The following is a 544,967-nucleotide window of genomic DNA, read 5'->3' on the forward strand; positions in this document are numbered from 1 at the left end:
GATGACTTGACAGACCTCGTCGATCTCGCCATCAAAGTCGATAATCGCTTTCACGAACGACAAATGGAAAAGCGTGGCAGTTACTCCTCTGGTCGCGATAGGAAAGCGAACCAACCCAGAAGGGGCAACTACTGGCCACAACCCATGGAGTTGGACGCCACTAGCCGTCGTACTAGCCCTTCCCAGAAAGAGAAGCAACGACGAAGAGAAAAAGGATTGTGTTACGAGTGTAGACTTCCAGGTCATCAGGCCGCTTCCCATCGAAAGGGAAAGCAGCCGGGAAACAAGAAACCCTGGAAAGGGAAGCTTCGACAAGTTAACGCAACCCGACAAGTGAATGCTACTCATCGAACCCCTCTTACCGAGGAGGACCTCGAAAGCATGTGCATTCATAGCCAGCTTGGGGCTATGGAAGCCCAGCAGACTAGCAACCCTTCCTTCCAACAGGAAACGGAAGTAGCCGTTGAACCTGAAAGAAACGAGGAAGGGACCGAATCCGAAGACGAGTCTTCTCTGGGCACGCTGCCTCAGGTATAGGAAGAGTGGGTTTTTATCGGGGCATCAGAGAACGGAAACTTTTGGAGAAGTGACGCGAATAACATTTTCTTTCCTCTAGGATTGACAAACGGGGTCAAACCCGTTCAGTTTGGAAAGTACATTGTCACTTACGTCGACTTCGAGAGAATTGCCTTTAAGAAAGAAAGAACATCGGATATCACTATCGAGAGTATTGACCCTAGGGAATCGCTCTAGTCCCTAGAGAACATTCTCGAGCCAGGAGACATTTGGGAAGTCATCACGACCGGAATCAACAAAAGAATCTGGAGGAAAGCTATATTCTTGTCTACTGGGCAGCACGAATACGCAGAACAGATGCTCTACTAGCCTACTACTAGTACGTTCAGACTCAATACACCATACCGATTGACGGCTTGGGAGAAACACCAACGGACCTAGGTCGACTTATTTAGGGACACCGAGGTTACGGAGATGTTGAGAGACCCACATGAGCTGAATGTTACGAGTGGCCGAGAATATATCAATGTGGACACCACATTCAGGGGGAAGAAGCTCAGAATCTTGATCGACTCTGGAGCTACCGGCAACTATATTTCTCCCGCGACTATCGCCAAGCTTAATATCCCAATCACTGGAATAAAGCTCTACTAGCTGACAGTAGTAGATAATACGCAAATAAATCACAATAACGGAGTAATTAGCCAGGGAACTGTCCCTTCAAAACTGACAATGAAGGACGGACACACAGCGAATGTACAGTTTGACATCGCACCAATCGGAAATCACCAAGCTATTTTGGGAATGCCTTGGATCCGCGAACACAACCCTGAGATCGACTAGTTCAGCGAGACTATCACGTTTAGTCGATGCCATTGTGAGAGTTCACAATGACTAGAGGGCCGGAAGGAGGTTAGCGCCACCTCTTCCAATGCGCCAGGACACTTTGCCAAGGGTCCTCCACAGGATGCCAGCCAGAGCAGTAAGAAAATCCCTGTGTAGTATAAAGAATTCGAGAGATTGTTCGAAAACCCGGAGGATATGCGTGCCCTACTCGAACATCAACTATAGGACCACGAAATCAATCTGAAAGAAGGACAGCAACCGCTTTCCGAGAGATTACGACGACATCGTTACGATACTACTAAGACGTTGGAGGAATACGTGCGAAAAGCTTTGAAAAAAGGATAAATTCGACCATCCAAATCACCAGCAGCCTCAAATATGTTGATAGTAGGAAAGAAAGGAGATCCTAACAGAAGACTTTGCGGTGATTTTCGTAGGCTAAACGATGCCACGATACGAGACCAATATCCATTGCCCAACGCCCAGTATCTACAGGACAGACTAGCTAAAGCAAAGATATTTACGAAAATTGATCAGCGGAACACTTTTAACCTGATCAGGATCAAAGAAGGACACGAATGGAAGACTGCTTTCCTCGTACTTTCAAGACTGTACGAGTATACAGTTATGCTATTTGGGTTAACCAATATACCGGCAACGTGTCAACGCCAAAATGACAACATTCTGCGAGAATACTTAGATAAGTTTGTCATCTGTTATTTAGACAACATCCTAATCTATTCCGAGAATATCCAGGAACATGAGAAACATGTCCGGTTAGTGCTAGAAGCTCTTGCGAGAGTTGACTCTAGACTAAAACTGGAAAAGTGCGAATTCGGAGTCACGGAAACCGCGTTTCTAAGTTATATAATCCGACCAGGAGAAATGAGTATTGACCCAGAGAAAATCCAACGAATCAGAGATTGGCCTGAACCGCAGAACGTCAAAGATATCTAATCGTTCTTGGGATTCGGGAACTTCTCAAGACAATTCATTAGGAACTATTCGAGTATCTCCGCGCTACTTACGCGCTTTACGAAAAAAGACACGCTATTTATTATAGGAGAAGAGGAAAGAACAACTATATAGGAGCTAAAAAACAAGTACACACAGGAACTTGTTATAGCGAGCTTTTACGAGGATCGGCTAAGTATAGTTGAAACTGATATTTCGGACACCGCTGTAAACGCTACACACTTCTAGCTAGACGAGAACGGAAAGCTACACCCCGTAGCCTACTATTCCGAGAAACACTCGCTAGCTGAGCAGAACTACGACATTTATGAGAAAGAACTTATAGCTATAGTCAAAGCTTTGAAGTACTAGAAGATATATCTCCAAAGTACAAAGTTTCTAATCACTATACGTACCGACCACGCGAATCTCTGTACTTTTATGACTACAAAAGTCCTAGACAATCGACGAATAGTACGATAAGCAGAAGAACTCTCTCAGTTTGATTTAATAATCAAACATGTCAAGAGAATTGACAACCCCAGAGCCGACGCTCTGAGTAAGCAGCCTAGGTACAAAGGAGACAAAGTCTATAAGGAAGTAGCTATATTCCGGAAAAACAAAGACGGAGACTTTATCCCTAACACAAGGGAAGTCGCTGCCTTCACGAGAACCAAAGGGCCGTAGGATGACGAAATCATCCAAGCTCAAAAGAAAGATTTGGAACACACAGACTACACTAACAGGAAACTGCAGGTCCCAGACGCATTCGCAAAGGAATTCATCCTCAAGTACTATGCAGCTCCGGCTCACGGACATCAAGGAATCAACAGGACTCTTTAGCGAATCAAGTAACACTATCACATTGACAAGATCAACACTTTAGTCAAAGAAGTGATAAGAGAATGCGACACCTGCATCTGCAACAAAAGTGCTAGACACGCACCGTACAGGAAGATGGGAACTACCCCTATCCTGGAACAACTATGGAAATCAATCTAATAGGATTTTATTATTAAACTCCCACTTTCCAAAGATCCAATGACGGGAGTAATATACGACTTAATCTTGGTTATTATCGAATAGTTTACGAAGTACATGATCGTTATTCTATATTTGGAATCTAGTACAACCGAAGAACTTACATTCGCCTTCTTGCGAGAAGTCGTAGCAAGATATAGGATGCCAGAAGAAATAATCTCTGACTAAAATAAACTCTTCACATCTAAGTTTTGAACTACTTTGACTGTCTATTTAGGAGTTAAAAGAAAACTATCGACTACTTTCCACGTATAGACAAATAGTAGAACAGAAAGAATGAATCAGACAATTGAAGTATACTTACGTTGTTATATTAATTACAAATAGGACAACTGAGTATCGTTACTCCTACTTGCTACATTTACATACAATAGTGCAATCACGGACACAACGAAAGTATCGCTATTCTTTGCTAATTACAGTTACAACGTTAGTGCCTATTACGAAGCTAAGACGACGAACGTCGACAACTAGTTAGCACGAGTCTAGATAGACGAAATCAAAAACTTATATAAAGAACTAAGCAGTGAACTTCAGTTTATTGCAGAAAAAAGCGCTCTGTATTACAATTCGAAACGTAGTCAGGAGTTAACGCTACAGGAAAGGGATAGAGTTTACTTGCTCAGAAAAAATATAAAAACTAAATAACTAAACGATAAACTAGACTACAAGAAGCTGGGACTATTCAAAATTAAGAAGTTCAAAAGACGTCTGAATTACGAGTTTACTCTACCAAAAACAATGAACATCTTTCCGGTTTTCTATATTTCTCTCCTCGAACTAGCACTACCAGGTACACTACTCGCGCTAGTGACCGAAATAGAACCAGTCAACTTAAACGCCGAGTACGAAGTCGAACAGATATTAGACTGTAGACAAGTCAGGGGCACAGTCAGATACTTGATCAAATAGTTGGACTACCTACATTCGGAAAATACCTAGGAACCCAGGACTCATCTCAACTGCTGCTAGTTACTTGAGGAGTTCTACCGGCAAAACCAAAGATCTCTTAGACAAAGTCGTCAGGACCCGGCAAGGGACCAAGGTCGAAAGAAGGGTCGCCGCCTAAGCCGCCGCTCGTAGTAGCCAGCTACCTCGACTCCGCCTCACGAGCTGCTTCCGCTTCCTTCTCGTCCTTTTCTTTCGTTTTGGCTACTTCTAACTCGTCAAGAGAACGTAGCTCCCTCTCTATCATTTTCTTACACTTTTCAACAAACGCCTTTTTTTTGTTTGCGAAGACGCAGGATCTTCGCCATCGCCGCCTCCTCGTCTTCATCGAGTTTCCGCTTAAGCCTCTCGATAGAAGCCTAGTCGGAAAGTGAGGGCATTCGGGCCACTACGTCACAACCGCTCCGTCCTTGACGAGCGCATTCGGAACAACGAGTAGAAGTCCCTGGGTCTGCGACAATACACCGTCGCCCAGACCTGGCGCAAGCAGAACAAGGGGACATTTCTTCAGCGTTAGGGGAACGCTCGATTTCAACGGCCAGGGCAATTTGCTCTGATCTTTTCTTCGAATATAAAAGGTTACGTAGAGGTGGCATAATGAAGGAAGAAGAAGGCCATACCCGACGTTCGATGTTTTCGATATGACCTTTAAGCTAAGGGACTACGCTAAGCTACATAGGGGATAGTGTTACGAACGCCAACTTTATAGCCTGAAGCTTGGGTGAATGCGCAGCATCACCACAGAGAACTATGAAGACATGTGACGAGGTTACGTGACGGTAGGATCACAGGTCGGGAAATCAGGTGATGGATAGAGGGGATAGTTGAGGCTATCCAACTATCCAGTTTATCCGATTTACGAACGGATAGCTAGTGCTATCCACGCTATCCAAGAGCAGGAAGGTCCTATATAAGCAATNTAATGAACTTGATCTCAACCTTGACTTACTAAGACTAATTCATCGTCGTGATCATTATAAGTGATCACTGCATTACTTTGCTACGCAACAGAAACCTTACGCCACAGCAGTTATAGACCCGTGGGGTTGTAATTGCCGAACCGTTACAGTAGGGCCTGTAGCAACACCCTGGCGACGTGCCTACAGGTCTCCTCCCAGGGGTCTCACAGGTGCCGCAGTGCTGTGGCTCCAGCCTGAGACCTACTGTCCAGGCTCCCTCCCAGGCCTCGCTCCAGGCTTGCACCCACTGTAGCGTACCACTGTAGGCATCGCTTCAGGGCATGGCTTCGGGGCCTCATAGCCTGGAGCCATAGCCTGGAATCCTGTGCCGCTGCCTGACGTGGTGGTGGGGCTGACTCAGCGGGATTCCAGCCATCCTACCATCTCCCCAGGCCGTGCCCCCAGGCCTTGATACCCTGTAACCACAGGCCCACCACCCACCGTAACACCCGCTATAGGCATCCCTACAGGGCATCGCTGCAGGGCCTCATGCCCTGTGGCCAGAGTGTGACGGTGCTGGAGCGATGCCCGGCACGTGCGCCCTTTCGGCTAACCCACCACGTGCCGTGTCATGTGGTCAGTCAGCAGGAAGGGCGCACGTGCCGGTCGTCGCTCCAGCACCGTCACATAAATAATATAAATAACAGGGTGTCCAAAGCATTGGTCTTGGTGTTGTGGTATTGAATTGACTACTTCCTCCTTTGGGAGAGGAACATTAGTAATTTCATAGTCCTCGATTCTAACTTTTACGATTCCTCACGTCTCACGACTTCTCTCCTCAATCATTGACAGCTATGCGTCACAATACTGAGTCTTCCTCGCCTCTCTCAAACACTCCATCACCGGTACAAAAATCGAACCGTTTCTTGTCGCTTCCTAAATCAAGGTGATCAGGGAGCCTACAGTTGGAATCGTTGAGTTTCCGCTCGCGCTGTCCACCTCCAATGTCCCGTTTGCCACTTCGCCATTTTCCTCACGGAATACTGCACGTTCTGGGTCTGGGCTTCTAATCTGCTCCGCCCTCAAAAATGGTACACCCAATGTGCCTCGAACGAACACATACATACACTTAGAGGCTACCCCGAGGACCGGTGTTGCGTCTGGTTGTTTAGTGTAGGTGTCACGGCAGGCATAGAACGTTTCACTGAGGAGGTCAGAGGTAGTGCTTGTCCATGACCGCACTAATGCAAGAACGTCGACTGCCACAACCGACGAGAGCGACATATTAGTCAATAATGTCGGCTGGAGGGCATTGGCAATAGAATCGAATCTTTCGGTGGAGTCCATAGTAGTGGTCTGGTCGAGAAGTTTGACAAGATGGGCCCACAGTGCGACGCAAGTGTTAGCCCCGGTTTCCTCCGCTCCATCTTTACCGGAGGGTGAGATGATGAATTCACCAAATAGTGATACTGTGTTTGTGCGGAATATTGGCTCTACCATTTCGAGGAATTTGATGTGCATGGCTCGTAAATCGAGAGCCTGGCAGAGAGCAAACAGATGTGCCGCTGCCAGCTTCGAGAGAACATCGAGGGCAGTATGAGTGTACCGTGCTGAAATTAAAGCTAGTGAATTGAGCGCCTGGTTACCCATTTCAGCTGTCTGGACATGACTACCGACTGGGTTGGCCAGAAAGCCAAGTTCGGAGAGAAGGGCAGCAACCATCAAGTCCACCGCCTTCATGACAAAAGACTGGCTGGGCTCATCAGCAACCAAATTTGGGGGAAGGCCTCGATTGGTAGTAGGGTTGATAAGCTCAGTACATTGAGTAAAGAGCATTCGTCCTATGCTTTGCGCCCCTTGGCGTGACTTCTCCATGGCGGAGGTGACAGCCTTTGCCTGAAAATTCCCGCCATGGAGCGATTTACCCTCCCTATTGATGAGAGGATTGTCCGTAACAGAATTGAACTCAATTGTCACCTGCTTGTGTGCTAAAAAGAGGTCTTCCAGTACAGGACCGAGCCATTGAGAAGCCGTCCGGATTGAGTATCGATCTTGACGCAAGGACCCAACCTCGGACCCATCATTCTGTTGAATTAATTTCGAGCCGCGAAGGAAATTGTAGATGTTGTGAGCCGACTCGATTTGGCCAGGGTGTGGACGAACGGCAGCAAAGAAGGGATCGAAACTCTCATTAGTTCCTCTTAGTGCCTCGACACTCATACACGTGAGCACCTGTGACAGAACTGCAAGGCAGTGCGAATCATGCATGGCTAGAGCACCAATAGCTGAAGAGATTGCGGTGCCATTGACGATCGCAAGTCCTTCCTTTGGAGCGAGTTTGATGGGATTGAGGCCCGCGTTTGCCAACGCAACATCTGCCGTCACGATATGACGCTTTTCGAGGCCTCTGACCCCAGCACGCACCCGAAGAGTTGACTTTCCTTGCAGCGTTCCTGCGATGTATGACAAGGGGCTGAGATCCCCTGACGCAGATATGCTACCATGAACTGGTATCATCGGCACGATATCCTTTGTCAAGAGATCTACCATCCTCTGAACTAATATCGGGCGCACACCGGAGTGGCCGCTTGCGAGTGAGTTTGTACGGACGAGAATGGCGGCCCTAACCCACGCTTCTTGCATGCAAGTTGTTGCAACTGGGTCCTCCATTGGCAATCCCCTTTTCAGGAGATCTCTGATATACGACTCATCATCAACACTCTTCGATTCCTGGATTGGGTTTCTATGAATTTCGGGCGTTGAACTAGAGAGTATACCATAGTGGAGCTCCCGAATTAGTATTCGTTGGAGTTCCTCAACCTTTTGTGTGCGAGTGTCCGCACTACCCCCAAACCCGGTATTGACGCCTACAATTTCACTACACTTCAGCACTGATGCAGAGAACTTGGAAGTCACTCACCATATATTATCCTCCCTTCTTTCAAACTGCTCGCAAGCGCATTTGTACTTTCAGCAAGGCGAGCCTGCGTGTCGCTGTCAATGTATGCAGTAGCTCCGTATCTTCATTTACGTGAGCATTTGAGAATCTAGTTGACCCGCTCAAAATATATTCTATCGGCAACATACCTAGCAGTTGCAACGATCGATGCTAGAGTGAGCCGGCGCCCATCAATTACACTTGCCTCAGCCCCCGGTCGGATTTTCTGAATCAGGTGATCCCATTCCTGCAGAGCTACAGAGCTGTGAAATTCTGTAATCGAATCCATCTTGGCCGGAGTGGGGGGAACGCCGCATTAACTTGAAATAACTATAGTATAAAAAGCTTATCAGGAAACTATGGTCAGAAACGGAGCCCTCCTGTGCTATAAGTCCCAACATCTTGTTCGTTGTCTCCATTTCTAGCGCTATATTGGGAGACTAGTTGCGGTCTAGTGTAGAGTTGCCTGTGAAACATTACGCAGCTCGCCAAGGATTTCTCACATGAAGTTTACATCGGAAGTGCGGAGGTATCCCGGCATTGTTGGCTACAAGTGCTTTGATCCCTGCAACAAATCTGCCGTCAAACGGATCTCAGTAATGATTGCAGCTCCTTCGGCAGTACTTCGTAGCTTGAAATAAAAACGGCTGCCTTATTCGCCAAGTCAGAGACTGCCAAGTTATTTTTAAACCCAGGCCATGATACTTATAATAGCTTATGTTTTATTCTATATTCAACTTATACTACATTAAGCTTATACGATTCGTAATCCAAGATTGTGTATAAGTCGCATCACCATCAAGGTCACACAACTTCTCGTTTTTGAAAAATTTACATGATCTCTTACCAATATTGGTAAAACTACTAGAACTTTGAGAAATTTCCATGTAATTATATTCTTTTTGGTCAAATTTTATACGGTTATAAAATTCGGTTGACCTTTTCCAACAGATCAATACTGTAAGCGCCATTGTGGCAGTGTCTCGATTATTTAGTAGTCGACCCTGTCAAAAGGAATTCTCTACATGAGAACTGCGCCTCATTCGTGGGTTGTTTTCCTTACGAACACCAACTTCTACAGTCTAATGAAGTTAAACTTGGGGCCAGATTCAGAAGTACATAGTTCTCATTTCTGTAAATTTCATTTGGCCACCTATAGAAGAACAACTTAGAAAAGTTGACTGATCTCGGGTCTCAGGTGAAATATTTTGAGAGCTGCTATAAATAATTACAACTATAATCTCAGACGATACTAACTGCATTTGAAGCGAATATGCAGAAATGTCGTCTGAGATTACCAAAGTAATATAATCCTTCAATATGATTAAAGGCTAAACCTCAAGCTAGTCCCATTTCCAATCACTGAGAAATCAATACTTCCATCAAGGTTCGGCCTCCTCCGTTTTCCTTATCAGCGCTTCTCGTTTGCCCTCCGCACTATTGCAGTCGTCCTAAAGCGCAAGAACATCATCATCGCAATCTTATCACACCATGGCCAAAGGAAGTCGACAAGTTTCGCAAGCTTGGGACCAGAATTGCATCCAGTACCACCGACCCGGAGATTGGATGAATATGATTGTGCCCCAGTCTGAAGGCGACACCAGCCTCAATCTCACAAATTCGAGTGCAATGTACAATCAGATCCGCAACATATTCTTATCATCCACAGCGTCGTCCCGCTTCTGGTAGCGAGCCACCAGTCCTCTATTCGCAAGACTTCTCCGTGAAGCCAACTATACCACCGAAGCACAATACTTGCACCTTCTCTTTTTTGCAATTCTGGTCATACCGGAACTCGGACCAGCACCCATCGCAGCGAGTGGCACTCCACAATGGCCAAGTTTCATGACTGATGACGGCACACCCATGGAGATCGGGTGGGATTGGGGATGGCGAGGATCTGGTAATAGTAAACCTACAGTCAGGTACTCAATTGAGCCCATTGGGCAAATGGCTGGAACGTTAGAAGATCCACTCAACAAGTTTGCTGGTATTCGATTGATGCGGAGGCTCCAAGCCGTCTTACCTAGCACGAACCTAGAGTGGTTTGACCACTTCTCAGCGGAGTTTGTGAATTTTGACGAAGGTCAAGATTCATCAAGTGTCTATAACGGGTATAAGTTGACGCAATTGGAATCCCATAACTCGCGAATGTTTACAGCATTTGATCTAGATGGGACAAACTTACTCGTGAAGTCGTACTTCCTACCAGCTTTCAAGGCGCATCATACAGGAAAATCGAATCTTGAAGTGGTTATTCAGGCCATTGAAACCTTACCGGGCTATCAAGAGCCAAACTTTCGTGCCTTCACTATGCTACGCGAGTTCATACAATCCACCAAAACGGCTTCCCTCGAGGTCGAGATCTTCGCCATCGACTGCATGAAACCTGCGGAGTCTCGTCTCAAGGGTTTACGTACGCTCGCCACTCACAAGCTTTGAGTCCGTCCGAGCTACCATGGGTTTAGGCGGACGTCTCAACGGTCCTAGGATAGATGAAGGGCTTAACGACTTATGGGAATTGTGGAATCTGGTATTTGATACCGGCGAATGCGCGTCGGAATCAGCACATCTTACATATCGGGGGCATCGCACGGCGGGAATCTTGTACTATTTTGAGATTCGCCAGGGGAGTGATTTTCCAGTGCCGAAAATTTATCTACCCGTGCGCCATTATGGGCGGAACGATTATGCTGTTGCGCAGGGCCTTGGAACTTATTTAAGTCGGAGGGGCCAGAAGGCCGCTGCGGATGGGTTTATTCGAGCTTTGAAAAATACATTGTGAGTGACCCCGTTCAGAAACATATTTCTGGGGAGATGAATTACTGACATATATGAATAGCTCGACGAGTCGCCTTGAGGGTACGTGTGGTGTCCAAACTTATATCGGGGGCACGATCAAGGATTCATCTCTTAAATTAATCTCTTACATTAGCCCTCAGGTATATGAGAACCTCAGTGAGGTTAGATTACAGAATAGTTCGTGAATAATGGTGGTGATGGTTCTCAGTTTGTAGGCTAGACTATCATGTAATTTTAGAATTTCATACTCTCAAACGACAATGACCAGTTACAAGTATCAGGATCTGGAAAAATTGTTTGAAATTCATCCGTCAAAAGTCAAATAATAGAAGTCGGAGAGCAAGTATTCATAGCTTGTAGTCTCTTGCCGGCCGCTTCTCATACGTCGGTTTCCTGACTAACTCTTTCCACTCCTTGCTTGCTACCAACATCTTCCCATCTTTACTCTTTCTCGATGAATATCTTTTAAGGATTTGTTCCTCCTCTCTCCATATCTTCATCCTCATAGCCAGCCATTCAGCCGTCGCATTCGCGCACTCTGTCACATGTTCACAGGCTACAAGATGCCCCGACTCTGCTATTACGGTCTTCTGAACGTTGCCTGCTACTGTACCCCCGCTTCCCCCAATACCTGAACCTGTAAGTGAGAGCTTCTCGGTCTGTAAGTCTGCTGTTGACATCGGTGAGTTACTGCCGAAGATATAGAGGACACTCGGGCGAACATGTGGCAAGTTTCGCAGTGTAATGATCGGCTCGCCGCGGTGAGAGAGGAGGAGCCCATCGGATGATGGGTCTAAATCTGGTGAGAGAAGATGGGAGAGCGAAGCAGGCGTTGAGAGTGAATGGAAGGATGGACGCACGTACGACCAGGCTTCCTGGTGTTTGGATGTAGTGAGGGTCACAGCCCCTTGAGAAGGGAGTCGAGTGGCGGTTTTAGTAGAAGATTGTTTAGGCATGTACCTGTTGATATTTGGATAGATAGCTGTTGGGAGCTCCCGTAGGCAATACGTGATATACTTCTCTAACACACGAGAGTCCCATGCCTGAAATACTTTGTTCTTGCGGAATGACTCTGTAGCAGCTTCGCGGGATGGCCATAAATCTGGACGGAAGGTTGACACCATGCCAGCGTTGGGGCCAGCCGGAGCTCCTGCCTGGATGACAGGTTCGATGAGGATGAGCGAAGTAAGTAGACGTGGATGGATGATAGATAGATTAACACTGATCTATAAAATTAGAATAACATTCCCGACTTCCCATCTTCCAGGGAACATGAAGAGCTACTTACAGCTGAGCACACCCCATACTATGTGCAATACCCACCAAAGGCCGCTGCATCTCTGCACGGAAATGGTTGATCAGTTGCAATAGATCACGCGAATGGTCAAACCATGAAGCTATCTTCCGATTAATCACAAGTAAAGAGTTGAGGATAAGCAAGCTAGTATACCATCATCTCCTTGTATCGCCTCATTCAGCACCCCGCTAGCACCTTGGTGCGACATATCGGCGATCCATATATTTCGGATCTTGACATCATATTTCTTGAGTTCAAGGTAGAGATCATCCCAAAGCGGCTCATATATTTCCTAATCGGGCAACTTTTAGTATCAATCTTCAGTTATACTAGTTGTATCAAGAAGCTAGCAGAGCAAACTAAACTTGAACGACATACCTTTCCGAACCCGTTTGCATGGCCGCCAATGATGGTTACAGCGTTTGGGTCGTCATCCGCAAGTCCGCCAGAGTCAAGTGGAGTGTATTGCTTGACCGCAAGCTTCAACACCTCCTCTTGCCTGTGGCGAGTGCCATTTGGGTATTCACGTATATGCTGACCTGGAACCACGTGCTCGGTGATCCTGAAGATGGATGTTGACATGGTCGTGCTCGTAACGTTTGTATATCGAGCTCAGTCAAATTATCAAGAAAAGGCCATAGGAGATAAGGCCGAAATATCTAAACAGACCCATGTCGGGTTTCGCCTCCTAAAGACGCAGGGCCTCCTGTTTCCGTGCCGTATTAGCACATTATCACATGCTGTGCGACGTACTTAAAGTATGTCTCTTTATTGGCACGTGTCGATACGTCTGCACCAGTGTCCCACAAGGTCCCTTGATACTGTACTGTACATGTACCTACGACGTGGGCACTGCATATTGTCATCACACGCTGCGCCAACCTCACCTGATCTGGGTATGAGGTGATGCTTGCGAGTGTTTTCGTAAGTACTGTGAAGGGGTTGCATTTTGAGACCTTCCTGTTTACTGTAATTGTCCGCGTTTCATCACTTGTGCAACTACCAGGGCCCATAAAACAATGTAGTTCGATTTTGGCCGTGATCTACTCTGGGATACCCCTGAGCTCGAATCGAGTTGGTGGCTCAGCACGATTTGGCGGGGCCGTGCTTGGCAGAACAAGAGTTATTATCCCTCCGCAGCGCCCGTTGGCGATCTCCACGCCATAGATGCTCCAGAGTACAGGGTAGTTGACCACACAGGGGAGCCGGGCGGCTGCGAGCCGGGCATGCGCGCCTATTTTCGTGGTGGCCATGCATGGACCCGAGTGAGGGTCGTAGCTCCATTTCATGACCCATCGCATTCCAGGCGCAGAAACCAGAACTACACGGTTTACTAATGTGCAATTGTCTTCTACTGCGCACCTCTGGGCCGATATGGCTTGCTATCAATTGGCTGAACGTTCTGGTAGCAGGGTTGAAAGTTTCCAATCCCTCCATTACTCGGCCATTCTCTTCGGCGGCGTTTGATATGGGCTGCTGCCACTCGTAATGCATGGCATGCAATCCTACGGATTTGAGGACAAATCTACTCATAACACGAGAATTGTGAGGTGCTGGAGGCTCTCCATCCACCTCAATGCCGGTACTCCAAACATAGCTGGGTACGAAATATCCCGGTAGTTGCGCCATTTTCTAGTACAGTAGTAGTAGTAATTATGTGGTACTCGTAAGTGGCACCGGAAAATCGAAGCTCAAGCTAAGGCCCGTTGCCAATGGGCTACAACGTTGTACAAGCTTTTACTTGCAGGACGGCACCTTCCGCCAACCCTTCATCCAAGGGCTCTGGAATCCCTTTGGCATGCCCAATCTGCATCTAAATCGATCCATCCTCCGTCTTGGCTGCAGGCGTTCACGGCCATGAGAAGGAACAGGGGGCTCACAGTCAAGTCACATTTCGAAGCCGCCCTGACGAACTGTCCTCGCACCGAAGTGATGTAGACATAGTGAACACCTCCCGAGATTAGTCGCAGGATTTGCTGTTCGACAAAAATAACCGCAAGCATTTACTATCGCCCGTCTACCGGTTCCTGGCGCCCCCTTACCTGTTGGGAGCCTTCGAATGACCTCCTTACGACTTGGGTTTGCCATATTGCAATCCAGCGATGTCCTTTCCTAACGACGGGTTGAAAATGCCTTCTCATTTGCCAACAGCGGGTTCCTTCTCAAGAGTTGCAACTCTACCTACCACTCCTCTAGGTCAATCTCGCCAACGGACCAATCCACGATGTCGGCACATGGCACGTCTTCGACAAGTTATTCGAAAGAATATCTGGAAGAAGACAGTGGGAATACACTTGTTGGGATTTCAGTGATGTTTATCGTCCTCAACATCCTTTTCGTGGCCCTCAGAGTCTATGCACGACAATATATCAGGGGTGAGCCACGAGACGCGACATCATCACGAGCCTGGGATGATTTCCTAGTTTTTCCAGGCCTCATTGCAAATATTGGAATGTGTATTTTAGCCATCGGTCAGTTTCTCATGAATTATTTCACCCTTTGTCAATCAAATACTAAAATTATCATAGTCATGGTGCACGTTGCACGTTGCTGGCGTTGGGCGCCACGCAGCGTACGTGCGCAAGGAGCATCCCCACCAACTTGTTCAATGGGCAAAGTGCATTTATGCGTTGGAGTGGATATACCTGGCAGCAGTTGCACTTCCAAAGCTCTCCATTCTGTTCCTCTACCTACGAATATTCGTTGCACGATTCACCCGACTGGTCACTTACATTCTAATGGCAACTGTCATTGCCAATTGGGCTGCCTTCCTCCTAGCATCGATATTCCAGTGCTCACCAGTTAGATTCCAATGGGATAAGAGTACTCCAGGAGGGAAATGCTTTAATGTCCCGCTGTTCTACAAACTCGTCAATGTTCCAAATATCGCAACGGATCTAGTCATTCTCGTCCTGCCCCTGCCAACGGTATGGCATTTGAAAGTCTCGCGAGCAAAGAAATTTGGGTTGACTTTGGTGTTCTTGACTGGTAGCATGTTCGTAATCCTCAATTTTCTAAACCCCCAACGAGACGAGATTCAAAAACTTACGATAAAACCCAAACTAGTGGCATAATTGCATCCTGTGTAAGGATGACAGTATTCTTCCAAACTGATGCTTTCACCGACAACACATGTAAGTCTGAAAAACGACCCTATTGATTATTCCTGCGCGTATACTAAGGAGCTTCTAGGGGCATCTTTCGGTTTAGTCGGCTGGTCCGTCGTCGAACCGGGCATGTATCTGATAGCATCCTGCTTACCAGCCCTCCGTCCAATATTCTCCCGATTTATGCCAGCGTATATCAAAGCGCTCTTCAATAAAGTTTTGATGGAACGGACGAAACAAAGTGGCAGTAATCATAATCAGGATAGTTTTCGTATGAGAGGTATTCCTCTATCTTCATCTCAGTCGCAAAAGGGGTTTGCCAAGCTGGAGTCGGATGGTCCACTTTCGCGTTCTAAAGGACAGGATAGGAACAATGGGAATGTCTTCTAGAGTAAAATTACTTCGTTTATGGCAGAGAGATGGTCTAGGTGCTTGAAATGTGAAACCCATTTAAGTGTCATGATGTGTATACGTCAGTTTATTTTTCTAACCTAAGTTCAATCTTCGAATTTGACCAGCGCAGCAAATACCGTGGGTTACCAAAAGAGAATATTTGTGCGCTTGGGCGCAGTATCTGTGACATATTGATGGCCTGAGAAGGAGGTGTTGCGGCCTCGCGCTGCTTTTAGATGAGAGGGCTACGACGAGAAAGTTCTGGGGATTTAAAAGCTTTAAGTTTACTCTGATGTCTTTAAAGTTGTTTCTCGGGCGCTTTTAATACGGAAATAAAATATAGACTTTATTTTTATTGACTGAGCAGTTTAAATCAACTTATTCTTGCTAGATATTACAACACTTGAGCCTTCCTAAAATCCCTCAATGTTACGAACGAACTTTTATAGAGCTGCCATCTTTCGCCACCCTCGCAATAGTAATGCACACCGTAGCAATCAACACCGAAGCACCACAAAATAACTGCAAGCCCACCCATCCACTGCTCAATACGGCCCCAGCGATTGGATTTCCAATAAGAAGTCCAACCGCCGTGGGCACAAACAGCATGCCCATTCGCACACCCACAAGACCCATATGCGGACACAGCGTTACAGTAACAGTGGGGGATAGCGAGACAAATGTTCCAGAGAATAATCCATAGAGGATACAGAAAATATAAAGACCGGCAGCCGAGTGCTCAATTGTGATCCAGGCAAATGTGAGGACCGCAGCGAGGAGGGAGCACGGGATGAGAGTATTGAAGGGGCCGATTTTATCGGCAACGTAATTCGGGATCTGGAGTTTGCGAGAAAATCAATTGCGATTCGATGACATACAGAGCAATAGGATTTGGAAGTGACAAAAGGCATCTGCAATCAACTTACAATCCTGCCGAAAAACGACCCAGCGTTCAGTAGCGGCAGAAGGTAAAACGCTAAGTCTTCGGTGACAATTCGCTTTTCAAGGGCATATATTTGAATGTAGAAGAAAGGCACATATAAACCCATGAAGCCGAGGAAAGTGCCTAATCCAAATAATGAAAATGGCGGCTCCTTCCACGCTTCCATTTCAAAGATTCGTCGTGCACTAGAGGGTTTCAAGCGCATCCGCATACCCGCTACAGGTATGATCAAAGTTACGAGCATGATAAGAGCAATCACTCTGGTTGCCCACCCAATACTGCTCCCTGCGGCTGCAATCCCCATGGCCAAGGCTCTTTTCGACGAGAAGTACGATGGTAAGATGGCAATACTGGGTACAAAGAGACAGCCATTGCCCAATCCAACCATGATGCCTTGAGTTAGAACGACTTGCCAGTAATTCGAACTTATGCTTGTCAAAACCATGCCAACAACAACCAGAAAACTCCCGGTCATAATAAGCGCACGAAGATATCCATGATCATAGAGTGGACCAGCTGCAACACCGCAAAATATGAGCAAGAATGCTTGGATTGATCCAATCCAGGAGATGTCCGATGAGGATTTTTTGTGAAGGAAGGAATGCTCGTAAAAATTTTGGTAAACTCCTAAATTGTTGATAATAAACGCATCAGCCCTGTTCTATTTCCCCACAGTGGAACCTTTTCAAAAGTACAAACCGAATGTATTCACCAGTCCCCAGGAGTTGAAAAATAAAACAAACGATCCAGCGCATTGGAGCCAGGCAATGAAGTCTCCGTCAGGTATTGAGGCAGCAGCGCTGATCACAATATTCATGTCTTCTTGCATAGTGGGAGCGTCATTGATTATAGCCGGATTCCCCTCACAACCGTCATCATTACTGTCATTCACTGGTGAAATTATTTTGCTTGCGTCGACTGAACCGGAGGTTGGACTGGATAACGGGACAATCCTGGTATCGTTAGTCGCACCTGGCTCAAAAGTCTTTTCTGAGCCCATGGTTAGTGTTCCCACGAGGATCGACCAAGGTCAACGATTGCTTCCAACGTCTCTTGGAAAGTGAGTTGGTGTGAGAGAAATAGAATTATAGACCAAAAATCTGATACAGGCTACCCGACTGTCGCGCCTCTCCATGTTAAAGCCACGAATCTCGCCGTTCGCCAACAGTTTGCATGTCAGGAGGTTATACGAGCCTCCGGCTTAGTTATGTCGGGAAGTAGTAATGACTAGGGCTGGATGAATTTTCCACTTGTGCAACCATCGTAATATTAATATATAACTACCGGAGTATTACTAGGGTGGAGGTACTAGCAGCATGTTCTTTGACTGCCATCCTGACCCTATCGATTCCACGTATAGTATATGCAGCACATGAATCGCATGATGCACTTCAACCTGGGAGGGGTTAAGCACCTGTAACCCAGGGTGGATGCAACGTACAGCTCAGCCTTATCTCACGCCTTCCAGATCTCGGAGTATTAACCCTTCCAAACGCAGGCACCAGATCCCGGTCATGTCCTCTGCAAGCCATAAAGATTGGCACACAATTATGAGGCGGATGTACATGTAATGTACAGGCCCCGAACTGGATCGGCCCTTTCGCCTGTACGACCAACCAACCCACCAACCAACCAACACCCCCGAAGATTCGTTCATATATCAGCTCGGAGATAAGTCCAGGAACGGGCCAGCTGAGCCTCCCCTCGACATGAACGAATGTCGCCCCTTGCAACATTAGTTGTATTGGTTCTCTCACAGCACCCCTGTTCCCTCGGTTGGCTTTGAGACAAACGTCAGGAGAAAATACCTAGGGTCGGAGCAAACTTGTTGTTTCCCCGCCTTTCACATCTTAGCTAGGCCGTCATGAACATTGATACTTCTCACAACATCTTGACTCGGAAGATCCTGTAAATCTTTTGCAGAGCGCAGCAAGATGGCTCTTTCCGACCTGTCTACTACGAGCTATGGCCGAAGACTTATTGTTTCGTTGATTGATACCTATGCAGAAGAAACTCCGCAAAGAATATGGGCTTCCGTGCCGCGAAATGAGTCCGATCTCACTGAGGGATTCGTCGACATCACCTTCAGAGAGTTCGCAAACGCTATCAACAATGCCGCTTGGTGGCTAGATAGCATTCTCGATTCTGGCCGCGGGGATTTTGAAACATTTGCTTATGCTGGGCCAAAGGACATACGATATCCTGTTCTTGCTGTAGCAGCTGTCAAAGTTGGTAGAAAGGTAAGCTGGGGAGATTCTTTCGGCCGGGGCTTTTCGTGCTCATCCGTGGTACTAACAATGAACAGATATTACTACCGTCGCCTTTTGCAACTCCAGAAGCTCAAGAACATGTACTTAAGGTCACGGATTGCAAGGCCTACCTACGTCCTACTTCAATGGCTACACTTGTCCAGAGTATTGTCAGAGAAGGATCAAACATGAAAATCGTAACTGTGCCGGAATTGCAAGAGTGGATGCAACCAAAATCGCAACTATACCCTTACAACAAAACCTGGGAAGAGGCTATGCTAGATCCATGGATCGTTTTCCACACTTCTGGGACAACTGGTAAGTAGTTAAAACTCTATAATTAGAGTAGTTAAGTATAGCTTACATACTTTCTGGTAGGCTTGCCTCGACCGATCACTTATACCAACTTAATGATGACGTCTCTCGATATTGCTCAAACGATGCCAGACGCAAATGAGGAGACTACAAACACCCATTTCAGTAATGATCGCTGGTATACGCCAATGCCTACCCTTCACGTAAGTCAAAATCGCCTTTCATAACATTTCAGTAAGAAGGCTTACGACTAACCTCACAGTTCATCGGAATGACTGTAACTCTACAAATGACAGTCTTCCTAGGAACTATCGTAGTATTCGGTCCATCGACCGGCCCGGCTACTACCCAGACAGTAGACCTGATTTTCCAACATGGTAATGTTGCAGGAGCTATGTTACCACCATCGCTCCTTGAAGATCTCTGCAAAGACCAAGATATGCTAGGTCGTGTGCGGAAGCTGAAATATGTGCATTTCGCAGGCGCGCCACTTAATAAAGTAGCCGGTGATAAGATCTCAAAGTATGTTAATCTAATGCCTGCAATTGGAAGTACAGAAGCCGGTCCATACTTTCCACGCGTTCGCAATGATACAGATTGGGAATACTACAGTTTCCGGCCTAGTATGGGAGTAGTATTTGAACAACAGACCAAGGAATTATACGAGCTTGTAATTCATCGCAACAAACTATACGAACGTTGGCAACAAGTCTTTTACGTTTACCCTGAGCTTGACCGTTTCCCTACCAAAGACCTGTGGAATAGGCATCCTGTTGAGCCTGACTTGTGGGCATATGCGGGGCGTACTGATGATCTCGTCATTCTTTCCCACGGGGAAGACCTTTACGCGTCAAAAATGGAGGCCGAAATCACAATGGATCCAATGATTCGCGCTACGCTGCTCGGCGGCGAAGGTCGTCCGAAGCCTTTCGTAATCATTGAACTCATCGAGGACGCTGAATTTCCAGCAACGGAAGTGGCCAAACAGGCTTTGATCGAAAGCCTGTGGAGTGCGGTGGAAAGGGCTAATCGCCTGTGTTCTGAGTATGTAAAGATCGAGAAATCTCTCGTTCTCATAGTTAATCCTCAGAAGCCGCTCGCGAGGACGGCAAAGTCGAATGTGGCTAGAAGGGAGAGCCTTGCGCTATACAAAGTGGAAATCGACGCCTTGTATGAGAGTTGGATTTCTAATAAGAACTAAATATTACCAATAGATCAAGCTTTCTAGGTGTTGTTAATGCTCAGGTGAAAAAGGCTCGAGATTATAAATTCAGCTTACAGGATAAATGAATTACTTCACCCTCAAAGTTACAAGCATATCTTGGTCAGGTGGTAAAACTCCAGCACCCGCGAATCCCTCATCTGGCTTTGCTTCCCGAATTGACTTCTTTCCATGATGAGTAAACCAACCTCTTGGCTCAATTTCAAACTTCAGGACAATAAGAACAACTGCTGCCAAAATTTCTTGCTTCGCGAAGAACCTTCCGCTGCAGATCGCGCTGCCCCCACCATAAGGAAATAAGCTTTCAGGTCTCATAGCTGATTCGAACTGAGATTTTTCTTCGGGATCGGATGGCCTTAGCTTAGGCATCTAGATGAATCTCTCAGGCCAGAACTCATGGGCAGGAGGGCCTGGAACGTCCCACACAGGGCTAAAATTAGGCAGCCAAGAGGGCTTATGATGTAATTTCCTTTCTTGAGGACATACCCATCGCAGTCAAGGTCGTCTATTAGCAGATGCCCTCGTCCTCAAGCATTCGAGATAGATCGACGTAAGTAGAGGGGCGTCTGCAACAAGTTTAGAGACGTCGAGGTTGAGCTGACCCAAGCTATTTTCTTTTGCGCCCGATGAGACTTCTTCTTGAAGGCGTTGGTACAAGCCTGGTCGCTTTAGGGCTTCCAAAACAACCCAAAAAGCACAAGGGATTTCATTTGAGTTGATCCTAAGCATTATTAACAATTTTAATCGAAGAGATGCTGTGAACATACGCCCAGATCAACGACAGCGACCCCGAGGCTTGGCCATCATGGCTGATGTCGACATCGTCCATAGCCTTCATCATTTCGCGCATGTAGCTGGAACCAAAATTCGCTTCTCAACCAGCATCTACATTCTTTCCATCGAAGTTCTGCGATGCAGATTTGATCCACTTCTTCGCCGCATTTAGCATGCGATCTCTCGCAGCATGACCTTTCCAGTAGAGTATCTCCGGCAAGCCGATGGCCATGAGGAGGAACGAGTCGTCGTAGTCCAAATACGTTTCGACCAAGTCTAGGTTCAGCCTGAATATTTCAGTCCCTACAAGGGATTTTTCAGAGGCAACGAACCTCGCTTTCTTAAAGAAATCATAAAGTGAAGAGGTTTTGGCTTGACCTATTGGGAGCTTTCCAAGCTCGCTGATGAACTCGCCGATGAATTTGCAAGTTAAAGCGTTTACTAAATGTCCATTCGCGAGATGGGTTCCTCTTAGATCATGGGTCCGTTTCCAAACACGCCTTTCCTCTGAAACTTCCACGAATTGATGACGGCCAGGTCCCGATTTGTCGATCTCAAATATTTGCATGTCTTCTTGTGTCATGCCTGAGCCTCGGAAAATCATCAAGGACGAGTCTTCTTTGCTCAGCACCTTGGAGTTCTTGAAAATCATCTTGATGCTCTTTGGGCCGAAGAGGATGTAGATGCCAACCGGGCCCACGCGCAGCTTCACCGGTCTTCCCTGCGAAGACATCTTCCTTTGAGTCCAGTTGTCAGGCAAACCGCTGAAACTCCGAGACCATGTTACTTACAGTGCATATTTGTACATGCCATGAGGGTCTAGCATCTTTGGAAAGCCTCCTAGCCACGACAACGAGTAAGGCAGTGTTAGGGGCTCTCGTCCGCGAAAACGGCTTCCATCACCTCCTGACTGGAGCCAATATCGAAACTCGATAAAGATGCGAGTGCCGAAGATAACAGCTATAGAACCTACCAAGACAAGGGTTACAACGTCGATGACTTTGTTGCCCGTGCTAGAATGTATTCTGAAATCCATCATTTTCTTTGTTGCGTTCTCGAAAGATAAATTCAAAAAGAAATTAGAGAACGTGAAAGGAGAGCTCTGTGGGATAGTTATGGGGTTGGATTTCAGCTTGTCAGCAGCCACATTTTTTTATTCCAGTGGATCCACACGGGCGGCGCACGCCAAAAGTCCTGGAACTCTGGTACAGTGGGCGCCGCAGCGACCCAGATTGCTACAGTATCAGTTGTCGAGATTCAGGGTTCTTAGGTCTCCTAATGCTTACCAGGAGATCATAGCCATTGGGCTCTAGGAGGAGCCTGTGCACAGACCCGTTGCAAGCGACGCCCTCTGTACAAAATCTCCGTAGAAACCCCTGGATGTGATTTGGCCCGTCTAGAATGACCGTCCTCAATTGCTTTGGGCTGTGTCAGCTCAAATTCCCCGAGGCATTTCCTTTCCTAGCAGCTTTGGCCACCATTCGATTTCCACAGTCAAGGGTTGTGCGGCACGAAACTTGCTGCAGCATTGTAAAATTAAAGTTATTAAGTACCCTCAAAGTGTCGCTCGCTATATTTGAAATATTTGGGGATTCTAAAAAATTTCAAGAGTATAGACTTCGAGAATAGAAAATCTCGGACGTCGCTTTAATAGTTCTAGTACTTATCGCGAGAGCGGGTACTAAGTAGTCATATCTTATTTGCCATAACTGAGCCAACCTTGCCCTCAAATCGAGTTTGTTACAATTCTGTAACGCAACTAATAATTTTTATAGTCGATTCTAAAGTTTTCAGAGTGTATATATAGAGCCACAAGTACTAATTAATACTTAATCAATTTTTGTATACTTAAAAATACATTACCCCTAAAATATTAACTTCTAGTAGGAACGCTAGATAAGGAATCTAGCGATCTTAGTCACCTGTATTGATTACATCAGGTAAGTATAGGTAATTCACCTAAGGCGAGTGAACAAAGAACCTCAATACTCGATTCTTCCTTTCATTTTATATGATGATTGCGTTCATGTATCTTTACGAACTACATATATACAACTGGTATGTTTCTCGTTTATTTCTTATTTGGGTCAATGGTCTCAAATGGGATGCACTAGAAACTATGAAAATGGGCTCCGTCTGTTCTCTCCTCCCTACTATAACTTGCATGGTCATTACACGCAAGGTCCAGGGTAAAAACATATGTTGCATTTATTTAGGATATCTTTTTAAGTCTTGAATTAACAATAAATATAAGACCGCGATTCCCAGGCAAAGGAAGTCTAGCTAACCTTAAAGACGGAAACTGATTTACAACACAAGAAGAAGTGGCCCACTAAGCAGGTTTATATATAAACTATGTAAAATTCAATGGCGGATTCCCTTACCTGTTTATATGTTAGGGCTATACAGGATACTTGTCGAAGCTAGCTGTGGGCATGGAAAAGTCCTCGGGAGTGTAAATAAAATTAAATGTGGAAACCTATAAGGTTATAAAGAATTCCATAAGTTTCTTTTTCAATCTACAATTAGGGCCGAGTAGAATTCACTGATGTCTCTATACCTCGGTCTCTATATCTGCGATCAACTGGAAGCAATAGCTACTAAAATCTTCTGGGCGTACTCCACGTAGCCAACCTACCAAACATATTGCCCTTTAATTAAACAATATCATCAGCTAACTCGCCGTACACGTCTTTAATCGCCGATACCCACCAAGGCAATGCTGTTGCCTGTGTATAAAATCCTTCAAGGATCTCCCACGTTTGCAGATCAACATTCCGACGGCAGACTGGACAAGTGGGAGAGTCCTTGAGCCATTTCTCTATACACAGGTGTCCGAAGACGTGTTGACAGGGAGTTTGCACCGCAAATTCCATCGTTTCTTCTGCAATCTTACCAAGCTGCTCATCTATCTATATCTATATCTATATATCTTGTTCTCTTCCAATACGAAGTATGCTACTGGAAAACGTCGCTTATATGATGCCGGAGTGGTCCCGACGAAATTTCAATCACATGACTTATCCGGCCCGTGCCCCCTTGATTCTTTCTGTCTCCTTACAGCTCCTGTTCGGATCGTACACGAAGATACGTAGATGTTATAGTAGCTATTTCTAGGAATACGGCAACGGGCCAGAGGGGGCGGGACAGTATACAATACACTACAAGAGAAATAATAATAAAAAATAACTGAAAGTGCAGAGCCGCGAGCTCTCGAGTCGGATACGCGACGGAGTAGCAGCAGCATGCCCGCTTCGACCAGGAGTTTGGAAGGGGTTGAACAAAGTCTCGCCATGCTTTCAGCATTTCGATCCCCACTTCTCAATACCCGGGGGGGGGGGGGGATGCAAGTAGACTCGGAGAGTGCCATTGTCAAATATCTGGTCGAGCATTTCCGGAACAACAAGGAGCTATACTTGCATGCTGATGCGGACGTCGCATCACAACTCCTTGGAAGCCATGTGGGTTCAGATCCTGTAAGACGCCATCCCTTGATGCGACGTATTTATGCCGAAATCCTAAAATGGAATGGTGTTGAGTATCTCCGAGGAGCTGTCATCCATTGCGCATCTTACAAATGGCTTGTGCTAACAATACTATCCTGACAGACATACGCCCGGCGTATCCTCACCACTTGCCATCATTGGCTACATCACAACATACCTAAGTAGATGCTTAACTACTTTAATAAAGTCAACTGTGGCGTACTGTAGGATTGCGCACAAGAACTGGTTGGATTCATCAATGGATAGTCGGAGCTGAACTTGGAGTTCTCTCTCACTCCCGTCACGATAGCGCGGAGTCTCGTCCCTCACGTCAAAGCGAAGATACGGCTCCTTTTCGTAGAACGCAGCAATGGCACCTTCAATGACGATGCATTAAGTTCTGTCTGGATCAAAGAATGGCTACGTGCAATTCTCTGTCGCCAAATCCGTAGCCTCCAATACGGCTACGTGAGCGAGTTGGATTGGCCGCTCTGGGACCTTGCACGACACTACCAAGATCCCGACCCAGCGCAAATACTTGATCTGGATGAAGACGTTTTAACCGAAGTCGAGGCTCAAGATCCGCTAGAGGCTGGAAATCTGGATAATTTGTTCATCACTTTAGCACAGCTGGAGGAGAAAGTTGCAACTGTCACCGTTGCTGCCACTATTATCAAGCGATCAAAGGGACTCACCGCGGCAACCACAGCCTCCGAAGTGGAACGGCAATTGCAAGAGAAATTCCACATGATCATCAGATACGGAGACTTGATTACCGATGAGCCTCTTTGGCGTAGGTCGACTGGGCGCAGGGGTCAAATTGTGGTTACGTTCGATGGACCATGTTCTTCTACGTCAAAGAGGGGGCGCGAAGGCAAGGATGGGCAAACTGAGGTTGTCTCTGCTAAAGAAGACAGTTCTCGTCAGCCAAAGAAGAGGAAGGTGCACGGCGCTCAAAATCCTTTCGAATGTGGCGATTGTGGACGACACTTTACTTCCCAGCGCCCCCTTAGACTCACACAGTAAAACTTGCGTTGGGCGATGCCAGAATTGTGAGCAGCATAGTTTAGAATGCCACATGAGTGCCAGACGTATATGTAAGAACTGCAGGGAGGAAAAGGTCAATTGTAAGTTTTTTCTTGAGGACTATACTGACAACACCGTACAAAGCTCTATCAGAGCGCGGCTATGCTCTAAATGCGGGTGTATGAAGCAATGCTTCTACACCCGGTCTGCCCATGAGGACAACTGTCCAGGGGGATGTAACGTTTGCCGAGATCACACCCCCCCTCTACCTTGTCGACATCCCCCTACTCCGTATCTCGCATGCACTGAATGTACAGAAAGCGATTCCCCTTACAATTTCGCTGAATGTCATGGCTGTGGCATAGTGAAAAGTAGCATGCACAAATGCATTGGCAAATGTCTGTTATGCTCGGAAACAGGCGACGTCTGTGACTCAGGCATGCGAAATGGTTGTGTGCGGTGCGAGGAAAAGGAGAGACGTGTATCTTTTCTCTGGAAGAGAATTCGGAAGAGCGAAAAGAACGCGAACGTTGGCTGTGCACCAAATGCGATACGCTGTTTCCAAACAACCACCAAAAAGAATACCACCAAAAAATTTGCAGAGGGAAATGTGATGAATACATCGCCAAGGCCATCCCATGCAGGCCTACCGCTGCCATTGACAGCTGTGCAACTTGTGCTTGTTGCCTCAAAGCTAAGATAGAGTGTTCTCGTGGTAGGGATACTCGGGTTCGGCGACAACGACGAAGTTCAGCATACTGTAATGGCTAAGTACCTAGTAATACCTAGGTAGTGTTCAGCATTTATGTCCTTTTATTTATTATCTGGTTTCGAGGAAGCCTGGGCTACATAGGCATAAACTCCACTATTATACACTTAGTACAACTCCAAAGTAGTCCCCCAAAACCAAGCACTCCCCCGGGCCGCTGCACTTACTAAATACATTCAACAAGGCTTTTCGAAATTGTTGCAGTAATAATCGGGGACGACATAGTCGTACTTATAACGTTATACAAAAGAGGGATAGATCCATTCCTCTAAATCTTTATCCAACGTAGCCTCATATATTCTCATAATCTTTTCATGCCTCTGGATCCTGTAAAAACTAATGGCTCCTTGCGTTTGATCGTATAGTATATTTCTTCTATCACCTCAAACCCGCGTATGATACGTTGTGGCCAGCTATACTCTTCGAAAAACGGGCGGACGGGTGGAATAAGATGCCAGCGAACTATTGAGGCATCAAAATAATGTCGACAGGCATCGAAAAGTCGATTTCAATAAAAGAGTATGTAGAAATCGATTCGAGGAGGAGGATTCGAGTCGAGTCGGTGTGCGGTAACGGCGGCGAAAGGGGAGGGGTTCGTTATCGTCGTATTTTGGCCAACTGGCCACTCGGGACCTACTCTTAGCTCTGTTAGGGTTATTTGACTCTGTAGTACAGAGTCTAGTACAGAGTCTACAGGTTCGTAAGGGACATCACGTACAGGTGGGAAGCTCGTTGTCCGCCCGTTAAGGTAGTGTTGTTCAATTGCCCCGCTCATCATGATTCTACGCAGATCCCATGCCTGCGTAATGTGGCGTCGACAACGTCTCGGTGTGGCGGTGCATGGAAGGGAAATTCCGTCCGACGTCCGCAGCCGTTGATGACTCTAAATCCTCTCCAATTTTCAAATCTTACGAGCATCGCCTCCAACAAGTAAAGTCATGGCAAACCAATTTACCTCGAATGATCAGAAAGTGCCGAAAAAGCGATGCGGTATGTATGGACTTTCTCCCTTTCCCTCTTACTCTTTAGATCTCTCTCCTCGGCCTCTTCCTACTGTGTGTGATAATTTCCAGTGGCATGTTTGGATACAAATATAACCCGCCGAGTAGTTCGGCTTATTTGATGCGTATAACTGATTCTCTCTCTAGGTATTCTCGGAGCCACAGGCGCTGTCGGCCAACGCTTTATTCTTCTTCTGTCTGAACATCCGTATCTGGAGATTTCCACCATTGGCGCCTCTGAGAGAAGTGCGGGGAAAACCTACGATAAAGCGGTCCATTGGCGTCAATCAGAGCCCATTCCTGCTACGGCTGCAGGGCTAGTTGTGCAATCTTGTCGACCGGAACTCTTCAAGGGCTGCGATGTTATCTTTTCAGGTCTCGACACGGCAAAAGCGCAGGAGGTCGAGCTGGCCTTTGCTAGGTTGTACGCCGTATTCTCGAATGCTTCTGCTTATCGAATGGATCCCTTGACGCCCCTAGTTGTCCCTACGGTAAATTTAGCCCACATGAGTCTGATTCCAGCTCAGCGGCAGCACTTGAAGTCTGAAGGGAAGGGGTTTTTGGTGACAAATTCGAACTGGTACAACTCCATCCCATCCCTCTCCATACATATACATACATGTACGTATGCATTAGAAGAATGATTAACCTCCCTACCTAGTGCCGTAATCGGGATCGTTATCCCCTTCGCCGCCCTCCAAGCAAAGTTCGGCCGAATCTCCGAAGTCAGCGTCGTCACGCTCCAAGCATTGTCGGGCGCTGGTTACCCAGGGGTTTCATCGATGGACATCATAGACAACATTGTACCCTATATTGAATCGGAAGAGTCGAAGATCGAGACGGAAGCCTGCAAGATTCTGGGCAGTCTAAATCCTGAACAGAACCAGCTCACGCCACAGCAGATGCGAGTATCAGCAGCCTGTAATCGGTAAGCACAATTACTACCTCCATCTTATTACAACCTCATTCGATTTCCACCTCACTGACTTTCCCTTCTATCTAGTGTCCCCGTCCTCGACGGTCACACCGCCTGCGTCTCCCTCCGCTTCGCCACCCGCCCCCCTCCTACTGCTTTAGATGTTAAAGCTGCCCTGCAGTCTTATGTCAGTGAAGCCCAGACCCTCGGATGCTACTCTGCGCCCGCGCACGCTATCATTGTACATGAAGATCCGACACGGCCGCAACCCCGGCTGGACCGCAATATGGAGCGTGGGTATGCTGTTAGTGTGGGGCGCGTGCGAGAAGACGAGTCTGGAATTTTTGATATTAAGTTTGTGGCGCTAAGTCATAATATTATTATTGGAGCGGCGGGAAGCAGTGTTTTGAATTGCGAAGCAGCAATTTTAAAGGGATATATTTAAATATGAATCGGAAAAATTATCCTTCTTATTCTACTTCCTTACTAACTTCCTTGCCCACACTAGAAGTTCGCACTGTCCAGCCTACGACGTCGTCGCAGATGGCGATTCTAGCGTTGGTCAAATCAAAATTACCATAGGGTTTGATTCCGCTGTCTTTGTTGTGACTGACGTCCTTCTTATCACTAATTTCCCTTGCGCTACTCTTATACTCCAGGAAACAGTGTAAACCTCTCACGGCTCCTTTCTGTTCGCGAACGCAATCTACCGTCGCGCCGTCTCTCGTGCCCGGCGCTCCAGCCAATGATCCCGTTAGCAGTCTAAAAGCCTTAAGAAAATATATAGAATCTCAACTAAGTGGTGGCCTGGTATAAGACTACCCGGAAACCCACTTTCCCGGAATATATTCGAAAGGGCGAAGGAATAGCGATATACGTTTCTTTTCTTGGTATTACGATTTGTTGCAAGAGTGTTAGAGAGGTGTCCTAGGAATAGGGACACTGGGATCGGAGCGGGATCAGTGTCAATAGTTCCAGGAGACGGAAGGTTGTATGCTGTGAGCAATACGTCTGCCTCCGGGGCAGGGGCTAGCTTTTTCACAGCTTGGATCAGTGTAGATTAAGGGAGGTTGACTAACAGCGGGTAAAAGGCTACTCCTTCCCAGAAGTCGTCTTCAATCATTACATCGTTCAGCCACTCGCAAGTTGGGACCAGATCCAGCTGGTTCGTCGCTGTTGGTGCGTATAGAAACAAACGTGTCCCAGGGTATTAGGCTAATTCCTACTGTAGTAGCGCTATCGATTTTGAAGTGTTTGAGCAGAGCCTGATACTACCATCACTAATCACTACACGGAGTACGCCTTAAGCTGCGATCGCTGCATAGCGGACCACCCTTATAATGCTCGACAATATAGCTTAGGTTACTAGTAACTACGTCTGTTCCCCTCGGACTCGTGTTATTATCCTTCTAAGCCCCGTCTATTTCTCCTCTCACGCCTAATTTGACTTGTTCATTTGTGACTACGCCCATTTCTTCTATGATTCCGTTTATTGATTGCAGCGTCTCCAAATCATGTGCTACTTTGGATGGCCGGAAGTTCCAGCTGCCTTCCAGGGTCAGCCCAGGATGAAAGACAGTCAAGCTGAGGCATGCCAACACTACCATGGCGCCATCAAAAACCATGAGCATGATCTCATTGTTCGCTATCTTGCTCGTGAATCCGTTTTGCAACTCGATAAGCCGATAGACTAATCTGATAACTATGAAAAGGGTAGCAGATGCAATGGCTATTTGAGATTAGGATCCATCGTCAATAAGGATGACAAAAGGACTTACCGCCTAGGAACATGCGGAAGTATATATTGCGCGTCAGATAGCTGTACTCTGTAGGTTTTGTCGTGCCTTGGCTCCTGCTGACCCGCCAGGCATATTCAATGCAGAGAACAGAAAACAGGAACAGACTTGCGACTTGAAATGCGAGACCAGCCACCATGGTATGTACACCCTTATCCTGCATTTGCTGGTTGCTCAAATTCGTATCCGCAATAGCGCCGCCGACTGCTTGGAGAGCAAGCGCAACAAAGTCGTAACTGATGAACATGATTGTGTGGTCTTTGGTTGGAATCGGGAGTACTCGACTCCGTATATCACAACGATGCGAGAGAGGCAAATGTAAATCACAGCAGACAAGAAGACCGCGAAATGGTCAGGCAGCTAAGATATCTAGACTATTCACCAGTGTGCATCCTCATATCTTCTTATTGATTTCTTACATTAAGAATGGATTCTCACGGAACGGGTTGAAATGCATCTGTATCCTTCCAACGTAACCGATTATCTCTCCACCAAGACCAACCAACATACCAGCTGTGTATGTCCATGTCTTGTAATAACAGCCTTGAACTGTCCGGATGACGAGGATGGTTCCGAAGATGGCCACATAGAGAGCGTTTGCAACCAACGATGGGTCGTATGTCTGATATGCTCGAGAAATGTCACACACCTGTAGAGCGCAGTTGTCTATGGGAATTGAATTCTTGAAGTCGCTTTACATGATGCGAAAGGCAGATCATTTGACGCAATGTGACTTGAGGGAGACTATTTAGAGGGATCATGAGAAGACTTCCAAAATATCTGCCCTCGAAATGCTACGACAGACTGCTTTATACGGGGGTTCTTTCTAACTGACTCCAAGTTATAACTTCTGACCCGTTGTATCAATTTCACATTTTCGGCTCCAAGTTCCGAACACACGAACCAACCAATGGAAAACCCACCAGCAGTGTCAGCCTTCTTCTGGCCAATTTATGAGCGAGGCGGCGCAATTCATAAGCGATATATTTATAAAGATGTATATGAGGGGCGACTGAGGACGACTACAGCTCGATCGAGCAAACTCCTGTGTATCCTGTTGGCCTGTCCGTATTTCACAACACCACCCCATCTACGATAAACAGGGAGTAAGGGGTCTTACTTCGTATCTCTTGATGAATCTCCCGAGTCTTTCCCCTGGGCACGGTTATATGGCAACAGCTCCAAAGAAATTCCGAAAGGGAACCCCGAAATCTCGGGGCGGCTGCACAACACGCAGGTGAGTGCGTTGCCCATGTTGACAACTCAATATATGTCGGTCAATAAGCTAACCAAGGAGATAGAATCCGAAGGATTAAGTGCGACGAGACTAAGCCGGCTTGCAAGAATGCACCCAGACAGGAAGAACGTGCGATGGCTACAGCGGCCATTCCCACGCGGCGCTGCTGTCTGTCTACTCAATCCACTTCAGGACTTTCCTGGCACGGAACTTGAGCACCGATTCTTGACATTCTTCCATCGCCACACCACTCCGATAATTTCCGGCAGTTTTGATTCGGACTTCTGGAGTGTATTGCTCCCTTGCGTGGGCCAGACCGAACCAACCATCCAGCATGCTATGATCGCCGTGGGCGCCGTCTACGCACGACTTGAGTCCACAGACAAGCTCCTCCATGTGTTTGGCAGCCGGGAGGAAAGTCAACGTTACGAGTTGCAGCAATACAACAAAGCCATTCGCAACTTGAGAAGACACTTATCGGCAAATAGTGTCACCTTGGAGGTGACCTTATCCGTTTGTGTTCTGCTCATCTGCTTGGAACTGCTGCAAGGGAGTATAGAGCACGCAATCCTTCATCTCCAAGGAGGGATGAGCATCTTAGACGGATATCAAACTGCGGGCTCCTTGAGGTCAGAATCCATCGCGCACAAACTGGAGAATATTTTCTACCGCTTGGGTATGCAGTGAACATTATGTGGTCGGCCTGCCACGAGTGACGGCAAGTTTGGCTCGGCGCTGCCTATGCAAAGCCAGACATTCCCCAGTCTCGAGGAGGCAAGATCATCATTAGACCAATTGAATAACCTCTGCCTCCAGTTCGTTCATCTGAGCATGAAGGTCCTTTATGCACCTTCTCAGCGAAGCACCGGCAAGTCTCTCTTGGTCACTCACAAGTGGCTGAGCGAACAGCTACAGAATTAGTCAAACGCCTTCGAATCCTTCGTCGCCACGGAAAGGTTCAAAATAGAAAAACGATTCCCCAGCGGCTCTGCCCTCCTTCGAATGTTCTACCTGACCGCTGCGATCTGGCTCTCGGTCTGTACATCGCCAAATGAGACAGCGTTCGATAATAAATCCGGCGAGTTTTCATCGATAGTTGGGCTCGCGTCATCAGTAGCATCTTCCTACCAAGACTCGATCAACGGAACCTTCTTATTTACATTCGAAATGGGGGTCATTGCGCCGCTTTATTTCACTGCTATCAAGTGTCGGCATCCGCTACTGCGCCGAAAAGCAATATCGCTTCCCTCCTCAACTATGCCACGCAGAGAAGGACTTTGGGATGCAGTAATTTTAGAATACGTCGCAAGACGCGTGGTAGACATAGAGGAGGCTGGCTGTGATGGCACCACGCCCACAGAAGATGACCGAGTAGACCATATGACAATACATTATAAAAAAGACTTGCAGCGCCAGGGTCGGAAATGCTGTTCCGTTTCGTATGTGATGAAAAGATCTGACAATTGGGTGTCTCGACAGCAGGACTTCGTGTTGGGGGATTCGGCGTGTGAGAGATGGCGAGGGACGGCTGCTACTCGTACTCAAACGGTAGAAAGAGCTATCGCTTTAGCGACAACAGCCTTTAACATATAAAGTAAAGTGGGTACGTAGTACAAACTGTATCGTTAATTCAGCATGTAACTTTCCGATTATTGTAGTCGATATTATTCTGTCCGCCGACAGATGTTGCGCCAATTGCCTCCGAGGTTTACCCGCGCCTGTTAGAAAGATAACGTTCTATAAACCGGCCGCGTTGACCATCGACCCTGACTTCCACCTTCGAAAGGCTAGGACAACGCCACGGCATCTCTTAGTATCTCTGTAATCCAGGAGATACGAGAGCAGCATCTCCCGTCCGACGACTTCTCTCCTAGGACTCGCCTGTTGCAATGGACGAATTTGCTCAATCGCGAGAGGACGACGACCTCTTTGCCGATGAATTCGAACCTATTCCTGAGCCCATCACCATCGTCCACGAACTTCCCACACCTGCCACTGATCGAACGCGGCCTGCAGACACCGGCATAGGAGAAAACACCAGAACGGCAGGTGGAGCAAGCGATCCAGCAGGAACCTTCAAGCACACAAGACGAGACCATGGCCAACAAGATAGAAGGCAGCGAGGACGTCGAGGTGGAACAGGTCCCAATGGCTTACAGCAATCCCGTTATGCTCATCAAGATGAGCCGACTCCAGCTGCAGCGCCGAATATAGCACCCGCAACATCGGAAGTCTCAGCTACAGACCAAGGGACACCGTCCTCCGAACCCCAGCCTTCGTCTTCCAAACCTCCTACCCACCCCGAATCTAGACCTGGGCCTCCGAGTATAGTATCGGCACGAATGCCAGCCGTACGGGGCGACCGCTCTGCCACTGGCGGCCCAGTACACAAGAAGCTAACAGATGAGGAGCTCACGATCAAGCTTGAAAAGATGGCTATCCTCAATGCGCAAAAGGCCGAACGTCATCGTCTCTCCGAAGCAGATCAGGCGGCCTTCCAGCACCGAGAGAAGGAACTTGCGAAGGAGCGAAGAGAGAAGCGCGTGGAGGAACAGAAAAATAGCAGACAGATGGAGATGGAGCGGGCCAAAAACAGGCAGAGGAAGATACAGGCACAAGGCGTACGAGAATGGGACAGTGAAAAGGTGGAAAGTGATATCGTTGATGGAAAGGGACGTGGCAGGACTTCAGAGTATGTTAGGGGTAACCATGGCGGGGTGATTCGAGGAAGGGGTGCGGGACTGGCGGGCAGCAAGTACGCGGCTGCCGAGGGCGACGAGGCGTCTGGAGGAGTACCTGAGGAAGAATACAAGTCGGCCAGAGGACGCGGTAGACACGAAATTCGTGGTCGGGGTACAGGTGGCAGAGGAGGAAGCCGTGGGGGCAAGTTGAGTGGTCAGCCAAAAATGGTACCAGCTCCTGAGGATTTTCCTTCACTACCTACACCACCAACATCAAACACGTTTGCGAAGACAGAGGAGAAAGGCACATCTTCCACCGCCGACCAAACACCTGGAGAGTGGGCAGATGAAATGGCAACACCTGTGGAGGAAAAGCATATGACTATTTAACTAGCATGCATTGCGACGGAATCCATGGTTTCAAGGTTTACACGCCCGTCTACACTTGGATATCGGAAATGCATAGCTTCGATTTGATTTGCGTTACGTGACAATTCTAAAGCTTCCTATGCACATTTTATAGACAAGTGCGCAAGGTGAGCGAATGAAGATGCCTGGTGAACCTATCCTTGAAGCTGCTCATGGTCTCATATTGGTATCATAGAATAAAGCTGAACAGAAGCCCCGCCGGCGCACACAGTTACTTGCAGTCGTCAACTCGCACTTGAAGTAGACGGCCCAATACCAAGAAATGAAGTGTTCCAACCCAATGTCAACGCCCTATATCGTCGAAATAACATGGGGTTACACTGCGAAGGCGCCGTCTAGTTTTCTCCTGAGCGCTGCTCGGGCGGGCGGTCATCCCACCCCTGCCTTGGATTTTCTGTCGCCATTCTGGTTTCTAAAACCTGACTTAGATGCTGCAAATTTTGTTGAGCAACAGGGTCCTTCTCCAAGATATCTCTGATGACTTCCCACTCGAGCGGCCGCATCTGAAATGCTTGAGGCATCAGGAAAGCTACAGTTGGAGCGTTTATATGCGGGCCCAAGATCCTCGCAGCAACAGCTTCACCTTCGCGCTGTCTCTGCTCTTCAGCCTGTTGTCGGTGCTGACCTTCTTCGGTGTTGAATAGGGGACTCTGCTGGATCGGCGGAGTAGGGAGAGTGCTACCTTGAGGTGCGATCGGCGACATAGATGGAGGCGCACCACTGATGGACATTTGACGATGCGGATGACCCGTGATGGACGGGCTTTGAGCGTCAGGGCTGCCATCAAAACTGCGGGGATGATCAGGATACCATTCTGAGCGGATGACGAGAGCCACAACAATCATTGGCTCCAACCGAGTCTCTGGTACTCTATGGCCCTCAAGATTTATGATAAAGTCTGGGAGATGGCCAGGGCTGGGTGGAACAGGAACTAGATATGTGTCGCGAATATTTCCAACGCCTTTATTTGTCAGTACGCCGTATCTGTTCTTGCTATGGAAATAGTCAAACAGTTGCTGGTATCCTTGCGCCGCTGCTTCGCCCGTTGGGGTGACAGCCACAATGACAACGTCCGTGGGGGGGCTGTATCGGAGACTGCACAGATACTCGTTGGCTTTCTCCTGATCAATACGCCCAGCAATCTTGAGCTCCTTTTGAAGGATGTCGGTCCACGGAATCTTATTACTCAAATCAGCACCACCAATATGTTTGGCCACCGCCGAAAACTTCGCAATCGAATCCATTGTGACGGCTCCACGCCAAACGATGTCCGGGTTAGAATCATACTCGGCTGGCGAATACGGAGGGGATTCGTTGCCCTCATCATCTTGCAGCAACTTGTCGATTTCCGGGTCTACGCCTGGGCCATTCAACGGCGGAGCGACATTGGTGGACAGTTTCCGACCATGCTGGGTGCTAACAGGGGACTGGACGCTTGAGAATACTTTGTTGATATCAAAATCGGCTGGCATGGATGTCTTTCTTGTCTGGGCTTGTCCTGGCTTTGTATCGATTGTAAGCGGTTGCTTGCTTTGCATATCATGGAAGGTCCGGTGACTATCGATATGTTCGGGGAGTTCAACCCCATTGTCCGGCGAGTTTTCTCGAGATTGGGCCACTATATGTGAACCGGGATCGGGTACGGTTCGTTGGTGGGCTGTGGAGACGGTAATATCGTTCGGAATAGCAAAATTATCACCCTCAACGACTTCCTCGCCCTTGTGTGTTCTTCTTACTCGTGGAGCATTGTCATCCGCGACCATAATAGATTGCTTCTCAGCTCGTGCTTTCATCTCGGCCGTTTCGCGCTTCAGTTCCCTACTGGCCATGTCATCCGAACTCATCACTGCCAGAGCACTTGGTGCAAGAGTTCTGTTGAGGAGACCGTTGCATAATTCTTGGTTCTGCTTGAGGTTGAATGCAATGGTGCGCGCCTGCTTCGAATATGCGGATTTGTCGGGATGGGTAGAATAGACAGCGTCCTCGATTTGAAGAGCGAGACGCTCGGCTTTCGTGTCAACAGTGTCGCCGACGTTTAAGGCATGGTCACCGTCCTGGACTGCCGACTGCACGGTAACCTGTAGGTTCTTGAAGATCAACTTCGCAGTCCCTTGTCTAGCATGCCCTAGGTCTCCGATCCTAACAGGCAGGTCGGAGGGAGGCGACTTCTGCTGTGGAGTGGTGTGTCCTGTGGAAACTTTCCGGACCTTTGCTTCGGGCTCCTGCTTCGCTATCAGCCCGCGCTCTGAGATTATCGGCTGTGAAATAACTTACCTTCACTGACTCCTTATCGTGAGATTCATCCCGTATTTTTCTCTTCGTACTTCCAGACCGAGCAACATTTTCCTTCTTCTCCGCAGCGACGGGCAGTGAGGGCGACTCGGCCTTGCGATTTGCGGCATTGCTGAGCTCTGACTGATCGCTTGGTCTCTTGCCCTTGGCCTTTTTTCCCTTCTTTTTTGTGCCCTGCTTCTCCTCCTCTGCTAGCTCCTGTTCATATTGTCGCCTTCTCTCCACCCAAAGCCTTTTCCCTTTCTTCAAACCGTCGAGGAGCTCCTTGTGGAGAGGAAATAGGGGGTCGCATTTCTCACAAAGGTATTTATCAGGGGCGTCTTCGGTGAAACGACTAATTCCAACACAAACGTTATGTTGCCAGACGCCGCAGTTGTCGCAGGCGATCCACGGCTCTCCTTCGTCGTCTCCTGTCTCTCGGGCGCCACAGGGACATCGAATGACCTCGACCTCCTCATCATCGGTCTTGTCTGCTTTCTTGGCCGACTTTTTGATGGCTTTCTTTTTCGGTTCGGCGGGCTGGTCAAGAAGATCCAAGCTCTTTGTATGCTGCCCCTTGGTCGCGCGGACGGACCTTCGAGGTTCATCTAGTTGAGAAAGGGTAGTTAGCCAGGCTGTACAGAGAGAAGTGCACCAAGCGCGGCGCCTGGCGTACGGGTGTGGGTTGTGGGGGCGGAGATATAGATGCTTACCAGCCATAATGGGCGACGTATGTAGTCAACGGGATAGACTTATAGATGATTCACGGGCTTGTGGGTGATGGCGTGGTTCTACAAGGGAAGGGGGGGAGATTGACTCGAGTTGGTTTTCAAATAGAATAGAACACGCGAAGCGTTTCTTCACGCGATCATCGACTGGCTGGCTCTACAGACAAGCAAGTAATTGTTTCCCAGGCGAAACACGAAAAGCGAAGATTATGAAGCTATCCAGATCGCAGCGCGACACCCACTTTGCTGCAAGGCGCTATGCGCGGCTCTTCTAGGCTCCTCTCCTCTTCTTCTTGTCGTTATTCTTGATCTGCTTATTCTCCTCTCCTCCTCCTCCTCCTTCGTCGGTCACCTTTGCCTAGCCTTTGTCGCGGTAGGGGCGCGGCGATGCAGGCGTCTCTGCGCGCACGACAACAGAAATGGATCTTTTGTTTCAAATGGCGAGTGGGCGGCGACCGGTGCGACTCTGTGAGAATGTGCGGTTTATAAAGAGGAGCGAATGTAGAAGACGGGTAGATGAGGTTGCGCTGTGTGGTGTGAGTGGTGTGGTGTTGTGTGATGTGATGTAGTGTAGAGATGAGGTTGGTGGCGATGAAAGTTACTTCACAGGTCAAGTCCTTGGCTAATAAATTGTTGCGAATAGATACATGGTCACGTGCCTCCTGGGTTCGTTGGTGGTTTGTTGCCTGATGGTTCAGGAGGTAAGGCACCTGCTGACCGTGCTGGTGCGCCAACCGCGATATCGTCCCTAGTGAAGCGCCTCCAACTCGAAGTCCCAATACTCGAAGTCCCAATCCCAACACAAATGACTTCTTGATCATCTACTCGGGCTAAACCTATATCGCGCAACGCCAGAGCCTACACCGCCGACCTTATTTCGTCTTGTCCTGCCAGGAAGCCGTCGACAATGGCAGATGTTCGATCTCTGCTCAAAAGTGAGCGCGCTGCTCGCCGCATCCAACATAAATATGCTTCCTATTCCACGACTGGCACACTCCTGTGTGTAGTTTGCCATTTACAACTAAAGAGCGAGTCACTGTGGGATGGCCATCTGAGGTCGGCGGGCCATATTATGCGCCTAGAAAAGCTGCAACTCCAAGCTAGTGAACAGGAACAGGAGCAAGAGGGAGAGCAGAGGCCGGAAGAGCAGGCTGAGCGGGTCCGGCCCAGTGATGACAACAAGAAAAAAAGAAAGGCGAGCAGCAACGAAGAAGACACAATTCGAAAACGAGGCAGACCAGCGAACGGGTTGCCTGGCAATTTCTTTGATCCAGCAACCGTGCCCTCTGAATCCCGCGTTGTGCGTCCTATGAATGAAATCCAGATCCCTTCCAGGCCTGCAACTCCCTTGAAAGCCTCCCCCGGTTCTGGGCAGCCAACTGTCGACGAGGATGAATGGGCTGCGTTTGAAGCAGATATCGCTGCGGCAGAGCTTCCAGCCGCTGTAGATGCCGTAATCTCGGCACCAGCGATGTCTACTGCTGATTTGGTGGCGCAATCCACGGAGGAATCGAGCAAGCAGCGAAAGGCAAGAGAAGAAGCTGAGGTAGAAGGCGATAAAGAAGATGCCGAGAGGAAACTAGAAGACGAGTTCGACCGGATGGAGGGCTTAGAAGCGAGGGTCCGGAGACTAAGAGAGAGGAGGGAAGCTTTGCGAAAAATGGATATGGCCGTTAAAAATCCTACAACCCAAACAAAGCCATTAGGCACGATAGGAGGCATAAACAATGAGGATAAGGATGATGAGGACGAGGGCGATGAGGATGAGTGGGATGGGTTCAGGATGAAGTGGTAGCAAAACCATACCCAATTACATTAGGAAGACATCCTGTTGTATTGCTTGCTTACACTGATGGAACCACACGACTCAGTCTTTAGTTGTGTTTAATAGATGTATACTCTGTAAAGGAACGTAGACTGTTGGTACTAGGTGAATAGGTACCTATTTATTGTGCGTGGTAGTTAATATCCCTTGAAAGATTCGGTAAGCGCCTTGCAAAAAGCTGGGGCCGTGTCTCACCCCTAGGGCGCGTTCCCGAATACAAGGCTAGACCCAAAGCTGCCCAGAACCTGTGCTCTCTCCGTCGAATAAAAGAGGGACTGGCTTACCTAGTTGGCTATATTATTCACAATTCTAGACACTAGCCAAGTATCACCGTCATAATATGTCGAAGAGGCGGCGGTTAGTGAGGCGTTCCGAGTCGTTGGTAAATGTCCAGGCCGGTACCGAAGATTACGGGATATTGATCGAGGACAACAAAGGGGATACAAAGCATCGCGAGACCTTAGGTAACGTAGTAGGCATAGGATCTCTAGAACGCTCTCTACTAATAACTTATTATAGAATGGCTACGCTCGTTATCACTTCCGACTGCTCAGGCTGTTTATAACCTGATGAAATCAAGTTTAAAACCGACTTCTATATCACAAGTACCAGATCCGGAACGAGAGAAGCTTGCTACTTTGGCGGCTTCCTCTTATACTAGTGGGCGCGATGGTGCTTGGTATACTTCATGGTCTACTTGTGAAGTTATAGCTACTACTACGAATACTATAAGCCATCCTAGATGGCAAGTAGACGTAACTGCTGGGCCTAACTCTATCGGCGGAAAACTTAAAGCTGTCTTACCTATCGGGGCTTGGGAAGCTTTAATAAGTCTCCTCGGGGGCAAAAGGCAATGGAAAGTTCAGGTACACCATATAGCGTATAATGCTTCTCCTTTACGAGAGCTTGTACCTCTTCCACTAGATTGCGGGCGCGGTGGGAGTATTTCTCATCCGTGCGACCAACGGGGTTGTATAACCCACGTTGAAGCTACTCCAAATCATAAGGATAATATGAATCGACAGCGATGTCTAGGGATCCTTCTCGTTACTTTTCGCGACGTTATTATCCGAGAAATACCTTGTCAGCATAGTACTAATAGGGGGGGTCTTATACAAGCGGATACTATTGAGCAAGAATCTGTAATCTTAGGCAAGCAGCTTCGCGGAAGTTGTATTAAGGTCCGATTACTTGAATTATCGGAAGCTGATGTTTTATATATGAGTTCGTTAAGTTTATAAGCGGGTACTCTGTATAGAATAGGATAAAGACTAGAGGGGATAAATATACAGATTTAGTGAAGTATAATATAGAGGAGCTAGGTGGACCTTTAGTAGTATCAGGAGGAATTATAGATAAATCAACCATATAACCGTAGCCAAGGTATAAGGATCAATTGAGCGATAGGCGCGGTGCAGGATTATCGTCAGGTGGCCATTTGGCTAACGAAGACTAAACCAGTGGTTTAGTGTTCTTGGAGGAGGTGAATATTCGAGGCGCACTCAGGTAGTGGCATTCAGGACGACTAATAGTCACAAGATCCAGTTATTAATATAAGTATGTCAAATTGGGATTGTATTCGTAATTAACTAACTGGCCAGCTTCTCCCTGGTCCAGCTGTCAAGCTGATGAATTCTGAGTTGCAAGCTGCAAGCTTGTGTCCAAAAGAGAGAGTGAGAGCCAGGAGCTTATATGCCCAGGTGGCATATTAGGTAGGCTAGCAGCGAGGTTTTCTATGCTCAATTTCTCAGGCTGCTAGCAAGGCCACATGCCACGTGACAGCCCGTCATGTAGATAACCAATCCTTTATCAACTAAGATTACGAGTCAACGAATAAGCAATAAAGTGGCAGTTATAAGTGGATAAAATCAAAGTAAGGGGAGCTCATGAGATGTATAAGGACGATTAATCTGGCATATAATTACAAGAGTAGAGGCCGTATGAGCGCTTACACGACTTGCTTACGGCAAGTAGTTTCTCATCTCTAAATAAATCATATTTTGGAGTAGGTAGTTAGTTATACAAATCCATTCGAAAACCTCTTATCCCCCAATCATCGGAGGCCGGATGTCACTTGCTGACTGCGACACTGCGGCTTGAGATCCCCCAGATTCACCAGGAGCATCTCCCACATCAAGGCCCGCGCTGGGAAGATCCTCGGAGGTGTGGCTGTTTGGTTCCTAACTATAGCTCTTTTCGAGTGTAATCTTATCAAAATAACGGTGAGTGGTGAAGGCCGGTAGGGCCCAGTTACAATCTTACAGAAGTACTGGGATGGCGATAAGTGGCGAGAGAACTCGCTTTAAGCATTTGGCAACGGGGAAGGATCGTGCAATTTTTCTAGGCGCGGGAGATCTGGTCCATGGAACTTTGCATATATATGGAGGCCACGCTATAAGTTAGTAGCATTCGCAATATATCGGATTCAATATGTGAGTGGATGGCACGTGGATATTCTTCAAGGCTTTTGGATAGAAACACAAAACGCAGCTCTAAGTTTGTAGTGGAATACTGTGATCAGTTTTCACGCCCTGTAGCCACAGCCTATGCACCAATTCTTTGAAATACAAATTAAACGTTCCCTCGAGGTCCCTCCAAGCAATATTTCATGTGGACGCTGATCGCCAAAACGCCATATTTTATATCTCGTGTCATATAATTCATCGGCGGTCCTGCACTATCCGGTTGGGTCGTTCGATATTGTACTTCAGTTTGATCCCCATAGCAGCCAACTCCACATCCAAATACTTCAATACCCCAGGCACCGCTACGACTGTTGTGTCGTCACCTCCAAGCCACTTCTGGCCCTGCCCATCGTCCCATATCCCAGGTCCACGTTGCAATCCTTGAACTTTATGGGCGCATCTTCGGCAACGCACCACTTTGGTGCCTTTAAAGCTCATCGCCAAATCGGACACGGTAGGTTGCGTTGACAAGAACGTCCCACATTGCTTGCAAAGCCAGGAGCGCTGAAGGTCTGAGCAGTTGAGTAAACGATCCTGCAAGAGGAAGGCTGCGCCATGTGCAAGGAGGGAATCACGCTCCATCTCACCAACACGAATACCACCTCCTCTTTTCCTTCCCTTGATTGGCTGCCCAGTAAGCTCCGCTATGGGACCCGTTGTTCTCACCTGGTACTTGTCGTTGACCATGTGCCGAAGGCGTTGGTAATAAACGACTCCGATGAAGATATCGGCGTGGAGCTCCTCGCCAGTGATTCCAGAGTACATTGGCTCGTTGCCATGGTAATTATAGCCTGCTTTCATGAGTTGATGACCGAAATGATCGGCGGCGGTATTCTCTTCATCGAATCGAAAAGGTGTGCTGTCTTGAGCTAGGCCGTGAAGAGCCCCAGCTTTGCCAGCAAGAGACTCGACAAACATCCCGATGGTCATACGAGATGGGAAAGCATGAGGATTAATAATGATATCTGGCTGTAGACCTGATTCTGAAAAAGGCATGTCAGGGCTAGGCCACATCTGCGAGCAGACTCCCTTTTGTCCATGTCGGGAGGAGAATTTATCACCCACAACAGGGGCTCGGGGGACGCGGAACTTAACCGACATGCTTCGAAATGGCTCCGTCCCATTCTCGCTTCCAATTAGTCGGACCTCTTCGATAAATGCTGTTTCGGCCTCCTTGTATTTCTCGAAGTGCGTTTGACGATCGTTATTCACAAAGTTGCCCGACCCATCCCAAGCTACAGTGTGCCATGCGCAGATAATGTCGTCCTTTTGAACCATGCGGCCAATATACGGCAAACCGTCCGCATCAAGGAAGTTCCTCCACCCTGCCTGAATCTCCGCGCCTGGTGCAAACCCAAAAATCTTTTTCGCTTGCTTGTACGAGCGAGACTTAGCTCGGCCTTCTTCCAAGTCATACTTCTTGACCTTATACACGGTGCCATGCCCAAAACCACGTTCGTGTCCAGATTTGTTGATAATCATAGCATCATCCATGTCATATCCCGTATATGATATCACAGCAACAACAGCGTTCATGCCGTTAGGGAAATTGTCGAATCCATACTCATTGTGAAGAGGCGCTCGAACAATTGGCGTTTGTCCAGTTTGGAGTCGGTAAGTCTTATTGTCGTCTCGATACCGGATAGCTGTTCCGGGTGTTCCCATGGACTGCTTCCCCATTTGACACTGGTACATGTTTCGAGGAGATTGGTTATGGTCCGAAAAAGGAGTCATGTTAGCAAGAATTGACAAAATATGGGTGGGATCGAATTCAACGTGTGTGGACTCGCCCGAGACGATTTCTGGTTCCGTAACAGCAATCGACATAAACGGCTGCTCCTGTGGTCCGATGAAATCTTCCTTGTTCAAGGGCAAGTACTTCACCGGACGGATGAAACGAGATGGTCCCGACGACATATAGATACCCGGATACTGCCCGCCACGCGAATTTGGAACGTGGCCAATCTCAAGCTCCTTGGGTACGCCGTGTGTGCCTTCCACTTTCCAGTACCGAAGACTATCTGCGATTGCAACGGCCTGCTTAGGGGTGCACCAACCTAGGATTTTGCCGTCTAGTTGAACAACAACACTCTCGTCCGTCGACGATGAGTTTGAGCTTACCGCCCCAAGACTTACGACCAACCTCGGTATCCCTGAGACATCCACCTGCCGTACGAGAATCCTACATTTGTGTGCGAGATGATTAAGGAGGCCGCAAGGACTCCCATCGGGAGTGTGGACAGGACACAAGAACCCCCAGCTTTCAGGGAGTAGCTTTCTGACCGTAGTGGTTTTCAATTGGGCAAAGAAACTTCCTCGATGGACCATGCGGAAGTGGCTGATGAATCGTAAGAAGTTAATCTTCTCCGCCACGACTGTAAAGCCAGAAACCTGTTGTAAATCCAGACCTGTTGGGCTAACAAGATTACCGGTGGAAAGAAAATATTCCAACGCCCCCCCAATATTCGTATTGGTCTTGGCTATTATTTTCTCGGAGAGTTCCTTCAGGAATACTGGAGACTGGAAGTTCTCTTCTGGGTTTCTTCTCTGCCAATCCCGCAACGCTAATCGCAACTGAAGCGATAGCCAATCATTCAGGCGCTCCTTGATAATCATTCCATAGAGAAAGCCACCGAGCAGAATCTCCTGGTTCTGGACGGCATCCGGGTTGTCCACAGCACACTCTCCTGAAACCAAAGCGTAGAGCTTTTTTGTCATGAAAAGTAGCATCTTAAACTTGTCGTTATCCTCCACATCCGTGACATTAACGTTGCCGAGATGAACGAGCACAATCTTCCGTAGGAATTCAGTCCCGCAGTCGTAGTTGGACATAGTATCGGGAACATCTAGGACTACACGGAACTTCTCCCCTAATAAGGCTCGGGTTTGCCTCTTCGTGTAGAGCCCGTATTGCTTGTACGTCCGTAACAGTAATTCGGTCCGCCCAAAAAGGAATTCGCTTTGGGAGTTCTCCGACCTGTTCTGTCCAGCGATTCCGTCGAATATTTCACGGTCATTTGTTTCCACCAGAGCCTTCATGATCATCATCACCGGCACCAGGAACTCAGCCTTCCGCCAGGAAAAGCGAAAGATCACGTTTCCATCGTCGAGATAATGCAGAACATTGGTTTGGGAGGTCTGGTCAGGTCGCACGGATCGGATTATTACGCCCCATTTTGTGTAAGATGCGCCTCGGCCAGCAAAAGAGGGCCGTTCAATGGCCATGGGGAAGTTTCTCCGATTGACTATCAGCAGTCGAATAATCTTCTCGATGCCGTTGACCACAAAATATCCGCCCAGCTCCTCGGCCTCTTCTTTTCGTGCGACGAGGAGGGCAGGGGGGTTATCTTTAAGGTGGCAGAGGTCTGACTTGGAGGTTTGTTAGCAGCAGCAGCCCGAATCAAAGAGAGAATATGACCTACCATTACCATCATAGGCAGCTGACCCATGTCCCGGGTGATTTCTCGGGGGGGGCCGCCATTAACGGAGGCCTCAAATCGCACCCTGATCTTCCCCCGATACGTGGAATGACGCTCTCTGCACTCTGCGGGGAGAACCTTCCGTACCTTGGAGAACTTGTTCGAGTCGGGTAGCTCGGATGTCAGGACTCGAACCTCTCTAATCCTGACAGTCAACTGGTTCTTGCCCGCAGGCGGGCTGCGAGCATCGCCATCAAGAAATGTCTTGGGGCCAATGTCGCGCAAGGCCTGGGTGATGAGGCCGTTGTCCTCGAAGACGGCATTGAACGATTCTATATGCGGGGCAATAGCAGCTTTCAACGCTGGGTAGGGCGTGTGGTCGCGAGGCGGGTTCCGAAAGAGATTCTCACGGCGGAGGGTATCGAACTCGTGGGACCACTTCGTGTTGGTCTCGGTCTTGCCGCTGCTCTTGGTTTTGGGTTTGGGTTTGGTCTTGGTCTTGTTTGTGCTCGTGCCCTTGGACTGGTCAGAGCTAGATTGAGGCATATTTGAAGGGCTTAGCCAGCCACTGCTGTTCAGTTGTGGTTGTTGTTGTCGACTATCGAGATAGCGGCAAAAAGAAGTTTTCCGCGACGGAACGGAAATATAAATTTGGGCTTAGTCACGCTCCTTATCCTTATCAGAGATCTAATCTGCTACCTACTGTCCAGTGTCCATACGTACTTCGTAGGTAATCAATAATGGGAGCGAGCGAACGCCGCGCTGCTACTTCGTATGTTCTGCACTGAGGCTACATGGTACTCTGCACTCTGCACTCATCACTCTGCGATCTGCACTCTGCATTCCGAGCCTTGTATTCTTGCTTTGCTATTCTTCTTCTTCTTCCGCTGCATGCTTTCTGCGTGCTGCACGCGCCCTGTCCTGCCCTCGGTCCATTACGCTGCGTACAATCATCCCACCCCGGGTCCCAGGCCCCAAGCAAAAACATCGTCCATTTATTACTCTATCCCCAACCAGCTGAGGTGAAGACGGGAGGTACCCAGCATTCCTAGGCAGCATAACATAGTACGAGTATAATATATCTCAGGTACGGAGTGCTCCGTACCTAACTAAGCACGAGTACCCTGGGTACCTGATACAAGCAGAGTTGGCGTGAACCGACCCAACCGACCCAACCTAACCCAACCACCCGGAAGCAAGTATCAAAAGATACCGAAGGTATATTATATCCGTTACGAAGTCCAAACCAAAGCAAGACCGGCGGACTCAGATCAAGAACTCCCCGGGGCTGCCCAGCGGATAAGACAGAGAGGCCGTGGCGGCTTGCTCTTGTGCCTTGGGTTTGCACTCCATCTTGCTCGAAGTTTAAGGCTCGTGCCTGTTTCTGGGAATCTCCCCCGTCACAGGCGCTACTCGTACATCGGTCGCTACACCGTCACTCACCCCCGCCGCAGAGGAAAAGGCCGCTGTGCGCGCTGTACGGAGCGGACCATTGTCCACAACACCAACATCATATACGGGTTCGGCCGCGGCCATCCATCGCCATCGTCGCCATCATAATACTCCCACTTGCCAGATACCGGACTTTGACGCACGCAAAACCCTCACCACCACCGACCAACCTGCATCCGAGAGCTGCCCCGCCGCCTCATCCCCCCGCAGCCTTGCGCGACTCTGTCGCAACCAACCTACCCTTCAGAGGAGACAGCAGAGAGCGCCTTTATCTGTTGGCATCTTCGTGGTAGGCGCCCGAATCAAATCAACATGGCGGGAATTTTCAAACGGGTGTACGATTGGCTTTTGAGGCTGTTCTGGTACGTTGCGTCCATGCGCTCAATCCGGTCCAGCTGCTGGACGCGCGAATGGTCCTGCTGCACAAATAAAAGCAAACCAACCTCGTCAGGAAGACAGGCATACTTACCCACATGTCAAAATCACCATGCTGACCAGTTCCGTCGGGCGACAGGGCGACAGAGATGGATATCACCATGATCGGCCTACAGAATGCTGGGAAAACGTCGCTGCTGAGAGTATTAGCGGTAAGCGCCCACCAGATCTCTCGATAGCATCATCATATCCAGACTGACTTTTCCGCGATATGGCAGGGCGGAGAGTTCACCCTCGAGTATGTTCTCTCTCCAACCAGAAGCGCTGTGCTGGCGTCCCCGCTCGCTCACTATGTCCTATCAGCCGACAGAGAGATCCACCGCTAACCATGATCTTCCTTCATAGTTCGATTCCGACCGTTGGATTCAATATGAAGCGCGTACAGAAGGGCCATGTGACGCTGAAATGCTGGGATCTCGGCGGGCAACCACGGTTTCGGTCCATGTGGGAGCGGTACTGCCGGGGCGTAAATGCCATCGTATTCATCGTCGACTCGGCAGACAGGGAAGCTCTACCGGTCGCAAAGGATGAGCTCCACCTCCTCTTCGAGAAACCTGTTCTCGAAGGCATCCCGCTGCTGGTTCTCGGGAATAAATCCGATCTCGATGAGAAGCTCTCGGTGGACGAGTTGATCGACGCGCTAGACCTGAAGAGCATCTCGCATCGTGAGGTGAGCTGCTACGGCATAAGCGCAAAAGAGGAGACGAACCTGGACGCCGTTTTGCAATGGCTTGTTGCTCGCGCCAGCAAGTAGAACAAATACTCATCGAACGGCACCCCTGCCGAACTCGGATCCTCCGCCCCGGCCCGGCCCTCCCCCCGTGTGGTCAGAGTCTCCCATAACGATGATAACGAAGTGACGGAAAGATAAAATGAAATGTTTCCTTACCGGCCTACGAAGGCAAATATATCTCCCTAGCTCACAGCCTACAGCATGTTCTCACTTTCCAACTCCTCTGACGGCTCCCAGGGTGCGACTGACGTGTAGCTCTGTCGCATGAAGCGAGTTTCCTTGCCTACCTAGGTGCCATTGCGTGGCTTTTCTTTCTTCGCGCCTCTCCTTGGAATGACGGGACCACTTCCACGAGCGGCCATCATCAGCATCGGCAGCTGGCAATTCAACAGCCGCTAAGATTTCGTATGTTCCTTGTTTCTGGGGAGTGTGTGGTCCGATGTGTGGTTTGCAAAGACGCAGGGGGCAGGCATTGCCAGGTGTTCTTGGGCTTAGGATCTGTACTTAGCATACTCATATTTGTCGGGACTCAGTCCCGTAACTAATAACCAGCGTTTTCCCAGCAGGTGGCGAGATGCCTTACGGCGAGATTGCGGGAGGGGTTTTTGAATCCGGGGGGGCTGATATTCGGAGAGGAGGGTTGCTGGGACGAGGCAGCAACCATGTCGGCGCAGTTGATGCCACAACTTCCATGGTATATGACCGTCGCCAGACGTACTTGTACCATACCTTTTATCTTCTATCCATATACTACAGTAGGAGAGAGAGCGGAGGGGCGGGCATCAGGATGGCATGCTGTAGGGGGTTCCGAGGGCAGTGCTCCGTATATTCGAACCCATTCACACTCGTCCATACCCGTACGCATTCAATCCAATAATATTGTGGGTGACAAGAAGGAAAGGGACAAGCAGGAGGACAATCTTGCAGCAGCCACACTTAGTCAGAGGAGGCGGAGGCGTAGAGGAGGAGGAGGAGGAAGAGAAAGAAGAGGTGGAAGAGGAAGAGGGAGAGGGAGAGGAAGAGGACAAGGAGTAGAGGAGTAGCAATAGCATTTTGGTTAATAGTAGTGATGGTGCTAAGGCTAGGTACAAGAGTATAAAAGTAGGTAGGGAGGTAGGTATAGGTAGTCAATAATAAGGGACCCTCCGCACAAACCACATTGATGCGTTGGCAATAGGAGCATGGAGCATGGATGATGGATGGGACGCCCTGGCTGCAGAGTGCAGGCGCGGCTGCAATCATAATGGATGATGTAATCCAGGTGCGTACACTGCTTGCAGTACAACGGGTACAACGGGTACAAATATAGAGTGGTTCCTCAGGCACAATGGGACCCCGCCTTAGGTAATCACTCATTATCACGTGGCTCGCACTGCCTCTCACATGACACGCGATGCGAGTCCCTGAGGTACCAAGGTACTCACTCGTACCAAGGTAGGTAGCCTGACCTGAACTCGCCACTCCGCGCCCCACTCTCAAAAGGACACAGCCACAACCCAAAGCAACGAACGTCGTACGTCGTACGGAGTATACGTAAGGTAGCAGTAGTACTACGTACAATATCATATAACGTAGTGCGTAACCCACGAAGTTCCTGTACGCAGGTGTCAATAATAAGGCTTCCGACTCGTCTTCATACTACATGCGCCTCGATACTCCTGTATCTGTCTACTCGAGTAGGTAATCTCCTCAACCGTCAACGCCCTCATCGCCAGTTGGCAATCGCACGACCACACATCTACACGACTGCTCGCTATGGCGCCAACCTCGGCTACGGATCTCCTCACAAAGAGGCTCTATTATGAGTATGTACTCCCTTCCCTTCGCTGGTCGTCGTCTGGCAAGAGAATGAGTGTTGGCGTTAAGCACTAACTCTGTAAACAGCTGTGATGCCGACGGCTATTGCCGCTCGACCTGGAATACCTGGGGCAGATGGGTGGCTTTAGCGGTGATCATCGTGGTGTTTTTCCTCCTGGCACTCACGCTCTCGTACGTTACCATTCGTTCTCTACTCCACATGGCTCTTCTAACATGACTAACAGGTGCTACAATAGCCGCCGTCGCCGCCGTCGTGGCATGGCCCCGATGTATGGTACCGGCTGGATGGGAGGGAAACCTCCCACGGATCAACAATATGGCAATACGAACAACTACTATCCGAACCAACCGTACTATGGCGGCGCGCCGGCCCCTCCTTACAGCCCTCCGATCCCCAACCAAACGACCGGGACGACATTTGATAGCAACCATGGATATTATGGAAATCAGGGGATCGAGCTACAGCCCCCTCAAAGCTCGTATCAGCCTCAACGTGGTGGTGATCCTGTCTACGAGGCACCCCAAGGGCCGCCCCCCCGGAAAGAAGGTGACATCATTCGGTGATAGATGATGGTGGAAGACGGGCCGCGGAAGAGGGTCGGCCGTGTAATGATACTTATGACTTCTTAACCCTGGCATTGGCGTTTGTAATCGTTCTTGTATTTAATTCGGGGTATGGTCAATCTTGGGTGGCGGGCCTTGGACCAGGGCTTCGAGAAGAAAGCAGATGGACAGTGGTGACGAGCGGAGCGCATGTCGACGATTGCACTGGATATCTTTTCTAAAGCGTACTAATTAATACCACCAAAGCAACCTACATTTTATTGTTAAGCAGCCATTCCTCTAAGAGCGGTCTAAGCATATGTGTTACATATCATTCTTCCCACCTTAGCAGGCCCGACATGCGGTCCAAAGGAAGATTTAACAGCAATATCCCTCGGGCCTCGTGCCTTTAGCTTCCTTTCCTTGGATCTACCGTTACCTCGCGTTCTGCTTTAAATACTCGTTCAGCATGTGCAAAGTGCTCTATGCTGTAATTGCTACCTCTACCTAAGCACCTTCAAATATGATACGCCTCCTCCATGCTAAGCCTAGAATACACTTTATATATCTCAAAGCTAATCGCAATTAAAAGGCACGGGGCACGTAGTCCCCTACTCACTTTTTTAAGATGGGTACTGCCTTACCTACCTAGGTACCTTTGTACCCGAGGTGCCAAATCACGTGACGGCCTTCCACAAACCCCTGGCCATTGCTTCGTCCATACAGCAATAATGCATCGCATCTCTTCTTCTACTACTTGCACGGGCAAGCAGTAGTTGCATTCTGGTTTTATTATGTTTGTTCGCTGTACTTGTGTCTTTTGTTCAGTCCTGTTATTACTGTTGCTATACAAAGCGTCGCGCGCTCACACAATTGGTGCACTACTTGGCATCTCGCGATCTGCAGCGGTGCAATTTGCCCACCGGTTCGCGCCCATACTCTGTACTCTCGGTTTGGACCCTATTACAAAAGTTACACAGCCACGTTTCACAACTCAATTTGCTGCGGTGGGCAGAAACATAACACACCAGGCGCCGCCATTCCCTCATCCCGATCTTTCTATCGTGGCTCTCATTGCGTCCTAGTGCAGCTGCTGACGACGACGACGACGTTGTTATCACGGCGACTCTTACTATCGGGCGACTTCCTTGGTACATTACGGCCACGGGGTGATCTGCGAGACCGAACTGGTATTTGGCACAGGAAGGGGGATGGAGTAACGAACAAGGTGAACCTGCGAATCTCGTCCATTTCCACGCCCTGTACGGACAGACGCCGTTGCCAGCTTTTACCAGGAAAGGTTCTTGCGCCCAAATACCTCCCTCCAGCACCTGTGCAGTCGCCGACACGTCCAGCGGGCCACGCGCTATTCGCCTGGCGGATTCGAGATGCCGCATATCACAGCAGCTATGCAGAGGAGTGTGAGGAGGGGTGTGAGCGACATTGTGTTCGACAGTTTGCTCGGCCGGCGGTCGATAGCGGGCGAAGTGTCCAGCGTTAAGGATTCATTCTCGAGTTGGGATAATTGTATGAAGGCAACCTACTGCAAGTCTGTGTCCCTTTGATACCCTCGCTCCCGGTGGGCTCCAGCTAATTCCCTCTCCAGATGGCCCGTAATAGTTGTGATCATCGTCGTCTCCCTTACGGTGCTCTCGATCCTCTGGTGTATCATCAGGTGCGCATGCTGCGGGATGTCTTGCTGTTGCAGCTGCTTTTCTTTCCTCAAATGTTGTGACTGCTGTGGTGGATCGTGCGATGGGAAAAAGAACAAGCCGATGAAGCACTTGGATGAACCGTTCGCCTCGCGAGCCCCAAACCAAGGATACCAGGCGCCTGCACCGATGATGGGAGGGGCACTGTCTGCCACCCCTGAACGGCCTCAATTCGCGCAATTCGAAGTTGGGAAAAACGGGTTGTTTGTCGAGCCCAAACCAGCGCTGAGCGAAGACGCCTTGCCTCCCATGCCGAGCTGGGATGCCGCAGCGAACAAGCATGTGTTGGAGGAGGAGAAGAATGGCGTTGAGCTAGGGCATTTGGATCCCGCCACGGGACAGAGTGTGCCTCTTATGGCTGGTGCTGGTCGACCTCCAATGACTGGAACTCCAAGCCCGGGCCGCGAGATGACAAGTCCTTACGGTCCACAATCAGGCCAAGGCGTTGGTGGAAATGGATATATGGGAGTCGCAGGTGATTCTTACTCCCCTCATGCATCCCAGAATGGTTTTCATGGCAATGGGGGATATAGAGGCTCGCCGTCTCCAGGGCCCGGAATGAGTAGGCGGAGGCCGGGATATGGGCCACCAGACACGCAGAATATGAACGGTCAAGGTGGGTCAGGATATGGTCCATCTCCCCCTCTAGATCCGTATGGCAATGATGAATACGTGGGTACAGCCATGGATGGAGATGGTTATGGGCAACCGCAACGGCAACCGCAACGCCAGTACTCGAACGACGAGCGCCAATTTCCACCTGGACCGACAAGACAATACTCCGAGTCCGGGCGTTCTGTAAATCCAGGAAGACAATACATGGACCAGTCTTATGACAATTTCGAACCCAACGGCCCTTCGCGAGGGCCTTCGCCAGGTGGACCGCAGCAAATGGCAAGTTCCAGAGGTATCAATAATAGTGGATTTGATTTCGGCTCCGGGGGACAGCAAACATACAAACGGCCATCGCCCCCACCTCAACAAGCATCGTACAACACGTCTCGATCTAGAGATGATTACTATGGACCCTCCTCGCCATCGCCTTTATATGCAAGCAGAAGCCCGCCACCCCAAGAACCAAATTATCCTGGATACCAATCATATACACCTTCAAATCAAGGTTCAAGGCCAGGCGGCGCCCCGGCTGCCCTGACTCAACCCCAAGGCTGGGATCCCGTCCGCCAGTGAGCATAAAGGATAATGATGTGATGTTCCTGAGAAACAATGCTTTCGCATCATGTGTCTATTAAGACAGAATGTCCAACGTCCCATTTGTATGAATAGTTGTCTTGCTAGGTTGAACACTTTTGATGTTGACTGTTAATTCCTTGCCTCTTAAATACTCCAGTCCTTGCTAAGTTGCGAGCTGCTGACATGATATCCGGGTTTTAATTGCAGTTTTCGGCGTCGATACTTTCGGTATTTTATTGTATATACAGGGTGAAGTGCATTTTCTGGCGTTTTTCTAGGTCTGGAACAAATGAAGGATCTTTACCAGTATCCAATATACGGGGGTTCCGGTCCTCGGGTTATGGGATGATGTTGGATTCTTGCGAGATAGTTAAGGGGCAGGGGTAGATCAATGTGCGTTATGCTATATGGATTATTCTTGTTTGTCGTGGATCGGTCCCTTGACCAAAATTTGCGATTCTTGCCGGGTCTCTCCCACGCCACCGTTATTAGATCCTTGCTATATCGTTCTTAGCAATTCAAGCATCACATTTACAAATAAGCATATTTCAGGGCTCTAATGGTATTGATCGAATCTACATCGTATTTCCCAAGTGGGATCGTCACTTGTTAACTAGTAATGGCAGGTATCGTATCCTCCTACTTGACATTCCGAATCCATACCCCACACCCCCGGTTGCCCAAGTACAAGCTATGACTTCTGACAGGGTGTGTCTAGAAATCGATTGCCTATTCCTCGTGGATGGTACTTGAGACTCCTACGGGGTAATCCCTTGGTAATTTGGAGACCTTGGCGACTGGTACTATCGGACCCTGATGTCCTGGAGTGACTCTGCTGGGAACCCCCCTTGGACTTTCCACTGTTCTGTTACTGATATGTACGGCCTGGCAACTTGAGAAAGGTATACTTTCATGAGCTTGCGACCTAAGTGACGGAATCTGAGAAAGACCTAGAGCACTACTGCCATCCGAAGAACGAAAAGCCCGCGGATATCCATCTCGCAGCACCACACCCGTCAATTTCCCGTCGAGGCCATGGGAATGCATATCAGCCGGAGGAGCTGCAGTTATCGACTCGGAATGGGATATTTCAGGGTGAGATAAACGCAGAGTGGATACCGTACGGAGACGACTGATGGCTTCTTCGCCATTCACCTTGCCATAAATGTCCTTAGGAGTGGCATCTTTCGTGACAACTTGGTTTAACAGGTCTGGTTCTACCATTCGCTGCCTATAGGATGTGGGCTTGATGGATGCAGAGTGCATTTCGGAGCTTTCAGGCCTTGCGGAGCTTGGTGATGACATCTGTGGACGGCCCCAAGCAGATGTGGTATACGGAGGAGCCGCAGCTAGATGGCTAGATGCAGCACGTATTCCGCTGCCTCCAGAAGTATGCCTTGTCGGGGGTTTGTATATACCTGGCATGGCTCGATTCAATCCAGGCATTGAGGTTGGTGTAATGTCTGGACAGGTTGAACCAATCGCGTCAATGGGAATGCGAGTCAACCCTTCATAATCCAGTGGCATCGTTGAGCTTGTCTTGGGAGGACGGTCCGTTCCTGCGAATCGCATATCATAGCCCATTCCGTTGCAGTCGGGACAAATATTATATTTTTCTGGTGTAACTAGGACGAACTCGGGGTCTGTATCGTACCGCTCGAGGCCTACAACATTGGCATGGCCCCATTCGTGACCGCAGATCTCGGACTGCCAGCAGTGCTTATAAATATTAGAAGAGAGACCGTTGATGTTTTCCGCTGCCAGAAACGCTTACCTTGAACAATCCCACGATAACGGGACGAGCCTCTATGGCATGGTCTCCGAGGCAGGAAGGGCATCTGCCATCATGAACCTCAACCCTTTTAGGCGGGCTCTCACAGTCCTTGTGTAGGCATTCATGCCGATCGATAAAGGCTAGGAGAGGGTCGGAAGTAGCGTTGTGCTTGCATGTTTTGTAGTGAGGAAGGATATCGATACACATCCTTGATAGCAGAACTTGCCTAATGGTCGTTTAGTTCTCCAGTGGAGTAGTAAAGGTTTATCAAGTATTCTGCTGATCGGGCCTAAGGAGTAATAATGTGCACTTGGGAAATTTATTTTCACAGGTTTGTGGCAGATCCTGCTAATTTATATAATGTACAAGGACACTATTGACCTAAAACACTTTGGCAGTGGATATGTGAATCATGGCGACCTCTCCATTCATGTATGCAATGCTGTTAAAGTTATTAATAGCCGCCTACCTTCCGAAATAAAGCCTTTATATCAAGCTCCCGAATGCCAACCTATCAAATTCCAAACCCTCTAGTTTTACAGAGTAAGATTTAACTTTCTTATTAACAAACAAGTGAATTAGAACAATACAGTTTCTTGTAACTAGATAGTTACCGTTTTGGTTTAAAAATACAGGGCTCGCCAAAGTACCACCCAGTGTACAGTGAGTGATTCATGAAGCTACATAGCAAGGCTAGTTTTCGAAACATGCCAAGCACAAGAATTAACTGGGATTATTGCACCATTGAATCGCCATGATTGGAGACATCCGTTATACTTTAGACTCCAGCATCATGGTTTGGCTCTTTGAAGGGGATCCGTCAGCCAACGACAGGGCCTTCAGAGACATCCTCATGGTTTGCAAAACTTCCCTCGCCCGCGACAGATTCTGGCTCCTGTTGGTTTTGTCTCGCCGAACCCGGCATCAAGTTGTTATCGAGGGTTGCATGCGAGGGCTCATCCCCCAATTCGGGCTGCCAGTCCTTGAGGTCATCTTCTGCGTCGTTAAGGATCTGGCGGGCTTGGTCAGCATGTTCATACGCTGGACGAACATCGCCTGGCACAGCGGGAGTATCGTCAAGGAGGTGGAGGAGCCGCCGGCCATGGCGGGCGAGGATAATTTGCTTCTCTGCGCGCTCGATTGAGGCCGCAAATTCGGTAGCGTATGCTGCCTTCAACTTCTGCCGGGTCTGATACATCCGGATTAGTATAGGACCATCACTGCTTTCGCGTTCGAAAGGAATGTACCCACAATGTTGGTCAATTGAGCCTCCGCAACCAAGTTTTCCGCCTCAGCCCTGACTAGTTCCTGTTCCAAGGTCACCAACTTCGCGCTTTGGGGTTCCTTAGACTTCAGCCTCGCAATCTCGTCCGTGATCTTGGCTTTGGTGTCTCTGCTTGGCTGGACACTCTTCTCGGTATTTCTGATCGCCTTCAGGATGGCCCTGCTATCGTCCAGGTTATGCGCATACAAATCCTCCTGTTCACCTAGCTCCGAGAGCAAGACACCAATCTTATCCGAGATGTCGCTGACGGCGTCATCGTTGGTCGCTTCGCCCCACTCCGACAGCTGGGTGGCGATCGAAATCCTCTCCTTGCCGGCGTTCTCGTAGGACTGGATCAGATGGTTCTCGGACTTGATGAGTTTGTATAGCTTTTTGCTGAGCTCGGGCTGGATATTGCCGCGGAGGGAGCTGAGGCTGAAGCCATGGCGGTTCCCCGTCCCTGTACCCGAGGAGCTGGCGCCGTTCTTGGAGCGGATGGAGAGGGAGCGATTCCTGTCGAGCGCGGGGTGTTGTTAGAATTTCAATAGCTACGTCACCATCGAAAGATGACGACGGGGAGGAAGAGGAGCAGGACGAGGAAGAGTCGAGGCTGGACTCACATTCTGGGTCTAAGTTTTGAAGACGGAGGGAGGCAAGGGCCTTGAAATGCCACAGGTTGATTTGTTTTCTGGGAATGCAGTCAGGCGCTCTCCCATCGACCTCTCCAGAACAGGATAGCTAGGAACCAGCCTTACAAGCAGTAATGCGTATCTCAGTACCTACCTTGGGAAGGAGGTGCTTAGGTCTGTTTTGAAAGGCTTCTTGCGCGACTCGATCCAGTCAGACTGTACGTGTTTGCTTTGCAATTGCGTGGAGAGTAGTACCAGTACTGGTGTAAACCTGTGTAGAAGATGCGATGAAGGATGGATGAAGGATGGATGAAGGATAAAGAAGTATAGAAACCTTACCTCACCTTACCTCACCTTCCTCACCTTCCTACTGTACGAGTGGAATGGAATGGGCGGGAGGGGAGTTCGGATGATGACGTAGGGACGCGAGGGCGCTCTCGCACCATATTCTATTACCACTTACTCGTACCTGCTACTTACCTGCCTCACTCGAACGTAGTACAGTACATCGTAGGTAAGTAAGGTAGGTAGGTACATATACAGTACCTTAAGCAGCTATTGCGCCCATCGAAAGCAACTGTAGATAGGTAAGGTATGTACTGTAGGTAGCACCATCGTACTGGCTACCTTATTACCTATTACTTTCGTACGTACGATGTAGAAATAAGCACGGGGAGTATCCAGCAGCAGCCCGTGTATGTACCTTGTACCTTGTACCTTGTACCCAAAGTGCGCTAAGGCCGCAACCGGCAAGGTGTATGTTTGACTAATCTGCAGGCCTCCCTCCACCCAAGCCTTTGCTTGGCCAAACGCCACGCCGATCGACAAGGAGACGACAAGGAGACGTCCTGTGTTGACTTCGTACTACGTATGTCCATGTTTATTTATATATGTACATGATTATTATTCGCAGGACACAACAAATACCAACGGGGCAATGCTCAGGCTACGGCGACGACGACCCTCCTGCTGTCTGTGCAAGTGATCACCACAGATCCGATGAAGACAAAGAAGCCTCTGTTTAGTAGTGCCGCCGGTGCCTCCTTTGAAGCTGTTTGAGATTCACGGATCCACAGGTCCACAGGTCCACAAGAATTCACAAAGATTCGCAAGATTCACAACAACAGGGCCCTTTGCTTTTCCCCTGCCATCCCTATCCCCATCCGCCATCCGCCATCCCAGCATCCCAGCATCCCAACGCATAAAACATACATGTACTCTGTATTCTGTACTGAACCCTCGCCCGCCGAGCCGCCGTCGCTGTCAACATGCTGGCTGAGATCACCGTCATCATCCACGCCACCACCGCGGGTGCTGGCGCTACATGCTGCATAATGCATACGGGTACTGCCCACTCCCGGTGTCAAGGTGGGAATCACAAGCAAACCATAGATACAGTACGCCTCTCCTGGATTTTCCTCCTCTAAACACTACACCACACCACACTGCACCGCCATTATTGAAACCAACCCCCGAAGACAGCAGAACAGAACCCCGAAGAAGCCCAGGAACGCCGGATACGATACGATACGGTACATGGTACGCGTCACACTGGGGCACCGCATACGATACTGTACGCGTCGTGTTGGGTGGGACACACGCTCGACAGGTTACCTAAGGTACCTAGGTTACCCAGGATATATAGGAAAGGAGAAGTTTCCCGCTGCATCATCTTGCCTCTCACCCTCCATGTTCCCTACCGCACCCGTTGCTCGATAAGATGGACGCCGGTGAGTTGCTCTCTCCCTAGTCCCCATACCCTTCTCTCCAGATCCAAGTTCCAAGACCAAGTTTGGGTCTTAAAGCCGCGGCCCTCCCCACAGTTTTGATACCGGTATTGGATTACCAACATCGTAAGCTCCACCGGAGGTATTCTAGCTATGGGGGGAGCGCCGGCGAGCAAAGTGCTCCAGAAATCCCAGCGTCCATCACGGCGGCGCCGATTCTCATTATTCAGTCCCCAACTCCTCCCTATAGCAGATTCTGAGACGCTACAAGATAATCACGAGAGACCTTCGCTGCCAGACCGAATACCCCCGCGGGTGCCAGACTGCTCTCCTCCGCCTGCTCCTCGCAGCGGCCCCTCTTCGAGACCGTCAAGTTCCTCTAGAAAGCTTCAAAAAGCCGAATCTCCAGGTCGATGGAACACTATCCCACCAGCTGTGTCGCCCATGGCTCAGCATCATGCAGAAGCGGCCCACGGCCGATCTGTCTCGTCTCCCGTCACTACTCGCCCAATATCGCTCACGTTGGAAGGAGCGGCAGATTCCCCTGGAGGCAAGATATCGAAAAGAAGAAGCTGGCTGGCTGGAGGAAGGCGGTCCCGAGCTACATCCCAAGAAGATCCCCTCCAGCATCGGTCCAATGCCTGGATAAATGCAGAGAACCACCAACCCGAGTACAGTCTTTCCCCGTTAGTTAGTGGCGAAAAGGTAACACCCCTCCAAAAGCCCCCCCCTCATAGAGCACGCTGAAATCTGCTACAGGTGCCGGAACTGTGGAATGAATCTTCGGACACATTCATATATTTGTACCCTCAAGCTACCGGCCGAGGCTCATCATTCAGGGTCCCTTCCATGGCACTAGCCTCCTCCGCGGTTCTCTTAAATTATCTGCACGGCGACCCCAAGGTGGACCGAGGAAGAAGCTTCGATGGCGGAGCGAGTCTCTCAGCTGAGCATGCTATTCGAAATATGCCAATACGTGGCCTGGGCACGCCGCCATACACCCCGAAGAGCAGCGTATCCGAGACGCAGTCGAATATAGATTGTTACGATGACTTCATACAATCCTTCGACGAGACTCCGCACGAGATGCACCTATATTTTCCCACCGGCCTCACGACAGATGGCACAAACCTTGCTCCTCAGGACGTTCAGACACTCGTGGATGTCCGAAACCTCTTCGCGTTTTTAATGGGCCAGCCTCTAGTTGCAACCCGTGGTTGCAACTCCACTTTCCAAATATTCCTCTCGGTGGGCTTAATGCTATGGAGGTACGGCTTCGCGAACATTGATGGGTCAACCTTTGGAGAGTCGGCTACTGCCAGTTTTGAGTTCTATTTAGACAGCTTGCAATTGGCCGATGTCAGAACTAATCCGGAGAAAACCATCGAAGCGCTTGTCCTGGGCGAGAGCATGCGATCGGCTGACCTATATACGGAGGCTTTTACCCATGCTGTTGGAAACTATAATGCCCTGAAGGAGTCAAAGTATCAAGTCTTTGAGCAAATCTCCCCTGCCACCCGAGCAAACTTGGAACGCAGTTCTCTCGAGCTCGTTGGGCGACAAGACGCTGCGGACTCTCGCCTGGCTGATTTTAATTTCCCATCGCTTTTTGCAGGTATCGCTGCTTCAACATCAAGAGAAGAGTCGAGACATGTCCGCTTCAAGGCTTGGAAATCAAATTTCATGTCTATGCGCAAGCACGTTCTCTCGTATTACAAAAGCTTGCATGGGCAATGGCCACCCAAAGCGAGCAGTAAGAAGAACTCATTTGCCGTGGGCGGCCTCAATCGGTTGGTGTTGAAGGGGCTCTATGCGGATATGTGTAGTCTCTATAACCTCAGAGCCGATCGATCACTGCTTACCACCAGATCTTACGATTCATCCAAGGATGGAGAACAGGCAGACGTCGATCCTACCACCGCGGCATTACGAACCCTTCTCAGCGAATTTGATCGATCATCCCCGCCCGTTCAGCCACCAATCCCGTTCGACGTACCGCTTATTCCTTCGGTCTCAAGTATTGACGCAAAGTACCCATCCATGTCCCCGAAAGCGCAACTCAAATTAGCGACACGCAGGCTCAAGCACCATGAATCCCAGCTTGTCCTCCTCAAAACGCGCAACGTGGATGCGGACCACCCCAACCCATTCCTTGATATGTACAAAATATTCGAAGACAAGGAGTCACGGGGCAAGAATGTTCAAGAACTTAGCGATCAGGTTTATGGTCATTGGATCTTCCTCTACGCTGTCATACAATCCCTCCCTCTGCTTGCGGTGGATGTTCCGGGCCTGCGGTATACTGAAGGAGTTGAATATTTTCTGTGCTCAGCACCGTCGGGTAGTCTACCTTGGGTTGAAGATGCCCCAAAGACCGCATGGTATGGGGTTCAGGGAGGCCAACACGTTGTATCCCTTCCTAGTCACCTTGTGGATAATGGTGTGGAAGCTGTCTATCGTCGTTCTCATTGCTGGGCCGTTGCTGAAAAGTGGATTGGTAACGTCGGTGCAGATGGGTTTCAATCTGCAAACTTAATTCCTGATCAGGAGCAGCAATTGTCGCCGCTTGCTCCACCACCCGGCTTCGCTGGTGGCGAGCTGGGAATGAGACCACAGTCACGGGGCCGATCTGCTGGTGTGCCTCTTGACCCGGAGTCGCTTTCTGCGCTGGAGAAGAGAAGTCGTAGCAGACAGTCACAACGACTAAGCATTGCGCTGGGTCTTGAACGTTTGCCTATCCCATCTGGGCTCGAGGATTGGAACCTGGGAAGCAGAGGCACAAGCCCGGTGGTTCCACATAGTGCGCGTCGCGATTCGAGCATGAACAGTGTCGGAACTCCACGGAGTGCGACTTCTATAAGTGGGACTACGTTCGACCAAATCTTAGGGAACATTAGTGCGGAGGACACAAAAGGTAACGGAGTGAAGAAGTGAGAACACCTTCATCGATTGTGAATATTTGGCGGAGTATTGAAATATGGAGGATCGCCTCAACACGCCGACTACACATGGAGTATTCATGGGGATGATCAGCCGCATGTAATGATAATAGAGAGATCTTCGGGGTATACCCGAGAAAGGAGTTGTTCGTCCGTTGCCTCCTGTACTGGGCGACTACTGGATACATAAATATGCATATCCTCACGTCACTTAGCTACTGACTATTGACTCTTGTCCACACAAGTACGGGCTCAAAGTAGTATGAGAGTTTAGAGAACAATCGTCGCATTCGATACCCTTCTCCATCCCCTATAATCAAACGATCGCGGCTTAAAATCGAGGGGTTCCATGTGCAACCGTTGAATGTAAACCTTTTCATGTATTAATTGCTATCTTCTCCGTCCGATAGATCGAGGAACGATCTCTCGGCGGTAGAATTTGGTGATATACACCCCCCTGGGACATCGGATCGCGAGTCCATACCCTCACGAGTAGTCCTCCCAAGGCTCCTCCCAACTCCATATCTATCAGGAGTTCTCCCATTCCCACTCCCGAATTTATCTGGTGCCCTTACGAAGCTATTGCTAACCCCTGATCTATCTGGCGTGGTACTCCCATCTCTAATCCAAGTTCTATCCGGCGTCGTCCTTCCAAAGCTATTACAACCCCCACATCTGTCTTGGGAAACTATTACATTATTAGGTCGAATTCCAGGTGTATCTATTGCGGTCCCGATTTCGTCATACCCTACCTCAACCATGTGCTCTGGCCTGGCCTGCCGGACATCCCTTTCTCTCTCGTCCGTGATTGGTATACCCTTCACCATCGATCCATCTACATCACCAGCATCCATCTCGTACTTTTCCTGCACTTCCATCTCAAAAGGCCCCGGATCAATCTGCGACCTCGTCGGGGGGTGCACACGAGTCTCGAACGTCCCGAGCATATCAGGGGAGAGGGCCATTTGAAACCCCGCCATTTCCTGCTGCCTCTGGCGTTGCATCTCCGGTTGTTGCTTTGATAGCTCATGCTCCTGTCCCTGTGGTGGCGGCGGCTGCTGCTGCTCCTCGCGGGATATTAGTTGGCGCTCTATAACAGCGACTTCCCCCTGCCCTTCTTTGCGCCCCCGCTGTTTGTTTCGCCGCCGTTTGATATGCAGGCCAGCTAAAAGGGCGACGGCCGTAATGATTACAAATACGACACTGATGGTGATGCCGACCTTGGCCCCAACATTAAGCCCATTCGAGGATGCCAGAGGGGTAGCAGAGGAGGCCGTATGTGAAGAGGTGGGCGTGCTAGATGTGTTTGGCAGAGTTGCGATGGATGGTGAAGTGAACCTCGGCGCGGCTACCCCTGGTGGATTGGAACTCGCCACACTCGGTGCAGCTATGGTCGTTATAGGCGATGGAGCTATATCGTCAGCAAATACGTATCCTGTGACCATGAATCCAGTGACGATGGTTGAGGCCGCAGAGCCTGTTGGATCTGCCCTTGGAGCGAGCCCACCGGAGGGGCTATCGACTACAAGTACCTGCCGAGATCCCACTGTCGATATGCACTTGCTATCCGCACGGTAAATATATTGCCTTCTTGCTGTTAGCAAATGCTCGCTGGCACCGGGGTGGAATCTTACGAAGGGCAGCAAGCCAATATTGTACTAATCGCATTCAGACTTGCGGTAGCCGCAGGAGTATATAGTGACGGACAGTTGAAGGGTCCCAGACTAAATTTCGTCGGCCCTGTGCTGCCTTGCTCCCATTCCCATATCTTCATCACCTCCGAAGGTAGACATTGGGCCGCCTTGGGGACGTTTTTTGCAAAGTACGGATCGAAGGCCACTAACTCGCTGCTGCCCGGCACTCGATAGATCTGAGACGAGCAACCACTTGCAAGGGGCGGACTGGGAGTTGTGAAGGGGATCCAAGTTGTGGTAATTCCACTATTGACTTCAGGCAGACGACGCGACGTTGGCTTTGTTGTCATAGTCGCGACTGGCGACGCAAGAGGCTGCGTAGGAGGGAATTCAAGAAGCCTCTGCTCTTCCAGAGGTGGCAAGATTACCGCCCACGACCAGATCGTTCGCCCCCTTCCACTTCCACTCTCGTACCAGCTGCTCCTCGCTCCGAATCTCTTCTTCGCTAGCCGCAACGCACTTCATATCATATATGCTACGCCGTGCAAACGCAGGCGTTAAGATGACCTTGGTATTAGCCGCGAGCTTACCCCCACGCGGAGCAGGTGCCGGGCCTAGACAAGCCGTGTCCTTCGTACTTGGACACAAGTAGTGCTATATAACGCTAATGAGTAATTCTAAAAGGAAACAGGATGCAGCGTCGAGACGAGATGAGCAGAGTGCAGAGTAGGGCAAACACCGCGAAAACGAGAAATATTATGGCGGGTAGCACATCTCCAGTCCCGACATGGAGATACTCCGTACAGTACGCTAGCTATTTCGTATGTACTATGTAGAGAGGCCGTTCGCCATGTTGTCAGACTGAGACTCCGCGATTAAAACACAAAAATGTGAGAGCTTATGATCTCTGGAACTTTCAGAGATGCAAAGTACATAAGTGCATACGATATCATCATGCTAGGTAGGTATTGGTACCCAGTGCCTGATATCTGTTTAATTCCTCCGTATGTCGTGTCCAAGCATCACCGGAGGAGCGTAAGATACGAGTACTGTGCTCATAAGTTGCACAGTCACTGTTCTGTTTCTTTGGAGAGACTTGTAGGCACTGCAAACCTGATGTAGAGCGCTTAAACATGTGTAGGGTGGAGGACCGGGTACAATAAGCGGTGGACTGTCCACCCACTAACTTAGGTACCTTGGGTAGGTATAATAGGTAGGATACCGTTCTGAGATAGGTTTCCATAATTGGTTTTGATCTTCGAAGTACATCGTAAGTAATAATGCATGAACAGCAATCAATCAGCAATAACTAGGTACCTATAATACATGTTGCGTGGTGTGTCGATAGTATGATACCTAAGTACTGATTCACTTTATTAGGAATTCCGAGTAAGTATAAGAGAAAAGAGTTGTGTTAGTTTAGGAGAGAAGCTAGTTTTCGAAAATCGAAAATTTGACTAGTATCTACCCGAGTATTTTGGGCATACCCGGGAAGTACAGTTTGACAGATAGGTCTTCCCCTCTTTATATAGCTTTCCCTTTTTTATAGTATTCCCGTCTCAGTCGTGGGTCCTCCTGGACGTCCAGGGGCGGTTGTAGAGCGGGTATATAACTCTATAGATAGATTAGCTGAATTACCCCTGTATCGTATATATTACTGCCTCAGGTACTACTCGGGTAGATACTAGTCAAATTTTCGATTTTCGAAAACTAGCTTCTCTCCTAAACTAACACAACTCTTTTCTTTTATACTTACTCGGACTTTCCAATAAAGTGAATCAATAGCGACAATGTCCGGTAGTAACAGCGGTCCTTCAGCAAGCGGCCCTTCAGCAAGCGTTTATATAGGTGGCCGAAAGCGAAAACATTCTTCGGTCGAGGTAGTCGCTCAAAAAAAGATTTCAAAAACTGCGTCCGAAGCAAAAGATATAACTAGAGAAATGGCAATAACCTCCTTGCAGAAGCTTGTTAGTGGATATACACCGCCTCTGCAAGGTGTATTAGGCTATCAGCCTACAGCTAGGGGGTGGGGTCCGGCTCTAGGGAACTCTTGCGGGTGTCAACTTGCACAGAAAAGTCCAAATCATCCTCATGGGTATATCCAAATTACAGTCGATCGCCCGAAGCGTGCTCGTAGCGCTAACGGTACAACGGTAGAAGATTGGGCTCAACAAAGTGCACATCGGTTAGTCGTTCTCGCATATAAAAGCCAAAATGAAATCGATCTCTTGCTAGATAATAGTTACCATGCGAGCCACCTATGCGGAAATCCGAACTGTATCAGTCCTAGCCATATTTGCGTTGAATCCAGATCTACGAATGAGCCCGGAAAACCTGTCAACAAGACCTATTTTTCGCCGAAATTATAATCAATTGCTCTCGCTATCGCATTACTTCTCTAGATATATGTAGGCACGAACCTAAGTGTATACCTAGGCGTGTCGAAAATATCGTGGTTGTACCTCTTGCTTCTTGCTTGCTTGTGGATGATTTTGAAGATGATGGCATTGCCGATGATGATTTGCTGGCGGTTTGTCCTTAACACTACACTAATGGGGTGGTTGTTCTGTGATTCCCCTGTTAAGGTTTCCGTGATTTGGGACTCGGTGATCCGTAACTCGGACAAAGATTCGGTAGCTTGCTCGACTGAGAAGGCCTGCGTGTTTGAGGGTGGTGTTCTGGGCAACGTTCGACTAGGCGTGAATGCCGATTTAGATGATCCTTCGGTCTCTTCCGTAGGTAATTGTTGCATGGGGTGCTTCACTCAAGTAATTCCGGTCCGGGACTCAATGATATGACGAAGACGTATGATGATTCCTATTCGAGACACGGAATGACTACGAGTCCTGGACTCCTAATACGACAGTTCCGGTCCGGGACCTACATCACAGGATGCTTGGTGCGCTCAGGGAAGTCCTACAGTTGTCACTTTATTGGGAAGTCCGAGTAAGCATGAGAGAAAAGAGTTGTATTGAGTCATGTGCCTGCTCCACAGTACCTACCTTAAGTAAGTAGACATCAGTACGCCCATGACCCAACAACTATCTATCTATTGGGCTGAAACACGAAGCACCGGCTAATAATAATCCAGATGTACTCAACACCCCCGCTCCGACTCCGCTATGTGTTGAACGAGCCCAAATACAGAACAACCAAACAAAACATATCTTCCTTACTTCGCACACTACCTGACCTTCCTCACGTCTCTATAACTATTATATACCTACCAGTTGCCTAGGCAAATTCAACGTCGAAACCAACCGTGAGTGATCAGAATCCACCAGCTTCACGCCGCAGCCCCAAAACCCCCCAATTCTATCGCCGTCAAGCATGCTAACTACATATACTCACCAAGAGCAAAATGCGAACCTCCAACAGCAGCCTCGTCAACCGCAACGGCCCAGGCTCTGCCGCTGCCTCCACCATTAGCTCCATCGTCAAGCCTGAGACTGGCGCCGCTGGCAAGACCAAGTGTTTGGAGTGCGATGGATACGAATGCTGCTGCATTCCCATCCCTTGCACTGTGATGTAGGCACACTGATTGATATGCCCTATGCTTTGGGGGCAAGGAGTTTGCATGGATCAGGGGTTTGTGGGGGCTAAAGAACATCGTGATGTGAAGCAGCACTAAGGGAATTGATACAATGAGGGTGAATACGTTGAAGGGTTCAATCCAGTGGTCTCTCTCCACGCTTTTCGCGTGTACGTGATTTTGGGCTTTGGTTGCAGAATATGCTGCGGCGGACTTCCCAACAGCCTTCGGCGACGTGGCATGTCCTCGATTCATCTCACATTCAGTAGGACTCCACCTTCTGAAAACCAAGTAATAGGTGTTCCAACGACTGTATGCAGCTTTAGTTTTGATCCCAGATATCATATCATGCCCTCTCCAGCTATTTAACCAAATTCCTTGTCAAGCTCATCCCATATATCGTTCCCCTCATCCATGTTGGACTCCTTGACGACGCGTTGTCCGGCTGTCTCCATCTCTGTCAATCCAGCCTGGCCCAAACCCTCCAGTACCGCCTCCACTTTCTCCTTCATCTTCATTATGCCCTGAGTCTCTGCCCTCGACCGCTCCAATTGATCGTGCATCGTCAGTATCAGGCTCTCTCTGGCCTGATGGGGTCGGTATTCATTCAAAAGGTGGTGGAAATTAATGAACAACGTTCGCAGATCTTGGATCTTCTCCACATACTGTGTCTCAAGTCAGCATATGCGCAGGAATCGGAAATATATAGGACATACCTGCGCAGGATTGACACTCATAATACCAACCAACTCCAGGAAATTCAGCAGCAGCGATTTCGCCAGTCGCTTCAAGATAAAGGCGCGGTCAGAATGCTTCCCGTCACCGGTCGGTGTTATTGGGGGCGTATACAGGTGCTGTATCCCCTGCTCTTCTAGAGTGGGGAGTGGCTCACTCAACTTTGGTGTCGCTACAATCAGCACAATTCCTACCACTCCCCTCTGGCCAAGTTACACACTCTGCAATGGGGAAACGTACGTTATACACGTCCCCGAAACACCGGTAAACTCCATCTGCTGGGGGCTCGGGCGGCTGTAAGAAGCGCAACTCGGGCGGGAGATCCAGCAGACGTACGGGCGAAGACGTAGCAGGATTGGGGTGTTTGGATGCCTCTGCCGCTTGCGCAACACGTAGCTTCGATGTGCGCTCCAGATTCACTTCCGTGAAATGTTGCCAGAACGGCGGGGGGGTTGGAAATGCAGCCGCCAGAGGATTGGGCTGTGGCTCTGACTCTTCCATTGCGTCCCGTTGCTCTTGTCCAGCGAAGCGGCAAGGGCAGACAAGGTCGATGTAAGATCTTAGGACTTGTTTGGACGATAGCTGGACATGTGCCGTGGGTTAGCTACCTCAGAGAGAGGTATATGTAGAGCAAAGGTATGTACTGCCCGAAGTACCAAGTCTATATATAGATATATTCACTGTATGAAGTAGGCTGGCTTGGCCTGTGTGGGTGAGCTTGACGCTGACAAAGCAAGGCTGAACTGTACCAGGACAATATCACCGACTCCAGCCCCCTAAGCACATAGGTATACCCTTCGCTGTAACGCAACAAACTCAACCACCACCGCCGGCTGGAAACAGACTATACCTTTCTACTCTCCGTCTTGTTACGCATTAATAGAAGTGTTGTCCTACCGCATCGCTGCCTATTTGTTTGGTTCCGTGGTTCGAGTTTAAGCATGACCACGTTTTGAAAGGACTCACGACGAACAAATGCCTCGCAATACCCGTTCTCCCAGTCCCAATCCAGGTCTGGTGGCGCAGAGGGGCTGGATTGGATCTCTAGCTAGGTTCTGGGAAGTATGGTTCTGCTTCTTGCCGCATGTACTTTGCTATTTACTGATAAGACTCCTAGAAAACATATGCGCCGGACTACGTAGGGCTGATCTTGCTGCTCACAGCCTATCTCCTGGTAGGAGCCCGACTGGCGCTTCCCCCTGGTTCACATCAACGGTGTAAATTAATGACCGGTGACGGTAGATACAATTCCTTATGGAGCCTTTTCATCGCCTATTTTTCCTCAGCAACATCAATATCCAATATCCTCATGCTAAGGTGGAGAGGGTTTCATCGGCTTGGAATATCTTCTATGCTGGAGGGATACCGCTGGCCACTTTAGTTTTGGCTCTTCTTATTACCCGTGCAAGCCTCCACAAGTGTCATGTTACAATTCTTGGATTTTTCATAAGGTGCAGCCCTTGAGGATCTATGATGATGCAGCAGCTAAGTCGTCACAGCTTGATCCTCACATCGTTTATTACCAACGTCGTCAAGAATGCCGTTGGGAGACCTCGACCAGATCTCATATCTCGGTGCAAGCCAGCAGCTACTGCCGCGAGCGATGTTCTCGTGGATATAAGCGTATGTACGCAAACTAACCATCATGTTCTACACGATGGATGGAGAAGCTTTCCATCAGGCCATTCGTCGTTTGCTTTCGCTGGGCTAGGATTTCTCACCTTGTTCTTTTGCGGACAAATGCATGTCCTTCGCCCGAGGACTGACCTCGGAAGGGCTTTACTCGCTATCGCACCCTTGCTCGGCGCTGCATTGATTGCTATTAGTCGCTGCGAAGACTACCGGTGCGCCTCTCCAACCCTTGAAGAACGATGTTTGAATGGGATATCAAGCGCTAACACTCTTATAAGCCACGACGTATACGATGTTACCTGCGGTTCTATCCTCGGAATTAGTATCGCGTACTTCTCTTACAGACGGTATTTTCCTCGACTCCGCTCACGAAAATGCGACGAGCCATTTGCCTCTCGCGAAGCCATCTTCAATGAAGGCTTTGCGAAGATCAAGAATGACGAAGAAACCGGGCGAGCTACCAGGATATTTGATTTGAGTGATGTAGATGACGAGGATGCAAACTAATGTTGTATCAAAGTATCTTCTCAGTCGCCGCATTTCACATATTTGTCGAGAATTTGAATTTCTTTGATTGGACTCTAATTCAAGCCATGTCTGATGACAAGAGTTTGATTATTCTTTGTCTTGGTCCGATGCTTGAGCCTTTGCCCCATTCTTTGTATTCATCCAAAAATGCCCCCTTTGTTCTTTTACTTCATATCTCTGCGTCCGATTCGCCAATTATACGCTGCGCCTTCTACTTCCCTTTGGAATTCCCGTAGTATTTCTTTGACACGCAATTATTAATCGTCTTTGCAGTGTATCTGAACTTCTTACCCCACGCCAAACCTGGCCTTAAGATACTTTGTGCGATAATGCCCGTCTCTGAATCTTACTTCTGCTGCTTTCCTATTCCTAGCCGAAAGTTGATAATCAAACAGTGCGCATATTCATTACCGCTAGCCAGAGTCTCTATTATTCATAACAATATTTCCCGCCATGAACCCGCCAGGGCCAGCACCAGATGAGACCGAGCAATCAAGGGATGGAATCTGGAGCTGGAGAAAGCAAAAACTTTTCGCCGTTCTCGTTCTTGCGGCAGGAATTGCTATAGGAACCACCCAGATGCCGACGATCTGGCGGTGGGTCGCGGGTACATACTTCTACAATGTCGAATACGTCCTTACGGCTTCAGGGAATGATTTGATTGAAGGCTTATGTACTGGCGTTAAATTTGCTAGTGATCCATGGAACACTCTGGTGGATAGTGACTGGTTCAAATTGCAAAGGTGCTTGGGAAATGAGGATGGGTTTAGAAGGCAGGGAGAGCTAATGCTAGTGGTAAGTGTCACGGGTGTATTGATAAGTCATATCTACGCGGAATATTGACAACAAGTAGTTCTTTGAGGCGTTGTGGATGTGTATGCGAGGCTTTGGCAAGATTTTGGGGCCACTCCCAGTGGGTATTTGTTGAACTCTTGTTGAGTGCTTCGAGACTAATGCGATATTATAGTCGGTGGTATTTATTATATTCTTTGTGTTCTACTTTCTTCCTTGGTTATATAGTAGAGTAAGTGTCGCTCGGTTGTGGTTCTTGAAGCTATTCTGATCTAAATTCCAACAGATTGAAAGGATCGGCGCGTCTTTGGTCTATACCAGAGGGCCTTCCCACTGCTGTTTTCTATTAATATTTTTCTTGGCTGTTATGGTGATCGTTTGGTCACTGTTCCCCGCGAAGTGGTTTATCATGGTGATGCTTTTGATTATATTGTTCCTAGCCTTCTGCCCTTGCATCTGCATCGGGCACCGTGGGCGACCGTGTGGAGCAATTATTGAATTAACAACCCCCACCGCGGAAACAGCCAGATCTGCTGTACATGGAGCCTCCAGGCCTATGGGAAGTGCCGCCAACCTTACAAACCCGACTGCAAAGCCCATGCAAGAAGAAGCACAACGGTCCACTACGGGGCAACTTGGTGCTGCCAGAGCCAACGTTAATGTTTTAGAAGAAGGCAATGGAAGGACCTCCCAAGCTAGCGCAACACAACGGGTTCTTCCCCAACCGGCGACAAACACAAGTCCCCAAGAAACTCAGAGCAACGGTGCACCAATAGAAGGGTGGGATAGTTCTCGAATTGTAATATTTGCTCTGGCTAATAGTGAAACTAGTAAGCCTAAGCTTCCCCAAGCGACGGCAAATTCAAACTCCGGAAAGGTTCAGGGCAACACCACACCCGTGAATTGGTGGGATAGTCCGCGAACAGGGACATTCCCCCTGGCCAGCAACGAAAGCGATGGAGCTGGGCTTGGGGGAGTAACCTGGGGAAATGCCCGGTTACTCAGGGAGTTGACGGAGCTCAGCAGCGAGATGCAGACTAGGGTTAGGGCCCATGAGCTCCAAGTCAAGGGCCTCGAAGCGCAACTGAAATATGCCCGAGAACAAGGCAATTGCACGCAGGTACGGAATGAGCTAGATGCTGCTCGCACGCAGTTAAGGTTGCACGAGAGAGATATAAACAGTTTACAACTCCTAGCGGAGCATTTGCGACAGCAGTTGGACAATGCGAGAAACCCCAACTCTCAAGCTTTCCAAAGCGACGGTGCTTGCGTTGCCAAATGTCGGAGGCTAGAGGAAGAGAAACAGCATCTTCTCCAAGCGAATCAAGAAGACAACTTAATGGCTCAGGCCGTCGCACTGCGGTTCGGCAGCCCGCCCGAGGAAGCGAAGCACTATACATTGAAAGAGTACTTCCTGAAAATTATACATATTGTGGTCGGGCATATTGAGGCCGGCGGCAATGTTAACCCTAGTGGCCATCCGATACTGAAGGCGATTCACAATGACGTATACGAGCAACGGCTTTGGGAGCTCACAGAGTACAAGAACCAGTTGGAGGGTGAAGTTAGCCGATTAGGGGGAGACGTACAAAGTACGCAGCTGGGCTTAAACCCAGCGCTGCCACCGCCTTATCGCGATCTAGCTTACGAAGACAATATGCGCCTTGTGTTTCCCATCTATCGATCATTATGCCAAAAAGTGAAATACCTCGAGGATTTACTTGATTCTGAGAACAGCGGGACAATGCCTCCGTCGGCCATTGGCAATCCCCGGTCCGATTTTCATGACAAGCTAGAACATGGGGTTATTAGGTTGGTTGAAAACAGACCCGCCGTCAGTACAAACCCGAAGTTTGAGGATAGCGAGATGCTACTACAGAGCCTATTATGGGACGAGATATCTCGCTTGGTAAATCGGGGAAGTCAATTGTGTACTTTCATCGAAACCCTTCCACGGGGTAATAGCCCTCTTTGGGGAAGCAAAGTTGATACGCCACTAAGAGAAGCTCGACAGGTGTGCAGAGACGCTACGATGCATATCCTAAACGATCCCAGGCCTCTTGAAAAGCGAACCACATCTATCGAGAACTGCCGATTGGCCGCGAGAGTTAGACGTAGGTTCAAGATCTGGTGCGCCATGGAGGAGGCTATTCGAGCACTGGCCAATGCCATTACATCCTTCAATGGCACGCCTCCGGCATGGACAACGAATCCAGCGCAACCCCAGCCAAGCCTTGTGCCAAAGAAGTCATTCGAGTCACTGACGACGGCACTCATGAAGCGTGAAATTAATACCCTAGACCATCGTATAGCACAGCTTTTGGAGTTCATGGAGAATGAGAGATTGCCTGGTACGAACCATGGGAAAACCCGTATCCACGGCCCTCCGCGTTATCAAGAAGACTGGGACGCTCTGAAAGCCGCGAAAACTTTCGCAGTACTGGCCAGGGTGCACTGGTATGACGAATGCTCCCCAAAAGCTGCCACGCAACCGAAACTTCCATTAGACCACCCACCACTTTTGCACGCTGTGAGACGAAGAAAAGGGAAGATTCTCGTCCCGCAGGTCCCCTCATTCCCATGGAAGCTACAGAAGGATGGACAGCTAAGAGGAGTTGCGGTGGCAGAAGCCCCGGATGGTGCCGATGATGGTGGCCCACAAAGTCTCGTCGTCGTGGATGAAGGTGCCCAAGTAGAATGGAAGCTCCCGCGTGCTGGCGAGGATCAGAGGGCCGTAACTGGTGGCTCCGAAAAAGAGAGGAAGAGCCGGTACTGGCGAAACTACAATCGGGTCCAACAGCTAATCCAATGCCTCCAAGATCCGGACCCAACGATCCCAACCCCAACACTATGGAAGTTGCGATCAGGACAGGATGTGAACATGGCGCTGGTTCAAGCAAAGGAGTCGCTCTTGATAGAGCATGTCAAGAACCTAGAAGGGCAGATGCTGGATAGTGGACTTCCCCTACCGGGTCGGCCAGATGAAGAATGCGACCTGTATCCATCGAAACAAACTAGTTAGTAGCACGTCGCGGGTAATATAATATGTAATCGGGCGGCATTTAGTCAGTCAAGCAAGGGAAGCTCCCGCTAAAGTTCAAAGCTAGCTTTCATCGTCATTCCTAGCAAGGGAGTTATGGTCTAACACTCGGGCTCGATACACCCAGGTTATCGTTGATCGGTTGTCGGTACAAGTGGAGCCGGAATAGGACTAGAAAATATAAAGTATGGAGGATATATAGGTAGATAAAGATGGGTTGGTTACGTGGTGGCTGGTTAAGTGGTGCAGAGGTAAGATATTGAGGCATTTACGACCTCGCCTGCAAGGAAAGGGATTACTATTGTTACATAGGTAGGTAGGTAGCCACCTACGGGCTTTCAGGAAACACAATAAAAATCTAGCTGATTATACGATCTCCATCTACTCCGCCTTCGTCTCTGGCCAGATTGTGCTCTTTCAATAAGGTCGTAATCTCGTCGGCGCCCCACAGGTGGTGGTAGATCCGGCCATCCTTCGTCTTTCCGACTGTAGCAAACTCAACTACGAAGGGTATCAGTAACATAGGTATAGTATACTGGCAGAATGGAACTTACTCTTCTCACTGCTTAGCTTCGTCGAATCCATGGTTTTGCTCAAAACTTTCACCGCCATCCCGCATGCCTCCTTCAAATCGCAATCTTCTTTATAATCCTGCTTCAGCAAACTCTGTGCACTAGCATTGTTTGCGCCAACACTGGTGGCCTTCCACCCCCCGTAGTTGCCGCTCGGATTACTCTGGTAGAGCTGGAACTCCCGCTGTGGATCGTAGCCGGCATAGATGAACGATACCCCAAAGGGGCGTAGACCGCCATGCTGCGTATAGCCTTGCTTTAAGTCACATAATCGACGTACCAGTTGCTCGCAGGGAATGTCTTCGTTGTAGGTGAGAAGGTACCGTTGGGCGGCTTGGCGGGCGTAGTTGATGAGGATATTAGCATCAGCTGTCATGCCGGCTACGGCGCAGATCATGTTGCTAGGGGGATCCATTAGTCCGAGACCCAAAAGATGAAGACGGAGAGCCTACTCATTCAAGATGTAGAGCTTTTCTGCGGAAGTGTCCTGCTCCAGGAGCTTGCTGGTCACCTTTCGCTCTGCAGCCAATACGATACCATCCTTTGCTAATATACCCAATGCGGTACCTGCATGCGAGATGGCCTCGAGGGCATATTCTACTTGGTAAAGACGACCTTCCGGGGAAAAGATAGTTGTCTAAGGATGTGGTCAGCGCAGCTCCACATCGACGACAAGCTGTTGGAGCTTACCCTCGAATCGTATCTTCTCGACATTATGAAGAGAGCTTTCTTTGGAGGCTAAGATACTGTGGGACTGGGTCTCTTCGTATGAAGGAGCGGCGCTTCTGGATATCTTGTTGTGATTGTGTGGAGGTGAAGAGAATGTCGCGCTTCGTTGGAGTGATATATGCATATAGGTAGAGAAGCTCGGAGGCTCCAGCAACGACGACGCACCGCGTCGGTAGCGCGGCGGCCTTACATCCGAGGCTTCATACCGATGAATACCTGGTGAGGTTTGGAAATAATAATCATTTCTATACTACGTACTACATGCTCGCCTTCACCCTTCACCTTCACCTCCCACTGCATCAAAGAAAGCTCCTCTCCCCGCCACCACCCCCAAAATATCATGCACCAAATATGCTGAAATCTACGCATAGGCCAACAGCGCCCGCTCCCTTGCCGGGAGGATGGACAGAGCATAAAGCTCCCACCGGTCACACCTACTACTACAATACTGCCACGAAACAATCCACATATACACGACCCATTGCGCCTCCTGCTGGTCCCATTGCACCATCGCCGCCGGCTGTGTCAGATCCGTCCCAGAGTTTCTTACAATATCAAGCTATCAGAGGGCCGATACCAAGTGCTGGAACGGCTTCTACCAACCTCGCTCTGCCAGATCAATTTCAAGGCGAGCAAAGAAAGTTCCAGGGGCAAGGCCAAAGAGATGGTAGAGGGGGGCATGACCGGCCAAGGGGGTCTAGACCGCAACCCGTGGATAAACCAACATCTAGGTACCCCATCCTTGGGCACGAACCTTGGGTTTTGGTGCACACTAAATATGGGCGCCGTTTTGTCTATAATACGGAAAAGAACCAAAGTTATTGGCGGATACCTGAAAAGTTGAAGGATGGGATATTAGCGCTGGACCAGTCTAGGATAAAGGAGAAGGCTGAGGCTCTGCTCAAAGGTAGCGAAACCAATGGAACAACAAATGACCCTGGAGCAGCTGCAAGACCTACCTTATTCACCAACCAACCCGGCCAGGGCGGTAGCGATGAGAGAGATGATGACAGTTCGGAATACGAGGAAGTCGAGGTTACAGATGATGAAGATGAAGATATGGATGGGGAAAATACGACGAAACGGCAGCGGACAGATGATGCTACTGAGGAGCCAGTTGAGTTTAACGAGGACGATATTGCCTTTCAATTAGCTGCTATGGGCCAGGAATATGGCCTGGATCCCGGGGAATATGACGATGGGGGTATGGAGGAATGGAATGACAATGCCGAGGTCATGGAAATGAAGTATGAGGATTCAGCTGCCTTGTTCAAAGATCTGTTAAATGATTGCGGGATAAACCCCTACAGTCCTTGGGAGAAGCTGGTTGAGGAGGGCAAGTTGGTGGATGATATTCGGTACACCGCTCTCCCCAACATGAAGGCTAGAAGAGAGGTGTGGGAAGAATGGTCACGATTACAAATCAAACAGCTTCGGGAACTTCGCGCCAGAGAGGAGAAGAAGGATCCCAGAATCTCATATCTAGCATTTCTTCAAAATCATGCCAACCCGAAACTGTATTGGCCGGAATTCAAACGGAAATACAAGAGGGAACCCGAAATGCGTGATCCGTCGTTGTCAGATAGGGACCGTGAAAAGTTCTATAGAGATCATATCTGTCGTCTCAAGCTTCCTCAGTCGACTTTGAAATCCGACTTGTTAGACCTACTGAAATCTCAACCCTCGTCAACTCTGAACAACACGACACTAGCCTCGAACCTACCGCCCTCGGTGATTGCCGATATCAACTACATCTCAATCGATCCATCCACCAGAGATCCCCTCATCGAAACATACCTCACGACTCTTCCTCCGCCACCTGAGTTTGCCTTTGAACAAGAAGATGTGGAGGCAGCAAAAGAGAGAAAGGATAAAGAAGGACGGCAAAAGGCATTGGAAGACAGAGAAAGACGTGTTGCAGAACAGAAACGACGCCAGAAAAGAGATTTGGAGCTCGGAAAAGGCAGGTTGCGAGATGAGGAAGCAGAGCTTGCAAGAGCGATGAATGTCACGAAAAAAGGGTTGAAAGACCACCTGATGGCCGAAGATGGTGCTGGGAACCCTGCTTAAGATCATGCAAGTCCCACCTCCATGTTGTTGTGTGCCGATGACACTGGCGCGCAAGGAAGCAGAGTTGTTATGGCATACTTATTAGTGAATTTTTGGCGACCTCATGTTCCTATACCGGAATTTTATGTTCTTACGATCTCCGTCGTGACCTAGAAACATCGTGTCCGGCCAGAATGGAACGGAGATCCATCGGCGACGTGGAAGTACTCCTCAGAATACCACATTATGTACGGCTATGTGTCACCACAAATTGGTACCTAGGTTTCCCTTGTCCAGGGGTTCAGGGGCGATTTTTATCTTTTCAACCACACTAACGGCTGGAGATAATTGCCCAATCTTATCCCGGCTACACATCACTCACAATGGCCAATGCGAACTCCCTTCATCCTTACCGGCTTCCTCACCATATATGAGCCATTTGTCGAGCCATTGCCTTGGTTGACCACAGATCCGACCCAACTTGCTGCCGTATACTGTAAGTTGACTTCGAAGGTCAATCTACGACCACGCAAATAAGGAACTAGTGTGCGTTGTTTGGGAATAAGACATTTGGGGCGTCACGCAGCGCAAAGCTTAGTGCTTAACTAAAGTTCTGGGTGGTATCATTCTGTGTGAAATATATATCAACCTCTCTCACAAATATCGTCTAGAAACAGCATACAGCAGCCAAGATCCGTACAACACCCCTCCCCAAATAACAATATTTTCACCCCGACTACTTCTCGCAGTGACAGCTGGATCTGACTACGTCTCCCTAATATCAGCCGACCCCTTCACCCTCACTGCCCTCCTATCTAGCAGTCCTCTAAATGGCAAGTCGGTCACTGCAGCCCGCCGGCCCTTTTACATTGGTCTCCCTAAATCCTGCCTATTGTCCCTCACAACCTATCCCAACTTATCCCAGTGTTACGGAAACGAGTTTTGCTGGCATGGCCTCATTAGGGCTATCCCCCCGCGCCCCCACCCCCCCAATTATCTTTCTATCTAGCCAATTACGTATAGGAGATGTCGAAAATTATATACTACTTGGTTAAAGTGCCAGGCGGCCAGCAAGTCTATTTCCAGCAGGACGGTCCGTTAGGGTTCACTGCCCGTCACTCTGCATCTACCCGGACTAGGTCATAACGGGGGACTCACAACCCTCTCTCTTCAATCCAGCCCACACCAATCTACCTATTTCAGATTCCGGCGCCGGTCAATATCCCCTTTCCCTTTTCCATTCTCCTTTTGGAGGCGTCCCCCATGGAGGCCATACTAATAGGCCCATATACCAGGCGGTATTCTGGCATCTCCATCCTGCGCTTCCCCGGATGTGTATCAAACAAACGCCAAGACTCCGAATTTCAACAAAACAGATTGCATCACATTAACTAGACTTGGGCCAAATTATCACACTGATGGCTCATTTGATCATGGGAATATACGTGGGGCGTGCTAAGGTCTTATTCAAGGTGTAGCAAAACTGTAAAAGTCCTCCAATAGCCCTAGGTATACACTTTGGGCTCTGTGTCTTGCAGCTATGCGAGAGCGATATCTATTGTCGAAGTACGTGGTACCTGGCTTCCGTGCTTCCGCATTTAGCTTGATTCTTGACAAATCTTTATCAAGCAAAATATAAATTAAAAGGGTCTATAGGATGATAGCTAGCGACAGTTAAGGCTCAAATTAATGTGAAAGCATTCAAGCTCAAAGTGTTTATTCGCAGGTAGCCACACTCGTGACAGGAAACTACTAACCATTGCTGCCATTTAGTTGTATACGAGTAGATGATTGTCAAGGCTCCACCAGATAATGGTGATCGCGCACAAACACCTAAATGGGTGATACGAGCAATTCGACCAGTCCAAGCACCGGTCTGGCATTATAATTAGTACTAATATTAGATGTTTGGTACGGTCAACCACGGCATCAAAGACACGGACACCGGCACATTCCATTCACTCTATAGTTGCCTATATATAATACAGGCTTTCCCTTCCTTATATTAAATCAATCAATAAACTCTTACTCGCTCCCTTGACCTATTGTGAAGCCTCATTTACCTCAACAATGATTTTTACTAGTTCATACCAAAATTAATTTCGCATAATGGATCTCAACATCCTCAAGCTCTCTATTCCGCTTCAAGTTTGAGCATTGATCTGTGATTAGGTATCAGGGAACAACCTTCTTTACCAACTCTGTTTCGGGTAATATCTCAATGGTAATTATGCCAGAGTAGGGCCAAATTCAGGAGTCTTCATTCTACATCTTACAGAATCATGCTTTGTGAGGTCCGGTGCACGAGATATCTACTTTCGCCCTATGCATAAATCCGTCTGCACACACAGTGACACACTCAATAGATCTACAGCACAAAGAGGCTTCACTTTCGGTATCTCGGTCTGTAGTCTTCTCCTAGTCCTCATCATTATCCGTTTTCCTGGCCTTCAATCACAGTCAGAGAAGCACAATATTTCCAAACTCTTTGCCAAAATTTGGAGTTATTATCTAGTCGTAGCTTTAGGAAACCCTCTTCTTTTCAGGATCACAGAATTCAAAGCATTCGAGCACCTGTGGTTGGGATACGGCGAAAGGCTATTGACAATTAATTAGAGCATTGGAACATTAGAGCTGGATATACTGTACATTGCTGCGTTTTTTATATGTACAGCGAGGGGGTGCGACTGGGGAGGTCAAGTGCCCGTTTGGAAAAGGACCCTGGCAAACAACAAGGCGGCCTTTCATATAATTTAGCGCCATCAGAGCCCGTCAGTACCTCATTTCCAAAGTATAAAAGGAAGAAAATAAAGAATCTGGTATCTGCTAACTTGCTTCAGAAGCTCAAAACATTCCGGTGGCTAATTATCCGTATTATTCCTCGTTAGGTCCATTTCACCCTTTTGCAACTGCTCACGAAGAGTAAAGTGCAAAATATTAAAACGGACCCTTGCTCGAGGGAACAATACATTTGTGTCTAAGCAGGCTCTGGCCCCACTTTCGGTCAAAATCGATGAATGAAGTCTCCCAATAATAGGTCGGTTGAAGAAGCGTTTAATTTTGACAAATGGGTACCAGGACATTTGCCATTCAGGGAGACGAATCATACACCGGAAGGCTGAGGTATGGCCCCTCGTCGTCCGGGAGTGGAGTTGGGAAATGACATTTTTGAAGATGAGTGTCGTTGCTGGAGGAGAAAGGATAGGACATCGCCCCGTCTCGAAGTTACTGTCTCGAGCACATTGCCTGTTTACACATATCTCTCTAGAGTATCACGGAAAAGTAGAACTTCATAATGTGATGATGAAAAGGCTGGCGCCATGACATCATGTATCTTCTAGGAGACTCCATCCGGGCAGGCGACCACATATCGGCCTGCCATGGCATGTATAGCAACGAGATTGTATTCAATCACACAGTTCCGAACGTCTAGGTCGGATTAGGACGACCTAGGAGTTAGCGATGAGTCCTAGGTCAAGAAAGAAGGCACTTTTCAGGTTCTACTTTTGCGCGATAGCCGTTAGATATTCTTGCTGGTGCATATTTGAGGATAAGATGGTTGCAACTTCGCCTATAGCCTTGAGAATCGCTCAAGGGAAAGGGACGGAGTCGTTGCGTCTGAGAACAATTAGAACTAGATTTTGAGGGGTGAGTAAAATTATAGGGATATACTCAGCCACTAAACCATCGATATGCTTGGACAGCAGGTCCAAAATTTAAACCGCGCCGATAGTATGGGTCGATTGTCCTTTGTGTGACATGCGAAAAATTGAGCCTACTTCAAATGTGTCTAGACAATTTCAATTGGACCCTCGCTGAGACTTATAAGGGCGATGGCCTTAAGCCAGCTTAGGTATGAAGGAAGTGCGAGATAATAGTGAGGCGATGAACATTAGCCTTAGGCTAAGTGCTAGCTAACAACTGGTAATCATATTGGTTGAGCGGGCCCAAGGACTAGATACTGCGTGTGCTCTATGCACCGTAGCTGTATAATCGACTTAGAATTATCAACTAATAAACACAATTCGAACTATCAATGAGAGGAATTCGAGGTCAGTAATTAAAGGCATGCCACTTGCTTAACTGCTTCTTGTTCAGATCCTCGCTCAGAGACGACGGTGGAACCTCAAGAACAACTATTTGCATAAGACGCTCCAAAGGGTATGAACACATAAATACAATAGGATCAAGGGAAAAGTGCCCGGTATCGTTCGCTCGCTCGGTTAATCATTTCAGGTCATAAATCCCTCCACTCCCGCCATACCAATGCCTCAAATGTATAGTACAAGCATCTGCGGCACATCCGATTCCCCTCAACTTCTTCTATATCCTGGGCTATTAAATCCCATTGGCGACGGGCCAGGACTACCACCGTTATTATATGGTGCAGGGCTCGCAAGCCGGGCGATCTGGTTTCCGACATTGCCCCGGCCGCTTTGAGCCGTACCGGGCCGCTGCGGTCCGGAGTTTCCGTAGTACCCATCTCCAGAATGTCCCCGTGAACTTGGATCCGTCGCATTTCTCTGCGGAGGGCCAGGGCCAAGCATTGAGTTTGATGCTGGAGCAGTCGACGCACTCCGCATGCCGGGATTGAATGACTGATATCCGCCGTTCGTGGGGCCGATATTATCACGATTTGGTGCAGGAGAGTTGCGGCCGTAGTTGGATCCAGGTGCCGGGGATGATCGGCCAGGTGCAACATTGGGATCAAATGGGGTCCGTCGACCCATTGACGGCGCAGGGCCAAGCGGCGTATTTGACCGCAACTCACCTACGGCCCGAGGCATGGGACGCCCATAACCATCAACGCTTCCTTGGCTATTCGATAATGATGCGGCCGGCGTATTTCTTCCTTCTGTGTATGAAACCGGGCTCTGGGTGTAGCCTCTATCACTAAATGCACTCGGCATCATCGATGGCCCACTAGGTGGGCCACGGTTGCCTTGGCCATTGTTATTGTTCGAGCTCGAGGTCATCGTTCGCTGCGGCTGAGCTGGATACCCATTCGTACCTAGCTGAGGTACAGTGCGCAAGCTTGGAGCGGGGGAAGCAGATCGGCCGTACCCCATCTCGGACGCATTTCCCACCAATGGGGCGTTGGATGCATAGCTTGCGTTGGACGAGCCGGTCATAATTCGTGTGGGTGAGGGGCGTTTCTGATCCAGCTGGTCGAGCTCGAACGCTGGAAGCGTAGGTTGACCACTCGGCGTGCCTGGACGAGAGCTGTACACAGGTAACGTTGCCATCGTATCATTGCGATTCAGCATTGGCATCTGTGGGAGCTTGTCGTCTGATTTGGGATCGAAGAGAGTCGGCAAGGTCGCTTGGCGGCCGAACTGTGGCTTCTCACCCTTTTTGGCTGCCTTGACATCCGCCTTCAGCCGCTTGCGCTCCTCTTCCTCGATTGCCTTGTTGACCTTGGCGGAGACGATTCTGGACAGACGCTTCTCAACCTTCCGCTCACAGTAGCCTGATAAGCCGCCATCCCGGTTGGGGATGTAGTGCCAGAGGAAGAAGACGTAGAAGAGAAGGGCGAGCAGGAGGGAGAGGGCGCCAAAAACCCAGACAACAAGGGTAAAGACCATTCCGGAAAGGACAACCGCCTGCTGATGGCTCTGCTCCGCGAGATGCCCAATGTTTTTGAAGAAAGTGAGCAGGGTGGAGCCGACGTCGTTCTTGGTTTCAAATTTTGCTTCAAACACAGCGTACAGGGTCACGGCATTGACGACTTGCCGCGGCCCTTGACAGAAGATGATCCGGATCCAAGCTGGGAGGCGGGATTAGTCGTTGTTCTAAATCGAGGCTGGGCATACTCACATTGGAAAGAGAAATAGGTGAATAGAGCGACATACTCGGCGCCCTTCTTACTCTTGGTCAACTCGGCGAAGACCAAGAAGCGCTTGTATCCCCTATCCTTTCCCAGGCGGACGGCTTGTATCCGCACGGCCAAGGTATCCAAGAAACTCTCAGCGACGGCGCCCCTCTTAACCACGCGCAAGGCTCGAACATACTCGAAGCCGAGATTGACCCATGAGGCTATGATACAGGCGGAGAAGATCCATTTGGAGATGTCGAAATCGATCTTTGGCTGGATCTCACCGGACCACTTGTTGAAGGCGAGCAGATTCACGGCGGTGAAGGTATCAATGGCGTAGACGGCCAGGGAGATGAGCAGCGATACCCAGAGGTATCCGTACGCAAAGGGCGTGAAGCAGCCGGTGGTCTTGAAATCATTGAGACTCTGCCAATCAGTCGTTAGCACAAGGTTGCCTATCCCTCCATCTGTTCCGTTTTCAACTGCGAGGGAACTGGGGCCAACTTGCAATGAAATCCCATTTCTGTTCGGGTCTGATATCGTCGGCCTTGACTCGGCCTGAGCAACCCATTGTGTGGGGGGAAATGGAGGGAAAAGAGCGTGCGGAAAGCGGGTTAGGAAGCGGGGGCGGGGGGGAAAGGGGGGAGAATTAAAAGGTGATGTATTTCGGTACTGCCAGAGCAACCAGAACAGGAGTCAAATGAAGGTGGATGTTTGAGGGGGGAGGGCGAGGATGGACGCCTCGAATCGTTTTTGTGCTGCGTGGGAGGGTTGAAAGGAGTGGATGTGCAGCGAGTTGTCGCGTCGAATCAATCGCCCAGGCAAGTCATCTTCCGCCTGCGGGTATATGTGACTATGGGCTGCGGGTTTGTGAGCGAGGGTGGAGGGCGGAGGGCGATGGCGACGACGAAGGTGAAGTGAGAGTGAGGGTGAGGGCGAGGGTGAGGGCGAGGGTGAGGGCGAGGGTGAGGGCGACGGCGAGGGATGGTTGTTGAGAATGAGGATGGAGATGAGGATGGAGATTGGGAGTTTGAGGTTGGAGCCGGACCCGGAGTAGTCGAAGGATTCCAGGAGTCGCCGAGTTGGAACAGGGGGAGAACGGAGTAGTCAGCAGCCGTATGCGCGCCGAGGCTGGGACTGGGGGCAGCACTCGGCGGTGATTGGACCATTGGCGGGCGCCGGTCGGTGTTTGATCGCTGGCGTCGCCGTGTCGCAGCGCGGCGGCTAGCCCAGTTGGGCCATTAACGGCCGTGCGGCTAACTGATAGGCTACGAATTGGCTGATAGAGGATGCAGCCAATCAGCGGGTAACTTTGGAGGATATATACTTTACCCGCCGAGGACGCACGAAATATGAAACAACCGTGTGCAAAGCCACCTCCACAACCCTCCACAACCCTCCACAAATCCACAAACTGCGCTATTTACCTTGGTAGGTATTTATTTACCTACAGTACCAAGCACCAAGTACCAAGCACCAACTACCAAGGGATACGAGTACTGTACAGTACATGTACGTATCACTCTTAATTTATTACTGTACGTGCAGTTGGTACAGTACGCACCTACCCAGGTATAAATAAGGTTTAGATAAGCTGTATGCCAACAATACGCCTGATGCTCAAGGCTCAAGGCTCAAGCAATCCACCGAGTACCACTGTACTTTACCTACCTCAGGTGCTTTACTTGACGCAGTACCCAACCCCCTTTGCCAGCCATTCGTAGTACTACAGAGTATAGCACGGAGTATGTCTGTCTGCTCTTCGAACAACGCCCTCGAGATACTTTGCTCTAAGAGCTAGGCTACTGTGCTTGCTAACTGCTAATTGCAAGTTGAAGGCGCGATAGGACAGCGAACAGAAATATCAAGCTTCAGTATTATTGTCAGAACAGCTAGGAACCTTTGCATTCACCCATACCCGGCAGGGCACCCAAGCCTCCAACCTTCCAGTCAGGACGTCTGCAAACCAAGTTCAAGAGCCAACGCCCTCCTGGTCAACCCTCTCCCAGAATCTCCTCAACCCAGACACTTTCGCCCGCGTAGGAGCCTCCTTACGCTCTGCAAGCACGGCCGCACGCCCCCAGCGCATATTCCTCGCGGGAGCAACTCCATCCCTCTCCCTCGTAAACCTCCTCACTAGCCTCCTCACATCTGGCCTGCCTTCCGCCTCCATCTCACGTCCTTCCAACTCCCTCCGCCGTCTCTCCCATCCCCTCCTCCTCCACTCGTCAACCCACCCCCTTAAGCAATCTTTCACCCGCTCCCTCTCAACCCGTCTCTTAACCTCGACCAGGCCCGGCGCAAGCCACACCCCCGTGCCACCTTGTCTCCCTTTGGAATAGCACTCCCGCGGTAGGACCCCAAGCTGCACGAGCTCATCCACGCTCGGCCGCTTGAGCAGCTGCCGGTTGAGTCTTATCTTGATGAAGTTCCGCCCGAGATGACGTGCCGCGAGCGTGGTGCGTGTAATGTAGATGCGGTGGGCCATCAGTTCCGCGAGGCATGGCCGCAGAGCGATGGCGTGGGCGAGGGAGAGGGAGGCATGGTGGAGGCGCGTGATGTGAAGGAGCGGGTCGAGAGAGAGCGTGCGGAACGTGTGCGAAGTTCGGGAGAGGGAGAGGAGGTCCGGAATATCGAGATATGAGAGGATGTGAAGGAGGAGTTCGGAGGGGAGGCTGGGGAACCTGAGCGGCGAAGTCATTGTGTGCTGCACGGTGTGGTGCGATGCGCCGGCCTGCGGTCGCGGTGGTGTTAGCAATGTAGGAGATAACGATAGTATTGTACTTAGGCAGGTAGGTATGTTCCGATAATGTAATAAAGAGGCATGTATTAATGTTGGTGGTTCTGCTACGATATAATACTCCAACTGCCTCTGTATCAAGTTGGACGAAGTACGAAGTACGTGGTGGTGGTCGTCGTCACACACCCAGGGGGCTGAGACGGTTGTTTGCCCCGCGAGCAAACAAACATGTTTTGGCCACCCCTATCGCTGGTCCTCCTGGCTGCAAGCACCGCGACTTGTCATCAGGTTCAGCCAGTTTACTACTGTGGTACTTCGTAGCTGGGCTTAAAACAGAGCAAGGAGAAGAGAGGGAAGTGCCACAACTCGAACTTCGGTCCCGGGAAAGCTCCTCGAATCTCGAAGATTTTAGGTTCCCCATCCCGCCCACTTTCCATGTTATGATCACGTGATACGCCATAGAGATTATACTGCAAGTTACCTAGGTACCTACCTTACCTATGTTGTCAAGACAGTACAGTGTTATACCTTAGGTACCTAAGGTAGGTGCTCGTGTATGTGTAATACTGTGGTTATCAGGGAATTTGACGGCGTGACTCTTTCTTTCTCCCTTCTACAAATCCTCCCGATGTTCCGGCCGTGACACGACCACGTAGGGCCTCACGAAGGCCGCCTCTCAACGCGTCCAAATCCAGAGCCTCAAATGCAGATCAGATTCCTCTTCATTGGCCCCCTAAGTCAAGGCTGACCGAAGGCGACCGCAGGCGACCTGACGTGCCCGCGCGAGGCCGAGCCAAGCAGATATTCTCGCCAGCTCACTCCCTCAACCCCCCTCGGTCATAGGCTTCCTGGGGCCACCAGCGGGCCAACACAACCCCTCATAAGGTAGACGTATCTCATTGAGTCTTTGCACATGGTGTTACTCACCCGCCTTGGCCTGTCCTGATCCGCCAGACGGCCATGGTGGACTATCGCGGCGCATTGCGTGGTAATCGCCTTGCAGCGCAACATCAACACGCCTGCGATCACATCGCATCAGGCCGCTCACAGTGACGCCCGCAGGCGGCCTCGCATCCATCGGTCCTATCTGCCACTGCTGTGATCTTTCCCCTGGGCGGGTCGTCTCGGCAGCAGCCCGCCAGCCAGCTCTCCTCGTTCGAAAGCGCCCGGCATGATGCTAAATGGGAGTACAGGCTCGCGCACCCTCGCCCCCTTTACGGAGCATGTCGTTTCTCACGAAGCCCCACCACCGCTGGTAGCACCAACGCTGTCTGCTACAGCCTCTCCCGCAGCCGATCTGCCAATGGGGACATGGCGACGGCCCTTTGGGGGAAACCGTGAGGCTGCACCACACCTCACAGCTCTCACTCTGCAATTTGTCGCCCTGATTGGAGGATCGGCCACAAGTAACTCCCCGCACTCTCGCAGAGATAACTCAGCACATGATTTAAGGTGACCCGAAGGACAGGACACCACACCCGTCGGTGTTTCGACGTCTCCTAAATATCCTTTTTTCTATGAGTTTTCGAGTGAGGCTTTGTGATACCGATCATGAAAGCAAAGACTTGACGCTTTTGTTTTTCCCTCGGACACGATGCCTTCGCTTGGTCGAAAAGGGGGCCTTGTTTACCACCTGTTCACCTATCGATTCCTGAGCAGCGGTACGATTGTTTGTAAACATCGGCTAGGGGCCAAATGCTCCGTCTCCAACATATCAGGTCTCCTGCATCAGGCAATCGTCGTCGACACTTTCACCGAATCCCCAACCCCCTACATCCGTGTCCTAAAACGCCCTTGTTACAGGGGCAAATCCGTGGTCGTTAACCCTTGATCCAAGTCAGCTTCCACTCTGGGCCAGAAGAGCTCCGCGTCGAAATGTAACTGTTAGCTTCGCTATCTTGAAATAGCAGAGAGCTGATGTGACGAGACTGCAGCTTTTGCATAGCTTTTGCCACCGTTAAATGTTGCCTTCATGGATGCCACGACGCTCAGGCCATGGAGATTGAGCAATAGGAAAACAGAAAGGAGATCACCAGGCCGTTCTAATCTTGTAAAAATAACACGTAACGAGAGTCTCAGCTACGGTTGATCCTAGCAAGAGTTGTATATCTGCTTAATTTCTAACACAGGCTTGAGAACACCTTAGCTGATGTGATAGAAATACAATTTATGATCAAAAAAATGCCGGCAATTGTTCAAGGTCTGGGTGCATTGCAGCTGGATCTTAGCATCCTTCAACTAAGACTGCCTAACAAAAGAACCAAAGTGAGTTCGCCACGTCAGTAGGACCTCTATTGGAAAGTTTGCCTCCAACATCTTAGCGAAGAGCATGGCTGTCCGTAATTGTCATCAGAACTACTGCGAGTGGCAAGTCGACGTAGAGATCTACGGAAACCGTATCCAGCGTGTCATCTCCATGCAGAGTGATAGAGGAGGGCTGGTCTTGCCCTAGAGCACCACTGACAACGCATCATATCTATCCTTGCGCGGTGCTCAATAAGGCAGAGAGGTATATCACGGATGCAGCTTGAGGCATTCCTCACGAAATGCATGCGGGCCACTTGGGCTGCATAAGATAGATCCATTTTTCCACGGTGGCTAGCAGTCAGCAGACTTCCGGGCCACAAACCAGGACATTTGCCCAGGCAAGGCAGATTCAAGGTCCAATATCTCGAGTACGAGACGGGGCTAATGTTGATGTTTGACAGCCACCAACACGACGTATCCCGCGGCCCGAAATGGCAAAATCCTTGGGTGATAGTATTGCTGATATAGAACTTGTTTCGAAAGAAACGGACAAGCCTAACCGCAGGTCCCGAGAACAGGCCTCCATGGCGAGGTAAAATCGGACAAGCGGCTGATTTTCCATTCATTCCGGTTGGGTAAGGCAGAGGGAATTGAGGGGTTTGTTTGGTAATGCTGGAAGGCGAACCCTTCCGCCCAGTGAAGCGTGTGGTCTCGCCCAAGGCTACCGATTATCCCGTGCCCATCGACAAACAGGATGGCCCCGCGGAATCTTCATTTTGTCCTCCTGTAGCGATAGGGGTCAACGGTGGCGGCCATGAGAACCAAGAAAGCGGTGGATCGACAAACAATAACGTGATCGAAAGGCATCGCTTTTGGTATGTGCCGAGAGTATGCAGGAGCTCGATCAATATGCACAGAGGCCGGTATGTGTTGGCAGCAGCCAACCTGAAGCTTTCACCCTATCGAAATGATGGCCCCATTGCCTCAACAGGGCCAGATCGCCAAAAAAGGCTTCCATGAGTGGGTGATCGGCCCAAGGTGTGGAATTTGCAGGGTGGTCAACGAAATGGCTGTCACGGCGGGGAATGGCACGCCCTGGCGAGATGGGAAGCCCTAGGTGGCAACGGCAGAACTTGAAAGATGCGTTGTCTGTTGGCCTGAATACAAAGGCGGGAGAGGGAAGGCCGGGGAACGAGGTGAATACCGTAACCGTGAACGCGTATAGGCGCCAAAAGGGTGTTGCCGTTCGTGGTGATTGACTCTGCCCGGGTGTATAAATACCCCCTTCATGGCCCTAGATTCAGCTATGCAACAGAATCAGCAATCACTCTTCACATCCACACATCCATGATACTCTCCTCTCTTCTCGAACATAAACCAGTCCAACATATAATCAGCGCTCAGACACCCAAGTACTCTGTCTTGCCCGCCCCTCACATCACTTCTTAGCAGAAACCCCAAAGTCTCGACTCCATCCAGTGAGTTCCTATGCCCCAGCTTGGAATTGGTTTCAAACGTGGTCAAAAATGAGCCCAACTGACAAAAACAGAGACCCACAGATTCGACCACCATGTGCTTCTACGACCAATACCAAATGGCCTGCAAAGACTTTAAGTGGGGAAACTTTCGCCAGCACTGCTCCAAAGAATATCGCACTGGCGAAACTTGTGGCATGAAACTAGTCATGAGCACGATCCCAGTGGCCGACAAATGCAAGCTTTGCCTGAAGATTGAGACTAAGCAGGGGCGTGTTTTCAAGGAGCAGGAGCGCATCAGGCGGTGGATCAAGGAAGAGCAGCGTGGGCACCAACGGGGTGCTTCAATCGAAGCATCGCAACACACCGTTGCCCAGCTGGAATATGAGATTAGAGATCTCCACTACCAGCGCGGCCAGGCCCAGACCACAACGAGATGATGCGGCATTTGGAACGATGAGTAGGGAGGACAGGAAAGATGGCCGTTCATCTCGTTTCATATGCTTTCGTTGGCTCTCAATTTTCTTTGGCGTGGTTTTGGGGGAAAATTGGATCTGTAATGTGATCGCGGCGCTGGGAATGACTGGTTTGGGGACAGCGGAATGTAATCGTCTCTGATGAGGTAGCATTAAGTGTAACGATGAAACGACTCCAACGTTCCCAAGAACCCCGAGGGCGAATGTGACACCGTAGCTTGTCTAACCCCCCAATGAAGACCGCGCCCAGAAGTTCAGGATCTGAACCAGACGATTGCCGGGCGCTTAGGGATTGTTACAGCGGCGGCTCGAGCTACGCTGCTGCTGTCGAGACGAGCTCGGGTCGAGGCGGTTTGGCGACGAGGAGGACGAGGAGGACATATAGATCAGACATCTATTATCGTGGTGACAGCAGCCCATGGCCCGGATTGCGAGAGAGCCACGGGGGTACGCGGTGAAATGGATTGTTTGTTCTGCTGACGATACGAGGAATTGTTAACAATAATAAGCGCCGGAGATGCAACTCAGATTAGCCTGAGGCATGACGAAGTCTGCGCTTTGCGGCTGTAGATCCCAGCACTCGGCAGCCAGCCTCGTTCACGTTCGCCCAGGAAGCAAAGCGGACGAGAGAGCGGAAGAGGGAAGACAAGAAACAGAAGGAAGGGCATGCGGCGGTCTTTATGAGACGAGTGTGAAGAGACTGAGATGAGGTGGAATTTGCGGACGTGGCTAACCCTCAATGGACATCCGCCGCAGCCTGACTGCAAAGCACGAGGGCAATTTGATAGGCTCCGTCGAACGACCCAGCAGCCAGTAAACAAGCGCTTTTGACAAAGGAAATGCTTGAATGATACAACGCATAGTCAAATTACGCTTAGCTGGTCCAGTCAAATCCCAATATCCATCTATCCATCCCCAACTTCGCGGCCAAAGCAGGTCAATTATGAGGGTATTGCAACCACCACAGAGCGCCTTCAACGCCGTGCAACACACAAGTCTCCCAGTATTGTTACTCGCAGCCATGCCTATCCCATGGCCGGTTCTGCATCTGCAAACCCTCCAAGAAGGGGCCCGATGCCCTCTGATTTGACGGGTTTATACCGCTTCATCTCCTCCCCATCATCGTCCTCCGATATCCAGCCGTCGGACACATTGGGCGTGTTCTCAGCCGACACCTGTCTGGCCTTGCTCGGTTGGTCGTGAGCTGACATCTCCGCGAGGACGTCTTGATACCGGAGTATCTTCGCGTCTTGAGCAGGAAAAACCGTCGACGCAGGAGAAGGGCCGGTCTGCGGAACCATGGCAAAGATGTCAACGAGACGGCTGCCGGCATCAAATTAGCTTTCAAGTACTTCACATACACGTAGAGGGGCGGTGGTGAGCTAGCGCGGGCACAAGGTATTCTTTCGGGCAGTGGGTAGCAATTTGCAAAGCGTACTTGGATGTTTGTGCTACGACCTTCTGCAGGGCCTCAGTCTCTCTCTGGACTTCCTGTGGGTCTGCGGGAACCGCGCCGGTATGGTGTTCGCCGAAACTGCCATATTGATTGGCGTGCGCGTCATCGAAGAGGAGTCTGGCGCTCTCGTCCTATTTGCGGTGCCGTTAGCAGAGGGACCGTCCCATGGATACTGATATTGGCCAGACAACGCACCTCGTCTGAGAGATCTCGATCACGGCCGGTGTCGCGACCAAGGCAGGAGGAGCAGGCGCCCATATCAGCGGAGGGATAAGGACGAAAGATCGCTGCGCCGTGTACACGAATGGATCTGGGGCAATGGACGACTCCGGCGCTCCCAAAGTTACGGCTCTTGCAGCGCCGTCATGTCATGGGGACAGATGGCGATGGCACACAGCGGATGGAGCGGACAGTGCCCAAGAGGCGGCGACAAGAGAACGGGAATGTAAGGCGATATGGGGGGCCGCTGAAAAGAAGAAGGGCAGCTGAGGAAGACGAGGAGGTACGCAATAAATAGTCGGTATTTGTACAAGTATGAAGTAGGTATTCTAATGATGGGAAGGGAATAATAATACACGGGCGAGACGGGAAAATGGAAGTCAGTGCACATCAATATCGTTTCTGCCTCAGGTCTCGGCAAAAGCTTACTACGAGGCACGTGCAACGGACCTAGGTACCACCTCAGGTTGGGTACAAAATATAAAAAGTACACCAAGATAACTTGAAATACCCTTCCCTCCCCCTCCTCCATCTTCATTTTGCGCATCGCCTATACGTTTTCTTAGCCTTCCAGGCCGTCTTGTTTAAGTGAAAAGGCATGCCATTCTACCGGCGAAACAAAGTACGCTGCAGCTCCCATTCCCGGTTCCTTTGCGAGCTAACTTGACGTTCAACGTACCTTGATGAAGCTCCTGCCCTCGACCAGCCACCAAAATGGTACACTACGGATTACCGAGGCTTAGGGCTACTCCCAGCCTCCCAAATGTCTTTCTAGCAGGTATTGTTTTCCTTGGTCCCATGTTTTAACCTCTTCCTTTGATGTTTACCTACGGTACGAAGTACACTAGGCATGCAAGGCGCCAATATATCGAGCTGGATTTATCAAGCCTCGTACAAAACTGTCTCCATTCCTCAAGTCACATGGTAGTGCATATCCTAAATCATGCCAATTCATTGCTTCAAGGGCACTCCTGCGATTATAATTTCAATTCCGCTCAGTGCTCGGCGACAGCTTCTGCCTGTCTCTTTTTGTCTATTTTCCTACAGCTAACCACTGCTCCTACTCTATAGTCTCTTTACATGCGTTCTTTTAATCCAACATATGTCTTGGAACATAATATCCTTCCCATAGCAGTTGCTATTGCTGCCTTGTATGCACCAGCGTCTGGCAACACCTCCTGCTGGTAGTCAGCCAGCCCCTTTGCGCCCTCTTACCTGCATAGCCACACTTTATACACTTCATCTCCATGTACACAGATGACAGATATCGCCAATTGCTCGCAAGCCTTGACTATGACCGCGACTAGGAGCATCTCCGCCATGACGACTTCTATTGCTACGCTGCCAATTTGTCCCATCAATTCAACCAACAGCGCGGTGATCTCTCCAGCCTTGTCAGCTAGGACGGCTTCAGCACTCGGCTGCCAACCCGATAGCTGTCTCCGCCAATTCATCCGAGATCCGCGACTGATGGGGTCCTGTTAAGGCTACACACAGCCAACCTGCCTAAGTACGTCCCACAATGCCGCGTGCTAATCGATCCCAAATCTCCTCAGCTTTGCTCTTGCATCGACACTACTCCAGTGGTACTCACTTTGACTCCTGTTATGATACCAACTTTGACCCCAACCATGATGTTCACGTAACCAGAGGATCCAAATGGTTGCCTCACCATGATGCAGTTATCCCAATTCTCAGCCGCTGCGGTTTTGCGCAACGTCCACCACAACCCTATCCCCCGCTCCTGCGAATTTTCCCGACTTGTCTCGCACTGCTGCATATAAGTAGTTTCTAACGAGACTAAATGTAGCGCAGCCATATTGGCGCTGCCCACTGGACATTAGAAGAGCTATCATCAACACACCACTCGTTCTGTGGTTAACATTCCAGACGGTCCCCGTAAAGCCATCTTCTCAACTCACAACAATCGCAACTTTTCTAACGACCGTCGCAGTCCTCGATGGGCCCAACACATTTCAACCCTCTGCCTTCTCCAATATGACTAGCATCTCAGTGCCCTCCATTTCCGCTGGTAATGGGGATTCATGTAATGGATAACGAGGTTCATGGACGTGGGTAAAGATGTTAATATGTCAAGGGGGTAATTAAGCTAAGTTTTGCTATTGCACATGATATAGGGCATAACATCTATATAATTAATCAATCCTTAACTTTGAGCCACTGAGCCCGCTGGATTTCTTTCCTTCTATTTCCTTAAATTTGTTTAATTTTGTTCTACGCCGATACATGGCGCAGAATAAGAGACGCATAGCCAAGGAAGCGCCCAGCACTTCCTAGTAGCGCTTAGCATCCATACCCATCGTACATGCTCATATTTGCCCCCGCTTCTCCAGGAAGTTAGGTCCTACATAGGTCTCAAGCTAGCTTCCCATTTACCATGCTCCGATGCCTTATTTGATATCAATCACTTTTCTCGCCCAAATTTGAGCCATCCATTCAGTCCAGTACCTGGAAGCCTCCAGTACACCGCCAGCGCCTTAGGGCGTTCCGAACTGAGGCGCTTGTTTGCCCAAACCTCTCCCTCATACTTGCGCGGACAGCAATATTGTTGACCTGAAGTATATTAGTGGACAACTGGAGAGAAATGGGTCAGGCTGTCTACCTTCGCTATTGCCATCTTCACATCGCAGGCATGTTTTCGAAGTTTACCCGGCTGTGATATGTTAGTCTTATGGACAACTAAAACTCCATGGTTCTTACCTTTTGGGCTTTATAGGCTTCCTGGCTCCGAAATCCAAGTACCCCTGATCGCCCATAATACCAAAGCAAACATTTTGTGAATTTCTCACTCTCTGAATCACCCTTTAACAGCTCCCCCTCCATCTTCTCAATTTCACCGAAGAGTAGGCCTCTTGACTCCGCGACATCACGCTTGGGCCCCAGTATGTTTCCCAGCTCACTTTTCAGCAGGCCCCGCTTATCCCATACCCCTTGCAAGATTCTCATTGCAACACCGGATTTTCCTTCCTGAGCTGTTTGAATCATAAAATCATTGATAAACCGGCCACACTTGGACCAGAATATCCTTGTGACATACCGCTCCACTGCCCATTCAAAATACTCAATATGCTCTGCTTCATCAGCATATTTTTCACGATCATCGTCTCGCAGCATAAGCCGAGTATCATCCAGATGGAGACCGTATATGCTACTATTACGAAACATGATTAGGCGCATGCGAAGATCCCAGCCCATTGTCTCAAGGAAGCTAAGATACATCGGTCCAGGAACCCCAAGTCGCATTTTCGCTCTTAGCTGGAGTTCAGCATCTGTCACACGGACCCGTTTTGGGGCCGAGGAAACAATGTTTGGGCTTGAAATGTCTTGTCTGGATGTGGGTAGCTGGATATCCTCGAAGATTGCACACTGCCTTGGCAAGACCATCGAGTGCATTGGAATGAGCCAGGATTGGCCGTCTTCTCCAGGAACAAAAGTCGAATCTAAGATAGAAGCCACAAATGAATGGTATTTGGTGATATGTGTATTGCATATTATGGCTGCATTGGTCGAGAAAAAGGTTTTAAGGCCACGGCAGGTTTGAACCAGAGGGAGGAAAGCATTCGAGGTGGGGAGGTGCGAGATGATGGTAAGAAGGATTTCGGGTGGGATAGCGAGGAGTGATGGAGATGCTGGTGATAGCATGTCGAATGTTAATACTAGGCGATATTAGCAAGGTATTAGATTGGATGTTCGAGAAAATGATGAAGGAATTGAGTATGGAGTGTGTTGGTTATGGGAAGTTACATGGGGGTCAGTACACTGAGTGCCATATAAAATCTAGGTAAGGAAGTTGAATCTCCTCTTTCTCCGGAAGAATAAAGCAGGTGTCAACGTGAAAGTGAAGCGTTGACGGTCGCGAGAGCTGATAAGCATAATAGAATGATGAATAATCACATACAATATTTGAAAATATATCAAAATTAATGCAAACACCCAAGAATATCAGCTTAGAGGATTATGCTGATTTGGTATTGCCTGTAACAAACAACGAAATCGGAAAAGGGGGGTTTAGCGTGACACGTGATACAAAATGACTGCGACATTCAAGGAGAGTTTCAAAGGGAACCGAACAACTTTTCGTCTTGCAAGTCAGTGAGTGACTGCTCTCCATCAACTCTTAAAGGGACTGTTCTTGACCACGAAATTATGACTCTTTAGTTCTGTTTTCGTGCGCCTCACACACGTGATGAGCGACTGGCTCACAGAGATTGTTTTGTGTTTCATCGCGAAAGAGTCGCGTGCTGTGACGAGTATTCGCGACCACACGTCCAAACACTTTGTAAGAACGCGATGGGACGCGTCTAATGATATTCCGATTGCGCCTGCCCAAACCCTCGTCTATGTTTGCTAATAGCGTTCAGAGCTTGTGGCTTTCCGACGATTGATATGCAGAGCGACAGCAATAGGGTAGCTCGGCGACGGCGACAATGGAGTCCCTCAAACTAACTTACTGATTATTTTATTATACGGAGTAGGTCTTATTCCATTGATGCCCATATCTTCTATTACCGGTTGCAGAAGCATCTAAACAGCCGTGTGGCCGAAATGATGAGTATCGCCATTCCGAATACACCCGCTGAACACCATTCGAGGCATCAAAGGTGAGCGATGGTTAATGAAACACTGAAACTAATTGTGACTAAAATTGGAGGGAAGTTCGGGGATTCTCTTTCCAAGTGGACCCTATAATGCATATCAACCTTCTAGGGGGGGTTGGGCATACGTGATGCCACTATATCAGGAATCCCATCAGCTGTTGCCGCGTCTAGTTGGTAAGGTGCTATTCTGGCAAGTTTTCATGTTCCAACTTCTTGACGGCTTCTCCTAGGAGGTTGAAAGCTGTTGATTAATGGGACCCATATTGGTACACTTAATACAGGTAATTGATTGGTCAGAATGGGTCATGGAATGGGATAATTGAATTGATTAAGAAGCCTAATACTATGGGGTGAAAGCCTCACATATATAGGCAAATGAATGTATGGGGTCAGGTGATCAATCAGGTGACTCAAGGAAATAATACCGATGGTATCCGAATAGCTTCCCAGGGCCTCCATCATCATGTGCCATACTAATTAGTATGGGATGCGATGATATCCGTGTATTCGGCTCATCGCGAGTACACATATCTCATTTCTCCTTTGTGGTGGAGAAGTGCCAAGTGGGGTGCCTAAGTGGCTTGACCAGCCGGCCAGGGGAACTCCCATAACTCCCATATTCTAACAAAAGCAGCTCTGGTCTCCTAGTAGACATGGTCCACAGGCATTTGATTAGCGAAACTTATCTGTGCCTCGCTTTAGTCAGCCAAATCAGTCTTTGACATATTTATTCCCCGCACCTGAAAAAAGAAAAATCCTGACCCCTTATATATATATATATATTGGTGCTATCACGGTCGACACTATCTTATCGTTTGATTGATGCCGCCCAGCTTTCATCGTTCAGGTCTAGATACTAAGTATGTAAGCGGACTATGGGGTCTGGACTTTGCTGCCAACGAGCTTCGCTGGCCGGTTTGAGAAGCGTGAGGAGCGTATTGCAAACAAACGAAATCCTCAGGCAGGGATTGAGTTCTTACATCAAGCAGATAACTGCGCTGCTTTGAAAATCCTTGTCAGTCGAGGATGGAACAACTTATCCTAGCAAGACACACTCTCAGAAGAACAACCACGGTTATTCTATATTAAAGGTACAACTGCTAGGGAACCAATATATTTTTGGATAAAGCATCATTCATTATACTCCAAGGCCATAGGAAATCAATAAGGTCCGATGTCTCTTGTAACAGGGGGTGGCCATCAAACCGATTCACGCCTCCGCTGGGACCGGAGAGCTGCACGACAATCACTGTTTCCGTTTTAATTCAGCCAATGAATGTACTAGGCAGCAGTTAGTAAGTCGCTAATGAGCGAGTAGGTTATCTTTACAAATATTTCTGCATCCTCCGTTTGCCGTATCCCTCAAACCCATATATTAGGACATAATATATGGCTTCCCTCTCTACTCAATCGACAACTCGTGGAACTTCTAGACTGGCCAAAACCACTTACCTATATCTAACCAGCGTTTAGATCGAGCATTAGGTGATTTGTGGTGTTGTTCGAGGCTGTGGGTTTAAAATAGCGAGATTGAGTGTTTTCCAGCCTCTGCATTCTGCGGTTAACGTGTTCCTGGTTAGGACATTATCGCTAGCTGAGCATAACACTGTCGGGATGTCCCTTGGGGTTTTCCAGATCTCTGGCGGGGCATTGTTCCTTACGTTTGCTAAGACTAGATTCTCCTCAGGTCATCTCGCAGCTATCTGGACGCACGCCCCAGATACCAGCCCTCAGGAGGTGGCCGCTGCTAGTGCTTCCGGCTTCCTACCCGATTATCCCCCCAAGGCTCTGTTAAGGGAGTTGCTAAAGCAGATAGACGACCCGTCTCTTATGCTTTCTATATAGGTGCCGCTATAGCAAGTTTTATCTTCAATCTAGACATGAATTGAAGAAGCACTAAGAAGCTGAAAGTCACCGAGCCCAACGCTTGACCACCTCCTTTTATGTGAGGAATGACATGACTCTACTCTTTGAGCTATGCACTCTTGCCTCGTTGCATCTTCTGCAACTTCTAGCCATGGGCTACTAGGTGCTGTTTTTCTATACAACTTTTAATAATTAGTTCGCAACTGTGACAGTGAAACCTAACGTCCAGTTAGAAATTATTTTGCCCTCTTCTCATTGTACTATACCTGAATATAGTACATTAACGCCTTTCCCCCAGATTCCATCTATCTTTTATGTCCATCCATCGGACCTTTTTTATTCTACCCTATTTTCTCCTTTCATTATTGGGCCATTCTGGGTAGGTTTTAAAATAGGTCTTAGGATCCTAGCGGTATATTATCATGTGTCCCCCTAATATCTACGCCTTAAGCTAGACCCCTAACTGGCAGCATTAATGAATGCTCTATCAAGCAATAAGCATAAATCTATGTATAGAAAATCTCGACAATAATGACTGGTCGCGACTCGCGCTTCATTGGGCATTGCGCGATGAAAGTGACCCAACAGACTCAAGTCGGCCGACTGGGCCATACGTATGTAGACTAAAGGTAGGTTGTCTGCAGGGAGTAATTTCGAGTCTAGAAACATAGTCTTCAATTTCTATTTTTCGTTTACCGAACTCATAATAATTAGCACGTCTAGACTTTTAAAGAATAGGGCGGATGGAGTTATCAAGTACGGCAACAAGTAGAAAATGGATAATTACGTATCTGGTAGGTTACTACATGATGACGGTCTTTCTATATGCTGATACTGGATCGGTAAGAAAACTATTACACCGGGCAACGATCGAGTGTAGTCTTTTTCTTGAGTTCTAATATTTCGCCCTTTTCATATCGACCGACATACTGAACCTAGTATTTAAATCCCTCGATCCATCGGACTTCAGGTTCGTTGCTTAAGGTTGAATGCTTACGCGGCTTTGTGTAGGTTGAATATAGTATCAGCCTCAACACCTTTCACTCATTCTTGCGCTTGTATCGGCCATCTTCATTTCTCGTTATACTTTCCTACCCTCTGTTAAAGTACAGCCAGCTTGCCTGCATACATCAGCAGAGCCATTATCGAAAGTTTACGTTTTAATTTTCTAATCTGCACCCCAATTTACAAAATGGGAGCATGTAAGATTTCTCTTGGGTAAAAAGGGGGGGTTAGTCATGTGATCAGTTATTGTTTACCCCTCTAGCGATTTCTCGATGTTGTTAAACTGCGGAGTAGAGGGACTAAGAAAAGCTAACGGATAACATTAAATAACCCCACATTCTAAGTGCAAGGGATAAAACAATGTGGGGCCAGTCTAACACAGGAAGCTTCCAGCTTCCGACAAGCTAAAGACTTACTATATCTCCCCGCTCATACCCCCGTATTTCATATATAGAAGAGGAGAAGTTAAATTGGATTCACCACGTGAACTTCGGAACCAAGAAAATGACGACTTTTCCTAGCTTCGGAGCAGAAACATCGGGGTCAGAGGTTGCGGCCGCATTTTCGGAACAGGTCCGAGGAAAACATGGTTCGAAACCTCCATAGCTACTTTGTTCTCTTATCGAACTAATTCATCTTTGGGGCAGTGTTGGTTGTGGGAGTCAGTCCCGGAAGCCTTGGTGAACATATGGCAGAAGCAATAGCATCACACAAGCCGGAACTCTTGCTGTTAGCGTCACGGTCTCTCGAGAAGATTAACACGGTAATTTCACAAATTCGGACAAAAGAAGCGTCGAAAAACGTCGAGATCAGAGCAATTAATCTGGATCTCAGCTCATTGGAATCTGTAAGGACAGCCGCACAAGAGATCAACAGCCTGACCCCAAAACTCGACGTGGTGATCAACAATGCAGCAATTAATGTCCCTGATCGACAACTGACGAAAGACGGGTTGGAGATGCACTTTGCAACTAACCACATCGGCCTTTTCCTCCTGACCAATCTTCTCTTGCCGAAAATTGAAGAAGCTGCCAAAGCAACGGAGAAAAAAGGAGCTACTCGCATTGTCAACGTCACAAGTGCTGGGCATAGACTTTCTCCTATCCGCTTTAGCGATTATAATTTTGAACGCACGGAATTGCCTGTCGACGAAAGACCACCCCCCGGCCTTCCGCTTTCTATAGTTCATCCGGACAAGCCGTATTCTTCGTTCCTAGGATATGCGCAGAGTAAGACAGCTAATATATTGTTTTCTGTGTCCTTGACGGAGAAGCTAAAGGGCAAGGGTATTGTGTCTTATAGTGTTCATCCGGGTTGTGAGTAACGATGATATATGGCATATGAGATATACTCTAACGCCTTGAAGCAATCTGGACAGGTCTCTCTCGGAATCTTGATGAAGAAGGGCAGAGCATGATTAAACAAACGAGCAAGGTGTGGAAGAATGGAGATCAAGGAGCGGCCACCGCTTTGGTCGCGGCTCTTGATCCTTCTCTCGATGGTATGTACCCTATTTTTTATTTTATTTTGCTGCGGAGTCTGACAGCACCTTTTAGAGCCTCAGGGGGCATATATGTCGGATTGTCAGTTGGCCCAGGCAGCGGAATTTGCTATCGATGGTAAGGTGGCAGAACGACTTTGGCACCTGAGCGAGAAGCTTGTAGGACAGGATTTTATTCTCTAGACTGAGAAATGAGAGATTGCGGCTGTATGGAGGGCGCGGGGGCGACTTGTTGATACCGCCATCTTGGCCACCTACGGGTATTTTGCTTCACTGAACTCTTAGCCATATTCTAGATTCCGTAAGAGAAAGGAATGCAATACCGAGAGCCAGAGTGTTGTTCAGTCCATAATTCCATCTATGCCCTGTTTATAACAGCGTTTCGTTTCGCCAAGGTATCCGGGGCTTATCTGCAGCCTGGGCAGCTATCATCCGTATCCCAAAATCCAACGGCTTAGCAGCCAAAGGAGCCATGCTTTGCACGATACGATAGGCACTGGTCGCACGCTTGCGCCACTCTAGAAGGGTCTTTGGGCTTTCAATAAGTTTACCAATTTCAAGTAGTAGGTCGGGGTCGTTTCGTGCTGCGCGTAACTTTGCCTGGCATAGGGTGTGCAAAATCTGGGTTATATTGAGGAGAGCCATGTTGGCGACGCAGTCGGAAACCCCAGCCACGGTTTCCGGATATAAAATGTGGTCTTGAACATCTTGCATGTCATTGGTAGAAGATGAGATGGGCGGCGGCCATACTTCAGCTTCGCGCCACTTCTTCAGCCGATCAGTTATTTCGTGGGCTTTATGCAGTAACGAATCTGGGTGTTCTTCTGGCCCCTTTTGGTACATCTGCTTCTTATCTATAGCCCGGAAATGTTTCACTAGGCTTGGGAAGTCGAGTAGATGCACGGTGAGGCGAGAGCGAGCTGCCATAGACCTTGCCAGGGCTGTCTGCGAAGGCCATACTGGTGTCCTCGACAAAAGTGGTCGCCATTCTGGCGAAGCAAGAAAGCAATGCTCATTGAAACTCACAGCCTGGGCAATCTATTATCGTAATGCCAGAGATTAGTGGGGTCCGTGTAGGCATATTGAAGGGTCCTAGGTATACATAGGATTGTGTTACATACGACATGGCTTAGCTGGGCGTGTAGCATTGCATGCTCGAAGTCAGTTGTGTATCGCTGGCTGCCACGAGCTGAGAGTAAACGAGCCGTTCCACGGGCTAGGTGACTCCACTCTGCGCGGTCGTCATTGACGATGATCTAGATAGTTGGGTTTAGTCGCATGTCCGCTCAATCAGCGCGTGCACGGCGAATGGACTTACTTCGCATACTTGGAGCAATATCGATGCGCAAAGAGTCTCTGGTTCCAGCCGATACGCCTCATCACTCAAACACAGGCGCAGCGATGCTAGCGCTCTAACGTAGCTTTGATAGACGGGCTTGTGGGACAGATAGGGGGCTGAAAGCGTGCCACGGTATATGGCACAGAGGCAGGAGACGGCGTTATCCAGCGCCTGGTTTAGGCCGAGGCGGGCGGGAATGGCATCGATGAAGGAGCCACTCAGCCTGAGGGGCACAAGCGTGCCCCTCGCATTGCTCTCTAAACAATATGCGAACTCAACGCCGAGATGGTTGGTCTCGAGGTATCGAGGCACCCAGGACCTGGCGTGCGTCTGATCGGTCCTGTTCCGGGAGAGGTGGAGGAAATGGAGGTTCTCCCGCACTATCACGAGTCGCCCGTCCGGCCTCACACCCTCATCGACATACTTATACTTGGCATACGCCTCTTCCAAGCTGAGATCGGTAGCGTCGTAGACAAACTGCCTCCCGGAATAGTACCGGGTCCAGTGGGGAGCCTCATCTACGAATTTCCACTGGGTCTGGTAAACACAGCTTCGCCCTCCGCGGATGCACTGGACGCACGATGGTTGCTCCTCACCACACTGTAGCGCCCGGTTTCAGCATCTCGAATCTCGAGCGTCATAGTAAGGAAACAGAAGAGATGGCAACGCCTCACATAACATACCTTCTTTTTCCGCCGGCGGCAGCTATCGCATCGATTGCTCGTCGGGACACCCACCATGTTGCATCGCAGTACTGCAAGCACAGCAGTTGCTACCAGTAATCAATGCTGTATGTATCATAGGTACAGTTGGAGAGAATAGCGAGGCGGAGCGAGGCAGAGCGAGGCAGAGCGATACTCCAGTACTTCAACGTCAGTCGGAACGGCAACGTGCTCTCTGAGAGCAAGATGCCCCCAGTCGGGGGTTCTGGTTCCTACGCGTAGGAAGAGCGCGTGAAGTCAGGAACTGGATCTGGCGGCGATACTAGCTCCTGCGGACGACGACGAGGTCGAGTATTGGGGATTAGAGTACCTAGGTAAGTAGGGTGGGTACCTTAGGTAGGTAGGTATGTCGGGTTTTCTCCGTCTTAGGCCACCAACGAGCCCCTCTAGGTATTTATCGCAATGGCCGACCGGCATTTGATCCTGTACAGGGGAGGGCCTTTGGGACGGGGTTTAGATGATTGTTCGTCGTTAATCGTGAATTTAGTCAAGTAACAAGGAATATTTCTATGTCTCACAGGGAGATTCCCAAGGTAGTAATTAGGATATAACGTGTATTGTGTAGCAAAGGCTATAGGATTTGAATGTTTGCAATGTCTATCAACCACCAAGGCAAAAAACCATAGCTCTATTTAATTGTCTCCGTCCCCAATATCCGATCTATACTCCTGATTGCCGGTGAATACTACGATAGTAATATATGTTGTGACTATTAGAATACTATTCCGAGTATACGTACTTACATGTGATTGGGAACTCGGTCTGACTTGTATGTGAATACTTGGTGCTGCTTGGTTCGTATCGATGATGAGAGTATGTATTTTCGTATCTAGGTATGTTCGTTGACACCGCGGTAGGTGCTTTTCCCTAGCCTAACTAATAGTGTTAGAGGAATAGAGCATTATAAAGCACCACGAAGCTGATGACGTATTATAGTTGAGAATATACTATATATGTAGATGAGGAGAAGGAGTAAAATAAACCCTATAATAGCGAGTAGAATATTGAGTATATATCTGTAGGCAAGTTCTACAGGTGTATTTGCGCTTACTGCCAAGGCAGTTCCAAGCTATGAATTGCCATATAGGTGATCATGATTGTTCGAGTAGTTGGGGATGTTCGGGTCATCTTGCTGCGGCGCCCGTGAAGCGGACATTGATCGCAGTGACGGAGGTATTGCGAAGTCGATGAGGGGACGTTGATCATCGAGGGTTGAGAAAGCCATGTTGGTGGTTCCTAGGGAAGATAAATATGCTGAGTGTTTCCGAGGAAGGTACGATGTCGCTATCGTGCGCTATCACACGTGACTTAGAGAGCGTAGATATCTTAATTTCAGTCAGATATTTATACAACTTAAATACCTCAATTCTAGTGAGATATTCGCGTAACTTGAATACCTCAATTTTAGTAAGATATTTACACGATAACAGATTTATATCTAGGTAATAGCCTTTGGGCCTTATAATACTGGCGGCGAAAAGAGTTTTGCACCAAAGTCGCCCAAGAATGCGCCATAAATGATACAAATTCGCCTCCACTCGAGACCCTAGCAACTACTCTTCCCCCCTAGCTACGTGCCTATGGATAAGTCGCTTTTTGATGTGAGGGGCTGATAATTGGCAAAGTAGGTATGAAAGGCTCCATTTGTCGCTTCAGAGGGGGTCGACAGCTTGGAAACATTGTCCACTGGCTCATTGGCCCGGGTTAAATAGATGAGGATATTTCGGATGAATTGACGAGAAGCCACAGCAATGGAGACTCTCTGGGTTGAGTAAGAAGGATATCTTATCTAAAGGATATCTAGACCACGCTTGCACAACCGTCAAGGCAAGCTAAGCCGCACAACGCTACTTCAGAGCGTTATGCAGCGCAACCAACCCCATTCCGCCCGCAAACATTCCTAATACGCTCACCATACTTGCTACAGACAGCATCGACATTCCACTAATGCCGTGGCCACTTGTACAGCCGCCCGCAATCCGCGCTCCGACGACCAGCAATATGCCACCAAGCACCGCCTGCGAGGCATTGACATCGATGGTCTCTTGCGGAAGCGGAAGATCCACAAGCTGGCTAAGAACCCAACTGCCTGCCAGGGTGCCGAATGCGAAGGCCGTTCCTCGGACTGTTGGCCTAAGAGCCGTGGCATTATTACTGATATCTCCGATGGCAAGGGATTTGGCCGACCACCAGAAGAGATCTCCGATCTGTTCGTAGGCAGATGATATTCCAAGAGTAGTTCCGGTCAGGAAGAGGGTGACGAATTGGGTTCCCCCTATCACGAGACCGCCGAGGACGGGGCTAAGGAGCGACGGACTGTTTTGCGGGAACAAACCCACCGCCGCTATGATAGTAGCTACGCATAAGCCCTCATAGAGAACGAGACCGGTGTTGCGGGAGATCCCAGCCTGTTCATAGGCTGTTGGTTTAGAGAATGCATCCTCCTTTTGTTTGGCTTCGTCCGGTTTCCCTTGAAGGATAGGCTTGAATAATGAGTAGAGAATTCCGCCTACAAGGGTACCGAAGAGAACGGGCACGCCAGTTGTGACGCCTGTTGCCACTTGAGGTAATACGGTGCCTGGACATGCGCCTGCGAGAGCCATACCAAAGCCAATTAGGAGACCGCCTAGAAGGTTCCCGTCGTAGGGAGAGCGAAGAAGAGGGAGAGAAAAGGAGAGAGCGGCGGGTGTGCGAGGTTTGCACGAGGTGAGGTTGAGGGACTGGCCGAGGAGGATGGCAAGACTGTTTGGGTGTTAATCATGATATATTTGGATTCGGTTGTGACACGAGGACGATATATATCGAAGACAAGGACAAGGAACTGGGGTACATACGCGCTACTTGCACTCGCTGCGAGAAACCCTTTCATCATATGGAAGTTGGTGAGATGCATCTGACCAATGATGGTTGAAGGAGAGTACATGCCAGCGGCCGTGAGAGCAGCACCGAAGCACACTCCCGAGAGGACGTTACGCCAGGGAGATGCCGATTGGGATGCCATATTGTCGTTGTCTCGTCGGCGGTTGGAAAGGATACCGATACTTCGTACAACAGACTCTCGGTCTTATCTTATTTCCAGAGTATCCTACTCGAGCAGGTTCTTCTGAGCGATGCAGGCATCAGGCGGTATGGCGCAAACGACTTGATCGCGAAACCGTGCTGAGAGCCGATATCCAGTGAAGGAGAATGATGACCAGCGAAAAGAACTTCTTAGCGGCGACGTGTATCCCCGATCCGTGCCGTATGCTTTAAAGACCTATTTTATTGCCCAAATGGTATCTTCTCTTGCGCCCCTTGGACGTATAAATACTGCACTGAGGGGTATGTATCCGTACGGTGTAAATGTTCATGTACAGATTCAGATCCGTTTCCATAGCCATGGAGAAATTCATATCCATTTTTCGGCGTCGCCGACTCGCGGTCTATAGCGTTTGTTGGGTGCTTTGGTCGGCGATGACGCCCGCCACATTGTGTTGTCTCGACCTGTCTGCTCCATCATTACCGGGAGGTCGGCGAGGTCTGCTCGTCACTGACTCCTGCGTAGTTGGTACCGGCCAGCCGGGCTTGGCTAGGGCCGGGGCCGGCTGGTGGTGTTGGTGGTGGTGCGGTGTTGGCATGCTAACACTTTTAAATGGGATTCCTGGGATATATACTCCGTAGAATAGGACGAAACGTGCCTGGTAGTGTCGTGGACGAAGTATGGGGTGAGCACGAAGTAGGTAGTAATAATAAAATGAACTGAAGGACAGGACGAAAAGGTCGCCGAGCAGAGGCACCCAGGAACCTGGTACCGGAACCGGAACCGGAACCAGCAGCATCCGACGTTACATCAGCATTTTAGGGGTCTAGAGGGGTGCGCGAAGTACAAACGTAGCACAGATACAGGTGCGTGCGTAGGAGGTAGGTCCTAACGGTACCTACCACGATAGAAGAGTGTAGAGGAGCTGAGTCCCTTGAGGTTTTATCAGTTCGTATATTGCTTAAAATATGCTTTTTCTTCTTGATCGTATTGCTAACTTGCCTTACCTATTAGGGGTCCCTAGGTACTTAGAGTTGCACGGTAAGTTGGACGAGTAGAAGTACCACCAAAAGAAGAAGCGGCCTGTTGCGATTTTAATTTGAGTTGTCGGGTGCGTTATTCAACCGTATGGTTCGTATCGTGGGCGATAGCCAACTTTGTCTTCGGACTGACAATGCGGATAACTCGGCTGGAAACACAACTAAAGCGGTTGGGTACTCGTGTGCATCAGTCGATTTCACAAGGGCTCTACTAGCCCAAAGAATACTGAATGCCACAAGATGTTTGGCAAGGGAAGTGGAACCCTTAGGGTTTGCCTAGGAATGGCCCCCTATATGACGCTGTGTAATTGTTAAGGTTATAGGCGCAAAATTAGCGATGGATTACAGCCGGTGCCACAGGGCTGTGATAAGTACCTAAGTTAAAAAAGCTATTGGTAAAGTGTGGGACTTGGAGTTACGGCCTAATTTGATAAACGTAGCTAGGTTCAAATAGTACAATCTAAAGAGATGAAAGCCCAAGGTAATTTCAAATCAGCGTAAACAATATCTGGCACCCGTACCCTATGGTAGCTAACAAACTCGACATACGGATATATGCGTCTAGCACACTCAACACGCTAGGAGCATCAAGCCCTCCAAAGCAACAATGGCCGAGGGGCCCTGTTGAGGCAAAGAAGCTTGAATAATCGTCTCAACGGATTGCCCCAATTACCCTAATAGTACTCTCCCCGACAAGAAAGGTGCACGTCTTCTCGACTAAATACATCGGTCGGGTAGAATGTGACTAGTATGCTAGATGAGCTTTATACCTATGATATATAGTAAATACGGTGTGCTTCGGTCCGTTGTTCCTCATACTTATAAGTAATGACACCGCCATTTTGGCAGTATGGCTGATATGTAGTAGTTTGAATGGATGTTTGGGGGTTTAAGAAGAGAAACAAAAACGTCTATGGAATTCGAACAGATTCAGAAAGCGTGATTAAGCTTCAAATCTGCCCTGGACGCTAACTGTTTCCATGGAATCCTGCAATGTCGTACTTCAAAACCGCTGGCTTGTTACAGTCTTATGAGACAGATGAACTCGAGGCAGTAACTATCTGTTGAGGAACGAAGTAGCAGGTCGTCGATCCATTTATTGTGGCGAGGGCTCGGGATTGACAATGGGCATATATTCAAGAACGCAGATACATTATAGCCTTACACTGCCGTACAAGTCTCAGACAGTGATAAATCCTTCAACGGCGGTGCCACCGTTGGGGGTGCCGATTGACTCCTTGTATGAAGCCATTAACATAGGCAGGAGCATTAAGTCGAAAATCACCCGCTACTTGGCGAGCAACAGAATTAATCCGCAGCGCATCGCATCAAAACTACTGATTGAAGGCGATTCTCCGCAAACCTATCCTCAGCGGTGAAAAGAAAAGGGAAAATCATGCGAGATAGAGTTGGATTGGTATCCCCCCCCCACCAAAGGAATAAGAAAGGTGCAGGCGGTTAAGGAGTAGCTCGATCTCGCTCTATTTCTTGACTTGACTGAGCACATGAGGCCAGCCCCTTGGTAATCGTGACTATTGAACGAAGCAGACCGCGTTAGAACAGGACGAGATATCAGCAGAGGAGTAAACTGGCGCGAACACGACGACCGCCTGTGACTTGGGACTGGTCAGTTGACAGTAGGTAGTTGATGGTTGAGCGTTGACAGTGGTGGAGAATCCGAAAATTGATATGATTATTGTCCGTCATGGTCATACATTTGCATGCAGAGTTAAATGAATGGCTAGTGCAGCCTCCTGGGGTGAGCGCCGGAAAACGTGCCGAAGTTCCTATATTACGGAGCGCATTGTGGACGATAACTCGAGTACTCGTATCTCCTCGAGTATACATGTACATGTATGTATAGTATAACGTAGGGACTCGGAGGCACAGTATTCAATGTGCCGCCGCGGCGGGATGGAAGATGCAAAGCTGAACGATGAATGGCATCGCATCTGCCGGATCCCCTCTGGAGTAGTGTGCGCAATGGAAAAGCCGTACGAAGCACCACTGTACTCCTGTTCAAGTTGCATCCCCACTCCGTGCGAAGCAGATTCAGGAACAATAATGAACCATGAGTCGGGTTCGGAGGGAGAGGGCGGCAGATGCGACATTCACAACTGCCGACTCGGAGGTACTCGTATTGTCGTACTTACCTACCTACTTTTGTGCTTCTTACCCCGTAGGGCCATTGTTATTAGTAGTAGTGGTAGTGGTAGTGGTAGTACTAGGTTATTAACACAGTAAGAAGTACCTACCTTATCTACCTACCTTTACAGTACTGGACAACTAGAGTACCGTGCAGTACCAAAGCCGAGTCCTAGAGTACCTAAGTAGGGTACGTAAAGTCGAGTACTACCTCATAAGTAAGAAGCTTCTTAAGCAGGAGAAGAAGGAGATAATATACCAGAAGTCAGCTAGGGCACGAAGTACTTGTTACTTGCCTCCGTACGAAGTACCTAGGAAAGTACAGCAAGGTGCCTGGTAGGTAGGTGCCAGGCATACTCGTACACTACAAACCTCAGCCCCCTATATTATTGTCACGATTACTGTCATCTGTCATTGTCCCACAATCAACATCAACAGTACGGTACCTAACCTGGAATATGCACCTGGCTACGAAAGGGTTGTGGCATACTACCTACGTACATACTGTACATCCAACCCAAATGATAACACCTCTCTCGACCTTCCGGCACACGCACACAATCCCCCCCCCAGCCGTCGACCAAGCCCCCTCCACGGTGCATCTGCTATTTGCCATCTGCCCTTATTTGCCATATTCCATCTGCCATCTGCCATCTGCCATCCACATCGGCCCCGGGAAAGGGCTCGAACCCGCGCAGAATGCAGAATAATGTTCCTCGCCCTCCGATCGATCTGCCGTGGCGCCGCGGGGTAGCAGACTAGCTATACTAGCTATGCTAGCATACTAGTCGTTGCAATAATCATCATCATCGAGCCGTCGCCGCCACAAGCGTGAGAGCGATCAGATATTTATTGGGGGTTGGCATCTGGGACGTCGCAATAGCCTCCGCCTGGCCCACCAGCGCCGTCGGCAGCTGTCTTATACGCTGCCTCCGCCAAGGGCCGCTGTCCAAGCACCGAGTCGCCTACGGAGGTGCTGTCCAGAGCACTAATCGTCGACTGACGGTACTACTCTACAGCGTACAGTGCGCAGTTATATCGTTATATTACCATTCTTTTGCCGTGCCGTGGCCCCCAGCGCCCCCCAGGCCCCAGGGCAAGCGCTCGAGTAGCGTCCCGCATCGGTTTCCCGGGTGCGAGGCTCTGGAATTAAAAGAACGGATGGAGAGGACGAGGAGGGCTGTAGGACCCCACTACGGACCTACTTCGTCCTTACGTACCTACAGACAGTGCCTCCATCTCCATACTCCATCCTCCATACGGGTCTTTAACTACGAGTACTGCTCTCCTCTGCGTCGTTTTTATTAAAATTCCGCCCAGTCTCCCAACCCTGCCCTGCCTTGCCCTGCCCTTCCCCTTTGCCCCCCTCCCCAGCGGCTTGCGCCTTTCACGCGTGGCTTCTCAGATCCCATCCACCAACTTGAATCCAACCGCCCTCTCATAAAAGCCACGGATAGTTTTGTTGCTGAACAACTTTTTTCCGCTTCGCTCCCCTTTTCATGTTCATATATTCATATATATACTCGCATATTCGCCACCCATCATGGTCGCGGAATCATTTATTGAAGCCCTCGTACAAAACTGGCCTGTAGTGCTCGCCCTTGCCTTGGCCTCATACTTGATCAAGAACCGCTTTAATCGAGGGCTGAACAAATATCCGGGCCCGTTTCTCGCCTCCATTACCGACTGGTGGAGGTTCTGGGTCGTGTATAAACGACGCCCCGAGGTTGAGCATATTAAGCTCCATGCCAAACATGGCGATGTCGTTCGCCTGGGCCCCAACAGCCTGTCTTTTTCAAACCCACAGACGCTGAAAGCGATATATGGCCTCAATAAAGGCTTCACCAAGGTAAGCACCACCTTAAATACACCTTGGAAACTTGGTACGGTCGAAGCTGATTGGGATTACAGTCTGAATTCTATCCCGTTCAGCAATCAGTAGCTAATGGGCACCGGCTCCCATCTCTCTTCAGCACCACTTCGGAAGCGTTCCATGCACAGTAAGGATAATTAGGTTTCTTACATGGCTTATTCGTTTCTCGCGAACCGCCTTCGCGCTACCCCCTTTTCATGTGCTCCAGATACCCCCTTTCAGTTTTCAACAAGCAGGAGAATTGGCACGCTTACTCTCCCCCTGCTTAGGCTTCGTCGATGCGTCAACAGCGCTTTCTCCATGTCAACGCTGGTTCAGTATGAGCCGTTTGTCGATTCGACCACTGACCTCTTTCTTTCTCAAACCGAGAAGTTATATGTCGAAACGGGAAAATCTTGCGACTTCTCCCGATGGCTGCAGTTTTACGCTTTCGACGTTATCGGCGAGATGACTTACAGCAAGCGTCATGGTTTTGTCGAGGAAAATGAAGACATTGAGGGCATCGTGAAATATCTTGGGAAGATATTCGATTACGCCGCTCCAATTGGCCAAATCCCCTTCCTGGATCGCCTGCTCCTGAAAAACCCCCTTTACCTGCTAGCTGCGCAATATGGCCTCATTGATGCTACATTCCCAGTTGCCCGTTTCGCCAAGCAGCGTATGGCAGAGCGCTACCCAGCGGATGCCGATAAATCTGCCTCCGTCCTCCCTTCAACTGAGCCCAAAGGAAAGCCTACCCAACCGGATCTTCTTTCAAAATTCATGCAAGCGAAAGAAGCCCGCCCCGACTTCATGAATGATACACTTGTGACGACCATGGCGGTTTCCATGGCCTTCGCTGGCTCCGAAACCACTGCAATCTCCCTCTCAGCAGTCTTCTACTTCCTACTAAAGAATCCGGTCTGTCTCTCAGCACTTCTCGATGAACTTGATGCCAAAGCCAAACAAGCTTTTTTTAGCAACAAGGAAACAGGAGTCGTCACGTGGGCCGAAAGTCAGGAATTGCCCTACCTAGACGCATGCATCAAGGAGAGTTTTCGGTTGCACCCTGCCCCCGGATTACATCTCGAAAGAATCGTTCCTGAGAAAGGAGCAGAGATTGGGGGTGAATGGGTCAAAGGAGGAACTATTGTAGGGTGCAGTGCTTGGGTTATTCATCGGAGACCGGAGGTATTTGGGGACGATGTAGAAGATTTTAGACCAGAGAGATGGCTTGTGGGCGGCGGTAAGGCCGGAGATGGCGCGATGGATAGTTCAAAGGTTGTAGATAAGGAGGCAGAGGAGAAGCGCATCAAAGAAATGGGCGCGTGCCTGCTGCATTTTGGCATGGGCTCCCGAACCTGCATCGGAAAGAACATCAGTCTATTGGAGGTGTATAAGTTGGTTCCTACTTTCCTAAGGAGATTCGAGGTATGTTAGCCTTCAACTTTGGGCTTGGTTTCTCGCCGCCTTCTGACTTCTCGTCTGGAGACGTATACCTGTAACCGTGACTGGAAGCAAGACAACACACTAAATATCGAATAGGTTCAACTCGAAGATCCCTCGAAAGAATGGACGGTGCATAATGCCTGGTTCGTTCGCCAGCTGAACTTCCGTACGATATTCCGTCGGCGAGAAATTGTGCAACCCAATGCGAATAAAGCATGACGGTCCTCTCATCTGTATTAGAATCTGCGTCGACGAGTGCGTTGGGCGTTCGTTTTCAGATGGACATTTCAGTGTTATTCATTCTTTCGAGCGTTTTGCATTGGCATCCTATATATATAGCATATGCGGCGATATACCAATTCATATACTCAAGTCTGAGCAGCAATCTCGCCTAACCTCGGTGCCAAAAAGAAGTTGAATCATCCAAAGTCACCATGTCATTGTGATATGGGTACTAGAGACCAGGATACTGATACCTACTTTAGGCCAAAGGCGCCCACCGAAGCTCGTCTTCCTCACAAAGAGCAAGGCACAACCTCGATTTGATAGCTGTACCACGTGATTTTAGACACAGCCCTAGCAGTAATATCAACGTCGTCGAGCTTTCCGGGGCCTCTCCTCAAGCGGCGTGATACCAGTCGTATCGTGCTCGAGCTGTAACAAGCTAGAGGGAGCCCTCTGCATTTGACATAGCTCGGGTTCTCAGTCTTGACACTGAGCGCGATCTTACTCCAGCTCTCTGTTCATCGCTGTGGGCGTTGACTTCTGATATTGGAAATGTGAACGCCATGACGATTATATCTATATTTAGTTTAGTTGACGAGGTAGTGAGTCGCTAACTGTGGGATATGGAGTGCTAAAAGGTATTCGCTATTCAATCTGTGTGCTAGAGTCGAGCACCCAGCGCCCTATTCCCTAGGTTCGCCCCAGACAGTGATGGAGGAGCAGGTTTTTGGAGTTTGCACTCCTGTGGATGTGGCTATGATGAAATGACTTTCGCCCTGGTTCTATTGCGCTCTCGCAACTCACCGTGAATCGGCATCGTCAACCCTCCAGCAGGCAAATCCATCTCTGACTTTGCTGCCGAAGCTGCGAAGGTCGCCAAACCATCTGCTCCCGCGTCAGTCCACGGAGGAGTTGGCAGTCCCACACAGGAAAGACGATGTTTGGACTTTGAAGTAATTAACAATTAACATATAAATACGTCGTATATACTTACGCCTGTAAAGTCGTGGTGTTGTGATGTGTTTTTTTGGCGGTGCGAGGCGAGAAGCGAAGTGGTGACTCAGGACCATTACATTATTATACCGTAGTTGTCCCTCGTCTACCCCACCAAGAAATAAATATCTCCAAAACACTTTACTTTCCCCTCCCCCGCCAACCGTCAACCTCCATACTCATCCACCACCAACAACCCATACGCCCAACCCCATCATGGCGGACGACGCCGGCGCATCTGCTCCCACGGAGCCCATGGCCAATCTACACCTTGACGAAGTCACGGGCGAAAGAGTTTCCAAGTCTGAATTGAAGAAGCGCCAGAAACAGAGGCAGAAGGAGGAGCAAAAGCGCGAGAAGGAAGCCGCTGCACCTCCCAAGCCTGCCTCGGCCAAGAAGACAAATGCAGAGGCTGATGAGAAGGAACTGAGCCCAAATGTAGCTCTTCGCCCCCAGTGTTGCCCCTGTGCTAGAGAACTGAGACTGATGCTCGCCACAGCAATATTTTGAGATTCGGTCGCGCAGCATCAACAAGCTGCGGCAATCCAAGAACCCAAACCCGTATCCCCACAAGTTCCATACCAACTATGATCTGCGCAATTTTGTGAAGGACCATGACTCGTTGAAGTCGGGCGAGGCCAAGAAGGACGTGGAGATAAGGGTTGGGGGTCGAATCTACAACAAGCGTGCATCGGGGAACAAGCTTGTGTTCTACGATATCAGGGCTGAGGGAGTCAAGGTCCAGGTTATGTGCCAGCTTCAGGAAGCCAAGGCCGGTGGTTTGCCATTCGACCAGCAGCATGAGCATCTGCGACGGGGTGATATTATCGGTATCGTTGGTCACCCGGGGCGAACTGCGCCAAAGAACAAGATCGAGAAGGGTGAAGAGGGAGAGCTTTCCATCTTTGCCACCGAGGTCGTTCTCCTTACTCCATGCCTGCACCAACTTCCGGATGAGTACTATGGGCTGAAGGATCAGGAGCAGAGACATCGCAAGAGGTATCTGGATTTGATCATGAATGAGCCGACCCGAAACGTCTTCTTGACGAGGTCCAAGATGGTCACCTACATCCGCAAATACTTTGACGATCAGGACTTTGTTGAAGTCGAAACTCCCGTCCTCAGCTCTATAGCTGGAGGCGCAACTGCAAAGCCATTTGTGACTCACCACAACGACCTCAACATGGATATGTTTATGCGCGTGGCCCCTGAGCTGTATCTCAAGATGCTCGTCGTGGGTGGCCTGAACCGGGTATATGAAATGGGACGTCAATTCCGCAATGAGGGAATTGATTTGACTCACAATCCAGAGTTCACAACGTGCGAGTTCTACATGGCCTACGCAGACGTCTACGATATCATGGATATGACCGAAGAGCTTGTCTCTGGCCTGGTTAAACATATAACTGGCGGCACCGTCACCAAGTTTCACACCCAGCACGGCGAGGAGTACGAAGTGAACTGGGCAGCCCCTTGGAAAAGAGTTGAGATGATCCCAGCCCTAGAAGAAGCGACGGGCGAGAAGTTCCCCCCTGGGGACGAGCTGCACACGGAAAAGACCAACGAGTTCTTCAAGCGAGTTCTTAAGAAGATGAACCTCGAATGCTCGCCGCCTCTTACCAACGCGCGCATGCTAGACAAGCTTGTAGGTGAATACCTCGAAGAGACCTGCGTCAACCCGACCTTCATCACCGGCCACCCTCAAATGATGTCCCCGCTCGCCAAGTACCACCGCAGCAGCCCGGGCCTCTGCGAGCGGTTCGAAGCCTTTGTGTGCAAGAAGGAGATCATAAACGCCTATACCGAGTTGAACGACCCGTTTGATCAACGCTTGCGTTTCGAAGAGCAGGCACGCCAAAAGGACCAAGGTGACGATGAGGCGCAGATGATCGACGAGAACTTCTGCGAAAGTTTAGAATTCGGTCTACCGCCCACCGCTGGCTGGGGTATGGGCATCGACCGCTTGGTTATGTTCTTGACGGATAATTATAGCATTAAAGAGGTGTTAGCATTCCCATTCATGAAGGAAGATACAAGCCGTAAGAAGGAGAAGCTAGCAGCGGAGGAGGTCGGCATCCAGCCTATGAGCGAGGAGGGTATTCGTAAGTCATTTTCATGCGGCATCTGAAGGGGTTTGTATCTTTGCTAACGAGACGTCTTGTAGCTCATAAGTAGGTGACTCGACTGTTTCCGCAAGTTTTTGGGATGATAGATAGGCCTATGTTAAGCTTGTCCTTGAAGAAAAAGTTTGTATTGGTATAATCTTGCCAGAGATCCCATTGCTCATTAAGGAGCTGAAGGTATATCAATTGTGTCTTATAGATACAGAGTAGAGAATCGTTTCATGCCACTGTTACTGTACATGCCTTGTAAGTCAAATCGACTTTAGGCGTTCCCGACAAACCCCAAATGAAAAGGGACACAGGACTGCGCCCCTGCGAGCTCTGGTCATGAAGTAGGCGGCCCATGCCTCTTCATTTCCGCCCTTAAGCTTATCACGTCAGCTTTCAATCCTTTGCCACGCCCTCCCATTACATGCCTAGAACCTCCCAACCCGGCATCAGCAACTACCTTAATCCGCTTCTGCACCAGTTTCCATGTACGCTTCGGGATCCATGCCCTGTTCCCCAGAACCAAAACACCAGTCAAGAGCGCCAAGCTACCCGCCTGATGCATAGCTGCTAAGGGTAAAGGAACAAGATAAATCAAAGTACTAATGCCCAAGGCGACCTGCATGAAGACCAAATGGACAACGCCCAACATGCCCTTGCGACACGTGTTAGGCAAAGCGGCACGAACACGCGGGTTAAAGCGCGAGTACGCCCATAAGCTTAAGATAGCCGTGAACGTAGTGGTAGCTAGAATACGATGATCCAGTTGCACGAGAGACGGATTCTCTAGCATATTTCGCCACCACAAGTCACTTCCGTCTTCTCGGCGAGAGTAGAAGCTGGACCAAATTTCTGACTTCGGCGGCGCAAGGCCAGTGCCCATGCGTGGAAATTCGTTGTAGATCATCCCGGCGTCCAAGCCTGCTACTAGGCCGCCGGACATGGCGGTTGCGAAGACGAGGATGGCGAGTCCTGCAACTGATTTTCGGAATATGGAGAGGGTTGAGGATGAGAGGTGTTGGAGTTGGGCGTGGCCGCGTGCTGGATGCGAAAGGAGGCTGTTGGTGCGGAGGATACTCAATCCGTTCCAGAGCATCGCCACGTAGCAGACGAAAGCTGCGCCCAGATGGGCCGTCAATCTGTACTGGCTGACTCGAGGGTGGGAGCCAGGCGCAAAAAGGTCGTCTTTCAGTCCTGATTTCACCATGTACCACCCTAGGAAGCCTTGGAATCCTATGAGACCCGATATTCCTAGAAGTCGAAGCGACATGTTGGCTGAAACTCTGCGCCGGGAGACGAAGTATATGGCAGGGAGGACGAAGGATAGACCGACGAATCGTCCCCAGAGTCGATGGCCCCATTCCATCCAGTATATCTTTTTAAATTCTTCGAGGGTCATGTGAGCATTGAGAAGCTTGGATTCGGGGGAGGCTCTGTATTTCTCGAATTCCGAGTCCCAATCTGATGTGGATAGAGGAGGTAGAGAGCCTGTTACTGGCCTCCACTCTGTGATGCTTAGACTGTCCAAGGCCATTAGTCTAGCTTCTGTAGATATTATGGAAAAGTGTGAGACATACCCCGACTCAGTCAATCGTGTGAGGCCCCCAAAGACCACAATCCCAAAGACGCTCCCCGCGCTTGCTAAGAGCCAATATGCCACGGACGAGGACGATGTGTCCGGGAAGAATTTATTTCCCGAGGCCTCTCGCGCGCGCCCTTCTAGTTCTGTACTTTTCTCGGAGATGGTCTTGCTGAGAGATCCCAACGGCGAAGCTGCCTTAAGTGTGGCACCGGCATTTGGGGAAATTCCTGCTGCACTGCTACTGAAGCGTATTGGGCTGGCCTGTGATACACTCGGCTTTATGGGGAGCTTGACATGTCTCACGGCTGGGCGTGCCTGGCTTATGCACTGCTGGCATACGAAGAAGTCCTGGGGCAGGGACAGACGGGGAGCAGCCCTCCGTATCCCTCGAAGTATCGAGGCCATGGTCAATGGGGAGAATTGGCGCGTTTGGAACGATGTTCATGTCCATCGAGAAAAGCTCAGGATCAAGTGGGACGATATAGATATTTAAAGATTAGCCGAGGTTTTGCCTGACGTAGATCCATCCCCTGTGTACGAAATAAGCTCGCGAATCTCCGGCCACGATGAGAAAAGCATGAACAGTAATCTCAACGCCAACGAACCTGACCCGCTGATAAAATCTTACGCAATGGCGTCACGCTGAAGCATAGCAACTTCTCGATGTCCACAACTACGAGGACAACCCCATAAGGCCCCATGTTCTCCCTACGCAATAACTCATCCTCCAACTCCAATCCGTTCCGTCCAGCTCTCCAATATCTGGTCGCAGCTACCAAAGAAACTCCAACAAGCCACCACCAGACCAATTCCTCCGGGAGTATCGACTCTGATATTGACGGGCCTCGCTCGAGAATGACTTCATGCAACCCCAAATCCTCCTCTGAATTCCGCTCCACCTCAATCCCCTTGATCAATATTTCTCGGTCGCCCTCCCCTTATCACCAACGCCAGCACTCGGACTCGAATCCTACCTCGGAAACGGACGATGATGACTGGGGCGACTACCCAGCATCACAGCGACCGTTCCTTCCAGAAGATGGGTATAAGCTCACTGGATGGCGAGCGCTTCTCTACCGCGGAGGCTTTGGGCAATGGCTCTTCACAACCCAGCTAGGATGGACGGTGTATATCGGTGTTCTGGTCCTATGGCTGGGAGGTTGTCAGATTGGCTTGACTATCATGAATAGGATAATCCTGTGGAGTGGGTACCTGGCAAACAACTACACGTCCCACACGAAGCTGATGGTTCTAATAGCGGGGGTGTACAAGTTTCCGTATCCTCTCACAACGACCCTGTTCGAGATGCTCATTACCCACTTCTTCATCCTGCTTTCGGCTTATATCACACGTTGGGTGAGCCCGTGGCTTACGAGTGCTGGGGTATCCTCGATGATTGCCCCCTCGAAACCGCTGCAATCGGGAGTTGCTCCTGGTTTCAAGGGGCAACAAAAGAATGTCGGATTGTTAGGCTCTCTAATTAGATGGGCTTCGGGGTTTTCAGGCGGTATTGCTGGGGGGGGTCTGTTTGAATTCGACCTAGCAGTGGTGAAACAAGTCTTGCCATTGGCGGTCATTTTCGTCGCAAAGGTCTCACTGAGCAACCTATCCTTTGCCTATGCCCAACTCCCAATTTATATGCTAGCACGCATTGGCATAGTACCGCTCTCTCTCCTCTTTACTGCCTTTCTCACAGGTGCGTCACATAGCGTCGCGACGCTCTCTTCCGCCCTTACGGCAACCCTCACCCTTCTCGTGGCGACGTCCCGCGCCAATGTCCGGGTAACGTGGGAGAGTATTGTTGCCGGCGTCTTCTCCTCCATCTTCGTTGCGCTATATCCGGTTCAGATCCATCGAACCTATAAATCCCTTGTCGCTTCTTTAGTTCCGCAGGGAGAGCTTATCGGGACGTTTCCGTCCTCAAATTCGCCGGCGGATTACTCTGGCTCGCGCGAGGAAGCGCGGGCATACTGGCGCTTACTTCACTACACGTCCCTCTTATCAATTATGATATTCCTACCTATAGTCTTCCTCTCGGGCGAAGTTTCTAACATTTCCCGAAACTGTTATTTTCTGGATGTGTTCTTTCACTGGCTCATGGTTCTCTGTGGCGGATTAGGTAGCTGGGCTGTATTCTTCAGCACCATTGCACTGACTAGGGCGACAAGCCCTCTTACAGCCACCTTTCTATTTGTACCAAGGGCAGCCTTCTTGTTACCTATCATGTCGGGTTTCAAGATGCCCAGCTATGCGTGGATTGGAATCGGGATGTGCTGGGCAAGCTGTGCCTGGTTTTTGATGGGCCGGAGGAGAGAGGGTCGGCCTATCGAGCGGTTTTGATGATGGGTTATAGATGAGCATTTGTGGGGGGTTTAAGCACGGCGCTGGCGCATTTTGGGGACTTGGGACTACATATCTAGCATGGGATCATTGCAAATATTGGATGCCTAAAGTCATAGATTAATTCATATACTCATTTCACACGGCCATTTCGCCCAAGCGGAGTGAGGTGGCACCGGTTGTCTCATGGCAAACTAAACTCGGCCACATGGACTTTGTTGAGTAGTTGCCCAAGCGAGTATTTCGTCATCTTTGACTTAATCCCCATCCAACAAATCAGAGTGCTTCAATATGATCTACTTTTCTGCCTCGAATTTTGTACTCAACGTCCCAATATAAGGTGAGATCTCAACTGCGAACTCGTCTCCTCCCCTCAGATATTCTTTTGGCGAGAAGGAAAAGCCAATGCCCGCAGGTGTGCCTGTTAAGATGATAGTGCCAGGTGGAAGTGTGGTTCCTTGCGAGAGAAAAGACACAATCCTTGGGACTGAGAATATTAGATCACTGAAACACAGTTAAAACCTGCCCCCCTTCCTTCGTTCTAGTCAATTATACGTACTCAATCCCACAATCCTGCATCACTTTGCCATTTTTCAATCCCCTCAATTTGAGCCAAGCGGGATCAGGAACCAATTGCTTCGACACGATCACCGGACCAATGGGACAGGCACCATCAAAGCCCTTGCTGTAACTCCACTGAGTTTGAGCGAGCTGAGCAGTCCTGCTGCTGACATCGTTGGCCGCTGTGTATCCTAGAACATAATCTAGTGCTTCAGCTTCCGATACATCTTTGCATTTCTTGCCAATGACGATGACTAGTTCAGACTCGTAGTCGCAGCAGTCGTCTTGCAGAGTGGATTTGGGGATGATAGTCGGCGATGGGTAAGGATCGGCGAGCGAAGTCGCAGGTTTCATGAAGACTGTCGGCACTTCTGGTAGGCCCATTTTTGCTTCTAAAATCGAGGGTCAGGTGCGAGATGATACTATAAGTTGCCTGTCTCGGAGGGGTGTGTTTCTAAGCCGTGGAATTCACAAACCGAAAGTACGAACCTCTCGCGTGTTGAGCGTACTGTGGATCAGAATGTCAGTTATAGCTTGGCTGTGAGCCTTTTGGTTTTTGAAGGGATGGAGGAATTGTGAGACGCACGTTCAATCCAATGCAACGGATTGTTCCTACTTCGGCCTGAGATAGAGGTGACAGAAGCCTGTCTATCACTTCTATCTTATCAGTTAGAACCCCGAGGTCCAGCACTGAGGAACCGCTGTACACGACGACCTCGACATCGTTACCGGCTCGCATAGCTGCGCCAACATCGAGGTCCTTATCGACTGGTTCTCCGATATAGATGTTGGCTTTGGAGGACTTTGGGATGAAGCGGACAAGACCTAACAAAGCGATGGCTATTAGTTGAGCGGATTGCCTTGCCTCTTAAGAAGCCACTTATGGTTAAACGATGGGACAGACATGTCAAACAGTCGAAGATGGCAGGCTTTCTAATACGGAGGATAGAAGCCCAACGGCCGGGACGAGACAAAGATGAAAGAGAACAAGCAGATCACTTGGCTAAAAGTACCCAGCTGTCTTTCTTTATATTCTACCCCCAACTCCGGACTTCCGACCTCCAGTTGTACTACCTAGTATACCTGAGTACCTTACATGCAGCAGAACCAGAAGTAGAAGCACCAAGTACCTTGGAACACAATTGTGCACAATGGTACGGGACTCCGTCCGAAGTGTAACTATACCATGGCGTTGCAAGGCTAGTAAAGACCCTTACTTACAATCTTCTTGGGTCATTTCTTATAATTATAACTTCAACACGATTGAAAGCGGCCAGCTGCATCACGTGTCTGCCATCCTGCATCACGTGCACAGTGTTGACGACCCCTCCATCGCGGGGTTCAAATCAATATCCGAGCTGTTGAAACAAATATCAAATATCAAATATATCCATACTATCCTAGTGATCCGTAAGGTGCATCTTTGTACTCGTCAATCTCATAGGGAAGTCAGTATGTACTCCGAAACATACGAGGTACCATCTTATTCAATCCAATTAACCATCTCAAGGAACCGGAGGCTCAACGCAACTTGAACACTCCCCAGGTGCAATTGAATCATGGCCGCTCCCCACAACTCGGGATACCTTCAGGCGACCGATCCCACTAAACCACGCTCCGACGCAGCCGTTCCCTTCCGCGATATTATACCTCCGCCCTCACACCCTCGAATTGCTGGTATAGCTGACCATAATGCCCTCAGTTGGTGCGAGTCGAGGAGAATGATTGAGGCCCCGGCTTGGTTAATTAACCGTCTTGATGCGAAGAATTTGGAGACGCCATATATAGGATTTACCTCGGATGGAAAGGTTAGAACCGGGTTGTATCACTATGCCGAGGACGAAGGTGCGCCGACTGAGCAGGTTATTGCCAAAGCGGTGCACTTGCTGAGCCTTTTGCCATCGGACCAAAAGGGAGCCGTGCAATTTGGACAGGTGACGGATGATGCTTTCAGGTTGTGGTCTAACCCAGAGCTTTACATGAACCCTGGCGGCCTTCGGCTTGATGAATGCTCAGAAGGTATCCAAACCGCCGTCCACACCATTTTCAAAGCCTCGTTCTCGCCACAAGGCTACGAGAAAGTCCTTGGCTGTTGTCTTACAAACGGCTTCCTCGGTCATCTTGTCAACGGCAAGAAAGTCCTAAATGAGCATTCTTACAACTTCCGTCTCTTCGGTACTCCGTCCCTCTCTTCGCCATGGGGTTATACATTCTTTGGGCATCATCTTTGCCTAGCAGTCGTATTTCTAGGGAAGAGAATGGTCATTGGGCCTACCTTTATGGGAGCAGAACCAGATAGGATTGATGAGGGACCCCATGCCGGGTTGCGATTATTTCGGACTGAAGAATTAGTGAGCTTGAAGCTGATGCAGGGATTGCCAAAAGAATTACAGGACAAGGCTACCTTGAGTAAGGGAATGGATGGTAACAGCTTGGCTGCTGATCGGTGGAATCCGTTTGATGAAAGACATCTTGGTGGTGCGAGGCAGGATAATCGAGTTTTGCCTTATGGTATATATTTCTGGTATATTTTGAGGCCTCCACTGACGAGGTACACAGAGGGCTGTCTCGTCTCAGAGTTCCCGCCAGCAAGCCAAGACAGCATCATCAATCTTTTTCTTGCTTTCAACGAATATTACCCAGAGTCAGTTCTCCAACATCGACTGGCACTGTTCAAGAAGCACTTGAATGAGACATATTTTGCCTGGATTGGAGAATTCGGAGATGAGGATCCGTACTATTACCGTATTCATAGCCCTGTTGCGTTTATGGAATTGGATTTCCACTGCGGAAGTAAGTCCTACAACTCCTTATTTGCCTATCTGTGAGATCGACTGACTGTCAGTGCAGTCTTCTTAACCAATACGACCCCAGCGAGATGTCACATCCACACAATAAATAGACTTCCTAATAGGGGTGATTATGGAAAGGTATTGATAGAGCAATGAAGGAGGCGGCGAAAACCCACCTTGCTTTGCCTCTTTATGTCACTGGAAAATACAATAGCTTTACTCATGTGTTCGTTTGTAAGACATCCTGTAATTTGACAAACCATTGAATGCGTATATTGTATAAACAACACAACTGACCTTAGATGGAGATATATTGTATTATTCGGTTGGGAAGTATTGTGTGCCTGCAACAAACCCCCGTCCCCCATACTTAGCCTCTACAAATAGAAAACAAGTATAATCGCAATACTTAAGACGTTGCATATATGTCCTTCCCTATACGATATTTTCGATTTTCCATTATTAGAAAAACCCCGGGGTATCTTCGTCTATCCAGCCATAAAAGAACCTAACACCGCAGGTAAAGCAACTACAACATACCAGGAACTTCTTCCCTGAAGCCCAATACTTGAATTTCCCTCTGGTTTCCAGCAATTCTAAACAAACAGTGTCATCAAACGCCATGCTATTTCTTATTCTTCCCCTTCCCCTTTCCATTCTCCTTCCCCTTCACCGCTTCCGCAACCATCGAATGCCCAAGAATCCTCTTAGCCTCATCGTCACCCTCAACGACGTGGCCCTGAGCCCTCAAAACGTTTTTCGCCTTCTCAATGACATTTTTATTCTCAGTCAGAATATCCCGTCCAGCCCTCATGGCTTCAACCTTTCTTGCCAACTCCGCTGCGGCCGCCTCGGCTGCATCCTGAATACCCCTTACAGAAGTCTCGCCATTTTGAGAGCTACTCCCCAATCCTGCACTGGTACTCTGTTTCTGTTTCACCTCCGCCTGGGCTTTTACCTGTGCTTGGGCCTGTGCTTGCTTAACAGGAACCAGGTCGCGCACGAATTTCTGTGCCTCTTCGCAGCCTTCCATGACGAACTTAATCGCAAGTGTGGCTCTCTCCTTTAGATATTCGTTATGTCCATCGTAGACGCAGCAGTTGAGAAGTGGCATGATTCCCGCTCGATCCAAGAGCTGTCGTTGCACGATAGGATTCCCTGGGCCATTGCGGCGTGGATTTGTGGGCGCGAGGAGTGAGGTTAGGATGATGAGGATTTGAATCTTGACGCCTGACCATGGGAATTTGTGGGGCGTGTCGTGCATGGGTGGGAGATGAGGCGGTGGGTGAGGTGATTGATTTTGGACTTGTTCATCATAGGGTCGTTCAACAATGGGCGTCGTTGAGCCTGACGGCTGACCTCCAGGAGTTCGTCGACTTGGTCCAGGCAAGGATCGCTCATCCAATGACTTGCGTGCAACACCAGCCTCGAGCGCTTTCAGTAGAGAGATAAGCTCGTAAGCACACTCCCATTCAATAAGGAGGTGTCTCATTTCCTGAATCTCCGCTATCACTGAGATGAAATCGAGATACTGCGATAGGCCGTCCTTCGCCCGTTCCATATCCCATAGATCTACGGGGAAGTCACTGGGGTGGCATTTGTTCTGTCGAATCTGAGCTTGTGCGTAGAGAAGGGCGAGGCAATCTGGCACAACTCGACACCGAAAATAGTTGTAGAGGAAGTGTATGAGCTTAGCATCGCGGTTGTAATCTTTAAGGTCATCATAAATGGGGCTATCCTTCCGGGCGCGGAACATGTAGTTGATGAGGCGGAGGAGTACGGTCTGCGCGGGTGAGACGATATCTTTCAGGATTCGTAGAGAGTTCCAAGCGTAAGGTAGTAGCGCATTATGGTGGAAGGACTCAACTATTTGAGCCGTGATTTGGAAGATGAATTGTTGGTCGGTCTGTTCCCAAACTGCAATAAAGACGAGCATTTCTCGAAGGAGATTTTTTCCACAGTCAAGAGCCAAGAACATCTTGCATCTAGTCTTCTGGAGGTTTTCGCCAGCAGGGGTGAGACCAGATCCCATAGAATCCACAATACAGGCCTTGACTGTCATGTGCAAAGCTTCAATCTGCTTCGTGTCCAGGATATTCGGAATTTCTGTCAAGAGCCCCCGCAATGGTCCTTCAACATACGAGTCGTCATCATCTTCCTCCTCTTCTTCTTCACCGTCATCTTCCTCCCCATCATCCCCCTGGATCGATCGAGCATCAACCTCATCGTGGTCATCAATACCACCACCATGGCGTTCGTGGTGTTCATATTGTTCATCATGGGCATAGTGATGGTCGTGGTCTTCCTCTCGAGGCATAAATCGATGCATTGCATTCTCCTTGCATGTCTCCGCTCGTTCTATGGCCCCCTCAACGGTCTCCATCGGCACGACCCAACCATCGTAATTTGCATCTCGGACTCTCTTCCACCAGACATCAATCTCATGGGAAACCCTGGCATAGAGACGATCTTGCTCGCATTTGTCATCCAAATCCGCATTCCAGACTGGCGTGGTAGGCTCTCCGGTAAAACATGCGTCCCCTTCATCCGGTAGCATTGGTAATAAGCCAGCAGTTTGGCCCGACGGAACATCGGCCGTATATTTATCAAGCAGCTCAGTTGCCAACGCATCTTTCTTGTTGTGCCGTCTTAACCAGTTCTTGACCTCCTCATACACCTTTTCGACATTTAAGTCGTCTGGCGGCATTTCGTGGATAGCATCATTCCGCAAATCATTGTCGAACAGCATTTCAAACCAGAACGACATCTTGAAGCGATCATTTCCCATAGTCCAGTTATGCGTATGTTGAAGACAGGTAACTAGGAGCTTTTTGTCTGCGTCCTAATGTCAGTATATAGTACTGTATCGCCAAGTAACGAAGGGGAAACCCACAAAGCTCTGTAATCTCCAACAGCCTCGCCCTGTCCATATCCGTAACATTCTCGCCGTCGTAACCCTTACTCGTAACGTTCACGCACAGAATAATAAGCTTCTGAACAGCCTTATCAAACTGTACTGCCGCGCAAATTTCCTGGGCTGTCTCCTTGATCGCCAGCATATTCCTACTAATAACCAGCAAATTATTCAGAAAATGTAAATCCTCCCTTAGAGATTCGTAATTCTTGAGTATCAGCGTGGCGGACTCGGGAACGTCAAGGCCGTTAGGAATGCCGGCTTCGGTATAAGATTCTCTCAAGGAGCGCTGAACGAGGGAGGGCACAGCCAAGTTGAAGATTTTCTGGAGGCGCATCCAAATATCTACGTTCTTTGCGAGTCGTTCCCTAAGAAATTTAATCTCGGCATTAGCATCGACCTTCTAATGACCACCTACCTCGGAAGAGCAAAATGAAACCTCAATATACCTAACGTTCGCCTTATTCAAACTCCTATCCAGTGTTTGGGCAACCATCTTCTTCACTTCTAGCATAACCTTGAACCCCGGACCCCTCATCTTCTCAAAATGCGCCTCGATCATAATGAGCGCTGTAGAGAATGCCCTCTCCTCGATCGTTTGCGTATTCCCCCTCTGCGTTATATTGTCTCCTCTACTAGAATCTAGCGACGAGGTAGGACTATACGGCAGGAGAATCTCCCGGTTCGTCCGGAAGGTCTGGGACGTCTCATCCCACCACGTTGCTACGGGCGTCTTGCATTTGCTGCAGATGGTACTTGTGTCGCGGACAGAGGGCAAGGGGTGCCCACATTCGTTGCAATGCATGGTGGTGGTGGTGTTGATGTAACTTGACGTGAACAGCGGGGAGCTGGAAGCTGGAGCTTGGGGGATTTTTTGAAGAGCAGATCGGAGGGGTCGCTTATGTATATACGACTAAGGTTATGTAAGGCCTGTAATAGGAGCCTAAGGTACCTAGGTACATTCGTACCACGGTGGATCTTGACAATCTGGGGAGATAAACGATGATTATTTCGTGAGTAACTTTTATAAGGGTCTATCATGGATTTAGATGTTCGTTGACTCGGGTCACATGGCTCCAAAATACCGTATTAACCGGGCTATGATTCCGCCATTTTACTAATACTCTCTGATGTTCAACACAAGGCTCCTAGGTAATTAGTGCAGAGGTGTTTTCAGACTGCTCCGTACAGTAACCAGGTGGGAATGGAATGGCCATTAAATCGGTAGGCCGCATGATAAATAATTTTTACGACCTTGAAACAGCTTGAAGAATCGGCTTCAAGCTGTTTCCCGCCTTTTTCGAAGGCTTCTGCGTACTGCCGATGCACATACCCGCCGGAAACACACTCCTGATTGGTATCTTCATGAATAATTGACATAGAGGTACTATTCCGTGGTTTTGTCGCATTGGAATTGGAGGAGTTGGCCTCGCCTGTTTTGAGCCTACGTAAGAGCGGAAATTGGTGTACTCGTATAAGCACCTATCCAGCATACTCTATAATCCAAGGGAAATCGGAAACAACATGTTTAGTATAGCAGGAATTAAAGGCTAAATAAGATGGCACGGTATTAGCTGTATAGGTGACCGCGGACTGGAATAGTGAGATCCTGTTTATTTGTACAGCTGGCTAGGTAGGTTTAAAGGCCTTTCTATGCTATTGTATCGCCGTTATCCATCGAATGAGTCTGTTTTCGGCACTATAGCAAACGCAAAACCCTACGCCCCAAGCGTAATATAATACACACGGCAACCGAGCGCTACAGTACTCGGCTATTGGCACTTAGTGAATATTGGACAGGCTCTGGTTTTCTCTCGTCTGCTCACTGCGCAGATCCTGACCCTCCAGGCGCCGAACTTCCTTCGCCGTTTTTAGTACTCTTTTTCCTATGCCGAGTTCGTCTTCGCTTTTTTTTGCCCTCGCCTATATTTTCCGAAGCAACTCTTTCCGAGTCGTTCGGGGGCTCATCTGTATTGCCATCGACTCCACCCGGCGGCATACGTGGTGGACCTCCTTGGGCTTCCATCTCATTTTCTCGGTCGTCCCTATTTTCTTCAGAGCTACTGGTAGTCTCTAGCACTACCTTACGAACCCCACCGGCCTCGATAATATTCTCTGTAATGCTACCGCTTCGGGCAGCGTGTCTCTTGCGGCCTGGGGGAGCATGACTTGATTGCAAAGTTGTAAGGGTATCATTGCTTTCCCCACTATGGATGGCCAAGCCCCGCTCAGGAGAACGGTATTTTCCAGGCGAGGGTGGTGATGGTTTTGGCTCTAGGGGATAACCAACGGGATCACCTTGCTCTACGTTGGTACCTTTACCAGAATCAGGAGATCGTGGGGGGTCGAAAGATCCGTAGCCCTGTTGTAACGCTTGCACTCCGTCCTTGGCATCTTTCCCAGCTGAGAGCAAGCCCTCGCCCTCCCCGCCTTGCGGTGCCGGATCGTCATGGTACGGTTCCCCTACGATCGAGTCACGATGGGTTATCGAGTTGGCTCTAGAATTGGACCTGCCCGTTGGACCACCTGTCTTGATTTTAACAGTGTTGTACCGGGTCGACTTTGGACGACTGGCAAGATTTGAGGGACCAAGATGCTTAAGATGTTCCCGCATATCATTAATATTGCCCCGAACGGTGACACTTTTGTAATCACCGCCAGAACTCCTCCGGAGAAAGGTAGCCTTGGGGCTTGTTCCGAACACGGCTGGGCTATTACTTCGGTTATCTCCGCTCGTGGCTCGGTTGGCAAGATCAGGGCCTTGCCCCTCGACGAGATCGATAAGGTCTTCTTCTGCGGCACGAGAAGCAGGGTCTGAGTGTGCCACGGAGTGGGCCCTTTGGAGACGTGCCTTCGGGGCTGGCGTAATGCGTCTGATGGCTTTGTGGACGTCGATGTAGACATCGGATTCATCGATAATTTCCCTAGCTAGAGTTAGTTACTAACTTAGATGTGGGGTACGAATAGCACATACTCGCCGATCAATTCTTCAATAACATCTTCTAGTGTCACGACCCCAATGGCACCATAATTCTCGCCTGGATCCTCTGATACCAGGACCATATGTGATTTTCCCTCTTGGAAGAAATTGACGATGTCAAGGCAGCTTGTCTCGGGACGTGTCTCTGGCAGCGTCGCGAGCGCAAACTCGCTAACCTTCTTACAGTCTTCCGGATCGTAGGTAATCAAAATCTTGACCAAGAGCATACCGACAAAGTTCTGCTCATTTCCTGGTTCATAGATAGGGATTCGTGAATAACCCGCGCTGAGAATGGCATCCATTGTTACCTCGTCCAAGACTGTATCCGCTGACATTGTAAACACATCTTCCATCGGGGTCATGATGTCGCCCACGGCCTTGTCCTTCAAATCCAACACTGCGCTTATGATCGTAACTTCGTCTTGGTTGAGTCGTTCGGTGGGAACAGTCCCTAGAGTCTTATGAAGCGTAACCAAGGTCTTTAAGCCCGATTTCTTGTATATGGAGCCATGATCCTCACCCAGAGCCCAATCAAGCATTCGTGCGGCTGGCCAGCCGATTGGTGCGAGAATCCACATAAGGCCAACGACAAAAGGTTGCATAAAGGCGCCGATAGCTAGGCCATGTCGGGCACAGACAGCCTGGGGAATAACTTCGCCGAAAATAACTGCATATCGTCAGTAGGGTACATATATCAGGAGGGCAATAACCTACCAATCAGAACTGTACTGCCAACGATCGCAGGCCATCCTCCGCCTAGGGACCGATCGAGTACAATTGGCAGCGTTTCGTTCACAACAACGTTGGACAGAAGTAATGTAACGAGCACCCAGTGCTTCCCTTTCCTCATCAGGGCGTAAACCTTCTGCGCGTTCTTCTGCTCTCTTCCTTCGCTCGAGGTCGCCAGGACTTGAAGGTGGATGTTATCTTGTCCCATAAATCTAGCAATGGGGTTAAAATAGGTAACCTAGAATAAAAGCTATTTTGCACTCACGCGATGGTCAGTCCTGCAAACGCGCCTCCCAGTAACACCAGAACGGCAGCAACACCAAGGTAAGCCCACAAGCTTGGATCATCCGGAGCCTTTGGCAGATCTTCATCTCTCTTCCCCAGTCCCAGGAGCTCTCTCACTGGCGCAGCTGACGCGTAGGAAAGCTGACAGAGGCCGAGGAAGAGGACCTTTGCCAGACCGAGGATGGCGGGTCGAGCGGCGACATAACCGTTGTAGCTGTGGCGTCCATTTGCGACTGAAGCTTTTGAGGCCATTGCACCGACTTGAAGGTTGGAAGCTCTCAGATTCCCGTGGGATGGCCGCAACCAATCGAAAGCGCAAAGTTGCCTTTCCAGCTTATGCTAGGCTCACAGTGCGGGGGCTGCTCCCAAGCTTTCGAGCAAATGCAGACAGCGTGGCGGCGGAAGCTGGAGCTGGAGCTGAAGCGATGAGCAAAGAACTGGCCAGCAATGGAATACAGGAATATGTTGGCGCGAGTTGAGTCGAGAGTCGCGAGTCGCGAGTCCAGAATCCAGAGTGCGGACGTTGGTTTCGACGCGGAGCTCCAAAAACATCTTGGCATGAAAGCGGAAAATGACGAGGAGGGGCGGATATGGCACCACGTGACTTACACAGTCCTATCTAAGGTACTTCGTACTTAGGTCCTGTATCTACTTTATTTTATTCCAAGTTACTCCGTACTACTAGGTACGTAACATACAAAGAACCTAAATAATATATGTGCCTACCGAGGGTCGGGTCACTAAGGTAAGCATAGCTGTCAGAGGAAGGCGCATACCTAGGTAGGTCAGCGACCTCGATGCCACGATGAGCAGGTAGAACAGAAAGAGGAAGTGGGCCTATAGAGAAATATATGAAGAAGAAGTATATGAAGAGGGAGGATCGCATATAAAAGTGGAATCTGCATACCTACCCATACTCTACAGGTACTTTCCAGAGCAAATAAACAACAAGACGCGGCGGTGGTTAAGAGGATGCAGAGAGAGGGATCATGATATTACCTCCCACTCCTCTCATTCATTTAAAGCTGCCATTCCACTCCATCGGCGGGCTCATCCCACTCCGCAAGCTCCCCAGCCGGGCCCTCTCCGCCCTGGCCGTCCTCAACTCTCCCCAGAACCCCAACGCCATCTCCAGAATCCCCAGCACGGCATAAATCCCCGCGATCACCGCCACGTCAACCACTTGGTCGCTGAGCGGATACTTGCTCCCCTTCCGCGTGTCGATGCCCTCCTTGCTCAGCCCAGCCGCTTTCACCGCATTCACGGCCAGCCCGCCGAGCCACAGGACGCCGGTGTTGACAGCCTGCCAGCCTCGAACTCGCCCGTGTAGCCCGCCGGTGAGGTGTAGGGAGCCGCCCAGGAGGAGTCCCACGTAAGTGAACGGCAACAGCGCGATGCCGAAGTGGATGAGGGCGAGACGCACGATTTCGAGGGTCTCCATCAGAATGTTACAGACTATGAGCACGTAGTATATGGCGGTGAGGGTGGTGAAGAGCCAGTTGCGCGGCGGGACTATGCGTAGGTGTGAGGTTGAAGGATCGAAGTTCTGGGAGCGGTGGTGGATGCTAAGGACGTAGAGTACCGGGAAAAGGATGAGCGCGAGCCAAACCGGGAGCGGTATAATGATTGTATCGGCGAAACATGCTGTAGGCAGCGGGGAGGAGAGGGTGGAATGAGGGCCCTATTTGAGGAGAATCAGGATCAGGATCGGGCCCGAGGTTGGAGGGGGAGGACGAACGAAACCCTCCGGGCGGTTTCTGCAGAGGGACATCCCTCAGCCAGTTTACATATGTTGGCAACGGTCCTTTGCCACTGTCGCCACTATCTCCACAGCGCTGACTCTGATGTCCTCTTCTTCTGCTTTGCGGTCTGTATAGGTACTGTACCTAGGTAGTGTATGTACAGTAGATGTGCTGTAGTTGCGCTTGGTCGACCCCTCGATTTCTCCCTTACACGGCGCCGACCTCGAGAATCAAGCGCGGGTCGATCAGCATGGCCGTCTCTCTTTGTACGAAGTAGTTCTGCTATAGTGGCCGCGTCCTAAGTTGGGAATCTTGAGATGTCGCGCTTCACGTCTCAGAGCGTTTCACCACCCGCCGTATGATCGCGTGGCACGTAGAGTAACACCAGGCAAAACCATTTAATCCGTGACTGGAGATTTACCAACATCTTACGCCCCGAGTTGCCTTGGGCCGACGATCAAACCTGTAGATGGTATTAATAACAATCCTACTGCAACGAGAACCCTTTGGCACGACCAGCGGTCGCCCGGATACTGTAAGGTACGAGTACACAGACGGGGGGCATACGTAAAATAAGGTTCTGAGAGGATCATGATCTGCGCTGTCAAGGGGTACTTTGTACGTACATGTAGCACTACGAGTAGTTTGCACATGTACAGGACGAAAAGGTTGGGGCCCTGCCTCCGTAGTGAATGCCCGGGCTTCTAGTGAAACACTTGGGTGACTGGACAATTAACATCGAACTCTGGGAACTGCTACATACCAGCAGCACCGCCTACCAGAGCTCATCCTGATCCTAGACCTCGGCCAACAAGAGCTTATGAAATTATCACGGCGGCGCGTGGGACGGCCAAGGACAATAATAAGAGCTGTTCATACGAAACTGCAAAGGGAAGAAAAATCATCGGTGGTCGACTTCTGACCGGGGAACAGCTTCGCGACAGAGGCGTCTATGTAAAGGGCGCTCCGCTTCGAAGAAGACTTATTATAGTATCATTTGACACCACGTTTTCGCCGAGTTGTCGACAACGATCTGGAGGGGTTTGGCTTAGAGTTTAATCTTTGCACTCCTATGGATTTGTTCAAAGGGTAGGTAGTTAAAATTCGAATGTTCCACAAATTCCGACACTCTTAGGTGTAGGCGCTCACGGTGCAGTTGGACGATACCTACCTGACCTATGGTACCTTACCAGGTAGAGTAAGCTATACATAAGGCATCCGTTGGTCTTATTAGTAGAGCAGTGAGCAAAAAACCCACGAATTCCAGCCAAATCATCGAGCTATGTGGATGGCAGTTGAGGTCAAATAGCGTGCTAATTGTCTTTATTTAGTGTGATTCCTTGGCCTTGCGCTCCTCCCTAATTCTCGCGCCATGTACCATAACTTCTCATTGGCAAATAGATTCCGTATTCAGAATTCCAAAACAGTCCCCGAAATCATTCCAATAACCCGGCTGCAACCGTCTCGCCGTTGCCCCTGAGCACCACTCTCCCAGGAGCCTCCAGCGGGACCGGGGCCTCAAGCTCAACCACGATTCTTGCTATCAGGCCTGGCTTCACAACCCTCGGCTTCTTCTTCCCTACTACAGCGCCCGTGTGTTTATCGAGAACCGCAACAATCTCTACGATCCTGCCAGGAGTATGAAGCCGCCCTCTATGGATATCAATTTGGCTTGGAGTCAGAAATTCAAAGGCTAGGACTTTGGCTGTGAATTGTTTAACGTTTTGGATCGGGTTCGAAGGGGTGCATAAGACATCGCCAATCTTCAGATATTGCTCTTCGATGCCGGATAGGTGCAGTGTAACATTTTGGCCAGCAACAGCCCAATCCACCGGCTCGTTGTCAATCTCGAGAGCTTTAACAAAGCATTTTTGGGAAGAAGGCTGGACCAGCAATGCATCCCCGACTTGTAATGAGCCGGATTCGATTCGACTAGATATGGAGAGGGGGTTTTGAACTCCGCCTCGAAATATATCGCCGATGGTTAAGCGCAGCGGCTTGGATAACGCTCTCCCAGCAGGCTCAGAATTATCTAGCTCTTCGACCAAAGTAGGACCCTGATACCAGGATGCTGCAGGCTCAGTAGATCGGCGTGTGATATTGTCGCCATGCAACCCTGAGCAAGGGATGAAAGTGATGTTCTTCGAGAGAAATCCCGCCGCGATAAGGAATGCCGAAACTTGGGTGGAGATTTCCGTGAAGCGGTCTTCAGCCCAGCCTACCGTGTCAAGCTTGTTGACAACAATAATGATGCGCTGTACTCCCATACTTCTGACTAGGAGGGCATGCTCCTTTGTTTGGCCCTTCAAACCCGATTCGAAGGACCCAGTGTTTGCATCAATTACAAGCACAGCGAAGTCCGCTTGGCTTGCTCCAGCAATCATATTGGGTATAAAATCTCGATGCCCTGGTGCATCAAGAATCGTGAAAGATGTTTTGTCGGTTTCGAATGTGTTGGTAGCAATGTCAATTGTGACCCCTCGAGCTCGCTCTTCAGATCCTTGGTCCAAAACCCATGCCAACGCGAACGATGACTTTCCCATCTTCTCAGCTTCTTTGCGATATCGGTCTATCGTGCGTTTATCTACAACGTTAAGGTCATATAGTAACCGGCCCATCAACGTGCTCTTTCCAGCATCGACATGCCCTATTGAGATTAGAAACTCAACTCCGATAAATAGCGATACTTACCAATAACCACGAAATTCGCAGCATTTTTGGCCTCCGCCTTTCCAAATTCCGCAAGTACATCCAAGTGCTTGCTCTTCGCCCTGGGAGTGTCATCAATTCTCATTGCTTCAACCCCAGCAGCAATCTGAGCAGCCTTCTTCTCGCCATTACTTTTTGGAGCTCCTTTGCCTCCCTTTCCAGCTACTAGGTGGTTAGTTTTAGGTTCTAGGTCGAGTAGAAATTGTCGAACCTTTCGACTGCGCCGCTATGACTATATCATCTGGGCTAGGGCCTGCGAAAGGGTTAGCGGCTATAGAAGCAATATCTGCAGCGAAAGGCATAGTAAATAAATTGTCCGGAGATTGCCGAGGCGTTTGAGAGTGGCTGCCAAACATTGTGTTGGCAAAGTCAGATGGCTCTGCTTGACCGGCGGATGGGATATCTTCTGGGCTTGCTGGGGGGTTTAACCCCGCATCGTCTATGGCTACCGGCGCTTTTGGAAGGCTTTCATGTTCATCTAAGCCTTTACGTTTTCGCAGAGGAAAACCCCGTGCGGAGGGTTTCTGAAGTAAAGCTGATCCGCTAGGTGCCATTCCCCCAACCCCAGCATCTCCCAGGTCGCTATGGTCGATTTTATCAAGGCCAGCCCGCGACATCTCCCCTGTAGGATTGCTATTTGCTCGCTGCTCTTGGGCCTTCTTCTTCCTTGCAGCGGCCAAAGCCTGCAACTTAGACATTTTTGGTACACCATCGGAAGAGCCACCGAGAAGCCCAAGTCGAGGATAGATAGGGTCGATGAACACCGTTTGCCGGTCGGTAGGAACTTGGAGCCATGGAGTGTCTTTGAAAAATTCTGCAAAGGAGAAGGGTTTCAAGCATGTGTCTGGGTACAAGGCTAAATCTCCCGTCAGCTACAATTGCACCTCGTGGAGCTGGCAGTAAGAACGAAGGATCAAACCCACCTCCTGCCAACGTAGATGCCTTGTTGCACGCCGACTGGCCAAAGCTCCAACACACCCCGAAAGAAATGAACCCACCTTCTGGTTTCTTCCCAGCTGCTCCCTTCTTCAATACCTTCGGCGTCGTAGGCACAGATGCGGCCACCAGGTATTTCACCGACTTCTCCACATCGTAATAGTAGTGCCATAGTGCCTCCTGGACCTGTTTGTCGGTGACATGGGCTGCAGTTGGTGGCAGCGCTTCGCGAACCTTAATTGTGCCTTGTCGCATTTTTTCTGTGAAATTGTAAGTGCCCCGCGGTCATCAGAATGCGTGGGGTGAGTTTATGACCTTGATCCTCTTCGCCGAGGCCTACAACGGAATCACCGTGTCAGTGAGGCCTTGAGTAGTACCGGCGCGACGGGGGATTACGAGTCGAACCTTCGCCTTCTTCCTCATCGTAGCCGTAGTCCTCCCCGCCATCGAAATCATCAAGTTCGTCGTCCAGGTCTAAGTTTTTGACGATCTTGTGGCGCGACATTCTGAAATGGAGGTAATGTGCGGCACTCTTCCAGGTCCCCTTGAATAGTGGTGCTCTGTGGAATCGGGATATCCAAGGTGATATGGAAAGACGAGAGTTTGGGGGGGGGTTAATGAAACCGAGGTTGCAAGTTGTCTGAACTGAACCGTACTTCGTACTCCAGTGCTTGTTATTATTCGAATACCCGAGTACTTACGGACGACGAGGGACGTATGGAGCACTTGGTGGGGTTCTAGATAGGGATGCGGGTCGGGATGTGGCGCAGCAGGGCGGCACGCCACAGTAAGGACACACGGGGCAGAGCACGTAGCAAATTCACGTACCGAAGGTACCTACAAGAACAAAGCACTTGTATTATTGAATAATGGCGTCGGAAGGAAAAGAGGTAAGTTAATAAGTTATAGAATGGAACGATAGCTTATACGACGTGTTAATCCCGTACAAAAGTACGACTTTAACTTAAGGGCCCGTGGCCTAGAGGTTGGGGTAGCCGTGTTCTACAAGACTAGAGAGGAAATGCCCATGCCGAGGCTGGTATAAAACGATATTGGGAACGTGAGCTAAGTTTAGACCGTCGTGAGACAGGTTAGTTTTACCCTAGGTACTGATGACCGTCACCGCAATGATAATTCAGCTCAGTACGAGAGGAACCGCTGATTCAGACAATTGGTTTTTGCGGCGATCTGACAAGGCAGTGCCGAGAAGCTACCATCTGCTGGATAATGGCTGAACGCCTCTAAGACCACTATAAACAAAGGGGCAAGGGTTCCAAAGGCCCACGTCTACGTGTTTTACTAGGTGTCGAGAACAATAACAGATAAATAGGCAGGGAGGCTGATCCCGTATAATGTCCTATTTTGATTAGATCAACCCGCTGTATGATCTTCCGTTTTCTCCCAGCAACTGAAGGATCCAATAGAAGCTGCTTAATACATGAGCGATCTACTACCACTAATTGCGACTCAGGGTTCTTTGGTATTGCGTTAGAATCTATTGGCCTATTCAGAGGGAGGCTTTCTCACCTTAGATCGAGCCGCCTGGGCTTGCAGATCGAGGACGTTGGTGTACGGAGGAGTTGATAAAAACGCTTTTATACAACTAGAACTCTACAGTATCCTCGATGGTGGCTCACAACTATTAGGCTGTGCCTTCGCTACTACAAAGGACAAGTTGCGATTGCGAAAAAGGCTCACGCAACCCCGAATACAGATATCATCAAAATACAATATCTGGCCTAGCTATATATACGATATTCAAACTATTTAGGTTAGGGAGTTTATATCTAGTTTGGATCCCTTCCACTTAGTCCCCTGTAGTGGCTACCTAGACACTGTTGAAAGCATCTAGCTATTCGTAGTAAGGCAGGGGTGAGGGGGTATCACGATGCTCTGTAGGGTAACGAAAGACTACTAAGGCAGGAAGTGGATTCTAATAGACTTTGCCACTCTCAAACACATACGGGTATTTCATTGCTTTTGTACCAGCAAGGTATGACGATCAAAATACAGATACATACTTCAAATAACCCACAGATCCGACCAACATGCTAAGATATCTATGGCTCCTTTAAAAATTGCAAACCACCTGACCAACGCCAATCACCGCCTACCTCGCCCTTTCAGAGCTCAATGAGTGGAGCATCTTCCACCTTCGGCTGGGGGGCGTGGTGAGGCGCGGAAGGGAACGAATCTTGCGTGTATCCATTGTAGGTTGGCGCTGGAGGCTGCCAGGCCTGTTGAGATGTCGCAACTTGTTGTTGTTGCTGCCAGTATGGCGGCTGCTGCTGTTGCGGTTGCGGTTGCGGTTGCGGTTGCGGTTGCGGTTGCGGGGCAGGCGTGGCGTGGTATTCCTGTGGTTGTTGAGGTTGTCGTTTATATTGTTCTGGTGATTGGGATTGTGAGGCAATCGCGTGGTATTGCTGAGGTGAGGCTGTAGGTGGATATTGGGCCGGATTCTGTTCTGGAGCTGGCTGTGGAGGGGCGGGGTGTTGAACAGTATTATAGTAGAACGCTGTGCTGGAATCGGTAGATTGTGTTATAGCAGGGTCCGTATGCGTGTAATTGGATGGTGGCTGAGAAGGTGCGTGGGAAGGCGGAGGAGCCTGTTGGACAGTGTTCTCAGTAGCATACCCCGGTTGTTGAGATACATATGGGGTTGATGGTGGCTCGGATGTCTGCCGGCTCTTAGTCCTTTGATGCTCTGGCGACTGTTGTTGGGCCGAGTATTGGCCATAACTATCCCTTCGCTGCTCTGGCGGGTACCCCGAGTGTGCGACAGGGAGTCTCTTGATATACTGCTGAGGAGAAGCATGCGAGTAAATCGATTGAGGTTTGTGATATGGCTCTGGCTGGGCATTGCCAGTGTAGAAGCTTTCGGCGCCATCTAGACCATTTGGAGGATTGGATGATATCGACGGATACATCGTTGACGCTGGCCTTTGAGGAGGCAGATTGTACCCACTAATGGTGTGCTGGTTATACGTGTTGGACAACCGTTCCTCGAGCATACGGTCGTAGTATCGTACAACAGTCGAAAGCTTGGCATGGAGGTCAAGTAAGGCGTCTGGATGTAACTGTCAGTTATAGATCTCTGAATGAGGTATATATATTTTTCTTTTTCTTAGCTTACCATGCTTGCTCATAGTTTCACCATACGTTCGTGCGAGTTTAGGTCGAAGAGTCCCAATACTATCATACAATTCTTGAATTTGTGGTTCGCGTAGAATCGTTCCTGGCGGCTGCGTCTGTAGCCTATCAACTAACGTCGAAAATAGATTGATATTGTCTGCTTCGGCGGGAGTGAGTTCATAGTCATTCTTCGGCAATACAAATGGCGCGGATTTTGCGCCGGCATTCTCTGCTTGCTCCTTTATCGTCGCCGCATGGTTTTTCTTTTGTTCTTCCATATCAGCTAATGATGCCGCAATAGCCGCCTTCAGATCTTCGTCTTCTTCCTCGGGGGGCTTGATTATTGCTGATTGCGACACCCCATTTGTGGCTGCAGGCGCGGAGGTAGACTGAAGCTTCGCCTGAGGAACATATCCGGCCCCAGAATGATGATTGACCTCCTCTAGGCTCATTGCCAGGGCCCGTTTGAGGTCCTCGTCAAATCCATCATCCACTCTTGCGCTTCGAGGTTGCATCGAAGCTTGTCTATGCTTGTGCGAAGACCCATCGTTACCCGACGGTCCGGCTTTAGGTGACTTATCAGTTAATTTGGCATAGCACCCATCGTCAACCCGGACAGGCTGCAGGATTCCCAGGTGAGGGAGAGGGAGCACTTTGCTCGAGCACTGCTGGTCGAAGACATTGCCACAATTCCTGCAGTGATGTTTTCGATTTGTGAAGCTAAAGGGTGTTCGGCATCGCATGCAAACATCGGAGTCGGTCCATTCAGGGGGCTACATCGCCATCAGTCTCATATCGTCGCGGGGAAAGCAGAGGACCTACCGCGCTGCTATCCACCATGCTCTTAGCAACATCAACCTTGGGTGGGAAATGGAACCCGTCCTTCTGCAAGCCCTTGTATGTTTCGCCAATGTAGGCGAGATCGTGTCGGCCCTCTGTCGCTGTGGCCCACGTCTGGATCAACTCAAGTATTTTATTCTTGACGTCGTCATTAACCGCGGCCCCTCCATATGCCTTCAGCAGCGACACTAAGTTATCCATGAACTCCCGAGACGCTATCTCGACGAGAAAATGGGAGCCGCCATTCTTAACGCAGGTATCTGTGAGCTACGCCCATATGGTTAGCAAGTATGCCTAAATTCCTACCCATGGCGATACCAACATTAAGTGCACTCAGTTGCGTGTTCGGGTTCTTGTTTCCAATGCGCCGCTTCAAGGAGCGCATTGCCTCCTTGGAGCCGACCGTCCGCGATCGTATGATATCGGAGATTTCGAGATTGAGAGCAATATCTTCTCTGCATTCGGTTAGCACATATATCTACGTTGGGACTCAGTGGGCAGGAGAAGGGGGGGGGGGGCGATATACAGAGAGCTTGATGTGGCCCGGTCGATTTGCTCGTCGAGCTGCGAGGAAGACGCAAACCACCCGGACATCATCGTGAGCAGGAGCGTAGGATGGGCCTGGACCCAGGAGAAAGGTCGGGCTAGATACTCTGTGTTTGGGTGGAAGAGAGAGTAATGGGAGGTTGGATTCTGGATGCTGTCTGTTGGATGCTGGATGCTGATGGAAGAGAGGCGGACGGACAGTAGAGCAGCAACTGTATCTCAACAGGTACGTACGTCGCACAGGTACAGTACGTAGTAGTAGTACGTCGGACCTTAGGTAAGTAAGTACCTTTCCAGGTAAACTAGGCGGAGGAGTACTTCCAACCTCGGAGCCTTGCGTGCCTTGCATGCCTTGCCCCCCAGGCCCGATGTGACCGCGGTGGCGGCGGGTCCAGGGCCTTCGCTGACACTTGATAGAGGATGAGCGTAATAATAAGTTCTTCAATTCAGAAATGGACCCACTGATTTGATCATCTGCTGTGAAATTGAATTGGATACTCGTATGTATTCTAACTTTATACGTCTGCAAAGTGAAAATGACAAGTCCGAATTAAAGGCACTCTGATCGATAATCGGCGGGATGTGGCCAAGGTTCTCAAAGACTTGCTCTGTCTAAAGAGGATGCACGGCTTAGACGTTTTTTGCCGCGGCGCAAACGTCTCAAGGGCAAAAACACCGATAGTACACTTCGTCTCTCTAGTGAACTTCGTCATTGCCCTCTCGAAGCTCTGTGACTTAGCAAACCACTATGGCAGTGGTTGATCGTCAATGATAAAAGTACGGGTTAGAACCAAACTGAGGATCGGATCTGATAGCGGCAGCGGCAGCGGCAGCAGCACAGGCACAGGCATGAACTTGTAGACAAACGACACACACTGCGGAAGCATCTGGCACGGTTACTAGGTAGGCAGCGACAGAAAGTCGAAATTCCACGACCTAGCAGGAAATGCTGCCAAAGCTAACCATTCTAAACCCCCAATGTGGCAAAATGGCGCTCTGATTATTGGTGGAGGAGCTTCTGCTAAGGAACGCATGGCTATACGACTGCCTTAGTCGGTATTATTTAAATTATATTAATATGACGAAATAAGGACTTTTTCCGAAAATCTGTATGGCATAATGGCCGAGTGGTCTAAGGCGGCGGTTTTAAGTTGCGACGTTAGTCGAAATATACACCGCTCTCGCAAGAGGCGTGAGTTCAAACCTCACTTATGTCAAATTTTTTGTTTTTTTTATTATATCTGTGTTTCGATGGTACTGTATACTTGTTTAAATTTTGTTATTTTGACTCGTTATTAGCCTATTGCCAAAAGCGAACTTGCGTAAGCTGTACGAAGGTAAACGAGGATCCTGTGTTTACGTAAGCGAGAAAAACGCTCAGAACTCTAAAGTTAGAATAATAGAAGTCACACTGTAGAACAATAATATTAGTACTAGTGCTCGAGTGCGACGTAATACGTAACCTAATAGCCTCTCTATTAATCACCATAGTTCGTACCTAGGTACAGTACTACAGTACCTAGGTAGGTGCCGGTGTACTTCTCTTCGTGGCTACCCTTAGTACCCTACCTACCTTTATGTACCTTACTGTTATTAGGTAGCTGGATGGGACGTTTGAAGGGAAAGCAGCGACCTGATGGATTTATATTTGAGGCCAGCCTACATAAATACGCCCGAAGCCGCGCTGTAACGAGCGCTTAGAGCGGCGGTGCAGGGCCCAGCACAAATCACTCGGCCTCGCGAAACACCATCCTACTACTACTACTACCACAACTACTACTACGAAGTAACCGTGCTGTACTCGTACCTACCTACCTACCCACCTGGTATTATTGCACACTCCAAAGCGCAATACAATACCTGTACGCCCGTACGAAGTACACGGAGCCGAATCTTCTCTCCCTCTCCCCTCTCCCCGCTGTTTCGCTCCTATCTCTCAAGCCTTGGCTATTCCTACTGTCGGCTCGAAACTGCTCCGGAAGCCCTATCATCGCCGACGACCTCACCCTTTCGACTCGCGCCTTCGACTCGCCCCTACCGCGATAATAATACAACTCTGACATCCGCTCGTCATACTGTCTTCGACATGCTTCTGCGACCCCTCCAGCGAACGCCGGTATGAGTCCCGCAGCACTTGGCGATCCTCACATACGAACAGCTTCCGTCAATGCAGCGGGCCCTGTCAGTACTGAGAATGGGAATGGAAGTGGGAATGGGAAGGGGTTGAAAACTAATGGGCTGGACGGGGCGAGGGGCTCGAACCGAGTCTTCCCACATCTTGATGACCTGGTCTCGGTCAAACCAGACATCCATATAAACCAGCCGATGCGAACGATCCTTCAGACTGGGGAGCTTTTGGCGAAAGCTGCTGACACCCATTTGGACTTTCGGCGCCCCGACATTGCTCTCCAAGAATATATAAAGGCATATATAGTTACGGTCGAGATTATCCCACGCCACAAGGACTACCCGTCTCTCCAGTCAGACCGGGGCGAGTTGCATCGCATGTACCTGGGTCTAACCAAGAGAATAAATACCCAACATGACAAGTTTGGAGAGGTGAAGGAGCTCATCAAAGAGAACAACTCAAGAAGCCGCGTCACGCCGACCACACGCAAGGCCGTTTCGGAATTTGGAGTTGGGGAAACCCACAATGCGGTAGGGAAGGGCCATACTCGAGCCCAGTCGACCAAGGCTTCAGTCATAAGTGGCCCGTCGAACTGGCCACAACACCCAAAACAGGATGATATCCAGAAAGGACCGGATAGCACAAACATGTCGTCGAATGGTGCGCAGCCTCGAAAGAAACCTGTCGTACAGCCGAAGCCCGAAGCCCTTCACGGCAAGGTTATTCACCCGCCTGTTAGCAATACGGAGACAGACTTAGCAGCACGTTTTGCACGGCTGCGCAGTTTTGACACCAATACCTCGACCCAGGACCCCAGGATCCGAACTCAACCAATTGCTATTACAGACTCCCCAGGCGCTAATAAAGAATCGCCAACCCCATCGCCGACCAGGAATCCTACCACGATAGCCCGTCTTTCCGGCCCGCGAGGTATGCCATCAGTGCCCAAGACGGCTCCGCGTCCAACTAAAATCCCCTTGGATACCCAAATACCGGGAATGCCAAGAGCGCCTGATGCCATATATAGCCCTTCTCGCAATACGGATACTTCGGCGACTACAAACCTCCCCTCCAGCATACCAAGGGGCGCCTCATACCTTGGTAATGGACGGATGAGCTCGGCCCCTCCCATATCTACAGTAGGACCAACGCCTGCTGCAGTTGAGCCTCAACAGGATTATTTCGCACCCGTTCATTCCGTTGATGGGCGTGATGCTGCTCAGCCTAAAAAGCGTCAGGATATTTTTATTCCAGATTCGGTGTATATTAGTGCAGAAGACCTCTATAGGTTTCAAGGGCTCGGCTCTGGTCACCTTGGGATCTTGCTTGTGGATCTTAGAAGTCGGGAACAGTTCAACAGTGGTCACATCATGTCCCAGTCTGTCATCTGCGTGGAGCCAATCACGCTAAAGCGCGGTATGTCAGGCGATGACCTCGCTGATAGTATGATTGTAGCCCCTGATTCCGAGCAGGTTCTGTTTGAGAAGAGGAATGAATTCGATATTATTGTGTTTTATAACCAGTCATCTTCGGTTGTTCACCCCTTCAACTCGACCGGGGATGATACTGATAACAGCCTACACAATTTTACGGCTGCTGTCTATGATTTCGGTTATGAGAAACGGTTGAAACGTCGTCCGATGCTACTCGTGGGCGGCTTAGATTCTTGGGTTGACCTTATGGGCCAAAATTCGTTGGAAGTCACTTCTAGTGAGATACAAAAGTCCGCTAGGCCTTTTGGTCGGGTTCGCGGCTCGGGCAGGGCCGTTGTTGCACGGCGGCGAACTGAATCGAGACCCCTAACCAAGGAAGAGGAGCGCAAGTGGGATGAGGCCCTGAGGGAAGACCAAGTGATTGGGCGGCCTGCAAATGCTGACCGGTCCACCTCCGACGAGCTATTTATTGCTAGGACGACAGATGATTTCTTTCGTCGATACCCTGATGTTTCGACAATTCAGGAGTCAATGATGTCGATGGCCCCATTGCCTCCACCCCTTTCCACACATATCAACAACCTAGTCGATACCGTTCCCACGCCCCCTACTCGACCCGCTCCAGCCCTACCAAGACAGAGATCGAGCGGCATATCGGAGCGAGGGCCAGCGGCCGTATACGCACCTATAAACTCGGCGAGCACATCCGCGATCACGGATGCTCGGGTGATTCCTGGCCTCACAGGGCTCCATAATCCAGGACTACTTTGCTACATGAATGTTTGCATTCAGGCAATAAGTGCGAGTACATTTCTTCGGGAGCTTCTCAGAAACTATCAGTACCCCCCTGTGAGTATGGTTCCTAAGAAAGAGAATGAAAAGTCTGAGCCGCCGCAACTGATGGTGCGGAATCTTGGGAACGTTCTGAGACATCTGTGGACTGGCCAATATGACTGGATAACCCCAAAGACTTTCGCCGTAAGTTCATGTCCTGTATAGTCGTTCCCAACCTAACTGATAAATTTTAGGAATACGTCAATGCCGTCCATGCGGGAAGAGCCATAACCCAAGCTGAGAGGGTCACTGCGTTTGGGGGCAACAATAAACAGCATGACGCGCCAGAGTTCCTGACTTTCCTAACAGAAGTTCTAGAAGACGAACTAAATATTAGGCGGAACGTTAAGCCTCGGAATCTCACCGCATCTGAAGAAGGGTCTTCTAATGCCCTTCCAGTCATGATGGCAGCCCAGGAAGCTTGGGGTCGACTTATGGAATCAGAGAACTCTCCAATCACATCGCATATGAGAGGCCAGGCCGTGCAGCTCATCAAGTGCAACTTATGTGGGGCCGAAAGTCGAGTTTTTACTCCCTTCAACCAACTGGATATTCCCGTATCTTGGGCTGGGGGGAAGGAAACCCTTCGCGAGGCAGTTTCAAAGATGTATGGGCCAAAGTCGTCTGAGAAGGTTGAGTCCAGTTGCGATAAATGCAGGGTGAAAGTGGCTCGGAAAACACAGGAAACGTACTTCAGCTATCTGCCTGACTACCTCGTCGTCCACCTCAAACGATACGACAATCTTGGTGCGAAGGTGAATACTCTGATAACTTTCCCCGAAACCAAAGTTGATATGACATCATCCTTCGTTTCAGAGAGTGAACACCGTGGCTCCTTAGAGCGAGGACAGGCCGGACCTTTCCTCTATGATTGCTATGGGGTTATCCAACATCAAGGCGCCACCGTTCAAGGGGGCCATTTCTGGGCTATTACGAGGAGCTTGGATAAGCCTATTGATGGCGGGAAGGGGGCTGGGGCGTGGCATAAGTTCAACGACTCTAGAGTTTCTCCTGCGACGTTCCAGGATACACAAAACAGTCTGACGTATACTATATTATTAAGGCGGCAGGGCAGCACAACTTGAGAAGACATCATTTACGGATGTGGAGTTTTTACTGCCGTTTGGGATTGTGATAGGGATTGATATTCACAGCATTGTCATGTTCATTGTAGAGCGGAAGTGCATTTCTGAGCCAGGGCGTTTGGGGGCTAGCTAGAGGGAACGTTGATTGCTTTGAAACCGGCATATAAGTTGTAATTAAGTATATAGATATACCACGGAGCTTGTTCAACCTACTAGCCATTAAGTCATAAGTGGAAGCCTATTTGTTGGTTACATCATAGGATGAAGTAAGAGTACTAGTAAGTTGTCAACAGGTAACTAGCATACTAGTACCATACCTTAGGTACCTTACGTAGCCAGTATGCGAGCGCACGGCAGAACTAGAACGGCAGAATAGAGTAGAGCAAAGTGCTACGTATCCTAAAGCTTCCCAACTTATTATTACCGTCTATTCATAGGTACTGTATTATCAACTTCGCCGCCGCCGCCCGCAGATCGAAAGCGAAAAGTTGTGAACACCGTAACCTCTGTGGTCGGCGCATAAGCGAACCAACCAGCTTCTGGACAGATTGCCAGATCTCGCCTACGGGAGCTTCTGATAAAGACGCGCTCTCTCTCTCTTGTTGCCGCCAGAACTTCTACTCTACAATTATTCCTCCTCCTCCTCCTCCTCTTCCACCCCCAAAACACACCCTCCTCATAGTCGACCACTTTGATCCAATCTACGATCATCATGGCGCGAGGAAGCCAGACTTCCTTCTTCCTGGGCCTGTCCTTTATGGCGTACTTCGTTCTTTTGTTCTCGCCCCTCGCATTCCTCCAAACAGCACAAGCATCAAGCGACCAAGAGCCATTGCAAGAAAACTATGGAACTGGTAAGCTCGCCGTCGCGCCGCAGGCCTAAATATCACCCCAAGATACAGCTGCTAACCGTCTCGCGACTTAGTTATCGGTATCGATCTGGGAACCACCTACTCCTGTGTCGGTGTGATGCAGAAGGGCAAGGTCGAGATTCTAGTGAATGACCAGGGACACCGGATAACACCTTCATATGTGGCCTTCACCGACGAGGAGAGATTGGTAGGAGACGCCGCCAAGAACCAGGCAGCCTCAAATCCCAGACGGACAATCTTTGATATCAAGTAGGTTTTCCACGTGCGCCCATGTGTCCTCTTCGGAAACTGACAGGTGTCCTATTCAGGCGGTTGATCGGTCGCAAGTACTCGGATAAGGATCTTCAAGGTGACATTAAGCACTTCCCATTCGATGTCGTCGAGAAGGAGGGCAAGCCCTCGGTTAAGGTCGACGTCAACAACTCCCCTAAAGTCTTCACCCCTGAGGAGATTTCGGCCATGATTCTTGGAAAGATGAAGGAGGTCGCAGAGTCATACCTTTCTCACAAGGTCACCCACGCCGTCGTCACTGTTCCAGCTTACTTCAACGATAACCAGAGACAAGCAACCAAGGATGCTGGCACCATCGCCGGCTTGAATGTCCTTCGTATCGTCAACGAACCTACCGCCGCCGCTATCGCCTATGGCCTCGATAAGGGTGACAAGGAGCGACAAATCATTGTCTACGATCTTGGCGGAGGAACCTTCGATGTTTCTCTTCTTTCTATTGAAAAGGGTGTTTTCGAGGTTCTCTCCACCGCTGGTGATACCCATTTGGGTGGCGAGGATTTCGATCAGCGTATCATCAACTACTTCGCCAAGAAGTACAACAAGGCCAACAACGTCGATGTCACCAAGGACCTCAAGACTATGAGCAAGCTGAAGCGTGAGACCGAGAAGGCCAAGCGAACCCTGTCCTCCCAGAAGACCACCCGCATCGAGATCGAGGCTTTCCACAACGGCAATGATTTCTCCGAGACCCTTACCCGGGCCAAGTTCGAGGAGTTGAACATTGATCTCTTTAAGAAGACCCTGAAGCCCGTTGAGCGAGTTCTCAAGGACGCCAAGGTCAAGAAGGACGAGGTCGATGATATCGTCCTGGTCGGAGGTTCTACTCGTATTCCCAAGGTTGTTGAGCTCATTGAGGAGTACTTTGGAGGCAAGAAGGCAAGTAAGGGTATCAATCCTGATGAGGCTGTTGCTTTCGGTGCCGCTGTTCAAGGTGGTGTCCTGTCCGGAGAGGAGGGCACCGCGGATATCGTTCTTATGGACGTCAACCCGTTGACACTTGGTATTGAGACCACTGGTGGGGTTATGACCAAACTCATCCCAAGAAACACTGTCATCCCTACCCGCAAATCCCAGATCTTCTCTACCGCTGCCGATAACCAGCCTGTCGTTCTGATTCAGGTCTATGAAGGCGAAAGAACTATGACTAAGGACAACAACATGCTCGGAAAATTCGAGCTTACTGGCATTCCACCAGCGCCCCGTGGCGTACCCCAGATTGAGGTCTCATTCGAGCTTGATGCCAACGGAATTCTGAAGGTTACAGCCGGTGACAAAGGAACCGGAAAGTCGGAGACTATCACTATCACCAACGATAAGGGCCGTCTTACCCAGGAGGAAATCGACCGTATGGTTCAGGAGGCTGAGCAGTATGCTGACGAGGACAAGGCTACTAAGGAGCGCATTGAGGGCCGAAACGGTCTTGAAAACTATGCCTTCAGCTTGAAGAACCAAGTCAATGATGAGGAGGGTCTTGGTGGCAAGATCGACGAAGATGACAAGGAAACTGTAAGTTCTACTTTATACTGTGGAAGCGGTATCAAGTGCTAATAATTGAATTAGATCCTCGAGGCTGTTAAGGAGACAACCGAGTGGTTAGAAGAGAACGCCGCCACGGCCACGGCCGAGGATTTCGAGGAGCAGAAGGAGAAGCTCTCGAATGTTGCATATCCCATTACAAGCAAGTTATACCAGGGAGCTGGTGGACCAGGTGGCGAAGATGATGCGGAACCAGATGCCCATGATGAGCTATAGAGGCGCTTTCTAGACTTGGCATGGTGTAATTTGAGCGCAAGCAAGAATTTCGTTTGGGACCGGATCTTTTTTATTAAAACCTTTGGTTTGGGGGTGTTTGCATGGTTGCATCATTGAAGCCCACACAGAATAGTGCTGTGGCTTACAATAAGTGTAAAATAAAATGGCATAAAGAAAGAACAGATCGCAATCCGACCCTGGTTTCATAGATCTAGTTTGCTATTTACCTGGAAAGTGAAAGATTCATTATTTCGAAAGAAGAATATATTCAATCTAAGACCTGCAGGGCAGAGCCTCCCTTGCGCTTTAATCAAACCCCTAGCCGTCGCCATATACCCACTTTATGTAAAGAAAGTGTTTAAAAGTATTTGTTTCTTCATGGCTCCATATTCCAAGAGTATTGTAAATTACGGATGAGAGTATTAAGCAAAGCTTTAATTATATATGTAAGCAACAGGCTAGTATTAGAGCATATCTAGCGGCTCAGGTATGTACACTTGATCACATCCTCCCACCTTTTTCATGGCACCCAACAATGCATACTTCCACCTACGATTCTTCTACGTCTCGGGGAGTAAACCCCACCCAAGGAAGCCTACTCCTCAACGCAAGACTACTAAGAACAACACTAATACTGCTCGCCGCCATTGCCAGACTAGCCCATACGGGATCCAACCTAACATGGTTTCCGCCAGTGGTCAACGGATATAGCGCCCCCGCAGCAACGGGCAAAGCAATCATGTTATACACCAGGGCCCAGCCGAAGTTGAATTTGATGCGTCGGAAGACGATTTTACTGAGGTCGACTAGCGTAATCAAACTATTGAGGTGGCTTGATATGAGCACGAATTCAGCCGAAGAGATCGCGATATCAGAGCCAGAACCGATCGCAATCCCCACGTCTGCGGTCGTGAGCGCCGGCGAGTCGTTGATTCCGTCCCCCACCATTGCGATCATGGCTCGCTTTTGGGTGTGTTCGGATCCGGAAGCTGTGCGCGCCTTAAGTGATCTCTGTAAGTATTGGATCTTCTCTGCTTTCTGGCTTGGGAGGACGCCGGCGATAATGTTCTCGGATGGAATACCGACTTGGACACCAATTGCGTTGGCAGTGATCTGATTGTCGCCGGATAACATCCAGACATCCAAGCCGCGCTTTCTGAGGGCCTTTATGATGCTAGGTGCTTCTGGCCGGATCGGATCTGAGATGGCAAATATTGCCGCGAGGTGCCAGGGGTTTCTTTCAGCGTCGTCAATCTTGTTGTCGTTGGTGGTAACTTGTACAGCTGCTAGAGCTACTGATCGTCCCTGAGATTTCCACGACTCCAGTGTCGCCTGAATCGATTCGGAGACAGATACAGCATTATCCGAAATAAGCTGCTCGTTGCCGATGATGATATTTGCTGTGTTGTTGCTGTCAATGAGTGATGTTCCTCGCATCCCTCTACCCGCGATCTCCTCCACATGATCTAACTCCGCATGCTTGGTTTCAACACTCCCGCACAATAATTTCAATGCTTTGGCAACCGTATGGCTGCTCTGATCTTCAATCGCACTGACCATTCCGAGAATCGACTTTTCCTGCTCTTTATCGTCGATCCCTAGTTTAACATCAGTTGGAAAGAGTTGGAAGTCAGTGACTACCGGCTCGCCGCCCATTGTCAAAGTTCCAGTCTTATCAAAGACGACACAGTTTAGTCTGCTCGCCTTTTCGAAGGCTTCACCTCCACCTTTCACCAGTATTCCGTGTTGCGCTGCTAGACCACCACCTACGAAGATTGCGGTGGGCGCTGCAAGAGCAAGCCCACATGGGCACGCAACAACGAAGACCGCGATGGCAAATTGTAGGGACCACGAGACCCAACCTCCAGATCCATGACCTAAAAAGTGATCTGGGAGCGCCCCGGAAAACCCTAGAGATAGCCAAATAACCCAAGTGAGGATGGCGGTGAAGGTAACGGCTGGAACGAAGTAGCTGGTCATGCTGTCTGCAACACGTTCGATTGGAGCACGGCGAGTTTGACCTTCCCGAACGGCTTTGACAATCTGATCGAGCATCGATGACCCAGCGACGCCGGAAATTCTAATCGATATGGGTGTATCTTGGTTAACTGTTCCTGAAAATACTTCGTCGCCTATAGTCTTTTTGACAGGTCTCGATTCCCCGGTGAGACTTGACTCGTCGAATTTTGTCTCCCCTTGAATGACAGTTCCGTCACAGGGCGGAGATCCGCCATGTAGGATTTTGACAATATCTCCAAATTCCAGAAGGTCGACACTTACCCTTTGCATAGCCTCTGGTCTCGATCTTTCGATGATTTCCTGCCCAGTAATTTTCTCATCTGCTGTGTCAGCATTAGCTGCAGCGGGAACTACCAAGAGAGCCTCAGTAGGTCTCAATTTGCCGAGCAGTGTGATCGCATCTCCGGTCTTTGATTTGCTATAAGATTCGATCAGACGGCCAATAAGAAGGAACAAGGTCAAGAAAACCACTGAATCGAAATAGAGAGTGGTGTTATCCGACTTCATCTCAGGGTGAACACCTGCTGCGACTAGCTGCGCAGTCGAAGATATGTATGCAATCGACGTCCCAAGTGACATGAGCATATTCATGCTTCCAAAGCGATAGAACCGTTGTAGAAACGGGGTCTTGCTACCACGCCTCCACATGGATCTAATCTCCTTCAACGCCCGAACGTGGAAGACATCAGCGCACAGAAAGTAAACGGGCGTTGCCATGATGAAGAGCGCCCATTGGGTTCGACTGATGCCGGCCCGGAGCGGGCGCTCCAGGAACTCTCGCCCTGCATTATCGGCGGGCACGAGACTCATGAATACGATGCCGATAATGAATGTCGGAATGGCAACGAGTAGAGCGATAATGACTCGTATAAGGATTCGAAGCTGCTCGCGTCTATGGATCTGCCGTGATCGTTCTTCGAGAGTGGGTGGGTGATAGATGGAAGGCCTGATAGAGTCATCAATTCCTGAAATTGCTTCGACGATGCTCCGGATGGTGAAGTTTGGGGCGTCAGGAGTGTAGCTGATCTTCAGAATCGGATTTTGAAGGTCCATCTCCCTTTCGATCTTCACACGATCGCCCCATGTGTCGAGAGTGGCCATGACTTTGTCTGGGCAGTGCTCACAATACATTCCATCCACCAGGAGCTCAACTGTACGAACCACAGTCTCTGGCGCATTCTCCTGAAGGGATGCGAGACTAACTACACTATCGATAGCCGCATCGTATCCAATATCTTCGATGGCCTGGACAATCTCGTTCTTGTGTTCCTCGCCAGCGAAATCGACGGTGGCGCTGTTCGAAATGAGGTTGACCACGACGTTATTAATCCAGTCTTTCTTCGCAAGCTCTGTGGTAATGGCACCGACACACGAAGCGCAGGTCATCCCACCAACGGCCAACGAAATTCTAAATGTGCCGGTATCTGTATTGCTGGGCGTCGAGTCAACGACGACCAAGGACGGGATGGTCTTCCCCTTCGCCATCGTGTTGGAGATACTTTGGCCTCCATCGTCGACGGCGGTGGTCCCAATATCAGCATCTTTGGAGTTGCGGCCATGTTGTCCTTGTCCCGCGTCCTTCACCCGACAAGCGTCGCAGTTCTGAATGTGCCGAAAGGGATATTTCGATTTTGCCGGGGCTTGGGGCGCTAATCTGTGTATGAAGCGATCGAGATAGCCAATGTCTCCATTGCTTGTGACGTATGATTTCCCCGCGGGTAGTCTTGAATCGGTCGTGGTGTCGCAAACATCGAATCCCGCCTGTTCAAGAGCCTCTCGGATGTCGTGGACCGATAGTGGTTCTTCGTGTTTAATTGTCACCCACGAGGACAGCAGGGAGGGTGACACCGAGGCGGGGGTTGGATAAAGGGCGAGGAGGGTATCGATTATATGAGATACACACGAGGGACAGTGAAGATTGGCCAGCAGGAATGAGGTTGTGATCAGGGCGGGCGACATGATGTGCGATGTATCTGGGGTTATATTGTATTTCGGTGCCGTTACAGCCGCAGCTTTGCGTGCGCTCCACGCGTGATGGAGATCAAGTTGAATACTTTAGGGAGAGAGACACAGGCGCAAGGGAAAAATGGATGATCGAGAGCAGAGAATAAAGAACAGAGGACAGAGACAAGAGGGAGTATAAGTAGAAGAACCTACCGTAGTCATAGCCCACTAGTATGGCTCTGCCATGACTCCAAACTGCTGCTATGAGGTAAAACCGCACAAAAAGCGCAGAGTGGCGATCAACAAGAATCCACGATCAACAATATCAACGCACAAGTTGCGCATCGCATCGCATCGGTGGCGCATCGCATCGGTGGCGCATCGCATCGCTGCTTGGTCAGCACCACACAACACACCAGCCACACCCTTGGCGGGGGGTTTAACACGTGATCAGCCACACCTGATACCCAGCTACCAGCCACGCACCAGCCACATCCCAGTCTCATCTGCGGTCCCCGCCAACGCGCCGTCCCGACCACCCAATAAACCACCCCTGTCTCCCTCCCAACCACCACCGCAAAAAAGGCGATGGCAGGACAACCTGCAGCGAAGTACAAAACATTGCACTGCTGCTCATCCGATGGCCTTTCTCCTTCCCCCTCCACACGTTTCTCTCATACTACTTCGTATCCCATACCTCATTGAGAATCATACGGTATCTCTGGGTGCCTGTTGAGAAGATACATATTCGACTCCGCACCTGCATCCATACACATTCCGATTTGCCTATCACCAGGACCCGCTGCCAGCCTCGTCTCGTTGCCTCGTCAGCCGCCCTGCCCAAAACTCCCGAAAGGTATGTTGGAAATCTCCCCCCAACCACGCAACCCATTCAGAGGCCCTTTACTGATGCCATCATACAGATACCATACCATATCATACCTACACGGCTCTCGCGGTTGATATTTTGAATTGCTGTTCTGTTACTTTACCAGCCACTCCAATTCTGCACCAACTGTTTCCCCCAGCCTCCTCCAATCAACTGCTCCCAACCCCAACCACCGAGAACCATCCACTGCACCAGAGAGGGCAAGCATACAGCACATACTTCCTGTGGGCCTCGTCCGAATTGGCGCACTTTTCTTCAAAATCTATATAAAATTTTGACATTTTGGCCGTCTCACTGAGAGCTCTCACACCTCATCCCTGTGCGAAGGACGAAGGAATAATCACAATTTTGCCAGCCCGAAACACTTATAATTCGTCTTCTATAGAAGAAGGAAACCGCGACGATGGTTCAACAAAACGACGTCATAGCAATAATCATCATCGTCCTCTTCGTCGTCCTGGCGCTGATAGCCTTCGGCATCTATCATCTGGTATCAGTGGCTCGCAGAGGCGGAACAACGAGTAGCAGCAGTGGATCCCGGAGCTTGGTTGATGACTGATTGCTAGTACCGCCCTGGGAGAAGGGGCATGGAGAAGGAATTAATTAGGGTTGGATGAAAGATTATGTCATGAGGATTGCAAATAACGATAGAGATATAGACTGACGACGCTGACGATGCTGCGCTTTGGGATCGGGATCGGGATTTGGGTTTTCTGTTAGTGGGGTATACTACGTACCACATCATGTATTTAGTTGAGCATAGCGAGGGCGTTGGTTTGGATTAGCATGGTGCAGCCTTCAGCGGAACTGTAGTTACATAGCCATTAGAATATCACCACATACATTTCGCGTTCATCACGAACATACACCAAGGCATTGTTGAATTGATTACGTCTGGCTCGCTAGCTCACCCATCTCTCTCTGCCACATACGGAAAAAGCTCAAAGAGAGAGATGAATTACGTCCATTCCGTACCCCGTACACTACATCAAGAAGAGAAAAGCTAATAGCGGGTAGAGGCACCCAAACCAGCGCGCAATCCAGCCAGTATGACGCCAGCCTGCCCATTTTCCCCTCCCCCTGCCCCATCCGTTGGCAACGTGCGAATGGGCTCTTTGCCGTTGCTGAGAACATAAGAAAAGCAGAATAATACATGCGTGCCGCACATAATGAAACCCCGCAGCAAGGAGATAAAACAAGACTTAATCAAGACAATCTAGACATGTGCTGCTGCCATATATTATCTTGGTCGACCGTTTCCTTCTTGGGGGGTTTCGATGTCCGTATGATGATCGTATGCCGCTTATTATCCAAGCTTAAGCCATGTTTGAAATCCTAAGCTATCATTATTATCGTCTCTCATCTCTCCGTCATCGTTAATCAAATCACTGCCCCAAATTCAGTGGTGGCCATTCCGATAGGTAGGACCGAGGCTCCGGCCGGAGTACGCGGAACTGCCTTCCTCGAAATATGGATGCTGGCAAGCTGCCTTGGCAGAGATGCGACCAGCGGGATCGTATACCAACATCATCTCGAGGAGTTCCAGTCCCAGCTCGTCGAGGTTTGTGCACAGTGTCTGTGACATATCGCGCTGCCATTTGGGGAATGAAGGCTTGAAGTCGGGGAAACAATTCTTGTCAGAGACGCCTGGCCATTCGGCTTCAGTTGGTGTGCCTAGATGGCTGATTATGGGTTAGATGAGAATAGAATAGCACCGGAAAGCACACTCACCGGAAGATCTTGAAGATCTCGTCAATCTCGGAGTCGCCTGGGAACAGAGGTTTCCGCGTACACATCTCAGCAAAGATACATCCAACCGACCACATATCAACCCCAGTGGAATATTGGCGACCACCAAGCAGAATTTCCGGTGATCGGTACCATAGTGTAACCACCTCGTGGGTATAGGTTCGGAGGGGGACACCGAAAGCTCGTGCGAGACCGAAATCGGCTAACTTGAGATTGCCGTCTCTGTCAATGAGCAAGTTCTGCGGCTTCAGATCACGGTGAAGTACTCTGTGGCTATGGCAGTATCTAACACCTTCGCACAGCTGGCTCATGAACTTCTTGACCATAGCATCGCCCAAACCAAGTCTTCCCAGATCCGGACCAGATCCCTCGGGTAAAGCCTTGCCCCGCCCTCCATCACTGATCGGCAGCGCCTCCATATACTTCTTCAAGTCGAGATCAAGAAACTCCATGACGAGATAGAGCTTATGGCCGTCGGCATGGACAATATTGAGTAGCCGCACGATATTCGGGTCGTTCATCTCTTTCAGCAGCGAGATTTCGCGGATCGCCGTACTTGGAACACCTTCATCTTCGGCTTCAAGACGGATCTTCTTGAGGGCGACGATTCGAGTGGGATGGGTGAGGTCCCGAGCTTTGTAGACGACACCGTATGTTCCTATCCACGCAGAGTTGAGTTAGCATAAGGAGTGAGCCCGGGCGTGTGTGTACTCGATAAAATAACCATGCCGCCCGGAAGAGGACGCTGTCCACGTATCTCGCTATCTCACGCACCTTCGCCAATCTTCTCCAGCTTCTGATAGTTCTCCATGGTGAATTATGTTTGTTTTGGTAGTGGGACGTAAAGGAGAGTGGAGGAGCAGTTTGACACAGTAATTTCGCAGCGGTAGTGAGAGGTGGGGCGGTGAAGGAGGGGCAATCCAGGACTATGGGCGCATAGGAGACTACGGATCAGAAGTTGTCGAGGGCTGCGTGCAGAAGGCCAGCAGAGAGCCTCGAGATGGATGTCGAATTATGTAGGTCGAGGAAGCTCCGGATCCTGGCGTTGGGTTGGGTTGGATTGTGTTTGTTGTCTTGTCGTCAGCGTATGTAAACAAAGTTCGGCGCGACGAAGTCAACACGGCACACGCGAAACGAAGCGGGACGGATCGCTGGCTTCGCTTGGAGAAAATCCAAGGCTGAACTGAATATTTTTGCAGCGCTGGACACTGTCTAATATTGTTTTACTCAAACCACCAACTCGACGTCTTTCTTTAGAAGGTGGGCGAGTCGATTCTTTAGGAGATATAGGGCGGCCGCTCTTGCGAATACTTACATCTTAGAAAGATTCTAGAGATTTATTTATTAATACCTTTCTACTTGCATTCCAGGGCCTCTGGGACGAAGGGAAAAATGGACCAGTCGTCCAACGCCTCCCTCGACGCCCCCTTGGATCCTTATGAAACTGCCCCTCAGGAGCTGAAAGACCTCTACAAGTCATGGACCGGTGTATTTTCGTCCGCTCGTCTTCGAGATACCGCCAACACGGCTTCACTTATTACGCCTACTTCTGCCAGCATGCCAAACACTGGTATGGGCGATGTATTTGCGGAATTCGTAGTAAAGAATCTGTACAATCGATGCCCTGCCCTCGATAACGTCCCAGAGGGTCCTGGGATGGGGTTATCAGGTGAAGGCTCGAAGGAAATTCCGGGCTTGGACTCCTTAGGGCACCACAGATCTTCGAGCAATTCGCCTGCACAAACTGATACCTTTTTCCGCGAGACCGGACGAGACACAAAGCTTAAGGACCAACAGGAGTCAATTCTGAAGTTTCTAGAAGATAGACCTGTGGGAGCTTACAGCTTCAAAAATATACCTGGTGGGTGCTTTCTTTTCTGTGGTTGCACAGTCTGTATCTGCGGCCCTTTGTCTGACAGACCCCCAGGCCTGATTATTTTGCCTCAACTTTTTCCTCCTATTGTTCAACAAGTTCTGCTAGAATGCTTGCTACATCGCGAGCTCGCAATCCCAGAAAACAAAACCAATATCCACCTTCATTACAATGTATCCTATCCCGAGAGGAAGGCGTCCTTCTTCTCCACTGAACCCGAGTTTTATTCGTTTAACCCAAAGGACCCAGGCGAACACAAGAGATTCACCAACAGAGTTGCTCTTGAGAAGAGTCTCCGCTGGATTACTCTTGGGGGCCAATACGATTGGACGAAGAAAGCCTACCCGTCTGAGATTCCCCCTCAATTTCCTGAAGACATCGCGCGTCTCATCGGAGCGCTCTTCTCGGACGTGGAGCCCGAAGCTGCGATTGTCAATATATATTCCGCAAAAGACAAATTGAGCCTCCATCGCGATGTCAGCGAGGAAACCAATCGGGGACTGGTTAGCATTAGCCTAGGATGCTCCTGCATTTTTATCATCGGCCTTAAAGACAAAAAAACAGAGGAGATTCATTATCAGGTTCTACGCTTAAACTCTGGGGATGTGCTCTACATGTCTGGGCAATCTCGATATGCTTGGCATGGCGTTCCCAAGATCCTTCCGGGAACTTGTCCGGAATACCTCGAATGCTGGCCTGGCAAAGCGTATCCTGGATGGGATGGGTGGATGAGTAGAAAGAGGATCAATCTCAACATACGCCAAATGTATGAATCTGTTGGATCTGGTTGTCATTGAACGCTCGCATTGCGGAGAAGGGCATACCAACGCTAGAACCGAGTCTTCCAGGCTTAATCGGATTTACTCCCTAGTAAGCCAAGATTCGAGCCAGGGCTTAGGTAAGGATTTGCTGGAGGCTGGCTAGAATAGCTGGGATAATGGTGTTTGGCTGTTTGACCTCCCACTCTCGACCCGTTTAACTTCGGTAACAATCTGCTCCGCCAAGATATGTCCAACTGAGGGGCTTATCAGACCCCACATGCAGCCAATTTCATTGCTTTCTACGAAGTACATAACATTGACCTCTTCGACTAGTTTGTGTTGTTAATTATACATTCCTCTCGATATCGAAATCATGGACTGGAAAACATTGGCTGAAGAGAAGAGGGCTTCGGTTCTTGTGTTGATTCCTCAGGCATGGATGTTGCCATCCCCTATTCCTCCTCCCAACGAGCAAAGAGATGTCACGGGCAATTATATTCAGCAGTTTTTGTCCCCTAGAGAAATCGAGATCACTGAAACCGATGCCGTGGGAATAGTCAACAACACCACCACAGGAAAATGGAAAGCTCGAGAAGTTGCCGAGGCTTTCTGCCACCGAGCAGCTCTCGCTCATCAAATGGCATACCTCACTCAAGCAATGAGAGACCGCCTATACTAACGATAGATAGGTCAATTGCCTTCATGAGATATTTTTCGACGCTGCCATCGCTGATGCTCAGAAACTGGACGATTATTATGCGAAGCATGGGAAGCCTGTTGGACCTCTTCATGGCTTGCCAATCAGCTTAAAGGATCAATTTCATGTAAAGGGTGTCGAAACAACAATGGGTTACGTTGGCGTAAGTAATTTCCATCTTGCAGTCCTTGTACATGACCATATATCGGTCCTCTTATTCTATGTCTGCCCGTGTTCTTGTTACAATATTGGATGCGGCACCACAGATGCGCTTTTCTAGCTTTCTAAAATTTCCTTAGTGGATTGGTACTTTCGAAGGCAAGAAGGGCACTGGAAAAGAAAAGGTCTTCGAAAGTGAAATGGTGAGAGAATTGCGAGCTGTTGGAGCAATTCTGTACTGCAAGACGAGTGTGCCTCATACACTGATGACTGGAGAGACTGTGAACAACATCATCGGCTATACCTGGAATCCTAAGAACCGCAACCTTTCCTCCGGTGGAAGCTCGGGTGGCGAGGGTGCTTTAATCAGTTTGAAAGGAAGCCCAGTTGGCCTAGGCACCGACATAGGCGGCAGTATCCGAATCCCAGCTGCTTTCAACGGACTTTACGGCATTCGCCCTTCTAGTGGCAGACTTCCATATGGGGGCATGTCCAACAGCATGGATGGGCAAAATACCATACTTTCAGTTACGGGTCCGCTTGCCACTTCAATCGGAGCCTTGAGACTGACCATCAAAGCGGTCCTTAGCCAGAGTCCATGGCTGCATGATCCATTAGTTGCTGAAATCCCATGGCGCGACGAGCATGAGCAGGCTGTCCTTGATATTGTGAAAGGCGGCGGAGGTGGCCGGCTTGCGTTTGCTGTCATGGAAAGTGATGGGGTCGTCCAGCCTCATCCTCCAGTGCGGAGGGCGATCCACATTGTGGCCAGCATGATTGAGAGACTTGGTCATAAAATCATCGAAGTAAGTATGGTATCCAGCTTTATCCCGCCCGCTTTAGCCACTTGAAGCAGGGCAGACAAAATACCCAGCAGCGTCCTATCGTACTCTCCTTGGGCTGCACGTCAATCACTTATGAAAAATCGCCGAGCTCTACTATCCGGTAAATATACTGATAATATGATAGTGGAAGCCACCATCGCACGAGTGGGCTGATGAATTAGCTGTATGTAGCATTCCACGGTATCGAATATGTGCCTTTGCTTAATAACATTCCAGAATAAAACGTGGATGTTAGATGGAGGGACTCATGGTCAGCCTTGCAAACTTACTCAAAAGACCCAGGACTAATGGCTAGTAGTGTACCAATCCTTAGGGCTCTCCGGTGAGCCCATGGTCAACCAAATATCTGACGCATATGGTACCCGCAAACCCGAGTTCACGGCTTCTCAGATCGCCCAACTCAATGTTACGAAACGTCAATTCCAGAAAGAGTACATGGACTACTGGAATAGTACCTCCTCCATCACCGGTACTGGCCGTCCAGTAGACGCGGTTATCTCTCCACTGGCACCATTCGCAGCTACTCGACCAGATATGTATTTCTACAATGGTACGTTGTCCATCGCGCGCAACTTGAAGTATTGTTTCACAACAAACTCTGGCACTGGCCAATATAAAGCTAAACGGTTCATACTAGGATTGGCAACTTGGGTCAACCTTCTCGATTATAGTGCCGCCATCCTGCCTGTTACAAATGTGGATAAGACTGTTGACACTATCGATGAGGGATATGTTCCTATGAGCGAACTGGATGAGAAAGTGTACAAGAGCTGTAAGTTCGGTTCCTTTTACCGATTCCACCATAGACATAAATAGTACTGCCCTGACGATTACGTTAATGGTAGATGATCCCGAGATTTACGATGGCGCGCACGTTGCTCTTCAGGTGGTTGGTCGGCGATTCCAAGAGGAGAAGGTGCTTGCTTTGACCGAGGTCCTCAGCGACGCCCTAGGAAAGCAGGCTATCTGAGATATGTCTCAATAGTGAAATCTACCAGCTCATGATTGGTGGAAGATCGGTCGAGGGACGTAGATAATGCCGCAGAGACTTGTGGTTTTCGATTTTCCATGGCCTGCTGATCCCCTTTCTCTCAAGAAATTACAATTACGATGTTGTAGACGTAAGTTTGTCGACGGCAAGTACTTTTACCACGTTGAATGACAGCCGGCAACCCTCGAATATACACCTTTCGCCCTATTGCATTGTGGTCTCGTCATATATAACTACCTCTGATAGCGTTTGGTCATGCGACATAAGGGATACGAGCGAGATTCCTAGCCTGCGCAAATGGTGTTCTGAGCTTGTGGAGTTCACGCTACCCCTCCGAATCCGTCGTGTTTTCGGCTTATCAATTCAAGTAGCCAGAAAGTTGCTCAGAAACCCTTTGTTTTTATACCGTGAATTAACACGGACTTTGAAGTTGTCACGATCTAGTATATTATCCCGTCGGTCGCTGCCTAACGCCCTATCAAAGGACCGAAGGGAAGTCTCCCCACTATGATGTTCTTTATACAATTTGAACCCCAGATCTAGTCCCATACGCGCATTCCACAAAGCCTTATCCCACCATCAGTTCATGTAGAACTACACCCTCGCTCTAGGTGAGCCTTACAGGGCCAGAAATGGCGTCCCGACCAGAATTCCGACTATTCCAATTGCCGACCAACTCACGCCTCTTCGATGCACGCTCGCTGCGGCGCTCTTCTTGTCGTCCTTATAATTACAAAAGACATGCCCAACCTCTCCTCCCAGCGCTTTACCGAGACAATTTGAGAGCGTCACCGAGTTGTCCTGCAACCGATCCGATGTGTAATTTAAAATATTGCAGACTTTGAAACAGTTCGGGGGCGCCATCGATGGAGTGTAGTCAATAGGGTCATTGTTCAATCCACAGCACCGGGCAGTTGCTCCAAGAGCATCGGCCGTCGCATTAACTCTGTACGCGCAGGTATTTACTGGGCCACCCGATGTGCCATAGGGTTGCACGCTTGCGCATATGTCAGTCGTATTGGCAGCCATGTCTGAAAACTTGAAGCGTGTAAATATATTTGTTTGTCTCCTTTGTTATTGAGCGATGTTGATCTAGTATTTGCGTTAATGACACTGCACTGCACTGCATGTAGTACTTCGCTCTTGGACAAACGGAGGACAGAGGACACAGAAACTTACCTTCCTTGGCCCTAATTGACGGGAAAGCTATGGTTATTGGGTATGGGTCGGAGAAGCATAACTTGTTTCGTTTCCTTGGAGAATGTCGATTCAATTGAGCGGAAGGAAAGGAAATTAGAAAGGAGCTCTGGGTTGCGGTTATATCGCGACACAAATAGAACCGAAGGATTATGATATATGGAGGCAAGTAATCCAATCCTACCCCAACCGTGCGTGCGCTATTTCTGCGAGGTACTCACCCGGAGAGAAGCTTGAGGCTGATGCGGCGCAGTCAGTCGCAGGCTACGAATACTACGAAGTACTAAACTCGAGACTCGAGACTCGATTATGGGCTATTCCTCCGGACAAGCCTAGGCTTAAGCCTCAACGACAAATTGGAAAGCTTAAAGCACCCTTCGATCAGCTCCCGGTACAGTACTCGACATGCTACGAGTACGAGTATATGTACCATAGGGCAGCATAATCTGGGGCCCGGAAAAGGATCAGGATCAATTACGAGTAGCGCCCAGGAGAAGCCCCAGCTGCTATGATTGCTATGATTGAACAATGATTCCACCTTACCCTGTCAACCTACACAAAGAGCAACGGTTGCGTAAATACCGAGGCACAAGTCGCGTCATAGTGGAATACAATCCGAGTAACGTAACCACTGCGATTGCCCCCGTTCTTTGGTCGTCGAGCGTGCTAATAATAATGCCAGAACCAACAGGGCAACACCTGCGCAACTACTCTGTACGTGTCGTTCGGCTCAGCCGCTCAGGCCTTCCTGAGTAAACAGCACCGTGATCTACAGAGGTAGACTATAGTACGAAGTACAAACAATGTCTACTCCGTATGATGCACAGTATGCCTGTAGCTGATCGGTCAAGTTCCAGCCTCGCATACGTAGTGCGAGGTGCTCCTAATGGGGACACCCAACCAACTGCGTTGTCCGGCAGGACAAGGGGCTGCGCTTGATCTGAAGGTTATTTCCCAATATTTCACGTACAGTCTTGCTAGAATCGTAGTAGCGATAAATTGCCGCGAGGATATTCTCTGGTTTGGGGATTGGTCATTTGGAAGGGAAGATATAGGGCTACTTGGCGCGACAAGGCACTCGTCATTAACTTGATGGCGAATTCTGGAAGGTTGAAAGCATCGTGTTGTGGCAGCTGCCAACAACTCCTACGTAATACCGACAACATCTGCTGCCTCAAGTACCCCTTTGGTATACGTGCTAAAAACTCGATCGTTTTACAAAAATTGGTTGATCTCATTCGGAGCGCTTTCGACTGGAACCAGGATTCCCTTCATATCCAGGACGATAGCCGAGTTTTGAACCCAGAGAAATCCGTCGGGCTTTACAGTATTCAGGATCGATAACCTTGATAACACTAAGCTGGAAGGTAGTGACCATCGCGTTGGCTCAATGTTTCATCTCAACTCCTGCGACAAGGGTCCACATGCTCAACTATTCACTATTCGAGGGGCCTTCGAGTTAGCATCATTAGATTCGTGCGCTACGTTGGAGTAGGATCTAAAGACTTTCGTCATTGGTAGCAGCTTGCAGGTTGTTTTGTTTCGATACTTCTATCAATACATTGTCTACCGGGTTGTGCACACCGGCAAGTATCTGTTTTACTGCTGTATTGTTCGCTGTAGCTTCGTTTTCCGTTGTTCGCATGCACTCCTATACTTTCTATAGCGGCATATAGATAAGTTTGCCACAAGCCATTGCCTATTCATCCTCTTTGCATACACTACCTTACTTCTGTGGGGTACCTTAGCGGTCCTCTTTGGTTTATAGAATAAGCTTTCCGTATACGAAGTCATCCTCCTTGTACCGGTCTACGAGGGGACAGGGCCACCAAATCAGGGGATGGTTATCCAAACCCTTGCCTAGTAAGCATGGAAAGTTTTCATTCAGTCCTTTAGGATTCGAACATCACAAACGCTCTACCACACCCAACCGCAGAGGCTCTGCAAATCCTGGTATTCAATGATAAACGCTCAATACGACTTCTGTTGCGTAGATAGCTATTTTCAACGCTCACTCTCCCCTTTTGCTAGAATCGCCCGTCATGAAGACACCCAGCCTCGTTCCCACATGGCAGGCACCTTTATACGCTCCTATATTCATCCCACAGAGGATTACATCCCTTCATAGGATTGCAAAGTCGCCGCGGAGGATCAAATCCTGTCATATGATCGTGAGCTTTCGTTTTCAAGTGTACCTTACACTAATCTCCCTGTGAACTACGAGGTGCGAAGATCTATAAAGACGGCCTTAGCTCTCAATGGTGTTGCTCATCCAACCCATCTAACACAAAGCAACTACAACTAGCACTCGGCTTATCATTCCCACCTCACACCCAACTTAATCTTTTCATTCAATATACCAATCACATATCCCGCAAAATGACGATCAAAAGCGCACTCGCCATCTTCGGCATTCTTGCAACAACGTTGGCAAGCCCATTGGTAACTCGGGAAACTCCCGTGGAAATGTCATTGGAAACCCGAGAGGACAAATGCTACCCAAATTCCATGGTTGACAACAAGGTAATGCTCCAAGATCCGTGAGAGAGCTGCGCAGGCTAACAATTGGTTAGAAAATGGGGAATTGCCCGCATAAAACCAATGTTGATAAGGATGGCCATTGCCCGAACATCAACCGTATACCGGGAAGGGAAGGCTGTTCCGCCTATTGCGAGTTGACACTCTCGAAAGGCTACGGCCAAGAGATCCCTTTCCACCAAGGCTATTGCCAGGCGAAAACCACTTGCAGCGTGGCCAATTCCGAGAGTGTTGCAACCACACAAACCTGGTCGGTCAACGCAAATATTGGTATGGGCACTGGGGAAGAAGTTAGCAAGGCCCTAAGTGCCGTTTTTAACATAGGGGCCAGCTATTCCCAGAGCAAGACCCTGACCTACACGGTCACTACAACACAGTCGAAGGAGCTGGGTAAAAACCAATGCGGTTATTGGACCTTCATTCCATTTGTCATGGAGTATGTTTTATCGTTCACTTTTCCATTTTTGATGCCCTCGCACACTAAACTAACATTTTCATAATAGATCTTGCGGAACCCTTACCTCAGTTACAAAAAAGACCATGACGGCCGGGTACTACAATACCAATACCGTGTCCTACTGTGATACCAAGGGCTCTAAGGCTGACCATAAGAATTGGTGCAACAAGTCTATATACAAGGATGACAAGGGACGCCCTGATGGGCAAGTCGTCTTCATCTTTGTTGACTGCGCCCATGGGGGCATCTTGAAAGACAACAAGATTCCGGGGGGTGAGACGCAGCCTGCTGCCATCTGGTATCCTGGTGTTTCTACCGGTCCTAAGTAGTGGGCGCGAATAGAGGAGCGGGAATTGGGGTTAAAGAGAGAGAGTTTTCTTCTGTGGGAACATTTAGGGAAGCCGCGCTAGATAGGGCATTTATTGGGGAGTTTGGTTCATAGTTGCATTTTTCGGGCATTGTATTTTAGCTTTGTTGTGCGCCATTGTTTGTATCATGTAATCATGGTCATTGGTTATTAAAATTTATTGTCTATGGTCGCCTAAGTTTTCTCCAACCGTTCGTAAATGACGAAAATTTTAATGGCGAAGCGACGAGAGTAAAAAGGGGGGTGGATCACATGACATTAAGGAAAATTTCCAACTCGTCGTTTTGAATATCACCTGGTTAGCTACTCTGGCTTAGAGTTGAGAGATACCCTAGAAACGTATTGCTAGGAGTATGACTCGATTGACTTATACTCTAGTGGAGGACAAGGTCGACGCTCCGTCCCCACAAGGTTTGATCGAGAGCTACTAATAGACTATAAAGCCAATCAAACTCAAAATTATATAATTACTTTGTAGAGGTCATATGTGTGTATATATATGGTCCTTTATAGCTTTAGCCTCTATATTATAAGCACATCATTATTTTCAGACGCCACCCTACTCATGCAAAACCAAATCCCTTCGAGTTCTCCAGCGCCATCGCCAACTTCTCTCGCAAAATTTCCTTGCTCGAATATTCCGGTAGCAAAAGGATTCCGTAGCAAGTATAACTACTCGGTAAATGGCCATCGTCAACACCGTTCCTCTGCAACGTGAACTGCAAATTTCGCATTCCTCCCACAGGCACACGATCGCTGGCTGTCACGAACTCCAGGAGTTTCCGCTTCTCCTCCATATCGTATCGCTTGACGATACTCCAGAAGTCTCGGACTGTTGGGTGAGAAGCTTCCCAGCCAATGTGACGAGTTGCTCGGCGCATTTCCGATATGTCAATTTCTTGGATTCCCTCTACGACTGATTGGAAGGTGTCTGGATCGAATAGCGTGATAGATCGTCGGTCAATGCAAGTGAAGAAACCGGACTGGAAGGCCTCAAATTGTGGCTGGATAGAGATGTCTGTGAGCCATTGGATGTAGTCGCTAACGTAGCCATTGCGATTCTCATTGGTGACCATTGGTGCATCGGTGGGGTTGGATGAAGGCCGATCGGCAAACTGAGGCCACTGAGTAGACTTGCCCATTTCGCGGCTGACATGTTGTCCGAAATGTTCGACGCTGAATTCATATGTTCTCGCAAATACATCTTCTACTAAACCATCCTTTTCGTCCCATTCCAGAAGTGATGTTAGCCCGTTGGCCAGGTCGGGCCAACCATCGGCGATATGATGGAGTTCGGTGACATCATGGTCAAGGAGTTTCCGATATAGAGCTTTGGGAAAGGTTACTGGCAAGGTGAGTCCGTTATACACAGCTAGGGACACTATGATCCCAATCAGTTCGAATTTCCAGAGGGGCTCTGGTGATCCTGGCTGGAACCAAGTCATTTTGGTTCGGTTGTCAATTGCAAAAATGCCTGGGAAGGTTAGAAGGAGTATGCAGGATAAGGCGAAATATCTTACCATAATCAGGATCAAGAGCCTCCGCGATGGCTAAGCGGAAGAACTCTTGTTGAACACCGCCAGAATCCATACCTTCCTCGCCAGCATCTTCCCCCAATCGAATCTTCAAGGGGCGCATGAGTTCGCGTTCTTCTTTCCTCCATACAGCGTTGAACGTGTCAACTAGAACGTCTTGTCGACCGATCTCTAGGACAAGGAATTTCGAAGTAGCAATACGGAGGCGCTCAAAGAGTTTGAAACGAGCATTCTGGTCGGTCATCAAGCTGCTTTCTGACATGGTCGAGTGCATGAGGCCCGTCATAGCTTTGGCTGATTCATAAGCCTGGTTCATCCGGGAATAGTTTATTGCACGGAAGTATGTGACCAATGTTGAAGGGTTAAAAAGGTATGGGTGATCGAGGAGATGAACAGTTCTCTTATTTGTTTGAAATGCAAGCCACTCGAGAGGCATCCCAACTGGATCGAGACGCTCGGCGAAGTATTCGGTCCGGAAGTGTATATCTCCCAAAACCAGTGGTTTTCTGTGTTTATCTGTAATAATGTCAGTGCAATTCCAAAAAAAGGGAAAGGGAAGCTCAAACATACACATCGCAGACATCATAGCTAAGGCCCCACTGAAAGCTCCATCGGCGGGGACTTCAGCAGAGCCATCCCAATCCTGAAGCATAACTGTCCTCGCCCAATCAAGAATTAGAGTCGGCACTCGTTTCTCATGGAGATCACGCTCAGTGTCGGGAAAGTTTATGGTAGGGCCGGTTCCCGACTCAAGAAATCTCAATGTGGCCAAAACACTCTCTAACACATCTGGGTCACCTTTCTCATCTCCTGGAACATCGCTCTGCAGCTCCATCAATTCTGCAAATCGACGTCTCGTAGGTATCGATGCGAAAAGTCTGCGTGCGAGCCTTAGGGCCAGTTCATTAGAGAATGCATCTTCATACTGAAGACACAACTCAATAGGCTCCAGTGAAGAAGTCTCCCGCCCCAGCATTGTCAACCCATATGAGCGAATTCTAGACATATTTGCGAGCTGCCGCGCATCAGAAACAAGGGGTGTAGTTGCTACAAGCGCATGAAGGCAAATGTTTATAATGCGCGAGGCCTCGTGGTTCGATAAGGGTTCGGGTGGAGGCTTCTGTTTCGACTGTTCTTTTGCCCAGTCATAAATTGATTCCAAGGCCTTGGGTGGCCTGAAAAGAGTGCCCGCAACATTCCATAAACTATCCAAAACCACTGAAGGCGAAACTCGAGTCAGCCGCAGCATGATATACCACAGTGTCTGGCTATCATATAATCGCTGATCGCAGTAGCTGAATGATTGTATGAGCGAGCTTGGTTCTGAAAGCACGTCGAAGAAACCCTGCTCAATAAATAGTTTCCACTTCTCTTTTGCTGAAGCTGGATACGCTGCCCCAATCCCTAGCCGAGAGATTGCCTCTGTCTTGGAATGGTCTCCCAACCGCTGTTTCAATTCCAGGCTGACAGATGGGGGCTGCAGAGTATGCCTCTCCGATGTCCCGTCAAATTGCAGTACGTCACATAGGAAACCTATGAGATCAATAGGGAGGAATGACAAGGACTGTGGAGGAGATATATCCTTAGTGAGCAGCAGGTCAGGATGTTCGTGCTTCTTCGGCTTTTGTTCGGTGGTGTCTTTGACCTCTGACCCGGCATCTCTGCCCGTCTTGCCTGTGTCATCAATCTTGTGAGGCTCCGGTTTCGATACGGCCACCGGCTTCATGGGCGCAGATTTCACTGCCGATAAATGATTCATCTCTGGCATATGAATTGAGGGGCTCTTAATTAAGGTCTGGCGAGATAATTTGCGTCGAGGTTGGAGAGAAGGGAGTTGTGGCAAAGTCATGACCCCAGGAGCCGTTTCCGTAGTTCTAGGTGGTAGATTTAGAATCCCCTTCGGTGATTGCGATTCATTAGACTCCGACAGCTTCCGCCGAGGTAACTTTGAAGTGCGCTTCGTGACTGAGTTGGCAATGGGTTTTGGGTCCGCACTGAGAGGTGGCTTTGGCTCGTCGATAAACGAGGGCTTGGATATCTTTGGCTTTATCGATCCGGTCTCCAAGTTAGGCGATGTGGCTTTGAGTGCTGGAGTGTTGGGTGCATCGCTCTTCTCCACCGACGATGCTTCAACCTGCCTTCCCTGGTGGTCAAAGGGGACCGGGTGGGGTTGCACATCCTTGGGTAAATGAAATGTAGACGAGGCTGCCTCATCCACTCTAAAGGAGTTTGAGTCTCCATTTTCGGGCCTCGACATCGCCTCTAGACTCCTAGGGGTGAGCCATTCAACCATCTTGAAAGCAACCGTCCCCAATACACTCTGCACAAATGATCGATGATCGACCTTTGTAGGCTCTTCAAAAGCCTGAGTGGAAAACGACGTATTTGGTCCGGGTTCTTTCTGCAGCTCCCTAACACCATGATTGGGAAGCTGGTTCTCCTTATCGCTTCCAGTTCCCAGCTCGCTCTTGGAATCAATTCTAGATGCATCGCTTTGCCCACGTCTTCGGCCGGAAATAATGGTTGTGTCGGTGGAAAGATCTGTATTGGTATCCTTGGTCTTTCGCCCTGTTCCCTTGGACGGGCTGCTTCCCTGTCGCCCAGGTCGATCGAAGTTCGGATGATGACATAGGCCTTGCTCTGGATTGTCCTGGCTGGCCATATAAATCGCCAAAGTGCGAGCGCTGGTCGCATTGTATCTCCGCACCGGGGCGCCGGCGGCTAGACGCTTGCGACAAGAGAAACATGTAGCCGTGTTACAGCTCTTAGAACTGCAGCCATATCTGATCTGGTGTATGTACCTATGGAGTAGACCCGTGTCAGAACGAGGCAGAACGAGGCAGAGGTCGGGCCCAAGGGCCGAAGGGTAAGGGCAGTTGCAATGGCCATGGGACAGCTCAATTCCAGACTTACCTTTCAACCAGAATCTGAAACAGATGTCTCCGGGCAGCGCGATAAATGGTGTATATGCGCCTCGGATCGTCAACGTTCACGTCAACGGCGAAATCCTTCAGCCGGTCTGGCGCATCTTCTGGGAGTCGGGGCAAAGGGGCGGACGCCCACAAGGCTGCGTAGACGTCGTCCTCGTCGGTGAGATCAAGACCATGGCCATGACTATGACTCTGGCTATGACCATGGCCCTGGCCATGGTCATCGCGCGGGCCGTGAACATGAATATCTCGCGTCATGTCATGAGAGCAAAGGAGGTAATCCCATGTATATTATCAGCGAACAGTCCGGCGGATCGAGGATCCAGTATCAGACTGTGAGACTCGCCGGGAGCACATCGGGGGACGCGGCTGAAGAGCGGTCCCTTGCGCCGTGTTATATAAGCTGATCACGTGCCATTCGTGTTTACAAGTACCAGGTACCAGATGTCTTACGTAAGGCACTATTGGCAGGACGAGTAAACACTGGTAAAGTCGTTACTACTTTTACTGTTACTGTTACTTTTACTAGAACGAGGGTAACTGTTATGTTTGCTTTCCCATGTTACGGAGTACAGTGTGCTGATCTGTATGCCTGAGGCAGTCAATTATATTATTACTATTATTATTATTATTATTTTATTATTATTAAGCATTAAGCATTACTAATTGCCATTACTATTTACTGGCCGTAGTTAATAAGTTACCTCGTACCAAGCTCTACTTACGTTCACTTACGTATCCAATCCCCGAAGAATGACGCGCTCCAAGACTCCAAGAACTCTTGGCAACCACGGATTACTAAGGTATCCTCCCCCGCCAATCGGCCGCCTGCAAAAACTCCCGCCCGCTTCCCACCTCCGGACGTCCAAGTATTTCTTGAAATAATAATTTGCGCTGCCTTCAGTTGACACAGACTCATACTTTACAACTTCATACCTCATACCTCACACCTCACACCCTTTACCCAAACTACGCGGACGAGTTGCTCCATATTTGCCTCTTCTAGTATAAGAGCAGGACTGCAGCCAGCCCAGGAAAACAAGGTGTCCGTGCCTTATCGATCTCCAACCCCTCGCTCGCTGTTATCAGTGCGAAAGTACCCCTCGCCACCCAAATCCACATCACATCAAAACATCACCGCACCACACCGGAACGCACAACATGGCTTCGATATCAGCCAGCAGGATTCCTGCTTCTGCGCCCTCCGATGCGATATCCACCCACCCCTACACTTGCAATACTTGTCAGGTGGCATTCAGAAATAGCGAGCTGCAACGGGGCCATATGCGCAGCGACTGGCAGTAAGTTCACCTCGTCCCATCTTTTGGATACCAACCCCCCACCCCCCCCCCACTAACCAGAGTGTGCTATGCAACAGCCGGTACAACTTGAAGCGCCGTGTTACCTCTCTTCCGCCCATCAGCTCCGACGTCTTCACCGAAAAAGTCCTCCAAGCGCAAGCATCAACGAACGCGGCTGCCTCGAAAGCCGCATACGAGAAGACATGCACGGCATGCGCCCGTACATATTTCAGCAGCAATGCATATCAAAACCATATAGGCAGTCAAAAGCACAAGGCAAAGCTGGCGGCTGCCGCCACAAATAGGCAGGTGGATGATGAAGCCAGCTCAGTCGTCAGCTCGACATTTTCGCTTGGCGAGCCCGTGGCCACAAACGAAGAAGTTGACTCGGAGGCCGAGGAGGAGTTCAGCGAGGTTGTCGAGGGACTCAAGAAGGCAAATTTGAAGGATGGTCCACCGGCTCCGGGCCGGCCGTCGAAACCAAATAACTCGGCCGCCGATGAGCAGGAAGGATCTATAGCAACAGCTGCGTCTGTTAGCGCGGCTGATGACGAGATACCGCTAGAGACTGCTCTAAAGCGCTGTCTCTTCTGCAATTTTGACTCGCCCTCAGTTCCGCTGAATGCCGCACATATGGAACGGATTCACGGCATGTTTATTCCGGAGAAGGCTTACTTAGTAGACCTCGATGGCTTGATAGGTTCTCTATACGAAAAGATCCACGAGTATCATGAGTGCTTGTACTGCAGCAAACTCAAGCCTTCTGTATTTGGTCTTCAAACACACATGCGAGACAAGGGCCACTGTAAAATCCCGTTCGGGACGGAGCAGGAGCAGCTTGAGATTGGCGAGTTCTACGACTTCACAAGTACCTACTCTGACGATGAAGAAGAGTCGGAATCGGGAGACGAAGATGGGCTCCCAGGCAAGAAGGCGAGCGGCGGTGTTAAACTAGGTGCTAAACGAGTGGCCAAGGTGGCCGCTGAAGACGGCGATGGATGGGAAACCGACAGCTCGGCATCTTCTCTAGACTCGGAAGACCTCACGGCGGTTCCTCTCGACCAGCGGACGCACCAGTATGAGAAGCTTGATCAGCACCCTCACCACTCCCACTCAGATCCTCGGCCACATCGAAACGTAGATGGTTTCCACTCTCACGCACACAAGCATGCCCATGCAGTCTTCTATTCGGACTATGAACTTCACCTTCCTTCCGGCCGTACTGCTGGTCATCGATCAATGAACAAGTACTACCGCCAAAATCTGCACAACCATCCTTCGGCTGCAGAGAGACAAGAGCAACTTGCCATTGAGGCGGCAGCCGAATCTGATGCAGAGGGCGAGGATGGCCAAGTCTCCCGTCGGAATGGAGAACGTGGTAGAGCGCTTACGACTCGCGCAAACGGCGGCCTTGGAATGATGGGTGTAAGTGCGGAAAAGAAGAAAGAAGTCGTGGTGGCCGAGAAAAAATCGAAAAAGATCGAAGAGCGCGCAGGACGGAAGTTCCAGTGGGGAGTCAACAAACAGAACAATTTCCAGAAGCATTTCAGAGTAAGCTTCCCCTGCGGTGTGTGTTTATATTGGACCGCTGAAACTAACATGTCATAGGATCCTTTGCTGCAGTAATGGAAACGTCGGCGGTGGCTCGACCGTGGCGCAGTTACGGTCTGTTCGGGCGGCTGGCTGTCTTATGTGCATAGATTTGGGGGAATTCACGCGGGGATAGATGCATTGCATGGGACGGGCCTCATGTAGATAGGCGTCAAACTTGGTTCCATTGTGCATGTCAATCAATGTCTTGCCCCAAAACAAGCTGAGCATACCGCCTTAGGGGTGTTGGGCATAGGGTACGATGCGTACTTCGTAGGTAGACGGCAGTTGTTAGGCCACTTTACAGTGAGCGCCGCTAGAGTTTCGATAGCAGCAGCAGCAGTCACAACATACCTGGTACCTTAGGTACCTTACCTTACCTTACCTACCCTACCTATCTGTGTCCCTCAAGTTCTGCTAGTGCTGGTACCAGTATTAGTTTCGTGAAGTAATGCCTAGGTAGGTAGTTATTGCTGTACATGTACATCTGTAGATATAGGGTACCTTACCCTGGTTGGAGGAGCATACGTGCTGGACGCTGTAAGAAGGAAGATATACAGTATTCCAGGGCCGTATTAGGTGTAGGTGCCAGCCCCCCGGGGGATCCCACTGTTGTTTTTACCGTCCTTGCACGGAGTATAATAATACCTAATAATAACCGATGCGGGAGCCATCCTTACTGGAGAAGTTTGGATCCCTGAACCGAAATAAATCACACCTCCCTAACCCCCTAACTCCCTACTCCCTATTATTGCATCTCCTATTCCCTATTCCCTATCCCCTACTTCGTACTCGAGTTGCTTCACCCCCCCCCCCCACGATAACTCCCTACGAGTGCCTACGTACTTCGTAACGGGAACCAGATCCAGCAGGCTCTTCACAGCTATAGCTCTGCAGAATCCCTTTGGATTCCCCCTCCCGCCGGGTGAGCTTGTATCCAGTCCCTTTCCTCCTCGGCTCGTGCCTCGCCCCGTTCTGCTGCCATCGCCCATATACGAAGCTCTTCCACCCAGCTTCAATCACAATCACAATCACAATCACAGGCACAGCACGCAAATATTCCAATGCGATAACCACGCCCACTTGCAGAGCGCATACCTTCCCATACCTAGGTGCCCACGCACACGCATAAATGGCCGAACAAATAGGCACCCCCGGGTCTAACGCCGACACCTCTATAAACGGAGGGAAGACGAGCGCCCCAAAAGACAAAGCCTGCCCATTCTGCCACCAGCAATTTACCTCTTCTTCGTTGGGCCGGCATCTCGACCTTTATATCAAGGGGAAGAACCCCAAACCCCCCGATGGCGTCCATGATGTGGCCGAGATTCGAAAGATGAGAGGGGGGATCACAAGGAGGCAGCCAAGGGTTTCTTCATGGAGGCGGGAAGGCTCGACGCCCGCGGGCACCCCTAGGGCGCACGATAGACGGAGTCCGGGTCCAGAGTCTGCGCGAGGGAACAGGTCGCCGAGGGATGATGATGGGTCGGTTGGTAGACCAGGTCATCTTGGGAAGCCGGACAGTGGTTTTCATATAAACAAGCCCACCTGGGAGTCGACAGGAGTGATGAACATCATCCCACCAACAAGAAGAAATGGGGATTCGGCGCGTAGCTGGGATGGAGATGGAGATGGCGGCCGCAGAATAGATAGCAGGAGCAGGTCTGTCAGCAAGCAAACGCTGGCGAAGTCGACATTCGAGCAGAAGCAGAAACTGATAGATGCTCTCGACAATGCGAAAGCGGCAGAACTCGCACTGCGAGAATTATTAGGGTCAATCAGAGCGGCAAAGTAAGTTTCGCCGGCATCCAAGTTCAGAGCTATATAATATCCCGGGTCAGTATTCTAACGGACGCAGGCAACGCATTGAAGGTCCCTCAATCTTCGACTACGACCCCTTAACCCTCGATTTCCCGGCTCTCTGTCTCCACTGCCTGCCCCCTCCGCCAACATTATATCAGACAGTGCCCATTCCAAACCCCTCTTCATGGTCTATTCAGCCTCCAGATGACCAACAATATCAAGCGCTCCGATCTCACTTCTCTGCGGAATTCCGTCGATGGCGCGTCTCATGTGCGGTAGCCACGACTGCTCCAACCGACGACCTCTCTTATCCCCCACCACAACTCTTCGACGGTCTCGACCGTACAGAAATTGCACGGCAGGCGGAAGCTTCAGCTTCTGAACTGGAAGCTCGAATATCAGACCATATCCATGGCGCCTTCGCACATTGGAATTCCATACCGCCTTCTAGCCGGCAGGAAATATGGATATTGGAAATGGCGCGCAGTGTGGGCCGGAAATCGCAGGAGATTCAAAAGCTGAGGAAGGATAAAGAGTCTAATCAGCAGGAGACAGCGCATCTACAGCTACAAATTGATGAGCTGAGTCGGTTACAACATCCCAGGGAATTCAAACTTGTGTCTCCCACCACGGTGCCATTTAATGGGGAGTTGATGAACCACCTAGGCGAATTGGGACTAAAGACCAAATCAGTTGGGTTCGACCTTATGGATAGACAGGTGCATCTAGATACAGCGATCGAGCGCGCAATTGAGAGGTGGAAAGGCGTGGTGAAGGAGGCAAGGGGAACTGGCACCGGGCTACCAGCCCAGCGGTCGATGAGCGGGGAGTTTGGCCCTCCTACATCTGCCTCCGCTCCTCCAGCTTCCACCTCCCAAACTCCTCCGTCTCCATTGATCCAACCACCATCTCCCCAGATCAAGAACCACAACCACACTCCGATCCCAAATTCTAACCCTAATGCGCTTCCGGATCATAGTCAGAACAACACGCCTGCTCCTCCCCAGATAGGCGGCCTTGATGATATGGGTAGCGATGCAGATGCCGATGCCGATGCGGATATGGAAGATGATGATTCATACATGGAGATGAATGATGCATCGCACGCGCGCGCTCCCGAAGCTTCCATGGCGGCCGCGACGAATTATAGACTTACGAATGGGAATGGGGGGCAGCAAACTAATAATGGGCTGGAGAGTCAGGCTCAGCAAGGATACGTCAGAATTGGTGCTTAATTGTAATATACCCATGAGGAATCAAACTGGTGGAGGGAGAAGGGGAGTTGTATAGTCTATCTGCACTTGGTGACGAGAAAGAAAGTGCTGGGAATAATATGTTGTAATTGCAAGAATTGACACTTATTTCTGCTATTGTTGCATTTGCATAGCCTTTTACGAAGTGAGGGCCTTTATGTACAGCGAGAATACTTGAACTTGTCTAATAATACCACAGCTGTCAAATATCACCTCTTAGCCTCAGCGCTCAGATATGAACGCCCTATTGCACACATGAGAAAAACGTGGCAATTGCCAGCAAGGACAAGGAGCCTCACGTAGAGGAAATTACTGTGCGGAACATATGGCTGCAAATCAGCTGGCACACTGCAATGTTTGTCCGTATACAGCGCATAGTGGACTGGAGGGATGGATACTCAGCCATGTACAGTACTATACTGTTTCATGCGCCCATGTATGTACGTATATACAGATAGAGTGCTCCCAAGTGAAGTATACTCCGTACCGCGGGAAGGGGGGGTTATTCGTCTAAATTGTGAATTTCACGTCGCAGTTCTACTCGGCTTTTTCTATGAGGTTGGATGGTGTAGGGAGTGGTATATGCATGTGGATGGGTAGGTAAGGGCCCAGGTAGGATGCGTTTCATCATATTCCTTCCCAAAATCCCAAATCCCGGATTCAGGCCTCCGCATCTATCAGCTGAGGCCGATAGTCACCGTCAGCTACATACCTAGGTAGGTAGGTACTGTGGGTATAGAGGATTCCGTTTCAGGGCTGGGGAGAGGACACGGCGGAGCTGGGGTGCTTGTTTTGGGATTGGGGGAGTGCAAGGAGATGATTTGGTTTATGCTGGGAGGATGTAGGTATGAAACGTATTTTACAGCCCTACTTGTGGGTTACAGATATATGTAAAAGGGGGGCTTGCAACACAAAGTGTGCTGGGAAAATAGGTTGGGTTGGGGATCGGAATCTATTTTTGGAATTGAGGCGGGATAGTTATGAAACGTATTTATGTACGGTACATGCTCGCAGCCGGACAACGGGCGGCGACATACGAGGAGGGTTGTCTCGTAAACAGGCATCGTTGTGGACAAGTATCGAGAGAGTAGACAATTTCGAACGTTGTCTCGCCACGCAAAGGAGACCATTATGCTCGATATTTAGGGAGTATATTTTCTTTTGCTCTTCATAAACTGAGCATATAATTGAGGTAGCGAAGCTCATAGCTAATATAAACACCTCATAAAGGATTTCATGCCTATGTGATTTCATGACTCCCTACCTCCATTTGTTATATCTTCGACCTCATGTGTGACGCTGCGGGTATAATCCCCTGAAATAGAGAGAATATTATCATGACCGGGCACCGAGGATGGGTAGTAGGGATCATATCAATAGCAATAGCTTCAGTCATATTAAATGTCAAGAAAAATTTAGCCACATATCCGTCTTCAAGCATCTTGAATATTGATAACCTCGCCGTAAGCATCGAAACCGAGTCGCTTCTTGGCTATCGACTCCTTGACGGGATTTTTCGCGTTGAATATTTCATCGAGTTCCTCGAGCTGCATTAGGGTTTCAAGTTAACTTTGATCTATTCTACTTGGATAGCGGCTGTAGAAGGGCTTTGGGTGGGGGCGACGGGCGAATAACTTACTGTGCGGTTCTTTGTTTCAGGAATAAAAAAGTAAATGACGGTGGCTTGGATTCCACACCACACGGTAAAGATGATATATGTCTTCCATCCGATCTTCTCCAGGGCCACGGGCCATGCAAATTGATTGAGGAGTCCAGCTGCGGGAGAGCATTAGCAAACGTTCACGGTAGAACTAGCTTAAATTGACGTACCAGCGGCGACGGTGAAGCCGGAGAAACCCATTCCCTTAGCACGCATTTCGAATGAGAGAACTTCGACAGGGTACAGAGCTTGAAGAGGTGTGAAGCCAACGGAGTAGACGGCGCCAAAAATGAAGATGAATGCCAGGGAGGCGGTTCCCGCCGCCTTGTTGGTCCCGTATAATTCTGTATCTGGATCAGCTCCAGGGGGCAAGGGGGGAATAGATTTTTGGTAGAGCCCCGCAGAGACAGTCATTGCCAACCAGACAACACAACAGCCGATGTTCGAAAAGAGGAGTAGAGGTCGACGGCCAACTCGATCCACGAGGTTAGCCCCTAACAAGGCGAAAAGGAATTGTTGGCAGTTGTTTATTAAGGTGATGTTGGCCTGTCCAAACGTGCTGTGGATACCTACAGTACCCAGGACCTTGCCTAGGAAATAAGAGAGCACGGCTACAGTTGTCAGCACCTGTTTCTCATCTTTCTGGATGAAACATACCGTTGCCTGCCCATTGGCCGAAAATGGTAATGCTGACGTTGCAGAAAAGTCGATAACAAGTAGACCTATTCTTGAATAGCGCACTGTAATCCCACCACCGCTTATCGGCACCATCCATTTCCAGCAGTTCTTCGTACTCATTTAGTTGCAGCTTAACCCATTCACTATCCGGGTTCCCTTCGCCATGGTATTTGGTAAGCATATTCCTGGCTGCCTCCGGCTTACTGTTGACGTATAACCATCTCGGTGATTCCGGGAGGAAGTACGCAGCGATTAAGATGATGCCTGAGAACATGAGCTGGATCCAGATGACGAGTCTCCATGAAAGGTTCCCCCCCGCATTAAGGCCTCCGCGAGCAACGCCAGAAGCTATAATGGATCCAGTGAACCTAATTGGGTGAGTATATCGATAGGGTTTGACGGAATGGAGCCTTACCAAAAACAATTAAAGATGGCCGTGACGATACCGCGATAAGCTGGGTGAGATACCTCAACAACGTACATAGGTCCCGCAGCAGAGGCAATGTTAACTCCAAAACCCAACAAGAATCGACCGCCCATGAATTGCTTCGTCCCGTTCTCTCGTGTGGCCACACCTTGGATGATGGTCCCGACAATAATAATGAGACATCCAATCCACATTCCGAATCTCCGTCCATATGTATCTGCTGCGGGCCCGACGAAAGGCAAGGAAACAACCCCTCCGATCTGGTACATCGATGTGACAATACCAGCCCAAATACCGGCATTTTCGCCATGATAGTATTCCAGGAACCATGGGTTCTGAAGAAGGTTATTGATCAGAGACCCATCATATCCGTTCATCGTCGCACAGAAAAACCCGATAAAGCAGGCAGCATATAATTGAGTTGTAGACCACGTGAATGGCCTCGGAGGCTCCTTGAGCATCGCCTCGTTGAAGGCCTCATTGCCCTTGATGACTTTGACCTCTACCTCAGCGTGTTTCTAGAAGCAGAGATTAGGGTATTGTTTCGTTACTTCGGACTGGCTTAAACATACATCATCCTGGCTCTGGGCAGACGGACGGGGGCCCATCTCGTACTCATTCTTTCTATCTTGATCCGCCATGATGAATCAGAACTCAAGAATAAGAAACGATAAGAAGCTCAAACGGCCAAGTCTCGACGTTGGTAATTGGCGGGAGCCCAGCAATAACGGCGAGATGTGGCTGGCCTGCGAACAGACAATGAGGCAACCGGTACCTTTATGTATGCCATGCATTCGACTCTTGTCCCTTGTAAGCCATACTGTATTTGCAGGCCAGTTGACAGCGTTGACCCCAAGCCCTTGTAGGGCAGCATATATTTAACTTGAAGAGGACCACTTCTCCATATCCCCGGATTTCCGGCCAGCTTACCCACCTTTTTACTTCCAACGAAAGCCCATAAAGCTCTAAAACCACGTGGGCCGGGGTCTGGATTGTTTGCAGGAAGACGGGCCCTCTGCAAATCGCAGGTCGTCGGTTAAGAGGCCTCGTTGAACCGTTAATGCATCCGCATAAATGGATATTAATACGTAGTAGGGTTTTGACGCTTCTGTAACGGAGGGCCTCCGGCCGTCGCCTAGAACGGACCATGCTCCTCGCCCCTGAAATTGATTCCCATTTCGAGACTTGGGGATGGGATCAGGTTTTGAAGCTGCCCGTTCGATATGACACTCATCTAGATGACTCGCCTTGCAGCGGATGCCAGCTCCTCATTAAAGATTTGCCATTTTTGCGAGCTAGAATCCGATTGCCGCGCAAGTCGGAGTGAAGACAGCCCCTCCACTAGCATATGAATGCCGCGGCCATCTATAAAAAAATAATAATAATTGAGATAGCCCCGCGGCCGAATCGATCCAGTACTACTGTACAGCAGGCGGTGTATCTGAGGACCAGCAGTGACTTAGTTCCTCGTGTATCCTTTCTTGGCCTCCTAAGCTCCTAAGAAGCTCAACACTACCTAGGGTACGGTGCTTAGGAGTGCTCACCAGAGTAGAATAGTGCTGCATATACCTACCTACCTTTACCTACCTAGGTAGGTCTTTGGTATCTGGGTAACGACTCCATGCCTCGAAAGCATACCCACGGTACGTTTGGGATATGGCATTGTTATTTTCATGGGCATCGCCGTTTCACTGGGAGCTCGTACACACGTGAATTGGCAGCCTTAGCCCTGCACGTCGTGGTTTGGGCGAATCAAGGCGACGGCGACGCTGCTGGGCTTGTAGCCCATCGCGTTGAATTGGGCGTGTGATGTGGATAACGGGGGCAGGGTGGCAAGGCTATAATTGTACCTCCGTAGCTACAGGTACAGGCACTGTCCGTGGTACTGTGCTCGAGTACTCCGTACAACGGGATCGACGAGAAATGTAGGGACCAGGGCTGAATAATGGCCGCGGCTTGAGAGGTTGAGAGGCTGAGAGGTCTTGGACGGGGGGATCTATTGGATTCGACGTTGGAGATTCAGCTGGAGATGGATGGATGTGGATTATGGAGGCGGTCGCACCGAGGGCGCCGTGGGTGTGGCGTTACAGTATGACCGGCCAGATTGTGATAATATTGTATTGTTTATATTACTCGTACGAAGTACGTCCGGAACTAAGCATATAATAAGAAGTGAGGAGATGCCAAGTTGCTCTAGAGTGGTGTACTGTACCTAGGTACCTAAAGTAGGTAGGTATGATACTTACTCGATACTCAATACGACTCTACCTTGCATACTTCGCTCGTGCTCCTGTACCACTACGGTACAGTACGGTACCAACCCGTTGGAGACGCGAGCACGGCCAGTGCTAATAATAATATTACAAAGTCTTCATGCCAGAGCCAGATCTCGCCGCCAACAAGGATGCCTCGGGTCAACGCTCCGAGCTGATCTTTCGATTATTCTTCATGATCTCCTCCGTTTCACATACAGTACAGTACTAGGTGCGGACGTACTACGAAGTATGTACGAGTAGTCCTGCCACTGGTTCGAGCTTGCAACCTTTATAACACGCGAACATCAACACCTACACCAACACCAAACACCAACACTAACCCAGAGACACACCTCACGTCAGATATTGCCGCTCGGCGGCCTCGAAATGGCAGGTTGACCCTGCTCGCCACTAGTACTCTCGTTTCCACACCTTGCACACTTCGTGTTCCTGGTATGTACAGCCTTTCAAGCTGATGTTTCTTTTGTCCCCTGGCAGCATGGGAATGGCTCCGAGCTCACGAGTTGTTGCAGCGCATCTGCTGCTGGGGGACGGCAATCTGCTAGTTCTTGCCATTGGCATTCTCCGAGGATTTATCGTGTTGTCACAAGGTGTCGGGCACGGCTTCGGTATACTGTACGAACGCAGTGGCTGATAATGATATGAGCGGATGGTCCGACTCACTCTGAGTGGCCTGTCTCGTCGTTCCGCATTGCATTGCATGTCTATTGCTCGAGTTGTTGCTACATGTATTGTCGTCCTAGTCTTAGCTAGCCCTTTACTTCTTTAGTTTCGTTACCAGTAGTCCTACAACTCATTGGCAGTTTCGTTGATAGTTTCATTCCTTTACTTTCCTGCTAGATTTGTCATTTTATTGGATGCGTTGTGGCACAAACCAATTACTTCACTGTGCCCAAACCTGAGTGGCCTGCTATCTCTTAACTCCAGAAGTGTGCGGGGTTGGGGGAGAGGGAAGCAAATGGGAAAGTATGCAAATTTCCATTGTTACATTCGCCCGCTCTGAACTGTGTCTTTCCGACTCTTTCTGGCACTCCTATTCACTTCCCGCGTAGCGGTTCAATAAGCCTACATCTGAACGCCTCATCGTCGCCACCGACGGATATACCATATTAGAGCAGGAGGTACAACGCAAAATGGCGACCAGACGTTAACACTTACAGGCATCAGTCTATACAATATGTAGAATTGCGTGGAATATTGATCCTCATTTATTGTCCCAATAAAATTTCTGTACAATCGTGTCCCATCCATCCCCCTTTACGCCACGCTAAACATATCCCACGAAAGTTTTACATATTTTGGATTCCAATTTCATTTCTCAGGTCATAAAAACTTAACCTTAGTCCACTCACTAACTTGTACCCCAAGATTCAATCCATTCTGGGCCCACCACTTCTTAACCGCGAAAGTCTCCCCTTCACTCCCTACGCTATCCTCCAGCGCCTCCTCAATATCGCAAGTCTTATATTCGACTCTAGCACCCGTCCGACTGAAAATTTTCCACCACTCTAAGACGTCTACATGACCATTCTTCGTCGGCTCCTCAAGCACCCGACTATCGAAGACCATTTTCTCGCCCTTCAAATCTTTCCATTCATCGAGAACGGCGACGTGACCATGTATCGACGCAATCTTGGCAACTGATTCGGAATGTGCTATTGGGATACCAGATTCATCCCACCAGCGGAGGACTTCAGGTTGGTTATTCTGTGCAGCAGCGAGCAGCGATCTTCCGGGCTTGAGCCGCAGGGCTGGTTGCGGATCTGAGTATGCAGTGGGGGATCCTTCGCCATCTGAGGCAGTAGAAACTTGGAAATTTCCTTGCGCCATGCTGGCTTGTTTCCACCATTCCAGAACTAAAATGTGGCCTTTGGATGATGCTTGCTCAAGCGCGGCTTCGGTGTATTTCAGGGGGAGTCCTGACCGTCGCCACCAGTCGAGGACGTGTATGAAGCCCGATTTGGACGCTCCGTCGATGGCCTCTGCCGTGTAATCCTTGGAGAGGAAGGTTGGTGACGTTCTCCACCATTCTAGGATTTCGATGCGGCCATAGACTGCGGAGGCTTTATTAGGGAGGAGCTTCTGACCGAAAGATGACCAGAAGACATCTTTGAGATTGGTTTCAAGGTAGGTGAGGACATCGGAGAGACAGAATTTGATGATAAGTTTGACACAGAGACTTGATAGATATCGCATCTCTTTAGGTGCGCCCTTCAACTTCTCAATGATTCGTGTTGAGGGTGAGGTGAGGATCGCCCACTCCAGAGAGCGCAGGTAAACGCCCAACTCGTTCTTCGCTTCGTTTGAATTTTGCTGCCATTCAAGAGGTGTAGGTATAGCTGCATAGACATTCAGTGCTCTTGCAACTTCCCAATCCCCAACGTATTCGAAAATAGCACCCCAAATTTCGCGAGGGAGAAGCGTGTCTGTCTTCGTGTTGTACCGTGGAAGTGTAGCGGCCCCTGATGCGGCAATATCGACATCATAGCCAATGGTCAAAAGCTCTGCCTGGTTCTTGATCACATCTACAAGCTCGTTGAATCCATCCCATACCGCAAGGCATTTAGATGGACCCCGAGGGAAATCTTCGTAGTGCCATAATATAGGTTGCATGACCCTTACCCACTGCCATTTCCGCCGAATCTTACTCAATTGCTTCTTCGTCATCGGATTCTCCCACATCGCAGTAGACATCCCAGGAACTAGCAGAATCTTTTTCGAGACGTCCCATCCACGGAGGATTTCCAGCAGAACGCAATCGGCAATGCCGTGCAGCATCTTCGCAAAGGTGTCGGCGTCGATCGGTGCCAGAACCATCATATCCGCCCAGTCACATAACTCGTATGCTTGTTGTCTATAGAACTCGACCTGGCCCCGCTCAATACTCCTCTGCGGCTCCTCCGTCTCCTTGCACGCCTTAAAATATCGGTTCGGCATGGTAAAAGTCTCCTGCGATAATCTATGTGCGGGATAGGCCTCGGCGTCCACAATAGCTCGCGTTTCGATCTTGGGGTTCTTGGAGAGTCGGACGACGAGGGCGACAGCTTGTGCGACATCCTTGGGGCCATTGGAGGCGACCAAGACTTTGAGCTTGGGGGACTCGGCGGTTCGCATATCGGAGATGGAGGATGTCGCCGGAGAGGGCGCCTTGGGGAGGCTCTGGAGGAAGTGTGCTCGTAAGGAAGGCGGATGCTCTGCCATTTTGTGTAGGTTTTACATGCAACAAGACGCGTGAATGTGGAATCGTGACGACTGACACATGTACTGCCGTCAAAGGCGAGAAAAGCGGCCGAGACAGACGTGGTTGACGTCAAGGACGTGGCCAACAAAGAATGGCCGGTGTCGATGGAAGCAACAGTTGGGCATACATTGCATCAAGACCCAAGTCTACAGTATTGATTGAGGATTCAGAGCCACTGGATGTGGGTATATGATATGTAGGTTCCATGCGACAGCTGCTCCTCTCTTCTTTTGGAGATGAGGCTTGGGGATGCAGAATGTGGCGGTACGAAGTGGGTAGTGTCTGTATCAGGATCAGGATCAAGATGGATTATTGAACAAAGTTCTACCAACGCCACTAGTGCCAACCTTAACATTAGTTCGCCACATGGGTACCTAGGTAAGGTATAGGGTACTCGTAAAGGCAGTACTCGTACCTTACCTACAAGCCACTGCTTAATATCGACATCGACATCGACATCGACATTTACGAAGTATCTACTACGGACTACGTACAATACTTCATTACCTACTCGTAAGTGGCTAAACAATCGAGGCAAATTGTTCCGGCTGGCACACGAACATGCGATTTCGGCTGACGGACGGGATATGTAACAATCCAAAGGCGTGCTCTGGGCCCACAAGACCTGTCTCCACGTATCCTTACTAATTTGGCGGGTTTGACGAGAAGAGTGAATGCTAAATGGATGAAATTGCGACGAAGAGATGGTCATATCCGGGAGTTCCACAAAAATGCTCTAGAATGGTGCACGACATCATAGAAAGAGTAACATTAATCGGCGCCGAGTTATATACTCTAAACACCTTAAGCAACCTGTATCCACAAACACACTACGGCGCAACGCCAGAGCGTTATGGTATCAATACTATTAAAGCCAAAATGTAACCCACCCTGTAACACTTACCCAACACTCTCCTCCCTCATCGTCTGCAAAAATTCTCTCCTAGAAATTATCCTCTCCCATGTATGCTTTGCCAGCAGCTTTCGAAACTCCTCGCTCCCTTCGTCGGCATCCAATTCCTTATCATCCCGCGCTGTCCACACACCCTCAATATTTTCCGGGATCCCATTCCCCTTGGTCAATTCCTCCATTACAACCGCCGCATTGCCCGTCTCTATCGTCGTAGCTATCATGGCTTCATTGACAATGGACTTCTGGTAGCCCAGGGCAACATGATGGTCCATGAACTCTTGGAGTTCCGCTAACTTTTGCGCATCGGTTTCGGTGTCGGTGGAGTCAGTAGGAGAGTTTCTGCCTGAGTTCGTATCGTCGGCATAGCTAAGCTTGTCGGATTCTGGATTTTCAGTATGGGAACAAACAGGACTGGGTGTGTTCTTGTCCTTGTTTTCTTCTGGCACCGGATATACAAAATCTTGCGTCTCCGGTTCGAGATGGACTCGTTGGCGCTGAGCCTCCGCATAGGTAATTTTTGGCTGTTGAATCGGGCTAATGAAGACCTCCGGATTATCATCGCCTCTGTGGACTTCGAACTGGGCTCCGAAGCCAACCGAACGTTTAGAGGGCGAGGGGCGGTGGGAGCTCACGCTACGCGTGCTGTTGAGTATATCCGAAGGGGTGACTGGGATGTCTCGCTCCCTGCCTTTTCCTTTATCGACTCGTTGCCTTTTGTTATCTCCGGAGCTAGCCTCGGAGGAATAAGTACTGAAGAAACGTTTGCCTGAAGTCGAAGCCGCTGCTTGAACTGGGGTTGAGGCAGGGTGGTTAATATCACCACTGTAGTGGTGCTCTTCTTCAGGATGTTGTGGTTCGCATGTTGTATCTCCCAGAAGTTGGGCCTCGAGCAGCGCTTGGTCTTGGGATTCGGTTGAATCTTGATTTGCGTTTGCGTATTCCTCCCTTGCTTGTTCAAATTCCGTAAGGATCTCCTCGTAGCACATGCTGAGCTCCCCTGCGGCAGCCGGATGCTGAAACTCGTTGAAGTTGAGTTCTTTTGCTACCCGTGGCCACAAATTCTGTTGAGTTACTTCGTCGTGTCCTCCAAACCCAGGAGAGTTGACCACTTGCCACAGCCTGAAGAGGGGAATTGTTCGGCCAGAGATCGTGGGACGGAAATCCACGACGAGATCCAGCGACTCAGCTAGTAAAGCCAGGTCCTCCTTGAAGAGCTCCTCATTCAATGTGGTAGAATTGAGTGGCCTGCCTGCGACGGTGCCCATGCTCGCGCAGTTAGCGCTTGCTTGGGAGTCCTGAGAGTTTCCGGACGACTCTTGGGGATCTTCGATTTCGGGTATGTTCACCGGTTTTGGATTCTCCGGCATGGCTTCGGATCCTGTATCAGACAATGCGGCTGCTTGTGGACGACATATGGATACCTTTGACTCCTCCGCTGTCTCCTCCTCTGTCTCCTCCACTGCCTCCTTCTGCTCAACCGCTTTCATTTCCCGAGCCTTCTTCATGGGTATAATCTTGTTTCTGAAGTAATTGCGCCACTCTTGTGCAGAGTGAGGAGGATACTATGGGTTAAGATGTGAGTAAAACTATCTTAGACTACCTATCCATCTAGAATTACTTACCGTATCTGCCCATGCACTCCAGGCAGCTATGACTTTTTCATCATCGATATTCATAATATCGTCATACGCATCAAGGAGCTGTTGTTCATCTCGCATAGAGAAAGGCTTCGGTGTTTGAACGCCTGGCTGATCTGCGGTCTGCTTCGGCGGAGTTGTTTGGGGAGGTCGGCTTTGAGCCGCATTTGACGATGATGCATGTGTAGGAGGTCGTGAAACATGTCGACGAGAAATGCGGCTTGTTGGGGGAGGGAGCGGGCCCTCGTCACCCTCTTCGTCAGAAAGCTCCGGCCGAGCGCGATGGGAGACGTATTTCACCCAACGATCTCGCCAAGATTGGAAAGTATGCCGGGAATTCTTGCACAATATATCAACCCAGTGTCTTCCAAAATGAGATGTTGACTTACCACTTTCTCTAGCTGCTTGTAGATTTCATTGCCCTTAGTCGATAAGCCCCGGCGTTCTGCCTCCGCAACCCATTTCATGAGCACACGGTCATCTTCTGATGTGAACGGGGTTCTGCCATATCTTGGAGGCAGTGCCGACCCAACATCTCTGACTTGCGGCTCGGATGGCCCTGCCGGGTATTTCTCCGTGTCCTCCAGCGCGCCATTTTTCAGGGATTGCTCGATCCATTTCCAGGAAACAGAACCTGGCGGAGCGTCTTTTCTTGCGTGATCGGCTATCACGTAGTCGGCCTGCTTCTCTAGCAACACCAACTCGCCTCCATTCGCCTAGTGGATGCAATGTCAGCATGGTAAACGCCGTCGTCCAAGATAGACGCCACATAAACATACCTCAACAGACTGTTTCCAGTACACTCGAAGCGGAACCCGCCGTAGAATAAAGAGCTTAATTCCAGCAAAGAGGTTCCCTGCGCCAGCAACGCCAGCAACGCTATCATAAACAACTCCCGACATGGTAGCGGAGGAGAGGTGGGGGAAGATGTGCGGTTGTTGCCAGGTGTGGACGATTAGGGAGGAGAACGACCTGGTTTTTAAACTCGGGGATGGGTACGAGGAACATTCAGCGTCAAGTTACGGTTGTGTGCTGCAAACGTCAAGGCTGAGTGGGCGAGAAAAGAACCTAAACATTGTCACATTGTCGAATATCATTTTCATCTGTTTGCCTGCTTGCCTCCCGTTCCGGGGACGAGTATCGACGGTGCTTGGTGGAACATGTCTGAGGCCGTTGACCATCGAATCGATGAAATATCAAGACGCGTCCTAGGCGGAGGAACGTTCCGCGGTATCACATGACTTGAAACTGGTACCTAGATACCTTCTTCCGCCTTCAGCCCGTACCCGCGACCGGGACCGTGACATTAATCACTTACCTATCATCTACCTTAGGAACCGCTGGAGTACGAAGTATCATATCTATCAATCTATCATAAAGGTATATTATCTCGACTCTACTCGGTACGAAGGATTTCGGCTACATTCACATCCACATCCACGGTCACACCCGCAGTCGCGTCCGCATCCGCATCCGCATCCACAGTCACGCCCACGCCCACGCCCACGCCCACACTTATATCGATCAGTTGGCAAGCATCATGTGCTATCAAGAATGATATTGGTAATAATCTTGCCTATCTCTGTCCAAGCCCACGCCTGACCAACATGGGCGTTGTCCGGAGGGTCGCAGTTGGTGTTTTGGTCGTCTCGTTTTTGACTTTCGTAGCTTTCTTCGGAAGGCTGCCAGCATTACGGTAAATAGCAAACCTTCAAGCCGCTATTAGTTTCATAGGCTCATACTCACAAGGAACACACCCGTCGGCTTCCTACACAGAGCTATTGTACGGAAACTTTTCAAGTCGTCCCCTTTTGGGTCTGCCGCGTGGAAACGTGCTCAAACAAACACGTTCCCGACGGTGGAAGCCCTTTCTTCTTGGTTTCCTAGCCATTATCCAACTCTCAACCCTGGAGCTTACTGATTTGACCAAATTTAGTGGATTCATTTCCCCAAAGGAATTCGAAATGCTGACCAAAGATTGACCGGAGGGCGACTCAGTGGCTCGGTTTCAAGACTTGCTCATACCTTATGGAATGACCGACACCCCCTTGTTATGGTAGGCTGCATCCCCATTTAGAACCTTATCACATATCTCTTGTTTTTCTTTGCCGTCGTCGAAATCTTATCGGGCGAGTTGCATGAGCGGACGAAAGTTTTTGGGCAATGTGATTTGTTTCGTATCGAAGCACATGGTAGCAAACGAGTATTGAGAGATCCCATCGTATTATTTGACGGCATCTAATAATAGTCTTTGATGCATCATGGCGTTCGGCTGCTGCTAAGATACCTACCCAGGGACGAAGTTTAACCATGTTAACTTGTGGTAGATCTTTTTCATACTATTGCTTGCCATATCGGAATTCTTGTTCCTCCCACCAGCATGGGGGCTCCTCACCAGTTCCCGCAAAGTCACCTCCATCACACTCCTACTTCTCCCATACATCCTTCTCTACGCTTCAGCCGCCACTGATCCCGGCTACACCATGTTGGAAAACCACAGCCACCAAATGTTGTTATACCCTTACGATTTCACAATCTACTACCCCGGCCACAAATGCCGCACGTGTCAGTTTCTCAAGCCAGCTCGGTCAAAACATTGTAGTATTTGCAAACGCTGCATATCAAAAATGGACCATCACTGTATTTTCATCAACAACTGCGTCGGCTATGGAAACCAGCACTGGTTTCTACTTCTACTCCTCAGCACTGCAACTCTAATCACGTATGCATCTTATATTGGATATTCCCTCCTATCCGCCGAAATACTCCATCACCTACCCTCGTGGAGCTTCTCCGGCAAGGGATATAATTGGGCTGAATACTTCAACATCTGGGGCTGGGCCCTCCAAGAATATGTCCGCATCGGCGGCGTAACTCTCCTCTGTTTCCTCACAGCTCCATTAGTTTGGGGCCTTCTGGGCTATCACATTTACCTCATTTGGGCCGGCACCACCACAAACGAATCCATGAAATGGTCCGATTGGGCTGCTGAAATGGCTGACGGTTACGCATTCAAACGGTGCCTTCCCGTCGACCGGCATCGAGATGTAACTATTGAACCACTGGGAACATGCTGGCCCGCTGAAAGTGAACAAGTCATTGTTTGCACAAGTGATGGGCTGCCGCCGAAGGGTACGGGACATGCCGGGACTGGAGAATGGAATCGAGTTTGGAGATTGGCCGACGTGGAAAATCTGTATGATTTGGGATTTTGGGATAACTTGAAGGATGTTTTTTGGCCGAGATACGGGCTTTCGCATGGAGCGGGGAGGCATACCTCTGGGAAGACATCAAACAGTAATTCTTTTGGTGCTTTCGAGTCCATGGCTCCGCCGCGATAGCGTCAGCTTTGCTAGACATGGGGTAGCTTTGACCCACCGAAGCCATCATGGCGTCTTGCTACACAAGGTATATAGAAGCGTACTGCTTCCAGAGCGTTAGCCAACGACTTGTCATTGCCCAAATATTGACGAGTCATCTCAATTGGTACCCACTGACGCCTTTTGACTGGATTGGTTGATATATACCAAATCGTGGAGGCATAAATATATTAGTATGTCCCAGCCAATGTTGCCAACCCATAGCAATTTTGAAATCAGTGGCTACCTATTCATTAGCAGCGTAGATTTCCGACCACATTTCACATCAATATATTTGCCAACCCTTCATCCATTAACGTCAAACATCATGGCATCCAAACGTTCCCTCCAAGACCCAGAAGAGCGGAATCTCAAGCGCATTAAAGCTTCTACAGCGCTGACCTCACTTGTTTCTCCATGGTCATTTGGCTGGCAGAATTCGCTTGACAACCCGGGATCTCTCAAAAGGTCTCTCAGGAACAAGCATCGCAGTGGTCCCTCTGCTCCAACCTTACTCGCCCGAGATCCAATCACTTTCCTCAGCTTGTCAAAAGAAATTCAGGACACTATCTATGGATATGTTCTCATCTCACCTTCACCCCTGATCGCCTGGGCTGGGATGCATGTAGATGAAATGGAGCAGTGGCAGCATGATGAATTTGGTTACACCAAGGGTCCAGCCAGCCTATCTATTCCCCGTTACATTGAGGACTCAATAATTGTCGAAAAAACTGCGTCTAGTTTACTCCGCTGCAATTCTTCCATCTCCCGGCAAGCCGCCAAGATTTTCTACCGCAAGAACACCTTCCGCTTTTTCGGAGAATATACCTGGGGAACGGTGGTTGAGTGGCTCAATGGTATCGGCCCTGTAAATCGGGAGCATCTCACCAAGGTGGAGTTTGGCGTGAGAACACCCCAGCATGTATGGCAGCTTCCCAGTGGTGTTCGAACGCAGCTTGATGAGGACTTTGCTGAACCCGCCCGCGACGAGAATGAGAGGGAGCAGGTCTATCCCCGCAGCCATTTTTTGCATCGCCCTCCGGGTGATGACACGGATGGCGTCGTTGAGAACATCAACCCCGCTATCGAAGACATGATGAGGCTCCTTGGGCGCTGTGACAGCGGGCCAAAGCTGACGATCAGTATGCTTTTGAGATATCGGGTAGTCCCGGGGGTATCCATTACGAACGATCACTATCCTTTTCGGCACTGGTTCGGCATGGACCTGCCGAATGTGCTAGAGTGCTGCCGTCACCTCCACACCGCTGGTGGGGAGAAGAAGGTTGCTGTTCTGTGGAAGATTCAGGAGAACGTCAGGGCGTTTGGTGAGAAAAGACATGCTGTGGAAGGGAGGGGGTGGGAGGTTGTTGGTGAGGTGGAGGATGAGCTGGCTGCGACGATTCCCGTACCTGAGCGGTTGAACTTTTGGGATTTCATGGGTATCGATACTTGGGTCACATTGAGACGCAAGAGGATATATGGTACTGTTTTGGCGGATGACCCTTCTCCGCATTCTTGGGCCGGCTGTTGAGCGGCATATGGAGAGTTCAAACATTTGACAAACTTTGGTGTTCTGGCGCAGAATGCACCTCTAGGAAGCAAATGTTAACCAATACCATTCCTAGCTTCATATTTTAGCACCACGTTTTGGCATCATAGCCACCTCTCCTCTCTACTGTGAAGGCTGTCATGAGCCCTCTAGATAAGTTCAGAGGGAACACCCTCTAACATATAATACCAGTAACCAGAACAATATCAAACTGGCGGAGCGAAGCGCGGCTAGGAACGGCGACCATTTTAGGGAGGTTTGTCGTTTGTTGGACCGGAGTGACCCCAATTTGAGGCAATAAACTCTCATGGTCTCTCCCGAACTGGTTCTTCATATCGCTCAAATATGGGCCAAACAAAATTCCAAGTTGGGCGGCCAAAAGGAGGCTGTCTGTGACGTTTCATATCCTGATTTCTAAGTTTTAGCCACCAAAGAATATATTTTGATTTTCTACGCTTACCCTGGCTATACATTTCTGGGCTGGCCAATGCCACCCTAAATGAATCCTTTCGAGTTTACATCTTCTCGCAATTACTCATTCTCCTATCGTGACTTTTGACACCTCAACGGACGATGGTTTACCTGGAAGACATAGTCCTAGATAGTATTTTCCTACTGTTACAAAGGGCTCTAGGTATACAGCACTTATGGGGATTCATTTGAGCCTCGCCTCGTATGTATCGCGCCTTTTGACATTATCGAGAAGTCGTATTATCAATTGTCATTACCCGCGAGTTTGGATGACATTATTAGTGATGCTCGACCTGGCCTAGAACCAGCACTCTTACGGCCTCGTGGTCTCTCAAAAGATCAATATTTAGCATAGATATAAGCATATCAAAGTAGCAAGACAATCGAGATTTCCCTTTTAAAAAATCTTCCACTCTCATACCTTTTACCGTTATGGCAGATCCATCAAGGCGCCAAATACACAGCCGAATGCTTGTTAACACGAGCCTCTATATTCTGAAGAGCATAGGATTGAGTACGCAGAGAGCTTTGGGCGTAGACGATATTCCTTACACGTTTGCAATAATGTTTCGCTACACTCAAGACATTGGAGCTACGAAACGTCTTTACTATAAAAGCAGCTACTTTCTCGTAAATTGCGAAAAAGCACTCCTACCGTTTACCCACCATTTCTTGACCGAGACTCTAGATGAGGAGCCGTATCATCCAACTTTCATAACCCCTGAGTTTGAAGCGCACGAGGAGGCCTTACATGGCGGGGTATAGGTGGAATTTCAGGGAGATTCTACTAATCAGTCGAACGGGATTTCGCCTTGGTGCCACGAGTTTCAGCCACGTAAGCCTTGCACTGAGGCTACCGGTGGCTGTCCGATTAGAGAGGGCTTAAGGCGTTTGGATATATATTCGGGGTAGCGAGCGACTTTGTGATTCAGGTACCTTACCAAAAGACTGAGGTCAACTCCAGACCCTGAACTCTCTATCGCACAGAACATGCTGTCCAGTAACTGGTGTGACGGAGTATTACAAAGCACAGTGAAGAGTTTCCCAAGGCCAGTATTCTCGAAACAAAGTGTGGAGGATAGGATAAGAAAGGTTGTAGGCTCACACAAGCCACCTATAGCATAATAATGACCTCCTAAGCTATTCCAACTTCAACAGCCACTCTCGCCTGGGAGACTTAATCCTCCAAGAAATGAATTCAGAGGTTTGTTCTGAAGGCGCTTGGAATGATTTTATGGCGACTAGAGAGCGGAATGGCTGTAGCCCTGCTGGCTGTACCCTTCCTCAGTCAAGGGGTCTATATTAGGACTTTTATGTCTTCTAGATCCTTTCTGTCCATCTAGTATCGCCTTAATGGATATGAAAAGCGATAGCTGCTACGCAATATACCCGTCTACCTCCACTGCTTTGCATGGGATATGCTAGCTATCTAGCTTCCTCTCTCCGTGCTGCTCTCGATGACTCTATCGTAATAGGATTTGCTTGCTAAAGCTCTTCACTCAGCTCGCAGACTTCCATCCACTGCCACCCAACCACTCTGTCTCTTTTCCAGCTCGCCAATTCTCTCTATCCAAACTCGCCCTCGCAACCTCAATATCAGTCTTAATATCCTTAATCAAGCTCTCCACATCCACATAATCGAATTCCTTCCGAATAAATCCCATAAGGCACACCCTCATCCATGCACCGTAAAAGTCCTGCGCAAATTCATGCATGATATGTACCTCTGCGCTGCGCACGGTATTTTTGTAGAACGGATTGTAGCCAATCGACATAACCATAGGGTACATGCGCCAATTTGGGTGTGAGGTGGAAATGGGAGAACGAGAAGAGAGGTCTGGATGAGAGTCGGGCAATCTGATACCCGCCCAGCCAAAGTAGACGCCGCTTTCTGCAGCTTCAAGCCATGACACGCCTTCCACTGGTATGTTCGCGGTCGGGATACCGAGCTATATCATTGACGTTCACATCAGCGTTCGGGTGCTTCGTGGCAGAGAGGTACAATAACGTGGCGAGATTGGCGACGATATAAAAATGGCAGATTTAATACTAATAGCAAAGAACTTTCAATACCTCCTTAGAACCTCTCCCAAACCCAGAGACGACTTCTCCTTCCATACGCAACGGAAACGGCGATTCGGGACCGGAATCATTGCCCACTATCGACGCCCGAGGCGCTGGAGGCGGGCGAATTGGAGCCTGATGCGACATTTTGGCGGAGGACGTACGAAAGAGGACGTACGAAAGAGGACTCTGCGAATTGTCTTGTACTAGTGGGCTCTCGGACGAGTATAACGGAAATGGTGAGCACTCCAATGTGGCCGAGTTAAGATAAAGATCCATTGCTTGTGTAAGCAAGGCTGCGAGTTTTGGCCAGCCACCTACCCTCCTTAGGTACCTAGGTACTGTAGGCACGGTTTATTGAGGAGTTGTGGCTAGCGGTGCTGTGGCTGGAGCACCCGAGCAGCCAATAAATATCCCTTAGCCGAAGATCTGCCGAGAGCAACATAGCCATTGGTGATTGCCATGCAAATCATGACGTACGTTGCACAGCATCTGTTATATTCCTTCCTAAGGTACCTAGGTATGGACAGTAAATTACGAGATATTGCGGTATGGTGCGAAGGAAGATGATGAGGAATCATCCCTTAACACCTTTCGTATTCTTGGTCTTGAACGGGTTAACTTCATAGTACTGTGCTCCCTCTATATTTACAAATTATTTATAATCTATTCATAAGTGACTAATTGCCAGTTCAAGAGTGGGACACCGGAAACAAATTGCCGTACCTTAAAGCCGAAGCCAAAGAGCTACACCACGAACTAGGAAGACGCCAACACTACGAATCATAACATCCACAAGCAGCAAAACCCATGGCCCGTCAAGGCCTAATACTGGGGCACCGGCAGCTAGCGGCAGCTTCCCTTCCCCCTAACCTGAGCCCCCTGGCGGCGACGTTAGCATACGACGTTCCAGCACTAAACTCCAGTAACAGCTAAAATCCAAATTCTTGTCATCAGTCTTGACTCCCATCTCAATCCTCATAGCTGTCGACGCACCAGACTGTTTGGCCGTCCTGTTATGTCATGCTGGGGGGAAATGTATAGCCGCTGGGGATAGGTTTGAATTCAGGTTGGCATTGGAAGGACGCTGCTTCTACCACCTGCTTGGCGCCTACTGTTAACCATATACTACGTACTCGTACAATGGCAGAAGCTAGCGGGAGACACGAGGAGAAAGCCTCGACAGGCCGTTCGGAGTCGAGTGTCGAGACGGAGCCACCACCCTCCATGGAATTCCAACCGATCAGCTCCCAGCAGGATATTAGTCGACCCGGCTCCCGAGGTAACAAAGCTATATCCCTTCGATCACTGAGTCGCACACGCTCGAATAATGGATATGGCTGTGATGAAAGGGGTAGCACAGAAGAGGATAGGGTTGCTGTTGAAAATGGGCCAACGCCGGAGAAGGATCCATTCGAAGTTCGTTGGGAGGGAGGCGAGGGTGATCCGTTGAACCCAAGAGGTTTTGCGTTAGCAAGAAAGTGGGTGATTGTGCTGATTATTAGTGCGTCCTCAATCTGCGTGTAAGTGAATTTTCGATCTCTTATTTTCCGTTGGGATTGCAGGAGGATGCGGTCTATGGGACGAATCGACTCTAGACCTCGATGGGAGGTGCGATGTTAGCAGAGCTATATGAAAAACATGGCTAGGACGACTCTATGTTACATCACTTGGATGCTTGCAGTGATCAATGCTTATAAACGTTCCTGTTATAGAACCTGTACCTCCTCGATGTACACATCCGTTTACTCCCAGATGGAAAAGGAATTCAATTGCTCGCGGATTGTTGCAACCCTTGGTTTGTCGACCTTCATAATGGGCCTTGGGATGGGTCCTATGTTATTGGGACCGCTTTCGTTAGTCTATCCTGTGCAATTGAGGGCTCCTTCTAACCTTCATAGCGAGTTCTATGGACGCCGACCGATATACCTCGTTTCCTTCACTTTCTTCATTATCTGGATTATACCTTCCGCCGTTGCGCGAAATATCCAAACGATGCTCGTGGCCAGATTCATAGATGGCCTGTCAGGAAGCGCGTTCTTGTCAGTCGCAGGAGGAACAGTTGGTGACTTGTTTAACCGTGAACAACTGCAGTTTCCGATGATGATTTACACCGCATCCCCTTTTATGGGGCCGGCTCTTGGACCGCTCATTGGAGGGTTCATCAACCAGTATACAAGCTGGCGGTGGACTTTCTACGTCTTGCTCATCTGGTCAGGTGCCAATCTAGGCATGATCGCTTTTCTGGTCCCGGAGACTTATCACCCTGTTCTTTTGAGGAACAAGGCCAGGAAAGTCAGGAAAGAGACTGGCGATGAACGGTGGAAAGCGCCTATAGAGAAAAGCGACAAGTCAATTCCGAGAACCATCGCGTATTCATTGCTTCGACCTTTCCAGCTACTTCTCCTCGAGCCGATGTGTACAAACCTCTGCTTGTTCTCAGCAATCCTGCTTGGCATCTTGTATCTTTTCTTCGGCGCATTCGGCGTCGTGTTCGGCACTCATCATGGGTTCTCTTTATCACAAACTGGTCTAAGCTTCCTAGGCATCTTTATCGGAATGGTAGCTGGTGCGATGACGGATCCGCTCTGGCACAAAAACTATAGGAGGCTGATCAAGAAGCGGGAAGAAGCTACCGGGGAAATTGGAGGGAGTGAACCCGAATTCAGACTTCCTCCTGCTATCGCGGGATCGTTCCTCGTGCCAATTGGCCTCTTCCTCTTTGCGGTAAGAATGCCTGTTTGGGATTTATCCTCGAATCGCCAGACGCCGTTGGCTCCTCTCATGAACCCGCCATTCACTTCGATCACGATGTGCCTCTTCACCTAAAGGATTGTTGAACAGAGTATGCTGACTGGGGACCAATTAGTGGACTACGTACCCCTCCATACACTGGATGGTTCCAATCATTGGATCGGCCATTTTTGGGATGGGGTGAGTGGCAGCCCTTTCGTTTTGTCTTGGTTTTGGGTGGGCGCCATTGATTTACTCGTAGAGTTAATGTACAGTACGAGGCGCTGGCGGGCACGTATCCGCTTGAGGTGCCCAGTGGCGCTGAATACGAATTGTACCTGCGTTGAATGCGCCTCTCGACCACGAAGCTATTAAGCCATTTTCAATACTCGGTGTTGTGCAGTTGCATTGTCAAGCCAGCGGCTACTCGGTGTCGTCTCGGCTCGTTCTCAGAGCACCTAATTTTTAACCGCCGAGTTGCAAGATTTTTCTCAGTGGAAACGAATTGCCGGCGTGAACTCGTGAGAGAGGACTATCAATCTCTATAGGAGCCTTAGACAAGTGTTTCTAAGCAATGCATCGCGCAATCACACTCACCTGACGCCTCGTTTTCATGCACGTGTTATCACACCAAAATGTACGCGGCCGCTAACCACTGGAGTACCTCTATGCAGAACGCTCCTCGTCTTCAGCGGGATATTTACGTTTCTGGTCGACGCATATCCTCTTTATGCAGCCTCTGCGTTGGCTGCGAATAGCTTTGCACGAAGTAGTTTTGGAGGTAAGTAGTTGCGTGTCTCAGCCCCTTCTGCGAGGACCACTTCCACTGGTATGATGGGACTAACCAGTGTTATGTTATAGCTGCGTTTCCGCTTTTTGGCATTCAAATGTACCACCGGTTGGGCGATCAATGGGCCACGACCTTGCTGGCCTTCCTCACAGTTGCTATGATGCCATTTCCGTATGTATTCTTTAAGTACGGCAAGAGGATAAGGGGCAGGAGCCGTTTTGCATCTGGGCACCCGTGATGTCGATCAAGTATGGCGCCGTCAAGAGGGGCTGGGGCGTGTTATTGGATCTGTGCAATTGTTGGGTGTATCAATAGATAATGGACGCGGCTGGTTTAAACACGGGGAACGCCATTTGCCTTGGAATACCCAGGAGGAGAATAGCATCGTCAAGACTCCTTTGACATGGTGTACGATTTGTCATGTTTACATACGCCAGCCGTGACTCGCGGATGGATTGGGATCTGGAGGTTGTGCTTCAACGAATCGGCCAGCTGAGCCGTGGCATGGCCAGCGCCCATTCTTTCTTATACGAATATAATCTTGCGTAGACCCGTACCGGGCATGGTAACGGGGTGGCGGTTGCACGGCGTCTTGCTGGTAGAATAGCTGGTGGGGGGTCATATGATGGTCAACATATGTGCATCCAGTGTTGGCCGCCTTGAAGCTTGTCACAGAGATCACCACACCACACTCTTTCAATGGCGGGCCCGCGATGCCGGTGCAGCAGCTTCCAATCATCAAGCATCAAGCATCACAATACGAGAAGTAGGACAAACCACCACCCTTGTGCACGCGCCTGCAAAGGATCGGGCTCACCAGTTACTAGAAGCATCCCAGGGCTTTCTTCAATTGCATACCTCCAGGTTTCCGGGGACTGGCAGCGCCAGTACCTTGCAGCACCACCAGTGCCTACGTGCCAGGGACCACATAGTATAGGATCGTAGGACTGGCTATGCTGCGACCATGCTGTACTCCGGCTGCGGGGACCCTTATCTTATTTTTATTCTATAGTGCTTACTGCGTACCTACGTACTATCATTGCAAAGCTGTTTATACCATTGCCTTTCTTAGCTTGGCTTGCGAACTCCAATCCGCGCCTTGCCAATAATCGAGTCTCATAATTCCTGACCCTAGAATCCAAGATGCCGTGGGAAGGCCACCCGCAATATGCAACCGCAAGGTGCTGCCCCTCTCCTTTTCCTTCTTGGCCCTCGTAGTAATGGGTTGGCATTGGTGTTGGCGTTGGTACTCGTAAGGAGGTAAATAAGGTAAATGGGGAAAATAAGAAAAGGGCGGAACATGCGCAATCGGAGTGCCGCCATCTGACCGAGTATGACGATAGATCCTAGTAGTATGAACGAAGCACATGTACAGCACTCGTCCAGTCCCTTTGAGTTTTGCTTTTCGATACTGTAGTATTCAGGACCCTCGACCTGGACCTCGGCCCCTTCGGTACTCGCCACTCGCCTTTTACCCGCTCCCCCGCCCCCTATTTCCCCCTATTCCCCCCGACTCACCCTATCCCCCATCGGGAGTTCTTAGCGAGGCATTGTGGCTGACAAAGCACATCCATCGAAACATCCCGGTCGACCTCCGCAGCCGATTGAACCAAAGCCTCTTCATCTTCTTCACCACATCTTCACCACTTCACCACCTCACCACCACCATCACCGCCCCCAACCTCTGCCTTATACCCTTCCTATGGACATTGCCCACCACAATCCGCAAACTAAAACCTTGCTGCCACTCCTACCGCTGTCCAGGAGCCATACAGTTGTAACACCCGCTCTCCATCTGCCACTTCCCCCACGACCAATAGCAGCTCTCTCAGAACCCCAATTGGCTCGCCGCCGCCGTTGCGATTCTTTATTTTACCTCATCTCACCTCGTCACATCAATCACATCAATCACATCACAGAGCTACAACAGACCCAGAGACCCAGATCCCAGAGTAGATCGCTGCGCTGCGCTAAACGCCTCTGCTACCCCCCCACGTCGGCACTCTACGCCTGAGAAGATCCAGTAGCCCGGATCACAATCTTTTCATATAGCCTTCCAGGGGATCTTGCGTGTTCACCTGCAAGCCCTATTCGAAGAACAGAGATCATCCCGCTCACCATTACCCTGGCACGCAATAATCGGTATACCCCCCATTGGAGTTCGTACTGCGCCGCTGTGGGCAAAGCAACGGGTAGCGGGCGCGATATATTTGGGCATCAATGCTATTGTGCGGTGTCTTGGTGCCATTGGCTTTAGCGGTCGGATACTTGCATCGCCACCGCGTGTCACAGCATTGATACACCTGGCGCGAACCGTGAAGTGGGCACTGGGAAGTCCAACGATCGAATCCCCCCATCATAATTGCGCGAGGTAGGACGTCGAGCACGGCCTAGGCAAAGACGAGAGGCGTACTAGTGAGATCCGCCGCGTGATCCGGGCGCTGTGTTGGGTGATATCTACTTTTGTACGTCCTGAGGTGGTATTGGTCGGCGACCTAACCTGGCGGCTGTTGCTCAACAGCCTACCTAGCAGGGGAACAGAGACAAAGTGCTGGGAACCCACGGTGCGGTACGTACACTACGTCACGACAGGCCGCCCTGGAGAAAGGGGTCTTTTATGCTGTTTGCGGGTGACGAGCTGGGATGTTGGAGGGCGCCGGACCTGACGATCAAAATACAAAACAGCAGCGAAACGGAGCGATCGCCGAGCAGAGCTGAGGGCTAAGGTATATGCGAACGCGTGCCTGTGGCCAGACCGACACGAGGCGAAACGTGGTGAGCATAACCAGTGGCCGGATAGGTGCTTGCCGTTGCTGAAGATTTCGGAGGCTGCTGTGGCGAGGCCCCTATTCACAAAAGGTACTGTGTGCCAGGGTGTTGCGCTCGGAATAGAACCAGACGGAGAGTTGTTGTCCCTGCGCGGCGCTTTGGGAAGCTAAGGGCTTGTTCGACCTCCAAGGAGCGGCGACAGAAGGGCAGCGCAGCAGAACTGTATAGGCGGAGGCAAGGTGATTGTGCATTGCTAGCGGCTTTGGAGGTGCTGTTCCACAGCATATCGGTATCGTGCTTCCCTTGGCTTGTGCCACAGAGCCTCTGTGCCAGAGCCTATTCCAGGGATTGTCAAGCGAACTCCTGACGGAGGCTCTGCATTGGCTGAGTGTGGTGTTGCAAGAGGCAAGCTGTCGGTGCAGATTGGCCATCCCAAGTGGGTATTTAATACAGGATGTCGGGAGATACTGAGATTGAGGATCCTGATATTTCGGATGGCGCTTCGGAGAATGAGTATACTGATCAAGAGCAAGAGCCTAATGCTGTAAGAGAAGAATACGATAATACGGACATGGCGGAACAAAAAGTCAGGCCAGATGGCGATGGGAATGGCAAGACCGTAGGATCGACAGTAGCAACAAAGCCCAAGTTAGATCCCAAAGATCCGTTACGGCCGCGGAGAAAAAAGGCGAGAAGGGCGTGCTTTGCATGCCAAAGGGCCCATTTGACTTGTGGTATGTATTGCTTCACTTGAGGAAGACTTGTTGTTTGTTGGCCTGCTTTCACGTCAATACTCCTCTCAATGCATCATGGTTAACACAGGCATTAGGTGATGAGCGTCCATGTCAACGTTGTATCAAACGAGGCCTTGCAGATGCTTGTCAAGATGGCGTTAGAAAGAAAGCTAAATACCTTCACGATGCCCCTCCTGAAGCGCTTCGACCAGTTCTGGGACCAAATTACAATCCAGTCAGCAATCCTCGAGCAAATAACGGCCCCCCAGCAACGAGCACCTCGGCATCGGACGCCTCTCCGGGTGTTGGTGGTTTCTTCTCCCAAGCTGACATATCGCCGTCATATCCGATGTACACAGCCCAACAAAATCCAATGCCACCTCCTCTACAATCACGGCTATCTTACAGCAGTCAACAATCTCCTTTATCCCCGGGGTTTCAAAACCAGGTGCATCGGCAACCCGCAATGCAGGGGATGGTTCCCCAAGTGTCGAGTGATGTCCAGAATTCGTTTAATGGGGCCCTCTTCGACCCCAGTAACCCTGCCCTATTCAATTTTGACCTGGAAGGTCTGAACTTTGGGAACCATTATGGTGCATTGGAATTCGGCATGTTGGGGCACATGTCCTCTGGGGCAGCAGAAGCTGAGTCGAAAGACTCGATATCATCTCAGGGGATGAATACTGTCAACTTTAACAATAGCGCCGTCTTTGGAAGCAACATGGATCAATTTGCCCCCGTGTATTCGCAAGACATGGTGCCAGATTTTATCCCTATCGATCGACAGAACAGTGCCGGCCAGCTATTCGCGAACAATATACATGGCGTACCGCATGCATTTGCTATTGCCACCGGTCCTACTAGCCATCACAGTCCAAGCACCGATGCAAGTCCTGGTGCTAGTGGAATGGGTTTTGAGAGCTCTCCTTCTAATTATACCCCCGCTGCTACACCCCATCAACAACACCAATCACATCGACCACAAAAACGACAAGATGGGCAATCAGGTCAAAACCAGAAGTTCGGTCCCTCAATGCTTGCAAAGCGGACGCGGGATGCCTCCTCAATCTATGAAACCGTCCATGAACCCTATTCCTACACCACAGGTTTCCATAGCCTCACAGCTTGGATTCAACGGCGTTTCTCCCCTAGCAAAACTCTCCGCATAGCCAAATCCCTCGCATCTATCCGTCCCTCTTTCATCTCCTGCACTAAAACGCTAAACCGACAAGACTTGATCTTCATGGAGAAGTGCTTCCAAAGGACCCTTTTCGAGTACGAGGAGTTCATGCTCAACTGCGCTACACCAACTCTTGTGTGTCGGAGAACAGGCGAGATTGCTGCCGTGAACAAGGAATTTACGCTCCTCACCGGATGGAAAAAGGACGTCTTACTGGGGAAAGAACCTAACCTCAATGACAACACCGGGCAAAGTAATATCTCCGGCGCGAACACCGCTGGCAGCTCGGAGCGAGCTGGGCTCGCGACGCCAAGGATGCGCCTTGTTAATATGGCCGAAGGGCAATCCAAGGAGGGGCGGCCACAACCTGTGTTCCTTGCTGAGTTAATGGACGACGACAGCGTGGTCGAATTCTACGAAGATTTCGCGCGTCTAGCGTTTGGGGATAGTAGAGGAAGTGTGACAACACGATGTAAACTCCTCAAATACCAACCAAAAGAACCACCCGAGGGATCTGAAGCAGCTATCAAGGATGAAGCTAACAAGAGGAGAGAGTTGTCCACCAACATTAGTGGGGTGGGCAATAGAGTCCGGGAGATTGAAGGCGAGAATGGTATTGGCCGGCTAGAGAGGGATGGTAAGATGGATTGCACTTATTGCTGGACGGTTAAGAGGGATGTGTTCGATATACCTATGCTAATTGTCATGAACGTAAGTTGCTCGATCTTATTTCCCCATCCACCGGAGCACCCATTCTTAGATGTAATATGAACTGGGGCTAACACCTTAGGCGTGCTTTCAGTTCCTTCCTTGCATTTAGCACATTATATCATATCCAATCATCCCCGCACCTCAGCCTCCTTAATCAAGCTCAGCAATACTTCTTCCAAGCAAGGGTATGGCGCCAACAGAACAGACTCTCGATCTTCATTGCACATCACTTGGATAAAAACGGCGCATGGTGGGAAGTTATCTCCCCCAAGTGGGATGGTACAAAAATTTGGGATATAGGCTAGGGGCATGGCTAGGATACATGCATCAATAGATTGGATAGGATAGTCCTTGAGTAGGTACTGATCGTACTACCACGAGCTCCTTCCTTTCTCTGGGCGGCGTACTCGGCTTTTTCGGTGCATTGGGATTTTTGAAAAGTGTTCCTGGACGATCTTGAAGGGACATGATGTGGATGTGGAATACATGAGTGCGGATGGGGCGACCCAATGGTGGTACGGCGAGGAAGGGTAATAAGCTGTGCGGTAGATACCTATGTCACGAATGATGATGTCGAATAGGGTAAGCAAATTTTGCTCCCTAGGTACTCTCCGTTTTTATTTATGGAAGCTCCGTATTCCGCAAGCTTTCCGGTGAATGCGAAAAGAACTATGCAATTGCTAAACGTGATTCGCTCGAGGTGAGCCAGAATATTTCATACCCCTTACATACTCCAAGACTTGTTTTACTCTCCTCTCATCCCAATTTCAATATTCTCCTTTTGCAAATTTTGGTTACCTACAAATGCCTACTATCGTTGGTTATTGAAGATGACTCTGCATTGTAATTCCGACGGTTGTGATATTATCGCAGTTCGAATTGCAATGTTTACGTTTGCATAGCAACTGGAGCTTTATTCAATGGCTTTCCTGTTGCACGTCGTTTATTCCATGCCGAGACTTGACTGACTGTCTTCAGTTACGCCTAGCACTGGCGGCTGTGGTCTTTCATCCTACATGTGATGTACATTAGCTCTCACTTTGGCCAGAGAGCGTCAACATGAAAGGTTCTCCAACACTTCGCTTTGCAGCAACTAATTCACCTCTAGTTTCACTTTATTACGCATTGTTCTTTCTCTGAAAATGTCTTGACATAGTTTTAGAATTTTGGCGTAGAATCTGCTTTACCTACAATAACTACAAAGGTATGATCTTACACAAACACCTGCATATCTCTTTGAATTACGAAGGAACGAACAATTAGCTTGCTATAATGCAACGGACGTCGTACTAATTCATGGTAAATGTGGCTGCCAGTTGTAAAATGCAAAACTTTTGATTTCATCAGAGAAATCCTCACTTTCGACAAGTCTAGCAGAAATCAATCTCTGCCAGCCACTGTCAACCACTTCAACTACTGTCACAGAATGTCGTGGAATATACTTTCAATGAATCCAGAGTTACTTAAGCAGTGGGAAGGCATTAGCGACCCCCAGAAAGATATCCTACGAGCTGAACACCACAAACCATGCCTCGCCAGGACGCCCATCAACCCCACGACTGAGGTGGTCGTGGGTTCCAGCATCGATTCCAGCGGCGAGGTCGTGGAAATATATAGAAGTGATGTCTTGCAGATTCTCAGTCAAGGGCCAATCACTGTTGCCCCAATCGAGAAGATGCTCTATATTATTGGTAGATATGCCAACCAAACATACAGCAAGTATCCGCCTTATTGTATAGTTCTACAATCCACGCACTCCAGAGACATATAGGCCGGAAGATATGAAGAAGATTCACGGAAACTCGGCGGTCTAAAAGTAACTCGGGATATTTTCTTTGCAACAAGCTTCATCTTCATCCCCTTCATGTTGGATCAGCCCTCGCAGCTCATTCCTCTTCTTGTCGTCTCCCCTTTCCACAGGACGGTAGAGTTACTTGACAGCAACTGTAGTGGATATGGCATAGGTGCTCTAGAGGTCGAACTTCTAGGGAGAATCTTTGGGTTTCTCGCCATTCATCTAGGGAATCGGTTCAACCCGCTCGATTGGCGACTTCGCCGAGATGCAGCTTTGCAGCAAATCTTTCACAAGGGTGAATCCGCCCTTACCGTAATGTCAAATGCTATGGCTATTGCATTCGGATACGAAATTCCCGGATGGATGACTATCTATTTTGACGGACATATCCTCACGGATGGATCTCTGGATTGGGAAAATTTGACGTTTCAGATACAGCTCCAAGATTATAAAGCTAAGAGACTTCGGGCAGCGAGCGAACTGCTTCATGGTTGTTTCGAACCGTATATTTTCTCAGGCGACGATGAAATGAATGCCTTTGCGTATCGTTTTGGCGCTCACGATTACGCTAAGCCCCTGACGACGTATCGAATTACGAGAAATGGAATTATAGCAGCCCTGACAGTCACAGAGCTGAATTTAGGCCCCTAACAGGGAGCCCCTATGTCTATAATTACACACTCGGTCGTCCTTGGGAGGCCAACATACAGCAGCCAAGCATTATATTGGGATGATGAGAATACGGGGGTAGAGGTTAAGCGAAGGTTTGAGCTTGTTAGAATGGTTTTGACAGTGGGGTTTGGAGATACAACCGTCAGAAATAGAGCGCCTAAGCAAAATTAAAGTGTGCTGTGGAATAAAAGGGTGTTCGGCGTTCGTGGGGATATGTATATAGTATTATTGTACGATAATTGCGCATATGGTAGTTTCCCTTGATCGTGGCTCGAAGAGTTATTTCAGAAACCTACGCACTTCAGAGAGCAAGGTCCTAGAATCCAATCCAGTTACCGCCGCAGTTTTAACAATCCAAAGTACCGAGTGTGGACTTATAATGATGTTAAATTAAATATCCAGCTTCCAAACATAACCTTGTAGGTATTATTAATAGCACACGCTAAGTATATATCGATTTTATAGTTACATACTACCTACCATTCATGATTAGAGGCTAGAATAAAACATACTTTCCCATTGATGAATCCCAAACATAAGATGAGGTATAGAAAAGGTATCAAATGACACTTAGCTTATCATCCAACTTACTCACACCTATCAAAAGCTAAGGGGGTGTAAGTAAAGAACCACCTCTATAAGAGTAGACATCCTCTTCTGATATCTACCATATCAATTTGAGTTCTTCTTTTCTATTAGTGCATTCCTCCGGGCTAACCGTCTAGATCGTGACTCCGTAGAAGACGCCCTCAATGCCTTAAATACGGATCTTTTCTCCATGCCCCAATCACAATTCTTCGCTTGACCCTCTCCCAAGAATTCGGTACGAATATCCAATGAAGCTGGTGGTGGCATTTTGATGCCATGGGACGAAGCAACGGCTAAGGCAGCTTGATGACGGTGCTTAGCTTGACGGTGCCAAGCCGAGGGCTGAGAAGTTTCACCGGCGAGGCACGTATCCTCCACCTCCGCTGCCCTGACCCCATCTTCAATCGCCCCGTCTAGCTCAGACTGGTTGGGATTCTCTTCTTGCGGATCGGGCTGACCATAGGCAGTGTATATGGTGTCATTGTCGCTGAAGATCCGGCACATTACAGGCGGCCGTCTATCGAGGGTTAGCGAGCCGGGGATATAAGCGTGGTCTTTGTCAAGGACGCTGGCCACCTCAACAATTTCAGGGACTTTAGTCATAGTGCTCGCTGAGATGGTGGCGATGGCGCGGAGGGTGGCATCACCCCCAGGCATAGTAGCCTTGACCAGCGAGGAATAAGCCTTTTCCCGAGTGCTGTCGTCCAGGTAGATGTCACAATTCTCGCATTCCCAACCCACATTCACCGTTATCTGCCGTATAACGGGATACTCCATCACGTACGCGCTAGATTGCCAGCTCTTGGGGATAAACTTAGTCTTGCAGCACTCTATGTGCACCGCGCGGTGGCCGCAGGATTCAGGGTGGTGTATGATGATCCTTACGCACATTTCGATAGTGAGAATGTAGCGCTGAAGGCAATTTGGGGTGATGTTGAAGATATAGGTCAGAGATTTGGATTTGGAACCGTGGATTATAAAGCAAGATGGAATTGCTCGGTGAGGGTAGTTTGCTCTTTGAGCGGATGGTTGTTTAGAAAATAGCAAGACAATGAAATTGTTTGATAATATGATTGTTTATAATGGTTTAGCGAGAAAGAAATATTGGGGTTCTTAAGGTCTTTGTGGAATTGTACTGCGAATATGATTTCTTTGTCTGTAAAATAGCTCTTTGTGCTCAGTTTTTAATCAGGATATTATACACAGAAATGCAAGAAACAGAAATATAATAATTGTAAACTGTCTGTGCCGCATCGATTATAGCGTGAAAGATGGGTTCAATCAACGTAACTGGAGAAATAAGTAACAGCGGGCGTGATTAAAAGCACAAGTAGCACTATCCTGCTGTGCCGGAGTAGTGCGTGAATAAAGTGAACATAAGCAGTAAAGCAATCGTCAAAAGAACGGAGAACGGGAAGATAAAAGAGTAGCTCAATTGAAGTAACGCCTCATGTGAAAAAGAAATTAGGCTACTGGTATTATCCAAGGGCCATATGTCACAGTTTCTCCATTGGGTAGAATATAGTTTGAAAATAATGCATTGGTGGGTCGCAAATCATGATATAGTTCTTTAATATCATACCAGACCACCCTGAAAAGCTTCGCTCTAATCATACGCGGCCGTTTTGATTTAAGTCTCTAGTTATTAGATAACTTTCCTACAAAAGGAGGATTAGAGTGAGCTCAATAGTGTGGATGTGCAGGCGTAAATTTACCAAACTGGTTCATCCTTCTCGATATGCGGAGTCTGGACCGCATTACGATCAGCGAATGGATCGTCATCATCGTCTTCCTCAACATCATCGATGTCTTCATGGGCTGGTTGGATTTGCACTGGTGGTCGAGGGGGAGGTGAAGGACGCTGTTCCATGGCGGAACCTTTGGCATTGATATGAAGGCCAGCCAGCTCCTGTGCTGCTTCGTTCTCCTTGCTCTTTTCGGCGGCGACTAGAATCGAGAAATCAGCAACGGAATACATGATGAGCTGAGGAATGGAGCGGGTTCGCTTACTCTTGTTGTATAAGTGAGCCTGCTCAGCCATCTCGTCATCTGAATCGCTATCAGCATCTATGGATCTATCGAGCTGCTCAAATGTCATTAGGGCCGTGACGAGTTCATCGTTAGCATGGAGTAGAGCTCCCAGCCATTGCTCAGCCTCCACGTGTTGAATCTAGCGAAGTAGTTAGTAAGATATATGATTCTAAGTTGCACGTTCCTTGGCTGGAATGAAACTTACATAGCGTAATATCTTTCGTCGAAGGAGCTTGCAGATCTCGAAATGTTGGACAGCAGCCGGGTTCTCAGATATTTGTTCACGCTCACGATTGATTAATCTGAGAGCATTCAAAAGATTCGTGGAGGCCACAGAGGATTCCGCGATACAATTCTTCATAGTCTCTTTCTCCGCCTCCAGGTTAAAAACTCGTTGTTTCTTCTTGCTCTTCTTCTCCTTCTCCTTCTCCTTTTTAGCTTTCTTGGAGGCGGCAACCGTTGACGTTGGGCCGAAAAATGAAGTTGATGGCGGTGAGCTTCTACTAGATTGCCCCTGAGAGAGTGACGTCTGTCGAGAGTGGGTTGGTGGTGGCGTTTCCTCTTCGTCGTCGGCTTCAAATGGATTTTGTTCTGTCTCACGAAGGACCTTGGACTTATCCTGCGTGACAACTTGTTTGCGACGAGGAAGTTCCTGGGTCGGTTTTAGCAGTTGAAAATAGGTTTGGGACACGTGAAGAATACTTTATACAGAGCAGCGATTCGCTCAAGGCCGCGCGTGTTCTTATACTCAACCGCCCAGGCTCTAAAAAGCTCTTTACACTTGTCCTTTACCAAGGGGTCGGAGAGGTCCGACGTCCCACAGACCCGCAAACGTTCCAGTAGCATTTCATCAGCAAACGCACGTTGGAACCGAGCACCGGCATTCTGAATCAGGCCGTCCAAAATGGTGAGAGCGCGTAGCTGGCGGTGAACATTTCCATACTTGAGCTTCTTCCGGATAGCTCTGGCAGCCTCTCCCGGACCAGTTGCTTGAAGTTTGATGGCCTCTACAAGATCCGGGATGCCGCTGAAGTCGTCCTCTTCATATTGCTCGCTCGTGAGGTTCTCGACAGCAACAGTAACCGCGGAATAAGGCTTCTTCTGCAGTATGAAATTTGTGATTAGCATACTGGGCATGAGGGCACTGCCGCATTCTACGTTGAGCGAAGGAATTGAGATTCGGGTATGGAGCGGGCCTTCTGAAATTTGCATGCTAGCTGTGAAGCCTCTTCATGGTCTATCCTCGGGAAGTTTAGACTTTAAAGTTCCAATGAGCAACCTGAGTAGCCCAGGTAGCTTGGATAGCTAATCAATTGACCACCGTACCTGGTCACTTTTGATTCAAACCGAATAGCAATTGAGACTAGCCGGGTTGGAGAAGGGGTATGAGAAGATGGAATTAACATGTACAAAAAAATTACAAAACGAGGCTCAATTGATAGAAGGAAACTTCGACGCAGCAATGCAAATAAAATGTTAGACACGATGGGCAAAGGGAACGGACTGACCGAGGAGAACATGGTGTTGTAGTTCGCAACAAAGGGTATTTCGGCTAAGGCTATTCCTACCCCCGCACAAGATAGGGCAATGGGTGCGGATGTTGCTTTGGCTCCTATGTAAATAATATGGTGGCTGGATGCTGTGGGTATCAGCTGAGGGTTTGGAGGTTTGCCTCTACGCTCAGCGTTTGCGTTGACTTGGGCTGCGAATGTCAGGCACGTGCTTGTCCGAAGCCTCAGCTATAAGGTGGGTAAGGTACCAGCTCAACAAGGGACTGATAGAACGGGGGGACGCAATACTCGCTATAGATTACTCGTGATATGGCGAGCTCAACGAAGGGGCGACGGAAGACGAGAGCGACGGAAAGATGACGAAGCCCATGAAGAAGCACATGAAGATATACCTTAGATAAAGAGTCACGGGGCGACTTAGCTATGGCGCACTCATTGCCGAGTTTCGGCCGCCATGCTAGATTCCGCTGCGAAACGTGTAGCTCCACAATAACTATAACTTCATCACCACCGCCATCCTATCCACACCACGATAGCGTTATTACCGTCATCATTATTTTGCTGGGTGTAATTAGGAGTCTATAATCTCGGGACCACAATGTCGCCGGAGGCGTCAGTCATATCAGATCATCGCATTTGGCTGGCGGCAACTGATTGTTTAATAGAGTACATCGCAGTTTCGATTACCCAATAACCTTTCCTCCTGTCGATCACAAACCTGCACTTTCTCGGCCTAGCAGCCCATGCGAAGCCCTTCAAAGTGGAGTGGTTAATGGCGGAAATATTCTCGACTTATTAGAAGCTGAGAAGTCGACGAACAGGAGGAGCAAGCGGACATATCCTCTGGCGAATAATGAAGAACCGGTCTCTCTCGGGAATGTCTGGCTATATATGAACGAAGACAACGTGGGATACCAGGCCCAAGGAAGTCTGTCAGAGACAGACCCCCCAAGAGGGGAAAGTCGGCAGCGAGCCCACAATCACAATCAAGACTCAAACTCGATTCGAACCCCGCAAGCTGGGAACTTAACGAGAATGATGACATTGGACTGCAGGACCATGGCCAAGGCCGCAAGATACATGATTCTCAATTGATCACCCCTCCGGAAACTACGAGAAAGTCTAAAAGCAAAGTGTTATTTGCTGGTACAGGTAGTAGCGTGGCTCAGCTGCCAGCGTTCAAGAATCTTACAATCACTAAGCTATTGCTACCTCAAGGAAAAGTTGACGAAGGTGCAATTCTCCACCTACAGGCCGTAAGCAATCATCAGAGATGGATGACAACGCAGGATGCGGTTAGGTCGGGTGGAAATGGGATTGCGAAGACGACTTTAAACAAACTTGCAGCCTTCCGGCACAAGGGCATTTCTCAGAATCCTTCTGCTGACACTGCGGATACTCAGCTAGTCCAGTATCCCGGGCAATTAGAAGATGTAGCGTCGGAAGTGGCCCATCGTTTATCAGACCACCGCCTTGCTTCAAGTAGCGATGGCCCTCTTAGACAAAGTCTCGAGAACACCGAGATAAGTGATCTCTCCTTTAGTGAACCCAATCGCGAGCATAGCCAAGCAATACAGCCATCCACGGATGGAACCATCGACGCCCATCAGCGGACAAGTGAAGCTGACACGCGACTGGTGGGTGCCAACCATGTGTTGACCATTCCAACACTTCTAAGCAAACTTGAGACTCATCAAGAGCATCAGTTTGATTTCTATACACGCCAAACTCGTTATGACAGTCCCACTTCTAGCGGCAACCAAGGGCTGTACAGCCTTCTAGGTAGCAGCGATATACTCGGAGTAGAGCCAGAGCTAGCACGAAATGAGTCACAGATGCTTCCAGTAGCTGTCGGGACCTTTCCTGAAGGCATACCCTCAAAAAGTGCAGACAACACTTTTCGCCAACATGCCAGTGAATTTGGAGCTACAGGCATTAACCACAGCCAATTTTCGACAGACTTCGAGGCGGACGAGTTTACTGAAGGCTTGGACGATGCCGATCTTCTTGCCCACATTTCTGGCGGTACGACTCCAGGTATAGGCCTAACAGGTAGCTCAAAATACGGGGAGGAGAACCCCTCTCAGCCCGATCTCAGCAGTTCCAGTCATGGTCAAAGGTGGCCTAAATCCAGCTCCGTTCTCCAAATCGATAAAACGTCAGGAGAGCGGCTCGAATCACTGGTGAACACAATGGCCCCATCTACATCATTTCCGCCGACTCGCAGCTTTAGCCTAACTGAATACTCTATAGACGCCGAGGAAGAGGAAGAAATGCTGAAGTTACTCGACCCACCTGCTGGGGTTGTTCAGAATTTCCAAGCGCCTGTAAGCTTTCAGCAACTTATCGAAGATGACTCTGATTATAAAGACGTATATGGTAGTTCTCTTCGCTTTCCTTCGCCACTAAATTCACGGGAGCTCGATATTTCATCAACAAGAGCAACGAACAATCATACTACTAATGACAGTAGTGACCCCTCTCCACCGGCAGTAGAAAATTGGACGATCCTGTGCGGTAGTGGGAGCGCTAGGGGAGGGGGTAACAGTACTTGTGCGTTTCTAGGTATCGAGCGTGGGAGATCTTCGATGCTGATGCCCCCGCCTCAACACAAGATGCCCGGTTATACGGTAGCAGCAGCAGCAACAGCGACCTGGGACACATCCAGTGCGATCCCGGATGACGCACATGAATACGAACCTCTCAGGCCCTTTGTGCGACTAGACCTCCCACTTCTAGTTCAGGATCGTTGTCCTATAGTCGGGGTATCTGCTCAATGCTTTCTCCGCGTCTGTTTCCGAATTGGTGAGATGTTTAGGGAGAGTGCTAGGTGCTATGCGAGAAGCCAAGATGCCGTGATTGAGCTGTTTGCCCGGGTCACATTTTCATCCCACGACGCTCACACTACGGAGCAGCACTTTCAGTTTGCAGATTTTTGGAGTAACAACACTCCTTTTCCAACTGGTATCCTCATGAACTACAAGTCTACTGGTCTCGTGGAGAGCGAAAGCAGGGTGTTCGTTGGCGCTGAGAAGGAGAAGATGGCCAGGTGTTTGGGGAGGCTGAGAAGGGACCAAAAAAGCGCTACGGGCTGGGTGCTAAACATTGCCAACATCCGGGAGACTGAGTGGGAGGAAATCAGATGGACAAAAAGGATTGTAGGTGCAGGCCATGTGAAATCGGAGGCGAGGCCATCATCAAATCTATGGCGCGAAGGATGGGTATGATGCCGTTGAGAGGTGTTGCTATTATTGCTATCCCACATACCTATCTTGCTCAGCCCGCAGAGAACTAACATTTAGGCGTACTGATCAAAGCTCAAGCAAGTGGCTGGATTTGCTATACTAATTGTAACAAACCTAGACTTTACTCAGAGAGCCAGCGAAACTAGGCATCCAGAATACTTCATTAAAATCCGGTTTCCTGCCTACCCTGGTGATTCCGCCGCTGATAACTATAAGGTATTAATCGGAGGATAAAGCAATTACTCCGTACTGTGTATTAGTACGCTAATCCATGTATAAGTACGTCCGTACCCCGCGGTGTTGAAGCCTGAAGGAACCCTGGGCAGGGACTGAGCAGTGAGGTCGCTCTTCTCCAGTGCTTTGGTCTCAGCACAGGCCCTCGCAGATGATTTCCCATTGTGGTCTTATTCGACGAGAAACGATATGCGCCCGCGCCGCAGCCCTACAAGTTACAACGCCATCCGAGACTTTGATTGGCACCAATACTTCAATGCCGAGCGAGAATGGTTACAGAAGCAGGCTGAGAGGGAAAGCTGACGCGGCGTGGCGGTGCAGTTGACAGGTCCCGTGACGGCCCTCATAGTCGGCCTAATAACTCTCCATCTCCATCTCCACGCTCCTAGATTAATGATGGATTCCCTTGCTGATGCGTAAAGCTTCAATCCTGGGGTCTTGGTGGAACCACCTGTTACTTCTCATCGTGCCTTGATATCATACTGCCTTTACGGTTTTAATTCCAGGTCAAGGGAACGAGAAGCTACGAAATACAGGAACGACGGTACACCCCACCGGAACGATGAGTAGACATCGCTATGAAACTGTTCGTTCCCTTCTGGCTTTGGAGAACCTCCTTTACCTACCTATCCCACCACTCCTAACTTCAAAGCTAACACTCCCTTCTCCAGGTCCCCCAACGGGACACAAGCTTCTCGTCACAGTGCCCCCAAAGCACCCAAAGCCCAATAATCCTTTCCCCGATACCCAACTTTAACTCTGGTCTCCCGACCTCCATTGCCTCCTCCATCTCCTCCGCGCCGTCCTCGCCACCTCCCTCCTTCCACACCTACTCCTCGCCCCCTACACCCCGGCCTGCACCCAGCACTATGACCCAAACCACCGCCAGCACAGGCAGCGGAATGCCAGGTCCGTACGGGGACCTCTGGGGCGTAGCACCCAGCACCATCGGCGGCGAAGGCCAAACAAGCAATGACGCGCTGGCCACAATCGCCGGCCTAAAGCAACGCGTGGAGTGGTTGGAGGAATCAATCGGGCGCCTCCTCCTCGAGAAAGAAACCCCGTCGTCATCCTCTAGCAAATGCGAAGAATGCTCCCACCAGTCAGGTAAGCAAGATAGAAATAACTGCTGTGTGGTATTTACGGACGCTTCGCCCGATCTGGAAAAAGTTATTGCGAGTAGTCGGTCGAATTGCTGTGTTACGTTTTCGGCGAGCGAGAGGTATAAAAAACAGCAGAGACGGAGTGGGTTTATTCTTGCCATGTTGGTGATTTCTGTTACTATTATTATGGTCATGGTGCTTATGAACGGGAAGAGGGCGATAAAGGGGAATGGCGATTTTAGGGCTGAGAAAAATTTCGAGGGGGGTGCTTGAGAGTGTGGAAGGGGCGTTTTGGGGTTGGAATAGGTATTGGAAGAATGGGGCAGGTGCGTCCATTGGGCCAAGGGATATAATTGTTTGATCTGCGTCTAGAGTTTCGATCGGATATGGTCTTTTGATTTTGGAGGTTGGAGCTACGTCTATCTTTTGATTTGCTCACCCATGATACATTATCTCTACATATCTATCTTAGATTTTAGGGGGAGGGTGATTTCCTTCGTCACTAACCTTCTTGCAAATACCACCTCACTTATTATACTGGGTCCCGTCATCTGCTTCCGGTTCTTTCTACATCCCATTCCAACCAATTGCCCAGTTCAAAGTTCCTAGAGCGCCGTCCGGGCGGCCCGTCGGTTCTCGGCCTCGTGAGGTTTGCCTGTTTAGTTCTCTTGTCTTTCTCCCCTTTTCATGTTGGCCAATAATTTTGCAACCTTAGCTGCGGATGGCTAGCATACATACAGCTTTGGTGCATACACAAAGCTTCACTCTCCGTGCCTGTAGCGAAGTTTTCTCGATGGGTGATGATTTGGAACCTTTACTGGGCAGTTAGAACTTAGAATGGGCTTTGCATACCTAGGTAGGTACAACCCACAAGAATACCCCAAACCGGCCCAATGGAATGTATTATAGACTCAGATAAGGGGTTGAAGAGGCCACGTGGATGTCTATCATGATTCTATGAGAGTAGGTGGATTCTAGACGCTGCATTGGAGGCCATAAATTATTAGGGGAGAGTTTGTTCTCTATTTGTTTCGGTTTCCCCCTTTCCGCTCTACCTCCTTTTATTTTCTTCGCCTTGCTTTTATTCCTTTACGCTAACCCAGTAACAACTTTCTAGCCAGTTGCCTCTTCACATACTAATCCTGTCAACTCGCTTCAAACTGCGGCATAAAAAAATACCTCTACGAGTAGGAATTTCCCTGAGCGGCTTCATTGTCGTCCCCGCTGGTATTGGCTTCAAGTACCCCGCGGCGAGCACCAGCACAATCAGGCTCCGTGGGTCAATATTGGCGAGCTTACCGTCAAAACAAGCCGAGATCAATAGTATGGGAGAATTCTGCCGAGCTCTTGGCAGGTATGCTGATCATAAATTAATGAATTCATCCGTTCAACCCAGTAGTTGAGTAATCGGACGTCTATCTGTACACCGTCCCAACCATGCAACCAAAAGCCAAAGGAAGCCCGATAAAATACAACAGTCCAATGCCTCTCTTGGCAATTGATAGAAAGAGTGAAGTTTGTGTAGGGTGCCATGTGGGACGAACAGCACATGTGATATTAGGATCGCACCGAGAATTTATGCGACTGCTGGGAAACCGGTACTGCCGGTCTCAGATGGCGGAGCGGAGGGAGGTTGTGGTATCTACATAACTGATTAGCTGGCTTCGAGGTGGCAAGCTATGGAATTCACTTACTTCGAGCTTAGTATTTTCTGCCATCATTCTCTGGAATCCAATTCCTACACCTTCAATCACGGCAAGGAGACATGCGCACCCAATCGCAGAATTTCTCGCTGCCTTTGCACCTCCTCGAATAGCCAGTGCTCCTCCAGTGAAAAAACCTGCAATAACTGGAAGCCTATTAGTCTGAAATTCCTCGAGTCTCCGTGCACAGCCTTCATCTGAGTCGTTTAAATTGTAAACGTACTAGCATTGTATGGATCCTCCTTCTTCCTTATTCCTTTAACGGCACTTAAACGCATGTCAGAAGCAAGTTTTTGTAGGATTATGGCTTGGGGTTGAATACCAGTCAAAGGAGCTAAACAGTCCACCCCAAACCCCAAAATTTCCTCCTAATACAGGTGCTCGAGCCTTGATAGCTGAGAGGGCTCCGATCCGCCGCTCGCCGTATGGGGAATTTCGAAAGCCTTTCACGCCGTGCCATACCGCGCCTCCTATTGCCTATGTGTAGAAAAGCGTTTAGTCCTTGCATCTTGTCTGAAGTTCTGGAGAGGGAAAGGCTTAGGCGCGTCTCCATTGCTTTGCATGACGTCGGCCGTGGGGAAGAGCATTGCCCGGGCCGTACAGTATCAGTGTTCAGCTCCTCCCGGCGGTGCAACTCCTCTCTAAATAATGGAACTCATGGAAGAAAGGGCATTGCTTACCCCCATGGAAAAGGCCCCTCCTATATTTACCATTAGCAAACGCGTTTATATAGAAAGAAAGGAAGTCCACGGACCAAAGTCATTGAACACGACGAAGGGGCAGGGGTCTCGTGTATGATCCATCCTTCCTGATGCTCAAATGAATAGAATATCGATTTCGCTCCTCGAGCCCCGTCTGACCATCCAACCACGAGAATTATCGCCAGTAGCTAGAGATGCTGGAGATCAAGGTGCCGAGAATGGGCGGATATGGCAGACAGGAATCGGATGAGAGGTAGTGTGTTGGTGGTCGAGGAGGGAGTTGGCGCTGTTCTTGACGTTGGATAATTGATAATTTTTGTTCGCAGCCGCAAGACCGACGACCACCTCTCTGGAGTTTGGAGGGCGACTAACCAGGCTGGGATTGGTTGCCGTATTAGTATTAGCGCCTTGAAGGGGCGCATAGGTCACGGGGCCATAACCCCGTGATCTGCCACCCTTGTTAGTCACGTGAACTACCGGCCGTCATGTACTCGAGTACCTAGGTACCTTCCGGGGTTTATTAGTCAGCGGCTCGAACCTCGAACTCCACAGTATTTTGGACACAACTTGAACTATCAACTTCACACTTCTATACTTCTACACTTCTACATGTCTATACATCTACGCATCCATACATCGACTTCGTGCTACTTTCCACACCATCGAGACGCCCGCTCCCCCCCACCCATTGGAAGGCTTCATCTGGTCGAACTCGTAACGCGCTTCCCCTTGCTGAAAATCACCATTCTCCCTGTGTCGCGCTGCTCGACCCCGCGGAAAAGATGTGTCGAAACCCAACTCTTAAGCTCCAGGAGTTAAGCTCAGGAGCCACTCGGCCAATTATTCACCTGCGATATAGCCAAGCTCACCATCCACGTGGGCTTCGTATCGCCAGCGCGCAGCAACCGCCCGAGCCCAGTTCGTCTGATCACGGCGTCTCGGATTCGGGCGATGAAACGCCCACCAGGTAGGTAACAGTAAGGTCGACCCTCGGCACCACCTGCTTAACCGCCAAGCTCCACGCTCTTCGCTCTGCAGAGTAGTGGTACAGGTACTACCGTACTTCATACCCTCATTATCACTGTGTGAGGACTGAGGACAATATTAATGTAGCTTTTCAAATTACTGTCTGACTGTCCTCGAAGTTGGATATCGCCTTCTACCCTATTTGTTTTGGTAGCTTTTGCATCTGCACCGCCATCTCCTGAGCGAGGGATTGCAGTCGCACCCGATTACCTGGGACGACCGGGAAGCGCGGGCTGCAAGGGGACGAGGGGGTAACATCGTTTGTTTGTTTGTTTGGTGCTGTATCAGACTTTTCGCTTGTGCTCGCTCTCCTGTGTCATGTTTTTTGATTGCATGATCAGCGACGTTTGTTGTTACAAATATTCTGCCCTGCCTGTGCTTTCAAATCTCCTCGTCTGCATACAATGTCGTACATGACGCATTGATTCGAGCAATCGAAGCGTGCCGGACCGCCGGTCGACTCGCGATTGCTAAAGTGCGCAAGGGTTGTGTTTTTCGCTCCGCGTTTCCCAGTGAGTCGCCTACGAAGTACACCACCTCCGGTTCCCTCCTCGAAACTGAAACTGAAATGAGCTGGTAGAACACATGAAGCAATTTCAAGCAATGAGGCTGAGGCCGGCCATGAGGCCTAGGATGGCAATACTAGGCTAGTGCCCGGCGCACTGCAATCATATGTAGTGTGCGATGTTTGATCATATGGCTAATCTCCTTGAGCTGTTTCGGCCGTGCGGGCTAAGGAGCTATAAAGATACTTTGGTCCCATAACCCTCACTTGCCTCCCTATCGAAATTTTTCGAACTACGTTCTTTGGTATCTTCGTTCTTTGACATTCCTTTTTTGTGAATCTATACATTCTTTTTACCGACTGCGTCGACGTTGTTCTTGTACACAATCCTTCAACCCGGCCGGACCATTATATGCTTTTTACCTTATATTGACCAAAATCCTCATACAAGATATAAAATGTTGGCAAAGACCCTCTCTCTCGCCTTGCTGGCTTCAGCTGGTGTGATCGAAGCTCGATCACTTTTTGATCCGAGCCAGCTTCATCGAGACATCCATAGGCGCCAGAACAACAACAACAATAACAACAACAACAACGATGATGTAACGGCGACTGTTCTTGCTGCCAATGCCATTCAATCGGCTTCTTTTCTAGAAGGGGAACCTAAAGATGGACAGGCCAAATCAAAGACCTCCCAAAACAACTTCATCAACAACTGTGCCGGGAAAACACTCACCAATGGTCTTCAGGTCCAAGGTGGCTCGTGCAATGGAATTCGTAGGCTCCCTTGCTCCACACAAACACACACTCTCTGACTTTTGTAGCCATGGGTGATATCCCTGCTAAGGCAAACATGGTGTCTTCTATCATCACCTTCCCACTTTATGGGAGCGCTACTATCGAATCCGACACCACATTTGATATTAGCGTTCAGATGGCCAACCTCGTTGCCGGTTCTTTCACTAACGCAGCATCCACCTACTACGCTGCCCCGCAACAACTTTCTGGCGGCAAAGTCGTCGGGCACACCCACGTGACCGTTCAAGACTTGGGGAAAAGTTTGAACCCTCAGCAGCCTCTGGATGCAACTCAATTCGCGTTTTTCAAAGGTATCAACGATGCCGGGGACGGCAATGGGCTTCTCAAAGCCAGTGTTACTGGTGGCCTTCCAGCAGGAAACTACCGTGTCTGTACCATGGCCAGCTCATCCAACCATCAGCCCGTCCTTATGCCGGTAGCCCAGCGTGGAACTCCAGATGACTGCAGCAAGTTTACTGTTGTTGAAAAGGGTAACACTGGGAACGGAGCGTCAACCGGGGGAAATGGGAACGGAGCGTCAACCGGGGGCAATGGCAACGGAGCGTCAACCGGGGGCAATGGCAACGGAGCGTCAACCGGGGGCAATGGTAATGGCACGTCAAATGCTGGGGGAAATGGCGCCTCCAGTTCCGCCGCTGCTTCTACAACAACCAAGGCTGGTGGAAAGGGTGGAAAGGGTGCTAAGGGTGCGGCTGACAACAAAGCAACCAAAGCTGCTACCACGACTAAGGCAGCAAATGGCGGCCAAGGAAAGGCTGTGTCATCTCTCAAACTCGGCCCGTTCTTGAACACCACATTCGCCGTTGCTTCACCAACTGCTCGAGGCGGGAATGGAGGTAAAGCGGTCATTGGCGCCACAACGACAACTGCCCAAGCTGTCTCTAGCACGGCAGCCGCTGCCGCTTCGCCTGCAACTCCGCAAAAAGGAGGCAAGAAAGTATCTACAGGAAGGGTCGTCCATAAAGTCACTGTCGTACAAACCTTCTTCCAATTCGTCCGATCTCTTGGTGGCCTCCCACCATCCGTTGGCAAACAAGGGAACCGCTTCGCATGTCTCAACGAGCTTTTCGATGACCTGAATTCTGCGGCTGCGGCTGCCTGCGGCCACCAATATACCCGCTGCGTCAGCTTCTCCGGCCCAGGCTTCTCGTTCGAAGAATGCAGGAGCCAGAGACAGTTTTGCGGAGCTGCCGCATCTTCTGCTAAACCTTCCGCCGCACCTGTTACCGTCACTGCCACAGTAACCGTCCCCGTAAGCGTTACCATCACTGGCTCCGTCATTGCTGAGTCGACAGTGAGTGTTACTGTTACCGCCGATGCTAGCGCCAACACCGATGCAGCTGCAGTCGCTACCTCGGCCGCTGCCAAAACCACCGCTGCTGCAGTTGTTGTTGGAGATGTTGCTGGCTCAGAGGATAGTGCCGATTGCTCCGTTGTCACCGGGACCGTTACCGTCGACGCCCCTGAGGAGACCGGTGCAGCAGCTTCCCCATCATCAGCCAATGCCGCCCCAATAGTTTCCGCATCTTCAGTCAAGGCACCATTCTCCAACTCCACCGCCACCGCAACGATCGCCGCTCCAGCAACGGCTTCAAAGCAAGCTCAAGTATCAAACTCTGCAGCACTAGGAGGCATCGCCGCCCTGGCAGTGACCGACTCGGGCGATGCCAAGAGGCCTTTTGCTGTCAATGGCAACACCTTTGCGAGTAAATCCGCCGCGGCTCAGAGAGCGTGCGATATCCAGTTCAACGCTTGTGCAAATGCGGTTAATGGAGGAAAGTTACCCGACGTTAAGATGGGTGACTGCCAGAGTCAGAAGGATAGTTGCGGTGCGGCTGCTGCTACTGCATAGCTTGAGATGATGGAATTGTACATTATGTTTTGGCGGGGTGACGAGTGATGAATATTAGTATTTTTATATTCTTGGTCAAATGAGATACCTTTGGGGGTGAGAAGCTGATGCGGTTGTTTGTTTATCTCGTATAGCATACTCGCCCCCTTGCAGGTGTAGAGGTCATTCAACTTCAAATCTATTCAATAAATCAACTTTATCAACTTAGAAGGTGAACGTGACTGATCTAGATAGGCTTATGGAATTAATTCACTCTATTTATTTCGAAAGCCTTGCGAGTAGCAAATCTGCCATCTTTTATCAAGTCCAACACGACGAGGCTGTTTAAATGGACGGGTAACTGTATCGGGTTTAGTGCTCAGGCAGGCAGGCTGTCGCCCAGTGGTGACGCCGTCCGAACGTCAGGCTTACACTTGATCATCATTGCCAAAGTACCTATAAGCTGTGAAACATTGCAATTTATGTTTATATTTATATCTAACTACCAATCCTTTAGACCATCTATATTGCTCTTTAAATCCGGTATTCATTACGACCAATACCAACTCCTAGGCCATCTTCTGGGTCACTGCGCTTCCCGATGTCGTCCAAGTACGACGACATTGTGCTCACAATCAATGGCCAAATAGGCACTATCAAAGTCATTGTCATTCCCTATAACACGGGAATTGCACTAACGAATAACCCTAGCTCAACCGGCCCAAAACCCTCAATTCCTTTAGCAGCAAACTCATAGCAGAAACTATCGCCGCCATCCGAGTGCTTGACCAACACCCCGATACGATATTTACGGTCCTCACTGGCGAGGGGAGATTCTTCTCATCTGGTGCTGACGTCAGAAGTACACCTTCTGCCCCTTATGAAGAAACTACATTTGCTAAATATTATTAGATTTGATCCCCCTAGGCGAAGCTGGGCTAGGCTCTCTCAATGACGCTGAGAAGAAACTGCAATACCTAGGAGAATTCATGTCAGGTTTGTGATATTCTTCGATTTTGGCGTATCTGAATGTTTTACGAGGGTCCATTAACACCCAACCAGCCCTCGAGTTGCTCCGTAGCTTAATCGATCATCGCAAAGTCTTTGTCCTAGCACTCAACGGCCCCGGCGTCGGGGGCGGTGCCGCATGGTTTACCGGCATAGCAGATATCGTTCTCGCCTCCTCCGCCGTGTATCTGCAAGTCCCCTTCTCCGCCCTCGGTCTAGTCCCCGAGAACGGGTCGGCCATCAATTTCGCGCAAAGCATAGGTGTGCACCGGGCGAACGAATTCCTGATGTTTGGCCGGAAACTCAGTGTTGAAGAATTGCAGCAATGTGGTATGGTGAACCATGTATTTCCCGTAGAGGGTTTTCAAGGTCGTGTGAAAACCTTTCTGGAAGACCAATTAAAGATTAATGATGGGAAGAGTATGATGGAGACGAAGAGGCTGCAGAATGAGTCGTTGAGAAGTGGGAGAATGCTTGCTGTTTTGAATGCCGTTAATGCATTGGCTGAAAGGGTATATCGTACTTCAAGTAGCTCTGGCTTATACGTCGCTGATACTGGATAGTTTGTCGAGGGGACGCCGGTGCAGAGACTTATGGAGAAAAAGAAGCTATTGGAGTGTAGGTTTTGTCCTCGTTTTTGCTCTTCTTAGTCTTCGAGTTTAGCAACTGATTAATTACTAACACTTGGGTGATGTAGCCAAGTCTATGGATCGCATTTCTAAAATTTAGATGTCATGGACTACCTTCACAACCATCTTCCTTCGAGGCTGCACAGGTCTCTGTTCCCAGCTTCCGACTTTCCCAAGGCCTCCTTGGCCACCGTATCCGACGTATCTACTAATGGTTAATCGCTCTATGTACATAAAAGCCACTAAATTCTAGGGACGGAAGACGGCATACTATATAAACCCACTTCATTTGAGGCATTTTATAATAGAAGCGTTCTGGTGCTGCTAATGTTCGTGGCATTATCCCAAATACCCATAGCTAGCCCCATATACTAGGTATTAATAGAGCATGAGCTGCACGGGATATACTAAACGAAACGAGGCGGGTTCTTGACTGCAATCTCACAATGACCCCACCTGCACCTTGTCAAATGTCACACACAGCACAACAGCCGTGAAGGATATGTTACAGGTCCAGCGGACCTCCGCTACTACACCATACTAAAGAATGCAATACAAACCCTCCCTAAATCCGCTCAATGGTTAAGTCTTATTTTTATCCTTTTATTTCGGCCCTTTATGTTCTCCTCCTACTGTTCTTATTTTAGGTACTTTATAACGTGCAACAACAGCGAGAACGGCAGTTAGTTCAACGTTTAAAATGGAGTCAACAACATCGTCACTCCAAGCTACAAATTTATTCAACGTCAATGGCCTCATAGCTGTTATTACTGGAGGGGGCTCAGGTTCATACCCCATCAGACTAGTTCCAACATTATTTTGTTTAAAACCAGCTCTCATCCCATTAAATCAATCCCCAGCACCCATCTGTGCACTTATATCTCCGATTCTCTAACTCCATCCTCGCCCAGGAATTGGCCTAATGATGGCGAAGGCCCTGGCGCTCAACGGCGCCGCCAAAGTCTACATCATTGGCCGACGCCAAGAAGTCCTCGAATCTGCCTCTCGGTCCGTTCCAACAAACAACATAATCCCAATCGTCGGCGACGTAACATCCCAATCCTCTCTCGACCAAGTCGTATCGAAAATCGCAGTAGAAACAGGCTACATCAACCTTCTAGTGGCCAACGCCGGCATCGCCGGTCCCGGTCCCAAGATCCCAGCCTCCGAGATAAAAAGCGTTGCGGATCTCCAGCGTGCGTTCGGCGTGGGGCAGCAGGGCAGCGAAAGCCCAACGGGGATAGAGGAATATGTCAATACATTTACGGTTAACACGGCAGCAGTGTGGCATACGATAGTATCTTTTTTAGGACTCTTGGATGAGGGAAATAAGAAGGTAAACGTGGAGCAGCGGAGTCAGGTCATCGCTACCAGTAGTATCGGGGGGTTTACGAAGAAGCCTGTCGCTGGGTATGCATACGGGCAGACGAAAGCGGCGACAACACAGATGATGAAGCAGCTTGCGGCAGCGTTAGCACCTTTCGGGATTCGAGTTAATGTTTTGGCGCCTGGGTGTAAGTTCGTGTTTCATTTTGCAAAATCTTTTTGGTTGATGATAGCGGCTTTGCCACTTATTTCCTGCATGATCTTGGGTTACTTGGGTGAATTTTATCCAAATTGGGACAAGACTTTGTAGAAGTCTACGAGGGTAGCTGTGAGCCCAGCGAGAAGGGAAAGCTATACGGAGCAGCTCTGAAGTTCAGTCCTCTTGAGCCACCCATTCCCCATTGAGAACGTTGCATCTTATGAATCGGCTCCTATCTTATTTTTTATTCTGCTATACGTGCTGACTTGAGGTAACCCACCACCCTAGTCTTCCTCTCCGACATGATCAGCCCCCTCGTTGGCGGTGGCAACTTCACTCGCGATCAACTCCCCCTCGAGCGAGTAGGCAGCGACGAGGACATGGCAGGCTGCATCCTCTTCATGGCGAGCAAAGCAGGCGCCTACTGCTCAGGCAACGTGATGGTGATTGATGGGGGGAGGCTAAGTGTGATGCCATCTACATACTGAGCGTCATAAATTGTAAAGATATATTATGAAACGTGAAGGTAACTGCCATATGGTGTGCATAACCCGATGTAGGAGTGAAAGGGGTTGACGGAGAGCACTATGGAATGATTTGCAAAAGCCGATGCGTGGATAATCATTTTCGTCTCCTATTCTTAGTTCAGGCTTGAAAGCATTACTGAAGTTAGGATCAGATTTTGAAATGCCGAAAGGCCCGAATAAGGGGAGAATGAAGCATTTGATCTGCATGTACTGTACTGAGTACCACCCAATTCTTTGCTGCTCGTGAGGCAAAATCCTTTTTAGAAGAACTCAAATCTCACGCTGCAATTCATATTAGGCTACATATCAGGTACACTGGAATCTGCAGGCACTTACGCCGAGGCGGAAGGCGTTGGGGCTTAGACTGTTGGCAATCTGCATTTGATGCATCACGTAGATCAATGGAATATCTCTGAGTTCCCTACTACGTAGGATCGTGTAGAGGCTCGGCATCAAGTATAAACTGACCGGTTTTGCTCGGTGTTTCTCGCAATGCTTTTTATTGGGGTCATGAAGAAGGCAATGGGAACTGCTACTGCTATCGCGGGTACGTAAATTCATACTGGAGAAGGGGTGTATCGGGGCATTGTAGTCGGCCCACTTGGATATGCGAGGTTGTACTGCGTACGCTGGGCGAATAGAGAGTACAGTACATGAGCGAGACGACTGGCGCAGGTACCAAGGAACTACTCTTTTAAAATTCTGATATTTTTGCCCTTCGGCCAACTTATCCAAAGTTTCGTAAGTATGAGAAATGGAGAATGGATAAGCTTGGTAAAGATCTAATTGGATGTTGAGCGACATCGGGGTTTAAATGCCAGCATGTTCGGGCAAACACTTTGGCATCCTGATGTACTTGGTACATCAGCCTCAAGTCGAACTAAACCATATGCGCTCGCGAACACATTGAGCCTCAAAGTCGCATTTGTGGCCGGCAAATATTCAAGTTCCCGCCCAGCGCTCGTGGTGCAGGTGGGATGAAAGGCACCCGTCACGTTCCCCTTCAGCCATCGGGTTTATGGCCGAGAACAGGGCCCGAGCCACAGCAAGATCGTCGTCATTGTGGCTGGGAGATAAACATATCGTATTCTCAGAGTGGGGGTTCAATTGCTTCGTACTCCCCTTCCGAGAGATTGCTTCGAGTCGAGCAGTGGAGCAGACACGGAGGATCGTAGAGAGTTTTTGCGGTGGATATGCTCCATTAAGCAGAAGGGCTGCATATATGAAGCCCAAGCTCAGGTGACAGCAAAGGTTGGGCTGGCCTCGGTGTGTGGATTCTGACTTTTGATAGTGCAATATCTGCGTGGGCCGGAACGCTGCATTATCAGCCGTTTGCCACCGTTATCTTGGGTTCGGATGCGCAGCAAATATATGACTTAATTATAATCCGCCAGGGCATATTGAGACAATTATGCAGAGCAAATGGGATCTTTCAAGGCCGCCCCCTTGGCCGAACCGTGGAGCCGAAGCAGCGACTTCTAGTGGCTGTGTTCGGCGGTATAGTACCTGACGGAGGCAAACAGCAAGGCTCGGGTTGAGTCTTGGAAACTGTGGGACGACGACTACGACGATGGGAAAACTTATAACAAGCCCGACTACTTGGTCGTCAGTCCTAGCTGGGCAAGACGCTCCATTATTCATGAAGCTAGGACTCACCAGCACGGAAAAACAGGGCAGAGAAAAACGTGCAAGATCCAATGGTTTTGCTCGGAAGGAACCGAGGTTTCAAAAGCGCTCATTATGACCCCAGGGTTGGAACCAGAGGCTGATCAGGTGCAGGAACTGAACCTGAGCTTAGGCGCGAGATCCGAAGATCGTGCCGGAATGTCAGCCCCCGGTGTGGAATATATGAAATGATCGCCCTTTGGCCACCGCGGACGTCAAATTGTTATTCCAGGCCCGAAGGAATTTCCTGCGATGCGGACGACCGGGAATTTTCGCCGGACGAGCCTAGACATGCTTATCAAGACTAGGTGTTCGAGATGACCTGGTGGGTACGGGGGAAGAGAACGTACCATTGTTGTCCAAAACGATAGCAGGATTCCCACTGCATGACGTCGTCCCTATGAGACAGGGTAAGAGGAGCTGCGGACAGGAGTGCCAATATTATGGCATCCTCTCGTTGTGGTTGAGACGTTGAGTTGATTCCTTCAATAATAATGAGTTGGAGTAGCGAGTAACGAGTTGTCGTCGGCTTCTGGACATGGAACATCAACCGCCGTGCGGCAGATGGAGTAAGGTTTCCCCGCACCCGGCTGGCTGCCTCTTAGTGGCTGGGTATTAAGGTATATACTAGGTATATACTAGGTATAATAGGTATAATGGGTATAATAGGGTTGTATGATAGGTTGCTGATATATGTACACTGCAAGGGTCCCCAGGCAATATGAGACAAGAGGCAACTCGACTATCGTGGCTCGACAACTGCTAAGAGAGAAAACGGGAACACAGGAAATCAGAAATCAGAAATCAGAAATCAGAAATTAGAACAGCTGAGTAAAAGTGTCAATATCAATGTTAATGCCCGGTAATAACATCCCAAAGATAAAGCCGGGACCCAAAGTGTGCGTGTACAGTACTCGTAATGAAGTGATATCTCAACCAAGCCAAAGACTTAATTTCTCAAAGCTGGAAAATCATCCAGAGCGTCTAGGCAAAGAGACGAATGAAAAGACAACCCCCCCGAGAAGGTCATGCAGTCAATGCCTAGGTTCCAGACCAAAGCTGGATGGTACGAGCACACGAGGGACTGAGGCCGGTCATCATTACTCACTCTCGTCTTGCGAACAGGCTGATGCCGAGGCCCGCCTGGGCGAATATCAGATCAAGTACGTCGTAAATTCAAATCGAAACGCCCGCGCTTGGCTGCAAATTAGCGGTCGCTTCGAGCTCGTCTGCATGCTTGTTTCCCCGTTCTCCACAGAAATTTGTTTGTATATGGCTCAGAGCGGCATATGAGATATGAAATCTGGGGTACTTCGTACTGGGGAACAATCAATCTGCTCGATCAACTCGATCCATATGCGGGCCTTGGTCTATTCCGGCTGCATTCATTCCGCCGGGTGTCTCCCCGCAATTCCACCATCCGTTTTCTAATATCGAGTTAGCCATGAGGGTGTTGACAGTGGCAAGATCGTCCTACAGTTCCATGGAGGCCATATAAGCCCGCAGGAATTCCTCTCCAGATCTCTTCATCCTCCACACGCAGTACCAACCAGACAATTCATCATGCTCTCAGCCGCTCTTGCCTTCTCTTCCCTTCTGATCGGCGCTCGCGCCCAGTTGGCCGGTGATCTGACCGCCGAGAAGCATCCTGCCCTCCAGGTCAGCAAATGTACCGCCAGCGGATGCACGACATCTGCCCAGTCCGTCGTTATTGATGCCAACTGGAGATGGCTCCACAACAAAGTCGGATATTCCAATTGCTACACTGGTAACACCTGGAACGAAACTGTTTGCCCCGATGGCAAGACCTGCGCCGCAAACTGCGCCTTGGACGGAGCTGATTACTCCAAGACCTACGGCATCACCACGAGCGGCAACTCACTGAAGCTCAACTTCGTCACCAAGGGCGACAACACCAACGTCGGTTCCCGGACATACTTGATGGCCGCCGGAAGTGAGACCAAGTACGAGATGTTCAAGCTGCTGAACAAGGAATTCACCTTCGATGTGGATGTATCCAAGCTCCCTTGCGGCCTGAACGGTGCGCTGTACTTCAGTGAGATGGCAGAAGACGGAGGAATGTCCAAGTTCTCCACCAACAAAGCCGGTGCCAAGTATGGAACTGGTTACTGCGATGCCCAATGCCCTCGTGACATGAAGTTCATCAACGGAGAGGTAAGTCAATCATCAACCTATTACCTGGGAATGGCCTCGAACTAATGTTTTGATGAAGGCAAACTCTGAAGGCTGGAACCCACAGTCTAACGACAAGAATGCAGGCTCAGGGAAGTACGGAGCATGCTGCAACGAGATGGATATCTGGGAGGCCAACAGCATTGCATCAGCCTATACACCGTAATTCCCCTTGCCTATGCATTTTTGTCTAGACGTTTGCTAATGATATTGTGACAGCCACCCTTGCACTGGCGCTGGGTTAACTCGATGCACTGGATCTGACTGCGGAATTGACGACAGATACGCCTCGTTGTGCGACGCTGATGGATGTGATTACAACTCGTACCGCATGGGAGATACCACCTTCCTGGGCCCCGGTATGACTGTCGATACCAACAAGGTTATGACCGTCGTCACCCAGTTCATCACCACCGATGGAAGCGACAACGGTAACCTGAAGGAAATCAAGCGATTCTACGTTCAGGGTGGCAAGACAATTGAGAACTCTCAGTCCAAGATTGCAGGTGTCACCGGTAACTCTCTCACCGACGACTTCTGCGCAATCCAAAAGACTGCTTTCGGAGACAAAAACCAATTCGCCGCTCGGGGAGGAATGAAGGTCATGGGTGACGCTCTCAAGAACGGTATGGTTCTTGTCATGTCCATCTGGGATGACCACACGGCCAACATGCTCTGGCTCGATGCCCCTTACCCACCAACCAAGGACGCCAGCGAGCCAGGTGTCAGCCGAGGAACGTGTTCGCCCGACTCTGGTGACCCAGCCAAGGTTGAAGCCGAGCATGGCGACTCCTCCGTTGTCTACTCCAACATCAAATGGGGCCCTCTCGGCTCAACCTTCAAGGCCAACTAAATCGGCCGATAACGAAAACTGGGGGATTTGGCACGGTTCTCAGCTTCTTCTATTCTCAGTGCTTGTAAAGAGGTGCTTTTCTAACACAAGAACAATAGCTTTGATAGATGGCTAGATTTCAGAGAGGCTTTGTAAATACACAGACAGCTTGCCTGTACATAGACTGAAATGGCGGTTCTTCTTCCTGTATCTAAGTTTGGTAAATTTGACTGAGACTGCAAAAATACTTGTGTTTTCATGAAATTGATCAAGTCGCAAGAAACAGCTCTGACAAAGAATTTTGTCGGCTATGCTTTGATGGTGACGATGCTATTCTCGCAACTTTGAGCTGCTTGGAAAATCTTACTGTGGTATGACCCATCCCTGTCTACCATGCCAATTTTGCCAAATATTTGTTCGTCGCTGATAGCTGCCTTTGAGGCTGTGACGGCTGGTTCTGCGCTCATTCGCGACTCTGTACGCACAGGGTTCAGCTATTCCTAACTCTGATTACCCTTGGCAAAGCAAGGTGTTGATAAATTTCGGATTACCGGGCGGTAAAATAAGCAAGATTGAAAGTTTCCAGCGAGACTGCCTTCCGATTAGTCTGATATTTTCCTAGTGAAAATTTAAGCAGATTGATACAACTGCTTTTAATCCAAACCAAACTGCCATAAGCCGATCGACTTCCTCGTGATGTTTCTTACTCCGAATCAATCTCAACACCCACCAGGGGAAGCCATTATTAGCCACCTACCTACCTAGGTAGGTAGGCAGGAGACTTGGTTTCTTTAAGTATGTTAAAGTCATATCGACCAACTACAGATTTTAGACAATGAAAGGATAAGTTGATCACTACGTCGCGATGACGCGATGGCCAGAAATCTGTATCCATCGTTTCTTGAGTTGCCCGCAGCCTACATAGGCAAACTGCGATGGGACTGCACCAGTAAATTAAAGCCGCTTCTGCCTACAAGGCCGCTGGCCATTCATCGATGAATTTCTTTACCACCACTGAGCCGAGAGTCGAGACCTCTGCAGTCTGCCCAACAGCTCTACTAATCAGCTTCGAGTTGCATCCTCAAGACCGCAGGGATCTACTTCACTCCACGCCCCAGGCAGACAGGGCCGTGTGCCTGGCAAAAACTTAAGCCAAACTACTATGGATAACCTAGCTCCGTAGCTACAGAAGGTCAAGTTGAAGAACGAATGGCAGTAACAGCAAAACGAAACGAGCTAGCTGAGAAGATCGGGAATGAAATGAAGGTATGGAGGCCATCTTGAGCTCGATGAATGGCAAGACCAAGAGTCCCATACAGTCATCTACACCAGAGGCAAAGGCAAGGCGAGAGGCCGAATCGGGCAACCTCGTGTTCGAGGAGCTTCCCGAAGCGCGTGAGAAATTGTCGAAAGGCTGGAGGAGAAGTATAGTGGTTACCCTTGAGGAGCTCGTCATGAACGAAGATGCTTAGTGCGGCGAAAGGATATAGAGAGGCGTCCTGGTGTAGCGGGATGGGTATCGGACGATACATTTGCAGATAAAATAGGATGTCCCAGCTAGCAAGAGAATTATAGTACTACAAATAGCATGGCATGGTAGAACTTGACATACTTTCGAGGGAATCGCGACATCTTCAGCCAAAGGCCTCGGGAATAAGCGCCGCATGATAGAAGAAATGACGGTCCGGGTGTTCTACCTCGGTAGCGCCGTATTCGAATCCTCTTTCGTCTCATTGCTAGCAGGACTCTTCGTTGCTAATTGACTAGAGCCGCTTGATAAGCCATGCCACCGCGAACTTTTCTTGCCAAGAGGGCGCTGCGAGCGGAGTCTTCTTGTATGAACTCTTGAATTTGATCATCCAGATTCTTGCGTTTGTGAAGTAGCATATTGAGAAATCGCGTGTCGTAGTAGTGTTTATCTGCCTAGTTCTCTAATGATGCTGCGACTAGGGTGCGTTCATTTTCATGTACCCTCGCCCAGTCCTTCGATGTCAGATCCTAGCCCAAACCCTCGGTTCTTGAACACAGTGCAGAACTTGTTTAACTCGGCGACGTATTGCGAGCAAACGAAGGGCATAGTTAGTAGGCTAGATCTTCGACCGGTGAGCCATTTTGGGGGGTTGAAGAATAATAGCGAAACAATACGGGCCCACTCCTAATCGAGAAGAGTAAGGATATCCATCAGTGGCTATCATGAGTTTAAATCGTCGTGCACTGGCACAAAGTGGCCATGGCCCAGCTCGGATTTCGGTCACTCCCTTTGTGCGTACTGGCAGAATTGATCAAGGTGGCACACGGCCAGATTCATCATCTTCAGAAGAACGCTAATCCTGCTTCGTTCAAAGGACTTTGTGCAAGGCATACAAGTATCGAGATATAGTCACTCGCGGTCGCGAGGTCGCCGGTGCCACTGCCGTATTCGACCTAGATACGTGAGGATTGTAGGCCGTGTAGCTGCTGTACGTTTATATCGATAGATATAGGCCGCGTCCGGACCTCAAACTGGTCGGGACTGCGAGATAGGACGCGGACAGACAGAAACTCAATATTGATTCCTGTACTCCGTAGCTTCTTGAAGCCGTCTTCCCCCGGAGGTTAACAACATCTGCTACTTCGTTCGCTTCACTTCACGCCATGCCGATAATAGCAATGGGCAAGGGAAAGAGAACTGCGACTCGTGAGCAACCCGCGTGGGTCTGTCACCCCGCCTGGCATCGGCGCCTATAACAAGCTGAAGAGTGAGATTGCCACGGTGCATCGGTGTAGTAGGACCTTTCTTTCCTGATGGGACGCCTGGGTACGCTATTACTGTGTGCATGTGCCCCTGAGTTCTGGTTTGTTGTCGAGGAGATGACCATCCCGATTCCTCGAATATATGCCTACTCTCTCTCGCGAACGAGAAAGGTCCCTATGGTATGGCCTCATTCCCCATCCTCGAATATATTCAAGGCAAGCGCCTATGAATAGCCTCTCAGGAAACCGACGACAACACCCTCTTCCGCCAACGAGTGACATCCGCGTCCAGTTCTGGTGGCTTGTGGTACGACGACGCGAGGCGGTAGTACTCTCTTCTTTGATGGCTTCGATAAATTGATCGGGTCCTTTTTGTATAGTTAGCTGGACGCTGTTAGGTAGGATTGTACGTATAGTAGCTACCTTAGGTAGTAAGGGTGTGTACTCTACATCGCTCATAATGAAGTCGAGTACATCCCATTCCAGAGCCTGAGGCGCCACAATTGACCTCATCACGTGCCAGCCCCGCCGGGTTAAAATTCCGACAAGGCTGAACTTCACTATCCCCAAGCTCCCAGTAACAGGCCCAGAACCTTCAAGTACTAACTGCTCCTCATCCCACCCCAAAATGCTAAAACGAAAACGCTCAGCTGCCCCAAACTCCGCCGATCGAACCAAGCAAGATGTTCTCGACACGCTTCTGTCGAGCCAAAAACACCTCCAACGTGCTCTAAAAACAGCGAAAGGGTTTGAGCGCCAAAAGCTCGGAAAACGGTTAAAGCTCGCACAAGCGAAGGGTCCTGAGGGCACTGAAAATGTAGCGCGTATTAATCGGGAGATTGCCGCGCTGAAGGGACTGGATTTGGTGAAGACGGCGGAGAGTTATTTGTGTGCGAAGATTTTGAAGATTAAGCGGATGGCGGAGAGTGAGAGTCTACCGGAAGAAGTAAGGGAAAAGGGCCTTAGAAAAGAGGGCGAGGGGTTGGGGGAAGAGGAGGCAAAGGCATTGAAGAATGTTACCAGTGGATTGTTCAATTTGAAAAATGTGAAGGAGGTTATGGGCCAGGTTATGAGGGGTTTGTATATGGTTATGAGAATTCCATTGCCGGAGGTGGTGGGGAACGGGAAGGGGAAGGGTGCTGTCAGGAGGGGGAATGGAAGTGCACCAACACGGATGGACACAGAGCAGAAGAACATCGAAATTGATGTCGGCGACAAAGACTCACTGCCTGAGTGGGAAGGGTTCGATTCTGCAGCGGACGAGCAGCAGCACCACAGAAGAACCGAAGGCGAGGAAGGACAACAAGCTTCGGATCTCGATTCCGAGGATTTCTCCCACTACGACGCCCTTCTCGGCTCGTCAGAATCAGACTCAGAATCAGACTCAGAATCTGAATCTGAACGGGAACCAACCTTTAAATCACAGCATACAGAGTCATCCCTATCCCAATCTCGAACCCGAGCTTCGCTATCTCTCTCTCCCTCCCCACCACCAACATCTAGAACCCGTTCTCGCCCCTCGGCAACAACAACAAAAGGCACCACATTCCTCCCAACCCTTCTAGGCGGCTACTTCTCTGGCTCCGAATCATCTGCTTCAGACATTGAAGATGCTCCTCCCCCAAAGAAAAACAGACCAGGACAAATGGCGCGTCGCGCTATATGGGAGAAGAAGTACGGCGAAAAAGCGAATCATATTCAGGGTGGGCAAGGGAGTGTGAATGATGTTAGGCCGGGGAACGATGATGGGTGGGATGCGAGGAGGGGCGCTAAGGATGGCGGTAGAGGACGAGGGCGAGGAGGCATGCATGGAAGTGGAGGCGGAGGTCACAGGATAACAGGTGGGAACGCAGTTGCACAAGCAGGAGGGGAAGAGGGGGGGAAGAGAGGGCTGGGTAGGAAGGATGATGTAGGTGTTTTACATCCTAGCTGGCAGGCAGCGAAGAAAGCGAAGGAGATGAAGAAAACCGCTACATTTCAAGGAAAGAAGGTTACTTTTGATTAGAAGATATGACGTGCGAATCGATGAAAAAAGAGATACCCTGTCATACACTGAATTTCACCGTATATTAATTGAGATTTTAGCTTGTGCACAACTAAAAGGTGAGTGTATTCTACATTTTCATCTACCCTGTTTGTTTATTTCTTGTTTGTGTATCTGTCTATATCTTCATCTTCCCCTTTAGAAAATATCCCCCTTGCGGCTTTCGCTCGCTTATTTGTTATTCTTCCTGCAAAAGCAATATTAGGATTCTAAAGACTCCTGACGCCGTAGGATATGCTATGCTCGTATATGCTGCTTCGTCTTTTCGTGTCTCCTGTCCGTCGGTATATCGATGTGCGTATAGTGTATATGCGAGAGGATTCGAATACCGCTTTCTCGCCGTTATACAAAAGATCAGACCTGCGACCACTATTTTTGATATCGATACTGCTGTTTCCCGGACTCCAAAGGGCCACTCAATCCAATTCGACGCCATTCAGCGCTTCTGCCAGACTATCTTTCTCTTCGCTATTCGATTTCTCGCATACCAGTTCACTAGCCTCCCCCGTCATGCCGTCGACTTCTCTCTCTGCTTGAGGTAGGTCGTCCCCTTCTCCGTCACTTCTACTCCCTTCACTCTCATCACTCGGATCCGTTTCTGTCATAGGAGGGGTCGCCTCGCCACCCGTGATAACAAGCGTGCGTCTCACATGTCGCAGATTCCTCTTCAGCATACACATCTCAATCGCAATACCTGGACCAAAAGCACAGCCCACTACAAAGTCCTTCACTTTTCCTGCAGGCGCTAACTCATCCATATCCTTCTGCCGTAGCCTGTCCATCACCGAGAGTATTGTTGCTGAGGATGAATTGCCGTGGTTAATGTACGTGTCGTAGGAGGCACGCATATGCTCTGGTGTGATGGCCATGGCGCGCTCGACGCCTGAAAGGATCGTTGAGCCGCCAGGGTGTAGTGCCCAGTCGAAATCTGCTGCCTCTCGATACTGTGGAGGGAGGTCTGGGAGGGTGGAGAGGAGATCGTTGAAGGTGGGGGAAACGACGCCGGCGGTTAGTTTAGGGACCCGGGGGGAGAGAACGACTTTCCAGCCTATGATTCTGCGTCAGTACTCTCTTCTAAGGGAAGGAAATGGAGAGGGAAGAAAATCAATATATATATACCTAATGGGTCGACGTCGAATCCCAGATCTTCCTCCGTATCAGGGATTATCCGGTGGTCCCAGCCCAACAATTCATATACTGGCTCCATATTGCCATCGTCGATTCCATTGCTTAGCACTGCCGCACTCGCACAATCACTAAATAACGCAACCCCAATTCTTGTCTCCTGCGACTGGTGGATACTATCCAATTCGCTCCTCACCAACAGACTACTGATTTCCAGCGCAACAACCAGCACCCTTGCCCTCCGGCCCATGAATGAACTTCCCAGCGCCAGATTGGCAGCCGTTCTTAGACTCGCCAACCCGCCGCTACAGCCAATCCCATGTAGTAGTACCTTCTCTACAGGCTGTGTCATCCCCAATTGCTTGCAAACGTAGTGATCGAACCCAGGATTTGCGCTATTCGTACAAGTTGTCGAAACAACATGCGTAATATCCAACGGCGAGAGTTGCGCTTCGTGCAGCGCTTTACGCGCAGCTGTCACCGCTAGAGCCACCCCGTCTTTCAGAAAAAGGCAGCAGAGCTCGTCAATGTTCGGCGCGCGGTCCATGTTGGCCATTGGGTGGTCCACGGAGCCAATTGCAGACCGGGTGTCTATTCCAGTGTATTTGTTTATGGTTCGGATTTTGGTCATGCTAGAGATTGGATCATTAGCTAAGGGAAGGGAACTTGAGAGGATGAGCATACGCTGGGGATTCTGGGTAATGACGCTGGACGAGCGTGTCTAGAGCTGCGGGATCGAGGTGATACGGAGGGTATTCTGTTCCCAGCCCTAGTATGGACAGATTCAAGCTCCCAAAGCGGCTGGTAGCCGCATCTTCGCCATCTTCAGAGGAGAGCATTTTGGAGAGCGGGTTATGATAGTCCAGTGCCCAGAGCCCAGTTAACAAGCAGAGAAAACGCGACGGGCGGAAGCGGAGAGTCTATACGTGCAGAAGCAGCGGCTGAGACTTCAGTACCTATAGCTATGTACACGCCTGGGTGGATTTCGTCGCGCGTGTTGGAATACGTCGCAATTGATTAGGACAGGGGTGGTAGTAGCCAATTTGACGAGGATCAAGACTAATTGAGGTCGACGGGTGCCTCTGCTGGGCGACTGTTGTTGTTATATGTGTTGTACGAAGTATTTGGCGGGGGGGCCGAGGTGGAGACTGTACTCGTGCTTGTTGTATGGAGGTGCATGTAGGTTCTTATCGACCACCTACTTCGTAGTTACGTCAGGAGTTGGGGTTGGAATAAGCTGGCAGTATCTTTGAGACTTGGACAGGAGCCAAGATATGGTTATGAACCTTTCTTGCTTGGCTTGCTTCGTCTATCGTGAAGCCTCCCGGCCCCGTTCTTCTCGGGTTTGGTGTGCCACGATGGTGAAACGGCATGGCTGGAAAGATAACCTGTCCTCGAGGTCTTGCAGCACGGATTGTCTGAAATGCATGGCACTTCTAGTCCGGGTGTCCTCCTGTGCTTGAGGGCTGACGCCGTTTGGAGCTTGAGCCAACCAATCTAACGATCACACCGTAATGCCGGTAGAGTACTTGGATTGGATTGGAAGGAAATGAATGAAGTGTGAGAGGTATGAAATGTGTACTTCGTAATGGATGTGCTAGGTGCAAAGTATGTACCTTATAAGTTAGGCATGTAGGTAGAAGGCAGATTGCCCGTCACGTGTCGAGCCATATTTCCGCAGGTACGAGTATGAAGTACAGACTCTACATACCTTACTTAATAAGGTACATGTCTAGATATACTTCCCTCTGCAATACAACGCAAGACAGATTATTATTGTACTTGATATAATTGATATAATCGATACAGCACATACCACCTCCCAAGCTGCCGAGATGATTGCCTCGATCCCACTCTCCCTCCCGTTCTGGCTTCACTTCGCCATTGAACTTCCCGCCTCGCTCAACTTCTTCTTCAACCCAGCACAACAACTTCCATCTCCCGCACCGCAAGCCCATGCCATCATCAGACAATATGCTGTTCTTCTACTCGTCTCGAGCTTCATTGCCTTCATATTTGCCCGCCGCGAGGTTGACGGCACTAGTAAGAATGTTGCCGGCGCGCTGGCCGTCTACCATGTGGCTCCGCTTGCGAGAGCCCTGAGTCGGGTTGTTAGAGGAGAGATTGCGTCGACGAAGGGGCTGGGAGGCCCGCTGCTGCATGCCTCAGCCCATGGTGCTTGTTTTGTGGCGCTCGTGAGGCTGTATCTCATATGAGCGTGGATATTCGATATGGTCGTGCAATCGACACCATCGAGGTACAACCTCCATGCCCGTCCAAGGCTTTGCCTGGTGTACGATCAGAACAAGGTGGAAACAGTGGGACGGTACGAAATGATACTCCGGAGGCCGAGACGTTCTGAAAAGCAGCATTACTACCTCTACCAGATCTCTCCATGCATGACAGGAACACAACTCCGGTCAAGAGTCAAGACCCGCCATTCCTCGCAAACCCAGAGCAGCCTTGGCAGTATTCTGTATCGCAGTACAAGCAAATATCATCATGGGCTGCTCCTCTTTCTACCGCCTTTGTTCTCCCGCAACCATCAGCTTTTGCCATCTCAGTAGCAGCTATCCCGTCGAGTGGTGCAACAAACTCTAGCCAGGCCCGTTCCTTCTCACTCTCTAAGTCGTCAATGGCAGCTTGAAGCATCTCAACCTCGATTATATCCTCTAATTCCAGCTCCGGGTCTCTCCTTTCATCCGCTAAACGAGACCGGGCCCCCTCCAATTGTTCCTTCAGGCTATCTCTCGTAGCTCTAAACTCACGGTTTGCTCGAATATGCGACGTAATTGCCTCTCGCTGGTCACTCAACTTCTGGATAATTGTTCTTTCCTGATGGAGTTCTCGGGATAGAACGTGTATCTGCTTCTCTGCCACCTTGCGCCATTTCGTTTCCTCGTCGAGTCGGTATAAGACATTTACAAGGTTTCCTTCCAAAGAAGCGTTGCTCTTTATCAGCTTATCACCAACATCCAAGGCCTCCACAAGACCGCCTTCCAGAACAGTTTTACCTTTCGCCAACTCATCTGCAATGCCCCTAACGCGGTCAATTACATCAGAATCCAGCTGCTTTCTTTGCTCATAGCTGTGGGAAGCTGTTGCGACTTCAACGTGCGTAATGGTCCCTAGACCTTGCAAACTAGAATCCGGCGCTCTGTATTCGTGTAGTTCGCTGTTTCTTTCTAGTTGTTGGGCCGATAGCTCAAATGCTTCCCTCGCGTACTTTCTATGTGGCGACTGATCATCCAATTCTTCGTCTTTGGGCTTTTGGATTGAGATATTTGCAACAGCTTCCCGCCTAGCAGCGGAAAAGCCTGGCATGCTAAATTGGATCGAGGGCTTGCCTGCCTGTTCCCGACCATCCGTAGGCTCAAGGTCCAGTGACATCCACCCGTCGGCATGGCAAGTGGGCAGGTGCTCTAACCCGAGCCCCTCGACATAACCTTCCTGGCTTTGGTGGTACATGTCATCATCATAATCTCCTTTCACTAATTTAAGATGTCCTTCAAGATATGGCGCCATCCAGTTGACATCCGCTTGCTGGAGCTCGCATTCCTGGCCGGTAAGGTAGGCTATCAAGCGGAGCAGACGATATGCATCGGTTTGGAGGAGGCTTGCAGTTCTCTTAACAACGCTCGCTGCCATCACCCACTCCGTATCCGTGTTATCCTGGAGTTTATTAGGTTCTTCGTTCTCGCCGCCTTCACTCATCCTCCATTTTATCAGATACCTTTCGAGTTTCGTCCCTAGGTCTGCAACGGGCAATTGACGTGTATCGTCCCCGACGCCCGCCCCCTTTAGATCATCTCGCCCCAGATCCTGGATTTTCGATTGCTGATTCTCTAGAGAATTTATCCAACTTGTCGCGAATTCAAAGTCACCTGACAGGCGATTCTGCATCTGCTCACGTACTTGTTGTCTCGCAACAGCTTCCTGTATTTCCCAATCCTCCTCGTCTGCCAGACGATGTTCCTCTTCGAAGTCGTGGATCTGTTGCATCTCCAGTCTCTCATCCTCCGAGAAGCTCCTACTCAGCATTTGGTAGACCTCCTCTAAGTCATCTTCTGTTGACATAGTTGCAAAGATCGTTAGACGGTGAGTTTGAAGGCTTAGCAATTCTCAGGGTGCTGCCAGCCAGGCGGATATGATGATGAAAATAAATGATAGGTCTCAATGGAAAAATATGGCGATTCTAAGTTCATCAACCCCGTTCCTTTGTTCAACTCTGTGCTTCATTCTCAATGCTCGCATAGCTCTATCTCAAAGAGACCTATGCATAGAGCCTTTGTCCCGCTTCTATAAACGGCAGCCAATACTCTCACCGTGCTTGCCACATCGAAAATGCAAAAGCAGGGCATTATTAGTGTGACCGGCCAGTCTTTGAAATTTCGCAATGACGAAATCAGGGCGGTCCAAAGAGAGGATACTTGAACTTTCTCTTTATTGAAACTTTACATTATTGATCCACAATCCGTAACGTACATTTGCAATTTGTGCTTGCCATTTTAAATTCCAGAGATCATGCAAGATTATTTCGGATGTCTCGATTCAGCTAACTTGGAAACAAGCTTTTTGTGTGCCAAATAAAGTCGAGAGCTTTATCCAGTGGTGAGTCTCGGAGAGCGGAGCGTGAACCGCCCGCATCCAGCCGGCAGTTGAAACAGTGCCCAGGTATTCGACGGGCCATACTCCAGATTTGTCGTCTTTTTAAGCACATGCCTGTCAGTAGTGGTCGGTTTGGCTAAACAACATTAAGCGGAAGACGGGCCTGTGGGAGATTTAGCCGCAATGGGATATATTGCAAACTTGTCCCTAGTAGTGCTAGTTAGCATGGCGTACGAGGCACGGTCATGTGGCTGTCAAATTGATTAAGTCGATAGCAGAAACTGGGGAGACTGTGGGGCAGACCTGGAAATCTGGGGAATCGGGCGTCGTCCTGCATACTATCGCCCTCCCTAGAAAGCCACGGATGAACCCTTGGAATGTCCACATGCGGCAACTCAAGGACCGAAGCAATATGGCTGTAATGACATGCGCGTCAGAGGTGATCAAGGAAAGAAGTATTTCGGCGTGCTATCCGTGATAGCCGCGTGGCTCTCCAGGACTATAAGAATGAAGGGAGGTACCTGTTGGAAAAGTGACAGCTCCCTCTTCCCATCCCATATATACATATTTAGCGGTTGTCTGAGTTCATCATGAAGGCCGTTGCTTCCATTCTTGCCCTCGTGGCCACAGTTCAGGCTCATGTAAGTCGTCCATTGATAACATTTCTTTTGTCCACCAGAAGTCGTTTTACGATTCATCCACCACCTTTTACTTTGCCATACTAAAGCCTAGCAAACTCTATTATTTCTACATCTGGTTGCTAACTATAATTCTCAGTACACCTTCCCATCTCTCATCACCGGCAGCACCACGACACCTGAGTGGCAATATGTGCGCCAATGGACAAACTATCAGTCCAACGGCCCCGTAACGGATGTCTCCTCCCTCGACATCCGATGCAATGCTGGAGGAGCCTCTAAGTCGGCCGCTGGGATTCAAACCGTTGCCGCCGGCTCTCAAGCTGGCTTCACTGCCTCTCCAGACATTTATCACCCCGGCCCACTGATGGCCTACATGGCTAAAGTGCCCTCCGGCAAGACGGCTGCTAATTGGGATGGAAGTGGGAACGTGTGGTTTAAGATTTTTGAGCAAGGGCCGACGTTTGGCAGCCAGCTGACGTGGGCAAACAACGGTATATACTTTTAACTCCTCCCTCCATGTCCTTAGACAAGTCGGTATACTAACATTTCATACCCAATAGGCTATACCAAAGCTATGTTCACGATCCCTAGCTCCGTCCCCGCAGGCGACTACCTCTTCCGCATTGAGCATATTGGCCTCCACTCAGCATCTGCCGCCGGCGGTGCACAGTTCTACATCTCGTGCGGACAAATTACAGTTACGGGCGGTGGATCAGGAACCCCAGGCCCGCTTGTTGCGTTTCCTGGAGCGTATAAGGCAACGGATCCGGGACTGATGATTAATATTTATTACCCAGTTGTGAGTACTCCTTTGGCTCTGGCCTTTGTTCGGGGTAAGGCAGGAATGGGAATGCAATGATGCTAATGAGTGCCAATAGCCAACCACGTACCAGATGCCCGGTCCTGCTGTTTGGAAGGGATAAATCACCTAACTGGGTAAAATTTCGGGTGTGATAGGGGGCGGGAGTAAGATGTAACGGGTATGACTGATGTATGTTAGGGCAGATGGGGGGCATTTGTGGCCATGTCATAAGCTATGGTTGGGTGAATATATGATATTATATCCATACAGAAACTTGTACTACGTACCATGTCCGCTATTCAAGGCGCAGGTTTCTTGAAGAAGGTACTTTGAAATCGAAACTTTGGTGGCCGAGACTCGTAGGAGACCTCCAATCCGACCGCTTATTCTTTTCTTATCTCTTTCTCTTACCGCGCCGCGTCCCTTAACTACCGCCGACTTTAGCTTCCCAATACCCAAGAATAAGAAATGCACATTATCTGGGCCGTAATGAGATTCCCACATTATCCCTTACTAATCGTAGCCGTAGGAGGCTGGTAAGGCAGTCCTATCTGTTCTATACGTAGTGATCGATCTCTCATCGCATTTTTCTTACCATCTACAGTCACGAGGGCAAGCTACATTAAGAGTGTGCAGCATACTATTAATCAAAGCAAGCCGTGTAAAGGAGAGACCAAACAAACGTAAACATATATTCTTATGACCATGAAAGAAACACTACAACTAAATGACCACGCGTTAAATTAATCACCCAAAGCAGAAATGCATCAAATATAGTTATATGTAATATTATCACGCCTCAAATCCATCTAGAGCTTATATACCCGCACGACTTTACACTTAACCACCGCATAGAACATCGCCCAGCCAAAACAGACTCGAAAATACCAACATTAAAATCCAGGTATCAAGGTATCATAATGCACTGCGTCCCACCCGCTTGCTACCAACTCTAGGGGAACATCCTTGTCGCACCACCCATCCATCATTCTGTGCCCAACATCATCAGTCATTTGTAAAGGTATGGAGACGCAACCCGACGCAACCCAGTCTAAGTAAGGCAGCAAAAGAACAATGCAACCAAACCCCGCGAGAAACAAAAGCAAACCCAGCCCGCCTCCATTAGCATACCAGTCTATATACTACCGATTCCGATAGCCAGAGCAAAGATTTTGCACCCGGCTAAAAACATAGACAATGAGGAAGGCTCAGTGCCGTCCCCAGGACAAAAGCCAACTGCGCCAAACAAGCAACAAAGATGGTATCATGAATTCCAAAACCGAGCCAGACCCAGACATAGACACAGACCTAGTAGCTCCTCCCCAGATATATATAAGCGAAAATGCGGGCGGAGGCTTGCGGCAAAAGAAATCACGCCTAAACACAAGAGCTATCCCAACCCAAACCGTGAAGCGTCTGTAGTATGGGCTGCTCATGAGATACAGACCAGGGCACCTACACAGGGCGAACACTATGCATTACAAGCACAGAGAGTCTCGTAACATGCAATGATTTAGAGGCTCATCGTCAGCCATTCCCATTCCTGTGGACCGGTACCCGCACCGGCTAACCCATGGTGACTAGCCATGACCGCCCCAGAAGGTTGTCCACCCATGCTGCCAATATTAGGCATTGCTGTGCCTCCAGGTGCTACTGACCTCGTCATTCCAAAACTGTTTGCAAGATCCATATTCGACATGCTACCCCCGGCCCCAGCCATTCCCGTACCCAGAGGCTTCGCTGCTGCTTCGTTGGAGCCTGACGAGGTCGCTGGAGAGTCAACGTCCATACTTTCGATAGCGCTCACGCTCTTGCTATGGAGCCTTTGCCTCTTGGGCGCCACCGCAACACTTGATCGAGGGGTGGTCGATGCTGTTGCACCTGGCCCAGGGGTCGCTTTAGGGGGTGCAGCTGCAATGGGCACAACACCTTTACCACCGCTGACTGCAGTCGTACCCACCGATGACCCTGCAGAACCGTGATATGACGTCGGCGTACTTCCTGCAGTGCTGCTTCCATTCCCCACAGAGCCTGTAACAGCTTGGCTCTCATTGGGGCTCCTTCCATGAGCACCGGTAGGCGTCGTATTCGGCGCACCTGGTGCTGTGTTGCTAGAGGCGACGACGAAATTCTTTCTGGTATTCGACAAATTACTTGATGACGCACTGCCTAGCTTCTTCGATCGGGTGGAAGATCCACCAGATCCACCGATAGGTATGGAGGCACCAGAGCCACGGTTGCGTTTCTTGATGACGTCTGTTTTCAAAGAAAGTGGTCGAACAACACCATGCAGCTTTAGAAAGAGACCACAGGCGTTGCAAAGCGGGTGTCCCTCTGCATTCCGCCGCCAAAGCGGTGTGGTTTGGGTGAAGCAGTTCGTACAAGTAATTGGGGCTCCATTTTCCCCTGGGGTGCTAGCAATGCTAGCAAGATTGGTAGTAGATCCATGCTTTGTACTGCCTGGAGTTGACGGGCGGCTAGGAGCCACAGACGAGAACCCCGACATGTTACTTGGATCTGCCGGCGAACCTGGGGTCGATTGAGCCGCATGGTCAAACATACCGCTATTCCGTTGCCCCATCAAAGCAGCATTGGGGGTAGAAGCCGTACGTGGAATCTTTTGCCGTCGGTCACTGTTATTCCTTCCCACGTTGTCGGAGGGAGACTGTACGGATCCTTGAGTATGGCCCAAAGAGCCACCTGAGCCATCCCATTCAAGAGAGACAGAGCTCATGTCGGTTGTCGTTCCTCCAATTGTGACTTGCTTCCTTGGTGGGCCACCTGGGTAACGTGCAGCCTGCGTGTTAAATGATTTGGGGAGCGGAGTATCCCATGGCAAAGATCCACCGGGCCCAGTGTCCATCTTCGAATCGTCCATCGGGGATGGCGTGAAATCGTTTTGCATTATGAGGGTGCGATCAGCAAATGCCGCCCCTTCCTCATCCTCGTTGTCCGAATCTGCCCCAAAAGTGAACATATTTTCGCTGCCTGTATTAATGCCTGGCGACCGGGTGGAATGATCTGGCTGGTAAACCTGACTCGGATCAATATGCTGGATCATGCCAAACGAAGCGAAGGCATTGCTGGTCCCCGGGGGGTTGGCTGAGGTGAACATCGGCCCTCCGTTGGCATTGTACATGTATTGAGTGGCCATTGAGTTGGAGAAGTTGGACGCGGGGGCGTTGAAGGTATTTGAGGCTGGATGTCGCATATCCATGCCTTGAAAGTACATATGTTCGTTTTCCAGGATTGGTTGTGGGGTCGAAACTGCGGATGGATAGGCACTTCCCGGCGGTGAATAGAAGTCATTTGAATTCATTGAGGAAGAGGGCATTGACGCGTTATTATAAAGGGCGGAGAAAGGACCATGATGCACGAGAGGGGAATGAGATGGCGAGAAGGAGAAGTTCTGCTGGAAATGCCCCGCAGAAGCGGCTATGGGATCCTGCTCCATATTAAAGGTATCAAGATGAAATGGAATTGCTGGGTTATTATACTGTGACATGTCGGGGAGATGATGTTGATCCAGGGAATAGTCATGTATATCGGTATCATGGTCTGGATCGCTGGGGATTGCTATTGCACCCACAGCTGAAACGTTGGGAGAGAAGTCTGCTGGGCGTTTCCTCGTCTACGAATCGTTAGTAAAAAGTAGGCTCCTTATCACGAGTGGCGCAATGGGAGGCAATTAAGAAGTCTGGGATTAAAGAAGTAGCAACTCACGCGTCTCTCATCGATGCTCGTCTTTCGAATATGTCGCTGAACATAGTTGAACTCTTCATCAGTCCGAGGATTGTGGTGGGGAACAGGAACAGATTGGGGGATCGAGAATTGCGAGGACTCTTTTCGCATCTTGATGGGGATCGCCGAGGCCAGCGCATTGGAAGACTTCTCGGGCTCATTGTTGCTGAGTTCTGGGGAGAAGGACATGCCAAGCCCAGCCGGCGTCGAGATATCTTCGGAGAATACAAAGTCGTCGATATTCATCGCATCTGGATCCTCTGCAATCGTAGCGGCCCTTTTATCCGACGACTTCCTTAGCTGTGCAATGCCACTAGGAGTGCTGGTGGCCTTCTCCTTCTGCCTGGCCAATCTGGGAGGGAAGACAAGATTAGAAACTACACTACACTACATGCATAGCGGAAATATCTGGAGATAACATACCGAGATGCTTCCTCCTGCTGCTTGCGCGTCCGTAGATTCATGGCCATCATGCGCCATGAGAGATTTTCCATCCGCTCCTGATTGGGCAATTGCTTCTTCGTCTTGCTGTAGAGCCTCCATATCTGGGTGCCCAATGGGTCCTTCCTCTGCATCTCATCTGGGCTCTCGAGGTCGTCGTCCGCGGCGTCATCTCTCCATGGCCGGAAAAAGCTCTCACGCAGCAATTCCTTGCGCGCACTGGCTGTCGCCGAATGATCCAGCTTGTCCCGCGCGGCCGAAAAGCTCCCGTTGGTATGCGGTCCCGCGACTGTCGTCCTGGCTTCGCTCTGTTGCTGGTGGGCGGGTCTTCGAGGGAAACGGTAGTCGTGATCTGTTATTGACGTTGATGATGATGAGGGTGTTGGGTTCGACGGCGCCCCTCCGCGCACATTCACCGTGCCAAAGGCGCCCTGGACATTGCGCAGAATCCCCCCACGCTGCTCATAGTGCGGCGCTGCGCCAGACATTGAGGGACTGGGAGCGACGACACCGAACACTCCTCCTCCGGCGGACCGGGCTTTGCTTTCTTGAGGTGAATGATGAGCGGCGCAACGAGGAGAGAAGCCGGCGTCCGGATTTCTTCGGGGCGTGTGGTTCGGGTTGTGGTGGGCGAGGACGATGTTTGGCGATTGCCCGTCGTTAGCTCTGGCTCTGTGGTGTCGTCAGGTTTTCCTTATCCGGGTCCACCGCACGGCGTAGTAATGAGGCCGTTTCCCTTGGATGTCTGGCGTCTGGCGGACGTGGGACTGGGAAGCGAGGAATGCGACGCCGGTGGGGGATGAATGAGCCTGAGTCCTGCGAGGAGTCGAGGATTGAGTATCGAGTATCGAGGATCGAGGATCGAGTATCGAGGATCAACGGGCCCAGGCCAATGGGGGCGATGGTCGTTGTGGTTGTGGTTGTGGTTGTCGTCGACCTGGCTGAGGGACAGAGAAGTATCGAGTACACGAGCGCGCACACGCAGGTACTCGTAGCGTCTCTGTATAATAATAATTATTATTATTATAACACAGTGCTTCGTACTGGCGTGGCCTGGCTGTAACTTTTTTTCTGATAAGGGCGCGACGACGTTGTAGTCGCAAGCTGCAGTCAGGGCAGTTGTAGCGGCGATCCGGGTCGGCGTAATAGCATACTGCGTGGGCGTAGGAGATGTTGGAGGTGTGGCGGTCGTCGCAGCTGGAGTTCGACCAGCTAAGGAGGCCAATTCACTCGCCAGTTTCCGAAAACCTGTATAGAAGCACTCCCGAGATAGATATACACATTCACCTTCACCTTCACAGCACCGCACCTGCAAATGGCTTCCGAGCAGAGAGTGCTGGGCAGAGCGTGGAGCGTGGAGCGTGGAGCTTCGTAGAGCGCAGAGTCTAGAGTCTGCTACTACTGGGAGCCTCTCCCTCTCCCTCTCCCCCCCAATTCTCCCATTCTCCCATTCACCCATTCTCCCACTCTCCCACTCTCTGGCGCCACAATAGTCCCCGTCTCACAGCCCGATAATTATCAAATGTCCACTATTCAACGGGCCTACAGCCCGGCCGATGGCCCCACAGGGGAAACCTACGTACTGTCCTGTACGAAGTATATACCACCTATATGTAGCACCTACGAGAGCGTACGTAAAGTACCTTACGGAGCAAACCTCCAAGCTGCCGATATCACCGAGCAGTAGTGAACACCCACCCACTTCCGTACTACTGATGTTTTGATCATTGATCATTGACTATTGATCATTCATCCCGCCTACAAGAAGACCGCATCTTTCGGAACCCCGCGGGGGGAGCCGAACCGCAAGAACTATGATTCCCAGCAAGAGGTAAAGGTGGGAGATGGAGAAGTCAAAGGTAAAGGTGCTGGCTCTGTGCTATTTGCTTTGCCCTCTGCTTTTGAGTCTGTCCCCCCGTTAAAAGCTTGTGGTAAGTCGCATAGCAACTCCACGACTCCACGCATGGGGTGGCAGGTCGAGTCGGGTCGATGCGATGCGATGCGATGCGATGCGAGATGCACTACTTCATACGGTGCTTGCCAGAGCCCCTGCCTGACTCGAGCCATCAGCTACTACTAAGAAACTCTCTCTCTGAAAAGCCTCCGTTCGGACTTCGACCCCTAGCCTCCCGTCTTTTAACACCAAGGCCGATTCTACTGAAAGCATTCAGCATGGTTTCAATGTGAAAGTCAATGTGAAAGTCCGGCATCCCATAGCCTGAGCCCTTCCTTGGTACTGTACGTCTTGCTGAAGCTGGGAAGCCCAGGTGTCACTTGGCGGTGAGCAACGGAGCCAGCTGCTAGATGTTCCTTTCTAATAAGTCTCTTGGGCCTGAGCAGTGGCAATGGCAGATGCAGACGCAGATGCAGTGGAAGGGCAGGCTGCATGTACAGGGCTGGTGTACAGTACAGCACCCTGTGCGGGGGGAATCAGCAAAGAATGCATGAAACCTACCTTGCGGAGCACACCGTGAACTCAAGTAGCTTGAGTGGGGGTTTGGAGAGGAACTCGCCATTAAAGCTTCTTTACTCGTGGCGGTTCGGGCCCTGGGTTGGCAACTCGAAGGTGGAGCACTACTAGGTAGAGCTTGTGCCCTATTTTCTTTTGGCGTCTTCATCTTCTTCGTCAGTCTCGCCATCCTCCTGGCTTCCTGGGATGTATTGCTTAGTTGTATTTTGAATCTCTCATAACTGCTATACACTGCCTTTCCAATGGTGGGATGCAATTCGCAGCTTCCGGGAAGTCCCGGACACCTGCGAGAGGACTCTCTCCAGATGCCCACCTAGAAATTTCAATATCGAGCCCCGACCATCGGCTGGTTCGAGGGCATATACTTCCGTATAATTCGGCGGTATGCCTATAGCCGGCCGCATAGCACAGTACGTCGGATGTGGTCGTCCAGGAATCTTCCTGTCCGGCTATGGCGTCCCCATTTTCAGGGTTCGCTTGGCCCGGGAGCCAGGGGTATCGCATCTCGTACCAGAGTACAGTTACCAGTTACCAGTAGTCTGTACTCTGTACTTGGTGGTAGTCGTGGTTGGCATAGTACTCGAGTACGCGTACTCGTACGACAAAGAATATTTTCAGAGTGGAGATTTACATGACTTTGCTGGGGCGGCGACTGGTAGTGGACGCCGCAACCAAGAAACATATGGAATGCCGGGAGGTCTCGACGGCGGCTGAAGGCGGCGTCTCCTTTCCATGATTATATAGGATCTCAATCTCCAGAACATGCCTTATTCCTAATTCCTTGATAACAAGATTGTAGGTCCCCAAAGCTGGACCATATCCTGTCTAGTATGTGGTTGGCCCTGATCAATCATGGCTGCTCTTCAATACTCGTACCAAGTTAGAAAAGAACTACCGTCTGAAGAAAAGGCACCGCTAGTGTTGGCGCCCTTCTACTTAGCACCTAAACAGTAGAATAAAATAGAGATGCAGCCTCTCATAATCTAATCGCCCACCTATGTGTTGAAGGTTGTCCTGGATGTCTGGCAGGGCGGCTAATGAGGTGGGACCGCACAAGCTTAGGCATTACATCCCGAGGCTGCTCCTAGCGGTGATTATCGGCCGTTCGAATATGGCGGTTTGTTTGTAGGAAACACTCGTACAAGGACCACAATATCCAGGGGTTTCGACCTATCTCTTGGTTACACCCTGGAGACCTAGAATGTTGGTTAAGCGAGCACGTATTGGACGACTGTTTATGGCGAGTGATATCAAAAAGGATTCTGATTTTCAGAGACATTGACGTCAGTATGTGCAGGGTTGAGCGCCCGATAATTAACGTTAAAAGAACGTGGCACGTCTAGTGCAAACCTTAGAGGGATAGACATGGGCCAGAGTGTGCTCCACAGTCCATAACCCCTCCGTCCAGCTGGGTTGGGAGTCTTGGGACTCTGTTCACTCCGTAGGTGTTCAGGAGACCATTTTGCTGGCCTAGGGCCCTGACAATACTAACAGAGCCAGATGGTATTTGTCCACTTCGTGGGCCAAAATATCGTCAAGGAGTAGCAAGGTTCAGTGATTTAGTAGCAACCGCATACATTTAGATACTTTCTCAAGCACTCATTGAGAGCAAAATCCGGGCATGTATATAGCGGTTCACGCACGCCCTTGCTTTTAATCCTAGATTCCGTCGAAGCCGAAGCCGAAGCCGAAACCGCATCGAAAGAGTGAGTGTTGTTTAATAAATGTTGTTTGGTAATGCAAATGATTTGTATGTGTATCCCATACTCCCTAACACAGTCAGAACCACCCTTATCGACTCCATAATTGATATCCCGAAATGCCATCGCGGCGATATGTCTAGTGGTCTACTTCGTAGTTGTTCCAGGACATTAGGCCGAGCCTACGAAATAGTGGCTAGTAGCGCATTCCGAAAACTCCCGAATGCCACCTTTACAGATGTTAAAATTCTCGAAGGCGATTTGGAGATCCAATTAATATGGGGAGTCTCACTTGCGCCAGACTTGCTGAGCGCTCCACTTTCTGACACGTTGCGGCCGTAATAAGGCCCCAGAACCCTGGATTGAATTAGATTCCAAGTCCCATAGTGCGGCATATCTACCGTAGAGATGCGGATTCTGAGCGCCCCTACTACTTGGGCCGTCGGTGAGGCGGGTAGCAATTTGTGGGTTTTGTTTTTTTTGGATCGATTTATAGATTCGCTGCTTTACTCCGTATGGGCGACCTTGCCATCACACCAAGGTTGCTGTTTGCTCCCTGGTCAATACAGGATGCATGGCGTCTCTCCCTGGCTTTTGGTGCGTGGTGTTTAGGGGTGCCGGAACTATTTTGTCCATTACACCAATAGAAGGGATTGGTTATGTGGGCATCCATGAAACCTTCAAAGAAAACACGAGATATTTTCGAGGAGGCGATCGTCGACCGCAGTTTATCCATGCCGTCCCCGACTCCCCGGTATGTATCAACCAGGGCCACTTCGCCGACTCGATGGCATTTATTGCGTCGTCCATCGACTCCATCCTCTGTGGTCACCCTCCGCACATACAGCACAAAAGCGAGGGAACTGGGTTAAGAGCGAGTCAGGGCCTCGAGGTTATGGCGGGCCAGGCCTTTCGTTCGTCGTTGAGGATTCACGTCGCGGCGGTTGGGGACTGGAGAATTCGCCAGCAGTCGCTCTAGATTTTAGAAGGACCATTGCGTTCAATGAACCTGAATATGCGTTTCCCGCTCCTGCCCAGGAATATTGGCTGATTGCGGATGTTTCGAGCCTTCCCAGCGAGGGCACGTAGTGTAGCTGGCCCTCCATTCTGACATGTGCAGATGCCCGCTATGGACTGTAACCTGTCCTCCGTACCTAGTAATGCAGCTGAAGATGTGGCCTGCAGATATGGTAGTAGTGTTGTGTAGTGTAGTGTAGTGTAGTGTAGTGTAGTGGGTGAGATTATTCCCGGCCTCCACTGATAACGCCCCATGGGATGACGAAAATACGCGACACAGGTGCGAGATAACCAACTCTGTACCAGATAAAGGCGTGGGGGTTCCCGTCAAGGATTGATGGTCCTCCGTACGCCCGATTTGGACGCGACTCTTGGATCACGAATAATTGTCGCGCAAAATGGTGTTTGTCCCGAAAGTCGTTCCTCGGTCCTGAAGGGACGTCCTCGAGTACTCGGAGGAGGCGTCGGCGAGTGCTCCGTCCTAGAATCTCGGAAGCAGGCCTCCAAACAGCACACCCCCGATGGGCCAGCGGGTGAATCGGGGGCCTGGGAGATTGATATGGGCTTATGATGAAGTTCGAGAGAGCGTCGAGTAAGCCATGCGAGGATCAGACTGGCGATATGCTTCTTGACTTCGCCCAGTCACGCGATATCATATCACGTGTCGTCGCGAATCTGCTTCGTCCATCAACTACTCGAAGTGAGGTTGGGGACATCATACCTATACCACCAACTGGCCAACCAGCCTGTACTTCTGTAGGTTTCACACTCCAACGCGGTGGGACTGGGTGGGCAAGGCCGTGCCTTTATAGACGTCGAGAGCCTCTGCCTTATCAGCGCTCCATTTGTTATGGCATTGAGCACGCGGCCTCGCCTTATTGTGGAATAATTTGCATAGTCACACCATGCTGGGCCTCCAAACGGCGAAAGGGACATAGGAACAACCTGGCTCTGGCTGTGCGTTAGACTTTTATGGGGTTGTATTGTCCCTATCTCCCCGAGGCCAGGCGTTTCCCTGATTCTCGCCATATCAGTGCGGCCAGATAAGTGATTGCAGCACGTTGTGGTCCAAAAAACACAGCCGCCAATTCACGGTCAGTCTGTTATCACTTCCCTGGGCTGTGGTGCCATCTACAAGTCTTATCACGAAGCACATAGGAGCTGTCCTTGTGTCCCGGATACTCGGTATCTGCAGTCTGGACTGCATTCAGGGATGCCACGCGGTCAATGGGTGCGATAGGAGAGTCGAAGTCTGCTGCGTGTAACCCCGGACCGGCTCCCCATCTCACGCATGTCGAGAATGACGCATGGGAGTTGATATAGGCACGGTGATATTGAGAGATACGCATACCAGCCAACGGGTCTCCAGACATGACTGGCGCTGATACAAGACTGTTGCAGATACCCAAATATCCCTGTAATCCCTTATCTGTGGCTAACAGCTCCCCCGAATTTCTTATATATTCTCTGCCGTCCGCATTCATTGATCTTTCTTCTCCATCTTTCTCTACTACATTCTCCTCTCTATGCAATATGGGGTGGGCTACGGCCTCTGCCGGACCCCAACAGTAGCTCGCAATGCCGTCAACAGGAAGGGGAATAAGTTACGGCTTGGTAAATCTACAACTACTACACTTCTTCATCAATATCCCGGCCTCCTTTAGTCATTCCTCAAAGTCAGGAGGCTCATTGGTCGGAATCTTATCATGGAGCAGTATGATAGACGTTTTCCTATACATGTTTGTCATTAGTTCAGCCTCACTTTATCCCAGAATTTCTTTGCTCCCATCGCCAGCAATCCCTCGCATACACTATCGTCCATTAGATAGATACAATCGGATTGTAGTAGGGGATATGTTTTCAAGCATCACCGTCAATGATTATCTGATACTCATCCTTGTATTGGCTCTCTCTCTCTCTCTCTCTCTGTTAACCCTTACACAATTATTTGGCATGTTTCTCTATCGCTTGTTTAATATGTGGTGTCTAGTGACTCTTTTTCTACTAACAACCATTCTATGTCCAACGAATGGCCAAGTCAGAACTATTAGCCCAGATGCCCAAAGACCCTTCTCTGCAACCTCAACTTCGCAATCCATTCCGGCCTCAACCTCAGCCACTTCATCGCTCAACTCTAGCCAATATCAGCTTCTCAGTTATTATAATGAACTTCCTGCCAACAGCTCCGGCCGCGCCATGGTGCTCACCGGCTACTATATCAGTCCACCCTTCCCATTGCTGGACATGGTAACAGTACCACTATGTTTGGATGGGGGGTCGGCACTACATATATACAGCCTAGAAAATATCTGGTATCTGGCCTCTCCACCTGAAGCCATTGGCTTTCACATCAACTCACTACAACTTTTGACTCCAAACTGATAATGCCACTGCGGCCTCACCCTTTCCAATATCTCGGCACTGCATGGCCCAGCATACTGCTCCTCTCCCTTCGCCGGCCCCACTACCTCACCATGCGACGGGTACAACTACCTCGCCCATTACGAATTTAGTTCCACTACCAACAACAAAACCTCAACTACATCCAAGTGCAACCGGTGGCCCGTCCAGAAGTAACCCTCAAATAATGTGGTGGGTATGTGGCAAGACATTGGCCAAGGTGCCGCCTCCGTTATTTTCGTCATGGTCCTACTACTATGGTAGGCCAAGGGAAGGTACAAGGCTCACCACGATAACATTGCTTCTGGTACGCCGCGCACTTTCTAAACGAGCGGTACGCCCCTTCATATTCCACCTGAAGACACTCTGACATCAACCAACTCATGTATGAAAGCTGATAGTCGGAGTGGTTTCATTAGGGAAACTACTTCCGGGTTTATATGGCGCCTCTTCGCCACCATTGGATCCAACCGGAGTAGGGGAAACAGAACGAAGGCATACAAATGCAGTTGAAGCGTGGAGGAGGTTCATAAATAAGGATATCAGTGATGACGAGGAGTTCTGTACAACGCCCGCAGCAGAACCGAAACCCAACTGCATAAGGGCACTAGAGCTGAAGTTGGTAGAGAAAGCGAAGAATACGGGGGATGATGGAGTCAGGGGGGAGGGCCATGCATCGCCATTGAAGCTTGATGATGTGACGGTATCGGTTATGATTGGGGATTCTTTAAGTGGTACGAGAATAAACAGCCCGAGTCTAAGTCCAACTCCCGTTTCGAGTATGCGAACTTGGGAAATCGCCGTCTTCCCTGGCTTCTGGAAGGATTTGGGCATGACTTACACCGATTTTGGGTGTTATGTGGGATAAGGCGGAACTTCCTGGTGATAATCCGTCTTCAGAGCCTCAGAAGCAGGAGAAAGCAAAAGGGGTGGCAAAGACCCATATTTCGAATCGACATACCTCAGATGATTTAAGTGGAATAATAGCTATGTACGCGGGGGCTGCGTGGCGGGAACTTTCAACAAAAAAGAAAATGAGGTCGGAGATAGGGAGTAGAAGGAATGAGGAAGGTAAAGCAACTGAAACTTCATCCAAGTGGGATATGGGAGAGGAGCTGCTAGGTCAAACTAAGCCAAACTTAGCAAAGGAAGAGATTGATTTATTATTCAGGTCTGACGTACACATTAGTACCGCTAGTAGAATAACTGCCCCATAGAAGAATGTTGTATATCAAAAAAGTTAAAACGCGTGTTTGCATACGCAAGGTCCGACGACCTCGGCCGGCATTAAATACAGTTGATATTCTGCAAGCGCAAGCTTCTCTTGCTATGATACCTAGGAGAGGTTCACAAATTGTAATGAGCAAGCAAGAATCTATTTCCATAAACCCCACGAAATCGCAAGAGCAAGGTGGTAGGAGAAGTACATTTCTGATTTCAGAGCTTTGTACCTCAGCCCTGCTATCCGCCCAAATCAAGGAGTTTTGCGTAGTCCGGGAGCGGTGCATGTTAGGTGTACTTCTCACTTGGTGACCATTGTAGATAGAATATAACTGTTCATATTCTACATTTCTGTTGTAGAGCGAGAGTTGTGACAGCCATATTTATTGATTGCCTTGTAAACAATTGGTAAATAGCGAGTAACTAGTAAAATACGAAGTGACCTTGAGATCATGTTGCAACTTGCATTAAAGATTGTACAGATAATAGCGCAGATCATGAATATAATGCTTGTACTGCCTGTGGAGCCTACTGAAGCGGGCAAATTTGTAGACAGTATTAGAAAGATAGAGTGGTCCATTCTCGGGAGTTGGTGTACACCTAACAATGACAATGCAGAGTAAGATATAAAACAGTTAGGAAGATCAAGTACTTGCTAAGCTTACTACAGTAAATTGTTGTGTGCATAAGAGGAAATGGGCAGATTGCGGATTCCTGGTTGGTGTAAATATCGCGTCCTTGGAATGGTATGGGCAAAGCCAAGAAATAATACCACCTACAGCTCTGGAGTGGTTGAATTCTCTGGTAGGTATGGGTATATCCGACACCGCGGGACACATATCTGCAAAAGCTCGCGAGAAAAGCGACAATGCTGAGGGTGGGAGAAGATCAAACTTCCATTGATGCAGCGCAGGAGCAAGCAAGAAGAATTTCTTCAAATGTACATTTACGCCATGCCAGTTCGATGATGCGTCCTTTCCTCCCAAAGATGAGCGGTCCGTCCCATCCTGAAGCAGAGATGTGCTTTCCATCTACTTTCGAGAAAGTCCAACCACAAGTCTGATCAAGGACTCATCTTCCCACTCAACGCCCCCGCCGAATTCCTTCCTCCATCCATCGTGGTCGATTTATCTATGTGGTTGGGTTGGGGTTCATCTAGAGACCTGTTAGCGAAGGGTAATTGGACAGGGGGAAATGACGATGCGCACCTTTCGCTTGCCACCGGTGAGAGTAACGTTCACGAATCGGCGGGTATATGTGATGCGCTTCTTTGCGCGGCCCTTGGGGGTCTTCTTCTTCTCTTGGGGCTCAACCTATTGATCCGAATCCATCAGCATCTCGTCATCACACCGCATGTTGTTCGAAATCCACAAGCCTTGAGCCTGCTATGTCCAGTATAATATCCGTTTCGGCTTGACCTCTTCTTGGGAATTTCATCCCTAAACCAGCTCCACATCTGGCTTCCCATTCCGTCCTTCCAGATTTGGGGTATATCGCGTACCTTTGGTGTTTGAGACTTGACCTTTCCGGCACGAGCGAGGGATCCGTGAACCTTTCCCATGATTGCGGTTTATCGGGGTTTCGATTTTCGACGAGGTTTTCCGATCTGGGGAGGTGGCGATGCAGGTTAGCTGGTAATTCTGGGACGCGCTGCGGCAAGATTTGTATTGTCGTCTCCGCAGACGAGGGAATATGAGATTTTGGATCTAGGTATCAAGGGCAGACTCACAGGTTGATGGACGTGGGTTGTTTCGATGGAAATAGGGCGAAGTCGTCGATATTCAGAGTGTGGAATGGAAGGCTCGCTTACGCTTCGGAGCTAGGGCTCGAATTTGTGCGTGTCAGGTGATGGTCATGTGATATTAGTGCCCGGTAGCCGAGCCGATACAAAGCCGAATATCACCCGAGCGAGCTTCCGGCTTCCGGCTGTGCGGCCTCAGGCGGAAATGACCCCACGAAAGCGGGGCCTGCGCCATAATCTGATGATCTGATAAGCAAAGTAAACATTCCATGTGTCAAAGTGGCGCTGCCCAGAACTCCACAGCTATCATCGTAGCGGAGATATAAAGGAACCAACGCCAATCAATAACAGCTGTCCGTCTCTGTCGCTCAAGTTCTCAACCGTCGCCCTGAACAAAGCGATGTCGGATGCCAGAAGAAGCTCGATCCATTGATACCAAGACCAACCGCGTCCTCCGGATACCTCCGGACACCGCCGCCCGTCGCTTCTCCTCATCCTATTTAGCTATTTAGCTACGCAGTTCCCAGACTCCCGGAGTTTCAGACTGCTTGCTATCTCCACGGCCTACAAGATCACCCCATAGCTTTCTCTCCTCGCCCTCTGCGAGCTCCCAACTCGCAAAATGCAGGCCCTCGCCCTCCTCAGCGTTCTCCTCCCCCTCGCGAGCTCCATCTCCATCCCGGCTGCTCCTCAAAACATCCTCTCCAACCCTTCCCTCTCAACCATCCCGACCTCCTACGAATCTGCCATCCTCGCCCGCCGCATCCTCCACCTCACTCCACTCGGCACCCTCTCGACGGTTTTCCCCTCCTCCTCCTCCTCCTCCCACGATGCCCATTCAGTCGGCCATCAGCCAGAGGGCGTAGACGGAATGCCAATCGGCCTTATGGACTACATCTCTGAATGCGAAGATACCGGCGACCCAACCATCATCTCTATGGGCATCGCGACCTCATTCCGGAACGTCGCTGCCGGGTCGAACATCTCGCTTTCGGTGCAATGGACTCCTCCTTCTCCTCCGCATTCCGCTGCCGCACTGCCGCGATTCTCCCTGCTGGGGTATCTTGAGAAGATCGACCTCGACGAAGAGCAAGGAAAGGAAGAGCAATTGAAGAAGTGCTACACAGAGCACCACCCGGATGCGAAGTGGTGGCTGCCGCCCGGAAAGTATGTGCATAGGAGTGAGTGGGTTAGGCTTGTGGTGCAGCACGTTTACTGGGTTGGCGGCTTCGGGGACAGGGCATATATTGGGTGGATTCCAATGGACGAGTGGAGGAGTGTTACTCGGGAGCAGTGGGAGGAAGTTAGATTACCTGGAGAGGAGGGGAAGAAGGGCTGGATGGGGTGGTTGAGGGATTTGGAGTTGTAAGTCCTGAGCCACTTGGAAATAACCACGAAGGTTTGGGTTTCGGTCTATTGCCCTAAGTGGGCATTCGGGGTGGAATAGAAGTTGTTATCCCCCTGAATGGTTGCCATAGTTCACCTACGACGGGTAGCTAGGTTTGCTAGTTCTAGTGAAGAGAATAGCATATTGATGCATCTATTAAACAGCTAAATATATGAAAGTTGATGCTAAACGTCAGGAAAACAAGAATGCCTGGTATACCATCTGCCTTCAAGACCAGCCAAGCATTTAATGGTCTCGCGCCATTGCAAAAGCAACGCCATGCTCATGAACCCCCACCCCCACCTTCCATCCAAGACGCCTTCTAAAATTGTCCATGTATATGTTAGATATAAGAACCTCTAAGACCTTTGCTTGATCTTCTTCCGTGGCGGAGCAGACTTCGACGAGCTTCTGCGATGCTTTGATGAGGCTGCGCTTGGCACTATGATGTTGGATGATCTGGTGCTACGCCTGCTTGTCCTGATATCTTCTTCCTCATCCGTATCGTTGGTAGGAGAACTGGCGCTGTTACTTGCATCTTGAGGGAGAGGGGAGCTAGCTGTGTTTCCTTTCATGTCCTCGTGGGCAATATTGGGTGGAGAAACGGGAGCAGTCGGTTCCCCTGACTGGGGTTCACCACCCTTTCCAGTATCACCACTAGCAGCATCTGACGAGGTTGCAGCACTACTTTGAACTGCCGTCCCACCAGGCGATATGACATCGGAGTTTGCCCCTTCAGGTAGCCCCGATTGAGACGCCCCGCCACTACCAGGCGCAGTGGAAGTTTCCTCAGCAGATGCAACGTCGGCGGGAGTGCCACCAGTTGCAGGGCCGTATGGAGAGGCATATGGGGTCACTCCGGTAGGCGGTGCGACAATAGGTGGCCCAGATTGTAAAGGCAGATTGCCGATAGAACCCAGTCCTTGTGTTACCCCAGCAGCACGTCGACGAGCCATCTCCCCGTAAACAAATTCCCATACAGTAAACCAGCATTGGGCATTAACTCGCAGGTCCTTATGCTTGATACGCAGATAGTAGCGCATTGCCTTGACATCCTCCAGTAGTTCCTGATCGGCACGGTGCTCCATGTGGGAAGACACCAGAATTGCCGTGCCGATGAGTTCCAAGGGCGAAAATGTACGGACATGCTCAACGCCAGGGGCTCGTAAGAATTCTGGAGCTGGATCAAAAACCGAGTTCTCCTTCACCTTGAATCGAGTGGCAGTTACTTGGGTGGACGAGATCTTGACCAGATTCTCGTATCTGTCAAATATAGCCTTAAACCTCAATTTAAGGGCTTCCGGGATCGGAGCCTTGTCTTCGAGGACCTTGAGTAGCGCCTGGGGGCTTGCTTGAAGAGTAGGTGCGGCTGACCTCTTTCTCTTCCCCGACATGACTTCCTGGATCATAGTAAATATTGTCAAGACTAAGCGGAAACCAGATGCCCGAGTTTGTTTTGATACTGCTTCCATATTAGTCGGGCCAGTGAATATGGTATTTATTCCACTCACGATTGACAATCAGTGTATAATCATCCTCGTACTGCTTGGTAAATGTTGCCCACTCTGTAGACATAGCTCGCATTTTCTCTGCTGGCGTAAGCGCTATTCCACGCTGGACGAGCTGAAACATGGTTTCTTCGGTTTCTAGCTTTAATTCGGTGTACTCATAGCAACAAAATGCTTGCGAAATGAAGAAGTCTTTAACTGCTTTCGGTAAGATATTATGATTGCTGAAGCTCTCACGTCCGAAAAAGGTCGGATGGCAATAGTACCTAGTCACAATAGAAGTTAGATCTAGAGCTAGTGGATAAGGCCAAAGGAGGAGGGCTGTTTCATACCACTTCTTTTGTGGCGAGTTGGAATCGAAGAACCCGATCTGACCGGTCATAAATTTGTGGACTGATGTCAGCCGCTGCTTGCCATCGACGCAAATACGGGTATATGCAAGTTGCTTCTGGCCATTCTTTTCAATAATTTTGTTCTTAACATTAAAAATAATAGGAGGGATAAAATAACCCACTAAGAAATTATTAGTAGATCGCCAGAAATAGATATTAGAGTCTTACTTAATATAGATGTGATGAGTAAAGAGGCGCGCCCTTCGTCCCAGACAACTTCTCTTTGGTAATCGGGATCCAGGATAATGTGGCCGCTCTCAATATTGTCTTGGCACGGTCAATAAATCAAGCGATGGCAAACGAGTGAATGAGGAAGGATTTACCGAAAAGTGATTGCAGTGGCCGTGTGACTATTTGGGGTTTTGGAATTTGGGGGATCTTGAAGTCTGAATGCTGTTAATAGAAATAATGGGAAGGGCGGGATTCATAAACGTACCTTCACACACAAAATGGTCGACCCCGTTGATTTCAGCAATGCCCTCATATGTGAGATCGACAACCTCCGGACCATCTACATCCTCAAACATATCATCCCCATCTCGAGCTTCGGGCAGGCTGATATCGACCTTGTCGTCGTCGGGTTCTTCCTTCTTGACCTTCGATACTCGGAGGAATTCCACATCCGTGTTACAAGAGGCTGCAGGCTCCGGGTCTTCTTTGACCTCAACTTTGGTCTTAGGAGGCATATTGCCATCAGCGGGCTGAGGATTGGCGGACTCCATTCTCTTTTACGGGTTAATATATTTGCTTGGAAACAATAATATATTGGCCTAGAACCAATAATATGTTGATCTGTGAATGTGTTAGCTGTATCTCTATCAAGGTCATGGAAATAAAAGCGAGAATCGGATTAGCATCCTAAGAGACGAGCGAGATTGAAATGCCAACTTTTAGGCTGATGGCAGATTGCTAGCTTGTACCCGAATTCCAAACGAAACGCGAATGTAAAAGTGGGTGCTGATACAATACCCACAATAGCTATGAATGGTCTTAGAACTACGGGAGGAAATCTAATAGCAAACAAATGGAGTAGCAGGCTCACTCATAAGGCTGAGAGAGGCCCTCTGATGAATAAAACATAACTGACAGAGTAAACTTCGTTGTAAACATTACAACCTCTATTCCTCTTGTAGCTCTTAAGCCGACTTCGCCTCGATCACAAAGCAAACACGCCCCTGTGCAACAAAAACCTCGATCAGGCCAAAAGAGCAGTTGAAAGAAACAAGTGGAGAGAATATAGGGAAGTAAGCGCGTCGGGAGCCTAGATAATTCCACTCTGGTCATATTGCGTCGCGACTCGATAAACCAATCAAATCCCGTGAATAGCAATCAGACATAATCAGGCTCTATTCCATATTTGCAGCTTTGCAACGCGGTTCCTCGGAAGAGCTAAACATGGTTACAGACTCAAAACAATGGAAGTAGGAAAGCTCTCAGCACTCACCTGATCTGTTGAAGCGCGACGCCGAACCTCAACTACTCGTACCACTACCGCTACTACTATAGTAGCGCAAACTTGGAGACATATGGAGAAGATATTCGGAGCAGCTCGAGTTGTTTAGATGACCAATCATATTGTTGTGTCGAAGGGGCTGTTGTTGTAGGATATACGGAGTATGAAGGATCCTGGTGGGCGTAGAGCGGAGAGTTGAGCGAAAATAAAGGATCCCCTCCGTAGTGGGGATGAGCATGGTGGGGGCATGATAAGTGCTTGCAATTGGCTCAGGGTGATCCTCGGTACGCGCAGGGGGAACGCGACACTTGGCTTGCTAATAATACTTCGCACAAGTACCTAACTAGGTAGGTATCTATATGATATTGGAAATTTGTATTACTATTTATTTATCAATTTATAACCTCTTCTCGACAATAGACCGATGTATATATGCATCTGGAGTTGACCTGCTGTGCGCTACGTTTTCATGGTAGTTCTGATATTTGGCTTATTTACACACTACTCGTACTCGAGTACAACTTTCTCTAAGAGATCTTGAACGTGCCCTCCCGATTCAACTGTCGAGTCCCCCCATTCAAGAGGTTCGAATACCACGGTATCGCTCAAACAAGGGAAATGCGCTTCTGGAGCAAGCCTGAGGGACTGATATCTCTGGTATCTCGAGGACCCGCTCGCCGCGACAGGATGAACAAGCAATGGTAGTAACTCACGCCTGGCTAGTGACCTGGCGTGTCCGACGAATACGGATTCATTCCACACAGTCTCACCAGGACGTACAACGAACTACTACTTGATAATACGGAGTTCAAAATCACAGCAAGTAAGACGGTCTAGTAGTTTGGCTCTTTGGGTGGTCTCCGATATCTGTCTTACTCTACAGAATCGATTGATAGTAAATAAACCTACGGCGATTCATTATTTACTCAATATATCCTGGAAGAACTCCCCACCCCATTGGGTATCATCGTAACAGCAGGTCGCTGGACCGCCAATCATTTCGGCCTTAATACCTATGGCTTTTTGGGCCGAGAACATAGCACCCTATTAATGCAATCGGAAAAAGGTGTAAGACGGTCCGTGTTAGGCACCTAGGGCACCGATTTGCCTCAGCATGGCAATCAAAGGAAATAGTTATAAAACTAAACGGCCAAGCTTTTGTTGGCACCCACGATTCTAACATCCATAATGCAAACCCGGCAACCCCATAACTCCTTGAGATCCGTCTACTGGGTATCATCAACGCTTTCATAGTCCGCCATGCCCTCAAGAAGAACTTTACTCAAAACAGAGGCAGATCTCCCAGCTTCCCCAGCCTCTTTTTTCGCATTTGCCACCCCGATCGCTACTGCAGACTGAAACCGCCTTTGAAAAACTCGTTGTCGATCTTCCCTATCAATATACATCTCTCCTTCTTCATCTCTAGAGGAACCAAACAGATTCAAATGTGCAAAGGCATTTGATCGCTGAGGGATCATATGCCTCGCCACATCGCAGAGAGGGAACAAGCCACTGTCCTTACCGATAGTTGGTTCGGTGTCTGTCTCAATCAATCCTGCCTTCAGGAACTGCGCAAGCACAAGAAGCTGCCTCGGAAAGGCTTTCCCGGCTTTTCCGAACGATACTTTGCTAGCGGATGTCCACTTTGATGAGCTGCTGCTCACTGCCCACCCCATCATTGACATAAAGGTCTTTAGAGTCTTCACCCATCCTCCGGGACACGTGACAACATCATCCTTGGCGACTTCCAATAGCCATTCCAAGACGGCAAGAGCATCAACCCGAATCTCAGCGGCGAGATGGGTCATCCCAGCTCTGGTGTACAGCAGCGCTTGCTCGACACGGTCCCCAATATCAGAAGGGGATAAGAGGCGGAATAGTCTGAGAACTTGTGAGCGGACCGAAGATGATCCATCTAGGATAAGTGGGAGTAATTTGGGGAGAAGGATAGCGGTTGGTAGCGGCATAGGATCATTGACGGGTTTTGACGCAATCTGGGTGGTCAGATATGAGAGAGCATCTCGTCTTTGAGAGTCTGATTTTGACGATGAAGCAAGTGAGAGATAATGAGAGAACTGTGATGATGAAGATGGCGCTGTTGTGGATAGGGACTGCTGGTTGACGACAATGGCTATACAGAGTAAGCATCTGAGGAAAATGAAAATCCAAACAGAAAATATGCAGGAGGACAATGACAGCACGAGGACCAATGCAGTAACAGAAAACAATTTCAACAGGATCACAACCAAAACCATACACTAATACATGACGTACCTTTTGATTTGAAACTGGTGTCCGTGAAATTGTCTGCTTTGGCCTTTGTCTTGCCGACTTTCAATTTTGGTTTCTGTTAAGAAAAATCAGCTGAAGAGCCCGGCGATCATCGTGGGTGAAATCCGAAAGGTACCTGGAAATCCTTCTTTTTCTCTCTCTTTTTGCGCACACTCGAGCCCATCTTGATATTGATTTGACCCTAGTAAGCTGGATCTACAGTATCTGTATTTTACGAGACAGTAATGAGGGTTCGGCGGTGGCACTACGTCCTGCTCCTCCTAGTAGGTTTTCCGCTTTATAAGGGCCGACATTTACCCGAAGCTAACGCTTCTAGGCAGACCAATGCGGTTCGTGCGATCTTCACCCTCCAAGGTTGTTGTTTCCCAGACCCTACGACAAATACCCCCTTCAGGACTTCACCATCTAGCTCTGGGCTTCTTGAGTTTACTTTGTTACCTTCCGCGCTTCCACCAACTTCTCCTTTGCTACTCGCGATGCAAAGAGCAACGGATCTTCAAGGTGTAAGTCCGGCCGACCGTTCAATTACTACTCAAAGTAGTCAAGCTACCCCACACTGTCGAATTGTAGTATGCAGCAGCTAAGTCGTGCAATACTTAGGGCGTGCCATCAGCTGTTTCAGAGACAATCTCTCGTTTGGCTGGAAAGTCTGGTGTGAAGGCTACAATGGTCCTCGATCGGTCGCTCAACACTGTTCTGCAAACGACTGGCTCGTTTTCCTCGTTTCGATCCCTTGACGCTCCGAGAAACACAGCCTCAGCTAGCACAACCTCCGATACAAATACTGCGAATGAAGAAGGAGTGGATGAGTTTGCGGCAATGATATGGAGCTTTGTGAATTCGGCTGGTGGGCTGGTTCATAACCTTGATTCTGAGGTACGTCTCGACTGATGCCGTTTCTCCACTGGACCTTTCTACATGTTATTCTTTTGTATCCTGCTGGGCATGCTAAGCTAACACCTTAAGTAGGATGACATCAAGCTCCTCCGATTGCGAACCAAGAAGAACGAGCTCGTCATTGTGCCGGATCCCAAATACATCTTTGTTGTTGTTCATGATACCCCCCCAGCATAAAGGGATTTGCGTTTTCGTGTCGGCATCTATGATTTCTTATTTTACTATACAAGATACCCATGCATGGTCTGGAGTTTGAGCCACGGAATAATGAAATGAGACTGTGTCTCTTTCTGTACTATACGTTTGTCAATTGATAGCAGCTAGCGCTACCCAGGCCATCTCACGCCGAATCCAGCAATTTATAGGGTTAGACTGCCTCGCTGGGAAGGATCTGACTCGTAAATAAAGATATGTAATGTCGCAAGGCCTGTTGAACTTGACTACCTAGGTAAGGGGTAGTTTACGGCCCTCATGCTCTACTCTTGATATTCGACACACTGGACCGTAGCCCTTCGGGATTTTAATAGGGCTGCACGATGTTACGAAGTACTGTACGAGTAGCCTGTGGCTCACCTAAGATCTCCTACCGAGTCTCTTGTATGTGCTTCATGCCTACGGGGAGTCGCCATAGTGCCAACTTGCAGATTATGTTCTGGGCTACGTAGTACGGAGCGTACTCTATAGTGTACTAGAATGGTGTAGAGAACCTGGGAACTTGAGCCATTCTACAACCCACGTCCCTCCGTAGGTGCAACAATGCGTATTATATAGCCCGTACTCGTAACTACCAATACAGTTATGAGTTCGAATGGATGTAGGGGCTAAGTCTTCGAATATCTCTAATAGTTAGTTCTCTCTGCCATTCTCTCTCCTAGCTATTGGGGTTCGCTAGGATTCTTGTTATGGACTGTACAGTACAGCATTTCACGCTCTAGACTCTACCAGGATCAACAGATAAGAGCAGCACAACAACCCGGCTCCTTTACCAGGGCCAAGCACCAGGACGTCACGTCGCCTTAGAACCGTCCCTAAGCAATACATGAAACGAACGGTAAGTGGTTGACATCAAAAATTGTATCACGCCCTGCTTCTACTTCTCCATTTTCCTGCTTCTGCTCTTCTGCCCGGGCACCTAGCCAGCACCCAGCCTCCGCGAAGCCGTGCAGAGGAGAGGGGAGAGGAGAGGAGAACGGCCAATGACCACGGCCATGCCCATGGCTATCCCATCAATCTGATTCAAAACTTTACCCGATATTAACACGATTCCAAGAGCCAGACTGCCTAGGTATCTCCCGTGAATCGCCTCTGCTGGCCTATACTCTCTGGCCAAGTCGCAATATTCTCCTCTCCTAATTTCGTTTTTCTCAATTTCTTTTTGTGTTCCCGTGGGTAGGATATGGCTACTGATTGCCTCACATCGGATCGAATTGGATGACCTACGGCGCCGCCTTTCCGTTCCCCTCTCCCTGAAAGCCTGTGCTTGAAGATGGCTCCCTTCTCATTCCTCAGAACCAGGAGGAAGCGAAGCCAACCACAGACCGACGATCGTGATCCGGCTTCGTCCAGCCTCGATCATGTATCTGAGCCGACGGACAAGCTGCAACGGAGACAGTCGAAGCGTGACTTCCTCCGGACTTTGGTCAAGAAGCCCGTTGGCGCGCCTGAATCGAGACCAGGTTGGTGGCGGAACAGTAACAGTCACTCCATGGTACGTTCTACACAGTGGTGATTTTCATACATCTCCTGGGTCGGGTATGGGAGAGCCCGAACAATTCTCGAACCCGGCTGACAATAAACCACAAGAAACCCGATCCTTACCAACTACAACCCCCACGATCGCTGGACAATACCAACCCTTCTAGCCCTATGTCTGGCACGAACAAGCCATTACCACCCCCTCCCCCGCCGGGTCCGCATGAAGCAACCGAGTCTCCCCCGAAGCCTGTGGTGAAGCTCGCAAGAATAATCGCACCTATTGCTCCTCCAGACTTGCATAAACTCTTTTCTGGAGCACCGCAGTTCTATGCTCGCTCCGAGGGTCACCACACTGGAGCCCCCCATCCTTCCGTCGCATTCCCGTGGAATACCGACGTGGACACCAGAGACCTGCGTGATCATATCCGAATACAAGATGAGGCCTGGGGATGTGTGACCGCATGGCCGCACATAACGGTTCAGAAGAGTCGAGATCCGGAAGCTACGAAGGAACATCATAGGAAGCAAAGGGCGCATTTTCTTCCGCGATGTCGTGAACGGCCAAACATGCTTAGTATGCAAGGGATTGAGAGAGGGACGGTGGGTTACGCAGCCGCCTTGGAGATGGGGGTAGCAGATGCACTTCGCATACCCCCGGATGATCCAGAGGAGAGTCCAAATGCCATCCTGGACCATAGAAAGGATTTCCTCAATACTAAAGAGGGGCTGCGGCCTTTAACAGACTCGACGCTCATTGATAGACTTATAAGTGCTAGCACCGCGTATCACGATGATCCTATGAAGCACCAACGGCCCACGATTGAGTTGTACACAGACCTTTTCACGCAAATTCTTTATCCGCCTTCAAGAGTTACCGATTCGCAGGATCCGTACAGTCTCCAAGTACAGATTGAGGTTTTAATTGATGTTCTAGCCGCTCCTTACGTCTGGATAGACTTTGGTCTAGTAGAATATAGGATCCGTCTCGGTCAAATTCTTTGGGGACACCCCGAGTCGGATCTAGGAGAAGACAGTCCTGTCAATAGTGAAGTAATGCATGAATCCGGCACGCAAAAATACTGGCTATTACTTCAGATATTATTAGCCAGCGAGCTTTTGCTACGACTCGATGCTCTTTCAATGAACATGGATAAGGGTCTTGAAGCTCCCAAGCTCGATGAGCTTCGCCGATTCGACAAATCCGCTACGATGAGCGTGCGGTGGTCAATAATTCTTGCACGCCAGTGGCTCGAGAATATAAAGATTGAGAGGAAGGACTCGGACGCTGAGATCGAAAAGAAAACGCCGCCGGGATGGCTAGCAAGCTTGACTGGCCGAGTTGGTAGCACCTCTGAACCCGTGGGAATTGTTGATCATCCCAAATTCGAAGGCCGGAATCAGACCCGCCAACTGGCAGGGCTTGTTCATTTTGCCTCCAAGTTAAGATGGCCCAATATGGAGACACTAGCTGCTAAGGTTTCAGCAAATGACATCGAAATCCCTGATAGTGCGCGGAGTACACCAGCAATGGACACGCCTTTATCTGTATCAACGCAACAGTCTACGTCCTATTTTTCGAGTAGGCGACCTGAAGGCCGTTGGGGTTCATCGATGCAAAAGAATGCAACAGCGCTGCTCCGGCCGTCTGGGTGGCTTTCCTCCTCCTATATTAATGGGCTGATCTTGCCTGGCGAAGGACTGAGCCATTTCCTTATGTCTACCTTATTGGAAAACGACGAGGTGGCTGTATCTATACTCGGTGATGAAGCAAACCTATATGGCGGATTTATATATTGTGGGAGAAGCTTTTGGAGCACCGCGTGTATTGTTGGTCGAGTAGTAGCTGCAAGTGAAGGGGGACGCGAGTGCATGGGCTGGATATCCTCGGAGGTTGTCCCTCGTGGTTCCAGTGAGGGATGGGTTGATATTGACGTTGAGGTACCTCTCGAACATGGTCAGCGAACCCTTTTTGATATCATCCACTATCTTTTCCCAATAGCTTATCGTCCCTTGCCAATGAATTTTCTACTCACATTACATAGATTCAGACATCCACAATGGAGTGCCGCGGATCTGGCACAAAATAGCTATCGAGACCAGTGGTAGCGTAGTAGGTGGCGCTGATGCCTCTTCTGTATTACCAGGAGACTTTGTTTCTCCGTCTGACGATGCACTGCAAAAGTCGTTCTCTGTCACCTTTGAGTCCCTTAATTTGTTCTCAGAAGCTGACTCAGAAACCGATTCAACCCAAGATCCAACACCACCTACAGGTACAGAAGTTGCCACCTCAACGAAGATAAAAACATATTCAGCGATGATGCGCTTTATCGTCGCCACGGATGTAGAAGAGAAAAGAGAGGTAAACCTGGCGTTGTCGCATGATGTGCAGTTCGTCACTGCACACCCCTGCGTTGCGTCTCCTTACACAGATATTCTCAAAACGCCGACAAGCCCATTGTTTCGAACCTTGGAGCAGGGATCTATTAAGTCTTCATCTGTTTCCAGTACATATCTCCTTCCCGTACCTCTTTGACTCCATCGTTTGTAGCCAATATCAAAACTAAGGAACAAATAGGCAACCACCCATTACACAAAGCGTTCACCTATACCCGAATCCACATCCTCGACCTCCTCTCGACCTCCTCTTCTACTTCCTTCAACTACCTCCTATTATCAGCCCAAATAACAGACCCAACACTATCAAGCACCCACACAACCTCCAGCACAATCCCCAAAGTTCTCGTGGTCGATTGCACAGACTCAGCAACCGCAGACCTCCCCCCACCAGGCGTTGGCCACAAACGCAGATCCGGAAGCGACATTGAAATGATGGCTCGAGCTTTATGTGCAGAGCGCGGTTGGAATGCGCTTGTTAGTCGGAGGGGAAGAAGTTGTTTGGCTTGTGCTATTAGGGAGGCGGGTGCTTTGGGCTGGAGAGTTATTCTGAGATTATGCTGAAGTAGGGGGGGGTTGAAGTTTTTCTTGACGTGCATAGATTCCCTAACATGTTGAGATACCCAAGGCAATTGGCAATAGGCTGGTTTTGTGGATGTATTTGTTCCTTAAGCTTGGTTTATAGCGGCATTTATGAACTAATGAATCATGGTTGTAATTTACAATATTAGAACTTAACCTACACGAATGTAAATATTTCAAAGTCAGTATGCCTACAGAAAGCTATCGCCACCCTACCAAGGTCTGCAGAATGTAAGCTATAAAGTACAAACCGTGGTATGTGTTAATCTTCGACAAACGGAGTCTATAAGGTACTTAAGAGGACTTGAGTATCCCCACGATGTGTTGCAAAATCTAGTTGTGAAATCTTTAAATTTTTTACAATAGAAAACGAAAAAGGTAAGCTTTTTGATGAAAATAATATTCGTTTCTGCACAATTTGCGGAGCATTCTACTTGGAACTCTAAATGAATCAATGGGTTTCTTATGAACCACACCTACTGATGTAGCTAGTTTCTAATTATTACTACAACTACCAGCTTGATTATACAGCCTCCCACCTGGCTAGTCTGCCAATGCTCTCGCCAGCGTTTCTAACAATGCACAATCTCCCGTCTTTCTTAGCCCCCAGTCCCCTATCTCTCTTCAAACCCTCTAGGACCTTAGCTACAGCTACAGTCCCTATAGCTACCCCCTTCCCTTCCGCAAGATTAAACTCCCCCGTGGTTACAAACCCAATGAGGTCTTCCTCATTAGGCACTAGGGGGTGCCCATCAAGCCCATTCTTGACTGCGGGATAAGTAGGGGCAGGTCCTTGCAAGAGGGCCTGCGCAAGGAGGCGGACGCGTTGAGGAATAGGGGTGTTGAGTGGGATTCGGCCGAGATCCTTGGCTGCTTTTGATTTAGGATTGGGAAGAGGCTTGGTTTTGGATGGTGGTGGAAGGTGAGAAAGCCATTCTGCGCGTGTGGTGGGCGGCGGACTGCTAGTTGTAGAGGATGGATCTGCGGTAGGTGGTGGCGGTGGAAGGCGGTATATTCGTGCACATGGAGAGGCGATACCACGAGTGATAAGTGTGAGACGAATAGTAGCAACTTGAGAGGAGGGAGTTGGTCCGATATCATGGGATGAGAGGAGGGTGGTGAAGTTTTGGTAACCGAGATGGGTAATGGGAGATTTTATATTGACCTTCTCGGGTTGAGCCACAGATGAATTCTCTGTATCCTGCGTATCAATAGATTTGGTGCACTCAGCTAGTGGTGCCACTCCAACCAATCTCTCAAAATCGCAGGCCCAGCCACGGCCGATTTCGCCTTTCCTTGCCGCACCAAGATCCAGGGACTCCCATTCTGTTCTCTTTCCTTTGGGCCTGGATTCCCATTCCCTTTTCCTCCTCTCTCGCTCAGCTGCTTCCCAGGCAAAACCAGCATCGGTGCCTGGATAATCTGCAGGGAACCACGGAACTCCATGCTCAAAATGAACCTGGCGAAGTTCATCAAGCCCTCCAAATCGCGGATTACCACCAGAGGATAGGGGATGGTGTACTAACCCGTACCAAACCGACAGTATGCATTTCCACGGCGCAAGAAGGGTCCATGTCCCTTGTGCGGACGCTGAGGAAGCCGAGCGAGATGCAAGAAGCATGACAGGTATCCGTGGATCAGTAGGGAGAATAGAGGCGTAGGAGCCTGGTAATGCTTGAGATTTACGGCGATTGATGGACTTCTGGGCAGGAAGACGGGTTGCCTCGAACCGCATCCGGCGTTCAAATAAGTCAGGTAAAGGATTGGAAGTATCTGCTGGCCAGGCTGATAACATCTCCAGTAGTTCGAAGTTAGTTTTCTCATCATTGGAATCTGGCAGAGTGATCCGCCTGGGCGGATATCGAAGTCGGGGATCCATGATGGAGAACGACAAAATTGCATCAGAAGGCAATGACCCAGGATTGGTGATACCAGCCAAAGACTGAAATGTCTGTGCATGGCTCTCCAGAATATCCCCGGATTTGGGGTATGGGTGTAGAACCCCAAGGAGCGCTTCAGTTGACCCGGGGCCAGTAATACTAATGCTTCCTATCTCAAATCGAAGATCCTCAAGGTGTACCATCGGGCGCTGCAACTTAGATAGCTGCAGTAGCGTATCCCATGTCTCTAGAAACACAGCCGGGTGGGTTCTCAAAAAGAGTCGCCGTATCGGTCTCTTCTTTGGTATAGGGTCTCCTTCATTTGTGGAATCAATTTCTGTGCTACACCATATGACAGTTGCAGGCCCAATTGGTATAGCATCGTCTTTATTTTTTCTGGATAACCACCCGGTCCAACCCCTTTTCCCAGCTCTCCATCTTTCTCCTTTGTGCTCCCATATTCCCGGCGCATCTACGCCTACTCCCCTTAGGACTTTTTCCAGATTTTCCACCGGACCTTCGAGTCGAATAGTGCTCATGTAACTGGTATCCCAGGCAACTGCCCCCCTAGCACCAACGGCGCGATGCGTTGGTCTGTAAGATTTCTCCGTCGACGTAGTTGGAATTGCAAACCTCCACAGAGGGTTCCTAGGTTCTGTCATCCTTGCCCTCTTCGCATGCCAGAGATGAGTAGGGAGCCACGTCTTATGAATCTGGCGTTTCCTGAATTTCGATACAGGTCTCGGGGGGGTGTTCAATTTGTCCGTTCGAATTTTCGGGCACGCAGCCCTCGTGTGCACATCCGCAGCCCCAATTCCATTCTGTGGCTTCAATGAGCGCTTTCCCGCTGCCAAAATCCCCAATCGTTTCGCGGTTTCTGCCCGGAGTCTTCCCCTCGATGTAGCAGGCTTCCTTTTACTTCGATCGACTGTCGGCGTATTATCATCCTCCATCTCTCGTGCTGCCCTATTCCGTAGCCGGTTCGGTACCTTCTTGACATTATGACTCGCAGTCCGTCTTCGCATATCTCGCGGAACTTGTTGGAACGCTCTCCGGGAAAGCCGAGCCTTGGACTTTTGCATGCCATCTTCCAGAGCTCTGATCTCAAATTCACGAGCTTTCAAAAATGATGGTAGGTCCAACTCGCCTTTGTTGAGAGCTGCGTCCGCGTTTTGGGCCAAGATTGACCTCGCATCGTGGATTTTGACGCGCTTCATGCCACGTCCTTTGCTCGTGATATTCTGGCTGTTGGAGGAAGGCTGTGGCGGGTCTTTGCGTTTTTGGGGCCTGCTCAAAGTAGCAGATTCTGCCATGCTGGTTTTTGGTGGCATTTCAAGTTTAATAATGTGGTGATAGCGGGCAGACGTGGTGGGTTGTGATGATGGTGTTGACCCTAGCTCCGAAAATATATTCTGCCGCGCACGACCGCGCACGAGTAGATAGCCGTATCATACCCATCAAGGCCGCCAAACCGCAACATATTACCTATCTGACTCATAACTTTTGTATATAAAGCAAAGCACGCTGCTGTTTAGATCAAGTAGGATAGTGAGCTTTTACATGTCATCTACTCCCTACTAAACTTACTTATCAAGGTCGCTTGATTACTGCTGCTGAATCTGTTTGACCTCGACGGTTGGACCACCTCGTCCGTCGTATGATCACACGGAGATTCTTTTGTGCACTCTAAGTCAACGATACCGGCATCATCATTTGCTCTATCGAAAATATAATAATATCGATAGACATATTAGTACGAATTATACGCCAAACCTATTCCATGCAGCCTGGTAAGTGTCCTCTTGCACTCTGGCGTGTTGTTCGTGAATGTAACCTCTACGCTCTATCTGCTTTCTCTAACGGAATCCCCGGAACTCGCTCGTTCTGTGTCAAATGCCTTATAATATGAAGGGTCCTCAGCGATTCGTCAGGACCATGGTGATTGATGGTGTCGTTTATGCTGAAGTCCTCGTCTCAATCTCCTGAATTGCCCATTCGAGGATGTAATTTTATAATTCCTGGTGATCTTCTTCGTGTCGGACCTCATACACACCTAACCAATGATGCTAGTCCTGCGCAAGAATAGCTGGTGGGGTGCTAGCACCTAAATAATAATAGCATTAACGCACCCTACTTTGCACCTCGAGTCGACTTTCTGCGCAAAAAGCCGCACGCAAAGTTGCGCAGGAGAGAGTGGAACAAGTACGTACTTAGTACTTATATCCAGGAGCTATACTTCGTATCTGTAGCCTATCCTTAGTAGCTATAGTACATATCAATAGTACCTGTTTCTGTCAAGCTGATTATTGAGACACTCTATTACTCGTGGCGGGACGAGTAAACGCACCACTGCCTATTCGGGCTAGGGTGGCTTTTGCCGGTTGCGGCCTAGCGTGCCAATGCCCGTCACCTTGCACGGACTCCCGCCGTGCCCCGGCCGGAACCCTCCCTTCCCTTCCCTTCCCGTCAAGCCAATCGCTCCCACTCCCCACTCCGCACCCGCCAACTCTCCAATCCCCACGCTCCAGTCTCCAAATAATTACATAAAATCGATTGCCGCGATTACCAATAATACTTACCGCGTCCTCGATCTGCACACACCGCGGAACCTCCCTTGTACTGTACCCGCCTGCAGGTGCCAGGTACCCCACGTCCCGACCAGCAAGGTTGGCTGGCCATCGGACGTCCCAGGCTCCAAACTCCAGACTCCAGAGCTACGTGCTTGACAGCCGGGTACTACGTACTTGAGTACACAGTACCTACTTTAGGTAAGAATAAAGCAAATATTATCTGTTACCGTTCGTAGTACGACCTAAAATACTAACCTCACTTTTACAAGCTTGCTGCCCCCTTGTTGCTTCGGTGGCAATTTGGTGCTTCCTAGGCTTTGCTTAGGTGCCGCTGAGTATGTGACGCGGTGATAAGAGAGGCGCGAGGCACGATCGTCAGGTGGGTCGGAGGACATGGCCGTTGCCATGACTTCAAGCCCGGAGCGATGGGGCAGGAATGAGTTGTTATGGTGGAGAGCGGCGGAATAGAAGTTAAGGAATCGGAGCAGTCTGTAGGTAAGGTACCTACCTACCTACCTAGGTAGGTATTCAGACAGTGCTCAAGCGGAGGTGCGTGAGATTGAACTGGAGGAGATATTGAGCCGAACTTGAGCCAGCCGGCCAGTTGCACCTGAGGATTTGCCATATATGAATGTACCAGGTACTACGCACTTGGCTATCAAAAGATAAGGTACGAAGAACTGTGAGTACAGTACAGTACCTTATGTGGTGGAGGTAGGCAGTATCAGTGATGTCGTAGTATTAGTGATGTACCTATAGCCATTGCGCGAGGCGGAAGCCAACGAAACTCAAATCCATTTCGTCGCTGTGGAAACGGCTGAGTCAGCTCACCGTCTCCGATCCCGGTTCACTGGCCGCTTCAGTGTGGCACCAGTACTGTAGAAGGGTCTACTTCGTATGGTTGTATCGTGTTAACCCAAACTTCGTACGTACAAGTGCTTCCCCTTCACCACCATATCTTCAATATTGGCAACAGCTTGACGAAGCCACAGACTAGAGAAGACCAATGGAGAGCTGGTGAAGTTATTTGATAAACAAGTCATTAACAAGTATTTGCGAGATACCTAGTGCTGGGGAAGTTTGTACGAAGGGAGGAAGCTTAGTTCTGGACGCTTTTATAGCAGTAGAAAAGAATTATCAACGCATCACATATCTGGCTCCCAACAGGATTTATTAATAAAATCTCCTGGTCCCCCTTAAGTAAAACACACAAAACATCCTAAAACGGTTAGTTGATCCACGTGACGTTAGCCCCAGACCCTCGCTCCGAGCTCGCCCACTCAGGCCTCTGCCTCCCCTTTTCAAAATCATTGCGATACGACGAACGGCATAAAGAAATATCGATGCACCATCATCTACGACGGCGAAATTCTTCAGGCAAGGATAAGCAATGGGTTCGGACCCGAAATGAATGGAAATATTGCTCGGAAATCGCGGAGAAAACACTCTTTTTAATTAAGGAAAGCAACATGTCACAGACCAACCACTCGCAGACCCCATATCATGCCGGGCGGCTGCCCGCTAGATTGTCGATGTTGCCGAGAAATGTAATAAGCACTGCTGCATATCTTTTGCAAGTTAGCTTCGAAGCTGCGAGGAGCGTCGAGTATTTACTCACGCGGCTGATCCAGCGAATACCTCTTGCATTTTGGCGTCGGTTATCACCGACAGGAGCACCGCGAATGCAAACACGAAGATTGAAGAAATCCCCGCCATCATGGCACGGCTCATTGGAACAAGGAATAACAAGTACACCGGAACGAAAAGGATCCCGACGGCTAGAGAGACTGTGATGGATTTGACAAGCCAAGTGAGCCGCGAGGGTGAATAGTGGGTGACAAATGGATCCTGGGTTTTGCTACGCTCCTTCGGTGTCTGCAGTAAGTACTGCTATGAAGTTAGCATTTGCCCTTTTCTTTCTGAACGAAGTATGCTTTCCAAAGGCGAAGGGCGACACATACCTTGATACTTGGCCACGGCATCTCACCCAGACAAGATTCGATGAGATTGTCGAATTTTCGCCCATTTTGGGACTGCCGAGACAGCGAGACGAAGTCGTCGGCGTGGAAAACAAAGTCATATTTTCCAGCTGCAAAGGGTGTCCTGCTCATAACCCAGTGGAGAACGGAGCGGTGATCTCGTGGTGTGGACCGCCCCAAGCTGTGAAGTTCAGCAGCTTTTGAAAACACTTCAGCTATCCGCACATTAGCTCCTATATATATCCGATCTTGAGACAAGGTATATTACTGAATTCAATATATTTCTTCTTTATTGCGGACATCAAATCTTTCTGAGCACTGTCACATCCTGGAAAATCGTCCAATCCGTACAACCGATTTCTCATAATAGGATCAGCGGCATCCTTCATGTCAAGTGCATCGAGCTCTTTCTCCAGCTCCGTCAATTCGTTTTGAAGATGTAGGAGGATTCGAGCTGACAAGCGGCTGAATTGTCGGTAATTCGCAAAGCTATCGTCCGAACCCATGAAGGCTGCAAATTGCGGGTAGCCTTTGGGGAAGCACTCCACTATTTTGATTCTTGTTAGCATTACTCGGAAAGGCTCCGCCCAACGTGTCGACATACCTGGCTTATATACCAACCTATCATACCCGAACAAGTGGTTCAAGCGCCGGGTCTCCTCAGCAGTTGGCCCAAATAAGTATCTGGAATTGAGGAGCCGTCGCCAGAAAAGTTTGCTCGACGAGATGGAGCCGTTGTTTTCTGCTAAGCGTTAGCATCACTATCGCACGTCCAGCGTCGGCGCATTCTGCATTTGAGTACCAACCGTTAGTATTAGGATTACTCTCCCGGGGTGGGCTTAACTGCGGCAAGCTCTCCTCTCTCCCACCTCCATCCACAGCGGATTTTGGTGTCGTATGATTCCGGTTCCTCATAGACTGCATTTCAAGATCGTCGTCTGACAAGGCTGACTGCGATTTGTTAACTTCGACATCGTAAACATGCTGTACTAACACTGGTACTAAGGGGCAGCCTTGTCTCTCGATATGGGAGATTGTATTTGGCGCCGCCATTATCATCGACCATGGTAAGAAATAGGAGTCTCATTCAGACATTTTCGACCTTCCTCGTCCTTCAACACCCACCCCCCCCTTTCCACCTTGGGCACCTTTATCTCGGCCTAGGTATCGAGGCACTCGTCGCCTGACGCTTGATGATACAGGAGGGTGTGTAAGAATCCCACCCGCCAGCTTGGTCTCCCCAAGCGAATCAGAGCGTAGGACATATTAAACTTACGTTGTACTGAAACTGGCTTGGCTTTTCTGCAGGTCTCCTTATCTCTGTTATTATGGTCTGTTGGCCCAATTTTGCTCGGGAAGTTTAGAAGGATTGGGGTCGGAATTGCTGGAGTTGTGGGATTTTCTATGAGGGCACAAAGTGACAGTTTAGGTGGAAATGGGCGAGTGAACGAGTGGGAAAGAACCAAGTACTTATAGGCGGGCAGACATGTCAATGTACCTCTGTATGTACAAGTACATCTCGGCTCATTGGCCGTGGTGCAACGACTACATCCCATTATCACGAGGCCACTAGTAGTTCTATAATAATTCGGGCACGTAAAGGGGATCGGACATTTTGTAGAGAGAGAAACCACGAGTATTTGGTCGTTATTATATTAAAGAAACATATATATTTTCCCCGCGTACGATGGCTTCTAGCCGCTACCTTTTAGGTTTATAACGCCCTCATACTAGAATACCTATCCGCCAACCGCTCAGTCCCCGTTTCCGCACTCAGTCAGCTTTCTATGCCGTTCCTAGCTGTTGTCAAACTGCGGTAATTAAAAGGCATTTCATTGGCTTATGAGCCTCCAGGGGAGGGTTCCTGATATTTCCATTAACGAACCGGACCATATAGGCTCGGTAAACTACAACACTTACAGGCTCGGGATATGGGTTTGGTCCCACGACTCCATCATCAACTTGATTCTCGCCCTGATACCCCCATTTTCCGCCATCTAATTCGCTCTGGTCATATGAGTAGGCGATGGGCTCCATATTTGAGGTTGTCACTGCTCCGAACGAAGTTTGTTTTGGGTAAAAAGGCTGTTGAACCATCCTAGGGAGGTGCATGTCAGCAGATTCGAGTATTTCGAGGGACTCGTCAAAAAACCGACCTTTTTGAAGGTGACTTGTTGACGGAAAGTTCGTGTGCTGAAAAACAAGAGCCTTCTCTAGCACGAGTCAGAGAAACAATGTTGAGGGTCGGTAATAGCCAGGGAGGCGTTGGAAATAAGTTTCCAAGTAGAGCCTTGGGACGTTAAGGTAATTTTCGACAAGTGTCCCCCAAATATCCCATAGTGCGATGGTTCCAGGGCGTAGCCCCTGAGAGAAAGTGTGCGAGAGCGTTCGCCACAACCTGCTGCTTAAACCAATGGGATTCCATGAGGCAGACGCGTTGGAATGGCTCTGCAGAACCGGCGGACCAAAGTCTCTCATCCGCTTTCCTCTCGAGGGAGCAACACCGCCTGGATACTATAGTCGCTCCGCCATATTAATGGATGTAGTCGGGTCGTACATGGCGGAGGGAAAGGCTGTCGAGCGGCTGGAGGGGATATGATAGACGCATGGTCGAGGGTATTCGACGCAGTCGACGCTCGAACGAAGACGCTAAGCCTTGGGGTCAGAAGTGAAGCGCCCCTGCTTGAACCCCTCGGATGGGATTCAGCCCAATAACACAATGAGATCTGATGGGCGTCGCCGATCTCGATGCAATGTTCGCCCTGAAATCATCACCAAGGTGTAGCTAGAAGACGAGGAAACCGGAACCCCAGGCAGTGTCCTCTAACTTGGGCTCGGGCCGCCCCTTCAACCCTGGTCTAAACATCCAATTTCTCGGCAACCGGAGTGGGAAGTAGTTGCCCCGGTTGCTTTGGGCCTACTGGGGACTAAACAAGCAGCAAGTGAAGGGTTGAACAGTGATGTCTGCCAGCGCTCAGAGAAAGAATGGAAACAGAGCGGCCCCAGTGGAATTGCCATCTTCATTCTTCCAGTATCGCCCTCTTGTTTGGCCAAATATTTCGTCTTCAATTTCATATTGTGCGTCTATCTCGCTTCGCATCCTGATACCCTGGCTATGGGTTCTTATCCATCACCCTTTGTTATTTAAAAATGAATATGCATTGATGAAGCCCAAACATTTTCAAATCAAAAGTAGGTCTTCAAGTGAAGACGTTTCTGGAGCTTTCAGGGGCACCGCACACGCCAAAGAACGTGGATTTACCACCCATTCAGCCAAATACAGCCGGGGACACAGTGCGTGCACTTCGTACACCGCACTGAACCTATCGTCAAGGTTTCCAGCACCTTGACGGGGACTCTGGAATGGCGCATAGCAAGAGGAACCGAAACCCGCATCTGACGTTGATAAAAGCACATGACATGACGGATGAAGAGACCAAAATATAATGTGTTGGCACCGCCGCTGTCGCGGTTACCTTCCAGATGTCACTGGTTCAACAGATACTTCGAAGATGCATGTCGGGCAGACCCATGCAACTTGGCCGGCCATCGAACCACTTGGGGACGACAGTAATGCTGTCAATGCATCGGCATGGCAGTGTAGCTAGACACTTGTCTAAGCTTATGGGCTATCTTCAGATCATATTTTCCTTCTAATACCAGTCCAAGTGATGCTGAGATGAAACCATCAAGGCCTCGCTTCCTGAAAACATACATCTTTCAAAACCGAACAGAAAATTATCGAGGCAACGCCACGCACTAGACACGCCTCAGTGTTCTGAGCTGGGTCGTTGCTGATGAGATAGGGGCTGGTAGGGATTCCGAAATAAACGCTGTAAATGAGAGTATTGCCACGTCGGAGTTCTTCTGGCATCTGGCTCGGTTTATGTGGAAGGAAGGGATGAACATCATTTAAATATTTCGTGGAGTGTGCTCCGGACTTCGAGTAGGCGGGTGCGCTGTGGTGCCCTCTTTATCCGTGCCTTGCTTGGTACATGTACACATCCCGCGTCCCGGAACATCACGCATGAGATGAGATGAGATAGGACAGGACGGCTGAAGGGGGAAGGAGGAAGCGTGTTCGTGTTCCCCTTACTCGTATGGTATCACCTCACCCCCCCACGCAGTCTTTGTAAGTGATACAACCGCCGAAGTTACTATAACGTACGAGTAACTGTTATGTTGGTGAAATGCCCGTCTTCGGGGAGGATGCGGGGGATCGAACTCTACACATATTAATGGTTGAAGCCATCCGCACATTTCAGCTGGCCTTCATTGCCTACCTACCTAGGTGTGTTTATGGTTACCTAGGTAGGGAGATTCTCAATGGTATAGAGGGCAAATCGTTGATGTGGTGTTGGACAAACAAATGTTTAGCGCCTGATGGGTTCGCTACAGTAGGCCACTGCTAGAGTCGAGATGTCAAACCCAAAAAAGTAATACTCTTTCCAGATGACAATGGCCACGGCGGCTCCCTTGAGAAGACCAAGAAGAGTCTGAAGCCTTTACCTTTTGCTACCTAAGGTAGGTACTCTGCAACGCTGTTTCCGTCCTCCAAAGTATTGGGCGCAACATTCCCAACACGTCTATGATAGACCTGGGCCACGAAAGGAGAATTCAGTCGCAAGACGAGTACTCGACTGCAGCAACCGCTGCAGTCCTTACTGGAGATTTACAATGCCTATTAAAGGTTCGCAACTAGGTAATCCTTAGTAAGTAATCATCCAACCAGGTGTTGCAGAACTATCACACGTCCGCTTCTAGCCAACTTGGCACTCACCTGGCAGGTTTTGCACATCGTTCGAATCCAGTCTCGTCGTGTATATGGAAGCTTATCCTCTACTTAGATTCTAAACTCAGTATCGATACTCCAACATGCGATTCCTTCGAGGTTGCCAGGTCTCTCTACTATCATAATGCAACCCACCCTTGAAACCAGCCCCTCAGGCCGACCCGACAACACTTGCCCAGGGTCGAGAGCGCTTTGTTTACAGCATCAAGCATTTGCTCGAAAACATAATATCAACCATGTTTTATATTGGGGGAGTAAATTAACTGTTGTCTTTGTTATGTTTTAGGGGAAATACTAATGGGAAAAGGGGCTCACTTTAACCAGGCGAGGCTGCACAACTTCGCCATCAATAATAGACCAGGGAACGAAAGAATATACCTCTTGATGATGAGGTACCAGTAGAAAAACTGTGGCAGCGGTCTAGGCTGTGCAATACCTAGGCCTCCAGCACTCCTTTTGGCGATCCTCCCCGAATGTCTTTCTTCACCCATCGAACTTCAAGAACGGCCCCTCGCACAATACGCCGTACACATCCTTTCCATTATGGACTGTCTTTACCAAAGGACTACACCCATTCCTTTACCTTATTCGAAAGAACTGCGCCCTAGAAGGGGCAAGAGAGCACAAGAGGGCAGCGAAAAATAGGGGGCCCATCCGTCTCTTCAACAAGAAGCCGGGCTTCAACGCACAATACGGCCGGCATACCGCGATAATCTATCTTCTACCGAATGGCAGCATGCTGCCTTGCTACCCGTTGTGAATATTGGGGACCTATCAGCCATAATGCAACATTTCGGGCTCTGTGAGAAAAAGGTGTTCGGGCCAGGGCAAGGCATATCAAAGCCGGCTTTTCTTTACACTCAACCTTCGCTCTGCCCGTCGCCAACGTGTCATTTGGGGAATTATTGAGTCGTCATTTCCCGGCATTATTGAAGATGGGGGTTGTGAGATTTCGCCTCGAGCCATCAGATTAGATCCGCCAGTGTATTTATAGTTGTGCTACTATCGTAAGTTTATGTTTTTGGCGGAATACATACAAACAGAACGCTTTATGCTGACCACTTGAAAGCTGACCACTAGCAATGCTACTCCGTGGACTTAGGACACCTAAAACGAAGCTCGACCGTCAGAGTTGTTATTGGTAGATAAGCAAAATAATTGGATTGGGTGCTTGCAGCAGCCGGAGCAGCTCACTACTCCCATCTATCGAAGTTCAAGTGGTAGAAAACATTGCTGGAGGCGAAGCCTTGCAAATGGAGTTAACGTATCCGGAACGCCCCACCGGACATGACAACGAGTTAGCTGGGCCACCCATAGCTATCTCCGCTCTTCGAGCACCTAGTGAATGGTAGGGGAGCGGGCCGCACTATGGCTTGCAGATATACCTTAACGTCCATTTGTTATTCAGTTACGTAGCCAGCAACAAGGGGCAAACTCTTCACGGCACCAACTCTCCGACTCTCCGACGGGTGGTGCTTGCAATCGGGGATTAAGACTACGAGGAGTCCCAATATGACTGAAGGTTTCCGCAGGTGTTAGATTCAGGATCGCACAACGATGCTCGATTTTGAGATCTCATAAGGGCACGAGGGGGGACACCCGGACTGGCGGATGTTTATTCGACGGCAAGATTCCAGTTGCGTATTCAAGGCATAACCCATGAAGGCCTTGAAATACCTTGCTTAAAGCTCGATCATTGCTGTCCAAGCTCTTAAAAGACATCCTCGCATATGATCTGCGAAATATTTTTACTTTGCATACCGAATGCATTCAAGTGCCCAAAAGATACGGCCGATGTGTGAGAAAGAACAAAACGAACACCAGGAATAGCCAAAGCTTCGGCCGAACGATATGACTTGCTGTAGACCTCATACTACCTAGCATCGCCAGCAACGAGCACCAGGATGAATGGCTAAGGACGGGATTGGAGAGGAACTAGTGATAACCCAAAGTACTGGAAAGAAAGTATTTACTGCCCGCCAATCGACACGATTTCTTGAGGATGGTTTTCCGCCTTGGCCCTTCAAGTTTAATAGATTGTAAAACATTTGGTAGGGGCGGAGGACTTCGCACCTAGAGCAAAACCTGTACTTGGAGTTGGTCTGGCCTATAGTTGGGCAGCTAGAACTAAAGATACTCTTTACGGTGTTGGTTGAATATGGGGATCTGGCCCCTTTTCCTCGCGTTCAAGACCCTCACTCGAGCCGAGGAATTAATTCCTTGGTGGTGTGAAAAAGGTTCCCCACCTTCAACGACGGATTTGATACGCAACACTAGCTCGCATACGGTATATTTTCCTGAATAGCTTCCCGCAGATGACTCAACCTTACGAAAGAAAGGTGACAACAATACCTCTAAAGCAGTTTCAAGAACCTAGGGATGGCTACGCGAATGGCTCTAACAACCAATTACATGACACCGCTCCGTCCGTATAGTAAGTTGTAAACTTGTCTTTTCGTACCATGGCGGATCATTACAGAATATTTCAGCCCTTGTAGTTGCATTTCCCAATCATCGGCTGGTACTGTACAATGTACGTTGTCCCTATAACAATATTTGCCTATAGAATGATTTTTCCCACCCCGTTCCGTCATGGTCGGCCCGTCTGGAAGAGCTTCCGGCGGGATATATATAGGATAGTAGCAGGTGAAACCCCCATGTCTAGTCCACCGGTTGTCGGAGAAAACAAGTCTATGATATTTATCCATTGACATGACTAGGGGGCAGTCCCAAATGGCTTCGAAGATTTTGCGATCAGATCCGAAGACGTCGCCCCAAAAAGACCCTGGCGGTCCTCTATGGTTCGACTCGCTCAATCCCGAAGCAAGTTTAGCAGAGGGTCCAAAGTACCAGACAAGTACCTGTCGTGATATAGCCTCGTTGCGATGTTGATGTTTTGTGTTTGTTCGCGATGTCGTTTTGATCATGGATCTTTGATGATGTTGGAATTCAGTGAATATGGTTCGTAGACGCGACAGCAACTGCCGCTTAGTAGCATGGGCCAACTACCGGAGTGGCTGTACGTACCAATCATTGAGTTATGAAATCTATTTAAAAGACAAAAGCTAATTATGTTATGCAAGGCATAATGATAATGAAGCTTCTTTTCTTGGTTATCAGCATGCTACCGTGAGATACGATGACCTTGGAAATTTTTGAAATGGAAGATTGGAGATTGCAGTGTGTGGAAAGACGGTGTATATAGTATATGGTATTTTTCATGATGTGAAGCATCCCTTGGTCTTTGTCCTGGTGGTCCTCTTTGACCGTACCAACCGCCCGACACACATACCCCTATTTCCTCTCAGAACATGTCTAGACAGCTGCCTGCTAGATTCTTAGCAGGAACTCCCAGTATCTCATATCATCGTATGTTATGCGCAGACTGGACCTGGGTACTGTCTCCAAGTGAGTAGACCGTGACCAAGGATATACAATCTCAGCCGGGGCGCCGGCGATCATGTTCTCTTGTCCGACAAGGCTGTTGGACCCCCGCCAAGGGTGCTGTGAGCAATCCCCAAAACAAGGACTCTATTCCACACATAAATCAGGTTTGCTGTGGGCGGTAGAGAAATGTAAATAGCATGCTTGTCTGGGATGAAGCCTCCGACTCTCTCTAGGGGAGAGTGGAAGCAGTCCTGGACTCCTGGAGTGGCATTCTCTGTCCCCGGCCAGCGCCATCTGCAACGGCACATCCAGCCACCAACTCCTGTCCACTGAATTTTGCCCTTTAAACTCCTGTTGCTTGGTTGCCATATGATTATGGAATCGCGGTCACTACTCATCTACCTGGTACGCGTTGCGCTCTCTATAGTGCATCTCTCGCATGCCTCGGGCGAGTCGCGACTAGGTCCTGAATCCTGCTACAGCGTCTGATTTAAGACCATTCATAATTGGAGAGTCCGAGCCCAGAGCTGGGAGCGCTAGATAAACGGATCCGTAGCCAAGATTCGTGTTTTCAGCCTCATGTGGATGGCGGCTCACGGTCCATGACTGCAACCGTCCGGAAGGCATTCGAAGGCAGACCTGCTCCAGGTCGGCCTCCAAACTGGCCGAAAGATTACGGGACGTCGCCGCTAGGGTATGGTGTTGTCCATCCCACCCCGCCCATACACCGCTCCGCTGCACCGCTGCTGTCAAGACTCAAGATACGCTGGAAGGCTGGTGCTTTGGTTGCCAAACAACTCCAGACGTCAACAACGCGACGATCCTGGCCTATCAAATGCCGCCTCACATCGTCCTGGGGGTAACCAATGCTTGTACCCCTTGTAATCGGGTCCCATCACGGTTAGCTTTTGTTTGCCCTCTTTAGGACTGAATTTCTTTTTTATTGGAGCCTTCAGAGTTGTAAATAGGACGTGTTCTCCCCAAGTCTTCCTCGAGTTTGTCTCGCGGACACCAGTCCTGGCTCACACACATCACTGACATCAGCAAACCAAAGGGTACGAGAGTCCAAAATCCCATCGATATCGCCTTCTGTGGGTCTTCTAGACAAAAAGTGTATCGCTGAAGATATTCCGGTTACCCAGCCCCTCTCAACTCGCGTAATATAGAGATTCTCGCCCGACGACACGGTAGACTCAGTGCTCGTCTTCACAGGTAAGACCCCGAAACCTCCACCCTTATTCTCTGCTGACCATAACGCACATAGCGAGGCCTCCAAATCCGCCAGTGACCAATCTATCTACGAGATATCCCTATTGTAGTTGAAGAGATGACGATGCCGTCCGCTCCGCCTGCAGAATCTCCTTCGAATTCCCCTCTACCTCCCAGCGTAGACGACAGCTCCATGGGTCAGATTTACAAATCCGAGGGGAAACAGCTTCAAATTCCAGTTTCTCATGGGTTCATCGACCCTCCATCGCGGCCCGTTGTGCCAGTATGTATCCACCTCCCTACTATCCGTTGAGCAATGCGCTAACGTAGCGACAAAAAGCGACCCCTGCCATCAAAGCCGTCGAAACTTGCTCAACGAACACAATAATTAGATTCAACTTTTAAATGGAGTTGAATCATCAAGTCCATCTTCTTACATCATTGAAGTTTTGGCCCCTGGTAGCTGACAACATTTCGGCGTTCGGCCCCGTGGCTACAATGTATGTCGTTTCCACCGCACTAATACTGCAAATGGTTCTCCTAAGGTGGTGGATTTTCTGGAAAAAGCTCGGTAGCATTATGGTATCACGGCTGCTACGACTCGTCTCATTTATCAATCTGGAGTAGGAACAAAAATTTAGATGATAGATACACTAGAATGATATAACTGATACATTTCGTGGCAATGAAAGTGGTTTCCGTTTTCAATTGGGATAGGTACTTAGAGATCAAGCAAAAAGCAAAAAGCAAAAAGTCTTCTCCTAGGTAATATTCGTACTTGCCAATTGGCCAAAAGTGAGATGATATATAAACAGTTCATCGTAGGGAAATACCTAGTGGATGGATGCACCGTGCTTCTCGTCTCTAATAATGTCAGCTATGTTGAAAGACGAGTCCCAATCACGCACCACAGTGGAATCTTATGTTAGATCAACCATGTCTCAGCTAGGGGGCATACAGACCTAGTATTCTCACGCATAGGGTTTGCTACTTGCCTAGATACGCAATATACTTACATGACAGATGCTCAAGTTGAAAACTTCTCCCAATCATATAATCCGTGCTGCTTTCTTGACGGAATTTCTCGATACCTATGGAGATGCAATTCATAGAACTTGTTTACATTCAATTTCTTTACGTGAAATTAGGTCTCGTTATTGGCGTCGCAGCAATACGGTAACACCTTTATATCTATTGTTAAAAGTTACCCCAGAGGAAGGTATACCGGGTTTTATGGAGGTTAATATTGCGACAACTAGAAGTCTTGTAGTGAGGAGATTGAAAGTAAAGTGAGAAAGGCTTAAAAAGTTAAGATGCATATGCATTGCCTAAAACAGACCATTAGACCTACATGGGAACGGCCTCGGTCGTAGTCATGGGAAAGCAAATATTGTTGTAACCTATAGTGACTGAGGACAGGAGTGATGGTGTATATTTCTAACTCTCGGTGAAGGCATCAATAGCACGAGCTAATGACAACATAGTCAAGGTAAAGAAACGATATATTTATAAAGTCAAAGGCTTAGGGTTAAATGTATTATTGTCTCATTAATTTTAAGAGTTCTGCCATTGGCTACATAATAGCCATCTAGTACTTAGGCCCGATTGATCCAAAATGGGATATCTTCAAGGGATCCCCAGCAATTTTATAATTTTAGCTTCTGGCGCTAACTTCGTACCTTAGACTGACTACTGTGGCCGATAAAATACCACTTATGCAGTTTATTTTTCTGAGAAGTGGTAGAATCTAGTCAGGTTATAATAAAGGTTATATAAATAGATGCTACTCGGCTTTCGCAAGGTTGGGTATGCCCAAAGAGATCCCAACTACCCCGCTTTCATCTACCAACCAATTTCCATATACAAAGTACTTACCTAGCGACTCGCGACCACCGTCGTTGAACATTCACAATTTTCACTGTCTAGTAAAATATCACTAAAACGTCAAAGAAAGATCAATTCTGTATTCCGTTCTAAGTTGCCCGCTAATTCTCGCCCTCGAGTCTCGCGGCTCTCGCCTAACCACACTTTCGACAAGACTCAGTTAAAATTACCCCTTACTGGGCGAGCAGAAACCGTTGCTATCTGAGTCTAGCAGGCAGGAACAGTACTGTCACCAACAACAGAGGTAAGACATCATTCATTCTCTAGGCATATGATTCGTGTGGTGAGAGCAGTGTGGCCCCATGGGGGTAGCCTGAAAGGGTGTGCGAGAAGATCTCGGGACTGGATCGAAGGATAAGCGCAAGTAACGCGCCAATACCTCATTGCCTCTCTGCCACGCTTGTGCAACCATTGTGAAAGGCAATCGAGTAGTTGACGCCTGAATACATCTAAGGCAGACTTGACAAGATATTACTTTCTGCCCAACAGGAGGAGGTGCTGGCCATGCAGTAAGCATGGCAACGGTAGATTTAGAGCTGGGTGAAAGGGGCTCTGCTGGTGCAAGTGCATCGCGATGCAGTAACTATCTTCAGCTACGTGTCTGTCCGCAGGACTAGATAGTATGGCAGTTCCAAGACCGTCAAGCGCCCCTATTCCCGAGCAGGTCAGCGCTCCCATTCTGAGAAGATATGCTTACACCCCCAGCCTCGATAGCGCGTACCGAAAAGAAACACCATTCGTAGTGGACATGGGAATAGAAGTCAGCGAAGATGGACCAAGACAGCGTCGCGGGGCAGCTGTTGAAGTGGAGTCAAGCTCTCAAGAGCCGAACCCCATATTGACTCCAAGCTCAAGCAATGGCGAAGGAGATGGAGACACGACTGGTAACACAAGAACGTATAGCATTAAGATGGCCGCTAACGCCTGTTAAAAGCTGACCTTGCAGCGAAATTGTCCAGTATTCAACAACTCCTTGCTAAGTTGCCATGGCCCCCCTTTTCGAACAGAGCCGACGGCACTCGGGATGCGTCTAGCAATGAAGAGTATTGTGCAAAGGTCAAATATGACAAACGTAAGTAATTCCTCACGACCCAACCGTTATGAAAATTAAACGAGGCTAACATATTGTTTGCTTGTATAGTTGAGGAGTATATGCTTGGTATACCTCGTCTCGCAGCGCTGCAAGACTCCAACGATAGCTTTTGCATGGCTCGCAGATTCGGGTATGCAGGGATGCGGGTAGTTCTACACAAGGCGATGGTGTTAGACCAGCTGCTAAAGAAATTACATCAACTCGATGTATCGGATAATGCAGATGATAGTCTAAGGTACAGATTGTCAAGTGGGGAATATTATGAGGGACGCCCGGGATGGGACGCAGCGCAAAACAAGTTGATGCAAGAAATAGAGACTAAGCTGACTGGGTACTGTGAGCAGAAGGAGCTGGTTCATATAAAGTCTATGACATACTAATAACAAGTAGGGGACTTCTGGCTTAAATATGTCGATGTTAGAGCACTCGCTCAGGTGCCAGAACATAACCATCGAAGCGTCCTAAATTGGCTGGAAACATATCAGCCTATTTACGAAGGTGAAGAGGACTTCTTGTTCGTAATAGACGACCTTGTCGCTGCAAAACGAGATGGTGGTGCTACTAAGCATACAAGTAAGATCGACGAGCTGATAGATGCAAACATGCACAAAATCCCGAGAGGTCTGCTCAACGTACGTTTCTATTCTGGGCCCCGAAGCCTTCCTGGTCAAAGCTTTTAGAAGCTGATATATGTTTTAGCTACTTTTCCGCGATAAGAATCAGGACAAAAAAAGCGAGGATGGTCAAATCCATCACCTAACATCGGCTCGGCTTGTGATCACCGGAAGATTCATCGTAGCCATCATCGCTGTCATCACCATGCTCATGCCCATATTGTTAATGTTCCTGCTCGACTTGCGCAAGGTTATCATGGCAAGCATAGTGGCTAGCTTTGTGGTCATCTTCATGACGTTGACGATCCTGGTGGTTGACGTGACGGCAGACAACTTGTTTCTCTGCATCGCCGGGTATGAGATCTTGAATCCAGCGAAGTATGGAGATAATGCTGACACTAAGGAATAGCTATTGTGCTATTCTTGTGGCAATATTAGGCAACACAATGGCTCAAGGGAATGGTAGTTGCAGCTGCAACGGGCCAAACTGAATCAGCAGACGTCCTTAGATGTGGTGCTAGAGTTAGATGGATAGCTCGTCATCGGTCGTAGATACTAGGACCAGTTAAAAGTGTTTACTTGTCGTCTAATATTCGAAAAGGTCGCAATTGAATATTTGATATCTCGGAGCTGACTCTTGACCGACATTTGGAGATTGTACTCCAGGTGAAGTGTTCGGCATAGGCACACGTGCAGCACAGCACGGGGACAGATACAGGATTAATGAGAGGTTAAAACAGAGCCCTTCCGAGAGCAATAACAATAAGGAACGTAGTGTGAAACAGTATAGCGGAGCAAGGAGGTTCTGAAGTTGGCGTGGAAAATAAAGTACCTCCGTACCAGTAAGGGTTCTTGAGCACTGCTTACTCCGTATGGGGTAATTTCGGCTGCTTCGTACGCAGTGATATGTGCAGTGGTACGAAGTAAGCCGGACGACAGTTCCCGACGCCCCAACCGACCAAACAAACAGCAGGTCTGGTTTCCGCTGTTTCTACACAGCTCTCCAAAGTATTGTTTCTCCCATTGCTCTGTGTAACGCTGTCTTGTTGAGCTACATATTCCGATGAATTCCTTCTTGCGAAACGCCGGGTCGGCGGTTGTATTGTTCGGTATCACCTACCAATAATGGTGGCTTGAAGATTTGCTGTTTGTGAGCATCGGCAATGGCCGTGCTATGCAATCAATCTATCGATGAGTTCCCTTACAATTGTCACCGCCTACGCCACGTAAGACTGGAGGGCTGTGAGGATCTCTGGCTGGACGATGATGCCCGCGTCCTGTATGCCGCTTGCTCTGGATCCATCGCTCGATCTCAATGGAACCAAGGATAAGCAGAAAGTCATTGCTGTATAATTACTACGTTACTCTACTTATGTGCTCCGTACGGAGGCAGCAACGGGCAAAAAGGAATCTAGTATTCTCAGGCAAAGAACTCGACAATTAAACGAATCGGAAAGCATGGCGAAACATACTGGCTAATAAATATTGCACACCAGGATGTCGAGGCTGAATATTTCTATGCGACGCCCTTGTTGGTCAGAGCTCATGGCGCTCAATATTGATTCTCCTGGGGAAGATAGCTTTTTCGGCATGCACAGCATCAAGCCTGTTGGGTACGGTGGCGCCACTGGCGACGGAACTCTAGATCTTGTGGGCTTCGACGTCGAAATCGTGGACGAGAGGACTCTTCGCTTTTGGCTAATCAACCAGCGGCCGCCAGTTGATGCGAACAAAAAGTACCTTGATCCGAAGAAGATAGGGGGCAAACGCAACTGTGGATGTGTTTGAGCTAAAGCGTGGTGAGGACAAGATGATGCATATCAAGACGGTCGCAGATCCAGCCGTATACTCTCCAAATGGTATTGCAGCAATGGGAGATGGGATATTTGTGACAAGCAACGACCACTCGGGCAAAGGTTAGTATCCGTGGGATTCCTATTTTATCCTAGGGCCTTTTTCATGCATTTTTAAGCTAACAAACTTGCATGAAATAATTGGTCTCGTACGTTCTCCGCCCTTCAGAACGGAATTTACAAGCTTGCTAACTATTTCCAGCGCAAAGAATTTGATCTCCTCATTGGTGGCGGCAACGTTGCCTATTGCGCTTCTTCGGGCACCTGCCACCCCACCACGGCAAATAAACTATTTTTTTTCTCGAATGGCCTTACGCGTGGTGCTGATGGTTTGGTGTACGTTCCCAGCTCCCTGACTGATGGAGCTCAAGTCATGCGACTTAATCCCAATGGTATACTTGAGCTACTCGACGTCATCAAGCTCGGTATACTGGTGGATAGCCTGGCGGTCTATAAAAAAGGTGATATTTACGCCGCCGGCCTACCAAAATTTTTGGAAATCATTGGCACCATGGATGATCCCTTTGGTAAGGATGCTCCCTCGACAGTATGGCGCATCACTAGGGATGTCAACGGCTACACGGCAGAAAAGATTCTCGAGGATAAGGAAAAACGAATCTTAAGTGGAGTTACGACTGCGAGGCATGATGTTAAGACTAGAAGACTGTCTATGGGAGGTAAGCAATCCACATCCTCTCTGCTCGAGTGATACCCTACTACCTTTTCTCTGCCAAATTTAAATTAGATATCGTGGGTTTAGCTGATTTTGATAGCCGCGTTGACTCCATACATGATGATCTGTGATCCGAAGTAGGGATTTAAGAGACCATTCATTTTACATTGCAACTGGAGCGGCAACATTTCTAAGCTTGCCAATCGCGTGAAGTCGTCCAAATCAATAAATGAGCAGAAACACACGGTATCCGTAAGGAGGCTAATAGGCTAAATCGTAGCTGCGGCAAGGAATATGTTTTCGAAATAGGTAAGGTCTTACTTGGGACGGATCTAATGCTGCCAATCAACAGTGTACAGCTAGGATTATGCTGCCCCACATGAGATCAGCCTACATGCTCAGAAATCGATGGAGACAATAGCATATATTCCTTGGGTTTATAATGACTAATAGTAAATTTCACCTATGAGTACAGTTTGTCGCAATTTTGCTAACCACCGTGTCTTGGATAGATCCTACGTCTCAAGCACATTACCTTGATTCCCTCCCACTCCACCTAAACATAAAAACCTGAACAGACAGTCGGCCGCCGAGGCGCTGTGGCCGCGTTCATGCACATTACAGTAAGCCTTTTGTACTCCTCAGTTTTAATGTACCGGACGGATGTGTGCTTGCTAGAAGGAGATATTTTATGATTGGACATGGGAGTTAGGGCTATCAGGCCAATCTACCTATATACGTGACTCGAATGGCCGAATCGGTTCTAACATTCTTTAAATTTCTTAACTCTGAAAACTCAAGTTTCATCTTCCCAATATCTTGGAATTGACTTTTCTACAATGCATCAGTGCAAATATGGTCCTGACTAATACGATGGCATTTACGACTTCTCCTAAACAAACCATCAAGGGGCTTAAGCGAGGTCAAACCCCTATTGTCATGTTCTTGTCTTCCCCCCCTTTAACAAGCTAGTGTAGATCTCTGCCCGATCCCGTTTCCTTTCACTCCCCATACAACATGTAAACTTACACGCCTGCTCAATCAATTTTTGCTCTACTTCTCGTCGCACCTCTATACCAAATCCGCCAAGACTACAAGTCTAGGACTTTTCTATATATATAATGGGCTTTCACTCTATGTTTCTTAAAGAATTCGCCAGTACTTCGAATACGTTTTAATACGATTTTGTATGTGTAATAAGTCTCATCCTAGTATTTCGGGTCTATAGTCTACAGATATTCCTTGTAAATTGTATAGTTTGACAGCTTCGACTACATTTAAAATATTACTTTGCTAGGGATTCATTTTGTGATGTTAGTCCAAGCTAGCTTATCCAAGAAACATCCATACAAAATCACAAATCCATATACTTCGTGAGGTGGCCCCCGTATCGATCTCCATGGACCGTAATCTTGGCCAGCATTTGGGAAAGCTCGGACATATCCTTCTCATCGAGAGAAACACGCTTCAAATTTTCCTGGACTCGGCCAACAGTAGTACATCCAGGGATTGGGATAATCGTGGGATTGCCCCCCTTTTTGCTTTGAGCGGCAACCCAAGCAATCGCAACTTGAGGCATAGTATAGCCCTTCTTCTGCGCCAACTTCTCGATTTCCTCTACCAGCTTTAGATTCAAATCAAAGACATCCGGCTGGAAACGTGGGTAATTCCGGCGGTCATCATTCTCCGTGATATCAGCTAGTTTGCGAATCTGGGCCGTCAGCCAGCCCCGCGAGAGCGGCGCGTAAGCAACAAGGGGAATATTTAACTCAGCGCATGTCTTGGCGACGCCATTGCTAAGGGGGTCAGTCGAAAACAATGACATCTCAACCTCCACGGCTGCAAGAGGATGAACCGCTTGAGCGCGGCGGATAGTGTCCGCATTACACTCGCTAAGTCCAATGCCGCCAATCTTCCCGGCCTTCACGTACTCGGCCAGGGCCTGCATCGTCTCCTCAATTGGTGTTTGAGGATCAATGCGCGCGGGCTCAAAGATGTCGATGAAGGCCTTGCCATCAAGAAGCTTAAGGCAGTTGTCGACGCTCCTTTTGATGCCGGCGGCGCTGCAATCCGGGCCGGTGGGGGTGAATCCACCTTTCATACTAAGGACAACTTTCTTGCTATCCTCAGGATGCTGGGCAAAGTAGTGGTTTAGAAGTTGGAGGGAGTTGGCGTTTGGAGGGCCGTAGAATTCGGCGGCATTCCAGAAATTTGCGCCGTGGTCTAAGGCTGCTTTCATGACCTTTGTGGCGTCATCGTATGAAGTTGGTGGCTCGCGCCAGGTGAGGCCTGTGAGACAATATGAGTATTTGGCATTTTATGTTTACTGATGCGAGTTGGGGTTCCAAGTTTAAAGGGGAGCTCGTCCTCATACCCATCAATCCAAAACCGACTGGGCCAGCCTCCTTGCCTGCCAGTGCAACTGACATATTGACTCGTAACTCGTTGATAAATTTATCAGAAATTTAGTAGATAATCGGGATGGTAGTCTGGTGGGTTCTTTCAGACAGGCTTCTCCTAGTCATGTGCTGTGGCTATTTTAATTATATGTTCCCGTGCTCTATGACTACCTACCTGACGATGGCTGACGACGCAACAGAACAACAGAAGTGAAATCCGGGGGAGGATGAAGCTGAACGTGGGCCTTCCCGCCTTCCCGCCTAATACTGCCCCCCCTTGGCATGCAGCCAAGCCACTGACGTGACCCGAATACCAGGACGCAAGACGGAGGTGATCTGCGCTTGGCCGCAATGCCGTGCATTGGCTTCCGGAGCGTCGAGTTACGTACCGTACGACGGCAAGTTACAAATAAGGGATATAACAGCAATAATCATATAGGAGCGGGGAATACAAAATGTAGCGTGGCGAGCGAGGTGAGAACAACACATTCTCGCCGGGTCGTGCCAATCATAGGGTGGGTGGTCAGTCACATGATTATCAGTCACATGACGGCAAAATCCGGGGTAAGTCCACTCCACTCCGTTTCACTCCCGTCCACCCAACCCAACCCAACGTCGTCTCCCTCTCTCCCTGAGTCCTTACAGTAGTCGCCCTCTATCCTCTTGATTTGTACGTCTCTTTCTACTTCGCATCATAGTGCTCCGTTTATCACAGCCTGCTAGATGGTGGACCATACATAGCAGGCCTCATCTGTCAGTTTTCAAGTTATGACAATCGCGGCAACTGCAGGCGGAGGCGACGCCGCATGCGAGTCGAGGATGTTTGTTGCATTAATGCAAGTACTGCGTACCAATACTAGACTTAGTGGCTAGATGCGGACATTCAATAGTTTTGGAATTGGATGCAATCTGCTAAGTTACCTTTATTACTACGTACAAGTTGCGGCATTATTTGGGTTAGAAAGGGACAGCTCCAGAGCAATCCCTCCTTTCAATTACCAGCCGGCAAGGGTTCTGCTGCATCACCTCTAGCCGGCGTCACACAAAGCACTCCATGCGAAGTAGTGCTTACCAAGTGCAAGGGCCCGTCCCTGAGGAGCAGGGCCAGCTATTCGTTACCAAAAGTTGTCGTGTTCTGGGACTGCATATTTATATTGAAGAATGAACATGCATATTATTACAATATCTCCGACTCATTCTCCGGGAGCCTGGCTATTCATCAACACCCCAACCGCCCAATAGCATTTATATTTATATAGCAACTCTCCAGCCCAGGGGGATGTTTCCCCACCTTCATCATCAACATCGCCATCGCGGAATGCAGACTGGTAGCAGCCATACAAGTATTTCGTCAACATGGCTCAAGCAATTCGAGCAGTGACCTTCGCCTCCCTGGCTAGCCTGATATTGGCTCAGCAAATTAATTCTGGCCATGGGCCTGTTGGTGCGTGAGCCTACTCCTGCCGGTAGATTAGATCATAACGCTTCTAACTGCTGGAAATCTAGCGGCAACCCCAGGGACTGTCCTGCCTGCAGCTGCTGTCGTGCCTGCGTCATCGACTGCGGCGGGTGCCCAGTTGTTTCAATGGGAGAGTCTCCAGCTGACACAGCCTGTCCTCGCCAACCTCACGAACATGAACCTCACCAATGCTGCACTCTTTGGCTTTCCGACAACGAGCTTAGCACCGACCAGCCAATGCAAAGTCTTCCCCGGAGACGCCCATTGGCCCCCGCCTATCGTGTGGGAAATCCTCAATCTCTTGACCGGTGATGCACTCACCCAGGTTGTCCCCCTGGCCGCTCCGTGCTACAGCGGCTGGCCAGAGTATAATGCAGCGAAGTGTGCATCCATCACGAGCCAATGGAGTGATCCTAACCTCCAGTAAGTGCACAAGCCCAGAAAGACTCCAGATAAACGGTGGGGGAAGATTGACAATTTTTAGCGTCAACGACCCTTCTTCAACCCAGTGGCCCCTATTTCAAGGCCTGACATGCCTCCCTCCCTCGCTCAGAAGCAGCAGCACTACTTGCACCCTTGGGGGCTATGCATCTTACTCAATTGAAGTTACAAATGTCGCCCAGATCCAGTTGGCGCTCAATTTCGCTCGAAACCTTAATATTCGTTTGGTTGTTAAGAATACCGGTCACGACTTTGCAGACAAGTCGATCGGTGCCGGTGCTCTATCGCTCTGGACTCACAAGCTCAATGACCTTAAGTTCTACCCCAACTATGTCCACGGGTCGTATAGTGGGCCTGCGTTCAAGCTTGGGGCTGGTGTTGAGACTGCCGATGTATATCTTGCGGCTGAGCAGAATGGTGTCACAGTTGTCGGTGGAGAATGCCGGGTACGTGAGAACTCGCTGACCCTGACCATCTGTTTCTGGCCCGTTTGAAGCTGATGCCTCACCATAGACTGTCGGCCTCGCTGGGGGGTACATTGCCGGTGGTGGACATTCTCCAATGTCAAGTCTCGTGGGAATGGCGGCGGACCAGGCAAGTTGATCCTTTTGCGGAAACCCTGGTTCAAAAACTAACACCGCAAATTCTAGGTTCTCTCAATGGAAGTAGTTTTGCCTAATGGCAAATTTGTAACAGCTAGCGCAACTTCGAATCCCGACCTATTCTGGGCTCTTCGTGGTGGTGGTGGAAGCAAGTTACTCCGCTCTACTCCACAGCGAAGTTACTAACTTTTCGTGTTAGGTACTTTTGGCGTAGTGACATCGTTGGTCATCATGGCGTATCCMAAGATTCCAGTCACTACAATGACTTTCGATTTCACAATGAGCAATACTCTGAGCGCCGACACCTTCTGGGCTGGTGTAAGGGCGTACATGACCTATTTCGCCACGTTCACGGATGCGGGAACCTACGGCTATTTCAACATCGTCCCCAACACATCTGGCGGTTTCACCTTTACGTTCAACCCGTTCTGGGGAGCCAACATGACCAAGCCCCAGCTACAGGCACTTGTCGCCCCTTTCCTCGGGGATCTCAACAATCTAGGTATTCCAGTGACTCCCGTCTACACCCAGTACGCAAGCCTCTACCCAGCGTGGAAAGCCAGCTTTCCCCCAGAAGTCGTCGGCGGCTTCAACAACCACGCCGCTAGCCGGCTCTTCCCTCGTGAGAATTTCGTCAACCCCACGCTGCTCAACGCTACGCTCGCTGCCGTGCGGTACGCGATCGAGGCTGGTGGTATCTTGGTTGGCTACAACATCAAGGCGGCCACGAACTCGCACGCCAACCAGAACAACTCGGTCAACCCGGCATGGCGAAATACGCTGACGCACTTCATCCTACCGGCCCTGTGGGATAACGACGCAACGTTTGCGCAGATCCAAGCCGCCAGCGAGACCCTGACGAACGACTGGATGGCTAAGTGGCGGGCGGCCTCGCCGGGCGCCGGCGCGTATATGGCAGAGGCAGATATCAACGAGCCCAATTTCCAACAAGCCTTCTATGGATCGTACTATCCCAAGCTATATGCTCTAAAGAAACAGATCGACCCATACGGCTTGTTTTATGCGCCAACGGCTGTGGGGTCTGAAGACTGGTATATCACGGGCCAGATTCCCTACGTACCTACCCAGAATGGTAAACTATGCCGCAAACCGTAAGGGACTGTTGGGGAGACCAATATTTAGCCATTAGAGTATATCATAAGACCCTAACGAAGTTAATTCAGTATTGATATCCAACGAAGTATCAACATTAGCAAGGTGTGGTTTGCGCGACTGCCCACATAGGTGGCAACACCGAAAGGGTAGTATAATATGTAGCGCTGTTGTTGAAGTATAGCGAAAAGCCAGCCGGTCCCTTGATGTCTGGAATTGAGGCCCTTCTAGCCCCCTAAATTTGAGCACTGCGACGGTGAGAAAACCACTCCCAATAATGCCATTCGGGGCTGTATAAGTGCACCACAATAATGTTAATGATTTTCCGGGAAAATCACCACTGCTTTGACGAGTGGCTTGATCGTTGACTTTTTCTTTTCGCCCCTGGATGCAAAATTCGTCCTTCGAATCATACATTCTTCTATAGGAGATTGCTCGATAACTCTGCTCTACTATATGCATAAACAGCGTCCTCGACACAAAGTTTTACCAGACATCCATCACGATTCCTAGCTGTATCTAGCGAGACCCTCTATAATCTCGGCTGTCATGGTAGTTTTGTCAAATCTAGTACCAGGAAGATATGAGACCATTTCGTAATCTTCTATGTTGAGGCGTGAATTTGCTTTGGTTATCAGGGCGTCAGGAAATATGTCCATGAGTCGAACCCGTCTCTCTTTCCACTCGTTTATAGCTTCACACAATGTTGAAAATCCCACCCAGGCCGACACTGACAAATAGTCAGAGGAATCAGAGAAGAGAGGCGTAAGTGTTTGGGAAAGTCGAATTCCAAGACTTTCAGCTACTTCGGGGACAAATATTTTGCGAAACTCGTTTCCGTTGATGAGTTCATAAGTTACGGGTTCGAGATAACGGAGGAATATGGTCCCCAGTCTATCAAAACCCACTAGGGAATTAGATCAACTATCAATAACATTGATGTTGATTGTTATGTGAGGAATAGGATAGAATGGGTGATCCACAAGATGTGCGGTCGCTATGGGCATGAAACATCCTATCAATGTTCAGGCCAGGTCAAAATGCAGTTAATATAATGCATTTTCCAAAATATAATAAAACTAACTCGATATCTTATATATAAATTTGAGTATTGTAGGGCAAATGTTAATAGATCAAATTTAGATACGTCGCCTACCCTGGTTTTAATCCTTAAAAGATCCACATTATTATAATCTTTCTTAATCTACATTAATAACGATTGGGATATACGAAAAACAAACATAAATAACTGTTAGAAGTTATTCGCCTCAGGTTATTATGCTAGAATAATAAAGCTTACGGAATATTGTGATCCTGGCTGGACTTGCTATAGTTCTATCTACACTTAGAGCTTTACACGCCAAACAGCTGGGCACAAATAGTTTGGATGCTTGCTACTACTTGGTTAATTTTAATATCGCAAGGATGAATTAAAAAGTTTAACTAGCTTTAGTACATATGACTACGTTAGGTTTTTTGGTACTTCTAAGAACATCTACTTCGATCTTTCACATTTGATCTTGTTAAGTCTTCTAGCATTACCTAGAACATCTACTCTAACCTTTCGTACTCTTCGGTCGTCGTTCACATCTATTTCGACCTTTTATCGTCTTCGATCGTTCACATCTCTTCCAGTACTACTAAGAAGTTATACTTCAACTTCTCACATTTGGCCCTATTAGGTCCTCCGGTACTACTAATATCGCTTCCTAACGGCTATGGCGTTAAACCAGTCCGGCAACCATACATACCAAGGTAGCCTAGAACCACGGGCACCCGGTGACGCTCAGTACCTCTTCCCTTTTAAAAGACTACCTCAAGAAGTCCAAATGATGGTCTTTGGCTTGTCGTTCAAGCTACTACCACCCGACGCTAGACGGCTAGCAGTCTTTGAAGCCATATCTAAAGACAAATATTTTTCGCATGACTACGTGGCTGTAGTCAAGCATTACCGCCGGACAACGTCTCCGAGTTACGATAAAAACGACAGAGCAATTTCGTAGCTTGATACTAAAGGATATCTTGAAAATAAAGTACATCACATTGGTTTTGGATGAGAGAGAACGGTTAGTCGTCAAGAGCCCCCCAAACACAAAACCATCCCTGACCTTGACTTCGTACGTAGAGAATGCCTGAGGGGCCACAAAAGCCTGCTAGCGAATAAGTTCGAAACTATTATTATGAAGGTGAAGTGCGGATGTGAGCCCCCCCAATTTGCTGCAAAGTATGCGGTGTTCCTGATCCGCGCATCAAGCCACCCTTGCAAGCTTATCATTCGGGCCTTGCATTCGAACATGACCAAAGATACACGGGCGAATTTTAATTTGAAGTCCGCAAAATATGGGAGTTCAGGCAAGAGTTGAGTGCGAACCTACGACCTCCCGGACATGGAGCGCTGGGCTTAGAACTTTGCACTGCCCTCTACTCTGAAGGCCTTTGTCGAACAATTAAGGTGGCGGGGCAGCACGAAAAGGATCGTCCAAGCCAGATTGGAAGCATGAAGGTCGGGGAGAGGTTTGACGGGTTATTGGGCATAATAGTAGGAGGGCCTGGAGGACTTGTAACTCGGCACGCGTGACTTTAGACATCGATTAGTTTTCGAGAAGCGGGTGTTAGTTGGAGGAAGGCTCTTACCTGAATTCGGGGCAAATTTCAAGACACTGATTAACAGGTAGGTGGCTTCCTTGGTCGCTTGGTATTTCCTTGGTATAATTATTTGCATGAGCGACTCGATGATAGACCTAGGCCGGCCGGCGCAGGGTCTACAAAAGCATCCTTCTAGTTCTCTTAACTGTATACCATCTATGGGGTATCTTCCCCGCTAGATAGACTTTAAGAACCCTGCTCTTGAATTGTAGGACAGCCTAACGCGACTCTGGCTGTTGCGGTGAACGATCTAGTGCTGCTCGATGCGGGCGTCTTTTTTGCCTCTGGGCTCCGACAGGGAACCTTTTCTCCATCCCACAGATACTGCATCCTCGGACCAGTACATCCGCCCAGGGTTTCCTTCCGCCCTTGCTTTTATTCTCGACTTTCTCCGAGCAAGTTGACCCCTCTATCAGCACTGTGTTGCAGTTGCTACATATAGAGTGCTTCATGCTTGGGGATATCCGGATCTGCATCTTCAACGATACAGACCGAAGGTCGGAAGCCAGGCGGCGGGACGAGGTTTGACATATTTCGGATGGTGTATTTGAACTGCTCGTTTTTGTACCTGAGGAGAGTTCGCTTTGCGGGTCTGGTTTGGAATGCTGTTGTTGTTGCTGCCGTGGCAGTTCGTGTGTGGCCAAATATGCTGCGGCTTGATATAGAAACGATACCCTGGCATGCAACGACTTGTTGGGGACGTTCATGGACTTTACTTTGGCCATGTTGACTGAAAAGAAGTCGAGATGCGACAACCTATGGGCATTTTGGGCTCTGGATTGAGAACCAGCACTTTCCTCATGCCCTCGTTCTCGTTGTCTTTGTCATGGCGGCGGAACTTCGCATTCCAAGTGGCGGCGCTTGTTTACCGAGTACGAAGCATGACTAAGCATAGTCATACGCCGCAGTCGCGGAAAGCCCTTTGAGCGCGACGCCTCTTCCTCCTCAACATCCTCTTCATCAGCCGCAATCAACCCTCGACCCTCAACCCTCCATCCGCATCGTCTTGATTACTTTCTCCCTTCTCTTATCTACGCGCTCTGCTTGACTGCAGACTGCCTCTTTGATCCTGCGACCTTGACCAGCCTTCTGGCGCCAGATTCACCTCTCCGCCACAACTTCTCGACACGAAACAGGCTTTTCCGAAACCTCACCTTCTTCCATCAACCAAGATGTCTGCCGAAGAAGATCTCATCGATTACTCCGATGAGGAGTTGAACACCACCGATGCTGCGCCTGCAGCAGCTGCTGAGAATGGCGGTGCTAAGAAGGGTGATCTGACGGCTACCGGAGGCACCACCGAGAAGAAAGGCAGTTATGTTGGTATCCACGCCACCGGGTTCCGCGATTTTCTATTGAAGCCGGAGCTTCTACGTGCCATCACCGATTGCGGATTCGAACATCCTTCGGAGGGTCAGTCATAACTTTCATCCCTAAGCTCCATGTCCTTCCAGCGCGTCCGTCCATCTCGCAAGCAAGAATGAATACTCCGGTCCTTCCTTCAGCAAGTTACGATCGATCCTGGGATGTCTCTATGGGCAGGACGCAAACCGAAGCAGGTGATACAAAAGGGGATCTCCGCGAAAGCGAGTCCCCCGAGAGCGCGATGCGGTTGCGGGCAAGATGCGGAGGATGCACACAGATGGTGGACCCGAGAGACTTCCAGGATCGCCTCGTATGCGACAAATTGAGAATGTTTTGCTGTGCGCATCGATCAATGATGAATGCTTTTAATGGCGAAAGCCGTACTCGTCTTTAGAGTCTATGATTTCCTTGGGGTGGTTTTGCGGAAATATTAGCATGCGAAGATGGACGGGCGCTGCGATTCCTTGCACATCGTTATGCTCTTGGAAAATACCATTGATCTAACTTCGGCTCGATTATTTTACAGTCCAGCAAAATTGCATTCCCCAGGCCATGGTCGGTACCGACATTCTTTGCCAGGCCAAGTCTGGTCTTGGTAAAACCGCCGTCTTTGTCCTCACTACCCTACAACAAATCGAGCCAGTTCCCGGCGAAACCTCCGTTCTGGTCATGTGCCACACTCGTGAGCTTGCTTACCAGATCAAGAACGAATACAACCGTTTCAGCAAGTACATGCCAGAGGTGAAGACCCAGGTCTTTTACGGAGGAACTCCAATCCAAAAAGATGCCGAAATTCTCAAGAACAAGGAGACGCATCCTCATATCGTTGTCGCCACGCCAGGTCGACTGAATGCGCTCATCAGGGACAAATACTTGCGTCTTGGCAGCTGCAGGATCTTCGTTCTTGATGAATGTGACAAATTGCTTGAACAAATTGGTGAGATAATGTTCTGGAATCTGTGTTGTAATTTCAAATCCTAATTAATTGACAGACATGCGCCGTGACGTCCAAGAGATTTTCAGAGCGACTCCTAAGCAAAAGCAAGTCATGATGTTCAGCGCCACACTTTCCCAGGAGGTCATTCCCATCTGCAAGAAATTCATGCAAAATCCTGCCGAGGTGCTGGTTGATGAAGGCTCGAAGCTTACTCTCCATGGTCTGGCGCAATATTTCATCAAACTCGACGAGAAGGAGAAGAACCGAAAACTGAACGAATTACTCGACGAGCTCCAATTCAACCAGGTCATTATTTTCGTCAAGAGCACTCTCCGAGCAACAGAATTGGACAAACTGCTGCGCGAGTGCAACTTTCCATCCATCGCCGTGCATTCCGGTGTGAGCCAAGAAGAGCGGTATGTATGCTAGTTCCGCACAATTCATTGGTCTCTAACACAAAAATAGTATCAAGCGTTACAAGGAATTCAAGGAATTCAACAAGCGTATCTGTGTCGCCACTGACGTGTTTGGCCGCGGTATCGATATTGAGCGAATCAACTTAGCCATCAACTACGACCTTCCCACGGATGCAGACTCGTACCTCCATCGTGTCGGTCGTGCTGGCCGTTTCGGTACAAAGGGTGTGTCGATCTCCTTCATGAGCAGCGAGGCGGATCAAGAAGTTCTGAAAGAGATTGAGAAACGATTCGAAGCTCCCATATCGTAAGTTGCGGCCCATTAGCTACTCCAGAGGGCTTTCTGATCACTAACACTCAAAAGCGAATATCCCGAGGGCGGTATTGACCCTAGCACCTACATGGCAAATTAGATGATATGATTCTAATTACGGCTTTGTGCATTTCAAAACCACGTCTCCACTCTGGGCCGCTTGATTTTGCCTGTGGCCGGTCTAAAGGATCTGGGTTCCTACCTTCTGAGTCTTTGCTACTGCTTTGCGTGCGACTGAATCAAATTGGGGTGGAAGAGTGCTTGGGCAAGGCAGACATCGGCTTGTGATATCTATCTTTTCGCTCTTGATGCAAACATGGAATTAGTTTACCAAAATTGGCGTGGGATGGGACTAAAGTAAGAATGAAATGCAAGCTAGAAAAGTGTTATATCTATGGTGTGGTATTTGTATTCCCCGAGTGCGCTACTTTCTGGGTTTACTTTTCTTTTTGCTTTCCGTTCCTGTACTCTCCCTTTTCTATCCTTGCCACCCTTACCTTGAAACTTGAAATCAATCGCCTTGACACTTAATAAATAGTGGCTGGAAAACATACAAGCATGGTCAACAGTTCAGTGCCATACTAGCCCCAAACCCCTCCGACGAGCCTAAATATCTAGCAATAGCGAACCAGGCCCCGACCCAGCCATTGGGATATATCTCCCACTTCTCCTAGTATACATCTCCTTTATAACCTATGGTTCTTTGCAACAGCAAACTCATAGAACCTGTAAGAACGAGCGGCTTGCTTCAGACAATGAAGTCGATACACCAGGGAGTCACATAAGCAAGAGAGCCCCTGTAAAGTTTTATATCCGCCTGTCGCGTCAAGTCAAAAACTGCCGCTGGTGTTGTATTCCTGCACCTTTATCAATAAATATACGTATTCTTTTCGGAACAACCATTTATGACCTATGGTAGGTTTGAAGAGTAGGTTATGCCAGTCGTCATTCCCTAGTTGGCTAGCCCTCCTGCCCTGAAAAACAGATTACATTTACCATAATGCCCTTTACGCTAGCCCGAGGACATCTTACTACCAATTCGTAGGCAGCATTCGTAGGCAGCTACAGGCTTTATGATGCTAGGCATTTATAAATACGTCGTCCCAACCCCAAAGAAAGTCTAGAAAATATGATGAGATGATACCATTCTAACAGATGCTCCCAATTTGAGCTAAGGGATCGGTCTGGCTCAAACTCTGCGGCTAACACTCGAAGTACTTCAAGCCGTTTTCTAATAATATTATGTTTATTTAAGAAAATCTATGAGCTGGGTATATTCTAAACGATTCTAAAAACATCTTATAAACCATATCTATGAAACGAAATTAAGTTTCCATATATATCCCAATTTTCTAACGCCCCCAATATAATACGGCACCACTCACTACCAAGCCCCTGCGAGCCCTGCGAGAGATATTTACTCCATCTTCGCACTCTTGGTCTTCTTGCTCCTGAATTTCATCATTAAGAAGACGAATCCATAAGTCGAGATACAGAACAAAGCCATGATTCCGGTATCTCTCCATCCGTAATACCGCTCGTTCAGATTAAGTGTCTTTGCATATTCGCCGCCATTTGCGTAAGGGCAATACCCACACTCCGTAGTCGATGAGTTGTTGGCAACGTAACCAAACCCTTCTTTAAAGAAATCTGCCATGTACTGTCCACAGGTCTGCCCATCGGGTGGCTTGAAATAAACCAAGTCCTTCTCGTCGCACTGTACCTTGACGTCGAATAATATCTGAGTGAGGAAGCCACCGATGAGGTAGTTGTATGGATTGAGATAGTAGAACCAATATCGCCAGAAGACGGTGAGTTGACTGTATGGCACGAGAACACCACAGAAATTGATGAAAAAGGCGCCGAGAATGGTAGGATTCATGAGAGCTGCGAAGAAGCTATTTGGGGAGATCGCGGCAATGCCTTGACCGGTTGCAGTGTAAAGGAACTCAAATACTAGGCTTTGTTAGTTTGGACTCATCGAATCCCAATGGGATAAATGTATTCTTACGGATCATATGCAAAAAGACTTGTCCAGATGTGCTGGCCTTGACTGGCAAACCGACAGTGAAGTACCAGCAACAGAAATATAGCGTTCCACAAATAATAAGATACGGTATCTCGGCTACTAGTTGAGCAGTAACAAACGCATACCAACTGTACATCTTGGACTTCTTTTCACGAGTCTCAAAGATATCTCGGTAATGCAAGAAAAGTGGCTGAAGCTGGGCGATAACACCGACGGCGACGAAAAGAATGTTGAAAACAGCTAGAAGACGAAGTTGGAGGTCACTGGAACTGTCGCCTAACATCCAGAAGGAAAAGCCAGAGAATAGCGCCGAGATGATATGGAGGATAATCTTATTGTGGATATAATCCGGATTTCTCCACAACGCAACGCACTGACGGTGAGTGACAATCTTCAGCTGTGCCCAGTGGGATGTAGCAAAATCAGCAGCATCATCAAGCTTTAGCTTAGATTCTTTCGACAGTAGGTCCTGTTTCAGCCATTTCATATGTTCGTTAACACCCGCGCACTCAGGAGATGCAAGCCAGATGTCGTGCCAGTTACGCCCACCACCACTTGCACCGGAGACAACATCAATAATGTGCTCGGCAGGATTGGCATTCGGATCGCACGGAGCCCCATTTTTAGCGAAGTAGTCGAGAAGTATAGAGGAGCTTTTGCCAGTTTCACCGAAATACACAGTTTGTCCTCCCTTGGCGAGAAGGAGTAGCTGATCGAAAGCGTCAAACAAGAGGGCAGACGGTTGATGAATAGTACACAAGACAGCTTGGCCAGCCGCTGTGAGTTTACGAAGGAAACGGACGACGTTAAAAGCAGATTGTCCGTCGAGGCCAGAGGTAGGTTCGTCGAGAAAGAGGAGAATCGTGGGCTTTGCAGCTAACTCGACACCGATAGTGACGCGTTTTCGTTGTTCGACGCTGAGACCAGTACCTTGAGTACCGATCAGTGCATCTTGAAAGTCTCCCAGTTCAAGTAGCTCAATGACACTATCCACATAATGTAGTTTTTCATCGTCTGGGGTGTCTGCAGGCTGTCTCAGGCGTGCAGAAAATACTAATGCCTCTTTTACGGTAGCAGTGCCTTCGTGGACGTCCATTTGCTCGCAGTAACCGGCGGAGCGTTGAAAGCTGGTAGGTAGCGGCCGACCATCAACAAGAACTTCGCCTTGGATAACACCGACATCCTTGCGTTGTGCAAGAACATCAAGGAGGGTCGTTTTACCGGCACCTGAGCTACCCATTAGAGCACCGAGAGTTCCAGGCTTAACCCAACCAGTGATGCCGTCCAATAGCTTTCGATGGCCCCCAGGAACAGAAACGGTATAAGATAGATGGTCCCAAGTGAATACGGATTCATTTTTAGCGAGGTTGAGGTCTCCATCTTCTGTGTTTGCAGTCGAGCTTGACGAATTTCCAACCTCTCCTTTCTCTTCATCTTTGGTCTGTTGAATGGAATGGGCATTTCCACCTCCGCGCTTGAATACCAATGACGATTTGCTGCTGTTAGTGATGTTCATCCGCTCCTGGGCAATTGCTGTAATGATTGTATAAACAACCCCCCAAACGATGACGATTGCGAAATCTTGCCACAAGGCCCCAGGGTTGAATCCATATGCTTGCCTCATATAATCTTCTCCGATAATCGTTTTCCCATCCGGGGTAGCCCCAGCAATGGTGCATGTCTGATGCCCAGATCGATCATATCCTGGTCCATTGGGGATGAGTTGCTGTCCAACGCATGCAAGCCTCAAACCACCGAATTCATTTGCTTGCAGTGCCTCGAGCGCATAACCAATAGGATTCAACCAGAAAATCCATTTGAACCAAGGAGGCATAGCATTGAACGGAATAATGAATCCTGCGTACACCATACAAGCCATTGACCAGAAACCAGAGACTTTTGATGCGTTATCGAAGCTCGCGAAGAGGGACCCGATCATCCGATACATAGCGACAAAGGTCAGCGCCGAGACAACTGTCAAAATCCAAAATGTGAAGAACTTCCCAGCGTGCATTTGGAACCCCGCCATGAAGTAGAAGATCAGGCAGAAAATTGATACTTGAGCGATCATGAACGGTATATCGCAGATCAGGCGAGCGATGACATAGGCTGTGGGTCGATACAAGGAGAAGTCGCGATGTCGGTTAAGAATTGGTCGGCCAAAGTAGGTTCCGACGACTTCGCTCATTGCAGCCAGCTGAAGAAGCTGTTAGAATCATATTAAAAGAGGCATATGGAGGTTAACATACGTTATAAAACACAAGAGGATAGAAGATAGCGCCGCCACGGACGAACGCTCCCGCGCTAGTAGTAGGCAAGTTGTAAAATAAACTTCCTGACAATAGAGCCTGAATGATAGCAGATGTTTGCTGCAGAAGTAGGGACGGAGTATCCCCACGGAGGATTTGGAACTCTCTGGTTTGGAAGTCAGTTCTGCAGGGTTAATGCCGAACAATGCCCTACATACCTAATAGCGCAGGCTTGAATTTGGTGTGCAAGCGGAACAGTATAAGAACTCTGGAACGGTGTTTTGCGTTTTGGTTGTTCCTCCTTAATTGCTGCTACCATGATGCTGGTAGCCTTAGCAAAATTGGAGACGGGTTCTATATCTTGGTTCATCTCCTTGGCGATGGCACTTTCTCTGTAGGAAGACTCGAGTGCTTCTGTCGTTTTTGGAACAAGCAATTCGTAACCAGGTTTAATTTGCCGTTCAAGTGGGACGGTGACGGAAGTCAAGAAGTCAGCCACATTGGCCCCTGGAGGGCAGATAAAACCGAGGTCTTCGAAATAGCCTTTTGCACGATTGGCAGGGCCATAATAGATTTGTCTCCCACCGTCTAAGACGAGGACTTTATCAAACAAATCAAAGATGCCATTACCGGCTTGATAAAGAGTGACAAGAGCAGTGCATCTTGCTCTATCAGCTGTTACACGAAGAGCCTGGATAAACTCAAGCGCGGAACTTGCGTCTAGGCCTCGAGTGGCATTATCCCAGCAGGTAATCGACCCCTGCGATCATTTGGTTAGCTTGAGGCAAGATAACACTGCCATGAATGGGATCTTACATTTGCTGCCATGACCTCTGCGATTGAAACTCTTTTGCGTTCTCCTCCGGAGACACCACGAACGAATTCATTGCCCACCAGGGTTTTTCTAGTATGGCCAATTTTCAATGCGTCTGGAAGAACATCTAACATTTCACCCACATGTTCTTTGGAAGCCCCCTTTCCTGTCACATATCTAGGAACACGATTCCTGACTGCGAATCCAACCGTTTGCTCAACGGTCAAATTGGGGAAATGTATATCCTCTACAAACATGGTTAGGCCATATTCGAGAATAGAGCGGGAGTTTTGAGTTACCTTCGCTGTTGTACAAAATGGTACCGCGGTACTTCTCTGCTTCCTTTCCATCCAGAGTGCCGTAGAAGACGTCGCCCTCGACTTTCTTAAAGGAGCCGCGTTTATTTGCAACGGCTTTCAAGAAAGATGTACATCCTGATCCTGGGCGACCAAGGACAAGCATCATTTCCCCAGGTCTAACCTGGCCGCTCACATTATGGATGATAGTCTAAACATGCCATGTCAGTATTTATATTTGTTGCATCCTGTGACACTCACTGTCTCCGCCTTTGGGCCCCGGGCCTTCCTCAAGATGGCCACCGGGTTGATACTCGAGAGGACATCGTCGCTAAGAACCGCGTGACTGTCCACGCCAATTACCGATAGATTCTTCCAGGTCAAAGCCAAATGCTTTCTCTTGATGTTCCTGGCGATCTTCTTGGTTTCATATTCATGTAGCCATTGATTGTAAGACCAGCCATCGGGCCCTTCGCCAAATCGATCTTGTTCGTCGCATTCCGAGGGACTTGGCGGCGTTCCGACCGGAGTTTCCCCTTCGAGACTGGTGTGCTCTGGAGAGGCTTCGCCGACATCGGGGGGTTTACAACCCGTCATCGTGGCGTCTGTTCGGGCTTAGTGTTCTGTTGACAGGCTGTAAATATTCCCTGAACGACAATTATCCTGACCGGGGAATATACAACGGGGAGAACGAAAGGAACAGAACACAAGGGGAAATAACACAAGGGGAAAATGATAGACTATTGAAGGGAAAGAATAGAACCGTTTCCAGCACGGTTCCTGGCCATCTTATATTCTTTGAATAGGGCGGAATCTGCTACGGAAGAAATGCGCAAAAGCTCCTCATCCGCGATTCCAGTGCACCTGGGGAAGTATTTCGGAACTGGCGGAGAGCCGCAGAAGAATGTATCCGGTATACAGCTACTTTGGGTAAGGTTGCACTATATAGTCCACTTTGGTGGCAGACTGTGCCTATCAGATGTCTTAGCTGGAGGCTAGCATATGAGTAAGATGCGTCCGAACCTTCGTCGAGGTGTTGATAAGCAACAAATAACCAGGTACAGCTAGCGGCTTCCACTACACTGTTTTGACGGCTTCTATAGACGGCTTCACCAATTTGCCACCCGCGCCTTCGTCGCGGTTATCTTCTGAAGTCGAAGATGTCGGAGTACACGACCAATCCCTATCCAATATGCCGATGACTTCATTGGCAGCCTCACCAAGAGAGGGTGATGGTCATATCAAAAGGCGCACCGTCCGTGCTTGTGCTGCCTGTCGACTTACCAAGAGCAAGTGTGATGGGAAGGATCCATGTGCCAGGTGCCATGCCCGCGGCCTGATGTGTATGCCAGGAGTGCAGCGTCGGAGACCGGCAAGGCGCGCTGGAGATGAAAATGAAAGCGATCGAGAAACACCCCAAAAGCGAGGTCCAGGCCATCGTTTTGCACGCAAAAAGGCGCCAGGATCGAAGGATGAGGCCAATCTGTTGAACCAAGAAGTGCATTGTAGCATCACTGGGTCCGAGGCGTCGGTGTCGTCTACCATGCACTTATTTTACGGAAGCTCGTCAACCTTCGTCTTTCTGCAACAGCTCCATAGGTTCCTATTCGGCAAGGGTTCTCTGCAACCTACCATCACCGGAAAATCTGCAAATTACACTGCGGAAGCAATTAGCGAATTTGGATACGGAAGCATATTCTATGGCAGAGATGCTGATGATGGTATAGCAGCTGGGTTGCATGACCCATCTACACCCCGTAAAACATTTGAAGACTTATCTGACGGCCTTCCCCCGTTCGAACTAGCAGCTACATTTTTGGAAATGTATCTGTCCACTGTTCATCACGTCCTTCCATTTTGCGAGCCGGCGACCTTGAGAAAGCTATTCTACAGCCACTACTCGATGCCATCGGTTTCCTCCCGAACGTCCAGGGACTGGACCATGATTATGGCTATACTGGCATTTGGCGCCACGCTTACCTATCATATCGACATGGCTGATTATTTATTTCAAAGGGCGGAGTCGAATCTGAAAAGCTGGGGTGACGCTGTTAGCTTACGGACGGTCCAGATCTCGATGCTTCTCTCTGAGATTCACCAAACATGGGGAAGACCCAACTCAGCGGTCCTCTGGGGTGGGTATACCGTTTCTAAAGCGTTCGCTGTTGGATTGCATCGCGATATTGTTTCCCCTGGGGCTGCTAAAGACTTGAGCGATGTCGATCGGAGCCGTGCGAAAGAACGACAAACTACATTTTGGGCTTTGTATGCGCTCGACCGGCGTTTATCCTTACTACTGGGCCGCCCTGCATCAATAAATGATATGGATATTGATATCCCGGAGCCAGCTGGCGGAACGCACCTGGAGGCTGCGGTGAATCTCGCGAGGATATCTCACAAGGTTTACTATAGTGTCTATGGGCGAAAAAGAGGCTCGGTTGGAGAGTTTTGTAAGAAGATACAAGATCTCCGAGGTGAATTTATTGAATACCATGAGAACTTAGCACCTGCTATTAAGTTCCCACTGAGTAAGGACCAGGTCACAGATGCATCACTTAATCTCAGCGCCAGCCAGATGATACTGGCATTCGGTCAGTTACCCCCTATTTATTTTAGAGATATGAATACTTAACTTAATAGATTTCCTCCATACCATGCTTATCACCCTCCGCCCATGTCTGGTACTCGATGCTGTGCGTCGAAAATCTCTCCCCAAACAAGGAGAAGCCAACCAAGTCATCCCTTCCGAATGGATTTGTTGGCTTGACGAAAATTGTAAACAATGCTCTGCAATCTCCATTCATATAATCCGTCTCTTTTCTGCGGCAATCGACAATAATCCTTTCCTTAGTTGCATGCGTCACGGTCGTTTTTTTATTGAAGGCGCATGTTTCACACTCCTCTTTGACGTTGTACGCGATCCATCCAGCCCCGCCTGCGAAAAGAATCTAGCCGCCGTTTCTGAGGGATTGAAATGCTTCACTCGACTCCCAAGTGATCATCTGTTGATGATCAGCACGTCGGCTGTGTCTCGAATGCTTAGTCTCGCACAGGAGCTTGTTTCTGGCACTCCAAGTGCTCGATCAAATCAACCTTCCGAACCCGGGTCACGAACTACGGCTGCTTATGACCACGCTGAACTTCCTTTACAATCTCTTCCTAATGAAAAGATGCTATTAGCTCCTACCACAGCATTTATACCCAACACTGATGGTCTTGGTAGTGGGAATTTCCTCGACGACGGCGCCAACGGCGAAAGCCTAGGGCTTCATAGCCATGGCTTTCTCAATAATGATATTTTTGACATGAGCTGCTATCTGTGGACTGAAGATTTGGCCATCAATGAAGCCTACGGTTGATTTTTCATAGGAACCGACCAGCAACCCAGAACCCCCGGGACATATTGGGCATCGAGCACGCCCACGAATAGGACATGCTCTTCGTCTTATGGCGGGTGAGACGAGCCCCAAGCTAGTTCGTACCGCCACCACCATCCAGGCATTTTAACACTGAATCGTTACTATTATTCTCCACGAACAAAGTCGGGAGCTTCACACTCGAACTCTCCGAACCGCGGATTCTAGTGCTAGTACAGTCCCGAGGATGCTTTCCAGGAGACAAGAAAACCAACTTTAGGTAGCACAAACCTGGTAAAACAGCCTTGCCGCGGTGCAGCACCTGCCGAAATCTATGATTCAAGCACTTCTTGATAATCTGCCACTTTTTCAGGCAGTAATAGCCACATCCCCGTGGTGTAGGGCTACAACCCGCGCTTCCCCCGTTGGGGCTTGAAGCGTCTAAAGCGAACTTAGGAACAGAATAGACCGTTCTATCAGTAGCTAGATGGCCATCGAGGATTGTTGTGGGTCTAGACGTTCTATGGTCGGCAGATACTGGGATCAGCACTTGGTTTCTAAGTTTGAGGTTGCGAAAGCCGATCATAAAGGTTAAACATGTTCAAAATAATAAGTATACAACAGTGGCTAGGGACCTTACGTAGCAAGTCAGGTAGTCAGATCCAAGCCAAGGCGCGTTTCATTTAAGATGGCATTCTGAGAATGATAAGTTGCCGACTAGTCGTTGTACCACTCTCCCGTTTGCAATGCGGCCTACCGATAGAGCAACGTTGTTCACCTTTTGGAGCGGGAGCGGATCCTGACCCAGTTAAAATTGAGGAGCAATGTCCTTTTTCGTTTCTCAGGTCCATTTGCAATACGGTTTAACAGAAGCGCCTTGTTGACTAGTATTGGGGGATATCTAGGCGAGAGTAGGTATTTTCTACTTGTATCTATCGATTTACCAGATTGCGCAGTGCAGAGGTACGACGATGCACCTTGATGGCGTATAAGCCCTCGTCTGAATTCACTGCAACTAACCTCTATAGCTTGTGAGTGTGTTGGCTTCGCCGCTTGTATGATCCCGAGAGTAAAGTTTGAAAAATTCGAGCTGTCAGCGCGTTGTTAGCTGATTCGCTTTCGACGCCGTTGCTTCGTTGGACGCCTCTGCGTTGGGCAATTTTGTTCCTCCAACGTTAACACGTACATTCAACCCTCCACAACACGTCTTTGATTCTGTCTGATATTAACCTGCAACAGATAGTTGGACTAATTTAAACGCGTCAATACTCGGTGTTATTGAGCCTCAGCTTCTCGAACCTTTATCCTGGGGATTACTCGTGGTGAGGTCGTTTGTTGACACGAGCTCGTTGACTTCAACACCGGAACTTCAACGCATGCTCGCTCATCACCTATACCAGTACTCTATAGTTACATCTGCCTAATTGTCCGAGTTATATCTTCCAACCCAATGTCTACGTCCAGAATCTCCCCGGCCATATTAGAGCCGCTCGTCAACCATCTCACTCTCCCGGCCCGCCTTCCAGGTCAACAGGACAGCAGGCTCTACAAGATTGAACAGGACCTTACTTCGCTGCTGCTAGATGCTACAAAAGAATTACAGTCTGCTGGTCTGCTGGTGGATTCCCTCCGTCAATCACTCCAGACAAGCAGGGTGATCAACGCCTCTGGAAGGCTTCTCTTGTCGTCTCTCTTGACCGCCCTCAGAGAATTACCCAAGAGCGAATTCCTGGTCCTTCATATTGTTGAGCAGAATGCAGCTTTAGTCATTCGACGAGATCATCCGTAAGTACCCGAGCATTCACTAGCCTCTCCCTCCCAATAGTCGTGTTCCGCTTCCCTACTCCACTATAGTATTAAATTACAATGCCTGATAATGTCCTTAATAGAGAGCGCAACGAAACTGTTCTATTTGAGGCGTTTGAAGCTTCCGCCAGATCTGAGGATGTCCTTGCATCTAAAAGTGCGCTACAATGGGACTTCCCTGGGTGTGCGGTTGCGCTTCCAATCTCAGAGTTCGAAAAGCCCTCCTTCCAAACCGAACTTGCCAAATTTCTTGAAAAGGCCAGCATAGAGTCGATCAAGCGATTTGCAGCATGTACCAACAAGGCAGGATCATTTACTTACGAGACTCGTGACTCGGTCAACCCGTCCCTCATCACCCAAATGCTTATGACTTTGCTTCAAGTCAACGGCACCCGGGTATATCCATCACTTCTTCGAAAACGCGTTAGAGACGACGTGTCTTGGGATGGAGCTGAGAATCCTTGGCGCCGTGCACCCTTTTGGCTGGTACTTAGGGTTGCAGCTCAGCGACACTTGACTACACTCCTAGGTGGCGGCCGCGGAAGAATAGTGTACAAGTTCGCCATATGCTTAGTCCTTGCCCATATTCTCGTTGAATCACTAAACCACTTGAGCCCTGAGCTTGTGGTCCATATCAGAGCCAAACTATGCCGGCGCATTGTGAAATTAGAGGTTGAGAAACAGGGGGCTGATGTTCAGCTTCGAGAGCACTATGTTTACATGCTCGGGGTGTTTCGAGAAGTTTTTCTCCAGTCAACAGCTACAGCTACGAAACGACTTGAAGATGACTGGGCCACATTCAGGAGATCTATTCAACGGCCGGTTCTTCCACTCCCGCGTCGCGCCGACGAACGTCATTTGCATCTCACACTTCCAAACAGTGCCAGTTACCTCAGAAATGTTCTCACGGTTTCCCTTCACCGACAAGCCGGATTTCAGTCTTCGATTACATACACCCTTGCACAGCATTACGACGTATCTACTACGATTACCAAACCGGGTACTGCCTTTGCCAATCGATACTTCGTACTATCGGAAATAGAAAACAAAATTGAGCGGGATCTCCAGTCGGAGCCAGAACATGGCAGTCACGGCGAAAATAGATGCCTCAGTATCGCACGGCTGATAAAAAAGTATCTTGCCGCTGCAGCGGGTGCTTATGATTTCAATCCCGAGCAAAAGAGTGTCATGATTTTACGTGTAATGGAGCTCTGGGCATCACTAGATCGAGTTGTTATTAAGCTCTTTCCGTTACTGAGAGATTATCACCTTGGTTTCCAATCAATAATAATGGATGTCTTGCAGCTATCTCGACTCCAAGATATGTCCCGTCTGCAGGAGATACGAGCATATATTCAAGAGAGAAATGCGACGTGCAAGGATCCTCATAAGACATTATTCGGTGACCCGGAGAAAGGGTGCTTTGCGGAGCGGTACTACGACGAATCAACTGACTCACTCAGACTAGGCCAACTTCGCCAACAGATAGAAACAGCGGCTGAGCAAGCTAGAGCAATGAAAGAGCGAGAATGGGAAGATAAATGCGTGAAATATGAAGAATTAGTGAGGCAAATCGCGGGAACAGCATGCCTCTATGTTACGGACCATTTAAATATCAAGGTCCACGCTAGTCGACAGTGTAAGAAGTGTTTTCACGAACGGGAGAGAGAAAGATTCAGGATCCAAGCCCACGAGCACCCTTTACCAACGAACCCAGTCCATGCGAAGGCAGTCGTTTTCGAACTCGGCTGCCCTAAAGAGCTTGCCGCCTACCGGGATATAACATGGCGGATCATAAGTACTCTCGCTCTCGCAACTCTAGTTGAAGGTGACCAGCCTAAAGAGATGCTTAAGGATTATTCCGAGCTCAGGGCTTACTCTCAGTCAATGACCTCCCAATTCTCGCTCGTGTCGGAGAAAAAGTCGTTCCTTAAAACTCACTATGCACGTCGACGATTTCCTGTTGATCTAACCGACGTCTGTCTCCCAAATGGACTGAAGCAATTCAAATATTATGATACAACGTTGAATATATGGCCTGGGAGGCAATCCAAAAAGACTTCATTTGCACACCATTGCGGGATTACATTACCTCCAACCTCACCTTATGCTTCACTGCTACTCTCACCTGAATTCTCTGCCGATGGATCTGGGCTTTCGTCATACCAAGTCGTCGCAAGTCAGACAAAGTGCCCTTCAGGGCTGAATGTACACGAATTTATGGCATTCCAGTCTTTAGTTTCTGGCAGAACTCGAAGGTGGCCCCAGATATTAGTAGAGCTTGGTTCGACGAATCTTAATTTTAGCGCAGAATCGACAACCTTGTTGATGGGCCTACTCGCACTGCAGGTTGGACCATCTCATAAAATTGATCCGCTTGGTGCAGTGCATGTTGCTTTTAGGGACGAAGCATTCTGCAAGAGATTCGTGGAGCAGCTTGACCAGCGCCTCGATAATATATCGCCTAATTATCGCGAGGTGAATTGCATGGAGACGATAATATCTTTTATCCTGAGACTCACACTCCTTGCAGACTCTTTCACTGCAGAGTCGGTTAAGTTGTTAGAAAAGGCCCGAATTACCACATTCAACTGGCTCAAAGCGTTGAGGTCGGAGGTTCAGATAGCCACAGATGCTGATATCTCTCAAAGATGCTCTCGCTACGCCTGCTGGTCAGCCCTGCTCTGCAAACGAACCTTTGCAATATACGTGGAACGCGGTCAACTTTTAGAACCGCCGGCTCTTCGCTGTTTCATTGAGTGTTCGATCACATTGCAGGATAATTTAGTTAGCGATCCGGCTACATTGCCCTTGCTTCTCAGAAATGCCCTCATCCGTGATTTGAAAATGGTACACCGAATGGGGGACATCCTTCGTCGGTCCCTAGAAGCCAGCCCAAGCAGCTTGGTTTTGTCCCTCGAGTCAGTCTGGCCTGATACTGAACTTGCTTCAACGAGATCTTTCTCTAGGTTTGAGTTCCTGGAAGGGAAAAATCAAGGCTGGGTGAAAGTAACCATTGATGCCACATCCAAGGCCCTAGAACAGACGATTCATTTTCATCTACTGGAAGGGCATTTGCTGGTTATGGGCAAACCTGTTGGTAAATTGCCTGCCGAGCATAGAACATCGGCTGTTCTCCAGCAGCTCTTTGGGAATCAGAGCTTGCTAACGTACCCATCTTCTCTCCCTGGAATGACCTACATGTTGGCGATTCTCGTTCATGGACATCAGATTCATCTTGGATTCCGCAACCGGATGCTAGTGGTTAGGGCTTTAGTACAGAACACTGTTCTAGAGCTAATTCCCCAGGACAAGTTTGGTAACCTACGAAATTTTGATCTGCCTGCGTCCCTGCTCATGAACTGTGTTCATTGGCTTGACCTTGAGACAGGTATCATTGAAGTCAGACAACAGCCAGATATATGGAAATCAAAACCTAGTAACTGGACCTTGAATTTCTACACTCGCTCTGCAACCCGCCGCAATGTCACGCTCGTCGATCCGCAGAGCCCACTTTTCTCTAGAATTGCCCGGATCTTTGACAGGTTCGAATATCGCCACCATCTAACTGTATTCCAGCCACACAAAGTACCTTTATCCGTGGAGTTGCGGCGCCTAGAGCTCACCTTCGTTGTCAACGGAAGGAACCTACTCGAATCTCCGCAACTACAGGCGGAAATAGTCATTGACCAAGACGCTGGCACTTGGTATGGCCTGAGTTCAAAGATCGTAATGAAAGATGTGATTCGGCGCCGTGATCCCCGTACCCAACGGTTTATCCATTCAACCCCTGGCCGCCAAATAAGCATCATTGTGCCAATAGGGGATATACGATATAAGCGTTATGGGCCACACGTCATAATTGATGTTCAAAATGACGGTAGTTATGGCAGATATACAGTTAACCCCGTGTTGAAGCGTCTCGACTGTCCGGCTGAGCCGCGACTCCTATATTTGAAGGCCCAATTTCACGCATATACATCTTTTGTCTTACCGGACTCACTCACGGGCCGCACTGGAACTGAAGAGGCGATACCCTGTCTGAAGTCAGGGTATTGCCAACCGTGGACACCCCTTACCGTCGGTCCACAACGAAGTCTCCATACACTCTCGAAACTTACCCCGCGAAGGGAGTACTACCCAAAAGATCTCAAAGTAATGCAGAAGACGCTCTGGGACCCCCAGCTTACGGCGTCTATACAACATGACAGTCTTAGGGCTGTTGTCCAAGATATCCTTGCGAAGTCGGAGCAGCTATCCATGTTCGCCTCACAAAAGGATGAGATCCTTTCCCTGGAACATGGGGGCGAGATTCACTTGACTTCACGGAGCCAATTGAGACGTGAGGCCTATGAACGTCCGAATGATGAATCTGGCGGACAGCAAGCGTTCCCAGATCTAGAATATTTTTCCCGAGATCGATGGATTAATAGCCCAGGACGGTTGAATGTTATTGAGTCCACGGCGCTGATTCGTGACTGGCCTTCAAAGATCTGTACAACACAGGACTTGGCAGGAATTCTCCAGGGTTGGGTCAATATTGGCGGATGTTCCTCCAGCTTCGACAAAGTCCTTTTGTCCGATCTTCTTAACGTGCAGTTTGACGCTGAATGGGGATCTATTGCTAATCTTTGCCGAAGCTGTACCTTCGAGGACGGATATCGGCTTATGTTCCTTTTCGGTATTATATCATTCCGACAGGAAGCCGACATGGCAGTTGTAAGGACCTTGATATCTTTTGCCTTGCTTATGGATTTGAAGCATCTACAGCCTCCAAGTTGGCCAGGTTATAATAACTTTCGCCCCGACCATGTACCAGGCGTGGATTACTTAGTCCAACTAATGAGCCCGTGCCTCACCCCTTATGGCGGCGACGAAAGATCCACTTTCGAGTTTGTTCTTGGTTTCAAACTACGAAAAAAGCTCGAATGTGCTGAGCTGGCACATCAACAACAGCAAAAGAACGACGCTACTGCTCTAGCAAATTTTCTTCTGGAGCAATGGCCGTGTTCGGAGCTTACTATTGAAGGATTTTCGAGGCCTGTTTTAATTAACATTGCTGATGCCATGGATATCATTCGTCCAGAATGGCAACGTTTGTCCCAGAACTTAGAACTTTCGAAATATATTGCTCAAGTACAGTTAGTCTTGGATCAGCATCGCGCTACAGCTACAGTCCTGTCATCTAACATCGAGGTTAGAGAGCAAGAGGTACTTCCGACTCGCATCCGTGGGGGAGAGTTCCCAACTTTAAAAAAGACTCTTCTTCGCAAGACGGTGCTAAGACCCCATACCTCCGCAATGTTTGCGCTAGACACCGTGGTTGTAAATCATTCCCCCACACATGTGCCCAATTCCCAGCGCCAGAAGACCAATAACATATTAACATCTCCCATCTCGCCGGGGCATAAGGTCCCCCAAGTCGCGTGGGAGATTGACGAGCTCAACAAGATTATCGACCAAGTCACAAGGTCTAAGTCAGCAGTCCGACAACAGTATGGAAATGATTTAAAGCAGAGTTTGGATGCACTTCGGGGCCTCAAGAACCTGGTAGTCGATGAAGGGGAAGTAACCGATCTAACAAACTTATCAGAGGCAATCTTAAAGGCTAGAAATCACACTAAAGAGAGGCTCAATTGGCTCCAGGAGACATTTGAAAGGGATGACTCTCGCGTGATCTGGCTTCAGCAAGGTGGGTTGTGGCCTATTATAACCCCAGTTACAGTCCTTGAGAACTTGCGCTCGATTTCACGATGTGTCTTCGGTGATGGTATGAAGGAACTTATCACGGCTTATGCATTATGCATCACCTCGTTACAACGTTTGATTAGAATAGAAGACGCACAACAGAAATCTCAATATCAAAGAATGATAGAAGAGCAACGCAACCTAGGTCACACTAACTGGAATCCACAAGACCAACCGGATTGGCTACTTCTCGAAATCGACGCGAACATGCTTATCCGACCTGTTCAAGTCGATGTTACTCTTGCTACAACCTCGCCATACTCGGGATCGAACTCAGTGTTGCAGATGAACATGGGACAAGGTAATTTGACCGTCTTGGTATGTTTCGAGCTCTACTAACATATTCAGGCAAAACCTCTTGCATCATACCAATGTCGGCAGTCAGCCTAGCAAATGGTAAGAGCTTGCTTCGAGTAGTTATTCCCAAATCTTTGCTGTTGCAAACGGCCCAACTGCTCCAAGCCCGCCTAGGTGGGTTGGTTGGGCGCGAGATCCGACACGTCCCCTTTTCGCGCAAAACTCCAACACATTATACAGCCATCCAGGCGTTCCACAGGATACACAAAGATATAAGAGATGCCCACGGAGTGATGCTAGCGCTTCCCGAACACTTATTGTCTTTCAAGCTGTCAGGACTACAGAGGCTGTCAGATGGCCGCATTAATGAAGCCAAAACAATGATCAAAGTGCAAGATTGGTTAACCGGTAAGGCGCGGGATGTGCTTGATGAATGTGATTCTATTCTTGCAATTAGAACACAGTTGATCTATCCCTCTGGCTCACAAACAACGGTTGATGGCCATCCTCACAGATGGGAAATCGCAGAGGCACTGTTAAACCGGGTTAGTGGACACCTATGGAATCTACAAAAAGACTACCCTCGAAGCATTGAGGTCAGACGTCCTCAAGGTGGATTCCCAGTTGCCTTCTTCCTCCGCAAAGATGTTGAAGATCAACTGATCGCAAGGTTGGTCGACGATATCTACCATCAGCGGATATCGATTCTACCATCGCAAGGTACAAATGCGGATCTCCTTGTGATCAAGCAATTTATCTCGGACGCCAAGGTTTCTGCCCACGTTGCAAAGTCAATTCAGAAAATATATCCTGACAATCCTTCCGTCAAACAAACTCTTCATCTTCTCCGAGGACTGTTTGTGCACCGAATACTACTAATGACGTTGAAAAAGCGTTGGAATGTTCAATATGGACTTCATCCTGGCAGAGACCCAATTGCCGTCCCATATACAGCCAAGGGGTGCCCCAGTGAGCAAGCCGAGTGGGGACACCCCGATGTTGCTATCCTGTTCACATGTTTAGCATTTTATTACGATGGCCTCAGCGTCCCACAACTTCGCCAAACACTCGATCATGTTCTAAAATCGGATGATCCTTCTCAAACATACGACCGATTCTCACAAGGCTCTAATCTCCCCGATTCGTTGCGAGAATGGAATGCAATCAATATAGATGACGAAGCTCAGCTTAGAGAGATCTGGCAGCATGTTCATTATAACGTCGCGGCTATTGATTATTTCCTGAACTGTTTTGTTTTCCCAAGGCATGCCAAACAATTTCAGATGAAGCTGCAAGCTTCGGGCTGGGATATCCCGCTCATGTTACTTTGCCATCACTCAAATGACGTTAATGAAGTCACAGAACCATACAAGCCATTGACTACAGGATTTAGTGGGACCAATGATTGGAAGAGGATGCTTCCTTTGACCATCAATCAGCGCGACCTCCCGGGACTTGCTCATACCAACGCAGAAGTCCTAACGTATCTACTACAACCCCGAAATCGAAGATATGTCCTTGCAGCAGACTTCCGTGGGAAGCACCTGTCCGAGATTGAGCTGCTTAAAAAGATTACAGGCTTTGGGATTCGAGTATTAATCGATGCTGGCGCGCAGATTCTAGAGATGACCAACTACGCGCTGGCGAAGGTGTGGCTTCAGATATTCACCGAGCCTCCAGCAGCTGTCTACTTCGACGAAAAGAACCGACCAATGGTACTGTATAGGAAAGGCTATCAAATCCCTCTTTTAGCTTCCCCGTTTGCCGACGATCTGGGAGAATGCCTCGTATACTTGGATGAGGCTCATACAAGAGGAACAGATTTAAAATTTCCACCGAATGCGAAGGGAGCATTGACTCTTGGGCTTGGGCAACCCAAGGACCATACTGTTCAAGGTTCGTAAAATGTCGCTTTTCAACAACATTCCTATTTCCTTCTTTCCTTCGTTGCTTCCTTAGTACCATGTCTAGTCCTTTGCAGTATCTGACATGTGTAGCTGCAATGAGATTGCGACAGCTTAGTACATCACAATCTGTGGTATTCTTTGCGCCACCTGAGGTCCATCAAAGCATCATGGATCTTCGCAAATATAAGTCAGGAGCCGTCATCGATTCTTATGACGTGATATGCTGGCTTCTGGAGCAGACATGCAGCGAGATCGAGCTACTACAACCTCTATACTTTTCCCAAGGCATTGACTTCTGCCGCCGTGCCCAAGCCGCTTTGGACAACCAAGACTTTCTGGCAGACTCAGACCACCGCAAAATTTACCTTGCCTCTCTACGATGTATCGAACAGCAAACACTGGAGCAATTGTACGGGTTTAATATAAAGGCCAAGACTTTTACGACTTCCGGAAAGCTTTCGCCGTCTATAGCGACATTTAAGAAAGAGCTAGATAAGCGACGGAAGGGTTTCCAGGACTCAGGAAATGCCGTCCACGGTTCAGTACTACAGGAAGTTGAACAGGAAAGGGAAATTTCACATGAAGGTATGTGCTGTAGAGATGATCGGTTCCTTTCCAACATAGTGCTGCAGCACATCGTAAACGGAACTACCTTTTGTTCTAACCCTCAAATGGAGTTTGGGCTATTCGCGATATTGCAACCTCACGCTATGTCTTTAGGATAGAGCTATAGCTGACACTCTTCATAGTGGAAGCCATTAGGGAGGTGCAAAAGCCTGTCCATTACCAATCGCACAATTTCCCAGGGCTTCACAAGGACATCATTGCCTTTGCAAAAACTGGTCGACTTGCTGCAGGTGCTACAACATTTGTGGAGGCATTTGTTGCTCTTGGAAATGGGACAGCCCTAGGCCGTAAATACGGTATCAACAGTAATGCAGTCTCATGCAGGCTGCATGTTTCATATCAATTTACCAAGACAGTCAACTCACCGTTGGATCGCCCTCTTGACCAATTCCAGGTACGTTCGAGCTTAGGGCCTTTCAAAAGGATATCGAGAGCCGAGTTCTACGTCCTTCCAGCCCAGACTAACATTTCTACGTAGCGCCCGGTGAACTGGGCCATCTTCAGCGTGCTAACCGATGTTGCCGTCATTGTCATCCCGGAAGAGGCTGAGCAGCTACTGCGCCTGATGCATGGAGCAGAAAGCTCGCCAACTCATCTCCTCGCATACGCGGCCCCCGTTACAAGAAAGATGCTGCATTTCAATGATTTCAGATACTATTCAGTACCATCGTTGCCCAAAGACTGGGAGGCGCCGATGTGGTTTCGCATTGAGCTCGGCATATTTGCGGCACGTCTCTACTTCCCCTACTCAGAGTACACCTACTTGCTTCAGTATCTTGGGATAAAGCATAATGGCTCGAAACTTGAGGAGGAAACTGAAGACTCTGGTCCCGAAGTCGATGTTGTAGACGACACTAACAAAGAGCCGGAGCTATCTGCGAAGAAGTATGAACTTCCAGCCTTCACCCGCAAGCCCCTTAGCTTTCTTCAAGAGTAGTTATCAACTCGCCGTAAAGGCCAAGATTTCGCACATACTCCTATGGGGTTCGTATGCCAAGGCAAGCCACTCCTCGAGTCTCACCCCTTCTTCACGCGACCGGAAACCGATAGCGAGAGACAGAGACCTGTGCATGTTGGAAGATCGGCGTCTGCAGGGAATAACGAGGACGAGGATGATATTGAGCAAGATTTCTGCGACGATACTTACGGTGGTGAGGTTGGTATTGATGAGAAGGATGCTTTCGACGATGCCCAGTTGAAGGATGATGAAAGTGATAATGATACTGAGAGCGATTACTGAAGGTTTTGCTTGTGCTGTATGCAGATGTCTCGGGCTAGCCGATAATTCAGGCGATTTTGTAGGTGTAGTCGGATGTTACACAATTATTTCTAGATAGGCTATTAAATAAACTCTCGGTCAATTACGATGCATAGCAAAAAGTCAAGGCCACCAATACGCTCTCGGAAGCTTGTATTGGCGAAATTCTCCATTGGCTGAGATGAAAAAAGTGGCCCTTAGGAAATTTAGAGCCTTAAAGAAGATAGCTTACAGAGGAGGCGGAGGAAGGTATGGCGAAGCGATGAAAATATCCAGAATTACGCCCCGGAGACACCTCATGATCCTTCTCTGTGATACTGAGCCAAGAAAACCATACCCGGCCGTGCAACACGACAAAATAGGTAGAAAGTTATAATATAATAAACTTTGATTTTAAGTGCTACGAAGCACATGCACAGTGTCAAGATACGATGTTAATCACTGACTGCGACATTCGCCGAGGAAAACGCAAATCAGATTTGATCATTCGGTATGCCAGAAAAGGCATTCTCGTTTGCACCGAACCTTGTGTAGCACTATGGGTTTAGCAGGTCGTTTTCCCGTGTTAAGGATTCTAAGCCATATTAATGATAGCCATGCAAGTATCCATTTCGAACTACGTCAAACCATCAAACCAGATGCAACTGTACCCACCTGTACGTAGTACTAGGGCAATTATATTTCTGCCCCCGGTAGCGTGCAAGTAAGCATTCCTTATCAGGCTATCCCATTCCTATCTATGTAATGTCGTTTCTTACTAGTACTTTGTTTCATCACGGAAATTTCACATGCAGCAGCAGGAAGGATTGATATCGTGAGGCAGTAGTGCAGAAGGTGCTTCAAGACGTACATTGGTGGTCAGTAGAGTATGGGATATGGGGATGCGGGGATCGGAGAATTTTGTGCTGCAAGAAAGGGGGGAATACTGTTTCACACGGGCAGGTAACTGACTACAGCCACTTTGATAAATAGAGTTTGTCCTTGGAGGCGACGATCAAAGGGACTAGGTGGTAGCGTTGAGAAACGGTACAGTATCATTGTACCTTGTACCAGTGTATTAACCCCCCTTTATCCAACTATAATACCTTTCTCTAACTTTCAATAGCTCCCCTGGCAGTAAGGAGCTGTCCGGGAGGTCTTGAAAGCTTGTTATCTGCCTCCTGCATGTCAAGCCATTCTATTATTAAGTCAAGAAAAACTTTGAGAATCGAAACAATTGGACTTTGGAGGAAGCTATGGTTTGGTTGGTTCCCGGTCCCGAATTGCTCCTGGAAAAAGGGGCGAGTAAACACTAAGCGAGATGGCCGAGGCTTACAGTAGGGGGGTAGCGTGGGTCGCCTCTTGGCCCTAAGATCTAAGATTAGAACAACAGTGATTAATATTTCAAGAACTTCGTACGATACTTGCTCCTGAAGACTCTAGGTGGCGAATCGGAGGATTGAAATGGAGATCACAATTCCTGGCTGCTCCGTAGCTGTCGGAGCAGCCCCTGAAAAAAGAAAACTTGAAAATACATGTTTACTTGGCTGGCGGAAGGTACGGTACCAAAGCTTACGAATGTAACATCAGACATTTTCTGTTAGAGACCTTGTTTTTTTCTGGCGGAGGAGTGTATTCTGTCCTTGTCCAGTCTGGGCCAGATTACTGTATTTTAGGAGACGCGAAATTGGACGCGAAATTCTTGGTGACGGCATGTTCAGGGATGTGTGATTGGCAGCAGAGAAAATAGAATTGGGGTAGGTTAGATTTCAGCCATCATTAGGCTGCCCTTTATGCTTCGTACCTGAATAAATCCCATGGTGCAATGGGATGCCCTTTGAAGGCGACCTGCGCCACAGTTCGAAGCCTCTCCATCCGTCTAAGTCTAGTATATATCCACGGAATCTTTTCCTTTAGTATTTCGCAAAGCTAACGTCGTTTATGACTGCTCTTCCGCATCTGCAATCCATACAATAAACCTTTGCGAGTTTACGTACTGGGTACTTCATAGCAAGTCTGCGTACAAAAGTGGTGGCTGTGATTAAGGCTGCCACTGTCTGACATGGAAATAAAGGGGTATACTCCGAAAACAAAATAGGCTTGGAGATGCAGAGCAAACTGAAGTGACACAGCAGGACTTGAAAAGGTTGGATGCCCTAGGCGAGACTCGCATGGCCATGGCCATCCTAGCTAACGTGGCGGAATGGCAAGAGGGAGAACAACGTCATAGACTGGGAAATACTTTGGTACGAATTACCCGGGCAGTACTTCAGTACTTCGTAATTGAGGGATGAGACGGGTTTGAAGCATTGGAACGACGGATAGGGCGCTGCAACTTTTGTGATGATACAGAAGAATTCGGAGGGCAGGCAGCATGCCGAGGCAGATGAAGTATCAAGCAAGGTACGACTGTAGATTATGTGCTTTGTTCTCCGTACGTCCCTCAGGTACGGTACCTTATTGGGTGCCCGCTACTACTGTCCACTGCTGAGACAACGAGCCACCCGACGCTCGCCTTATTATTGTTTATTAATAATAAGACAACTTCCACTTGTGACTTTCTCCCAGAGTCCCATTCTCCGGCCCTCCCGGGAGGGCGACGTACTCGGGGATTGGGGGGATACGAGTCCGAGAAAGGGGCACCGGTCGTTCCAGAAGGCTGAGCTTGTGAGAGTCTTGACTCTTGAGGCCTTTCCGAGGCCTTATCGCAGAGACTGCTTGTCTATGCAGTGGATATCCCTGGACCGATAAGTGACAGTCCGTCCCGATCCCCGAGAGGGTTGACTGGTTCTTTGGCGTTCTGGCCTCGGAGTTTCCGTCCAAACTCCAGACTCCGGGCATCTTGTGGAGTCCCGAGCAGTGGGATCTATTTCTCGAGTCGATCCAGTTCCTGGGCGATATTATGTTGCAACGGTTTGTAAGCCTGACGATTGGCTCTGGCTCTGACTTTCTGCCAAAGAGGGAAGTAATTAATAATACTTCGTATATCCAATGCAGGCACAGATTGATAAAGTGACATAATCTACATGTACATACAATTAATGTACGGAGCGCGGAGTGAAGTATTGCCGGATTGTGAACCGGGGAGTTCACATTTCCAGAATCTCACGGCTCCCCTGCCAGCGCAATCTTGCAATAATTGCACAGCCTGCCTGCTTCCAAGAAATCGTTCCCTGGAAAACGGTGTCATCGAGTCGTAATCCTTGCGGCGATGTCTCCACCCAGATTGCGCCAACGACGCCAGGTCGAAGCCACGATGAAGCGCCTTGACTGCCCCGGCCTCACTGCTGGGAAGGGCCCTGACCGTTAACTTGGACACCCCACCGCGGTGGCGGACGGAAATTCTCTGATTGTGAAAAATAATCAACCAATTCGTCGATACGTAGTCGAATACGCCAACGCTGTGCTCAGTCTGTATGGTGACACGACAACACTTTGAACACTGGCAGCGCCTTTTCTGCAGGACTCGGGTGACTGGCAGAAGGGAGGCCTTTTCACAGGCTGCTGTACCGCTGCTCGACGCCCTGACAGGTTGTCCCTCGCACAGCACAATCAGCGGGCTGCACCATAAAAAGGTGCTGTCCCATTGTTCACCTCGTTTAGCTGGCCCTCGCGGGGTGATATTGGTTCTGATCAGCGTGTCTCGGTGATATTTGGGTTGTAATAATAAATCAATATTGTAGCCATCAAGAACCGACGATCAAGGCAACCATCACAGCCGCGGCCAGGGCGGGCGCAGGACTTCGTAGCTCCTCCCTCCTATCAACAATACTAGCGATTAGCCTTCTCGTAGTTGCTTCACCTCATGGAGCATATAGTGGTAAGGACCAGATGCGGGTCATTATCTGGGAGGTTGACTGTTGACCAGCGGGCAGAAGAGCTTTGTACGTAGCACAGCGTATCCAGCGTACGTATCCAGCGTACGTATCCACACGCACGAAGTACAGTACACGTACTACGCACACGATAGGGAGGAGTCGAACGACTGCTCCCTGGGCTGACTGCCGACATGCGCAGGGGAGTGTTATTAATTGATTTTTGATTGATTGCACCGTGTCCGAGTCATCATAAGTAGGTACAGTAAATGAATGTACATGTACAGTACCTGCAAAGGACAAAGCATCAAGAGCGGACAAGTTGTAGCAACGATGACCACACTGGCAGACTGACCTGACGGTACCGAGAATATAGTCTCAAAGAGCCCTTAACCATGAAAACCATCAGGCACTGGTTGTTAACAGGCGTGTGATCTCCTGATGTATCTGTATCTTAGCTGTCTACAAATTAGTACCTATTATATGTACTGTATATACTTCACAGGATGACAATATTATTGTTAGTAGGGGGGTGTTTTGCACGGGGTATTTGTGTTATTTTCGCACTGCGTTGGTAGAACGATGCGAGCAACTGGGGCATTAAGGGACGGGGGCAACCAGGGCCAGCCAGCACGCGTCCAAGTCGAGTCTCGACTGCACCCAGGTGGACACCCAGAGACACCCAGAAACAACCGACAACCACCAACCAACCACCCAGCCACAATCCAACGCGAGGAAACGACAACCCGTCGATCCGGCGATCCCAGGGTCATTGCAGATGTCGCTCTGGGTCGTCCAAACGGGGGAGGAGGGCGCGATGGGCAGGCACGCTCACGGTTCCGGGGCATTCCACTCAGATCGGGAGGGCAGAGAAGAGCAGCCAGCATACGACGTGCAGAAAGGATACAGCATACAGCATACAGAGTACATCAGACACAGTACCGACGGAGACAGGAGTCAGATCAGGAGCAGCATCAGGAGCAGGAGCAGGAGCTTGAGCTTGAGCTTGAGCTTGACCACCAGCAGCAGCAGCAGCTTGGGATTCCATTCCATTCCATCACTTTGCCGCAATCCACAATCCACAATCCGCAGTCGCAGTTATAATCAATCAATCGCCTGGCCCATACCTACAGTCTCTAGGTCCCTAGCTACAGTAGGCGCCTGTTGAGTGAGGTCTTGACACTGTTGACCGCAAACACTCCGTCCCCCCGGCCCTGCTGCCAACTTTTCTTGAATATTTTTATTTGCAGCCGCGAAGGTTCCCAGGACCACCGCAGCACGGAGCACAGTAGCGCGAGGTACCTCGTCCCAACTCTGCAACTCGCAACTCGCACAGCACAGCCCGCGGGCATTCTTGCTTTCAGGTCGACAAGGATCGCAATACGAGTAGCGTCCTGCTATTGTCCTCCTGCGCTGTTCTGGCGCCTGCAAAACGCTGCTAGCAATCCTGCTAGTTCTGCTAATTCTGCTAAGTCTGCTAAGTCAGCGCCCGCCTCTCTCCCTCCCAAGCCACCCCAACGGTCCCTACCTCACTCTCCCTCTCGAGTTGGCGCGCGAACGGTCTTTTGACTCAGTTACAACTGACACCACTGACACAACTGACACTCTGCCATACACCTGCTGGCACGCACCTTCTTTCCTCTCGACTATCCCCGACGGCGCCCTCTCGTACGCCCCCATCTCCTGTCCCGTCTCGACGAAAGTGGCCCAAGTCAGGTCGTCGAAAAGCATTTCAGCCATCCGACCCTCATACACGCTCTTTTGCTAGTGCCCCCGTCGAATCGTACGAACTACAGCTACATACAGCCTCCAGCTTGCAGCCCACGACCCGGAACGCCCACAAGCCCCCTCCACTTCTCCAACCACGGCTGCTTCAGATCTGCTCTTCTCGCAGCATTACCCTCGTTCCACGCCAGACCAGGTCCTAGGCGCGCCCACAACAATACCGCCGCGATCTGAGGATCCTGTGCCATTGCATCAGCGCTCGGTTTGGCCCTCCGGCACAGGCACAGCGACACGATCCAAAAAAGCAAACACTAAGCACCCCCAAATTCAATTTCCCTTCTGGCTGATCCTATCCCGGAGTCTGGAGGCGAGATCTTGCCACTCGACTGTACGGCTCGACCGCAGCGGGTCCTCCTGTGCGGTACGGACGGAGTAGCAAGCCAGCACTAACCGCTGTCACTGCATCCCACAACCACAAACTTGGCCGGGCTTCATTAAGCCATATCTGGTTCAGATGGCTCCGTCTCCTCCACGCCTACGGATACTTTCAGGTTGGTCCTACCGCCCGGCCCCTTCCCTACACCGTCTGATCATTGCTTGCTTTCCTTTCCCCCTTTGGGCCCCATCGCGGCAGACAGCTCCTCTAATCCACCATCGCACATTACCCTCGTTTTCCCCCCTTCATTCCTGTGCGGCCGATGAATACATATCTTCAGCGTTGAGATGGATGACAGTCTTCTAATCAGAGTGTGTGTAGTTGGCGGCAACGCGGTATCGGCTTTCCTGTCATGGCGGCTCCAAGCCACCAACGCCTGCGACGTGACATTAGTGTGGAAGACTGGTTTTGAGTCGGTTCATCAATATGGCCTCTCGTTCAAGTAGGTACCGGATGGGGAGCGATTGATTCTAGCGGGCACGACGACTGACTATCCTTTTCGTAGATCATCATACTTTGGCAACGAGCGGTTCAAACCTCGACAAGGTATGCTACCTCCCTCCTTTCAACCCCACCTAACAATGGTGCTCGTAGCTAATTTTTATTTTACAAATTAGTGGTGCGAGCTCCAGAAGATGCATCACAAACGAAGGGGGGTGCCTTTGACTACGTCCTCCTCTGTGTCAAGGCCCTACCAGATGTCTACGACCTTGCCGCCGTCATCGAGTCCGTCGTTACCCCACAACATACATGTATCCTCGTTAATACAACACACGCGTTAGGCGTCGAGGCCCATATCGAATCCAGGTTTCCTAGCAACGTTGTCCTGTCCCTCGTTTGTGGCGCGGAGATTACACAATTAGCTCCCAGCGAGTTCGAACACAAAGGGTCAACGGAGATCTGGGTTGGGCCGGCAAATATAAACCCATCGATGCCGGGCACGATACAGAATGATATGGCTGAGGCATTGGCAATGACCCTGAGCAGTGGGCAGGTGGACTGCCATGTTTCCAATAACATACGCCAACAGCAATACGAACGTATGATCGGGTAAGGAAAACTGCATCCCGAATGTGGGAAAATCTACTAATGATAGCTTTACAGCCCAATTGCCTTCCAGCCCCTGAGCGTAATATTCGAAACCCCTTCGCATTCAGCCTTACTAGAGAAAGTGGGCGTCAAGTCACTGATATCTGATATTTTTGACGAGCTCCTCAACATCGCCCAAGCACAAGACTGTCGTTTCCCTGCGGATTTCAAGGCGAAGGTCATGGGCGAAATGGTGCGACCAACAGAGGCAAACAGTATCATGTACCAGGATTTTGCCGCCAGACGACCAATGGAGATTGAAACATATCTAGGATCGCCCATTAAGCTTGCACAGAGTGTGGGTGTTCAAGTACCACGCATCGACACTTTATATACGATTCTTCACAACTTAAACATTGTCAATCAGCAGAGAAAGGATATTCCGGCGCCGTCTCCAGGCCCCAATGGGGCCCCAGCACGGTTGTCCTCTCTTCCGCCCGGGAGAGCGATGATGAATGGCCCTCCCAATGGCATGGGACCCAACAGAGGCCGCGGAAGAACGCCATCGATGAATGGCCCCCCAATGGGCATGCGCAGAGGGCCTCCGCCGATGAGTGGTGGCCCAGCTAATGTATATGGTAGAGCTGTGAACGGCAATGGATACCCTGGTCCCCGAAACCAATCCAGAAGGGGCTCGCTGGATGGCAATGACCTAGAAGAATTCAGCCACCTGGTACTGTATGATGATATTCCGGAATCGGGGGAATCTAATTATGGGGGTGATGGTCCTGAAATGGGAATGCGTGAGCGAGAACTAATGCTCCGACAACGAGAGCTTGCATTGAGAGAACAGGAAATGAGAATGCGAAGTCGTGGCGGCCCCGGACCCCGCAGATCAGCCGCACCATCAATACGAAATGGTGGATATGATGACGATGACGACGAGGACGGTTTCGATCCTCAAGATGGCCCTCCCCCACCCGTAATTGATCCTGATAACTTTGATATGATGAGTGTCACCTCTCGTCGAAACCGCAAGGCTCCTAGTGCAAGCCAATTCCGCAAGAACCCAGAATTTGGCGACGCTCCTCCGCGGAGAGGGGGTGGTTTCATGCGCCCTGGATATTTGAGGAACCGGGCTAGTGCGCAAATGATGAGCCAAGTCCCTGGCCTACATGATAGCCTGATGGATGACCCCCTCATGGGCTACTCGTCGAACCGATATGGCACGGTTGATCGGCAACAAATGGGAAAGGAGTCTAGGAATAACTCGCTCACATCTGTTAGACTCGACGAGCTACAATATGGCGGACCTCCCCACCCCAACGGTGCCGGGCCTTATCCACGGCGAGCGAGTCAATCCCCAGGCAATCCATATAGTCCGCAGATGGGGAGAGGTGGCAGACCATCGCCTCCCAACGGATACGGCCCTCCGATGAATGGTCGGCCTTCTCCGCCAGGAGGTATGATGAGGCAGCCGGTCCCGCGTCATCCTCCCGGTCATGGAAATTCGGTTGCACCGCAACAGGTTGAACAATATGCAGGGGTGAGCGCCCTCCATCCTCCGAAAGGCCCCATGAACGTTCGAAGTCTGACGGGTAGTGCGAGTGCTAGCGCGGGGAGTGGTGATAGTGCCAATATCGATTCCGAGCCCTCTGCTCATAGCAGCCAGAGCAGTCTTGGACCACGACCGCCCACCGGCGTACGGTAAACAAAAGGAGTTGCGAGGCATGATTTGGTCATGCTAGGAGCACCGGTATCCAGTTAAGCAAGGAGATACAACCCTAATAATTCTTACACGAAGGTCCTTATACTTCGATTCACGGCCTACTCGACTCGGATTCGCGCAAAACTCGATCGAATTTTTTTCAACCTTTCTTTAATGCAGTCTCATTGAAGACTGAAGAACACGACTAGGATCTGCGGCAGCAGTGGAAATAATGAGGAATTATCGGAAAACAATTAGACTTTGGGAGCTTCGGGGTGCACACATTTCTTTTCTGTTTCTGATCCTACGCAGGATGACACGAGTACATATACAACACAGCATGCTACAAGCACACCCCTCGAAAACACACACACAAACACGTTATTGTTTTCTTCCTTCTAGTAATACCTGCATTCGGGTCGGCGTATGTCTTTTCGATTGATAGTCCCGCATATAATTCCGAGCAAGGCAAGCATTACTCCCTGGAGACACATATATCGAAGGGGTGTAGTTCTAGCTCTTATTAAGTACTCTGACAGTCGATTGTCGAGTTTTTTTCACAAGTGGGAGGAACTCACTCTGGGGGGGGAGAAATTGGGGAGGTCTGGACTGTCTGGCGCTGTGTATGATTCATTAATCTCAGGGAGGAATTGACCGACGGCGAATGGATGATGGCCTCTATTTGTGGCCTTGGTGCTTATGGCGATGTGGTAGATGGGGAGGGTGGCATGAATGGATTGTATAGAACCGAGAGAGAAAGGACAATTAACGTGCTTACTGCCAGCATTGGGAAAGTACACCAAGCTGTAAGTTGGTAGGCAGGTTATTTTCAGCCGCAAAAATATAATGACTCCGTCCAAACTCTGTCCTTGTCGTTGAAGCTATTCTATTTACATGTCCTGTCCCGTCCTACTACTACTCGCCACATACCCTGGACAAAATTAGGCAAACGGACATTTCGAATAAATCCAGAAACGTAGAGCAGACGCGCTAGCACCTTTACAGCGTCCGCCCGTTCTCATATGGCCGAGGGAGGAGAGGAGTGGCTTCCCCACAATTTATATGTGTAGGTACGCCTGCCTATTCTTCCTTGGGGTAGAATTTATCCGTGATTATGAGTCCATGTTTCAGCAGCATAGCGTTGGGCGTTGATCTATGGCTCACTTTTAGGTAGAAGTAGTCCTCCGCTGCCAAAAGATTTCCAACAGAATGATGCCCTATCTAGCTTCTTTCCCTTATGGTAAGCAAAATCAACACAGTAATTGCCGTCGCCGTGATTTAACCCTCTTGGAAACCTTTACCTAAATGCCAAAGGAAATATGAACGGAGAGTGACAAGCTAAACCCCTCCTCCAACCATTTATCATAATATCATAGCATATACAAGCGTCGACCATCCCACCAATGCCACCACCCTCAGCTTGCTCCTTACTCTCCCTGCTGCACTCTTTTTACTTAGGCCAAACGGCAAGCCCTGCTCACTAAACGTGATATTCTGCTTGATTGTCGTGTTGACACACTGTCCATTCACAATATCTAGGCCCTTCAGATCATCAGGTACTGTGAAGAACATGTACGTGCTATTATCCAACCCCTTGAACCCAGATGTGTTGTAGGGAAATTTATCGCCAGAATCGGTAGCAGAGGTGTTGCGGAGGAATATGCATTTGACCTGACCGGGGAAGTCGGTCGCCATGCCAGGGTAGTCTTTCATTACGTCGCTGTTGGATGTGTCGGCCATGAGGACAAACTTCCGTTTTGGGTAGGTTTGGAAGATTTTTGTGAGGAGAAATTTGCGGATGGAGAGTGTGGCGGATACGTCGGAGAAGTTTAGGGGCCGAGTATCTGAGGATATTGGTATTAGTGATATGATTTGGTTGTGGAATGGGGGGAAGAGTAGTTAAGGGGGCGCAAGGTAGCACATACCAAATGAGCCCCCAGGATAGGTTTTGTAAATGAAATCCATGTAGTTCCGCGTTACTTGCTCTGGAGTCGTGGTGAGATAATGGAAGTGGAAATCGGGGATGCTCTGGCTCCAATTGGCGTAGATCTCGGGCATATTCATCCAGGGCGTGAAGGCCTTCGCGAATGAATTTAGCAAACCATCGGCAGGCTGGTAGATGCGTGTTACGCGGAGGATGTCATCGATATCCGAGATGATAGTTAGGCCTTCCTCGGGCACGAGGAAAGACGTTGCGTTGCCAGTGTCGGTCCCGTTGGCGTAGACGTTGAGCCGCTGGAGCTTCTGTGTGCCATTGCCCGGAAGGAGGTAACCGCCGGGACCAGAAATATTTGCCAGCGGGACAAACTGATCGAAGTCTCCTTCAACAGTCGTCTGTCCCACCAGTGTTATGTTTTGTGACCCTCCTCCTGGAGTGACTGCATTACTTCCGGTCCCCGTGCCATCTGAGCCTTGCTTTGCTGCTGGTTCGATATTGAAAGAAACATTGACGTTTCCCTGTTGGACCACAAAGATCTCGGCCGTCAGATTCCGAGCTTGACTTTGTTGTGGGGGTGGCAGGTCTTTAATTGACGTGCCAACGAGGAAGATATCCGCCAGTTGGTCGAGTTTCGACTCAGAGATATTGGGCTGCTTGTAGACATTTCCGCGAAACCGCAGATTCCATCCTTGATCTGTCCAATTGGCATATGCTCTACATTATCATTAGTACGGATGTACTGTGCTCCAAATTTCGGAGATATATATATATATGACTCACGGGATATTCAGGACCTGAGTAGGTGTTGCCGCTAACTCATTGTCGCTGATGCCCAAGCTTTTTTGCACGGCAGTTCCTGTGGGAAAGTCTTGGAAGAAATTTGGGACTCCGCTCGCGACATAGTCAGGGAACGAGCCTATAGCACTAGTGAGAAATCCCCCCAGGCCTTCGAGGGAGCTGAGAATGTCACGGTCCTCGAGTTTAGAAGTTGTTCGGTCGGCCAAGGATGCTCGGGGTGTGATCATAGGATGCGGTGCTGCAGAAACAATCGGCGACGGGGCTGGAGCTGGAGCTGGAGCTGCGAAGGTAATTGGCAATAAGGCCAGCAAAATCCGGACAGAGCGTAATAACTTAGGCATGGTAGCGGTGCTCGCGCAAGAGTAATGAGGGCAGGTAGAGCAAACTAAGATCCTACAAACCAAGAGCACGATACCGACGCACCGACACGTCAATTGAAAAGCACCAAGGCTACAAATGAGTAGTATAGGCGGGGATGAGAAGGGAAAACATTATATATATTATCCACACGTGTCCGTTAAATAGTGGGATATTAGTGCTGTTACTGTTGGTGATGTTGTTGTTAAATCCGGCTGCCACCAGTGCCTCTCAACGACGTCATCGAGGGTTTGGGATTCAGGGGTTATCCTTTCCTTCCCGTTTCCGCGCTTCCGCTTCCGCCTCCGCTTCCTCCGCATGTATCAAAAGCTTGTGCTGTGCGCTATGCGCGGTGTCCCATCCCGCCAGGATATAATTTCACGTTTCTCTTCTCTCTTCCATAACCATCATCCTCTGTCCTCGGCGGCGTTAAGACCTTCGCTGCTCTCTAAGTAGCTGGAAAACAATAACTTAAATCTAATCTGATACGACTCGGATAGTTGCGCTAAGTATAGACACCCGTATTTGAAAGAATACAGGTATAAGGACACTCGTTATGTTCTAACCAGGTACCTTGCAAGACAAGTCACTACAGTACTTGTACCAGGAGTTTCTCGGGAAATGTGATGCCACCAAGATAATCGAGAGAGAGGTCTCCAAATGCATGCCTCAGACTATGCCAATGCCAGTCCAGTTCTTTGCTTTCATGTATATTTCCCACCGGTTTCGCCTTGATATTGACTCCTTGCATTGCCCTCAAAGTCATCATGGTGTTCAGTTTTAGTTGCTAGTCGAAGAGCAACTCCCGTTATCTTCTCAAGACTCGAATCACCAGCTGGTTATATATTTATAATCCCGATCCTATTAGAAGTAGTATATATCAGCCCTCTTGTGGTCCAGATGGTTGCAACAACCGGGAACCTTTGATAGACGCATATTACTGAGGCGGAATTTCTAAGCTCAAGTGTTCCGAGATGGAGTATTTCTGGGTAGAATATAGCAGAGTTACAGTTCCGGGTGTTATATGTCTGGATTTAACCCAATTATCAGTGCTATCAGCTAGCTATCTTTTAGTTCCCGCCTCAAGCATAACTTAATCGTGCTCTGGTCAATCAAACGCTGTTATTATCTCTATACAGCCTAGCTGTTGTGGCTCAGAAGGCGCGCTGCTTTTATAGCCTCTATGGCCGTGCCCCGCGGTAATTGGGGACCTTACACGTAACCGTCTTATGGTTGACTCGACCTCTTAATTTGCAAGGCCCTGTTCAGAGAGCTTATGGTTTCTTTTCACTCATTGACGTTGTACTTGGAATCGATAATTTGGTAGTTTATTGGTGCTAGCGGTTCTCAATAGCGCTGCCCACCAATTTATGTTGAGCGTCAAATGTCCCGGAACACTCGTAACTGCCTCTCTTAATTAGGAATTGCAATAATTACAAGTTTAGCTTAAGTAGTGGTGCTTAGGCTGCTGAATTTAGGCAGCTTTGGGCGCTGCTCTATGCCACCCCAATACCAATCTCTAGGGACCCATAATTGATGCAACTACATGTGATTTCAAAACACCTTCCTCTCCCCTTTATCTTACTAATCTATGGGTCCCTCACGCTCATATATCTGCAATACTCGCAAGTACTTCAGCGTGCTGCCTCATTAAGCCCTGAACCGCATCTGCCAACTCTCCTCTCCGTCTCTCCTCTTCCTCACGGCCAACAACCTCCATGTTACTGGGCTGTTGCGGCGCACAAGCCAATGCTATAGCAATATCGTTCTCAATAGGTACAAAAACTGACACTAATGATTTTTGCAAGGTACTGAAAGCTGCCTTAGCCGTGGCTTCGATGTCATTTTTTATTGCTCTCGAGATGTTAGGGAACAATGTGCCGTTCGTAATTCGTCCTTGCACGGTGTGTTGCTGACGAGCTCCTTTACCAACGCCTGCTCCAGCAAAGGGATATTAGTATGGAGTTTAAGTTGATTTAGATGTCGATATTGCTTCGGTTCTAATAGGGGGCGGGTATACTAACCGCATTCTTGGGCTGCCGATCGGTAAGCAGGAAGCATTTCCGCAAGTACATAGGAGGATTCATTCGGCTCTGATGCTTTAGAGCGAACAATTCTATCCGATGTAAGCACAGGAGTCCTTGGCCGAGCGAGGCTCAAGAGTTGCGCAATTTTGTCAGACGCAATAAAGCCTAACTTACCTGACTTCCTTCGCAAAACTTTTCTCTGCTAGGCTGAACTTGTACTTGATATCTTGAATTCTAAAGTCAATTCCTTCAATGAGTAAGGGGCTGCAGCCTTTCTCTTCACGTGAATGTTAGCTAATTTACCGCACAAGGACAATATCTTTTAACTTGCCTCTCATCTCTGACTGCAATTCCAGTATGGGCGCTTTGGCGGACTGGAACAATGTTTCAAATAGCGTTGGAATGTCGTCTTCTAATGTTTCCCATTGAAATGCCATCTCCATTCTCATTTTCCAGATGAGGTCAGCGTTCCAATTCACCTTGCCTCGCTTTTCCGTCCAATGGTCACCATCTTTCCGGCACCAAGCATTGTACTGAGCTACCACCAGCTAAATTAGTTCACAGTAATTCAAGTTATACAATGTATAGAGACGTTACTCCAATGCCACTATATTGCGTTAGAATGCGATTTGTCATAAATAAGAGATAAGATATCACCACAGTACACCAAGTTCGACCATTTTGTGCCGCCACGTTTTCCCAAGCCTCATTTTGTTTGTCTTGAATAAGTTAAATAAGCCCTTTAACTCACAAACCTATAGCTAAACTCACCTAGAAGTTCAAGAACCAGCTCCTGAAATGTTTCCTTAAATTCGTTTTTAGCCCGAGAGACAGCGTCCAATGACTCCTAGAGTTAGCCAAACGTCAATATGGCATAAAGTACATCACGAACCTCTTGTTTTCTATTGTCAACGGCGAAATAGATAGATTCATCCAAATTAGCCTCCACGGTTTGCTGGGGTTCCGTAGGTTTGGCCGCCCAGAGCTTGGCTGAATTTAGAAGGCTCGACAGCATTGAACGAAGGCAATTCTTAGCTTCGAGTAGCTGCGCATGAGCGGTTATAGTGTAGCAGAATCGTCGGAGCTCCGGTATACCACTAGCTTGAACCATTTCCACATTGCCTTTCTTAGCAAACTTCTCATATGTTGTGTTAGATACGCAAAATACTTCCAGTTCTCCCTTCGGGATTTTCGAGGAATAGGTTCTTTGTAACCCTTCTTTGACGTGAATACTGCGAGCGTTAATGAGTAGTAATTCTTGCCTATAGAACGGTTAATAGCTTGATCGCCAGCATGCCCAAACTTTCATACTTTCGCTTCAACTGTTTCTTGAGGGATTTATCGCCGCGCCTCTTTGCCTCTTCAATATCTTTATCGAATTTCATCATTACTTCTTCAGCTATTCTCTTATTCGGCCCACAAAATTCTCGTCTCGCCGCCTTCTGATTGATATCCTAGTAAAGTTAAGTGTAAGCCATACGCCCAACCAACTTAGGCGCTAGAATACAACCTCTGACTTGGTACAAACAACGGCAATTTTCATGCTTTTGCCAATGGACTCCTCACATTCTAAGTCAGCGTGCCTGGATAAGATAGAATAGAGGGATGATTTCAGCGACTGATCACTAATCGCACGAGAAATTTTTGCAACTATGAAGATATGATCACATCTTAGGAGATAGTCCTGCGTTGCTTTTACTCTTGCTAGATTGGTATCGTGTAGACCTGCGTGTTTTGTCAGTTGATCTGTCGCATCGGAGGCCTGAGCCACAAACCTGGCAAGTCAGCGAGAACAACTCCAGTCTTTAAGACGTCTGCTCCAAGATAAACACTAGCGATAGTCGTCAATTAGAAGCTAATAAGTACGTGGTAGGGCATGGCGCGAATCTTACCGGATGATTTTTGTGAATGGCCAAAACCGGTCTTGCATAAACACACTTGTCTTCTCGCAGCATTCATCTGCAGTGTCTGCCGTTGACGTCCACTTCCCACTCTCTCCGCTGTCTGGCCAATTAAGTTCATGCGCCCACTGAACCAGCTGATTATTTGCTATAGCCAGCCCAGCTTCAGACATGTCATTTATAAGCAAATCTTTGCTAAACTCCCTCTGATGGCTAAATCCTGCTTCAAGCGAGGACCATGCTTGTTCTGATACACGTTGCATCATAGTGTACTCATTTTCAGTAACGTTTTCACCTTCGCTGTGCGGAAGGTAAATTCGACGGTAGTTCCAGATAAGTTCCTTAATTAGATCTTCAATTTCACTCATAGAGAGGTACTCGACCTCGATCGTGATAGGCGCCACATGAATGGCCGTCTTCTGTCTATACTCAGTAACAACTGAGGTGCAAGCTGCACCTATATCTCCCTATCGAGTAGTCAGGTTGAGAAACATTCGTGCTGTAATATATACATACGGTTTTGGCGATATCTGGAAAGTGAAGTAGAGCGTTGATGAGACTACTCTTTCCTAAAAGCATATTAGATCTATATGGCTTGATTTAATGGCTTGTATACATACCTTCGCCCGAGTCCCCTAGAATGGCGATGGTTCTTGTACCGGGGCCTTTAAATGTACTTAAGCCTTTAGCATCACTAATCAACCTTTGCAGAACGCCCCCTTCTACTATAGATAGCCCTGCCTCCTCCATCGCGCTGGCTGCATCCTTTGCAATATCAAGTCCTCTTTGCAGCGCTGTTTGAAAAGTTGAGGTGAAGAAGGGCTCCAATGGCGCCTCCTCACTTCCCACAATATAGGGGCTTGTGGGATCGCTGTTATAGCTGATATCGCTTGTGAAAGAAGTGGCCGACACGCTTCGCCCATGTAGATACAGGGATGAACTTGAACCTAGCTCTGACATTTGACTAAAGGGAGGAAGCTGTGTCTGAGGCGGAGTAGATGGGCCCGCCCCAGTGGAGGCCAAGCGCCCATCAAGTAAAACAGGTATAGGCATTCCGAGATCCTCGTTTTCAGTAGTAGCAACTATCTTTTCGTCGGAATACAAGGTATGTAAAGACTGAGGGTCCTCTGGTTCAAGCCTTGATAGAATTGGCAAAGAGAGATCACTAGACCGAGTCTGCGAGCCTAGAGATGGGGAGAATCTCATCGTGTCGAGCGGGGGAGCGGCTCCTCCCCCAAATTCGAAGCCGTTGTCCTCATAGCTAGAGGTGAGGAAATTTCCTGTTTGGCTGGTAGTGACATTGGCTGCATTCGCAGACTTAGGTCTTCGTGGAGAGAGGTTGTTAGAAGCTGGAGAGATCTCTAGAGGTTGCTCGAGACGCTGAGCATCTGCGGAAAGCGGCAATGTAGAAAGCTGGCCTTGGTCGCTGTTCGAAATGTTTCGTCGTTCTCCCCGCTGCCCGAGGCTCTTCCTGGATCTCACTGGCAAGATCTTGCGCTCCGGAAAGGAATTGGACATATTTCATTTAGAACTGGGCAATCTAGAAAGGACTCCGTCGTTGGAAACTTGGGTGGCAATACGACTGTGTTGTTGTTGATCACGAAGGCAACAGAAGATGGCAGCTTGCAACGTCTTCATGTGAGACGGGGTCCAACCAATAAGCCACTCCCAACAACCAACAACCAACAACCAACATGCAGCAACAGAGGGGTCAGTCGGCCGGGGTGGCTGTCCGTGCCAAACTGCAAACTGCACCGACTGAGGTGTAAGAAGCTGGTCACATGAATAGCTAGAGAAAGACTGGAGTAGAACTCCAGTCTTCAGTCGATGTTCGACATGCTGTATTGTACCTACTCCGTACAATATATAACCTTACGGAGGTAGGCAGCGGGTCTCGGAGTATATCCTTGAAGGCGAATACAAAGTAGAGTCTTTCATCAGTATCTGCGAGCCAGCGCTATCTGATGGCAGCATGAAACAGCGTGAAGCGCCGTTAATATCGCCGTCATCATCGCCGCGGCGAACGCGCGACTAAGATTACGCTTTATATTTCTTAAGAATCTTGACTCCTCGGGCGCCCCAAATTTCATATTACCATATCTCTACCCGTGTGAATAAATCATGCAATGGCACCGCGATCTCTCAACTAGGCTAGCTGTTTAGTTGTATAAAATTTCCCTCCTTGATCTAAGTGTATCTACCTATCCTTCTATAGATTTCCACGCCAACTGCCTACGAATCGCCTGCCATCTGCAATAATACTTGTCAAATCTTTTGGCGAGGCCGCCCTTCCCCAGCGGCCGCATAGTCTCATTCAGAATCTACCTACCGGCAAGTCTCATCGTATATCCGCAGGATTTCCTCCGCAATCTTTGCCGTTTCTGCCTCCTCCGTAGGAAGCCGATGTCCAATATCAAACTCCAACTTTTTGGCAGTCTTCTTATCAAAATACCGGTCAAACAATGTCCTCCCACTCTCCGCCCACTCATCATCAGCACCCACAACATGCAAACTCGGAAGCTCAATTATGTTGTCCTTCTGCTCATCTTCAACGAGATGCTCCGTCATTGGGGGCGAAATCCCATGAGTAAATACCCCGAACTTGAAATTAAACCCATCGCCAATTCCCCTCCCTCCAACGTCCCCATTCCTCCTCCTGAACTCTTGCTCCCAAAGCAGTCCCGCCGCCAACTTCGAGCCCTGCGAAAAGCCCAAAACGCCTACAACATCACCCTCAATCGCCAATATTGCCCTTACAATTAATTTCCTTGTCTCGGGCGGCATGTGCGTGACGCTCTCGTCGGGGCGCAGCCACCGGAGATACGGACCGCAGCCTTCAAACATGGGTAAGACGCCTGGGCCAGGACTGGAGTCTATGGGTCCATCGAGAAAGACGAAGCGGAATGACTTCAGTAGGGCTCGCTGGAGACGCATTGTTTGCACGTTGAAGATTGTAGCGTTGGTGCCACTGCCATGGAGGCAGAGGATTATGGGGAGGTTGGAGCTGGGGCCGTTGAGGCCATTGCTTATAAAGTTTGGTTGGGGGGATGACTGTGCCATTTCGAAGGCCTGTATCCGTCAAACTGGATTTAAGATGATGGACGGGTTTTGTTTAATCTTCTATCCCGTAATAGTGTCGAGCTGGACTGTTTGAAATTGTGAGATGCTGTCGTGGGTCGCTATATTTAGAAGTTTGTCAGCCGGATCCTACCTCTTCCTGATATTTGCATCTCCTCGCTAGCAAATGGATTGGGATGCCGTCATAATCTTCCAATACGCGTGAAACCTCTCCGCTAAAATTTACATGAATATTCCAAAGGATTGGATTTTAAAGGCGCTGAGCATTTGAGTCCATGATCACGTGAAATACATTACGTGAGCACTTTTCCGGTGCAAGATTGGAAGATATATATATAATCTATTCTATTGCTACTAGTACTAGAGTAGAATGATTCTTTAGTCTAATTTATTTCCGTCAACATTCTACCTCGAAACAGCTTGGACGGTTGAAACATTAGTCACGTGAATAATTTACCCATGGCGGTGACCAAATCCGAAACCACTCTGCGGCGGCAGAATTGTTTCCCGTCAACATCAACATCAACATCGCCAGCCTTGTGGAACAAAATAGCACCGTCGATCGGAATCAACGAATGCAACCCAATTTCCTGATGAACTGCTTCTAAAAGTATATCTCTTTTCTGTTCTAGCGTCACCCATGACCACCTGTTTAGGAACTAATTGGGGGAAGCTAGTGGTAGTTACGAGCACACTGACGCCAACTATCCATCACCTCGTATTAAGAAGGCTGTAACGATAGCCTCCCCCGCAGGAGACAGTGACCATAGCTCACCTATAAGAAGACTCGCCCTCAAGAGCAGTGACGATGGCTACGATATGGCATCAGCGAATATAGATTATATTCTTTGACAACAACACTCGTCGCCTTAGGCACGCCTCCGTTCTCCTCATTTCTCCTTCCGCAGCCGACACTGCGGTGGTCTCTCCCACCGAAATACATATTGCCCATTCTCAATTGCCTTGCGCCGAGAGCGAGATCCATAACTCGGCACGGGCGTTCCATCCTCCGCCCTCAACCCTGCCATGTAAGGTAGGTCTTTAGCTTCCTGCATATCGGGCCATTCGCAGAGCTGAGGCACGCTCAGATAGAGGTCGATGTCGCCCTCGGATTTGCGCTTCACCGCGCATTCGTTCAGTAAATTGCGGGAAAGCGGACACGTCCCTATCGAGCTCGCGGCGGACCGGCCATTCAAGCAGATTCTGCACCTCTTTGTCGTCCCGTTCCCAGTAGTGGATTCCCGTGTATTCGTTGTTTCCAGTGATGATTTCGTAGAGGGTGTAGATGACTCCGGTAACATCATCGCGCCGACCCCTCAGTCCTACTTTACCCTGTGCGGCCCAGTCAAAGTCGACGAGACGGGTTCCCTGAGTGTCGGGGTCGATGAAGATATTTCGGGGTGTGATGTCCTGGTGCATGATTCCCAGCTCCAGGTTCAGGAAGTCTACAACTGAAGTCAGTTGTTGCAGCCACTCGAAACGAAAGGGGGTGGTGGTATTCTCTTCCGCCGGAAATACAACGGTTGGTAAACCCAACCAGTTGGAATTCAACGTCTTCAAGAACGACGCGGTCGAATGGAAGCAGATTAGGATGCGGTGGAAGAATCTTCAGCACTTGCAGTTCGTTCCACGCCATTTGCCGTCTCGTGGGTGTCGAGCGATAACGGGAGGTTCCTTGCCCTCAAATGGCGGAGGCTGGTCCAGCTTGCCTTTGATGGTGAGCATCCGTCTTTGATCCCAGTCGAAGAATTCGGTTATAACCCCAGACTTCCAGTCTACGACGCTGCTTCCTGAGATGAAAAACCGGAAGTCGTTTTGAAGCATATTTGAATGGAGGATGAGGCGAACGGGGAAAAGTCAGAGGACTTGGGGTTGTATCAGAAGATCAAGGACGAGATTTGAAATAGTACTGGTTTTCGGTAGGTAGTAGTAGTATTGAACTCCAAGTTTGATGAGGATGGGAGGTGACCAGGTCTGTGCGGTGCGGCAGCAGACTTTAAACGAGTCATATGAGAGTATATATTCCCAGTCTTTATTTCTGTCGTCACATCTGTTGCCTTTCATAATTCAGTGACTTCTTTGCCTTTCATTATCACTTAGGCTCTACTTCACTATATAGAAAGATTTAGCAAGGCTACGGCATATTTTATTAATTCTAGTAAGAGACGAAAGTAGGCTTCTTAAAAATGCATGATGGAAAATAGTAAAGACAATACATCCGCACCTTAAATTTAGTGAAGAGACAATGTATAGCCTTTAGCTCGTGTAAAGTTGACCGAAGTCATATGCATGATGCTACTTAAGCATCCAGTACATTAATACCACTAACGAAGAAGAAGGGGTTGTAGGTAATGCCTAAGTACCTATGTATGTATGCTTGACGACAACCCCCATATATATACTCCGTAGCTAAGACGAAATTAGATGTAAAGGTGAGCTGGAGGTGTAAACAAACCTAAGCAGGTTAAGCCGAAGTTGAGCCGGGTGAAAATTGCTTATTAATCAATCGTAGATACTACGTAACTTTAAGGTATTGCTGGATACCATTGCTATCCCTAACATAAACCTCCAAAATGGCGAAAGAAAAGTCCATCAACCCAGCCCAAGCCCAGCGCAAAGCCGACAAAGCAAAGGCTATCAAGAAAGGTATTCTTGTCACCCCCTCCTACATCCATATTCTCATTTGACTAACCTATCCAGGCAAATCCGAAGTTCTCGCCCGCCGCAGCGAAAAGCTTGCCCGTCGCAACCCGGACCGCCTCCAAAAACAGCTCGATGATCTTAAAGCCATTGAGAGTTCGGGAGGTAAACTCACGTCGCATGAGAAGAGCGTCTTAGAAGGGCTAGAGAGGGACGTTAAGGCTGTGAGGAAAGCGAGAGAGGCATTAGGGGATAAGGCGCCCAAGTTCGGCTCGGGAACATTTGACAGGAGAGAGGGAAGAGATGGGCAGGGGGTGCTAGGGAAGAGGAGGAGAGGAGGAGATTCAGAACCAGGCAGTAGTGACGAAGATGTGCCAGAGGATGTGAAATCCATTCCCATGCCGAGGGACACGCCACCGCCGATCCCGAAGGAGGTATTGGATAAGTGGTATCAGAAACGAAGGGACCGGATGGGACAGACTGGGAGGGGATCCAATGCCAATGCAATGCCCTTGGGTGACAATGCCAGAAATATACCAGAGAGGTCTGTTGCTGCAAGTACGCTGCCGCCTGTGGAGGCCAAGACCGTGTACGAGGCGAAGCCTGTTGTGAGGGATTTGAGGAAGGAAGCTGTGGCTTTTGTGCCGGCTGCTGTGAGGGCGAAGCTGGACAAGTCAAAGGGTGTGGGGGGTTTGGTTGAGCCCGATGAGGCGGATAGGTTAGAGAAGGAAGGATATATGCCAACAGCAGGGTCTGGAGCAAGGAGTGGGAGTGTTGAGGAAGGGAGGCAGCATGAGGGCAGCTTGGTACGGCCTACTTCACGAGTTGTTACGATGGAAGAGGTGGAGGATGAAGAGGGCTAGGACAAATACTGTCGCTGACGAATACGTCTACGGATTGGATAAAAACACTTATGGTGTCTGGGTCGAGGTCAACTGAGTCTATTCGCCATACTCCTAGGATTAAAACGCCGCGCGCCAGTTGTTAAGTGACTACGCTTTCTAGCAACAACCTAAAGGATGCCTCTTGACCACATCAATCGAACCCCAAATATCCAAGAGGGCATATTGCTGGAAGCACAAAAGAAACACCGATCGCTATTGAGATCATGTGCTAAATCAGCCTAAAATGAGCGACTTTCGAGTCATGTGCTCGCAGAAACAAGACCCTTCTAACATGGGATGGTTGAAGTTCGTCGAGGATTGACGAAGTGGAGGTCTGGTCTGATATATAAAGTATCAGATGGAGAAACATCCATATGGTATGGGTTCAAAGTCGGATGGTGATAGACTGAAGTCATAGACTCCGCGAAGGAGAGTATGCTCCCCTATTGATTTCCATCAATAAGCCCAGCGATGACGCCAGGTATCCTGCTGGATACATATCAGGCATTCAGGTCCGCCAGTTGAACTCCAAGGCGACTGTTTCGAGTAGGGCTTGCAGTGACCTTGTGCCTACTATCCTACCGCATCTGCGCTCTTTCATGCCTTTCTCTTTCTAATCTTCGAAGATATTCAAGCTCAGAGCTATCTCTCGAGATCTCTGGTGGGAATACATAGCTTCCTTGTGGGCTCGGTGGCAGCGACAACTGTGCTGGGCAGGATTCCTTTTTTAGTCGAGCTCGGTGAATGGCTTCAATTATCTTTCCCCAGGAAGCTCCAACTCCTTTCTTTGTGGCCATACTCAATAGCGAGTCTCGTTGTGCTTGGGAATATGTTTCCCTGACAACATGATATACCGGTCTGTGAGGATTTGGTATTTCCAGAAATCTTGGTCCGGGTGTCAGTACCGTTGGGCTTGACTTCTGCCTTTGAGGAGCTGGAGGCATTTTCGGCCATGTGTCACGGGTACAAGGCCCTTGGCAACTCGCACGCCGCTCGCCTTCCGTGGAGTTGTGGCGATCAATTTTAATAAGTGTTACCAACTTAGCATGAAATTATGAGGATGGAGAGAGCAGTCGATTATAAAATTCATCAACCAGCTCCATTATGAATATGCAACTTGGTCATTGATTTCTTATTTCTTATTCATACCATGAATTGGCTTCTGCTTTGTCTACTAGATGCTTTCATTTTCCCAAACTTTCCTCGTTCCCCTCTACCAACTGTTGGTCCGCCACCTAAGCATCCAGTTATATCTACCTCGGAAATCTTATGTTGTACTAAGCCACAACTCCCCTTTGTCTTCGTTGTCGAAGCTTGTCCCGCCCGTCTAGTAACATGGCTAGTTCCGTTACACGCGGATAGGTTCCAATGCCACGTGGATGAGGACACTCCTAAAATGGCGATCCATTCCAGAGATTGGTTCGTTAAGCCACAGAAGTATGGGCGTAGCTCTGGGGGCGGGAAGGGAAACCTTAAAGAATGCCTTGCAACATTCCATTGATATTCGCTTCGCCAAGTATGATATCCACTTTTATTACATTCCTTGACTTGTTATGGCGAGTAGCTCATTCTACATTCCAGTAAAGCGACCAACATCCAAGAACTATTGGCATCGCAGTTCTCCAACTCACCCCTTTGTTGAAAGATGTGGATTCTAACGTGATACAGGGCTCTCGGTGCGAGTAATTCATCATCAATGAAAATACTTGCGACTTCGAAAGCGCCACAATCCTTTGCATAATGACTATTAAGTGGTTAAATATTGCTATAATCTCTATATATAATACGCAGCCAGGACAATACCTGGGTACTTAGTATTGACTAGTCGGTCGGATTTTAATCACAGAGCCCTCGATAACGGTCAGTGTCTACTAACTCAAATATCCCGATATCGCATCAGTTCGGACCAATTTCACGCTGCCGGATAGTCAGTGGTTGTAAATTGTCTAGTGGTTATCAATTTAAATTCTTCAACTGCAGCATTAGATTATGACTGCCGGCAAGTCCTTATGAAAGAAGCTGAAGGTCGTCCCTTTTTTGGTAATGGCGTCATTACTGCTGGCGGCCAGCGGATTTTCCTGTTTTAAAGGGCTTCTTGACCCATGTAGGCGAAACGCATAATAGCCGGGTTGTAAACAAAGCGACTTGACTGGATCTATTTACTCACCAGGCTATTATGAGGATGAGGTTTAATGACGGCGAGTAGGCGATAGTTTCAGGAATGCTAAAGATGGAGTTATGAAGTTAAAAAAAGACCTATACGGCATATGTTAGTAGAATCAGAACACTTGGATAATCGCTGTGCAGCTAGTTTAGGCTATCAAACTTCTCTAGTCTGACTTGTCGGGCATACTATAAAAAGGTAGCTATACTAACTTAGGTATCTTTTATATTAAGAGGTCGCGGTAGCGTTACTAAAAGAGCGGTCGGAAGGATGCTTATTACTAGTGTCTTTCGAAAATTTTCATGGAATTGTTTGACGACTTTTCAAGAATCAATTACTTTATCAGAGACATTAAGACGGTAGTCCCTTTAGAGTTGGCCTTCTAGAGACTAGCTGCTGCTCTCTTGAATTTGGGACACTGCCAGGTTTGTGGGGTCTTTATTATATCATCTTCCCAATTCAGTGACAATCTAACAATCCTTCTCTTGAAATTAAGTAGAAGGTTACGACATCTTTCATGGGTCAATGACTGGTTTCCTAATTTCGTCCAGAGCAGATGTACTCCCTTACTCAATTTCCTCAATCCTAGGGGTCATTCGGCTTTCCCTGCTGCCTCCTCCCGGCCTAATATGTAGCCCTGATAATTCCTGGATTTCCGTTTGCGGTTCAGCACGGGAGGCAAACAGGGAGTTCATTTGCCAGGCTTGTAAGCTTTCCACAACATCCTTAGCATGCTGCCTGACCAATCCATCGCTATCCGTGTCCTTTACATACTCCAAAACTCTCGTCACATTATCAAGACTTTGCCCTACAAACCCAAAACCAAGGCTTCTGCCTTCGGACCGAGCGGCCTCAAGAGCTCTAATAAAATCCATAATTAAAAGAATAGCAGCGCGCCGCAGTATAGCCCTTTGCAGTTCAGGTTCCAACGTTAGGATATGAATGCTCATATCGATTGCTGCGGAGGTTGTGCTTGGGTCTATGCCTCCCAGGTTGGATTCTAATACAGAGCCAAGAATCGACAATGCAGAGGCGCGGATCCGGACATCCTCAGTCCCTCGTTTGCTTTCCCATCCAGACACTATCTGGGCTAATATCTCGTCCTCTGGAGACATTTCGTCCTCAGCCAGTTGAGGAACCTCTCCACCCCATGCTTCTTCTGCCTCCGTCTCGCTTTTCTTCTTCGACTTGAGGCGCCTTTCTTGGGCTCGTTCTGTCTTGGGTCGATACCCGCGGCGGCTGGAGATGAACAAGAGCCCATGACAGACTGAGCGGGCTGTTTCGCCTGTGAATTGCAGAGCGCTGGTTTGTATGACTTGGAGTAATGCTTCACCAAGTCGCAACCGTTGGTCGAGCTCGTACTCCTCATCGGGATCTACGTAGCGGTCAATAAGATCTTTCATTACGGCTTTAGGGTGTCTCTGAGATAGTTGAATGAGAGACTGAATGGCGCGCAGGTATATGTATTCTTCCTTGTCTTGGAGGATCGAAGTAAAAAGGATAAGGAGAGCGGGAATATCTAGAACTGCACTGTTGGCTCGCATTAGGGTAGAGAGAATTTCGAGGCCTTGGACGCGAACTGGCGGTGGCGAGTCGCTAGCCATAAGATATGACATGGCAAGACTGTAGCTCTTGCGATCTTCCCATTGTTGATCCGTAGATGTGCTTGGAATAGCGACTTGTGGTCCACCGATAGTGCTATGAAACCTAAGTAATGATTGCAAACTTTTGGCAGTTGGAGATATCTCCTCGCGTCCCAGTCGGCTGATTGATTTCAGCGAAGACTGAATAGAATCTAGAGCAGTGTCCTCTAGAGATATTTGAAAGCTTGGAGTAGTCAACAACATGTTGAGCAAGCTAAGCGCAACGGCAACTGCATCATCGCTGTTGGTATGGTCTCCACTGGCATCGGTAAAATCGGAGAGGACCTGGCACACCAACGCGAGTACTTGTTTAGAATCACTAATCAGTTTGTCCGGAAACGTATCCATCAACTTCTGCATGACCCTGGCCTCGATGAGCCGAGACTCGATATCACCCCTGTCCTCGCTGGCTTCCAGGCGCGAAAGCACCGGGTTCCCAATCTGTCTATCATTGTTGGAGAGCCATTTGGAACATAAACTCATGAACAAACGGGAGACTTCTGTTACAAAGTCGGGCGTGCTTCCTAGTATCCCAAGAAAAGCTATAAATTTGTCGACTCCGTGATCTATCCTCGCCAGATTGGATACTATATCCGTATCTTTTTGAGGATTATTATCAGGCTGTTGAACCTGAATGCCGCCATCTTTACTTGACGCATACTCCCAGCACGGTTTTCCAGGACCTGATCTGCCTTTGAACAACAAGTTGTCTAAAATTGTAGAGAGACAGTACGATGTAGGGCGCGGGCAGTTTTCGTAAACTGGTTCTTCATTGACGGGACTTAGTTGAACTAAAATCTTCAACATCTCCCTTGCTGGCTTGCAGAATGTGATTTCCACTATCGACGCATCATCGTACCAAGAGGCCAAGGACCAGAGTGGCAGAAGAATAGGCTTTAGGAGGCGCCTCGCAAGGCCGGGATTCGGATGTGAAGTTACAAGTGTTAACAAATTACAGAGGCTGCGAGAAACGTCGCCAGAGGACACCAATATCTTTGGAGCACCCAAAGTTATTATGTCCTCCTCTGAGGCTGCAGCCTGAGTTGATTCTGGTGTAATTGTCGGATCAATGCAGCTAAGCATGGGGGCTGCGAAGGCCTTCCAGCCAGCCATTCCTGTACAAATCAGCGAAAAAGCCTTTAAATCAATATAATAGGATATACCTGGTGCTCCGTATTGTTTCCGGCCAAGGATTCCGAAACCGATGATGAATGCCGCGGCTTTATCCATTCCAGGCTCGCCTTGCCCCTGAAGGAGCGAGAGCAGTTGTGGTGCGATTCCGGAAAACCATCTCTCTGATGCCATACCAAATGGTGGAGAACAAAGAAGCCGAGATGCAGCGTTCAACGCCTCATAAGAGATACCAGCCTGCTTGGAGGTATCTTCGGATGAGCCCACCCGGGAGCTTGGGTGCACCGAGAGGATAAATTCAATAGTATCCTGAACCCCCCGAGGCCTGAGGGGAAGAGATGCCAAAGCCGAGATGAGTGGCGCTCGAAGCCATGGATGAGTGCGACCTGGTTGAATCAGCAGGTTCAAAACCGGCATGAGCACCAAAGTGCTCGTGCTAGACGATTGTCAGCAAGATACTGAAAAGGGTATTGTCTCTGCTAATACCCATCTATTATTGCCTTGAACCTAGGCCGATTTTCCTGCCTCACCTCTTCTGGCTGGTCCGGATCAAAAGCCAACTTGCCAGTCTGAAGTAGGCGATCTGCCAGAGGAGGCTCACCCATATTGGTACCTATTAGGTAAACTCCTACTCTTTGATGCCGTACTGTAATAATAAGAAAACTTAGCAAGTTAACACATATTTTCCACAAAGTTTATGTAATCTTAATCAAACACTCTATAAACTCAAGCAACCCAAAGGAAGATTCCAAAGCGGAAGACCTCAATTACGGACGAGGCCAATCTGGTGAAAGCGGATGAGCACTGCCTGAGGATTCTCTCTATGGAATAGGAAGTATGCAACTCGGAGTTCACGCAGGGAAGCGCTGTCAAATTCGGATCACTGGACTCACTTGTATGATGTATATTTTGCCACCTGAAATCGAACAAAGTGATCGAAATAATAGTCATCACGTGAATTGGCGAATTGGTGCCTTGTTGCCTGATGCGACGCGACGCGACGAGATGTCGTCTCGAATCCCCAACATCCTTCTTTCCCTCCTCAACCGCTCCAATCTCAAATCATTACCTTCAAATGTCGATTGCAATGCTCTGCAACCTCATCTCTATATCTACCTCCCATGTCTCTACCTGGAATCGATATTCAACCAGCAGCAGCCTCGAGTGTTCACTTGCAGCGCCAAACGCGAAACGCGCGCCCCTTCCGATGCTACCAGATACTTCACCACAAGCCACAACAACGGTTTCTCTCACTCTTGACTCCAAGAGCATGCACAAATCAAGCACTTCGCCTTCCGTACAGTTTTCTGATCACCAATTTCCGAAAGGAACATAGGGGATCAGAACTTAACCCTAAGACATTGTCGGTTTAGTTTGCGGTCATAGTTGTCCTTCTAAATTACTAGGTTTCCATCCGCTGAGCGACAATTACAACGCCGAAAGGCCAAGCCATTGTTTCGAGGCCCGGAAACTGAAAGGTTGGAAGGATAGTCCAGACGTCGAGAGACGGTAATACAGATTTCTCCTATGAGCCATTTCGGTAAGAGCCTCATGTGAGGACGCTCGTCAGGGTTATCGGCTGGGCGTTATACTCTGGTCATTATGGGTTGTCTTTGCCGATGCTTGAACATGGAGAGGAGATTCAATGTGGGAAGAGTACAGGCCCTTCCTCAGAGGTGGTCTTAGGGATCTTCATCGACTGTCGGAAACCGGTACAGCGTTCTCTACACCCTCGTCGACAATGTGGCTGGAGCCCTTCTGGGATGTGAAGACTGGGCACAATACCTTCCTTCTGGAAAGTCTACAAACAGACCGCCTCATACACATACTTCCACTTCCTTAGAGTTGTGATTCGGCTTCGATCGCACTCGTCTGAATCATATGCCTTGGCACTTGTAGCGAGCTTTCGATACAGCCTCCAAACAGAAGTATGATGTGGAGGGAGGTCCTTCATTGCGCTGTGGTGTAATAAGCATTGACGTGTTGATAAGCCCCGGAGTGTTTTGCACCCATATGGAGTCTCCTTGCCAGAGTGTCTGTCGAGATGAGTCCGCTCGGTTTCGCTTCAGTGAAGACGTCCCGTACCCTTCTTCATCCCGTACATCAGCTCCAGCTATTTGAGGGACGTTGTATCCAACCTTCCCATGCAAGAAACTCGCTTCTAGGAGCGCAGTCAGCTCGCAAGACCTTTGCCGCGGCACCAGCCAAAGGCATCGTCGTGTTTTAGCGTGATCCCGATCAGCCGCATCAACTTTCTCTCCAATGCCTCGCCATTGGATGATGGAAGACGCCGACACACTGTTTAGCATCCTCGAGATGTTTAGGCACCCCTTCCTCTACCGCACTATCTACTCGATAGATCATGTTGGAGAGATGATAAGCGGTTTTTGTTGACGTTTTTTGTCCGCCTTCGCCCTGGGATCTTGAAAAAGACTTCTAGAGGAAACATAAAACTAGTCTCAGAGGGCACTGCTATTCAAACAGAGGGAAACCTTGCGTGTCTGTGCTGAAGTATATGCTCATTGTTAGCTTGGCTCGTTACGCGTCCGGCTCACTGTTCCGACCTCCAATAGGTACTTCTGCTGGCATCGATCTCTTTTGGTATGATACGGTGGCGAATATGGCTAATGCGGGTTGCTGGGTGCAAAAGATGGAAAGTACTGGTGATAGATCCCCGCTGCCCCGGCTGCTAACATGGAGTAGAGCCCCAACAGCCAAAGGTGGATGGGAACTGCAAAGCGTCCAAAGCGGGACCCATCTCGAGTTGGTGTCATTGAGTCTAGCGCTCGTCTGCTTTGGGTAGCGTTGGGTAGTTTGCTGTGATCCCTTGGCTTTTGGTGGCAATATCCTCTGCTGGCTGTTGTTAGGTAAGGGGTATGTCAGGGATGGAGTGGCTCTTGTGGGTTGTTGGACAGGGACCGGCCTGATGGGTGGGTAGTCCCGGGTTGCCTCGTCGTCTGTAATGGACCAGAGGCAACCCCTCCGAATTTTTGGAGATAAGTTTGCATTTTCTTACTGCTTGCCTTTGGAAATGACGCTAACTATACAGTAGGTTTCTACAAAATGATCTTCTAGAAGAAAGCCTCTAAGATGAAATTGTGAAGTATAGAGCCTCGCCCAATGAATAGGCCGGTTGTCACGGCAAAACTAGTGTTCAACTACGTATGAGAATCTATGTGGGGAAGTACAAGAATATGTACATGTACCTACTGTAGCTACTTGCAAAGTCTAGAACTTGATAATGCAAAATAATTCGAGTGCGGGCCTAGTGGCCTTGGAGGCAAACCGAAGACGGGCTCGTGGCCTTCCAACCAAGAGTGGGTTAGCTCGGGCGGGCGGGTACGTCGTCCATGTAACATTATTCAAACAGCAGGGATAAGATCTATCTGCATATCAACGGCATCGATTGCACACTACCAACGATCTACCGATCCACGCATAAATACACCCGGCATTGGGCTCACAGCCTCACAATCCGTAGAGAATGCAAGCTTCGAACGCCACCCCTCACGACGAGGAAGGTTATGTTGTAACCGAGGTATACAGCAATACTCCACGCGGGGACATTCCGCATTATCATTCCTCGTTATTTAGGACAGGAATCCGCCTTGCCCTACCTTTGAACACCTTTTTTTAGTTCCCATTTCATCATTACTCGGTACTCAGTGAGCTCTTACGTACCTTATAGGAGATATTATTTTTGTTCACGCAAGTGTGTTATCATGTCTTCTCGACTCTCCGACCGTGTCGCATGCATCACCGGAGCTAGTTCTGGTATTGGGAGAGCCATCGCCCTTGCCTATGCTGCTGAAGGCGCCGTCGTCGTATGTTCTGATCTGCAGCCAGAAGCACACGCAGATACCAACAATGAGTTCCCCGTCGCGACCCACGACCTCATAGTCCAACAAGGCGGGAAGGCAAAGTTTGTCAAGGCCGACGTTCGATATGAGGAACAAGTCGAAGCTCTGGTAGCCAAGACGGTGGAAGAATTTGGCAGACTAGACATGTGCGTTCTTCCTCACGCCAATCCAATAACCAACCTGGGTAGTAATGATCTGCTCTGTCCAGTATGGTCAATAATGCAGGCATTGGCACCGAGGTCGATCATCAAATGAAAGCCGGCGACTTCCGTTTGCATCAGACTCGAACCCAGGATTTCGACCTCGTCATGAACGTCAATACGCGAGGAGTGTATCTCGGGTGCAAATATGCTCTGGCGCAGTTTCTAAAACAAGAGCCTCTTCCGCCAAACGGTCGTGGAGAGCGGACAGGTGGCTGGATAATCAATTTGGCAAGCATTGGAGGTCACGTTGCCTTAGCCGGTGCCCCGTGTTATACAACGAGTAAGCATGCGGTTGTCGGGTTGACTAAGGAGATCGCGGTGTCATATGCTAAGGACAAGATTCATTGCAATTCTCTCTGCCCCGGATGTAAGTCAGATGTTTTCGACTCTATGATCTCCCGAACTGAGAAGCGGTTTTCCTGCAATGCAAAGCGGCCTTTACTGACTTGGATAAAGTTACCGAAACATCGATGATAGCCCCTATGACAAAGGCCAAAAATGATCCAACGGCTATAGCAGCTACCGAAGCAATTCGAGCAGCCCATCCATGGGGCTCCCTAGGCCAGCCTGAAGACCTTGCTAAAGCCGCGGTTTTCCTTGCTAGTGATGATGCTTCATGGGTTACGGGCCACTCTTTAGTAGTTGATGGCGGATATCTTGCAAGATAATTTAGGGTGGTAAACCGCCGGATGTTCAAAGTTGCGGGGGTGGTTATCCTAAAACTACAACAGTGCCAAAATACAAGAAACTGAATTGATCACATCGTCGGAATCAATAATGTTCCATTCTTGGTGAATTTCCCAGCGTGTTCTATTCAAAATTCAAATAAGACACTAGTACTAAATATATAACGTTAGTAAAGTGAGAGGTCGCGATCAACACACCGCAGGTTAAAATCTCGTACACTGTATGTTAAATTCAAAGTCCGCGCTAGAAACAGTTCTGTTTACATTTCCAATCATAACATATTCCCTATTCCTTCCACTCCTTCCAGCTTACTGGTCAGTTCCACCGCCTCCATACCATTGCCTCTCTGAAACCTAATGTACGTCATGGAAGGGTAGTCGCCCTTCACAGTATGCTCTAACGAGATTCTGGCTGACCCTGGCAGTGGGCTCGATTCGGGAAGGTCGCCGCGCCCTGTCTCCTCCATTTCTACTTTCCACTCGCAAATCTTGAGAGTACTTTCACGAAACCACATACCTTCCTGGTATGGCGCGAGTCTTAGCAGAGATAAGGCTTTCCGTCGGATTCGAAGGACTCTGCACTTGAGAATTAGGAACATTAAAGGAAGTATAATACCCATATCGAAACATAAGAGGGGCCTTGTTTCCGCCTTAGGTTCGCAAAGGAGCCGCTCGCAGAGCTCGACCATCCGTTCAAATTCGGCAGTGTAATCGTCAAAGACCATCTCGTGAACCCTTTGCACAGTCTTCAGTGATAAGGAGATTAGAAGATAGTACAATCGGAGCCAATCGATCCCTGACGTGTGAGGAGCATCTTGCGAGTTGCTTGAATTTGCTATCATTCTCTCGGCTGCTACGTGCCACTGTTCGAAGCGTTGGAGATACGTCTCTCCAATGCGGTAACATTCTGATACAATCTCCGGGGCGCTTCTCGAGAACAATGAGCCGCCTGGATCCCGATGGAGATCTCGGAGCTCCCGAAGAGTCCCAAACATTGTATTGTATTCATTATCCAGGCAGACTCGGGCTTCGAATATGTTTGAAAAGGCGTCTGGGATGGGTAGAATCGTCTCTATGCACCCAGCTGATGAGGCGGGAATATTATTCGACGGGCTACCATGGATTGCTGCTTGGACTTTCAGACGCGTGAACGAACGTTCTAATGATCCATAGATATCTTCGGCATCGAAATGGCTACTCGCTGACGAGCCTAATTGGCGCGAGCATTTTATATGCTGCAGGATTTTGAGGCCCCCACTCAGATGTTGGAATCCAGGATCCAGGTTCTCCTGCAGAAATTCAATCCAAACAAACATGAGGCAGGAGATAAGAGCAACGCGGGGATCGTGGTCGTTCAGAGATATGTAATTGACCAAGGCTTTGACAGCCTTGTTGTATTGCTGTAGCGCATACTCATTAGTAGGTCGAGTTCCATTTAATCCCCTGGTTTTTCGACCATCATGCTCCTCATACACTGCACTTAGAGCAATCAAAGAATGCTGTACTGTGGGGTATATGTGGCTGAATTTCAGGACGACGTTGTTCCAGAAGTATGGCTCGAAATTTCCTGGCATATCAGAGGGATTAACTCGCGTAGTGAAATACTGGAAACTTCGACGCTGGGCCGTGGTTCCTTGGATATCGACCGAGGGGGTGTAGAGGATCACTGGGCCACGGGCTAATTCATGCCGGAAGTCTAAATTTGGCTTGGAGTTTAGTTGTTTTGCTTTCTTGGCCGGCGGGAGATAACCGTCACACTTGCGGCCAGTTGACGTGCATCTCTCACACCAAGGCTTGACCTCGTCACATTTGACACGGCGAATTCTATCAAGCATCGATCAGTCGCAACTCAAGTAAACCACGTAACGGAAGGCACTCACTTGCAGGTTACACACCCGTTCCGCGATTTTGGAGTGCCCCTACGGAAATTGGACACCATGTCTCTGGGAAGCTGGCTAGGATCGATCAACGTGTTCGGCCACAAAGCCATGCTTGCAGCTGCATCCTGTGCAAGTACTGCCCGACCTCCAAGAATAGTCGTTTGACCATCACTTGAGGACGAGTGGGACGAGGTTTTACGCCTACCAGGCACATTCATCGTGATCCCCGCTATACGAGTAGCGGGGAGTTGGGTGTCCAGAGGAGCCCGTGAGGTTCCCCTGGAGTATATAAATCAAAATGCAGGTGAGTCGCCCGTCGGAAGCCAATCAAATATATCCCGTAGGAAACAACTCTTTAAGGATAGGGTAGCTCTACGGCATCTGTCAAGCCAGACCGTAAAACGAATACTAATAAAGGATCGTAGGCTATCGTGGGCAACAGTGGAAGACGAACATCAAACGATATACGACGGAGGGCGTACTTCTTACTTCTCTCTTATTCCCTAGCGTCCTATATCAACGCTAGAATCCCCTGTAATACGATTCGGCCAGTCGTACGTAGCATACGTGATCCAAACCAGTGCTTTTCGCTTCGTGGCTCTTTTGATTTCCCGGCGGCACAGTCGAGGAACGTGCAACTTCATACTTCCTCGACGACTTCCGAGCAGTGCGGACCGTCAGATACAAAGCACGGCGCACAGCACACGCCTCATTCAATCTTACCAACAAAACACAACCGAACCTGTCAGACAGTGTCGGGAGCTGCTTGTCGATGTTTGTAAGCAGCTGTGAGCTTGGAGAGCCTCCACATCATCTTAAGTAGCCTGTCACAACGGGGTTTGCCACGAGTTGTATCTCAGTGCTCTTCGTATGGCAAGGGGGCTGCTGCGCAATGTCTACGCAAGCCTACGATGTACTCCCTCAAGAACCGCGAGGTTGGATGAGCTTCTAGAACCGCAACCAGAGTATATAGAGAGGTAGATTTCTCAATATTCATGTTCATAATCATTGTTCTTACTACATTCCCCCTCAGAATGTCCCCCTTCCGATTGTTTAGCTTTCTCAGTCTAGCTCTGTCAGTTGCATCTCACTCAATCCCAGTGGATCGAATAAAATGGACGGACTGCTCCAAGAATGTCCCCCAATCAACTGGTTCTTTCAATGGTTCCGCAATTGATCTCACCAACCTTCCTCCGACTCTCCATTGTGGTCAGATCGATGTCCCGATGGATTATTCGAAACCATTGTGCCATACGAATATGATCACACTGCGGCTGGCAATGTACCGACCGGCCAACCCTAAAGGAGTTCTATTCTTGTGAGATATACTTCTTTTAGTGGAAGGGTGTATTTGCTGATAGCCGTCTCTAGCAACCCAGGTGGAACTGATCCCGGAGTTGTGGTTGCTTGGGAAGTAGCTCTCGGCCTCACCAAAATTTTCTCGGAGCTCATGGACTTCGATCTACTGGGTAGGCGTACAATATGACCTTACTTGATAACATCACTAACACTTGCCGATGGATAGTAATGGATGTCAGAGGCACCTTCAGCTCCAACCCTTTAAATGTGTCCTTGGAGACTTTCAGCGGGCTACTTGGTAGATAGTAAGTCTCTCATTATGGCACTTTTCTTTTCTATCTTCTAACTTAATTGATTAGCCCAACGAACCAAACTGCTTTTAACGTAGTGAAAAAAGCATCTTCCAAGGTTATTCAATCGTGGATCGACTCTAGCTCTCCCCCAGGGATCATCGAGCATGTAGGGACACGTGAAGTAGTGCAGGACTACGAAAGTATTAGGCTGGCTCTTGGATACGCAAAGATCGATTTCCTGGGCGCCTCGTAGTAAGTATTTCTCTTTTTTTTCCAGAGGGAATGTTTTTATTAACGATGCGCAGTGGTTCCTTTAGAGCGGCACAATACGCTGCTAAATATCCCAATCGGGTGAATAATTTTGTGCTGGATGCAGTAGTCCCACACGGACGAGTAAGATATATTCTTGCTGTGATTTCTATTTCCGTTCTCTAACTGCCTCTGACAGAGTCTCCTCGCCCAAGCTCAAGATGATATAGCAGCATCAAACAGGCTAATGCTTCGGGCGGATGCATACTGCCAGAACGATCCCACTTGTCCATTCCATACTCAAGGCCAAGGTAGTGTTCTCAAGGTATGTTATTGAAGTGGCCATTTCTCAATCAAATCTTTCGGTGCTGATGAGACCCAGGCCTTTCAGAAGGTGCTTTCGAACGCGAAGGAGTCTCCGTATTTCATCCCACCTTGTGTCAATAGTACGCAATGCTACCCCTATGTAACGGATCTCGACGTCCAGACAGTGATGCTTGGAAATCTTCTGGGATCGCCGGATTTCCCAGCTATTCTCACCGGAATCAGCAGTGCGCTGTCTGGAGATGGAAGCTTTTTCGTGTATGGGCCTCCTCCGCTTGAAGCAGTCGTTGCAATGCCGTTACTTTGCAATGACTATGGTAATGTTTTTTCAACAGGTCAAACTTTACTAGCGGGAATGCTAACGCCCTGGCAGAGTATGAGAGAACATTTGAGTATTTCCAACGCTCACTAGAGCAAGGGCTAAAGGTATGATTGGCATTTGAAAAGTTCCATGGCCCTACCAGACGGCTAATAATTCATAGAAGGATCACAGTGGTATCGGCATGACGCAAGCCTGGCAAATTCAGGTATATTTATTTCCCAAGCTCCTGACAACGGCTGTCCAAATTGCTGATTCTCTCGGCTGTAGTTATGGTGCTCCGCATGGCCATTCCAAACACCAGCCTCTGAGCGATTACCCATACGCCACAAAATGGCTCTCGTAACGGCAGACTTCGATGGCAGGTATGAAACGCTTTCATCCAGATTCCAGACGACCTCAACTAAGCTAACCATCATTTTTTTTTTAGCACACCTACGGAATGGGCGACCTTCGTATGGGAGCAAGCACCAAATTCCGCGCTTATCGTCAGGCACGGCGATGACCACGTTTCTTTTCCTCGTACGATTTCTTTCCTATTTTCTGTATACTCTATTCCAAAATATTACCCGAAAACTAGCTTCGCTTTCTCATGCCCGGGCTAATCCAATTCCTCCACCAGTCATTAATCAGGCCTCAACAAAATTCACGAACAATTTTCTTCGTAACGGTGTTTTCCCAGCAGCACAGAATTCATCACTCGTTTCTGTTTATACTCCGGGGATGGCTCGGGACCCCATCTCGGATCCCTATTTAGTGCCCACTGGAACAGATGCGGGGGATGTGGACAGTGGGGCTGCAGTGGAGACTCCTTTCTAACACCAACTCTTAGGATGGAATATCCCTGGATGATACTTTGTTTCTAGCGCATCGATTAGAATGTATGCCTCTACAATGTACCGCCTGAAGTGAGTGATACAGGATATATAACAGGGTCCGAAGAACGAACTCATTAGGATTCTGTTGTGAGTTATTCAGTATCGTACCGACTTAGAATCATGTAGTGGGGCCGTCGCAAGGCCTTCTATTTTACTTAATGTAATTTTTTATGTCAGATCAAGATGCCCACGCACGTTAGATACTCCTCCATGTAAATTATTAGATAGTCAATTGATTCGTGAGCTTGACGTATGACTAGATTCGCAATAGCTCAGTTTTCGTCAAGCTATACCTTTGTATATCTCTAGCAATCAACCATAGAACAACCACCTACAGCTAACTCCCTACTCCCCTATCTTCACGCCCCCAATACGTCTCATCATTGGCGCCGCAGACGTCTCTTTACTAAGTTGCTCCTTGCATACCGCGAACCCAAACCTCTCATACAACGGCTGTCCCTGACTCGACGCAGAAACGTACATTTCAAGGCGATCTCTGTCCGCTTCTTCACGTCCCCATTGCAACATCTTTGACGCGGCACCCTGTCTGTGATACGAGGGATCGGTACCCAAGACTTCGAGCACTATTTGGGTGTGAGAAAAGGAATTTGTCGAAGCGGTAGAAAGGACACAAGGAGATCATCAAGTCGAAACTCCCCATAATAAGTTGATAGAAACCGAGGGGGAGGGGGGGAATGAGTAAGGAATAATAGACCGAAAGGGGCAACTGATAAAACTCGAATATAGTAGTATAAACATTATTACACATACCCAAATGTTGCTTCTCGCCCATAATAGCCTCCTGCTGTTTCGCCATCGGCCCAAAAAACTTTTGGTCGACAAAATCATAATCCATACCCTCCCCTAACTCCTTTCCCCATCGAGAACTCCAGTGCGAGATGCCATCTTTCCCGCCTTGCTTGTTAACCCACCTGGTAAACGAGACGACCTTTCTTCCGGAATCGTCGTCGGTCACGACCATGAATCTTGTGCGACGTGATTCTTCAACCATGCACCTCTTGAACGACTCGGCTAACCAGGCTTTCACGGCTGGGGTATCAGGGAAGGCTTCGAGCAGTATGGGGGCTCGGAAGACTTTGTACCAGACGTCTACTATTCCTGGGATATCATCCGGTGTTGCTGGGGAGATTGTAAGAGTCATTTTGGTGTGTCCTTATGGTTGCTGGGGAGACGAAGGGAGGATGGTAGGAGATAGCAAGAGAGTAGGAATACCATGGGATGAGAACTGAATATTTAAAGCAAGATAACAGGAGGTTTATAGAGATTAGTCGCTGATGCCGAGGGAAGTACCTAATGAGCTAGGCTTTACCCTGTCAGGTGACAGTAAGCACCGCTGATATGAGGTGTCTTAATATGTCCCTGAATGGGATAAATGGCGAAACCCCGCATAAGTATGGTGGGGTAGCAGGACTTATAAATAATATCTTCCGAGGGGAACCGAGCTTCAGAACGGCAAGAGCGTAATTCTTCAAGAAATCTAGCCCTAAAATCTCAAATACTCCAATTAAAGGCCTTTGGTCGATTACGGTTATGGCCTGCAAGACTTATGATCGCTGCTGCATTTCTCTCTATGCTAGGTATCTAATTGTACACAGGATGGAATAATGATTGCGCCAATTTACGCCGCCGAAAATGTCTTGCAATCCATATCCCATAGCGCCAGATTTAAAAGCCCACCGTATCGAACCGCGTAAACCTCACCCAGCATAAGCGTCATTGATCGAGCCAAGCAGATCGGTCATGTATTCAACCTATAGTTCCAGTAAGCAAAAGAATGTTTGGACAGCAAGTTAGAAGACTTACCAATGCCCTGTTGTGAGACATCACCTCATACAACCGCGGCACAACAGGTCTGAATAAACGATCGACCCAAGAAATGCCATCAGTTTTCTGTGCGGTTTCCTCAGCTTCTGTCTTCGGCAAGTTACGAGCAAGATTTCGAAGAACAAGCACGGCGCTGAGCGGAACACCAGCAGCAAATTGTCGCTCATCCACTGCAGTCGTTTCATACTTAAACTTTTGTTTGGGCGAAGATAAGATGTATGACGGCTTCAGCTTTTTGCTCGGAGGAGGTCCATGCTCGTTTGAGCCTCTACTAGCTGCAGATGGTCGTGGTGGAAGGTGAACCTTGATGTGCTGTCCTAGTTGTGCTAACTTGGTAGCAGGTGCTGTCTTGAATCGGCTACATGAATCCCACTGGCACACGTATTGCCCTTCTTGGGTGTTATCAAACTTGCCATCTGGCAGTAGCTGAGCATGAATATGGTCTTGTAGCATGTGTTTGTACATCTCCTCTGGGCTCATGAAAAACTCGCCGCAGTATGACCCATGGCCGGGCTGGACCTTCCAGAGACACTTGCTGTACTCCTCCTCAAAGAAATCAACAGGTACGCTGCGCATTCTAATACCTTTGATGATGAACTTTTGCACTGGTCCGGATTGAACTTGTGCAGTTGCCTTCTCTCCAAAGGTTGTGCTGACATTTTTGATGAACTCGGCAGCTGGCAGAAGTTGGCGTCCCGTCTCAATTGTGGTGGGCATAAACTGAGCCTGATAAGCCTGCCAAAGGGCAATTTGGGTGATAGACTCATCAGAATCTTCTTCAAAGAGACAGCGCAGCCACTGTGAGCTTCGTTCTGGCTCATCGAGTTTAAGGAGTTGCGCAAGCAATTCTTTTGGGAGGGGTGCGATTTGCAGAGGAGCTTCTTTCTTGAATTCCGGTCCGCGGGAGAACTCCTTCTCATGAATCTTAACTCCATGGGCCAAAAGACGGACAAGCTGGTTAATGAGTGGCTCGACCTGTAACTCGGTAATAAGAAAGTCGACGTTTTCGACGACGGCCGTGTATTGGTACAGGAAGTCCAGGCATGCGTGAACAAGCTCTTCGTCATTGAGAATCGTCCAATCTAGAATATTCTGAATTCCAGCCACGGGAACACCCTTGAGAAGATTGTTTTCTTCAAGATTCATCGATATTCTACTAATAGCCCGCAAGGATGTTAAAATTGCTCCTAGGTCCTCAGATTGTAGCTGCACAAGAAGTGAAATGTAGAGAGGGTCGGTTTCATCGGAGGGTAAATACTTTGTGATCTGTTCAGTGATATCGAGTGCATAGTGTTTCAACTCCACAAGGCTATCGTGATTTGGGAGGTTGAGAGCGATGCAGAGCATATCCCTCAGCGGAGCCATCTCTGAAACATAATGGGCATTATCCTCAAGCATGACCATATTTCTCATCGTAAGAGCTGCCTCATTTATCTGAAGTAGGGCATCGTTGAAACCAGCAGGTAGTACGTTATCGTTGACATCCAACTTGGGAAGCTGTGCTATTGTCTGCAGTATATCTGGTGTGCCGTCTACGCCATTGAGTGTGTTGCGACTAGTCATCGACCCATCCTCCGCGTAAGAAACGTGCCAGTCCACTTCGTAAAACAACGAGCTGACCTCCAACAGCTTCTCGATCAGCGCCTCTGCCAGGCCGGGAAAGGATTCGAATCGGTATTTGTCTCCTCTTTCCATTGAAATCTTGACCAAGTGGTGAAGAGCGTAATCTTGTTCGGCTGGAATGCCGGACCTCAACGCACAAAGGCAGCGGACATAGATATTCGGACCGTCAAAGCCAGCTAGTAGAGGATTAGTATTTCTCTACTTGGTCATTTGTGGGAGACTTACATCCAGGCAGCATCACACCTCTGTTAGTGGCTGGGGCAGGACGTCCGCTTGCCGCAGCAAGATTGTCCCTCTTAGCCTTCTGGCGGCGGGCAAATTCGACCGGATTATTTCCAGGGGTTATGACAGGACGAAGAGTGAGAGGCATTTGTGGCCGAGGTTCGTAATTCGCAACTGCAAGAGACATGTTTTCCATGTTTGACGAAGGGTTGTAAGAGGTGGAAGCGCCGCGTGGCTGGTGTTGCTGGTGATGACCGGCTTGTTGAGGAGATGATGTATGGGAAGCGGCGTGTCTTGTCTGTCGCGACGGTTGCGTGTCGGGTTGGAACAATATACGCTGTGGTGGTGCTTGTCGCAAGCCTCGGGTTGCTCTTCCACCGGATCCAGGTGCCTCTTCACTGCCGTTCCTGTCTCGAGCAGGTGTACCGTCGTCTCCCGAGGCCTCTGAGTGATCCAGAGTGCCAGGCTCTCGCCGAGAGGGCGGTTTATAGTTCTCGAGAGTCCGAGTGAGCAAGCCCCCGCCTTTCGCAGTCAAGTCCTCCAAAATCTCTTTTGGCGGCGGCTCTTTACCGTGAACGGTAGATATCTCATATGCGGCGAGGTTCTTGTAGTAGACCGACTTGAGGGCAAAGGCAAGGGCGGGCAGGTTTGGGCTTCCTAAGTTGAAATCCTGGCCCAGCTTTCTCCATGCCAGTTTCTCGTCGCTGACCTTGTCATAACCTCCACGCTCCATGACTATGTTGAACAGCTTCAACAGGTCGATCTGCCTGCTGCCAACCTTTGGTTCGCGCACGAACTCGGTTCCTCTCTTCTCATGGTACACGGCGAGCTTCTCGATGAATTGCACATATTCCGGGGAGTAGTTAATTGCAGAGGGAGAGCCCCCACGATTGGGAGAAGACGCCATAGCTGCGGTTGGGTTGTCGCGTTGTCGCGGGCGATGCTGCCATACGCTGGCAAGCAATGGGCGAAAAGTTGCAGAGAGCTCGTTCTCAGCTTGTGAATGCGACGCGCATTATTTCTGGTCGATCGCGACAGTTCCATTTTCGACCAGGGAAAGAATCGACTACTCCGTGAACGGCTAGCGCCGGACGTATGTTTATCCGTAATGCTGCCGAGCCTCGTTCAGTGATATTGCTCGCTTGCTTAGTAACTGCAGCAACTACATCCCTCATCCTCGTCCTGGTGATCGTTGGATGTTAACAGTGAAGTCAATGTATATGCCTATACTTTTAATGATCACCAGAAATCAACTCTGAGGCTTAGGTTAAGGTCCGTGGGACTGCCATATTGACCCTGCAAATATTGCTATACCAAACACCGATTCCAGCTAACCTGTGTCCGGACGGCATCGTTCAAAGCTTCTCTTGTTCCCCTTCCCGCTTTCTTATTATTATCCCCACCATGTCTCAACTATTTCCTCGGGCACATGAGTCTGTTCTAGATGCACTTCCTTTTGCGAAGTTCTCGCACGCTACATGTGCCTATGACGTGAGCACTTTCACATGGTGCCATGTGAGCGGACGAGACGACCTTCGTCTAGTGTTCCACGCCGGAGGGACCGTTGATAAACATGGAAACCATGTGGAAAGCCTAGTGATGGATATCCATGCCGGGGCGGAACTTCTTGTGCCTTGTCCTAACTATGGAGTGGAATTCAGTTCATGAGGCTAACATCAGTATTAGGAATCACAAGACCTAGGGGAACTGGTCGAGCTTTCGAAAGGGTTTGGCTCGTCAACGGAACCGGCCCGTCCAGTCCAGGTCGTCATCAAGTGCCCCTGTTTGGCCATGAGGTATCCAAAGCCGGGAAACATTGTATGTGGCCCGATACATATTTTTCAACCGTTCCGTTCTGAGAATAGTTCACCATCTGACTGTTTCACTGTTCCAGGTTCGGCGGATTCAGTTAAGGTTTCGAAATGAGTCTGACTTCAACAGAGCATTGAATGTACTGAACCACCTTGGACTTCCAACCTTGGACAATATTTCTGCTGAGCAATCTAGGTCCTGCCCAGTTGCCTCACCAGTGCCTTCCATGGTCTCGTCGACCTCAACATCAAGTACAGGTACTATCGTACCCTCAATGCCGAGACTTGCCCCCCACAACATGCCCTCATACGAACCAGTGAAGCAATCCTTCGACGTTCCTCCGTTACCGTTCCCTCCATCAGATTTCAAGGTCCCTTTTCGGGCGGATCATCCATGCCCTAGAACACTAGGACCACTGGGCACATTGCCATTTTCTACTTCTTCCACCATTCGGCCGGCATCTGCGTCAACTGGACCCGCGACCCGGCATCCCTCTTTATACCTTTCGCAGATTGAACAACAGGTATCAGATTACTGCACATCTCTATATTTTTGGAGCTATACAAACTGACACTGTCGTCCACTAAGCATCGGCGAATTTCCCAGCCATTCATGCAGTCATCCATCCTTGGTCAGTCCAATAGTTCCATGAGATCGCGATATTTTGCTCCAGAGAGCGGATCACAGCCAGGACAGATGTCTGAGGAGACGGATAGTATGTCCCGCGCCCTATCCACCTCCCCTTTCTTACTACCAAAGAGCAATCCTATTCATTCGGAAGGCTCCCCGCTGGCCGTAGCTAGTTTTGTCAATCCATTCAACCAAGGATCTAAAGCGCAGCCAGACTCCGGGAGACCATATTCGGCTCCCATTACTCAACCCCATATTCAAAGTCTCTCGATACCGCCAAGACGAGAGTTGCCGTTTCCGACCTCTCCGCAAAAGTCCACCCCTTCTCCTGTTTCTGCGCTCCCTCTATTGCCAAAGCCAACACCAATCAAAAGTACAGAAACCCCTATCGTGATCAGGGGAACATCAAGTGTAAAGGAAACAACCTCTACGCATAAACATGTGGAAAATCGCGTGGCCCAGCACAAGACAATGTGTATGACATCGTCGGTCAAGCCACAGGACAAGAGTCTTTTAAATAAAACAGCTCCATTTGAGGTTTCGAATAACGACGAGCTCGTCAGTGAAGGCCCGGCCGTGCCACAGGAAGTAGCCTCTCCCTTAGCTATCAAAATAACAGCTGCATCCTCCGGACTGCCCACAACTACAACTGGACTCCAGTCGAAACCCAAAACTGTGAGAAAGCGCAACGCTGCTCCGGCTCGCCAGTCTTTAGCCACCAAGCGGCTGAAGATGATGGATCAGGGTACTCAAACCCAGACCCTGTCGGGTCGTGATCACACGGTAATGCAAAGATCTACACCAGCGATTGATGAAAATGCTCCCACACTCTCTCTACCATCCGCGGACCACCTAGATACCCTTGATAAATTTGTCCACAAATACAACGGCAGGCCCCGCCCCACGGAGCTTTGGGAGGCTCCTGGATATATCGAAGCTAGCGAGGAACAACGTGATATACTCCTTGCCGACTTCGTTTGTGATAACCTGGATAATCCCGAATTTTTGCAATTGTGCCAGGACGCAGAGAGGGCGTGGTGCAGAATTGGCCTTGGAGTGTGAGTCGGGTTAGTGTGGATGATATGAGCTTATAGTTCGGTTAGGAAGTTTTATGGTTTAGCTATTAATCGCCCTACGTATTGTTCCTTTGCTATTTTCCCTAACTAGTCGCACAAACATCCAAAGGTGTCCATGTAGAACTCATTTCGTGGCAGCTCCACATTCATGGGGAGGCTGGGGCATGGGCTGGCAGGTTTCACATTCTCATATATGATTTTGCAAGTTGGCTTAATATCAAATCATTTACCAAGGGCTGTCAGACCCAATGGCCGAGGGGCCAGATAAATCCCTCTCTGAAACATTATATATCATCTAATATTTAGAGCTTCTTAGGTAGACCCGGCCCCTAGATAGCCAACCCTTCCCCATTGATACAACCATTAGCATAAATGGGACCGTCAATCCTCGTAACAAAACTCTTTCCAACTCTCTTTAAAATAAACGAAAGCTAGAGAGCAGGAACTTGATATCCAAACACAACGGTCTTTGTAAGGTCTGTCTTACGGGTGCGGAGGAGCCTATAGCAGAATACCTACATGTGATGTTTGTATGTAACCATTTCTCAGAAATAGCTCAAGTCAACTAATGTCTTACTAGGCATAATATATCACTAGAACTCTAAAAGATTTGAGCAGCATAGATACTCGGGATTGCAGCTATGCCGAACAGATGTTAAACAACACTAATAATTGTAGCAAGGTTTGATGGTGCTGATCCTTTGGGCCGGTGGGGGAGGGGGAGGGGGAGGGGGATTATTCGCACATACTTCACAGGGGATAGACTTTAGCAACGCTCTGGATTTTGTCTAGGCCATAATCTATGGTTATATTTCTCTTACTCCCATACATTCGAGAACAAATCTTCACTGGCCGCAAATCCAGGAGCAGGCTTCGCTGCAGTTGCACCAACTCCTGGCGTAACTGGTGCGGCACTGCTCCAGCCCCCAAAATCCTCATCCACACTGACCTTTGGTGGCCCTGTACTTGCCGGATTAAACCCCCCTCCACCTCCGGGTACAATGCTCTGGTTGGCTAAAGAAGCCCCGCCAGATCCCCAATTAAAGCTGTTGGGACTAGCCAGTGGAGTTGCCACTTTAGTGACTGTAGGGCTAGTGTTCGTTCCGCTCCAAGCGTCATTAGATCCCCATGCATCATTATTTGACCAGCCGCTCATCGGCGCCATTGCAGCCTGGGGTTGAGGCGCGGGTTGAGGCACTGGCTGTGAAAGATTAAAGACTGATGGCTGGGTCGAAGTTGGTGCGGCAGTGGCTGGCTTCGGGGCGGCAGGCTGTGAGGCAGGTTCGGAGAAATCAAAGAGGTCGCCTAAGCCAGAGCTGGCGCTCACAGCACCTTGAGCCCCTGAAGACATGCCCGGGGCCGAGTCGAAAGCGCCAAAGCCACTGGAAGAGCTGAGAGTCCGGGATGGCTGGGATGGTTGTTGTGGGGGTTTGCTAACTGGTTTGGTATCAAAGAAGCTTCCTCCAGTCAAGGTGCCAGGTGTGGAGGCCTGGGATGGTGCGCGTTGATGGTTCGTAATATTGCCCAGACTCGAAAATGCGGAGGGTTGGGGTTGGGCCTGTACTCCTGGTGAACTGGGATTAGAGAAGCTCAGGTTGCTGAAAGCATCATTCATTCCTCCAAAGTTAGTCTGTTGAGGCGGGGGCGATTGCTGCATGGGAGGTTGCATGCCACCAAACGACCCTGAGCTTCCGTGGGATGGTTGCTGCTGAGGTTGAGGTCGAGGGGCTGAGGCGTAAAGTGATAAGATAGATTGTTTTAGATCTGGCCGTGATTGGGCCCCAGGAGCTGCTGCAGTTGCGGCGGCACTCGATGGTCGATTCGGCGGAGGAGCCTCTGTTCCAAAGAAGTCCAAACCGAGCAGGGAGTCCGCAGGTTTCGTTTGCTTTGGTGGAGCAGGTTCAGACTTCGGCGGAGGCCCAGGTCTCGGGCGTGCTGGCGCAGCAGAATTTGCCCTTGGAGGAGCGATATCCTCTGCAAAGAGATCCGGCTGCGGCTCTCGTCGAATCTGCGACGGCCCTGATGGTCCAGAAGAAGCCCTGGTTGAGGCTGAACGCTCGATGGCATGCTTCTCCTTTACCAAACTGAGTGGCACATCATCGTCCCCTTCGGCGTCCAAAGTTGACGGATCTGGTATTGGCCCATCCATAACCCATCTCTTCGACTCATATTTGGTTCTAATGAAGTTCTCAATTTTTGCCTCTGACGGTACGTGTCCAGGTGCCAGCTTTGCCTCCCAGTATTTGTTCGCTCTCGAGTTCCCCCATTTTAACACGCTTTGTAATTGTTCATCCGTCCAGGCGTCGAGGTCCACTGATTTGACTCTGCTGATATGCGTGCCCATTCCTCGGTGAATGCCGGAGCATCTTATGCAAACAAATATGCCCAAATTCCAACTTGCCCATCTTGGATCTGTCAAGGGTATTTCAGTCAATGGAATTGTAATACACTCACTACGAGGAAGAGGAGACAGTAGCCGCTAACTCAATCTTACGTTTATTTCTCTTGCAGTCCGCGCAGGTCTTGTTCCCTTCTAACTTCAGCAGATTCTTAATCGTCTGTGTGTTCTGGGCAGCACGTTCCGCCGCAGGATTAGGCGCCCTCCGCGACATAGTGATGTGATATTCGGGGGGTGTAATGCGTAATCGGGGTAGATGGTATAGGGTCCCAGAGGCCTGAAGAAGATGGGGAATGGCTGCTTGCTATGAAGGGCGTTGCGATTCCAGATCACAACAGATTAATCGACGAGGTTGCAGCGCTGTACTGTACAAGCGCAAGCGCAAGTACGATTCAGGGGTGGCGCTATTGATAAAGAGTGCGGGGGGAACGGGCAATAACTCTGATAATCCCAATTGCTAGCGGGACCGCAGCGACAACATCTGACGTCGTCGATTGGCGCGGGGGAGGCTGATGATTCCAAATACCCCTGCTATTACTATTTGTCCTGTAATTGTAAGACTTTCAAGTGGCGCAAGTAGCTGGATCCTCTCACGTCTTTCGCCATTTCTTTACTAAGACTCCGAACATCTCGTTTTCCTATTAAACCCTCCATGCGCTTCCCAAGTTTCCCGAACATCGTCCGGGCATTTAGCAATCACAGCGCTCGTCTTTCAGCACAAACACCCTACAAATACAAAGCTCTCCCGCCGGTCTCTCGAGGTACAATTCTTAAGTCGATGCCGGCGATCCCATTCCTATCGAGTTTCTTCAGTTCGAGCAGCAATTCCAAGATGTCTTATCCCGTGCAGAAGAGCAACGAGGAGTGGCAGGCGGTGCTCAACAAAGGTCCGTACTTCGTATACTAGGCCCCAAGATCCAACCAAAAGTCCATTATTGACACGGCCCTTGGATTAGAACAATTTCGAGTCTTGAGAGAAAAAGGCACCGAGGCTCCCTTTACCGGGGAATACGACAAGCACATGCCGGAATCTGGTGTCTACACCTGCGCCGGGTGCAACGCGCCTCTCTACAAAGCCAACCATAAGTTCAAATCTGGATGCGGCTGGCCTGCATATTTTGACGGCATCCCCGGTGCCATTACTCGGCATACTGATAATGCATTTGGGATGTCGAGGACAGAGATCGTGTGCTCGAATTGCGGCGGTCATCTGGGACATGTATTCAAGGGCGAAGGATACCAGACACCGACGGATGAGAGGCATTGCGTTAATAGCATTAGTCTGAAATTCTCACCTGAGGATAAGAGAACGGAAGAATGCGCAAAGACCGAGGTGTGACTTTGGAGCGACTAATGGAGCTAGGTTGGAAATGTTTTGTGTATTAGCGGCTTTAGATGTGAGTACCGTTTGTCAATTCAATTGTTTATGAGAAGAACGCAAAATAAGCCTGCACAAGATGTGGCGTACCGCTGTAGTTGTTGCCATGGGCCGTGTAGGAGACCGCGGATATAAACAGGCAGTCAGAACTTGGACGAATGCCACCCAGCTGCATTAGTCAAGTCGCAACTCTACTCTACGGCATGGTTTGGTGGCCATAAAAGCGGAAGCTCGGGGTAGCTAACATGTGGCCGAACATTGTTATTGGCCTCTCCCCTAGTGATTACTTGTCAGTTCAAGAGTGGGAAAGCTGTCGTTCTAATAACTACTACAAATGCAAGGTTATTAGAGGCTCCGTCCTAACCACATTGATGCCTGGTTTCCATATCCAATATCTTAGCTTCATAAGAACATGGACTCTAAAGCTTAGACTGCTAGGAGCATAGTGTGGCTAATCCCTTAAGCATAACGAGGTCTTCGTAAAAGCAATATGGGTTTCTATAGTTTTTGACACGGTCTAAAACAGGGTTCAATAGCCTGCTTCTATCCACAGCAAGCTTGCCTAGGAGGAAGTGCACGTTGGTTCTCGGTATGAATTTAGCTTCGGATCGATCGATATTGGGGATTGAACCTCTTCCGTCATGTCTAATGAATTTTGCATTGGCATGTTTCTGTTTATTCTTTTACTTCCTATTTATAAACGCCAGCCAGCGCAGGAGTCTAATCGGGCAATATAATCTTACACTTTCACATTCCTCTGCATACTGTAAAAACAATATGCCCTGTTACTTAAACGTTTTACATGTCATTCTCGACTCCGTCCTACAGAATCTAGTTTTACCTCAGCCAGGCATTCCCCGCTCTCAGCTTGATTATTGACTTGGACGTAATATTAAGCTAACTACAGCTATCATGTTCATTGCGGTACCCAAAGCATACGGAGTGGAATGGCTGTGAGTGGCTCAAAGAGCCACTCACATGGTGCCGCCTCCGGGTTTAAACCTAACCTCCACTTCTCCACATCCTCAATTTTGCGGATCGCGTCGACTAGTTCTCTCTTCTGCGCGAGATATTTACTTGCTTGAGAGACAGTACCTTCCGCTGCTCTCCACATCCTGCAGTCATCGCGCACTCGATTCCGGGAAAATTTCCATTTCTCCTTTATACCCTCGACAAACTCTAGGGTAAGAGAAGGATCCCTCATCTCTCCTTCAATAGCGAGGCAATAATCGTACTCACCTCTATAGGAAGGAAGCTTGGAGTTAGGGCCTGGCTTGCTATTTCTCTCCTCCCAGAAATCAGTATGGTCTCGTTTCGCCGTTGTCTTCTCTCGGTAGCGGGCTAGGATGTCATTTAGGCGGCATTTGGAGGAATCCCGGCCCTGATAGTATTCGTGGTCCTCTCGTTTTGGGCGACATATTATCGAGCCAGCCTTCAAATTTCGATGATCGGTGCTCGGTTTCGTGGGGCAATTGTAACCCGTGGCATGATTTGAGAGAAGTTGAATACCATCGCAGTATCGCCGTTCCGCTACAGTAGCAGAATTAGTAGAAGGGAATTCGCTGTTAGGTCCTACAGCCTTGACAAACACACTACACTCGCAGATTTCCGCTGTCAAGCTTGGGGTGATTATATCCGCCTGCGAAGGGATGGTTCCGACCAACGGCACAGATATTCTTGAGCAGTTTAGCATCTTCGTTCCGTAATTGCCTACGGCAACCAGTGTTCTTCCTTGTGGGATTATGGAAATCGCATCGTCACTGGGATTGTTAGCCTCAAGCATGAAATTCTGTGCGTTGGCTTTTGCTTCTGGGGAGACAGGTCCATGGTATACACCTCTCTGTCGGACTTCGCCATTTAACACCTGCATGCCGTCTGGTTGAGCCTGAAGTGAGGGTTTAGGAGCATGACAGTTTTCATCAGAGATGAACACTGATGGGCAAATGACGAAATTATCCATCTGGTTTTGACGGGGCGTCCTGATAAGTGCTAGGTCACACTGCAAAGCTCTGGAGTACCCCTGGAGACGAATGCGGGTGAATTTGGTGGCGTTGTGGTTTCGGTACGGAATGGCAAGATACTCCCGAATCTCTTCAATATGAGAATCACAAACATGCGTGTCATTTAATAACCTTTCTCCTATGAGCTGGCGCTCGAGGAAAAAATTTGAACCCTGGGACAAGGACATATTCGGTGCCTGTGTTCCTGTCAGTCTGAGTTTGTATTATTGGATTGCTTCGTTGAACACCTACCGGATACGGCTGATAGACTTTGCTTGGTATGCCTGATTAGAAGAAATCTCCTATATTGGAATTACAAGACTAGATAATGATGTTAGTATTGTCTATGTATCAAAATGATGAGTTTGGAAGGTCACGTGAATAGAATACGTGGGATTAGAGTAACTTACTAGCCAACCTTCCGCCTCCTCTACCATTGCATTGCGGAGTACTATTGTTTAATTGAACGGACGACTGATGTTGATGTGGAAATATAATTTAATATGCTGTGCGAGGTTGTGGGCGCTGCGTATGGCACCTTGGGGCGAGGTCATGAATTTGGAAGTTGAGTGGGTCCCTTTCGTAATTAAGAAATGGAGGAATCCTCAATGACTGAATAGCCGCAGGATAGTAGGAAATAGCTGAACGCTTCTGAAGTTCTTTTGTGTTATACCAAGCACAAAGTACTTCTAGGTGGGGGGAATATGTTGGATAGGCACTCTCAAAACTAAAGCTCGGACTTGTGATAGAGGGTGATGCTCTTGGGAAGTCCACGTCGGGTATCTTTCTTCGCTATCGAGGGAAGCTGATGGACTCGTCGTATACCTACTACTCGGGGCCCGGGCTTCATGGCATGGGAAATATCAACGGTGTGAACGACACTTCTAAAAGACTTAGAATTTATGTTATGGGGCAAAATACCGGTATCAGCAACACGATTAGTCGTTTAGCCATCTCGTCACGACTCGATATCATCATCCGAGTTGCACTCCTTGACTTCATCATTGGCCGAGGATATTTCAAGAGAGAATATATTGGACATTTGCTGAGCTTCGAGCTGAGGCAGGTTGGGAGGTCTACTTAAGACTACCTAAGTGACCTGTAATCCAATGAGTAGGCACGCCGCAGAACTTAATATTCTTAGCAACTCAACTGTCACTGGCAGCCATGAAGATCTCGGCCGCATATAAAATCATGGTGCCACAACTGTGGCAAAAGCGAAAACAAACGCAATTATCTTTAGATTAGAAACTGGGGTGGACAAGGCATTTATTTGAACTTGGCTCTTATCAGGGGCGTCCCTGTTATAAACACAATGCGTCTTATGTCCTCAACTCCAGCAATGCCAGCCAGACAGGCGAGACTGGTTCCTAGCAGCAAATAGCACCACAGAACGCTTGCTATTGACTTCGGACTCGAAGATTGTGCTTTGGAAAAGAACAGAACAGGCATTATGATATGCCTCAATAGAGGAATTAGTTTAAGGAGTCGTGAGGAGTTGTAGCTTTTCAAAGGTGATTAATTATGCCAATGCAGCTGGTAATGCACAAAGTGCAGCATTTGTAAGGCGCAAAACTTGGATAACTACCAGATGCTATCCATTGTACTTGACTTAACCATGCTAGCATTGAATATTCAGGATAGTGGAAAAGACTACGAAGTAGACGTCAAGTTCGCCTCTTTATTAGTCGTTGTACGGACGCAGCGACAAACGCTAGCGCCTTTCGCTAGTCAGCCAATCATGGACGCGCTTTGCCTGCTCCAAACGCGACTCTCGTCTCTTGAAGCTCAGGCTCAGCTTTTGCCCCAAAGAAAAGAAACATTACAATACATTGACTTTAATCCGCCATCCCACTCCACTCCCACCTCTCTTCTTCAACTAGCTTCCCTTCAGACGCATATCTTGTCGATTCTTTGAGCGCATAGAAAGAAGAAGCCTTTCAGTAATATCACCCTACCCCTTCCTCGTCTCGATCTTTCTAAACCCGCCATGGCTGCTGTAAGTTGTTCCCGATCCATCACATCAACATACCCCCCATAGCCTTACCTCAATCGTCGCATCTCAAAGTCGAACCCCCGTTGCCTCAGCTGGCTCTCAATCGCCATGACACGAGAAGCTGTACGTTTATATTTGGACCTGGACGCTGACTATATCATCTTTGCAGCAACGCCCCCATTACAACAACCCAGGCTACCTTCCCAACGGAGCTGTCGGTGGCCATGCCGGCTTACCACCTGGAGCTGCTCCTCTACTTCCAAACAACGGCCGAGTCATTCAAACAGGGGGAGTTAGAGTGCTTTGTGTGGCAGATGTGCGAGGTGAGTTAGATCGGGCAAACATGACTTACTAGCGGAGCTGACATGGACCAGGAAACCTGAGATCTCTCAATGAGCTGGCGAAACAAGCACGCGCAGATCACATAATTCATACTGGAGATTTCGGCTTCTACGATGAAACGTCCCTAGACCGTATTGCAGAAAAGTGAGGAATTGCCCGTTTGCGACAATCGCCCCCTTAGCCACATGCTAATATTTATATTCAGAACTCTCAAGCACGTTGCCCAGTATTCGCCACTCATCTCAGAATCTGTGAAGAAGTCTATTGGCGCCCCAGGAGGTCCGGTCAAGCAACGATTCCAACCCAGCGAACTCCCCCTCTCCGAGCTTCCACAGTTCCTGAACGGCAGCCTAAAGTTGGATGTTCCAGTCTACACAGTTTGGGGAGCATGCGAGGATGTAAGGGTGTTGGAGAAGTTCCGATCAGGAGAGTACAAGGTCGACAAGCTACATATTATCGATGAGGCACGCTCGATGCTGTTGGAAGTTGGTGGCGTTAAGCTGCGTCTACTCGGTTTGGGTGGCGCGGTGGTAATGCACAAACTTTTCGATAATGGCGAGGGCCGAACGACAATTGCGGGAGGCCAAGGCACTATGTGGACAACGTTGTTACAAATGGGAGAATTAGTGGATACTGCAAACCGCGTTTACGACCCCACGGAAACCCGAATCTTCATCACGCATGCGTCTCCGGCTCGCGAAGGAATCCTGAATCAGCTTTCAGTAACTCTAAAAGCCGATTTCTCAATTTCCGCTGGCCTGCATTTCCGATACGGCAGCTCGTACAACGAATTCAGTGTGAACCCAACACTAGATCATTACCGCGGAAAGCTCGCTGCATCTAAGGCTTCATTCAACGATGTGTGGGAGACTGTGAAGGGAGAAGTCCAACCAGCCATCTCCCAAAACGAAGCTCAGCAGAACCTTCTTAACAATGCTCTTGGCATAGTGGAAAAGATGCCTAGCACTGCTCTTGGCGGCAATCCCTTTGGTGGGCCTGTTGGAGGAGCCAATGCTGCTGGAGCTGGCCAGGTTGATGAGAGTGCTTTCAAGAATATGTGGAATTTTAATTTGGCAGATGCGGCATTTGGCTGGCTGGTCTTGGAGGTTCAAGATGGTAGAATCGGCACTGAGATGAGAGCCCAAGGGTTCAACTTCGCCCACCGAGGAGCCAAACAGCACCCACCCCACATCAATCAGGCAAACCAGCAGCAACCTGCCCAAGCTCCATCAACTGGGACTGGGACTCCAGGCTCAAGCCACGCCCTTGTAGCTTCTGCCCCGACTGGTCCCGGCCAACGATCTCCTGCTGGACAAACTGGTTCGCAAACCTTTAATCAAGGCCAACAGCGTCCTCAACAAGCTCAACAGCAGCAGCCACGTGGCCCACCTTCGGCTGAGCGGGCTACTGGATCACCTGCTCCTAAGCCAGCTACCCCACAGCCTCAGTCGAATGTTGTTAATCTTCCAGGACAAAAGGAGAACGAGAAGGCGGCAGCTGCGGCAAATGGAACTTCGAATGGCGCAGCTGAAGCCACATCGCCTACGGCCAAGGCAGCTCCTGAGCCACCTATCATCGGTCTCTTTGTGATGAACGTCACTTCCGATGATGCTGTGAAGGAGATATTCAATGACGAAGACAAGGAAAAAATCGTCAGAATTGATAAATGGGGACAATCCAACAAAGTGGTTGTTTTCAAGAACGCGGAAGAGAGAGATGCGGTTCTGGCGAGACTACCAGACGATGTCAAGTCTCGATCTGGTGAGGACCGAAGCCGCCCATTGGTAAAGGTTTTCCAACCCAGAGAGAACAAATCGTTTGGCGCTAGCCGTGGCGGAGCTGGAAACTGGGGAAGCAGCAGAGGTGGAAATAACACAAATACCCCACAAGGCGGATATCGAAGCGGTGGCGGTGCTAGTGATAGCGAAGGGGGACGTGGTGGACGGGGAGGTCGTGGAGGCTCGAGAGGAGGACGGGGTGGTGAGCGTGGCAGAGGCCGAGGAGGACGAGGCGGGTTCAACAAGAACGAATCTTCGCCGGCACCAACTACCTCAGCCCCCGCTGCTGGCGACTCTTAATCTCCCGTTTTCTTCGGCCGGTATTCCTTTGCTTCGCCAAAAGTGCTCTCCAGTCCATCTTCCTATTAGTCGCTTTTTATGAGCCAAAGATCTCGATAGCCGACAAAACAATTTCGGCTTACTATTACAGGTGATTTGGGATGGAAAGGTGGAGTTTGCTAGCCTACGCTTTCACCGTGTGGATGCGATGATGGCTCTATTTCCTCTGTACTTTTGATCCTCATTATCACATCATTTGATTGCCCTCGGAGCAGCGTTGCGTGTATTCTAGTTATGCAGAAAACCAGAGCGCTGGCCGGTGGCTGTATGGAGCAGCTTAGACAATACTTAAAATCCTTTGTACATTTGCAGCTAAGTCCACGTCGAACCATGATTAGTGGTGTGGTTGATATGATACATATAATACATCGCCCACGTTAACGTCACACACTACGACTTCTCAACAGGCTTAATACCTTTATGAATCGCCGCAATCCCAGCTGTCAAATCTTCCCACCCCTTCCCAGGAACCACAAACCCCGCTGTCTGAATCATATTCCTAAACTCCTCCTGCTTAGGGAACTCCTCAATACTTTCCACCAGATACTGGTAACTCGCCCTATCCCCGGCAACTAGCTGTCCGATTAATGGAATCGCCCCAAAACTCCACCTCTTATACACGGCATCCAGCAGCGGATTCGTCACCCCGCTGAACTCCAAACACGCAAATAGTCCCCCTGGTTTCAAGACACGGTACGCTTCCCGTAACGCGGCGTCCTTGTTTGTAAAATTCCGGATGCCGAAGGCGACGGTGTAGAGGTCTATACTGTTGCTTGGAACGGTGTGTAGGTCCTCTGCATTGGCGAGGAGGAACGAGAGCCGGGGGGAGTGGGCGTAGGATGTCGAGAGGGAGCGTTTGCGCCCCTCAGCGAGCATGTCAGGGTTTATGTCCGAGATCGTTATGGTGGAGGAAGGGGAGTTATTGATATTTGTGCAGTGGTCGAGGAGCCTGAATGCTATGTCGCCGGTGCCGCCAGCAATATCCAGCATTTTCCAGCCCGATGATGGGGGAGAGGACGAGGAGGATCCCGGGTTGATGCTGCGGACGAAGTAGTCTCTGGGGGAAGCGGGTGGTTAGCATAATTTGATGCAGGTAGGACTTCTGCTTCCACTCAGGAAGTAGGCAGTCTAGTAATGAATAGATTGGTACAGGTACGCACTTCCATAATCGGTGGATTCCAAGAGACATGAAGTCGTTCATCGTATCATAAGAAGTCGCAACGTTACTGAAGACTCCAGCCACTAGGCAATCCGCATTAGCCCTGCCCCCTCTCATCCTCTACTCTATAGACCAATCAATACCTCTAGCCTCCTTCTCGGCCTCTGCAACAGTTTCGAATCCAAAATGCGTTGTTCGTTCATGGTTCGTGGGCTGCGCGTTGGGGCGGGACTCTGCACGGAAGGGCGTATGAGCAAAGTGTCGCGCGGTAACGGAAGCGTATGGACATGGGAATTTTGTCGACCTTAGAAAGGACCGTATAGCTGGTTTTGATGCCATTGCCATTGCCATTGGGGGGGGGGGGCTTGTGGGTTGCGGGATATGGGATATGGGATGTCCAATGGCTGGGCAGTAGCAGGAGCTTTTGCAACCGCTGTTGTTGATGCTAGAGCTTGAGGTGATTTTTCTCAGCCTCGTTTGAAGGCTGGGTTCCGAGGGACTGGACTTGCCTCTCGGAGCTTACATAAGGCGCCAGTGCATCCATTAATAATCACTCCTTCATGTTTTCATCTTTTTAGTTCGTGTCCCACTCTTCAACCTCAACAGCGCCCGCCACCGTTATTAGTTTCCAGGTATCATCCTTGGCTTCTTCCATGTAACATTGCTTGCTTGATGACTCACGTCGTTGGAAGGGCTTCCACCAGTTGCTCCCCACTATTGCATAAGGAATAAATGCCCAGGTAGAAGTAGATCGCTTTTCCTTCGTCATCCTTCCGTTCTCTGCTTTGGTTGATCAAATTCGCTCTTGTTGTCGCTTTCGCTCAGTATATTCAATACTCACTTTTTCGGTATCTGCTTCCATATCAAACCCCACCGATCTTCCATTCCACAAGCAGGAAATAAGAAACAGCCAGGCCAGCTCAACATGGCCAAAACCTACCTCCACCTCGTCCGCCACGCCCAGGGCTTCCATAACCTCAATGCCGCCAATCACTCCCTCCCGGATCCCGACCTAACACCCCTTGGCGAAAAGCAATGCGAAACGCTCTCCCAGATCTTCCCTTACCACTCCAAAATAACCCATTTAATAGCCTCCCCGCTCCGCCGGACACTTTATACCGCTCTCCTCAGCTTTCCGGCCGCCGTGAAAGCCGGCCACAAGCTACTCGCTGTCCCAGAGCTACAAGAGACATCCGATTTACCTTGTGATACGGGCTCCTCGCCAGCGGCGTTGAAAGCCGAATTTGAGGGAAACCCGAAATGGAATGTGGATTTAAGTCGTGTGCAAGAAGGGTGGAATGTTAAGACTGGGAAATACGCACCAACAGCCTCGGCAATCTCCTCAAGAGCTCTCGAAGCTCGTCTTTTCCTCCGCTCCCTCGCCTCCCAATCTTCTCAAGCCGCCTCAGGTGAAGATGTCCATATCGTCGTGGTGACACACGGCGGCTATCTCCACTACTTCACTGAGGACTGGGACGGGGAGTCGAAGTTCTGCGGAACGGGGTGGGCGAATACGGAATTTAGAAGCTACGAGTTTTCAGGTGGGGAAGAGGATGAGAATGCTGGTCTGAGAGAGTTGGAAGAGAGTAGAGAGAGGAGGAAAGCGATTCCGCTTACAGGGGACGAGAAAAGGGAGCTGAACAGTGTAGCGGAAGGGGAGCTAGGTGGTATTGGGAACCAGGTCAATGGGAACGGGAATGCCGAAGGAGAGAAGACAAAGTTGTGATTGAGAGCGGGCAGCTGTTTACTGACTGCTTGGTTTTGGGCTAGTCGGGCGGGAGGAGATACATAGATCGTGATGACATTCATACATCTAGACGATAGGCTACGTGCTTACGGATTAAAACCATGAAGATATATAGAGGATAATCTAGAAAAGAACCTTGAAATTAATAGACTGGAAATATGTTGCTACAAAATTGAATCTACAACTCTTAACTTGCCTAAATAGCATGTCCTTCCATCCCACGGCTTTCCCATGCTCCACTGCCTAGGTGTTCAAAGATATTAGAGCGCACAACAAACCCCCCCCCCATAATTGCGTAGTAGCAGAAGCCCCCACTATGTTACTCTACCCAGCTTATATATATACAAACAGCAAAACCGAGGAAGACTATGCATGTCTAACAGAGAGTAGGAACATGGAATACACTCGAAAGATATAGGGCAATGGTGTTGTACCGTCGGTCTAGGGACCTATATCTATATTAGTCAGGGAGTAGGAGAGTGACTGTAGGCCGTGCTCCATATATTGCTATTGATAGGTCTTTTTGAGGGCGCCAGAATTGCTCAGGTAATACACCTAGGTCTGGACTTTTCAGTGCACTAATTAATAAAGAGGAATACTACGCAAGATATATAAAATGGAACCCGACTTAGGTGGCGCAAAATCTAAAGGCATAAAGACACTACATATACCTAGGCAGATAGACTTTCGAATTCGGAGAAGTGAGACCGGAAGCGGAACGAATTTATCTAAATTTTAGGCTGTTGATCATATAAACAAAAATCCTATGTGGTGATGGTATGGATTCAAAGGGGTATAAAACTTTTTTTTCACGTGGATTTTGCTTTCTATCGTCTCTTCATCCTCCACCCAAGTCGCCTCACCAAACCACCTTATGCTTCTTGTCTTCGTTCTGAACTTGAGATATCCTATCAACACGACTTAGAGTTACACACGCCTTCCCTAGCCCGAAACTCCAACAACCCGTCCCAAAATACACAAAGATCGAACTTTTGTCCGATTCCCATCCCAAACGTATAGAGATAACGCCAATGCAATGTCAAGGCATCCTCTTTAAATGATCATGAACCCAGTCGTTCACGGAATTAGAAAGGCCCAGACGTTATGTACTCCTTCGTATATATATAATTATGCCGTTTCCCTGCGCTGGAATAGTCGTATGTAACCCTTTTTATATGTGAGAGAAGTGGAGCATTGTGTCGACTTCCGTGAAACTATTTACTAGAATGGATGGACGTGGTACATCTGGCGACTTCTGTTTTGTTGTGGCCCTGGTGGAGTACTAGTTCCTCCTATTGCGGGATAGAAGCCATGGATCCATATGGAGGATAGGCGGCTCAGCAGAAATGAGAGGCTCAATCAAGGGTATTCCCAACTGATTTCGTACTCGGCTATACTGGGTCCCTCCCATTTTTCGCCATACGGATTCAGGCGGCCGTGTGAGAAAAAGCCATCTTGAGCGCGTTGAGCAACGTTTAGCCAGGAAGACGGTTCAGGATTTTTCAGCCACTGTTAATTCTATGTTAGCATCTCATTCATACACGAAGGGTACAGCGGAACCAACCTGATTATGGACATGGTATGTCCATGCACCTCGGAAGAAGTGCTCCAATGTCCTATTCGTAGGCGGATAATTATCCATTTCAAGCTTGTACTCGGCTTTGCTCAACGCATCCTTATCGTATGTCAAAGTTTGAGTAGCCGAGTTGTCGCCGCGCTGAGTGATCTCTGCGATTTTCTCCACCATGTTGACAGACCTCTTCTTAATATCCCAGAAATGCCCGCGAGATTTCGTTTCGGCAGCCAGCTCCGATTGTGGTCCGTCGTAGGTCTTCCATTCATCGTTCAATGGGAAGGCATTCTTCCCTTTAAAGACCTGCCCGTAATCGTGAATGCAAGGCACCGTACACTTGCCTAATCGACCCCAATTAAATTCGGTCCAGATGGGATCAAATGCTGCCGTTTCTAGCATGTGGAACTCCTGGTTTCGGTGGTCTTTCACAGCCATAACCCCGATTACTCTGGGATGGAAATTCAACCCCATCCGCACGCCACCACGAACTAGGTAGGAGGAGAGCGAGGAGTTTGCGGAGAGCGACATGATCGCAGTGTTATAGTCTCCTGGTGACGGGTGGCCGCCCCATCGCTCAGCAAAGGAATGTTCATCCCCAATTAGGAGAGGGCGCATATCGCGGAGCATCACGACGTCCATATCGAAGTAGGCACCACCGTAAATGTGTAGTACAACAAATCGAACAGCATCTGATACGGCTACCGGTAGGAAGGTCATTTGCTTCTCTGTCAGCACTAACCATTCTTGACCGTTGACATCGCGAATCAATCCATCTGCCACCAGCGTCTCGTTCTTCGAATTTGGTTTTCCCGGGTTCTTGTAATATCCAACTCCATCAGTGTTGTCGCCATTTGGAAGGGGGATCCGCGATGGAAACCTCCATGTCTTCAGAACGATATCTCCGCGCTCAACGAACGGCACGAATTTTGCGAACAATGGGTCGTGCTTGAGCATCTTTTCAGCTGCTTTCGAATCCCGATCACCGTCGAGCCATATCCACAATCGAACGCAGGGGAGGTTTTGTGTATAGAAATAACTCTTGATGAAGAGCTCCACTCTCCACGTTGCCGCCCCAGTCCAGTATGTGTGATACGGTACGATAGGCCCGTTGCATTGGCCAACTGAGTCTTTCGTGGCAGGTTTGTACGATGGATATTCTGCCAGGGTGTTATCCGCGCCATCAGAGTTCAAGTATTCTGCGCGTTTGGGAGGTTGTTCGCTCGCTCGCTCGCCACGAGGGGGCATGTACAGGTACTCGTGCTCGCCGGTCTCCAAGTACTTTAGACAATCATACACATACGGCATCTTCTCGATATGCTCATATGAGCCTCGGCATTCTTCAACCAACTTTGTGAGGTTCGCAATGACATCGACATCTGGTCTCTTTCCTAAGTAGTCATCTCTAGGTAGGACCAAGCTCTCGGGCCGGTTGAACCAATTGGCGTTGGGATTGATCTTCTCCACCTTCAACTTGCTCGACGGCAGTCGTATTATGCTTGACCCAACACTATCCGACGAGGAGGACCCTGGGCGATAGTTCGTCGGGGGGTTTCTGTAGAGGTCTGCAGGCGATTTTGGCAACGCGCCCTTCTGGAAGACCAGCACGGCTAGGTAGATGAAGCCATAGAGAACCGACGCGACAAGGACGCTCTGTACGACGCCCCAGAAATTTCTCGCGTGGCTCTTCTTGGGCATCTTGGTCGTGTAGGCTCGGGGCTCGCAGCCGCGTCAAGCAACCCGCTCGCTCCCCTTTGACCGAGTCTGCGTCTGCGGATGCGAAAATAGCGAGGAACAGCCGTCAATTATCGTGATGTATTGTGTATTATGTTCGTCCAGACGCCATAAATCGAAGCTATATTCTCGTTCCAAAAGGTGCAAAGGGAGGGTGTCTTGTCTTGGATGGGGAGTTTGGAAGCTCGCGTCTTAAAGGATAGTGTGCCTTGCCTGGGAATCAGTTCGTGTTAGTGCTGAAGATCGACGGTGGATGGTGGAGAGGGCACAGCCTTCATGATGCACGGAGTAGGTCTACTTACGGCAAAGGACGAGTTCAGGCCAATGAAGGCAAGATCTCTATGAATTAAAGGGATTGATCATGAAGTCGAGTATGGGGAGACGGGGGGGGCGGATGAGGATGAGGAGAGGGAAAAAGATGGCGCCGAGAGGAGTTGAGAGATAGAGAGATAGAGAGATAAAGGAGTGACAGACGCCGTTTGGGCGAGGAAGAAGCTGGATGGGGGGGGGAAGTATTGGAAATCTGGAAAGGAGACTGGAAGTTGGAAAACGCCTCGTGGAAATTGGGGGTCGGGAAACCGGTGGAGAACGGGCGCCCCAGGTGCTTTCGCTTGGCTCTGGGGCTGTGGTCTCTGTCACTTTCTGCTACGAATAATATAGCTACGGCACAAGGGGCGATGGGCGATGGGCCAGGGGCAACAACCAAAACAATTACAGTTCTTATATTCGCACGGGGCGCGCGGTCGCAAAAGGCACAAGAGGCATTCCACGCACGCAAGGATTAGGGAGCCCAGGGCTCAGGACTCAGGAGGTGGTTGGCGGGAGGAGGCAGAGTTTGCCACCAGTTGAACTGACAAGAGGCACAGCAACTCTAGTTGTTGGATACATACTGCACTACGAAGGTACGTATGTACATCCTACCTACTACTACAACCTCCAACTTTCTTGCAAACTTCCAAGGACTTGCTTGCAATAATGAGGTCGAGGCGGCATCTAGTGGCCCTAGTGCAGTCCCCGGCTTTGTACTCTATCTACGGAGGTATAACGCGGTACTTGGCAGTACAAAGTATAATTGCGTGGGGCGACTAAGACCCTAAACAGTAGTAAACTGGTGCTTGGTAGCATGGGCCGGTGTGCAGCTAGACAATTGCAACTGCTGCTTATTGGAATATATGCTCTAAATTAGGTTCTTTGTATGGAGTACTCTGTACGAAGTACGGAGGAATGATAAGCACTCAGCCCCCCCACGACCGCCGCTACCTGTGATTAGCGGCTCCTCGGGGTTTCATCTTCCTTCAGCTTAGTCTTTTAGTTGGATTGATCCTTTCAGGTTGATCCTCAGTTACGAACTTCTACAAAGTACTTCACTGCAGTAAATTCATCGTTATGGTTATTATTATCATGGCCTTTCCGGTTGCCTCTCCTTGTCATATTTCATCCGGTTTGGCGGCGCGGGCAGTAAACCAACCAACAAAGCCAAACAAGTAAAGGGAGGTAATTACCTATCTACTCCGTATATTGCGTGCATAAGCCCTGCACAGCCCTAATTATTAGATGTACAGTTCGTACATCGAAGTGCTGTACGTACGGGGTAGTGCGTAGTAAGGTCTAATATTAATACCGTCTAGTAATACGGGCTCCTGGCACCACCACAGATCCGAGGCATGTGCTTGTTTCGGCCCGCCCATGCGCAGATAGATGGGTATTCCCGCGAGGTGTACGAAGTACTTTCTATATAGCTACAGGTAGCTCGATATCTAGCAGCAAGAGCTACTGTGTTATTTATTATGATACTGCGTACCCGCCTCCCAGCAATTGAACAGGATAAACAGTCTCGCGGTGCAGAATACGTACATGTACAATACTTCGTAGTGGTGTGTACATGTACATACCTAAGGTACACACATCATAATCCGCGCGGCCGTTGAAACCCAACCGCGCAAACCGACCAATACCAAGGACTGAAGAGGCACCATAAGCACAAGCACAGCACATGCACAAGCACAAGCACAACGTGTTGCTACCACTCCATAAACCACAGCCTGGTTACTTGATCTGTACGAAGTACATTATTGTCCCGACATGTACCTGCAGAACTGTACGCTACCTGCTGGGTTTATCCCATGTTTGAGCCTTTTCTTTTACTCCACTCCTCTACACGACTCGCACTACTCGCACTACTCGCACTACCATACGGAGTAGGGACCTTAGGGATCTTTGGGGGGTACGCGGCGGATCTGGGGAACGATAGCAACATCATTACGGAAAAGCTTTTCAGCAGGCCTGAGTAAGGCGCTCAAGTGCGAAGTACGTAGGTACTTGACATCGCCTTGTATTCGCATCATAGAGCTGGCCTGCGGTAAGTTTCCTTCACCATAGGCTGCCTATAGCATGAGGATAGGCTGTGCGAATCAGTTGGATCGACTTCGCTATCTTCCGAATGAGGCGCTGCGGATTCCACTTGGAACATTGGACGTTGCGTGCCTCTCGTCCGAGTTCTCCAATAATGCGGCTTGATCTGCCCCTTTGGAGTAGTCGAAGCCAGAGAACACAGCTGCGGCTCTTTGCTGTCTTCGGGCTGTCATCGTCCTGGCGAAGGCCATATTCAGATTCTTCCACATCACGTGAACGGCCAGCTCGGCCAGAACCACAGACTTTTAAGATTGCCTGTGGTTCAGCAGGCTCAATTACTGTAGAGTAGGTACCAACTTCATATTTATGCCACCTTCTCTTATTCCTAGGTGGTGTTTGGGGCATCCCTTCCAGGCCAAAACTCTTAGAGTTCACGTGATTCGCCCCCCTTTCCATCACCCCTTTACGTCTTTACTATACCTCTTTACTCCCTTTTCAAGTCCCTATGCTAATTTTTGTGAAGCCTCTACAACTCCCATCTCCTTGCAAATTCAACCTCTCCTTTGTATATATATCTCCCCCCAACCGGCTTACACCTTCGGGAAACACACCCGGCCATACCCTCGTTTTTGCTCTCTCCTACCAACGCCCTGGCTCGGATCAACTATCGATGGAACCAACCCCCTCCTTCCCCACGGCCTACATCTTCGTCTTCGACATCGAGCACTATACTTCCTTCTCCATCTCCCCCACTGCTCACCAGCCACCAATCCTACGCCAATCATCCATTCCCCACACCCCTCCATGACACACTCCACGCCTACAACTTCCTAACAACGTCCTTGCTTCCTTCATTTGCTCCTCAACTCGAGAGCACATCATCCCCTTATAAGTCTACATTCTCTCCGGATTCGGCGTACTACAAACCACCGCCAACTCCAAAAACTGCTCAGCGACCGCTCATAATATATGGTTCCTACTTAGGTGGGACACTGGCTACTTCCCTGGCGCTGACGGAATCATTATCCTCAAAACACCATGCATATTCAATAGCTGGTCTGATTGTGAAGAATGGCATTTTTGATTGGACTGGGATTGGGACTTCCCTCCCACCCGAATCGTCGTCTGAAGAGAGCGAGAAAAAACCACCGTCCTCCCCCGAACAGTCTCTGGCTATGAGAGCTGACTTCCACTGGGATACTAAAACCCTTCATGCCCTAAAAATGAGACTGTTCGCGAGTCCAGCAGGCACATTTGATGCCTTCGCCTCTCCTGTCTTGTTTTTCCGCACTTCTGGACTTGACGTACCGGCTACGTGGCCCTGCTTGGAACCGCCAACTACCACCTCAACGGCACATGAGGATACGACTATAATGTCTACATCCTTATCCTCACCTCCGCCACCCAGATCGTCCACTTCAACCCCAATTACAACCCACTTAGCCTCCACCACTCAAAAGGCACATCTAAAATTCCCACCCCGAGACTCAGGTCTCAAAATCCCCCGAACTCTGCTCTTAACTACTTCCCCTCCCGCCCCTCCAACACCATATCTTCGTCCCCAGTCTCCATCTTTGAAACGGAAACCAACTCCAAAATCCAGGTCCAAGGCCAAGGCCAAATCCGACTCAATAACACCAGAAACCCAAGCCTATGAGCTAGAATCGCTTATGCGGCGGAGCTTAACGCTCCACGAGTTCAAAGACCGGAGGGAATGGGATGAGGCGTTTGATGCGGAAACCGATGCTAGTGAGAGGGTGGAGGTTTACGAGCTTAAGCGTGGTACTGAAGTTAGAGGAGAGGGGGAAGTGTTCGCGGGTGTGGAGGGGAAGGGCAATGGGGAGACTGATGACGAAGAAGCGGTGGTGAGCACCTGGATTAAGGATTATCTGGGCTGATGTTACAATGTTTGTTAGTGTAACTGTATTGTAGAATATTAATCTCACCTGTACATAGGTATATACGAAGATAGGCAGCCCGGTTAACTCTAGCCACGAGGCATGGTTCACAAACTTCTCCGGGACTGAATTTATCATTATTTGATTGCATACTACCCTCTGCGGAAACGATAATACGAGCAGGTCCTTATTTGTGACTACTTGCAAAGTTAAACGTATCCGTTGCAAACTATTCAAATGGCAAAGCCTCGTCATCCTCCAGGCTCTAGGGGATTCTCCCTAGCGCAACTTAAAGCGCAAAACCATATGCACTCATGCAACGACGCGCTTGTCAAACTCCAGCTTTCCTACTCCAACGCCAAAGTAACCCGGATGTCTTCACCTACCACCCAAACTTGAGCCACCAAATAATCGCTCCTATATTCAAGGCGATGAGCCCAACTGTAAAGAAGACCATGGACGCCATAGTACCACGCGATCGAACCATAAGTCCCATCAAACAAACACCTTCGCGTCCCAAATAAGACCATCAATACCATAATACTTAGCCCGAAGCGCTGGAATGATCTGTTTCCAGATACTGGGCACACGCCTACCCGCATACGTTCGGATCCAAGCCTTGCGGACCATCTCCCATACTGCCTTTGTAAAGTGACTTTTCGAATAAACCTCATCCTCCTTGCTATCACCGACTACGATCCATAGCTCCTCTAAATTCTTGAAAAGCATAACTGTCTTGATGAAGTCCTCCTTGCTTCCGTGGACAAAGTCGCGCAGAGGGATGGCAATAGATCGGACGCGGCATCGATCTTGTGGGAGGATGGCCTGCGCGATATGTATCAGTTGCCACGCAGCAGTGCCATTGAAGAACAGGCGGTCATTGGCGAAATTAAAGAAGCAGTGGCGAACGCTCGAGGTTTTGGTGGGGAATTTGCGCTCCCAGCGCTTTAAAGCTAGCTCTCGCAGTTCGTGATTGACCTTCAGTATCTGGGGCGATGGGCCGCATCTTGTAATTCTGATTGTGGGATCTAGTCCGAGCCTGCTGTCATGTGTCTTGCGGCGTAAGCCAACACGGCAATCGAAATGTACGTGATCCAGGGCGTAGTTCCATATCTGCTCACGGAGCTCGAAGGGAAGGATGCCAAAGTTCCGGAACTTCGCCTTTCGGACTTTGGGGCGAGGTTTGCTGGGGTCGGCATGGAGAGCGGCCACGGGAATCACGCCCTGGTCGAGATATCCTCCGTAGGCCTTCAGGTATTGAGCCAGAACTTCAGGTCTAAGGTTGGCCTCCGCCCACTTCTTCAAGGTGATGGAATCCCAAGATGCCCCAATGCCCAAATTGGTGGTCATGACGTTGGGAAGCTCTGGTGGAGGAGCAATTTTCTGGGCGATGGGCTTCGCTGCCACTTCCATCTTCGATACATCACCCTGAGTCTTGTGAGCTATTGTGCTTGGAGGCGACACTACAGCCGAGTAACTTTTCCTGACTGGTAGATCCTTCTTGGGTACGGTGGTCTCCTCCGCAGCTGGAATATCCCTAGATGAATGATTGTTTCGAACGTTGTAATTTTGTGTGCCTGAGCGAAGTACTACAGTTGCGTAAGTCATCTTTGGTTGCTGATTCTTGAGGGATGCGATGGCCTGCTCGGCTGCCTGGATTTTCTTGAACGAAAGCTTCTTTGGGGCCTTCTGGTCGCTTTTGCCTGGATCGCCATGGTTCATGGGCAAAGCCTCCTTAACTATAGACTTCTTGGGCCAGGAATTCTGGTCGGTGGGCAAGATTTCTGTCTTTGGCTTGGTGGCCGGAATATCGTGGGAGTAGCGGCAGTCATTCCCTCTCGAGCAGTATCCTTTGGCAAAGTTGCGGCAGAGCCTCTTCTGGTTTTGTTGGGCGCTTGACGGGTGTTTCTTCTCAGGCGACGGGTCGGCACTGTTGAGCTTGTTGTTGTTAAAAGATGCGTTTTGAGACGAAGTTTGCTTAAATAGGTCATTCGCAGCCTTGGGGATATCCCGTGCGGTAGCATTGTGGATGAACGGGCACCTGTGACGCGTACAGTTGCCCTGGATAAACTTCCGACAAACTTCTTTGCTTTTAGTGCCATCGAGGTTCTTTTGGAGAGTAATGTCAGATGCTGGAGGGCTCTGCTTGTTGTGGCGCTTCTTGTTCGGAGTCGCTGCAATCGTCCGTTTCTCGATAGCCTTGTCCCTCACCGCATCGTCATGAATGTTGTGGCAGGATGCTTTAGTGCACGACAGGCCGTTGTTGTACTCCCAGCAAGCCTCCCGGCCTCGAGCAGGAGCTTGCTCGGGCGCTGGATCTTCCCAGTGATAATCCTTTGATAGACTTCGCCTGTAACACTTAGAGTCTTGCAATCGGATGTGGACGTGGGATGTTGTACTTACGTCCAAACGTCCCACTCAGGGATCTCGGTAGGAATAGACACATGCATCGCCCTTGCCGCCGTTATTTACCTACCCAGGTACCTAGGTATGCGCGGATGCGATCGCGGTGTGATGTGGTGGATAGAATCAGTATCTGAGACTCAAGATAAGGCAGATGTGGGAGGTATCTACACAACAGCGGTGATGAGAGCGAGGGAACGACGAGTGAGGATGGCAATAAGCGAATATCAGAACAATAGGGTCACAATAGGATGGACCCCTATTGTCGCGGTCGCGAAAGGGGAACTAGTCTAAAACCTAAACCAGTAACTTTTGAAAAAGCAAGCTAGAGACTGTGAATCGTCGGCTTGATACCTTAGTTCTACCGTCTATCGAGGATATAAAGGTGAATATCAACATATAATGACGATAGAATGACTCACCGAGTAAATAGGTACATTGGCCATCTCAGTTTTATGTCTCCGAGTTATTAGACCAGCGAACAACCTCAGCTTCCACACATGGCATAGTCATATGGACATCAGCTTCGGAGGAAGTGCCATGAACTACGCTAGATATTGGCCAAGGAATGCTGTGCTAGGAATGATTATGATTCTATAATGTCCCCTGATCTAGAACACAAACCTATAATACATTTGCCTTTTAAAATTCGTCCTCTCCATTCCCTGCTATAATGACATTGTTGATTTTCAAGACCATACGACACAACTGGGTTGCCAACATCAGTTGTTGCCTCTTCCCAATTAGTGGATCAATGACGAATGCATCTCTCATATCATTGCTTCCGGTCTGCATGCAGTCTACTCCTAATCTCGTGTTCTTCTCGGTAACTTGTCGGCTCTTGATGTCTGCAAGAGTCTGGATGGGCGACAAGCCGGAATTCTCAGCAAGAGCCATTGGCACCGCATCGAGCGCGTCCGCAAAGGCGCGCATGGCATATTGTTCGAGACCTGGTGACTTAACTGCGGCATCTTCGACAGCTAGGGAGCAAGCGATCTCAGCCGCTCCACCGCCGTAGACCACGCGGTTATCCCGAACCAAATTTCGCACAACGCAAAGAGCATCATGAAGAGAGCGCTTGGCTTCATCGATGATCTATAGTGGCATGTTAGGTACTGATTGTTGTACTAGAGAGGGATACTTACCATCTTGTTGCTTCCTCTAACGAAGACCGTCACAGCCCTTGTGTTTGCACATTCCTCAATGACCAACATCTTTTCTCTCGTTGTGCCGAAGCTCATCTCTCGTACAATCCCTGCATGACCAAGTTTCTCGGGCGATAAATCCTCAAACCTGGGCACAATCCGTCCGTTTGTTGCAATGGCGATCAACTCAATTTCAGGCCCTCCTACCCATCTAACAGCGGGAAGATGGTTTTGGAGCAGAAGATGGTTTGCTTCATCGTCAAAACCCCATTGACAAATGACAAGATTCGCCCCGGTATCCTTAATCTGCTTTATCATCTCCTCAAATTTTTCCTGCTCGTAAGTCTGTAGCTTCTTGAACTCCTCCACGCTTGTGATGTCGAGCTTGTGCTTGGTCTTTGGCTTCGGTGGCTCAAAGGCACACGTTAGAATTGCGATCTTGGCATCTCGAACCTCGTCAGGCATCTGGGGATGCGAGAAGTCTTTGTCAACAATAACACCCTGGATCAGGAGTGTGTCCTCCAGTGCGCCTCCCACCTTGCCGTCAACCTTAATCAGATCAAAGTCGACATCCTTGCGCTCAAGGTCGGCAACAGCAAGAACGGCATCCACAGCAATATTGGCAAACTGATCGTGAGCCATCGAGACGATTTTGCTACCCAGACTCGTCCGTGCTACCTTGACCAAATTCTCTTTTTGGGACTTTGTGAATTCGATAGTATCTGCGATGGCGTCCAGTTCGGCCACTGCGATATCACACGCCTGGTCATAACCGTCGGCTATCCGTATTGGGTGGATTCCCTTGTCGATGAGTTCCGCCGCCTGTTCCAATAACGCTCCAGCCAACACTACCACGCCCGTTGTGCCATCTCCTATTTCGTCGTCTTGGGATTTCGAGAGCTCAACCAGAAGCTTAGCAACGTGATTAGAGATCTCCATTTGGCTCAAGATAGTAGCTCCATCGTTCGTGACTGTGATGTCTCCGTCAGGGGATATGAGAATTTTGTCGAGGCCTCGTGGGCCTAATGAAGACTTGACAATGTTGGCTACAGTTCGCGCAGCAAGAATGTGTGATTTGACGGCCTCATTGCCATGCTGTCGTTTCTTTTTGCCTTGGCTAAAAGGGAGGAAAAGTCAGCCAAGGTCGTCATTTACAGGAGTAATATATCTTACTCTCGAACCACGATGAAAGGTCGGCCTTGCTCATCTTTTATGACCGAAGCTGTAGGTGGTTTTGGTTAGTTTCAAATAGCTGTGGTCGAAGCTGTAAATGGAAACGTACCCTGGGACATATCAATATCTAGAAGACCTTAGGTTAGCTGGAGCTTTGTTAGGGGATGGGGGCGGACGTACTCATCGCCATTCTGTAGGAAATCGAAATACAGTTGCTCTAAAACAAACGTATGAGCTTCCCGCAGCTGGATGAACGGTTCAGATGGAAGGCGAAGTGGGTTTCAATGTAGCTGCTATGACTTCAACGCGGTCAGGCAGATGGTCGCGTCAAAAAGCTATTTTCTTTCCGCTGTAGCATTAAGGCACCAAGGCATCCACAAGCCAGATCTAGTCACGTTACTCGATCCATTCCTGTCCAGCTGGAAGACCCTCTCTCCTCAAACGAGCACCCCTTTTTCGATAACAATAACGTGATCTTATCTATATTGATATATTTCAATATCGTAGCAGGCAGGTTATAACGTGTATAGCTCTTAGCTCTTGCCGCTACCTCAGGAACCTCTCGGGCAAGCTCGTTTCATACACGGTGAGTGTCGTCATATTATCTTCTCCTTGATGCCCTAGATACTCATGGTTCTAGAAACCCCGAGGAATAGCCTAGACCCACTAATTATAGGATGGGCAAGACTTGCGATTCGTGGTTGCCGTTTCAACTCATGTCTGTCCCTCTGATTTCTCCTATTGACGGAACTATTCCCGAATTAGGCTGTCCAAATATTCTAGTTGAATGAACGGAGGGGTACCTCAAAGGAGCCTTAAAGTTTGGGGTCCGTCCTAACTTTCGGAGAATATCCTTGCCTTTCATATTCTGCAAAACAGATTCAATCTCCCCGGCTATCGCTCCATCTTCTCCTACCTCATGATAAAGCATTCGTCCTGAAGTCTAGGAACGCCATGTTATGCATCTCTTATATGAGTTCTGCCCCATGTATAATATTTTCCCACATCTGCACGCACAATATTTGAAACGTGGAATTGGTTTATTATTTTCTGGGCCCGTCCGACCTGTAAACCCTAGGTATTCTCTGTTTTCCTTCCAGTACCATATATATTGCAAAGTCATCCAGTGCTGGAGGGTGTACGAAATACAGTACCAGTACTATGTTTCTTATGTATGGGGCGCTTACTTTCGCGTTCCTTGGAAGCTATGCCGATTGGCTATTCGCATCAATGTGAAGGGCCGACCAGGTTGAAGCGGCTATAGGTATGTGTACAGCCTCGTCATGTTTCTCCGTGCGGAGAATCCTTGAAATTATCAAGATTATGCTCGGTGAAGGAAACCCCGGCGGCAGCGGTGAGGATAAATAATCACGATTTCCCTATATTCATGCGTTTTATTTTTCGCATTTCGTTAGCATACCTTGATCTTCCTTGTTGTCTCGGGAAATCCCTGATATTTCAACAATGAAACTGAGTTCCTTCTCATATATTGCGGCGCTCCTGCTGCCATCATTAGTGGCTGCACAGTTATCAGGTCCTGTAGGCCCAACGACAACGAGAGACTCAAAAAGAAACAAGGTGTGCAATGTTCTAAACTATGGGGGGATTGCCAGCAAGACTTCAGATATTGGACCTGCGATCCAATCTGCCTATGCAGCCTGCAAATCTGGTGGCACCGGTACTTCTTTTATGGATGATGTCTGATGTATAAAATTAACTGTTGTCTGCAGTCTATGTACCACCTGGTGACTATGGAATGAGCACTTGGGTCAGTATGAGTGGAGGCACAGGGTGGGCTTTCCAGCTTGATGGTGTTATTTACAGAACAGGGTAAAAATACTTGCTTCATTCCCGTGGACATGATTTAACTTATGTATTAGAACGGCTGGAGGCAATATGATTGTTGTTGATAAAGCTACCGACTTCGAATTTTACAGCAGTACATCGAAAGGGGCTATCCAAGGCAACGGGTATATTTTCCACGCAGGTACGAACCCCTAATCTCGGCATGTGGTCCATGAAATTGACAATTAATAGACAACAAATATGGTCCTCGCATTATCCGATTTGTTCAGACGAAGAACTTTTCTATACATGATGTGATACTCGTAGATGGTTAGTACAAGGTCCTACCAGTACAACGCTTTTATTCTGACTTCAAACCAAAGCTCCCGCTTTCCACTTTGTCATGGATACTTGCAGCAATGGCGAAGTATACAACATGATTATCCGAGGTGGCAATCGAGGTGGCCTGGATGGAATAGACATCTGGGGGAGTAACATCCACGTGCACGATGTTGAAGTATCAAACAAGGACGAATGTGTCGACATCAAAAGCCCCTCAAGCAATATGCTCATCGAAAATATTAACTGCAACTGGAGCGGGGGTTGTGCGATAGGTTCACTTGGAGAGAATGCTGGTACGCTGTTCAATTCCTTCGTCTATTACTCTATAGATATTGTAACTAACACGTTGTACACAGCCATCTCCAACATTATCTACCGCAACATCTACACTTGGCAATCCAACCAGATGTTTATGCTCAAATCCAATGGTGGGAGTGGGTCAGTGACCAATTGCCAATTCCTCAACTTCATTGGCCACAGTAACGCTTATAGCCTCAATCTGAATGCGTACTGGTCCTCACAGTATGTGATTCAACATCCCTCTATCCTAAAAAATTGTCTTCAGTTTTTGGCCCCTGCTACACTTCCCACCCTCCCCACCTGCCACGTCTTCTCTTGTCATAACAACCCCTCTGTATCAGTGCTAGAACACAACACCAGCTAATCTATCTTCTCCTACAGAACAGTGGCAGCTGGCTCTGGCGTTGCCTATAAGAACCTCACATTTTCCAATTGGAAGGGGACCTGCGCCAACGGCGCCCAACGCGCTCCAATTCAAGTCCTCTGTCCCAGCGCCGTTCCGTGCACGGATATCACAATCAAAGACTTTGCAATGTGGACAGAGACTGGGAGCACGGCGCTATATAAATGCGAGAATGCATTTGGAAATGGAGCATGTCTGGGTACTGGAAAAGTGGGAGCGTATGCAAGTACAATAACGATTAAGAGTCAACCGTGAGTCAGAGCTCTTCCCTTTATTAACAATTTCTTTTGATTTTGGGAGAGATATGGACAAGTCTGATTACTTGGGCGTTGTAGGACCGGGTACTCGGCTCCACCGATGCCAAATCGTTTAAGCACACTGGCCATTACAGCTAGCGTTCCCATCCCAACGATTCCAACTACGTTTTTCCCGGCCGCCAAACCAGCAAGCACCCTACTCGGACGTTGATGGAGAGCCAGGAATTCGTGTCGTCACGAACCTCGAGCTCTATATCTGGGGGGAAAGGGCGTAGTGCCATTGGTATGTTTGGATGCATTCTCCTGTATATATTTGATTCAACCCATTGTAGATAACCGCCTCAAGAATCCTAGAAGATTTGAGATATGTTTTCAGTCCTACCCTATGTCATGACTGGGAATCTGGAGATGTTGGTTCTAGGTATTCGATATACTCGTATCAACAGACGAGCCTTACCCAGACAATGGATAGCGTAAATATCTTAATTTCGGTTAGATATTTACACAAATTCTAGTAAGATATTTATACGATGTCAGATTTATATCTAGGTAATAGCCGTTACACCTTATAATACTGGCGAAAAGAGTTTTACACAAAGTCGCCCAAGAATGCGCCATACGCACAGCCTCTAACGTCACCTGACCCGTGTTTTTAAGGGCACAACTTCGGCGACGTTTTTCAGTATCATATCATATTAGAAATATAGCAAATTTAACGATTTGTGAGAGGTGATATGGCATATGGTGTGCATTTGAGCTATTAGTTTGGAAGAGGGAAGAGTAGGTAGGTTTTGTCTGTCCAGGCACCTAGGCACCTAGCTTGCTTCGAATGATAGTACTACCCGATTCGGCTAGTATGTGTCCTGCGATTGCATGCATCTACAGGGATTATCATAAGCCCTCAGCCTCGCAGCCTTATACTCCGTACCCTGACATCTCACCATGAAGAACCACATTACAACAGAACAACTACCTATTTCATCACCGTTAGATCTCGCAAAGCCACAGTCAGCCAAACCCTCGCAGTCAGCCACTGTCGTATGCATAAGTGATCTCCATAATGCGACGATTCCGTCTCTCCCACCAGCGGACATCTTGATAGTTGCTGGTGATCTCAGCGAAGGCCGTCCTGAGCATCTACAGTAGCGCCTCGAAGAGCTCAGCACGCTTTCTACTCAATACTCACGCATAATCATTATCGGCGGCAATCATGACCGAGCTCTTGACCCAAGCTGTGATGAGAGGGATGCCACGCTCTACAATGATCTCGATGCCCGCATAGCCTATCGTGAGGCATTCGATAATACCCTTGGCGTCACATATCTCTGTAATAACAGCACAATAGTCAGAGCTGGGGACCGGATGCTACGGATCTGGGGCTCCCCGGGCTCGATCGCTACCTCTAGACAGACGGCATTCGGATACACAGCTGGGAGTATGGCGGAGGAGCTATGGGAACAAACCCCCAAGGATATTGATATTCTGATTACGCATGGTCCTCCACTAGGATACCTGGATGGTGATAACAATTTAGGTTGCTGTACTTTGCTTGCGGCATTATGGCAGATCCGGCCTTTGCTGCATGTCTTCGGACATGTGCATCAGAGTCGCGGTCGCTGCGTTCTAAAATACAACAGTAACCAAGCAGAATATGACACAATGATGCTAAGTAGGAAGAAGCGGGAAGAAATAGACGCAGAGGAGGTGAAATATACCCCGCCGCATCTGAGGGCAGCTGGGGAATCGTCAGGTGCGATATCGATGCCCGAACAGATGACCAAGTCGGGTGGGGAGGGACTATATTAGTCAATGGAGCAGTTATGGGCAGCAGTAAAGGAGACATAACAGTGGTGGACATATGATTTATGTCCAAAGAATATTTGCAGCCAAGTTAGACCATTTCCCAACGGTAAGATTCTTAATTTATTTGAAGAATGTATCTCGAACAGGTATGAGTCGGTACGACTCAAGCCTCGGAGGTTCGATATGTACTTTGTAGAGTAGTATAGGAGCCGAGCAGTATATAGGTGATCATCGATAAGATGAAGCTTGGTGCTTGTAGCATCGTGCTTTGAGATGGAGTGGTTGAGGCAACAAGACCTTCTTTAATTTAAATTAAAGAGAGTATGAATGAATTGGAGAGAGTGAACGAAGATATATCCGGAGTCTTCGTGGTCTTCGTAGTAGGTTACTTGTACAGAGGTAGGCAAGGTGGTGAAGTTATTAGTTTGTGAAGATGAACAGCCTCGTCACGTGGGCAACAACCCAGCCATTGATTTATCCGCAGCGGCGCATCTTCCCGTCGCGTCCCACGGAAGCCAGCGCCCGCAGCCTTTCCACCTTCTACTGTATCAGGCTTATCATAGTAAACAAACAAACCAAAGCCTCCTCCACCTAGATTCACTTCTGGAGTTCACTGTCTACCCAATTAACCTCGCCGCCCTATCTCAGATCTCGCGTAGGACCAATTGTCGCAATGCCTCCTCGTAAGTCCCATTCCCAGCTCGCGCGACTTTCAGCCAGCCGCATAGCATGGCCACAAAGCGCATACACCTCACCATAGTTACTGGCAGGCTTAGGATCGCGTATCATAAGCTAATCGCATATAGAGCTCTCTGACGACGAGATGTCCGACGATGGGTTCGGATTTCCCATCCACCGGAACAGAACCACCCACAGTGGAAGCGCGGAGCTAGAGAAGAACGGCAAAGAAGAGGCGTATGAATCCCTCATGGTGGAGTCGGAAGACGATGAGGAAGAGGACGAGATTGGCGAGGACGAGTTCGTACCCCTCAAGTTCATGCAAGATCTCGGCCCTAAAACAGCTATTGTACAGATTTGTTGTCGAAAGGATAACGAACCATATGGTCGATGATGAGGTCGGCATTCCTCTACCTCCGCATTTGGCATTATTCTCAACGTATTAACCTCATCTTAGACGGGCGAAATCAAATTCGAAGTCAAGTGGGAAGGTTACGAGAAGAAGAGCGATCGAACATGGGAGCCCGAAGAAAACCTGTAATGCCCAATATCTTTCCGGCCTATATATCTCTTGGCTAACTTAGTCTGGCAGTGAGACTGCTTCCAAAATCCTAAACGAGTACCTTGCGTCGGCCGGCGGAAAAGAGGCAATAATGGAGGCATACGAGGAGAAGAAGGCTGAATTACGACCGAAAAAGGGACGCAAGAGGGGTCGGGCCAGCTTAGAGGCAAATAATGGGACAGTTCCGAAGCGAGGTCGTAAGAGCCATCCTGAATCTTCTACCCCCCCACGCAGCGCTGGAGCACAGTTTTCGCCTCCGTCAGGGAGTTGGGAGGACGAGATTACGAAAATTGATGCGTGTGAAGGCCATGACGGAGAGGTTGTTGTTTACCTGACTTGGAGGGAGGGGCACAAAACCCAGCACCCCCTCGAGCAAGTATATAAGCGCTGCCCGCAGAAAGTAAGCATGAACTCCCAGGCCTGATATACGCGGGATGCTAACTATTATAGATGTTGCGGTTCTACCAAAGCCATTTGTTTGTTCCCCTTAATAAATCAGTGGATTGAATTAATAGTTTTCTAGGGTTTTTAAGAAGAGCGACACCGAAAACTACAAGAATGATTCCGACGACTATAAGACGGGCGGAGCACTCTGAGAGGAGTAATATCTTAACCCCTTCTCACCCGTAACCCTTCCTAATCCGCCTACGAAACTCCGCAAATACCCAACCTTATTCTGCACTGAATTCTCCTCAGGCATACGAACAATTCCTTCTCCTCGGTTTGCTCCATATCTCAGGTATCTTACTCTGATGGTTACTGGATCCATCATGGGGCGGTTGGCTTTATCGAATCTGTACAGTATGAAATAGAAATAATGAGCGGGATTTTGACGATTTGCCATAACACACACGGACGTGGCTCTAGATGGTGTCACTAAATGGTACTATCCTATTTTAATTGTCTTTCCAACTGCTGCTTGAACTCCTTTCCGCTCTTATCTCGTTCCAAATTGTTATGTCTCTAAAATATCTAGTAGGACTGAAGGAAGGAACTTCCTAGGAATGTCCTGATATCCCAGGGGGGTCTCGAAGCTTCTCAGCGTAGCCTTTGCTCAAGCTGACTTAGGCTCGGCTTAGGTATAGCTTAGGTACTACTGAGCTCTGCTCGCCCTGTTCATACATCTCGTCAGAAACCACCAACTTTTGACGAGGGGCCTGAAGTACGGAGTATACTTGCTCTCTTTATTCCTCTCTTCTCCTGAGACGCGTATGCTATTCTACATGTAAGTGCTTTCCCGCGATTACCGAATTCCCTATGCACGACAATGGCTGGTAAACGACCACTTGCACTACCTGCATTAAATGGGTGTATTCAGAACCCTCAGGTATATATCACGTACTACCTGAGACTGGACGCAAGGATTTCACTGCAAATGCAACTGTATTGTCCCCCGGCGCCTACTAGCTCCAATAGGCACGCTGTGCCAACCTCGCTCGGCAATTAAAATCCTACACCTACACCCACAAGACACAGACAAAGACCTGAGTCGCAGCTTTCGAGTCGCAGCATATATTTTAACGTCATGGAGGATGCGGTCCGTCCAAATGAGCAAGAATTTAAGGCTATGTACGAGAGAGGCTATTGCACTTGGTTCAGTCTTTACGAGATGACAATTGTAGATGCCAAAACCGGTCTTCCTTGGTGGGATTGTCTATTTCAGCTCGAGAATGAATTTCTCAACCACCCTTCTTTCCCAGGAAACGTTACAGTAGACGCGTCATTTTCGAATACTGTTATTGCAACGGAGAAGGGGGTTGGAATACTTCTATTAAAAGCGATAGAGGCCACATCCTCTACTCACCCTGGCATACAAAGCTTGTATCAGAACAAAGCTTTACTCTTTCACGCAGCACGGAATATCGCCCCCTTCCAGCTCAATATCGTGCGGCATCATTCGCTACTGCCTTGAGCTATCTTTCTAGCTACTGCGAATTCTACCAAGTGGCTGAGCAGAGCCATGCTGCTTTAGCTGCAACATTACTTCTCCCTGTAGCTAGATTCGACAACAGAACGGTTCAGTTACCGACCCCTCGAGTTCGCCGTAAAGGTCGATTCAACAAGGAGACGATCTACAAGATCCCGGTGTGGAGCGAGAATCTCAACCAACTAGACAGGCTCCTTACACTAAGCTGCAACGCAGTAGGAACCAAGGCACTTCTAACCAGCGTCTTCTTTGAACCTGGTGTAGGATGCAATATCTGCGGGGCATGGTTACAAGGGACCTTCGCATTTCTCGACTCGGATATTGTACAGGACCAGAATATCCTACTACGTGTCTTGATAAAGCGAGATCCTGGCCTGGGATTTCTCTGGCTGGGTGCCTTTATCATCGGAGCACAGAAACGTTCCTTGCAAGAGGCTCGTCAGGCCTGGTGGAAAATCGACCTTCATGTAGCAGCATGGACCGGAACGCTTATGTCTTTTATCCAAGAGCCTGTATCAACACTGCCCCGTGGGATAGAAGAAATTTCGCGTGCTGACGAATGTCGATTAATGTACTTGTCCCACGACCAATACTACACTGTTCCCCCGCTCTTTCCATTCGCTCCGTTCGGTTCTACAGCGATGACAGACACTAATATCGACGTTCGTCAACATGCTCGATGTGAGACAAGTCACGGCCTCGAATACGAAAGTGTAACCTGGCACTGTCGTGGTGGCCAGCGCTCGACTACCACCGTTCCTAGAATTCCCTTACGCGCCAAGAATGGGCAGGCAACAAAAGGCAATATCTCCATCAATTACGACAATTTCGATAACGAGGATGATGACTGTTCGGAAATGGTGACTAGGAACATTTTCACTTGGCTGCGCGATGACGACGGCTTTCCTGTCGCGGAGAGGGTGATTCGTGAACACGAGTGGATAGACAATTTGGACTCGGACGATGACTGCCCGATTACAGGCGACGCTCAATCTACAGTTGGAGGCAATCTGCATGGATGGCTGTTGAAGACAATGACCAGACGGTCCAATTCGCTCTAACGGGTAATGGAGGATTGCGAGGTGATGGTGGGCGAGCGATGAAATGGGGTGTTAAGGAATGACTGAAGAAGGGGAAGGTCGACAGACGACCATCTCGCTAAAGCCGAAATAGATTTGTTTGATGTGTGCCATTCAGAAAACGGAGAAAAATAAGGAGAACGAGGAGAACGACGGAGTTGAGTTCTGCAAAAATCTACATAAAAAGTCCAATTTAGAAGGTTGGCAAGAAAATGGGCTACTAGCCGGCTATTATGAAAGGGCCATAGGCGATTGGGTTGTAGGAAAATGAAGTAGAGGGTTATAAATGGTGTGGGTGGGAGGAAGCGGGAGGGTTGATTACGTTTGATGAGGGGGAGGGCTATTATATGGACGGAGGTTAAGAGCTCTTTGGGGGCATAGATGCGGAGGCCGTAGTTAAGGGAAGATAGAGATAGAATGAATTGAAAGGTGGTGATGGATTACTTGGAGGTCTACGCTCTGGGACAAGAGTTAGGAAGCCTAGTCGAGCATTGTTCTTGAAGTTGTGTTACGGGAAACGGGATATAATTACATGTTTAGGCTGAGATCTGTACACGCCAAAGACTGTATTCGTAGCAGAAACCATTATCCATGGGCTCACAGTCATATGGTACCTTGGTTTTGGTAGCAAAAAGTCAATCTTGATTCTGCACCTTGGAAGGCTACAACAGCCTACGGCGGCAAAGAGTGACGCTAAAAAGTAAAGGAAATGCCTATTGCACAATTGGCGGACGACCTCACCATCCTGCCTGGTCTTTTCTGATACAACTTTTGGGAAATGCAACAAAAACGGGCTAAGCTCTGCAGTTACTTCGGTTTACTCTCGAAAGAATTAAAACAATCGCAGCGCGCCTGCCTCATCGCAATCCAGATCTGCTGATATCCTCTCATATCATGATCGGTTGGCGCTGGAACCCTCCTTCACGGCATTCAGGATCAATTCCCGCGCTTTCTCGACGCCCTCTGCGCTTCCTACAATCTCGATCGGCTCATCCTTGGCTTGGTCTCGCGGAACAGTAATCTTGCAACCAGTAGCTTTCCGAATGCTGTTGACCTTGCTTCCAGCTTGGCCGATCACATATCTGTAGGTATGCGGGTCCGGCAGGGTCAGGTAGCCGATCGTAGAGTATTTGAGCGCCTGCTCAATAGCCGCAACGATAGAATCCCTGGCTTTGGCAATGCTTTCAGGTGAGCCGCGCAAAACCCAGGGAATTTCACCGTCGAGGCCAGTTTCAGAAACGTCGACTGTCTTAAAGTCATGTGCCCCGGCAGCTGCCTCGGTATCATCGGTGATCAATGGCATTGAACTGCCATTGGACCGTGTTGAAGTTGCTGCTGGCTTAGCGGGAACCTCGCTCTTGTTGACATCGACTACGACCTTGAGATCATTTCGAAGTCTCCGGAAGAATTGGCCGTTATCGGAAACCGCGTGGTGGACCTTTCGCGGTACTTGTATCGTCTCGCCTTCTTGCTCCTTGACAAGGTTCAGGATATAGGCTTTTGCACTCTCGACATCCTTCGGTAAGCCAGTAATCTTGACGCCGGTTTGGCCGCTACCTTGTCTTGGGATATCCAAGGTGACGCTGAATTTTGTTTCCAAGTCTCTCTTGATATCTCCTCCGCGGCCAATCAGTGAGCGATGCTTGTCGGTCGGCACATCAGCCACTTCGGTTTCTTGGCTTTCCCATTCAGCAACCATCTTTTCAATCGTTGCAATGATCTTATCGACAACGTCCACCGTGCCTGTGATTTTGATGATGTTCCCATCAGCATCGGCCTTGGGAAATTGCACAATTTGGCCAGAGGCATTCGATCCACCAGCCTTAACAACAATGTCATTAATAGTAGCGCCTGTCTTTGTTAGTAATTGTCAGGGGAGGGATTATTATTTGAACTAACCTTTGGCACCAATCAACCCTCTATGGTATGTCTTATCCACGTCCACAGTCTTGGTAACAGTGCGATCGAATATCTCCTTCTTCTCTTCGATCATCTTTTTGGCTTGTGTAACTGCCGACTTGGTTCCCTTGATTTGTATGTCAACTCGGGCAGATGGATCTTTGAGGTCTCTTGCATTTGGGATATCGATTTTCGCTCCAGTCTCCTGTCGAACTTTATCCATCTCAACTCCGCGCTGTCCAATGAGGGATGGGATCTGGCTTGGCTGGACGGACACAGTCGCTATGTGGGAAGTGTCCTTGATGTATTGAAGCAGTGATAAAATTTCGTCTCTCGCCCCGTCGGCTCCTTTCTTGGGCCCTTTGACAATAACCTCGTCAGGCTGCTGTTCTCGCCGTCCACCCCTTCGACCAGCGTCGCTCGCGGCGTCGGCATTTGACTGGTCATCCTTAACGGGTCGAGCTGAGCGAGGGAAGTGGATTTGGACATTGTTGTACCGATTCTCAAGCTTCTTAATCTGGCTACCCTTGGCACCGATAAGCTCACTGTGGTACTTGGGCTCAACTTTGAGGACATAAGTCGCTTCGTCCGCCCATTGTCTTCCAAGAGCTGAGATATGGGACTTAGCAGCCTCTGCTTTAGCCTTCGGGCCTTTCACCTCGACCTTTCCGTCATTGACCTGGATCTCGACGTCGAATCTTTCACGCAAATCATGGACATTACTGCCGTTCTTGCCAATGAGTTGATTAGCGTGTTTTTGCGGGAAGTCAAAAGACAATGAAAAGCCACGTTCTTTTTCATCTTCAATTGCCTGCTCAACAAAGGCTTTCACTTTTGCAGCCAAGGTCTCAACAGCAGGTGCGGGACCACGAAGAGTAACAAGTGTACGGTTGGCAGTAACTCTGATGGGGATCTGATCAGGGCTTCGATTTTGTTGTTCTTTCTTAATATATTTCCGCAACTTTTCATGGAAGCTAGACACATTAGTTTGAACCCGAGGATGGTTTTGAGGACCTTACATTGCAGGCACATCAATAGATGTGCTAGTGATCTTTTCTTGGGCATTTATAATATCCAAAATGTGCTTCTGGGCGTCGGCTAATCCTTGCTGGAAGGTTTTCACCTCCTCAGCGCTTGGTCGTCCCCGTGGGACCTCATAGCCTGGCTCGAGCCCACCTTCTCCTTCGAATACGAGAAGGACGGGAGCGTCAGTATCAGCAGCGTTGGGAACCACAACATGTACGCTAAAGTCATTCTTGACTCTAGGCATAATATCCTTTTGGAGGTGCTGGTGGAAGAATGGATCGATTGGGAGGGTAGCCATTCGCGATGGAGGATGGGCTTCTAAAATGCGGCCGATCTCAGACTGTGCCTTGATAGCATTCTTGCCATCCCGGGAATAAAGTTCCCACGGAGCCACTGCACCATTCGGGTCGAAAGGCGTCACGATATGGGCATGATGTAGTTTCTCAATACGCTCTATCTCCTTACGATTACGAAGATAATTCGTAAGGTTCCGAGCATGCTCGTGGGGAGATTTGACATTTCGTAGCTGACGAGTTAGATCGAGACTCGAGCTTTGCATTCCCATGGCTAAATCCATGGCCTTATCCATTGCTTGCTGAATCTGATTCGCAGGGCCGACAAAGGTAATTGTATCATCATCGCCCTCCCCTGGGAGTATAATGGCACATCCAGTATTGGCAAAGAATTCCTGTGCAGGCACTCCTCGATCGCCAATGATAAATTGATGCCGGCCTTTGTTGATGGGCAATTGCTCCAGAGATAACTGTTGCTGAAGCTCTCGAGCTAGCCGCTCAATCTCGGCTCGCGCCGCTTGGACCGCTGCTCGATCACCAGCGAGGGTAATGTGATTGTCACCTACTGCAGGGACAAACGCGGGAGCAGTACCCCGGGGTGGCACTGGAGGAGGCGGTTGCGAAGTCCAGGTATGGTGCGGGGGAACTCGGATTTGGATACCGTGTGCTTCCTCCAAAGCATTTGCCGCGGAATTGTAGGGGCCAGCAATAAAAGGGTATAACTCAGCCGGGATACTTCGAAGCTTCGTATTGAGAGTTGCGCCCCGCTCGCTGGCAATCTTACCAACGGCTTCCTCCGCCATCCGGATTGCTATGGGGTTACCCTCAACCACGACGTATATGGTGTCGTCGTCGTCGTCAACAGGCTCAGGCGTATCCTCCATTTTTGGCATCTGAATCCGTGCTCCTGACATCTCTTGCAGGGACTTGATCGTTGAGCCTTGCTTGCCGATGATGTGGGCTCGTGCGGATCGCGGAATTGGGACTCTTGTTGACGACTACATGTTGGTTAGGTACATTGTTGTCTAGAAGCAGAGTTGGTCTACATACCTTGGTAGTAATCTGGTCACCCAGTGCTTTGAAGGCCTGGCGCTTGACGGATTCTGGTATTTGTGTACCAGCAGCGCCGATTTTTATGACGCCCCCCTCTCCTGTCGTCTGGGCAAGGTTCACCCTGTACTTCTTATTGATATCCCTCAGAATGTCCGGCAATGGCTTTTTCGTTGCGGAACGAGGTAATTCTTTGGGCTGGAAGGTATACACCGGGCCGGTAAACTGACTTGCTGCAGCTGGCACACCAGTCTTCGTTGCTGCCTTAAGATTTGCAGGCGGCGTATTCAACTCGGACGTCGGCGTCGATGTGCCATTTGTTGCGACACCGTTCCCATTCGTGGCGGGAGTTGACTTTTTAGCACCCCAGATAGGGGCAGTCGATGCAGCTTGACTGGGCTTTGAGGGCCCTCCTAAGCCTGGAAACAACTCATCCGATTGAGTGTCCAACAACGGTGCGCGCGGCGTTCCCACCGATGGCTCTTCCTTCCGTTTTCCTGCTGCCTTGGCTGACATAGGAGCTGCCCATCCTGGAGCGGGTGCGGCTTCGTCGGCGGACTCGAGAACGCTGGAGGATAGCGGGTGCGGGCGCTGGGTCAAGTCGTCCTGATCCGGAACATCCTCAACTGTGGTCTGGTGCGCCTCGTCATGTTTCTGCATTAATCTTTGCGCTGCAGATAACCCGCCGTTTGCGCCAGAGGCACCTGCAGAGGCCATGTTGGAGAGCTGAAGCTACTCAATAGATAGGAGAGCGGATGGATATGTCGAGTATCGAGGGTGTAACCAAAATCAACGGTTAAACCGCACTACCGTTTATCATCAGCAAACCTGCAGGAGCCCGGAGCTAGTACGGTGTACAAGCCGGGGAGAACCTCAACTAACCTTGCTTAATTAGTGGTGGACAATTGCGGTTGGAGCCAGCTGGGCAATAAGAATAGGAGCGGGAGTGGAGGTCTTAAGGCCACGAAGACAATTGGAAAGCGTCTCAATTTCCCAGGAATTGCATAAGGGGCAATACGAGAATAAATTTGAAGGGAGATGGAAGAGAATAGAGCAGTGAGCAAGCTGCAGGGCCTATGCAAGAAGCCGATCAAGAGTGAAGTGGTGATCTGGAGGAGGTTACAAGAACGAGCATTAGCATTTTGTTGTAGATAGGTGGTGCTAGGTGGACTGGACTGGGACAAGCTGTGTTTCTTCCACAATTCGCTTATTATTCGGGGGGGGGGGGGGGGGGGCAAAGAAGCCGACCGCCGACAGTAGAATCAGAAGTTCTGGACTCAGGAGCAGGAGCTATTCCCAACGGTTTTTTATAAACTGAGTTTGCCAATGATGCCAATGGTGGTTTTTGTAATGAACGATTGGGTACGTAGTACCATTGAAATAGTACTGCCATACCAGCTATTAACCATTTCTGCTCAGCCTCCAGGGCTCTCTTGTTATTATGTCCAGCAGCAAGGGGGCAGCCGTATCTACACGTGACTGGGTGGGTGAAGTCTTTTAAGTGGCCTGATGTCGCCCTAAGGATCACCAAGTATGGGTGGGTATCGGGTGGAGAATATATATAGAGATAACTAATGTGAACGAGCTGCACAAGGATTCCTTTAATTAAAGCAAAATACCTAGGTATTCTTCGTTACTTTCTCCCAATTACCGAAGTACCTTTGTACCCCTAGGTACCCCTAGATATGTATGTCACCACAACAAACGCAAAGTAAACAAAGTACCAAGGTAAATAATATACTTCGAGGTGCAGTTTATACTTTGAACTAGACTTGGATCCCGCCGTTCCCCTGTCCTAACGTCAAATGCACTCTAGAAAAGCTATATTAGTAGCCGCTGTACCTAGGCATACTTGAGTGGGGTGACGCTGAGCCGTTCGGGCTTGAAAACATTGATATCTGAAGCTAGCTGGGTGGTTTCTATAGAAGTCCTGTAGCCGAACCTTGGAACCTTCCGGGTCGTCATGGAACTTTCTCCTATTCCGTTAGGTAGTAGGCATCAGCGATGAAGTCGAAAGCTTCGGGGCTAACTGTGGCACGAGTAATTAGGAGCTGGGATTATTCTGCTGCTGGGAAAAAGGTCAGCAAGGGGGTACTCGAGACTCGAATAGGGCCCGTACTCTGTAGGGGATATGGTGGATCGAAGGACCAGCTGCAGTGCTGGGTGGAACGCAAGCGCAAAGTATCTAGAAATAGTAGTTGCTGCAACGATTGAGAATTCCCTTACTTTGTTTGGCACGTAGCATTATTATAGGATGATCAGTGCAGGACGCAACTGTACAGTACAGTAAGTCTACCATTTGGCATGCGTGGGTACCTACCTTCCTTGTATTGTAATATCAAACCCTTAGCCGAACCGTGTTCTTGGATGACTTCGATCCTAGGTACCTACCTACCTTACTGCTCTGTAGATGCAGAGCAACAATAATAGCAGTGCATAATGCGCAGTACTCCTCTGTAAGGTACCTAGTTCTTGTTGAGGTGCCGTTGAGATGGTTGGCGATCTGATCTCTCTACAGCAGCCTCTAATTACCTCGCTCTATACGAGTACAGAGGGATTGAAGAAGAAGATGACGAAATGGGGGCGAACCGTGCCGTGGCTTGGGAGTCGGGACAACAACACCAGGCCACTCCAGAGAATGCGGTGCCCGCGGAGGTTCTCACGTTGATAGACGATCATCATATCCTGCGTGGGAGGAATGCGCGGGAAGCAATACGCAGTACTTGTTGGAATATCATTGGAGAGATGCAGGCGGCGTGCGTGTGCATGCCGTCACGTAATGCGGGACTGCTAACCTGTGCTTCACAAGCAATAGGGCACAGCGAGGTAATAGCGGTGGTTAAGGCATGATAGTTGATAGTTCGTAGTTTGTCGATCGTAGTAGATCGTACAGGACATGATTGTAGAGTATGACCTGGCACGGCCAACCATTCATTGCCTGGGGCCCTTGGAGCAGATGTTCTCTGGAAGCTGGGAGAGGCATTGGTGTGGTCTTCTCTTGTACGAGTATGTATTATTGTAAAGTATCTCTACCTACCTGTACCTACGTACCGAGTAGCGGCCGTTGGTTGCAAATGCGCCGGATACTAGTGCACGAATCGAACGCAACTCTGGGTGCGAGTTGACTGTAAATAGAGGATAGCCGGTGGCGCAAGAGAGCAAGAGAGCAAGAGAGCAAAAGATAGATTGCAGTATAGGCACCTCGTACCGTCGTCCTACTAATATAATCTCTATACGTTTTCTGTACCTTGCCTTGCCCAGTTACTACTTCCTGGAGGGAAGAGAAAAGTCGTTATTAGCCGCGGGCCAATCAGCGCGCGGCTGCGAGGACACCCCATTTGCCATTTGCGCCGTCGTCGTCTTTTGTCGCGGATTATTGCTGGTCCTGCTCGAGAATCCCCAAGTCCTGGCAGCGATCGAACAGGAACACCCAATTCTCACGCTCACCACGCTCACGATATCCGCCACTCCAACTCCAACTCTCCCGGCCCAATTCCTCAGTTCTAGTTCCACTTCCACGGCCAAAGCCCGTGAGCTCGACCTTGGGCTCTGGCGCTGGATCTTGCCGCCGCCGCCCACGTTTGTGGACCCGTGGACCCCGAGACATCCCCTCCGCCCCCCTCCGCCAGGCGCTCCCTCCTTGGTGCGAAGCAGACGGTACACGGTACACGGTACATCCTGTAGCACATACTTTATTACTTGGTCCCAGAGCCATATGCTGGGCACAGAACCGTCCCCTAGCCGCTCACTATCCTGATTGGCGAGCCCTGGTGGAAACATTGTTGCAGCGCCTTACACCTTACAAGTTGCAAGTTACAACTTTCCACCTTCCCAGCACTTCGAGCCAGTCTGGTGCATCAAACAGAGCCTGGAGGGCTGCTAACCCCCCCCTCCCTTCCGCCCCCCAAAGATCGACCCCGTCCGTCTATCAACACAACATGGAGGAGGTCAAAACAACGCGACGACTGACCAAGAAACCGCCCCCAGCATGCGATAAGTCCTCCCTCTCCATTCGCAGTCAGAAGAGCTCTGGCAGCCTGCAGAGAGCTCCCTCTGCCCCCAACCCCAACGGCCCATACTACAGATCCCATCCCTCCCAGCGCCACAGTCGAACTGCCTCCATCCCGAATCCCACTGCCTACGCCTCCTCCAATTCATCTCTCGACTATCAAATATCTGGCCCGTCACCCGCACTAGGGGTCTCAGAGTTCGGTGCGCCCACGGGCCGGGGCCCCTTCGATCATACATCGACGCCCCTCACGGAAAAAACATCGGAGGAGTTGATTGGGGCTCCCTTCGACGGGTCGAGTATCTTGAACCATATCGAATCATCGAAAATCACGGGCTATCAGAGCGCTCTGCGACGACCACCGCCGCCACCACTATCACATACGAGCCCCGATCCGCGGGGTCTAGGGCCGCCTCTACGACAATCAGCGAGCTTCACGGTGGGAGACAGGATGAATGAGAAGATACAGCCGCGCATTGGTGAGAGCCAGCTCATCAGTCCGAAGCGCTATTCGGACGAGAGTAAAGAGCCCAAGCTGGGTATGATACGGAAGAAGTCGGGTTTCTCAGGCTTCATGAACCAGATCGGCATCGGCTCTCCTCGAGGTGTCAAGATATCCGCCCCAGAGAACCCCGTTCACGTCACGCACGTTGGATACGACCAAGATACTGGACAATTCACTGTAAGTTGCTTGCTTCCCCCAATGACGATGCCATAGTTGTGTGTGTGTGCTGATTGGATTTGAATTAGGGCCTGCCGAAAGAGTGGCAACGAATGCTCAATGATAGTGGAATTACAAAGAAGGAACAACAGCAGCACCCGCAGACCATCGTAGACATCGTAGGATTTTATAAGGAAAATGCAGAGAAGGGATCAGACGAGGTATGGGACAAATTCGATCATGCCAATGTGCCAGAGATGCGAGTGGGGGTCTCAAATCCTGCTCTGGTATCACCAGGGCTCCTCAACACCCCAGGACCTTACGGATCGATGACAAGCCCGCCCGCAAGTCCGCGGTTTCCTTCGAACCATGAGACGAGCTTTGAAAACCCTAGATCTCCGCCCCCTGTGCCACGAGGGACAGCTTCAGGGCCGCCTCAAGGCGTAGGGCTAGCTCTGCAACCAAAGGATGCCAACGGCCTCGTACCGAGTCGTCCAGCACCGAGACCACCAGTTGCTCTCCAAGGGCCCACCAGAGCTACACCCCCACCTATTCTGGCCAAAGACTCGGGAATATCTATGCCTCGTCAGAGCGACGACCTCCCCGCAATTGCATATGTGCCACCGACACAAGCAGATGCCCCGCCTATGCTCCCCGAGGAACACAGATCACGATCGAACTCGCGCGTTAATGGTACTCCTCCATTTGCAACCCCGGTGCAAAGTCTATCCCCTCAAATCTCATATCAACAACAACTTGCAGAGCAACAGCAGACAGCTATGATGCAGGCACAACAGTCCCAACTAGGACGTGCTCCTAGCAAGCGCGTGCCCCCTCAGCAACCTACCCCGCCAACTCCTCAAGGCCAATTCCAGCGCCCTCCTGAGCTCAATGGTGTACCTCACCCTAGCCAGCAGGTAAGAGCGGGACCGGGGCCCCGTCCCAGACACCGCCCACGGCAGAGCACGGGTTTTGATATAGTTGCCCGCCTTAAACAAATTTGCACGGAAGGGGACCCGAGAGATATTTATAAGGACCTGACAAAAATTGGCCAAGGCGCTTCAGGTGGTGTGTTTACTGGTTATGAAAGGGGCACAAACCGGCTAGTGGCGATCAAGCAGATGAACCTAGAGCAGCAACCGAAGAAGGATCTCATTATCAACGAAATTCTTGTCATGAAAGACAGCTCACACCCAAACATCGTCAATTTTATCGACAGTTTTCTGGTTACTGGGGAACTCTGGGTCATAATGGAATTCATGGAGGGAGGGAGCTTAACCGATGTTGTTACATTCAACATCATGTCTGAAGGCCAGATTGCTTCGGTATGTCGCGAGACATTAAAGGGGCTGCAGCACCTACACTCGAAGGGCGTTATCCACCGAGACATCAAGTCTGATAATATCCTTCTTTCGTTAGATGGAAATATCAAACTAAGTAAGTGACCTTTTGGAAAGTTTGGTTTTGGTTATCTAACAAGCTGCACAGCGGATTTTGGCTTTTGCGCACAAATCAACGAAGCTCATAACAAGCGAACCACCATGGTCGGAACTCCTTATTGGATGGCACCGGAAGTTGTGACGCGGAAAGAGTATGGCCGCAAGGTCGATATCTGGTCCCTGGGTATTATGGCCATTGAGATGATTGAAGGAGAACCCCCATATCTTACCGAGTCGCCACTTCGCGCCCTCTATCTCATCGCCACAAACGGCACCCCCGCGATCAAGGATGAGCATGCCCTCAGTCCTGTATTTAAAGACTTCCTTTATTTTGCACTAAAGGTTGATCCCGAGAAGAGAGCCAGCGCGCATGATTTACTACGAGTAAGAATTTTGCCCCAAATGCCGTGCCAGGAGATCGCTACTAACATTATTTTCTAAAGCACGATTTTATGAGGCAATGCTCGGACCTTGGCCAACTAGCACCCCTTGTCCGCTCCGCGAGAAACGCAAGAGCCCAGGAGAAAGCCCAAAAGGCAGTTTCGTAAAATCCTTTTCTCGCCCTAATTATTTGCAAAGCAAACCACCGCCCGTCACCTACGATGTAGCTGGGGCCGCAAGATGCACAAAAGCAATCAAACAATCTACTATCGTTGCAATTTAGCAAATCGGCTAGCAACTTACTCAAACAAGCATCGGCGTTCCGGCGTAAGGTCTCATGGCATCCATCGTAAAAGCAATGCAAAACAAAACAAACGCAACCAGAGACTTGCGGGAATTGAACGAGACAGCTAGCAGGATTGGCGTGTTTCATGTTCACGTTCAATGTACACAACAGTGCCTTCGTACATTTAAGAAGATGAGACGAATTGGGACATAGCTTTCTTTTTTTTTTAATAGGATTTGATACCAATGATGGATGGCTGGGAGTGACACTGCCTATCCTTTTGCTTCCCTTTTATTAGCTTCTCGCCTTTGAGAACCTTGAAAGGGCTTTTTTTACACCCGTGACATGGGAAAATGGTTAAATGGATGGACGTGCATATGGATGGGATGGATGGATGTATAGATGGATTCGATCGATAGCAAGATAGCGAACGATATCTCACGGAATCGAGCGTGATCTTTTTTCCCATGGAAATCTTTGTTTGTGAAGCAAGCATGTTCGCTATACCATTTGATAAAAATCAGCATTTGTAGCGGATAGGGACCTCGGCGAGCATATATGCTTGTTGTCACCTGCGCTCTTCGGCGAGCCAGCGCCGCCAGTGATTTCGCTTTGTGGTTTTCTAACTCCTGGCTGCTGGCTGCTGTATTTGTCATCTCGAAGGGGGAGAAGAGGTTAGCTGGAGCGCCTTGATTCTGCGTGGCTTCTACGGTTGATAGATACATATGAATAAATGATGCAAGACCTTCCGCTGTGGCACCCAAGGAAGAAATTTGATGTAGCCTCATAACTCAACCCGTTTTACGCCCAATGATTTATATCTCTAAACAGCGAGCACCAGCTGGTCAAGGAGTCAGACTTTTTTTTCTGGATTCAATTCAACTGTCTACTTCTTCCTTGCCATATCGATTATGAACTCTATGTTGTAGGAGAGGAGTCATTCCAGGGTATCAAAGAACCACGCAAGCTTCCTAACTGTGGAGAATTTAACCAAGCCCATCTTGTACGCACACAATGCAACCAGCCCTCTAAAGTTGCGCCACCCATCCGACCAAAGAAACGTAAAAGCAGGGAAAATGCAGGGCAAAATGCAAAACCTCATCAACTATCAGAATACCCAGCCTAAGTAGGTATGCTGAAGTACACCGGCGGAGCGGCGTCCTCCCTGGTGTAATTCTGATTCATCGCTCCTAGTATCATTAATAGAGCGTGTAGCCTCCGTCGATAATCAGGTTGGAACCAGTCATGAAGGCAGAGGCATCTGATGCAAGGAAGACGGCAACACCATTAAGATCATCGACAGCACCAAGACGTCCCTGGGGGGTCATGCTCTTCCAGATTACCTTCTGCGCGTCAAGTGCTGGAACATTGTTGAGAGCGGTGTCCATGTAACCTGAAAGCGATACTATTAGTATGTCTAAAACAAGCCGTAGACACTTGAGAAACATACCTGGAGAGATGCAGTTCACACGGATATTATACTTGGCCCACTCCGCAGCGAGTGACTTGCCAAGCTGAATCACACCAGCCTTTGATGCATTGTAGCATGATTGTTCTTGGGGGTAGTTGACGATGCTGCCCGACATAGAAGCAACAAGGATGATAGAGCCCGGTTTGCCAGCAGCGATCATAGCCTTTCCAACGGTCTGGGCCACGAAGAATGAACCGCTCAAGTTGATGTCGATCAAGCGACGCCACATGTCATGGTCATAGGTTTCAGCAGGGATATTAGAACTATTAGATAGTTAGAAATATGAAAATCAGTGGGACCACCTGAACCATTTCCATCTTGATGGGTCTTGCCCCAAAGAAAAGATGATGGTGGATAAAGAATTGGGGACTTACTCAGCAATACCAGCAGAGTTTATCAGCACATCCGGAACTCCATGCTTCTGAATTACTGCAGCGAGCGCATTTTCGACGGCAGTAGCATTGCGAATATCGATACCAAAGAACTCAACGGGGATTTTGGAGCCTGTAGCCTCATGCAACTCGGCGGCAGACTGAACACCCAGCTCCGGATTGGCATCAAAGATGATCATGGCCTTCGCTCCTGCCTCGATACATGAACGAGCCATATGGTTTCCCAAACCACGAGCACCACTGTGAAAAGGGGAAAATCTTAGCGAGAAATCTCTTAAGGATGTAGCGAACTTAGAAACACATACCCAGTAATAATGACAACCTTGTCCATGATAGACATCCTTTGCAAGCTGGGGGTCATCTTGTTATAGACCTCGCGGCTCAGTGGTGTGACCTTGTCGGCGCCAACCTCGGTAGCTTCGATCTTCTCATCAATGGACAGGGTAGTTCGCTGAACCTCACCATCGGCATAGGAGACAGCTGGAACTTCGCTCTTCGAGACGAGACCGGCTTCACGTGGTCGTGTATCAGTGACCGAACCGGTGTTCGATGCGAACGGGCGTGCAAATCTGGTCGATCTGCCTACGGTGCTGACGGTGCGGGCACCGCGAAGGATGGAGCGGGCGAACATAGTTGACGAAGTAGTGGTAAGGGTGGTGAAGGAGGATAAACGGTAGAGAGTATAGTATGGCAAAGTAGTATGCCAAACTGATTGCAAAAACAACCTTGGTAAAGCGTTAAAGGTTAGAGAGAGAATTGTCGTGTTGGTGTCGTAGCAAGGAGAAGGCGAGATCGAAATTGACCTGGAGGAAAGCGCGTCTTAAGGTGACGTAGTGGATATCGATGTTGGATGGTTTTTTAGAATCAATATAAGATTCACTGTTGCTCGGCTGGAGGTGTAAAGATGCGTCCAACACTAAGTTTGCACCTTGCAGTCCGACTGTCTTGTGCTTCGACACAAAGGAAGGTATAAGATTTGCAAGGTCGTGGCTCTGCTAATAGATCAGAACAGTCTCTCCAATGGCAATAAACCGATTCAATGAACTTCTAACTAATGCAAGGCAGACATTCCGAAAATGGCCTAAACAGAAAGATAAAAACAGGTACACGGCAGAAATGTGTTGTAAAGTTCAGAGAGAGCTGCAGGCGGTAAGGTGCAAAGCCGACCTATAATCCAAAAACTAGATGGACCCATAAATTCTAGCGGAGGCAACCCAGGCCATACACTCATATAAAAAAAAAGGAATAATCCAGTGTCTGGCTTTTCTCTCTATCTTGCAAGTATATTTTGGACAGTTAAAACCAATTACTAAGCTCAAGTATTAACGAAGAAAGAAATCATGGTTACCAAGTTCGCCAACGGGCTCCTATTTAAAACTCGAAATGCCGATATAACAAGCACTCTAGTTCTCCGTGGCTGTCCGTGTGGAGGGTGAAGTGCAATGAAAATGGTCTCCAGAAACGAATAAGGACTATGAAGCTGCGACAATGCTTTCCGGATTAAAGAGGTCAACAAAAGGGGCGGATTAGGGAATACTTCAATGATATTTTTTTTTTACATCTACAGGAGGATGTACCACTTTTTCAATGAATTTCCTGGTGCCTACTACACCGCTACGAAGCTAAGATGCACTGGCAGGAACCCTTCTACTAGCTAGTCTGTGCTGATTTGCATAGTCCAGACCCACTCAAACTTAGATGCAATTCTCGAAAAAATCAACGCCAAATTTGTTCTTTGAAGCTGCTGGTCTAGGGTGCCGGTGCCGGGAAGCCTGTATCAACCCACTTAGGTCATAGCCCGGGACATATTCAGGGACCATTACATGTACACCAGTGGGCCGACTAAGAAGCGGCCGGGAAAGCCCCCATCGTACCTGACTGTAGCTCCTCTAATAGATGGGAACTAGAAGGAATTGGCAGTCTTGTCGGTCTTGGAATCAGAGGCAGCCTCCATACCCTTGAACTACATGTATGTATGGGCTCTGTACAGGCTTCTCCTTACAAAACCCCCCACCACCCAAAAACCATAGGAAACATATCGGGTTTGGGTTGGCGAATGCGGTGATCCGGGTCCGGATATCAAGATAGGTCCAAGTAGATAATCGGCTAAGGGATCCCTAAGAAACCTGACTATCCCACTGTTTCATTACTCGGTGACAGTGTTGCCTAATTGTGGGTTGACAAAGCACATTTTTCAGGGGCAAGGCGTTAGGGTAGTTTTGCGTCGAAGAAAATTTGAGCTTTCATGAATCAGCAGTCGGTAAGAGTTCTCCGTAGGGCAAATGACACCCTCTGGGTGTCTGTCTGTATGAGATAGCGCGAGTCGTAGCGCGAATTGCGAGATGCGCAATGTATGATCAAAAGACCCGGTTTTATTAAGTAGCTTTATGTTGTTGCAGGCATTATTGCGCTCGGAGGTATTTTTGCAGTCTTGACGGTTGATGCTGAGAAAGGGTTCTCGGGAATTAATTGGCGCTTTACTTAAATAGGCCCACTCATCATCACGTGTATTGTTAATTTGATCTCGAGATGCTTTTTTATAGTTAAATATATATTTCCATGTTCTAGTGCCGCTACGAAGTATTTGTATAGGGTTCGAGCTTCCCAGACAATTTGAAGAAGTATAACGAGGCATTTTATGGAGGCAAAACATCAACAGTTTGACTGATTCAGAAACCGAAGCTTGCATTGCGAGCTATTAAGGCGCTTCTTCCTATGCTAAACTCTACCCTCCATTTACCCAAGGCCTGCGGAATTAGAAAGGATAATTCGCGTACACCGGGAAGTGGACTTTTATCAACCAAATATACCATTTTAATTCATACCAAATCACGGGACAAAACTAGAAGCTAGAGCATCCAGACTATTCGCTGTAATTCAAATACACGTACTAGACTATGATTGAGAACTCCCGTGAGTCTCAGAAGCCCCTCCCGCATGGGATAAATATCAACATCGTACCGCAGAGTGTTCGAACGCCCGAGAAACAAGGCTGCTCCACCACATACACCAAGCCCGGTCTTTATCATTTTTGTGAATTGCAAAACAGGAGAACGGGAAGGACAAGTTCTCTATTGTATATTCAAATTGTATTGCTACTGCGCCGTACGCTGTGAAAAAAATACAAAGGAGTTGGCGGAAGAGGAGCGGTCGATTCGACAGCTAGAGGAATATATAGATCGCAGAGGGCGGGAGATCGACTGGAGTCGTAGTAGAGCGGAGAGGAGTGGAAAGAAGGGTGGAGACATCAGAATTCGATCCTGATATATCGATATGTAACATGTCGAATTGATGGGTCTATTTCCTCATCTCGACGTAATTGCTCGGGAATATGCCAGTCCGGCCTCCGATCCTACCCGTCCTGGAGCAAATCGTTAGTTATTTTGGCTACAAAAGAAAGAACAGGAAGCTTACCACCAGTCATTGGTACTATCGGTCTTCTTCGTTACCGTGATATACTCACCTTTCTTGAAGGCCAAGTCCCCAGGTTGGTCTGCATCAAACGTGAAGAGCGCTACCGCCTCATCCTCCTTCATTTCACTCTTGCTCTTAAACATCGGTTTCGGCGCCGCAGGTCTTCCTGGCCCAACTTTACGCCCCGTTGGGCTCGTAGGGGAATCTGAGTAGGTATAGTCGTCATTGAACCCACTCCCTGATCGCGCACGCCCGGCATCAAATGTGCTGCTCCGTGATGCGCCACCTGGAGGCCGGTCGTAAATATCATCAGTCCAGGTCGCTGCACGTTTAGGCTTGTCGCTATATGTGTAGTCGTCGGAGCCTCTACTATTCGTATTTCCTGTGCGGTCTCTACCAACGCCCTCGCCATATGCACTGCCCCTCCGGCCTTCCCAAACAACATCGTCATGTCTATCGTCGTAAACCGGGCTATCGTTGTATGTGGCATCTGCATTTGCCGGAATGCCGGCAAAGATTCTCGAGTTCAAAATGGCCATGAGAGGTTGTGCGGCAGGTGGTGGGCGTACCGCTCCCGACAGAAGTTGGGACGCTGTATATCGTTGCCCATACAGCTTCTCATTCGCATCTCTCCGCTCAATAATTGCACTTCCCTCAAGACTGACCCCGGCAAACAAACCCTTCGTCTTCGAATAGCTGAAAATCCCAGCCACACCCTTCAAACTTGCAGCTCCTGCAGCCTCGCCATTGCGGCCTACAGGACCTGCTGCGATAGAAACGTTGGCTCCTAGTGTGAGCGAACCGGCTTGTGAAAATGTCCGTACTGCTGATGCGTCATTCAAGATGAACACGAAATCCGTGAGCTCAAATCCGATTTGTCCACCAAAGCCTGCGCCACCGGTTCCGACGGCTGAAGGGGCGCTCCAAGTACCATCTGCGAGACGGGCGACAACAACACCGTTGCCATAACGTGCCGAGCCCAAAAAGCCTGCCTTGATAACCGTAAGGATCGCGAGTCCCTGTACGTCAAGTTAGTTTCCATGTTGCTCAGAACGTGGCATTAGGACGGAATGGCTAGGCGTTCGAACTTACCTTCGCATTCGCCAGAATATTAGGAGGAATAACCTTATCCGGCGAGAAGGCTTGTCGAGGGTCTACGAAGGATGATAGAATCTTGCTGCACTTCTTGCACTCGGCTGCGGCGGGTATAGTTAGTTCGGTGCCGCAGTAGGAGATAGTAGAGCGAGAAAGACATACATGCCATAGACGAGGGGAGTGGATTATTGATCCCCATCTTGCCTGCTGTTGCTCTGCCGCCTGGTTGTTGCGATGCGATTGAGGGGCTGGAAGCTATTACTTGGCTTCTGTACGCTGTGATATGGAGAGGAGTGGGGCGTCGAGGGTCCGACACGGCGTAATAGTAGTCGTATATAGTATATGGCACTCCTTGATATGTTGATACAAGCGTACATGCGCAGGATAGGTATTCAGACCGAGATATCTGGTGAAGTGTGTAATGGCGGTGGTTCCGCTGGGTGTAAATACTGTACTCTGTGGGGAATGATCGGCATGATGTCTTGGTGGCTTGGGAAGCATTACGTCCGCTTCGGTCCCTTATCGCCTCCGCATCGTCAAGCCACAATCGGGCAAGTAGGTGTGGCTGAGACCGAACGCCGCGCACGGGACATCCAGCCTCCAGCCTCATCTCCAGGGCTACGACTCCCGATACAATTCTCCTCTGTGAAGGTTTCTCTAGCACTCGAGAGCCATACAACAAGACCGCGTTGCCTTCGCACGACTCCAGGATCAATTACGAATAAAAGAAATCAAAAGATAGGGCCATTTCGCTGGGGCACTTCGTTCGCAGCTACCTTAACATCTCCGAGAAACACCCCGATTCCCCTCGGTCCGGCCGCTCTTCGTTCGCCTTCGATTGAAATCAGTCTCCCACAAACTCAGCCTCGTCTATACGTCACCTAGCAGCTGATCCTGCTCTCCAGTCCACGCATACACAGACGTACACCGAGGTCAGTCGGTGAGGAAAGAGCAGCGAGATCGCCATGTCGGACGCCTACGAACGTGAACGCCAGAATAACTCGCGGCTGTCGGAACTCTCGGCGAAGGTGTCCGCCTTGAGAGGCGTGACGGTGGATATATATGATAATGCGAGGTCGCAGGATGTCATCGATAACACTGTACGTTTGCTGTGGCGGCCCCTTCGTCACTAGTTTGGTCACCATATACTTTCTATGCTCTTTGTAGCTCGCTCCAGTGCGCAATAGAGGAGCCCGGATGGTGGATGGTGGATGAGCAAGCGTCGTTGGGATTCCACAAGAGAGATATTATTTCGTGCCGCATGCTGACTCTCCCTGTCTCTAGTCCGAAACGTTTTCCTCGATGAGCACGAGCCTGAAGGGCTCAGCAGGACGGCTCGGCCGTATGGCAGCAAGCGGGAATAAAGTGGCCATATTCAAGTTGGCGGGTATTATTATCGGATCGATCCTGGTTCTCTGGTTCATCTGGGGGCTATTTGTCTGAGTACCCACGTCCATGCCTGAAATTCGTATTTTGGGGGTTCTAAAGAGATTGCAAAGAGCGGAAATTGTATTATACCGGGTTACATATTATAGCATAGCAAAGGCGCTACGGATTGTTTCAAGCAGAGCAGGATGATGCGAATATGGGATTTATAACTACGCGGTTCATAACCAGGAATTGACTACTTTGCCGTATAGCCATTTTGGCTGCAAGGAATTACACGATTAATACTTAAAGTACAGGACTGTTGAAGCAGGAAGAGACACCCTGATAACCGCACCAGAACTCGATCCTTGCTCATGAAAGTGGAAAAAGAATAGAGCTATAAGCATGTATTATGGCGTAGTATTATATACCTTTCATTCCGTAAAGTGTAATTCAGGAATCCATATAAGCTGTCTAGTGTCTTCCCCTGCTTTCTGTAAACAATGGTTCCTGCTCCTACTATATGTACTATTTAGTTACCGCTTAAAGAACACAGACCAAACCCTCACTGCGCACTATTGTCGGACTTGTGGCATAAAGGAGGACGTAGGTACGCCGAAGATGGCTGAAGTATACCAGAGAAGAGAGGGGCATTGGGTATCATTAATTAAATATTTATATATACATCGCCTCAAATCAGCTAGGATTAACACCAAGTTTCTTCTATATAATCACCCCGCATTCGCCGTTCTCTTATATATCATCAACGCAGCAACCGCTGCACACACTGTCGCCCCGAGGGCAATATACATCCCCGTCCGATCTGGAGCTTCTTCCTCGCTCTTTGGGAATGCCAGGCTTGGGTTGGTGGCCGCCTCTGCTAGCGCCACGAAAAGCTCGCTGATGCTGTTCCATGTAACACTAACATGTAGTGGTGCATTCATATTTAGACTCATGGTGTACTGATCCGGTTGCATTTCTGACCTCTGCGTCGTCTTATCCTGATCCGCTTTCAAGGCGGTATATATAGCTGGGAGATCATCGAGGTGAGGATACTTCTCTCGTAACGACACAATGTGGGAAAAGGAGTCGGGATCGGAGGAGTCGTAAGTGTAGCATATTAAATCGCATGCATCTAGTTTTGCGCGATTCTCAAGAATGGCGGGCTCGAGTTCACCAAGCTCCTCCAAGATTAAGTAGCATTGCTTGCCGCCTTGTAGTTCAACACTATTTACAGCAGTGCGAGGCTTAATTGTTGGACGATAGAGTGAGTCAAAAGGTCGGTTGAGGAATGCGTCTAGAAGAGATGATTTCCCGGAGGATGGAGCTCCCAAAACATAGCAGAGAACTACGTTCCGCTCTACACGGCCAAGGCGCCGTCGCCGTTTGCGAGGCTTGGTGGTTTTAAGAGCCGATGTCGTCGATGCTCGGGGGCTTGAAGGCTCAAAGCCAAGATAAGCCAGATAGGCTAGAGTAGTGGTCGGTGAGACAAAGGTAGTCATTGACCACTGCGCAAGCCAACCTTGCAGGGTAATATATCCAGCTTCATTATGAACTGTGGAGGAAGGGAATGAGGTTTCTACCCAGAAAGGTGGTAGACTGGGAGTAGGCGCAAAAAGAGCATCAAGTTCCGAGTCGTTTAGACCTCCATCGTTATCTTTGTCAAACAGCAAGAAGAGGTCGACAAAGAACCTGTACCCAGCAGGGCTGAGTTCAGCAGAGGCAAATTCTGGAATCTCGAACTTAGGATGGAGGAAGCTATCTTTCAAGCTCAGACTATCCGTGTAATGATGTGTCCGCAGAATGATCCAGATGGTCTCATGCCTGCCCTTCTCCGCAAACATCTTATTGAGATGAATGAAGCCGTTCTGGTCAATACCTCTTTCCAGATCTGACATTGGGAAAGCTTTACTTATTGAAAGCTTGATGTTTTCGAGATCCTCGTCGGATAATTGTTTCTCGAAGCATTTTTCTTGAAATGCATGCATCTCTTGATCATTCAAATATCCGTCCTGGTCCTTGTCTGAGAGGTAGAATATGCGTTTCAAAGCAGCTACAGCTGCCGGCTTTAGATTCCCTTCCTTAGAATCAAAAAGAGGAGCGATTGGATGTGTAACCGCCTTCTGGCAGAGGAAGAAAACCTCGTTAACATTGTGATGTTCCCGGGCGCTCGTCCGAATGCAGGAATCTATCTCCTTAAATTCCGCCATGACGGGCATCATCTCATCCTCCATCACCTGCGTCGTGTTCCCCGTCGTAGTCAAATCCGACTTATTCGCGCATAACACAACGGGTACGTTGACTCCAAGGGAGCGGAAGTAGGGCATCCAGAACAATGCAACCCGCTCATAACTGTAGTGGTCCGAGTATACCAGTAGTATGACATTCGACTTCCGTAACTCCTTCCGCAAGGTATTCCGCTCCTGGGGGAGGGCAGAGGTATCGACAATCGTGGTCGTGACATTTTCTGGGGTCCCAATGCTCGGTGGTATAGTGATTTGAGGCAGGACTGATTGGATTTTGTTGGTTACGAAGACGTCCTTTACCAGCGAAGTGATCAAGCTGGATTTTCCGGTGCCCTCATCTCCGCAGACGCATATACGGACTGGAATACATATGTGTTAGCAACGCCATCGCCACGAGGGGACGGGAAAGCATCAAAATGGTACCTGTAGCCATGGCTGCTCTGCTCCGTTTCAGCCTTGCACCACGCGGCTGTTAAGAATCCATTCGCAATGAGCTGGAAGGTGTGCTGCGCTGTAGGATTCGACTGCTGTATGGGCTCACTGCTGCGGTTGATGCCGTAGACGCAACAAGAGTTAAGACTGCTATCAAGATCTAGCGACTAAGCCTCAACAGTTGTATAGGACCTAACCTAAACTTCGTATTCCCAGGTCTGTAACTGTTACGTCGGCATGTGTGGTGCAACAGGGGGAGGGAGCTCGGGGAGTTCAAAGCTGTCGGCTCTCCAGGCTAAAAGCCCCCAGCACAGGGCCTGTATCTACAGTACTGTGCTGAACAGTGCACGGCGTCTCCCCACATGGGGCAGCTCGATTACAACGGCATCCCATCCGCATCCTCCGCGTTCTGCTCGGGTTGCAAATCTATGTCCATATCCATATCCATCGCCACATACATGTACATGTACATACCGCCCTGTACGTAGTATCTTTGATGACCCGTAACGATTCCCCTCTCCGCAACGCTCCAGTTTCAGTCTATTATTACAAACGAACGGCGGTCTCTGTCCCTGTTATGTATTTCTAGCGCCAACTATACCCAAGAGACCCCAACTCGACCTCGACAGGCATCTCAACTACCCCACACATTGGCACGGTCGACATATATTGTTTGTACATTGTAGTGTACCTTGCAGGCTGTACATATAGCTAGGACCCTCCTCGGCGCTGGAGAGAGAAGCTGTTCCCAACCTAACAGCGAGCACCTTCACCATATTGTATCCTTCGCCCACCATCGGTTTATATCTCACCGCTTGACTGTCCGCTGGGTCTGCATTTGGCAGCCCGCCCCAATAACACCATGTTGTGAGTCTCCTCTCAAACTCCAGCCATTCAGCTGCGGATTGCTAATGCGGAAATACAATTGTAACAGCGTCTTACCACCACCTCCGAGATATCCTTCCCAAGCCGCATACAGCCTTGCTGTTGCGAATGGCCAAGTGACACCCATGATCGAGACAAACAACAATTTGTCGCATCCTACGGGGCCAGAATATCAGCTGGTTGTTGGTGAAGGTACAGAGCGGCGTGTCGGCGCATTGTCGCGTTAAAGATCGAATGCTGAATACCTGTAGGAACATACATTCTAAAGGATGACCTACATCTTTCAACACCCCCTCCGCATCCATCGGAAGCTCCTATTATCAATCCGAACCCTCTTGGAACAACTCCCCAGCCAGCCACCTCTGGAACCAAGCTCTCATTGTTATCATTGAGCTCTAGAGGTGCACCACCACTACCTTTGTATACAGATGAGGTGAACAGAAGTGGCACTACGGGGTTCCGGACTAGTATACAGGAGCACCCCAGCGAGGGTCGGCCATCTGGTGACTTGGTACCCCCGAGCAGCGATGGAGGCAGTATATCTATGACGGGGAGTGGTAGAGGACCAGTGTCAATCGGCTCAGCGCCAGCATTCGGCAAAGGGAACCAACTGCTTTCACCAAGTGGGAAAGATGCCGGTAAGCGACGCAAGCCAAAGAACAATATCGCAAAGAGCAATTCTTCGTTCATTTCACGGTGTATTGTACACGAAAACCTAAGCAAGAGACTGCAAGACCGTCCGTCAGATGGCTATTTTGCTTTTGCAAACATCAACCGCGCCTTCCAATGGCTAGACTTATCGTCACCTCAAAAGGTATTCACCACGTGGTATATATTATACCTGGTATTGACACATATTACAGGTGGATCATTTCACAAAGATTCTGTTTACCAAAGGACATTGCCTCTGTCACGACGTTAATCAAGTCACCAAGAGCCACAGCCATATAGATCTCATCATGGGTTTCTCTACGGGTGAGATCATATGGTTTGAGCCCATCTCCCAGAAGTACACACGGCTGAACAAAAACGTATGTGGCTTTCAAACAGTTTCAAGGTGTTGAACTAAACTGGCTGCCTAGGGAATTATTAATACAACGCCTGTCTCTGAGATCCGGTGGATTCCCGGCTCAGAAAACCTCTTTCTCGCAGCACATATGGATGGCTCTTTGGTAGTTTATGACAAAGAGAAGGATGATGCAGCCTACCTGCCAGAAGAACACAGTCAGAATGCCAATGACGCCTCGGAACGAAGCAGCGGACATGCTAACCACTCAGCAAAACTCCATATTGGCAAGTCGGTGGATTCTAAGAACCAGAAATTCAATCCTGTCTCATTCTGGAAGCTATCGAATCAACGGATAAATGCCTTTGCATTTTCCCCTGACAACAGACATATTGCCGTTGTATCCGAAGACGGTACTCTACGGATTATTGACTACCTGAAAGAACGGTATGTGGTATTCTAAAAGAGGGAGATCACTGATCTAACAAAATTAGGCTCTTGGACATCTACTCGAGCTATTACGGCGGGTTTATCTGTGTCTGTTGGTCGCCGGATGGAAAATACGTGCTTACAGGGGGACAAGATGATCTCGTCTCCATCTGGTCCGTAGCTGAAAGCACGATCGTTGCTCGATGTCAAGGCCACCAGTCTTGGGTGACAGCTGTCTGCTTCGATCCATGGCGCTGTGACGACCGGAATTACCGTTTTGGCAGTGTAGGGGAAGATTGTAGGCTTCTCTTGTGGGATTTCAACGTGGGCATGCTACATCGTCCCAAAGCTGTAAGCCATTTAAGTATCTCGATGTCTCCAGGCAGAGTACCATTGACAAGCAAACAGTCTTCTGTGAGACAACGGGGCAGTATATTATCACGGATCGCAAATAATCCACTGCAAAGAGCCGAAACACAGACCACCACAGGCAGCAGAGTCAGGCCGAACTCTGTAGTTTCTGTCGACCGGGATGAAGAAAGTACAATCGAACATCCTGTTGAGCCTAGAGCTACTACTGCGATGTTACCACCTGTCATGGTACTTTCCTGAACCCTTATACCTCCTCCTGACAGTGGATCATGCTAATACTCAATAGTCAAAAGTTATCGACCCAGACCCACTATATTGGCTAGCCTTTACGCAGGAATCAATAATTACGAGCTGCAAAACTGGTTCGTCTGTTTGCCTTTTTACATATCCAGAACTAAACAAATCGCAGGACATATTCGCACATGGGACCGGCCACAAGATGGCGCAGATAAGAGTGATGCCATCTAGGTCTGATTTGACGCTTGCTAAAGGTCGAAGCACCATCTAACAAGCAAGAGCTGATCTGGGAAGGTATCAAAGACCATTTTTGAAGCGCTTATACATACGCCGTCGGGTTGCTCACAGTGTGGAATCCTTGGCAATGGTATTATGGCTAGTGTCGATTGAACCCCTGAATATAATATTCTGCGATGGCGAATAGAAGAATTACTTCGCAGCCTGAATCGTCTATTTCGTGGTCCGCTATATTCCCGCATTTGACAGTTCTAATGTTAAATCTTGCTTGCCACCGCACAGTACCCGCACTCGACTCAAATCTGAAGTAGCCCGAAGATCTGATGGCGAGTAGTGCAGTTTCTGACCGTTTTGGATGGCATGGTAGTGCTGCATATATCAAGCCTGTATTGTGCCATATGCTCCACTACCAATTGTTTTGATGTGCTTATCGTTTACTGTGGTAGTAATGTCAATGTGGCATGCCCCCCCAAAAGTTTCCGCTTCTATTGTATGCACTACGCTGGTCGCATTTCTTCTATATCCCAGACACCAAGTAAGGCATGTCTCGATCACACCGGAGAGCCGATCTCTTGCCGTTTGCCACCCTGATCGACTGTCTTTATCCTTCTGACTTCATTGCCATGCAGTTTGAAGTCAGGCGACTAGTATAATGCAAAGCAAAATCTCACAAGGCAGAATATAGAACTCTAGGAGTAAGGCATAGTGCAGTCAATGGGAATTATGTTAGATGTAGCCAATACATGCGAAAACAATTCAGCGTCAATCAATAGCCCAGAGAGACCACCAACTCCTGTAACTACAGTTTGAGGTCTCTCCCGCCCAGCTCGCCTATCAACTTTCTATCAAGTCCTATTTGAGCCCCCAACCCTACTAACGCTAACTTACGAGATTGATACCGAGTCTCACGGCTTTATAGTTCCTTGTGAGTTTTCTCGATACTACAGTCCTGTGTTAGGTACTGGCTGACTTGTATTTGGACATCACGTGTGAGGGGTTTTGAATTTAGCCGGCGGAGATCGTGCGGTGTTCAGAATCTCCGGAACCCCTCACAACTCACACGACAAACTATTGGAATGCCAATGGTAACAGACGAGCCGCACGCCGTTCGAGTGCCACTATGCGGAAGGGTACGATCGTGTTTCCGAAGTCAGTAGCCCCACGAAACTCAAAGAGTGGGATTTTACAGTAAAACAACGAGTATATAAATCATCCATCGGTACCCACGCTTGTGTCATTTATTTTCCCCTGTTTGTTATTTCACTCCCCCCCCCCATATTCTTTGACACTATATCACTTATTCCATATTAAAATCTACCCCATATTTTACCAATCGCGAATCCAAAATGGGCAGTCTCGCATCAGAAGCTCCTTCAGACTGGGTGCTCTCAGAGGAACAGAAGGCTCACTTCCTCGAGCATGGCTATATAAAAGTGCCCGCCTGCTTTACTCGAGAAGAAGCCGCTACCTTCAGCAAAAACCTATGGCCTCGTCTCAGCATGTCCCCGACTGACAAATCCACCTGGACCGGTGGAGAACGCATTAATATGCCATGGCATAACCACATACCGGTTGAGGAGTTCGCACCCAAGGCATGGAGTGCAATGTGTCAGTTGCTTGGCGGAGATGAGCGTATCGCCGACGGCATGTGGAGGAGTTGGAGCGATGGATTCATTGTTAATTTCGGGAAGGAGGAGTATGCAGCCGATGCGGCGAAGCGGGAGAGTGGCAAGGATAGAGGAGAGGAGTTGAGGGAGCTGGATAACTGGCATAATGATGGGGATTTTTTTGTGCATTTTTGTAAGTGGTTAAAGGTTTTGAATTCAATTTCTAGTCTTGCACCCACCTTTTTCCCTCTCGTCAACGAGAATATTGGTCTTCCCTACCCCCCTTTTCTGTGTTGAAGGCGCTATTAACGGGGTTTTGGTGGTCCCCTTAATATCCCAATATGAGCACATGAATTGCCATCTTTGGGGATTTCTATGAGGCTCCTTTGATGTAATTGGTTTGGCTGTTAAAACACCTTCGTTATCATTATTGCTTTATAACATGCCTCGTGCTGTCACCCAAGCTGGACATGGTGGGAAATGGCTTCGAGTACTCAGACTTCTACCCTTCTACGACCCCTCATTCAAGGAGTCGAATATAAACTGACAGTCTCATAGTGGATAGTCAGGAGCAAGGATTATTAGTTATACCACTTTGGAGCGACATTGAGCCAAGAGGAGGCGGAACGGCTCTCGCATGTGATGGCATTAAATATATCGCACAGCACTTGGTATATATACCCTCTATTCCTTATCACTCTTCCCAATCTGCATCTTTTTAACACACGCCGTAGTACGAGCATCCCGAAGGCGTAACACCTTGGATGCGGTCGGTAGACGACCCTACACATGATAGCTACGAAGGCCGCGATTTCTGGCAATCTCTTGCTGCTGATAAGTCAAAAGTCCGCGGCTCGAGTATTGTCGAGGCCACCGGCCAAATCGGAGACGTATTTTTTCTGCACCCTCTCATGTTGCACTCGGCATCGAAGAATGAGCTACGCAACCTGCGCATTATCACGAATCCGCCTGTCTCGTTGAAGGAACCATTTTGCTTTGACCGTGAGGATCCTAGTCATTATAGTCTCGTGGAGCAGAAAACGCTGAGGGATTTGGGCAAGCCCGAGGGATTAAAGGGCTGGAAGATTTCAAAGGAGCGGAGGGAGTGGATTCCTGAGAGGGTAAAGAATATGGATGCTATGAAGAAGAAAGAGTTGGAGAGACTGAATAGTGGTTCGTGAGATAAATACTTGCGAAATGTTTATATTAGGTATGTATGCAATGTGAAATAGGTGTATTATACCTATAGGTACCGACTGTTCGGTCTCCGGGATTTCGGAACCTTAGATGTCGAGCATCTCAGATTTCAGCTGCCGCATCCGTTGCAACTCGCTGGCCAGTTCCAGACGTTCTTATATCTAGCAATCCTGTCCTACTTCAACCTCATCATCGTTCCTCTCGACTACGCTGGCCTCCATCACCCACCCCGATCCCCAGCTTTTCTTCTCTACCTACCAATAGCATACCAGCCGATTTTCCTAACTTGCCCGAATTATTTTACAGTACGAAGTACGAAGTACTAGTAGGACTACTACTATGTTAGGGTTCGCCTAGGCGCGCGCCTATGTTTAAATCTAGGGGGCTGGCCAGCCACTGTGTGCGTTTACAGAGTAGGTGCAAAGCTTGTATGGCCTATAGCCAGATCCTGTTTAGTCCTTGTTAGGGGCCATTCCAGCGGTCATACTGTACCAACTACGCTTTGACTTAATGGTTTACCCAACTTAAATCCACCGACCGCCGACACACCGACCTGGGGGCTCGTAGGGAGCTGCTATCCGGTACGAGCCCCGTCCAACCCACGGGGTATTAAATTGTTGCACGGATACTCTGAACCTAGACGTTACTTGTGCCAAGTAGGGAAGCTGAAGGATTCTCTCGTCCTATTACTCCGTATTACGAAGTCGGTCGTCCACGCTCTATGTCTCGGTGTGAATCGAATCAGTTCTGGCAGCAGCATGCTCGTGCACTGATACGACTATACGACTATGAAGAAGGCTTAGATGGACTGCCTAGGTACAGTAGCCCTTTCTATCTTTTAATGCTCGCTGCAACTAAGGTGAAAATACTCATCTTTAGGAAGCCCATTAGATGTGGCTCCCGAAAACTCGTTACGTTCCTGTAGTAGCAGGTCTAGGGACTTGGGAGATGGGAGATGGGAGATGGCAAAGCCTTTTGCTCTCAGACCTGAGCTATTCAGAATCGGGACGCGACCCCCAATGTCTTGAAAATCTATCCATCCAATTATATCCGTCGTTCTGCACCTTTCCATATTGTCCGCCAATACACCACACTCGTTTGAAACATTATCTTGGTCTCCGTGCTGAGCAACCTCTTTTAACACTGCTGCAGGCATCGTAGCAGAAGCCGTAGCTTTGCATGTCGAATGGAAGAGAAGCTTGAAGCCCTCTGGCTTCAGCACTCCTTCCTTTCTCCCTCCTTTCTCCTCCCTCACCAACCCACCACCCAATTCGCAGCAACTAGCCAGAGTGCGAGATTCCTAGCTGCACATATTAACGCTGCCATGAACCCCTAGCTTACATCTACCTTACATATCTGCTTGGTCATTGAGTACCACTTTTCCCCAGCAAAAACGGAACAAATACTTCAGAATGGGGGTGTTGACCCCACAACTCACCGATGTAGGTTTATGTCTGCCTACATTGTACATCCCTTGATTGCATACGCTTTTTGCTCCTGCTCTGAATTATCCTCATACTATCTGTGATTGCCTTATATTGATTATGTTATGTTGACACCTTGATAAGGATCCTACACTAGCTATTCTTGCCCCAGAGTCGCGAGTGTCTTCTATCGTTGCTGGCACAGTTACCCCATACGTGATTGGCACCGTTTTTGTGCTCACCAGGTTCTATACAAGAGGGGTTATCACAAAGAATTGGGGGTTGGATGATTCCTTGATTTTTGTATCATGGGTCTGCCATCCTATCAACTTTTTTATGGAATCTATTAACACCTCGTTAGATTTTTGGCCTTGGCCTTGCTGTCGCTAACCTGCTTTTCATAAAGTACGGTGTAGGGCGCCATGCCTTCCTGCAAAGTATGGAAGACGCTATTCATACACTCCAACTAGCCTACGCAACCCGGGTTCTCTATGTCCTTTCAATTACTACAGTTAAAGCCGGCATTGGGGTATTTTACCTCCGAATTTTTCCAGATCGCTTCTCTAGAATCTGGAATTACATCATTACTGGCCTTATTTGCGCAGGTGGCATCGTGATTCTGTTCGTAGTCTGCTTCCAGTGTACACCTATTGCCGGCGCTTGGAACCTCGATCCCACGGCAAAGTGCCTTGGGAATAGCTTGAGTGCAATTCTTACTGCGGCCATCAATATTGCTGGAGATCTAGGATTGATGATTTTTGTAATACCTCGCATCCGTGAGTAACAACTTCGTGATCTATGGCCTCCATCTTTGCTTCCTCGCCCTAACAGCTAAACAGTGCCCTTAAAAATGCCTTGGAGGCAAAAGATCTCCCTCCTCGTCGTTGTCTGTCTCGGTATATTAGTTATAATCTCAACGGGTGTTCGCCTTCAACAAAGCCTCTCATTCAATCTATCGTCAGACTTGTCGTGTAAGTTAAATATTTTCGAGCGTGTCCTATACATTTGCTGATTTATCATTCTAAATATATAGGGAATGCCTCCAGCATCACGACATGGACCTCTATTGAAATCAACGTTGCATTATTTTGCAGTTCGGTCACTGCCATCCGCCCGTTAATCCGCCAGCTTATGCCAGGCCTCATGGCCTCCATGTCGGGGACACACCGTTCAGGAAACCATACAAATGTTTATGCATCAGGCATGAGCGCGCAAAAATCTTACAGAGGACAGGGAAATGGGTTTGAACTACAAAGTGCCACAGATATTGAGCTGCCTGTACAAGGAAACACATCTATCTGGAGCAAGAACGAGCCCTTGGAAGATGATGACTCGGGAAAAGCAGTTTTGGGGGAAGGTGGAAGCATGGGAAGAGGTGAAATACGGAAGACAGTCAGTGTAACGATAACTGATAGCAAAGCGAAGGATAATGTGAGTGGGCACAACAACAACTCAAGGTTTGAACCTCTGTAGGTCATCACTTGCCAGTGGACGGCGAAGGCTACCAAGGATTGGAACATTTTAGGGAGTTGACACGCTTCATGGACTGGGCTTTTTTGCACGAGTTATGTACTTTTAGTCTGATGATAATGCAATCCAAGGCGGACTACAACAATATGACCTGAATTGCTGTTTCCCAAAATTCGGGTTTCAGCGTTAACCATACGCATAAGCATGTAATAGAGCAGCGTCGCAATTCAAGTAAAGGATACCCGTAATGTATCGTAATAACCCATTTTAAAATATTAATTAACGCCTCGAGATCTGTGGCTAACAATTGTGATATACATATTGTATGTAGCATTATGATGGCATTCCGAAAGGTACCGAAATGTTGCGGGTTCGCTTTCTAATCAATTTAGAACTTGTTTAGAGCCGGCTTATATATAAGTCAGCCATAACCAGTCCGACGGGTTTAAACTGCGAGGTGCAACAAAACCGGTGCTCTGTACTAATGGAGTTAGGGCCAGCATTTGGCGTTGTGTGAACCGAAGAGTTGACGAGTAGGATGAACTTAATTTAAATGTAGCTCAAAGTCAATGTTACAATACCCATGTGAAAGTGCTCCCGGTCAAAGTGCTCCAGCGCGACGTGCAACAACCTAACTCCTTATTGAATAATAATCGTATACTTCTATATTTATAGAAATACAAATATATAAAATACGTTCCTGGGGGGTAATATCTCTAATAATAAATTTACTTAAACTTATATATATATATATATATAAATATTTACTATAACTTAAGTATTTTAAAGAAAATATTATTAAAAGTATAACAGGCCGAATCCTTATATATACCACCTTTAATATACTATTAACTTGAAGCTACTTATTAGAGTTCCTTACTTTTAAGTTACTTGACTTTGACCGACTAGCTAGTAGCTAGATAATAAGTATGTATGTACTACTACTGACCTCCTCCTTTTCGATGCTTTAGTATCTAGTTCTAGTATTTACTAATACTATATATTATATATTTAGCTATTAACTAATAAACTTCAAGAGAACTAGTAATATCTATTATTTAAGAAATCTACCAGCCTTTGGAAGCTCGCCGAGTTTGAGCCATCGCCCTGCTAATTTTAGCGTAACCTATACTCCATTATAGGTTTTATTTCGTTGCAATATCTACTTTATTGTAATTTGCACTCTATTGAACGCGCACACCACTCAACCGCTCAAACTCCGATTTGACTATAGCAACACCACAATTTAGAGAAACTAACGCCATATCCGCATTATTCAAAGTATTCTTCATAGTCTGTGAAATTTTCGAATTTTCTAGGCACTTTGAAAAAACCCAAGGTGTTAGTATTCTGACAGGGGTATAAGTGGGCGGTTAGTGGTTTGGGCGTTTAGCTAGTGAACTTTTCTAATCTAAGGCTTAGAACAATTGTCTTATAGCCTGGAAAGGTCCTGGTATGCTAAGCGTGCTAGGTGAGCAGTCCTAACGGAGAATCTGTCCTGTGCCATTTGTCTGGGCCATCCGGGACAGACCATCCAAGTCAAATAGCCACCTAGGACAGTTTCTGTCGTAGGAGGTGTGCCTACATGTACTGTCCTATAACTTATGTCCTACGGCGGATTTCCTCCTGTAACTCAAAGAATCCTGAGACAGTCTGGAGGCCAGGTAGAAAGTCCCAGATGAGAATTCAAGCTAGGATATCTCAGTCAGGACCGATTTACATCTGGGGTGGGTTACCTAGCACTCCTAGAAATCTGGGATTCCGAGAGTCACAGGAAGGTTGCCCCAGCCGGAGTTCTGCGTTGGGACAACGCTCCTGGCTCACGAACTTAAGCAAGCGACCAGAGATCGGGCATTCCACCTTGCTTCTGAAGACGAAGCAATATTTCCTGCTCGAGCACTACAAATGCTATCCTTCTTAACGGCTCGCTCTGCCTCGCATCCGTACAAGCCAACCCGCAACCGTGGCGCCTCACATCGACAGGGCAGAACGCCCTGTCGGCTCGACAGACTCTTCTATTCCTGCCTCTTCGCTGGCGCCGATAACGTCGCTGAATCTGAAGTAAATAGGCCCCTTGAGAGAAGGATCAACAGCAATATATCGTCTTCATCTTATAATATATTGGGAGGCATAATAATAATATTATAAGGAGGCAAACCAAGGCATAAAGTACATAAAAGAATAGTATTTGAATGAACATTATATGCAGTATTTTGATTTTCATATTGCTTCTTTCGGCGCACCATTGATCTGTAACACCCAACCACCCACGAACGCTTTCACTGCTTCCCACCACTCACAGATCCATGCTCATGACATGACCCAGCAGCAGGCTGCAGCAAGCGTGGTGCAGAAGCTCAGAACGGAGCATCAGGAGGATTGTGCTGAGCAGGCTTGCATGCAACAAGGATGGGAATTCACCAAATCGCACCACTTACCAGCAGCGAATAATAATTTTGGCCCCGAGAGCCTCATATCTCGACTTCAGCTCAACACTTGGCACCTATCGTTCGCGTCTTCCCGCACACCCTGTCACTACGCACCTACATAAAAGCAACTTACAGCACACAATTTCACTTTGAAGCATATCATTTTCGGAGTACGGAAGCCAAACGTGCAGTATGGAGGCGCAATCAAGGCTGTGTGCGGGATTCGCGAAATTTGCCCATAAAGAAGATAAGGCCCTTCAAAGCAAAGAATGAAAGACTGATGGTTTCGAAAATTGGTGAAGATGAAGTTCTCCCTCTTTTTGAGTATCTTTGCCTCACCTTGGGGTAACGGTCCCCTCCTCGCTTCAAATCCTCATACTCACCACCTTCCAGTCTTACATGCGGCTACAATTAGCAATGGAGTCAACCTCAGAATCTTGCCTCTAGGCGATTCAATTACCTACGGCGTCGGAAGTTCCGATGGAAATGGATATCGTCTTGCTCTCCAGAATATGCTGTCAGGAAACAATGTTCAATACGTTGGGTCCCAGCACTCGGGGTCGATGGCGAACAATTCAAATGAAGGACACAGCGGAGCTGTGATCAGCCAGATTGCCCAATTCGCATATCTCAGCTTGAAACAGTTGCCGAATGTAATATTACTTATGGCTGGAACAAATGATATGAAAATACCCACAGATCCAAATACGGCATCTGATCGCCTCGGTAGCCTGATCGATGAGCTTGTAATCGCGGTTCCCGATGCAGTCGTACTTGTTGCTCGATTAATCCCTTCAGCGACTAAGAGCACGGAAACAAATATTGAAAATTTCAATGCTGCTGTTGAAGGGATTGTCACAGTGAGGGCGAATGCCAAAAAGAAAGTGCTTCTTGTCGACATGTCCAAGGCTGTCAGGACCGGTGACCTCGCAGATGGGCTACATCCGAACGATGAAGGCTATATCAAGATGGCTACCGCATGGTACGATGCCATTCAACAAGCTTCTTTGAATGACTGGATCTCTCCACCTCGAGCTGTCAGCACAATATCGAGTCGTACCACTTGCCCCGGACCTGTGCAATGGATCTCGAGGGGACTTGTAGCAGGAGGAGTGGGAGGTGGAGGTGCGTTAGAGCTCCTCTTTGCTGATATCAACGGTGATGGGAAATCCGATTACCTGGTATTAGATGCCAAGGGGGAGACAAAAGCATGGTTCAATGGAGGCCTGGACACTGACGGAAGTTCCATAAAAGTGAGCGCACACCTTTTGACTTTTTGTTGTACAATCTGCAAGTGCTTTTACTGACAAACTTTAGTGGAATTCTGTCGGAGAGATAGCGAGTGGCGTCGGTAAAGACCGCTCTACTATTCGTTTCGCGGACCTCAATGGTGACGGCCTAGATGACTACCTCACTGTCGATCCCACGACGGGAGCGGTCGCCATGTGGCAGAACGGCGGCGGCTTTGACTCAGCGGGTGTCTATAAGTGGACATCGATGGGTATCATTGCATCTGGAGTCGGAATGGGCGCTGGTGTCTTCTTCGCAGACATGGATGGTGATGGAAAAGACGACTATGTTTGGCTTGATGCCAATGGGGCGGCATATCTCTGGTTGAATGGCGGCATGGGCAAGGATGGAAAATGGATATGGACTTCAAAGGGCAAGATTGCCACGGGAGTTGGTGCTGTTAGGGAGGATATTCGGCTGGCTGATATTGATGGCGATAGGAAGGCGGACTATCTCTGGGTAGATAAAACGACCGGGGCAACGAAGATGTGGAGGAATGGCGGGGTGGGGAGTGATGGAAATTGGATCTGGACGCCCCAGGGAGAGATTGCTACCGGTGTTGGGGTGGTTGGGTCTCTTGTGAGGTTTGCGGATTTAGAGGGTACAGGCAGGGCAGATTATTTGACCATTGTTCCGAACTCGTTGGGAGTGAGGCAGTGGTTGAATGGCTGTGGGACCGGATCTGGAGTCGTCACCGTGACGTACGTAAGCGTCACGGTCAGTATCAGCACAGCAGCGGGTACTGCCAACAGCATGACCAGCGATCCGACCGCAACTATCACTCGCAACAACATAAGCATCAACCCTACGGCGACTCTAGCGGAGAACAACATGGCTGCTGCCCAGGGCATTGACTCGGGGACTTCGACCACTTCTGCAGCAAGCACTGCGTCTGGAACGGCAAAGAGTGGTGCGGAAGGTCTTCGAGGAATTCGAGTTGAGGATATAGTGTTGTTGGTTTTGATGGTGGCAGTTGCGACGTAGCAGATAGTATGAGGATAGAAAGTCTACTAAGAAGCTTGGTCATCGGAGATACGAACCTTAGAAGCTGGAAATGTGATTTTAATAGACCCTTGCGGGGAGTTCACACATGGTGAGGATATAGCTTGAGGAATTTGGAGAACTATCGTTTGACTAAATGACCACCCAAGACATGAACTCCTGGCAGAAGTATCAAGAGCATATGTCAATTAACAAATGGTAGTAATCCCCATCGCGGAGAATTTCTATTGCCAGACTAGCAAGAGCAAAAGCTACGTCGGGAAATAATACAATATACTCGTTTCCTTGGCTTTCAATCAGATATTGGTAAGGTTCTAGCCTTTGAGGGCGACTCTATCCACTACTACTAAGGTCACTTGTTACTACTTTTGAACCCAATAGTAAACTTCTTGTTCGCATTAAGGGCTTTTAAGTGTGAGAGAAGAGTACGGGCTTCCCCTTCTTTGAGGTCAAAGTATGCGCTGGCTATGATATTCTGTATCCAAAGCCGACTGTTAACGAAGGGAAAATAGATATGCTGTATATGGCCCTTACCTGCCGCCGTTGCTGGCTCGAAGAAACTCCTCCGTAGCCGGGCCTGTGAGCTCACTCGAATTACTAGCGGTCTGCTGAAGATGCCCGGCAGTAGATGGGCCCGTGGACTGATTCTGGGCACTCTCAGGTTGAGCCTCTTCAGACGACTTTGACTGCTCCGGCGTTGCATCGGTGATATGCTCGGATGATGACTGATTCGGGCTTGGTGATGTGCTTTGAGAGACGGTTGTCTCTGTTGGCGCCATCGTCAACGTGAAAGATTGCTAGATAGCTGTAATGGATAAGATAGACATGAAAGTGTGAATCTTTGAAAGATACTTCAAGGATTGGGAGATGAGAGGGATGTGGTGAAACTTTGAAGGGGAAATTCGTGCTATTGTACATTCATCGATTCTCATGTATACTTCGGTTACAGCAAGATGTATTAGCATCTTCATCGATCGATGTGACGTATTGATACATAGTACAGGAAACGTGGGGCTAAGCAACGCATTGAAGTTGGTGCGTTTGAGGAAGCCTTGGAAGGGCTACTCCCGATACTCAGCAACTAGTACCGCCTCTAACGCCGTAGACGGGCTCAGAGAAGTTCGCGAGGTATAGTAGTAGCTGTTATCGACGAAGGTCGACGGACATCCGTTATCACGCTAGGGCTACGCGTCGTCAATCTCAGGTGTGGCGGTCGACAGCACTTCAAGGGGGCCAGGGTATCCGAGGTAGAGCTCTAGGGTATGACTACGATAGGTGGTTGGAGTCGCGGCTGGCGTTACACGTCGCTTTCGTCTGGGGTAGACTTCAGACTGAGAGTGGCTCAAGGGATAAAGAGAAGGCACTATTTGAAATATATTCCGTTAGTAATTTATTCCTTAAACCTTCCAAAAATAGGGACGCTTGTAGTATAACTACTTAGTCTAGGTCTTTTATACTAACAATTAACTGGAGTTAAGAATATAAGAGGGTGAGATCTTTTAGTAATCTCTTAATCAAGATAAGGGTTTCTAATAAACTGTACTATTAGTCAGCGTACGGATTAGACTATCACAACCTAGCATCACCCCATTATAGCTCGATGATCCTCACTCACCGCAACTCACCCTACTCCACAATGTGTAACACACTATAATACTGCTTGTCATACACACTTCTGAGAAACTCTAATCTCCTCAGTTTATTAAGTGCGGCGTGCTTACTCGAGCCCGATGCCCTTCGGCCTACATTCACCCGAGAACTTAATGTGTGAAATATAAAACACATAAGCCTCGGAAAAGAGTGGCGGGATACAACGTGGCAGATGACGAGAGTGGCTCAAAGTTGCGAAATGCAACAAAAATATTGCCACTTGAACTATATTTGAATATACATCGACAAATGCATCATATTTGTGATTGACGCACCAGCTGTGGTTCTCGATGATGAAAGTTTGAACGGTGTGGCGCTAGCCGAATGGATTGGCCCTGCTAGGAAGGAGACTCGGCCATGAGGAGAATTATAAAAATATGACCGGAAGTCCAGTGGGACTCTTGACGAGCACAATATAAGATAAGTATTATGATTATGATTTCCTGTTCTAGTCTACAGCAGGAACATCCATAACACCTCTCCCGAAGAACTCACTAATAGTGCCAAATTTATCCCCGTCCCTCCCTAGTGCATCAAGAAACATATCATGCTTATCCGCCGTCTCATCCTGAGACCTGACGAATGCTCGAATCGTATCATTATCTTTCCTGCAAATACTACAGTCGCCCTCCACACTCCCGTCGTCTGCTACCTGGACGTTGATGCATGTCTGGTGAAAGCTGTGCTTGCACATGAAGTGCACAGCAGGTAGAGTGAGCTGTGAACCACAGAAGGAACAGCGGGTGTTGTTGAAGGTTTGGGGTTTGGTGGTGAGTTCAGTGATTTCGTCACGCTTCTCCTGTGTTTCTGTGCGATAGGAATTTATCAATCGGCGGTTGGAAGTAATCTCTTTACGTTCGCGATCGATTGTTTGTTGGAGATATGTTTTGATCATTCCCATCGTTGCAACGGCATTTGTGCTCAGAGTTTGAATGACTTGTAATGGGGCCATAAGGCCATCTTGATCTATTTTCTTGAGGACTGCATCAAGCTCATCACCAGCCTCTTCGAGGATCCGTGGATCGGATGTGAAGTACGCTAGAGCAGCAGGATACAGCTGTGGTTCGTCTGGGCCATATTTCCTGAGAGCTTTGATAGCACCACGGGTGTCCTTGGCTGAAGTGTATGAACGGAATATATCAAATCTAAGCCCAGCTTGCTCGCGAACGAGGATTGTCCCATCTCGAAAGTTGGATAGATGAGAAAGCAAAAGAACATTGGAAGTATCTATCGGGATATCCTTGCCTTCGATCAACTTCTTGGCCTTGGCTTCCCATTCTTCTCGGTTGTCGCCTTTTTTCTCATTTGACTTGTGCAGATACATTTCAAAGAGGGTTGTGTAGAGGTCGATTTTATCTGGTTCTTTTAGATCCTTTTCCTTGAGACAAGCCTCTAAGAAGACGATGAACTCATCGGGATGGTCCACGAAGGAAGAAAATGCAATTCTCGGTTGCGGAGGTGTACATCGTGGAGCAGATAACTGGTCCGGGCTCTCGACAACTTGGGTATCGCTGACTGTGGTGGCAACCTTGGCTTGAGTAGGTTGCGATGCTACGGCCGAGGTGCTCATGTATGGTAATGGGAGGAGATCCTTTAGGTTCTGCACTGCGGTGACAGCACCCTGGGCGTAGCCAGGTTGTTGGGACTGTTCTGGAACTACAATGGCATCGGTTCTTGGACGAAAGTGTCCCGTGAAGTATTCAACGAATAGCTGTGTCGCTTCTGCGGGGCAATGCTCCAGCAACACAGTGGCATATTTCATCAAATTCACATGCATCTTCTCGATATTAGCAAGTAACAAGAAGGGTAGATAGAGTTGACTTACTGCTTCAGGCTCCAAGCGCCATACGTATTGGAGCGCCTCCGCATATCGCATCGAATCCTCGATTAGTATGTCTACTACTAACTCGTGTTCGCCATGTTTAGTAGCGAGATAAGCTGCTTGTTCATAATAACCGCCTTGTCGGCACATGGAGATTGCCGTATCAAGGTCAAACTTGAGATCGCCCGGCGATTTGATAAATTTCTCGAGTTTATCGATATCCTTAAGCTTTGCGTAGCAGTTTAGAAGAAGAGTGGTATGATCTGCAGTAGCTTTGTGATGCTCATGCAGCTCTTCAAGGTATTCGATCAGGTTGTGTATCCTTTGGGTGTCAAGGAACTGGCTGAGTTAGTACCGATGACTTAAGCGTAGGCTTGTACCTTACTTTTCGAATGACTTGGGAAGGTTCAGTGTTGTCAATTGCTTTAAGATACTGCTGCATCGCGGCATCATAATCTCCCTTTTGGTACAGGTGATCACCATATTTTCGGAATATCACGTTCTGCTGAGCCGCATCCATACCGGCCTTCTGCGCCAAGTTGACAGCATATAAAAATAGGTTACGTTGGTACAAAATTTCGAGTCTTTGTTGCAATGATTTCTCATGGTAGCGGAATATCTAGCGCAACGATCAAAATAGGAACCCTTTCTAGAAAGGGGGCATCTTACCTTGCCATCTTGAGTTAGTGTAAAGAGATCACCCCAAATCATGAACAATGCCTTGACCTGGGAGACCAAAGATTCTGAGTGTGCAACAAATTTCAAATCAGTATCTAGCAAAGTAAATGTAGAGGTATTGAATATTTCGTCAGCTTGGGCGCCGCCAAATCGACGAAGGGCACTCGACTTGGTTGGTGTTGTAGCGGTTGAGGGGGGCGGCGAAACCAACGCAACATAATCTTCGTATATCGCCACAAGGCTTTTAGGGCCATCATAACCATAGCAAGGGCCACGCCCATCGATGCCATAGTAATAAATGGCATCTTCTCGCACCACAACAATATCCCCATTATGCTTGTCAACAGTCATGCATCCAACAGCACACCCGGACTCTTCCACATTCCGTGCCGGCTGTCCAGCGCCTTTCCCCGATATCACAAGTTTTAGGATACGCGCGGTGGTCGCAACATACAAGGTTATCAGCTTCGACTCCTGGCGAAATTCCACGCCGGTCACTGGGTCCTCTGATTCATAGACTGTCCGTTGTTTCGCCCCTCTATCATGGATAAGATCCCCTCGTATAACTGTTACGGATCCATTCGCAAACCCAACCGCGAGTTGTGAAAGGTCATCGAGCGCCGCAAAGGCTGAAATCTATTGGTGTCTGTCAGGGTCACGGCGGCAGTGGCATGATTTCCACAGAAACGGGAAGGGAGGCAAGACGTACCGGAAATGGTTTCCGGCCGTTCTGAATGCTCAGGGTAGACTGGCATGTCGGCAGACCAGTCTTCTTTACTGGCTTATCCAGCGCCCATACCTTGAGTATTGGTTCACTGGGTAGGTCTTCCTATAAGGCATGAGATATCATCCATTCATGTTACTGCAGGATGTACCAACGGATATAGTGACCAATAGGGACGTTCCCTCAACCTGCTTCATATGGGTGATAGACCCGGCATCATACGCCTGGAACGCCCGCAGGACCTTGAACGAGGGGGAGAGGATGCGGACCGCGCCGTCATGGCCACCCAGGAAGAGGCTCTCGGATCCGGAGCAAACGCAGCTGATCTCATTGCTGTCGAGGAAGGACTTGCTCTCGTCATCTGGCGGCTTCACCTGGGTAACCTCGAAGAAGTCGAACGTTTTCCACTAGATTGGTTTTAGGTTAGCAACAGGCGGGGGGTTGGGGGAAGCAATAGGTGGGAGCCGCGGTGCAGGCAGGGTAACTCACAGAGTTAAGGGCCATGATCCTCCTCTGTATGCCGTAGTCATTCTATGGCAAGTCAATTAGGATATTTGGAGAGGGGCCGTTGCCACGAGGGGGGAGCCCTAGCAGTAGGGGGCAATGTAGTTGAATTTGGTCGGCATACGCGGTTAATGATGGAGGTTTGACGTTCGTTGATATTGACATCGACACTGACGAGATTCGTGGGGACTCGGGAGCGGGAGCGGAAGGGCGTGTCTGGAAGCAGTCTAGTGCCAGCCTGATTGGAGTAATTAGTAAGGCAGGAGGGGTACAGAGGTACTTGGTACCTAGGTACATACGAGTTAGTACAAAGGCAGTGTTCGAAGTACATGTAAACAACCATAAAGGAGGCGCTCGACTACGACGACTTCGCATCTACTTCGCACTCAGGAGCTAGCTTATAGTGCTACTCTACCCACCTGCCTACCTCACTGCTACTCTACCATGGCTCGGTGGGCAGTAGCCCGGTGGAGACGGCGATGATAATGCATAGTTACTACTGCGCAGCACCTCCTGGACATTGGATGAAAGACCGCGGCGAAGGATCCACCACGGCTAATTTCTAATATCCTGATGTAAATCTGTCTGTTGGTAGCGGTACGAAGTACTTCAGGACGTCCTCCTACGCACTCCTATACCAATGCTGTCTCCAATCCTCATACTGCGGACCGCCAGCCTCCTAACCTCACTCTGTCCAGGCCCGCATATCCACCAACGCGCAAACAGCTTCAGCACCTGCGCCTCTCTGCATGGCGCGGGTACGAAGTATAACCTGGCCTGGCATGGCGAGAGGTAGTATGAGCCACGGAAGGTTATCCTCCCTCCATGAGAAACAAAAAATACAAAACACGTGGAAGTTCCAACCCTCAACTGTCGTGTTCCCATCCCCACTGACTTCCAAACGATCGCAATATGCTCGATGATCGAATTGACCGTCTGGGGCGGATGGGTGGACGCCCGCCATGAGGTGATTGGATCCCAGTTGGCAAATGCCCTTCGCGCCTCCACCGGCCCGCAGGACATTCGGCGCTGGCGCCCTGGGCGAGGTTGCTGTAGAAATATGCAGCAATACAGACGTGCAGATTTCTACAGCACCAGAGAACCAGAAACCAACAGTATCTCCCACCAGCCCTCCACTTCCTTCAGCACCCTCGGCCGCCAGCCCTGAAACCCCCACCGCCCCCGGAACCCTATTATCCCAGCAGGAATGCTTTGGAAGTCGGTGCCATCCAATTACTACTTGGGAACCCTATGAGAGGGGTACTGATACGACAACTTGATCCGTCGAGGTGTGCCGTCCGTTCCAACAACCATCTTACAGCTCCGGCAGTCGGGAGGCTGAGGCGCAGATGCAATGGCACCGAGGTTGTGCTACCATACTTATGTCAGAGTTGTGTGACTTGAGCCCATCGATGGGAGTGGAAGTATCGCTCCCAAGGCCCGGAATTCAAGATCAGAAGAGTAGTCTCTCCACCAAGTCAAGCCCGCCCCGCATTCCATAACCCATATGTCCCGGGGCAAGCTTCGCTGGAGTTCTACCCGGCGTCTTTTCGTTTGCTATTGGTCTGGACTAAGCGTTCCGGTGGTAGTACTTTACACATGCATGACAGCGAAGCCGGCTGCAAGTATTGTGGGTGCCATGCCAGTCTCGGGAACCGTTAGTCGTAGTCGACGATCTCCGCCAGGTAATCCCTTCGTGCCCTAAATGGCTTCTTCTTCAGGTTCGCTTGGGGAGGGGACTGCAGCCAGACAACCCTGGCGCCATTTTGGGTGTATACTCGATGCTTCCTAGAGTCCGGATATTGCCCGTTTGCAGTGACCGGGCACAGGGTCTAGTGGGGAATACATCTTCCTATCTCCGTCAATGTCACCTCGGGTTTCTCCTCGATAATCTAAGGGCAATCCTCTCACAAAGGTTTTAGCTCCACTACAGGGTCTGGTCAGAGTGTCAGCCTACTTCGTACTTCCCCATTGCTGGCGGACCAGCAGCGTTGGTCATTGTCCAACCATAGAAGATAGAGGTATGCAGTGGTCTTATCGATGATATCAGGGAGATTGCGTTATCCACAAGAGCAGAGCTTCATGATCCTGACATCTTCCGGCTTGAATCGATGGGAGGGCGACGTGGCAATGTAATGTGGTCTGGACGTGCCTGTGGTCTCCACCGTTTCCCTTCTCGGTTACCAAGTGCCCTGGAATGTAATGGACAAGGTAATGATGGATTGTCAGGATATATACCAAACTATGTCTGCAGAGAAGAATTGCCCACATGCTGTTGGCGTCCGGACCCTCGGGACCTTTCCAGCACGCCTGCATGGCCTCCCCCCTTTGTCTATTACTCCGTACTGTTTTCCGAGTCTTCGCTCTCCTAGGTAAGGTGTTGACTAACCTGTTACTTTTTGATTCACCATTCACTGCGGGGCTCTTTATTCGCCTTGATTTGACCTAATCACGCACCTTCCAGAGATTCACTGCTGCTATAACGTTCACTGAATCATCTTCATGTTCCTCAGCGGGGCATGGGACAACCCTGCCGACGCTAGTATCCAGGCAATCTATAAATACTAGGCCGCACCCTCCCTTCTCCACAAACAACCTTCCTCTCTCAACAACACCTGCCCATCAAGACCCTTAACTTTTGCTCATTATACCTCCCAATTTCTACCACCCCTTACTCAAGTGTCACTTCGGTCTCACAGTGCACCCTTCAGCATGGCTCCATCCGCTGTTGAAGTTTACCCAACCACCCGCATCCATGACTTGAAGGTCAAGGCCCAGGAGGTTGTCTCCCAGGCCACCGCTCCTGCCAAGCTCATCAAGCCGGCTATGCAACTTGCAGGTGCTCTTGACAAGTTTGAGTCCTTCGATATCACCCCAGTCATTGGCAAGGAGTTCCCTACTGCCAACCTTGCTGAATGGCTTGAGTCTCCTAACGCCGATGAGCTCATTCGCGATCTTGCCGTCACTGGTTAGTATAATGATATATATTTCCCGTCACCTCTACTCCAAACTTGACACCGTCTGCTGGTCTCAACTCTCTCTCAGCTCTGGTCTCTAACATCGTCCAGTCTCCCAGCGTGGTGTCGTCTTCTTCCGCAAGCAGGATGGCCTCACCAATGAGCTTCAGAAGAAGCTTTGCCAGAAGCTTGGTGAGTTGACTGGTAAGCCCGCCGACTCGTCGATGCACATTCACCCAATCTCCAACAAGTCGTTCCAATGCAACAAGGACGATGAGATTTCCGTGATCAGCAACGATCTTGCCACCAAGATCTTCTGTGACCGCAAGACTGAGCAGCACAAGAAGCAACAGTCTCTCAAGAAGGGCTGGCACTCTGATATCACTTTTGAGCCTGCCCCGTCCGACTATGCTATCTTGAAGCTCACCGACCTCCCTAGTCTCGGTGGTGGTAAGTGTTTATCTTCACAGCATCACCTGGAAATTGCTAATACGTCTTTAAGACACTCTCTGGGCTTCCGGTTACGAAGTTTATGATCGATTCTCCCCAGCCTACCAGAAGTTCCTGGATGGGCTCACGGCTACCTATGCCCAGCCCCTCTTCACCCAGGCTGCCAAAGACAAGAAGTTCAAGCTGTACGATGAGGCCCGTGGCAGCCCACTCAACGTCGGCACTGAGCTCAGCACCGAGCACCCAGTTATCCGCACCAACCCCGTCACCGGCTGGAAGACTGTTTTCGCTGTTGGCCACCACGTCCAGCACATCAACGGCTTGACTGACCGCGAAAGCTCCCACCTCCTTAACGAGTTTCTCCGCATGATCACTGAGAACCATGATCTGCAATGCCGCTTCAAGTGGAACAACCAGAACGACCTTGGTAAATTCCCACACCTTCACTTTTAGACTTTACAAAGGACTAACGCGTGGCACAGCTATCTGGGACAACCGCTCCACTTACCATGCTGCTACTTATGACTATGATGGTATGGGCCTTCGCACTGGTCAACGCTGCGTCGGCATTGGTGAGCGCCCATATTTCGACCCTGCCTCCAAGAGCAAGCGTGAGGCCGAGGGTGAGGAGTATCTGGAGCCGGGTGAGGGCTTCACCGTCTTCTAAACTCTTTCATGACCTGCGAACCAATTGCGGATCTGACTGCATTTGTGGCGTCGATCTCGTATGGGATAGCATATGAATGAAAGGCTAGGTGGAACTTGGGTTCATACTGGTTCCTTTAGTTCCTTTGGCGTTACAGTGAATGGTGCTTTCTTTATTTTATTAAGCTAAATGGGTTTTACCTTGGGATGCTTGCGGGACTTTAACTACTTGATTGCGTTTGGGAGGGAGCGTGCCTTATCAAACTGAGCCCATTACAACTACATACATACCTAGAGGAGAATCAATGACTTTCCCACCAATAGTTCGCTGCCATTCATGTGATTCACTTGGCTGCAATTTTATCGCTGTGGCTTGCCGGTCAATAAAACAACGCACGGGATATTCCAACCTCTAAGGGGGACTTTGCCCCCTACCCAAGTGCTACTAGTACTAAGCCATACCAATGAGCAGACTTAATTATCAATTGAGAAGCACTGTCACATGTAATCAGCCCAAACCCTCTGTCTACCCCTCTCCTTACAGGCACCTGCATTCCCAGGTATGCGAGGGCGGGCTGTTGAGCTCTTGGCCTCTTTGTGTAAAGTGGCATATATGACGTCCACTTCAGACAAAATGGTAAGAGCATTTCTAATCCAAAAGGTAGGAGCCACTCAGATAAGATAATAAATGTGGCTCATTCTTAAGATTTGGCCGATGTAACAGCGGCAGGTCAATATATTATAGAAGGGTTAGTTGGGTTAGTTGAGGGTTGACGTGGTGGTCATGGTATAAGCCACTTTAGACAAAGGAGCTAGGAGCTCAATGGCCCCTCCCGCATGCCGGGCGGCACAGGTGCCGGCAAGGAGATGTGTGGCAGACGGGGAGGAATATATCACATATCTGAAGTAATCTAGATGGGGTATATAATAACGAGCCTTCAATTTACCCAGAGAATCGCACTACTGCAGCTCGCAAGCTCGCGGGCCGTAACTGTGCGATTCTACCTGGGGAAGGCTCGCCCTGCGGGGCCTGTAGAATACTGGGTGGCGGGTGACCAAGCGTAGTATAGCTAATTACTATGATTATAATAAGAGCTATACTTATAATAGCTATACATATTAACTACTACGTACGACCAGCCAGGGGCTTTGAGAGTTATAGTCTAGCGTAGGCTTACCTACCTATACACCGGAACAGCCTCTTCTACTGTACTTTGCAAGGGCTTACTTACCTTAGTAATATAGTTGAAGTACGGGTCTATACGACGTGTAGGGCTAGCCGGCCAGCGAGCCAGCCTACCTGCCAGCTTGCGAGCCTCAATTACCTATACTCCGATGTACCAGAGAAGACTCTGCCCCTATAATTTATATAGCAGTAGCTTGCCTTGGTTATATAGTTAAAATGCAACGCGTATAGCTTGCTTGCTGCCGTACAGCTTGCCTGCCACCGTGGAGCCTGCCTGACTGCCTACCTGCCAGCTTGCGCACCTCAATTGCCTGTATTCTTGTGTGCTAGATCAGCCTCTGCTACTATAATTTATATAGGAGGAGCCTGCCTTGGTTATATAGTTGAAATATAGCGTATATAGCTAACCTACGAGCGTATAGAAGCACCGGCTTGCTTGCCTGCCTACCTATATACCGGGGCAGTTGCTACTACAGTAATGCATAAGGGAGCTACTTGCCTCTATTATACACCCAAAATCATACGCTATATAGTAAGCCAGCCTGCGCATAGTAATTACTACCTACCTATATATATATATATATAGTCTGTATAAGGGCTGTAGAGAGGAAGATAACAAAGCTCCTGAATAGGGGGCACGGGCTATAGTGTATTATTAGGCGACTTTAGTCCAAAACTCTTTTCGCTAAGAAATATTAGGCGCCTACCTACAGCTATTACCTACCGTATATATATCTCCGATATTGAGCTTCTATACTATTTCTATACAAGCTAGATAGTATAAATATCTCAATTCGGCTAGATATTCATATAACGTAAATATCCTAATTTCGGTGAGATATTTATATAACTTGAATAGCTGAATTTCAGTGAAATATTTACACAACCTGAATAGCTTTAACCAGGCCTGTGGAGATGATATTCATATCTGATCCTTGATCAGTTTGTGAGACCTATAGCGGGATTTCTACTGGGACCTCTATTCTATCCCTAGTAGATTTGACTGTGGCCGGGACTCGGAATGATTTCTGATCCGAGCTCACGATTGGCATCATCTTGCTCATTACAGCTTGCTCCTGTCTCTTGAATCTGGTAGCTATCTCCTTTGCCTTTGACTGCAGTTTGAGTCTGCTATTTTGGACTGGGATATTGACGAATCTGCAGTGACCTTTTTCTTTCCTTTCTCCTTATTATTCACCCTAGTATAGAAAACGCTCTGAATGCCTTTGATAGACTCGGGCTGATCTGGAACAGGCCAAAAAGATTCATCGGGACCTGGAGCCTCTTCGCAAGCTCGTTGTACTCAATTGGACCATGCCCTTCACAGCTAACGATCTCGCGAAGCTGGTGAATAGCTTTGACTAATTGTGGCCTTGGCAGATGTCTCCGGGGCATCGATATTCAATACTTCAATTTATTTATATAGCTTGAATATCCCAATTTCGGTAAGTAACTGATTTCGAGTCGAATTTGATTGATCTGATGGATTTATTGAGTTGTACTCGATGCGGAAGCAAAAGGAGGGCCTATAACCTGGTGGAAGTAGCCAGGTATGGGGAGAGCTTGTATTGAGAGTGCTCTGGAGAGGTAAACTCTCCAGGGATTGAAAGGGCTAAATACAGTGTGGGGAGCTAAGCTCGAAGAGCAAGACAGTGAATCTCTGACAATGATAATTCTGATTGTAGGAAAGTAAAACAATGCAGCAAGGTATCACATACTAAAGCGCCCGAAGTCAAACCCATAGCGTAACGTACAATTTGGCCCCGTCTCCGCCAAACAACTCGGATGAGCAACAAAGGAAAAAAGGATGCTTGTTGGACGGCCGACTTCATTTACTTCTGAGCGCTTGTCCCGTTCGAACCCATTCCCTGAATCGGCTTTCCACTAACCTCCCTCTCAGAAATATCTCCGGCCAACTTTCCGAACTGCCACTCCGGGAGCGTGATTCCAGTCTGTTCATTAATCGTACTCATCAATGGGGGAAGCATCTGGTACATATTCCTGATCTGGTCTACGCCGCCCATCGACGATCCCTCGCCCGGCTTGCCACCTTCGCTCCCAGCCTGAGCTCCGGTATTCCAAATCGTCATCTTGGGATTGAGGCCACGGATAGCGTCAGCATTGGCATGTGCAAGTTGGGTGTAGACGCCCTTCTCGATCATGAGATATTGGATCAGGCCTGCAGGACCGCCGAAAGCGAGAGAGAGATCGGAATATGCGCCTGCCATGGCGGATATACCAGCTGCTTCCTTTTGCTGCTGGACAAGATGGGCCTCTGCCTCCTTGGTCGTGGCATAGAATTTTGCCTCGGCTTCCTTGTGGAGCTTGTAGGCTGCGGCGTCAGCAGCTTGCTGCTCACTGAAGAAGCTGGCTTTGGCCTGGGCTTGCTCCTCGTAGGCTTTTGCGTCGGCAGCTTGTTGTTTAGATTCTCGGGCGATAGTAGCCTTAACAACGTCGCTAGCTCGGAGTCTTTCAAGTTCGGTGAAGGCACGCTTGACCTCGACCTCTTTTCTGAGCTCCTCGTCACGGGATTCGGTGGCACGAGTGGCTTCGATTTGGGCGATGTTTACGTCGCGATTGAAGACGGTCTTGCGAGTTGCAAGGGTTGCTTCTGCCTGGGCACGCTCAGAGTCTCGCTCGGTCTTTTGAACAGCGGTTTCGGCTAGAGAGGGATATCAGCAGCTATTCTAGAAAGATAGTCTTTGAGTGGAAGGATATGGCTATGTGTTCAGAAGTCGAGAGACCCTTTCCCGAAGCCATGTATCCAGAAAGACCATAAAGGAGAGACCTCCTCTATTTACTTACCGTTAATCTTAGCAATTTCACGGTTTTGCTCTCCCTGTCGTTGAGCTTCTCCCACGTTACCGCGTCTTTGAGCCTCGGCAACATCAATACGAGCTTGATTGATAGCACCTTCATGAGCTTTCCTTGACAAAGACTCAAAATAACTCGATTGTGGGGCATCCCTCAACTCCTTCACATTGGCGTTATAGATCTTCAGCCCAAACTGGCCCAGTTCGCTCTGAATATTCCGGAAAATGCGCTTCTTGAATTCCTCGCGGGCTGTAAAGATTTCCTCGATTGTAAGAGAGCTGACAAGCACACGGGTCTCTCCCTCAATGATACCCTTGACGATATTCTCGATATGCTGGCCTGGGCTGACGCCCTTGGTGGCCTCGCCTTCAGCAAGCAACATGGCGTATTTCAGCAAGGCATCTCCACGATCATCTGGATCAGGCGCGTGTTCATCTCCAGATGCATCTCGGGTTGCATGTCCGTCAATGACGCCTTTTTGGTTCACGTAGGGGCCCACGGTGAAGACAACTGGAAGAAGGAATTGCAACTTCTCCCTGGTCATCGTCTGGAGGTTTAAATTGTAATCACGGGGCTGAATGCTAAACCGTTGACACTGCTTTATTGTCAGACCTGAAATATTAGATAAGGGAGCGGGGAGGGAGACGGACTCTTTGAAATGGCCAAACCCAGGCGCTCTTGGTAATCTTCACTGTTCGAACACCTGCACCGGTAATTGCCAGATACTCATCTGGGCTGGCGATTGTGTAAACCATTTTGAGAGATTAATTTGGTAGTGTATTTGTTTTGTGTTGGGTATTGGCACGGTTGATATATCAAGGTGCTTGATATCAGGATGTTTGATATCAGGATGTTTGATATCAGGATGTTTGATATCAGGATGTTTGATATCAGGATGTTTGATATCAGGATGTTTGATATCANTATCAGGATGTTTGATATCAGGATGTTTGATATCAGGATGTTTGATATCAGGATGTTTGATATCAGGATGTTTGATATCAGGATGTTTGATATCAAGCTATCTATTAATATCCAGGTGATTCAAGAGCGACGAAACTAATAGAATGAGTCACGACACGTCGATTGGTGTGAATGTTGTGGTTGTGGTTGGCGAGCTGACTTTATAGGTGTGCCGAGAGCGAAATGTGGCAGTGCTGTTTTAAAGTCAAAGGGCTTGGGGAAGCGGCGTCCCACGATCTGCACCTCTTGGATTGGGATCGGCCTGGATCATAGGGTTAGCTTAGAGGGCTCAAAGGCGCATATAATCTTGCGATTCCAGAATGAAATCATAATCCAGGGCATATACCTACTTGTGCGTCTAACTGGCGTTGAAGGCAAGGAGTTGCCTATGTAGCTCAAATCTCAAATTCCCTCAGCTTGGGGGTTCTTAGTGACCGAGAAAATGGATGGACGGAGACTCCAATGTGAAGTCAAATTGTTTAGTGGATTGGTTTTGAGCATTGTCCGAGGCGGGCTGATAACTGGTTCTTATATCATTCAGGTAAGGCTGCAGTGCCGCAGGGAGGCGGCAGGACAAGTAATCACGGGGCGAAATTCAACCTTACCTGTCCTCCTACATCGCCATTATTGGCAGTATTGGCAGTATTGGCATTAGGTCAAACATCCTAGGCAGCAAAAAGGTTACATGTACCACGGAGTAGTGCGGGAGGTTAATATGGGGTATCGGGCGTTGGAGCATCAATCAAGCATGAAAGGAAGCGGTGCCGAACTCCAGAGTCCGGACAATGAGGCATTATCAGCCCTCATGACAGCATGCCAATCTCTTACTCGTCTGCACAGCCCTTCTCGCCGAATCTCTGGATGCCACGCCTTACCCATTACCCAGCCAGGTGGGATTGGTTAGGCCCTACAACTGAAGGCCACGGGCAATAACAATAGGGCATTGCAACGATTTTTGCGACCATTGGCACCTTGTGAACTGGTGAACTGGTGAGCTTGGACGCCTGCGTTTGTTTGTTCAGGCTTCAGCCACGCTTCTAGCGTGCTTCGAGAAGCCAAAGCGTAGCAAACCTAATACTCCGTAAAGCTAATAAAGCTAATAACGCTAATAATGACCTACTTGGTACATAGCGCGTTATACTACGTACATGTATCTCCACCGCTCTCCCAAGCTGCGATATACTTCCTTCCAGGCATACAGTAATACGGTATCAAGTGCTTGATATCGGCTTTGTGGAGAGGAGTTTCCTGGCTGTGCTAATTAGGATCGTCTCGGCTTTCCCCCCTTCAGTGCGAGGAGTTCATTCTAGCGACTTTCGCAGTTATTAGGCAACGACCACCGCGACCATTCGCACATCTACACAGCCCCCTACAGTGCCGTCACTGCCGACACTATTATGTCTAGCAGGAGTCCCACAGGCCAAATCAACAACGGTACTTCACGCCGAGTGTACCTAGGTACGTACGGAGTATAGTACCGTACAGCTTCTAACAGATGTGACTTTTATTACACACGTTGACCTCGAGATCTACGCCCAGCGCTAGCTATTTGCACTATCGCAACAACGCTTGAGCTTCTCGACATCGTCCCCAGACTCCGTGCTTCGTAAAACGCCGCCTCTTATCAGCCGCAAAGCCTCACGACCTCATCCTTACATCGTGCGTCAGATTTGGTCCCTGACACGACCTGTATCTCGCCCGGCTTGAGCGGGAGTGGACTCAGGACTCAGGACCGCCCAGTATTGAGGCATATTTCATGAACGTCAGAGCTGTCGCCTAGGCCGTGGGATTGGGTTTCGGAGTGCTGAGTCTGTTGACATTGCCACACTGACCCAGCATTCCGATCCCATTATTGTCGAGACGAGGTGAGGTGATCAACGATCCTGGATCCCTCATCCTGCTGTATCTCCGTCTTTCAAACCTCGTCATAAGGTATTCTCGGTCATCGCACCTATCAGGCGACCCCATTTCTATCTCCTTGGCCGCCGTCATCATCTCCTCTATGAACCACGAAACAGCGTTCTCAATTACCTTTTGCTTGATCCGTCAAGCTTACACCTCAGCAACGCACGCAGTTGCGCCTGGCCCTCTCCAACATCTCCCAACATCTCCATCCAAACCCGTATCCTAAATCCCCTTCTCAGCCATGGACGCCAAGAATCCTTTCCCTCCCCCATCTTCAGAACCTGATGCTCCACCACCCTCCTACAGCGAAATTGGCTCTCCCAGCAGCGGCAGTTCGAGCTATTACTCGTCCCAGATCAACTCCCAGCTCGCTAGCCTAACAACCCAAATATCCACCCAACAAACCCAAGCCACCCTCCTTTCGCACGCCCACAGCGAACACGTGCTCTCCCTTCTCACTTATGAAATCCAGGATTACCTATCCACATTCGCTCGCTCCGGCCGTCGAAGAGGGACATTAATCCTAATCCCCGCAGCTGGGGTAACAGATGAGAAAGCCGTACCGGCCGCTTTTGATTGTAGTAATCCGGATGAGGGGACGTGTGATGTTGTTGTGAGGGTAAAGGGGAAGGGAGATGCGGACGAGATGTGGTATTGGAGGGACGAGGAAATGGCGGAGAGACTTGCCGCCTGTCTAAGACCTCCACCACCGCCGCCATCTGAGAGGGGTTTGCCGCCGAGGAAGGAACAAGTTGCCCAGCAGCAGCAGCCACAGCAGTCGACGAGGGGATTATGGGGCCGTGCCAAGTCCGCTGTGAAAACAGCAGCGATGAACGAAATGGGGAATTATGAGGTTGGTCGGGATGTTAAAACGGCGCCCCCTGGTCCGAGGGAGGATAAAGTTATCATGGACGTGAAGGCAGAGGAGGTTTTATTTCGAACAGAGAATGATTTTGGAATTTTTGGGAGCGAGACCGGTTGGGGGATTGTAGTAAGACTTAAGGTTATCCGGGGCGGGCCCTAACAAGATGGAGGTAGGACACGATAGATGCGGCTGGAGATGGGGGATGGTTATTCCTGGCGACGGGGGTTTCAATCGTGATGCGCCACATAATAATGGAAGGCTCGCCATAACATGATGAGCACGCCGGAAAATTTAACAAGTTCATCAAGGAACTAATAGCAAGTCATTCACATGTTGTTCTGCGGCAGCCCTTGGACGACCAGGCTATAGAATACGAGGTTAAACCCTTAAAAGCTCATCAGGATTCCCCCAGGGAGCCGAGGAATTTACGGTGAAGTTCGAAAAACTACCGAGAAAGCTGCCGACGAAGATGTGGAAGGGCTTACACCGAGATGCTACAGACGTTCTAGGTGAGCTTATACAACGCTACGTTTGCGGAAGCTTACATACCTAGATGGAGACATTTAGATAGATAGAAGATGTCAGTCAAGTAATTCCAGTTTGTTAAACCAATTCTATCTGTCAACCTTGAGCTCGTGCACCAAATCAAGCTCCTTTAAAAGTCTCGCGGCAGGACCCCTTCGAAGATATCTCCGTCCTTCAAATTCTTCACAGCTGTGCCCCGTTGTGGATACTATAAGGTGCTAGCTCACCGATGTCGGCAGTCTTCCCATCTTCAGAGTCAGAGGCAGTGTTTGCTTAAACTCAGCAAAGGCACTGGGCAGGTTATCTTGACTTGGTTAGGAGAGCTCGTCGGCGTCAGGTAGGTGATCTTCGGATTCGCTCATCCTCGAGGTGTTGTAAGGTGATGTTGAGTAACTCGTCTACAATGATCTTGCTCTTTACTCAAGAGTAACATAACAGGATCTCAGATCAGAAGGCGAAGGTGAAATTGTTAACAAAGCTAAGTACGCAGAGATCGATTTATGTTACAGGGTGAATTGAGGAAAGTTAAAGCCTTCTCCACGACTCCCGACGCCTCCCGATCCGTACGGTATATGATTGTCCTCTTCGAACCCCTAACTTCGAAGCTCTTAAAGGTTCTTTTCAAAACAAGTCTCTATAAATGTAAGAAAACAGTTTTCTTCTTACGGTCTCCAACAGCAGTTGCTTAAGGATTTAGATACTTTAGGTATACATCTAATCCCGTGCGTGATTTCGACATATATTCTATCATTGCCTTACTATGTCTTATGTTTTGCAGTGGTAGTTCCTCCAGTGTGATTTCCTGGGATCCAACCCAAGCAAGGTAGACTTCCTACTTACCAGTATTTTGCTTCAGCTAAAGGAAACTCGTTTGCTAGGAGCTTGTTAGAAGTTTTTCTATCGTCTGAAACTCCACAAGTGATGAGCTCGTTCTACAATAGGGGTTAGAAATAAGTGACATTCCGAATCTTCATGTAAGGAGTGAATAACTTCCCAAAATTTCCAGGTGGAAGGTGATTGCATTCGCGACCGCTCCTGTATTTTCGCAGGCAATTCTCTCATTCTCACAACCACCCCACTTCCTTACCCTTCCACCAAGCCGAATCTCAAAGTCGAATCTCAAAGCAGAATCTCGAAATGGATCACATCCTATCAAGAGTGGTTTTATTCGCCTTCGATAGACACCACTACGAAGATCAAGACTATCACGGACACAAGGACAAATTCATGGAACTCAGGTCCCAACTTGAATCCAAAGCGCTCGTCGTTCAAGTACTGTGCAACGCGGACGCCGCCGATTTCATGTCTTCGGAATTTCAGCTCGAGGGCGTCAAAGCAATCATCCTCACTGATCCCAGAATGACGAAGTATCCCGCTATCGCTCCTATCATCGTCAAACTAGTGGCTTGGGTACGCGCTGGCGGCACGCTCATCATGAGCTCTCTCTTCAGCACCATGGTCGAGCCTATCAATTTCGAAAAGTTCATCAGAAACGCGTGGGGTTTACCGTGGAAATATGTGGATTATAGCGAGCACCTTTGCATTCCTAATCTAGGCCATCCGGAGAGATATTGGGAGGGTCCGTATGCCATTAAGCCTTACAAAATGATGGCTGCTTTCCTCGAGGATGTTGATATGGAGGATCGTGTGTTTGTGAGGGAGGATGATGAGACTGATGATAAGGCTGCGGCGGTCATCCTTAAGCCGTTTGGAGAGGGTCGCTTGGGATGGATCGGTGATGTTAATAACGAAGTGGGCTCAATGCAGGTCCTGCTTGCAATGTGCAGGCTGTGAAGGGTAGAGGCTCGAGATACTAGAATGCTGGGTGAGCAGGGTCAATTCCCTCAGGTCTAAAGATGACAATATTAACTGAATTTGAGGGCGTTTGTTGGAAACCTCTTTGCCAGTCTTCTCATTCTTCCTTCCTCCGAGGAGTCGGCTGAACTCTTTTGCTTCTGGGGTATGTGAAATGTGATAATCAATCTTTTTGCTATTTTTTCTGAATCCTGCCTTTATGAGTGATGCTGAGATTTTTTAATTCACCTACTGTGGGTCGTGAGTAGGCGAGAGAGTTTTGCGCGCTCGAATTGCCTCTCTTAGACTGGAGCAATTGGAATTATAGCAGCTCATTTACTATCACCACCACATTCTCCGACATATTTTCTCTTATTTTAGACCAATTCCTTTTTCTTTCTTATAAAGTCAGGATATCAATTTTGCTTTTATAATGATGTCCGATCTCTTGCTTCGTAGAGGCTGCGGAGACCAACTTTTAGGGAGACGGGTTCGGCTACTTGAGGAACGAAATAGGGGGGATGGAGGCCCACTTTCTAAGGCCACAAGTCCTTGCGCCCCAAATTCAAGGCCACAACAAAAATATATCCTAGCTCATCCTCCGGAGATCACCAACCTCACTCCACGCATCCCGCTTTAACATCCTCCGATTCATTCGCCTTCTCTACAGTGCCATCATGGCGAAAAAACGTACGCCTCTCAATTCCCTTTTCGCTCCCCTATATCTCGACCCTAAAGCTAACATCGCAACCTCTAGCCAAGTCCCGTACCATCGCGGTGCGCCTCGTCTCGATGGCTCTCACAGGCTACTATAAGACCTTGATGCGACCGCGTACCCATCGACCACTCAGCATGCTAAAATACGATCCTGTCGGTATGTTCAGATCTCGATATCTTACTTTACACTGTGCAATTGGGATGGCTCGAGGGTCGATACGGGTGGTTGGATAATGGGCGAAAGAATTTGGATGCCGAGATGGAGGAATAGAGAGAAAGCCTAAAAGGAGCGGAGATGGCCGAGAGATGTACAGCGCTTGCGGATTGTGATTTGTGGGCGTGTTGTGTGGAAGAACATACACAGGATTGATCTGGAGGCTGTTTTCATATATCAAAGACGACGGACAGCCTCGCTCGATGGCTAAACTACAGACCTGCTGTGGGAATCAATCGCTAACTGATCCCTCTATAGTCCGGAAGAAAGTTTTATTTCTCGAACAAAAGCGCGGCGGCAAATAAATTGGGCAATTCTACGCGCCCACCCTGAGACTGCAACACAGGGGCACAGGCTAGAGAGCGGCCACACGGGTGAAGGATCGAGAAAACCACCTCATTCTAGGTGGCGGTCTGGTCTCTTGGTATTGTGTATGAGTAGGCCGGATGACGATACATGGATCGGCGTTTAGGTTTGGGAAGTCATTGTACAGTACAAAGCTTTGGTGTTGAGATATTGAGCTTTTTATAGAGCGGGCACCGGGTTCTATAGTTGGAATGATGTAGATAATCTGCATCAGTAGTTGTGGGCCAATACAATACACGCACCTTCAATCCGCGTGCATTATATCCTGTCAAAATCCTCTGATTGCTAGAAGTTAGATGCAAAAGCACAGGTAAATACATTTTCGCAACTACCTCAGGCTAGTACAGAAATAATTAGTGCGGCATTCATAGAGCGTGTGAGCTAAGCTAAGCAAATACAAAGTACATCAAAGCAAGATATCAATATTAGCACTTTGATATTTGCATGCAAGACTTCGGAAAATCTCCCGTGGCCTGTAAGTTATAGAACAACTACCCTTTAACTATAGCGCCATAGTTAGAGGGATAACAAACGCAATTTATCGACAGAATTTAACGTATCCCCCAACCGCTCACACTCAGAATAGGAAAATGATTGGAATGAATTGGTTCAATTCCAGGGAATTAGGACTGATGCACAAGACCGCCAATGGGTAGCGAAATCCTTGGAACCTTGGATGGTCTGTCGGAAGCATCTGTCTCTGATTGTCTTTTGGCTCTATTACTCCTGTTGCGACGAGGTACTCCAGCCATGGGAGACTGCTGAGGTATGGCAGGGTGATGGGTGTAGATTGAGGTGGAGGTGCTGGATTTGCCATGGTTGCCTTCCACAACGCGCTTGTACGAACGGCCTTTGTTGATGTTTTGTCCAACAACCTTGTTCTGTGATGTGGGATTTGGTAGTAGAGGCTGGAGCTTGGGGATCTCATAAGGATCTTTAACGGCACTAGCACTCGATTCATTAATGGTAGGACCCCAGGGGTTCGACTTCAAAGCGCTCTTCAGATTTAATTTCTGGCGATGGTTCGGCTCGCTGCGTTTGGCTTGTTTCCCCTGAGCTTGGGTAGCCTTTCCAGGTGTTATGAGTGCCTGAGATGTAGAAGAATTTACTCTTTGACTTTCTGGATTTGGATTTGTAGCTGTGGTCCAGGTATGCGATCTAGGGGTTCCCTTGTTGTGCCCCCAATCAGACGCATGCCCATCCGCTCGTTCCAAATCATGCATCCTATCTTCAAGATCTGACAAAGGGCTCATAGTTGAAATAGTAGATCCCGCTGCTGAGGGTGGTCTCATTATTGGCATTGTCTGAGTTGACGAAGGCAATGTTTGATCGAGAGCCGGTCGCTGTACCCGTTCTTGTGTTGCTAGTCGGCTAAAAGGCCCAACATCTACATCATTATATGACGTGGTAATTTCTCTCTCCTTGGTCGACGGATCATGGAAACTGGTACTCTGGCGCCCATTTCCCAGAATTAACGTAGTGCCTCGCTGCTGAAACTGAGATTGGCTGTCTTGTACCTCCCGAGTAGTTACCTTAGACTCTTTAGGTTGGCATGTCAATCGGCTACTGATGCTTTTTCTATTAGATGCCTTCCTCGTAGATGGCTTAGATGTGAGCTCTTGCGGCCGCTGGAAGTTGGTTTCCGGCCATAGGGATAGCTCAGTATCTTGCGAGAGTTGAGTTTCAGGGATTTCATTGAGCGGACTAGATTGCTGAGTTTCAGGAATTTCATTAGGCTGGCAGGATTGTTCTAAATTTCCCCAGCTAGAAGGGTGCTGTGGCGGTGAAGTTGGGTGAGGAGATCCTTGGTGGGATTTTAAGTCTGACTGAAGCTTCCTGTTTACAGCAGTGCGAAGAGCACGCTTCGGACACCCAAGATTCGGGTTGAGAATTGCATCATCTTCCGCATGAGCCTGAGATCGCGGAGACAAGGAGTCTGTTGGCGATGATGGTAGATTGACAGCAGCCTTTTGATTTGGAATCATAGGTGGTAAGATGCTCTGGAGCGCCTTCCGTTGGGATCGCGACTGGATAGAGCCGACCTGGCTATTATACCTGGCAGGCGGGGGAATCTTGGTATTGCCATATGGCATGTGGATTTGGTTGCTTTGGACTTGTAGTTCAGCGATCTGTTTCCAGAGCGAAGCATTGTCGTCCTCTGATTTCCGAATGTCGTCGCCAAGTTTTAAATGGGCAGTCGACAGAGTTTCGATGTCTTTATCAGTACTATCTCTTATTTCAATAACTCGAGTAGCGAGCTTCCGAACGTCGTCGCCAACCGATCCAAGTTCGATTATCCGTTTCTGAGTGTCAGAGTCTACGCATAGAGTCTCCAATCTTTCTTGGGATTCTACGATTTTGAGCACCTGCGCCTCGAGCAACGCCCTCTCGGATTGGTGCGCGTCGGTATTATTAGCTAAAAGTTCGTTCTCGACTCTAAGCTTTTGTAGCTCTTCCCTGATAGACTTCAACTGTGTATCCTTATCCGCGCACATATCTCTTAGATTTTTTGTAGTTGAACTGAGCTTGAGCAGCTTTTCATCGTCTACCGTTTTGGCTCTCTTAGCATGTCCCACTTCCGCTGTTAGAGCTGCCTGAAGTTCTTTCTTCTCCTTTTCGAGATGTTGCATCTGGTTTCCTGCTTCCTTGAGTTCTTCTCGAATCCACCTCAGTTCCTCCTCAATTTTAAATACATCTTCAGTTCTAGAGTTTAACTGATCATGGAGGCCGGAGTTCGCACTTTCCAGCTCCTGAATTTTAGTGACATGTCGCGGGTCTTCTTTTGGGAGAGCAAGGTGGACCGCAAGATCGTGCGATTTTACCGATAATTGATCACGACAATTGCTAAAGTCTTGCCGCATCTCGTCTAACTGCCGGGCCAAACTTTGGAGATCCCGTTCATAGCCACTATTATCAGCTTCTAGGGCCGCATTGGACTCGCGTAGCTTGGAAATCTGGGCGTTGAAGGCATTTTGAGCCTGAGTGTCGCCTTGTAATTGGTGGACCAGCACCTTCAAATCCTCAAATTCTTTGAGGATACACTCTTGTCGAGCACCTTTATTATTATCCGAAGCTTGTAGTTCACTTAAAAGTCTGCATAGAAGTACAACTGTTAGCAACTAGAGAGCATGCTTTGTGACATAATGGGAAATGCTTTCCTATCGAATAAATCATGGATTAAGGCTATCAATGACGACGGTGGCTCTGGCTCATGATCATTCAGGTCTTCGATAACAGTAGTGAGCTCATCAAGCCTTGAGTAAATTAGCATCTATAACAAATTGGCCGTTACTCAAATTACTGGACTGGACTTACTTAACATGTGTTATGTTTGTTAAAGCCAAAACCTGCCCCAAAACAGTTTCATTTCCTGTTAATTGATGGGCAACATCTACTGGAATCTTCCGTAAAAGCTCAGCAAGTTCCCTGTGCGCTTTCAACTGGCCTGAGAGTTGTAGGTGAAGCTGTTCGGAATGGTGTTGCTCCCGGGACAGTTCTATAAGATTTTTCTGGAGGTCTTCTTTTAGGAGGTCATTTGTCCTCAAAGCTGTTCAAAGTTAGAGTGACAGTAGTTAGCAAGCTATAGGTGGCGTACCATCTACTAATTTAACCGAAAGCTGCTCTTTCTCGGTTGAAACTGTATATGTCAGAATTTGAAATTTTTCTAATCAGCGAAGTGACTTGCCTAATACAAGCTTCTTTGCTATCTCTTCTGTCCTTTTTTGCGTGCTAAGCAGCAAAGATTTCTCGTCAGCTACCGATTTGTCCACTTCTAGCCGCGTTTCTTTAATGGCCTTGAGTGCATCCGTGATCTTCGTGGTGGCAGCTTCATTTATAGAATAGGCAGTCTGATGTGCAGCATAGGTAGCAATGGCCTGCGATGAAACTTTTCGCATGTCCTTTGCCTGAGTTACTAGCATTTCCTGGCACTGTACGACTTTGTTCATGTGTTCCTTATACTTCGAGCCGAGTTCCGTGCATTTTCGAGCCCTCTCCTCCAGGGCAAGATTCGCTGCTTCTAGTGATTCGGATCTTTTTCTAAGTTCATCTTCTGAGCGCTTGAGCTTCTCAATGTCTTTCTCTTGCGACTCGATATACGCATCCTTGGCTTGGTAGTCCTCCGCTATTGTCTTGTATTTCATTACTTCTTCTAAGAAGGAAGGGTATCGAGCAATCATTTCGGCTCGTTCCTGATTCCAAAGGGTAGATTTTCCGCCGGTTGAATTAGAAAGTAGCGTGCGAGTCGCATGGTGCTTGTCTGTCGGCCTTCCGACTTTGGCTGCATGATGGGAATGACGAGTGGGGGAGTCAATAGTACTTTGTGGTAAAAGGTCTCTAGGATTTAGAGGCCTGGTTATAGCAACTCGAATATTACTGGCTGACTGTGGACGAGACTGCGTCCCACATGAAATCTGCGATGGAAGTTGGGATTCTGGGTGCAGATACGGAGGATGAGTGAAGTCCGGGCAATGATCTCTCGTGGAGTTTCGCGATAATGGCCTACTATTCATGGGGAGCTCATCTTGATGCAAAATAATATCGCGGGACTTGTTTGATTGGTGATTGGTCTCTAACGCTTTCGGGACATGATCGGGAAAGGAGTTTCGAGTCGAGCTGCGACCAGTCTCTAGCAGACCTGGGTGATGTCTAGCGACGTTATGGGGTTGGCTAGATAGACCGGCGCCAAAGTGCACATCTAATGAAGGGTTTAGATGCGCAGACACATCTGAAGTGTGGTTGTCCGAGTTCACTAGCTGATCTGGATGCCTTGTGGGCGTTTCAATGGACTGATCAAACTGACTAATGTTTGCCACCTCTGGAAATGGATGCCTTCGAGTTTTAGATCTCTGAGTGTTTGCATCTTCCGAAAAGGAATGTTGCCTAAGTTTAGGTCTCCGAGACACGACTGACGCCCCTTTCTTCTTCTGGTTGAAGCCAATATCTTCAACTCTTGTCCCTGGATCTAGATCTACCGCTGAGTTTGACTTGGTGAGTGGCTCTGGCCGTACGGTTTGTGCTAAAGACTTCTCAACAGCAGCTACTGATCGGGAATCCGGGCGTGGACGAGGAGCTTCGGCACGGATGATGTTGATCGGCTGATGGACAGGCACCGAATCAGCGACCCTGTCAATATGATGCCGATCAAGTGTTTCTTTCTGTGGTCTGCCGTAGCTAAAACGACCGATTGCGGGTTTGGCTGGTAGGCCAAACCTGAAGCCCTGAGATATGTCGTCGGTGGTACCTGGTTCGGGCCGCATGATGGGACGATAGAAGCTGCTCTCCTGGACTTGAGATTCAAGCTCTATGGCGACGAACTGAGTCTCGTCCACCCGGTATCTTAGACTATTATGTTCCTCGTCAAGGTCATTCGGGCTAGGCGCAGTATCATCCCCATCAAGCTCCGTGTCATCTGACGGTGGGTTGTGGAGCCGAGCCACGATTTGACTCTCTTGCTCTTCCGGGTCTAGCATCTTGAATCGTAACTAGCGGCACAAGCTTGTCAGAAATTCAATACGTTGTATCATTTTGTAGGATTTCATCACCTACCCGCCTTGTCAGTTATTCAGAAGCGGATACCTAGCTCGGCCCCCGTTGCAGGCATACGACACAAGTACACCTAGATAGTTTGCAAATGGTCGCCAAGGGATGGGGACTGATAATACTTTTCGGGCGCCTGCCTCTATCTCCAGGAACTGGGAGTCTTGGGAATGCCGGAGTCTACCTTACTCGATGCGGCTGTGATTATCGACAACATATGAGAAAAAGGAAGATGAAGATAGTGAAGAACCCCGAAGAGATAAAGTCTGACGGTTTGAAAATAGAGAAGAGAGAGAAGTGAGAAGAGACGAGTCGGCAAACCTCGTACACAGTTACCCATCACCATTCATCGTGCCCAATTCGGAAGGAAGCTATTCCCCTCCCACCACCACGGCCACATGAGATGTCACGTGCACGGTTGGACCCCAAACCACTCATTCTGGAGATGGCAAAGGATATCGAAACTCGCGCAAGAGAAGGTCAAGAGGGAGTCCATCTGGCTTCCACAAAGCCCTGGGTGGCATTGTCTCTCTGGTATCTGGAATACATTGCTTGAAGAAAACGGGATATCCCCCGCATGTTTATAGATAGATAAGTTAATTTTGAGACGGAAGTTGAGAGATCCGAAGCTGAAAACGTGGGTGTTGGGTTGAGTTTGCGCTTTGACTCTCCGGATAATTGTCCTTTGCTATTGCTGGAAAACAAATTCTTTTATCCCAAATCATCAACTTGATCGGAATCATGGAATCATTTCAGCGCTCGCCATACTATTGGCATTGCTTGGGTTGTATTGCAGACGAAACCGGGAGCAGACCGCGATAGATGAAAGGCGCACGATAGAAACCAAGATGCGACTCCATGGAGGCTATACTAGGTAGAATATAAACGGGTTCTACTTGTACGGAGTAATGATTCAAGAATAGATCTGTTATGGAATGTTACTGTTTTAGAGAATTATAATTTATACCGGTATATTTCGACGGGAACAGCCCAGCCTAGCTGGAGGGACATCTGGGGGAAATGATGGATTCCGCTGGTTTTCCCGCCTCCTGACTGTGAAATGGCAGCAAAAACCCTACTAAGTCCAGGAGTCATTTCCATGATTGCTAATATTATGGCCTGTACTTCGTACTTCGAAGGATACTCTCCACCGCTGCCTGCATTGGTTGCACGAAGCATTGTTTGGATACGGAGAAGGACGGACAGAACCCGAGAAACGACTTCCCCGATGGCGCTGACGATACTTCGTGATGCCGCTCCAGTTGACATCTGAGAACATAAGTGGAGCGGAGGAAAACCAATACCAAACCAAGTCCCAATTGGCAGATTGCGATATTGCGATATTGCCATGTCGATCCTACGTCCTCCTCGTGATTAGGACTCGAGACAGGCTGCCAGCAGATCGTCATTATTATCGTGAAGCCAAGTCCTCCACGCGCGTTAACTACCTAGGTACGTTAACTACCGGCTGGAGAGGCGACCTGAGCGACTTATCTGGATTGATAATAAGAACCTTCGAACAGGCATCCCAGCGCCAGACAAGACGTCCCATCACGCGCAGAGTGCATCGGGATCGTCGCCACCGAGATCCCCCACGCCACAGGATATATACGCTCAAGACCTCACCGGCCTTGGGCGAGGCTGGAAATAGCACTCCCAAGAGCCCATCCCATGTCGGCGGTCGCGACCGCGGCGGGTTTGTGGCAGGTTCTGGCGGTAAGTAACCAGCGTGGTCATCGACTCGTCGTTGATTATTGCATCAATTGCCTGTCGCTGAAAGGATCCTATTGCCGCGCTGCCACCATTGGCCCGGCAGCGACCGAAATAGAGTTGGCGACGTCGTAGCCGCTGACCACCAGCGCCGCCCAGTGTTGCCCAGTGTTGCGCTGCCCAATGGCGGCCAGAAGCACTGGTGAGCAGTCAGACTTACAGTCTCTCACTGGCAACGCTCGGATGCCCTTGGCCGCTGCTTTCACTTTGTGCTGGGTTTCAAACATCTTAGGGCGCGAGGTATTCTGGCCATGGGCCCAATAATAGGCTTGGATGCAGCCGCTGCGATTTGATAAATCAACAGGCACTTCCACATCGAGGAGTGCAATCACACTCTCGTCAACTGCAGAGAACCAGTCTCGCATTGTTGCTGAGTTTTGATCACTGTCACATCGAGCGCCGGCGGCTGGGTCATTTTCATTCCGCCTTTCATATAGTGCCTGCAAGACTATCTACCAACATGAGAACCATACTCCTCCTCAGCGTGTTGCTGAACCTGTTCTTCCTCAGAGTCGCCGCACAAAATACAAATTCCATAACTTCCTCCCAACCTACTCCAACATCATCCGTTTCTCTGACGCCCGAGATGTCTGCAAGCGCTGCTTCATCGTTATTTTCCACCCTGGCCACTTCGGTGCCTCAGCAACCGGGAGAAGGTGAGTCGGATGTCCCAAAACTTAAATATATAGCCGATTGGAAGTGCTGACTTTTTTTTTATAGGTCCGGCACCAGGAGATGCAGGATCATCCGCTGGGAACGGGGATAGCACTGCTGGAGCAGCGGGTCCAGATTCGGGTTCAATTACTCTGTCAAAAGGTGGAATAATTGCAATCATAGTGATTGCGGTCTCCGTATGCGTCTTCGGAGGTAGGTTCCAAAATCGCTAGGCATTGCCATGTCACTTCATGCTTGACATTTTATTAACATCTGCCCAGTTGTCACGTCAGTGCTATGGTATTATGCCAAAAAGAGATCATGGGAAGTCCGTAAGACTATCCGAAAATCGGCAAGGAGAGTGGCAACTGCTCTGACCCCTAGGAGGACGGCGTTCCCAAAAGATGCACTGAATCCACGTCGGGGATCGACTCGGGGGTTGACCAGGATAAACGAGGTTCCGGATACGCCTAGAGCGCCAGTCGACGTCGAGAAGGGGAAGCCCAAGCTCTCATCATTTGAGATGAGTGAGCCACCGCAACAGTCCAAATGGGGTAGAAAATTCGGTGGATGACCGTTGCAGGCAAACCCTTGATGTTTTATGTTTTGATGTTTGGGTCGGTTCAGCGTTGGCGCCTGGTTGTTGATATCCACTTCTTCGAGTAAATATTAGGTGGCTGTAAAGCTTGCACATATCCTTGGAAATTGAAAAATATTATAACCTCCTAAATACGTTGCCGCTTGCACTTCGTCTGCCCTCATCACGTCTGCCCTTCCGCTCAACTGGCTTCGCCTTCTCAATCTCCTTCTTTCCTGAGCTTGGTGCAAATGTAATTGACCGTTCGCCAACCACTTCGTTTTGATTTCGGCCGGTCCGACCCGTACCAACTTGGCGCGATCCTAGAGCTCGGTCTTGCCTCTGGTGTCCCGATTTCTTGTAAGATGAAGAAGAAATACGCATCTCCGGCTTGGGTTTGGCCGCTGGCTTCGAGATAATTGCGTCTTCGTCGCTATCTTCACTTTCGCTTGGCTCGTCGGAGTCGTTTGCGACCTTCGAGGGGCCGGCATCTCCAACCTTGGTACTAGGGTTTAGAGCCCGGAATTCTCTACTCCTTTCATCCACAGCAAACTCCTCGTCTTCAAATAGCTTGCCAAATCGCTCGTCACCCAGCACACCCATTTCCTTGTCAACTGTCTGCCTCCGTTCTTGCCGCTTGAGCATTTTGTCGACCAAGTTCTGGTTAACATTGACCTTCTTGCCGCCTCTGATCCTGCTAGCTCTTTCTTTCTCCACCTTTTCTTTAACTCTCTTCGTCCGCTCGTCATCCCATATGTATGGATTTGCAATGAGACGGGCCTCCTCGTAAAGTTTCGAGGCAACAAAGTATCCATGCATGTATGGCCGCAGTAGATTGGTTGTCCCAATAAGATGGCCTAGATTGAGCGCCTTGAGTTCGGGTAGTGTCAAGAATTTGTAGTTGTCATAGGTCTCGGCTGGAGCTTCCTCTGCCATTTCCTCAACCATATTGTCTAGGAAAGAGCACCACTTTGGTGCTGGGCCAAGCTGGGGAATGAAGAAGGCATGTTGTTGCTGTCCTTCGTTTGCCGTTAATATCATGCCACTCTGCTTGCACCATGCCACGGAGTTGATGTCAACCGCTGGTTCGACTGATGTCCAAGCCTTACCATCAGCTTCATCCCACAACTTGATGATCCGTTTGTCGGCTGAAAGAATCTTCTTTTCCTGAGAGGACGTCGTCATATGCATCAACGTTTTAATGGGATAGCCATATCCTTGATCTTTGCGCAGCATTGCCACAGGCCGCCGGAGATCGAAAAGTTGCACCAGCCCTTCAGAGGAGCCGGTCGCAAGGGAAAGGCCTGACCGGTCGAAGTCTAAAGCCGTGATTTCCCCATCTTGCGTCGGAAGAATGCCAACTCTCGCTTTTGATCTCGGATCCCAAAACTCGACAGTTCCAATGGACGTTCCAAAGGCGAGCAGATTATGGCTATCTTCTGCGATCGCTGCCGTATTAACACTCCCAGTATTTATTCCCCCTTGCAGCGCACCACCTCCTGCGGTCGTTAAATCGTCACCTCCCACATCTACTTGGTATGGCTTCATGTATCTCCCAACCTCAAGGTTTAGCCGGTATACTTCGCCACTGCCGTCTGCATTGACGCCAACCGAAGGAACCAGAGCTTCAGCCGATTGCCTATCGTATATAAGGTCTCTGCCATATCTTGGAAGACGAGTCTCATAATGACAACCCATAGGAGTGTGAAATTGGAGTCTTCGGTCGGTTTGTAGATGCAAAGACTTGGAGTAGTCGGACGAGAGGAGGATGAATGAGTGGTTAAGGGACGCGGTATGTCGAGCGAACGAGAGGGAGAGATGCGGAAGGTAGTGAGTATGAATCTGCGGCTTGTAGGTGCCAGTGCTCATCACCCACTCCCCATCTTCACTGACCCGGATGCAGTTACTGGCTTCTTCGAATTCGAAATCTTGGAGTAGCTCGACTCGATTGGCATACTCTGGGTCGTTCTTTAAGCTGCGCTTCCGTTGCCGGGCGAGCCAGTCGGGGAGCGGCCGCGCAGTAGAGGCGCCCGATATGGTATACACCGGCACATCATTGGGATTTGTGAGCTTCATAATGTTCGCTGAGTGTTGGCGTCAGCGATGTCAGCGCTGGTGAACTGGCGGAGCAAGCTTGAACGTGAAATCCTGGTGGTCGAAATTTATTTATTTTTCGCCGATAAGGGAGCCGAGGGAGATAAAATTAGCGTGCGGGACCAACCTTGACCACTGGCGCAGCACCTTGCAGAAGCACAGGCGAGCGCGAGCGCGACGGCGTACGAAGTATAATACAAGAACAGTGTAGTACCACCAGACTACGCTTCTTCGGACGAACAGCTCCACGAACGACCTTCACGGCCTACAAACACCACCTACTAAGCATTGAGCCATAACCAGATGAAGCTATCCCAGCTCGCCAGTTAGCAGCGTTGGTCGCCTGCTGAGATGGAGCCCCGCGAATCTCACATCCGCTACGCCATTCAGAAGTCCAACATCCTCCTGCCACACAGCATTAGCTTCGTACAAGCCTCAACCCGGGTTCGAGACGGCCCCGAATGACCTGCTCTTGGTGTGCAATTAATCAATTAATCATCCGGCATTGATGCCAGTTTGGGCGTCGTGATACACCCCATTTATGAGTTGCGACTCCTTGCGATATGGATCCTGGCGAGTATCGGACGAATGTATTGTCATTTGTGAGGGTTGCCTGCTCCCAGATATAATATAATGAATACGCTAACTCTATTTCCAGAATAATTTTGCTTCGATAAAGTACGAATATCTTGAACCGGACGCCTGCTACCCAGGTCCTGCCAGGAAGCCTCTTCAGAGAGCCGAAGCAGCTTGGAGACAAGCTGGGAAATTAGTTCACCACGACACCCTTAGAGATGGAATATGGGTGTTCCAAAATACCAATGCGTCCAACAGTTCGGCCGATCGCCCGGGGGATAATGGTATTGTTACGGAAAACGGGATTGGAGAGGCGCAAGGGGTCCAGCTCGTTGTTAAGGCGAAGGGCATTTTTGAACCAGCGAGCCTTATAAGGAGCAAGCAAGCCACTCCAGCTTTATATTCCGCAAGCAGTAATTCATCCCCTTCATCATCCCTCGAGAATCCGGTGCGAAATGCTCAAGCTCTCAATGCAAGATCTGTATCGGCCAACGCGTTGCTCAATCCTTCTCTTGAGCCATCAGCAACTTCCCCCGGACTCAAATCGCCGAACAAGACAGAGGATATGTGGCCCTTAATGAAAGATGTCCATGAGAACTTCATATCGGCAGCGCTTGGGTCGCTCGTCTATCTCCTCTGCCGTGACGAGGGGTTCATTCCGTTAAATCCCCGGACTCTAATATCCGGTTATCCTAAATCTCCAGACAAAACTTGGCCGCAGGGAGCAAACGCCACCACCCTAGCAACGTTGGATATTAGTTTGACGTCATTAGGAACACTTGTTATCAAGGCTCATTCTGATGCCGCTTCTGGCTTGCAAGGTCTTGTTAACGATTCCGCAGCAGCAGATAAGCTAGCCCCAGGCGCGGCCCTATGGCTGGCACCTGGCGGAAACGCAGCCAAGTACTATAGCCAACAAGATGACAAGGCAAAGTTGTTGACAGCCCCAGCCTCATCAGTCACTTCGGATTCTCGGCCGATCACTCTCGACGGTGCTACCTTCAAAACCTGGCAATCGAATTGCCTTGAATGGTTGTCTGCAAAGGGAATACATACAGCTCCAATTGAGAGTGGTGGATGGATCTTGGTACAGATTCTCGTTGGTCACTCTCCATATCTGAATGCTGAATATCAAGGCATCCCCATACTCGAGGGCCGAACGGTCGTTCCTTGGCCAGCTGCTCTCTGTTTCCAAACTGCGAGTTCTGGGACTCTACCAGCTAGTGAAAAGCCCATTTCTGGTAACCGGGATCCTCTTGCTTTTTCTGAAGAATGGTATTCTGGCAAGGATGATCGAGCGGCTCTTATTCTCAAACGTCAAAAGGAACGGCAAGTTGCGGAAGCGCTGTCGATCGAGCAAGCTGAAGTGGAAGCTCGTGCGCTACAATCTGGCACCTTTTCACCTGCCGTGTTACGGAGGGGAAGCAATGCTGGCGCCATGTATCCCACTCCTCCGGACGCCATCCATCATACCGTCGGGGTCACCCCGTCATTTGATGGTGCAGGATCAACACCCGGAAATGTTAACCCGTTCAATATTCATGATGGTACAATGACTGCACCTACGAACTCGGGCATGTCAGAAAATGACGTAGATATGTGGGCATCTGCTGAAAAGAAAGAGCGAACAAGTTTGAATCCGCATTTTAACGACAATGATAACGATGCCGACAACCTTTTTGGGGACTTGGGCGGTGATCTTTTTGGCACTGCTGATATTACCGAGGCGGATTTCAACTTTTTCGATGAGCCAGACGATGTGCAACCGACACAAATGACTGGTACACCTGGGCCTTCAAATGTCATAACTGCTCAGGAAACATTAGCCTTTGAAGATCCTTTTAGCCTTAATAGCGCAAAGGAAAATGGAATGGGGCCGCCGAATGCAATCGTGCGCAACCAAAATAATCAGGATACTACAGATCCCAGTAGCGAACAGCTCGAAGCATCCCGAATGCAGGTCGCGCAAATCGGAACCAAAAATTTCATGTTAGAGAACACCGAGACCAGCTCCTCTTGCAAACAAGGAAAGCCTTCCTCAGCCCCCGTCAAACCAAACTTCAACCAAGAATACATATATCAGCAGCTTGTCAAGGAACTCGACACAGGAGCGCCTAAAACACCTGCTAGAAAAGCTAGTCTGTTTAATAAGATAAACTTTGAGAACACCTTATCCTCGGTTGATAAAAAATACGGTGCCCATGGCCAGTACACGTTCACTGGTGATAAGAAACACTTGAAACCTTTAGACGCACTCGGAATCCCTCAAACAGAATACCTCAATGCTCGAAGAAGGGTACCAATCAACGAACAAGAATCGGCCAATCTTGCACGCGTTCTGGTAGAGGAGAATGTGGCTGGACCACCAGAATCCACTGATCCAATGGATTTCTTGATGGACTCCGATTGCATGAGCCAAGTATCAGAGCAGGATGATTCCAGCCTCACCGCAGAGGACACCGTTTCCAAGAATATAGTTGAACGGAACTGGCTGGGAGATAACGGTTCAGGAGATAGTATATCCGCCTCATTTGACGCCATGGCTATGGATTTTGAGCAGTCTGCAAGTACGCCACAGTCAGTTCCCGGCTCGCAAATGCTGCTCTTCGACGCAGACCCCGCAGATTGGTCATTGACAACCTATTTCACCACTCCAGAGCCCGAAGTACAATCAGATACGCTCTCTGATCTTGAACGCATTGCTACCGCTCAAATTCTCGCCGACCAAGCTGTATCTGGTACTCTTCAGCTGCCCAGAATTTCTGGCAGCGAGTCGCCCACGCCTGTAAACAAAACAACCATTACCCGAGGGCTTGTCCGAACTCTAGCAAAAGTTGCGAAGGTACTTTTTGAAGATATAACGCCATGCACAATGCGCTCCTTTCTGGAAATCCAAGGCATACCGGTGCTAAACCAGGGGCTCCGGCTACCACCACGACCTATGAATCCACGGGCCCCGAACACCCCCGACCCAGCGAGATCCAACAATCCTTTCTCGCTCCCCCCGCCCCAGCTTGAATTACGGAGATCGGATTCGAAGCTTTCAATCCTCCCAGCTGCGGTGAGATTTTGGGACAATCTTGGACTTGCTCCATCCATGGGCGGAAAGGACGTCAATGCGGTCTGCATCTTCCCGGATATTGCAGGTGTTTCTACAAATGCAAACACCTTCCTCGAACAAATGAAAAGTAGCTATGAGTCGTATAGGCTAGGCAACCATGATAGGGCTACATCAAAGGATATCGTTGATGGCCTCATACCATTCTCTGTTGAGTCAGATCACCAGGACGGCCCCCGCTATTTGGCAACCCTCCAGGAGACTGTTGCGCGCTTGAGCCGAGCGCTCTGCTCTCTGACAGTAGAGGAAAAGAATTTCGTAGTCTACTTTGTATATCCAGTCGACAGCCCTACGCTTCTCGTTCACATATGCTCCGCCTTCCAACATCTCTTCAACCTATATAGGAAAGCGTTAGCTGATAAGAAAATGAGGGCTTCCAATGAGCTGGTGCTGCAACTAATTCCGGGGGATTTCGTTGCGTCCCCGACATCGATTGTTGTCCCGTTACCATCGGAGTATGCTCGTCTTGCCTTGGAGGTCTATGACCGTTGCGTCGACTTCACATCATCAACCTCGAGTCCGGCTATCATGTTGGAGCAGCCGCTGCCTAAAAGCATCGATTTCAAACTAAGCCCATACCCGTCACCATCACTCCTCCAAGAGAACACATGTCTCCATATTGCGTATGCGCAGAGCATTGATGATCGGTGGGTTGCGGCGGTATGGACGGACAATAGAGGCACGCAGCAAATGACTGCTTCGTACTGCCTTGGGCGGAAGAGCGAACCACTCTCAATGCACTTCTCGGAGGTCGCTCATGAGATTTGGGAAACAACTCTGGACTTCATTTCTAGCAAGAAAATCCACTGGCGAATCATGATTGCCAGGGTGGGAGTTATGGATCCTTCCGAGGTAGATTTTTGGACTGGCCTTGCGGCTACCGAATCTGATGCTCATATCAACTTGACGTTGATTGCGGTGCAAACAGATCCTTCCTTACGATTGTTACCCCCGTCCGTCACTCTAACAATTAGCGGCAACGGGCCCCAAGCAGTCACCCCTGTGTCGACTCCACAATCTGTGCCGTCAATTATGTCCCCTGACAATTCAACCACACCTGCTCGTGAGACTGCTAATGCCGCTACACCCGGCGACGCACCGGTGGAACCGGATAGAGATGCACGCCTGATAGACTATACGGACCAGAGCTGGGGTGCAGTTCTCTCGCACCGATTAAACAACTCCAATTCCCTCCTGGAGCTCAACCCCGCGCTTATTAGCGGATATCTGATCAAACGAGGCGGGACATATAGCGACGATACACCTATTGTTATCGAAGTTAATATTGTACATAGCGAGGTCGTTGGAAATCCTAGGACCTTCCATGAATCTCTCCTGCGAGAGATTTTGGGATATTATAGGGGGCTTGCGACTCTGGCCAGGGTCAGGGGAATGGTAGATCCGGTTAAGGATGGGAGACCTTGGCACATTGCTGCGGCTGAGAAGGCCGTAAAGACGCTGTATATGCTAATGTGATATGCTAACAACCCGGTTTTGGGTCTGGAGGCTCTTGATATATATACCCAATAAATAAAAGCAGATTTTGGAACTTATGAGCTCTCTTAATGCAATGCATGCCTCATCGGAGATGTAAATGTAAACCAGACTCATCGTAGTGGAATTGGCCAGATCTAACACTCAAAGCTTTATATTCTAGGTATAATGTGTCCGGTTTATATTAGGAGGGGAGAAGTCTCCGAACAGGGGAAATATACGGAATCTCGCTTAAAAGTTCGTAATATGGCGGGGTCGGCGTGGAGGGGTCGAAGTCGCCATACGAAGTAAGTAAGCAGCTCCAGAAAAATGTAAAGCTTCACCACGTGGGTCTCGATCTCTTTCACATATACAAATATATCCCTCTATCGTTCCTCCTCCACCACCCACTCGCAGATATCATACACAAAACCAGAAGCCCAAATCCCATTTCTCATCATGACGGACGGCCTACCAACCACATACTCAGGTAAGTTCACACTCCCAATAAAATACGATCATTTCCCCTTCCAAGCTCCGCGGATAACCAACCCGACTAACAACCCTCTGTTGTTCCATAGACCCAGTCCACATCGCTGTAATCGGCGGCACAGGGCTGCAACAACTCCCCGGCTATGTGCCAGTTGCAGTTCTCAACCCTCTCACGCCATGGGGCCACGCCTCCGCCCCAATCCACATCCTCAAGCACAACAACACTCCCATAGCCTTCCTATCGCGACACGGAGAACACCACCAATTCGCACCACATGAGGTGCCGAACAGAGCCAATATCGCAGCGCTGAGAAGTATTGGTGTGAGATGTGTAATTGCTTTTAGCGCTGTTGGGAGTTTGAGGGAGGAGATTAAGCCGAGGGATTTTGTGGTGCCAGATCAGATTATTGATCGGACCAAAGGTTGGTTGAATTCTAGGGAGAATAATTGGGACGTGGAATATAGCTGACGGCTATGATCTTGGATAGGTGTACGGCCTTTTACTTTCTTCGAGAAGGGTGTTGTAGGGCATGTGGGTTTTGCGGATCCGTTTGATGACAAGCTTGCAAAGGTACGTTAATTCGTATTGATATCCGACTTCCTAGGGCAAGGCATTTTATGTTTCAATACTGATTATATCTCAATATTTTAGGTAGTAAGAGAGTGCGGCCACGCCCTAGCTGGTGATGGTGTCGTCTTGCACGACCAGGGAACTGTAATCTGTATGGAGGGCCCTCAGTTCTCCACTCGCGCTGAATCAAACATGTACCGTGCCTGGGGCGGTTCCATCATCAACATGTCTGCTCTCCCCGAATCCAAACTTGCCCGCGAAGCTGAGATATCTTATCAAATGATTTGCATGGCAACTGATTACGACTGTTGGCACTCGTCAGAGGACGTCGACGTCGAGATGGTTATGGCCAATATGGGTGCCAATGGCGACAATGCGAAGAGGCTAGTTGGCGCCGTGTTGGATGAGTTGAGCAAGGAGGGGCACGAGGCATTAGTTGGTGGCAAGCATTGGGAGGGTAGTGTGGCTGGGATGTTGAAATTTATGACAAAAGAGAAAGGGAGGGGTGAGGAGGGTGCTAAGAACGCGGAGTTTTTGTTCCCACAGGTGTGGCAATAGAGGATTGATGGGGCACCTGAGTTGTTCTCGTGCTGGAGTTTTAAGGGGGATATAGATGACGAATGGTGACTGCGGTGGTGATAGATAGCTATGATAACACTGTTAGACGATAAACTGGATGTTCAAGCAGCAGAGGATCAACTGCTTTTTGCTTATCCGGAGTGCTATTCTATGAAATCCACCACTGCAGATAGTGTGTAGGGCCTGGCGGTCTGGTAGTTAAGAAATACTAGCCGCAACTTGCCTCATGCAATTATAGCCTGTCGAGCCTTTTCATGCTTGTAAAAGCCAATCCTATTCAAATTATCAATAGCTCTCGGTATTCCTCATCGTCAAACACGCTCTCATGCTCAAAATCCAAATTGAAAAGGCCAACCCGCTGAAACACACCCTCCTCAACCATTTCTAAGATTAAGCCCGCCGGTACACCATAATCGTCTGTGTTTTCCACCTCTCTGTTCATGACTTTAAGCAGCCATACATCCTCGCCTATCAGCGAGGGATGCCGGCAATCTAGTGAGCAGTTACCGACCTCCTTGCTGTTAATCTTCACGCGATTATCCCATGACCCTCCAGTTTCCCCAATGAGCTTAAGCCTAACTTGAGGCCCCCTACATTCTCCTGTCCGAAAAATAGTCCCCTGTTTTAGGAGCCCGGAGACCTTGAGTTTTGCGGGGGTATCTGTTGGCGGTGGAGTAAAGCCAGACGTCCGCGGATCGACGTCTATAATACGAAGGCTTTGCCCCTGTCTATCCTTCACAAGTGCCGTGTAGCAATAAGAAACACCGCCCGTGTAAGCGGCCCATGACCAAGATGGAGCTTGACTTAACACCCCCTTTGAGACTCTTGGATAGCCTTGTGAGAAATTAATCATATTGGGCTGCCACATTAGGCCATTGCAGAGATCTTTCCGCCAAAGGCCAAATAAATAGTCATCGTCATTGAGTAAGGCCCCTATTCTAGTCGAAAGCCCAGCAAGCGCTGGAAATTTGTCGGACTCGAAGGTGAGCTGGCGCCCTGTGTACATCGCAACTAGTGTGTACCAGAGAATATACGCCTTATAAGCAGCGGTTTCATAGCCATCTCTTTCTTTGATTGTCCATAGTTGCTGGGTGAGCCCAAGGAGATGTTTCAGTTCGAGGGAAGCCATGTACATGTACTGTTCCGATGGCACTTCCCGTGTTATATCACCTTCTTCAGAAGCATCAATACTATAACACTCAAAGTATATCTTTTCCGTCGTGAAATGAATGATCCGCCTTGCAAGCAGGCGTTCCTGGAGCGTCCAGGCACGGATGTTCCAGGGTGACATTCCAACGTCCTGAAACCACGCACCACTTCCAGCCTTTGCTTGTGGGCGAATGGAGTAATGCCCAATTTGAGAACCATCTGGGCAGCGGAGGGCCATCTGAACTGAGGGTTTAAGTTCACGTTCGAGAAACCCGGAGCCGCTGTGGGATGATGATGTGGCGGCAATAACGAAATATGCAGCACCGTAGACAGTATCCATCTGCTTACTCTCCAATCCCCAGTCTTCTTCGCTATCTTGAATAATGCACATCGAATCAATCCACAGATACCTTAACCCGAATGCTCGGGTGACAGTTATTGCATCTTGGAAATTCCGGGGCAGGCTAGACATCGGTATCCCTTGTAACCCCTGCCCAATGTTTGATAGAAGTGTCCGGTATTGAACCTTTGATGGTGGCCCCCAACAATGGCTAAGTGCTACGTAATCTCCTGAGATGCCAACTGTAATGAGCAACCGTGGATTATGCGATCCATCTGGCGGGCCAACGTCAATGACACGTGTAGGCAAGTGGGGCACTTGCTGTTGTTGGCATTTCCCATGCGAGCCTTTGCATTCTTCAATCCAGTTCTTCATTCGTTCCAGATTTTGAGGATCAAGGGGCGTGGGCAGCGGCGCGGGTTGCTTGATCTGACTTCCAGCCGGCGTATCTAAACGGCAAGGTTGGCCAGATTACCATTAAAAATGCATAATCAATCATACCTTCGCATGAATAAAAATTGAAGTATATCGGAACATAGTCTAAAGAATCAGCAGTATCTATTGGGCGGATGTTGAATGCTAGGGTTGTTATTCCTCTCTCTGGCGCACTCGTGCTCAACGCAGCTCCATGGATCTGGACTCTTCCTTCATATGGATTCTTGCCATTAAATGCATCGTCCCCTGGGCAGTATAATCGACATGAGGACCGCAGGAGCCCACAAAAGACACAGCCATCTTTAGCAGAAGCCTCAAGCTCGGGGAGCTCAGGGAAGATGTCAACCCTTTCGTAGTCAAGCTCAAGGCTACAATATGATGCGGTGAAGGCTTCAGAGTGGTCAGATGTGAAAACGGCACAGTGTTTGCATGGGTTGTTTGGTTCAGCAGAATGTGCCATTATGGAAATGACATTTGGGGAATCTCCACAGACGATAAAATGAGTAGAACCTTTGGTAGGCTGAGAGCAATGCAAATCCACAATTTCAAGGGGGAGGAACCACAGTGGCGATCTCACGATATTTAGAAAACATGACGTCCTTATAAGAAAACATGAAGTGCGTATGAGCTGAAACTATTCGCTAATTTGGCCAATTGTATATGGCTCTGCAGGTATTTCAGCCAAGACATGCTATAAATCCATCACGGTTTTTAAGAAAGCATTGAACTTTGAGAGGGAGCTTTGATGGCGCTTGCCAAATAAGGAGGGGGCCAAAGACTTGGTTATCACGGCGCTAGGTGAGGCATCACGGCAGGAGCAATCTCCTTTCGATTATATGTTACTCCTATAGTCCTTGGAGCAATATAAAAGTGTTCACTCATGGAAAAATCCACCACCGCCCTCATCAGACAGGAAGCCTCCCTCACTCTCATCATCATCACCACGGTCAACATAACCCTTGTCATCTTCCTCATCAACATCATCATCGATATCTTCGGACGGTTGAGCCTCTTCATCATCCCCTGCATAAGCATCAACACGCTTCTTGATCCTTAATCCGAAGAGAAACCGCTTCCACATTCTAAATATAGCAAGAATGCGCATGCGCTCTTGCTCACGAGCTCGCTCATCCCTAAATCCCTCTATCACAGCCTCAACGGCCTCATGGTACTCAGCGGCGACCACTACGCCTTTCAATACAGCTGTTCCATGGCGACCGCGGAATTCGAACCCCGTGAGAGCGTCAGCATAATCGACACCCAAAAGTCGAGCTGCGCGAGCTGCTTCTTCGACTATGATATGTCAGTAGGGATAGAGGTTGATACCAGTCGCGTGAGACTTACGAGGTATGTGGACACCTCCCTTGGGGACCATGCTTGGGACATATACATCGATATTCCCAAATGAATTTTTTGGTACTCGACCGTTGACTACAGGCGGTGCCGCGTATATCTCTGTTTGATCCTCAGTGAAGAGGTTTGTGCCAGGGCGTTCCTCGACATCACCACCCATATCATCTTCGTCTGGTCTTCGTTTTGCAGCAACAACTTTCACAGGCTGTTCCCCCATCTTGATGTCCCTTCCAAGACGGTACCAGGCATCTGCACTACGAGCTATCTTAACATCGCGCCTTCTGTATACATTTTCCAGTTTTCGTCTTCCAGGTGTGCCCGAGTCCCGCCCGGCAGCCACTTTTCCACTCTCACGTGTGGCTACTAGGATCTCATTCTTTTTGAGATGTCGCTCCAAAGCATACACCGGGTGATCCTTGAAATCCGCGATATTCTTAGGCATTGGTTCTCTCGTCTCGATTGCTGTCAATTCAATGTCCTCTATTTGATCTAGGTCACTTGTCCAGTCTCGAGAATAGGCTCTCATAGTTTTACTCCACCACTTTTTGCCCGCAGGGGTTGGTTCGATACGATTCTTCCTTGTTTTGGCGTTGAAAGCTTTGGCGTATCGTCTCGTAACATCTCGAGCGTTGCCTGCCTCTTCGAACGCTATCACATAAGACATCATATTTTCACGATCTGCTGCCGGAGGTTCCAAAGAACGAGGTTTGGCAATGGCTTCCGTGACTAGAGGATCGACCGGAAACCACTTTTGATGCGCTTCGTCCAGAACCTCTACCCAAAATACTGGGTATGGTGATTCTTGAATGGTTTGGGGTTTTGGCTTGGGCGGAAGTCGAACTGGAGCACTTATATCAGGCATATTATAATCTGCAGCATTTGGATGGCCAAGCCGGCGTCGTGGTGAAAATGGCAAGCCTAGAGCACTGGGCCCATTCTTGCCGAACGGCGAATCCTCGTCTTGGATGTCTACGACATCACCTTCATCGCTGATTTCGGGGCTAGCAGGTTTGGTTGGTGGTACGGAACTTGGAGGCATTGGAGGGCCTCCCGAATTAAAGGACAGTGGTTGAAGTGAGCATATGAGTCGAACATCAAGACCTGCGCTGCGAAGTAATGCACAATATAGCTGAGCTCCTAAATCTCTGGAGCCTTTAAATGTCTTAGCAGCAGCCCGGAAGTCCAATTTCTCTAGGACGAGATCCGCAGGGCCAGCTAATTTATACTATATAGCTGTGAGAACTTATGATTCATAGGAGATGCTGTAGTGCATATCAAAAGTACTTACATTTTGGAGATCCTTCTCATCATCTGCCCAGAGTGCTCTTCGCATGCCTCTGGCTGTAATAGAAAATTTGGACTTCCATATCTTCACAGTTTGCTCCAGGCCCCTCTTCAGCGATTCTGTTCTTCCGAATTGCGACAGATCAGATTTAGGTCTAAGCAACGACAATACTTTCTTATTCAATAGGGGTCTGAGCAAGCTCTGAACTTCAGAGTCATTGCACCAATCATTTCTCGTGGAAACGTGCGACAATAAACAAAGAATATGCATTCTATGGATCTCTAGCCGCGTAACCTTCTCAGCCTTCGAAACTAGCCTCCGCCGGGGGGCACTTCTTGATGGTTGAGGGGTCATTATAGTATTGAGCGTCAATTCAAGATCACCGCTAGGTTGATCTTGGGGTAGATTTTCGAAATCCACTCCATCCCAATCAAAATCATTGTCGTCCGATTCTTCATCCAGATCCCTATATGCGGTCTGCTGTTCCTTCGCAGGAGTGTTCGCCTCGCCGATATCAAACCCTTCGAGATCGCCTGTGTCCAGAACATCCTCGAACTGGATATCATCATCATCCTCGTCGGAAACTTGCTTGTCAGGTAGCTTCGAGCTACTTGCTATTCCAGGAGCGCCTCGAGGACCGACCCTTCTCTTTTTCAACGGCCTCTCTGGCACTTCAAACTGCGCTGGGAGTGCCTCGTCTAGCATGTCTCGATACACTTCAGGAACTGCGTTGTTTGCAGGGGCTTTCCCCTTTCCCTTTCCCCTCCCCCCAGTTGTAGCTTTCCTAGCTGTCATGGCTGCTGAAGAGTCACCGGCGCGCCCAACACCGCCTCCTATCTCCTCAATATCATTATGCGACTCGTTTACTATCTTCGGCGGTCGTCCTCTTCGTTTTGGCAGCATGATGGTGTGTCATTGTTGCCTGGTGGACGATTCAAGCTCGACGAAGGTGTAGGAGTAGGGTGTGGTTGAGCGAATTGTTATCTCACATGGCTGGGGGTTAAGTATGATTGCATGCCTATAAATGGGTTGGTCCTGGCTCCGTCCGCTCGTGGGGGTTCAGTTCAGTTCACAGAGTGCAATGGGGAGAGTTGAACATGTCTCAGGAACAAGCACCAGTGACACATCTTGCTTAGCTAATAGTGGCGCTGTTGAGCTTCACTACTCGAGCACCTAGCAGCAACTCCAACCAGTTACAGCGCTTCATCTACCTCTAGAGCGTTCGCTCTAGAGAACTACCTCTGGATATAGGCAACATATCTAGTGTGGCGGTGCTATTTCCTGGTACTTTTTCATCTTTTTGCCAGCGGATACTACGTATTAAAAGAGTATTTGGCAAGCTAGGTACCTAGGTTGCACTGGTCTAAACACAGACAGGGTACTTCCAAAGTACTGGATACCTACTTTATCCATGCATACAGTACAACTCTTCCACCTCCAACTACTTCGTATACCCATATATCCACCCCTGTCTCGACATCTACATCTCCCGTGACAACAAAGATGTTTGGCAGAGGCCTTCGGCGCATCTCGCCAGGCTTGTCTGCCTGTTATAAAGGCCCTCGAACTATTGCTGGGTCGCGCCAGAGGTTTTCGATTGCACCCGTTCACTCCAGTTTCCCGGCATCCTTGCTCCGATTGAACTAGGGAAAGCGCTCTAGCCTCTACGACCCCATCAGACAGCCAGAGAAAGACGATGATGTCTATGGCGATGGCCTTAACGTTGCTAAGGATGGCTTGATCTATTGTCCCCCCTCGGAGCCCGTTGATTGTTTGTGGCGATCTTTCCGTTACTCTAGGAAGTATAGGAAGTCGGACGGCTAATTATCTGTGCGCAGATCCGAATGGCGCTTGTTTTATGCCAAATACGTTCACGATGCAGGAGCATATTAGGGAGTTTGTAGACCAGGTCCAAGATTGTAATGAAGCCGCCGATGGCGCCTCAGGTCTTCGAGTTCCCTACATCATTCGTGTGCGGAGAGGTCTGCGATCCACGGTGCACTACTCGAGATTCTGCGCTAATATCATTTAGGCACGACTATTCCAAGCGGGCTTAAACTCCAGTATCAGCCCCAATATTTTGCTCCCTTCCACCTCGGACCTGCTTATCCAATGTCATTAGATTGTATGGTCCTTACTCGAAAGGTGAGCAGCTTGAGACTGACTGTTTTACTGTAGATCTCAATCAGATTCTCGATCGCTTTTACACTTCACATGGGGAAATGGTGGCAGCCACGGAGTGGTTAGCGAGCAATGAATATCATAATGCATTTGTCGAGGGCGACGCTGAAAAATGGATGGCCGAGTAGGTGGGACAAGGTTCGTTGATATTTAGAATTTGAAAGGGTAGGGTACACCTGAGACGTTTCTCAGAAACTACTTACTGTCCTCCAGAAACCCTGCGGTTCTCCAATACCTCTGTAATCATAAATTCATAATTCAAATGTAACTGGTCCAACTTTAAGTCTTCCGATGACGACGCCTACCAAAGTTACGAAATGTATTCCGTGATTAAATTCAAACTATCGAAAAGTTTCACCACGGCTAATCTTACCTAGTTGTTGCATGTTTCGTGTGGGGAGCTACTCGCAGGGCGTACAACACGATGTAAGAGCAAGCTGGCACTGTAAACGGAGAAAGCCCTGGGCGCCTGAGGCGTAGAAGTGCTGCACGAACCCGATGGGATGGTTCACGAGTTACATAAGTGTATCCCCGTTGGATAACTGAAAAATCAAAGTCACTTACTAATGTACCTAGGTACCTTAGGTAGGTTCGACCAAAGACTTACGAGAAGACCGTAGCTGGAAGAGCAACAACATTTCTTCACCTCCAAGCCACCACAACCACAATCCTCGTTTGTCTCGGGGTTCTTCATCCTCGGTCGCTACTTCTAATGTCACTCGCCCTATTTTAAATCCATCCATCGATCAATCGTTCCTCAGTGATTGGGCAGTCTCAAATATATATGTCAACCATGATCAACACATTCAGGACCATTCCAAAAGCCCTGTTCCGCTTGAGCTATGGTCGCGAGATCAACCTTCGTCCGTGGTCACTACAAAGACAGACCAGTTTTGACGTTCGACCTGATAGCCAGGGTTTGGTTCGACCCAAGGCCTTGACCCAGCGACGTACGACGGTAAGAAATTAGCTGAGTTCCGTGGCCATATCAAAATACTAAAGTCTAACGTCAATACCAGCGCCGAATGGAGCCTCAATGCGCCCGAATACCACCATCCAACAAAACCTGCTGAAAAGGATGAAAGGCCAAAATGTAGTTGTGTACTCTGTTGCTGAAGGTATATTCCACAACTCTCCACTAGAATGGGCAATGCTAATTCTGGTTAGGTGTTGTTTTACCTAATGACCTCATTATTGTACATGAGAGAGGCGATCACTATTCCTTACAAGCAACCGTGCCTATGTCCGTTGAACGTATGATGATCCTACCTGCAGTCCTAACTTCTACTAATATGTTGTCAGAATTGAGTGCCAAGATCACTACCTTTCTCCAAAGGAGTTCTACTGTTTTGACCAAGGAGCAATTTATACACTACTATCCTCAGGCCACGGACACTTCTGATAAGGGAAAGGTCTAAATCCACCGCAACAGCCCCCCCTAAGTAAGTGGGTTTAGGACACCAAATACTGGTGCGTGTAAGGTTACTAGCCATCTTAGTAGTACCGAAGATGACGTTGTGACGCTGAGGGGGTATTAGGGTAAATGTCTTAGCAGAGCTGAAGCATTGCAAAGAATCGTCCTACAAGCAATGGGATAGCAAGGCCTATATCTAGGCCTGATGAAGGTCCATTGGCTCGTTATCGTGTGTCTTCCTATTTGTACTTGCCTTATTTCGGATTTTGGGTTTACGTTGTGAACTGCTTTGATTTCACGAGTTGAAATTTTGGGCCTTTTGGCTTACTGGTGCGCAGGGTATTGATTGGATTGTTTGGACTACTTGGCCCGATAAACTCATGTACCGTTTTCCTACCAGAAAAGCCTCCCTGGTGCGTTTCAATCCGTTTTCTCTTATTAATTCCACTCATCTCACTAGATTATGACTTAGCCTTGAATATATAATCTCAGCTTTCAAGGGAACGAATCCCCGTTGTTGTTTGCGACGCGACCTGCACCACTGACGTCACCAGCTCCCAGATACATTTCAAGCTCATAACCCTTGCGAGCATATACCATACGAAGGATACTACTGTATGTGCAGGATTGTATAAGTATCCACATAGCGCTAGTATGGGGCTCCCTACGGAGTATTGTGCACCATGTCTTATGAATCTAGGGGTCCCCTTGCTAGTACTACCTCTATACAATATTTCATCATGATACCTCTATACCGATCCTCAGAAATCTTTTAATCAAAACAACTTGATTTCCACCCAAAATAGGAATATGTGCAAATACTTTCTAAAGCATGATTGAATCTATCGACCGCTTGGTACCCCTGAAACCCAAAGACCAGCCCAAGTAATAGTCGGTTAATGCTGAAGCTTAAACGGAGTCAAGCTCAGCGTGACGATAGTCTAGGTGCTCCTTTCTAGCCTTGGGATTGAGCCAAAAGCCCTTCGCAATGAACGACCCGGGACTCGATGGGCCAATTTCTAAGGAAGCAGAAGACCTCGAGGATCGACAGCACAATGAACAAGATTCCGCTGAGGAGGAGGAGGCATATCTTACTCCAAGGTATGGTTTTGCGCGACATCCCAAAGCCTTTTCTTGCTAGCTTGATCTGCAACAAGCACGGTCGAACTTGTACTAGTTATCAGCCATAGTTGTAACTTACGAGAACCTTAGTTTCTAGGAACTTTGGCTAACAGTGCATTTGTTATAGCCGATGGTGGTTTGCAAGCACCGCGTTCCCATTGATCGCAGGCACTTTTGGACCAATGGCCTCCACCTTCTCAATATGTTCCCTGGTGGTACATTGGCGAGCCTATATTCCACCCGGTGCAACAGAGGATGATGGCATAGACATAAATGATCCGAAATGGTACGTTTGTTCTCATTAATTCTCTACGTTTTAACCTGTTAAACTAAGCTGCAGCTCAGGTTAACTGGCATCAATGCAGCGCAGCTCGTGATAGCTCTCATATCCAACCTTTGCCTTCTGTTAAATATGGCGAGGAGAATATCATTCTCCGTCGCTCAGCCAATTACAATCATAGGATGGTAGGCCTCCATCTTCCATTGTAAGCATGTGCCGTTCTGATAATAGCTTAGGTATCTCTCATCAGCTGCCTTAATTGGCCTATGTGCTACCGCTAGTGGCCCTCTAATCCCTGAGCCTCGAGGAGAAGTCGTTTTTACTCAAGCATTCTATTATGCTATAATTGCCGCGATTCTCTACTTTTTGGTTGCAAGTTTGATGGTTGCCAATGTATGGGGTGCCTACCGTGGCCATTTTGAGAGGGACTTCCAGTTAACTATAAGCCAACGGACATTGATGCTGCAAACTATCAGTTTCTTTGTCTATCTCCTCACCGGTTCTGCTGTATTCTCGCATGTAGAAGGATGGAGATATCTCGATACAGTATATTGGTCCGATTACACGTTACTCACAATTGGGATAGGCAATATTGCTCCGTCCACTCACATCGGAAGGTGTCTCTTGTTTCCATATGGAATTGGTGGGGTTATTATCCTTGGTCTGGTGATTGGGTCTATCCGCTCACTTGTACTTGAACGAGGAAAGGTCAAACTAGGCGCCCGCATGGTCGAAAAAGAACGAAGACGCTTCCTCGAAATAATAGAAAAGAAGGGCAAACCTGTCCTACAGCCCATAACGGATGAGAAACCCTCAATGTCTCAAGTCTCTACCAACCAACAGAATCATCAATCGAAAGAGCTCACGGAGCGCGAGCGTCGGCAACAAGAATTTGAACTCATGCGCAAAATCCAGGACACTGCCCACTGGAAGCGCCGTTGGACATCCCTCGTTATCTCGTTAACAACCTGGTTGATCCTCTGGTTCGCAGGTGCCGCGGTCTTTCAAGCCTCCGAAAAAGATCAAGATTGGACCTACTTCAAGTCACTTTACTTCTCCTACGTGTCTCTGTTGACCATCGGCTACGGCGACATATACTTAGAATCTAACTCCGGCAAAGCCTTCTTTGTTTTCTGGTCTTTACTTGCAATCCCCTCCCTCACGATCCTCATTAGTAACATGGGCGACACAATCGTCAAAGGGATCCGGGACCTGACGCTCTGGATTGGAAATTTTACCGTCCTACCAGGCGAAGAAGGCGTCATAACTACGCTCAAGAGATCTGCCAACAACGTCACTGGAGGACGTATATTCGACGAAGCAAACGGCCCCAAAGAGACGCCTCCCGGTATTCTAGGTGAAACCAGACGAGGTAGCGATGCCAACTCTGAAGAGAACCACCGCAGGAAAAACGCTCCCGAGTCTGCAGCGCAACGGGCTGAGGCGGGAAACGCCCGACAAGAAACAGCTCGAGCGCAAAGGAGGGGAGAAAAGCAGGACAAATTGCCAGATAATAAACATGAGTACCATTGTCTACTAATCTCGGAAATTTCGCAGGTTATGAAACATATGAATAGCAGCCCGCCAAGGAAATATACGTTTGATGAGTGGGCGTGGTATTTGAAAGTGCTGGGCGAGGATGAGGAGAGCGCTGAGACGCATCGGAGGGCCATGGTGACACCAGGGCCGCCTAGTGAAGGTCCGAAAAATGCGACGCAGGGGAAAATGGGCGTGGGTATGGAAGCTATAAAAGCGCAGGATGGCGAGGAGGGAAAGGTAGAGTGGAGCTGGGTTGGGTATAGGAGTCCGCTGATGGGGCATAAAGAGGAGCCGGAATGGGTTCTAGAGAGGTTGACTAGGAGGTTGGAGAGGGAGCTGGAAAGTGTAAAGAGGGATGAGTTGGAAAGGAAGGGAAGGGAACGTGAGAATGAAGATAACAACTGATCATGATATAGTTAGATAGGTACAGCTCGTCATAGGAGCAAAATTGGTAGCGATATCCAGCATGGGCATAGCTTCATTCAAATTTCAAACCCAAAACCCCTTCATATCTAGTTCCCGAGTACTAGACAGGAATGTACCATGGCGCCAAACCCATGCACCTTATCTCTTTTCCTTCCCAATTACGCAAATCGCTTAAAAATTCGACGTACTCAAAACTCTTCGTCTTCGTCCTCAGCTTCAGAATCTAGCACAAACCCCGGCGGAGCCGGCACACTCTCGGACAACAAACTCTCAGGCAACATCTGACTCTTGGTCAAAAGCTGGCTAGAATTCATCGAGAAAGGCACTAGTGATTCAGGGCCTTCATAGTCCCTCACGTCTGACTCCCGTTTTGGGGCAGGGAGTTTGCTGGAGGGCACGGGGCGAGTTGGGGATTCCCATATTATTTCTGTGACGGAGTGCTGCCTTGGCGTTGGGGGCTGAGTTAAGTCAACGGTTGTTGCTTGGGAGGGCCGTAGTACATTAGACTGATTAGAGTGAGGCTGGGGATGGTTGGGGGGACTGGAGGGCGCTGTCTCTGGAATGTGCGGTGAGCCCTCAGGTGAGGCAGGATATGATGGTTGGTGGGATGACGGTACTGATTCTAGCACTGCTGGGTGTTGTGTATACTGCCGTATGGTACTGAGCAGTTGTTCCTCAGCCTCCTGCGTATCAGTCAACGATGACGATGGCCCTTCTTGTTGAGGTGGTTCGTTTTCCTCCGATGCTGGACTGAATAGAGGCGGCTTAAGGTTCGCCATCAATTGCCCAAGAACGGCAGGCCGAACGTGTTTGAATTTGGCGGGTGCGGCTTGAAGCCATTCATTTTCCACAAGCTTCGCCAGCGGAAGTGGGTCTGCTAGCTCATACAGTTTAAGTATTTCATATGCGTACCATTGCCCACGGGTTTTTGCGTTGAATTGGACGTTTCCTTTACCAGTTTCACTGCCAATCTCGCCAGGACGTTTGGCAGCACCGATGGAAGCCATGTATTTTAGAGCTGATATTGGTGCGGTTTCGTAGATCCATATTCGTGAAACTGGGGCTGGGATTTGCCAGTTTCGTGTTATATGGTCTTTGGTCCTGCTGAGGATGTCTGCAACTTGTTGAGGGGGGACTGAGATAAATATATCTGATTCTATCGTCCTAGGGGCCATAGAATGTACATATTGGGTTGAAAGGCGTTGGCTTTCCATTTGGGTCCGGTATTCTGTTATGTCACTTGCTGGTTCTTCATCTCTTCCTTCGTTCAACTCCACGCGTTGGCTTCGTAATTGTTGGGTCCGGTCTTCAGTTTTGGAACTTGTGGGCCCCTCATCCACTCCAGTAGACTCCAGGCACCCATTCTCTATTATGTGGTTGCGACCCTCCGGTATGTCATTTGCCGGCTCCTCATATTCTTGTATGGCCTCCAAATTGAGAAAGTTTGGTGTCCGGTCAAGCAATCCTTCAGCTTGGAGCTGTGTATCTAAGCCAATCTCACCATATTGTGTTTCTGGTTCAATCTTCGTGATATTTAAATCAGGATTACCGAACCCATCTCCCGCAGGCTGCGTCTCCTGTTCTCCCACACACGAGTTCCCCTGCTCTTCATCACTTTCAGCATCTGAATCAGGAATTTCTATTGGCATTGCCTGCCACAATAATTTCCGGGACGGCGAAACTCGATTATATTCCTTCTTAACGGACGGCGAAGTCACGACCACCTCCTCATCATCTTCGGGTATAGCAAATCTAACGCTCTTCGCAGGGCTCGATCTTTTCGGAGATGAAAACGCACGGGGGTGCTCGCTGACATCTGGTGAGGTTTCAAAGGTATCTTGGATTTCAAGTGTGGGCAGTTTCCGAGGACTGGGTTGGCGTTTTCTGGTCGCATTGAAAGGTATTGGGATGTTGGGAGACTTTTCTGCCAGCGGAAAGCGCCTTACAGAGGCTCGCAAATGTGTAGATGTTGGTGTGGCTGGAGATTGAGAAGCGGGAATTTCGCGGTATATATTCCGACTAGGGGTCTGAGGACGAAGCATGTCACCACTAGTACTTTGATTCTTCTTGGTGGGGGAGGCTCCTTTGGTGGATTTGGAGATCTTAGGTGGTTTTCTCGCTGGTTTGGGGGATTGTGAAGAGTATGGGCCGCTATAAATTCCCACATCTAGATCCTCTTCTGGCTGTTCTTCTGGAGCGGAACAACTCCAGTCGACGATTTGGGTTATGGTTTGCGTATGATATTGGGGAATGGCGTTGGGTATTCCACCCGTAGACTTTCGACTCTTCTTCTTCGGTTTTCTTGACGCGGAAGGTTCATCACCCATAGTTCTCCTCCTTTTCCTCCTTGATTCCGCTTCGGCGAGGGGTTCGTCACCAATGGTTTTCGTCCGGTGCTTCCTGGCTTTCTCTAACACTACCTCATCCACATCCAATCCCACGCTCTCCTCCTCCTCCTCCTCCTCGAATGAGGGTGTCATTTGAACGAAATCCATTTGTGTGAGCGTATTATCTGCTTTCGGAATCCGAGGGCCTATAGTTTTGCCATACGACCTGACGCGCTTCTTCTGAACTGGAAGCTTGCTCTGCTGAAGAGGGGTGCTAGATTTGTAGACACGGTTTGCCGGCGCGCTTGCTCTAGTTTTTGGCGGCATTCTGGCAATTCAGATTGTTTAAGTCCCGCCTGGGAACTGTTCAATGTGCTACTTACAGATTGCTCCCGTCGCGTCTTGATGTGGAAGACGCGTCCAAGCTGCCTCGGCTATTGTAAGATGGAACAAAGTTGTTCCACCCCACCCCCTTTTCTAGAAACGACTCTATTTTCTTCATCAACTGACGATAGGTCCCATTAGGGTACGCATCATCACTTCTCGTTAGATTTAGTAATAAGGTATTCTAAGTGCATCCTTAAAACCCACCGACTGGTCTTTTGCCAAGGGATCCACTTGAAGCCTAACGATAAAACACATTCAAGGCACACAACTTCCCTATTATATCAAAATCCAAAGTGTAGTTATGCCAAGTATAAATGTGCATATTCGTCATCAAGAATATCATTTATCTTATATCACCTTACGAATCCATACCAATCCCATCAACCTTCCCTAGGAAATCCCCCTTTGCTCCCTTCAACAGCTCATTGACATCCACCGTCCCCGCCGTCAAATACCTCTCACTAACTCCAACATTGACTCGTTGCGCCAAAAGACTCTTCAATTCACCTCTCAAAGCTCCCACCTCGCCCTTTGTAAGTCCTCTCGCCTCCTTTTCCTTCAACTTCCTTCCAGTCCCCCGACCCTTACGGCCCCCACCAGCAGCCGCAAATTCTTCGCTGTCATAATCGACACCCAGCTCTTCGGCAGCAGTCTTGATCCAATCATCGTCATGCCCCTTCCTCTCCTTGGCCAGAGCACTATCTGCAATTTTCTTAGCCAGGGTAACCCTCGGCTTTAACCTTTCAACGACTTTGCGATCGGGGTCCAAAGATCTCATATAGTACTTCGACTTGTTCCCAGTCCCAGCAATCGCGTTCTGAGCATGAACCTTCGCAACAAGTCTACGTGTTCCAACAACTTCCTCAGGCGCGCAAAGCAGAATACTTGATCCCGAAGCGGCCGCACGAGCTGTTCGCCCTGAGCGATGCACGTACATATCAGCAGAGCGTGGTAGATGGTAATGAATTACTAGTTGTACGCCTCCAATATCGAGACCTCGGGCAGCAACATCGGTGGCGACGAGTATTGACCCCGGAGACTTTGGAGAGGAGAAGCGTTCAATTGACCGTAGTCGGGCCTTCTGTATCATCTGAGAATGTAAAGCGTAGACTGGGAGATTGAGGTTTTGTAGCAGAGGAGTGAGACGCCTAACTGAATGGATTGAGTTGGTGAAGATCAAAGTACGTTGGTTTGGGTGATATAGAAGCAGCGAATAGAGATACAGATCCTGTAATATATTAGATATTGGGCGGCGACGTAATGATTGATTTCACATACCTTTTCGGTGCCAGCACATTCAACCATTCCCTCTGTCAAACGCTCTGCCATCTGAGAAACAGGGTTGACATCCACGAACTTCGGTTTATCTTCTCGGAAATTAAGCTTCTTCAGAAGATATTCCATTGAATCTTTCTCATCCATAAGTCCATGCTTTCCCTTCCCAGCCAGCTTTTGCTGCAAGCCCTGATGAAAGGTTGCGGAGAACACCAAAGTTTGCCGAGTCGGGGGGACCGCTTCATCACCCTCAGCTGCGCCCTGTTGCCTGTCCAAGGCACCGAGAATTTCTTCCGCTTCCTTGAAATGGCCTTCAGTTAAGAGCCGATCAGCTTCGTCAACGACCAAGAACTTGATCTTTTTGAGCGATTCCGATAACGCAATATCTGCGCTCATCACCTCCCACAGGCGCCCCGGCGTGCCAATTATAATATCGGCCTTCGCAAGTTGACGTTGCTGCTTTTGAAGGGACAGGCCTCCAGTAACGGTAGCCACGTAAGGATAATTCGAGAGCCCGCTGGATAGAACCTTGATATGTTCAGATAGCTGATGCGCCAGTTCTCGGGTCGGGGATAGGATCAGTGCAGTGGGAGGACGGGGGTCCTTTTCGTGCTCTTCCTCCAGCTCGCCGTAGGTCTCAAGCCAGCTTTCCAATATGGGTATCCCAAAAGCCAATGTCTTTCCAGACCCAGTCGCTGCTTTTCCAACTACATCATGCCCTGCAAGGATCTCTGCTATTGCTGCTGATTGAATAGGCGTTGGCTTTGCGAAGCCCAGCTTTGACAGTGAGGCGAGCGTTGCGGAGGAGATATCCAATTCAGACCATGCTGACATATCTATCCCCTCTTCTTCATCTTGTTCCAGCAACTTGAACGCATTCATCTGGAGCGGATTCGGTCCTTCCTTGTCCTCTACTTCGGACTCCACCTCCTCTAAGTCTTCTTTCTTGGCTTTCTTGCCCTTCTTCTCCTTCTTCTCCTTCTTTTCCTTTGCCTTCTTTTTCTCGTTCTTCTCTTTACCCGATTTCTTCAAACCATTCGACTCCTTATCCGCAGCCAATGGCTCAACAGGATCATCGCCAAACCCTTCAAAAACATCGTCATGATCGACCGTTTGTGTATTCGCAGATACCTAGAAATGGTAAGCTAGGCTGTATAAATAAAAATCAACAGCTACTTACAAATTTGAGCTGAGTTCCTTCACGAATAACCTCCACACCTTCTACCTCTTCAAGCCCATAAAACCCCTCTGCATCATCAAACATATCCGGCAATTTAACTTCGTTCCACGGCAGCGAATCGACGACGACCGGTTTCTTCTCCACGGCTGGAACATCTTTCTTCGCAAGCTCGATCTTCTGCCGTTTCTGGGGTTTTTGATATCCCTTCACCGTCGCTATCGGGGCGCAACGTTTGGCCGCTGATGAAGCCATTTCGAATATCCGCAGATGTCCCTGGAAAAATTCTACAATATCGAGGTGTATATAAAAACCAAGGTGTTTGTTTTGGGTCCCTGGAACTTTTTTCTCGAGTTGTATCTCTTAGCGTCCAATCAGCCCCGCACTAGCGAACGCCCACATTTCAGCCTTGCAATAATTTTACCACCACCACTTTTCACGACACCGCATATTTCGAATGGGCGGCGCAGGAGCACTTTTAAGGGTTTATTAACAAATTATGGGCAAATCCTCAAAGGATAAGCGGGATGCTTATTACAGGCTTGCTAAAGAGCAAGGTTGGAGGGCGCGCAGCGCATTCAAGCTTCTTCAATTGGATGAAGGTAACGTACACCCCATTCCCAACCACTCTCGCTCTCAATGGACCTATACTGACGATATAATTCCAGAATTCGACCTTTTCAAAGACGTCACCCGCGTGGTCGATCTCTGCGCAGCGCCGGGAAGCTGGAGCCAGGTTCTATCCCGGGTGCTGATCAAGGGCGAAAAATTCGGTCGGAGGGCATGGGAAGATAAAGATGCGAAAATACTGCAGATGCTACGCGGGATAATAAAACCGCAATCTGCAGCGGAGAGCGAAGAATTTAGTGGAGGGGAGGAATTGAGGCCGAGGAAAGACGTCAAGATCGTCGCTATCGATCTCCAGCCCATGAGTCCCCTTGAGGGAATCATAACCCTCAAAGCCGATATCACGCACCCTGCAACCGTTCCTCTGCTCCTCCGCGCCCTCGACCCGACGTACGACTCGTTGTCCGATTCCCAGCATGCCTCCCATCCCGTTGACCTGGTGCTTTCGGACGGCGCGCCGGACGTTACGGGTTTGCACGATCTAGACATCTACGTGCAATCGCAACTCCTCTTCGCAGCGCTAAACCTCGCCCTCTGCGTTCTCCGCCCCGGCGGGAAATTCGTCGCGAAGATATTCCGCGGTCGGAATGTAGACTTGCTATATGCACAGCTGAGCATCTTCTTCGAAGAGGTCGTGGTTGCGAAACCGAGGTCTAGTAGGGCGAGTAGTGTCGAGGCATTTATCGTCTGCTTGAATTTCCAGCCTCCAGAGGGCTTTAGGCCTAGTCTCCAGGACCCGATGGGGGTTGGTGATAAGCTGGAGAAGATGGTTATGACAAAGGTCGAGCAAGAGCCTATTGTTGCGTCGACGGTGTTGCAGGATCCGGTAACAGGGACTTGGTCAACTACGCAGACGAGACCTGCGCTAAGGGGTAAAGGTGGCATTGTGGAGCTCACGCTTCCAGATGATGATGCAGATATGAGGAAGGATACCAAATGGATTGCTCCGTTTTTGGCGTGTGGTGATCTTTCGGCGTTCGATGCGGATGCTTCATATCACCTACCCAAGGATCGGATAACTCTTGATCCCGTGCAGCCTCCCACTGCGCCCCCATACAAGCGGGCTTTGGAGATGAGGAAAGCTGCGGGGGGAGGCTATGGAAAGACTAGCCTTGCTTGAGGTAATGGCATAAATGCTTTATTTGATCATAGCGATGGAGTTGGCACGCATAGACATTGGGGCAAGGCAGACGATTCGAGGAAATTTCTCTCGGTGCAGCTCAACGATCATATTTATGAGAAGCAAGAAAGCGCTATGGCGCTCGAGTGAACTACAACGGGGATTAATCACGGAATGCCAATCGACTGTGCATGACTGTGTACCCGCTCTCAAATACATGCAAAAAAAAGGGAATGGTCTTTCGACTATGCCTCAAAACTCCTACTCCTTTCCCGATTGTTATGTGGATCCATTCTCGATTGGTCTAAAGACATGAGATATAATCCCTCCTCGATCGAGCTCGGAATCTATATATCACTTCGTAACGAAGCCAAGGTAGTCCGCAACGATTAACGTTACCATCCTATACCGGCTTTATTAGGATTGCATTTTCCAATGGCTCTTGAATGAGGGTGTACTTACGCATGTGGAGCGATTCTCACATAGTATGTGCCAAATCCCCTATAAAACCTCAACAAACCCTCCTGTTTTGCAACCTTCTTAAAACAGTCGACCATGCTCTTATAAGGCAAAGTGCCGTCCGGCGCCCGCTGCTGCTTCTGCAGCCTCGTCTTCACAAAATCAAATGGCAAACTGAAGAAACTCGCAAAGAACCCAGCAACAGCGCTGGCAGCTAGGGTCCGCGACCTAGGAGTCAATGGTGTGTCTTTTAACCTCTGCTTCGCCTCTGAGAAGAAGGCCAGTTGCCCGAAGTTCAGCGCCATTGCTCGCACGACCGTGGGCGCCGCACCAGCCCAAAGAGCTGTTATGCCTTCAGATTTCGCAATGCTCCTCAGGGCGTGGATAACGGATGTGTAATTCTTCCTTTCGGCGATGGGTTTCAGGCCGTCGGATTGCATGCGGATGAGCGCCAGATCCGCGGGGTTGCCAATCATGGCTGCGAGGCCACCGGCTGATAAGCCTGCACCTGCTCGCTCTGCAAAGCCAATCTGGTTACCGTTCCCCTTTGCTCGGGTGGTAAGTGTATTCATGAAGGTGTCAAAGAACCCGAGTCGGGCCGTTGTGTATACCGCTTGCCGTAGTAGGCCCGCTGAAAGGCCGGTATATAAATCCATGACTTTGCCTGCAGCTATGATCTCTCTAGCTACGGATAAAGGCGTCGGTTTTGGGCCTGTCCTGGCGCCCTCGCCGGCAAGTTGCAATCGCACTTTGATCATGTCGATTGGTTGGATCACTGTCGTTGCCACCATGCCCCCTGCGCCGCCGTTTATGAATGGGAGAGCGGCACGCATGAAGGGCGTGTGAAGGAAGTCTTGTTTGGCCGCCATTGTGTCTAGTTCTGCTAGAGCTTTCGTTGCTTCGGAGGTTTTATTGCGCGCGGCTTCGGCAGCTTGTTTAATAGAATTGGTAGTGGACATAGTACAGAGCGGAGGGGTTCAATGAGATGAGGTGCGTGGTGGTAGATGATGGTAAGATCGAGCACCTTGAAGGCTAGAGATCGGGGAAAGAACGGACGTTCGTTAGCCTTGCTCTTCTCAGCACGCAAAATGGTGGTCGAGGAAGCATAGGACCAAGACAAGACAAGATGGAGAATGGAGATATGGAAGGAATACGAAATGACGGATTCTCTTGACTTTTTGATGAAGCCAAATAAAATGCGGGGCCCATCGGAGCCCAATTGAGGCCGATACAATGCGCCCTGGAAGACCCGAGCGGCATGGAGCGGGCGCTATTGTTGGATAACGACGATAGTGAGACCGAGAACTACCACGGCTGTCTTGTTCCTTTTTCCGCCATCGGACAGACGCGATCGTTGAAAATCGGAAATTTCGGAAAATCGAGGGAGGCAGAGCAGAGCAGAGCACACAAAAGAAATTGCGATTGCGATTGCGATTGCGATTGAAATTGAAATTGACACGGATGTGATCGCGCATGGGGGATGATGACGCACGACGAGCTCAGAGCCGCGCTACCAAAGACAAAGGATTAGGTCGGTCGAGCACTCACCTTGCAGGTATTGGTACTGGTATTCGGACTTGTACTAGCACTCGCAGTCGCAGTCGCCGGTTCGTAGCTGCCGAGGAACCCGCCGATGGAAGAAATCAAATTGTGTTTGGTGAAGAACAAATGGCAAGCTGCCTCTTACTCTGTAACTGGAGTTGTTGAAGCTGGAGCTGGCGTTAGAGCTGGCGTTCGGTTGTTTGAGCGCGACGAATGCGGGCGGGGCGGGTGCTTCGGCGAATCACGATGCGTACAAGTAAGCAGTCACCTGTGTCTTCTCACTTCAGTACGTATCGATGGGGCAGCGTGTCTCATACAGTAAGGCTGGAGTCGCGGTGGATGAAGATGATGGGATGAGATGAGGAGGATGAAGAAGATGAAGATGGTGAAGGGAGGTTGAGGAAGGAAAAAGAGGTGGAAAATAAATAAGGGACGGGGATGGAGGGGGCGCGAGAGAGACGGAGAGGGGAAAGGAGCAGCAGCAGCAGCTGGAAGAGGGATATGTGTGTGTGCGGTTATGTGGTTCATGTGCTTCCTGTGGTTGCACTGTGGTTGTGTCGCAGACCCTCATATAACCCGGATGCCTTATGTGATGATGGTGCCCGGCTCGGGGCTCCTGTTGGCTGCGGGAGCGTGGGAGGGCGTGGAGATTTGTGTATCTGTTGTGGTGGTGGTTTGTGTTGTGTTGTGGTGGTGTGGTGATGCGGGGTTGTGCCTGCTGGATTGGATTGGGTTGGGTTTGATTGCTTCCAGGCACGCGACAAGGAACGGCAATTGATGCGCTGGAGATGTACTGGAGATGTACTGTCTTGTATCGTCTTGTATGGAGATGGACATGGACATGGAAATAGACATGGGCCTCGAGATGGATGGGAGCAGCTGGTTATGGCTTCGATGATGGATATCTCCGTCATAGCTACATCGTACATCGATGCATTCATCAATCATCATCACCATCACCAGCCCTCGAGGTGAAACAAGAGACCCCTCCTCGTATAAGCAAGTATATGGGTACCTATGTACCTTACGTAGTACCGTCACCCCGTCGTTTTCCCAACAACAATCCAATCTATCTCTATCCATAGGTACTTACCTATATATATATGCCTGTGCCCACCGTGACATTCATTACGGAGTATTATTGAAGCCGTCCAGGAACAGGCCCAGGCACAGGAACAGGAATCTTGAGTATGCTCCTCCATAAGAATACCTCCCCCCGACGTCATCTCTAGAGGTTCTCCGTAAGTCCCTCTGGGTACTTGTACCTAGTACCCAGCACCTAGTACCAGTGCAAGTACCAGCGTCGGTACCCAGTACCAGTCCCAGTACCAAGCCTTATCGTGGTGCTGCGCCAATGCGGGGTACTGTACACACTACCGATTACAGACTAAGCGATAAGAAGGTTGCACTGATAAAGTACGTAGTGTGTACGTAGTATGTACGGAGTGCGTGGTATGCCATGATGCGAAGCAGTACTTCCTACAGTACTGAGTATTGAGTAACAGTACTGAGTATTGAGTACCTTACGTTATATCGCTGTACTTTCATCCTTCTGCCTTCCTTCTCCCATCTCCCATCTCCCATCTCCACAATGAAACCTCTTGGGCATCCTTCCTGCTTTGGTATTGCCACCCAGCCAACCCAGATCCGGGGCATCGACGTCATCATCTATGATCACCACCACAAAAGCAATCTTTCCACGAGAGCCTCTGATATAATCCTAGGCCTTCTTTTTCACAGCTTCCGGATCTTGCGCGACTACTACTTCAAGCACGAGGAATAGATTATTCGGCTCGAATGCTAACGATGAATCAAGTTCGAATTCAAGTGTTCTCCCGTCGTAGGCTAAAGATAAAGCTGTGTTCGTAACCACCAGTCAGCCCTTTATCAAGAGAAGTAAATATAGCGCGACTGACTTGACGATCCCGTCTCAAGAACTCGATCCTTTTGCCACGAAGGACTGTCGTTCCTTTATTAGTGCGCAATTCTAACTCCGAACTAGTTTAGCTATTCTTATTCTGGAAGTTGGAGACGTACGAAGAGAGCGCATCGCACCGCAGAGCCCTTAGAAGAGTATCTGGCCGAGGAGCGACTGTGGTTCTGGGATAGCTATCGCCGATAGCTACTCTTAGACGTTTCGATGATAGCGGCCGGCGCGCGTATATAGATTCGTTGTCAACAATGCCTAATAGCGGCCTAAACTCGCGTTTCCGCTTGCGATTGTCGTACAGGCCAATCTTACAATTGATATTATTACAAGAATTGTTGCTGTTGATATCGTCAACTTTCTGTCGCGTCGATATGCCTCAAAGCTACAAGAAGCTGTTGTGCTGTGTTATATGATGAAGAGAAGCGTGTCGTGTCGCCCTAGTAAAGATCATAGTTCACTTAAATTACTATTTTGGTTTGGCAAAAAGTATACGACTCATCACTAGCTTGATCATCGGAATATCGTAAGCTTGAAGGAATAGATGGAGCTTATAACTGCTGCGTATTTACTCGACCAAGCACAGGCCTTTTCAGCTATTACATACGCAATGATGATAGAGCACACTAGTTCATACCTTTCGTTTGTACAAGACTATATCGATTTCGGCGTGCCTTGGGAACTCTTTTGTAAGTAATATAGAATTCATACAGAAATTTTCTGTTAATACAAATAAAAGTTTTACTCGAAGCAAAACGCGACTCAATACACAAGCAACTGAGCTCCATTCTATCAGTAAAGTATGAATTCGAACATTACACGTACAGTTTTCAAAGTAGATCTGCCTACAGTTATATGGGTCAGCTTAGTAGGAAAGGATTACTCTCGTCTCAATACCTTGGTCATAAGACAGCTCTAAATTATATCAAGAAAGCTGAACAATTAGGCCCCTCAAGTGTAGTTGAAGACAGCACAACATGCGAAAACGATCGTTAGTATAAGCTAACATACTCTCGGGAGTCGATATTGAAGAACTTACAAGGATTAAAAGATAGCAAAGGCCTTTGCTTCCACTATATATCTGGAGGAAGCCGAGTTTATAGTGAAAAGCCATGTAGTACTGAGCATTAGCTATTGAGCTTCTCCTTATTCACTAATATCACCGTTAGTAGTTTCTCTAATATCATATCGTGGAATGTAGTATAGGATTCGGAGTAGTCATCACGTTCTTGATCAAGTTTCTTTTCGGTGATGAAGGAAAATATATCAAAGATGCTCAACTTGTCGAAGGGTAAGCTGAAGAACTCCGCCAGCTCTCGCAATACAAGCAAGATTTTGCAGTCCTCTACAATATTGGCAGTTAGAATATTGTAGACTTGATACTAGGGCAGCTGTGTCAATGCTACGATAATGCCGCCCTGAACTACTAGCCCCGCGAGATAGTAAGCAAATTCGATCTCGTTTTCCAATATCGCCTATCCGCGAGATCGCATAGATTGAGAAAGCTGTCGAATTCTTTCGCTGTAGTTGGACGGACGAAGAGTTCGAATTGCTAGGATCTTCGTTGATGTCCCTTAATCTGTGGTCAACCAGTATCCCAAGAACAAACATCTTTGATTCACTCTATGTCAGAGAAGTTAGTTCAATAAGCTTTATCAAGTAGGAGTACGTTTTTCCGATGGGTAAGTATAAGCTGTACTAATAGGGCGTTGACAGCTTTGGTTTTACGCGCAGCGGTTGTGCACAACGACGCCACCATCCTCGCATAGCTGTCGTTCACTGGAGTCGATGTAATTATCAGCCGTGATTCAACCTCCATTCTTAGTGATAGCACCACCGCAGTGCTTTAGAGACTATAAAGATGTTTCTTAGTTGAAAGGAAATATGCGGCTCAATTACGTTCCGGCCTCAAGCAGAGGCCACCTGTTCGTTTGACGATACAGTTCCAGCGTCCACGAAATGCCTTGCTCGAAAGCAACTTCCTTGACAGTAACGCCTCCCCACAATAGCGCGGCATATGTTCTAGCAATTTGTTACCTATCGAGGTACGACCGACCCGCTTCCACGAGAAGCACATCTTTCGTTGCCCTATACCACACAAGCTTGCTGAAGCCAAGTACCCTGGCACAGTGGATGAAAAGTTGAGCTCTGAGGTAGGAACGTATACGTGGATACAACACCAATGCCTCGTATTCGCATTCCACACTTGCACGGCTTCGGCTTCTCTGACTACCGCCAAGTATACTACTATACTTACCGCTTGATGGCTTCCGTGCTAACTATACTGCTGGTGTATAGTTTGCCTATGAGCAACAAAAACCTTTCTACATCCGCCTTTGGCGCATATTCTAACGCCGTCTCCCCAATCTCCTTCGCCTTATACCGCCTACCCAACGAGCCAACAACTTTCTACTACATATATAATACTTGAGTATATCAGTCCTAATATAGGCCAGATACTCTCCAGCACGTGGGAGAGGCACAAGAATGACCCATTCTGCAGGCAGAAGCTCTTCCGAGGTATAGCTCGCTAGATGCTTTCCTTGACCAATATCCCTCAGCCTCGAATTGGCTCATTCTAATTCTATATTGACGGAACGATAATATTGACAAACTAACCGCTGCCTTGCTTCATTATCATCTTAGAAAATGACGGTACGATGAGAACGATAGAGAGGAATGAAACGTATACTTATACTGAGCTGTCTATATATAGGACTTTAGCGACGACACCTACTATACTCCGTGCGATCGAGAAAAGTTGGCGGGTTACTACCGATCTGTGTCTACTACCTCGGGCGGCCCTTGGTTTTAGTTCCCGGAAATATCCTAACAAGCAAGTCTAGGACTACAGCTCTAAAAGATGATAATAGCAAAGTAATGAAGGGCAGGGGCACACTGAAGCAAATGGAACTGTATAAAGCGCCACGATGCCTGCAAGTAGAACGAATACTAGACGCGACATCGGCTCCGACTATCTTACATATAACTTAGGTTAGTACTCCAAGACTCTGCTTTACGTGTAGATCCAACAAAGCTTAGCTCAAATCCTAGGATACTTTAAAGTATTTAGCAATAGTAAGGACATGTATATATCGTATCCAACTATCTTAGTATACTACAACCAAATTAAATATCGAACTACCAACGTCTTATAGTTAGCTATAAAGAGAGCAGAAAAGCACTTGTCTTAATTTTGACTTTCAAGGTTTTGAAACAGATTATCAAAGATATATATATTCTGGACTTTATTCTACTCCCGCTTATTTCTAGATCGATTATCGACAATCCTAAATAACAGTAGACGATATTATTATTAATAAAATCTACTCGCTAGGATATTATCTTGAGAGCGCTGATTTATCGAGTCTCGAAAACTTTCGCTCTACTAAGTTTAACTATAGACTTAATTAGATCGACTATATTAAAGCAAATAGTATTAGAGACTATTTATTTTTGCTATAGCTAGTATTCTGCGGAAATTAGTCTACGGGGAAGAGTTCTATTCTAGAAGGAATTACTAAAATTCTATTTCTATACTAAGATAACGTCTATACGAAGTTTGCGACCGAGATTATTCTACGTTATAACCTAGAAGTTAGTCGAATCACTATAACTGTGATACTTCATATGTCTCGCAGTGAAACCGGCAAAGAATACTTCCGCGTTTATCGCCGAGAGCTCTAAGGTTTTCTCAAACTACCGGATATTATATCAGAAGTTACTTCGTTAATATATATACGTGGACATGATAGTATAGTCGATGGACTTGTTTTCGTAGCCGATGTCCTTCGAATCGAGGTTGTTGGCGATATAGGATTATACTTTACAGTCGTTGACTTACTAGGCATAATCGCCGTTCTAAGCGACGAACAGACCGAGGAGGACTTGCAACTAGTGGTAACTCTAGTTGATAATTATCTCGAAAGCTCTCGGACGATTATTCTCGCTGTTATACAGGCAAACAATGATATTGCTAATCAAGGGATCATCTAGCGGGCACGGAAATTCGATCGACTTAGTCGAAGAACTGTCGGAATTATTACTAAAGTAGATCTTATCAACAAAGGTGCCAAAGGTCAGATTACTTTCTTAGCTAAGAATCAAGATACTACTAAATTGAAACTTAGTTACTTTCTTCTCAAGAATCCAACTCTTATATAGCTTGATTTGGGGATCTCCTTGAGCGAGAGATATCAATCGTAAACATGCTCTAGCTTGATTAGCTGTATCAAATGGCAAGAGACTAGGGTTTAATTTACAGGGACTATAGAATTATGAACTAGACGTGACTTGAGGGGGGTAAGCTGTAACCTTAGCGCCCCCTATTATGAAAGTCGTAGGACTTTCTTCCGAGGTAGCACCGTCTGTCAGATTGTGTCAACGGCTACTATCACGGTCACTGTGCCTTGAAACCGAAGTAAAGGCAAAGGAAGGAAAGTGTATATATATAACTGCTACTTCTCTGCACATTCTCTTTTTCTACAACACAAACATCACATCCTATTTTTCAATAACACAAATATCACATTCTCTTTATCTACTATATTTACAAACAAACTTCAACCTCTAAAATGAAGTCTTTTGCGACTATAGTGCTACTCGGTATGTTGAGTATCGTTTATGCAGTACCACTAAATGCGCCACGGGTTGCGTGTTGTTCCCGGGAGAACCCTATTTTTTGCCAAGCCCCCGGAACCAAAGGTTGCCCACCACCATCATCACGTACGTACTTGACCTCCCCTTGAGGCAGCTGATAGCAGTCCTACTAATAGTTTAACAGCACCCGCTTGCCCACGTACGCATTAAGCTTAACTCCACTTAAGGCGGCTAATGGTAGTCCCTACTAACAGTGTACTAGTTAATTGCGGTCGTGATGTCGAACCAAGTACAGAATAGGATCAAGGGTCTGGACGTTAAACCATATGTTGCTTCCGTATGTTTTCGAATACGCAATGATGGATTTGACATAGTCTCGATAAGGTTTTATCCACGTAGTGGTTTCCCTTGTCCTTGAACAAATGTTGAGATTAGTACTTCGTATAGCAGGAAATATAATCTGTTTGTTCTATATTTTTACTATAACGTGGTTTATTAGTACCTCGTCAATATCAGTACCTCGTGAATTTCTCCACTTTTTGGCTGGAATTATTCTAATTTGATAAATACCCACCTAATTTCAGGGAAAGCCCTTGCTAGTATAACAATATCTCTGTACAATCGAGGTGTCAATTTATTAAGCGAGCTTATCGATATATTAATTGACGAGGTACTGATAAACCACGTTAAAGCTTTATAGGCTTACTTACTTTCGGGCTGCTTTCGAGTTTCGAAAGAAGTATAATCCCGCGTGCTGACATGCCGCGATCCGTCGAGGACCGATTATATCTTGTATATGTCTCTCTCATACCAGCTTACTATGAGGGGCCGAACACAATTCCTCCAACTTGTAAACTGCATTAATTCTCAAAATCAGGTGTCACTTTAAATGAATCAGGTACCCCTTTTCCGGATAAACCCGGCAAGCAGGTTTTTATGCGAAACTCGCGACGGGTCCCGGATCGGACACTATATCGGCCGGCTCCCCAACGGCTCCACACGGGAATGTCCGTTAGAGTTACCGGAACTGAGCGGGTTCCCGACGTCACCCCCAGATAGACTTTCCCGCCTTCCTATGTGTGCCTTGGATTAGACAGTGGTAATAAATAAATAGAGCTGCTTTTAGTTACTAGTACTTGGGCAGTACAAGTAGCTCCGGGTTCTTGGGCGCATGGTGAGCCAGCGTTGTGTGGAGAGTTTTGTGAGTGGGTACGAGTATGGCCTTCATATCTGAGCGAAATTGAGATATTCGCCAGGCTTGACTTACTCTACCTCAATTTCGGTTAGACACGGGGGCCTAGTTCTAGGAATAGTCTGGCTTTGCGACCGGCCAGATATTTGAATAGTAATTATAGTGCTGTACGCCGACTGTCTCAATTGTATAGGAACGGAGCGCGATATCGGAGTTAGGCACGTTTCCACAGGTGTCCGGACAGGCGCCGGTTACAACACCCGTGCTCTCCCGATGAGGCTTCTCGAAGCGGATCAATCGTCTCCCTATTATAAGTAGGATCCCTTGCCGACGAATAGCGGGTTTGCAGAATGGACTCAGCATCGTCCTAAGCTTATTATGCAATAAAAATATGCTACCTCTGTAATATAGTAATTGTAGTACTCGAGTATTAGTCGTGGTATTGCTCGCCCTCGCGGTTTGGCGCCTAAGTAATCAGGGTGGCCGTCAATCCTCGTATCTTTCTCGAGCACAACTTGGGACGGCTTTCAACTTGGTCAAGATAACCCGATGTGCATCTCCACCCATCTCAGGAGGGTACTTGGACCTCCATTATTACGCCTTACCCGTCGGTCTACAATGAGCACCCAAGCCAAATTGGAGGAAGAGAACCTGCCAGACTACGATGCCGCCGACTATTTCCCAGTTGGCATTGGTCAAATTTTCAATTCTAGATACCAGGTTCTAGGAAAGCTTGGATTTGGTAACAACTCGACTGTGGCTGTCGCGAGATTTACGGCAAGTATGTTGTTCCAAGTAGGGAACCCACTAACCTCTCCAGACAAAACTCATACTCTGCTCTAAAGGTCTATTCACGCAGTATGGAACAGGACGAAAATCGTGAGATAAGAATTTACAAGAAATTTGAGCAGCTTGATAGTGACCACCCTGGTCGTAAATATGTTCGAACAATGCTGGACTCGTTTGAAATTCAAGGTCCTGGGGGATGCCACCAATGCCTTGTGCATCGGCCCCTGTGACAGAGTATGTTCAGCCTTCAGCATCGAAACCCACAACACAGGTTTACGGAGCCGTTACTTCGCGCCATGTTACTACATCTTTTTGTAGCTTTGGACTATGTTCATAGTTCTTGCCATTTGATTCACACAGGTGCGTCGCTTTTCAGCCAGGCCGTGCTACATGCCTCAACTATGGATGATTAACAGACGCTCAGATATCAAGGCAAGCAACATCTTGTCAGAGATTGAGGATGAATCTATACTCGCAGCCTTTGAGGCCTTTGAGGCCGAGTCTCCAAGCCCCAAGGTCATTAGACCTGACCGCACCATCTACACCTCCCGAAAGCTTGGTCTTCCAAAGACATTCGTGCCCCCAGTTCTATGCGACTTTGGAGTGGCGCGTTTTGGGGACGAAGTGAACAATGAGGATATACAGCCCGAGGTATACCGTTCAGCCGAGGTCATCTTGGAGATGAATTGGAACTATCCGGTAGATATCTGGAATGTTGGGGTGATGGTATATCCCCAAACTCGATCCACATGGGGACAGGCTACTGACCTATAAGATTGGGATCTGTTCCAGGACAAACACAGGTTCGATGGCCGCGACCCGACCGGCAAATACTCGAATCGATATCAGCTCGCGGAGATGATAGCATACATGGGACCGCCACCACTAAAAATTCCTGCAGCGCAGCGAAGAAAGCCGGAACTATTTCGACAGGCAAGGTTCGTACTTTGTCAGCCCAGGTACGACATGTAGCAGAGATGCACGTACAGCTGACATGTCTACACAGGACGCCTACTCGACCCCACTAATATTCCCGCCTCGTTGTCCCTCGGAAGCAGCGAGGAGAACCTCGAGGGCCGTAGAAAAGAGCTCTTCCTCCAATTCATGCGGACGATGCTGCAGTAGGCGCCAGAGGACAGGCAGAGCGTCGCAGAACTCCTGCATGGCCCCTGGCTGAATGACGAGGTCTTAAATTCGTCACCGAGCCACCAGCGGCAGCAGCTAGAGGGATAGCGATACGATCAAGTCTTCATAACATAGCCTCAGCATGTTCGCCGAGAGAAAAAGCTTTAAAACTGGCCAAGTATGAGGTGCATCTATAGTAACGTTGAAAACGGACACGGGCGATAACGGCACAGGTTCGTTTCAATATGCATACGCTAATGCGGGCGAGTGTTGTACCATTTGGAATAGGACGCTCCCACCAAACAAACTTATAAAAAAACACAACTCTACCAAACTTCTACTCACTCGATTGCCCCGTACTAATATCAACAGCAGCTTATCCGCAATGTCGGACTTCCAAGCTCCTACGTATGTAACCGCTGGCCTGCGTCAACGATCCTGCAAACGAGTTACGTGCAATGCCACTTCACGAGGTGCATCAGGCAACTGCTGTGACGGTGAGGGCTGTTCCTTGAATTTTGCCCGTTATATAGGGATGAAATATTCTCAATACTAACTTCAATTCCTAATATAGACAGTTGTCTGGTCGAAGTTGCACGCCGCGAGTGCAACAACGAATGCGGCCATGATCCAGTTGAACTCGAAAAGTCCTCGCAGCCCCGCGATTCGGTCGCCGACAGCGATGTTGCTCTCAAGGCCAAATCTGGCAACCAGCCCTGCGCACGTCACTATAAGAAGACTAGAGATCAGTATGGCGCAATGTTGAACAATCTCGGATGCATTTGCAAGGTGCTGTTATCGTTGAACATGGAGACATGCTGTGTTATTCCCTCTCATGCATCTATCCGGTCGAAACGGTCAACAACGTCTGCCAAGTCCACCGCTTCAAACACGCATCATTCACCCGAGTCGATGCCATCAGTGGAAACCAAGAAGGCTAGTGATTGCTCTGAAAAGAGTAGCTGCTGTGGCGATTCTTCCAAGACACTCGCGAAGACGGTTGCTGAAGTCGCTGTTTCCAAAATGGACGACTGTTCCAAGGAGGGCTGCTGTAGTAGTAAGAGCTCTGCTAAAGAAGCCTCCGAAGCCACTACATCTGCAGTCGATACCCGTCTCACGAGAAGCTGCTGCAGCGGTTCTGCCAAGGCGGTTTCTGCGGTTTCTACGGTCTCTTCACCCAAGATTAATAACTGCCCCAAGACGGGCTGTTGTACCAGTAATCTTTCGAAGGCGGCCTCCGAAGATATAGTTGCCGTGGTAGATGACTATTCCAAGACAAGTTGCTGCAGCAAAAGTGCTTTGAATCCCGTCTCTCCAGCCAACGTTTCGCAAGCGGACGACTGCTCCAAGAAAGCTTGTTGCATTAGCGAATTATCGGCCAGCTCATCATCTTCCAAGAGCAACACAGAGGCAAAACTAGCATTGGCCGCTTCGGACTGCATCAAAGATGTCGTTTTAGCACCGGCTACTGCCCAAGTCGCCGGAACCGATGATATTGACATGGAGAAGGGTCTGCTCCAAGTTGAGCATCTGGTCTTAAATGTTCAAGGTATGACTTGCACTGGTTGCGAGAAAAAGCTCTACAAATCTCTCAATTCACTTCCGACAATTTCAAACGTGAAAACCAGTCTTGTTCTAGCGCAAGCCGAGTTTGACCTGAGGAGATCCGACACTAGTGATAACGTTGATATTATCAAGATCATCGAGAGAATGACAGGGTTCACCTGCACCAAGATGATTCAATCTGGACAGGAGCTGGATATGATTGTGGGTGACCATGCACAGGGCTTCGCTGGCAAACAAGACTTGCCGCTTGGGATCACCGATCTAAGCGTGCTGAACAAGAATACCATCCGCGTCACCTACCATCCCAAGATCGTTGGTGCCAGAGAGTTGCTAGCCGATCCATTCTTTCGATCCGCAAAACTTGCTCCTCCTGCAGTTCGTCTCCAGATCGCTTCGGGCAGAGCTCATGTCCGCATGACGTTCTTCATGACGATTTTATCTGCTCTGTTGACTATACCAGTCCTCATCTTAGCCTGGGCTCCACTCCCACCACATAAAATACTTTATGGCGCTATTTCGCTGGCGCTTGCTACAACTGTTCAGATTGCCATTGCTGGGCCCTTCTATACCGGCGCTCTCAAGGCCCTCGTCTTCTCGCGCATGATAGAGATGGATTTGCTTATTGTCCTTAGTACTACCACTGCATACATCTATTCGGTTATTGCATACGCCTATCTAGCAGCAGGAAAGCCTTTATCGACCGGGGAATTCTTCGAAACTAGTACATTACTAGTTACCCTCATAATGGTTGGCCGCGCTGTGAGCGCTTTTGCCCGGCAAAGAGCTGTCGAGTCGATCTCCATTGAGTCGTTGCAGACGCCTACAGCACTTCTTATAGATCCCGAGACACACCAAGAGCAGGTAATCGATGCACGTCTGCTCCAATATCAGGACACCTTCAAAGTTTTGCCGGATACAGCTATTGTAACGGATGGCATGGTAATTGCCGGGGAAACAGAGGTTGACGAGTCCATGATCACTGGCGAGGCTACACTAGTTGTTAAAATGCCTGGATTATTTGTGGTTGCTGGTTCAATCAATCATTCTGGCACCCTCATCGTCCGACTCACACGTCTACCTGGCGAGAATACCATCAAGACCATTGGGAGCATGGTTGATGAGGCCAAATCATCTAAGCCGAGGATTCAGGAGATTGCCGACCGCGTTGCCGGCTACTTTGTGCCAGTTATCCTTGTTATCACTGTGCTGGTATTTGCGATTTGGGTGGCGATTGGACAAGCTGTACGACATCAGAGTGTGACAACTACCTGCATCGTTGCCATGACATACGCTATCTCTGCTCTTATTGTCTCCTGCCCCTGTGCCATTGGCCTGGCGGTGCCACTGGTGGTTGTCATCGCCGGAGGTGTCGCGGCAAAGCACGGCCTCATCTTTAAATCTGCAGAGACAATTGAGATTGCACGAAATGTGTCCCACGTCATTTTCGATAAAACGGGCACCCTTACGCAAGGAAAACTATCTGTTGAAGCTGAAGAATATCCGACGGGAAAAGTCGATTCGCTGGCTCCAATGCTTCTAGGATTAACGACAAATAACAATCATCCTGTGTCTACCGCTATCTCTGCTCATATGAAAGCTTTGGGATTCCAGCCTTCAAAGGTCGAGAATGTTGTGTCTGTGGCTGGCAATGGCATTGAAGCAATGTGGAACGGAAGTACTATTCGTGCTGGTAATCCACACTGGTTAGGCTTTGAAGACTCACCAGTTGTCCACAAAATCCTTTCACTTGGACTCACCATGTTCTGTATCTCTATGGATGGAGAACTTGTCGCGGCATTTGGACTCAAGGATCTTCTTCGTCCTGATGCCATCGAAACCATCAACCAGCTCCAAAAGCGATCGGTCGAAGTCTCAATCGTCAGTGGCGATAACAAAGGGGCTGTCCAGTCCATTGCCAGACTGCTCGGTATTCCAAGAAGCCACGTTCGCTATAGATGTAGCCCAGGCGATAAGCAAGTCTATGTTAAAGAAATGCTCGTTCCCGAGAAAAGCGTTGTCATGTTTTGTGGGGATGGCACTAATGACGCAGTGGCTCTTGCTCAGGCAAGCATTGGTATGCACATGAATGAAGGCACGGATATTGCTCAAAGTGCCGCAGATGCTGTTCTCATGCGCCCTTCTCTAAGTGGTATCCTTACCTTAATGGACCTTTCGAGAGCTTTCTATCGACGAGTCGTCTTTAATTTTACATGGGCCTTTGTCTACAACCTATTTGCGATCTTGCTAGCTGCTGGCGCGTTTCCTTACACTCGAATTCCGCCGCGATATGCGGGGTTGGGGGAAATTGTCAGTGTTCTGCCGGTCATTGCTATTGCAATGCAGTTGAAATGGGCAAGGTTTCAGGGGCGGGAGTAGGGGTACTAGGGTATGATGTGGTGTCTACTTGGTGTGACGGTTCAGGCCTACTTCGCATCATATAATTTGCTTAGGTGTGACCTGTCCCTTGAAAAGAGGTTGTACAGTCCTCTAGCTAGAGGCTGCACTTGAGTCCCCGTCCTTTCTCTTCTTCCCGCCTTAGTTTGGGACAGTACACTAACTGCTAGAAATACGGGTGCTAGTATAGACTCCTAGGAAGTTAGTTCTTAGCAGCTTCATGCTTTCTGCCGGGTTTCTAACTTTCTCCTACTTTCCAGGAGTTTTACATCTAAGCCCCTTTTATCTTAAAAGGAAATTAAAAATAGCATTGACTTCGTAGTAAAAGATATGTCCGTAGTATATACTAGAGCGGTTTCTTTATCAGAGTCTTCTTCCCTCTTAGATTTAGAGGGCCAGATATTAGTTTTAGTTGCAATACAAGTACTTTGTTACGAATCGTGACTCCCTACTATTAGGCTCTTATATTTATAACCTATTAAGAGCTATATAAAAAATATATAGGAGAATTTAGTAGGCCGTGTGGTTACAATAATTACTACTAACAAATACTTACGCAATTATGCCGAGGCCATTCTACAAACACCCGATTCGAGCGCAAGGTATTCAGCTGCACCTTTACCGCCAACAGCATAAAGCAGTCTGCCTGTTTAAACGGTCTTGAACCCTGCCGTCTGTTGAATTTCCACTCATGTGCTAGCTAGCTCGCGAGCGCTGTTAACCTTCGATCATCGGCAACTTTCAATCCTTCGTCTTCTCTACTCCTTTTCATCCTTACACCCATCTATAAACTAGAAAGATCCCAACGTTTCCTCGCATTACATGGCAACTTTCGGGAAACTTTCTCGCCATCTATTGAAAATGTAGCAGTGGGCACGTGCTGATATGTTGTAATATGGCTATCGTTGACCTCGAACTCGGGGCCGAAAGGCAAATCATGCCCGCATAACCGTGGCCTGGGGTAATAGCTTGTAATGTTCTGCATCTCCCAAGCTACTAAGGGAGTAGCCGGGGCTAGTCAAGCCACGGATATTATGGGACCTGGAATATCTCATGTGATAGCACGTGTTAGGCCATGGAACGACCGTTGTGTGGATCATAATTTAAGATGACTTGGTCGATCTTGTTCCAAGGATATCGACATGGGAATAGCGCTTTATTAAAGCAATCTTAACTTGGCAACGGTATCTCAAGAGAATAAATATCGTCCCGCAAAATCAAGCTTTATGGTTGCCAGTTCTAAGCGCGGGAGTAACGCTTCGCACTTAAGTGGCACTTAAAACGGTATTGTATATATTATCGTTCCGGCTGTATTAAATAAATTGGACATTGTGGACGTGAGGGTATCGTTAGAACATCGAATAGGGAGTCCATTGACATAGAATGATGCGTGTAACGTTTTGGGTAGGGGAAGTGTTTGAGGTGTATTTAAAGAGTTTTGAGCTATCCATCCAGCCACGAAGCTTGTTAGCACCTAGGTAGGTAATACGTGGACCCTGACTTCAAGATCTTTAGGCCCGTTAATTTCTCATCCCAGGTTGCCCGCCACCCAAGTCTTAGATTTGAAAAAAAAAGAGGTGCTACATTTATAACACTTCTTTTCAATTATTCATAGAAGACATAGCTATATACCACAAGACAGTTGGGATGACCAAGGTGATAAGGCCTCTTTCAAATCACTGCCAGAGGGCTTAGCGGGGTATCACAAGACTGAGGGGACTTCTTTTGAATATGCCATTCTGAGTGGGGAATCAGGTTACAGGGGAATTGTAATTCGCGACCACAACACTGGATATCCAAAACTTCAAACTTCCAAACTTACATACAACCTATCGACATTTAACCGTCCATTTCCTGAGGCGCTTAAGCTGTCTTCTTCCACTGGCTATACACTCCAATCAAACTGCTAACTGTCCCTGCCAATCCGACGAATCCGTCATCAAAGTTTGTCAGTCCAATTGCCGATGTAGGAGCTGCAAGATCACAAATGTCGGAGACGAGCTGGAGGTTAAGTGCGGCACGCTCCCTACTACGTGTCAGTAAACAAACACCAAGTTCATCTGAGGATACTCCATACTTCTCAATCCTCTTGCTCGCAACAACGCCCTCGCCATCCTTCTTATCAATGGTCGCCTGCTGTTGTCTCAGATTATACAGCGAATACACTCCGCTCGCTGCACTGAAGATCAACCCAACCATCCAGCACCTATAAGCCTCCTTCTGAAGCCTCTTCGCACCCTCGAACTTCCGAATGCCGGAAGCATCCAAGTACGTCACCGCATCAAAGGATAGATATCCAGCATATCCCAATTGCCTCCCCACGGCGCAGTACTTCACAACAGGGCTCAAGGTCTTGGAATCGGCGGCAACAGCGGCGGCCTTGAGGTGCTCGATGTTCTTGCCAACACGCATCAGTTTCCTCGCGAGGCCGAATTGCTTCTTGATCGCATTGAAAGGGGCGATTTCCCCGGGACTGGCATTTGTGCGGAAGAGGTACCACGCGTAGAAGCGGGAGAAGTATTGGAGGGTTCGCAGGAGCTTGTCGCGACCGGCGGTGGTTGCGACGAATCTGAGGTAGTGAGCGACGGAGGGGTGGTAGACTAGGGAGTCGGCGACCATTTTGATTGTGATTTTGCCAGAAGGCTGGTGACGGATGGAGATTTAAAGAGCGATTATCTGCTCGGCGAGAAGTATAAGATGGGATTTGAAAGAAAAGCTTTTGTTTGTTTGAGGTATCACCGGGAAGTTATCTCGAGGAATGGGACGGGGGGGACGGGGCCGAGGTTGGCTGCCGCATGAATGTGAATGCCGAGCGGGGCCGCTGAGTCAGCACCTGCAATGTGGGTCCATTCAGTCACGTTACTACGCGTCAAGTTCATCCGCGCTTACGGGGTGTTTGTCGCGACCTCCCTCACGGCAACGAGAACAACTGAGTTACGTGAGAACCTCTCCAACCCAACATTGCTCAACTTTCTGTCTAGAATAAATTTTGAAAATGCCTGAAATCGCAGAAGGTAAAGCTCCCTCAACACTTCTCCTTACGAAACAAAATGGCCCTTGGCGTTAACATCTTGCCAAAACAGTTGCGCGTATCGTCCATTTCCTCCGAAAGACCCTCGTGGGAAAGACCCTCTCCGTCGTCAAAGCTCAAGATGACCCGATCGTCTTTGGGAAAGTCGGCACAAGTGCTGCTGAATTCCAGAAAGCCCTCACAGGCAAGAAGGTAGTGGATGCGAACCAGCAAGGGAAATACTTCTGGTAAGTCTGGCCTAGCGTAACTTTCTGTACAGATAGTATCGACTAATGCTGGCAGGCTTATAATGTCTTCGCCTCCTCATCCAGTCTTTCATTTTGGAATGACAGGTTAGTGTGGCATCCGCCTGTCTTATAGTGGATGCTAAAGCTCTTAGGGTGGTTCCATATCCGCGGGGAAAAGACAGTGCATTATCGCCAAAAGGAAGCAGACGGCGAACAAGAATGGCCTCCAAAGTACTGGAAGTTCTCCATGGAGACCGCTGGAGACCCTAAAGTGGAAGCTGCATTCACAGATTCTCGAAGGCTAGGTCGCGTACGATTAGTCGACTGCCCTGGGAAGGATATCAGAAAGACTACGCCCCTGAAGGAGAATGGTCCTGATCCAGTTATCGATAAGGATATTTTCACGGAAGAATGGCTGGAGAAGAAGCTGAAGAGCAAACGGGTCCCGATCAAAGCTCTGCTTTTGGATCAGGCAAATATTAGTGGTATTGGCAATTGGGTTGGGTAAGTGCCTCTTTTTCCTTCTGATTTTTGCAAATACTCAAGGTCGTTATATAGGGATGAAATTCTGTATAATGCGAAAATACACCCAGAGCAATACAGCAACACTTTCAGCTCGGCACAGATCAAGCAACTCCATAAATCCATCCGCTACGTTTGCCAAACCTCGGTGGATTTGTTAGGGGACTCTGAGAAGTTCCCTGACGATTGGCTCTTTAACCATCGATGGGGCAAGGGGAAGAAAAACGCTGTTACTACGATGCCGAACGGTGCCAAGATTACGCATCTTACGGTTGGAGGGCGAACAAGTTGTGTGGTGCCCAGCGTGCAGAAAAAGACTGGCGATGTTGCTGGAGATCTGAAAAATGAAGATGAGGAAGAGACTGGCGTCAAAGCGGGGACGAAGAAAGGGGGCAAAGCAAAGGTGGCCCCTTCAAAGAAGCGAAAAGCTGACCCCGAAGATGATGAAGACGATGTTGTTTTCAAGGACGAGGATTCTGCAGAAGAGCTCCAAAATGGAAACAAAAGCGGCGCGAAGAAGGCTAAGTCGACTCCAAAATCTAAAACTAGCCAGCCAAAGGGTGATGCGGCGGTACCGGAGGGAAGGCGACGCTCTGGACGAAGTGCTAAATGAAGCAGTTAAAGGGAGGATATGTGCAAAATTCAATAAGCGATGTCATGAGGGATGTTCGAATTCAAGGTGTTATGGCGTAGGTATGAACTGGATTCTAAGCAGTGCTTATGCAAAAGAATTACATAATATTGCAGATAAACTGAACAGAAACATACACAATTTGCCAAAAGCTATTTGCAGGATCCGAGATCTATGTGTCCTAGTACGAGTGGTGGCAAGTCTGGGTTGCATTCCAAGTGGAGAAGCAGTTGTGGGAATAATACCTACCCACGTTTGACGCCGACTTCTCTCCGAAAATATGTAATGAAAGACAGACCACGCGTCCTGCGCTAAAGGGCGGTTGATAAACCTACGCAGTACCATCGGAGACATAACGAGCGACGGATCTCCCACCTTCCGCCGAATGAAAGGCGTCAAACATATCGTCGGAGGCATGAGATGTCCGAACTGCCGAATTGCATCTTAAGTCAACATCCGCGTTTAACGGTTATGTCATAGAACCACTTTTGTACCTTATTACCTATGTAGTACATGCTGGCACTCAAGTAATGATGGGCCTCACATCTACGAGCAGCTTAATGGTCTTGATCAAGATTACCAAGCCGCTGATGGCCTAAATTGGTGTCGAAGCCCTGGTCAAGCAACTCAAGTTGCGACTCTGATTCCACGTCGAACTTCAGCAGCCTCCCAACATGTCCAAAGGGCTCGCTTTGGCAACCCAGGGCACAGAACGTCACAAACTCCATCTTTACGCTCCCTCTACTTATTTTTATTATGCTTATAGGCGTATTAGGACCTCTTTCCTTTCGCCGTTTACTAGGAATGTGAACTATGGTCCATCAACATGGAGCAGAGGTTGAAGGGGAGAACCTGTAAAATTTGGAGAAGCGGCGCGAGAGCGGTATTCCCAGATGGGATACATTTCTGGTTGGTGAGGCAAAGGCGTCTGTCAACGGAGAAATAGCTGTCATGAAAGAGTGCTCCGTCACTCGAGGACTTGTTTGTCATTTTCAGAAACAACTAACACACTGTGTACTCTGTACAACCTCGAGCAGTTCTCTGTTTGGGGTGTAATGCGTATCTACAAGGGCATCGGGCACCTCGGCGGCTCAAATCTGATCTAGATGGTTCTGCCATTGGTAAGATCCATTCTTTCTGTCGAGGAGTGGTAGGATGGTGATGCCTGGCTGCTCCGACACAGGATATGCGCTTAATAGATAGTAGCCAGTAGTAGTTTATGCCAGCAAAGTAGAAGCGACTACGTGGAGGACAGCCACCACCATCACCTTGACTTAGACAAAGAGCGCGCCTCGTATGCACGATGAGGATACTCTTCAGCTGGATAGTAGCTTGGAACCACAAGGCTAGGTATAGTTTCAAGGCCAGCTCCCTGGTGCATCTTGTCCCGAAATTTCCGTGAATAGACCGCCGTCCGAATCTTTCTTCTCGTTCAATCTGCCGCCACTCGATCAGGCTTGATTTGGTAGTTGAGGGCAAGACATGCCGTCGAAGTACATGGGCCTGGTCCCCCGCCGTCCTCGGGCAGCGTGTCATCGTCGTTCATAAAGTCTAAAACCCGAAGCAGTCCCTGAGACTTTGTACATTCCGGAGCGGGAGGCTCTCCCTTATGCATTCGGGATCCTCTTCTATCCACCTACGCTGTGCTACTCTACTCGTACTGGATCCGACTCGGCAATCCCATCCCCGCCGGCAATCTTCAACTTTCCCCTGAGTGAATAATAATAACTAACTTAGGGCATATAATAATGAATGGCGTTACCAAGCTTGGACCTTTTGTTTGAAAAGATAGTATGAGAACTACAACAGAGTACCTTCGTAGACTCCTCCGTATTCGTAGTCTCAGCCTCAGCCGGCCCACCCCGGTCTCCTAGATTCCTGAGTCCCTGACCGGAATAGTGGGGGCGGGTGAGGAATTATGAGTAATAATGAATGCTTTGTATAAGGCCGCTGAGTCAGGCCGCCCCTTGGCCCGTGGCAGCCTGGCCGGAACGCAAACAGAAGGTTTCCCTAGCGCTGCGGAGTACGCGAGCACTGTACTGTACCTATTTCCTATTATTATTCTAGGCTCCATCATCAAATCATGGACCCGATCTGTTTGATTGCCATGTGGACCCCGTTGGTTTCAATCGCACTGCAGTAGTGTTGGGGCAATCTTCAAGCGAGATAAACAATACACGTACGGAGTATGCACTGTATGTACTTCGTACTGTAACAATAATAGGGGCGAATACCCCCAGACAGAGCTCCCCCACAGCAGCTTGGCATCACTACCGGAGCACGAGCGAGAGCGAGAGCGACTGGTTATGTCCGACCGTCCGACCGTCCGACATCCAACTCAGTCTCTCAAAAGGGTCGCCTTTTGAGCAACATCAATCACACTGGAGTCTGCACGATGACACCGTCTGACGTACGTATTCTTACTGTACGCAGTTCATTGCCGACATTGGCACCCGGCAGTTGCAGCCCGCTGACGCCCTTGATACCCTGCCCTATATGCCAATGGATGGTCCAGCACAGCACAGTACAAGATTTCAGCTCGATGGAGAACAAGATTGTCGTCGCGGGATTCTGGACTTATGAAAAGTCCGCAGAAAGGGGGGGATGGGGGGAATGGGGGGAAAGGGGCTGACTGTGCCTTAGGTAGGCAATAAGTGGAAGGGCGGTTTTGGCGTCTTCGTATATCGTCTTCGCACTTTGTTCGCATTGTACGTCGGATAGAACTCTTGGCAGCCTCGCACTCGTACTCGAATTCGAATTCGGGGGGCAAAAACAGGGGAAGAACCTTCATCTTTATTTTCACGGGTCATTTTCGCGGGGCGGCGATTGGCGGTGATTGGCAGAAATCGAGTCAGGATGAACGAGTTATGCAGAGAACGTCGGGCTCGTGCGATCCCGGGCTTGGCCGATGATTATATAAACAGGGATCCCGGGTATCCGAGTACGTACTCGAGTACGAAGTCCACAGGAAATAAGAGCAAAAGTACTGGGGACGGTACGGGATACACAAAGTCTGTAAGCTACTTGCATAGCGGCAGGTGGTATGTACGGCACCGTACGGAGAATGTACTATTTAGTGGTTTATGTTTATGTATGTTTATTATTATTATTATTATTATTATTATTATGATGATGATGATGATGATGGTGGTGATGGTGATACTACTACTGTACCTGTACCTGTACGGAAGAAGAAGAGTACGAACGGGTACGAAGTACGCAACTGCCAAGAACGGGTCCCCAACTTTTCCCCCTTGCTCCCCTGCTCCCCTGCCCCCCTGCCCCATCGCTTAGCCCGATTGTTTACATCGACGGCCCAGATCTCTCCCGGTGAGAGAGATTATTAGCAGTCCTTGACATGTCCAGGTGCTGTACGATACCAGGTACGTTAGCCTATTATTTTGTAACAAGACTTATTATTATTTATACGTGTTGTGTAAAAGCTACTACTGTAGATACTAGTATCCTAGCCCTCCCAACCTGGTACTCGTAATGTGCTGTACTGTACTGTACCTCGTTTATCACCACCAACATCTAGCACATCCTTTAGCCAGCCCTAGCCACGTTTAGCCACGTTTTAGCTCTCAATATCAAAATAGAGGGGCCTCGCATTCACCAACATCGGCCAATCGCGTCACCGGCCAAGCACCGATCGTATTCGGGTGCTTGGGAACTGATACTCTGTTCCTCCGTCCACGGCGGGGCGTGGGCGTCGCGGGCGGGTTTGGCGTTGCGCTGCGTTGTGGAACTATAACATTTCTTGTCAGGATCCGTACCTTATTATTAGCCTTCGTCCTCACCTCAATAGCTGCCCTCTCACCTGCTCGTTCACCTTCTTCTAATTTGCGCGCACTTGTCGCCTTTGATGTCGTGAAGACCTATTCTACCGCTCCTTCGTCCCTATATATTTTCTAATTCTATTCGGAGCCATCTTTGCTTCGTGCAGAAGTTAAGACATGGCGTCCGCCACGCCGTGGGGGGGTTTGGCACAGGCGCAAGGCGCGGCCGGAGCTGTCGACAACTACCCGAAACACCAGGACGAGAAGTATTCCGATCGCGAGAATACGCCGGTGAATTCGGTCGAGCGTTCTTCTGAGGATGTGGGGGAGAAGGTACACGACCTTGCGCGGACTCTTACACAGCGTTCCGTAAGACACCCGTCTGGAGACCACATCAATCCTTTCGATGGAACCGATAATCCTTTACTGGACCCTCTTTCGGGGAAGTTCAGCCAGAAGGCGTGGGCTAAGAACCTGATCGGCATCGAATCGCGCGATCCAGAAAGATACCCAAAGCGAGTCGCCGGTGTTGCTTATAAGAACCTTGGCGCACATGGATTTGGGGAGGCCACCGATTATCAGAAGACCTTTGGCAATTACCCTCTGGAGGCCGCCAGTTTGTTCAAAAGGGCGATTGGTCGGAGACAGCAAACAAAAATTCAGATTCTAAAAGATTTCGATGGCTTGGTGCGAAGCGGAGAAATGCTGGTGGTGCTGGGGAGACCTGGAAGGTAATGTCCCCCTCTCTTATACACATCTAGATGTGTATAAGAGACAGGTCCAACCCTGCTCAAAACCATCTCGGGAGAGACCAATGGATTTAATGTGGATAGAGAGACAGAGATTAACTACCAGGGCATTTCGATGGAGACGATGCACAAGGACTTCCGAGGCGAATGCATCTATCAAGCTGAAGTCGACGTACACTTTCCTCAGTTGACAGTTGGACAAACGTTGGAGTTCGCAGCACGAGCGCGGGGTAAGCCTTCTATACCAACACCATGGTAAAACTTATGCTGAATGTTACCTTAGCACCCAGGAACCGAATTCCTGGTGTCACCCGGGAGCAATACGCGAAGCACATGAGAGATGTTATAATGGCCGTGTTTGGGCTTACCCATACCCTTAATACGAAGGTTGGCAACGACTTCGTCCGGGGTGTTAGTGGTGGTGAGCGAAAGCGTGTCAGTATTGCAGAAGCGTAAGTTAGAGCACCCACGCCAACTATTTCCAATGGCTATAGTAATGTGCTAATGTGTGTCCTATATTTAGTGCTCTCGGTGGTAGCCCTCTCCAGTGCTGGGATAACAGCACCCGTGGTTTGGACAGCGCCACTGCGTTGGAGTTTGTAAAAACACTACGGCTTTCAACGGAAATGGGAGGCTCCGCAGCTGTGGTTGCCATCTACCAAGCCTCGCAATCCATCTACGACGTACGTATATCCACCCCAAATCCACCCCTGCCCAGTCACTAACTGGTGTAGGTTTTTGACAAGGTTGCACTTCTGTACGAGGGACGACAAATATACTTCGGCAACATCCATAGAGCAAAGGACTTTTTCATCAACCTCGGTTTTGAATGCCCAAACCGACAAACCACGGCCGATTTCCTCACCTCCATCACCAGTCCAGCCGAGCGTATCGTGAGGGAAGGTTTCGAAGGCAGGACGCCGTTTACCCCTGATGAGTTCGCAGCCGTTTGGCAAAAGAGTCCGGATAGGCAAGAACTCTTGAGAGAAATCGACGAGTTCGAAGAGCAATATCCTATTGGGGGCGAGCATCTTGAGAAATTCAAGGAGTCCCGTAGAGCCACTCAAGCCAAAGCACAGTCAGTCCGGCCCTCAAATCAAGCACAAGGCACTACTAACATGTACCATTAGGCGTGTAAAATCCCCCTACACCCTCTCCGTATCTATGCAGGTCAAGCTATGTACCGATCGTGCGTTCCAAAGGTTACGTGGTGACGCCACGCTCTTCTTCACCAGTCTCTTCGGTCAAGCTGCGTTATCCTTGATCATCAGTTCCGTGTTCTACAATCTCCAAAATACCACCGCAACTGTTTACAGTCGAGGTGCCCTGCTGTTCTTTTCCATTCTTATGGCGGCTTTTCAAAGTTCGCTAGAGGTTGGTCCATTGCTCCCTTGGATATGGAGATGGATGCTAACCGTGCTGGCAGATTCTAACCCAGTATGCTCAACGGCCAATTGTGGAAAAGCAAGCAAAATATGCCTTCTACCACCCGTTTTCCGAAGCCATCGGTAAGTATCTACACCCCTACCTTTTCGCGAAACTCCCTATATTAACGTTATTACAGCCTCCATGATATGCGATATGCCTAGCAAAATCGGAACCACCATTATTTTTGACCTTGTGGTATACTTCATGACCAATCTTCGGAGAACACCAGAGCACTTCTTTATATTCTTCCTGTTTACCTTTGTGTGTACGGTCACCATGTCGATGTTCTTCCGCTCCATTGCTGCTCTATCTAGGACCCTATCTCAGGTAAGCCGCCTACATAGAAATTATGCTCAATCTTCGTCTAACATCGCGTTTCTAGGCCATGGCTCCAGCTGCCGTCTTCATTCTCGCTTTGGTCATCTACACCGGCTTTGCTATTCCTGTCACGGATATGAGACCTTGGTTCAGATGGATAAATTACCTGGACCCTGTGTCATACGCATTTGAGGCCCTCATGATCAATGAGTTCAGTAATCGCAAGATACCCTGTGCTTTGTTTGTACCAACTGGACCGCCGTACATGAACCTATCGCCAAACGAGCGTGTCTGCGCAACAACTGGAGCTGCACCTGGTGCAGATTATGTCGATGGAGATGTTTATCTTAGGGTCAATTATCAATATGAACGAGCCCATCTGTGGAGGTTAGTGAAGCATCACCCCGACTCGTTACGATTTCCTTTCATGCTAAAATATTTTTTTAGAAACCTCGGGTGCATGTTTGCTCTTATGGCCTTTGGCTGCGCTGTTTACCTACTGGCCGTCGAGTTTATCTCTGCCAAGAAATCCAAGGGCGAAGTATTGCTTTTCAGACGAGGAAAGATCCCAGATCTCCCGAAACAAGACATGGAATCAAACCTTGACGACCGGCCCAATGCCGAAATGGTTCTTTCGAGGACTCAAACCGTCCCCGACGCCCCAGCACATATCCAAAAGCAAACCGCGATCTTCCACTGGGACGGGGTCAATTACGATATCAAGATCAAGAAAGAACCTCGAAGACTTCTAGATGACGTTGATGGATGGGTGAAGCCAGGAACTTTAACAGCTCTCATGGGTGTGTCAGGTGCCGGCAAGACAACATTACTCGATGTCCTCGCTTCGCGCACGACTATGGGAGTGGTCTCCGGTGAAATGCTCGTTGACGGCCGCTTAAGAGACACTGGATTTCAGAGAAAAACTGGTTATGTACAGCAACAGGATCTTCACTTGGCAACATCAACCGTCAGGGAAGCGTTGGCCTTCAGTGCAGTTCTACGACAACCGAAAACTACGCCACATGCTGAAAAGATTGCCTATGTTGACGAAGTTATCAAGGTGCTGGAGATGGAAGCTTATGCTGATGCGGTAGTCGGTGTTCCGGGTGAAGGTATGTCGGTTGATTAAACATGCCGCGCCATCTGTTCATAATGTAACTAACAATATCTAGGTCTCAACGTTGAGCAGAGGAAGCGACTTACAATCGGCGTTGAACTTGCAGCCAAGCCAGCGCTCCTTCTCTTCCTTGACGAACCGACATCTGGTCTAGACAGTCAAACCGCATGGTCTATCTGCGCCCTCCTCCGTAAACTTGCCGACAACGGACAGGCTATTCTCTGCACAATCCATCAACCTTCCGCTATCCTTTTCCAGGAATTTGACCGCCTACTCTTCCTTGCCAAAGGTGGGAAAACCGTGTATTTCGGTGGCATCGGAGAGAACTCGAAGATCTTGACAGATTATTTCGAGCGGAATGGATCCAGGACCTTTGGAGCCGATGAGAATCCAGCTGAAGTCATGCTTGAGGTCATCGGTGCCGCACCCGGCTCGGAAACAACTGTCGACTGGCCACAAGTCTGGAATAACTCTCCGGAACGTGCACAGGTTAAGACTACTCTCGCCGAACTAAAAGCAACCTTATCCCAAAAGGAAGTCATCCAAGATGATACTGCTCTTGAGCCTTACGCCGCTACTATGCCTGTTCAGCTATGGGCCGTTCTTCAGCGTGTCTTCGAGCAGTACTGGCGCACTCCTTCATATCTGTACTCCAAGACATTGCTTTGTGTGGCTGTGGGTCTCTTTATTGGCTTTTCATTCTGGCGCTCTCCAACCTCCCTCCAAGGAATGCAGAACCAGCTTTTCTCAATCTTCATGCTTCTAACAGTCTTCGGTAATCTGGTCCAACAAATCATGCCCCACTTCGTCATCCAACGCGCACTGTACGAAGCGCGCGAACGGCCTTCGAAAACATACTCTTGGCAGGTCTTCATCGTCTCCAATATTTTGGTGGAGATCCCATGGAATGCGTTGATGGGTGCATTGATATTCTTCTGCTGGTATTATCCCATTGGTCTTTATCGAAATGCGGAGCCTTCGGATACCGTCCATGAGCGCGGGATATTGATGTTCCTTTTCATCCTCATGTTCTTGCTCTTTACATCAACGTTCACCAATCTCGTCATCGCCGGTATCGAATCTGCAGAAGGAGGCGGTAATCTCGCCCAGCTCCTCTTCTCACTGACCTTGATTTTCAACGGGTAAGCACATCTGAATCTCCTCTCCTCGCTCAGGCATAAACAATTTTTCTAACGTGCATTTGAATCTAGTGTCCTAGCGTCTCCCTCGCAATTCCCCCGCTTCTGGATCTTCATGTATCGCGTCAGTCCGTTCACATACCTGGTCTCAGGAGTGATGTCCACTGGTATAGCCAAAACCGCCGTCGTCTGTGCGGAACGAGAATACCTAAACTTTGACCCGCCCTTCGGCCAGACATGTAAAGAATTCCTCGACCCCTATATGAGCTACGCAGGCGGCTACGTCACCAACGGGAACGCCACCTCAGCCTGCAGGTTCTGCACCATGAGCGACACGGATGCGTTCTTGGCGCAAGTAAATGTATTTTACAGCGATCGATGGAGGAATTTCGGATTGATGTGGGTGTATGTTATTTTTAATATTTGCGGTGCTATCTTCTTGTATTGGCTTGCAAGAGTGCCGAAAGTTAAGAAGGAGAAGAAAGAGAAGAAGGAATAGTTGCACGCCCTCACGGGGATTAGGACATTCATTTTAGTGTGTTTTCCTTTTTGTTTTAGTTATGGGTGGAAACGGGAATTTTGCATAACGCATTTTTCTTTGTATCTGGTGGGATTGGGATAGATAATCGCATAAAACAAGTACATAGACACGCCATAGAACCTTTTTTTTACCTTATTAGGATTGTTAATAGAGAGATAGAGAGTCGCAGATTCCATTCAATTCCATTTCGGCGATGCTGTTGCTTAGGTGCTTACGGTAGAGTGAGTTCCCCTAACCCCTTCGTTGGCGATTTTTCATATGATTCGACACTTTTTAGGATGGTATTGCTATGCATAGTAATTACTGGCGTAAGTACTTCATACATAGGTAAGCTAAGCAATTGGATTTCTCCTAGTGGGGCGGATTCATCCTGGCTACTTATACAAATACTCTTTCGATAATTCAGCGGGTTCTCCCGCTATCATGTTCCAGGTCCTCTGATTCTAGTTCCATGGCGCTCCCATCGATTGTGGTTCTTATCGATGTCCTGCATCAACTCCAACCGGGATGTCGAACGAAGTGTACATGTACCTACGCTAGATACTGTGGGTAAGAAGTCAACCTACCCTTCAGTCCTCTTCAGCGTCCTCATCCTCCACTAGTTAACATCCCCAGACAATGCTTCCACCGCGTCGCCCTCCCAAATGACGCCCAACCACCAGGACCGCAGAAACCCCAACCTCAGGGGCCCACCAAGATACACCCATTTGGCCCCCCACCTTTCTTCCCACCTCAGGCTCAGCGAATACTTGAAAAGAGGAGGTGTCGCCACACTTGTCACTACCGTTACAATGGATTCCGACCTTGAGGGCGCGCTGGATCGGATACAAAATATTCCGCCGAAGGTTATTACGGTTGGCAGTGAGCATATGAGGGAAGTAGTTGATATTGTGCGAAGCGAAGTGTCGGAGGGAAATAGGAGAAGTAAGAGGGTACATAAGGAAGTCGCCGCGAGCACTAGGGGTTCTTGAATATGCTGTACCTGCGAGCTAATAATCTGTGATGAACTAGTTAACATGGGGAATGCTAAGTGATAGGAGATGGAGTAGCGGGCCTAAGTGAGTCATATTATTATTATTATTATTGGTTTATTTGTTGTCATAAATACTTAGCCAACAATGGCGGCAAGACATGCATTCATTTTCGTATGGTTGGACAAACCACTGCCTAAGATACCTAGGTACCTTACCTAGCGTGGTAGTAGAGTCCATGTATGTACTTCGTATTGCACGCTTAGTAAAGCATGAACAATAAATCAACAATCACTCCTCGTGCCTTCAGACTCATTCTTCCGCTGCAAATGACATGAGTTCTATGATCATAATAGGGTTTTGTTACACTGACATCACTCATTCCTCATTCCTCCCGATATCCGTGTTTCCCCGTCTTACTCTCAGGGCTTCTGATAACTAAGCCGCGGGGTTACGATGCGCTGCATATGTCGCATGCTGAATAATCCTCGTCGGCGAGATCACTGGTGAATACGAAGTGGATGCGATGCCGATTAACCTTCTTGCCAAGTAAATAATAATGTAAGCTAGAGTCTGGACTCTACAGCTCTGCTAGACGTTATAACGGACTCGGTGAGTGACTCGAAAGATGACCTTGGCATGCATGCGCGGATTGCTGCTGTGGCAATTCAACTCTAATCGGGCCCCTTTGTTCTAAGGTTGCTATTGCAATACGGGTAGAACGGAAGCGTGTGTTCACTACAAATTCCGCGGAATGAGGTCAAGCTACTGGAGGTTGGGTGGTACATAAGAGCTCATGGTGGACGATAAATCCGCCCTTTCTTTTCACATCGTCACCATCAATAACCACTCGGTCAAGCTACAATCAAACCAACTCAAAATACATCTAATCGGCCAGTCACACCAAAAATAACAATCCTCTTAAAAATGGCACTCCCCGCAACAATGAAAGCCATAAACCTCAACAAACCCGCTGGCCCAGCTGGCACCGTAACCTTCACTAACGGCTCAACCAAGGATCTAACCTTCAATCCCTCCCAGCCAATGCCCTCACCCTCGCCCACACAAGCTTTAATCCGCGTGCACGCCGTCGCCGTCACGCCCTATGAACTCACCTGGGGATTTCCCCCTCAATCGGAACCGCGGGTTCCCTGCCATGATATTGCCGGAACAATCGTCTCAGCCCCGGCGAATTCGGGGTTTGCACCGGGGGATAGAGTATTTGGGCTCCTTGACTATATGGGCCAGGGCGGCATGGCCGAGTATACGGTTGGGGAGCCCGAATACCTTGTTAAGATTCCGGAGGGCTTGGATTTTGTGGAGGCGGCAAGTGTGTCGAGATCGGCTTTGACGGTCTGGCAGGCTATGAGAGTCCAGGGCGGTGGGCTTTTGAAGGAGGGCATGAAGGTACTTGTCACAGGTGCTACCGGTGCCGTCGGACGCTACGCTATCCAGATGATTAAACACTTCGTTGGGAAGGAGGGCAAAGTGATTGCCCTTGGAGGGAAGGGCAGTGAGGGCTTGAAGGCGTTGGGTGCGGATGTTGTGGTGAACTATCGAGAGACCAAGGAGTGGGACGAGGCTGTGAAAAAGGAGGGGCCTGTTGATTTGATTTTCGACTGTGTGGGCAAGAAGACGTTGGAGAAGGCTCTGGCGCTGGTGAAGGATGGGGGCGCGATCGTGACGATTGGATCCCCGCCACCAGATGTTGTTCATGTAGAAGGCTGGAACGAGTTGAAGGAGCGGAACGTGAACGGTATATTCTTTATTGTGGGCCCTCAGGGTGAGCAACTTGCCCAGATCGCAGCCCTGATTTCGAAGGGTGTTGTGAAGCCTTCCGTCGCCCTTGTGGTGGATTTGAGCGAGAAGAGTGTGCGAGATGGCTGGGATACAGCTTTGAACGGAGGATTTGGAGGCACACTTGTGGTGAAGGTTTTGTAAAATGCTGCTGCATAACGACTAGGATATAATTACTGATATATGATGGTAAATGTTGTACGAATAATGAAATAAAATCCCCCCTACTAATTTCCATCGGATGGTCTCTTGAACATGATATGTTGGGGAAATATAATTCTCATCCCATGCCTTCCTCAAAACGCACATTGTTTTCATCCTGTCTAGACCGTCGGTCTCGTCGCTTATCGGTCTTCTTGCTTTTCCTACACTTTTTCCAGACATCCCTATGTTCGACTTGTACTTCCCATCCAGGCCATGGCATGTTGGCGAGGGCCTCTGCCATAGCTACACTCCTATGTCTTCCTATCAAACAGTTGATCCCAACTCGTAGCCCAGGCTCGGAGGGGCGAAATGACGATGTTGATTCGGGCAACTCGTGACTCAAGGCGTACCCATCTCCACCCTTATCAGTATCAGGGGTTGTTTCTTTATCATCTGTTCTTGGAGTAGCTTCTCCCATAAAGGCTCGTTGGCAAAGTGTGTCCTTGTCTACACCAGCAGATTTTGAGTAAGGCTTCAAGACGTTCTTCTTATAACCATCCAAAGTAACCTTGGCCGCCAACTGAATCTCTAACCTGATCGCATCGCGACAAGAGATAAACCCAGGATCAGCATTAGCCCAATCTTGAAGGCATTTTGACATGCCATTGTGCGTGTCGCAAATATGCCTCGGCGGAGTCTTCAAGGAGCGAATATCAAACTGCAACTGAGGCGGAGGATTGAGAGGCGGTTTTTCGCCATGAGAGGTTATCAAAAGCAGAGGGAGCTGTGAGTTCGGGGCGGTTTTCGCGAGACCTGAAAGAACGGCTCCCATTTTCGAAGAAGACTTTGGGAGCGGTAAGTTCTTTTAGCACCCTTTGAGGAGATGCTATCAAACAGGGCTGAAAGGTAGGGGCACCTTGTGCTTTGAATGTAGGCATCTTAACATTTATGCGGCATTCCGTACTTGGCTCTATCTAACTGGCTCGCTAGCCTTCCCGATATATTTAGGGGGAGCGGGACACTTGGAACACTTGGTACTTTTGCTCTCAAACAAATGCTGAAATAATTTGCATGGTCAGGCATAGGACAGGAGCAAATATTCCTATTGGTAAATAGGGCTCCTTTAAGCACATGCTTACCAACTTAGCACCAAGCCATTCTAGTTTAGGGGCGCCTCAACTTGCACGCGCCCCAGGTAGAATCAGTATCCATGATTTCAACAGTGTAATCAGTGAATCACACGGTTTTCAGAATTAGAATCCCGACTCTTAAATACGATAGTCCTTATATCCCACAACATATTCAGTCTTTGTTGGAAAACGAATGCTAACCATCGATATCGATGCCGTCATCATCACTACCGGCTTCCTCTGCTCTGCTGCGATGGGTCCCGTCGTACTCGTCTACATCCTCATCACCAGCAGCTTCAAGTCTTTTAGCGCGCTCGACTTGTCGTTTGACTAATTGATCGGCATAGAAATCACTCGGCTCCAGCATCTATCATTCATTAGAATCGGATCCTTTCTATAGGGAGTTGAACATACAGCTTCACAGCCACTCTGCGGACATTTAACTTTCTTCGGTCCCGCCATTCGTCCTCTCGCACGTTGACTGGAAGGCCCGAACGCCGCACCCTCGGAAGCGTGATATCTCAAAAACTCAGCCTCCTCAAACGTATGGTTACAGACGTTCGAGGTGACCGGGTCCTTGAAGTATTGTAGGGTGAAGATGTCCTTGAGTGAGGTGGTGGCTCGTTGGATGACAACGTCGTCATCATCATCGTCTTCGTTATTTATGTTATCTGTGGTGTTGTTTCGGCGGCGCCTGCGAGAGCCGGGAGTCGCACTGGCATTGTTGTCTTCTGGGAACCATGTGCTTGCGTGAGGGACGGGTTGTGCGTCGGGGCCGGGATGTTGTGCATCGTGGACAGTACGTTTGAAGTTTCTGTAATCGTTCACGTCGTACCTTGTATCTCATCAGTATGCCACGCATAACTAATGGCCATAAATGTAACATACCTTAATTTCATACTCTTCGACCTATAATTCGCCTCGTACGCGTCTCTCGCCTGTTTCAGGAGCTCAACGGGACTGAGTACATCAGCTTCCGCAGCGGGCGTATTGGCATCTTCCTCCTCATCAGCACCATCCCCAAGCCCTCGTCTTCGTGGAGCAGGAGCCCTCTCAATCCTCTCCCCAACCTCCCTCATAAGTGTGCCTTGCATGGCAAGTTCATCACCATAATCTATCAGCTCTCTCAGCGCCTTTTCCGCCATGGTCGTCACATCATCAACCCTCTTATCCAAGCTTTGCACGTATTGCGCGGCTTCGATCTCGTCCTCCGTTTTCTTTTCATCCTCTAAGCCCGCTTGTTTCCTCTTCTCCTCCTGCTTGCGCGCTTGTTCTTTCCGGGCGGCAAGTCGGTCGTTGCTTGATACCGCCGCATCGGTTACAAGATTAATGGAGATTTGCAGATGTTTTTTGTATTTGGAGTAATCGTGATTCAAGGCGACCTCCTCTAGCGCACGCTTTGCTGAGGGTGTGAGGGCACAACTTGGTGGCTGGTAGGGGGGGAGGACCATGGATTGACGAGTACCGGCTTCAGAGTGGCGTTGACGGGAGCGAGCAGGCGACGATTCTTGATTGAGCCGAGATCGAGCGACTAATTTTCTCGAGGCCATTATTGAGTCTTGATGGTTCTTGATTTGGGGCGTGGAAAAGTTGTAAGTTCGAAGATTGCCAGTCGTGTTTGGCAGACGCGTTTCTTTGTGGAGGGGCGCGTCGGTGGCCTAAGCGCCAACCGTAATTGCATTGGCAGCGTGTTATTAGAGAGGCAGTTCGGAGGTACTGTACGGAGTAAGAGAGGCCTATGAAGCACGGGCGACCACGCTTCACAGTACTACGCACCCGCCAAACATATAGGTACCTAGGTACTCTGTCTATACCTCGGGAACAAGTCAATTAGACGCTAGAGTACTAAAAGTGTGGTACTCGAGTATGGTCTACCTACCGCTCTCCGTGAATGTGTCCAAGGTGTAAGAAACTAATGGGATCGTTACGCATACTAATTGGGATCTTGAGCTACAGCTAGCTAAGGTATATGGCCGTCTGACAACAAGCTCATCCCACCAACCTTGGCTATAAGGCACTAGAGTATCTTATATTTGTCGCGACGGGAATCACCTGTGATGACCTGAGAAAGCCTTGGGGGTTGGAATCCGGGTCCGCCTCTATCTCAATTGGTAGGGCAGGATTGCGGATTGAAGATGAACCGCCTGACAACGGCCTGAGGAGGTGCAAAGGCACGCTTTACCATTTTGAATTGCGCTGACAGTAGCTAAATAACATTCATCTGGCGCCAAGGTTCCGAACCGTAACAAGCACAGCTGTGATAGACGTGACCTGCGGAGAGGGTACTTCGCAGACGAATTGGATAGCTTTTATAGATGGGGGGCCTGAGACACCAAGCCAAGTTAACAAGCTCCCGGTTCCGAAGTCCTTCGTACTTCGTCGCTAACCGTGCAATTGCTTTCGCCAAGAGCTCGTATTGGCACAAACAACACATTATTGTTGAGTCCAAGAAAGAGGTGCGCAAGTCGCAAGCCAGCCGTGAAGCCTCTGCGGGACCAAGAGGTCTTGATCATGTGAAGCTTTTCTAGGCATCGAGCTTCGCTCCAAAGCCTCCGTCTCGGCAACGCCGAACAGCGCCCCTAGAATCCGCGTTGCACTGGCGAGTGGACGGGTGGCTGGGCGTGCGTTCTTCAGCACTTGTGAGTGGCCAAAGGCGACGTTGAGGCCTTGAATGACGGCGCTGGCGTTGGGGGGGTGATGGAACTTGGCCATTAGCAGGAGACTCGTTGGGAACGGATGGATGGGCTTGCAAGGAGCACGTGGGAAAATAAGCTTCTTCAAACCAAGGGATTCTTCATTGCGAAGAGTTGCCATGGGCAAAACCACCGCAAGCAAAAGGACACTACTGGATGACTACATAGTACAGTACGGAGTACCTTCGAAGGTATTGAATTGGCCCTGGGATACAGTATGGGGCTCGTGGAGTCTGAAGATAAGCCTACCAAGTACCTTGTACCTCGCCACTACGTATCTCAACCTCGGCCAGGGTTCGTCAATCCTTCGGATCAACTGCAGGACGATGGCAGCTTTGACCATAGTCAAAAACAGGAAAAAGGGGACTCGTCTTGCTCCACGAGGGGCTACAACCAAGCGCAATCAAGTGATGGTTTCGCCGAAGGATTGATGTGCTCTTTCTGGGCCGCGGCCACACCCAGACTTTGGATCTGCAGCATATGCAAGCTGGCAAGATATTTTATGCAGCCCGGAGAGGAGCTTCTCGGGAACTTTTAAGCTGGCCTCCTGCTGGTTTGAGCGACGGCCACCCTGGTAGCAGGTGCTGACCAGCCCCGTGGACCCTGTTTTGTTTGTTATGTTATGTTTTGCAAGCATGGATCCTTCCTATCTACTGCGTTAAGGGCCCATGGATATGGATCAAGATCGTAGCGCTAGTGCAGAAGCTACCCTTTTTCCTGTTCATCATTGGAAACCACGACCAGAGGCTCCGAGTTAGTTGCAGGCGCGCCATGCGGTAGCCGGATGCTACGTATTGACCACATGGGTTAACTGCGTAGTAGCAGTAATATAGTGTAATATAGTACGCGCTGCGAATGCGCCCTTGTCGGTGCCTCTTTTTTTGTCTCCAGAACTCCAGACCCCCAGATATAAAGGGCCTCTCCCCCTGCCCCGCGTTTTTGCGCTCTCTTTACTCTCTCTTCCTCGTTATTGCTCCGTGCTCCAGTTGTACAGGTACAAGTGTATGCACTAAGTCTTTGCTTTGCGCCGTGTCCCTCTCATCGCATCCACGATGCTGGGCAGAAACAAGACTGCTCCCGCAGCCGAGACTGAGTCCAATGGCTCAGACAACTACATCCAAAACGTCGATGTCGACCCGTTGGCCGTAATCCCCAAGACTAGATGGGAGCGCATCTGGCCCGCATTGGCTTGCGGCTCAGGCCTTTTCTCCGACGGCTACATAAACAATGTAAGAGGACCCTTAAAGTCTCCGAGCTCGGCTTGTGCTAATTCAGAACTCGAAGGTCATCGGCCAAGTGTCCACCATCCTGAAGAAACTGTACGGAGACGCCTATTCAAAATCCGCCGCCCAAAAGAACGTCTCTTCGCTAACCTTTGCGGGAACCGTCTTGGGCATGCTCATCTTCGGCTACACCAGCGATAAATGGTCGCGCTCTAATTCCCTGCTCGTGTCCACCATCATCCTGATCATCTTTGCCGCTCTCGGTGCCGGCGCGTACGGATACCATGGCAGCACCCAGGGCCTCTTCGCCGCTCTTACCGCTTATCGATTCCTGGTCGGAATTGGAATTGGGGGAGAATACCCTGCGGGGTCAGTCGCTTGCTCTGAGGCAACGGGCGAACTCAAAACCGGCACTCGAAATCGTTGGTTCATCTTGTTCACGAATGTAATGATTGATTGGGGGTTTGTGGTTGGCGCTTTCGTTCCGTACCTCCTGGTGGTCATTTGCACGGAAGACCATTTGCGGGCTGCATGGAGGATTTCTTTGGGTTTGGGCGTTGTTCCTCCATTGCTTCTGCTTTGGCTCCGAATCAAGCTGAAGGAGCCTGAGGAATTCAAGAGGTAATCAAGCCATTGCGCATATACCATGTATCACAAAGGACTAACAGGGGATAGGGAGAGCATGAAGTATGTCAAGATCCCATATATGCTTGTATTCCGCTACTACGGCTGGAGGCTTTTTATTGTCAGCTTGATTTGGTTTATCTACGATGTACGTCCACTTTCTTGCTCCGGGAATTCTGAAAAATTACTTATCGTTCCTGACAGTTTTCTACCTACTCCTTCGGCATCTACGGCTCCGCTATCCTTACCAACGTCCTCCCTGAATCCGCTCCTCTCTCCCAAGCATTCGGCTGGAACGTCGTTCTAAACCTCTTCTACATCCCGGGCGCCATGCTCGGCTCACTCTTCTCCGACTACGCCGGTCCACGATACGCACTTGCCACAGGCGTAGGGATCCAGGGCATAGTAGGGTTCATCATGGCTGGGCTCTATGGAACCCTCTCCAAGGCCTCCAACGTTGCCGGGTTTACCGTTGTTTACGGCATCTTCCTCTCCCTAGGCGAATTTGGTCCAGGTGACAACATCGGACTCGTTGCCTCCAAGACCTGCGCAACTGGTGTCCGGGGACAATACTACGCCATAGCCGCTGCGATAGGGAAAATTGGCGCCTTCGTAGGCACATACATCTTCCCTTATATTCAAGCAGCAGGTGGCGATAATGAAGTGAGTAGTGCGCAGTATCCTTTCTATGTTAGCAGCGCTCTGTGCATATTTAGCGCTGTTTTGGCGATTTTCTGCCTCCCGCACATTGGACAGGATACGATTACTACGGAGGATATTAAGTTTAGACGGTATTTGGAGAGTCATGGGTGGGATACTAATCAAATGGGACTCTTGAAGGGAGAGAGTGTTGAGGCTAGAGCAGCTGGTCGTGATGCCGTTACAAACCCCGTGGAGGAGAAGTTGGGGGAGAAGGCGATGTAGGTGGAAGTGGATGTGGGATAGGCGGAGGTATTAATTCTGTTGGCTTAGCGAATGATCTTTGATACCTGCTTAGAGATAGGGTATGGCGCATTCTTGCGCGACTTTGGTGCAAAACTCTTTTCGCCAGTATTATAAGGCCCAACGGCTATTACCTAGATATAAATCTAATATCGTATAATATCTTACTAGAATTGAGGCATTCAAGCTATATGAATAGCTCACTAGAATTAAGGTATTCAAGTTATATAAATATCTAACCGAAATTAAGATATTTATACTATCTAGATTAGTATATAGAAATAGTATAGAAGCTCGATATAGGAGATATGTATAGGTAGTAGGTAGTAGCTGTAAGTGCCTGATATTTCTAGCGAAAAGAGTTTTACACCAAATTCGCTCAAGAATGCGCCATAATAGGGGTCGTTATAACATGCTCGAGTAATAAATAATACTAGAATACGTGCCATTACCTAACACTGTCACCTCATAAACTCGAACTAATAATCTTTCCATATTTCCTTCGAAATGGGAGATTTAATTCTACCGGGTAGCAGGAACAGAATAAAACATACTATCTAACCGACCTAATATATCCGGAATGGCTAGGAACAGCAACCGCGCTAAAAGGTGTAAGTAGAGTGTGAATAGATATACATAAAACCATGCCACGGAATCGTAAAAGCGTATCACGGAAAAAGGCGAATGGTATTTAAATGGAGATATTTATCTATATTATACTCATTGATGGGAATGATAAAATAGCAGCACGCCTTTTCCTTTCTTCTTAGGAACAATCGTGCAAAAACGCCAGCAGACCAGTAACTCCGGTGGATGCTATATACCCCAAACCCCATTGATCCGCTAGATCTAATGTATACCAACGCCGAAGCACTTCTAAAGCAGTAATATCAGACGCGCACAGAGGGTGCTATTTCCGTCATACTCCTAAATTCCGTTGCATCTTTTCTGCTTTCCTCTCCTCCTTTGCCGCCTTCTTCTCCTCCTTCTTTGCTAGCTTCTCCTCCTTCTTGATGCGCTTCAGCTCCTTCTTCTCCTTTCTCGTTGGGCCCTTGGGGAACTCGCTTCCCTCTCCCTTTAGGATGCGTCCGGGATGCACGACGTTCATTATGGAAATCGCAAGTAGCATGGGCAGTGCGTCCAGGCAGAACTGGTATGCCTCGGTGTAGGGGATGGGGTTGTCTCCTGGCTCGATACCGGCAGAGAATTCGACGAGGCGGAAGATGATACGCACGGTAATCATCATCAAGGAGGCATATAGTGCGAATAGCAAAGGTCTCCAGTTGTGGGGGCGGCCGTCGAGGATTTGATTGCTCGTGCCGGCCATTGAAGCCTCAGCTTTCTTCATTGTGAGGAAGAATTTAATTCCGATCGCCGTGAAGAACAGGATGAAGAGTTCTTGGAGCCCGATACCACCCATGTACACGTGAATACCAGCCATCAATGTTTTTGGGTCTTGACCGGGCTGGATTAAAGCACCACCTCCAAGCTGGGTAAGGAAAGATCTTTGGCACCTGTTAGTCATTGCAAGAGAGAAGAGAATCTAGGTATTGAACAACTTACAGAACATCCAGCCACACAAAGATCTTCGCAATTTTGATCCCTCTAATGCCCCAAATCTTTTGCTCGGGCACAAAGAAGTATATCATCCGACCCACGACCATGTAGTCAAAAGCATTGACCCACATCGGCGCCAGCAGGAACAGAATCTGCGAAACGAAAGCTAGAGGTAGGGATTGCTGGTTTCTGGTGCCTGCTGCGCGCGTGGCAAAGCTGGCAAATTCCCATGCGCTGCCCATGACGATAACCCAGCAGAGGCGCCATTTTTTGTAATAGAATGCTTGGTAGATGTGGAGGAAGGTGGTGATGCCGAAGGCCACGGCGAAGAAAAGCGCTCCGCCAAAGGATGGGTAATAGCTGTAGTTGGCATCACACGCCCATTCGGGGACGTAGCCGTTCTTGTCGGGGACGACGCTGATACATGATGGTGTTGCGGTCGAGGTAGATGTGGCAGTTGGGTTGAGGGTAGTAGAAGACATTATTATGGTACACACTTCCCCAGGAGTCACGATATGGAAAAGGAATAGAATGAAATTTCAACGATGAGAAAACGGCGCCAGTCGGACTATAACAAGTGTTGCGATGATAAAAGATAGGCTTGGTATGTATGGAGAAGTAAGCTTAATATATCAATCACCATAGAAATGTCGTCTTCATACAAGCCCATGCTCCGCCTCGGGAACTACGCGCGGCGGTTGGCATGTCGCAGACGACGCGTAAGAGGTTTTAACAAGCATTCAGTTGGGAATAGACACGAATAGTCCACTCAGCGGTGCTCATGTCTCGCCATAGTGTTGGTACCGCGTAATAACGGACGAATCCTTCAATAAAGACCACGACGTAAGCAAAGCCTCAGCAAGGGCGGTGATGTGGCCCAGCGCTGGAGTCTCTGCTGCTCAGCCAATCCCCCTGCACCAGGGTAATAGCCAAACCTTGCGCAAAGCTTAAACAAGGAGAGCTTTGAGTGATCAACGGTACGGAACTACGTAAGGGCAATGAGGAAAGGAGAACTGTACGGACGTAGTACGCAGCCCCATAAGGCGCAGCGTTGTGCTGTGCATAGAACAGAGTTTCGCATGCAGATATGGTTTAAATTTGGATCACCGAGGGGTTTACCCGACTCGTCCCGCCGCCAGCCCAGCCACGCACTGTTGCAATTACCTATGAACCTGGCAATACGATTGGTACATACCTTACTTACCTGGTAATACGATTGGTGCTGTAACCTGGTAATACGATTGGTACGTACCATTACCTGGTAATACGATTTGGTACCTTCTGTATTTGACGGAAACCTCATATTGCGGTTACAGAGTCTACGCCCACGGACGCCCACGTGCAACTTCAAGGTTACAGTTCAGACTTATTGGCGCAGATCGATACCTGGATACGTGGGTATCGGCCGTAAGGTAAAAGTTGCTTGCTTTTGACTGTGACTTGGATTGCTTCAAGGCCTTTGAAACTCCAAGCCCCTTTCTAATATTGTAGACAATCACGTGACACGTCACATGATAACTGTACTGAGCGCTGATAAAAATAAATCCCTGAAGTGCAATGCAGTACTGTTCTCTGTATACCTAGCTACAGTAGAGTGCATGGTCGATAACAGGATTCCGCTGACTGTTGATCAGTTATCTAATGTGGCCTAAACAACTAAGCAACACCGCTGTGACATTTGCCTGTCTCACCACGCCTGATCGACATTCCATCAGGAATCAGGAATCAGAAGTGTCTTGAGTGCTGCACCGTCAGCAAGTCGAGCAGCAGGTCAGCTTACGGTACATGCCATCGGACAGGGGGCTGTGAGCCCACCGAGGGTCCGCTGACAAGGACGCTAGAATTCAGCGAAAAAGGTTGAATTGCCTTTAGCCAGGAACCAAGCATTCGCTTATTGGCCAAGCTTTTGGGGGCCGAGGAGAAGAACAACGGACCAACATTGGGGATCTCAGATCGCTTCTCCCTCCCCGCATGCGGATGGGCAATACCCGTCTCTGTCGCGGTGGACTTGTGAAGATCTCTTCACCTCAAGACATGGCTTCGTACGCGAACCGAACGACCAAGGCTGATTGACTCGCTACTCGCTCCGAGGGAGAGCAGCTTGCCGCCCTTGCATCGGCCATCAAACGAAACGAAACGAAACGAAACGAAATGAAATGAAATGAAATGAATGAACTGAAATCGCGGCATTGCGACTCGCGCTATACGCTGTACGGGAGGGAGTACTCGTATATCCCTCATGTCCATTTCCATTCATATGGCCCGTTTAACGAGCAGCTGAGGCCTAGACCGGCCCCTGCCACCAGTCGATCAACCGCATACTGGCAAGCCCGTGAGGATTTACCCAGATCAAGTGGCCTGGGAATGCGCCGTGCTGAACCCACATCGCGACTTTTTGACTTTTTACAGGTGATTTGTGCCTGTGGTGGGCCAACACGACTAGGCAACGACTAGCCTACAAGGTGTTATCGTTGGCGCCGTGGGGCAGTCTGGGGCAGTGATGTTGCTCTTGGTGTTGGTGTTGGGTCGAGGGCCGGCTAACAATACTTGAGCACTGCCATCCGCTACATGTACTTGAGTACTCTAGGCAGTTCAATAGTCTGCCCTAACAGTCCCGGGCTACTCAGCTACCCCGTATGGCCAATGTTAGCCATTCCATCGTTTTACGAGCATGGAGGGTTGGTTGGTTTCTCGCGCACCGCCGGGATCACTACTAAATCTGCGTCAGTCAGCCCCGTTGTTACTGTACTGTACCAGTCCTAAACTCCAGTACGAAGCACTCGTGCCCTATTCGGTGCTTACCTTACTCTGGCACGTTGTGCTGTGCTAGACCATTTCCGATCCGGGGCCTTCCTCCATATATTACCGTGCAACATCCTCGGAGACGCTCTAGAAACTTTTCGCCCTACCCTCACCCTCACCCTCCCCCCCTCAATTCCTCCCAATTCGAAAACACGAATCTGTGCCGGGAGGCCGGGACACTATCACGCCCCGCAGCTCCTATATCTAAGGTATCTGCCACAGTGAATCATGTCCATTGATTCATCTGTCATTGTTCCTTCCTCCTTCGTCCCGCTTGCCTCGTCTTCCGGTTTCGGTTTTCCCCCTAGACCTTTGTAGACACCAACTCCTGTTTCCTCTAGTCGCGATCCTAGCTTGCAGCTACGCCCTCTCTCCATTCCCGCCTCAGGGGGAAATAGCATTTCCAGAGTCCCCGACAGTATCCCTCGTTGATTGCAGATTTATGCCACCATGGAGATCCAGCTCGATACCCGCAGCATCATGAACACCACCGACCACAGTTATTTCGGTGGGAGAGGCCCTCATATTACCCATATACCGCTGGAGTCAATCTCGAAACTGGCCCCGTTCAGCGCCCTAATCATCAGCATCATATTCGTCATCTACTTCGTCATCCGACTCTACATCCTCGAAGGGTACCTTTTGCGGAGAGTCTACGGCGATATATACACGAGAATGGACGAAACAACGAGAAGGGGATTTGTAAATCACCATATCGCCGGCGCGACAAAGCTTACGATCCTTGTCGTAGCAGCGTATCCGTTCATTGATGTTGCTTTTGGAAATTCCACGCTCCATTCGAGCTTCGCCGGGTCCAAGATCGTCACTCAGGGGGATATATTGGTCGTCGCAGCGCAAGCCCTCATAGCTATGTATGTGTTCGAGTTGTTCTACCGGCCGAAGATATCACCTGTCAGTGCCGGGCATCACATTGGAACCATCATGATTGGGCAATCTGCGATAGCCATTTCCTTAAATCTTGTGCGCGAGAAGGATGCCACCATTGAGTTCATCCTTTGCACGGTGTGGGGTAAGTTTGCACTGAACTCGAACCCCTTCTGCTACAATGACTAACTGTACATTGTTGGCAGGTGCCTTTGACATCGTCTCCGAATTCCTTCCACACGTCTCCATCATCCTATACCGCGTCTACCCCACATCCCACAGATTCCTCCGCAATATCTTCTGCATGTCCTGTATCACCACTTTAACAGGAACGGTGGCTGAGACGATACTTACAATGTACCTATTCGGGAGTCTTTGGGACCGGTGGACTATCGCCTTCAAAGTGGCCACCCCAATGCTACATGTCCTTTTTGCGTCCTGCCAGATGTGGGGGAGTTGGAACTTCTACAAGATGTACCAAAAGCAAAAGAGGACCATAGAGATGAAGGAGAGTGGACTTAACGATGTGGAACTCGCGCCACAAAAGGACGAGTTGAAGGCCTCGGAGCCGCTGAAAATTTATCATGCAACCGAGAGGACTTCCGCTGAAGTCTTGATCAGGATTCCAGAGCAATCACACCGACCTGCACAATAGTTTTGAAGCTTACAGCTGCATGGTTTTCCATTTTCGTGATCAGCATTTGAATTTAGCCCACGGCAATTGCGTTAGACGGCACAGGGTCTGCAGGCATAGACGGAGTTAATCAGGGGTGGATGGATTTGACTTCAAGTTTTTTTATTTTTATTTGTATACAAATGGTTTTGTAGAAGATTAGGCATAACTGTACATTATCCTACAATGCGAAAAAAACGCTGCCGGCATTAACAAGTCGAATTATTCAACCCACTACACGGGGTAATCTTACCTTGCACCCAAAAGATTAACACAATGCCCCAGACGTTTTCATCATCCCTAGTTGTTGAACAACAGATGCGACAGCCGCACGCCATCTACACACGCGATAGGCTTTGGTGAGACAACACCATGAGGTTGTTTTCCCTTCCCTACGTGGAATTCTGTCCGTAAGTATCGTTTTGCCCAGCCCTTCCAGAAAAGGAATTTTCGATATTTCGAACAGTCTAGACCTTTAGGTACCGTGCGCTACAGCTCTTGGCAAATGCATCACGGAATTCCATGGTGGGATACGCCTTGTGAGACATTTTCCGCAATAATGGCAGAGTAGGTGGGTAAAGGCGATGGCTTTGCTTTTTGCAGTTGTGTATCTGTTAGGGCAATGGAATTTGTAATGGAATATTGTATTGAATGGCGTGTATTGCGTAATAATAGGGCTGTTGGAGATTTGAGTTGCGGCGGTGATGTGATGCCGGGTTCTTCTGAGGATGGTGGGGGAAGGCTCTTGGCACACCGGGATGTCATGGGCTTGATTATTCAGGTTTTCGCGGGGGAGCAACGAGATATTAATGTTTTCGATAAATCGGCTCTAGGCCTACTTGGCATCTTAAAACCTTTAGCAGAAACTAGTTTTCTAAGTCCTGATATTATTTCTTGGATATCGCTTGAGACCTATTCTACTTTTGAGTCACTTCCGAGATCTAAGCCTTCGCCCTTGAAATTAACCCTATGCTTGGCTTGGTTAGAACACTTGAGTATTGGGTCGACATTAGCTGGCGTCGAAGGTATTCGCTGATTTGAATGTGCCCATGGAGTATGTAGCCCCTAGGTACTTAACGGGGACCTTTTGATTCTGCCCTACTTTGCAAGCACGACGAGGTAGAGCAGGCAAGTCATGTGACCGGCCCCCCTTTATGACAGCTCGGGGACATATACAAGAATATGTCTCGTCTGTGGTTAATGGAAATGAACTATTTAGCAACCATAAACAAATATCCGTCTGTAGGAAAGTATCAGCATACCCAGGATTTTAAGATTTTAGTTAGAGTTTAATGCCTACCTATAGTAATATAATATGGGTCTGGTGCGATATTATGAGAATGAGCAATCTGCGCTATAACAAGCTTGGGAAATGAAGTAATTTCATTCAGCTAACTACAAAATTCCTAGCCCTTTCTAAATGATCGGTTAAGGATTTTGTTCCTAATACTCTTTCCACCACTATCGCCTAACATGCCTAGAACCCTACTCTTAAATTGCCTCCCTATAGAACTATAATCCTGACCCCAAACACCCCCAAAGTTAGGAAAAGGCCCACTGCCTCCCCCCTCCTCGGCAGTCACTCCCACTCTACTTCCCACCCCACTGAAGTTCATTGTATCGTACGACTTCTGTGGTGTATCTCGACCATGGATATCCAGCCGACCTTTGGGTCCAGGACGCATCTCACTTCTCACCACAGCAAAACAGGCATGGGCAACAGTAGCCGAGCATGGAAGCCAAGTCTCTGATTTATGCATGTCGGAAAATACGCCTTCTGGCAGGGATGCAAAACCAGGACCACGAGAAGTCTCGCTCTTGCAAAGCTCGTCGGCGCTGTGTTGCTCAAGAGTGTTCTTGATCAAACACCAGCCATGAATGGAGTTGTGCTTCCGGTGTTGCTTTCTTCAGTGGCGTTTCTCTTGGTCACGCTAACCGGCTTCCTATTCATACCTCTCTTTTTGTCGACAAATTTGCCTGGATTGCTGGTCACTAAGGCAAGGTCTGCCTCACAGTTGTCCGAATTGTACTTGAGCCTTGGCCAGAGGATCATTACCAGCATTTTAGTAATCACTCTGTGTAAAATTTGATTATAGGGGTACTAGAACACAAGGTTTTAGGATTGTGCTGATATTGCCTGGCTATCCATGCTGTAGTACCATGTCCGTCATCGATCAAATCCCTATGCCCTCTCCTTTCATTCTCGACACTAGGTTCTAGATTGAAAATATAATACTATTGAGATGACAGACAGTCTATAAAGCGATTATATATTGGTAAATGAGGCGCACTTTGTTATTTCCTTGATCACCAATTTATCATATAACTCTTGCACAGTTATTCCAACGCACCTCTCACATACGCCCCTCTCTAGTATCTCATTTCTTGTTCCCCGAGAAATTCGCAATGAGTTTCAACTTAAAGACGCTAGTAGCGACGATAGTTACTCTGCTTGCACCATCCAATGTGGACTCCTGTGCTATAGATGGGCCGAATAGTCTGAATGGAACTCGTATAGGTCTCCCATTTAACCATGGAAATGCGAATTCTAACGATATCTCATAGACGAACTTCAAAGTGGAATACTGTTTCTGGCACTGATATCAGAATCCGAGAGACGGCCAGCGACGGGCACCAGTTGTAGCACTGTCAAAACCACGGTCGAAACCAAAGTTCAAGCCAACACTCAAGCCCAAGGCCATGCCAAAGCCAAAGACAAAGGGACCAGATGCCAACAAAGATATACCAGATAATCCAGCCATCCGTTCTAAAACGCCATCAGGGCTCACTGTGCAGGGAAGAGTGCCTGGATGAGGAATATGCATCAGATTCAGATTCAGAATTGACATACGAGCAATGTCTCACAACTGGAAGGGCAAATATGCAAAAATTGAACACGAAGCTGAAGGCAATCAAAGAACACCCTGATAATCTTCCTAATAAGGCGAACTCCAAATCGATGGACAACGGATACAAGATGACTGCCGGAATGGAGGCTGGTGTGAAATTCGCTGAATTTGAGAGTGTCGAACGGATTTTCAATGACCTCAAACTGGACATGAAGACAACTTTCACGGGTAGAAAGGTCTATGCCGTTAACGGCACCCAAGTCAAAATTGTGCAAGATAACTTCTTTTAGACGTGTGGGAAAGATGGGGTTATCATCGCGAAGTGGAATAACATGAGATCGAGCAACATCGCCCCAGAAGCGCAGAAGATCACAACCTGGAGCGAGCTTCTCTATCAGACAATGAGGAAAAATTACGGGGACAAGGTTCCAGATATCAAATACATTATACGGGATGCCATTAACAATAAGGGTACGAAGGGCGTTATCCAAGAGGCTCACACCACGCTTCCTAGATGCGTCGTGAATCAGAAAGGAACATTCGATCCATTTTCAAATGTGGGTGATCACGCAGAAGCAAACGCTGCCAAAGCTCTGATCGGAACTAGGAATGGAAGGGGGGTGGCATACCTGCTGGACGACTATCCAAACACATTTGGCCAAAAAACAATAACAAAGGTCCATACTTGGTACGAACCAGGTTTTATTTGGGCTATGGCGTTCGAGCTGGGGCCTCTCCCTCTAAGGCCTAGGTGATTTGGATAAAAAGCATCGAGGGTCGATTCTGTTTGTGTTGGGTTAAGACGGTCGACGGCCTGAGGGGCGGAATTTGCTGGCGGTGAATACGAGTATCCTTCCAGAAAGGACACCTGTATATTCTCATGGACTTGTCTCTGTGTGGGGAGAGCGGAGGCATAGTTTGATGTGTTTCAAGCATAACAAATACTCGTCTCTGGCAATTTCAACCATTTCGCTGCCCGCTATTTGACATTGAAAAGGGGAAATTTGTGATTGAGGTGAAATACGGTTCGAGTGTCCTAGTCACGAGATTAAGCTCCAAAGGCTAAATGGCCATATGCCCATAATTCCATTTAGCCCAGACCAAAAAACCTACCCTAGGTAGAATTTAATACTTCGTACTCAGCGTGGTGGAGGAGATACGGTTGCTTCATTTTCCCGTACCGAGTGCTACGTGGGGATTTACCGCGAACCAAACTAGATCGTCCGGTTTTTGCCCCTACCACGAACAACCAAAGCCACGCATGCTGTCCGGGAATATTAAAGATTTATTGTAGCTTCGCCGAGTGGCCCGAGTAAATAGTAAGACCCTTCATCTTTGACGCACTGAGGCTCGAATAACGCAATAGCTTGCTAGGCTTCTTTGAACGCGAGGTTACGAAATATCTGGTTCGACTTCGGATTGTCGATATGCATCACATTTTACGCGAGATAATGATGGATATAAAATCCATGAGTCCTTCGAACTTCGCATAGCTGTTGAGGAAGTCTTATATGAGTATCGGGTACCGCACAGCCTCACAACACCCATCCACGCAGTCACTCCCGATTTACTGACCCGACTGGCCTAGTTTACGAAGCCGGCCTGAAGTGTTGAAGTCCGTTTGCGCCATGGTACTCTCTCATCATCAGTCAATGAGGTGTATATTTTATTATCTACTAAGCTTAAGGCGACCCCGAGACATGTTCAACTAATCTGTCACCGATTCCCAGTGCCTTGCGAACCGGAGCCATAGAGGTTACAGGGCTTCTTCTCGAACTAAGCGCACAACCGGTCAATACATAAGACCCGACGATACAAGAATTTCTCGATCTAGGGCCCATGACTATAGCAAAACGGGAAGCTTTCAGATTGAACCGTCGTTGGTATGTCAGGGCGAGAGTAGAAGCCGGTGCCAGGGGATAATAGGCCCCTTGAACGCAAACTGTCCCTCTCAGAAACTACCCGGTGTTAGAAAACAACCTCTAGCTGTAGGCTATTGTGCAGGATTTGAGAAAACCTTGGGTGTGCTTTTTCGGACGTTTTTGAGGAGTAACTGCAATATTTGCGGAAAATATTTTCATTTGAGTCATTGGCTATTGGCTTTTGCCTCTGGGAAGTATGGACCTAAGTTTGATTATGATATGTAAATCAAGGTTTGGGAAATTTCTAGTTAACCACGAACTCAACGAAATCAAATCACTATGAAGTACTTCAAATCTTTACACCGACTAAGACAAGATTGGAGGCAGAGCTACTGACAGGTCGTAATGATTCCCTACCACCAAGGCTTCAGAGCCACATTGATCCTGCCCCACTGAATATTGGATGCAAACTCAAGAGCGACCGTCTGTCAAACCCCTCGTCGTTCGAAGCCTCCCCCTTAGACTTCTAATGTATAGTTTTCTTGACCCTCCTTCAAGAAACGACAAGCGTCCAAAGTATAAAATCAAAGAAGAAATTGGCGAAACTTCGACAAGTTGGAGAGGCGCAAGAGAAGCAGACAGGACTCTCAAGGTGCCAAGGAAATACGAGACTGGAAGAACGAGAAGAAAACAACTCAAAGTTGATGGAACTGAGATGACTGTCACCGGAGTCCAAAGGGCGGCCCCTTAAATTGCCCCTTCTAGTTATAAAAAACTATGTGGTCACCTCAATGTTATCATTAGCTAATAGTGTATCTAAACTAGTTGTCGTGCCATCTCTCTTCCATGTGACGAAATCGTAATTATAACAAGAATTCGATAGCTAAACGGGCTATGAAACTACTCAAGGCCGTGGCCATGAGGAATATCTATCATCCCAAATCCCAAACATCAGTACAGCCAATAATTTCATGACCTACAGGGCCCATGCTGTATCCTTGTGTGCGATGGTAAATAACGCTTAGCTAAAAATATTAAATCTCACCACCACTTCTCCTCTGAATTAACCTATTTCAGAAACTGTGGGGTGGTAATTCTGCTGAATGGGCCCGGCCTGATAGGATATTGGTGTAGGACGATGTGCACTGGGCGAAGACAGCTCGCTCACCGGCGGCTGGTGTATTGTTGGTGGAGTGTGAGGAACTGTCATCTCGCTCACTGGTCGCTGGTGTGCATTGGAGGTCCCCATTTCACCCAGGGTGGGTACAGGGGATCGGGAATCACCAAGCCTTTGATCATGGAACGCATGATGGGATGCTGAATCATTGGGAGCAATCGATGAATGTGGGCTCATCGGGGAGATGCCACCAATTGGGGGGGAATCGGCCGAGGGAGGTTGATGTGGGCTAGGTGCCCATTGAGGAGGCGGGCCGCCGTCGCCCTTATAATCGGCGGAGGCTGGGTTGGGGTACGCCTGTCCTTGTGGGGGCATGTATTGTTGCTGCTGCATGGGCGGCATCGCTCCCATTCCCGGCTGGCCTGGTGGCATATATTGCTGCTGACCTGGTGGCATGTATTGCTGCTGGCCTGGTGGCATGTATTGCTGCTGCGCGGGCGGTGCTCCTGCTCCTCCTGATCCTCCTGCTGCTAGTGTTCGCGCGCGCTTCCTCTTCTTGCTGATGATAATAAATATTATTATTGCACAAATGACAAGGAGTGCAATGATGCCGACAACAACCCCTGCTATCCAGGCCAGATTCCTTTTCACTCGCGATACTGTTGGTGTTGATGTCGATTTGGGAGCTGGCACCGTTACCGTTGGGGCCGTTGTTTTAGCTCCTGAATTTGACGCCGAACTTGCGGCGGGATCTAGAGAATGTGAGTGAGCTCTAGTGCCTTTGCCCGAGACATGATTTATAGCTTACTAGTAGCACTAGTAACAGTTGCTGGCAAGGCACGGTAGAAGTTTGTTTGTGGCCCGATATAATTACACCCGATCCATAACGTTGGGCTTGCAACATTAGTACTTTGATAGATGTAGTCGGTATTACAGGTATTCGAGCTATACAAACAAGTCAGTAAAACTAACAGAAATGCATGGTGGAACATACCAAGAATATGGACCGTCAGGATACATCGCATAGTCTCCAGAGCATCTTGTTGCAAAGTCATTTTGTCCGCATCCGCGAGACGTGCTGCAACATTTGCCATATGAGTTTGAAGTCGTCCAGGTCATGCCAACAACACATCGTCCCGTTTGCCCTAATTTATATAGTTAGTCGACTCTGGCGGGGTAATATGAAGGAAACTGGAAATGCTTACAACTCAGATCGCCAGACTCCGAATAATACCCAATAAGGCGAGTGTCTGTAGAACCTTGCCTCGCGACGATGGGACCCGGCGTGATCATGGGCTCGCGTTGCTCAACAGCATGAGTGTATACGCCCGTAGCGCATGCTGAAAGCGCGACAATAAGATGCGAGATAGCCATCTTGACGCCTCAAATTGCCTACGACAACACCAAGGAATGGGACAAGAGGAAGCAAAGACGAGACCGAGAGGTTCCCCGGAACTTATCTTGACCTGCCATGGTTTTATTAACAGCGTCCATTTTCAGCTCAGCCTCGTGTAACCAATCGTGCACGGCTTGGCTGGCCCCATTCAATATTAAACTCAGGGTCTATAATAGTGCGGTTGGCTGGCAAGATTCCAAGGTCTTGAATGCGGCGATCTGCTTCGCTGGAAATACAACTGCGGCTTGAGGAGGCTGAATATGGCTTGAAAGAAACAAAACTAATGATGCCACCAGCAACTTCCACTTCTGATAAGTTAAGCTACCATCAGGCGGGGCGACATACGAGCAAGGCTTTCTCGTCCAAAATCAGCCTGGATCGGTCCATCCTCAGAGAGGTAACTTGGGTGCGCAATTCATCGAGCAACAAGTACGAAGTACTCCGTACGAAAGTCGAAACGGCAACGAGAGCTTTCCGGATGCCATTCCACGGCCGCAAACGCAGTCCATTATTGCAAGTGATAATCGCTCGCTCAAGAGTCAAGAGTCAAGAGTCAAGAGTCAAGAGTCAAGAGTGGAATGAATCCACGTGGGGAGGAGCTGAAGGCGAAACATTTATTGCCAAGCAACGGAGCTGAACCTCATCGTCCGTGCTGCAACAGGGCGGCTCAAAGCAGCCAGCGCATAGTACGGCTTCGCACGGAGTAATACGGAGGTGGGTATACTTGTACTTTGTTCTCTTCATATTGACAAGGTTGATCTAACAAGCTTGTGCACGAGTAAATTGTTCTGTTGTCCGTACAGAAGTAAGTGATATATATCTACCTACCTAGGTATGTATATAGCAAACAGAGCAATAAACAAGAATACCTGCCGAGCGAAGTTGTCGTCCCGGGGATATTTGAAATGGTGGCCTAATAGCCTGAGGCAGCAATGCTTAATTTGCACCTCCCAGGGGCTCATCGTGGGGCGGCTTGGGAAATCGATGGATCAATGGCATCTGCCGAACCGTATCCTTATTCCTTTATTATTTCGCGCATCATATGGGAGATTCGATAGATTTCATGGGGTGTGTATCATGGGACTGACCACACAAGCACGATGGTCTATTCGCTGCGATATCGTACAATGGCAAGCTATGTATATCTTCCCATCTTCCCTAATATTCTATGCTCTCTCGCTCCCTCTCAATCTCACCGCCTGACCATACTTCTGTAACTTGGTGATGAGTTGATCGCCTTGCTTCACCACATCGTTATATTGCTTGTTCTTGGAATCTGGTCTGTTGGTTTCGATAATTCCTTTGCCAGTGACACGGTCAATTGTGCAAGGGATTCTATCCGCCGCGATGAACTTGGCAAGATCGCTAGAGCACCATTAGCAGGTTGGTCATGTGTTGGGATATATGACATACCGGTCTAGGAAATCTACGGAAACGCCGAAG

At 48.9% G+C, this 544,967-nt stretch overlaps 173 protein-coding genes across 173 annotated transcripts in view; 90 read left to right on the forward strand and 83 right to left on the reverse strand.

Annotated features, from left to right (window-relative positions):
- The window catches only part of BP5553_04362 (uncharacterized protein), a gene marked incomplete at both ends in the record, with an annotated part of 1,134 nt that extends 597 nt beyond the window's left edge, over window positions 1-537 (forward strand). Inside the window, one exon of the mRNA XM_032012985.1 lies at window positions 1-537. This exon is cut by the window's left edge and continues 597 nt beyond it. Within this exon, the coding sequence (XP_031869585.1) occupies window positions 1-537 (537 nt within the window).
- Window positions 538-6,140: 5,603 nt separating this feature from the next.
- On the reverse strand, window positions 6,141-8,431 carry BP5553_04363 (uncharacterized protein; the record flags this gene model as incomplete). Its single annotated transcript, XM_032012986.1, has 3 exons — window positions 6,141-8,071; window positions 8,125-8,225; window positions 8,292-8,431. The coding sequence occupies 3 exons, from the start codon at window positions 8,429-8,431 to the stop codon at window positions 6,141-6,143; spliced, it is 2,172 nt and encodes a 723-aa protein (XP_031869586.1).
- A 1,202-nt stretch (window positions 8,432-9,633) lies between these two features.
- On the forward strand, window positions 9,634-11,129 carry BP5553_04364 (uncharacterized protein; the record flags this gene model as incomplete). The annotated part of the gene is made up of 4 exons (XM_032012987.1): window positions 9,634-9,773; window positions 9,843-10,558; window positions 10,611-10,923; window positions 10,985-11,129. The coding sequence occupies 4 exons, from the start codon at window positions 9,634-9,636 to the stop codon at window positions 11,127-11,129; spliced, it is 1,314 nt and encodes a 437-aa protein (XP_031869587.1).
- Window positions 11,130-11,291: 162 nt separating this feature from the next.
- On the reverse strand, window positions 11,292-12,823 carry BP5553_04365 (uncharacterized protein; the record flags this gene model as incomplete). Its single annotated transcript, XM_032012988.1, has 4 exons — window positions 11,292-12,165; window positions 12,233-12,341; window positions 12,395-12,533; window positions 12,620-12,823. 4 exons carry the CDS (start codon window positions 12,821-12,823, stop codon window positions 11,292-11,294), a joined length of 1,326 nt encoding a protein of 441 aa, XP_031869588.1.
- A 1,642-nt stretch (window positions 12,824-14,465) lies between these two features.
- BP5553_04366 (uncharacterized protein) lies at window positions 14,466-15,738 on the forward strand (the record flags this gene model as incomplete). The annotated part of the gene is made up of 4 exons (XM_032012989.1): window positions 14,466-14,663; window positions 14,770-15,236; window positions 15,308-15,375; window positions 15,434-15,738. 4 exons carry the CDS (start codon window positions 14,466-14,468, stop codon window positions 15,736-15,738), a joined length of 1,038 nt encoding a protein of 345 aa, XP_031869589.1.
- Window positions 15,739-16,170: 432 nt separating this feature from the next.
- On the reverse strand, window positions 16,171-17,684 carry BP5553_04367 (uncharacterized protein; the record flags this gene model as incomplete). The annotated part of the gene is made up of 3 exons (XM_032012990.1): window positions 16,171-16,578; window positions 16,668-17,345; window positions 17,397-17,684. 3 exons carry the CDS (start codon window positions 17,682-17,684, stop codon window positions 16,171-16,173), a joined length of 1,374 nt encoding a protein of 457 aa, XP_031869590.1.
- A 934-nt stretch (window positions 17,685-18,618) lies between these two features.
- Window positions 18,619-20,538, forward strand: BP5553_04368 (uncharacterized protein; the record flags this gene model as incomplete). The annotated part of the gene is made up of 5 exons (XM_032012991.1): window positions 18,619-18,924; window positions 18,990-19,251; window positions 19,312-19,451; window positions 19,511-20,418; window positions 20,469-20,538. 5 exons carry the CDS (start codon window positions 18,619-18,621, stop codon window positions 20,536-20,538), a joined length of 1,686 nt encoding a protein of 561 aa, XP_031869591.1.
- A 1-nt stretch (window position 20,539) lies between these two features.
- BP5553_04369 (uncharacterized protein) lies at window positions 20,540-20,839 on the reverse strand (the record flags this gene model as incomplete). The annotated part of the gene is made up of 1 exon (XM_032012992.1): window positions 20,540-20,839. One exon carries the CDS (start codon window positions 20,837-20,839, stop codon window positions 20,540-20,542), a length of 300 nt encoding a protein of 99 aa, XP_031869592.1.
- Window positions 20,840-21,344: 505 nt separating this feature from the next.
- Window positions 21,345-22,070, reverse strand: BP5553_04370 (uncharacterized protein; the record flags this gene model as incomplete). The annotated part of the gene is made up of 2 exons (XM_032012993.1): window positions 21,345-21,981; window positions 22,036-22,070. The coding sequence occupies 2 exons, from the start codon at window positions 22,068-22,070 to the stop codon at window positions 21,345-21,347; spliced, it is 672 nt and encodes a 223-aa protein (XP_031869593.1).
- A 2,419-nt stretch (window positions 22,071-24,489) lies between these two features.
- On the forward strand, window positions 24,490-25,755 carry BP5553_04371 (uncharacterized protein; the record flags this gene model as incomplete). The annotated part of the gene is made up of 2 exons (XM_032012994.1): window positions 24,490-24,720; window positions 24,997-25,755. 2 exons carry the CDS (start codon window positions 24,490-24,492, stop codon window positions 25,753-25,755), a joined length of 990 nt encoding a protein of 329 aa, XP_031869594.1.
- Window positions 25,756-27,462: 1,707 nt separating this feature from the next.
- On the forward strand, window positions 27,463-28,886 carry BP5553_04372 (Aspartate-semialdehyde dehydrogenase; the record flags this gene model as incomplete). Its single annotated transcript, XM_032012995.1, has 4 exons — window positions 27,463-27,514; window positions 27,673-28,105; window positions 28,187-28,453; window positions 28,529-28,886. The coding sequence occupies 4 exons, from the start codon at window positions 27,463-27,465 to the stop codon at window positions 28,884-28,886; spliced, it is 1,110 nt and encodes a 369-aa protein (XP_031869595.1).
- A 964-nt stretch (window positions 28,887-29,850) lies between these two features.
- Window positions 29,851-30,484, reverse strand: BP5553_04373 (uncharacterized protein; the record flags this gene model as incomplete). Its single annotated transcript, XM_032012996.1, has 2 exons — window positions 29,851-30,170; window positions 30,220-30,484. The coding sequence occupies 2 exons, from the start codon at window positions 30,482-30,484 to the stop codon at window positions 29,851-29,853; spliced, it is 585 nt and encodes a 194-aa protein (XP_031869596.1).
- Window positions 30,485-31,582: 1,098 nt separating this feature from the next.
- BP5553_04374 (uncharacterized protein) lies at window positions 31,583-32,161 on the forward strand (the record flags this gene model as incomplete). Its single annotated transcript, XM_032012997.1, has 1 exon — window positions 31,583-32,161. The coding sequence occupies one exon, from the start codon at window positions 31,583-31,585 to the stop codon at window positions 32,159-32,161; it is 579 nt and encodes a 192-aa protein (XP_031869597.1).
- Window positions 32,162-33,363: 1,202 nt separating this feature from the next.
- Window positions 33,364-34,545, forward strand: BP5553_04375 (uncharacterized protein; the record flags this gene model as incomplete). Its single annotated transcript, XM_032012998.1, has 1 exon — window positions 33,364-34,545. The coding sequence occupies one exon, from the start codon at window positions 33,364-33,366 to the stop codon at window positions 34,543-34,545; it is 1,182 nt and encodes a 393-aa protein (XP_031869598.1).
- A 374-nt stretch (window positions 34,546-34,919) lies between these two features.
- BP5553_04376 (uncharacterized protein) lies at window positions 34,920-37,575 on the reverse strand (the record flags this gene model as incomplete). The annotated part of the gene is made up of 3 exons (XM_032012999.1): window positions 34,920-36,806; window positions 36,859-37,463; window positions 37,569-37,575. 3 exons carry the CDS (start codon window positions 37,573-37,575, stop codon window positions 34,920-34,922), a joined length of 2,499 nt encoding a protein of 832 aa, XP_031869599.1.
- Window positions 37,576-38,490: 915 nt separating this feature from the next.
- Window positions 38,491-39,378, forward strand: BP5553_04377 (Uncharacterized protein; the record flags this gene model as incomplete). Its single annotated transcript, XM_032013000.1, has 1 exon — window positions 38,491-39,378. One exon carries the CDS (start codon window positions 38,491-38,493, stop codon window positions 39,376-39,378), a length of 888 nt encoding a protein of 295 aa, XP_031869600.1.
- Window positions 39,379-39,748: 370 nt separating this feature from the next.
- Window positions 39,749-40,386, forward strand: BP5553_04378 (uncharacterized protein; the record flags this gene model as incomplete). Its single annotated transcript, XM_032013001.1, has 3 exons — window positions 39,749-39,872; window positions 39,928-40,274; window positions 40,333-40,386. The coding sequence occupies 3 exons, from the start codon at window positions 39,749-39,751 to the stop codon at window positions 40,384-40,386; spliced, it is 525 nt and encodes a 174-aa protein (XP_031869601.1).
- Window positions 40,387-42,068: 1,682 nt separating this feature from the next.
- Window positions 42,069-45,838, reverse strand: BP5553_04379 (DNA-directed RNA polymerase subunit beta; the record flags this gene model as incomplete). The annotated part of the gene is made up of 2 exons (XM_032013002.1): window positions 42,069-45,242; window positions 45,296-45,838. The coding sequence occupies 2 exons, from the start codon at window positions 45,836-45,838 to the stop codon at window positions 42,069-42,071; spliced, it is 3,717 nt and encodes a 1,238-aa protein (XP_031869602.1).
- Window positions 45,839-47,231: 1,393 nt separating this feature from the next.
- Window positions 47,232-47,933, forward strand: BP5553_04380 (uncharacterized protein; the record flags this gene model as incomplete). Its single annotated transcript, XM_032013003.1, has 2 exons — window positions 47,232-47,331; window positions 47,398-47,933. The coding sequence occupies 2 exons, from the start codon at window positions 47,232-47,234 to the stop codon at window positions 47,931-47,933; spliced, it is 636 nt and encodes a 211-aa protein (XP_031869603.1).
- A 1,222-nt stretch (window positions 47,934-49,155) lies between these two features.
- BP5553_04381 (uncharacterized protein) lies at window positions 49,156-50,294 on the forward strand (the record flags this gene model as incomplete). Its single annotated transcript, XM_032013004.1, has 4 exons — window positions 49,156-49,173; window positions 49,593-49,717; window positions 49,797-49,901; window positions 49,955-50,294. The coding sequence occupies 4 exons, from the start codon at window positions 49,156-49,158 to the stop codon at window positions 50,292-50,294; spliced, it is 588 nt and encodes a 195-aa protein (XP_031869604.1).
- A 1,754-nt stretch (window positions 50,295-52,048) lies between these two features.
- Window positions 52,049-53,173, forward strand: BP5553_04382 (uncharacterized protein; the record flags this gene model as incomplete). The annotated part of the gene is made up of 1 exon (XM_032013005.1): window positions 52,049-53,173. The coding sequence occupies one exon, from the start codon at window positions 52,049-52,051 to the stop codon at window positions 53,171-53,173; it is 1,125 nt and encodes a 374-aa protein (XP_031869605.1).
- Window positions 53,174-53,905: 732 nt separating this feature from the next.
- BP5553_04383 (uncharacterized protein) lies at window positions 53,906-55,157 on the reverse strand (the record flags this gene model as incomplete). The annotated part of the gene is made up of 2 exons (XM_032013006.1): window positions 53,906-54,895; window positions 54,951-55,157. 2 exons carry the CDS (start codon window positions 55,155-55,157, stop codon window positions 53,906-53,908), a joined length of 1,197 nt encoding a protein of 398 aa, XP_031869606.1.
- Window positions 55,158-55,770: 613 nt separating this feature from the next.
- On the reverse strand, window positions 55,771-57,289 carry BP5553_04384 (putative Sphingolipid long chain base-responsive protein LSP1; the record flags this gene model as incomplete). Its single annotated transcript, XM_032013007.1, has 4 exons — window positions 55,771-56,139; window positions 56,202-56,727; window positions 56,998-57,114; window positions 57,207-57,289. 4 exons carry the CDS (start codon window positions 57,287-57,289, stop codon window positions 55,771-55,773), a joined length of 1,095 nt encoding a protein of 364 aa, XP_031869607.1.
- Window positions 57,290-58,563: 1,274 nt separating this feature from the next.
- On the forward strand, window positions 58,564-61,504 carry BP5553_04385 (uncharacterized protein; the record flags this gene model as incomplete). The annotated part of the gene is made up of 4 exons (XM_032013008.1): window positions 58,564-58,573; window positions 58,622-58,696; window positions 58,824-59,275; window positions 59,330-61,504. 4 exons carry the CDS (start codon window positions 58,564-58,566, stop codon window positions 61,502-61,504), a joined length of 2,712 nt encoding a protein of 903 aa, XP_031869608.1.
- A 388-nt stretch (window positions 61,505-61,892) lies between these two features.
- On the reverse strand, window positions 61,893-63,493 carry BP5553_04386 (uncharacterized protein; the record flags this gene model as incomplete). Its single annotated transcript, XM_032013009.1, has 2 exons — window positions 61,893-63,096; window positions 63,144-63,493. The coding sequence occupies 2 exons, from the start codon at window positions 63,491-63,493 to the stop codon at window positions 61,893-61,895; spliced, it is 1,554 nt and encodes a 517-aa protein (XP_031869609.1).
- A 1,440-nt stretch (window positions 63,494-64,933) lies between these two features.
- BP5553_04387 (uncharacterized protein) lies at window positions 64,934-65,512 on the forward strand (the record flags this gene model as incomplete). The annotated part of the gene is made up of 1 exon (XM_032013010.1): window positions 64,934-65,512. The coding sequence occupies one exon, from the start codon at window positions 64,934-64,936 to the stop codon at window positions 65,510-65,512; it is 579 nt and encodes a 192-aa protein (XP_031869610.1).
- A 1,528-nt stretch (window positions 65,513-67,040) lies between these two features.
- On the reverse strand, window positions 67,041-67,911 carry BP5553_04388 (Uncharacterized protein; the record flags this gene model as incomplete). Its single annotated transcript, XM_032013011.1, has 3 exons — window positions 67,041-67,340; window positions 67,392-67,571; window positions 67,651-67,911. 3 exons carry the CDS (start codon window positions 67,909-67,911, stop codon window positions 67,041-67,043), a joined length of 741 nt encoding a protein of 246 aa, XP_031869611.1.
- Window positions 67,912-68,886: 975 nt separating this feature from the next.
- On the forward strand, window positions 68,887-69,549 carry BP5553_04389 (uncharacterized protein; the record flags this gene model as incomplete). Its single annotated transcript, XM_032013012.1, has 1 exon — window positions 68,887-69,549. The coding sequence occupies one exon, from the start codon at window positions 68,887-68,889 to the stop codon at window positions 69,547-69,549; it is 663 nt and encodes a 220-aa protein (XP_031869612.1).
- A 474-nt stretch (window positions 69,550-70,023) lies between these two features.
- BP5553_04390 (uncharacterized protein) lies at window positions 70,024-73,384 on the forward strand (the record flags this gene model as incomplete). The annotated part of the gene is made up of 4 exons (XM_032013013.1): window positions 70,024-70,365; window positions 70,424-70,483; window positions 70,538-70,594; window positions 70,649-73,384. 4 exons carry the CDS (start codon window positions 70,024-70,026, stop codon window positions 73,382-73,384), a joined length of 3,195 nt encoding a protein of 1,064 aa, XP_031869613.1.
- A 376-nt stretch (window positions 73,385-73,760) lies between these two features.
- On the reverse strand, window positions 73,761-74,688 carry BP5553_04391 (Proteasome subunit alpha type; the record flags this gene model as incomplete). The annotated part of the gene is made up of 4 exons (XM_032013014.1): window positions 73,761-73,903; window positions 73,957-74,375; window positions 74,427-74,611; window positions 74,665-74,688. 4 exons carry the CDS (start codon window positions 74,686-74,688, stop codon window positions 73,761-73,763), a joined length of 771 nt encoding a protein of 256 aa, XP_031869614.1.
- Window positions 74,689-75,054: 366 nt separating this feature from the next.
- BP5553_04392 (FF protein) lies at window positions 75,055-76,773 on the forward strand (the record flags this gene model as incomplete). Its single annotated transcript, XM_032013015.1, has 1 exon — window positions 75,055-76,773. One exon carries the CDS (start codon window positions 75,055-75,057, stop codon window positions 76,771-76,773), a length of 1,719 nt encoding a protein of 572 aa, XP_031869615.1.
- Window positions 76,774-81,065: 4,292 nt separating this feature from the next.
- BP5553_04393 (Uncharacterized protein) lies at window positions 81,066-83,138 on the reverse strand (the record flags this gene model as incomplete). Its single annotated transcript, XM_032013016.1, has 3 exons — window positions 81,066-82,519; window positions 82,570-83,022; window positions 83,072-83,138. The coding sequence occupies 3 exons, from the start codon at window positions 83,136-83,138 to the stop codon at window positions 81,066-81,068; spliced, it is 1,974 nt and encodes a 657-aa protein (XP_031869616.1).
- Window positions 83,139-84,539: 1,401 nt separating this feature from the next.
- Window positions 84,540-85,268, reverse strand: BP5553_04394 (Uncharacterized protein; the record flags this gene model as incomplete). The annotated part of the gene is made up of 1 exon (XM_032013017.1): window positions 84,540-85,268. The coding sequence occupies one exon, from the start codon at window positions 85,266-85,268 to the stop codon at window positions 84,540-84,542; it is 729 nt and encodes a 242-aa protein (XP_031869617.1).
- A 3,856-nt stretch (window positions 85,269-89,124) lies between these two features.
- On the forward strand, window positions 89,125-89,469 carry BP5553_04395 (Uncharacterized protein; the record flags this gene model as incomplete). Its single annotated transcript, XM_032013018.1, has 1 exon — window positions 89,125-89,469. The coding sequence occupies one exon, from the start codon at window positions 89,125-89,127 to the stop codon at window positions 89,467-89,469; it is 345 nt and encodes a 114-aa protein (XP_031869618.1).
- A 1,061-nt stretch (window positions 89,470-90,530) lies between these two features.
- Window positions 90,531-91,219, reverse strand: BP5553_04396 (Uncharacterized protein; the record flags this gene model as incomplete). The annotated part of the gene is made up of 3 exons (XM_032013019.1): window positions 90,531-90,828; window positions 90,944-91,092; window positions 91,157-91,219. 3 exons carry the CDS (start codon window positions 91,217-91,219, stop codon window positions 90,531-90,533), a joined length of 510 nt encoding a protein of 169 aa, XP_031869619.1.
- A 1,037-nt stretch (window positions 91,220-92,256) lies between these two features.
- On the reverse strand, window positions 92,257-92,999 carry BP5553_04397 (uncharacterized protein; the record flags this gene model as incomplete). The annotated part of the gene is made up of 3 exons (XM_032013020.1): window positions 92,257-92,358; window positions 92,410-92,658; window positions 92,775-92,999. The coding sequence occupies 3 exons, from the start codon at window positions 92,997-92,999 to the stop codon at window positions 92,257-92,259; spliced, it is 576 nt and encodes a 191-aa protein (XP_031869620.1).
- Window positions 93,000-93,764: 765 nt separating this feature from the next.
- Window positions 93,765-94,843, reverse strand: BP5553_04398 (uncharacterized protein; the record flags this gene model as incomplete). The annotated part of the gene is made up of 2 exons (XM_032013021.1): window positions 93,765-93,854; window positions 93,902-94,843. 2 exons carry the CDS (start codon window positions 94,841-94,843, stop codon window positions 93,765-93,767), a joined length of 1,032 nt encoding a protein of 343 aa, XP_031869621.1.
- A 4,331-nt stretch (window positions 94,844-99,174) lies between these two features.
- BP5553_04399 (NAD(P)-binding protein) lies at window positions 99,175-100,354 on the forward strand (the record flags this gene model as incomplete). Its single annotated transcript, XM_032013022.1, has 4 exons — window positions 99,175-99,259; window positions 99,318-99,986; window positions 100,037-100,171; window positions 100,227-100,354. 4 exons carry the CDS (start codon window positions 99,175-99,177, stop codon window positions 100,352-100,354), a joined length of 1,017 nt encoding a protein of 338 aa, XP_031869622.1.
- A 186-nt stretch (window positions 100,355-100,540) lies between these two features.
- Window positions 100,541-102,250, reverse strand: BP5553_04400 (uncharacterized protein; the record flags this gene model as incomplete). Its single annotated transcript, XM_032013023.1, has 4 exons — window positions 100,541-101,209; window positions 101,293-101,427; window positions 101,490-102,110; window positions 102,194-102,250. The coding sequence occupies 4 exons, from the start codon at window positions 102,248-102,250 to the stop codon at window positions 100,541-100,543; spliced, it is 1,482 nt and encodes a 493-aa protein (XP_031869623.1).
- A 1,829-nt stretch (window positions 102,251-104,079) lies between these two features.
- On the reverse strand, window positions 104,080-105,233 carry BP5553_04401 (Uncharacterized protein; the record flags this gene model as incomplete). The annotated part of the gene is made up of 2 exons (XM_032013024.1): window positions 104,080-104,974; window positions 105,067-105,233. 2 exons carry the CDS (start codon window positions 105,231-105,233, stop codon window positions 104,080-104,082), a joined length of 1,062 nt encoding a protein of 353 aa, XP_031869624.1.
- Window positions 105,234-109,979: 4,746 nt separating this feature from the next.
- Window positions 109,980-112,283, forward strand: BP5553_04402 (Cytochrome P450; the record flags this gene model as incomplete). The annotated part of the gene is made up of 5 exons (XM_032013025.1): window positions 109,980-110,285; window positions 110,348-110,436; window positions 110,579-111,719; window positions 111,834-111,880; window positions 112,223-112,283. 5 exons carry the CDS (start codon window positions 109,980-109,982, stop codon window positions 112,281-112,283), a joined length of 1,644 nt encoding a protein of 547 aa, XP_031869625.1.
- Window positions 112,284-113,171: 888 nt separating this feature from the next.
- On the forward strand, window positions 113,172-115,130 carry BP5553_04403 (putative lysine-tRNA ligase; the record flags this gene model as incomplete). Its single annotated transcript, XM_032013026.1, has 3 exons — window positions 113,172-113,393; window positions 113,455-115,057; window positions 115,120-115,130. 3 exons carry the CDS (start codon window positions 113,172-113,174, stop codon window positions 115,128-115,130), a joined length of 1,836 nt encoding a protein of 611 aa, XP_031869626.1.
- A 273-nt stretch (window positions 115,131-115,403) lies between these two features.
- Window positions 115,404-117,053, reverse strand: BP5553_04404 (Cytochrome c oxidase assembly protein COX15; the record flags this gene model as incomplete). Its single annotated transcript, XM_032013027.1, has 2 exons — window positions 115,404-116,586; window positions 116,644-117,053. 2 exons carry the CDS (start codon window positions 117,051-117,053, stop codon window positions 115,404-115,406), a joined length of 1,593 nt encoding a protein of 530 aa, XP_031869627.1.
- Window positions 117,054-117,347: 294 nt separating this feature from the next.
- BP5553_04405 (Uncharacterized protein) lies at window positions 117,348-118,988 on the forward strand (the record flags this gene model as incomplete). Its single annotated transcript, XM_032013028.1, has 1 exon — window positions 117,348-118,988. The coding sequence occupies one exon, from the start codon at window positions 117,348-117,350 to the stop codon at window positions 118,986-118,988; it is 1,641 nt and encodes a 546-aa protein (XP_031869628.1).
- A 296-nt stretch (window positions 118,989-119,284) lies between these two features.
- Window positions 119,285-119,933, reverse strand: BP5553_04406 (putative Fumarylacetoacetate hydrolase-containing protein 2 like protein; the record flags this gene model as incomplete). The annotated part of the gene is made up of 2 exons (XM_032013029.1): window positions 119,285-119,492; window positions 119,548-119,933. 2 exons carry the CDS (start codon window positions 119,931-119,933, stop codon window positions 119,285-119,287), a joined length of 594 nt encoding a protein of 197 aa, XP_031869629.1.
- Window positions 119,934-121,108: 1,175 nt separating this feature from the next.
- On the forward strand, window positions 121,109-122,377 carry BP5553_04407 (Uncharacterized protein; the record flags this gene model as incomplete). Its single annotated transcript, XM_032013030.1, has 1 exon — window positions 121,109-122,377. The coding sequence occupies one exon, from the start codon at window positions 121,109-121,111 to the stop codon at window positions 122,375-122,377; it is 1,269 nt and encodes a 422-aa protein (XP_031869630.1).
- Window positions 122,378-122,966: 589 nt separating this feature from the next.
- BP5553_04408 (Uncharacterized protein) lies at window positions 122,967-126,060 on the reverse strand (the record flags this gene model as incomplete). The annotated part of the gene is made up of 3 exons (XM_032013031.1): window positions 122,967-125,176; window positions 125,235-125,623; window positions 125,705-126,060. 3 exons carry the CDS (start codon window positions 126,058-126,060, stop codon window positions 122,967-122,969), a joined length of 2,955 nt encoding a protein of 984 aa, XP_031869631.1.
- A 1,017-nt stretch (window positions 126,061-127,077) lies between these two features.
- Window positions 127,078-129,501, reverse strand: BP5553_04409 (CBS-domain-containing protein; the record flags this gene model as incomplete). Its single annotated transcript, XM_032013032.1, has 4 exons — window positions 127,078-128,179; window positions 128,230-128,902; window positions 128,950-129,176; window positions 129,230-129,501. The coding sequence occupies 4 exons, from the start codon at window positions 129,499-129,501 to the stop codon at window positions 127,078-127,080; spliced, it is 2,274 nt and encodes a 757-aa protein (XP_031869632.1).
- Window positions 129,502-130,264: 763 nt separating this feature from the next.
- Window positions 130,265-131,020, reverse strand: BP5553_04410 (Uncharacterized protein; the record flags this gene model as incomplete). The annotated part of the gene is made up of 2 exons (XM_032013033.1): window positions 130,265-130,930; window positions 130,988-131,020. The coding sequence occupies 2 exons, from the start codon at window positions 131,018-131,020 to the stop codon at window positions 130,265-130,267; spliced, it is 699 nt and encodes a 232-aa protein (XP_031869633.1).
- A 1,407-nt stretch (window positions 131,021-132,427) lies between these two features.
- BP5553_04411 (p-loop containing nucleoside triphosphate hydrolase) lies at window positions 132,428-135,141 on the reverse strand (the record flags this gene model as incomplete). Its single annotated transcript, XM_032013034.1, has 5 exons — window positions 132,428-133,638; window positions 133,683-133,862; window positions 133,912-134,556; window positions 134,624-134,896; window positions 135,042-135,141. 5 exons carry the CDS (start codon window positions 135,139-135,141, stop codon window positions 132,428-132,430), a joined length of 2,409 nt encoding a protein of 802 aa, XP_031869634.1.
- Window positions 135,142-136,759: 1,618 nt separating this feature from the next.
- Window positions 136,760-139,205, reverse strand: BP5553_04412 (Ubiquitin binding protein; the record flags this gene model as incomplete). The annotated part of the gene is made up of 5 exons (XM_032013035.1): window positions 136,760-137,703; window positions 137,770-138,541; window positions 138,591-138,875; window positions 138,931-139,063; window positions 139,135-139,205. The coding sequence occupies 5 exons, from the start codon at window positions 139,203-139,205 to the stop codon at window positions 136,760-136,762; spliced, it is 2,205 nt and encodes a 734-aa protein (XP_031869635.1).
- A 2,067-nt stretch (window positions 139,206-141,272) lies between these two features.
- BP5553_04413 (uncharacterized protein) lies at window positions 141,273-144,634 on the forward strand (the record flags this gene model as incomplete). The annotated part of the gene is made up of 2 exons (XM_032013036.1): window positions 141,273-143,693; window positions 143,744-144,634. 2 exons carry the CDS (start codon window positions 141,273-141,275, stop codon window positions 144,632-144,634), a joined length of 3,312 nt encoding a protein of 1,103 aa, XP_031869636.1.
- A 712-nt stretch (window positions 144,635-145,346) lies between these two features.
- BP5553_04414 (DnaK-type molecular chaperone BiP) lies at window positions 145,347-147,549 on the forward strand (the record flags this gene model as incomplete). The annotated part of the gene is made up of 4 exons (XM_032013037.1): window positions 145,347-145,488; window positions 145,560-145,755; window positions 145,815-147,303; window positions 147,358-147,549. 4 exons carry the CDS (start codon window positions 145,347-145,349, stop codon window positions 147,547-147,549), a joined length of 2,019 nt encoding a protein of 672 aa, XP_031869637.1.
- Window positions 147,550-148,098: 549 nt separating this feature from the next.
- BP5553_04415 (uncharacterized protein) lies at window positions 148,099-151,527 on the reverse strand (the record flags this gene model as incomplete). Its single annotated transcript, XM_032013038.1, has 1 exon — window positions 148,099-151,527. One exon carries the CDS (start codon window positions 151,525-151,527, stop codon window positions 148,099-148,101), a length of 3,429 nt encoding a protein of 1,142 aa, XP_031869638.1.
- Window positions 151,528-153,800: 2,273 nt separating this feature from the next.
- Window positions 153,801-154,961, reverse strand: BP5553_04416 (Cell division control protein 2; the record flags this gene model as incomplete). Its single annotated transcript, XM_032013039.1, has 3 exons — window positions 153,801-154,083; window positions 154,133-154,808; window positions 154,925-154,961. 3 exons carry the CDS (start codon window positions 154,959-154,961, stop codon window positions 153,801-153,803), a joined length of 996 nt encoding a protein of 331 aa, XP_031869639.1.
- A 581-nt stretch (window positions 154,962-155,542) lies between these two features.
- BP5553_04417 (uncharacterized protein) lies at window positions 155,543-156,820 on the forward strand (the record flags this gene model as incomplete). The annotated part of the gene is made up of 1 exon (XM_032013040.1): window positions 155,543-156,820. The coding sequence occupies one exon, from the start codon at window positions 155,543-155,545 to the stop codon at window positions 156,818-156,820; it is 1,278 nt and encodes a 425-aa protein (XP_031869640.1).
- Window positions 156,821-157,157: 337 nt separating this feature from the next.
- Window positions 157,158-159,455, forward strand: BP5553_04418 (putative glutamyl-tRNA(Gln) amidotransferase subunit A; the record flags this gene model as incomplete). The annotated part of the gene is made up of 8 exons (XM_032013041.1): window positions 157,158-157,379; window positions 157,474-157,644; window positions 157,781-158,446; window positions 158,610-158,648; window positions 158,702-158,735; window positions 158,784-159,035; window positions 159,123-159,257; window positions 159,331-159,455. The coding sequence occupies 8 exons, from the start codon at window positions 157,158-157,160 to the stop codon at window positions 159,453-159,455; spliced, it is 1,644 nt and encodes a 547-aa protein (XP_031869641.1).
- Window positions 159,456-160,094: 639 nt separating this feature from the next.
- On the reverse strand, window positions 160,095-160,505 carry BP5553_04419 (uncharacterized protein; the record flags this gene model as incomplete). The annotated part of the gene is made up of 1 exon (XM_032013042.1): window positions 160,095-160,505. One exon carries the CDS (start codon window positions 160,503-160,505, stop codon window positions 160,095-160,097), a length of 411 nt encoding a protein of 136 aa, XP_031869642.1.
- A 2,547-nt stretch (window positions 160,506-163,052) lies between these two features.
- BP5553_04420 (uncharacterized protein) lies at window positions 163,053-163,997 on the forward strand (the record flags this gene model as incomplete). Its single annotated transcript, XM_032013043.1, has 3 exons — window positions 163,053-163,196; window positions 163,247-163,647; window positions 163,715-163,997. The coding sequence occupies 3 exons, from the start codon at window positions 163,053-163,055 to the stop codon at window positions 163,995-163,997; spliced, it is 828 nt and encodes a 275-aa protein (XP_031869643.1).
- Window positions 163,998-164,598: 601 nt separating this feature from the next.
- Window positions 164,599-168,758, reverse strand: BP5553_04421 (Hect, E3 ligase; the record flags this gene model as incomplete). The annotated part of the gene is made up of 4 exons (XM_032013044.1): window positions 164,599-165,509; window positions 165,556-166,086; window positions 166,141-168,371; window positions 168,484-168,758. 4 exons carry the CDS (start codon window positions 168,756-168,758, stop codon window positions 164,599-164,601), a joined length of 3,948 nt encoding a protein of 1,315 aa, XP_031869644.1.
- A 903-nt stretch (window positions 168,759-169,661) lies between these two features.
- BP5553_04422 (Uncharacterized protein) lies at window positions 169,662-171,427 on the forward strand (the record flags this gene model as incomplete). The annotated part of the gene is made up of 3 exons (XM_032013045.1): window positions 169,662-169,801; window positions 169,879-171,352; window positions 171,410-171,427. The coding sequence occupies 3 exons, from the start codon at window positions 169,662-169,664 to the stop codon at window positions 171,425-171,427; spliced, it is 1,632 nt and encodes a 543-aa protein (XP_031869645.1).
- A 1,096-nt stretch (window positions 171,428-172,523) lies between these two features.
- On the forward strand, window positions 172,524-174,429 carry BP5553_04423 (Uncharacterized protein; the record flags this gene model as incomplete). The annotated part of the gene is made up of 2 exons (XM_032013046.1): window positions 172,524-173,182; window positions 173,250-174,429. 2 exons carry the CDS (start codon window positions 172,524-172,526, stop codon window positions 174,427-174,429), a joined length of 1,839 nt encoding a protein of 612 aa, XP_031869646.1.
- A 1,451-nt stretch (window positions 174,430-175,880) lies between these two features.
- Window positions 175,881-177,853, reverse strand: BP5553_04424 (MFS general substrate transporter; the record flags this gene model as incomplete). Its single annotated transcript, XM_032013047.1, has 6 exons — window positions 175,881-175,994; window positions 176,087-176,223; window positions 176,278-176,718; window positions 176,765-177,153; window positions 177,201-177,730; window positions 177,785-177,853. The coding sequence occupies 6 exons, from the start codon at window positions 177,851-177,853 to the stop codon at window positions 175,881-175,883; spliced, it is 1,680 nt and encodes a 559-aa protein (XP_031869647.1).
- Window positions 177,854-180,811: 2,958 nt separating this feature from the next.
- BP5553_04425 (uncharacterized protein) lies at window positions 180,812-182,689 on the reverse strand (the record flags this gene model as incomplete). Its single annotated transcript, XM_032013048.1, has 1 exon — window positions 180,812-182,689. One exon carries the CDS (start codon window positions 182,687-182,689, stop codon window positions 180,812-180,814), a length of 1,878 nt encoding a protein of 625 aa, XP_031869648.1.
- A 940-nt stretch (window positions 182,690-183,629) lies between these two features.
- On the reverse strand, window positions 183,630-186,181 carry BP5553_04426 (uncharacterized protein; the record flags this gene model as incomplete). The annotated part of the gene is made up of 4 exons (XM_032013049.1): window positions 183,630-185,204; window positions 185,265-185,618; window positions 185,669-185,995; window positions 186,059-186,181. 4 exons carry the CDS (start codon window positions 186,179-186,181, stop codon window positions 183,630-183,632), a joined length of 2,379 nt encoding a protein of 792 aa, XP_031869649.1.
- A 1,725-nt stretch (window positions 186,182-187,906) lies between these two features.
- Window positions 187,907-188,620, forward strand: BP5553_04427 (uncharacterized protein; the record flags this gene model as incomplete). Its single annotated transcript, XM_032013050.1, has 1 exon — window positions 187,907-188,620. One exon carries the CDS (start codon window positions 187,907-187,909, stop codon window positions 188,618-188,620), a length of 714 nt encoding a protein of 237 aa, XP_031869650.1.
- A 346-nt stretch (window positions 188,621-188,966) lies between these two features.
- On the forward strand, window positions 188,967-190,169 carry BP5553_04428 (uncharacterized protein; the record flags this gene model as incomplete). The annotated part of the gene is made up of 1 exon (XM_032013051.1): window positions 188,967-190,169. One exon carries the CDS (start codon window positions 188,967-188,969, stop codon window positions 190,167-190,169), a length of 1,203 nt encoding a protein of 400 aa, XP_031869651.1.
- A 1,988-nt stretch (window positions 190,170-192,157) lies between these two features.
- Window positions 192,158-192,869, reverse strand: BP5553_04429 (uncharacterized protein; the record flags this gene model as incomplete). Its single annotated transcript, XM_032013052.1, has 2 exons — window positions 192,158-192,607; window positions 192,732-192,869. 2 exons carry the CDS (start codon window positions 192,867-192,869, stop codon window positions 192,158-192,160), a joined length of 588 nt encoding a protein of 195 aa, XP_031869652.1.
- Window positions 192,870-193,865: 996 nt separating this feature from the next.
- On the forward strand, window positions 193,866-195,551 carry BP5553_04430 (MFS general substrate transporter; the record flags this gene model as incomplete). Its single annotated transcript, XM_032013053.1, has 3 exons — window positions 193,866-194,245; window positions 194,438-194,578; window positions 194,624-195,551. 3 exons carry the CDS (start codon window positions 193,866-193,868, stop codon window positions 195,549-195,551), a joined length of 1,449 nt encoding a protein of 482 aa, XP_031869653.1.
- A 3,917-nt stretch (window positions 195,552-199,468) lies between these two features.
- On the forward strand, window positions 199,469-201,944 carry BP5553_04431 (Zn2 DNA-binding protein; the record flags this gene model as incomplete). Its single annotated transcript, XM_032013054.1, has 3 exons — window positions 199,469-199,748; window positions 199,844-201,565; window positions 201,820-201,944. The coding sequence occupies 3 exons, from the start codon at window positions 199,469-199,471 to the stop codon at window positions 201,942-201,944; spliced, it is 2,127 nt and encodes a 708-aa protein (XP_031869654.1).
- Window positions 201,945-203,065: 1,121 nt separating this feature from the next.
- Window positions 203,066-204,085, forward strand: BP5553_04432 (uncharacterized protein; the record flags this gene model as incomplete). The annotated part of the gene is made up of 2 exons (XM_032013055.1): window positions 203,066-203,377; window positions 203,411-204,085. 2 exons carry the CDS (start codon window positions 203,066-203,068, stop codon window positions 204,083-204,085), a joined length of 987 nt encoding a protein of 328 aa, XP_031869655.1.
- Window positions 204,086-204,778: 693 nt separating this feature from the next.
- On the reverse strand, window positions 204,779-205,585 carry BP5553_04433 (uncharacterized protein; the record flags this gene model as incomplete). The annotated part of the gene is made up of 1 exon (XM_032013056.1): window positions 204,779-205,585. The coding sequence occupies one exon, from the start codon at window positions 205,583-205,585 to the stop codon at window positions 204,779-204,781; it is 807 nt and encodes a 268-aa protein (XP_031869656.1).
- An 820-nt stretch (window positions 205,586-206,405) lies between these two features.
- BP5553_04434 (uncharacterized protein) lies at window positions 206,406-207,862 on the reverse strand (the record flags this gene model as incomplete). Its single annotated transcript, XM_032013057.1, has 3 exons — window positions 206,406-206,864; window positions 206,931-207,377; window positions 207,428-207,862. The coding sequence occupies 3 exons, from the start codon at window positions 207,860-207,862 to the stop codon at window positions 206,406-206,408; spliced, it is 1,341 nt and encodes a 446-aa protein (XP_031869657.1).
- Window positions 207,863-208,834: 972 nt separating this feature from the next.
- On the forward strand, window positions 208,835-213,091 carry BP5553_04435 (uncharacterized protein; the record flags this gene model as incomplete). The annotated part of the gene is made up of 7 exons (XM_032013058.1): window positions 208,835-208,848; window positions 208,902-209,168; window positions 209,228-211,457; window positions 211,600-211,671; window positions 211,742-211,760; window positions 212,222-212,301; window positions 212,387-213,091. The coding sequence occupies 7 exons, from the start codon at window positions 208,835-208,837 to the stop codon at window positions 213,089-213,091; spliced, it is 3,387 nt and encodes a 1,128-aa protein (XP_031869658.1).
- A 1,303-nt stretch (window positions 213,092-214,394) lies between these two features.
- On the reverse strand, window positions 214,395-215,324 carry BP5553_04436 (putative TIM17-mitochondrial inner membrane import translocase subunit; the record flags this gene model as incomplete). The annotated part of the gene is made up of 6 exons (XM_032013059.1): window positions 214,395-214,460; window positions 214,513-214,667; window positions 214,745-214,788; window positions 214,844-214,998; window positions 215,202-215,221; window positions 215,276-215,324. The coding sequence occupies 6 exons, from the start codon at window positions 215,322-215,324 to the stop codon at window positions 214,395-214,397; spliced, it is 489 nt and encodes a 162-aa protein (XP_031869659.1).
- A 1,887-nt stretch (window positions 215,325-217,211) lies between these two features.
- On the forward strand, window positions 217,212-219,424 carry BP5553_04437 (uncharacterized protein; the record flags this gene model as incomplete). Its single annotated transcript, XM_032013060.1, has 2 exons — window positions 217,212-217,530; window positions 217,578-219,424. The coding sequence occupies 2 exons, from the start codon at window positions 217,212-217,214 to the stop codon at window positions 219,422-219,424; spliced, it is 2,166 nt and encodes a 721-aa protein (XP_031869660.1).
- Window positions 219,425-220,004: 580 nt separating this feature from the next.
- Window positions 220,005-220,974, forward strand: BP5553_04438 (ClpP; the record flags this gene model as incomplete). The annotated part of the gene is made up of 4 exons (XM_032013061.1): window positions 220,005-220,064; window positions 220,115-220,265; window positions 220,316-220,399; window positions 220,466-220,974. The coding sequence occupies 4 exons, from the start codon at window positions 220,005-220,007 to the stop codon at window positions 220,972-220,974; spliced, it is 804 nt and encodes a 267-aa protein (XP_031869661.1).
- A 991-nt stretch (window positions 220,975-221,965) lies between these two features.
- On the forward strand, window positions 221,966-223,053 carry BP5553_04439 (NAD(P)-binding protein; the record flags this gene model as incomplete). Its single annotated transcript, XM_032013062.1, has 2 exons — window positions 221,966-222,554; window positions 222,854-223,053. 2 exons carry the CDS (start codon window positions 221,966-221,968, stop codon window positions 223,051-223,053), a joined length of 789 nt encoding a protein of 262 aa, XP_031869662.1.
- A 3,267-nt stretch (window positions 223,054-226,320) lies between these two features.
- Window positions 226,321-227,803, forward strand: BP5553_04440 (Glucanase; the record flags this gene model as incomplete). Its single annotated transcript, XM_032013063.1, has 3 exons — window positions 226,321-226,932; window positions 226,991-227,112; window positions 227,170-227,803. The coding sequence occupies 3 exons, from the start codon at window positions 226,321-226,323 to the stop codon at window positions 227,801-227,803; spliced, it is 1,368 nt and encodes a 455-aa protein (XP_031869663.1).
- A 1,247-nt stretch (window positions 227,804-229,050) lies between these two features.
- Window positions 229,051-229,254, forward strand: BP5553_04441 (uncharacterized protein; the record flags this gene model as incomplete). Its single annotated transcript, XM_032013064.1, has 1 exon — window positions 229,051-229,254. The coding sequence occupies one exon, from the start codon at window positions 229,051-229,053 to the stop codon at window positions 229,252-229,254; it is 204 nt and encodes a 67-aa protein (XP_031869664.1).
- Window positions 229,255-231,143: 1,889 nt separating this feature from the next.
- Window positions 231,144-232,520, forward strand: BP5553_04442 (uncharacterized protein; the record flags this gene model as incomplete). The annotated part of the gene is made up of 1 exon (XM_032013065.1): window positions 231,144-232,520. One exon carries the CDS (start codon window positions 231,144-231,146, stop codon window positions 232,518-232,520), a length of 1,377 nt encoding a protein of 458 aa, XP_031869665.1.
- Window positions 232,521-232,975: 455 nt separating this feature from the next.
- Window positions 232,976-234,523, reverse strand: BP5553_04443 (Thiolase-like protein; the record flags this gene model as incomplete). The annotated part of the gene is made up of 3 exons (XM_032013066.1): window positions 232,976-233,607; window positions 233,679-234,316; window positions 234,369-234,523. 3 exons carry the CDS (start codon window positions 234,521-234,523, stop codon window positions 232,976-232,978), a joined length of 1,425 nt encoding a protein of 474 aa, XP_031869666.1.
- Window positions 234,524-236,111: 1,588 nt separating this feature from the next.
- On the reverse strand, window positions 236,112-237,761 carry BP5553_04444 (uncharacterized protein; the record flags this gene model as incomplete). The annotated part of the gene is made up of 1 exon (XM_032013067.1): window positions 236,112-237,761. The coding sequence occupies one exon, from the start codon at window positions 237,759-237,761 to the stop codon at window positions 236,112-236,114; it is 1,650 nt and encodes a 549-aa protein (XP_031869667.1).
- A 1,121-nt stretch (window positions 237,762-238,882) lies between these two features.
- On the forward strand, window positions 238,883-239,856 carry BP5553_04445 (uncharacterized protein; the record flags this gene model as incomplete). Its single annotated transcript, XM_032013068.1, has 4 exons — window positions 238,883-238,933; window positions 239,070-239,424; window positions 239,494-239,732; window positions 239,812-239,856. 4 exons carry the CDS (start codon window positions 238,883-238,885, stop codon window positions 239,854-239,856), a joined length of 690 nt encoding a protein of 229 aa, XP_031869668.1.
- A 1,392-nt stretch (window positions 239,857-241,248) lies between these two features.
- BP5553_04446 (Glucocorticoid receptor-like (DNA-binding)) lies at window positions 241,249-244,405 on the reverse strand (the record flags this gene model as incomplete). The annotated part of the gene is made up of 3 exons (XM_032013069.1): window positions 241,249-243,366; window positions 243,459-243,828; window positions 243,900-244,405. 3 exons carry the CDS (start codon window positions 244,403-244,405, stop codon window positions 241,249-241,251), a joined length of 2,994 nt encoding a protein of 997 aa, XP_031869669.1.
- Window positions 244,406-253,891: 9,486 nt separating this feature from the next.
- BP5553_04447 (40S ribosomal protein S30) lies at window positions 253,892-254,286 on the reverse strand (the record flags this gene model as incomplete). Its single annotated transcript, XM_032013070.1, has 2 exons — window positions 253,892-254,038; window positions 254,227-254,286. The coding sequence occupies 2 exons, from the start codon at window positions 254,284-254,286 to the stop codon at window positions 253,892-253,894; spliced, it is 207 nt and encodes a 68-aa protein (XP_031869670.1).
- An 802-nt stretch (window positions 254,287-255,088) lies between these two features.
- BP5553_04448 (FMN-binding split barrel) lies at window positions 255,089-255,966 on the forward strand (the record flags this gene model as incomplete). Its single annotated transcript, XM_032013071.1, has 2 exons — window positions 255,089-255,831; window positions 255,945-255,966. The coding sequence occupies 2 exons, from the start codon at window positions 255,089-255,091 to the stop codon at window positions 255,964-255,966; spliced, it is 765 nt and encodes a 254-aa protein (XP_031869671.1).
- A 246-nt stretch (window positions 255,967-256,212) lies between these two features.
- BP5553_04449 (uncharacterized protein) lies at window positions 256,213-258,475 on the reverse strand (the record flags this gene model as incomplete). Its single annotated transcript, XM_032013072.1, has 5 exons — window positions 256,213-257,315; window positions 257,365-257,627; window positions 257,694-257,874; window positions 257,922-258,020; window positions 258,190-258,475. The coding sequence occupies 5 exons, from the start codon at window positions 258,473-258,475 to the stop codon at window positions 256,213-256,215; spliced, it is 1,932 nt and encodes a 643-aa protein (XP_031869672.1).
- Window positions 258,476-260,432: 1,957 nt separating this feature from the next.
- BP5553_04450 (Uncharacterized protein) lies at window positions 260,433-261,661 on the reverse strand (the record flags this gene model as incomplete). Its single annotated transcript, XM_032013073.1, has 3 exons — window positions 260,433-261,337; window positions 261,481-261,553; window positions 261,614-261,661. The coding sequence occupies 3 exons, from the start codon at window positions 261,659-261,661 to the stop codon at window positions 260,433-260,435; spliced, it is 1,026 nt and encodes a 341-aa protein (XP_031869673.1).
- A 61-nt stretch (window positions 261,662-261,722) lies between these two features.
- Window positions 261,723-262,572, forward strand: BP5553_04451 (uncharacterized protein; the record flags this gene model as incomplete). Its single annotated transcript, XM_032013074.1, has 4 exons — window positions 261,723-261,761; window positions 261,819-262,001; window positions 262,099-262,374; window positions 262,468-262,572. The coding sequence occupies 4 exons, from the start codon at window positions 261,723-261,725 to the stop codon at window positions 262,570-262,572; spliced, it is 603 nt and encodes a 200-aa protein (XP_031869674.1).
- A 1,309-nt stretch (window positions 262,573-263,881) lies between these two features.
- Window positions 263,882-267,048, forward strand: BP5553_04452 (Uncharacterized protein; the record flags this gene model as incomplete). The annotated part of the gene is made up of 4 exons (XM_032013075.1): window positions 263,882-264,103; window positions 264,199-266,044; window positions 266,133-266,594; window positions 266,666-267,048. The coding sequence occupies 4 exons, from the start codon at window positions 263,882-263,884 to the stop codon at window positions 267,046-267,048; spliced, it is 2,913 nt and encodes a 970-aa protein (XP_031869675.1).
- Window positions 267,049-267,589: 541 nt separating this feature from the next.
- BP5553_04453 (uncharacterized protein) lies at window positions 267,590-270,277 on the reverse strand (the record flags this gene model as incomplete). The annotated part of the gene is made up of 1 exon (XM_032013076.1): window positions 267,590-270,277. One exon carries the CDS (start codon window positions 270,275-270,277, stop codon window positions 267,590-267,592), a length of 2,688 nt encoding a protein of 895 aa, XP_031869676.1.
- Window positions 270,278-273,017: 2,740 nt separating this feature from the next.
- BP5553_04454 (uncharacterized protein) lies at window positions 273,018-274,561 on the reverse strand (the record flags this gene model as incomplete). The annotated part of the gene is made up of 7 exons (XM_032013077.1): window positions 273,018-273,084; window positions 273,135-273,403; window positions 273,478-273,710; window positions 273,764-274,042; window positions 274,100-274,237; window positions 274,302-274,446; window positions 274,490-274,561. 7 exons carry the CDS (start codon window positions 274,559-274,561, stop codon window positions 273,018-273,020), a joined length of 1,203 nt encoding a protein of 400 aa, XP_031869677.1.
- A 10,828-nt stretch (window positions 274,562-285,389) lies between these two features.
- Window positions 285,390-286,883, forward strand: BP5553_04455 (uncharacterized protein; the record flags this gene model as incomplete). Its single annotated transcript, XM_032013078.1, has 5 exons — window positions 285,390-285,651; window positions 285,702-285,839; window positions 285,909-286,196; window positions 286,251-286,492; window positions 286,560-286,883. 5 exons carry the CDS (start codon window positions 285,390-285,392, stop codon window positions 286,881-286,883), a joined length of 1,254 nt encoding a protein of 417 aa, XP_031869678.1.
- Window positions 286,884-287,992: 1,109 nt separating this feature from the next.
- On the forward strand, window positions 287,993-289,141 carry BP5553_04456 (uncharacterized protein; the record flags this gene model as incomplete). The annotated part of the gene is made up of 3 exons (XM_032013079.1): window positions 287,993-288,256; window positions 288,530-289,004; window positions 289,101-289,141. 3 exons carry the CDS (start codon window positions 287,993-287,995, stop codon window positions 289,139-289,141), a joined length of 780 nt encoding a protein of 259 aa, XP_031869679.1.
- Window positions 289,142-290,354: 1,213 nt separating this feature from the next.
- Window positions 290,355-291,429, reverse strand: BP5553_04457 (Uncharacterized protein; the record flags this gene model as incomplete). Its single annotated transcript, XM_032013080.1, has 2 exons — window positions 290,355-291,289; window positions 291,375-291,429. 2 exons carry the CDS (start codon window positions 291,427-291,429, stop codon window positions 290,355-290,357), a joined length of 990 nt encoding a protein of 329 aa, XP_031869680.1.
- Window positions 291,430-292,755: 1,326 nt separating this feature from the next.
- BP5553_04458 (uncharacterized protein) lies at window positions 292,756-295,017 on the forward strand (the record flags this gene model as incomplete). Its single annotated transcript, XM_032013081.1, has 6 exons — window positions 292,756-292,843; window positions 292,906-293,281; window positions 293,343-293,745; window positions 293,813-293,872; window positions 293,950-294,043; window positions 294,101-295,017. 6 exons carry the CDS (start codon window positions 292,756-292,758, stop codon window positions 295,015-295,017), a joined length of 1,938 nt encoding a protein of 645 aa, XP_031869681.1.
- A 3,815-nt stretch (window positions 295,018-298,832) lies between these two features.
- BP5553_04459 (Uncharacterized protein) lies at window positions 298,833-300,791 on the forward strand (the record flags this gene model as incomplete). Its single annotated transcript, XM_032013082.1, has 5 exons — window positions 298,833-299,073; window positions 299,552-299,962; window positions 300,018-300,378; window positions 300,428-300,685; window positions 300,743-300,791. 5 exons carry the CDS (start codon window positions 298,833-298,835, stop codon window positions 300,789-300,791), a joined length of 1,320 nt encoding a protein of 439 aa, XP_031869682.1.
- Window positions 300,792-302,108: 1,317 nt separating this feature from the next.
- On the reverse strand, window positions 302,109-306,676 carry BP5553_04460 (Uncharacterized protein; the record flags this gene model as incomplete). Its single annotated transcript, XM_032013083.1, has 7 exons — window positions 302,109-302,647; window positions 302,703-304,917; window positions 304,970-305,135; window positions 305,188-305,729; window positions 305,786-306,030; window positions 306,083-306,290; window positions 306,341-306,676. The coding sequence occupies 7 exons, from the start codon at window positions 306,674-306,676 to the stop codon at window positions 302,109-302,111; spliced, it is 4,251 nt and encodes a 1,416-aa protein (XP_031869683.1).
- Window positions 306,677-307,271: 595 nt separating this feature from the next.
- BP5553_04461 (uncharacterized protein) lies at window positions 307,272-309,438 on the forward strand (the record flags this gene model as incomplete). The annotated part of the gene is made up of 2 exons (XM_032013084.1): window positions 307,272-308,670; window positions 308,720-309,438. 2 exons carry the CDS (start codon window positions 307,272-307,274, stop codon window positions 309,436-309,438), a joined length of 2,118 nt encoding a protein of 705 aa, XP_031869684.1.
- Window positions 309,439-310,885: 1,447 nt separating this feature from the next.
- BP5553_04462 (Uncharacterized protein) lies at window positions 310,886-320,757 on the forward strand (the record flags this gene model as incomplete). Its single annotated transcript, XM_032013085.1, has 6 exons — window positions 310,886-311,220; window positions 311,325-317,290; window positions 317,338-319,182; window positions 319,284-319,778; window positions 319,943-320,214; window positions 320,299-320,757. The coding sequence occupies 6 exons, from the start codon at window positions 310,886-310,888 to the stop codon at window positions 320,755-320,757; spliced, it is 9,372 nt and encodes a 3,123-aa protein (XP_031869685.1).
- A 42-nt stretch (window positions 320,758-320,799) lies between these two features.
- On the forward strand, window positions 320,800-321,060 carry BP5553_04463 (uncharacterized protein; the record flags this gene model as incomplete). The annotated part of the gene is made up of 1 exon (XM_032013086.1): window positions 320,800-321,060. One exon carries the CDS (start codon window positions 320,800-320,802, stop codon window positions 321,058-321,060), a length of 261 nt encoding a protein of 86 aa, XP_031869686.1.
- Window positions 321,061-325,454: 4,394 nt separating this feature from the next.
- BP5553_04464 (uncharacterized protein) lies at window positions 325,455-325,976 on the forward strand (the record flags this gene model as incomplete). Its single annotated transcript, XM_032013087.1, has 1 exon — window positions 325,455-325,976. One exon carries the CDS (start codon window positions 325,455-325,457, stop codon window positions 325,974-325,976), a length of 522 nt encoding a protein of 173 aa, XP_031869687.1.
- A 1,483-nt stretch (window positions 325,977-327,459) lies between these two features.
- Window positions 327,460-329,773, forward strand: BP5553_04465 (uncharacterized protein; the record flags this gene model as incomplete). The annotated part of the gene is made up of 4 exons (XM_032013088.1): window positions 327,460-327,479; window positions 327,539-327,579; window positions 327,651-328,083; window positions 328,138-329,773. The coding sequence occupies 4 exons, from the start codon at window positions 327,460-327,462 to the stop codon at window positions 329,771-329,773; spliced, it is 2,130 nt and encodes a 709-aa protein (XP_031869688.1).
- Window positions 329,774-331,132: 1,359 nt separating this feature from the next.
- On the reverse strand, window positions 331,133-332,848 carry BP5553_04466 (Uncharacterized protein; the record flags this gene model as incomplete). Its single annotated transcript, XM_032013089.1, has 3 exons — window positions 331,133-331,614; window positions 331,696-332,423; window positions 332,490-332,848. The coding sequence occupies 3 exons, from the start codon at window positions 332,846-332,848 to the stop codon at window positions 331,133-331,135; spliced, it is 1,569 nt and encodes a 522-aa protein (XP_031869689.1).
- A 1,622-nt stretch (window positions 332,849-334,470) lies between these two features.
- Window positions 334,471-338,310, reverse strand: BP5553_04467 (Uncharacterized protein; the record flags this gene model as incomplete). The annotated part of the gene is made up of 14 exons (XM_032013090.1): window positions 334,471-334,799; window positions 334,889-334,980; window positions 335,066-335,125; window positions 335,195-335,429; window positions 335,471-335,498; window positions 335,549-335,610; window positions 335,663-335,738; window positions 335,784-336,153; window positions 336,203-336,345; window positions 336,591-336,616; window positions 336,667-336,722; window positions 336,784-337,259; window positions 337,309-337,361; window positions 337,413-338,310. The coding sequence occupies 14 exons, from the start codon at window positions 338,308-338,310 to the stop codon at window positions 334,471-334,473; spliced, it is 2,904 nt and encodes a 967-aa protein (XP_031869690.1).
- An 807-nt stretch (window positions 338,311-339,117) lies between these two features.
- On the reverse strand, window positions 339,118-339,852 carry BP5553_04468 (uncharacterized protein; the record flags this gene model as incomplete). The annotated part of the gene is made up of 1 exon (XM_032013091.1): window positions 339,118-339,852. The coding sequence occupies one exon, from the start codon at window positions 339,850-339,852 to the stop codon at window positions 339,118-339,120; it is 735 nt and encodes a 244-aa protein (XP_031869691.1).
- Window positions 339,853-340,911: 1,059 nt separating this feature from the next.
- BP5553_04469 (uncharacterized protein) lies at window positions 340,912-341,595 on the reverse strand (the record flags this gene model as incomplete). The annotated part of the gene is made up of 2 exons (XM_032013092.1): window positions 340,912-341,315; window positions 341,502-341,595. 2 exons carry the CDS (start codon window positions 341,593-341,595, stop codon window positions 340,912-340,914), a joined length of 498 nt encoding a protein of 165 aa, XP_031869692.1.
- Window positions 341,596-342,443: 848 nt separating this feature from the next.
- On the forward strand, window positions 342,444-343,373 carry BP5553_04470 (Uncharacterized protein; the record flags this gene model as incomplete). Its single annotated transcript, XM_032013093.1, has 2 exons — window positions 342,444-342,516; window positions 342,571-343,373. 2 exons carry the CDS (start codon window positions 342,444-342,446, stop codon window positions 343,371-343,373), a joined length of 876 nt encoding a protein of 291 aa, XP_031869693.1.
- Window positions 343,374-346,124: 2,751 nt separating this feature from the next.
- Window positions 346,125-348,937, reverse strand: BP5553_04471 (ARM repeat-containing protein; the record flags this gene model as incomplete). Its single annotated transcript, XM_032013094.1, has 3 exons — window positions 346,125-348,316; window positions 348,365-348,768; window positions 348,819-348,937. 3 exons carry the CDS (start codon window positions 348,935-348,937, stop codon window positions 346,125-346,127), a joined length of 2,715 nt encoding a protein of 904 aa, XP_031869694.1.
- Window positions 348,938-352,054: 3,117 nt separating this feature from the next.
- On the forward strand, window positions 352,055-353,063 carry BP5553_04472 (uncharacterized protein; the record flags this gene model as incomplete). Its single annotated transcript, XM_032013095.1, has 3 exons — window positions 352,055-352,338; window positions 352,401-352,762; window positions 352,852-353,063. 3 exons carry the CDS (start codon window positions 352,055-352,057, stop codon window positions 353,061-353,063), a joined length of 858 nt encoding a protein of 285 aa, XP_031869695.1.
- A 290-nt stretch (window positions 353,064-353,353) lies between these two features.
- On the reverse strand, window positions 353,354-355,179 carry BP5553_04473 (uncharacterized protein; the record flags this gene model as incomplete). Its single annotated transcript, XM_032013096.1, has 2 exons — window positions 353,354-354,905; window positions 354,962-355,179. The coding sequence occupies 2 exons, from the start codon at window positions 355,177-355,179 to the stop codon at window positions 353,354-353,356; spliced, it is 1,770 nt and encodes a 589-aa protein (XP_031869696.1).
- An 816-nt stretch (window positions 355,180-355,995) lies between these two features.
- Window positions 355,996-357,791, forward strand: BP5553_04474 (Uncharacterized protein; the record flags this gene model as incomplete). The annotated part of the gene is made up of 9 exons (XM_032013097.1): window positions 355,996-356,279; window positions 356,333-356,430; window positions 356,487-356,565; window positions 356,620-356,805; window positions 356,859-356,946; window positions 357,002-357,127; window positions 357,185-357,443; window positions 357,500-357,552; window positions 357,609-357,791. The coding sequence occupies 9 exons, from the start codon at window positions 355,996-355,998 to the stop codon at window positions 357,789-357,791; spliced, it is 1,356 nt and encodes a 451-aa protein (XP_031869697.1).
- Window positions 357,792-358,668: 877 nt separating this feature from the next.
- Window positions 358,669-359,485, reverse strand: BP5553_04475 (uncharacterized protein; the record flags this gene model as incomplete). Its single annotated transcript, XM_032013098.1, has 2 exons — window positions 358,669-358,907; window positions 359,095-359,485. The coding sequence occupies 2 exons, from the start codon at window positions 359,483-359,485 to the stop codon at window positions 358,669-358,671; spliced, it is 630 nt and encodes a 209-aa protein (XP_031869698.1).
- Window positions 359,486-360,041: 556 nt separating this feature from the next.
- Window positions 360,042-362,920, reverse strand: BP5553_04476 (ARID-like protein; the record flags this gene model as incomplete). The annotated part of the gene is made up of 3 exons (XM_032013099.1): window positions 360,042-360,095; window positions 360,148-361,967; window positions 362,017-362,920. The coding sequence occupies 3 exons, from the start codon at window positions 362,918-362,920 to the stop codon at window positions 360,042-360,044; spliced, it is 2,778 nt and encodes a 925-aa protein (XP_031869699.1).
- A 497-nt stretch (window positions 362,921-363,417) lies between these two features.
- BP5553_04477 (uncharacterized protein) lies at window positions 363,418-365,517 on the forward strand (the record flags this gene model as incomplete). Its single annotated transcript, XM_032013100.1, has 4 exons — window positions 363,418-363,642; window positions 363,700-363,831; window positions 363,908-364,348; window positions 364,414-365,517. 4 exons carry the CDS (start codon window positions 363,418-363,420, stop codon window positions 365,515-365,517), a joined length of 1,902 nt encoding a protein of 633 aa, XP_031869700.1.
- An 831-nt stretch (window positions 365,518-366,348) lies between these two features.
- Window positions 366,349-368,143, reverse strand: BP5553_04478 (ArfGap-domain-containing protein; the record flags this gene model as incomplete). The annotated part of the gene is made up of 2 exons (XM_032013101.1): window positions 366,349-367,943; window positions 368,026-368,143. 2 exons carry the CDS (start codon window positions 368,141-368,143, stop codon window positions 366,349-366,351), a joined length of 1,713 nt encoding a protein of 570 aa, XP_031869701.1.
- A 618-nt stretch (window positions 368,144-368,761) lies between these two features.
- On the forward strand, window positions 368,762-369,268 carry BP5553_04479 (uncharacterized protein; the record flags this gene model as incomplete). The annotated part of the gene is made up of 2 exons (XM_032013102.1): window positions 368,762-368,816; window positions 368,886-369,268. 2 exons carry the CDS (start codon window positions 368,762-368,764, stop codon window positions 369,266-369,268), a joined length of 438 nt encoding a protein of 145 aa, XP_031869702.1.
- A 955-nt stretch (window positions 369,269-370,223) lies between these two features.
- On the reverse strand, window positions 370,224-371,495 carry BP5553_04480 (uncharacterized protein; the record flags this gene model as incomplete). Its single annotated transcript, XM_032013103.1, has 1 exon — window positions 370,224-371,495. The coding sequence occupies one exon, from the start codon at window positions 371,493-371,495 to the stop codon at window positions 370,224-370,226; it is 1,272 nt and encodes a 423-aa protein (XP_031869703.1).
- Window positions 371,496-373,297: 1,802 nt separating this feature from the next.
- On the forward strand, window positions 373,298-375,723 carry BP5553_04481 (Metallo-dependent phosphatase; the record flags this gene model as incomplete). The annotated part of the gene is made up of 5 exons (XM_032013104.1): window positions 373,298-373,306; window positions 373,349-373,426; window positions 373,473-373,626; window positions 373,678-373,789; window positions 373,851-375,723. 5 exons carry the CDS (start codon window positions 373,298-373,300, stop codon window positions 375,721-375,723), a joined length of 2,226 nt encoding a protein of 741 aa, XP_031869704.1.
- A 429-nt stretch (window positions 375,724-376,152) lies between these two features.
- Window positions 376,153-377,272, reverse strand: BP5553_04482 (putative COQ5-ubiquinone biosynthesis, methyltransferase; the record flags this gene model as incomplete). The annotated part of the gene is made up of 3 exons (XM_032013105.1): window positions 376,153-376,819; window positions 376,923-377,004; window positions 377,065-377,272. 3 exons carry the CDS (start codon window positions 377,270-377,272, stop codon window positions 376,153-376,155), a joined length of 957 nt encoding a protein of 318 aa, XP_031869705.1.
- A 574-nt stretch (window positions 377,273-377,846) lies between these two features.
- BP5553_04483 (Phosphoglycerate mutase-like protein) lies at window positions 377,847-378,647 on the forward strand (the record flags this gene model as incomplete). Its single annotated transcript, XM_032013106.1, has 1 exon — window positions 377,847-378,647. One exon carries the CDS (start codon window positions 377,847-377,849, stop codon window positions 378,645-378,647), a length of 801 nt encoding a protein of 266 aa, XP_031869706.1.
- A 1,380-nt stretch (window positions 378,648-380,027) lies between these two features.
- On the reverse strand, window positions 380,028-381,936 carry BP5553_04484 (Uncharacterized protein; the record flags this gene model as incomplete). The annotated part of the gene is made up of 2 exons (XM_032013107.1): window positions 380,028-380,177; window positions 380,233-381,936. 2 exons carry the CDS (start codon window positions 381,934-381,936, stop codon window positions 380,028-380,030), a joined length of 1,854 nt encoding a protein of 617 aa, XP_031869707.1.
- A 2,542-nt stretch (window positions 381,937-384,478) lies between these two features.
- On the forward strand, window positions 384,479-386,222 carry BP5553_04485 (uncharacterized protein; the record flags this gene model as incomplete). Its single annotated transcript, XM_032013108.1, has 2 exons — window positions 384,479-384,669; window positions 384,848-386,222. 2 exons carry the CDS (start codon window positions 384,479-384,481, stop codon window positions 386,220-386,222), a joined length of 1,566 nt encoding a protein of 521 aa, XP_031869708.1.
- Window positions 386,223-386,717: 495 nt separating this feature from the next.
- BP5553_04486 (uncharacterized protein) lies at window positions 386,718-388,672 on the reverse strand (the record flags this gene model as incomplete). Its single annotated transcript, XM_032013109.1, has 2 exons — window positions 386,718-388,572; window positions 388,626-388,672. The coding sequence occupies 2 exons, from the start codon at window positions 388,670-388,672 to the stop codon at window positions 386,718-386,720; spliced, it is 1,902 nt and encodes a 633-aa protein (XP_031869709.1).
- Window positions 388,673-389,267: 595 nt separating this feature from the next.
- BP5553_04487 (putative T-complex protein 1 subunit epsilon) lies at window positions 389,268-391,133 on the reverse strand (the record flags this gene model as incomplete). The annotated part of the gene is made up of 5 exons (XM_032013110.1): window positions 389,268-389,720; window positions 389,771-390,887; window positions 390,944-390,992; window positions 391,053-391,070; window positions 391,124-391,133. 5 exons carry the CDS (start codon window positions 391,131-391,133, stop codon window positions 389,268-389,270), a joined length of 1,647 nt encoding a protein of 548 aa, XP_031869710.1.
- Window positions 391,134-392,407: 1,274 nt separating this feature from the next.
- BP5553_04488 (Glycoside hydrolase family 28 protein) lies at window positions 392,408-394,241 on the forward strand (the record flags this gene model as incomplete). Its single annotated transcript, XM_032013111.1, has 8 exons — window positions 392,408-392,621; window positions 392,674-392,773; window positions 392,824-392,930; window positions 392,981-393,058; window positions 393,112-393,363; window positions 393,427-393,592; window positions 393,752-394,024; window positions 394,109-394,241. 8 exons carry the CDS (start codon window positions 392,408-392,410, stop codon window positions 394,239-394,241), a joined length of 1,323 nt encoding a protein of 440 aa, XP_031869711.1.
- A 731-nt stretch (window positions 394,242-394,972) lies between these two features.
- Window positions 394,973-395,836, forward strand: BP5553_04489 (uncharacterized protein; the record flags this gene model as incomplete). Its single annotated transcript, XM_032013112.1, has 2 exons — window positions 394,973-395,068; window positions 395,177-395,836. The coding sequence occupies 2 exons, from the start codon at window positions 394,973-394,975 to the stop codon at window positions 395,834-395,836; spliced, it is 756 nt and encodes a 251-aa protein (XP_031869712.1).
- A 670-nt stretch (window positions 395,837-396,506) lies between these two features.
- Window positions 396,507-397,669, forward strand: BP5553_04490 (uncharacterized protein; the record flags this gene model as incomplete). The annotated part of the gene is made up of 6 exons (XM_032013113.1): window positions 396,507-396,516; window positions 396,640-396,860; window positions 396,969-397,048; window positions 397,104-397,473; window positions 397,524-397,549; window positions 397,597-397,669. 6 exons carry the CDS (start codon window positions 396,507-396,509, stop codon window positions 397,667-397,669), a joined length of 780 nt encoding a protein of 259 aa, XP_031869713.1.
- Window positions 397,670-398,598: 929 nt separating this feature from the next.
- BP5553_04491 (Uncharacterized protein) lies at window positions 398,599-400,061 on the forward strand (the record flags this gene model as incomplete). Its single annotated transcript, XM_032013114.1, has 2 exons — window positions 398,599-398,894; window positions 398,927-400,061. 2 exons carry the CDS (start codon window positions 398,599-398,601, stop codon window positions 400,059-400,061), a joined length of 1,431 nt encoding a protein of 476 aa, XP_031869714.1.
- A 910-nt stretch (window positions 400,062-400,971) lies between these two features.
- BP5553_04492 (Uncharacterized protein) lies at window positions 400,972-405,064 on the reverse strand (the record flags this gene model as incomplete). The annotated part of the gene is made up of 4 exons (XM_032013115.1): window positions 400,972-401,930; window positions 401,979-402,952; window positions 402,998-404,295; window positions 404,348-405,064. The coding sequence occupies 4 exons, from the start codon at window positions 405,062-405,064 to the stop codon at window positions 400,972-400,974; spliced, it is 3,948 nt and encodes a 1,315-aa protein (XP_031869715.1).
- Window positions 405,065-406,786: 1,722 nt separating this feature from the next.
- Window positions 406,787-411,004, forward strand: BP5553_04493 (Protein kinase-like (PK-like); the record flags this gene model as incomplete). The annotated part of the gene is made up of 7 exons (XM_032013116.1): window positions 406,787-406,803; window positions 406,900-407,103; window positions 407,609-408,004; window positions 408,057-409,038; window positions 409,107-410,454; window positions 410,506-410,840; window positions 410,900-411,004. The coding sequence occupies 7 exons, from the start codon at window positions 406,787-406,789 to the stop codon at window positions 411,002-411,004; spliced, it is 3,387 nt and encodes a 1,128-aa protein (XP_031869716.1).
- Window positions 411,005-412,322: 1,318 nt separating this feature from the next.
- Window positions 412,323-413,617, reverse strand: BP5553_04494 (putative D-arabinitol 2-dehydrogenase; the record flags this gene model as incomplete). The annotated part of the gene is made up of 4 exons (XM_032013117.1): window positions 412,323-412,516; window positions 412,574-412,857; window positions 412,969-413,226; window positions 413,292-413,617. The coding sequence occupies 4 exons, from the start codon at window positions 413,615-413,617 to the stop codon at window positions 412,323-412,325; spliced, it is 1,062 nt and encodes a 353-aa protein (XP_031869717.1).
- Window positions 413,618-416,283: 2,666 nt separating this feature from the next.
- Window positions 416,284-417,694, reverse strand: BP5553_04495 (SH3-domain-containing protein; the record flags this gene model as incomplete). Its single annotated transcript, XM_032013118.1, has 4 exons — window positions 416,284-416,347; window positions 416,401-417,419; window positions 417,493-417,596; window positions 417,658-417,694. The coding sequence occupies 4 exons, from the start codon at window positions 417,692-417,694 to the stop codon at window positions 416,284-416,286; spliced, it is 1,224 nt and encodes a 407-aa protein (XP_031869718.1).
- A 1,900-nt stretch (window positions 417,695-419,594) lies between these two features.
- BP5553_04496 (Mitochondrial Rho GTPase) lies at window positions 419,595-421,542 on the reverse strand (the record flags this gene model as incomplete). The annotated part of the gene is made up of 2 exons (XM_032013119.1): window positions 419,595-421,468; window positions 421,533-421,542. 2 exons carry the CDS (start codon window positions 421,540-421,542, stop codon window positions 419,595-419,597), a joined length of 1,884 nt encoding a protein of 627 aa, XP_031869719.1.
- Window positions 421,543-422,403: 861 nt separating this feature from the next.
- On the forward strand, window positions 422,404-424,701 carry BP5553_04497 (WD40 repeat-like protein; the record flags this gene model as incomplete). The annotated part of the gene is made up of 9 exons (XM_032013120.1): window positions 422,404-422,408; window positions 422,476-422,618; window positions 422,678-423,240; window positions 423,290-423,457; window positions 423,509-423,879; window positions 423,927-424,212; window positions 424,270-424,461; window positions 424,520-424,595; window positions 424,643-424,701. 9 exons carry the CDS (start codon window positions 422,404-422,406, stop codon window positions 424,699-424,701), a joined length of 1,863 nt encoding a protein of 620 aa, XP_031869720.1.
- A 1,352-nt stretch (window positions 424,702-426,053) lies between these two features.
- On the forward strand, window positions 426,054-427,495 carry BP5553_04498 (Uncharacterized protein; the record flags this gene model as incomplete). The annotated part of the gene is made up of 3 exons (XM_032013121.1): window positions 426,054-426,507; window positions 426,873-426,985; window positions 427,049-427,495. 3 exons carry the CDS (start codon window positions 426,054-426,056, stop codon window positions 427,493-427,495), a joined length of 1,014 nt encoding a protein of 337 aa, XP_031869721.1.
- Window positions 427,496-429,785: 2,290 nt separating this feature from the next.
- Window positions 429,786-430,408, forward strand: BP5553_04499 (uncharacterized protein; the record flags this gene model as incomplete). The annotated part of the gene is made up of 2 exons (XM_032013122.1): window positions 429,786-429,906; window positions 429,969-430,408. 2 exons carry the CDS (start codon window positions 429,786-429,788, stop codon window positions 430,406-430,408), a joined length of 561 nt encoding a protein of 186 aa, XP_031869722.1.
- Window positions 430,409-432,722: 2,314 nt separating this feature from the next.
- On the forward strand, window positions 432,723-435,108 carry BP5553_04500 (uncharacterized protein; the record flags this gene model as incomplete). Its single annotated transcript, XM_032013123.1, has 3 exons — window positions 432,723-432,936; window positions 433,228-434,087; window positions 434,152-435,108. 3 exons carry the CDS (start codon window positions 432,723-432,725, stop codon window positions 435,106-435,108), a joined length of 2,031 nt encoding a protein of 676 aa, XP_031869723.1.
- Window positions 435,109-435,656: 548 nt separating this feature from the next.
- Window positions 435,657-435,905, reverse strand: BP5553_04501 (uncharacterized protein; the record flags this gene model as incomplete). The annotated part of the gene is made up of 1 exon (XM_032013124.1): window positions 435,657-435,905. The coding sequence occupies one exon, from the start codon at window positions 435,903-435,905 to the stop codon at window positions 435,657-435,659; it is 249 nt and encodes an 82-aa protein (XP_031869724.1).
- Window positions 435,906-437,224: 1,319 nt separating this feature from the next.
- Window positions 437,225-440,801, reverse strand: BP5553_04502 (WD40 repeat-like protein; the record flags this gene model as incomplete). The annotated part of the gene is made up of 9 exons (XM_032013125.1): window positions 437,225-438,553; window positions 438,602-438,937; window positions 438,984-439,217; window positions 439,268-439,912; window positions 439,986-440,105; window positions 440,156-440,407; window positions 440,490-440,531; window positions 440,629-440,720; window positions 440,777-440,801. The coding sequence occupies 9 exons, from the start codon at window positions 440,799-440,801 to the stop codon at window positions 437,225-437,227; spliced, it is 3,075 nt and encodes a 1,024-aa protein (XP_031869725.1).
- A 2,415-nt stretch (window positions 440,802-443,216) lies between these two features.
- Window positions 443,217-444,578, forward strand: BP5553_04503 (putative Alpha-ketoglutarate-dependent taurine dioxygenase; the record flags this gene model as incomplete). Its single annotated transcript, XM_032013126.1, has 4 exons — window positions 443,217-443,472; window positions 443,573-443,911; window positions 443,964-444,338; window positions 444,394-444,578. The coding sequence occupies 4 exons, from the start codon at window positions 443,217-443,219 to the stop codon at window positions 444,576-444,578; spliced, it is 1,155 nt and encodes a 384-aa protein (XP_031869726.1).
- A 2,996-nt stretch (window positions 444,579-447,574) lies between these two features.
- On the reverse strand, window positions 447,575-449,311 carry BP5553_04504 (Band 7; the record flags this gene model as incomplete). Its single annotated transcript, XM_032013127.1, has 3 exons — window positions 447,575-448,404; window positions 448,548-449,151; window positions 449,207-449,311. The coding sequence occupies 3 exons, from the start codon at window positions 449,309-449,311 to the stop codon at window positions 447,575-447,577; spliced, it is 1,539 nt and encodes a 512-aa protein (XP_031869727.1).
- A 2,354-nt stretch (window positions 449,312-451,665) lies between these two features.
- Window positions 451,666-452,448, forward strand: BP5553_04505 (uncharacterized protein; the record flags this gene model as incomplete). Its single annotated transcript, XM_032013128.1, has 1 exon — window positions 451,666-452,448. The coding sequence occupies one exon, from the start codon at window positions 451,666-451,668 to the stop codon at window positions 452,446-452,448; it is 783 nt and encodes a 260-aa protein (XP_031869728.1).
- A 1,503-nt stretch (window positions 452,449-453,951) lies between these two features.
- BP5553_04506 (uncharacterized protein) lies at window positions 453,952-454,608 on the forward strand (the record flags this gene model as incomplete). The annotated part of the gene is made up of 1 exon (XM_032013129.1): window positions 453,952-454,608. The coding sequence occupies one exon, from the start codon at window positions 453,952-453,954 to the stop codon at window positions 454,606-454,608; it is 657 nt and encodes a 218-aa protein (XP_031869729.1).
- A 1,920-nt stretch (window positions 454,609-456,528) lies between these two features.
- On the reverse strand, window positions 456,529-461,376 carry BP5553_04507 (uncharacterized protein; the record flags this gene model as incomplete). Its single annotated transcript, XM_032013130.1, has 5 exons — window positions 456,529-458,998; window positions 459,100-459,159; window positions 459,221-459,452; window positions 459,501-459,531; window positions 459,598-461,376. The coding sequence occupies 5 exons, from the start codon at window positions 461,374-461,376 to the stop codon at window positions 456,529-456,531; spliced, it is 4,572 nt and encodes a 1,523-aa protein (XP_031869730.1).
- Window positions 461,377-463,227: 1,851 nt separating this feature from the next.
- BP5553_04508 (uncharacterized protein) lies at window positions 463,228-463,578 on the reverse strand (the record flags this gene model as incomplete). The annotated part of the gene is made up of 1 exon (XM_032013131.1): window positions 463,228-463,578. The coding sequence occupies one exon, from the start codon at window positions 463,576-463,578 to the stop codon at window positions 463,228-463,230; it is 351 nt and encodes a 116-aa protein (XP_031869731.1).
- Window positions 463,579-463,673: 95 nt separating this feature from the next.
- Window positions 463,674-464,441, forward strand: BP5553_04509 (Uncharacterized protein; the record flags this gene model as incomplete). The annotated part of the gene is made up of 3 exons (XM_032013132.1): window positions 463,674-463,869; window positions 463,934-464,080; window positions 464,149-464,441. The coding sequence occupies 3 exons, from the start codon at window positions 463,674-463,676 to the stop codon at window positions 464,439-464,441; spliced, it is 636 nt and encodes a 211-aa protein (XP_031869732.1).
- A 141-nt stretch (window positions 464,442-464,582) lies between these two features.
- Window positions 464,583-466,520, reverse strand: BP5553_04510 (putative isomerase YbhE; the record flags this gene model as incomplete). Its single annotated transcript, XM_032013133.1, has 1 exon — window positions 464,583-466,520. The coding sequence occupies one exon, from the start codon at window positions 466,518-466,520 to the stop codon at window positions 464,583-464,585; it is 1,938 nt and encodes a 645-aa protein (XP_031869733.1).
- A 581-nt stretch (window positions 466,521-467,101) lies between these two features.
- On the forward strand, window positions 467,102-471,708 carry BP5553_04511 (uncharacterized protein; the record flags this gene model as incomplete). The annotated part of the gene is made up of 2 exons (XM_032013134.1): window positions 467,102-467,140; window positions 467,197-471,708. 2 exons carry the CDS (start codon window positions 467,102-467,104, stop codon window positions 471,706-471,708), a joined length of 4,551 nt encoding a protein of 1,516 aa, XP_031869734.1.
- A 456-nt stretch (window positions 471,709-472,164) lies between these two features.
- Window positions 472,165-473,326, forward strand: BP5553_04512 (S-methyl-5'-thioadenosine phosphorylase; the record flags this gene model as incomplete). The annotated part of the gene is made up of 4 exons (XM_032013135.1): window positions 472,165-472,195; window positions 472,287-472,619; window positions 472,686-472,768; window positions 472,850-473,326. The coding sequence occupies 4 exons, from the start codon at window positions 472,165-472,167 to the stop codon at window positions 473,324-473,326; spliced, it is 924 nt and encodes a 307-aa protein (XP_031869735.1).
- Window positions 473,327-473,624: 298 nt separating this feature from the next.
- Window positions 473,625-475,731, reverse strand: BP5553_04513 (Uncharacterized protein; the record flags this gene model as incomplete). The annotated part of the gene is made up of 2 exons (XM_032013136.1): window positions 473,625-475,285; window positions 475,338-475,731. 2 exons carry the CDS (start codon window positions 475,729-475,731, stop codon window positions 473,625-473,627), a joined length of 2,055 nt encoding a protein of 684 aa, XP_031869736.1.
- A 414-nt stretch (window positions 475,732-476,145) lies between these two features.
- BP5553_04514 (Uncharacterized protein) lies at window positions 476,146-478,812 on the reverse strand (the record flags this gene model as incomplete). The annotated part of the gene is made up of 3 exons (XM_032013137.1): window positions 476,146-476,564; window positions 476,616-477,849; window positions 477,913-478,812. The coding sequence occupies 3 exons, from the start codon at window positions 478,810-478,812 to the stop codon at window positions 476,146-476,148; spliced, it is 2,553 nt and encodes an 850-aa protein (XP_031869737.1).
- Window positions 478,813-479,412: 600 nt separating this feature from the next.
- On the forward strand, window positions 479,413-480,218 carry BP5553_04515 (uncharacterized protein; the record flags this gene model as incomplete). Its single annotated transcript, XM_032013138.1, has 5 exons — window positions 479,413-479,514; window positions 479,557-479,680; window positions 479,748-479,891; window positions 479,942-480,034; window positions 480,088-480,218. 5 exons carry the CDS (start codon window positions 479,413-479,415, stop codon window positions 480,216-480,218), a joined length of 594 nt encoding a protein of 197 aa, XP_031869738.1.
- Window positions 480,219-480,883: 665 nt separating this feature from the next.
- On the forward strand, window positions 480,884-481,508 carry BP5553_04516 (uncharacterized protein; the record flags this gene model as incomplete). The annotated part of the gene is made up of 4 exons (XM_032013139.1): window positions 480,884-481,040; window positions 481,110-481,208; window positions 481,258-481,344; window positions 481,393-481,508. The coding sequence occupies 4 exons, from the start codon at window positions 480,884-480,886 to the stop codon at window positions 481,506-481,508; spliced, it is 459 nt and encodes a 152-aa protein (XP_031869739.1).
- A 984-nt stretch (window positions 481,509-482,492) lies between these two features.
- On the forward strand, window positions 482,493-484,850 carry BP5553_04517 (putative potassium channel; the record flags this gene model as incomplete). Its single annotated transcript, XM_032013140.1, has 4 exons — window positions 482,493-482,605; window positions 482,754-482,912; window positions 482,972-483,091; window positions 483,143-484,850. 4 exons carry the CDS (start codon window positions 482,493-482,495, stop codon window positions 484,848-484,850), a joined length of 2,100 nt encoding a protein of 699 aa, XP_031869740.1.
- Window positions 484,851-485,059: 209 nt separating this feature from the next.
- BP5553_04518 (uncharacterized protein) lies at window positions 485,060-490,292 on the reverse strand (the record flags this gene model as incomplete). The annotated part of the gene is made up of 5 exons (XM_032013141.1): window positions 485,060-487,526; window positions 487,582-487,740; window positions 487,948-488,813; window positions 488,864-489,991; window positions 490,041-490,292. The coding sequence occupies 5 exons, from the start codon at window positions 490,290-490,292 to the stop codon at window positions 485,060-485,062; spliced, it is 4,872 nt and encodes a 1,623-aa protein (XP_031869741.1).
- A 244-nt stretch (window positions 490,293-490,536) lies between these two features.
- On the forward strand, window positions 490,537-491,784 carry BP5553_04519 (putative tRNA cytidine(32); the record flags this gene model as incomplete). Its single annotated transcript, XM_032013142.1, has 1 exon — window positions 490,537-491,784. One exon carries the CDS (start codon window positions 490,537-490,539, stop codon window positions 491,782-491,784), a length of 1,248 nt encoding a protein of 415 aa, XP_031869742.1.
- A 354-nt stretch (window positions 491,785-492,138) lies between these two features.
- Window positions 492,139-493,202, reverse strand: BP5553_04520 (Mitochondrial carrier; the record flags this gene model as incomplete). The annotated part of the gene is made up of 2 exons (XM_032013143.1): window positions 492,139-492,187; window positions 492,247-493,202. 2 exons carry the CDS (start codon window positions 493,200-493,202, stop codon window positions 492,139-492,141), a joined length of 1,005 nt encoding a protein of 334 aa, XP_031869743.1.
- An 8,919-nt stretch (window positions 493,203-502,121) lies between these two features.
- BP5553_04521 (Uncharacterized protein) lies at window positions 502,122-507,359 on the forward strand (the record flags this gene model as incomplete). The annotated part of the gene is made up of 6 exons (XM_032013144.1): window positions 502,122-502,284; window positions 502,611-502,652; window positions 502,717-503,018; window positions 503,085-503,230; window positions 503,793-503,914; window positions 503,992-507,359. The coding sequence occupies 6 exons, from the start codon at window positions 502,122-502,124 to the stop codon at window positions 507,357-507,359; spliced, it is 4,143 nt and encodes a 1,380-aa protein (XP_031869744.1).
- Window positions 507,360-509,240: 1,881 nt separating this feature from the next.
- On the reverse strand, window positions 509,241-509,996 carry BP5553_04522 (putative Peroxisomal membrane protein PMP27; the record flags this gene model as incomplete). Its single annotated transcript, XM_032013145.1, has 1 exon — window positions 509,241-509,996. One exon carries the CDS (start codon window positions 509,994-509,996, stop codon window positions 509,241-509,243), a length of 756 nt encoding a protein of 251 aa, XP_031869745.1.
- Window positions 509,997-510,372: 376 nt separating this feature from the next.
- Window positions 510,373-511,770, forward strand: BP5553_04523 (putative formamidopyrimidine-DNA glycosylase; the record flags this gene model as incomplete). The annotated part of the gene is made up of 5 exons (XM_032013146.1): window positions 510,373-510,391; window positions 510,461-510,635; window positions 510,691-510,740; window positions 510,788-511,139; window positions 511,194-511,770. The coding sequence occupies 5 exons, from the start codon at window positions 510,373-510,375 to the stop codon at window positions 511,768-511,770; spliced, it is 1,173 nt and encodes a 390-aa protein (XP_031869746.1).
- A 3,974-nt stretch (window positions 511,771-515,744) lies between these two features.
- On the forward strand, window positions 515,745-520,817 carry BP5553_04524 (p-loop containing nucleoside triphosphate hydrolase; the record flags this gene model as incomplete). Its single annotated transcript, XM_032013147.1, has 12 exons — window positions 515,745-516,298; window positions 516,401-516,546; window positions 516,600-516,768; window positions 516,840-516,999; window positions 517,051-517,394; window positions 517,447-517,690; window positions 517,743-517,824; window positions 517,881-518,071; window positions 518,127-518,449; window positions 518,510-519,174; window positions 519,235-520,321; window positions 520,391-520,817. 12 exons carry the CDS (start codon window positions 515,745-515,747, stop codon window positions 520,815-520,817), a joined length of 4,392 nt encoding a protein of 1,463 aa, XP_031869747.1.
- Window positions 520,818-522,757: 1,940 nt separating this feature from the next.
- On the forward strand, window positions 522,758-523,771 carry BP5553_04525 (GroES-like protein; the record flags this gene model as incomplete). The annotated part of the gene is made up of 1 exon (XM_032013148.1): window positions 522,758-523,771. One exon carries the CDS (start codon window positions 522,758-522,760, stop codon window positions 523,769-523,771), a length of 1,014 nt encoding a protein of 337 aa, XP_031869748.1.
- A 136-nt stretch (window positions 523,772-523,907) lies between these two features.
- Window positions 523,908-524,603, reverse strand: BP5553_04526 (uncharacterized protein; the record flags this gene model as incomplete). The annotated part of the gene is made up of 1 exon (XM_032013149.1): window positions 523,908-524,603. One exon carries the CDS (start codon window positions 524,601-524,603, stop codon window positions 523,908-523,910), a length of 696 nt encoding a protein of 231 aa, XP_031869749.1.
- A 494-nt stretch (window positions 524,604-525,097) lies between these two features.
- Window positions 525,098-526,451, reverse strand: BP5553_04527 (uncharacterized protein; the record flags this gene model as incomplete). The annotated part of the gene is made up of 3 exons (XM_032013150.1): window positions 525,098-525,268; window positions 525,316-525,736; window positions 525,790-526,451. 3 exons carry the CDS (start codon window positions 526,449-526,451, stop codon window positions 525,098-525,100), a joined length of 1,254 nt encoding a protein of 417 aa, XP_031869750.1.
- Window positions 526,452-527,334: 883 nt separating this feature from the next.
- BP5553_04528 (uncharacterized protein) lies at window positions 527,335-527,613 on the reverse strand (the record flags this gene model as incomplete). The annotated part of the gene is made up of 1 exon (XM_032013151.1): window positions 527,335-527,613. One exon carries the CDS (start codon window positions 527,611-527,613, stop codon window positions 527,335-527,337), a length of 279 nt encoding a protein of 92 aa, XP_031869751.1.
- Window positions 527,614-528,646: 1,033 nt separating this feature from the next.
- On the forward strand, window positions 528,647-530,365 carry BP5553_04529 (uncharacterized protein; the record flags this gene model as incomplete). Its single annotated transcript, XM_032013152.1, has 4 exons — window positions 528,647-528,823; window positions 528,879-529,438; window positions 529,493-529,589; window positions 529,646-530,365. The coding sequence occupies 4 exons, from the start codon at window positions 528,647-528,649 to the stop codon at window positions 530,363-530,365; spliced, it is 1,554 nt and encodes a 517-aa protein (XP_031869752.1).
- Window positions 530,366-531,302: 937 nt separating this feature from the next.
- On the reverse strand, window positions 531,303-532,422 carry BP5553_04530 (Uncharacterized protein; the record flags this gene model as incomplete). The annotated part of the gene is made up of 2 exons (XM_032013153.1): window positions 531,303-531,888; window positions 531,947-532,422. The coding sequence occupies 2 exons, from the start codon at window positions 532,420-532,422 to the stop codon at window positions 531,303-531,305; spliced, it is 1,062 nt and encodes a 353-aa protein (XP_031869753.1).
- Window positions 532,423-535,192: 2,770 nt separating this feature from the next.
- Window positions 535,193-536,282, forward strand: BP5553_04531 (Uncharacterized protein; the record flags this gene model as incomplete). The annotated part of the gene is made up of 2 exons (XM_032013154.1): window positions 535,193-535,772; window positions 535,834-536,282. 2 exons carry the CDS (start codon window positions 535,193-535,195, stop codon window positions 536,280-536,282), a joined length of 1,029 nt encoding a protein of 342 aa, XP_031869754.1.
- A 2,746-nt stretch (window positions 536,283-539,028) lies between these two features.
- On the forward strand, window positions 539,029-539,904 carry BP5553_04532 (uncharacterized protein; the record flags this gene model as incomplete). Its single annotated transcript, XM_032013155.1, has 2 exons — window positions 539,029-539,409; window positions 539,440-539,904. The coding sequence occupies 2 exons, from the start codon at window positions 539,029-539,031 to the stop codon at window positions 539,902-539,904; spliced, it is 846 nt and encodes a 281-aa protein (XP_031869755.1).
- Window positions 539,905-542,074: 2,170 nt separating this feature from the next.
- BP5553_04533 (uncharacterized protein) lies at window positions 542,075-543,502 on the reverse strand (the record flags this gene model as incomplete). The annotated part of the gene is made up of 4 exons (XM_032013156.1): window positions 542,075-542,880; window positions 542,937-543,073; window positions 543,123-543,273; window positions 543,334-543,502. 4 exons carry the CDS (start codon window positions 543,500-543,502, stop codon window positions 542,075-542,077), a joined length of 1,263 nt encoding a protein of 420 aa, XP_031869756.1.
- A 1,188-nt stretch (window positions 543,503-544,690) lies between these two features.
- BP5553_04534 (Winged helix DNA-binding protein) overlaps window positions 544,691-544,967 on the reverse strand; it is a gene marked incomplete at both ends in the record, with an annotated part of 1,569 nt that continues 1,292 nt past the window's right edge. Inside the window, 2 exons of the mRNA XM_032013157.1 lie at window positions 544,691-544,889; window positions 544,938-544,967. The exon at window positions 544,938-544,967 is cut by the window's right edge and continues 779 nt beyond it. Coding sequence (XP_031869757.1) covers window positions 544,691-544,889; window positions 544,938-544,967 — 229 coding nt within the window. The remainder of the gene's footprint in view (window positions 544,890-544,937) is intronic.

This window comes from Venustampulla echinocandica (assembly GCF_003357145.1).
Source record: "Venustampulla echinocandica strain BP 5553 chromosome Unknown scaffold_2, whole genome shotgun sequence".
Classification (NCBI taxonomy): Eukaryota; Fungi; Ascomycota; class Leotiomycetes; order Helotiales; family Pleuroascaceae; genus Venustampulla; species Venustampulla echinocandica.